At 42.7% G+C, this 576,716-nt stretch overlaps 3 protein-coding genes and 3 long non-coding RNA genes across 9 annotated transcripts in view; 2 read left to right on the plus strand and 4 right to left on the minus strand.

Annotated features, from left to right (window-relative positions):
- CACNA2D3 (calcium voltage-gated channel auxiliary subunit alpha2delta 3) overlaps nucleotides 1-43,369 on the plus strand; it is an 853,893-nt gene extending 810,524 nt beyond the window's left edge. For 3 of the 4 annotated variants that reach the window (XM_043442153.1, XM_043442156.1, XM_043442155.1), the window contains 3 exons: nucleotides 38,113-38,225; nucleotides 38,430-38,512; nucleotides 42,959-43,369. In XM_043442153.1, coding sequence (XP_043298088.1) covers nucleotides 38,113-38,225; nucleotides 38,430-38,512; nucleotides 42,959-43,051 — 289 coding nt within the window. In that variant the 3' untranslated portion in view covers nucleotides 43,052-43,369. Of the gene's footprint in view, nucleotides 1-38,112; nucleotides 38,226-38,429; nucleotides 38,513-42,958 lie in introns of those variants that run through there. The other variant, XR_006264409.1, reaches the window with a different exon arrangement.
- Nucleotides 43,370-108,630: 65,261 nt separating this feature from the next.
- On the plus strand, nucleotides 108,631-386,356 carry LOC122424424. Its single transcript, XR_006264410.1, has 26 exons — nucleotides 108,631-108,818; nucleotides 108,931-109,088; nucleotides 110,195-110,390; nucleotides 113,302-113,426; nucleotides 122,878-123,001; nucleotides 124,533-124,759; nucleotides 158,977-159,140; nucleotides 166,520-166,706; nucleotides 167,555-167,711; nucleotides 169,915-170,239; nucleotides 175,731-175,877; nucleotides 188,785-188,871; nucleotides 189,186-189,302; nucleotides 194,430-194,810; nucleotides 196,356-196,454; nucleotides 198,308-198,530; nucleotides 198,968-199,100; nucleotides 201,732-201,837; nucleotides 203,149-203,244; nucleotides 206,544-206,734; nucleotides 212,119-212,314; nucleotides 248,659-248,732; nucleotides 323,126-323,236; nucleotides 326,590-326,709; nucleotides 328,828-328,945; nucleotides 386,186-386,356. It is a non-coding gene; the product is annotated as an uncharacterized LOC122424424 (long non-coding RNA).
- LOC122424426 lies at nucleotides 233,407-239,345 on the minus strand. The gene is made up of 3 exons (XR_006264412.1): nucleotides 239,209-239,345; nucleotides 234,118-234,174; nucleotides 233,407-233,995 (listed from the first exon to the last, which is right to left on the minus strand). It is a non-coding gene; the product is annotated as an uncharacterized LOC122424426 (long non-coding RNA).
- WNT5A (Wnt family member 5A) lies at nucleotides 381,139-401,330 on the minus strand. The gene is made up of 5 exons (XM_043442160.1): nucleotides 401,192-401,330; nucleotides 395,155-395,288; nucleotides 393,650-393,900; nucleotides 389,215-389,507; nucleotides 381,139-385,940 (listed from the first exon to the last, which is right to left on the minus strand). The coding sequence occupies exons 1-5, from the start codon at nucleotides 401,195-401,197 to the stop codon at nucleotides 385,482-385,484; spliced, it is 1,143 nt and encodes a 380-aa protein (XP_043298095.1). The 5' UTR covers nucleotides 401,198-401,330; the 3' UTR covers nucleotides 381,139-385,481.
- A 5,614-nt stretch (nucleotides 401,331-406,944) lies between these two features.
- LOC122424425 lies at nucleotides 406,945-412,931 on the minus strand. Its single transcript, XR_006264411.1, has 6 exons — nucleotides 412,762-412,931; nucleotides 412,196-412,377; nucleotides 411,260-411,413; nucleotides 409,818-410,006; nucleotides 408,253-408,449; nucleotides 406,945-407,612 (listed from the first exon to the last, which is right to left on the minus strand). It is a non-coding gene; the product is annotated as an uncharacterized LOC122424425 (long non-coding RNA).
- Nucleotides 412,932-422,406: 9,475 nt separating this feature from the next.
- ERC2 (ELKS/RAB6-interacting/CAST family member 2) overlaps nucleotides 422,407-576,716 on the minus strand; it is a 999,532-nt gene continuing 845,222 nt past the window's right edge. Inside the window, exon 21 of the mRNA XM_043441970.1 lies at nucleotides 422,407-425,378. Within this exon, the coding sequence (XP_043297905.1) occupies nucleotides 425,238-425,378 (141 nt within the window). The 3' untranslated portion in view covers nucleotides 422,407-425,237. The remainder of the gene's footprint in view (nucleotides 425,379-576,716) is intronic.

The raw sequence follows: 576,716 nt of genomic DNA on the forward strand, positions 1-576,716 counted from the left end.
AACAGTAATGGTTCTGGGGTCTGAGTGAGGAGAAAAACAGGGACTTGTGCGTTTCCTTTTTTTAAAATTAATATTTTTTTGTGTTTTTGACTGCAGCAGGTCTTAATTGCAGCACTCGGGAGCTTCAATATTCATTGTGGCATTGGGAATCTTTTATTAATAGTTGGGGCATGTGGACTTAGTTGTGGCATGTAGGATCTAGTTTCCTGGCCAGGGATGGAACCTAGGCACCCTGTATTGGGTGTTTTAGCCACTGGCTCACCAAGGAAGTCCCTTTTCTTTCTTTTTAACTAAAATTTTTATTAACATAGAGCAAATACAGAGAAGTGTACAAACTGTAAGTTTGCTGGTTGGCTAGTTTTCTCACAAAGGGGACACATGTATGTAACCAGCACTCAGGCTAAGAAGTGAAAGAACATTACCAGCCTCACAAGAGGTCCTCCACCTCCCCGTTTCTGAGCACAACCTCCACTTACCATATGATAGCCACTCTCTAGATTTCTAATATCATAGATTGGTTTTGCCTGTTTCTAATATCTAGTTTGTTGTTATTATTCAGTCCCTCAGTCGTGTCCAACTCTTTGTAACCCCATGGAGCGCAGCACACAGGCTTCGCTTTCCTTCACCATCTCCTGGAGCTTGGTCAAACTCATGTCCATTGAGTTCGTAATGCCGTCCAACCATCTCATCCCCTGTCTTCTCCTTCTCCTCCTGCCTTCAATCTTTCCTAGCGTCAGGGTCTATTCCGTAAGTCGGCTCTTTTCATCAGGTGGTGAAAGGATTGAAGCTTCAGCTTAAGCTTCAGTCCTTCCAGTGAATACTCAGGGTTGATTTCCTTTAGGATTGACTGGTTTGATCTTGCTGTCAAGGGACACTCTAATTTGTGAGATGACAATTTAGCTTGTAAGATATGAGAGCTGATACATAAATTACCTTAAAGGAGGTTTCTAAGAAATTTGCCAGGGGGAAAAAAATAGGACTTTAGGAAAAAAAATTAAAACTAGCTTAGAACTTCAGTGAACATTTCTTGATTGTGTGTCATATCCTAGACACTGGGCTACAATGTGGGGAGTTAGCAATGAATGAGGCAGACATGATTCCTTCCTTGTGTAGTTTACAAAGAAGTAACTAGGCAGTGTCAGCCCTCCTTGCTTCACTCCAGGACTAGAGAGTAAATTTCACACAGCAGCATGGAAGGGAGGCTTGGAGTGGTCAATAGAGGCTTCCCTGGGACTTCCCTCATGGTCCAGTGGTTAAAAATCTGCCTTGCAGTGCATTGGATGCAGATTTGATCCCCGGTAAAAGAAGTAAGATCCCATATGCCACGGAGCAACTAAGCCCACGTGCCACAACTAGAGGGTCCATGTGCTGCAACAGAAAGATCCCATGTGCCACGACTAAGACCCCAGCGGAGCCAAATAAATACATATTTTTTAAAAAGAATGCTACTTGAAGAAAGCATAGAATTAAAGAGAGAGAGAGAGAGAAGCTTCCTAGATAAAAGTAGCATCTAATGTAAGAACACCAAGTACTGAGGAGTTAGCAAGTAGGAGTATCCAGAGAGAAGGAAGAGACTTGTGGAGGCAAGAAAAATTGTGGTTTGTTCAATAAGTTTTTACACGGGAAGCTGGGACACAGAGGTGGAGGTGAGAAGTAAGGAGACGAGGACTGTGGCCCCTTTGGCCCTCACAGAGCACTGGTCCTGTAAGGACTTAAGCTGCTGCCCTGACCCCAGTGTGGACCAACAGAAGTTTCAAGGAAGGGAAGAAAAATGATCAGATTTCAGATGATGGGAGAAACGACAATAACGGTGATGCTAGACCAACCTTTGAAGCAGAAACTTTTGATTCAGACAGGCCATTTGCTGCACCTCTGAATGTAGCCCCCCAGCACACACACACAGTCTGGTCCTCATCGAGCCGCCTCAGCTGTTTCTTCCTCTTCGTTCTCCTCCTCCTCTTTTTAGGGATTAGAAACTAACAAGTTGGCTGGGGTGACTAGTGGAATGAAAAGTCAATTCATGATTAGTTTTTTTTCCCTCATCCAAAAATTTTTGTGAGGCTTTGTTACCAATTTTTGATACGATGCTCTTATGACATCAAAATAGATTCATAAAGAATAGTCTCACTGACAGCTCTTGAAGGATTAAATTCTTTTATTCTTGTTTTCACGTGTCTCATTCTCTCTGTCTTTCCTTGTTCCATTTTATGAAGTAAAATTTATTAGAAGATGTATGTATTTATTAAAGAAAGAAGAAAGCATTTTGCATTTTGTATGAGCTTTGTATTCTTGGACTGCAGTATGTCAACGACGGAAATACTGTTATTTGGCTTTTGTTGACGGTCCCTTTGTGACAGCAGGTAGACTTTTCAGTACAATGGCCAATAGGTTTAGTGGCAAACAGGCAGCTGAATTTGCCCTTCTGCTTTATGTTCTATGCGTGTAGAAATTTGTCAACTTTTGCCTTGGAAAGAATGAGCTTTTGCAGGATGAGTTCTCTAAAATAGTTACTAATTTTTGACTAGCTTCGTAGGTAACTTCAGGTCAGCTGCAGTGACATTCAAAAATAACACAATTCTACAGCATTTGGCGACGAGTGAGTTGGAAACTGAGTTTGGTGAAAATTACAGTATTTCAAAAATTACGCACTAAGATCTTTTTCAAAGAAAAACATCTCGCCTCCCGCAATGGAACATAGAAAACTGTGTCCATTACAAACCATTTTCAAGGCAGCGATTACTTTCCTCCACAAGCAATAGCAAACCAGAGAGCAACCAGAGCACTGTGCACTTCCCACGGGAACGTGCTTCCTGCGGCAGTTTGCTGGTGGCTGTTGTTAAGTGTCTTCAGATGGTCAGACATCAGATAACCCTGGTGTCTACATATCTTGGTAAAACTCAGGAAACCGTGTCAGGTGGTCTAGCCATATTATAAAAGTCTTTTTGGTCTCCAACAGTCTTTGAAGACTGGCTGCCCTCAGCTCAATCTCTGTGTCCTGTTTCCAGAAGCCCTTGTTGGTTTTATATGGAAAAACCATCAAGAGGTGACTCAGTTGCTCTAAATAGAAACCATCATATTGGCAACTCCAAAAGTGGACATTTATCTGTCTATAGCATAGACAGATATATTTTAACAGAGGGACAGTATGCAGTGTTTAAAAAAGGATTTTCAAAAATATAGGGTTTATTAAGAATGCAGGAGCCTAAAAGAAAATAAGAATTTACATAAGAATGTCATTAGGGTTGGTGGTTTGGCTACTTTAACCAATAATTTTCGTCATTCAATATCCCACTGATTATTAAATTAATCTGTTATTCAAACAGCAATCTAAAACAACTCAACCCATATTTTCTGGGCATTTGTGACTGTCAACAAGCTTAACAAAATTGAATATCTAAAAAGAATGTGATGTTTTAACTATTTTCCAGTACATTGCTGTTTTTCTTGATACCCCCTCATCCTTTGATGAGAAAGGGATCCACAAAGGTTCCCTTGGAATGGGAATCAATTGAATCAATTGCTGAGTTAAATATTTTAACAATTTAAAAAATAATTAATCAGAATGAAATTGAACATGTGCCACATATTTAATGCCAGAACTTTAAAACTCTTGTCACATTTCGGTGCTGGCAAGATATTACTTTCTAAGGCAAATTAGATTTTTATATTGTTGTTTTGTGTGTCTTTGTGTGTGTGTGTCCTTTTTTTGGGTAGTATTACTCACTGCTTTTCATAAGAATTATGTTGCCATCAGTTTCACTTTCGTATCTGCACACAAGTTTTGCTCATCTTCCTGGAAGCCCCAAAAGCTGTGGCTACACTTCTCTTCTCTCATCACTTCTCCCCACGCGCCTTTCATTTATCCGCTAAACTGAAAGAAAGTAATTGGTCTGGAAGCTGTGTTGACATGTTTCGTGGGCTACAGTTCAGAGAACCATAGTTCAGGGATTCCATTTTCCTACAAACGAATCCAATTTCCTGTTGAGGTCTTAGGCTGGGTGGGCGATTTTACCGCAAATTCTTCAGACTGTTCTCAGCGAATGCCCTGCAGGTGTTGTTACCAAGTGGGTCTTCTGGAAACAACCTGTAAAACGCAACCACTGCACAAGGGGGACATGGTGTCTTCCTGGAATAAAGACTGAGAGAATAGATTCTGGGACTGGGCTATCATCTGGGCTGCAGCACTTAAGCATGCAAGGATTTTCACCAATGAGTATTGTAGGTTTCAGTCCGCTCAGCTCTGAAAGGGCTATAATACCTGCCTCACAGGATCTGTATGTGGGGTAAAAAAAGAAAAAAAATTGTAGCCCCCATATTTATCACAGTGCCCAGCCCAGAGTAAATGCTTCATAAATGGGAGATATTTTTATAGCACACCCATCTGTGTTGACAGCATTGTAGGAAAACCACAGAACTCCAGTCAGTCCCCTCTTCCAGATTTCTTAGCCTGGAAGGTAAAACTAATAGTTTCAATCAGGAAAAGTAGTTGGTGAGGTTTTTTTGCTCCAACGAGACAGTCCTAGATAAAGTAGATCTTGGAGTTTTGCCACTTCTTGGATCTACTTGAGCTCTCGGTTCATAAAAAACTTGGAATTCTGAATTAGGGACTACACATACTCACTAGTGATCAGATACTTCATTACACAAATTAGATACAGACTTTACCAGTGGGAGTACATTAGTGTCATGAATAATATAATTTGTAGGCGTTAAAATGTAACAGTTTTTAACCACTTAATTTGAAAGCATACATTAATTTGTTGAAATATTTTTGTATCTCCTGCTCTATAGATTCTTGCCAAACTACTGTACTCAATCTTGTTTTAAATGTGTAAATAAATGTGATTCAATTTCCCATGAAATAATCATCGATCCTTTTAAGCAGGCTTTAATTCAGTTCCAAACAAGACAACTTTCCTACTCTACAGTGAAATTAACACCAAGGGTCAAGTTCTTTCCTTTGAAGACTGAGGGTTATGCACTTTATTTTTCTCCAGGTTTTCTCTTGGTGTAATTTACTCACTTAGATCTCACCATGTTGGCTGGCAATGTGCAGAGCATATATCACTGAAATCAAAATAGTTCCTCTGTCTTTGAGTTTTACAGTGTCAAGTCCATGCATCTCTGAAGGTGGTATATTGGAATAACTCCTGGATTCTAAATAGATGTGATTCTTTCCATCACCAAATACTTAAAATAGGACTCTATCAAATCTGAGTTTTTCAGCAGTGTGTCATGTAATGTTGATGACCTGCCACTCATCCTGTAATAAAGAGCTACCTTCTTTTCATATTACAGTATGGAGCTAGGCTTGAATCATTTAATATTAGCTCTTAGAGTGAACAACCTAGTTAGTGCTGTATATTTTTGGTTGCTAAAAACATCTTGGCTTTAAAATTTATAAGGGAGGAGGGAGAAGTAAATGCTTGTCTTGATAGCTTTATTTTGAATTGTTGAAATATTGCCAAAAGATGAAAATGTGGTCCAAAAACATTAGAATAATTGGGATTAAAACCTCTGATTGATTTTTGTACCAATTCTTCTGAGTCTCAATTCAGTAAATCACTTTACTGGAGACAGGACTTCTGATTCTCTTTCTCAAATGCTTAAAGAGGGAAAAGTGCCCTATTTCCAAAAGCAACGATGATTACAACTTTTGAGGTTCCAGATAGAACGGCCATTGTTGTGTAGATGTTACTATCTTTACTTGCCCTTTGATAAGCCATGTTTGGAGAGGTTTTAGTACAGGAAATGTTGTAAATTACTGTTTTCCCTCAAGAGTCCATGATGCAAAATGAGAGGGGCACATGTCTGTAATGACTAGGCAGGTCTCTACCTGACATGAATTAGTCTCACAACAATTTCCCATTTGTACGTTTCTTAATGTGTGGGAAAGCTGGGTGGGAGCACATGTAAGTTTGTCTGGGCTCAGAGCACAGTGAGGCTTTCCTCTTCCATGCCGGAGGGTAGGAGACCAGCAGAGCCCAAGAGTATTTTTAGAATGTTTATTTGCATGCGGAATGGAGGAGTGCAGAGCTGTATCCACACTGTTGATGTTTGCGAGCGGCCTTTCTGCGGTGCATTGTCTCCATCCTGACGGCTGTTTGCGCTGTGACGCCCACCTCCCCTACCTCAAAGGGCTGTCTGTGTTCCTCCCTTGGGCTTCCCAGTGCTGCACCTGAAGTGGCTTAGCAAGTTGCCAAAACCCTATAGATGTGTGTTTATTAACTCTCCAGCTTGCCCTCCATTTGTTTAGCTTGGAAAGAGTTTATATATTCCTGTGGGTATTAAAAACCCATCTGATGTATTAAAGGAGCTCAAAGGATCGAAGAAGAAATGCTGCTTGAAATGCAGCATATTGAATGTAGACATAAAACTTCTAGACACAAATCACTTTTTCAAGAGACATATTGTACACTCAAGAAGGAAATTCATTTTTTAATTATCAGCTTTTCTTTGGGACTTGGATTTTCTCTTTTTCCTCAGTTGACCTCCACTTCCCTCGTTTTAGGATTGCTTATGATTTTGACAAGAAGACCCCTTGGTGACATAAGATGAAGAAAGGCATTCACCTCAATATAGTTTCCATGCCTAAGAAGAGGTTACTCAAGAACCTTAGCAAACACAGCATCCCCTGGCATCTTTGTGCATTTGGAAGAAAAATGGGTGGAGAGGGTACAAGATGAGGCTAAGAATCACTCATGATCCATTATTATTGGAGGTGTAAATGATCAAAGTCTGAAGGAAGTGGGATAAATTCTCAGGCTATAAGCATTATCTCAGATGTTTCTCAAACGAAACACTGATACACTGACTTTTGGGAAACAAATTATGCATTTCGCAATGATTCCATTTCTACTGAAGTACTTGCCTGTGGAATCTTGGATTATTTTGATAGATCCAAGTCTATATGAGAATATGATGACTGTTTATTGAATGCCTACTTTATGACAGGAGCTTCGTGTTCGTTTTTCCACGTTATTTTTCTTTCCATTTTTTCATTTCATATGCATTTCACCAAGTAGGAATGTGAGGAGTTAAGTCTCCAGACTGGTGTTACAAGGCTACTGAGTACCAAATGTGAATTGAGTCAAGGTCTCCCTGACTCTGAAGCTTCAGAGAAAATTCCTGTGGCATCCAGTTGAATGGCTGTCTGTCATGGTACCAAGTCACTTGTGTAGCCACGTTTCAGACTGAGCTCATCCCATGGTCAAGGTTTGCTTTGAAAACTGGCAGTTTAACCATTCACTTGACCTATGGGAAGAAGTCTACAAACATCCCACTGGAAAAGAGCAGTATGCTTCCTGAGTGCCAGCTTCATGCAAATATCCATCAGACGTGTTTAGAGATTCTCTCACAGTACTTACCCCATCAGTGATCAAGCATCTGTTTGTCTTCCTGTCCCATCAAATCAGATGCCATGGGCTGGAATTATGGTAAAAAATAGCTCAGGCCTGGTGTCATGCAGACTGGGTTTTAGTTCTCAATGGGATTGCTTCTTAATTGGGTGACCTTTGCCAGCAAGTAACTTACCCCTCTTAGTTGCCACCTGCTCATTTGTCAAAATGAAGGTACTAATGCCTACAGGGTACTGGGTTGATGTGAACATCACAAGATATAATTATAAAAAACACCTCATCAAGTACCTGGCATTTAGTTGGCATTCAATAACTGGGATGTCTTATACTCTTATATTTCTAGTACTTAACCTAGCCTTGTGTTTAAAACAGTGCTCAGAAAACTGCTGCTTGAGACAGTTTCCCAAGTGAATGGCCTTGTAAAGTGTGAGCGACAGGGGAGAGGATGTGTATAATTCTGGTAGCTAAGACACCTGTTATTTTGTGTGATATTTGAAAACAAGTATGTGTTTTGAAAACAACTAGAAACTCAGATTCCCACGAGTGAAAAGTGAACTCTGTGATTCTCCTTAGGGAAAGAGAAGGTGGTCCAGAGTAAGGAGAGTCCTTTCCCAAGGTCCCTCGGAGAAGGAGCTGCTGATGCCAGATTCAAAGCCCTATGATCCTTTTAGGAATCTTCTCTCCACAATGTTTCCTCTCCATATCTGATAATTTAAAAATAACTATTAACTAAGTACATACATAAATGAAATAAATAATGATAGAAAATATCATACACAAACTTGGTTGTTGTTTAGTCTCTAAGTAGTGTCTAACTCTTTTGCAACCCCATAGAACTATAGCCTGCCAGGCTCCTCTGTCCATGAGATTTTTCCAATAAGAATACTGGAGTGGGTTGCCGTATCTTTCTCCAGTGTATCTTCCCAACCCAGGGATTGAACCCATGTCTCCTGCATTGGCATGCGGATTCTTTACCACAGATCACTAGGGAAGCCCCCACAGACTTGGTAAATAAATCAAATAGTGCATAGGGACATGATGAAAACTAAGTCTTCTCCCACCAGTGACCCTTTGCACTCTTTCTAGGGGACAATCATTTCCAGAGATTAACGTATTCCTCCAGGGTTGTCATATGCAAATATTAGATTGGTGCAAAAGTAATTGTGGTTTTTGCATTGTTGAATTTGCTGTTTGATACTAGGATATATTCTTTTTTTTTTTAATTTATTTATTTATTTATTTTTTCAGTGGGTTTTGTCATACATTGACACAAACCAGCAATAGATTTACACGTATTCCCCATCCCGATCCCCCCTCCCACCTCCCTCTCCACCCGACTCCTCTGGGTCTTCCCAGTGCACCAGGCTCGAGCCCTTGTCTCATGCATCCCACCTGGGCTGGTGATCTGTTTCACCATAGATAATATACATGCTGTTCTTTCGCAACATCCCACCCTCATCTTTCTCCCACAAAGTTCAAAAAGTCTGTTCTGTACTTCTGTGTCTCTTTTTCTGTTTGCATATAGGGTTGTCGTTACCATCTTTCTAAATTCCAATATATGTGTTAGTATGCTGTAATGTTCTTTATCTTTCTGGCTTACTTCACTCTGTATAATGGGCTCCAGTTTCATCCATCTCATTAGGACTGGTTCAAATGAATTCTTTTTAACGGCTGAGTAATATTCCATGGTGTATATGTACCACAGCTTCCTTATCCATTCATCTGCTGATGGGCATCTAGGTTGCTTCCATGTCCTGGCTATTATAAACAGTGCTGCGATGAACATTGGGGTGCACGTGTCTCTTTCAGATCTGGTTTCCTCAGTGTGTATGCCCAGAAGTGGGATTGCTGGGTCATATGGCAGTTCTATTTCCAGTTTTTTAAGAAATCTCCACACTGTTCTCCATAGTGGCTGTACTAGTTTGCATTCCCACCAACAGTGTAAGAGGGTTCCCTTTTCTCCACACCCTCTCCAGCATTTATTGCTTGTAGACTTTTGGATAGCAGCCATCCTGACTGGCGTGTAATGGTACCTCATTGTGGTTTTGATTTGCATTTCTCTGATAATGAGTGATGTTGAGCATCTTTTCATGTGTTTGTTAGCCATCTGTATGTCTTCTTTGGAGAAATGTCTGTTTAGTTCTTTGGCCCATTTTTTGATTGGGTCATTTATTTTTCTGGAATTGAGCTGCAGGAGTTGCTTGTATATTTTTGAGATTAATCCTTTGTCTGTTGCTTCATTTGCTATTATTTTCTCCCAATCTGAGGGCTGTCTTTTCACCTTACTTTACTTATAGTGATACTAGGATATATTCTTAAGTAAATGTGGTTATGTTGAGCATCATTTTAATGCACATTTCTTTATTTTATTTTTTTTGCTAGTGACTTACTACTTGCTATTTATATTTATTTTAGACTAGGGTCTAAAACTAGACTATTTTAGACTTATGATTTAGTATTTTAGACTAATGATGTTAGACGAAAAGCAAATTCGAGTGATTTTCTTATTTAAGTTCAAAATGGGTCATAAAGCAGCAGAGATAACTCACAGCATCAACAACGATTTGTTGTTGGCCCAGGAACTGCTAATACAGTGCAGTGGTGGTTCAAGAAAGTTTTGCAAAGGAGACTAGAGCCCTGAAGATGAGGAATGTAGTGGCTGGCTGTTGGAAGTTGAAAATAACCCATTGAGAGCCATCATCGAAGCTGACCCTCTTAGAACTACAGGAGAAGTTGCTGATGAACTCAGCATCATTTGGCATTTGACGCTAATTGAAAAGGTGAAAAAGCTCGATAAGTGGGTGCCTTGTGAGCTGCATGTGCTAAATTGCTTCAGCTGTGTCTGACTCTTTGTGATCCTATGGACTGTAGCCACACCAGGCTCCTCTGTCCAAGAGAGCCTCCAGGCAAGAATACTGGAGTGGGTTGCCATGCCCTCCTCCAAGGGATCTTCCCCACCCAGAGATCGAACCTGCGTCTCCTGCGGCTACTGCATGGCAGGTGGATTCTTTACCACTGAGCCAGGAGGGGGAAGCCCCTGCCTCAAAAAACAAAAACAATGCAACAACAATGAAGCATAGAATTGTGACATGCGATGTCACATGCACGCCAGACTGTGACGCGCGATGAAAACTGGATTTTATAAGACAACCTGTGACAACCAGCTCAGTGGTTGGACTAAGAAGACGTTTCAAAGCTCTTACCATAGCCAAACTTGCACCCGAAAATGATCATAGTCACTGTTTGGTGGTCTGCTGCTGGTCTGGTTCAGTATAGCTTTCTGAATCCATCTGAGAAGTATGCTCAGCGAATCAGTCAGCCAACAGTGGTCAACAGGAAGGGCCCAGTTCTTCTCCATGACAACACCCGACCACGTGTCACATAACCAACACTTCAAAAGTTGAATGAATTAGTCTACAAAGTTTTGCCTCATCCTCCATATTCACCTGACCTCTCACCAACCAGCTACCACTTCTTCAAGCATCTTGACAACTTTTTGCAGGGAAAATGCTTCCACAATCACAGGAGGCAGGAAATGCTTTCCAAGAGTTCCTCAAATCCTGAGGGGTGAATTTTTACACTAAAGAAATAAACAAACTTATTTCTTGTTGGTAAATATGTGTGGATTGTAATGGTTCCTGTTTTGCATAATAAAGAAGTGTCTGTGCCTACTTGTAATGATTTAAAATTCACGGTCCGAAACCACAATTACGTTTGCACCAACCTAATAGAGAAACACAGGTATTTTAGATGTTTCACCATTCATTTCTTACAGGAATGACAGTGTTGACTATACATACAATACCCCACCTTTTTCACTTGCTAGTTTGGAAACTATCATCATGTCATTATATAGGTTTGCCTTTTTTTTTTTTTTTTTAATGGTTACCTGAGATTCCAATTTGGAGGATGTTTTTATTTAACTTTAATTGAACTTTCAGGTTGTTCCAAAATGTTGGCTACTTGAGACAGTATAGAAACGAATATTCTTGGGTAATAAGTAATTTATTTGTATATATGATAAATTATTAGAAGAATCAATGGGGCAAAATGTGTAATTTTGATAGATCCTGCAAAAATGCACTCTGGATATGTCAAACCAATTTGTATTTCTACTAGTTTAGGAGAATATACGTTCGTTATACTGTTAGCAACACAGTATCTTATCAAAATGTTTCACCCCTTGCCATTCTGATACCTGAAAAATGGAATAGCATTGTGGGTTTTCTTTTAATGAGGTATGTTGAATACATTTCATATGTCTTAAAGCCATTTATATTTCCCTTTCTGTATACACTCTAATTATATTCTCACCTCTGCTGAAAATTCCCTGGCAGTCCAGAGATTTGGACTTCATGCTCTCACTGTGGAGGACCCAGATTCAATCCCTAGTTGGGGAACTAAGATCCCACAAGCCATGCAGCACAGCCAATATATATATATATAAATTCCCCCCCCCCTGTATTTTTCTCTGAAGTTTTTAGTCCTATGTTGTTGGTCTCTTCTTTTATATTGAGCTTATATAGTAAGAAGAGTAACTATTTATCCTATGTATTGCATTAGAAAGTCATAATTATGTTTTAAACACTTTTTGAATCATAATTATGTTTTAAACACTGATGACATAGCCTTTTTTTTACTTGAAATGTCATAAATATATTTCCTTGCCCTTAAATATTTCTGCAACACAATTTTTAAAAATAGCCACACAATATATAGATTTACTATTTTTTAATCAACCTCACTTAGGCTATTTGTAATATTTGCTTTATAAGAAATGCCACCATACATGAATATCTTTACTCCTAAAACTCTATGTATTTATGTAACAATTTATTTTAATATCAATTCCTACAAGTACAATAAAATAGGAACCATTCTTTGTTAAAATAAAACTTGATAAGAATCAGTTTCATAGTATAAGTAAAAAATGTTTATTTTTCTTTTGATTCCTTTTTCTCTTGACTATTTTTGAACAAAAGCTATAACTTTTATGAAGAACAGATAATAGGTAGAAGTTATTTTCAAGAAAAACTTTCTTCAGGAAGATATGACACCAAATGAGAGTAGAAACCTCAGTGGTGTGAGTTTTTATTTCTCATATTCAGGTGATAGGATAAGCCCGTTTGTAATTTAGCGTAAGACATAAGAGAAACAGAAAATACATTAGTGATAGGTTTATACATTTAGTGCTTTTGTTAGTAGTTATAAATCTCCTTACATTATTTTTGAAAGTTCAGTTTTAACAAAAGTTATTGCCAGTTTCGCTCTCTTTTCATTTTGGTGGTGGGCTGGTTGAAGATGGAGTCCACTGAGGAAGGAAAGCCTGGGTCTTCAGCACCACATGTGCCAGCCCAGAAGCAGCAGTGTGAAAACCTCTGTAACATCTGCAGACCCCTAAAAATTAAGGAGACTTTGATTTGGACATTCTCAGTAGGAATGGTTAAAGGCTAATGGGAACATAGAGAGATGCCAGATGCTTGATAGATCCTGTAGTTCAACTTGATTCCTAGAGAGAAGCTGTTCATATGATCCCAGAAAAATGAAATTTCAGGAAACTAGACTGGAGTCTCACTTCTCTTCCAGCCCGGAACTCTTGGGAGCTGTAATCCTGGATGTATAGTAGATAATAACAGCATTTTTGTTTTATGCATGAAGGTGGATGATTCTTCAAATTAAAGATAGACACTGACTTTTCTCATCAGAAATGGTTTATAAGAATCAACTTAAGAGGCAGTAAAAGAAAGAGTAAAATATTTTCTTCTATTATTCTTCGATTCTTTGCTAGATTGTATACTCCATGAAAGCAGGATAACTTGCTTATCTGTAATGCCTGACACAGAATAGATACTCAAGAAATACTTGAAGTTAATTAAATATCTGTAGAATTTTGGTTTTTTTTGAATCTCTGGAAATGACAACCATTTTAATGGCATTTCAACAAGATTACATGGAATACTTGGGACTTAAATTTTTACTTGATAAACTACCTGGATAGCAATGAGTCTTAATAATAACTTGTTATAATATGAAACCTGTTCTCTAGATTAAGATTCTTCTGTTAAAGCAAATATAAATATCAAATTAGATTTAGAGTAGATGATGCTGACTATCTCAGATTGAAACATAACTAGGAAAATTATTATTTCTGAAGCTCTTAGAGAAATGTGGTACATAATATAGCCACTAAGTACTTATAATATCTAAACAAGATCAAAATCAAACTTCATCGTAAAATACCAGTTAAATGGTATATGATAATGAGTGCACAAATTGTGCTGTCAGAGTTTATCCAGGCTTTTTATGTTAAGAAGAATGGATAAAAGATCTGTAAATGGAAAGCAAAACTTCAAGCCTATATAAAAGCAAAGACTATGGCACTGTGATATTGGATTAGCCATAAGGCAAAAGAAAGACTGATACATTTGTATACACTAAAATTCAAACTTAAGTTTGCATGCAATGTAACTGACAAAGGCTCCATTTAAATCAAGAAAATGATCAAAGGATATGAATGGGCAATTCATAGATGAGGATCCCTGAGTAGTCATTCACATGAAAAGATGCTTAATCTAACGACTGATAAAATAACTTTACATTAAAACAACACTGAGATTCCATTTCACTGCCATCAGATGGGCAAATTCAAAACAGAACAAATGAACTCTGACACGTAAACATGTTGCCGAGGCTGGAGTTGCTGGTAGCAGTGAAATTAATTTATTACCTTGGAGAAGGTTTGGCAACATCTTTTTTTTAAGATGATTATACCCAATCGTTGGGTATTCTTAAGGAGTTCTTGACATGTATACTCAAGGAAATGGGCACAGAAAGTTTATTGCAGTAAAATATTTTTAGTTGTAAAAACCTTGAACCAATGTCCATTAGAAGAATGAATAAATAAACTGCGGTTTGTGGAATTTGACTGTTAAAATGAATTAATATAAGGTATGTGTATTAACTTTACATCTCAAAAAAAAAGACTTAAAAATGGCCAACTGATATGTATTGTGTGAGATTTAGTAGTTTGAGAACATGAAAACAAAGTCTGATGTATATACATATTAAAAACCTGTATGAGATTGATAAACCCCCAAATCTGGCTTGTTTACCTCTGGAGAGGTAAGAGGAAAATGGATTGTGTATCTGTAACTTGTTACCTCATTAAAAAACATCAAACTTGAGAAAAGTTTGGGTTTATTAGATTGAGTGATGGTCAGTCTCCACACATTTTTTATATGCTTAATATGTAATAATAAAAACCTATTTTTTAGCAAAAAAAAAAAAGTTATTGCCAGTTTCTAGCAGGGTCCCAAGTTCCGTTAATTATTTCAACTTAATAATAAGCAACATCTGAAATGACATCACATGGACTTGTTGAGAGTCACAGGAAAGTGAGCTTCGGAAACACTTTTTGAATGTGTGAGCTTGGCTATAACTATTCAGGAAAATTAAAACAATATGAAAAATTGTTGAGATTAATGACTGCTGATTAAAACAGGATAAAGTCTCAGGATGTATAAAGTCACACAGTTCTCTACAGGTCTGTGTGTTCCAGAATGCTGATCTCAGTCTATAGTAAATCTCTCAAATGAATTCTGTTAATACTATTGATTCCAAACATTTCCTGACTGTCCTATTCATCTATTCTTATGTCACTTGTCCATTATAAAGGACTTGGGCTTCAGATGCATGCCTCTGAAGCTCTGAAAATGGAATTGTTTTTTGAGAAAGAGGCAAAAAGAAACCAGAGACTTGTTTTCTATATTTTGAAATTGTACAGGCTAGAAAAGGAATTGTTGTACAGTTAGGTTACTTTGGATAATTCTAACAGTACTTTCAAGCTAGGTCTCTACATGTTATATAAAGTGGTGAATTCAGATAACTGTCTACTAAAGATGGGTTAGGTAGAGGTTAAAATATGTTAGTGCCAGTGATAGAGCTGACTCAAAAGAAAGGTCTTGAATACACATCAGCTTGAATTCCGCACCTAACCTTGCTCTGTGGATACAGCATCGGTCACATCAGGTGTTTCCTAAACTGTGGTCTCAAGTCGGTTTAAAAAGTAAATTAGGGTCAAGGTAATGGCTATTCTTTTGTCACCTGTGCTTGTGGGCAGCTTCATTAAACCATTTGTCTAAGACTATTAACCATACACTAAGTCAGCTGGCCATATGGTGATTACCTCTCATCTTAGATTATTAGAATATCCCTTGTGATTTATTTATTTATTTTTGGCTGTGCCAGCTCTTACATAGTTGTGGCATGTGGAATATAGTTGTGGCATGTGAACTCTTAGTTGCAGCATGTGGGGATCCAGTTCCCTGACCACGAATTGAACCCACGCCCCCTGCACTGGGAGCATGTAGTCTTAGCCACTGGACCAACAGGAAAGTCCTGTAATTTATTTTTAAGATAATCACTTAGAGCAAAGGAATTTGATTTTTTAAAATGATGTCATTTTTATACTTTGTTTTCTCTGACAGAATATTTAGCAGTTGTTTTTAAACACAGGACGAGGCTCATCAGAATCAGCTGGTGGTACTTGTGAAAATGTATGTTCTTGGGCCTCACACTGCACCTACTGATTCCCAGGCTCCATGAGCAGGGTCTGGGAATCTTTATTTTGGCCAGATTTTCCAGATGAGAGAGACTTTCTTGGACTTCATTGCCAGAAGCATAAACTCGGCATAAAGTTTACTGGCATAAACTCGGGGGAGAAATCAGAAATAATTAAGCAGAAAAGAAAAGGAGAAGAAAACTGAGAGTAAGGCAATGCCAGAAGTTACATGAGCATCTCTCCTCCCCAAAGATTCAGAGGTTATTCATGGCGGTGTATCACCACTGCATATTCAGGATTGTAACAGGGAGATGTGGCTATAATTCAACCAGGTTCAGAGAAAAATGGCTATCCCAGTATTGCAAGTTGAGTTTATGGAAAATGACTGACAGTTAAAAAGGGATGAGTAATCATAAATGAGCTGTGAATCAGGGCTTCGGGAAAACCTGAACAGAATCCACCCAGGCATCACTGGCACCTTGGGAGGAGAGATTTCAGAGCTGTGTTACAGAATTTTGGAGAAAGCAGGTAATAAATACCTCCCTGTAAGAAGGTGTGCCAGACTATGAACAGAAGCTAAGATGCATGCAATAAGTTACTTCCATCAGTTTAGAAAGGGGAGAAAATAAACAGGAATGGAGTTCTCCAGATTACTACCATAGTGATTTTTAAAGAATGAGGCAAATTAACTGTTGAGTGTATCATGACATACATTTTTCTTCTCATTTTATTATATATCCTATTTCTTTTTATAATTTGTCTTCTGTGATGTGACTTTTTTCTTTTGAAGCAGTCTTTTTTTTTTTCCCCCTTCTAGCATTAAGTACATTTTAAAGCAAAAACTATGGAGTATAACAGTGCTATTTTTAAATGAAAGTAAGTATAGTTTATTAAATGCATTTATTTATGAGATTATTTGTTCTCTCTGCACACATGTGGTGGCAGACACTGTGGTAAGCAGCGGAGAGTGGGGATTGAGATTGTCTTTGTTTTTTTATCACAGCTTCATAGTGTGCTACTGTATGGATGTATGAGAGTTTATCCCCATGACTTTCTACTACCGATAGGTATTTTGGTTGTTCAGAGATCTAACCTGCATCTCCTGCATTAGCAGGTGCATTCTTTATCACTGAATCACCAGGGAAACCCTGTATTTAGAAATATTGTCTTTTTAAATAAAACATGTTGCAAATAATTTTCTGGAGTTTGCCTTTTAACTTTTTCAAGGAACTATTCTTTGATTTTTTTTAGAAATTTCCTTTATTGTTCATCTTATATTTCTTTGATTTTTGTTTTAACTTTATATTTTCTTCTGTTTCTTTTGGGTTTTATTTTATATTTTTTCTAATTAAGGTAAAAGCCTCAATCATTATTTTTAAATAATTTTTCTTCTCTATAAACATTTAAATCTATAAATTTTCTTCTAAGAATGATAATAGTATATATTTCACAGACTTTGATATGTTGCCTTTTTACTGTCTTCTAGCTTAAAAATATTTTATAATACAATTTGTGATTTCTTTTTTGACTTATGTGTTATTTAAGGCGTGTGGCTTAGTTTTCCAAATATTTGGAAAGTTTATGGATTACTTAATATATTTTATTTCTACTTCAATTCTACTGCAGCTTGAGATCATATTCTGTATGAGTTAAGTCCTTTTAAATGTACTGAAACATTTTATATCCCAATATATTGCCATCTTGGTGAATATTCCACATGCACTTGAAAAGAGTTTGTATTTGGCGCTTGTTGGTTGAAGTACTTCATAAATGTCAGTCAGGTCAAGATGTTGATAGCATTGTTGAAATCTTCTATGTCCTACCTGATTTATGGTCTAATTGTTTTATCAAGTGCTGAGAAAGAGTTGCTAAAATCTCCCAACTGTGATTGTGGATTTATATGTTTATATTCCATAAATATTTTATATTCCATAAAAATCCTTTATTCCATAAATATTTGTTTCATTATTTTGACATCTGTTATTAGATGCACATAGTTAGGATTTTTATGTCCTGTTGACTAATTATCTAATTTTTACTATTAGGAAATGGCTATCTTAATCCCTGGTGATATTACCAGTCTTTAACTGATATTAATGTACCAAACCAGATTTCTTCTGCATGTTGTATCTTGTACCATTGTTTTACTTTCAACTCATCTGTGTGTTTATTTTTAAGTGCACCTTGTGGAAGCGGCATACATTTTTGGTCTTACTTTTTTAGTCCTTTTTGTTCTTGATGTTGTTTATGGTATCAGTCAGTTCAGTCACTCAGTCATGTCTGACTCTTCATGACCCATGGACTGCAGCATGCCAGGCTTCCCTGTCCATCACCACCTCCCAGAGCTTGCTCAAACTCATGTCCATCAAGTCGATGATGCCATCCAACCATTGCATCCTCTGTCATCCCTTTCTCCTTGTTCCTTCAATCTTTCCCAGCATCAGGGTCTTTTGCAGTGAGTCAGTTCTTCACATCAGGTAGCCAAAGTATTAGAGCTTCAGTTTCAGCATCAGCCCTTCCAATGAATAGTCAGTACTAATTTCCTTTGGGATTGACTGGTTTGATCTCCTTGCAGTCCCAGGGACTCTCAAGAGTCTCCTCCAACACCACAGTTCAAAAGCATCAATTCTTCGGTGCTCAGCTTTCTTTATGGTCCAACTCTCATATCCATACACGACTACTGGAAAAACCATAGCTTTGACTAGATGGACTTTTGTTGGCAGTGTATTATCTCTGCTTGTTAATATGCTGTCTAGGTTGGTCATAGCCTCCCTGTCCATCACAAACTCCCGGAGTTTACTCAAACTCATGTCCATCGAGTCGGTGATGCCATCCAGCCATCTCGTCCTCTGTCGTCCCCTTCTCCTCCTGCCCCCAATCCCTGCCAGCATCAGGGTCTTTTCCAATGAGTCAACTCTTCACATGAGGTGGCCAAAGTATTGGAGTTTCAGCTTCAGCATTAGTCCTTCCAGTGAATACCCAGGACTGATGTTTAGGATGGACTGGTTGGATCTCCTTGCAGTCCAAGGGACTCTCAAGAGTCTTCTCCAACACCACAGTTCAAAAGCATCAATTTTTCGGTGCTCAGCTTTCTTCACAGTCCAACTCTCACATCCATACATGACCACTGGAAAAACCATAGCCTTGACCAGATGGACCTTTGTTGGCAAAGTAATGTCTCTGCTTTTTAATATGCTATCTATGTTGGCCATAATTTTCCTTCCAAGGAGTAAGTGTCTTTTAATTTCATGGCTGCAGTCACCATCTGCAGTGATTTTGAAAAATAAGAAAATGAAATCCGTCACTGTTTCCATTGTTTCCCCATCTTTTTGCCCTGAAGTGATGGGACCGGATGTCATGATCTTAGTTTTTTGAATGTTGGGTTTCAAACCAGCTTTTTCACTCTGCTCTTTCACTTTCATCAACAGGCTCTTAGTTTCTCTTCACTTTCTGCCATAAGGGTGGTGTCATCTGCATATCTGAGGTTATTGATATTTCTCCCAGCAATCTTGATTCCAGCTTGGGCTTCATTCAGCTTGGCATTTCGCATGATGTGCTCTGCATATAAGTTTATGATATAATTCATTGTATTTTTTCATATTTTTAATTTATATATGATAAAATTGGACAGGGAAGCCTGGTGTGCTGCACTCCATCAGGTAGCAAATAGTTGAATATGACTGAGCGACTGAGCTGACTGAAACTGATGATGAAATTTGTTATTTTTGGCATAGAATCCTATCAGTTTTGACTAATACTTATAGTTGTATATGTAGCATCACAGTCAAGATATATTAATAGCAGTTCCATTACCCTAGAAAATTTTCCTGAGATACCCCACTGTGGTCAACACCATCCCCAAAGCACAGCTCCTAGCAAACAGTGATGTTTTCTGTCCCCATGATTTGGTCATTTCCAGAATATCATGTAAGTGAAATCGTGTAGAATGTAGCCTTTCACATCTGACTTCTTTTACTTGATGTAATGCAATTGAGATTTTGTCATGTTATATCTTATGTGTGTGCTCAGTCACTCAGTTGTGTCCAGCTATTTGCAACCCCATGAACTGTAGCCCCCAGGCTCCTCTTCCCAGCAAGAATACTGGAGTGGGTTGCCCTTTCCTCCTCCAGGGCATTTTCCTGAACCCAGGGATCAATCCCACATTTCTTGTGTCTTCTGCATTGGCAGGTGGGTTCTTTACCGCTGAGCCATCTGGGAAGCCTGTTATATCTTACAACGGCAGTTAATTCCTTTTTATTATTGAATAGTAGGCCAGCATATGTATCACAGTTTGTTTATCCATTCTCCAGTTGACAGACAGTTGGGTTGTTTGGATTTTTAATGATTATGAATAAAACCAGTGTAAACATTCACATCGTTTATATGAACTTAAGTTGTCATTTCACTTGAATGCATACCTAGGAGTTGAATTTCAGGACTGTATGTTTAAATGTATAAGAAATTGCCAAATTAAATTTAAAAATGGCTGTACGATTTTGCCTTTTTGCCAACAGTGTATGACAGTTTCAGTTGCCCTTCATCCTTGCCAGCTTTTGATATTGTCATTTATATTTATTTATTTTTATTTTAGCCATTCTGAGAACAGCACACTGGCATGTCATTGTAGTTTAGCATTTCTCTCCTGGATAATGATTTTAGAGTTCTTTTTTTGTGCCTGTTTGCCCTCCATATATTTTATTCAATGAAATGTCTATTTAGTTGTTGTGCCAATTTTTAAAACTGGAGATATAATTGATGTATGACATTACATTAGTTTTAGGTGTACAGCATAATGATTTTATTTTCTCTGGAACTTTCTCTTTGACCTCAGGTTATTTAGAAATGTGTTGTTCAATTTCAGAATATTTGGGGGTCTTCCAGAAATCTTTCTATAATTTATTTTGGGTATAATTTAATTTCATTATGGTTTGAACATTCTTTGTATAATTTCAGTTCTAAATTTGCAAAGATTTGCTTTATGACCTATATAACATGATTGAACTTGGTGAGGGTTTCCATTCTTTTAAAATGTATATTTTGCTCTTGTTAATTGCAGTGTTCTATACATGTCAGTTAGGTAAAATTGTTTCTATATCCTGAACAATTTTCTGCCCACTTATTCTTCTATCTGTATTGATTACCAAAAGAGGACTGTTACAGTCTCCAAGCATAATTGTGGATTTGTCTATTTTTCCTTTCAGGATGTATTAGTTTTTGCTTCATGCATAATAATCCTAAAGGTGTTAACAGCATTTAGTATATATGTTATTACATATTTTGATGAATTAACTTTTTAATTTCTCTGTGATATCCTTCTTTATATTAATATAGTCTTTGTACCTTTTTACAATTAGTATTTTCATGATACACCTGTTTTAATATTTTTACTTTGAGCTTATCTATGTGTTCATAATTACAAGGTTTCTTATAGACAGTGTATAGATGTATTTCACTTTTTACTCCAGTATGTCAATTTCTTTTAATTGGTAATGTTTAGGCCATTACTTTTTCATTTAGCTTTTGATATGTTTGGCTTAAAAGCTACCATCCTTCTAGTTGTATTCTGTTTGTTGTTCTTCTTTGTTTCTTTTCTCTTCTCTTTCTCCTGCCTTGTTTATATTTAATGTTTTATGATTCCATTTTTTCCTGCTACAGGTTTATTACATGATTTTCAAGTAGATTTTTTAATGAATATATTAAGGTTTACAACATATTAATACATCTTTAATTTCTCATGGTTTATCTTCAAATAATATTGTTTCGTGTGTGATGTACATACCTTATGAAAATGAACTCCCAATTCTTCTCTCTCGTTTTAAGCAACCTGGTATTTTTGTCTATATTTTTTTGGCCCAGTCTCTCTTTACTCAGCTAAGATTCCAAATTCTGGTTTGTTACACTGCTTGGTACTGTGTCACTGCTTATTGAGATGCTGTTCATTTTTGCCTGCATCTTTTTGTTTTCTAGTTTGGTGGTTCCTGTTAACTTGGCTTGATATTTATTTATCTTTTCTTCTATTGTGCCTAATCAGTTTTTAATGTCTTTCAATGAATTTCATTTTATTATTTTTGTATTCAAGTATAATTTGCTTCCCTCATAGCTCAGTCGGTAAAGAGTCTGCCTGCCATGCAGGGGACCCAGGTTTGATTCCTGTGTCAGGAAGATCCCCTAGGGAAGGAAATGGCAGCCCACTCCTGTATTCTTGCCTGGAGAATCCCATGGACAGAGAAGCCTGGTGGGCTACAGTCCATGGGGTCACAAGAGTCGGACATGACTTATTGACTAAACCACCACCATGGTAGTGAGGGGGAGGTGGTGACCTGTAATAAATTTACAGTATTAGTTTCAGGTATGCAACATAGTGATTCAGTAGTTGTTACAAAATATCATCTATATTCCCTGTGCTGCACAATATAACCTTGTTATTTATTTATTTTATGTATAGTAATTTGTACCTTTTTAGTCTCCTACCCCTATCTTGCCCCTCCCTCCTCCTGTCTCTCCACAGGTAACCACTAGTTTGTTTTTTATATCTGAATCTGTTTTTGTTTGGTTATATTTATTCAATTTGTTTTATTTTTAGAGCCATATGTAAGTGATGACTTATAGTATTTGCCTTTGTAATACTCTCCAGATCTGTCATCTGTCCATGTTGTTACAAATGGCAAAATTTCATTATTTTTATGGCTGATTAATGTTCTGTTATATATGTGTATATATCAACCACATCTTCTTTATCAGCTAAAATTCACTGTATTTTAGATTTCAGGTACTGTATTCTTTCTGCTTTAGGATTTATATTTGGTGATTTTATGCAGTTTTCATATTTCTGTTGGAATTCCTTCATTCCTTTGCCCAATATATCTATGGTTTTAGGTTCATTAACATAAATATATTTTTGCATCTACACATTTACAAATTCTAACATTTGAGTCATATCTTGGTCTTTTTATTAACTGATTTTTCTCCTGAATGTTTTGTCACGTTTTATTATTTATTCATGTGGCTACCTGCACCTACTGGTAGGTGCCTGAAAAATTCCATAGACAGAGGAGCCTTGGCAGGCTATAGTTGCAAAGAGTCAGACTGAGCAATTAAAACACACACACACACACACACACACACACATACTCACGGAGTTATTTTTTCATACAGTATTATGGATGGTACATTGTACACGCCCTGGAGTTTGCTTATCTTCCTTTGGAGAATAAGCTTGATTGTACATTACAGTGTAAATTACCATTGGATCACCTTGCTCTTTGGCAGGTTTGGTTTTAACGCTTTAGTAGGTTAGTCTATTTCATCTTTGCCCCTAGTCCTGGAATGTAGTATTTATTCATTAACATTTTTTTTTACCTTTATCATGTACAGAATTTCTCTGCACTAGTTAGAATCATAAGTGTCACCCTAGGTTAATATAGCATTTAGAATTTTTGGATTTTTAACTAAACATCTTTTTAATAAAAAAAAATGTAGATCTAATTCATTTTAGTTTTTGCAGTGGAGGGAGCTAAACAAAAGAAAAGATGATAGTAACAACTAATCAAAGTCTGTTGTATCAGCTTAGAGAAATGTTGAGAGTTTCTCTGCAAGGAGGAATCAATGATGTGAAAGCCTAGTACTTTAGCAGTTGTTAGACTGGGAATGTACCTTAGAAATCACTTTTGAGATAGGAAAACTAGGCTGAGAGAGGAAAGGGGATGATTCCCAAGGTGGTTTTCTTATTAATTTCACTCTGGGAGCTTGATTCAACTCCACTGATTTTTTGAACCAGTCAGCGTTTAGTACCCTCTGCTCTTCTCCCCTCCTTCATTTTATTCTTCATATCTACTCCACATTGATATTTTTTATGTGGATATGGAAGAATAGTTCTCATTTTTATTCTGGGATACCTTTTTTTCTTCTGTGTTGGAGTATCTCACCAGTAGTCACAAAAATCTCTGTGAACACTAATGTTTCAAACCTACAACATTGCCTCTGCTACAGCATTTCTGAATTACATATTTGTCTCTTGGAATTTCCCCATGGCTCTACCTTCAGTGCTTACATTCTTCAAAATGAATAAGTATGCTGTTTTGTGATAAGGAACTATTTAACAGTGATGGGACTGATGGGCAACGTTAGTTTCAGAAGTCAGGTCTCAAAGTATACCAAACTACATGATTTGTCTGACTCTCTGGGGAGGGGGGGCGGGAAACTGATTCAGTGCTACAAAATATATTATTCAGAAAGCATCAAAGTAGGAAAGCATGGGTTCAGCCTTTATTCCAGTCAGTGGAAATATATTGAGTTTCAGTTGTAGATCAGGCCGTGTTAAAGATGATATTATAGTGTCGCTCAGAGAGGGCTCTTTGATGGGAACTTACCTCGAGGATATGTAGTCAAATTGGTCACACAGAAGAGAGTGGCAAGGCCACTAAGGAGGTACTTCTGTGTTCTTTCAGTTAATGATTTTGGAGGAATTTCACCTGATTTTAGTTTTTCTGTTAACAACTGAGATTGTAAAGCAGATGCTGATTACTGAGATTTAGTTTTCTAAATACGTATGTCTGTAGTCTAAAAAATAGAAAGCTATTATTCCATGGTTCTGGTTCCAATTAAATGTAATTTCTACTCATTGCAGAAAACTTAACAGTAGAGAAATACAGAAAGAATAAAGTAAAAATCACTTGCAATTTCACCACTGAGAACTGAGGCAGAGATGTTGATGCTTACACTCTAAAGCCAAATAGTCTGGATCTGAATCTCAACTCCATGTCTATCAGTTCAGTAACTTCAGGCAAGTTACCTAGTTCCTTCATCTGTAAACTTGTGATAAGTGAAAGTATGTAGGTGGCTCAGTGGTAAAGAATCTACCTGCCAAGTAGGAGACGCAGGTTCGATCCCTGGGTTGGGAATATCCCCTGGAGAAGGAAATGGCAACTCACTCTAGTATTCTTGCCTGGGAAATCCCATGGACAGAGGAGCCGGGCTGGCTATAGTCCATAGAGTTACAAAAGAGTTGGACACAAGTTAGCAACTAAATAACAATGACAGTATTTCCTTCCAGGCTTTTTTTTTTTTTTTTTTTTTCCTATGCAAGACTTACACTTAGCCTCATTGTTTTATTTTCTCTTAACATAATGTGGTGGACAAAATGCTTTTTTTCCCATGTGATGCAAGATGTCAAACATTTTAGAAAGCAATTATTAATGGTAAAATATGACTTTTCCAGTTAAAATTAGATGTTTAACTCCCTCGTGAATTCTTTTTACTTCTGAGTCTATTTAGACCTCCTGATGGTTCATTCTGATGATGTTCTATTTTGCTGAATGAAACCATCCATTCACCTGAAAATTGTAGAAGATAGTGTAAAGCTAGAAAGTGGAAGATTGTAACTATGAATCCAAGGTAATGTCAATTTGAATCCTTCAATCAAGAGACAGGTTCTCTGTTCTCAGTTTATCAGTGAAATTTGCCCAATATACTTTTCTGTGTAATATTTGATTTTTATAGGTTAAGATGGTGGGAGTAAAGTCTGATAGCTTAAATCCAGAACTTGGCTCTGATATTTGTGCTATCTTAAAGCAAGATGGGGCCAGATTACTTATGTTCTCTAAGTCTCAGGCGTTTTTTCTATAACTTGGGAATAATATGACCTGCCTCCTAGAGCTGTTGTGAAATAAACCAGTTTTAGGTAAAATTTTAAAAAAAGCTTCACACAATGACTGCCACGGTAAGAGCTCAGTAAATGGTAAATGGTGTTGACTGTGACAGTAGGGATGATGATGATGGTGATTAAAGTGTAATCATCAAAATAAAGACTTAGAGTCAAATAGGTTTGATTGTATAGAGTTTTGATACTTGGATATTTGACGGGTTTTAGGATTTGGAGAAATTGTTTAACTTATCAAAGCATATATGTTTTCATCTTTAAGTTGATAATTCTTTGAGTTGGTGTGAAGATTAAAGGGGAACTGCTTAGAAAAGTGCTTGGCACTAGATAAATACTCCATAAATGTTAGCCCTTATTCTCATTATTTATAAGAAAAGACACTAATAGTTCCAGTGAAAATATTTAACAAATTCCTTACTCTTCTTAAGGGATTAGAAGAGAATGGTTCATGTCATAATTAAGAGGATTTACTGAAGACGCTAGTACCAAAATAAATAAATAAATAAATAAAAGACCAAAAAGCTAAAATAATAGCCAAGTTTTAAAAATATCTTTTGTTGTCAGCTCTTTTGAGATTTCCTTCTTCTGAGATGAGAAAAGAAAATTGAGTCCTTTTTACTTTTCTCTCTATGGGGCTCTTTCCCCCATATTTCAAACACAAAATAGCTTTCCTTGCCACCTGCCTTGGGCTGATAATGCCAAAGAATCACTTCCTGCCCAAGTGATTTTCAGGCTCTGAGTTGGCACCATAAATCTCAACAAATCCTTGGTGGGGCTGAGGATGAGTGAAAGTCATTATTATGGGTCTTTTGGACTCATTCTCTCTACAGTATAATAAATACCACCGTGGGACACTGCCCTGCAGACAAAGCATCATTTGAGTTCTTTGTGTGCACTTCCCATCAGCGAGTCACAAATGGAATGCCATAATATGTCCATTGTATATACATTTTTGAATAAATAAGTATAACAAAGACAATATGCTTGTCCCATTTAATCTCAGCTCTTAACTATGAAAATACAGCACGTTTCCCACTCTAGTGAAGTGATGCAGGAAAGGCCTGAACCAGTCTGGCTCCTGGCAGGCCGTCTGGGGAACACCTGGCAGAAGCGATCATGATGTGTGCTCAGGCTCAGTTCCCCGGCGCCTAAGTTTTCCAATTATAATTTGATCAGGCAACATAATGACCATCATAAGGAATTTAAGAGTGTACTATCTATTATCCTTTCATTTACAAATAACAGAAGATTCATCTCAAGCAAGCTTCAACAGAAAAGTAAGGTGTAGGCTTACTGAAGCTTCCCACAGGTTACGACCAAGACCCAGGTTGTCTCCTTGCCTTTTTTCCATCCATGAGCATAAGAAGACTGCCCATTTCTCCAAAGGCTGAAAGCTTCCTTGTTCTGATGTGTTGAGAGTAGAAATAAAAGAGTTTAGGGTTTCAGTCTGATTGGAGTCCCTTAGGTCCAGTGCCCACCTCTGAATCAGTTACTTTTTTCAGGGGAGGAAGTTGTCCCAATTATTTCAGTTGTCCCAAACATGTCTGGGCAAGGTTAGCTCCTCAGAAGCACCTGAACTGCCTGGAGGAAGGGTGGACTCCTGCACAAAGAGTAGGGTATTGGTACCAAAGACGGGAGATTGAATATCAAAGAGAACTGCTCTCGCGGGCAGGGCGGGGACCTCTCTTTTTCTGAAATCAGCTAGAAGTAAAGGGATTTTGGATCTTGAACAATTGTTCAAATAAACAGTTCTGGTCTGCTAAACCTTGTACTTTATTCTGCACAACTCACTTGCCTCAGAGCTTGTACTACTTTGGATTATATTTTTGTCTTTCATTCTTTTTCCGTCATTAGTCAGTAAGCTTTAGTACTGAGCTGATGCATAGAAAACAAAAATGAAGATCTATGCCTCACTCTCAGAAGTCTAGGAGACCAAATTATCTAAATTAAAAAGAAAAAAAGAAAGGTAACTTTGTCTGGTTATGAACAGAGATAGAGGGATGAGGAAGGGAGGGAGAAAGAGAGGAAGGAAGAAAGAAAGGAAGAGAGAAATGAAGCAGAGGGAGGGAGGAAAGGAGAGAAGACTGGCTGGCTTGCTCACCTACTGTATTGTTAAGTAAATCAGTCCCTCCTGCCACCAACCTTGTGTGTGTTTGTGTGTGTCCTCCGTCACTGAGATCATGTCTGAAGCTTTGAGACCCCATGGACTGTAGCCTGCGAGGCTCCTCTGTCCATGGGATTTCCCAAGCAAGCATACTGGAATGGGTTGCCATTTCCTACTCCAGGAATAAGCTATATCATGGGGCCAATAGGGGAGCCAAATAACTCCTGAAATTTGAAGCATCTGTTGTCATGACTTTTGATTTGAGCTTATAATAGGGATTCATTGTTTGTTTTGTTCGTGGCTTTTTTTTTTTTTTTTTAGACTTTTCATTGTTTTTCCTTTCTCTTGTGTTGGCCAAAATGTTCATTTAGATTTTTCCATAAGATGTTAAATTTTGGCCAACCCCAGATATTTTTATTCTGAAATGGTTTCAAAAGGCAGAAAATGTTAAGGGCAGTACAAAGAACTCCAGCATATCCTTTATGTGAAAACTCCCTTAAAGTTTCATTAATGGTCTCAGGAACGCCTTTCATACTAGATGGTCCAATTTAAGACCACATATTGCGTTGAGTTGTCAGATCTCTCCAAACTCCTTCCATCTAGAGTAGATGCCTCACTTTTCCTTAACATCTGCAGGCTGGGCATTTTGTAGAATGTTTCTGGGTTTGGGTTTGTATGATGTTATCCATGATTAGGTCCAGGTTACGAATTTTTAACCAGAATGCCTCCTATCTGACACCCAGAGGGACCTCTTGTTGAACCTCATCTTTACTTACTCTATAGGATAACTCTTCCATGTGTTTGCCAGTATTACCAAAAGAGAATTTTCCATAGCTTACAGTGTTCATATGGTTCTAAATGTAGCCTAGAGTGTTGATGTCTATGTTCCAGCCTTTTTGGGTGTGGTGGTACAAGAGGGGGAAAGGCGATTCCACTCCACATACATGTAGAAGTTTGTGTGTATGGGTGATCCAGGTACCTGCAACAGGTCATGGGAGAACAAAGGAGGACCTACTTCCTCGTGTGAAGGAGCACTTCATGGGAAAAGTAACAGTCAGTCATCTAGAAATGAATCAGGGTTCTCCAAGGGTTTGGAAAGAAGTGACTGCAACACTCAGCCTTTTGAATCCTGAGCGAGCAGCATCAGTATTATCTGCGAGCAGATGAGAAAGGCAGAATCATGGGTGCCATACTAGTTCTACTGAACAGAATCTGCATTTCAACCAGATCCTCAAGTCAGTTGTAGCATGGTGAGTTTGAGGAACGCTTATCCAGGCCAGTATGAATCAGTCAAGTAGCTTAAAAAATACAGAAGCTTTGTTACTACATTGAGGGATTCTAATGTAATTTAGTTTAGGTGCAGTCTAGGCATGCATTTAAAGTGAAGTGAAAAGCCCCCCCAGGAAATTCCAGCAAGCCACCCAAAATAATAGAGCTTTGCTTCGATCTCAGTACTGAAGGAAAGGAAGCATAGTGCATTCAAGGACCCATGGTAGGTCAGCAAGCCTGGTTGTTGGGAAGGAGCATGCTAACTTACATGCCAGGGCAGTTAACACATGGAGATGGAGAGAGAGTACGCTGGATCAAACAGGGCTTTGTTTCACTCCACTGTAGACCATTGACTCAATGCGAGGGGGCCATGGGTAGATGGGAAGAGGGGGAAGGATTCCACCACCTCAAGAATGGAGAAGAGGCTATGTCAGGGAAACTGCTTGGAAGGTACGCTAAAAATCAAGCAGGGTGGCAGGGCCAGCTGCATAATTTATGGGGCACAGTACAAAGTGAAAACATGGGCTGCTTGTTCAAAAACCAGGAAAATGGTGTTATGTAAGTTCTGAAAGGTAAAAGCATTTCCTTTTTTCTGTGGGCTTTCTTGACCCGTCATGACACTTTTAATCACCTCTCTAATATCCTGCTCCTTCAGGCACAGGTACATTCACTGGGTAGGTGAGGTCCTCACAGACATCCTGGATTCTGTCTCTGTCACTCAGTGGGATGTGCAGCTCGTGCTGGGGGTCCTTTCCACTAGCACAGGACTGAGGTGCATGTCCTGCTTAGAGAAGAGGACTCAGTCTCCCCTCCATGGGCCCACCACTTCATCTCATAGTGGATGGGCAATCCCCAGGGGGTTTGCATTTTAGCATCAAGACACATTTAGTACCTGGAGAAGGGGGTAAGTGAGAGGTCTACTCCTGTTAGGTCTCTGGTTGAAAATGCTGTGGTACTATGTATGTATGCTGTGGTACCGCCCCCTCCCCTCCGCACCCCCAGGCCTTGATGCTCCCCATTCCTGCACCCAGCACGTCGCCAGGGCTGGAGGGTGATAAGGTTGGTGGTCCAGGGCAGGAGCCAGACAACTAGGAACCTCTCACCTTTCATGCCCCTCATGCAGGCCCCGTTCTCCCTTGGATTTCACTTATAAAACACAGATTCAAAGATAAGATTAAAAAATTCAAGCTAGCCCTGCCTGCAGAGCAGTAAACCTGAAGTGCTGGCCAGGCCTTCTAAGTGTAACTGCTCTGTCACTGTCTCCCTGTGTGACTGTACTGATCACTTGCCCATAAAGCTGGCCCTGGGGATGGGAGGTGAAAGGATGGGTTTGAGAGGTATTGAGGAAATGGTCAAATCAGGGCATGGTGATGTTAAAGAGGAAAGCCCTGTGAATAACTTCAAGATCTCTAATCTGTGTGACTCATTAGATGGTGGCACCAGTAAGAGAAAAAGGGAACCAGGGGGAATAATTATTGAAAATGGGGATAAGGGCATGTATTAGGTACCTATGAATACGTCCTTTGTTACAACATTTAATCATCCCTCATTTCTCTGGTTTAATTGCAGAGGTTGATGGTTTTCAAACAGTGGCAAATAATAAAGGGGGAGAATGAGCTTCCATGCCTTCTTCTGCCTCTAGACAGCTCTGAGTGTTCTGTCCTGCAGTATGATGCTAAATTTGGTTCACAATCAAGTGCCTATTTCTGTTCTCTTGAGGACTGTTTTCAGGGATGGAATTTTTGTCAAATGTCTTGTAGGCACCTATTAGACAGATCCACAGTGCTGGCTCTTTTCCAACTCTGGATAGGATGTCTTACATGAGTACATTTCCTGGAAGGATGTGGAAAGGTTAAGTGGGACTTTCCTTGTTGCCCCAGACTGAAGACAAAGTGATGTGAGCACCACAATTTCTAAAGGGAAAAACCATTTAGCTGGCTCTAATTAATGGAAGCCCTCCCCCAACCCCCACCCTCAAGTTTATTTGAAGGTTAACAACTGGTCCATCTTTAGTCTACCACAAGAAGAGAGTGAGGGGCCTAGCAAGGAGATTGGGGTTCATAGAAAGAGGTGTTTTCCTCCAGGGAGTACTTTTTCCTGCTAGGGTCCAGATGGGTGGTGGGAAATTCTCTAAGAGTCTTCTGTGTTTTGGGAGTATCTGAAAGAGGGCAAGTTCAGCCCTGGCTAAGTGTCTGCAGGGTGGCAGGTGTGATGATGTGTCCTGTCTGAAAAAGAGATCTGGAAAGAGAGGCCTAGGCTTGGGGAAAGAGCAAGTGGCCTACAGCTGGGCCAGCAAAGATACCTGTTTCCCAGGGGACAGGTTGACAGTATGGAAGATTGTCGCCATTTTGCTTAACTCAACAAAGGGTTGCTCTCCAGGTGAGGTACGCACTAAGGGCAGGGGGCTGTGGGGAGAATGCTGACGGCAAGAACTGCATGGATGGTCATGTCGGATCTGTGTTGAGGAGCCCTGGGTTCTCAGGAGAATCCACGATGACCTCACACACACACACAAAAGCCAGCATTGGGGTGCTGGGCCACACAGAGGACACCAAAGGCCAAGCTGTTACAAAAGCTGTTGTGAGAGCTTGCACCAAGGCCTGGTGAGTAGGAGAAACTTGCTTCTCTGCTGCTCCATTTTCCCCTTCTCCTTTCCCGGAAGGACTGAAGTAGCTAGAAAATAGAACCTTGAAGGAATGACTAGTGTAGAGCTTCAAACTAGATACGAAATTAAAGTCGTAAACTAGATTGGACTAATTTTGTTAACCTCAAGTGGTCAGAAAGTTAGAGAATCTATACATAGTATCATTTGGAGTTGAGAAAGTAATAATTCAATACAGTGGGGTTGAAAATAGAGACAAAAAATTGTTTCAGAAATTCCCTGGTGGTTCAGTGGCTAGAACTCTGCATTTTCGCTGTCGAGGGCCAGCTTCAATCCACGATCAGGGAACTAGGATCGCACAAGCTGCTCCATGGGGCCAAAAAAAAAAAAAAAAATTGTTTCATGTTGCTATCTCTATTAAGCTGAGATAACTCAATAAGCTTGCTCATTTACATTCCTGGGTCAATCCTCATGCTGTGTGCTATATTTTAGTGTCCTACCGAAGTGTTTGCTGCATTTCATTTAAGATCTTTGCATCAATATTCATAAAAAGAGATTATCCCATAGCTTTTATTTCTTTTTTTTTGTTTTTTTTTTTTGTATAATCTTGGTCAGATTTTACATCAAGGACCTTGATAAAAGGAATTCAAAGTATTTTCTTCTTTCTCTGTGCTCTGAAGCAGCTTAAATATTTTAGAACTACTTGTGCCTTGACATGCTAATGTGATTGACCTGTGAAATTTCCCTGACACTTTTGAGTGTGAGCAGGGGAGGCCCTGCTCTTCATTCTTTCACCTTGTTTGAACTGAACCGTGAGTAAGTGCTGGTGTTCCCCTTATACTTCTTCCATGCCACAGGATACCACGGCTATGGCTTGGAAGACAGCCTCAATATTTAATTTCTAGTTTAAATTTAAGCCATCTGTCACCCATTGCTTGCTCTCCACAATGCATGGGCCTGGGTCAGTGTAGGACATTTAGGGGCACATTGGGAGAAAATGAGCATCTCCCCACCTCCAAAGAGTAGGGTCCTTTGGAGATCCACATACCTGATCCACTCAGAGAATAGTACAACCTAGAACATGATCATTGTCAGATTCGAATCAGTTCCCTGTGACTTACTCATTGTCCTTTATCTTTGGATAAAATATGGAAAATTTGTGAATGATAAAAATTGATAAAAAGTTAAAAAACATTTAAAAGGTTTTAAGATTCTGTCCTAACCAATTATTTTTTAAGCCATTATTTTGTACCCAATTAATCAAAAGCAAACCAACCAAGTTCCCCAAGCGTGCATCCTGGGGTCCTCTGGGAACTTAGCCATAGGTTCCCCCACCACTGTCACACACGCTTGTCCAGGCAGCATTTGGGGGGAGCAGTGCAACCGCTTTCCTCATCTGGGTAGCAAAGCCCCTTGGCAGATAGTCAGTCCCTCTTGTCAAGAAAGGCTGTCTTAAAATTGCATCATCATTTTTCCTGTAGTTCTTTCTCTGTCTGCTGTGAATGGAAGAGGGAGGACTGGGTTATTTCAGTTCCAGCAATGGACACATCAAAATTGCTTCCCTTTTCCCTACTCTGTTTCCCTTGAGGACCTAATTTATTTCACGCATTTTGACCTATCTCTGCTTGGAAACGACCGCTGTGGTTCTCTGTTGAGGCATTTCCCTTCCGCCTTTTCTGGCCCACAGGCCAACCCCCCAGGCCACAGTTCCTCTGCACAGTGATGTCAGTCTGACTGCTGGGCCCAGCTGGATGGAGGTGTGTTTTATGAAGTTCAACCCTGCACCCTGGGCCATAAATACACATTGTGTGCATAAATGTACAGCTAACATTGGCCAGACCCCTCCAAAGAACCATGTTAATAAGCAGACAGTAAGTCTTTAAAATATGGAAAAGCAGTTAATCTTTCCGCTGGCAAATCCTTCATAGGGGGTTGTTTTCCTCCACTGCAATAATAGCTGCCTGCAAAGATTTTCATCTCCTAGGACTCAAGGTATAAGTGGGGGGTTACTGTGGAGCTTCATGAGCACACTTGGGGAGTCTTCACCTTACGGGGTAATGTGTTAAAAGGAATAATGTCCTATACTGGTCATCATTAAGCATCCATATTGAGTCTGGGTCTGCCCTCAAGGGGCTTGAGCACTAATAATTCCAGTGTAAGACAGAAAGCCGGTTGCCTATGATTGCAGTCCCACAACAGGCCTGGCTCCAGAGGTGTGCAGCTCTGCCTGTGTTTCTCTAGGAAGTCACTTAATCTATTGTTTCCCCATCTTTGAAACAATCACATCTTTTTTTCATATAGCTTCTGTAGAAGATTACTTATGCTCTCTGAGTCCCAGTTTTCTCTTTTGTAAAATAAAAAAATCAATACTCTTTGCTCCCAGCACAATATTCCATTTTATAAATGTTTGAAAAATACCTGTACACATTCTCTTTATAGAGAACTCCAGTGTTATAGATTACATTTGTTTCCATGGACAGTTATTCCCAGTCTTCTCCTCTTTTCCACCACTGCCATCCTGTTCTCTCCCCGCCATCTCCTCCTCCCTTGCTCTCTCTCCCACTGATGATATGATAGGAGGATCAAACTTGAGGATAGGGATGGGGATTCATTAGGCAGAACGTGCGTGGAGCCAATACATGCTTGCTTTTTGGAGAGACGAAAGGTCAAGTTTTTAAACTGCCTCTAATCTGTTGAGCAGCCATGACTTCTATCTGTGTGTCTCAGGTAGAGAAAGGGAGTTGCCAGTGGGTTGACTTGAAGGAGAACATAGATGATGGCTGTCAGTCTGGAGATGACATGATTTGTGCCTTAAAAAATATTTAATTTCACTTGGTCCTTCCATTCCTTTTATCACTAGAAAGATACTTCATATGTTCTGATCTCTTTTGTGTTCTACCCACGTGTGTTCCACTTGTTTTGTACATTTATTCCTTCTATGTTATCTCATGTTATTCCTAATGGAAATGATAAGTCTTATCCATCCTATTTATTTTTCCTGTTCTCTGTAGCAGAATCAAATGCTGTTAGATGAGTATTTTGAAATATTCCTGAAAATATTTATGTATAGTTTTTCAACATTATTTTCCCACTTACTATGTTTTGGATAATCTTTCATAATACTAAATAGACATCTTTTACCCTTTCATCTGTTGCCAAGTAAACCATAGAACAGATACACTGTTGCTTATTTAATCATTCCTATACTGATAGACTTTCAGATGGATTTTGTTTTTTCCTTCTCTCCATGAACAAGGTTACCAAGAGCATCTTTATATGTTGTCTTGGGTTTTTGAACAATAATTTCTCTTACTGAGAAGTAAAACTACTGGAAAAGTAGGATCTAAATCATTTTCACTGAAACAGTAACAAATTATTTATATATTGCCTATAAAAGTTTACTTTCCCACCAACAGTGTAAAATAATAGTCACTTCTTCAAACTCTCAGTCATTTGATATTACCATAAAGTTTTGCCATTCTGATGGTAAAAAATGAGTTTGATTATTTCTATTTCATTTTAATTTACACATACTTAATTTTAGTGAGATTGGACCCCTTTTACATATCAGTTGTCCATCTGGGTTTCCTCTTCTGTAAATTATCTCATGGGTTTTAATACTAATTAGGGACAAACAATTTCCTTCTTCTCTCTTTTTTCTTATAAACTCAATTTTATACAGTTGTCCAGACTATATTTATATGGAATCTTAGGATCATCACCTCAAATTCCATCAAAATTCCTGTTGGGATTTTATTGAGATTACTTTGAATTAAATGATTACTTGAAGGAGAATGACACCTTTAATATATAACTGTTCCCTTTCACTACCACTGTGGAATTAGGGTTTTTTTATGTTTAGTAAAGTTTAATCATTTTCTTCATAAAGAAACATCTTTTACTAGATTTATTCTTGGGCATTTCATAGTAATTATTGATACTATCAATGGTTCTTTATTTCATAAATATTTTTTCATTGGTTATTGCCAGTGTCAAGGAAAGATTGTGGTTTTATATGCTGATTATGTAACTGGTTAACTTGCTTGGTTCTTTTTTGTGTTCTAATAGTTGGTCAGTGGGTTCATATGGATTTTCTACAAACACAGTGATATCTGTTCTTTGGGTGATTTGGTAGTTTTCATTTGTGGGTAGATTCTCAATGAGCATTTCAGATTTTTTTCATGCAACTGGTTTGCTTGTGTTTTTATAGCCTGGCCAAATGTTGATAATTTATACATTATCCTCCAACATGTGTTTGCTCTAAGTTTTCAAATTATTTGTAATGATATACATAATACTCACTTAAAAAGTTTACAATACCTCTGTCTCTTTTGGGTTTTAATGTAACTTTGTAACTTCTTTTTCTTGATTAGGAGTGTCAGAAGTGGACTTATGTCCTTGTTCTTTTAAGTCTGAGTTTGATTCTTGTAGGTATCTTCACATTTTTACTTGCCTTTTCTTCTTCTTTTATCTTTATAAATTCATTCTGTCATTGGCTCAGCAAATATTTACTGAGCATCTGCCCTGTCCCAGTCATAACTCTAGGTGCTGGGGATAAAAGATGACCATGGGCAGACACAGGCAACTTTTTTCCCATGGAAACCACAGTTTGCTGTCAGGGGGCAGACAGTGAGCAGGTAAGGAGGAAGTGGAGGCAAAGAGATTTGAGAAGAAAGGCAATGAGGTTGTTTATTTGGTGTCCTTGACAAGAACCAATTCAAGAGTGTGGTAAGGACAACAACCTTATTGGAGTGGATTTTTGAAAGGAAACAAGTGAAGAAGTAGAGAAACTGAAAGAGAGGGAATGAGAAAAAGGGAGAGAGAGCAAGAGAGAGCGATTGTTAATACCTCTTCTTAGGAGTTGTATTATAAATGAGGACAGGGAAACAGGGTAGTAGCTAAAGGTAAGTTAAACTGAAGAGAATGGCTAGAAAGACAGGAGGAACTACTTACACATGCAATGATCACCTCTCTCCTCTTCCATCGGTCACATCTTTGCAGGAGCCTGAGGGCTGGACTTTGGAGAGGGGCATTAGTCCTTAGTCCTAGTATACCACAAGGGGGACTGAGGGTAGGACACAGGCACAGGTTTATGTTCTTACTTTTCCAGCTTCTTGTTTCAAAAACACAGTTCATTTATTTGCAGATTTTTTTCCCAATAAAAAATATTTAAGGTCATACTGCACAGATTTGAGCCTGGGCTGTTCTCAAATTGATGTATTTTTAACTATTAATTTCCACTGTTTATATTTTTTTGCTATTAATTTCTAATTTTATCCAACTGTAAAAGAATATGTAATTGATGCCTTCTGCTCTTTGGAATGTGTTGCAGTTCCCTGAATTTGAAAATAGCATATTCTGTATTACTTAGGTCTGAAAAGTTTTTGCTGTCAATTTTATCAATAAATAAGTCATGTGTTCATCAAATACTTTTGGTATTTCTATCAGCTTGTACATCATGATCATAAAAATTCATGTCATATCTTATTATACTATATATACTTTAAAGAATAGAATGTATTTATTGAGAGAAAGATGAATAAAGATAACTTACAGAGAAATTGCCCATTTTTTTAAGATTATAGTCTAGTTCAACTGACTAAACTGAATTTGGTAAAAATATCATGAAAAATTTATGTGACAGGATTCTGGACTTGGGCTAAATATTCAGTTAATCTATTTGCTCTAGAAGAATATGGGATTTGTTCTCCAACTTGTTCCTCCAACGATCCGATATTTCTGGTTCAAGAAGTATTATTATGATGACATTACTTTGTCATTTCAGTGTAGTAGGTCAGATGAGAAAGAGGTATCATTAAACTTACTTATGTTGGACTAACTGTACAGATTGACCCAGAAGATTTTTTTTTTTTTTAACGTGAGGAAGGAAAGCCCAAAATGGCAGAGTCAAAGTATGTGTACTCATCTTCTCCTGCGAAAACACCAAAATCATGACTAGCCATATGGCCTTAGTGCCAGCATAACTTGGTCTCTGAGAATATTGGAGCTCCTTAACCAACTAGCATTGATTTCATTCTAAACAATATACCTCTGTTATGGGCAGACATTGTGCAGAGTGATTCAGGGAAAGGTCTAGGAAGTTCATGTTCTTTTATGATTACTATGACATGGCTTCAGTCTATCCTTGAGGTTAGGAGGAGAGAAAAATACACTCAGAAGAACATCAAATGCAATTTGCAGTGGTGTTTAAGCCCTAGGAGAAGAAATGAGTCTTGGAAAAGTCTAACCTCTTAGAGCTTAGAAACTGAGGTAATTTAGCCAACTCTGACTCTCCTGTTTCACGCACATAAAAGTCTAGTCTTTCCAAGATGAGTTGTATGAGCTATGTATGGACGTAGCTATTGTCTTCTTAGTGAAGCTTCAGCTTTGAAATGAAGAGCCTCATGGAAAGAGGCAACTTGAGTAGTAAACCAGTCTCTGAAACTTGTTTTCCAAAATACTATAGCAGTTCTCCCACTCTGGAGGAAGTTTTCCTCATGGCTATTAACTTGCAGGATGGTAAATGACCACTCACTATCTCTCTGCCTCTTGTTCCAACAGGTCCTTTGTCATTCAGCAGATTCCGAGCAGCAATTTGTTCATGGTGGTGGTGGACAGCAGCTGCCTCTGTGAGTCTGTGGCCCCCATCACCATGGCGCCCATTGAAATCAGGTATATCCTTTTGTGTGTCAGTCTAGCCACTACTAATGAAGCTGGTAAGGGGGAGACTTAGGGGAAAAAATCTTAGAGAGGGAGAGATGATGTTCTTTCCACTGTTAGAGAGAAGTTGTTAAGGGAGCCAAGTGCCAGGTTTTGACGTCTGAAAGGCAGAATAAGGAAAAGGAGCATCTTGGAAATATGCCTTAACTACAGTCAACATAATGAATCCCTTAAGTGTGAACGTTTAAAGGCCCAGAAGATCAGAAGGCGTCCGGAATCTTGTCATGGCTTCCATCCTGAGGTAATCTGACACCCCCTCCTATTCTTTTCCCATCAGATTCTCCATGAGGATCTCACAGCCATCAGAGAACTATAGCTCAAAAGTTTACTCTTGAGAAAGTCATCCCTTTCAGGCAAACCAAGAAATTATACAGGAAGGCTAATGGTACTCTACGTTCGGCCTCTCAATGCCTTCTTATTTAGTCTATACTTAATAGTCTTTTCTTATTATATTCACATATATTTTTTAAAAGCCTCTTTACTATCTTCCCTTTTACAAATGTGCTATAGTTTTACCATTTTCTACTATTACACATAAAGTGGCTCTGACCATCTTGTTTTACTTATTTTAACTTGTAGTTAAAATTATTTTCCCTTGCTTACTTTTATTTATTTTTCCTTGCTTACTTTTAGACAGCCTTTTACTTATAAAAAATTCATGTAAAGCAAAAGTCTCAATATTAATGCCAGATTAAGAGTCACAATATCTAAATGTGGGATAAGCCTTTAAATCCCCTATAACACATGAGGTCACAACTATAAAGGCACTACATTTACACCAAAAGTGATGATCAGAGAAAAAATTAAGCTTGTATTAAGAAAAGTGAACTTATCATAGATGTAGGTGAATTATGTCCTTCAAAGGACAAAAAAATTTAAATATAGCAAAAAAGTTACAATTTAAAAATACTCCACCTCCATCTTGAAAAATAGAAAACTGGCCTAGACCAATTACTATAGGGATACAGAGAAGATATTCATTTTTTGTAAAATGCCACCATAGCCCACTGAGTGTTAATGTCACCTATAAATAGAAAATAATTTTAATGTTATTTAAACTATCCAAACACTAGAAAATATTTTAAAGTCAGTGTAGTACTAAGAAGAATTTGGAATTTATTGAGAATGTTTGCTTCTGTGTTCAAGGGAGAGTTCAGTAACAACATATGCTGTAAAGGCTTTTAATAAAGTCCAATGATCACCTCTAATGAAAGGTCTATGTAAAATGGAAATATGAACAATTGTCCCAAAACAATTAAGCCGCTTCATTTGAAACCAGAACTGCATGCTGCTGCTGCTGCTAAGTCGCTTCAGTTATGTCCGACTCTGTGCGACCCCACAGACAGCAGCCCACCAGGCTCCTCTGTCCACAGGATTCCCCAGGCAAGAATACTGGAGTGGGTCACTGTTTCCTTCTCCCCAGAACTGCATACTTAGCACTAAATTCACAAGAGTAAAAATCTTTTAAAGTTAATAAGACAAATTGCTTTGGAAACTAGATACATGATAAACACTAAAAAACAAAAGAGCAACAACAATGACAAAAAAAAAACCAAAAAACCCAGTTTTCTTCTTTAAGGTTCTAGATCCAATAGGATAAAGTCAGTGGAACAGAATAGATACTCTTATGTATGACAGAAATTCAGTTCAAAGGAGAGAACATAGAATTGACTTAAATGGTAAATGATGGTCTCATAAGAAATTATAGGGATTGGACCCATACTTCTGGATTGGAAGAATTAGCATTATTAAAATGGATGTAGTACACAAATCAGTCTACAGATTTAATACAATCCCTATCAAAATACCCACAACATTGTTCACAGAGCTAGAACAAATAATCTTAAAGTTTATATGTTACCATAAAAGACTCAGGATCACCAAAGCTGTTCTAAGAAAAAAGAACAAAGCAGAAGGCATAACCATCCCAAGTTTAAGACAGTGCTACAAAGCTACAGTAGTCAAAACAGCATGGTGTTGCCACAAAAACAGACATATGGATAATGGAACAGGATAGAAAGCCGAGAAATAAACCCACATGCCTATGTCAATTAATCTTCAACAAAGGAGGCAAGAATACACAATGGGAAAAAGATAACCTCTTCAACAAGTGGTGTTAGGAAAGCTGGACAGTCACATGTAAATCAGTGAAGTTAGAACACATCCTCACACCATACACAAAAATAAATTCAAAATGCCTTAAAGATTTAAATATAAGACATGGCACCATAAAACTCCTAGAAGAAAACATAGGCAAGACATTCTCTGATATAAATTGTACCAATGTTTTCTTAGGTCATTCTCCTAAGGCAATAGAAATAAAGCAAAAATAAACAAATGAGACCTAATCAAACTTATAAGCTTTTATACAGCAAAGAAAACTATAAACAAAACAAAAGGAAAACCTAAGGGGTGGAAGAAAATATTTGCAAATGATGCAACTGAAAGGGCTTAATTTCCAAAATATACAAACAGCTCATACAACTAAAAAACAAAACAAAGCCAGACAGCCCAATTGAAAAATGAGCAGATGACCTAAATAGACATTTCTCCAAAAGACATACAGATGACCAACAGGCACATGAAAAGATACTCATCATCACTAATTATTAGAGAAATGCAGATCACAACTACAATGAGATACCATCTTATACCAGTCAGAATGACCATCATTAAAAGGTGTACAAATAACAAATGCTAAAGGGAATGTGGAGAAAAGGGAACCCTCCTACACTGTTGATAAGAATGTAAATTAGTGCAGCCGCTATGGGAAACAATATGGATGTTCCTCATAAAGGTAAAAGTAGAGTTGCCATATGATCCAGCAATCTCACTACTGGGCATGTATCCAGACAAAAATATCATTTGAAAAGATATGTGCACCCCTATCTTCACAACAGCACTGTTTACAGTAGGCAAGACATAGCAACAATCTAAATGTCCACCAACAGATGAATCTATAAAGATGTGTAGTGCATATATATATATACACTACACATATATATAATGGAATATTACTCAGCCATACAAAAGAATGAAATAATGCCATTTGAAGCAACATGGAGGAACCTAGAGATTACTATACTAGCTGAACTAAATCAGAAAGAGAAAGACAAATACCATATGATATCCCTTATATGTGGAATCTAAAATATGTCACAAATGAGCATATCTACAAAACAGAAACAAACTCACAGATAGAGAGGTGGGGGGTAAGGACTGGAAATTTGAGATTAACAAGTGAAAGCTATTATAAATGAGATGGATAAACAACAAGGTCCTACTGTATAGCACAAGGAACTTTATTCAGTATTCTGTGATAAACCATAATGGAAAATAAAATGGGAAATATATATATATATATATATGTATATATATATATATATATAGAGAGAGAGAGAGTACACTTTGCTGTAAAACAGAAATTAATACAACATTGTAGATCAATTATATGCCAATGAAAGTTTTAAAAGAAATAAAAAAAGAAATTCTAGGTATTGGAGAGAACTTCCTATCCAAGACCAAAAAAATATGGAAGAAAAACAGATTTATTTAACTATATAAAAATTATAACCTTTGATGAAAAAAGATAACTGAGAGTCAGTATCCAATTTATAGAACCTGAAAACATTTATAAATCAAAGTATAAAGAGCTTTTTAAATTGATGAAGCAAAAACTACATTTAAAAATAGATCAAGCTCTGAGACTTCCCTGGAGGTCCAGTGGTTGGGACTTTGCCTTCCAATGCAGGGGGTGCAAGTTCAATCCCTGGTTGGGGAACTGGGGTCCCACATGATTCACGGTCAAGAAACCAAAATTTAAGAAACAGAAGCAATGTTCTACCAAGTTCAATAAAGACTTTAAAAATGAACTACATATATATATATATAAAGATCTTTTAAAAAAAAAAGAAACAACCAAGGACATGAAAGATACAAGTCATTGGATGATCAGAAAATACAGGTACCAGTGAACTATCTGGCAATAGCCCTTGAAGGCAAAAATATCCTTTAGCTCTGCACTCTTATTCCTGGACATCTTTACCTTAGGCCAGAGCAGGAACAAATATCATTTTGGGGGAAGGACTTGCATTCAACACTCTTTGTAACAGTAGAGAACACATGAGAAGATGAGCAACAATCAATAAAAGAAAAAAAAAAGACTGAATAAAAGAAACTTAGAATAATGGACATGGAGAAATTTCTATCAATTAGTGGATGAAAATCATGGTACAGAAAGGAGTAAATAATATGATTTAATTTTTGTAAAACAGAACCTCCCTTCCCTGCAATTAAAAAGAAGTCACGTGTTAATAAAACCTTCCATAGCCAAGTCTCTGAAATGATCTGAGATGTGATCATTTACTTAGAAGGTCAATATTTTGCTTTTATAAAATAATCACAACAGACATCTCTACCAACAGTCCTTTACCTCTTGAATGTTCTGCATTGTAGCATGCAAAAAGTCATTTTGAGTATTTTATGCATTGACAAGTGAAGTCAGAGGTTGTCTTTACTAATGTGATGAAATGTACACAAGTCCATTTCCTGGACATTATCTAGATTCCAAATGACTTTGTTCGTATGCTGGACAGCAGGGAGAAATCTGGGGACACCACATACCTTGGGAAGTTTAAGGCATCTTGGAATCCGTCTCTGCTCTAACCAACCCTGCCTTTCCCTGTAGGAGAATGCGAGGGAGTGTGGGGGTGCACCGAATCTCCAGGCCAAGATGGTCCTTATCCTGTTTCCTCTGCTTTTGATGCTCTTCTCAAGGTGACACTGATGGAGATGTTCTCTTGGCATGCTAAATTATGGATAAACTGTGAACCAAACTATGGTGCGACATAGGAGACATGAAATATAGTCCAACCATCAGCATCTCATGATTTTAAACTGTGCGTGATACAAACTCTTAAAAATATGTTGACAGAAAAGTTATCTTTTTACTTTGCCAGTCATGCAAATGTGAGTTTGCTACATCATTATCATCCTTCATCAGAAATGGGACTGCAAGTGGGCAGCATCCCTTCTGCTTGAAACCCATTGAAACCAATTTAAAACTGTGTACTTTTTAAATAAAGTATGTTAAAATCATAATCTCCTGGTTTGGGTTTTGTTATCATTTTATTGCTGAGAATACAGACTGAAAAGTGCATGAAAAAGTCACCCATTCCAGACAGCAAGAAAGAATGGTTGTTGGCAGAGACTTTACTCTAAAGCAGATTCTAGACAAACATTTAACAATTGTTTAGATGCCGTACTCTGTTTTAAAAATATTTACAGAAGTAAATCAAAATATCATCTACATCAGAAGAATTTATTACACAGAATCCTGAATTTTGTTGAACAAAACTTCAATAGAAATCATAATTTGGATGAGAACACAAGCTTCCATAATATTTAAGTGTTGAACTATTTGGGAATAGAAATAAAGAAGTCATAAACCCTAGGAATTTGTTCTGAGAAGACTTGAAGGAGGAAAGAATGGTGACTACAAATGACTCAACCTTATTGCTTGAGAATTTGGCTTCTAGCTTTCCTCATAAACAAGAGATGAAATTCTGTCTTATATGTTACAGAATGTGAAACTACTCAGACCCATAAGCATTAAAACACTGGATCGTGAACCAAAGAAAATAGATTCCATTGGATTGTGATTCCAAAATAACCATTCCAAGTGGAATAATTTCTGTGCCTAGATAGAAATGAGAATGCCTTTCTTTAGAGTACAAACATCTAAAAGTCATGTGGAGAAATCAAACACTTTTAAAAAAGGCTACATTATCCTATTAATATTTTAGAAAAACTGATGTTATTATACTACTTTATACTATAATGATTCCAGTATTTATAAGAATAACAGTACTGCATTGTTACGCATCTTTCAATTACTATTTCTCCAACCCACAAAGTCTTCCTGCTCTTCAAGCATGCTAAGTGGACACCTGCCTCAGGGCCTTTGCACTTGCTATTCCCTCGTCATGGGATGCTCTTTCTCCCAGATATCTGCATGCTTTCCTCCCTTACCTTCTTCAGGTCCTTCTTTTGTGGCAGTCCACACTGACCTCCTTGTTTATAGTTGTAACTTCCACACCCGTTCACCCCTTCTCTCTTCCCTGCTCGATATTCTGCCATAGCAGTTATCACCATTGGAGTTGTTTATTGTTTGTCTCTCCCCAGGTGAATTTAAACACCAAGAAGGCAAGGATTTTATTTGTTGTTTTTTATTTTGTCACTGCTGTATGCTCATCTCCAAGGAGAGAAGAGTAGAGTGTCCAGCTCAGAGCAGACCCTCCATAAACATTTAAGCAAGTAAGCAAGTGATAGTAGTAGCCAGAGTTGCAGATCCAGCATAGAGGGTGGTGGTGTGCTCCTGTCCCCACGGCATAGCGCCGAGTGGGAGGGTCAGCGTTACTGGAGAGAGCATGGAGTCGTAGAGCGTCCTCTGTTACCCTGCCATTGCCAGTTTTTGAAAACTTCTGTTGACAGTATTAATGATAGATGCCAATTGTCTCCAAAGGGATCCCATCACAGAAAGTTTTATTAAAATGTTTGGTTTGCTACTTATAATTAAGAAGATAAACTTCAAAATGATACAGTTAAATCTAATTGTATGGCACAGTTACTAAAATTATAAGCTTTGGCATTCAATATAATAGGTTAATGGATTCAGAAGTCACCTGGAGCTAGCAGTATTCTCCCTAAACTGTAGCAGTATTCTTTCTAAACTGTAGAAAACTTTCGAATATGTGAACATTCACAAAAATATAGTAGAACACTTGCAATAGTTATTGAAGTTAGACTAATAAATCACAGTATAGACAAGAATATTTGTGTGATGCCTTTATCTGTCCTAAAATAACAACAGGGCAACTCCACATGCTATACGTTCATTAGATTAAGATGATGTAAGACACTAAAATAAGATCGTAATGACAGTGGTAAGAAGTACTATTCAAAGTATGAAGCAGTTGTAAAATAAGGAACTGTAGCATTATTATTCAAATTATGAGAAGTGCAACACTGCAGAGGATAATATTTCTCTTGTTATAAGAGTCTGCATAGTTTAATAAAATATTAAAATAATAGGCAGAAGAGTGCAGTTTTATTACTCTCAGTATTAGGGGTCATAATAATTTAGCAGACCCTTGAGGGCCATTTGCAGTGTGTGTGATTTGGGAGCTTTGTGAAGATGCCTCTAATTGGCACACATATGCTGGGGAGCCTGTCAGGGGCATTTCTACTTATGTGACTTTGTCTTACATATCTAGCTCTTAGCAGCTGCAGTTCCTACTAGGAACTTTGCAGGCATCATTTCCATTAGGAAGTGTTTCCTAATCCAGTAATTACGAGTCCTGGGCAGCTTTGCCCACTAGAGAACATTTGGAAATATCTGTAAACAGTTTTTGGTTGTTACAGTTTGAGGCAAGAGGAAGTTTAAAACAAATTAATAGATGCCACAGACATTCTGGATTCCCATGTGGCATCTACATTGTGTACCTTTGCTCCGCCAATGCTAGGAATCCCTTACATAGTGTAAGCTACTAAAGTACAGATTTAGTTCAGTAGCGATCCATGTATATCATATCTTAAAATACTCAGATGATGGGGTCCTTCTTGTCCTTCAGGCCTCAGCAGTCTTCCACTGAACACCAGGGAATCCTCGCTCACCGCCTGCCGTTTCCTTCAGAGCAAGGTACTCACAGGGCGCTGGCATTTCCCCGTTCACTCTCAAGTCTCCCCTCCCACACCTTGTAGGAGGGAGCTCAACTGTCTGAATTCCCCACCCTTTTAATTACTTCTCAAGATCAGTGACACCCAGCAAGTGTTTGCGGAATGAATAAACCATCGCCACGATTCTGTTTATGAGGCCTTCTATTTACAAGTTACTGTGCAGAGAATTTCCATCATCATTTCCTACACCTGTTATTATTCCCATTTCACTGATGAGGAAACTAGACTTGACAAGCAAGTTACCCAGATTGCTAGAGCCAATAAGAGGCAGGGCCTTCTGCCTTCCCCGTTACAATACTATGTACCATATGCGTCAGGACCGTGTATTACAGTCCCACATGGCGGCAGACCCAGTTCCCTCAGACAGGTATGAAGTCAGGATGGCAGTACTTTCTAGTTTAGGATGCTATAATTCAGCAGCGTTTGGACACACCAAAAGCAATATATGATAGTAGATGATAGTGATATTTTTTGTTAACTATGGTTGGAAACAGCAGAGTAATATGGCACTCTGGCTACATCTGTAGTGTATTGATAATACAGTACTTCCTACTCATACACACATTTTAGGTAATGCAGGATGATTTAAACCAGGAGTCCGCAAGTTTTTTCTGTAAAGGACCAGAGTGAATATTTTAGATTTTGTGGGCCATGTCGTCTGTGTCTGTTGCAACTATTGAACTCTGCCATCATAGCACAAAAGCCCCTTGTGTCCCATTAAAACCTTCTTTAAAGGACACTGAATCTGAATTTCATATATTGTCACATGTCGCAAAATGTTATTATTCTTTAGAAATTTCAAGCATCTAAAAATGTAAAGATCACTCTCAGCCTGAAAGCTGTACAAACCAGGAAGTGGGCCACATTTGACACGTGGACCATAGCTGGTCAACCCCTTGATTTAGAAGATTGCTGCTGCCAGTTTTTAAGGCTCTCATGGTGTGATAAATCAGCAATCTCCTTGCAACTTACAGTCATGCGTGCTAGCAGGTGTCAGCACTGTCAATATGGGAGCTTCTACAGTACAAATATGACCATGTGATTTTGACTTTAACGTCACACGACCTAGCACTGTTTAAAACATTGTAAGTACCTGAGTATAATCTAATGCCTTTATATGTGTATAACTAAAAACATAAAAGAACATAACTCATGATAGTGTGCAAGCATTAGTGCTTCTCAGATTGTCAGGGGAGAGTACTGGCTGACATAATGTCGTTCAGCACCATATATGATCAGTTCTGTTCCCATAATTATATGTAGTAAAGCAAAATATGCTGTGAGAGGGGCACAGTGCGTATGACAGATGTGAGGTTCAGAGACGACTTGGCTAAGGCACACAGGCGGTGATGGAGAAGGAAGGCACTGTGTACTTTCCACCTTGTTGACGTTCCCCTTGTCACTTTCTTTTCCTGCCACATGCTTATTCTTGAGACCCAGAAAAGAACAGTTCCACCAGCCATATTGCACTATGCTGTTGGTAATGCTGGCTGCGGCATTATTCCTGTATTATCCCATATATTGTCTTTACAGGAAATTTGACAGTATAATTATCCCAGAATATGGTACAGCGATGACACTCTACTATCATTTAAGTCACAATAACACAATTGTGCATCCTTTTTCCAACAGTAAGGCTATTCTCCTTGTCCATAGTCCTACGTCGCTTCTAGTTATGACAACAATGCAGCTTCTATGCTGGTGCAGCCTGCAGTTTTAGCTGAAACAACACAAGTGCTAATAGGGAGCCCAGTGGTCTATACAGGACTATAACCTACATCTGGAAAACCACCATTGTGACTGCCAAGTTTTCAGAGAAATAGTTAAGGAAGCATCCTGCTTCTCGGGAAATCATATTTCCTCATTTCACATCACTAAAAGCTTGTAATTTGCCCAACGCACTTGGCGACCGCTTGGGTTCTGTGCCAGCTCTGATATTGAGAATAGTCTTTGCTGCATCACTCTACATGGTAGAACTATAATTTTAGCATTGTTATGATATTATTGCTAAGCTATGTCACACTTGTTTCCAACTCAGGAGCAATTCTGCCACTACAATAACTAGTGTGTAATATCTATAATTTTAGCAAAAGTACACAATCAGTCTAGCACTTAAATAGTAAGTATTCACTGAAGAGATACACTGCACAAATATTTATAGAACTGAGGTACCATAATGTCTTTTGGTTTAGCACAGTAATAAAACAATATCCTCAAAGACCATACATTTTCAGTTCAGTTCAGTTCAGTTGCTCAGTCGTGTCTGACTCTTTGAGACCCCATGGACTGCAGCCCGCCAGGCTTCCCTGTCCATCACCAACTCCCAGAGTTTGCTCAAACTCGTGTCCATTGAGTCGGTGATGCCATCCAACCATCTCAACCTCTGTCCTCCCCTTCTCTTCCTGCCTTCAGTCTTTCCCAGCATCAGGGTCTTTTCCACTGAGTCATTTCTTCGCATCAGGTGGCCAAAATTTTGGGGCTTCAGCTTCAGCATCAGTCCTTCCAATGAATATTCAGGACTGATTTCCTTTAGGATGGACTGGTTGGATTGCCTTGCAGTCCAAGGGACTCTCAAGAGTCTTCTCTAACACCACAGTGTGAGTCCTAATATTTGTAATTTGTAGTTTTAAATAAGTATCACATACTTTGCTGCCAATATTTAACATCATCCATGTTATTCTTCTTTATTATTGTAAATGCAGTGCATGTAAGATATAGTGCGTGTAAACACCGCTCAGTAATGCATGCATGCTGTGCCGTGCTAAGAGCTCTACATTGTTTTACGTTATTATCAGGTATGTTTTAATGTTCTATAATGTACTTTTTCTCATACCAGGGTAAATAATAATCTCTACTGAGTTTTCTTTTATTCCCATAGATCTAGAACCAACATTGATACCATAATAAGTCTCTTATCTCCAAAATGTGTATCAACAAACAGTTAAATTAGATAGAGCTGTTTTGCAGTTATTTAGCATCAGTTTGCTACTGGTAAAATATAACGTGTACTGTTTCTTAACTTGTGGCAATAACACCAAAGTGCTAAAAATTCAGTGTTATTTTAGTTTTCAATGTATTAGTTTTAGTGTTGCTATAACTACAGTAGGTCACATTTAACGTATTTCTCTGACACTACCAAGAGGAATATGTGGCTGTTATATAAGGCACAATCTTTGAAGTCAGAATCACACATAAATTTGAGTTATAGCTTCACAACTTAATCCTTATGTGATTTTTCTCAAAATACCTGGTAGTTGTAAGCCTCAAGTTTTTCAGCTGTATGAAGGAACTAATCACAGAACCCTACTCACAGTATTGCCTTTAGGTTTAAATGAGACAGTATCTAAATGAGGAATACTTCTAATTAAACATGATGCGGTGATTTGGATAATTAATAGTTACTACTATTTTAATTATTTGTACTATTACGTTAATACTGCATACTCATTCTGATAATACTACTACTAGTAGGCTACTTAGAAATAATATTACTATATAATATGCGGTCAACTATTTGAACCAGTTTTGTAAAAGCAAGTTGTCATCTTATCCTATGCTGCTTTGATAGCTTCTAGTTTCTTTTGCTTTGATATTGTTTATAGTAATTTGGGGCTTCCCTGATGGCTCAGATGGTAAAGAATCTGCCTGCAATGCCAGAGACCAGGGTTCAAACCTTGGATTGGGAAGATCCCCTGGAGAAGGGAATAGCTTCCCACTCCAATATTCTTGCCTGAAGAATTCCATAGACAGAGGAGCCTGGTGGGCTACCCCATGGGGTCGCAGAATCGGACACGCCTGAGTGTAACACAGTAATGACATGGTAATTTTAACTCTTTTCTTTTGCTCACAACTTTATACCATTCTGTCCTAAGTTACCTTTAACAATGGTAGTTCTGAGACATTACTACTTACAACAGACAATCTGTGATTGAGTCATTTTGTGCTTGCTGTCAAGCACAAAAAAGGTACTTATATAGCTTAACCTACAGATTGTTCTACTTTAATTTTACATCCCAGTTGGATGTAGTAGATGCATCTCAGTCTTGATAAACTCCAAGTATATCTCTGTATTTTCTCCTCCAAGCTGCACTCCCTCTTTTCTCATCTTGGTAGAGAGCTTCAGCAGCCCCACCACCACGATCCAGTGGTATAATCCAAATGCTATGGACCACCTTTGACTCCTCTCTTCCTCACTCCGCATCTGGTCCCCCAGGAAGACTAGCCCTGCAAAACATATTTGAAATCTTCCTACAGTGTTTTATCTCTATCGCTAACCTTAGTACAAACCTTGAGACTCTCTTTGCAGAACAACTGGAGTAACCTGCTCAGAGGTCTTTGTGCTGCTCTCCACCACCACCTCCTACATGGATCCATTTCAAGTTTTGTCACTGCTATTTTTTTAGCTGAAAGTGCACTGATCGCTCTAATATCTTTCAAAAGGCATAAAAGTAGAGGATGGCTTGGTGGGTGAAGAGAAAGAGAGTAACTGAGTAACTAAGGGTCAGTTTCTTAACCTGTCTGAAATGTAATCTTCTCACCTGTAAACAGGGATAATAAAAGGGTGATTGTTGGCAGTAAATGTCTTTGTGTAGGTCAAGTGTAGAGATGGTTCCTGGCACACAGGAAGCATACACTGATATCATCAGTTACTTGAAGTCATGGTGTAGACTTGAAGTAATCAAAATGAATTTCACTAACAACTATCTTGGAGTATTCCATTTTTTTTTAGTTTGAAACATCAAGGGACTTCCTTGGATTCACCAAATAAAACTCAAAAATCTTAGCATGTAATTTTGTTCGAGTTCACCTTAACCTGCCAGGATCCATCCTAGAAGCAGCTCTTGTGCTACCCATCCATGCTTCCTGCAGACACAAGTACAAGCAGAGAGGGCATTGTCTGAACCTCACATTGCTCCCTTTTCAAATCTCAAATAAAAATTCCCAGCCATGTGGTGGGCATCTTAAGTGAATGCAGACGTTGCCCTGTGGAAGCGTATGAAACCCATTTGGATGAAAGCTAGTGCCACAAGGCTTTGACCAGCACCATGGACCCTCCCCTGAAGAATTGCAGTTCGGAACTAGAACTGCTTTTGGTTTTAGAAAGGACAAAATTATTGTAAGATCTGATGATAGAAAATCAGCTGGTGTGGGGAAGGTAAAAGGTGCTGCTATTCTTAAAAGGACAAGGCCTTTGGAAGAAAATGCCTAAACCTACCAGAATTAAAATACAACATTTTGTTTGTAAACTTATAAGATTATGGGTTTAGAATTAATTCAAACTGAGTCCTTTTCAGTTACTAGTAACCTAAAACTTGGGTCCATTATGCAATCATGACTCAGTAAGTCCTTCATAACATGACTTCCAAACACGATGGGAATTAGACCAACTTTGTAAATATTTGAAGTTGCTAGTTTAAAAATTAATTTGACTTATTTGCTTGCTAGTTGCCAACAACTTACAAGAGTTGGAGCTTTCTCTGTAATCATACATATCATTAATGAATCTTTTAAAGGATTTATTTGGAAAAACTATAGGGTAGAACTCAGCATACCCATTGCTAAAAACAAAAGTTGACTATAGTTGATAATAGAGAGAAGGGAAAAAAGATGAAATAAAATTAGCCCTTGGTGTGTTGGTTAAACTTAAGTCTAAGCACCATAATTCAGTTATACATGTAGATGCTGTTTTTAGTTCTATTGTTGGACCCAATGAATTTTTAAAAACACTTCGTTGAAATATTAATTAACATACTATACAGTTCACACATTTAAAGTGTACAATTCAACACATTTTTGTATAGTCACAGAATTGTATAATTATCACTACAATCTTATCACCCGAGAGGAAATCCCATATTCATTAGCAGTCACTTCTCTTTTCTCCTCTTTCTGCTCCCATCCCTAGGCACTCCCTAAGGTTTTGGCTCTACAGATTTGTCTCTTCCAATCATCTCATATAAATGGAATCATATATGATCTTTTGTGTCTGACTTCTTTCACTTAGCATATTATTTCTAAGGTTCATTAATGTCATAGCATGTAGCAGTACTTCTTTTCTTTTTTTTTTTGGTGAATAATATTCCAGTGTGACTTGGCCGTATTTATTCATTCATCCATTAATGGCCATTTGGTTTTTTCCTTCATTTCATCTATTATGAACAGTGCTGTTGTGAACATTTGTGTACAAGTTTTTATGTGGACATATATTTTCATTTTTCTTGGATAGATACTTAGGAGTGGAATTAGTAGATCATATAGTAACACCACATTTAACATTTTAAGGAACTGCCATAGTGTTTTCCAAATTGGTTGCACTATATTACTTTCTCACCAGTGTATGAGTAATCCAGTTTTTCCATGTCCTTGCCAATACTTATTATTATCTTTTTTAAATTAGTATTGTAGCCGTTCTAGCAGATGTGAAATAGTATCTCATAGTGGTTTTGATTTGCAGTTCCCTGATGGCTAATGATATTGAGCATCTTTTCATGTGCTTATGGGCCATTTGTATATTTTCTTTGAAACAATGTCTATTCAGATCCTTTGCTCATTTTTGAAATTGGACTATTTGTCTTTTCATTGTTGAATTGCAGTAATACTTTATATGTCCTGGGTACAAATCCTTTCTCAGATAAATAATTTGCAAATATTTTCTCACAATCTGTGGGTTGTCTTAATTTTTTTTAAATGGTAAATTATATTGCTTCTCTCTTAAATTTCTGGCATCTGTCCAGCTTACAAAATGATTCCTTGTTTCTCTGTGGATGTTTCCAAGAATTTCAGACCTCTTATGTCCTGTCCGTAACTGAACTTCATACCTTCTTTTCCCTTATCCCAGGTCTGCTTCTTTGAACATCTTTCCTATTCAGCCAACTGGTCAACCAAGGCATACACTAAGTTGTTAAATCTTCTTTCCTATTATCCACCTCAGGTCCTCTTGTGAACTAAGTAATGTTTCATTTCTGCTTGCAGCCAGGTGTTTGAAATTCTGCTCATCTACTGTCAAAGTCTGGATCATGTTTTCATCATGTCTCTTCTGGACTCTCTAGTAGCTAGATCCATATCCTTGCCTTCCAGGTTGGCCCTTCTAAGTCCAAAATCAATGATTAAACTCCATGGGATACTAATGATTACAACTGCTGTCTCTGAAATCATGCTTTCCTAATTCAAATCCTGGCTCCTTCATTTGACCTCTGTTCCTCAATTTCTCATATATAAACTAGGGAATGATAATAGTCCCTGCCTCACAGGGTTGTGTGAGAATTAAATGAATTATTATCTGTAAAATGGTATAAACAGTTGCTGGAATGTAATAAGCATTTGTGGCAGCTACTATTATTATTGCAATTGAAGTTCTTTTTTTAACCATTAATTAAAACTTTACCAAGGCTTTTCTCACCTACTGGATAAAATTGAAATGCATTTCTTTGGTACATAAGGCACTCCATGATGTGCAATATAAGCTGAGAAAAAGCTTGAGGACAAGATCCTAGCTGTGGTTTTATACCTTCACTTTTCAAAATGTGACACTGAGTTTAGAATTGTCAGGTGTAACTTCTTTCAAGGTATTATTGCTTTGCAACCCCTGGAGAACATGTGTTGTGGGCTTACTCCCCACCAGGCAGAGTACTAAGTACTTTCTATGCACTGTCCACCGTAATTCTTACATCTGCCTTATCAGGGGGTTAGTATTGCTATGCCCAGCTTCATAGCTGAGATAAATAAGATGGTAAATCTGTTTGTCCAGGATCACACAAATAGGAAGGAGAGAAACCTGAATATGGTTCCAAGTCTCTTGGACATCATGTTGCAAGCTCTTGGCTCTGCCTGAGGAAGTGTCTGAAGAGGTATCCACAGACAGACATTCTCAAAGGCAGTGTTGGAAAGAATTTTGAGTACTTGTATCATACTTGTCATTCCTGAATGGGGTACATCTTCCATCTGGAAGTCTTTACAATGTTATCCAGACATCTGAAAATTCCTAGGACAAGGACATTCTTAATGTAGCTTCTGAAAAAGCTCTTGCTTAGCGGAAATATCCCTCCACTGGGGGTAAGTGCTTTCATTTGCCGGTTGGGCTATGGTCAATTAACTCACTTGGCTGAAGCCAAAGGATCTTAGACCCAGCTTTCTTCCTTTCCTAGACAACTCCTCACACAAGGTGAAGGATCAGAGGAGAATATGAATACTTAGGAAAGTCATCTCCTTCTTCAAGAAGTAACTCGAGGTACTCAAGCACTGGTGAGTGACTCAGGCTGTCCTCTTTATATGCAGAGACAGCACATTCCTAACTGTGTGCACAGGAGGTCTTCATTATCCAAAGATAATTGTTGCTGTGCTGGAAAACTACTACTTAACATAAATCCATCAAAAATAGGGACTAGATTTTCAAAATAAACTGTAAAAAACATTGAGGCTTTAAAAACAAAGACAGCAATTATGAAAACAAGCTTATTTTATTTAATATTTAACAAAATAGATCAAAAGAGAGGGCTCGATTAAAACTCTACTCTCTCAGAAAATATAATATGAATTGAATATTTTTTCAGTTCTGACAAAATTGTTTAAAAGCAAAATTCAGCTTTCCTTGAACTTCTGTAATATTGTCATAAAGTATCTATCTCTCTCAAAATTACTGAAGGATTTTACAAATTTTCTGAAGGTTTCTCTCACTCTTTGATATTCAAGTCATTCTCACTTAAAACTCCAATTATATCCTCAGTGATTTTCTCTTTTGGTTTAACTCTGCCCAATCCTCCTTGGTCCATGGCTTTGAGTGTAGCTAACTTGATTCAACTTTCCATCCTTTGTCAAATTTGCAATTTCATTTTCTAATCAGTTTGCCTTGTATATGTTTTGTGTTGTCCAGTGTTTACATTGCACAATCAACATGAGACAGACCAACAAAGATGTTGACTAGTTGGGTTGGGGCAGGAGCTAATGTTAAACAGAGGACTGTGTAAGAGGGGACAATTTTAAATGGTGTTTTTATGCTATGCCTTTGCTTTTTTATGCAAACTCAAAATTTTGACACCTCTTTGTGATGCAAATTTGCATTATTGTCATCTGGTTTTCTAAATCCCAGACACAGAGATCCATACTGGATTCAGTTTACCTTGAAGCCTTTAATGTTAGCTAGAGTTTGGTGAAATGCAGATTTGTTTCTGTGGCCAACAAGTCCATCAGGGTCTCACCAGCAGCCCCATAGTTCTGCATCTTCGTCTCATCTTATGCTTTTCCTCCTTGCTCACTCTGCTCTAGCCAAACTGGCATTCTTTAATACCTGCCAAGCCCTTTATGAACTTCAGTCCTTTTGTTCCTTCTGTCTTGAATGTTCTTCCCGTGGCTAAGTCATGTTTCAGATGTGAGTTTAATATGAGCTTCTGAAAGAGACCTCCAATGACCATTCCACGTCATCCTGTAATCACCCTTTACACAACCTCCAGTTTTTCTCCTTAATAGCACTTAGTAAAGGAGATAGGGATCTGATTGGTCTACTTTCCAATTTCTGAGTCCAGGACATAAGTCTTAAGATAACAAGGACTTTGTCGATTCTTTTACACACACACACAAAACCTGTCTTAGTCTTTGTTATGTGGAAAGCTGCACTTTACAATGTGCAAAGAGGTATGTGCAGAGAGCTTGGAGGCACTCCGAGTGCCCAGTTTCCTCGATTTGAAGAACTTAAACCTCTTCCTTGGGGCCTTTGAAAGAATCTTTGCTCCTTTCTAAGATACAGAAGCCACCTGAGACATTTTAGATTGTGGGTAGGCATTCATGGGGAATTTTCTAGGATTAAGAATTAGATACAAAGGAAGTTACTAATTTATGTACATTCCCCCTACCTAAGGATTTTTGCCTTATTATCAAATGAATTCCTTCATCTTCCCACTAAAAGGAGAAGAGAGACACGGGAAGCCAGATAAACGGTTCATTTGCTCATGACTTTAATCAATCTTTCTCCCAGGACTCTGAGGTTCACTTAAAGGGCTATTTTCCCTACATTTTAAAGGCTAACTAAAATTGAGAATATCATGAGAAAAATGCTTCCTTGTAACTCAGGGGCCATTACTGGAAGATCCAGATCAGATTCTGCTTGGTGCCAAAGGGAGATAGTCCCCCAGCCGTTGAAACAAAAGAATGGTAAAACTAAACAAGATACAGAAAGATCAGGAATCCGTTTTCCATTGCTAAGACCTCAGAAACCTATAAAAGCAGTTGTTTTATGGGAACACTTAGCAAAGTACTGCCCAAGTACATTTTAAAGGTTTGAAATCCTTTGACATATGGCAATCATTATGTGTGCTCAGCTGTCTATCTTGCACAACACTTTTTTTTTCCCTCCCCAAAGAACGCATTTCTGAGGCCCTACATTTACCATATTTTACAAGAAGCATTTAGTGGTAAGCAAGGCTCAGAAGCAGACTCAGGAAGAAGAACCCTGGCTAAGAGCTCCAGGAGCACCAAAGCGTTTTGTCTCAAGATGGAAGCCTTGAGTTGAAGCTGTTTCAGATTAGAAGCGGGTATACATTGCTAGTTGGGTTTTACTTTAGAAAAATATTTAATGACGCAGATGTTCTAGGCAGCAAAATGGAACATATTGTCTTGCTCAACCTTTTCCAAAAGATATGTAGGTGTCATCAGGCCGTTCGGGTGTGCTGGGTTTAAGAGCAGGTGATGGAAGTGACAGAAAAACAAGTCAAGGCAAACTTTCAGGATGCTTCTGTGGTTGCCTTTGTTTCAGAGAATGCACTGTGCTCTTCAGCACCAGCACACTCATGATAAAATGTCCCTGAGCTCTTGGAAGAGCAGGTGGAGACTTTCCCTGTAGCCCTCCTCCTGCATTCTTACTATGAGAACAGCTGGTAGAATATATCCATATTGTATTCTTGGAAAAACCTCCCCAAAGCTGCTTTCATGTGGTTCTTCTTAGAGAAAGCATCCAGAATGTCCCCAGGAAATAAAAGTAGTTGAACCCAAGTGTGTAAGGCAGTGCGGTCCAGGTTCAGATCAGCTATGGGAGCCATAATATGTTCTCAACATTCCTTCTTGATCTTGGCCCAAACCAAGATGAGCGAGACCTACAAGAAACATGTGATTGCCCTACTTTAGAGTTTACCATCCATCAGTAAAATCTATCCTCTACACCAGAATGCCTGGAAAGAAATTCACATGGGTATTTGCTTTCCCAAAATGTTAAGTGCTTTTATCAAAAGAGCACACAACACACTTTTATTTTCTTCTAGTGAGATACCCTTTACACCCTTCCTACAGTACCAAACTGAAATCAGACTAGAAAAGGTGGGGCCAAAGAGGGTGATTTCTCATCTTTTACTCATTCCGAGCCAAATTTAGACTTCCAAAAGAAAAATAAGTTCATCTCTAAAAACACTGAGTTGTGACATGTTGCCATTTTCAAGCCTTTTGGACAGATGGAAAATGGGAGATTGTACTATGCAATACACAACAAAACTTATGAATCCCCTTTGGGCATCCATCTTCTAAAATCTTATGCATTACCTTAGCAACTCACACCCAAACCTTCTGTAAAAACCAATGTCTCCTTTCAGCCAACTCCTCCCAACTTTCCCTTTTGAATGGCCACTTTTCTTTTTTTAGTTACTTTTTACAGAAGTTAAATTTTTTTTAAAAAAATTGGTTTATCTGTTTTCTTCTAAATATTTTCTCTATTATCCTCACAAGAACAATAAATCAAGCCATGAACACCTTAGAATGCAAGGTGAAGGCAAGGCTATGAATACTTACAAAAAGTTCACCTAACACTCATCATTTCTTAAACGTGCACACACACACACATATTAGATTTAGTCAGTAAGTGTCCTTTGCAGCATTATTTATTGTAGTGAAACTTTAGGAGCAAACTAAATGCTTCTTAATCAAGGATTATTTAAATGAATTACATGAACTCCTTATGATTGAACATTAAACGGTTGTTAAAAATTGCATTTTCAAATGATATTGATGACTTGAGATATGCATATGATACAATATTCAGTGGAGAAGTGAAAGCAAGGTAAAAAGTATGAGTAAACATATTGGCGAGTGTAAATAACTGAAAGCATATTTACATAGGAAGGAAAAAGAGAAGGTAAGATCCCAACATTTTAAGAATAATAAGATTGTCTTTGGACCATGGGATTGTGAACACTTTTTGATATGAATTTTTTGTATTTTCCTAGTCTTTTAGTTTTTCCATCATGTATTTTGAACACCTTCTAGGTACTGGAGGTATAGCCATTAACAAGCCAGACACAGTCCATGCTCTTTGGCATCAATGCTTTTTTTTAAAATACAGTAAACTCCTTGAAAGTAGTATCTGTGTCTATCCTAACGTAACATACTGCTAGTTTATCTTTTTTGTCTAATGTTCATTCACCTTTTACTGTTAAAACAATGTCCTAGTTTCTCCTTGAGAAATCACTTCTCTCCCATTGTCCGCCTAGTAGCTTATGAGAAGTTGACTCAACTCTAAAATCCAGGAACAAGCCTAGGTTGGTTTAAACTATCAATCTCTCCTACTCACATAGTGATCTCTTTAGAACAAGAGATAGGTCCACTCTAAACCCCGAGATGGTGTCCCCTCCCACTCAGAAGAGGATGCAAACACCTGATTGTAGATTGCAGGAGCATGGTGGGGCCGCTGCTCACCTTTCCAAATATAACTCTTCCCACTGGGCCCTGCTTCCATGGCATGCCCACACACCTCCTTTCTGTTCCTGTCAGTCCTTGGAGCCTCTGTGTTTGCTGGGCTGTCTGTGGACAGTGGCATGGTTAACTTCTCACCCTTGGGCTAGGATCTCTGTCCCCTCTCAGAGGCAGCTTTGACAGCTTTGACCACCCTGGCTGAAGGAGTTTGCCACCTTGCCGTTCTTTCCCATAAAATTGCCTCACTGTAGGGGCTCTGAAGCCCCAACTAGCACCTGACATTGTGTGTGTGATTGCATGTTCATTTCTGCTGAAACCTGGTCTCTTTTGTTCAATGCTATGTATATCCCAGGCTGTGGAAGTGTGCCAGCATAGAATGCTCAGTGGGTGTAAGTTAAGTGAATAAATAAAAATCCCAGCAATGTCTGTGAGCCATGTAGGGTTGGGGCTGTGAGGCTCTCTACCCATTGGTTTTGAATAGCGCCATCAGAAGTTCCTTAGCTGACCATCCCATTCGTTCAGATCCTATGTTTTCATTTGAGAGTCACAGGCAGCCCCATCAATGAAAGAAAAGCTTTCTGTCAGCCATACCACATGTGAAACAAAGCTTCAAAATGAGCTGTAAATGAAAACGCATTTGGCGGCCCATATGGGGGAAGAACATCTCAGAGCCAAGAAAGGTGCCTCCGTTTGGGGGCTAAGGGTTGGGCTTAAGCAGATATCGTAGCCCAAGAGAACAGAACACAGACTTGGGAAGGAAGGAAGGCCCGAAGTTGACCTGTCACTTCTACATGAAAAGCTATTTTCTCTGCAACCATGCAGCCTGTGGTGAGAGACCTGCTCAGCCAGATATCCAAGCTGCAGACAGGGCAGATGACCTCCTTAGAAAAGAGAATGGCAACCCTCCCTCCCTCCCTTGGGTTCGTGAATATGTGCACTAGAGAGATGATCCCAAGGCAGCTAAGCTACCACGTGAATGATATGAGCCCAATCAGTTCTCCACTGTTCGTGCTGGTGGAGGCCAAGTCAGCCTGGGGAGGGGATGCAGAGGAGGGTGGCTGCTGGTAAAACCCCTTCAGAAGATCCCATTAGCCAGCAGAATCACTCGGAGGTTTCCCTGTCCCAGAGGAGCAGCTGGCTTTTGTGGACTTGACCAGTAGTTACTGCAGCAAAACTCTAGGTCATGCAACAGGGCACATTTTCCTAGGAATTTGCTGCTTTGGAAATCGACTGATGACTTCAAACAGCAGGTGGGACTTAGGTTTACTGTATACTCTGAGACACTTCTTGAGGGCTCCTAGCCTTAGAGCTGAGCATCCTTCTGGTGAATTCATGGCTACTTTCCAGCCTTTGAGACTTGAAGCTACCTGACTACATAAGAAGCTAGTAAAACAACAAAACTGGGCTTCCCTGGTGGCTCAGTTAGTAAGGAGTCTGCCTGCAATGTGGGAGAGCCGGGTTCCATCCTGGGGTCGGGAAGATACCCTGGAGAAGGAAATGGCAACCCACTCCAATATTCTTGCCAGGAGAATTCCATGGACAGAGGAGCCTGGTGGGCTACAGTCCATGGGATCACAAAAAGTCAGACATAACTGAGCAACTAACACTTTCAGGCACTCTCATCATGATTCATAGCTTTTTACAGTTCACAAGGTGTTTCCATATTCATAATTTCGTTTGTCTCCACTCTGTGAGACTGACTGAGTGAGTATTCCCATCTCCCCACAGAGATTAGGAAATTGAGACTCAGAGAGGCTTAACAACTTGTCCCAAACTAAGTAATGGTAGTGCTGGGGTTTACACAGGCCGGTGACCAGAGCACCAGCCCACTGTACCACACGTGATGTATCGGTTAGTGAGGTCTATGCCATCAAATTTGTATTTTAAGGAATTGAATCCTGACTATCATCTGTGACCCCAGATGTGGCTGAAAACCAAAATTATGAAAGGAAGCATCCTGGTTTAAGAGTCAAGTGTCAGGTCCCTGGAGCAAGCCAATTGAGGATTTGGGGCCCATTGGTTTCCCTATACTGTTGGCTCACCAAGAGCAGCCTCAGCATGACCACTGCCTAGAAACTAAACTTAAAAAGGAGGAAGATGAGCTCTTCTAGAAGAATGGAAATTCAGTGGGAGACATCAGTTGGGTGTGCTCTTCCCCTTACACTCCTTTGTTGCTGGAACTGCTCACCCTTCAGTATGTTGGCAAGACCCCCCAGGCAGTACATTCAGCACATTCATTATCATATGGGAAAGATGCATGTTTGTTTAAAATGGCAGGTTCTTTAACATCTATGACTCTTACAACTTCCTAAAGACCCCCAGGCTCTTTGTTGAGCTGAAGAACCAAATTAGGCTTAATACGATCTAATGTAAAGGTCTGAATTATGCGTTGAGTATACTCTCTTGGAGATGAAAGGACCAATATGCTTATAAAGTTCTATTACTCTTTAAAAAAGACTTTTAAAATGTTGGAAGTACCTCCTGGCTAGGGAAAGGATTAGATGCCCTGCTTTCAGTTCATTACTCCTAATATAAACACACGGTATCCCCAGTGCTCAGCATCACTTGACTGTCTTTATACAAACTAAACAGATGGAAGGCCCTGGGCCTTTGTCTCTGAAGTCAGTTTAATGACTGGGGCAAAGTGAGATGTTTTGTCTGATTAAAGGCTCCGCTCTTCAAAGCCATACCTTCTTCCATTTGGGAAATGACAATGTTTATGGCACCTGCGCTCTGTTGGTGAATGGATGGAGTAGGTAGTAAACAAATCTCTCTCTGTGCCGAAACGTACCAGCCCTGGTAAAAAAGAGGAGGTCCAAGCGGTCCATATACTGGCATACGATGCAAACTCAATGGCACATAAATCCTCTTGGGGATGCTGTCAATCAGATACAGGTATCAGATGCACTGGTGAAGATAAGTATAAAGACATGCTGCTTGCAATTTTAAAATATTTCTCATTTTTTGAGTTACATATTTATTACAGAAATTTGGAAAATACAGAAGCAAAAAAAAAAAATCACCACTTGATCTTGCAAGCCAGAGATCAACGCTATTATCATTTTGTTATCAATGTTTCCATTGTTCTCCAAATATTTAATACAAGGGTTTTTTGTTCTTGTGTTTAATCTGAGATCCTGCAGATTTGGGAGCTCTTTTTAAAAAATTGATTTTTATTGGAATATAGTTCCTTTACAACGTTGTGTTAGTTTCTTACTGTATAGCAAAGTGAATCAGTATGTAGGCAGACTCTTTTTTTCTATTTCTTTCCCATTAGGTCACCACAGACCATTGAGTAGGGTTCCCTGTGCTATACAGTAGATTCTCATTCATTATCTATTTTACTGGGGGATTTTTTTTTTAATTCACTAAAGTATTATGAACATCTTTCTAAATCAATTAATATAGGTCTATTTCATCACTTCTGGTAATTTTATCTATTATTTGAATGTACCATTTATCCTGATTTAATTAAGCAATGTGCAATTGGTGGACTTCTAAGTTACTTTCAGTTTTTGGTATTATGGAGGGCTGAGGTAAGGAAAGTAAAATTCCTGTGCAGTAATCTTTTCTGATTATATTATCAGGATAAATTGCTGTAGGATCATAGGGTCAAAGGGAATGTACATTTTTGATCATGACATTTACCCTTCACAATTTGTACCAGAAACTTATTTGTGGGTTCATTCCTTTGTATTCATATAAGATATCATTTTAGTATATTTTTCTCAATTTTAGAGGTTAAAAAAAAAGACTACACATTGCCTTTCTGATTGTCTCACCAGCATCCACATGAAAATGAACATGTTTTGACTGTGTGTTGGCTATCGATAATCTCCCTTTATTGTAAATTTTGTTTCCAATTTTTTTCCTCACCTATTGGTTAGAGAACTTATTGGTTAGAAAGTTATACTCTTCACCTTTCACATATGTTTGCAATTGTCATTTACTTCTGCTTATAGCATTTTTTAAAAATCTGAGGTCATATACACCTCTTTGTAATTCAACATTTCTCTGTATATGTCCCAGTTCTGAGGAAAACTTCCTTTGTCCTGAGGCCAGAGGGTCATCATTATCTCTTCCATCTTTGAAAATACTTTCTTTTTATAGTTCAATTAACCTGAGTCTTTTTTTGCCATTAATATTTTTTAAGTGCAAAAATGGCAAGGTACTTGAATTTCTGTGGAATTTCAAAGTCCAAAAGACAAGACAGAGTCCAACCATTTCTCTTTCTAGCAGAAAAAGAAAGAGAAACTAGGATGACTGTAATGGGAAAGAGGTCAGGCTGAATATGCCTCTCTTACTGTGCTAAGTAAGGTTTTATGCTCTTTATGAATTAACTGAATTAACTTTATGAATTAATTTATGAATGACTCTTCATGCTAAGAATCACTTTTAAAAACTATGTATTTATTTATTTGGCTGTGTAGGATCTTAGTTGCAGCATGTGGATCTATTTCCCTGCCCAGAGATCAAACCCAGGGCGCCTGTGTTAGGAGCGCAAAATCTTAGCCACTGGACCACCAGGGAAGTACGACGAATCACTTTAACATTAGTGACTGATTTATTTCAATCCATCAGCAAGAAACCGTGCCTGAAGTGAAAGTGAAAAGCCAAGAATTATAGTTTCCAGATCTTCATATATCTGAGCAAGTCTGGCCATCCCCTTGAGACGCCAAGACTTCAAAAGAGGAACAGGTCAGGGAGAAAGCTGTGCATTTGTGGAAAAGGCTGATCTGCACGAGACACATCATGAAGTCAAGTCAGTGAGGACATCCTGAGAGAATAGAACTTGAACTGAGCTTATACGATTGGATGGATTTAACTGGAGGAACAAAGGGAAACAGAAAGCAAGACAGGGGCCAGAGAGAACAGAGGTACTTAGCCATGCAGATGATTTTATTATGCAGTCGGCTATTATATAGGAAGTTTACATTTCACCACACACTTAGATACATGTCTCATCTCTGAACCTCATTTTATCATTTCCAAAATGGATATTTTACATCCAACCAAACAATACGTTTCCTTGAAAAATTTCAACTAGCACGGCTTAGTTGAGAAGGAGCTTTTTTTGGCTTAAATAAAAGTCCAGGTATAGCCTTCAGGTGTTAGTTAATTCAGGGATTTAAATAGTGTCAGCAGGACCTGATGCCATCCATTTTCAAGTTCGCTGTCATCTCCACTGGTTTCATGACCAGAGTCCATATGATCACAAGACAGCAGCTCCCCACTTCCATCCTTTTGAGTTTTAAGTCCAGTATTCACTCTGATTATACTTGGTCACAAGCCTGTCTAGGAAGCAATCACGTTAGCATGTGGTCAGGCTGATGGGGATCTTCTGATTGGCCAGGCCCAAAACACATATTCTACCTTGGAGCCATGGACCTGGCTGAAACCCATAGCCTGAGTGTCAGGGAATAATGTTTCTCCCCAAGGAAATAGTGGGCACTGTTCCCTGAAGAAGAGAGAATTGATGCTTGTTAGGCTAAAACAGCCGTCCTTTAGACCAAGAACTTTAATGTTTTATGATTCTGTAAATTAGCCCTCAGAAGTTGATGGATTAGTTATCATCCATCCCAGTGTTACAGTTGACAACATGGAGGTTCAGAGAGATTAAGTAACTTTCCTCAAGGTTTCCCAGCTGGTAAAAAGCATGGCCACAGGTCATGCTTGGTCTTTTGACTCCAAAGCCAAACCTCAGTGAAAGAATATTTCAGTCAGGGCGGCTTTAGGATCAGGCCTGGCCAGGCAGCTGCTCTGTCACCTTCTGACTGGCTAGCCGGGCCACACTGTGGCCACCCTCACCATGTCCCCCACTGACTTCATTCTGTGAACAGAGCCAGTGAGCCGTCAGTGTGTGCCTGCCGTGGGTTGGTAGGGATTAATGACCCTGAGAAACTGACCTGACAGGTGTGAAAGGGAAATTTCTGAATGTAAACTGCCCCTGCCACATGCAATCGTTCGTGAGTCAAAAAGAAGAAAGAGATGACAAATTGGCCATTTTCTGCCCCCTGTGACACAAAGGTAATAAATCTAGTTTATCTGTTAGCTAGTATTGCCTACGCAAAACAAAATGAAGCATTTAAAGGACTTGTGTAGTGGTTGTTAGGCCAGTAGTGGTTCAAATATTTTGTCTCTCATAAAGATCCAATTTCAATCCACAAATGAGCCTAATATGAAAGTGCCCACCCTAAACAGTGAGACCTTCTTACCAAATACATAACCCCTGAAGTGCCCTCATGGCAGCAGGGGTCTGTGTCCAAAAGCAATGGTTTTACAATACAACAGATTGCAGAGCTATCACTGACCAGCTCTATCAACTCCCTGGGCCTCAGTTTTGTCATCTGAAAAATGGGAATACATGATGGTACCTTCCTCACATGGTTGGCCATATGTCCATTTTTATCTTTCACTCCTTTGGCATTTAGTATACATTTTGCAAGTCATGTGCTGATTTAGAAGAGGATACAGTATGGGCTCCACAGTCCAGCTGCTGCCCTCTTAATCCTTGTGGCCTATTTTAAAATGCTATTAATGCATAAAGGTGGCACTGAAAATGCATATTAATCAATGAAACCCCCATATAAATCTAAAATTTATAATAGTGGTAAGTGCTACAAAGGAGGAATAAGTGGCAATATGAGAGTAGAGAACCATGAGCCAGTCCTGATATGAGTGGGAATTAGCCAGACAGGATTAATTCCCACTCATTTTAGTAATTGAGCCTGATTCCCTGGTGGCTCAGATGGTAAAGTGTCTGCCTACAATGTGGGAGACCCGGGTTCGATCCCTGGGTTGGGAAGATCCTCTGGAGAAGGAAATGGCAACCCACTCCAGTACTCTTGCCTGGAAAATCCCATGGACAGAAGAGCCTGGTAGTCTACAATTCATGGGGCCACAAAGAGTTGGACACGACTGAGCGACTAAAAAAAACTAAACTTAGTAATTGGGAATTAATGTATCAAAACGTAAATGGGCTGTACTTTATCTGTATCCTTGCTCTTTACAGTGTCCTGGTCAGTGGAAAATGGCAGTGTAAAAAACTAAAAAGTATAATGAGTGACAGGGAAAACAAATCTACTATTATTTCTGGATAAAATATGTATACTTGTATAAAATCCAGTAGAACATATTGTTCACACTGTTATATCGAATTTATCAAGATTACAGGATACAAGGAAGATAGGAAAGAAATGCATTGTTTTCTATATAAAATTATTGAAATACTGAAAAAAAAATTTAAAACTTTACAAAAGTAATTTTAAAAATTACCAAAATAACATTTAAAACTTATAGCGACTTCTCTTGCAGTCCAGTGGTTAAGACTACGCTTCCATTGCAGGGGGCACGGGTTCAGTTCCTGGTCAGGGAGGAACTTCCTGCTTCATGGAGAGGCCAAAAAGAACCCCCACAAAACAAACAAACAAAACAACCTTTACAGGAATTTTTAATATGTTAGATTTATAGTAGCATTAAGAAACATCGAATGCCAGAGGAAATAAACAACGGGCAAGATATCCACGTGGAAAATCATAAAATGTTATGTAAGTTAAAGGAGATCTAAATAACTTGAGGAATATACATGTTTTATAGATCAGAAGGCTCAATATTTACAGAGGTTAATATTAAAGATTTATATAGTAGATGCAACCCTGATCAAAAATCGTTGCTATTGCTCTAAGCCAAGTGTTTTTTTTTAATTGGAATGTAATTGCTTTACAATGCTGTTAATTTCTGCTATACAACATCGTGAATCAGCCATATGTATACATGTATCACCTCCCTCTTGAGCCTCCCTCCCACTCGCCCATTCCGCTCATGTAGATCCAGAACCCTGAGCTGAGCTCCCTGGCTACACAGCAGCTTCCTGCTGGCTGCCTGTCGTACACTTGGTGGGATATATATGGCAGTGCTACTCTCAATTCGCAGCCCCATTTTCCCCCACCCCCGTGTCCGTAAGTCTGTTCTCTACATCTGCACCTCTATTCCTGTCTTGCCTACAGGTTCATCAGTACCATTCTTCTAGATTCCATGTATATATATGTGTGTGTTAATATACATGTTTTTCTCTAACTTATTTCAGTCTGTATGACAGGTTCATCCACATTACTTTAACTGACTCAGTTTACTCATTACTTCAACTGACTTCAACTCTTCATGGCTGAGTAATACTTCATTCCGTATATGTAGCACATCTTCTTTATCCATTCATACGTCAACGGACATCTGGGCTGCTTCCATGACCTAGCTGTTGTAAATAGTACTGCAGTGAACATTGGGGTACAAGTATCTTTTTGAGTCATGGTCTTCTCGGAGTATATGCCCAGTAGTGAGATTGCTGGGTCATATGGTAGTTCTCTGTTTAGTTTTTTAAGGAACCTCCATACTGTTTTCCATAGTGACTGTACCAATTTTCGGTCCCATCAAAAGTGTAAGAGGATTCCCTTTTCTCCACAACCTCTCCAGCATTTATTGTTTATAGACTTTTTGATGATGGCCATTCTGATCACTGTGTAAGGTGATACCTCATTGTAGTTTTGATTTCAGTCAGTTCAGTCGCTCAGTCATGTCAGACTCTTTGCTACCCTATGGACTGCAGCATGTCAGGCCTCCCTGTCCATCACCAACTCCCAGAGCTTGCTCAAACTCATGTCCATTGAGTCGGTGATGCCATCCAACCATCTCATCCTCTGTCGTCCCCTTCTCGTGCCTTCAATCTTTCCCAGTATCAGGGTCTTTTCCAGTGAGACAGTTCTTCATGTCAGGTGGCCAGCGTATTGGAGTTTCAGCTTTAGCATCGGTCCTTCCAATGAATATTCAGGACTGATCTCCTTTAGGATGGACTGGTTGGGTCTCCTTGTAGTCCAAGGGACTCTCAAGAGTGTTCTCCAATATCACGGTTCAAAAGCATCAATTCTTTGGCACTCAGCTTTCTTTGTGGTCCAACTCTCACATCCATACATGACTACTGAAAGAAAACATAGCTTTAACTATATGGATCTTTGCCAGCAAAGTAATGTTTCTGCTTTTTAATATGCTGTCATAGCTTTTCTTCCAAGGAGCAAGCGTCTTTTAATTTCATGGCTGCAGTCACCATTTGCAGTGATTTGGGGGCCCAAGAAAATAAAGTCTGTCACTGTTACCATTGTTTCCCCATCTATTTTTCATGAAGTGACAGGACCAGGTGCCATGATCTTCATTTTTCGAATGTTGAGTTTTAAGCCAACTTTTTCCACGTTCCTCTTTCACTTTCATCAAGAGTCTCTTTAGTTCCTTTTCACTTTCTGCCATAAGGGTAGTGTCATCTTCATATCTGAGGTTATTGATATTTCTCCCAGCAATCTTGATTCCAGCTTGTGCTTCATCCAGCCCACCTTTTTGCATGATGTTCTCTGCACTTAAGTTAAATAAGCAGGGTGACAACATATAGCCTTTGATAAAATACACAATTTTGATTTAAAATATACAGTTTTGATTTACATTTCTCTAATAATTAGTTATGTTGAGCATCTTTTCATGTGCCTCTTGGCCATCTGTTTGTCTTCTTTGGAGAAATGTCTTATTTCAGTCTTCTGCCGATTTTTTTTATTTGTTTGTTTGTTTTTGGATATTGAGCTCCATAAACTGTTTGTATGTTTTGGAGATTAATCCTTTGTTGTTTCATTTGAAAATACTCTCTCCCATTCTGAGGGTTGTCTTTTTATCTTGTTTATGGTTTCTTTTGATGTGCAAAAGCTTTTAAGTTTAATTAAGTCCCAATTGTTTATTTTTGTTTTTGTTTTCATTATTTTAGGAGGTGCGTCAAAAAGATCTTGCTGTGATTTATATCAAAGAGTGTTTTTCCTATGTTTTCATCTGTTTTATAACTATACCACTATCTATTTATTCATATTAGTGCTATAGACAGCTGACTTGCCTCTTGTCTCTTTCATAAGCCTGCATGAACATATGTTCACATGCTTCAGTGCAGATAATAGGTATGCGCGATCATTCTGGCTCAGAAGGAACAGAGTTTTCCGCCTCCATACTTCTGACATTGGTTCAGCTTGAGATGGTTCCTTATCCCACCAACTGGATGGTACCACCATTTCGTTTGAAGAAACCATTGCCCTGTCCCAGATATAAATCAAAACATACACCTTGCAATTTTATGTGATATGTTTCTGGGAATGGGCAATTGCTAACGCCATTCTATGGGACAAAAACAGATACAGAGCATACCACATAACGATGACATACAACATGACAATTCCATGCAACAAAACCATTCTTTTTGTCTGCATATGAGTAAAGCTCCAGATTAACCCACTCTGGATGCAGCTGTCTCTTGATATACCCCAGAATTTTCTTCAATTCTAGCTAGTGTTTTTTTTAATTATTGAAGTATAGTTGATTTACAATGCTGTGCTAATTTTTGTTGTATAGCATAGTGACTCAGTTATACACATATATACATTTTTTAATATTCTTTTCCATTCTGGTTTATACTAGGAAATTGGATATAGTTCCTTGTGCTGTATGGTAGGACTGTGTTTATTCTCTCTAAATGTAATAATTTGCATCTACCAACCCCAGACTTGTGATTGCCAAGGGGAAGGGGTTGAGGGAGAGGGTTAAACACAAGTCTGTTCTCTATGTCTGTAAGTTTGTTTCTGTTTTGTAAATAGGTTCATTTGTACCATATTTTAGATTCCATATATTAGTGATATCATATGGTATTTTTCTGACTGACTTACTTCACATGACCAGTATGATAATCTCTAGTTGCATCCATGTTGCTACAAATGGCATTATTCCATTCTTTTTATGGCTGAGTAGTATTCCATTATATATATGTACCACATTTTCTTTGTCTATTTATCCATTGATTGACATTTAGGTTGCTTCCATGTCTTGGCTATTGTGAATAGTGATGCTGTGGACATAGGGGTGCATGTATCTTTTTGAATTATAGCTTTGTTTGGATATATGCCCAGGAGTGGGATTGGTGGATCATACAGTAGTTCTATTTTTAGTTTTCTGAGGAACCTCTATACTGTTTTCCATAGTGGCTGCACCAATTTGCATTCCCACCAACAGTATAGAAAGTGTCCCTTTTCTCTACCACACCTTCTCCAGCATTTCTAACTAATGGTTTTGATCTTCCTTAGACCAGGGATCTTGCTGAGAGTCTGATGAAAGCCATGAAATGTCTCCCCAGAATGACACATTTGTACAAGTGCATATTCTTATCATCATCTCTAAACATGGACCCAGGAAATCCTTGAAACTCAGGTGAAGAACTTCTGTTGGTCCTAGGATAACATAACTTCTGATTTGCACTATTTGGAGAGAAGTATTGAGATAGTGTCTAGGGCTGATGCATTTTTCAGAAGCAAGAGTGCCATGTGGTCTGGAAGGAGTGTGGCAGCCTGATATCAGGTGTTTGCCATCCTTTTCTAGATTTGCAGGCCCATTTTCCAAACACACTTTGTGTCCCCCCGCTCTGTATTTCCCCTCCAGGTGCTGACTTTACCTGGAATGCCATGGGCTTTCATGGGAAGCAGCAGAGATCTCAGAGGAGAAGATAAGAATGCAGGCTCCAGAGCCCAGGGCTGGCTTACCCTTTAATTTATGCCTGCTCATGCCTTGACCCACCACTGGGGCAGAACTTCTTTCAACAGAGTCAGGGTGGAAGCAGCATCTGTGAGAGTCACACAAAAGGGTTTAATTAAGTTCTCCCAGGACCGGGTCTCAGAGCTGATAGAGGGGAAGGGACCTCACCAGGCTGTTTTCTTTCCTGGGTGCTTACAGCCTTCATAATATCATTTAAAGTTAAAGTACAGAAGCTTAGTTAATTTATGTCCACTTCCTACACTCTGTTTAATACATTAACTGTTTACTTAACTTACTGGGTGATTTTGAAGACTGCTCAAAGAGTTTATTGTCCGGATGACATTTCAGCTTTTTATTACTGGTTTTACTTTGCAAAAAAGGAAGGAAAAATTGCAGTATTAAACTGATCACAGATGAAAAATTTTATTAGTGGAAAAGGGTTAAAGAAAGCCACATAAGCATCTTCTCAGCTTTTCGGCACTCATGGACTGGTGCCCGTTTCCAGCATTAATTGTATATGAACAGTTGGATCAAAGCTGCTGTAAATGAGCCTTGAAGTTCATTGCATTCTATGAAATTTAAAGTCTTGAGAAACAGTTGTGCATAAGTTTTCTGCCCAATGCAGCAGACAAAATTTCATGAGTATATGGCCCAGAATCAGCTAGGTTAGTATCTTTAGCTGAGAAGGGTGATATCCATCAAGACTAAGGAGAGAGTGAAGAGCTGTTTCTATGAGCTTCAGGAAGGAAAGAGGGAGGAGTGGTCAGGAATACATGAGAGCAGTACAACTGCCTTAATCATACAGGTTAATCCATGCAATGTCCAGCTTCAGTTGTAATGTTTTGTGAATCACTGTTGTTTCAATAACAACTAAATACAACACTACTAATTCTATGATCTGGAGAAAATCACTTTGCCATTTCGTAACTTTCACTTCCCCCTAGGCAGATTGGACACAATAGGGTACACATTTCACAGGACTGCCATGAAAAACAGAAACAAATGTAACATGTATATGTAGAGGAAGGGCAAGTCGCAAGCCCTCCCTTAATAGGAGCTCTTTTTATTCTTGTTGAAAATAATAGAATTGGTCTAAAAGTTAAGAAGACTTAAAGCCTAACATAGAGGACACATAACTCCAAATTAAATCAGCATGTGCCAGACACTACTAAAGGTGTCTCATTCATTCATTCCTAAAGCATGCTCTTTCTGTTGGATATATCAGGTAGCAAGTGAATATTTATATGAAAGAGATTGTTCAGATTAGAGTCAGACCTAGAACAGATGGCTACGTGTGAGTCACATTGTTGTGGAAGATCGAGTGTGCTCTCACTAAGCAGTAATGATTGATCTGTCCCATGGAAATAGGTAGGTTGGGTCCAACGATGCTACACAATGCAGAAGCTCAGATGATTAATGATCGACCAAAGACCATGAAGGGACTAATGATTAATCTTTGTTGTTTTCATTGACGATAAGAATATTGCCAATTCAGTTGGAAAAGATTACTGCAAAGGGGTGGGGAACCTTGAAACAGAGACAAATGCTACATGCCCAGAAGCTAGTTTTCTTCAGCAAAAGGAAGATATTCATCATAGGATTACCATCACGGAAAGATAAAGACCCCAAAATAAAGGGAAAGAGAAGACTAGCTTTCTCACAAGGGTGTAAAGCCATGCCTACGGGGACAATGGAAGCAACGCTGTTCCCTGAAAAGAAAGGCCCCAGAATTAATGAGAGACTCATCGAGGGCCAGTGGGTCATAAATGACATTGGGGACCATGACAGTTAATTGCTATTCAGTTCAGTTCAGTTGCTCAGTCGTGTACGACTCTCTGTGACCCCATGAATCGCAGCACGCCGGGCCTCCCTGTCCATCACAAACTCCCGGAGTTTACTCAAACTCATGTCCATCGAGTCAGTGATGCCATCCAGCCATCTCGTCCTCTGTCGTCCCCTTCTCCTCCTGCCCCCAATCCCTGCCAGCGTCAGGGTCTTTTCCAATGAGTCAACTCTTCACATGAGGTGGCCAAAGTATTGGAGTTTCAGCTTCAGCATTAGTCCTTCCAGTGAATACCCAGGACTGATGTTTAGGATGGACTGGTTGGATCTCCTTGCAGTCCAAGGGACTCTCAAGAGTCTTCTCCAACACCACAGTTCAAAAGCATCAATTTTTCGGTGCTCAGCTTTCTTCACAGTCCAAATCTGACATCCATAAATGGCCACTGGAAAAACCATAGCCTTGACCAGATGGACCTTTGTTGGCAAAGTAATGTCTCTGCTTTTTAATGTGCTGTCTAGGTTGGTCATAACTTTCCTTCCAAGGAGTAAGCGTCTTTTAATTTCATGGCTGCAATCACCATCTGTGGTGATTTTGGAGCCCCCCAAAATAAAATCTGACACTGTTTCCACTGTTTCCCCATCTATTTCCCATGAAGTGATGGGACCAAATGCCATGATCTTAGTTTTCTGAATGTTGAGCTTTAAGCCAACTTTTTCACTCTGCTCTTTCACTTTCATCAAGAGGCTTTTTAGTTCCTCCTCACTTTCTGCCATAAGGGTGGTGTCATCTGCATATCTGAGGTTATTGATATTTCTCCTGGCAATTTCGATTCCAGCTTGTGCTTCTTCCAGCCCAGCGTTTCTCATGATGTACTCTGCGTATAAGTTAAATAAGCAGGGTGACAATATACAGCCTTGACAAACTCCTTTTCCTATTTGGAACCAGTCTATTGTCCATGTCCAGTTCTAACTGTTGCTTCCTGACCTGCATACAGGTTTCTCAAGAGGCAGGTCAGGTGGTCTGGTATTCCCATCTCTTTCAGAATTTTCCACAGGTTATTGTGATCCACACAGTCAAAGGCTTTGGCAGAGTCAATAAAGCAGAAATAGATGTTTTTCTGGAACTCTCTTGCTTTTTCGATGATCCAGCAGATGTTGGCAATTTGATCTCTGGTTCCTCTGCCTTTTCTAAAACCAGCTTGAACATCTGGAAGTTCATGGTTCACGTATTGCTGAAGCCTGGCTTGGAGAATTTTGAGCACTACTTTACTCGCATGTGAGACGAGTGCAATTGTGCGGTAGTTTGAGCATTCTTTGGGATTGCCTTTCTTTGGGATTAGAATGAAAACTGACCTTTTCTAGTCCTCTGGCCACTGCTGAGTTTTCCAAATTTGCTGGCATATTGAGTGTAGCAGTTTCACAGCATCATCTTTCAGGATTTGAAATAGCTCAGCTGGAATTCCATCACCTCCACTAGCTTTGTTTGTAGTGATGCTTTCTAAGGCCCACCTGACTTCATATTCCAGAATGTCTGGCTCTAGGTGAGTGATCACACCATCATGATTATCTGGGTCATGAAGATATTTTTTGTACAGTTCTTCTGTGTATTCTTGCCACCTCTTCTTAATATTTTCTGCTTCTGTTAGGTCCATACCATTTCTGTCCTTTATCGAACCTGTCTTTGCATGAAATGTTCCCTTGGTGTCTCTAATTTTCTTGAAGAGATCTCTAGTCTTTCCCATTCTGTTGTTTTCCTCTCTTTCTTTGCATTGATCGCTGAGGAAGGCTTTCTTGTATCTCCTTGCTATTCTTTGGAACTCTGCATTCAAATGGGAATATCTTTCCTCTTCTCCTTTGCTTTTCACTTCTCTTCTTTTTACAGCTATTTATAAGGCCTCTTCAGGCAACCATTTGCCTTTCTTTTCCATGGAGATGGTCTTGATCCCTGTCTCTTGTACAATGTCACAAACCTCCGTCCATAGTTCATCAGGCATTCTTTCTATCAGATATAGTCCCTTAAATCTATTTCTCACTTCCACTGTATAGTCATAAGGGATTTGATTTAGGTCATACCTGAATGGTCTAGTGGTTTTCCTTAATTTCTTCAATTTAAGTATGAATTTGGCAATAAGGAGTTCATGATCTAAGCCACAGATCATGTTTTGCCAAAGCAAAAACAATACCCAGTTGTGGATATGACTGGTGATAGAATCAAGGTCTGATGCTGTAAAGAGCAATATTGCATAGGAACCTGGAATGTTAGGTCCGTGAATCAAGGCAAACTGGAAGTAGTCAAACAGGAGATGGCAAGAGTGAATGTCGACATTCTAGGAATCAGCGAACTAAAATGGACTAGAATGGGTGAATTTAACTCAGATGACCATTATATCTACTACTGTGGGCAGGCATCCCTTAGAAGAAATGGAGTAGCCATCATGGTCAAAAGGGTCCGAAATGCAGTACTTGGATGCAACCTCAAAAATGACAGAATGATCTCTGTTCGTTTCCAAGCAAACCATTGAATATCACGGTAATCCAAGCCTATGTCCCAACCAGTAACGCTGAAGAAGCTGAAGTTGAACGGTTCTATGAAGACCTACAAGACCTTTTAGAACTAGCACCCAAAATAGACGTCCTTTTCATTACAGGGGACTGGAATGCAAAAGTCGGAAGTCAAGAAACACCTGGAGTAACAGGCAAATTTGGCCTTGGAGTACAGAATGAAGCAGGGCAAAGGCTAATAGAGTTTTGCCAAGAGAACACACTAGTCATAGTAATTGCTATTAATAATGCCTAAAGAAGAAGCCCTACAATTATCAATACTCAAGCCAGGGGGAAACTTGAAACAGAGGAACACTATTCACGTCCAGGTGTGGGGACATCACAAAAACTCAAGGATGTGATAAAACAACCTTATTTACTGTGCTAAGGATGAGAGTCAGAGGCAGTCTTGATTTCAAATCTGAAAAAAATAAATACTACATGAGTGCTAATGGTTGTACCAGCTGAATAGGAGACTTGACCAGAGTTAGGGTCGCTCACTTCTTCCCAGCTGGAGAAGACCAAAGCCTACTCGCCACTTGAGGCTTAAACAAGTAAACATCTAGTTAACATCTAGGTGTTCAGAAACAGTGAACATCTAGTGTAAGGTCAGCCTTGTACTTGGCTCTAGGAAACTTGTACAGGCTCTGAAGAAGGGTAATGCAAGTCAGCAAACACATCTTAAAACCTTGACAAGCGTATGCATTACCTTTCTGATAGAGCCATGGATTCTTAGGAAGAATAATTCTTATTTTTACTGTAATGTTCAGGTAGACTCAGGACTGCTGATGTACCTGGAGATGGGGGCAAGAATTTCTTCAAAGCTCTAGGGTAATAAATTGTTTTCTTTCATGGAAGATATAGGCAAGTTAGAAGATATGTCAGGGACTGGGTCATTCAGAGTTTCAGGCGCACGTGAGAAGCCATCAAGGCTTAATCCAACTAATGTTTTAAAAAGATGGTTCAGGGGTCAAGATACAAAAGAAGCTGTTAAGCCTGGGGAGATTTTTTAAAATGTCAATGCCTGGGCCCTGTCCGAGACTAGTTAAAGCAGGATCTCCGTGATGAGGTGTATTTGGGGGCACTTTGCAGTGATTCTCATGTGTAGCCAGAGCTGGGATTCATTGAGAAAAATGGATCTCTTGGAGCATGACACCTGGGTGGGCTTTTTTCCTCCTGCTGGTCGGGGGACATTTTAATACAAAGGAAAACAATTAACTGAAACCTCCCATACTGGTGCAGGTATTAGATTAACTCTCAGAAACTCAAGCACAAAGCCATTCTAATCAAGAACCTGAAATGCTGTATCAACTAAGTTTGATAGAAGTCAAAGGCAGGGGGAAGCCTACCGAACAGAAGGAACCCGTGATATTAATTACGTATCAGCCAAAAATAACACCGTTCAGCACACCATGCCTCTGCTGTGTACTCCTGGTTGGAAATACGTCATTTGCCATGCACACATCAAGCCATTCCCACTAAGGCCCTATTAGGGAGCTATTTGGGGCCATGTGGAATCAGTTAAGTCCCACAATGCTGTGAACTACTGTGCTGTGACGCTGCCCGAGCTGTTCTCCAACTAATGAACCATATCATTAATTACAGTCACCTCAAATAAAAACGCCTGAAAGGCAAGCATGATATACACAATAAATAAAAAGGTCGTGATTTGCAAAGGGGCCAGCTCATTCTGAAGCAATTGTCTCTTGTTTTCCTGGGCTGTAATTGGAGACATTAATTTGATTTATCACACTGGGCTGGGAAAGATCTTGCAGTTCCAGGAGATTAGAGAGTTGTGAAATCTGTGGCCCCCCCAAAGTGCTTTCACCAAGTGCAGACAACGCGTTTCAGATTGGGTTTGTTATTGAAGTGACTCTTTCCAAAGAGAAAGATAAATTGCACAGAATAATGCTCTCAAAAACCTTGTCCATCCATTTTTCAAAATAACACTTCTGGTTTAAAAAGGTGAAGGTAAATTAAGCAGCCTCAGTTACTTCTAACAAAATCGGATGAAATCCTTGAATTATTGTATTTGACGGTAGTGACCGTCAAGTTCTTTTAAGTAACTGTAACATTCTTTAAGAGAAACAAGCCTCAGCTAATATTCCTTACAAAAATGTTTCGTGGGCGTCTGACTTTCCTTCTTTTCTCTTGTTTCGTATGTGTACGTGTGTGTTTGTAGTTGACTTTTTATATATATTAAAGGAAATTTCTTAAAGCCTAATTTGTCTGAATAGTCAAAGGATGGAAATTAGCCTGTTAAATATATCATTACAGCAATTGCAAAAACAATCCTTTGTAATTCTATGATAATTCTCATTTAAAAGGTACATCAGTAATTAAGTATCAGTTATTATTGATCATAAAAATAAAAGAAACAATACTAGCCTGTTTATTCAAAGTAATGAGTCAGTCTGTACTAACTTCATGAACACATATTGTCAATAATGACCATCTATTGAATGCCTACAGTGCCCTGGGACCTTGGCCTTGGGAGGCACCTCTAAAGCCCTATTTACACCCTACACAAGTACAAGCCATGAATTCTGGGAGGCTGAGGACTCAGAATCTGTTTTGCTCACAATAAAATCCCAGTGTCTGGCACATCATAGGTGCTTAATAATATTTGTTGAGTGACTAAGTGAATAAATACCTTGGGTCTTGGGCTTTCCAGAGGTTGAGCATGACCTAGGATGTTTTCATTTTTTTCAGATTCCTTTATATTTGAAATGTAAAAAGATTGTCATGGTACCTGAGAACTTTTCATAGTTTCTTTCTTTTTTTTTTTTTTTTAGTTTATTTTTATTGGAGTACAGGTGATTTATGTTGTGTTAGTTTCTATTATATAACAAAGTGAATCAATTATACATATACCTACTCTTTTTTAGATGCTTTTCCCATATAGGTCATTATAGAGTATTGAATAGATGTTGTGCCATACAGTAAGTCATTATTGGTTATCGATTTTATATATAATAGTGTGTTGATCCCAATCTCCTGATTTGTCCCTCCCCCTCCATCCCTCTTGGTAACCATAAGTTCATTTTCTACATCTCTAAGTTATTTCTGCTTTGTAAATAAGTTCATTTGTATCATTTTTTAAGATTCCACATGTAAGTGATGTGATATTTGTCTTTCTCTGTCTGACTTACTTCACTCAGTATAATAATCTCTAGGTCCCTTTATGTGTCTGCAGATGGCATTATTTCATTCTTTTTTATGACTGAGTAATATTCCATTGTATATATGCCACATTTTCTTTATCCATTCCTCTGCTGATGGATATTTTGGTTGCTTCCATGTCCTGGCTATTGTAGATAGTGCTATGATGAATCTTGGGGTGCGTGTATCTTTTTGAGTTATGGTTTTCTCCATATTTAACCCAGAAGTGGGATTGCTGGATCATATGGTAGCTCTATTTTTAGTTTTTAAAGGAACCTCCATACTGTTCTCCATAGTAGCTGTACCAGTTTACACGCCCGCCAACACTGTAGGAGGGTTTTCTTTTCTTCACATCCTCTTCAGCATTTGTTGCTTGTAGTTTTTTTTTCCCCTTTTCTTTACAAGTGTATTTGTTTATCTGGAGGAAAATTGCTGTGCAATGTTGTGTTTCTGCCATATACATCCCCTTGCTCTTGACCCTCCCTCCCATCCCACCCCACCCCCCCTCTAGGTCATGCCAGAGCGCTGGACTGGGCCCCTGTGTTATACAGTGGCTTCCCATTATGCTTGTAGAGTTTTGATGATGGCCATTCTGACCAGTGTGAGGTGATACTTCATTGTAGCTTTGATTTGCATTTTTATTGCAAAAGATGTTGAGCATCTTTTCATGTGCTTTTTACCCATCTGCACATATTCTCTGGAGAAATGTCTATTTAGATCTCCTGCTCATTTTTTTGATTGGGTTGTTTGTTGTTTTGATATTAAGCTGCATGAGCTGTTTGTATATTTTGGAGATTAATCTCTTGTCAGTGGCTTTGTTTGAAAATATTTTCTCCCATTCTGTGGGTTATCTTTTCATTTAAAGAATGAAAGTATAACAGTTTCAAACAGCATACACAGAAATAAACTCAAAATTCATTAAAGATCTAAATGTAAAACCGGATACTACAAAACTCTTAAAGGAAAACATAGGGAGAACATTACCCTCTGACATAGATTGTTATTATTATTATTATGATTTCTTTTGGCTACACTACACAGCTTGTCAAATTTTAGTGTTCTGAACAGGGATCAAACCCGGGCCCTCAGCATTGAGAGCAGAGAGTCCTAACCACTGGACCATCAGGGAATTCTCAGCAAGACTTTTTTGATCCACCTCCTAGAGTAATGAAAACAAAAATAAACAAATGAGACCTAATTAAACTTAAAAGCTTTTGCACAGCAAAGGAAATCATAAAGTCTCTTGCATTTCCCTGTTAGCCGCTAAGGTTGTTGCTGGAAATGGTGGTAAAGGTCTAAATATGCCACCTTCTGTGAATAGCAGACCTGCCCAGAGTCCTCATTTCCCTCTGACCTATCCCTGACTCTCACTTGCTCCAAGACAGGCCTGACCTGCACCCACACTAGAGGGTTTCTGGGCAGGACAGCATCATACACCAGTCTTCCCATAATCCTGCCTGTGCCTCAGGTCCTGAGCCCAACTCACCCTGCAGGTTTCATAATCTGATAATCTGTAGCATTATCACTATCTCACAGGCAATTTTAGCCAAAAAGACATGACCTGTGTTTAGTTAAAACTCCCATTAAGCAGATGTACTGGAAAAAGGAGGGGTGTCAGCGGTTTGCAGAGGGGAATGAGAATGTTAGGCCAACAGCGTGGGTACCAGGGTTCTAGACAGGGAGACCATCCCAAGGAGGATTCTGCGGAGAGTGAAAGGATGTGTTACTCACGATGCCTGGGCAACTGGCTAAATGTGGGCTGTGTCTGACGAGGTCATATGGTGGGGCTCACTTAGTTCTTTAATTCCTTCCCATTTTCTGTGTCTTTTTGAGCACTGAAAATCATATTAATTTGTTGAATACTGAATCCCTCCAAGGATCCAGTGAAAGTCATGACTGTTCTTCTCAGGAAACTATATAAATGCAAAGACCCACAAAACGGTGTATATGGTGTCTAGGGGTTTGTGAGACATCTGACCCCCATTCATGGTTCTGAAATAATCAAAGACCTCCTGAACCTTGATGTATCTTTAATGATTTTCAAAACAAGTCTTTACACCATAGTGTGGCATTCCACTTCCGCCCATATTTTTTTTCCTTCCCTTTGCTAAACCACAATGTTACCTTAGCAGACAGAATATTAGACCAACATGCTGAAGCAATGGATGCCAAGCCAGTGGTTTTCCAGAGAAAAGAGCCACATGAAAGCCCATGAGCTGCATCCCTGTATTTTTAACTGTTTAGTGGTTGGGGACTAGAGAAAATAATAGCCAATAGGTACAACATCTAAATTTACAGAGAGGATAAAAGCAGCCAATACTATAAAGTGTCTCCACTTTTGGAAATGAACAAATACTTGAAACCACCAAGGAACCCAGTTATTTTCATTTCAATTTTATTAGAGGATTGTATAATATCCAAATGTACAAGGAAGGTTAAAAAAAATAAAGCGAAAAAAGATTGGGGGAAAGGCTGGCACCTCAGGGAGGTCTCCCAGGAATGTGGGGACATTTCCACCGGGTTGAATGGGGGGTCAGTAGTTGCCTAGAAATTGTCTCCCAGAAGCACAGTAGTGTTTAACGGTTTCTATTCACAAGACAAGTGCTGAGCAGCTCTGCCAAGAGCCTGTGTCACGGAGAAGAAGCAAGGACATTGACTAGGTGAGGAGTCCAGTAAGAGAAGGAACTGCCAGTTCAGTTTTCGTTTTCATTTCAGTGGAAATATTTCTAGTTGTCATGAGAAATCTCTGCAGTCTCAAATTAGGACTTCCTTCCTTGCTGTAACCTTGAGGCTGAATGAATCTCTTACTGCTGTTCTTCCTCAGCGGGGTGATTCCCATAAAGCAAACAAGAGATGGGCAATTGGCTGCCCTCGTGACAGGGCCATGCATGCAAAAGGAGGCCCTCTGGGGGCCCTGTGCTTCCTGCCACCTCGGACACTTTCTGCTCTTGAAAATTAGCTGTCTGACAGCAATTCTGTCAATAATTGAAAGACAGCCTCACCTGTTGGCTTGGTATGTGTGTGATATGTGTGGGTTCATTGGCTGCAGGGAAGGATGAGGTCTGATAGCCTTGAACATAGCCCTTTCAGATGACACCCAGAGAGGTAAAACTGTAAGACAGGGAAATAGGGACACTAGAGGTTTTCCACGTGGGTTGATCCAAATGAAATAATTTGATCACCCTCATGGTTTAGCCATTCTATGCATCAAAAAGCAAATGACCAGTTTGCAATGCCTATGAAATAACCCTATTTGGGTAAAAATTAAGAATAAATACAAAAATCTTTAGGCAGACTACTGATGAAGTACTAGATATGCAAATGAGGCTAATATATGATCCTACAGATACTTATTGCTCATAAAAGAAAAACCTATCACTGTCACGACCTTATGTAGAGACTGATCTTGACATATGTAGTGGTGACATATGTGGCACCAGGCATGACATGTCCCTAATGGAAGGCAGTGGGAAGTACCTAGCCTCGACTACCAAGTATTCATGCCAAAAAAAATAAATAAATAAAACTAATGGGATTCTAACACAAAGTTTACAGGAAACAGGGGAGAGGAGACAGAGGAGCAAGTTCATCAACACCTTAAGGAGCCAATTAAATCCAGAAGTGGGGCATTCCAAAAGACAAGTGACCTGGTCTCTTTGCCTTAGGAAAATAAAGTAAGGATGGTGGTGAAGGCCTGATCTGTGAAAAGAGACTCAAAATAAATAATAATCTAATAAAATGTATGAGTTTTTCATTTTTGACTGAACCAGAATTTTTAAAAGATACTTGGGGACAATGAGAGAAGTGGGAACAAAGATTGGGTTTGGATGATATCAGGCAATTATTAGTCTTGTTAGTTGTGGTGCTGACGTCTGGTTGTGTAGAATAATGGTCTTCTTTGGGATTCATACTGAGCTATTTTAGGATAAAACATCTTGATGTCTATAATTTACTTTAACATCAGGGGAAAAAAATGACTCAAAATTACAAAATGTTAACATTACTAAATATAGAAAATGGGTTTGTGGATGTTCATTATTTCATGCTCTACTTTTCTGAGTCTTAAAAAGTCAAAACAGCGGGAAAAAATAAGAGCATTTTCCAGAAGAGGATTGAGATGCAGAGAGGAAAGCAACAGATAGTGGGAACACACATCTTACAACCGGGGAGTGATGCCAGAAGGGCCACAGTTAAGTCCGTCCATTACATAAGCTTCCCCTCCCCTCACTCCTTGAACCTGTCACAACTTCCCATAACATGCTCGTAACATGAAATTCAGACTCACAGCACAGCCTCCAAGGACTACACCAACAAGCTCTCCCTGCTTCCCCAGGCACCCTGAGGCCTCCTTGCCCCATTCCTTCCCCAGACGCTGTGGTCTCTGCTCAGACCCTCTGTGCCCATGACTTTTGTCTTTACCACTGACCTTGGCATGTGACGTTCCTTTCTTGTGGAAGATACTGTCAACACGCCTCCACACAGCTCTTTTCAAACCTGCATCCTTTCCCGTGCCTCAGAGCCACACCTTCTTGATGGATGCCAAGAGATTAGGAGAGAGGCTCAGACCATGCTGTCTGAGATCTACAATGAGTCAAAAAGGAAAAAAAAAAAGAATTGCTTCAAAAGGTTAACATAATCATTTATTGAAACTTAAATTGGTTTATTTAATACACACAATTATACTGGTAATGCAATGGCCATATATCATCATTTGGGCAACAAAGCCAAGTTTAGAGTTGAGGCTGAGCCAGGGTCAAAACATTTGTACCCCATAAGCTATACCCTGCTCTACCGTCACTGCTAATTTTCTGTCTTCTTCCCCCTTTAGACTGCATGAGGGCAGTACATTAGTTTTCTATTGCTGTTGTAACAAATTACCACAAACTTAGTGACTGAAAACAGCACAAATCTCATTATCTTGCATCTTGTAGGTGAGATGTCTGGTAGAGTCTCACTGGTCTAACATTGTTAAGCTAGGTCTGCCTTACTGTAGAGGCTCCAGGGAAGGACCTGTTCCTTGTTTATGTGGGTTGTTGGCAGAATTCTGTTCCTTGAGGTCATACAGCTAGTGGCTATCACTAGATTGGTGGTCTTCTCAGCTTCTGGAGACTTCCAAATTCTTGACTAGTAGTCTCCTTCCTCCATCTAAATGCCAGTCCTTCTCATGTTTCATTTCTGTCTGAAGCTGGAAAAGACTCTGCACTGTTATGGACTCATGTGGTTAGACTGAGCCCACCTGCAGAATCCAGGATAATTTCCAAAACTCAAGGTCCAAAGCTGTAATCACATCCTCAAACCCCTTTATGCTGTGAAGGTAACAAATTAACAGGTTCTGGGAATGAGGGTATGGACATCTTTAGGGGAGCATTATTCTGCCTACCACAGACAGGGACCAAGATTTTCTCATTCCTAATATTGAATGGTTTTGATATGATTGTTATTATTCTACATTACTCATTATGATCCAGCAAATTGCAGATCAACTGCTCATTAAACTGGGCAAAAAAAAAACATGACAGTGATGGTTCTGAATGGGGGCACCTCACATCTTTTATGTGAGTTGGGACATCTGGTGTATGCAGATAGTTATCTTTGATGGTTCTAGAATTAACTCTGTGTTAGCCACTGAATATATTTATTCCTGATGGTAACCAAGAGACTCTGAAAACAAGAACAGAAGGTATATAGAATTAGGTGTTAGGGATAATTAAGTAAAATAACTCAACCATTGGGTCTCATTTATCACAGCCCAGAAACAGTCCAGGGACAAATTATTTTTCTTGTTGCAGGTACAACTTAAGTTTGTCCAGTAATTCCAGATGAAAGCAGACTTTAACCTTAAATTAATGGGACCATAGTTGTTCATTGCATTAGATTTGGTTTCTGAGACCAGAACATTGATAGGAGCTTCTGTAATGAGTGTCTGGGCACAGGAATTGCAGGATTCTCATCCCTGGATCTCTGGAACCAGAGGTATAAGGAATGCTGGCTGTTCATGTTGCACACAAAGAGGCCACATCTATGCCTCTTCTCCCCAGACTGAAGTGGCAGTTACCAGCTTCCATAATTCCTGCTGGACAACCAAACACGTTTCTCCCCCTCCTCCTTCAAAAACTTAAAAATATGAGTCTAATGTTTAATGGACCTGTATTCACAACTGAATGATTAACACAGAGTAGGGCAAACATAGGAAAGGAAATACTTTTCATCTTCAGAGTGTGTCTGAACATTCTCTCTTCACACCTGTGCAGTCAGAGTTTCTCTCCTGGATGGTGTGACTGCTTATGGATGTGCCTGCTTAGAAAACTCGATTCAGAGGAAGCTTTGGAAATCAATCTTTTGTCCCCTCAGCTAGATTCTACCAAAAGTACAAGATTTTGGTTAAAATACTTCTCAAAATCTTCATGGTGTGTGCTTTGCCCGTGGATATCAAACTAAACAATAGAAGCAATTATCCTGCTAATCTAATGTGAAAGTAGTTTTACTCCTCCCTGCTTTGTAAATGTGAACCTTACATTACCTCTTACCCAATTACTTCAACCTGTAAATCACAAGTTTCCTGCTTCATCTGAAGGTGCTCTGAGGAAATTCAGGAGGGTGAGAATCAAAATATCACCTGGGTCAAGATCCACTCTCCATAACCACAATAGATCACCTAGATTTAGTATCTCAGCAGTTTCCATTGCTTTTGCAAGATGTGTACAGATCTGACTCGCCATGGTATTAGATCTTGCATGAAGCATTGTGGGTCAAATGACTCATCCAAGAGCCTTCTGAAGGCTAAGTGTTTAAACAATGAGAAACGGTAGAGGAAATTGGGATTGGTCTTCTTGGGCATGAGTCAACTTTGTGGTGATCAAACTGGTGTTTCTAGGGGTATGAGGCAGTCTGACCAAATTGATGTAGACAGCCTTTTCCCACAGGCAACAGCACAAAAACTAGATGACATAATTCACAGTGTAGGAAATTAGGAGCAGATAGGAAATGCACACAAGACTACTGTATTTCTTCCAAAGGGAATGCACATATTGAATAGATTACTAACGAGGATCCTCAAAGTTGGCAAAATCAATTCATTCACAAGATAGCAGAAGAGTACTAGAGAAGATGAAGGGCAGGATGTAAAGGCAAGGAACTTAAAGAGTTAAGGAGCTTGACAGGAGCTTATTTGGTCATCCCATCCTTAGAATTTCGGTCATTCTTCTGTGACCTTCCAAATAAAAAAAAATTTATTGCAGACCTAACAATACTGTAATTAAGCATTGACATTCAAGCTAATGGATCTTTGCTATTGAATATTCAACAGTGGGTTGATGCATTAGTTATTTTCCATTGCCGAGATCAGGCATTTTTTATGTAAATTTGAATGTAAGGAATTAAGTTGAAGCATAATACTTAAAAATTACCCAGAACTCTGGGCTTATGGAAACACTTTAGAGCAAAGGGCAAGAATGGATTTCCCCTTTGTCAAGTCAAGCACTTCTTTAGTAGAGTGGGAGAACTATTTCCTTCTCTCTTGAACCAGGAAAAAAAAAAATATTATTGGAGCTTCATGACTATGCTAAACTGGCCAAAATTTACTCAGCAGTGTCCGCAAGCAGCCATGTCTTTCAGCACGTCCCCTTTCCCTTCTTTGAGAAAACATTGGAAAACCATAGATAGTCTTGTAAGCGAGACGTATATTTTCTCTTGAAAGTAAGGATAACGAGTGTAGCATTTCCTCAGCTATCCTACACCAGTGGAAGACAAAGTGAGAATGACACCGTTGCACAGCTGGAATTGCAAGCACTTGAATTCCCCGCAAGGACTCGAGCATTGCTTGCCTCTAGGAGGACCAGGCAAGCATGAGCAAACCTCCTGGTCTCCCAGTTGTCCCCTTTGGAATTAGCTCAAGTGAGACTGTTACAGAAGCTAACTCTAATTTCTCAGGGTGAAAAAGGGTGCGAGGGGCCACTTTTCTGTAGTAGAGTTGTACCTACTCTCTGGTGGTATTGTTCCTAAGTAGCACAGAACTGTAGAAGAGGGGAAGCAGAAAACCAAATTTCCAAGTCCTTTAACTGTTCAGCAACCCATGCTGTGTTGATTGCAGTTGCTCTGTGAATCCTCTTTTACTTCCTGAAATGCCTTCAGAATATGGCACAGAAGAGTAAATTATGGCTCAGATCTGGAATGGAAATATATCAAGATAATGGACTCAACTAATAGAGTAATATGGGTTCTATTGGAAAGAGAGACTTTTTTTTTAAGTTGAGGTACTACTGATATGTTATTGTATTAGTTTGAAGTGTACAACATAATAATTTGGTATATGTATATCTTGCAAAATTATTATCAAAATAAATTCGATTAATGTCCATCACTACACATAGTTACATTTTTCCTTGTGGTGAAACCTGTTCACATCTACTCTCTTAGTACCTTTATTAAATATACAATATAGTATTGTTATACTATGCTGTATATATTATATCCCCAAGATTTATTTATCTTATGGCTTGACGTTTGTAACTTTTGTCCACTTTCACACATTTTCCCCTACTCCCAACCCCCTGCCTCTGGGAATCAATCTATTCTCTGTATCTATGATCTTCATTTTTTGTTTGTTTGTTTCTTTTAGGTTCCACATATAAGTAATATCATAGAGTATTTGCCTTTCTCTAACTTATTTCACTCAGTGTAATGCCTTCAGATTCCATCCATGTTGTTACAGATAACACAGTTTCCTCCTTTTTGTGGCTGAATGATGTGTCATTCCCTATATGTGTGTGCATATCTGTGTGTGTGTGTGTTTCATGTTTTCTTCATCCACCCGTCCATCCATTAGTGGACACTCAGGCTGTTTCCATGTCTTGGCTATTGCAAATAATGCTACAGTGAACATAGGGTTGCAGATATCTTTTCAAGTTAGTAATTTCCTTTCCTTTGGATAAATATCCAGAAGTGGGATTGCTGGATTATATGGTAGTTCTATTTTTAATTTTTTGATGGAACTTCATACTGTTCTCCTTAGTGGCTGCACCAATTTTCATTCCTACCAGCAGTGCACAAGTGTTCCCTTTTCTCCACATCCATGCCAACACTTGTTATTTCTTGCCTTCGTGATAGAGTCATTCTGACATGTCTGAAGTAATATCTCAGTGTGGTTTTGATTTGCATTTCTCTAATGATTGTCTTTGTGAGTCAAGAAGTAACAGTTAAAACCGGACATGGAACAATGGACTGGTTCAAAATTGGTGAAGGAGTACGACAAAGCTATATATTGTCACCCTGCTTATTTAACTTATAAGGCAGAGTACATCATGTGGAATGCTGTGCTGGATGAATCACAAACTGGAAGCAAGATTACTGAGAGAAATATCAACCTCAGATAGGCAGATGATGACATTCAAATGGCAGAAAGTGAAGAGGAAGTAAACAGCCTCTTGATAGGATGAAAAGGGAGAGTGAAATAGCTGGCTTAAAACTCAACATCCAAAAAACTAAGATCATGGCATCTGGTCCCATCACTTCATGGCAGATAGATGGAAAAAGTGGAAGCAGTGACACATTTTATTTTCTTGGGCTCCAAAATCACTGTGGATGGTGACTGCAGCCATGAAATTAAAAGACCCTTGTTCCCTGGAAGGAAAGCTATGACAAACCTAGACAGCATATTAAAAAAACAGAATCAGAATGTTGCCAACAAAGGTACATATAGTCAAAGCTATGTTTTTTCCTATTGTCATGTATGGATGTGAGAGTTGGATCAAATTCTTTTGCTGAGCTCCAAAGAATTGATGCTTTTGAACTGTGGTGCTGGAGAAGACTTTCGAGAATCCCTTGGACTGCAAGGAGATCAAACCAGTCAATCCTCAAGGAAATCAACCCTGAATATTCATTGGAAAGATTGATGCGGAAGCTGAAGTTCCAATACTTTGGCCACCTGATTTAAAGAGCCAACCCACTGGAAAAGACCCTGATGCTGGGAAAGACTGAAAGCAAAAGGATAAGGGGGTGGCAGAGGATGAGATTGTTAGATAACATCACTGACTCAATGGACATGGATTTGAACAAACTTTGGGAGATAGTGAAGGACAGGGTAGCCTGGCATGCTGCAGTTCATGTGGTTGCAAAGAGTTGGACACGTTTTAGCAACTGAACACCACCACCAACAAATGATTATGATATTGTGCCCCATTTCATGTGTCTGTTGGCCATTTTTATGTCATATTTGGAGAAATGGCTAGTCAACTCCTCTGACCTCTTTTTAGTCAGGTTCTTTTTCTATTCAGTTATATAAGTTCTCTATGTATTTTGACCATAATATTATAAGACACATGATTTGCAAATATTTATCCCATTAAGTAGATTGCCTTTTCATTTTGTTGATGGTTTCCTTTGGCATACAGAAGCTTTGTAGTTTGATGTAGTCATTTACTTTTGCTTTTGTTGCTTTTGCGTTTGTTGTCAACTCTGAAAGATCATTGCCAATGCCAATGACAAAGAGCTTAACCCTTATATTTTCTTCTTGTAGTCTTATGGTTTCAGGCTTTACATTCAAATGATTAATCCATTTTGAGTTGACTTTTGTTTATGAGTTTAAGATATAGAGATCTAGTTTTCCTAACATAATTCATTGAAGAGACTATCCTTTACACACTATATATTCTTATCTCCTTTGTTGTAAATTAATTAAGATATGTGGGGGTTGATTTTGGAGCTTTCTATTCCGTTCCTTTGATCTATTCCATTGTTTGTTTTTATGTCAGTGTCATGATGTTTTGATTATGATAGCCTTGTAATATAGCTTTAAATCAGGAAGTGAGATGCCTTTAATTTTGCTACCTTTTCCCTCAAGATTGCCTTGACTATTCAGGTTCTTTTGTAGTTCTATGCGTATTTAGGAGTGTTGATTCTATTTCTGTGGAAAATGCTATTGAAAAAGTGCTCTTTTTATTCACTGGAGTCCAAGTGTTCACTGGAGAGTGGGGCATGATCGAGGAGGGGCTCTGCCATTTATTTCTCTTTGGGGCTGATGCCTAACCTGGGAGGTAATAGTATTTAGCATTTAAAAATGTGCGAGAGTCAAGTCAACTAGGATTCTCATGTGCTTAAGAGAAATGGAATTCTAGACAAATGCTTAATCACCCTGATTGTTTTCTAGTTTATAAAATGAGGGTATTGACTACCTCATAGGATTGGTCTGAGCATTAAAATAGATAATTGAAATGCCGAATCCACTACCTGGCACCCCATCATCTCTCAAAAATTCTCTTGGTCACCACTCAAAAAAAAAAAAAAAAACACTGGAGAAGCATTTTGGCTTTTGGGCGAGCCCCTTTTTGCATTGCTCCCACCTCTGGGAATCAGATATTTTCAACTCAAGAGGGATGCCAATGTTCTGATAATGGGAAGATTTTTCAGAAATCAGGACAAACCATACATGATGGGTTCCACAAATGCGGCCCATATTTGGAGGCATGGTGTGCAGAAGTAGCTGGTGATAATTGTCAAAGGCAGCAGCAGTGCAGTTCAGGGCCCAGTTTGCAGCCTGTCAGTTGTAAGGAGCTACAGGGCCTCCTGAGTGGAGTCTCTGATAAGAAAGAGTATTTACAGGTCCATGAACATGATTAAGTACCTTCCACTTACTCTCAATAGAGATTTAATTAAATGCACTGTATATTTCCTTGACTGTCTTCACTAAAGCTGCAGAGATTCTAAATGGTTATTGCTGCAATTATTAACATGAATAAATGATTCGAGGGGTGATATTAGGAATTATAATGACACTTGGAATGGCTAAGAGAAAACAATCACAGTGCAGACAATATTAGTCTTTTCCCTTCTTCCTAAACTGGTGGTTGCATCTGCTCCTAACAGCCATATCCTTGAATATTTAAAAAATTTCTTCTATTGATTCATCCTCCAAAATCAGAGCAGCATCACGAGAATGAATAACATTATGTTAATGGATAGATGACAGAGGAAGGGTGATTGCTATTTCCTTCTTTGTTTATCTCTTTTCAAATTGTCTACAATAAATAGATCGAGAGATGATTTGTTTGGCCAAGAAGCTCTGAATCATAAATATATGGATTTAAGCCCGAGTTGTGCTGTTTTTGTTTTTGTTTTCTTTAAATTCCTTAATGTTTGGTTCTTTGTTTTTGCATCTATGCAGTGGAGGAAATGACACTCCCACTTGTGAGGATTATATGAGACCATAAAGGTATAGGAAGTGCTTGGTACAGTGCCTGGCATACAGGAGAGTAGTCAATCAATGGTACTCATTTATATGTTTTGGTTCATTGCTCTTATAACAATAATTATTATTTTTACTTGAAGAAAAAAACATAAATGAAGGCAAATATGAAAATGAATATACTTCAAAATGTCAAATAAGAATACATTAGCAGGTGAAAGGGGAAAATATTTCATTCCCTGAAAGATACATGGGACACTGCTTATGTAATAAGGAGAGTTTTATTCCTGTGTTGATGAGGGGCAGCTCAGCCAGTCTTTCCCCACAAGTAAGTTCATTTGATCCCTATGTGAAAGGTCTGAGTGGGCATTGCCTTCTCACTTTGCAGAAGAAACTGAGCTCAGAGAGGTAAAGTTTAGCCCAGAAACTAGAAGGAACTACAACCCAATGCCTTTTCCCCAGGCGATTTATGCAGAATGCTGCTGGGCAGGTAGGGTCAGCTGCCAGTGTGTGCACTACCTCGAGGGAGCTGGGAGCTGAAATTCAGTCCCTGAATGAGACTGCATTCTTCGGGAGGCCAGGCACCTTTCCATAGCACAAAGACCCTTCACATGCCAAGTCATGTGCTCAAAATGCTGCATCCACCCAGAGGGGGCGCCTTTTGCTTATTCAAACAAAGGAACACTACTGGTTAGCTGGGCACTCAGCCAGGCTCTAGCTTCATTTCTATAGTTCCTCTTTGGGGGGAGGGGGTGTTCCTTCTTTTTATTGTAGCAATGCAACTGTCTTTCTCATTTGCTTTTTTTCCTTCATTTTTTCCCCTCAGGATATAGAATGATGGTGCAGATTTTGTAATTCTTTGTGTGTGTGTGTAATTTCTACATCCTGTCCTTAAATTTTTTATTGGGTTTTATCTAATACGAAATGCTTTTCCTATCAATTAGACAGGGTATTTAGAAGATTTATTTTTCATCCTCATGGTTCTTCATTATTTACAATTCTCTATGACTTGAGTTTATTTGAAAACTTGGATATCTCACTTCTCAGACCAACATCCAAGTTGTTTCTGTAAATAAAAAGCCTGGAGTCACTTAACTTAATTTCAAAGACTCCCCTACACGAAGTTAAATGGAATAGTCTTGAGTTTTCTGGTATTAATCTATGATTTTATTTTAAATAGTAGTATTATGTTACCATCTTATTTTATCATAATTTTTTTTAATGTTCTGGGATCACTCTTGAAACAAACAAGGTTATAATAATAAGTGATAATTCTTAAGAATTCTAAAGCTTCTCTAATTTCTGCCTATTTTTATGAATGCTCAGAACAATATCATTTGGTCTTCTAACCTTATCATTTCAGACCAGCTGGAGCTGCATTTGCAATCCTGGTTGATGAGGCCATCCATCATGGAGCCTGGTGGGTCTTGCCTTGGCCAGGAATGGGATCATTCTGCACTAGGCTTTGCTCTTGATGAAGTATGTTGGTGTGAGTCAGACTTCTCTTCGAACAGGCATGAAGTCATGTCCCCCACTCTGAAAATGTGCTTCTTCCTTCAAAGAGCTGAGAGTCTGGCAGGGGAACTCATGTGTATCTGAGTTCATTTCACAAACAGTTTGTATTATTTGTGTGACTGTGAGCACCTAGGGGCTGGGGCTGGGCTGGTTCTTAACCACAGTTGTATTCCCCACCCTACTTGGCATGAGCTTTGTGATATGAAGAACTCAGTGTTTTCTGAATTGAAAAGAAATAGCTACCAGAGGGGCTGGGGCTGGGCTGGTTCTTAACCACAGTTGTATTCCCCACCCTACTTGGCATGAGCTTTGTGCTATGAAGAACTCAGTGTTTTCTGAATTGAAAAGAAATAGCTACCAACCTCTGGTAGACTATAACAACAGCAATACATGCAATGGAAAGAGAGAAAGAATGGAGCATTACTCCAGGGGAAGATATCATTTGTTCATCAGTTCATGCAAGTAGTCATTCTTTTCTTGCCTTGTATCTGAAAGATATTAAGTCAATGAGGTAGGAAGACTTGAAGGATCAAGCAGATGAGCTGGCACCTGCTGAATAGGTAAATTTTGAGTACAGAGGTCATGAAGAAAAGACAAGAGGAATAGCTTTTGCAAAGGCACAGAGGTTGGACATTGAAGGTTGGACTTGGGGAGGTGTGACACGTGTTCTCTGGCTGGAGCTCAGGGGTCTGTTCTGTCAGTTGAACAGAATCTGGAAAAGGGGCTGGAGTCCAGTCATGGGATGGCTGTTCACTGTCCCACCCCAAGGAAGCTCCTGATGAATGAGAGATCCAGCACAGTTAACTGGAGAGAACCACCCTCTGCAGTCAGGTGGTCCTGGGCACAAATGGCCCCTCTGGATACATGATTTCACATTTCTAACTATTTATGCATTTGTAAAATAGGGTGCTAATAATGGTTAAAAGAGTGCATGGTCCTCTTAAAGGTGACTGGCATAGACAAGGACTGGCATATAATAGATGCTCAACAGGGTAGGTTACCCCTTGTCTCCATTTCTAAGCAACTTTGATCAATATAATTATCTTCTAACAGAGTACAAGTTAAAAGCTATATCTTCTATATATTTTCAAGTAGCAAATATCTGATTCAGTTTTTAAGAACCACACCTTCAGTTGGTCATTCCTTGAGTAATCTGGTCATTTTTTGATTAGTGGTATCCTGTTTCTTAGCAAATTCCTATCCTTTCTGGTATCCTTCCCACACTTCATGTCCTTTGAAATCTATCAGTCTGGCCACCTGTGCCTACCCTTCCCCATGCCCTCCACATGGCCTCCCTTTAACATGAAGAAATTTTCATGCACACCTGAGTTACATTTTAAATTGGCTGTTTGTATCTTCAGATAGCAAAGTTAAAGGTTATTTGCAAGCACTACCTCCATGAAAATTTAATAGGCAGTTATTTCCCACGTATACTTGGTAGTAAAACAAAAGCGAAAGAGGAATGGTTTTTGTTACATGAATGTATTTAAAATTATACTTCAGCATTTTAATTATCCTTTCAGTAAGCTCTCTTTCTAAAAAGTGAAACTCAGGTCCAACACAAAGTTTTGTCCACAATGAACTGTGTAATATTTGTATTTGCATTTCCTATATTTGATTTATCATCAAGCAGGAGGCCCTTACTTCCTTGGTCACATGATGATGTGTGTGTACTTAGTCACTACAGCCGTGTCCGACTCTTTGCAACCCAATAGACCATAGCCCTCCAGGCTCCTCTGTCCATGGGATTCTCCAGGCAAGGATACTGGAGTGGGTTGCCATACCCTCCTCCAGGGTATCTTCCCCACCCAGGAATCAAATCCGCATCTCCTGCATTGCAGGCAGATTCTTTACCACTGAGCCACTGGGGAAGCTGAGGTAAATGCAAAATACTTTGTGAATATTTAACTATTTAGATATTCTTAAAGAACCACTGTGTTCACCAATATTTTGCCTATCCTTTTTCCACATAATTGGCAAAACTGAATTTCGCTACTTCCTGGAAGCTGGTAAAATCAAAGGTCTTGCTTTGGCCAACAAGACATGAGGAGGAATGATGTGTCACTTGCAGGTGGAAACCTTTAAGAGCCAGGGAGAAACTTGCTATGTTCCCTTCCCTTGACAAGGTGACTGGTGATGTTCCAGATGGTGGAAGCTCTAATAGCCTGTGCCACCCACATAGACTAGAACGCCCAGCCATACCAAGTAGGACATATGGCACAAGTGAGAAATAATCCTTTGTTGTTGTTGCGTAACTTTTTATTATGAGATAATTGTATATTCACATGCAGTTGTAAGAAATAGTACAAAGAGATCCCACATACCCCCCATCCGGTTTCCCCCAGTGGTAGCATCTTACTTAACTACAGACCAATACCACAACCAGGAAATAGACGTTGATGAAATCCACTGATTTGATTCAGATTTCACCAGTTGTATGTGCACTCATCTGTGCTTGCTTGTGCATGTGTTATTTTGTTCTATGACATTTTATACTTGTGAGATTTGTGTGGCCACCACCAGAATCAAGATGAAGAACAGCACCATCACAAGAATCCCGAGTGCTACCCTTTCATAGCCACAGTCACGCCCCTCCTTTCCTCCTTTTCCCTAACTCCTGGCAACTGCTAATTTTCTCTCCATAGCTATACATTTGCCATTTTAAGAATATGTAAGTAGAAGCATATAAGATGTAACATTTAATTATTTTTATTGTGGTAAAATATGGAAAACATAAAATGTTCCACCTTGACCATTCTTTAGGAAGTGTGCAATTCAGTGGCATTAAGTAAATTTCACAATGATGTGCAACTAAATGTGCAAACTTTTAAAACTGGCTTTTTAATAAAATTCAGCATAATTCCCCTGCAATCTATCCAGGGTGTTCAGGAAAGATACTGGGATGATAATACCCAATGCTTAGGTGTATGAAGAGGAAGAAGAAGAGAAAAAGGAGGATTGGGGGAGGGGCATGTAAGAGGAGAAGAGAAAGCAAGAAGTAGCAGCCACCACAGAAATTTCTACCTGAGGTTTGGCATTTTCTCATCTTGGAATTTGGCTGCTGAGTGTCTGTGAGGCTACTGGGAAGCTTGTGAGAAGATTCTCATCCCAAATGAATTTAAACTCTTTGAGTTCAGTTGATATTACTTAACCAAGATTGCTAGAGAATACTGTAGCCAATTAATGGAACTCTAGTTACTAGAATAGGGGATAGTCCCTTTTTTCAAAAGTGGAAACACTCCTTTATGCTCCCCAAAAGCCAGCATCCTTTTCCCATCATGACCCTGATAGATTTGGAAGCCCACCCCAGGTCCCAGCATGCTTTTCAGTGAGCACCGGAGAGGAGAACCACTCACCAGGAGCTGCGCCAGGCTGATTCCCTCTTCAAGGAACTGCTTGCCAAGGGAGCTGCCCATGGTGGTCATATTTTATTAGCTTCCTCTCACCAAGAAGTTATTTGTCACACAGAAGGCTCCCCATCCTTACTTGGATTTGGTTTCAAGCAAATGGGATGGTGCCTTGCCACTCTCTGGCAAATGGAAATGGTTGCTCAAGGCAGAGATTCAGGCTGTGGGGAGGGAATTTAGAGGACTGGAGGGTGTAGGACTTTGAGTCTGAGATGGAGCATGATAGATGTAAGCATGCACTCTGCTTCGGCTGTTAAGGCCACTTGGCGCTATGAGGCAGGGAGCTTGAGTATCTTGATTCCAAGCGCATCTATTTTTTTCTTACTCATTCATTCAACTAAAAGTGCCTATTCTGTGAACCAGATCTTTCCAAACTAAAGAGGCAAGAAGCGTACCCTCATGGGGCTTACATTATACAAGGAAAAGAAAGATAACCAAGTCATATGTAACCAACTTTATGTAATATCTTAGAAGATGAGAAATATTGTGGACAAAAACAGGTAGAGCAGAGTGAGGGGGATTGGGAGTGTTGAAGGTGAGCAAGTGGTAGCACTAAGAAGGTAGTTTGGGCAAACCTGGGCTTCCCTTGTCGCTCAGCTGGTAAAGAATCTGCCTGCAATGCTAGAGACCTGGGTTCAATCCCTGGATTGGGAAGGTCCCCTGGAGAAGGGAAAGGCTACCCACTCCAGTATTCTGGCCTGGAGAATTCCATGGACTGTATAGTCCATGGGGTCGCAAAGAGTTGGACACGACGACTAAGTGACTTTCACTTTCACTTGGGCAAACCTAAGTGAAACTTGAGAGGGTTGAGGGATTAGCCAAGAGCACCTGCAGGAAGAATGCTTCAGGCAGAGGGAATTGCTGGAGCAAAGACCCAGAGGTGGGTCTGGCACATTTGTGAAACAGCAAGGAGCACCTTGCAGCAGAAGCCAGGGGAGCAGTGGGGAAGTGCTAGGACATGGGGTCAGAGGATGGACTGCAGATGTTGGGAAGACTGGCTTTTTCTCTGAGAGGGAGGGTCATTGAAATCTGATAGAGCATGTTCTTTGGTTACTTTGTTGGGATCAAACCATAGGGCACAAGGTAGAAGGAAGCCATGGTTAGAGGCTAGAGCTCCAGCCTAAGAAAGAGGTAGTCATGGCTTGGACTGCAGTGGAGAGAAAGTGTTAGAAATTACAGAATTTTGGATCTGTCTTGAAGAGAGAGTCACCAGAATTTGCTTTCCCATGTAATGGATGTGGGATACAAGAGAAGAAGTAGAATTCCAATGACTGAAAGAATTTTGGCCTGAGCAAAGGGAAGGCTGATCTGGGGAAGGTGGAAAGTAGAGCAGCTTTTGCAGGCGGATCAGGAGAGAGTTTTCGATGTGCTGAGTTTGTGACATTCAAGTGGAGGCAGTGGGTGTGTGAGTTTGGGGTTTGGAAGAGAAGTTTGGTCTGGAGAAGATGGGAGTTAGTGGCATATGGTTGACATGTGGGACCACCAAGGGGACTGCAGACGGAGAAGAGGTGAGAATCAAATGAGCCCAGGATGCTCCAGTCTGAAGAGCCAAATGAGATAACATATAGCAGAGCGCACAGGGCACATGTGTGACACATAGTCAGTGTTCAGTGCATGTTACCTCTGATGGCTATATTTTTTATTTTGTTCATTATATCCATATTGCCTGTTTTTTGTATCCATCTAAGTTAAGAAGCGTTGACCTTGAATATATCTTTTTTCTGGCCCTTCAAGAGTGACAGTTCAGCTCCCCAAAAGTTCTTGCTGTGGTATAAACAGATACTTGTTAAAATTGGGAGGAAGTTTGAGACTACCTGTGATGATCACTGGCCATTTTCAAGTATTTTAAGTTTGGCAGGCCGTGCATTAGGCCTGAGGAACAGCACAGAGATGACTAGGAGGACCCCACTGCTGTCCTCAGGCTGTGCATAGGCTGGCAGGAAGCCGCAGAGCTATGGGGCTACAACTAAGTACAGAATGAAATAGAAAGAAAGTTTAATTGTGAATTCAGGGTTTCAGATGAGATGGCTAGTAAGTGTGGGTGAACATGGACATTTACTCACATATATGGATCAATACATATGTATGTTTATTGGCTTTTGGAACATGTAAGCGCCGAAGGGATGTAATCATCTGATGATTGAACTAATGGACAGTTAAAAGGACTTGGGGTGGGAACAGAGAGGCAAGTTCAGCAGTGTGTCAAACTGGAAAAGTCTGGGAAACAATGGAAAGAGTTTTCAAAGAAAGGACTCAGGCCCCGCCCAACTTTCTTTGATGTTCTGCCAGCTTCCTTCAGAATCCCACACTCATTCACCTTGACCTGGACCTCTGGCTTTCACCAGTGTGAGAAAAGTACTTTGATCTGCTTAAAAACAGGGTCTTGGAAAGGTGATGAGGTTCCAAGGGGGTTCTTGGCAGACAGTCCTTGCAGGCTGCCAGCCTCAAAGGCAGTTTGGGGTCCTGCTGCTATTGGCTCCAGCAGTGGCACCTCGGTGAGGTCTGGAGAAGACTGCATTATTCTGAAATCCTGAACCAAGAGGGAAATTGGAACTCAGGGTGGAAAGTCGGGTTCCCATTGGAAACTCTGATGTCACAGTCAAATACGCTACTGTTCACAGTTGGGTTCCCTATTTGACAGCTGAGGCTTGAAACAGAATCCTTTTTGAAATCAGAAAAAAAGAATGCATTGGGCTGAATTTCAGGAAATGCCCTAATGATGAAATCTGGGAAATGGCAAACGTGCATAACAAAGGAAGTGGTAGGAGGCCCAAAACTTGAGTCATTCAAAACCATGTTGGAGACATCACTGGAAAAAAGTTGAGGGAGAAGGGGCCTTTCTTAGTGGGAAGTCCATGAACCACCCCTGCCCCACCCAGTGTTATAGTGGCACATTTCTCAGAGCACTTGACAGAGGCTGACTTCCAGACGTGTCCTGGTTTCTTCTACATCATATACCGTGTACTTAGAGCACAAATAAATCACAGCACAAGCTTTCTATTTTCTCATGTCCTAGACATCATTATCTCTTCAAGTCCAAGTTCTGAAACTTTGGAACTCAAGACAAAGTTCCAAAAACAGATTTAGGAACAAATATGATAAAGAAAAATAATAAACTCTAGTTAATTACAAATCAGTGTTACAAAGCCAGGCCCATAGATTGTCTCCTTGGAGCCCAGTCGCTCCTCTGGATTGGGCATTCTCTTTTTGTATGTTAGATTATTAAGATTTCATGAGGTTATGATTAGCCTGGACTTCTGACTTCAAGAGATGATCATGGTCATCATTAAACTAGTGACTTCATCTCTGTCTCCAGAGCTGACCACCATAACCTTTTTGAAACCCCCATCAAATGATGTTTCTGGAACACAGTAACTGCTTAGTTCTTCTGTTTCCCTTCTTCTATCCTCTTTTGTAAATACACATTTCAAGTCTATTTCCTAGAAACTTTATTGCTTATAAATACTCTTAGAGGACCATCCTGTCATTCTAAAGGCTTAACTTTCACTTCGATATACATAATACCCTAATCTGAGTCTTGTCCTTAAAATTGTACTGAAATTTAAGTCTTTGCATGTGAAACTCCTCTGACAAAGAACAAACTGAAGAATTTACCAGCTACGTTTTTTTTTTCATTTTATGAATGTTGAATTTTATTTATTTTTTTTTTCATTGATTTTTATTAGTTGGAGGCTAATTACTTTACAGTATTGTAGTGGGTTTTGTCATACATTGACATGAATCAGCCATGGAGTTACATGTATTCCCCATCCCGATCCCCCCTCCCACCTCCCTCTCCACCCGATTCCTCTGGGTCTTCCCAGTGCACCAGGGCCGAGCACTTGTCTCATGCATCCCACCTGGGCTGGTGATCTGTTTCACCATAGATAGTATACATGCTGTTCTCTCGAAACATCCCACCCTCGCCTTCTCCCACAGAGTCCAAAAGTCTGTTCTGTACATCTGTGTCTCTTTTTCTGTTTTGCATATAGGGTTATCATTACCATCTTTCTAAATTCCACATATATGTGTTCGTATGCTATAATGTTCTTTATCTTTCTGGCTTACTTCACTCTGTATAAAGGGCTCCAGTTTCATCCATCTCATTAGAACTGATTCAAATGAATTCTTTTTAACAGCTGAGTAATATTCCATGGTGTATATGTACCACAGCTTCCTTACCAGCTACTTTTAATTCACTACACCCAAAACCGAGATCATTTTCCATGACTCCATCTTGGTAACACCATCCCAATTCATCTCCTGGGCATGAATCCTGGAGACATCACTGACTCCTCCTCTCTTGCTTCTTACATCCAATAGCCTCTTAACTTCCCCATTCTGCCTCTTAAAGGTACACATATCCCTTCCTTTTGTTTTACACTGTCTTAGTTCAGATGCTCATCATTTCTCACTATTGTCACAGCTTTTTGATTGCTGACGATGATAACAATAGCTAATTTTTTATGAGAGCCTAGTTGAGGCAGGCTTCCCAGGTGGCACTAGTGGTAAACAACCCACCTGCCAATGCAGGAGACATAAGAGACACAGGTTCGATCCCTGGGTTGGGAATATCACCTGAAGGAGGAAATGGCAAACCCACTCCAGTATTCTTGCCTGGAGAATCCCATGGACAGAAGAGCTGTGGTTCAAAAGGTCACAAAGAGTTGGGCGTGACTGCATTGACTTGGCACGTATGCATGCACTGTGTTGAGGCACAGTTCTGAGCAGTCTGTGAATAACCCAGCACTGTGAATCAGCCACTGCCATGATCCCCACTTTACAATGGGGAGACAGAAGTTCACAGGTAAAATATTTTCCAAGGTCACATCTTGGATCAGAGGAAGAGCCAAAGCTCAAGTTCATTTGAGTGCCAGTGCCTGAGCTTACATCTCCTTTCCATATTGCTTCCCAACATAAATATCAGTCTGATCATCAAAATGCTACAAAAAGTCGTCTTAGCCCACTTTTCCAACTTTAGTTTCCAGTTTATCTGTTCCTTTCATTCTAGGTGATCGCTTTTGCAAAATATGGTCCCTTTCTCTCTACAGCTTTCCTTCCCATAATATCAACCTTTGAGGTTTATGTAAAAGCATACACCTCCCAAAGATTTCACAGGTGACCCACTTGGCATCCATTTCTCCCCCACACGCCCTCTGTGTAGTTTGTCTCAGCACCAGGATGATGATCTGCCTGCCCTAGTATTAGCTGAGTGTACACACGTCTGTCTCTCTCTTGTGTCTCAAGAACAGACTATTGTTCAACTCTTCTCTGTTATACTCCCAACCCTCACCTCAGTGCCTAGCGCAATGTCTGGCATATGACAGTTCTTCAGTATGTTTTGGCAGAATCGAATAGCAGACTTGTGTTTGCTTAGGGTTTGGATGGTTAATGATGGTGCCAGAGGGAAGTGAGATGGTCACTCTAATCAGTCTACTTCTTCTGATGTTCATATAGATCCTGAAGGGTTTTTAAGCTTCAGAATGCACCCTATACAGCCAGCTTAGAACTGGAGCCCAGTGTTCAACCTCCATAAGCAAAACATTTTACTCAGTCATGGGCACTAATTCCCTCTGAAATAATATATTCTGTTCTTCAGCTCCACCACCTAGTTCCACAATGATAAAAGCTAACGGCTACCAAGCTAATATCTCCCAAACTTTGCAGTTATAATCTCCATTTGATCTTTAGAACCATTGGATGGGGTGGACTACTACTATTTTCCCTCTTTTCTGGATGAGAATGTTGAGGTTCAGAGGACTGAGCCACTTTCCAAGATCACTCATCTAATGCGTGGTGAAGCCAGATGCAATCCGACGCCTACACTCTTAACCACCCAACCACACCATCTCTCTAGAGGCCTGACATCAATAAATGTTAGTTTCTCTTCCTCCCTCTCATGTGTCCCCCCTCCCCGCCTTCCCCCCACCCCCCACCACACACAACTCTCTACCAGCAGAGTTGAGACATAGCAGCCTTAGCTCAGCATAGCTGATGGTTCCTGGCTCTCTGCTGTGTCCTCGCGTGCCTGGGCAGGGCACATTTACAGCTGGTTGCTCCTATGAAGTTGTCCACTCACATCCTGGTCATCATTCACCCCCCATTAAGCTGCTTGAGAGGACGAAACAGTGGGAACGACCATGGCGCTATGCGGGTTGAGCTCCCTTGGAGATGGGACGTGAAGTCTTGGCACGTCATTGGCCGTGAGTCACAGGGAGCCCGAGCTGTGTAGCAGGCAGGCGGCCGGAAACCACAGGCCCTGGTTGCGCTCTTGCAACCACAGGCTTTCGAGAGGCTGCGTGACTGTGGTGGCTTAGCTGCTTGCCCCTGGCCACCCTCCCACCCCCGGCAGCGCTGGGCCGTGTTTGTCTTGGCCGATCGGCACGTGGAACCCTTCCTGGCTCTGTCGGTGCTACTGAGGGAGACGCATCCGCTTCCTGAGGCTCTGCTCCCTGCTCTGGCAACCACAGCCATTTTGTGCAGCTCCTTCCTGCTGTTCGAAGACATGTTTATGGGCAGTTGGGACACAGGGACTCTTCACCTTGGCAACAGCTTCTCACCAAGCCAACAAATGGTCTTTGAAGTGGTCTTCTTTCCTGAGTGAACAGAACATTTATCTTCCAGCAACAGACACCCTTTGTTTGGCTCCCAGGTTCACCCTATCCCTATCTTGATATGAGATGGTCCCTCCAACCTCAGCTGCACCCCAGAGTCTTCCACTCTCCTGTTGACATCACTCCTCTCTTAATTAATTCCTGTTAGACTCGGTGCATGAAAAATTCCGTATCTGAAAAATTCTGTATGTCTTTTTCATTGAAAAAAAGCTTGTTCAACTCATTGAGCTGTTTTTGTGTCCACTGTACTTTGTGATGCACACAAGAGGCTGAAACACAGTTCCAGTCATCAGGAACCTAGGGGAGACTTGAATGACTATGAAAAGTTGGGTAGCATTGTACACTGATCAGCACAAGAGTGGAGCTGGGTGTGAAAGGAAGCCCCAGGTAATTCTGTCTGCGGTGAAATAACCAGAAAAAGGTTCATGATCCTAACCATAGAACAGCTGAATGTACACCTCTCTCTCATGACTGCTTGTGAGGATTAAGTGAGACAATGTCATATCAGAGTCTCTTACACTTATTATCACCTCAGAACTGGAAGCATTGATTGTTTCTCATGTTTAGGACATGGAAACATACAGGACATCCCCCTAATGTATAAAAGCCCCTTCTTCCAACATGAAGTTGTGCAAAATCAAGGTAGAAAACAGTTTCTTATGTCCACCCAAAGCAAGAGTATCTGCTTAGAACTAAAGCAGCCTTTGCTGAGATACCTACAGGGGTTGCAAAACTTGAAATCATTAAGTTCTTTGTAGGAACTCATCTGGACTTAGCCCTTTGGGATCAAAGACAGATGGCAGAAGCTTTCACTTAATCCAGCTTCCAAACCTACCTTCTGCCACCAATCATGCAAGCAGTCAGCCTCTCTGCACTGAGAGCACCTCAAGAGAGGGGCCTGGGATGCTCTCCCATCACAGCCTGACTGTGAGGTCCCAACCATGATGCTGCTTCAAAGCATTTAGACCTTGCAGACCATGAGACTGTATTTTAACATGTCACCCAGGATTCGGATTCTACTTCTGTTCCTACCTGGAAACTCATGTTTGCCTCTCAGGTTGCATCCTTCAGGCTTTGAAAATACCAAATGGTGACCACCCTGGATCATGCACTCTGAGGAAAGACTTGCACTCTGGGCAGGCCAGTTTGAATGCTGAGCCACAAGTACTGACTTCTGAACCTCTCCTAATGTGTCTCTTTGGTGCCTTATATATTTTTGCTCAAGGCTAAGATCTGTTCTCATTTTCTCTAGATTTTTTTTATGCATCCCTAATAAATGCAAGTTGATGTAGTCTAAACACTTGAATTTGTAGCAGCTGCAGGCTTACCTATTTGAAGTTTGTGGGTGAGACTTCTTCCTTGGAGGACATACCAAAAAGCAAGGCAATGAAGTCATGAGAAGTACGTAAGGGGTTTTTTTTTTTGTTGTTGTTTTTTAAGTAAAAAGACTGAACTCTGAGAGCATATATCTTCATTCTTCAAGGTTATGACCTGGTCCAGATGTTTTCTACTCTGTCCAACATTTCCAGGCTTCTTTTCTGTGGCCATAGGTGTACAGAGTAGAGATTTGACTTTCCTTTGAATTTTCTGCCATTAGTAAGGCCCAGGGTCAATGTAAAATATGTATTGACTAGATACATTTTTCAGAAAGCACTAACAGTCTTCTTCATGGAACACAGTGTTTGGTGTACTTGAAAGAGTTTAGCTTGTTTAGAATATTCACCTTTGAAGAAGTTGGAAATGTCTTCCTTGATTCCTTTCCTCCCTCCCTCCTTCCACCCATCCATCTATCCATTTCTCCATTCAACACATGTGTACACATTTATGTTAAGCATCTATTGTGAGCCAAGCAGTGAGCTAACTATTAGAGATTTAAAGCAGAATAACATACCACCTGACTTTTAATCTAGTAGAGAAGAAAAAAGATGTGAAGTTAAACGGGGAAAGTGATGTAGCCAATACATGAGTTCATTGAGGAAGTTGCACTGACAGATGGGGAAGAGCTTGCTTATGGAATCAGGAGGATCTGATCTTCAAACTAGCCTTGCCACTAACAAGCTCTGTGTCCTTGGGCAAGTTATTTAACTCTAGTAAGACTTTCCTTCCTTGTCTTGAAATGGAGGTCACAATAGTATTTGCTTCATAGAATAGTAGTGAGGATTCCTGAATGAAATAAGATCATCATGGAAAGTGTTGAGCACAGTGTTCAGCACTTAGTAGATACTCAACTTTTCTATCATTAGAATTAGTGATACTGTCTGAGAAAACCTTACAGGAGAGTGAACCTTGGCCTTGACCTTGAATAATAAGTAGAGATTTCCCAGGTGGAAAGGGGGAAAGGACACTGCGAGTGGAAGAAATAGCATGGATGACCTGGAGTCATTTCAGGGGATGGAATCCTGGATTGAGGAGGGGAGGGAGGAGTGGAGAATAATAAGCAATTTCTTAGCTGCCAATTAACCTCCTGAGCGCCTAATCTTTACATTTTATTGTTTTATTGTCCACCCTCAAAACCTCAGCAACTCTCAGGTATTTTCCAAAGGAGACCAAGATATTTGGCAAAAGAGTCAGTAGACCTCCTGTCTTTCCTCTTTCTCTGCCTGCAGACACCTTCCTGGTCTTCTCTGATACCAGTAATGAAGGGCTGAGAATTGGAAATTCTGGAGTGTCAGGGTAAGACTAGTGAGATGATGGTTGAACAAGATGATCTCCAGGGTTCTTCCAGTTCTGACTCACAATTTCAAGCCACAAGGATTCACCAGCCATGTAAAGGAAGTGATAAGTTCAAGGTCACATAATGAGCAAATAGCTGAGCCAGTATTTGAACCCAAGCCATCTAGTCCTAGGCTTTGCTCTTATTTTTTTTAAAGCTTTGTTCTTGTCTCTATGCTCTTGTGCCCAACAGTTCTGTCAAGGACAAGTATAACGTTCCCTGCTTGTTGTTAATTTGTATCTTAAGGACTGCAGTTGTTCTCAGATTCAGACTTAGAATTTAGTTTGGGAGCAAGTGGGTTTTGTGGTCTGTTTTGTTAAAATTCTAGAACACAGAATCTTCAGCTTTCCTTCTTTCAGGATAGGAGATTGCTCTGAAAAGCATCACATGGGGCTGAACCCCATTCAAAATATGGGAGTGTTTGCAGGAAAATTTCCCCTGTACTGTGGGTGGGTCTCTAGGCCAGAAGCCCCTGGAGAGGAAATTCATTCGTTAGTCTCATTGATCTTGTCACACTCAAGGTGGCCAGATAGATTTTGCAGCACAGGTAAGAATGAGAGAGAGGGAGTGTGTGTGTGTGTGTGTGTGTGTGTGTGCGTGTGTGCCTATAGTAAAGTGCATCAGCTTCAAGTAAGACTTCTTGTCCTCTTGGAAGTTCAAAGTGCAGAGGTGACATATCCTGTTTTAAGTTGAGGATGGTATTTTCAAATATGTTAAAACAGCGCTTATTATCAAAGGGTAGAAAGGGATATGCTTAAAGGTAATAACACCTTATTGGCTTAGAGGCACCTCACTGGCTTTAAAATGCTTTCTTGGCATAGAGTGTAAATGTTATTGGCTTTAAACTCACCCCTGAATTATGCAAAGCTTTTGTCCCCCTCTTGACTGCCAAATGTTTCCGAGCCCACTTCAGCAGTGTCTCGCTGAGAGGCCACACTGCCGGAGATCATCCGGCGGCTGTAAAATCTGACAGCCTGAGTGAGGGAACCCAAATCTGTTTCTTATTGAGTAGCCAAGATGGTTGGGTGACTCCACAGCCAGCTATAGATCACTTTAATGGACGGCAAGGGACACGTCATCTCAGTAGCATCTGCGTGGAGTATCTTCCTGGACCATCCGAGGCTGAAGAAGGGCCAGGTGTGGCTATGCACTTTCATAACACCCCTTGACTGCGAGCAAAGCCCACCGCCCCACACGTCCTAGGCTTTTCCAGGACCTCTTCTATCATGAGCTTGGTAGCTTGATCTTTGGAATTCAAGAACTGAGTTAAAAGATAACTTTCTGGTACCAAGCACTCTGCTCTCCTTCTCATGCTGAATTCCCTTCATTATCCAAGCTCTTTCGTCTCTGACTTACAGTAAATAATTGTCCACAGCTGTTGTGAGCTGGTTTATCCTCCAATAAAGGTCAGGATGGCTGACTAGACATCAGAGGAAAAACTTCTAAAATTTGGTGTTTAGACTAACTTCCATCTATGTTTATCTCTTTTGTGTTTGTTGTAACTAAATAGGCAAGTGTGGGTTGTGGTTAAAGCATGACCAGGCAACCTGGCTGTCATGGTTTTCTTTCTTGTTCTAGTTAATTCTGACCCATGTGAAATTCTCTCCATCCTCCCGTGCCTCAGTTTCCCCAGCTTGCCACACACAGACCAGTAGTCACTGGTTTCTTTTGCAGACTTCCTCAGGGGAGTCAGTGGGGATCCGCTTGTCCATAAGTCACGAAACCACATACTGGAGACCAGTTTTCTTTACCAGACTGGGGGAGGGTCAGTTCATCTCCATCGCCTGACAGACTTCATCTAAAGCTGAATCAGCCACAAACTCAGACTGCTGGAGATCACAATGTAGACAGAACTGCTCCAAGGAAAAGTTTACCTTTAACACCAGGAGGCCTAAGAAGCAAAAAGAAACCGTATCCCAGCAGGAAGTGGGATCCTTCGGTGCATTTCCATTTACCGGGGGAGAAGCGGGAAGGCTTCTGCCACTTACGTTTCCAGATGGGATTTCTGGGGTTGGCTTGCGGTGGGGCCCACACAGGCTTTCCAGCTGTGTCCTGAGATCTCTAGAGGGAGGCCTAGCAGCAGGATGAAGCGGGAGATGTCCTCCCAGGGATAAAAATTTATTAGGTTAAAATCTAATGCAAACACAATTTTCTCTGGAAAGACCAACACAAGGAGCAAAAAGATAAGCAAAGATGATTCCAAAGAAAACGCAGCCCATTGCAATGAATGGTTAGGAAGGAAGGGAGGCAAACTGCAGGCCGGGGACAAAGAACAAGGACCTTCTGAAGATTTCTGCAAAGGAAGCTCCTGACCCTCCAGTGGAAGACATTATCATCTCATGCCTAGAATATTTCTGAGGCTGCTGAGCGGGCCTCCCTGACCTCAGTCTGTGATTTGTTGAATAATTTACTCCCATCATCAGACTAATTTGGATACAGAGCAGAAAGAGCATGGTATAAAGTAGAACCTCTTGAATCAGGCAGACCTGAAACTGTAAGAGTTATTTAACCTCACTGGATCCCAATTTTCTTACCTATAAATTGAGGATAATAAGAATATTATCCCCCTGTAGGACCCTTGTGAAGATTAAATGAGATATTGCCTTAGTATACTACCAGGCACATCTGAATTCTTCAGTAAATGGTAACTGTTATTCCTCCTAGCACCATCGCTTCCCAGATTACAACCCTTTCTTGCTTTTTTTTTTTTTTTTCCAAACTGTGGCTTCAGCTTGCTTTCTAGACTAGTGCTGTGTAATAATGGAAATGTTCTCTATCTGTGCTCTCCAAGATGGTAGCCACTGGCAAGAGATAGCTACTGAGCACTTGAAAAAGGAGTATGATTGGGAAACAGAATTGTAAATTATATTTCATTTTAGCTAGTTTAGTTTTAAATCAGCACAGGCAGCTAATTATATTAGACAGGGCAAGTCTTAGACTTTTGCATTTCCCTCCAAAAGCATCTGCTCTAACCAAATGGATTGCTTCACCTCTTGCTTTTTTCCCTCTAAACCTTAAAGTCTACAGGGTACTGCATACAGCCATGTGGTTTGTGCACTGCGAAAAAAATTGCCCAGCTGAGGAGAAAATAAGATCAGAAGCGAGCCAGTGCTTGACTTACCAACATTCTCATTTCCTGATGCTGGGCTCTATCTACAGGGGGATGGGCCATTTTTTATAACTCTCTGCATAGAAGAGGGGCCTCTCTCAAAGGTGCCTTATGCCAGCAGTATCCTTGTGTGCCCGTCCACCTGCTTATTACCTCCCTGGCCAAAACCATCTTGTCTTATGAACCTAGCCCAGACTCCTGCTGACTCATTAAGTTTCTTCATTCTCTAAACTTCCAGGACATTCTTCATCTATGAGACATGGTAGAGGCCAGTGATAAAGAGTTCAGTTTCTAATGTCACATGCCTAGTTGGAACCCCTAAGTTGTCACCTGTATGTGACCTTGGCCATGTTATTTTATCTAAATATGTACTCCAGCTGTATAATGGGGCAACACAACAGCACTTTTCTCGAGGGTGGTTCTAAGAAGTAAATGACCATGTGGTTAGGTTCATAACATGGTGCTCAAAGTGAGTGTGGAGTCTATGTATACGGTCATTCTTCCAATAAGTATTTATTGAGCATCTACCACATTCCAGACACCTTGTCAAGCCCTGGAGATCCAATAGAGGGTAAGCACAGATAAAACCCTTGCCCACCTAGAGGTGTGTGAGGAGACAGGTGATATTTCAGTGATGATACAAACAACTGCAGAATTCCAGTGGGGTAAGTCCAACAGAAACAGTCCTGTGCCCTGAGAGCCTGTGGTGGGTTTTCTCCTACCACAGTGGGGAAGTCAGCAAAGAGTTTTCTGAGGACATAATCCTTGAGCTGAAATTGGAAGAAGGGTGAATAGGTCTTATAGGCACCAAACAAAGATCAGAGGAATGTCAGGGTCTGTTTTTCTTCTACATGAGCCCTCTTGGCTTCCATGCAGAGATTTGATCAGATGTTACACAGGGTAGAAGTTGATAGATCTGGAAACTACCACAACCTTCTAGGCAAAAGATAGTGCTGGGAAAAGGGACTGAAAATGTTTGGGTTTGAGAGCTATTATTATATTCCTCTCATCCAAGAATTAATGACATGCTATTTATAATGATTAACAATCTGGTATTTCTCTTTTTTTCAGGTCTCCTATCACTGTTTGAAATGCTCTTCTCTGCCATTCCAATTAGAAGATAAGATCTTTTGAGGCAAGAATTATTTTATATTTTATGTGTGTAACTTGCCTGGCACCCTGCTTACAGTAACTGTAAAAGGAATATCCGCTAAGGTGTTTTCCGAATTTCATGAACTAATGAGAAGGGCAACGGTATAAATGGCTGAAAATATGGAGAGTCATGGAATATGAGATAACAGAAAGCTCTTTTTATCTGTGTTACCAGAGGAACCAGGCAAAACCAATAAGGGAAAGATCATGTGCAGTTACCCCAACTGGACAAGGAAGAGGACTTCTTTTCCAGATGGGCAAATTTTACCTGACGGGAGCAAGTAAAACCAGCATAACAATACTTACCTCCCAGGATACATGCAATGAAAGACAAGACCTAGAAGTGATCTTCATGTGTGCACTATGTGCAAAGGTTGGTGTTAACTGCTTTTGGAAACAACACAAAATAGCCCATCCTTCTTTATTATTCTGTTCTCAACTTCAGACTTTTACTTTATTTTGTTTTGTTTTGTTTTTGTTTCAAGGGAAAGCAGAAGAAATCCTGACTGAGGCCAGAATGAAATGACTATCAAATAATAGGTGGTCTGGAATCTGGATGTTTTCCAGGAAGATCCAGGAGCTCAACTATATTGTCAGGGATGAGATGCTTGCCCATTCTGTTTCGTAGAGCATCAAACCAAAGGTGAGTCCCCTCAAAAGTCATAAGATAAGGAGGGCAGCCCTGGCAGGGTCTTGCTGGCAGGGAAGGGAAAACTCTAGGGCAGCAGATAGAGTAACATGCATCCTCACCCACCTCTGTCAGAAGAAATGGACAGTTTCTCCCCATGCCACGAACTTAAACTCATCCCTTTCAGTCTGATTGGGTTGAAAAAGGTCATGTGCCTATGACCAGAATAATCACAATTTCCATGAAATGTCCCTTTCTCTGATTGACTGGAGTAAGATGGACTTGCCCCTGAGGCTGAGGTTCCAGGGCTTTCATAAATAAAACATGTAGTCACAAGTGGAAAAGGGAAAAAGGTGTTGGAAAGGCAACGGCTTCCTAGGACGAGCTGCTCTCTAGAAAAATGAGATGACTTTATAACTCACTCCAGTTCCACTTCATTCATCCATCTGTTCGTCCACTCACTCATGAATATTTATTGGGTGCTTACTCTGCACTGGCTCTAGGCAAGCTTATTGAGGCATCTCAAGAATTTTTCAACTACCTCTGCATGTATTTTTTCATTCACTTGCCACATATGGAGGCAAGTAGCCATATAAGAGACAAACCTATTCACGTGGCACATTTTTAAAAATCCATGCTCCTAACACTCAGTTTTCACATTCAGATCTTCATAAATCTGGATTCCAACAGGACCAGGTCACAATATCATTTGGTGCCATTGTCAAGGATTTATGATGGCTGTGTGCATGACCCAACCATATGCTGTGTCTGTGGAAACACTCTGGTTAGCCTGCTTTGACGTATGCATTGATGACAAAGAAAGTTACACCATACCCCAGGAAAAACACAACATGAAGACATTCCCCAGTTTATCAGTGAGCTGCCTATGGAAATCATGACCTTCTTGGTAAAATCAAGACATGATTAAAAATAATTAATAAATCCCTCTTGAAAAAGACATAACAATCAGAGGATCTGGAAGCCAGCTGTCTTAACATTTCTTGAGAAGGTGCGTTTTATTGGCTCCATGAAACCTGTGCCTTTCGCCCCTTAGCAAAAGGCCAGGAAAGGCAGACCTGACCCACAGATAACGCTGTTTTTTTGTTCTTAAATCCTTTCAGCACAGAACCCAAGTCTTGAGAAGCAGGGTACGGTTTTCAGGACTGAATTGATTTTTCCTGTGCCTTATCTGAGAAACCTGAGTGTCTTAACATGGTGATCTGAGAGAATGGGCTGCTTTGTGTTCACACACACGAATTGCTCAACTTCCTGAATGAAGCAGAGAAAGAAGGAAGAATCAGTATATACATCATGTAGGTGGGTACAAATATTAAACAAAGTACTGTACGTAGAGAATACCTGGAAGGGAAGAGGGTAGAGAGAGGGGTTGATGACAAAATGGAAGCATGAGGATATTTTTTATAAAGATGGTTCTGTTCAGTAGTGGTGGACACATAGCTTTGTGCATTTGTCAAAAGTCGTAGCTCTATGCATAATAGAGTTACTTTTAATATATATACATTAATAAAAAATAAATAATGTGTCCACACACAATTTTTAATTAATAAATCCTCAAGTGCCAAGCTGAATTTTCAAAATAATAATTTGAAAATATAGCCCCTAGCTTCACGAAGGTAATGTTTCAGGGACAGACCAGTAAAATGTTAGCTTCCTCACCATCTCCATAAAGATCTCTACACATACACTTGGTGCTCTCCTCAGATTTGTCACTCTCCCAGCCCCTCCCACTATCTGGAATAATTTTCTCTTTTCCCCTGCAGCTGGTTAGTTCCTCTTTACCTCTTAGATCTCAGCTTGGGCACCTTCTCCAGGAAGCATTCCAGGAAGGCCTCTTCCCTGGCTCATGTGTATGCCCCTTTTTGGTGCTTCTCGGCACCTCCCGTCTATAACTCTGTTTATATGCCCAGTGGTTCCGTGGATTGTGGCTTGGTGAGAGTGGGGACTCTGAATCTTGTTTGCTTGTCTAGCCTAACACCCAGGACAGTGCCTAGATGATAAGTGCATGATGAAAGCAGAGAAATATTATTTAGTGGATGGCAGGTTGATGGAAGGATGACACAGAGGTTCTAAGTGAAGAATAAATAAAACCCACCCTGATGTCTCTACTTAGTTGTGGTTCTTGACCTTGACAAGTAACAGGAGGTAACTTGAGCAAACTTACACAAAATAAAGAATTTATGGACAGGATATCAGCAGAACTCTGAAATTTGAAAGTCATTGGGTGACATGAGAAAATAAAGAACCAGCAACTAAATAGCTTTTGGAGAAGCAGACAATGTTTTTCCTCCACCTCTTATCTCTATTCTTCCTGCTGTGGCTCAACTTCATTCTCCTCTGTCCCAGATGCACAAGTTGGAAAAAGGCCACCCAAGAACTATTAATAAAACCTCTCCTTTCCTTGAAGGGGCTTCTCTGGTGGCTCAGATGATAAAGAATCTGCCTGCAATGTGGATTTGATCCCTGGGTTTGAAGATCCCCTAGAAGGCTACCCACTCCAGTATTCTTACTTGGAGAATTCCATGGACAAGGGAGCCTGGCGGGCTACAGTCAAGGGGTTATAAAAGACCTAGACACGACAGAGTGACTAACACTTTCACTCTTCCTTGAAAGGAACTAGGCCAGACTAACTGGCTGTCTGAATCCCAGTGTCAAAATCCTGGAAAGAATAGGGTTGTTTTGCTTGGGGCCAGATCTCTACCTACAGGTCAGACAGTGTTGTCAGGGTGTCGTTTCCCAGGGCACACACACACGGCTGCCAAGGCGGACTGTTCTTAGAGAAAGACTGTTATTTTGGGGCTGAGCAGACCCACCGGTTGGCCACCATTGTTATGACAGACAGATTCATTTGGTGACCCCATGATCCTCATTCCTGGTGTTTGTGACCTTGAATGTGGGCAAGGCCTGTGGCGTGCTTTCATTCAATAGCATAGTTCAAAGGTGATAACGTGTGATTCTAGGTGTACGATTGTACCACATGAGAGTGTAGCATTCACCTTGCTGCAGTCTTCACCTCTCTAATTGGAGGTGGCAGGTGGTCGTGTCAGGAGCCAGTCAGACTGGTTCTATCTTGGCTTTTGTCCTCTTGTTCTTCCTCATCAATCCTCCACCCTCTCCACTAACCACCGTCCCTAATAAGCCCATCGGCTCATGTGGGTCAGCCTGCTCCAATTCCGAGTGACATCTCTGTTGGAAAGAGCCAGCAGGAGCCGCCTCACTCCCCCTTGGCGTTTACCAGGAGAACCATGAATGGGAGGGAGCCCCTTGTGATCTTGCGAGGCAGCAGAGGATGAAGCCTGACTTTCAAGGAAAACTCTTTGGGCTTCTGAGCTCTCTTCTGTCGGGCTTCGCCCCACCTTCCCTGGCCAGTCCTTCTGGCTGCTGGCTGTGGCTTCTCTGAGACCCGGCCAGCCAGGCCTGAAATATTTGCTATGAGGGCAGGTTCAAGGACAGGCAGGAATTGACTGCCTCTGTTGAACCAATGGACCCAGCACTGCTGCTGCCGCTGCTAAGTCACTTCAGTCGTGTCCAACTCTATGCGACCCCATAGACGGCAGCCCACCAGGCTCCCCGTCCCTGGGATTCTCCAGGCAAGAACACTGGAGTGGGTTGCCATTTCCTTCTCCAGTGCATGAAAGTGAAAAGTGAAAGTGAAGTTGCTCAGTCGTGTCCGACTCTTAGCGACCCCATGGACTGCAGCCTACCAGGCTTCTCCCTCCATGGGATTTTCCAGGCAAGAGTACTGGAGTGGGGTGCCATTGCCTTCTCCTGGCAAATAGAGGTGCTCCAGACCCCATAAAACTACATGGCTGTTTGGTCTCCAAGAGGCATGGCTTGCACAAACACAATTAATGAATCCAAAGTAATAAAAAGGAACAGAGTTCCTTTACTCCTGTATTTTGAAAATAAGAAGATGCAAGTCCTTATAGTACTTAACTACAATCCCATTTTTTGTCTTCTATTATATCTCCCCAGACCCTGCAGCTACACTAGAACCACCACCCCAGCACACACAGAAACACACACTCACAACACAGACACATGCATGCGGGCACAACATACACACAAACAGTGTGCACACGTGCACACACCCCTGCCATGCACTGAAGGGGCGCCTTTTTTCACTCCTCTTCCCCCCACACTGGGTGTGTTATAGTGGAGAGTGACTCGGCTTCTTCTGCCTTCTAACTGAGTTTCTGTTTTCTCACAGAGGATGCCTGGTGAGGAGAAATGGAAGACCCACCATAGGATTCTCTCCTCTGGGCTGGGATGGAAGATGGACCTATCAACACTTCTCAGCCCATTTATCCTGTTACGAACCATTATCACAGACAGGTGAGAAATTAGGTATAACCAGCTGCTTAAAGACAATGTTCTGACACGAGGTGAGAAAACTAAACTTGGCCTCCCCTAGACTGTGAGCTCTGTGACAGGGGGCCTTGTGCCCTACCCTTGGCATCTCTCTCTAGCACCTAAGTCACATCACACTTGGCACTAAATTTCCTGAAAGGAATAATGTTTTGGGTGGTTATTATGTACAGGCAGGTAATTTACACATATTATTTAATCTTTGCTCCAGTCCACATCATTGAAGAGTATGAATCCTGATATAATAGCACTGAACTACCTAGCTAGGAGCTTCCCAGGTGGCTCAGTGGGGAAAGAATCTGTCTGCACGGCAGGATACTTAGCCTCGATTCCTGGGTTCGATCCCTGGGTTGGGAAGATCCCCTGGAGGAGGGCATGGTAACCCACTCCAGTGTTCTTACCTGGAGAATCCCATGGACAGAGGAGCCTGGCGGGCCACAGTCCATAGGGTCACAAAGAGTCGGACGCGACTGAAGCGACTTAACAGGCACCCACACACCTAGCCAGCCCTTATCATGCACTGTGCAGAGTTTTTAACAAATATTAACGCATTTAATCTTCACAATAATGCCAAGAAGCAGATGTTGTGTAAACCTCATTCCCTGTTCACAAGGGGAGGGAAGGGTGCTGTGAGGCACAGCGAGGCTGCCCCTTGGCAAGGTGATGGTAAGTGACGGAGACCTGATGGACCAGGGTCCTGTCCTTACCTGAAACTCGCCTGCCTCTCACGGTGTTGGGGTTCAGAGCACAGTTTCTGGATCTAGGCAGCTTCATCTGGAGGTTGACCATGCACACTCCAGCTATATGAGCTGAAGTCACTTACATACATACATACATATAATTGCTAAGTCGTGTCTGACTTTTGGGACCTCATGGACTGTATTCCGTCAGGTTCCTCTGTCCATGGGATTCTGTGGGCAAGAATACTGGAGTGGATTGCCATTTCCTTCTCCAGGGAGCGACTGAACCTGGGTTTCCTGCTTTGCAAGCAGATTCTTTACGTCTTTACAGACTGAACTATGAGGGAAGCCCCTGAGGTCACTTTCTTAACCCATTGAAGCCTGTTTCCTCAACTGGACAAAAAAGATAGTAGAGATTTTAAACTCAAAAACTTCCTGTGAAGCCTGAGTTAATATATATCTTTCTAGAACATTGCTTGGCATGTATTAAACTCTTTATGAAAAAAGCCATTATTATTAATATCAACACCATGCTGTAGTTGAGGAAACAGAGGACCAGAGAAGTTAGATCTACTTCAAGGTCACACAGCTAGTCTGTGGTAGATACAAGGCAGAAACTGAGGTCGATTTGCTTTTAAACCTTGCATTCTTTTATCGGGCAAACTTGCTATGATGTTTTCATTGAGACCCATGGTAGGAAAATGCAGCGGAGTGTTTTGCTAGGTCGTCTTTTCTAAGCTAGTAGAACTCTCGCATAGAGCCAGCTCCCAGTGACACTGGTTGCTCCAGGATGCATGTTCCCAGTGCTGTAGATCAGCAGCAGAATTAAATCTGAATGTCAAATTACATCCTGTCTGGCCTTTCCTAAACACACATAAAACTCAAATCTTTGTAGACTGTTTTGCTCTTTTCCGAAGCGTTTTCCAGATGCTTTATTCTCCACACCCATCAAAGTCCTGTACTAGCCCTTCTCCCTCAAGGGCACCTTGGCCTGGACTGTGGTTCAGTGGTCTCCATCCTACCTTTGCTGGACAAGGTCGCTTGGGCGTTGTCTGCACCGTGTGAATCTCCAAAGGGCTGCAACTCGGGTTTGGAGAACTGAGGCTCTGAGGGTCATGTGCCGTTCCTGAGGGGGTGGCTGGTGTCAGCCCAGATGTGTGCTCCAAACTCCTAGGTCACTACCGGAGAGAAGTAAGCTGAACCCAAATTAAAGAAAGCCCCATTGGCATTTCGGGGAGTAAAATCACTTAATGCTTCACTCCCTATTCTTGAAAAGTGATGCAGATTAAATGCTCAGTTGCTTCAAATTAAACTCTTAATTGTTTCAAGAACATGTTTGGTATCTAACAAATTCTTAGTGAGTTACATACAAAGCAAGAGGTGCTAAAATTCAAACTGACATATTTGTAAATCTTTGATTTGGAGGGTTGGTTTGTCAAAAGGAGAGTCATATCTTCCAACGAATTTATCAGACATGATTTTGGTAAAAGTTTTCTGATTCACCAAGCTATCACCCCTTTTGAGTAAAATTTTAGTAATGCTTTATTTGCATATAACTAATTCATAAATACCATATGCTTATACATTAAAATAAGAAATATTATTGTTTGTAAATGAGAGTAATTGATTTTGATAAAACATATCATATGTATGAATAGACTGGAGGCTAGAGCAGGTCTGTGTAACGTTTGCACTCAGATATAAGGGCCATAATAAGCAAGAGAGCTGCAGTAAGCTTTAAAGCATGGTTTTCATTAGGATTTCTCATGTCTCTGGTGTAGGACGAAAATGTAACTATGCATACAAATCGTATGGCATTGACTAAAAATGTTGCTTGCTTATAGAAAAGTCCAAATTAAAACAAAACAAAACAAAAATGGATTAACAGATAATTTTCTCAGCCAGAGATGGATTCTACCCTCTTTTTATTAGTTGACAAGTGTTTTAACAAAGTATCTTAAATTACCAGGACTATTACGATGTCCTGTTACATCCCTGCCACAGAACCTAATATTTTATGATTCAGAGATCCTAAGGACAAATTATTTTCCTAAACACAACTGGGAAAAAAAGTGCAGACTTTTTAAAAGTTAAATAAAAACTATAAGGGCATCAGTGGGATATTATATTTTAAAGCAACCCTTGGGAGATCTTTCTGTGATGTCAATAATCAGTTCCTGATGTTTCTGGTTTTTTCCCCAAAAAACTCATCTTCTTGTATCGAAAATGAATTTAATAATAAAAAATAGAAGTCCTTCTTATGCTTGTGTAATTCAGACATTTGTGATCCACTGCACTAGGATATGCTGCATTTTAAACATATTTGATAGTACCATCTTATTAAAACTTTGCTTTCATTGTCTCTAGGAGAAAACTTTCTCCTTTATTCCAGTCATCATTCTGTTGAAGCTCAGTGCTTTTTGGAGAAATGATATGGATTTTTCAAAAATCTCTGCCCAGCTTGTTGCTGTGGTCTAGACACCGTCTGTCAGTCTGCTTGGATCTAGGAACTTTCAAGGCATAAGTATTTCTTTAATTAGTTACTTTATTTTAATTGGAGGATAATAACTTTACAATACTGTGATGGTTTTAGCCATACACTGACCTGAATCAGCCATGGGCATACATGTGTCGCCCATCCTGAGCCCCTCTCCCGCCCCTCTCCCCGCCCTGTCCCTCTGGGTTGTCCCAGAGCGCTGGCTTCAAGCACAGTGGAGCTGCCTGCTCCTTACAGGGCTTTAACAGTTGCCATGGAGAGTGTGGTTCTGCTCAGTTTTCTTCCTCACCTGGAGTCTAATATCCATCCTATTTCCTCTTGCTACCAAACCAGTTTAGAAGAACATTGAACGCCCACAAGGTTTGATCAGTTTTGAGGATTCCTAGGGCTTCCTTGGTGAGTCAGGCAGTAAAGAATCTTCCTGCAATGAAGGAGGCCTGGGTTCAATCCCTGGGTTGGAAGATCCCATGGAGAAGGGAATGGCTACGCACTCCAGTATTCTTGCCTGGAGAATCCCATGGATAGAGGAGCCTGGCGGGCTCCAGTCCATGGAGTGGCAAAGAGTTGGACATGACTGAGCACATACACGCAGAGAAAACTAAACCTGGTGTCCTGAGAAATGTGAACACCTGGGTGAGCAGAGACTCAGCTGAAGGGATAAGTGGGAACTCACCTAAGATCTCTAAAGCTGTGGCAGCATGTCGCTGAGGCCCTGTGAGGCAGGTCTCAGAGCCCTGCCTCAGCACAGAAGCTTCTAACTCTTAACAGATATTTCCACAAACTCCCTGTCCGTCTCCCTGCTACTGGTTGATATTGACCATGCCTTTTCTTGGAAAACATAGGACTCTTCCTTACTTAAGCTATGGAGAACACTGAAGATACCAAACACATGCAGAAGAAAGAAATGGTACCAACAGAATAACAAATTTTATGGCAACATATTACATTCCCGTGGGCTGTGTACACAGTTTCACCTGGGTGTTCATTTTTCCTGAGACTTAATTTTCTATCCCGGGTGTCTAAATATAGAGGATGGATTCTCTTCTGCAGTTCCTTCCAGCTTCTGAGTCTTTGGGCACAGTGTTTAAATTAAGTTTTGTTCTTCAGTGGAATTACTTATTTCTCAACTATGAAATGTATGATCTGGCAGAAGAATGGATGGTTCTAGGGTTTATTACCTCTTTCATGCTTGTAAGAAATACCCTGGATTCCTCTCAAGGGCAAAGATAGTACCTGATTCCCCTCAGGATCTGCATGAAGCAGGGAGTTCAATATATTCTAACGTAATTTGAAATGGCATGTTTTGATCACTGAATAGTTAAGTTCCTTACAAACCTGAGCTACCCCAAGAAGGCTAAGGATTTAGTCTTTAAAATGTAAGAATATTTTAAAATTATGTAGATCTATATGTCCTGAGACAAATCTCTAAGATACAATCTTGAGAAAAAGGAAGTGTGAAACCGTATTTACAATTTGATCCCACTTACGTTGTTTTAAAAAGAAAGCAACCTCCAAATTATTTGTTTCCTTAGGTATAGATCTCTGAATGTGAATAGACAGAAAAGCAACAGCAGCAACATTCTAGAGGCTATTCAACACGCTGACGACTGTGCAGTCTCTGGGGAGAGGATAAAATGGAGGGAATAAACCTCAGCTTATCTGATGTATTTTTAACAACCAAACAATTAATTCAGTACTCGTGTTCTTAAAGTAGAAGGTAAAAGAATTCTCAAGCCATCTGAAGAATTAAAACAAAAAATGAGATAGATCAAAGTTTCATGGCTTATGAAAGCGGGGTGGAAACGCACAAAATGCCTCTTAAAACGAGATCAGAGAGATGTGGAAAGGGTAATGTTGAGGGCATTTTTCAAATGTACTGTGGAAAGTGATAAAAATTAGCAGAAGTCACCCTAATGTGCACCAAATGCAATGTGGAAGCAGAGTCATTTGGAAGTGTTACCTATTCTAAATACAGATCTTAAAGTAATATGCTGTAAAATGGATGCCAACAAATAGATATATATTTAAATTGAAAATAACTTGTTATTTTTATAAATTTCCCTTTTGGAATGAATAGACAAGTGAAAGATATATTTATGTTATAAAAAGATAATTCTGTTAAAATCTTTTAAATAGTTTGATACTAATGTTTTTTGTGGGGATTTATAAATTATCTAAATATTTTTAATGAAAGTCTCTTCACATGAATGTTTAACAAAATATTTACTAGGAAAAATTTCACATTGGCTGAAAATGGAATTTCTCCACCAACCTAGCAATATCTCCTTTTCCCTACTATTTTGTTTATTACAATATTATTTTACTGTAAAGCATTTCAGGATCACTGCAGAAAACCAGAAGTCATAGAAATTGAAGAAGTAAGATAGTTAGGGGAAAATTTAAATCCTCATAATTTAAACAGCAGTAGCAACCTTGGATTGCATCTTTGCCAACCCTCTTATGCATATGTTGTTGTTGTTGAGGAACTAAGTCATACCCGACTTTTTGCGGCCACATGGACTGCAGCACGCCAGGCTCCCCTGTCCTTCACTATATCCCAGAGTTTGCTCAAATAATACAAAAAAAGATACTGTTTTGCAAAAGCTTTTTAAATTTAATTTACCAAAACATTTTTCAGACTAATAAATCATTATATATGTTAAAACCTGGCGACAAGAATGCCTCCTATCCATCAAAGTACTCTAGGCAAAAATTCACTCAAAATTCTTTGATTGTTCAGAGCAATCAATCACATGACTTTTGAATATCCCTTTATAAGGATTCTCAAATAAATCACTTCATTTGATCCTCCCAAAATCTGGTGAGGGAGAAGGAGCAGGCACTGTTAACATCCACACATTACAGGGGACACCGCAAGGTCTGAGTGTGATAAAACAACCATTATTTGAACTGAAAAACAAAATCCCAGCAGTTGATTAAAAAAAAAAAAAAGTCTGTTCCATGGAGGGGAAATCAGTCAATAGTTTCATACTATCTGAATAGCCATATTATGGGATTTTTTTTGTCTTCCCAGCCAGCCTTTTCTATGTGTATCATAGAAAATATTGGTGGCACACCCTGCAGTTTATTACTCCTTTCCCTGTATTAAAGAAGGACCACTAGGAAGGCCCCCTAGTGGCCAGTTACCAATTCTGTTTCTTTCTCCCTCATCAGTACATCCAAAACGCTTAACTGGAAACAGTCCTGCATTTCTATTTAAGCACTATTGTTATTCAGAAGCACTTTTAAAAAACCAGTTTTTCTCATAAATGGCTGAAATTTATGCAGTTGAAATATTTAGTCTCTTTTAATAATTCTCTGTCTTTTCTATGTTTACAAACATAAGAACTCCTACTTAGGTAGCTAAGAGAGAACAAAACCATATTTCTGTTTCTCTCTTGACTACTAGTCTGTTTGAAGGTTTTGCTTCTTCCTAACCATTTTCTTTTCTCCAGGGACTCTCACCCAAAGAACTTGTGATGTACTACTACATATTTCACAGTGGAATGTCTTCATTATCCATTTTTTCTCCAATCTGAGTTTGCCTCAGTTGAATGGTAGCATAGTTTAAGTTGTATTTGGAAATAATCTATTTTGAAGTGTAAGTTTACTTAAAAGAATAATTTGCTTCATTTTCAAAAATACTAAATCATTATTTGAGGAACATTGAGGTGAATGTGATATCACCAGGAATTAAATCACTGAAAAATGTTACATCTCAAATCTTCATAACAAAGCAACAATAACAATTTATATATGCATATATATGTATAAAATATGTATTTTTTTAAAATAGGACTTTTCATTAGGGAAAAATGATGTCAAAATGTACATATTTTAAATATCTTATATTAATATTTTCCTAAAATCCACTCCCTGAAAAATTAAATTCTTAAAGCATTTCCTGTTCTTGTGATGACAGAGTATTTCTGCGTTAAATGGAAACATCTTAATCTTCCTTTAAAAGGAAGCAGTAAAACAAAAAACACGTAACCCTCGGTCAGTTCTCCCTTTGGATAAAGTTAAGTCTTCTTTTAAGATTCACGTTTGCTGTATGTACTAATCAAGTCCAGGGCATTTCAGGGCATGTAAAGGCAAAGGAAAGGCAGTTTGAGGGACTAGTGATGGGTGAGTTTGATTTTGTGATTCTGGCACTCTCGCCTCGGCTTATGCAGTTTCTTCCTACTAATCTTTATTATCTCGTTTCATTGTACTCCTTTCAATAGATGAGTGACTTTGACCATTTTTCAAAGATGAAAACACCCATGAGACATGCTTAATAGTGTTTTTCGGACCCTCTCTGAACAGAATTATGCAAACAAAAGAAGACACATCTTTCCATTTCCAAAACATAGCTCATGTCTCATCACTAATTTTGTATACATCATCATTTCAAGAAGCTCTTTCTTGTGTTATCATTGGTGGAGTGGTGGGGTAGAAAGGTAATTCTGGCCATGGAAATTTTTGCTAGTATAATTATTCATGTCTACATAAAATAGAGACTTCCTATTCAGGTATTTTGGTTATTTTTCAAGTGATAGCTGATAGTACACATTCTAAAAGAGGGTAATTTAGAGATCATTTATAGCTCAGTTGAGGAAAGAGCCAAAAATATCTCCTTAAACATCCTTTAAACTCAGTTAGGGGTCACCCACCTCTCTTTGTGCGTTTGTAAGAGATAACATATTAATATGAAATATTGCTGCTTTATTTTGGACTTTAGCTGTGGAGGAAGTGGAAAATTTCAGACATGCTAACCCAGCAGACTAAAGAGCTAGCCTCTGTGCTTCCTTTGTGTGGGATGAACGATCAGCCCGTACACACTTCCAGGCTCCTACCTTCCCCAAGCAGACAGCAGGCGCTGCACCACGCTGCACACACAGACAGGCCTTGATGTCTTTGCTGTTAGAATGTATAGTCACCCAGAGTTAGAAGTGGAAAATGGGAGCCTCTGATCATAAGCTCATAAAAGGCAATTTCAGTGTCAGAGTGGCGGACTGAGTAAATATAGAAAGGATTTATTATGAAGCGCTGTAGTGATGTTGGCACCAGCAGCACACTGCTGGGCAACATTCTATCGCCAGAATCCAGGAACTCGCACAAACACTGAACCACTGTGTCCTCAGTGACAATAACAAGCATGGCTTGATGATTGGCTGGCATGGCCACAAAAGACACATGCTGGCATGTTTCGGAACATAAATGATAGATCTGCTGCTGGGAGGTTATAATTATTTAATCAAACCCAGACTGTAGGACCTGAAGGGACGTCGTGTGTCCTCCCAAGAGCGGAGAAAGGACAGAACTCAAATTTTGACAGGCTCCAGGGGGACCCTGAAAGGCAAGGGGCCGTGGGGGTATGCTTTCCCTACCAGCCAGGGTCCCTCCTAGGCCTGGTGAAGGGTCCCTTTCCCCTGGGTCACATCATCCCCCAGCTGGGACCAGGAGGAAGTGAGTTACCGGCTATCCTCTTGATGTACTAATTGGAAGTGGAACCAATTATATTTCCTTTCATGGAAATGTCCTGCTCTGAACGGGAAATCACTCATTTGATCCAACCCCTTCTCCTTAACACACACATGCATAGAGAAGACTTGTGCCAACTGCCTGCTTTATGTATACATAGTTTTCAATCCTGGCAGAATAAAGAGCTCCACCCCATTCAGCCTCCACAGATCATGTTTGAAAAATAAAATGGTAGGTACACCATGGTCATGAAGTGTCCCTTGACCCTGAATGTTTGGAAACCAGGGTCTGGGACACCACTAGGACTTTGCTCTTCAAATCAATTTTTAATCCCATCACAGACTGATGAAAAGAGAAAGGAAGGGGGTGAGGATTTCACAAGCAATGATTGTGTGTTCTGGTGGAAAGAGAACAAGTTAGTAAATTAAACTAGCATTACATTTCATTCCTAGCTCCTAAGAGATTTGGGAATTTAAATAAGGTGCTCTCTAGAACTTTGGTTGTGACATGTTAACTTTAAGTTTCTGTTTTAAAGCCGCAAGAAACGGACTGATGATGTCATAAAGGCATAGTTGTTGTTGTCGTCATTTAAGGATATTTAGTTAAAGCAAATGAGCATTAGGGAAAATGAATTCAATGTGATCTCAGTCTAACTAATCAAAGTGTTAATTCTTAAAGCTTTCCCATTAGAAACCTTCCATTCTGGGCATTGGATTTTTTCATTCTACTTCTGCTGACTTCCCCTTCCCCATTTTTATTTAATCTTTCTGTACAGAAGTGTTCTAGAGAGTGGATGCTACCAGCAAAGCAGATAGTGATTCCTCTCTACTCTTTCCATCCTGGAACCCTATATGCACTGTTCAATCCTAGGACACCATGTCACTTTTTAAACTACCCATGTAAGTATTTTTTTTTCCTCCAAATACAATGTTTTCTTCTTAGAGAAAGAAGTGAGAGCCCTCTTCTGTTGCCCCCAAACCCAATCCTATTCCCTGACCCCAAGAGTAACCATTAGTAATTGATAGAGTATGTAAGTTTTCCCTCCATATGCTCTTTGTAAGGAATAAATTTCAGAAACAAAGTATGGAAAATATTTAACCTTCTACCACGATTATTAAGTTTTGATGTTTAAGAGGGAAAAATGCCCAAACACATAAAAGTGGAAAATCCCCAAACAATTTGGTAGGATATGCACTGTAGATTTCTTCGTTCTGAAAAGTCTTCCAAAAATTTGACAGACATGCTTTCAAACACATGTAAAGACATCCCTATTTCTAGAAAATAAACTAAAAATGAGGTCAATTTCTTTAGAAAATACAAAATCTTTCATCAGTTTCCAAAGAGGGGGAAAGGGGCTAGAAGAAAAAAAAAATTAAACCATATTTCAACCACTCACATATAATGTTCAAATTCAGCCAATTTTGTCTTTTGCTTTCTACAGATACAGTGGCATCATTCTTAAAACGTTTTTTGAATTTGGGCAACTACCACCTAGTCTCTTTCCGTGATATAAATGTACATTTTAAAAAACTTTTTTTAATTAACATTTTAATAAGATAATAATCTTTTATCCTTTCTTTACGTACCTTCAGTAATTCTAGAATAGTTTATATAGAATCTGTAATTAAACAAAGATGTGGACTTAATTTAAAGGTTGCAGTCAACACTCCAATTTTGTTTTATAAATGAATTGAGGAATTCAAGCTAGCAAAAGAGATCAGGGTGATAGTGATGAACAGTCTGCTTGTGTATAAAATAATTAAGCAAAAATGGTAATAAAATTATCCAGAGAATCTTACGTTTTCCCTTTCCTGCCCTCTGAAGATGCATGGGAATTTCATGCTCATGTAGTAAGCATGTTCCCTGACTAATAACTTACTGTTTACAGTTGTTAGCCTCTGCTAAATTTCTTCAAGGGCATTAATTATCAAGGGTACCATTTTCTATTGCCTGTCTGAGTAAGCTCAGAAACAGGATGACATTTTAAGTACACCTTTAGGCTATGCTCTGTCTACACATGATGCTAAATTCAGAGAACAAAAGACAAAACCAATCTGAAAAACCACCAAGCCATTTGCCTGGCACCACATAGTCAGCAGGTCCAGCCAGAGGATTGAAGGCTCATGTTTTATTTGCTTTTTAACTGAGATCCTCGTGCAGACAGGGGGGGAGAGAGAGGGATGCAGGAACTGTGTAGCAAAAGACATGTGATCATTTCACTTCAGAGGGTGCTGTGAGTGAAATGAAGTATCCAGTCCCTGACTTTGAGGAACCCACAGCCTGGTACAGATGGCCAGACAAACTGTGTAAGGGTAGAGGACAGTTCTGACCAAGGGCAATAAGACAAGATTCACGTTGTAAAGTTCTGAAAGAACTTCACGTAAAGTATTTCTAGGTGGTTTTCTTTTCCGTGTTGTGTTTGTTTTACAGGGAGATGGAATTGAATGATATTTCAATGATCTGCATCCTAGTATTTTCCCCCAAAGTTCAAGTTATCTTTAAGTATCTTAACTCAAATCATTCACCCAGCAACGATTTATTTCTTGAGCAACTTCAGTGTTTCAGCAGCAACCTATTAGTGATGGAGTGACAAGAGTCAGCAGGACGGGTGCTGGACAGGTGCTATTTCAAGGAGAGTGAGGAGTCTGCAGATAAGGGTAAGTATAGGGCTGGAAAGAGCTCACTTACCAGTTTTGGGAAGCAAGAAGTAACAGGAGCTGACATGGGGGAGGTATGAAGGGAGTGACTCTTAGAGATGAGCCAGAGTGAGTGAAGGGAAGGGAAGGGAGAAGCCAACCAACGTGCTTGCAGAGAAGGTCCTGTATTCACTCTCAGTGGGAAGCAATATTGCAGTAGTTTTAGAATCCCTCCATCTTTGTACTTCTCTGGAAACCTTGAATGTGAATGTCACTTACTCATATATTCATTTCCATGAATGCATGGTTCTCCATGGACAGGGATTTCTCTAGAGCAAATCATCACCATATTTCCAGCACGTAAACCTTGTCTGGCTTTGAAAGGGCCAAGTAGCATGAATCGATGTAGTGTTTATCAACAGAGTGAAGTCAGAGTGTGATTCATGGTTGTCAAGTTTGCCAAAGCAAAGGGAAGCCATTTTTTTAGAATCATCTAAGCCCAGTTCACAGGTCATGGTTGAATATCTCTATTTGGGAGAATATTTCTTTTTTGGCCTCACTCATGTCATGTTACCTGAAAGAGCTTGGCTTCATGGAGACTTTCGGAGGCAACAGCACAACAGTGAGTGTGCCCAGACCTCCTGGTGGCTCTGACTTGTGGGGGCGAGTGCTTGGAGATATCAGTGGCTCTTTCAGAGCACTGGCCTTTTCCACACATGGAGATAAAATTTTCAGAAAAGATAAGGAACATTTGTATAAAATTCTTCTAAACAGGCTTCTTTCTCTATTAGAAACCTGATAATTTCATACCCAGGGAGAAAACTCTGCTTCCTAGTCTCCAGTGTTTTAAGGGTTAAGATGGCATTTATGGTCTCAAGTCCATCTCATAAACTTGAAAATGAGCCCAAACCATCTCCTTTTGGACTCATTAATGAAGAAAAGTGGCTGAACTAGACTCTGAGCTTTCTTTGAGTTAAAGGAGAAACAGATATATCATCTCAACAGAAGAAAGTCAGTCTTCTATTGAAAGTCTAATCTATTATGTTTAGCTTGAAGACTTCTTCTAAAGGAGAAGAGAAAACCTCAGTCTTCAGCATGGTCCTTTCCCAAGGGCCACCAGTAGAAGTTCTGTGCAATGCCAGCCATGAAAAAGAAGGGGATGGAAACTAGAACATGAGGGCTGAGAACTGGAATGTGCGTGGTTGCTTTAGTCATGTCTAACTGTTTGTGATGCTGTGGGCTATAGCCCACCAGGCTCTTCTGTCCATGGAATTCTCCAGGCAGGAATACTGGAGTGGGTTGCCATGCCCTCCTCCAGGGGATCTCCCCGAAGATCCACTAGTGCCATCTGGGAAGCCCGGAGAACTGGAAAGGGGATGGCGAACAGGTGTCAGTTCTGATTGATGAGCACTGGGTTGGAAGGATGGGAAAGCTGCATGTGGGGTCATTGGAAAGGGCACCACGATTGATTATCAGTATCTGCCTTGGGTACAGAGAGGAAGGTAGGGCCAGATGCCATCTCCTACACTCGCCACTAAGTGTTGGTAACATTCCTCTCACTTAAACTTGTGTGGGTCTGCGGAGGCAAAAGTATTATTTGGAAACAACTGATAACTTTTTCAAAGATACAAATATAGAAAAGACTAAGATTGTAAGTAATTAAGTGGTATGAGAGACTAGAAATAAATCAAGTGGTATGATATTTAGCAAATTGCCCATTGGGGATATTTCTAATTAAGTATTGTAACTACCCATGCTAAGATAGTCATATATGTGTGAGCATTAGTTTATAATGAGCTGAAAATATTATTAATGATGGTAGCCATAATAATTGACAGTAGCAACAACAACTAGTATTTAGCATCAATTAGGTGGCAAGCCCTCTTCTGTTTTATGTATACATGATATCATTATTCCTCAGAAAAACTCTTGAAGGAGATACTATTATAGCCCCATTTTTAAAATGAGGAGACAGGCTTATAGAGGTAGAATTAAGTTGGCCGAGGTCACATAGGTAGAATGATATGCCAAAGCTGTGGTTTAACATCAGGCAGTCTCATTGGGAATGACCTACCTAGCTTTCAGTATTTGCCACAATATTACACTGCCCTCATGTCTCGTATAGAGTCAAAGGTCAATGTTTTGATGATAAATAATAATACACAGTGACTACAAAGCCTTTTATATGTTGGAAGCTATCCTGAGGTATTTTCTATATAACAGAAAACTTCTCATTTCATAATCTCAGAGATTCTGCCTAACCATGATTGAATACCTCTGAACAGCCATCAGGGACTGCCTTAATCGATTTTGATATTTAACACAGGTGATGTCCAGGAGATCATGGGAAGTAACTGAAACCCATACAAGGCATGTAGGAATAATTTCTAGGAAGCAGATATAGGGCTTTGTACTTCCATGCATTTACTGTGAGCCTTTTATGTGCTAGATTTGCTGAGAAATGACCCAGACAAGGCCCTTTCCATAAGACTACAGAGTCTATGGGGCAGGCCAGACAAGTACATATGTAAGCAGAATAGAAGGCTGAAAGTGACTAAAAGGGTAGTGTAGGGAAAATATTCTGGAGAAGAGAGAATCTGAATTTAGGTTTGAAGTTTGAATAGTGGTCCATTGGCATACAACAGAATTCTTTGGCAGCTGGAACCAAGATAGTCAAAGGCCCAGACATGGGTCAGGTCATTTGTACATTGGGAGACCTCTGGATTTACTAAAGCAGAAGAATACGTGTGTATCTAGGAGGGAGGTAAGAGGTTGAGGAGGGAGCTGGAAACATAATCGGGGCCTTAGAAATCATAAAGATTTGGATTTCGTTCTATAGGCAGTGGGGAGCCATGGAAAGATTTGGAGTGGAGGAAGACGTTCAAAACTATATTTTCATTTTTTTACATTTATTTTTAATTAGGGGACATGTACCCCAGTGTTCATAGCAGCACTATTTACAATCACTAGGACATGGAAGCAACTTATATGTCCATCAACAGATGAATGGAGAAAGAAAATGTGGTACATATACACAATGGAATATTTCTCAGCCTTAAAAAGAATGAATTTCAGTTGGTTCAGTGAGGTGGGGGAGCTTCCCAGGTGGCTCAGTGGTTAAGAACCCACCTGCCAAAAAAAGAAAAAAAAAAAAAAAAACCAACCACCTGCCAAGATAGGAGACACAAGAAATGCAAGTTCAATCCCTGGGTCCGGAAGATCCCCTTGAGGAGGAAAAGGCAACCCATTCTAGTATTCTTGCCTGAAAAATTCCATGGAAAGAGGATCCTGGTGAGCTATAGTCCATGGAGTCACAAAGAGTCAGACACAAATGAGCATGCATGCACACACACACACACACACACACTAGTGAGGTAGATGAACCTAGAGAATTCAGAGGGAAGTAAGAAAGAGAAAAACAAATATCATATATTAACACACATATATGGAATCCAGAACTGTGTTAGTTAATGGTTATTATGCAGCAGGGCAGAAGCTGGGTTGTAAGGAAAAGCACTGGAGGCAGAGACACCCGATCAAAAGGCTACTTCAAAAGCCTGGGCAGGAGCTGATGAAGGCTTGACCAAGGTCAGGGGCAGGGGCCTGGAAGAAGGAGATGTGCGGGGGTCTGTGTGGGAGACGAAGCTGCCAGGAGGCAGGTGCTGCAGGAACTGCCTTGTCTCGTGGTCATGGCCAACATGGCCTCTCTCTGAGGCCTCTCTCTCAGTCTCACACTGTGTTTTGGTAGGGGCAGAAGGGCAGAGGCCTTCCAGGGAACATGTCAGCAAGCTTCTGTTTTAGGAAAACTGTATCGGCCTCCTGCGTTCTTCTAGGACCTTGACATTGACTTGACCCCGACCAACATTTTTCTTTCAGTCATGCTTGTCCTTTTCCATTTAATTGAAACCCAAGCCTAGTCCCACAGGTATCCCAGGGAGCCGAGAAGGGATTGTCTCCTGTCTTGGAATATAATGGGCATAGTACAGCTTTTTTCAATCCTAGATTCTGGGAGTTGGGAAGGACCTTAACCATTCCATCTGACTCCCCTTGGGCAAGAGAGAAAAGTATGCAAAACAGATCACCAACAATAGCCAGGAGCTTGACAGTGATGGAGACACAGAATATTTCATCTGTGGGGGGCCAAGACTTTATCCCCTGTCTGTCCAATGGCTGCCCTGCATCCGTAGCAGGAATCAAAGAAGCCCATGTTTATTAGGGTGCATTTTTGGAGGGTAGCACATTGGTGCCACATTCACTTATTTCAGAACAATAACCTATTAAATTGCTATGGATATGTACCTCGCCTTGAAAGAAATCCCCTGAGTTAATACTTCTGTATTAAATTAGTCTAGTGCTGTATTAGGCTAATCCGATACTGCACTAATCCGGATAGTGAATGAACTTCGATATGCATATTAGCACTTATTGGATTAAAACAACCGATAGCCACATGCTCCACCAAAGCTTGCTTGATGTTGCTAACACAATTATAATTTACTGCAATGTCCCCTAGATGCCATCCTCCACATCAAGTTTTATTGTCATAGTCTTTTGATGGCAAGTCGTGTTTCCAACTTAAATTAAGGACATTTACTTGTTTTCAGATTCAAAATAAAACTGATTTTGCATGATGCTCAGATTGCAATGATGTTCCAGAAGGAAATATCTTCAGTCCTGCTAGACAACTGGAGCAGGGCACCCGTACATGTGGTCAGTCCCTTTCCTGCCCATTCAGATGTTCTGCCTTTAAGAATGGTCTTGTGTCTGCAGCACAGCCGTCTGACTCAGGAGTCAGAATGTGGAAGGAGTCAAAAGGGCTCTTTTCACAGATCCGCTGTTCAGTTCACTGCCCTTTCACAATATGCAGGCGAAAGATTGTGAACTGGTAGAGTGACGCAGGCTTTCTCCCTTTCTTGCTCACAGCTGTGACTATCCATCCCAGCTTCCCTTTCTAAGCCCTCCACAATCCATACTGGGGTGGGAGTATTTGTAGTACAAGGGCATTATTCTGAAATCTGTCAGTCTTCCTGTTAAATGGGTTCTTGCATGTTCGCGCCTGTGCTTATTTTTAAGTAAATTTATGTGTGGTCATAAGAGCATACAGACAGGGAAATTACTCAAGGGGCTGTTGCACTCACTCGAGATAAATGGAAAGGGAGAAGTTTGAGCTTGGCTATTTCTGGGATAAGAGCACCTTGGGGGGCATTAGCCAGCTGTCCAGGTAGATAAATGGTCTGAGGCTGATTAGAATAACTCACCTGGAACTGTCTTATCCAAGGTACAGTCTGAGAACCGACGGCATCGTCATCCTGACTTTTCTCCAGCATCATCACTGACCCACTGCATTAGGCTTCAGACCAAGCCCAGCAATCTGTTTTATCACATTCTCCAGGTGGTTTTCATGCATGCTAAAGTGTTAAAAGGTTGGATGGCATCACTGACTCAATGAATATGAGTTTGAGCAAACTCCGGGAGACGGTAAAGGACAGGGAAGCCTGGCATGCTGCAGTCTATGGGGTTGCAAAGAGTTGGACATGACTTAGTGACTGAACAACAGCAATAAAGTGTGAGAAGCATTGATCTAAGATGTGGGGTGTGCCATCCTCTCAAACAGTAGTTAAAGCCAAGCTTGCTTGTTGATCTGGTACCATCATTCCCATGATAACTTCTTTCCCCTTCAACCCATGTGTTCTGGAAACTTAACCATAAATGGAGCCCAAGTTTACATCCTTTCTCATTTCCTGATAGTCTTTAACACGTTGCTGGGATATTTTGAAATTATTTGTCTTAAATATAGAGCTGGAAATGTGATATGGAGTTTAACATAGATGAACTCCATGTTCAAAGACTGACATCTACAAAGGTGCTAGAAAAGACTAGTATTCAGCCAATCATATTTTTTGTTTGTTTTGAAAAGCTGTCTGAAAAACATTTCAAAAGCCCATTTTAAGAGCTTATTTCATTTTATCTGCTCATATACTTTGAGGCATAAATGGTAGAGCTAACTTCATTATTCCCATTTGATAAGTAAGAAATCTGAGGCCCAGTGGAGTGTGTTCTGAGATTACCTTTAATCCGGAAGCCTAGCTGTGCTTTATCATGTTTAAAAACGTTTCTGGCAAAGCATGTTGCAAATGTCCACAATTCAAAGGAAGGTCTAGCTGTTGAATCATATAAGCTTGTCCTCTGGCATTCCTTCTATGGGAATCTTCAACCCCAGATGAAGGGGGAGGACCAAAGTGACCAAAAGGATGCATTCCTTGTCTGCTGGAGCTCTGCTGCCCGAGGCTCCAGGGCCATCAGCCGGTGGTCAGATTACTCAGTACCAGTGGAGGGCCAAAAGTGTTTTGATTTTAATAAGTCCTAAACTGAAGATGTCCTAGTTAAACTAAGGCTGGGCAACCACTTAGCAGTTGGTTAATACTTAGACAATTTAGTCATTCGAAACAATGCAATTAAGGATGAATCATGGCTCAGTAACCTAAACAAAATCAAATTAACAAATGGGCAGCCCTTCCTTTGGTCTGAGAGGCTAATTCATAACCTCCCACCTCGAAATTCCCTGAAACCTTGTTGTACAGATTTCAGGGCATTCAGACTCATGCTGGCACAGACCCAGTTGTGGTCCTTTGGCGCATAGCTGAATACTAAACGGAAAGGGTGTTTTGAAGAGGCTTGCTATGTAGGATCTCTTGCTGACATGACAGGGTATCTGGTACCAGTACAGCCTTTAGGATCAAACAGACTACAACCTAAGTCCCAGCCCCACCCTCTTACTATCTGAGTGACTATAGGCAAGTTAATCAGTTTTCCTATCTAAGATGCAGAAATAAGAACAGAGTCATATGTAACATGTATGTGTGTGTGTATGTGTGTGTGTGTGTGTGTGTGTGTGTGTATCCAATAAGGATAATTAATAATGGATTTAGCTTTTGAATCAAGTCTGTAATACTAGCATAACTCATTACCAGACAGTTTTCTATATTACATCTTAAATTCTGACTTTCTTTATGTAGACCTGTGATGATTAATACCTATGGAACTCTAAAGATTTTCATGGGATCATAGACACTTGTAGTGTGAAAGAATTCTATCAGTTTTTGAGAAGGGGGTCTGTGGAAGCGTGGTGCCTTTCCTAGGGTCGTGCTGTTTGAGACAAAGATGTGAGTAGAGTTTGTTCCTGTCCAGGGGTCAACTTCTCTTTGAAACAGAGACAAGTCAGCTTTCCTCACCTGAAAAGTGAGATGTGTTCTCTACAACAATACTACTCAGTAGAATTATAGTAGAAGTCATGTCAGTAATTTAAAATTTTCTAGTAGTCACATTTTAACAAGTAAAAAAAAATAGATTAAATTAATTTTAATACTATATTCCACTTAACCCAGTATATCCAAAACATTAACATCTCAACATGGTATCAATGTAAATTTATTAATGACACATTATGTTTTGCACTACATCTTTGAAATATAGGGTGTGTCTTATTCTTAGAGCACACCTCAATTCAGAGGCTAAATTTTCTTCAGTCATATTTATATATATTTAATTTCATAAATTTTATGGGTGAAAAAGTAGATTCCTATACCCGGGTTATTCCAAACTTAAAAGTTTTCCAGTATCTGAAATGAGTGTCAGTTTTTAAACTAAAATTTACTCAAATGAAATTCAAAATTCAGCTCATCAATTGGAATAGCCACACAGCCACATTCAAGTGCTCTGTAATCACATATACCTAGTTAGCCGTCCTATTAGAGAGGGCAGCTCTGGGCTCTTCTAGCCCTAAAGTTCTAAATCTTGAGAAACCTTGCTACCATTTCCTACACAAAGATAAAAAATGATGACAGAAGAGGTAGGTGGCTTGCCTGGAAAGATGACAGATTTGTGGTTGAGAGAATGGGCAGAGGTTCAAATGCTCTTACTTGGGTGAATTGGGCAATGGTTTAACCTGTCTGAACTCCAGATTGCTCTCACATGAAATGGGGATTATAACACCTACTTCAGAAGTTATCAGAATGGCGCAATGTGAAGGTAATTGTAGAGAACTGACTCCAGGACAGGAATAGCAAGTGCAGAATAAAATGCAGTCTAAAAGCTTCTGAATGGGTGGCCCCAAATATATGCTTATCTCCATTTGACAAACATAAGCCTTTCGTAAAGAGTTCATCTTTGATCGTAGAGACAGTGTAATTGCCTAATAACCCTCTAGTCATGCCTTTGGGACTGTTGGGAAAAGTCCACTGACACTCTGCAGTTAGAAATGGTTGCCACTTGGTGATGGAATGAAGCCGAATGCTCTTTTTTGATACCAGGCTTTTGCACATGATGTTCCCTTTTTTCTGGAATGCTCTCTCTGGTTCCCTCCTTTCTGCCTGGCAAGTTCTTACTCATTTTTCAGAACCCAGTTCAAGTGTTTGCTTGAGTCTCTTGTAAATAGAATTACTCAGTGCTTTCAGGCATTCTCTATTGTTTCATATTGAAAGTCATGACAGCTAAGAGGTTATGTGGTGACAGTACTGTCTCCTTAAATAGGTTCATAGGTGGGCTATGATAGAAGCAGACAATTTACTTCAAATAAAAATGTAATTTTTTGAGGTCAGTGGGATAGTAGTAATATGACTAATAATGATAATAATGTTTGGTACTTCACATGAATTGTTTTCTCTAGTCCTAAGAACAACCTTATAGGGAGATACTGTGATTCCCCTTCGGAAATGAGGAAATCTGGTCAAGAAAATCTGATTTTAAAGCCATGCTCTTGGCCACCAGGCTGCCCAGACTTGCCATTTTGGAGAACTTGACAAACATTTGCTGTTGTCTTCCCCAAATTCACCCTTCTTTTCTCCTCATTAGAAGAATCCTAGATTTGTTTGAGTTATCAGTGTATCCAGTTAGAATCTGTCACTGCTCCAGACTCCCTTGCCACATGCATAAGGCCCCTGGAACAGGCAGCTCTAACAGGCCTTTGCTCCTTGCTCTTTTTCCTTTCTCCAGCCTGGAATTTGCAGTTGATGCCTAGAGGCACAGCAGCCTTCTTGTGACTATGAAGTCAAGTCATTATTCTAAGGGTCACAGGACAGGAAGCTAGGAGGAGCTAAGATATTTGAAATTTTGTCCAGCTATACATCCCTGGGCTGCTACATCCAGACTTCCCATTAGGTTATCAGTATTAAATCTCTATTCAATTCAGCTGCTATAATCAGATTTTAGCTACAAACAGCCAAAGGTAACCCTCATTATTAATAGAATTTTGAGCCACCAAGAAACCTAACAAGCTACGTCAGACTTCTTCCTCTTCACAAACTGCTACTTGTTAGAATCTCTTCTAATTTGCATTTGCTGCAGGACCTTATCCTTATCATTTCAACTGAGTGGACAGATTTCCTATGCTCCTTGCACAAACTGGTTTTGTTGCCTCCGTGATATTTCCCAAGAAGGGTATTTTCTTGGCTGACTGGAATCATTCTTCCTGGACTATCTGCATGCTTTCCCACCAACAGCACAGAGGTTTCATCTGTTAAAACTGAAAGTTGCATGATCATGATGACAAGGATTCCTGCCTCCCCCCACGCCAAAGATTAAGTGGTGTGGAAGCTGGGAGTCCCAATCTCCAAAGCAATCAGATAGGCAACTAAAGTGATGTCCTAGGGCAAGGGATTGGCAACCTGCAGACCGAATTCCTCCTGCATCCTGCTTTTGTGAGGAAAGTTTTACTGAAACACAGACATGGTCATTTGTTTATGTGTTGTGTGTGGAAGTCTTTGTCTTGTACTGGCTGAGTTGAGTAGTTTCAACAGAGACAGTATAGCCCGTAAAACCTAAAATATTTACTAGCCCTCGACTTCCACAGAAAGTTTATTGACTCTTCTTGAAGAGCAGCTAGCAATGGAAGACAGACATATCAGAGATCAATCAGGAATAGTAAGAAGAAACAACAACAGTTCCAGCCCCCTTTTATCCTGCCAAGCATAGTGCCAATTTGATCCTTGCCCCAGTTCTGAAAGGTGCATTTGAGCTGACCATTTTGTATGTAAGGATGCTGAGGCTTGTAGGAGGTTAAATACTTTCCCTGGAGTCACATGTCATGATTGATGAAGCCAGAATTCTAACCCAGTTCTGTTTAGATCTAAAGATGACAATTTTAAGTATGAATCATTAGCTATCACACTACATTCCTCCTTTTCAGTTTAATCCAATTCCTATGGTAAATCCTAAAGGCAATACAGAGAGTATTTTAAATTTAAAAAAGATTATGAGGAAGAAGAAAATCCATTTAGTTCAGAAAGGTCCAGATCAGGATATATGTCCCAAGATAGGCAGCAGAAAAGGAGATGTGCAACCTAAAATGGGTGAAATGAAAGTGCCAGTGATGATGGAGGGATGTTGTTCTCAGTTCAAACTGGGCCCGTCAGTGTCTGTCTATGCAGATGGTCTGCCCGAATAGCTTGCCTTTCATCAGATCACACAATATCTGAAACACCGCCATTAGCCCTCAGCTGAAAGAAGAACTATCTCACCAAAGGATGGTGCTAAGCCAGCAGGATGCCTCCGAGGACCTAGGTCACAGGGCCCCAGGGCTGAGTCCTCGGCCTGCTTCTGTGCTCTGATAGGTGTGAGGCCTGACTTCACGCTTGAAGAAAAGAGAAGTGCGTGACAGATGTGGAGATGGCGGACAAGTGCTGAGGCCCCGGGGTTTAGAGCATGTGTTTAGCCTGGGAACATCATACCACAGGAGAACACATATGGAAAGAGTGGGGTGTGTCTGAAGACTTAATGTAAGTCTGATGTGAGCCCAAGTGTGGAGATGGCCACTGGAAATGCTAATTTGGTCTTTGGCTTCACATTAGTTGGAAGTATGATATCCAGATCATGGGAGGTGACAGTTCCATTTAACCGACCCCAGGAAGAACACACCAGGATCTGAGAAGGTGGAAATAAAGGATATGAAAGGTCTGGAGATCAACAGCTGATCCAAAAATTTTGAGAACCTACCATATACAGGGCATAATGGTCTTTGTTGGATATGCAAATGATTTTACTTTTGAGCAGGGTATACGGACACTAAATCAATGATTACACAAACATGGAATGAGGAAGCAAGGCTGTGCCATGAGGGGAAAGGACACAGTGATGATGTAGATTATAACAAGATTCTTAGGTTAGACTGGGTCTCTGAAGTGGCCTATGAGAAAGAAACTTGAAACTCAGACCTGACAGGTCATGGGAAGCAGCCTTTCAACTGAGATGAAGAGCAATCAAGGCAGAGGGAACAGGAAGGGTGGAAGCCTGGGGTAAAGAGGAGGAGAAGGCCGCAGGGCATTGAGGCCAGTTTAGGGAGTTGGATTTCAATCCAAGTTTAGTGAAGAGCCCTTGAAGGATTTTAAGCCAAGACAAGATAGGGTCATTCTGTATCTTTACTTTTTTTCTGGCTTTAAAGGCATTTTATCATACACACATATATACATATTTTATTATATATACACATATTTTGTTATATATGTTTTAAGTTTTCATTGGAGTATAGTTGCTTCTCAATGTTATGTTAGTTTCTACTGTATAGCAAAGTGAATCAGCTCTATGTCTATATATATTCCCTCTTTTTTTGGATTTCCTTCCCATTTAGGCCACCACAGAGACTGTTATACAGAGTGAAGTAAATCGGCAAGAGAAAAACAAATATTATATATTAGTACATATATGTGAAAACTGAAAGAATTTGTGTACACAGTCTTATTTACAAAGCAGGAATGGAGACACAGATGTAGCGAACAAGCATCTGTATCTTTGCTTTGGCTGCTGTGGGGTTAGAGGAAGAACCAGATCAGAAGGGGAAAGGCCAGCTCTAAGGCTACTGCACCAGTCCAGCCTAAAGGGGATGGCAGTAGAGCCATGGATGCATGTCTGGAAGCCCTGGGAATTGAATCCTGGAGAAACAAGTCTTTGTAGGGAATGTAGAACTGGTCTTCCTATCTCCAGACAGCAAAGATGTGGAAGAGGGACTGGTGTCCCTCAGTCCTGCCAAAGAAAGCATCAGTAACAATGGCAGAAAGCCAGCGAGGAGGAGGTTTTCACTCAGCCTTCAGAACCTGCAAGCAAGAGTCACCTGGATGCTGCTTTCTAAAGCATACTGTAAAGTGGGACTTCTGAAGTCTTGTTCTGTGACCTTTTAGACCCAAGAAATGCTCCAGCAGAAAAAAATTCCATACCTAATTGAACGAGACATGCCGTACACTCTGTGTCCTTGGAGAATCACCTTGTACCTAACCGCATTCTTCAGCAGTACTAAGCCCTGCTGCTAAGAAACTGATTTGGGAAAATTTAAACCACTATTTACTAAACTTAACTGCTATGGAACAAAAACTACCTATTAATACTCTGTGAAACCAGTGGTTTCTGGGACACACTTTGGCGAGCACTGCTGTGAAGAGTTTACACAGAAGTTTAAGGGCGAGTACTAAAGTTTTAAGTCTGCAGTCTGATGTTCTGTGTTAGGCTTTACTCTATTCTTCCAGTTCCCTTTTACAAAGGGGGTATTTCTAATGGGACAGGAGTTCCAGTGCTGAGTGGACTGTGATGCATGTGAAGAGTACTCTAGACAGATGTGGATTTAAACCTTGACCCTCCCACTTACTAGCTGGGTGATCTTGAGTCATCTCTAACCTCTGTGATGTCAGTTTCCTCATTTGTAAAACGGGAAAAATGTTAGTGCCAACCACAAAAGTTGCTGAAAGGACTAAATGAAGTACATAAAGGGTAGTAAGTATTCCATAAATGGAAGCATAGGGTCAGTCAGGAACAGCCCTGGGGTTTACCCAATGAAGCAGGCCAGTGGTTCTCAGACTTCAGTGGCATCAACATCATCACATAATCTGGAGCACTTCTCACCACACAGTTGTGGGACCCCAAGCAAGAGTATCTGATTCACTAAGTCGGAGGCCCCCTATTTTGTATTTCTAACAAACTCCCAAATGATGTCGGTACTGCTGGTCCAGGGACCACACTTTGAGAACCATTGAACTAGGTTGGTGTTCAGAGTCTCCCCTCTAGTTTTTCCTCTGTTCTGGCAGACGGGATCAGGCTTAATTTGCAGATTGTTAATGTGTTTGTGCTCAGTCATGTCCAACTCTTTGCAGCCTCATGGACTGTAGCCCACCAGGCTCCTCTGTCCATGGACTTTCCCAGGCAAGAATACTAGAGTGGGTTGTCATTTCTTCTTCCCGGGGATCTTCCCGACCCAGGGACTGAACCCACATCTTTTATGTCTGCTGCATTGGCAGGCTGATTCTTTACCACTAGTGCCACCTGGGAAGCCCATTATGTTGTTAATGAGACAAGTCCAGAATTATCTTCTTCTTACACAGTTTTATTCTTGGGGCCAAAACTTGGCTCTGAAAGGGAGTCCCCTGTCAACTCCACAGGTGCATTTAGAGTCGGGGTGAGGGGGATGGGAGACACAGGAAGTGCAGACACACTTCAGGAGGGGAGAGGATCACACTAGCTCACACATCTTGAGGGGCCTTTGGAGTAGATGCTCAGATTCAAAGACTGCCTCCAGGGCTTGGCTTGGCTCCTGGAGAAGCAATTAATCTTTGGTTCCATTTTCAACCATTTTTCTCCCAGTTCAGAGCCCCTCTGGGGGATTCTCCTTCTCGCTGGAAGCTCCTAAAAAGACAAGTCCATTTTTCTGGCTTGTCTCCATTGTTCTCAGGCATGTTTATATTGGTTAAAAAATATGCCCATATATTATCCTAGATTCAAAGTGTTTTTGCAAGTTCTGACACTTTTCCTTGTACCATGTTAAAGACATGGGCAGAGTAAGAGATGAGCTCAGTAGAAACAGTATTTATGGATTATTATATTTATAAACACCTGACATTTATATAAACAAGGGAACTGGGATTCTTAACAAGGTAACCTCTCCAGTTTGGCATTCAAATGGAAAACATGCTTTTTGTATTTTTCCTGTGCATACAGAATCTCATTGAAAGTACTTGGCACCCAGACAGTATTTTTATAAACAGCGGTTTTAGTCTCTGGTGAGTTCTACATTAGATACAACACATGTGATATTGCCATTGTTAATAATTCTCCCTGGTTTATTTTCATTTAAGGAGTGATGAATGTCATCTCTATGATGATAAGTCCCCTTGAAGGACTTTGTCATGCTAGTGGTGATGCTGAACCGAGAAGGGTGCATGAGGAGATGGAGCTTCATGAAGGTCACTGTCTTATCCAAGGTCACAGAACTCATAAGTGGCACAACCCTAACTGAACCAGAGTTTGCCTTAGTCTACAGTATCTTCCACCCAGATTACAATCAAAATATTTTGTAAAATTGTAAGTTCCCATTTGTCTTGTTTTTATTTCCTGACCGTAAACAGGAAAAAACCTTCAATAATTAAAAACTTTTTTTTCAGTATATATATATAGAGAGAGAGAGAGTGAGAGTTAAATGGTAGAAAGATACATATATTAAGCCTCAGACCCTGATCTCAAATGTGGCCATCACCATCTACCTAGATGGTGTGTATAACTTGGGCAAGTTGTTTAGACTTGCCATCTCAGTTTCCTTATCTGTGAAATGGCTGGTGGTTGTGGTAGATCATGATGAGAGAAAATACCTTCCTTCGGGACCTCTGGAAGTGATTAAATGAGATGCTCTTTGTGATGTGCCTGGCACACAGTGGAAACTCACTTTGCTTTGCTATCCATTTTGTTTCTCATTATTCCTCACCGTCTTCCCCTGTGCTCCTAAGTGAAGGCTGGGGTTTTCATCAATGGTTTGCTCCATTCTTTAGGAATGACTTCTTTTCCAAGCTCTGAGGCTCCCAGGAGATACACAATCCTGTAGCCAAGCACATTCACCAAGACTCATCCATGTGAGTCATGGATTTTCTCTCTAGGACCTGTGCATGGTGAGTTCATTTCAACATCTTCTTAATCCCGTGTCACTAACAACAGTAGAATCAATAAAACCCACGTGTGATGGGAGACCACAGATCTATTTACCTGTTTGAATCAGGCAAGCGTCTACCCTGTTGGCTCTGTCATTAAACTTCTGGGAAAATGCTTTCCACACCTGGAAATATGAACTGGAAATCTCATCATGAGAGATTTTTCCCGATAATTCCCAAGCTTCACTACATGGTGATTCTCAGGAAATTTTGAACTTGCTTTGTTTTGTTCTGGACTAGAGTCAAAAGCATCACTTAAATGAAAAATCATTTTCAGAAGGGCTAAAAATGTGGGGCCATTCATTTTGATTGCCACTGGATACTTTTCATTCTGATCAGCCTCTTCATCCCTAGCATTAAGAAAAAAAAAATCAATGTCAAATTGACTAGAGGCCAAGTTGATTGACTGGGGGGGGGGGCAGTGTATGAAATAAGAGATTAGAATCACTGAGAGCTTGAAAAGAGTATAAAAGCTGAAGGAAAAAAAAATGGCCTTGTCTATTTTTTTTTTTTTTTTTGTCCAAACCGAATACATTTTCCAGGCCCACAAGTTTAATTAAAGTCAAAGGAGCATCTCAAAGGCAACAGGAAAAAATAAAGCAGACAAGACATTGAGGTGGCAGGGATAAGAAGCTGTGTAGAATGTTACAGAAAACCAAAACCAAAACCTAGGAAAAGAAAGGGAAGATGATAGGAGAGGAGGGGTGGGGGTGGGGAGGGGAGGGGCAGAGGAGAGAAGGGCAGAGAAAGGAGGGAAATATGAATTTGCTAAGTCGACCACACGAAGTGAACTTGATTTACATCAGCAATCTTCAGACCTCTCTTTTAGGCACTGGTACTTTGCTTAGTTTCTAGATGGTCACAGAAGCGAAATTATCTGTCTCATCTAAGGACACCCACTAACAAATGGCAGAGTCAAGACCAAACAGTTCTGATTCCACAGCCCATGTTCTTTCTGATCTAACCCACTACCTTGGCTTGCCATTTATGCATTTCAATTTTTGGTGGTGGAGAAAGGGGTTAAAAATAGCTTTATTTCCATTTCTCCCTCTAAGGGCAAATTTAGGTTCACTCGAGCAAAGTCAGTACATCTGTTGGTGCAGTAATAATAACAGGGCTCCTACCTTGTGCCAGGTCTGGGCCACATGCCTTGGAGGAGTTACTTCATCTTCACAGCTCCACGGTGTAGGTACCTTCGTTTGGGATCTCCTTTTACATGTGAGGATGCTGAGGCCCCCCGTGTTACATATACATGCTCCAGGCTACAAAGTTATTAGAAAGGGAGCTAGGCTCGGAAGCCAGAGGTGTGACTTAGCCTGCCTGCCTCAATCGTGGTCCCATCCAGGCAGTTCTTACTGAGAAGTCATTAGGAGAATGCTCTGAGAGTTTCTGACAGCAATTTTGTTAAGAGATATTCATTTGTTAATTGTTTTAACTCGCTTTTTGTTTTCTCCTTTTATTTACTCTTGTCCTCAACTGTCATATCTGTGAGACCATGGTTTTAATGTGCTAGTTTCAGATTTTTTAATATATAAGAAACTAAACACACATTAAAATAAATGAAAAAAATGATACAATAAAAAAAATTCATCTGTGTGCCACCTACCATTAACTTTTATGCTCTGCCAGTGGTAAGAATATAGTCCTCCATCACTTCTCAGAAATATTGATTGTTAATGAGGCAGAAAGAGATTGGACCATATCCAGCACCTTTGAGTGGGGAAGAAAGAGGCAGGACTGTGACCCAGACTCTAGGATTCCACTCCAGACCTTTCCTTCCACACCACCAGCCTCCATCCTGCACCTCATCTATGTTGCCTGGAAGTCCAGGGGTGCAACAGGGTGCTTCGGAAAGCTTGAAGGTACAGCCGATCCTGTCATTATTTAAAATGTTGGTATTTTTGTTCATCATGGATACTTTAGGCATTAGTCTTGATTCTTTAACAAATATTACATTAAAATGGTGTGTGTTTTGATTAATAAATTTATTTAAATGTTTTAATACATAAATATGCAATGCAGGAGACCTGGGTTCAATTCCAGGGTTGGGACGTTCCTCTGGAGAAGGAAATGGCAACCCACTCCAGTATTCTTGCCTGGAGAATCCCGTGGATGGAGAAGCCTTGGCAGGGATCACAAGAGTTGGACATGGCTTAGCGCTGTCTTTTTTTTTTTTTTTTTTTTAATGTTGTCTTTATACCAACATAGTCAAAAACATATTTTTAAATATTTTTTTAACAGAGAAAGAGGCCCACAAATGTCACAACATGGCCCTTATGAAGCTGATTACTTCCTACCTCCAACACATCCCCGCTTCTCCCTCAGGACCTGGGACTCTGAGAGACCCAAACTGTACTTAACAGTGTGCCCGACAGCATTTTATAGCCACTTGGCCTTTCAACTACAAAACATAAATGAGTTTTAAAACCTTTATCTCAGTGCATTCTGTTTCTGAGAAACTCCATTATATATAATTTTATATTTCTGGTGACTTATTGATGCTTATAACCCCTCTTGAAATCTCCTCAGCTTTTCTTTCTGGGACACTTGAGTCTCCAACCTTCTATCCATGATAAATCATCCAGCATAATCAAACTATCTAGCCTAAGTATTTTTGGTTACTGCTTTATTTTTTTTTTAAGGGGAGCAGGGCTTCCACCAAACCAGATGTGACTGTCTCTAGTTTCATTCCTTAATGTACAAGTTGCAGGTTCCTTATAGATCCTCGGGGGTAAATCACAAACAAGAATTAACACATCACCAACCCAACTTCCTCTTCTCAGCATGTCTGTTTCAGGTTAAAGTGAACGACAGACTCAAATATCAAAGGCATATTGCCCCTAAATTAGCCAATCAGCTCCAAATACAGCTGGAAATAAGAGCAGGGGATAATGTTTTTCAATCAGTGGACAACCCTTTGAAAGTTTAATTATAAATGCTAACCGTTTATTTCAAGCTAAATGAAATTTGCCACTTCTATGTAGGCAATGAACAGTGTATGTCACCCCAGTCCAATCTCTGTCTCTTACTGCCTACAACAGGGGGAGTAAAAATTATATAGATCCCCATTCGCTAACTTCTGTTATTGCATTTTCTTTTAAGGGAATGAAAATGCTTGCTACACAATTGTTGGAAGAAATCAATTTTCTGAGCAGCTCTTGTACAAAGAAATTGGTCTGGGTTAAACTGACAAGGCAGATTAGAATCAGTGTCCTTGAAATTGGCAATCACATTATCCATCAATGAGGATGGTTTTCCAGGTCAGGGGAAGAAAGGAATGGTCAGTTTGAGATGGGTCTCGGGTGTCAGGTCTGGAGAGGAGTGAGGTTGTTATCTATTCCTATCAGGGAAACGGTGATCTCCATTTCATGTGTTCGCACTCTGGAAATAATTGCAATGAATCATTTTCAAGGCAAGCCTGCAGAAGCTTCTGCATGGGTGCAGTGAAGTCTTCCTCACCCACATGGCCGCCCCCCGCCCCACCAGCCCCAGCTCACATGTCACTTCTCCTTGGGAAGGAAGATACAGTGGACAGGTATAGATTTGTCTGCCCAAACCATCACCATCCTTAGGAAACTCTTCCTCCCCCACTTCATACAAGAGCTCCTCTCCTTAGCCTTAGCCTCTTAGCCATCACATGCGATGTGATGACTGGCCAGCTTGAGTCAAGAGCCATCCCTTGGGTGAACATCTAAGTGAGATTCAAAGTGTGATATGCCCATTGATTTGCAGGATTCCTATGTTCCTTGGAATCAAGCCCAGAAATGGAAATCTGGTGTAGAACTAGTGAGGCAGTGAAGTCCAGCCTTTGAAAATGGAGAGACCTGCCATGTAAGTAGCTGAGTGACTTCATGCAAACTGCTTAAACACTCTAAGCCTCCCTCCATAGTTCTATTTTTAGAATGGGGACAATATCTGTCCTGTAAGATTTTATTAGGATTACAGTTACTGCTTGCAAAGTTCTGAAAATACTGTGGCTACTAGAAAAATAGTAACCGTACGTAGTCTTACACCAGATTATCAAACCTCATCAGCCAGTGATGATAAAGTGGGGTCATAATTTTGTTTAATTCCCAAATGCCCATGATCCTGACTGCAAGTAGTGTAGCACCTGGGTGCCAGTTCTGCCCCTCCAGAATCCCTGAAGTGCATCCAAGTTTCCCCAGTTGCTGTCCCTTGTATTCACAAAATGGTCCGGCTGAGACCATCCCTAGGAGGGAGCCTCTGTCTGGTAGTGTCCACCGTGTTTTCCTGCCCTTTGTTGTCACTGCACAGTATGCTCCTTATTAAGTCACCAGAGCCCAAGCCAGAGGTGCTGTCCCTGATGTCCCCTTGTCATTGCTCCTGAGGTGACCCCGTGGGGCTGGGTTCTGGAGGTGGTGAGGAGAAACGACTCTCCTCAGCTACCTGGGCCTCCAGTTCATTCTTTATTTCCTGAAACAATTCAGCAAATTTCAAAGAATCAGCAGCACTCAGAAATGATTCCATCTCCATTAATCCACACCCTCCAGAAAATACAATCTGTCAAATATGAATTAATAGTTTCAGCAATAGAGATAGAAACCTTTTGGGAACTGATGGCTGCTTTTCTCCACACCTAGCAATACCCTTCACTCCATCCTAACAATTTCAGAGATTCTAGGGCTCAGTCTCATCCAGGTCACATGTGGAATCTGAGTTAACTCTTTATTCATCAAAACAAACCCATAGTATAGACCCCACCCACGGCCAATGACCACATGCTTAGAGGACAGAGGACAGATAACATGGGTTTGTAGAGATCAAGGAGCTCCAAGAAAGGATGTGAATAAGATTTTCTGAAGAGTACATAAATCAATTTTTCTCCCTCTCACTTTCTTACATATGCTCTATGATATTTAAGGTTTTCTAATAGTAAATACATTATGTTGATAACAAGGTCAAGGTACAGCATTATTATAAGTTGTATTTCAATTTGACTTTATAAGAATATATAGATATTGGATCAATAAATAATTTTTGTGTATTGAATTATTATCCATATACTATGTCATTGTTCAGTCACCCAGTCATGTCTGACTCTTTGCAACCCCATGGACTGCAGCACGCCAGGCCTCCCTGTCTATATACTATATATTAGTATAATATACACTAATGTATATAAAATTATACATACTAGTATGTTACATATATATTCCTTTTTGTAATTAAATATAAAACTTTAGACAAATTTAAGTAATTAAGTCTCTATTAATGGAGTGAAGACAAAGATAGGTGCTTTAGGGAATCAATTCAATTTTTGTAAACAAAACACTGATTATAAATAGTAACATATGAATTTATCAGGACTTTTATATTGATCTTCCTTCAAAGTTAACTTTTACTTGCATATACCCAAAATGTCATGCTGTGGTTGAGAAAATCTGCCCACCAGATCTCATAGCCAATTGTTTTCATGCCAGAGGTGCTATGTGATCATATGTGTAAAGGCAGGAAACTGAGGGATTCCAGTGACCCATAAATGGTCCGTTGCCTAGGAGCAAGATTTCAGTAAAAACCCTGCTTGAAATGAACCTCACACTTAAAACATAATGAGTTTGAAACCATCAAAAAGTGGTATGAGAAAAAAAAAAAAAGTGGTATGAGGTTCATGACTCTATCATAGGGCTAACTTCAGGAGACAGGCAGACCATAGGAATGCAAGGAAGATTCAACTCATTTTTTGCAGCCAGCTTTTTTTTTTTTTTTTGGTCACAAATGGTTATTCTGTATAAGTGTTCCTGAAAGTTCTCCTTTCTAATGGTGGGTCTTAGCAATATTTCACCATACCACAATTTTTAATGGATCATTACATTGCATTTTATCTTAAGGTTACTTGTCTGTCGTTTCTGTAGTTGAGTAAACTAGTATTTCTTCTCTGTTTCTTGTATTTCATCGTCATTGAAGATAGTATGACTCCTTTACCCTTTCAAATTTATGAAATTAGATTGTGTCTCTCTCCTTAATTATCTTAAATTAAATGGGTAAGACAGTCATTATGGATGGGTGGTCTCTTCCAGACTGCCCTCCAGTGTAAAATGACTAAGGAAATAAAGCTCTGAGAGCTGAATCATGACATCTAACTAGGCCTGCTGGGCAGGGGAGTGTGAAAGTGCCTGGGTAACTCTTTCCTAAAAAGCGTAGTGGGGGAAATATAGCATATCTGGGTAAAACCAGATGTCTTAACCAACCAGTTCAGTTCAGGTAAATTATTTAGTAAAACAAAGCCAAATATGGTAGCACTATTTTTAGTTTTTTAAGGAGCCTCCATATTGTTCTTCCTAGTGGCTGTACCAGTTTACATTCCCACCAGCAGTGGAGCAGGTTCCTTTTTCTCTAAATCTTCTCCAACATTTATTATTTGTACACTTTTTGACATTGGCCATTCTGACTGGTGTGAGGTGATACCTCATTGTAGCTTTAATTTGCATTTCTTTTAATAATTAGTGATGTTGAACATCTTTTCATGTGCTCTTTGGCCATCTTAAATCTCTGGAGAAATGTCTATCTAGATCATGTGCCCATTTTTTTTTTATTGTTTTCTTGATATTGAGCTGTATGAGCTGTTTATGTATTTTGGAGATTAATCCCTTGTCAGTCTCATGTGTTAGAAATATTTTCTTCCATTTTATATATTGTCTTTTTGTTCTGCTTATGAATTCCTTTACTGAGCAAAGGCTTTTAAGTTTAATTAGGACCCATTTTTTTAATGGTCCTAATGACAACAAACTCTGTAGAAAGTGGGCATAGAAGGAATCTACCTCAACATAATTAAGGCCATATACAACAAAGCCACAACTAAAAGCTGAAAGTGTTTTCTCTTTCCTGATCTTAGGAACAAGACAAGAATGTCCACTCTCACCCCTTTTTTTCAACATCATTTTGAAAGTCCTAGGCACAGCAGTTAGAGAAGAAAAAGAAAGAAAAGAAATCCAAATTGGAAAATAAGTAAAACCATCATGGTTTGTAGATGACCTGATACTATGTATAGAAAATCCTAAAGATTTCACCAAAAAACTACTAGAGCTCATCTATGAATTCAGTAACATTGTCAGATACACAATGAATAACCAGATACCTGTTGTTTTCTATCTGCTAACAATGAAAGTTCAAAAAGAGAAATGAAGAAAGCAACCCCATTTACTATTGCATCAAAAAGAGTAAAATATCTAGGAATAAACTTACCTAAGGAAGCAAAAGACCTGTATTCCAAAAACTTAGAAGACACTGATGAAAGAAATCAAAGATGACACAGACAAATGGAAAGACATACCATGTTCTTCAGTTGGAAGAATCAGTATTATGAAAATCACTATACTACCCAAGGCAATCTACAGAGTCAGTGCAATTCCTATCAAATTACCAATGACATTTTTCACAAAACTAGAACAAAGACCTTAACATTTGTATGGAAACACAAAAGACCCTTAGCCAAAGCAATCTTGAGAAAGAAAAGCAGAGCTGAGGAACTAGGCCCCCTGACTTCAGACTATACTACAAAACTACAGTAAGCCAAACCGTGCAGTATTGGCACAAAAAACAAACATATAGATCAATGGAATAGGATAGCAAGCCCAAAAATAAATCCACACACGTATGGTCAATTAATCTATAACAAAGGAGGCAAGAACATGCAATGAAGAAAAGACATTCTCTCCAAAAAGTGATTTTGGGAAAACTGAGCAGATGCCTCTAAAAGAGTGAAAATTAGAACATTCTCTAACACCATACACCAAAGCAAAATGAAAAAAAAAAAAAAAAGCAAAATGGATTAGAAACCCAAATGTAAGACCAGATACTATAAAACTCCTAGAGGAAAACAGGCAGAACACTCTTTGACACAAAATCACAGCAGTATCTTTTGGACTTATCTCCTGGTGTAATGGAAACAACATAAGGTTTTTTTAATCATAAAGAAGAGAGAGAGAGATTGCACTTATATAGATAGAGATATATTGCTGTCATCATTGTTCAGTCCCTAAGTCATGTCTGACTCTTTGCAACCTCATGGGCTGTAAGATGCCAGGCTTCTCTGTCCTCCATTATCCCTGGGGTTTGCTCAAATTCCTGTCCATTTAGTTGGTGATGCTATCTAACTATCTCATCTCTACTACTCCCTTCTCCTTTTGCTTTCAGTCTTTCCCGGGATCAGGGTCTTTTCCAGTGACCAGGCTCTTGACATCAGGTGGCCAAAGTGTTGGAGGAGCAGCTTCAGGATCTGATCTTCCAATGAATATTCAGGGTTCATTTCCTTTAGGCTTGGCTGGTTTGATCTCCTTGCAGTCCAAGGGACTCTCAAGAGTCTTCTCCAGCACCACAATTTATATGTCCAGCAGCAAAATGTAATCATGCAAAGTACATAAGGCAAAAGATGACAGAAATGAGACAGGTAAAAAGTTTTTGGAGATTTAAAAATCACTGCTCACAGAAACTGATGTGTTGAATTCAATAAGAATGGACTAGAATAAAAATAAATAAATTAATTAAAAATATTTAAAATATACTAGAATATAGAAGATAGTAATAAAATAATTGATATGCGTATAAATTTATATTAAAGTTTGAACCCCAATGTAGACTGCATACTTTTTAAAGAATAGATTGTTCATTAAAAGAAATCACATACTAGAGACAAAAAGAAAATGCCAATATATTTCTAATTCTTATTATCAGACAATGTTCTCTAACTTCAATGTAATAAAATTTAAAATAAGTAAAACTGAGTTAGCTAAAAATATAAATCAATATATTTATAAACTAAGAAAAATTAAGACAAAAAATTTACTGTCAGGTAGAACTTGGGGGAAACAAGAAAACAAAAGGGAGTAATTCTATAGTAAATAAAATGAAAGTAGTGCATTTGCTGGATGTTGCTAACACAGTTCCTAGAGTGCAAGTTCTAGCTCTGAATACCTTCTGAAAATAAAGAAGATTGAAAAATAAATAAGCTAAATGATCATCTAAAGATGGGAGGAAAAGGACAACAGAGCTGTCTCAAAGAAACAAGTAAGATGGCAATATAAAGATAAATGACAGCTGCAGAAGGTTTTACAGATGAGGTAAGGAATACACAATTCCTAACTTATACACATTATCTTAGAAATTTGAAAATGGGGGCAGTCTGGGCAGCTTATTTCATAAGGTGAGTATAATTTTAATAGCTAAACCAGATGAAAAGAGTTCAAGAGCAAAAAAAAAAAACCACTATAATTCAGTTTAACGTCTGAACTTAATTTTGAAAATCTTAAATAAAATATTACCTATTTATTTCCAAACTATATTAAAATGATTCAAGGATAGCCTAACATAAGAAAAACTAGCTATATAATTCACTTTAAAAAACAGAATAAAAGACTGCAGGGTCACAATAGAAATAGAGAAAGCAGATGATAAAGATCAACATCCACTTCTGAAAAAAAAAAACAACAGAAAACTAGAAATGATGTGATAAAGTTTATCATCCAAAAATCCATTAAAAGCATCATTTTAATAAAGAAATTTTATAAGCACTTTTTAAGGTCAGGAACAAGATAAAACTTACCTCTGTAACAGCTGCTATTCCAAGTATTTGGAAAAGCAATAAGATAAAAAAATAAGTAACAAAAATATTGAATTGGAAAGGACAAGACAAAATATACTTTACATAGAACTAGAAGGAAACCTTTAGAATTTGTGAGAGAGTTCAGCAAGCTTTCCAGAAACAAGATTCAGTTATAAAAACCCTTAGTAGGCACCTACTACAGCAAATTCCTATTAGAAAAATGCAATAAGAAAATTTACAATGGCAATTAAAACTGTGAGTTATCTATAACTAATATAATAAAGATTGCACAGGCTCTTTCTGGAAAGATTTTAAATTTTATTCTAGGATGGTAACAATGACCTGTATATTCTGCCTAAGGTTTGGGTCAAGTAAACATTGAAATGGTATCAGTCAATATACACTGAATTAGTTTGAAAATAAATGAAATTTCAATAAAAAATTCAAGCATTTAAAAAAAAATACTCTCTAAGATATATATGGATGAGTAAAGTTTCTTGAATGACAAAGAATATTTTCAAATAGAAGGGTAGGAAGATTCTTCTTGCCATATATTAAGACATATTAAAAAGCAATAGTAATTAAGACAGTATGGCAATAAAATAGGAGCAGAACAGTAGACCAAGGGAGGAGATTAGAGCATCCCGTGGACTCCTGATGCCCCTGGGACAGAGGGCACCATGTTACAGAGAAGCATTACAAAACACTAGGAGAAAAGACTGAGTATTCAGTAAAGACCATGGGAAAAGTAGCATCACTCTATGGAAATTTTAATTTAAATAATTTCCTCATACCAAGTAAAATAATCTGTATATGGAGTAACAACTAAACTGAATGTTAAAAGTATAGAATTAATGAAGGATATGTAGACATATCCTCCTAACCTTGAGTTAGGAGAAGCTTCTTAATCCAGATTCCAACATATAAACCCTAAAGAGATAAATCCATGGTCCTGAATGAAGGATTTCCCCTCAAAATTACATCACAGACAGTTATCAGGCAGGTGTCAGACTTACTTTTGACCCTGTGATGTCATCAATTAAACAGTGGCACTGTTAATTGAGCAGTTACTATGTATCAGGCACTGTTCTGAGTACTTTATATACCTTGAATCATTCACTCTTCTTGAGTACTATTGTTAACCCATTTTACAGATGAGGACACTGGGTTAGTAAACTTGTCTAAAGTCAAGTAACTAGTAAAGGGTAGAGCTGGTATTTTAACCCTAATAACCTGGCCAAATCCAGAATCTATTTCCTTAATTGTGGTTACACAGCTTTTCAGGATTTCCCTTGCTGACACCACGGGAAGCAAGTCAGGGAAAAAAAGAGCCGAGGATGTCAGGTACTGCACGCGTGAGGAGAGACCATTGAATGCAACACTCCAGTGACTTTTGCAAGTACTGTTGTGGTGGAGGTGTGCTGACTTGTGGAAAAGTGATCAACCAGCAAGACAGCGCAATCTTGTAAACTACAGCTCTAGAAAGTTTGAAAAGGACTTTCCACTAATCCCAGCCACTTTAGTGTTCTGTGGCTTGCAGTGTAAGAGTATATATGTTTTAAATTCTTTGGATAATGCTGCTGATTATGAAAAACATGACAGCTATAAAATTCATGATCCTTACTCTCCAGAACAGACTCTCCACAAATTTAGGGTGTCTGGCAAGTTACAGCCAAAGCCTCTAAACAAATTGGTTTTCAAACCAGCATCTCCAACTAATATTTTCCACAACGCGCAACCCCATTCTTGTTTGCAGTAAAACATTGGAATGAAACCATACTCTGTTTGTTCTCCGGCTCACATTATGAGCTGCTATAAAATGAATTAATATTCATAAATCTTTTTTACTGCACTAATCTCAATGTTTTAAAGTAGTGATTACCACCTGACATGGGGCAGGCCAATGACTAAAGGAATCTTCAGACAGCATAAGCTTAAGCATGTTTGAAGAGTGAAGTGAAGGAAAAGGTTCACATGTCAAATTTGGGCATAAACACGAACGTTTTGAGAAGATTTTCCATAAGGACTCCAGATACTTTGGGGTAAAAATGTCCTGGAACATTTTTTCTTTAGAGTATCTGGGAACATGAGCAAGGATGTTGGACATGGGTTATGTAACATGGAGTATACCCTGTGGACAACCTTTTTGAAATTTTCCAGATGAGATACATCATTTGGAAAGCTTAGAAACACCTTCGGTGATCTTCATGTTTTCTGTAATTAAAGTTTCTTCAGGCTCTGACACCTGAGCAGTGGATTAATTTTTGACTGTCCATATCTGAAGCTCCTGAGAAATCCCACAGTTCATAAAGCTGCCTGAGGAGAGGTAGACCTCAGAGCTACCCAACGGGAAACTTGGAACACATTGGAAACCAAGAATGGCACAGCACATACAGCTGAAGAGAAACTGCGAAGAGAAGGAAGCAGGATGGTTTATACTGTTGAGAATACTTACTCTTAGTTTGGGACCTAAGTTTTCAAGAGTAGAGAAGGACTGAGGAGAGACTCGTTCATTCAATAAATAGTTAACTGAATTTCTCCCACACCAGAAAACACCACGTAAGGCCTTGGGGATCTGATGTTGAACAAATGCAGAGTTTTGAATTTGGTAGTCAAGGTGGGCAAGTAATGAGATAAAGGAAAGTATTTAAGTATGAGCTGAGATCAGTGATTTTAAGAAAGTACTAGAGTTTCAAGAGAGCAACAAAAGAGGTTAACTGGGTCTTGAGAATCATGGAGATACTAAAGAATTTGAAAGCATTCACTCGGTGAAGGGAAACAGTACCTGAGCTCTCTGCCAGAGAGACCCGAGAAGGGCTGTTCTCCCCAGCAATGTCAGGGGGAAGGTGGTGGAGGGAGAATTTGGGGAGCAGGAAGAGCAGTAGCCCCCCCACCCTTCCCTGAGCACATTCTCCCAAAGAGATGTCTTGTCAATAAGAGTTTTCAAATACCCCATTGCCAGGAGCATTACGATTGTGGAAGGACTCTGAAGGGAGCAGTGAAGAGCAAGTCCAAGCTCCCAACTACAGAGATGGGGCATGTTGCAGGCGTGCACATCCCTGAGGTCCCACTGTCGGCCGGGCCACACCACACACTTGCTGCTCCGTGGTGGTAGAGCCCAGCTCAACTCTTTTCAGAACTCCAATCTGTAGTTTTACCACGTTGTCTTTCCTAAGCTGCCGACCTACAGAGCTATAAAACTGTCTAACGAAAGTTTTATTTGCCTGTTTCTCATACATTTCAGGTAAAAAGGGCCCCAAACTGGTCTTGTCTTTCAACCCCAAACCTGCTTATCCTCTGGTTTCCCACCCTGGTGAATGTCACTCAGTTACTCAAATGTAAAACATGGTGACCAGGGCATCCTTCTCAATACCTCCTGTCTGCTTCATCTCCTCCTACCAAACCAATCAGTGAATAACTTTCAGGTCTACCCACTTGACAGTCTTCCTCCCACCTCTGCCTGTGTTGAGACCACATCACCTCTTCCCTGAAAGACTGCAGTCACCCTTAACTCCAGCCTGGTCTCCCTCCTACACTTCTTGCCCATTCCCTCTCCCCCACCCAGTTTTCAGCAAGGACTTAGAATCTTGAGTGTGTGAAGCTTCAGAGAGAGAGAGAAAGCATGACTGCTTGCATCCTCAGGCATCTCAAGGCAGCCCTCCTCATGCTCTGGGGAACAGGGAAATCCTTGAGCTTCTATTGACATATGGCAGGAGACCCATACAAAAGGCTGCTGCTTCAGAGGACAGGCCGTTACTGTGTGAACTTTAGGGAAGATGAGTTCCAGGAAGAAAAGACCTGAGGGAAACTGGTGCATCACATGCTCTAAAGCCTGGCTTTTCTGTTGTTAGTCCAGAAGGTTTTTCTATAAAAAACAGAAGTATAATAACCCTGACACCACCACTGCTAGTATGCTGTGGCTGACATGGTCAGTGTCCACCATATTTCCTTGGATCCTGTTATCATCCCTTCCTTTGATTACTTTTGTGCACAGTGTCCCATGTACATCCCCAACCTGCACTCAAGCCTCTTTGTCAGCGCTACCTTCCACGTTAGTACTTGGCCACATGCACGTAGATGCCGCCTCCCTCAGAGGTATGTCCACATTGTCTCCAGAGCTCCCCGAGGGATCTGGTCAATATTACCCTTGATGCAACTTTGCTTGATGTCTTTGCTTAGCTTCCTTTCCCTCCCTCTCCCACATGCCTATGCTGTTTCCTCCTGATAATCACTTTCCCTTGTGACCTGGTCTCAAGTTCTGTTCCTGGAAACCCCGACAGGATGGGAACCCAGCTCTCTGCACCAGGCACAGGCTAAGCACTTTCGACGCATTCTTTCCTCCGGTCCTCAAAATAATGGCTTGAGGTCAGGCCTACCCATAGCTCCAATTTATCAATGGCAAAACACAGAGTCAGGGACATTTGGTTTCTGTCACACAGCCAGTGCCGGGGAGAGGCAAGTCTGGCCCCACCCATGTCCAACCCAACTCTTGACCATTTTGCTATACCATGAAGTCACACCCACTCCCCTCCACCTTCCCCCACACAAAGCAGTGTCTGAGGAAAGGGATTTATTGTGAAGAGTGGTCCTGGGAAACAGGCGGGAGAAGCAGGGAGTGTGACAGGACAGGGGAAAAGCAAACCAGAGGCTGTGTTCCAGCTGCCTGCATGGCGGGGCTTGATCCCATTCAGTCAGACCCCTAGAGCTGTCGTGTGGAACACACCTCAGGATTGTCTGCCTGAAACATGGAAGGGGGAGTGTTTCTTTACCAGCTCTGTCCCCCGCTGGTCAGGGGTTCCCAAACGTTCAAAGTCTGTCCCACGAACATCTGTGTCTCGTCAGGGGATCCCCCCGGGGAGAAGCGCCGCCAAGTACGCCTGGGTTGAGTGGCTGCCACAGCACTGCCTGGGAATGTGAGCAGGGCATGGAGGGCTTCCAGAACACACGTCCTTTTACTGTGTCATGCGGTCCCTGCCTCTCGGTGGGAATCTACGTGTGTTGAGCATACTGTGTGCCCAGCCCAGTGCCAGGCACTTCCTATGCATCAGTTTGTTCACACCCGGCCACACCTGACTGGGCAGGTACTGGTGGTGTTCTCATTTTACGTCTGTGGAAACTGAGGTCCTGAGTGGTGGGATGACTCGCTTCTGGTGTGTGGCACTGCAGGGACAGGGACTCCTTGGCCCTCTCTTCCCAGCTCCTGCTCTTACCATCACTGGGGGCTGCTCCGCAGGGCAACCCGCCTCACAGGCCATGGCAGCCTTCCACAGGCTGGGCAGGCCCCCGCTCTGGGCCTGGTTCTTATTCGGGGAACCCAGCCAGAAATCCAGCCAGGGACCGGATGGCGTCTTATAATTTCTCTGTATCCCCCAAGCTGCCTAGCACTAAATAAATACTTGCTGACTGATTGACTCATACTGGCCTTGCTTCCAAGTTTCCCTGGGCCCCTTCTCTAGGCAGCCGGCCCCCTCTCTGCCCTTTTGGAGTCCCCCATTTCCACCAGCTCCTGAAGCCTGAATTTGAAAGTGTAGGGAGTGTTGTGTTTCCAGAGATACGAGCTGGTGACAGAAGGGGCTTAGCAGTGAGGGTGGGCGGTAGTGGAGCCATGAGAGGAAAAGGTCGGGATGGGATAGGAGGGGTCTTCACACTCCCTGTGCCAGAGGGGCCCCAAAGCAACTTGCAGTCAAGAAAAATGTGCACTGACCGCTCTGAGAGATATTCCTGGGAGACCACAAAATTTAGATAAGGAGATAGGCTCCAGACCAGGCCTCCTGGCTTCAAATCCTGGCTGCAGCTGTCACCTTACTTCTCTGTGCTTCAACAATTTCCACTGAAAACTGCAATGACAGTAATAATAATAATATACCAACAACCACCTTAGGGTTGTTGTTTGGGTTAAAATGAGTTAACACAGTGTCTGGCTAGTGTTAACTGCTCCATGACTATTAACTGTCATGGCTGCTGTTCTTATGTAGCCAGAGGTTAGAACCCTGCAAGCCACCACTGTCCTATTGATGTAGAAAAAAGGCTTAGGGAAGGCAAATGTTGTGCAGAAGTACCGCAAGTTTAAATTCAGATGCAGGTCAGATTAACTCTTAAGTCCAAGTGCTTCTGTTATATCAGCATGTACACATTTCAGTCATTTATCTGTTGGTTATTATTCTAGTGTCTGCGAGAACTATTTATCATTATTGCTCATCATATTTTGAAAATGTCTACCAGGAGAAAGTTTCTTGACAGGGTAAAGAAGGAAGTGAGCAGTGCACAAAGGAGAAGCTTTCATAATTGAATGGAAGGACAGTCTGGCTCAAAGTAGCCTCAGTTAAACTCAGCTCAGATGTCACGTTTTTGTTTTTCTTTTAAAACCTGTTCGTATGTTCCAGTGTCATCCTTTCATAAACCTACAGGACTTAGTACGGTTTTTAAAACCTCATTCATAACAGTAAAATTGTTTAGGTTTGAAGTTCTGTCACCATATAATCTTTGAGGTCTAGTTTTAGCTAAGAGGTGTGTCTTGTCTATGTCAAAAGTAACCTGGTTAAACCAGCTGCCTGGTTCCGTGGAAGTCAGTTGACCCATGACATCTTGGCTACAACAGAGACATGTTATGATGGTGCCTCAAGATTTACTATCATGAGCATTCTGATAATGCTTCTGCCTGTAGTACTGTTACTACCCTATACCTGCTCCTATTCCTAACTTACTCATATTCAAAGAATACCCACTATTTGCTCCTTGTGTTACTCACTTTATCTTCAAAACAGTTCCCTGAAGGAGAGAATTTTATCTTCATTTTACAAATCAGGAAACCAAGGCACAGAAAAGCATAGTAACTTTTCGATGATCACCAGTCAGTGAGGTGAGCAGTCACCTCAAGAAATCTATCTGGACTGTCTGTGCTTTCAGCTACTACCCTCAACTACCACTCATTCAGAGCATGAAAATGGGCCTCCTTATGATCCCCACCAGCAACATGGGGATCATGCTCAGGGAGAGTGTCTTAACCAAGAAAGGACAGGTTATATAAGGGAATAATAACAGATTCAACTCTGTTCCTATCATATACTTGCATCCTTCATGTATTCATACCTGTGTGACATTTGTAAAACTCCAGAAAAATAGAAATTGTCCATGTTGATGATAGTGGAAACTAAACCTTAGCCAAGGTCACATGGTTTGGCCCAAGTTCAGTCACTCAGTCACGTCCGACTCGGCGACCTCATAAACTGCAGCACTCCAGGCTTCCCTGTCCATTGGCCCAAACCACTCAGCTATGCATATGATGTAGCCAGGACTAGGTTTCTTGACCTCCAATTATTTCAGGGCTAGTTTTATTCTACTAGAATTCTTTGAGGCTCCAAAGGAAGCTTATATATTTACATAAGTATACTTATTTATCCCACCTGTTTATAAATATAGGTTTCATTATTATTCAGGTATAATGAATCAAACAGGTCAGGAGACAGCTTCCATTGAAAAGATAGTTTGTTACTTATAGTTCCCAAGAGGAGGGACATCCCACGCCATGCAGGGCCACACGGGGAAGCACTGGAGTCAGTCAGAAGACAGAAGGAGTAAGGAGAAAAAGTGGGCAAGAAACCTGATTGGTGTCCATGGGAAGGAATGGGTGAAGCACAGTAGGGAAGCTCAATGGGTTTGAATAATTCTGGTTTAGCCCTAGGGCCCTGGGACTGTCCCTAGTTGTCTGTACTTGGCCCTGGGGTGATTAGGGCAGGAGGATAGTGTGACAGAAGTGGTTGACGTGTGGGCTTCACATTGGTTGGTTTGCATATAAAGGTGTCCTTTCTTATGAGTTGTTTAAAGTATCTAGGAATTATCTAACCCATGGAGGAGCAGTCTGTTCCAGTGTCAATGAGGCCCCCAGATGTCAGAGAATCAAAATTAACAGGCATGCCTAATACACCACCCTAGAAGAGAGTAGACTTGAGGGTGTCCTTGTAAGGTGAAACTGAGCAAACATAGCACAGTTTGGAGTGGATGGCTGGATGGGTGGATGGACGGATGATCAGATGGACCAATAGATATGTAAGCTTTAGTCTCCTGATGCCCATGACTCTAGTCTAACAGTACGGTTGTTTCAGTTGAAATGTCTCTATTGAAGACCAGGGATAAAGCATAGTCACAAAACAGCATTCATGCAACCCTTGGATAGATATTTCTTTCATTGTTTCAAAATGAAGACCCTGCTAGATAATATGGAGGGAGATTATAGGAGCACGGCTGGTCATCTGAGATCTCACATTAGTTGTTATTCCCCATAACTCTGCCACTGAGACATCAGAGCATGGCTGGTTACAAACAAGAAGTCAGCTTCCTTCCAAAATCAATAAGAGACTTTTGACTGGGCTATCTGCGTCTACTTGGAAAGAAGAATAAGGATGCAAACTTAGAAAACCAAAGCTAGAGAATAAAAATTTCTGAATGGGTGCTTTCATTGGTTTGTTGGCAAGAAACACATTCAAGGAAACCAGGTTGATTCTCAATTCCCTTTTTCATAAATGAAAAATAGCTTCTTCTGATACTTAGACCCGTGGGTCCCAAATGGCCAGGATAATTCATTAGCTCAGATGGAGAAAGCATATTTCTCCTTCAGTGAATTGGACTCATCTCACTATGACCCTGAAGCTCATAAAGACACTGGAAAGAGCTGTGTTTCAAAGCCAGTCTGGCTGAATTCAGAATTTGACTCTCCGCAACTGATGCTTTTCCTTGCAGGACCTTTCTCTGGAAACTCATCCCTGAGACTAGCTATTAATTGGGGAAGGTTTATTTATCTTATAGGTTTGATAATCAATCATCGGATTTCAGCACTTGTTTTGTGGGATTCCATTTCATCACTTGCTACAGTATATATTATTATTCGGTATAGGAGTTTGTTAACGGTGTATTTATTTGAATGACTCTCCCTCTAAATAAAGGGGCCTTATAAAGTTTTTTTTTTAAATAAAGGTTTATTTTTACATCAGCTATTTGCTTTCCTATGCTAAAACCTCAGTTGAAGGCTCTGAGCAGCATACAAACCAAATTCCTGCTTTTCGGGTCGGGATGGGGCTGTTGGAAGGGTGATAAAAGCAGCGGCGCAGGCCCTTCAGCAGATTTGGTTTTTCCAGCCCTGTCATTCACTTTCCCTTTGAGAAGGAAACAAGACGGCTGGTAGAGATTAGGAATGGTAATGTAAAAGTTTCTACCTACTGCATAAAATTCTTTCAAATTAATGCAAGCATTAAATTGTCAATGATTTTTCACATAAAGTAGATATTAAACTGTGCATGCCCGCTGGTGTTGGTATAAATTTTTGTCAACATTTTTGGCATACGAGGTCTGAGCCTGGGGGTCAAGAAATGTTTTTAACCAAATTTTGTTGTTTCAGTTGCTTTTTTTGCACTCGTGTGTTGTAACTCAAACATCGAATCTTTTCCCAAAAATGAAATTTGGCAGGCCATTAGTCCGTAATGTGGTCTAATGCCTGTGGGTATTTTTTAAACTTGTAAATGGCCAAGATATTTAGGTTTTTGAGGTTGAAAAACCGTGCATGCACTCTTAACAACTACTTTTTCAGCTGTACTTAGTATGCATATTTATTGCACATGTGTATTATGTAGCACGCCGATTAGACTGGAGATTAGTTGGGAAAATATACAAACGCCTCTTCACAGGAGGAGAATGTCTCACAGAGCGTGAGTTGATATGTCTCCTCTTTTTACTAGGGAGTAAAAGGTAGCCTGCGGCACACCCGGTCACCAGGGCTCTGTCCTGAAGTGAGGCGACTTCAGCCATTCCCACTCATCCATAGTGCTAGAAGACTGAAGATGGGAACTGTCCCCAGGCCTGCTGACTGACTCCATAGCCAAGTAATGTTCAAAGAAAGAGGGTGAGTGTCTGTCCCTCACGGTTCTAAATCCTGTCTCCGGTCTCATTGCTCTAACGTATACCAGTGCCCCGTGGACACGAGTGCTGGGCTCGTCCCAGCACTGCAGGATCTCCACACAGAATCCAAAGCAAATACTCAGAGCATAAAGCAAACACATTATAGCCTAATCCACTGTCCAGATCATTGAAAACTAACAGTTATTACCTCATTTGAAAGTAATTTTTAACAATTAGCTTAGGAAAGTATTTCATAATTTTTTGCTAGCCTTACACAAACTCCAAATTTTTCATGTAATCAATTAAATCTGGCAGCATAGCATCAGGCACTCATTAGGCTGGGCTGCTTGAAATTCATGTACAATTTCTTCCTTATGCTGATCCGCAGGAGCTTTTAAACTTGCACTGGGATGCTGGCAACATCCCCCAAACATCTCAGACACATTGTCTCTCTGAACCTGAACTTTTTTAATGGTGGTTAAACATGTTGTCTGCTTTAGTTTCCTGTCTATCTTCATCATGAGCTAGCACCTGTTTCCAATAAATTATACACAGAGTTGTATCAGCAACACCTTGGCAACAGCTGCCACCCTTAAAAGCGGAGTGCCCTTGAGGACAATACACCTGTGAACACATAGCGTGTTTATTTAGCTGAAAGCCAAAACTCCAAGTTACATAAAGCAATTATCTAAAGCCTAATGTATGCCCATTATTAACACAAAATAACCCTGTTCTTAAAAACCAATAAAAATCTATTTAAAGGATTTTTCCAAATCCCGCTGAAATTTGTACTCAACTAGAGACCTAGTCTTCGCCTGGGACTTAAAATTCTAATGGTGGGCAAGGGAGAGGTTTGTATGTGAGTTATAATATTCTTAGCTCATGCCTGGAATATGGGGCCTGAGCATGTATGGGTGGTACAGTCAAAGCTTTTGACTGTCGAGAAACGACATGCTTATTAAAAATAATCTTTGTTACAAGTCACTTTAAAAAAAAAGTTTGACTGTGGTCTAGAGGTTGGAAAAAGAAGTGGATTGTTTCAGTTTATATTTAAACATAAGAATAGTTCATCCCAGGATACCTTTCTTTATTTGTACAACCCACCTTTACCTTATAGTTTATTAGCTAATAGCATTACCCTTAGGTAATGGGGTTAGCGATATACTAATGATGTAAATGGAACCAGGATCAGGTAAAGAGCTTCAAACTTCCATCCTGTCACATGAAATACATTAATAAAGAAAATTCTGGCCAATTACAGTGCCTGCTGCACCGAGTTCAGCTTCCAGAGTGTTTGACCTGAGGCCCTTTCAAGAAATGGCACCACGTATTACATATTCTTGAGCTGGATGTAAAAACAGAGAATAGCTATTGTGTCTCCCACCTCGAGGTCTCTTGAAATCTGAGTGATTTTTTTGCTTAGAGTTTGTAATATGTTAATCCCTGTCTGATACTTCCTGTTGACATTTAACTGATGGACTTATAGTCACTTAGGTGCAAACGTGTTTTAGCACTTCTGTTTGGCTGAATGCAAATACTGTTGGAAGTAACTGCTGATGAGTATTACAGCTCCAAGCTTGGTCCCCGTAAGTGTCACTGATGGTTCACTTGCAGTACACATGAGTGAGTGCCTGAAGCCTGAGAGTTGGACTTTGGAAGGAAGTTTAAAAACTGCAGGCCTGTGACTTATGACAAAGCCCAAAACACACAGGGTGGTCATGCTTTCCTGATACTGGCCATGTGAGTGACGATGAGTTACACTGCAATAGGTGCGAGAGAGACTTAAGAACGTGGCACGCCATGGCCATAACTGCTTTATTCTCCTTTTTGCAAATTGTGGCTGCTTTCATTTATTGAGCAACTGGTTTTCTGGGGACTTATTCCAGACTGCAAGCTGGTGCACTGAGATGCATTAGACAGGTGATTGTTCCCGCTTGCTGAATTGCAAAGATCTCTTCTGTGTTTGAAACATCTGTGATGTGAGACCAAGGTTCTAACTGTCATTCTGCCACCGCTAGCATAGTTGGGCTGGAGCAAGCCAGTCGGCCCCTGTCAGCCAGTTTCCTCCCTTGTAAAACATGAAAAACAATTCCTGTCGCATCTACATCAGAGAAGTGACATAAAACTCAAGCACAACAACTAGTGCAAGTATATCCTGCAGATTTCAAGCTCTGAGTCCTTTGGTGGGCTCTTTGGTTCTTGAACTTTACTAGCCCTGAAGTTATTTCTTTAGGTGAGCTATTGTGAGTTTGAAAACCCAACGTGAAACTCGCAAAACGCAGCCACAGCAGTGGTTTCATTATCAAAACTCTAGCAAGCATTCCAGCTGGACTAATTCCCCACTTGATTCACTTTATGTGTAAGGAGATCTTTCAGTCAGACTTTACTGGGGTGGGGGGGAAGAAATATATATATACACATGTATATATACACACACATGCACATATAAATTTAGGGAAAATATGTTTTCCTTTTCTAGTAAGTATAGTATTTTGTTAATTCAGCGGTCTCTCTATAAAGATATAGGATTTTCTCCTTTGATTTATTTTTGTGATTAGGGGCCCTCACAAACAACTGCGTGTAAATGTGAGAGGCACCCAGGTCAGGAGAAACCCAGGAGTGGATTTTCAAAGGAGGGCTCAATTCTATCCCCCCTGGAGAATTTATCTTTATTAAAGGTCAGCAAATGTAGAGCATGCTTTGCTAATTCACCACGTGTATGGGCAATAAGTCATGAGTACAAGTTTGCACAGAAGATAAGATTTGCTATGTTTTAGATAAACGGGTTTTTGAATATTGAGAAGGTAATTCAAAAAACATTTTAGATCCTATTGGTCTGTGTGCCTGCTTGTCAGGTTTCCCATTGGTGATGAAGACCTGCCAAGTATAGATTCAGTACCGGTCATGAAACTAGACCTGGGTTTGTGGTTGCTTGATAATAACTGTGATAAAAAATTCATCCATTAATTTCTTTCCTGTTTCCCTCCATGGGTAACATTAAACTAACTAAGATGTTATGCTATTGGATGGAGAAAATCATTTTCATTCACTCACACATACACACACACTTTGGAATTCCATTAGGTTGCTAATTCCCAAAGACTACAGATATCCCTCCTATACCATAATGAAAGGATAATGCAAAAAATTGGAAATGAAATACCTTGTGACCTGGGACTATCAAAAGCTATTAGACAAAGTGAGAGGCTCTACAGAGATGGACAAGTGCTTTAAAACCAGATTCATAAAGAAAATAATATAGTAGCCTTTATATGATTAACCAGGCAAAACTTGTCTTTGCTTCAAGCTGTCCCATAAATAAATGAAGCCAGGTATAGCAAGTGAACTGCTGTGAGGTTTTCTTTTGTTTTTTGATGGGAGGGCAGGGATAGGCTAGGCTTGACAGGAAAAAAAAAAAAGAAAACTCTCTCTTTGGCCTCAGAGAATTTATGCACCTCCTGGGGCATCTCAATGGACTGTTTTCCTCACAAACAGATGAGTGTATAAGTGCCATTTTATCAGATTTAAGATTAGGCTTCAGATTTAAGTCTGTCCCATACTTAGCAATGGGAGGAGTCCGACCTTTCTGCTTACATGCATTGAAACAAATCAGTGGATCAATGATGATTTCCTCTCCTTTTCTCACCCTCTTTACCTGGAAAGCAAGGTAGAGGATGAAGAAGCAGCAGAGTGATATTCAGGTGTCATCCTTTTGTGTGAGGGTGAGTTTGAGCAAGCTCCTGGAGTTGGTGATGGACAGGAAAACCTGGTGTGCTGCAGTCCATGGGGCCGCAGAGAATCGGACATGACTGAGTGACTGAACTGACTGACTGACCCCAAGCTTGAGGTTCTGAAAGCCTTTACACAAAGCAGAGAGGACAGACCTCAAAAGAATGATTCTAGGGTATAAAACTATGCTTTCTTGTGTGGGATTTGATTTAAGTTCTTTTTGAACTGCCAATTCATTGTTTAAAAATGCATACCTGCACAGAACCAGTTGTGGTCAAGAAGTTGATTAGCAAAAGAATGTTCTTCAGTTCCTGGAAATCCTATATTAAGAACCATCCTGGAATTTGTTAAGGAAAAGATTACCCATGAGTTACCAAAACGCATCGTGCTTTAGCGAAGAAACGGTTTGGAGGAGAAAGAACTCAAGGATGGGAAAAGGATCTAGGAAGAAATCTAGAAAAGTCAGGATTCTGAAAGAAATGTGTCTCTCAGGCAGAACTTAGAAATAGATGAGAACTCCTAAGATGAAGAGGATCCTTATTATTTCAGTACTGAAGAGAGATGTAATCCCTGATATAGGAGAATGAGGTGGTAGTCACAGGGATAAGCTGCATGCACATTTCCTAGCATCTTCACTTGCTCCCTGTGTGTCTGTGGGCAAGTTACTCAACCTCTCTATACCCCATTTTCTGCATCTTTCAAAATGAAAATAAAGTACCTATCTCAAGGGGCTTAAATGAAGATTCAAAGAAATAATGTATGTTAAGTGGACAAAGTACTCGGTATAGTGTCTAGAATATTCTAAATCCTCAATGAATGATTAGTTTATAAACTAGAAGTTCAAGCTTTATCCCCTGCAGTAGAAATAGGCATGACTGTGGGATTTGAGAAAAACAGGGAGGGGAATGTATCGTGGACAAGAGTCTCCCAAGCCCATGGGCAATGCCTGACACATAAGAGGTGCTCAGTGAATTTCTCTCAAGGGATGAATCACGAAGATCAGGTCTTTCAGTTCATTGAGCTGAGACTGATCTTCACTTGCCACATGTGTTTTGACTGCTTTCTGAAATACCCAGTGGAAATAGTAAGGTTATCCCACTGTTCTTGTCAAACCAAAAAACACAAGTGAACAAAAAGACATTCTGGAACTTTGGGATACGATCAGATCAATTCTAGAATGTCACTGTGTACCCCTTCTCACCATGTAACCTGTGATCTTGCCCAAAGCTCCTGCAGGGATTGCTTTGATTTGGCCTGTTTATGTCAGACTTCCTGAGCATGAGGATAAGTCACTAATGAAGGTTGTAATGCAGGACTGGGCAGCGGGCTTCTTTGCCAGACTCCATATGGACATTCTGGGGTGGCAAGGTCAAGGGGGAGATACAGAGACGTGAGTAGTAAATCGGCAGAATGCCGCTCTCTTGGCTTTGTCCCCTGTCACTGGCATGGGACAGGGAGCTAGAGTCAAAGCAGAGGATGCATGCCATTCAATAGCATAAGGGGGGGAAGAAGGAAGAAGGGAAGGAACGGAAACCCACTTCTACAAAGTAAAGCTCAAAGCCCATGTACTCAAGAAATGATTGTTACCTGAGTTGTGATATAATCAAAGATGCAATAATCATTTAGTTCACTGTGACTTTATGTCATGAAGCTTCATAAAAATGGATTGGAAAATGAGACAGGAAAAGAAATTATGGAATATAAGTCATTCTTCCTAACTATGAGCCCTTGTTCTGGATCTAGAATATATGGAGGTCAATCAATGTAGAAAAGGAGCAATGTCAAACCTCTCCCAGGGGGAGGAGGGTGCTAGGATATACAAAGTGGGATGTCCACATTAAAGGGACTTGGCCAGGCTCTACTTCTTAGGATAGGGTTTGGGGCAGGCCCCATATAGCCTTCAAGGAATATCTGGATTTTGAAATGTAGACTTGGGTGTAGTCAGAATCATTGTAAATCCCAGTTATAGTTATACTGTGGATTTAAGTTGTATCTCTAAACACACATGCTAATTCCATTGTCTCTGTGCATAGAATTGATAATTAAAGGGATGGGTTAATATTGTTTTTAGTATCTTTTGTATGCTTGGCACTTTGCTTTTGCATTTCACTTAATCCTTCCATATTACTAGGAAGTAGATATTATTCCTTATTTTACACATGAGGAAACTGAGGCCAGAGAGGGTCTTGCTGAGAGTCCTGCAACTACAGAGTTGTAAAGCTGAGATGATGAACTGGTTCGACGTGTTTTTTCTTCCATACAAGAGAGACTCAGAAACTGGCTGGGGAGGGTATCAAAAATGAAGTTGTGAGCATTATTAAAAGCAAAATGTCATATTGTCATGTGGATATATTGTAATTGAGCACTGAAAAAATTATTCATTTATGAAAAAAATTATCTAATTATCCATATTGGAAGTGTACATTTCCTGCATGAACTTTGAAAATATATGTTCTACAATGTAGAAATTTTACTTTGCATTTGAGTATTTACTATACAAAAAAATTTACAAATGAGTACAAGGAAGTATGCCCAAGGTTGTTCATTGTAGCATTTCTATAAGAGTAAAAACAAAGTTAAATCAAACCAACTGATAACACAAAAACTCTTAAGGCTTGTTGATGAGAGAAGTAAGAGGGGAAATTTTCAAAACAATATGAAAAAATTCTTAGATCTGTATAATGAGTTTTTTGATTGAAAAGGACATCTAGTGTTCAACAAAATGAGTACAAAATAACTCATAACAAGGTATATTATCATGAAGTTTCAAACATCACAATAAAGAAAACATCCTACAAGCTTCTGGACAGAATAATGGGTCTTATATAAAGATTCAGGCATCAGAATGGCATTGGTCTTCTGAAAGCAGCATTGGAGGATTAGGTATCAATTTAGCTGATTTGCATGGCCATGTTGAGAGAAGGTAAAGTGTTCTTTTAGAGAGTTTGAGGATGAATTATTGCTAGGTAGATAGGAAACAACAGATAAAAGTGAGGTGATTTTTAATTCCAAGAAAAACAGAATTCTATAGAAAATAAAACACATAATCATAGTAATCATAGTACCACATGTGCTATCAATGAGGAGCACTTAATAATATTAATAATATAATAAATGTATTTGTGCATAAATATTTATACTGTATTAGAGACCTCCGGAGAAGAGAAATGTATGCATATAATGGGGTGACCGGGAAAGGAGAACTAAATCTTCATCTAAAAAGTCAATGGATAATATCCAACACTGAAAAAAAAAATTTATATTTATCTTATTTAGAACACCAGAAGAAATTATTTCTGTGGCAAGTGGGATTTGGGGATGAGATGGGGAGCTGCATAAGCCTACTGTTTTTACCTTAAAGCCTTGGGGTGCTGTTTTACTTTTTAAAATATGTGCATCTATTAGTTTGAATGTTAAAATCAAAGCTTTTGCATGCTTACTGGAAACATTTAGAATGTAAAAATGTAAACAAGATTATTCATACCTTATGACCGAGATATGTCCACTGTTAGTACTGAAAGTATGATCTTCTATTCGTATTTCCTTTCTGCTGAAACACACTTTGATGAAATCATAAGCATTTGAGTTGTATACGCTTCTGTTACCAGACAGCTCATTCATTCTCTCTGTCTGTCTTTCTCTCTGCCCCACTAGCTTTGAAGAGTTAGGAGACCATGCTGGGGAACTGCACATGTCAGGAACTGTGGGCAGTCTCTTGAAACTGATGACATTCTTGACTGACAGCCAGCAAGAAGCGTGCAGTCTTATCAGAGGAAGGAATTGAATTCTGCCAACAACTTAAGTGAGCTTAGAAGTGAATCCTTACCCAGACAATTCCCAGGTGAGATCACAGCCCCAGCCAAAACTCTGAAGCCTTTTGAGACTCTAATCAGAAGATCCATCTAAAGCCACGCCTGAAGTCTTGGCAAACAGAAACTTTGAGATACATTTGTTATTTTGAGCCATTAAGTTTGTGGTAGTATAATTACATAACAATAAAAAACTAACACTTGTCCCATTGGAGGAATTCAGAATTTGAGGAAACTCTTGGGAGCAGACTATGAATAAGAATGTATAAAATTGGAACATACAGCATCATACTGCTCTTGCTGGAGATGAAGGTCAAGGTATACCGTGCACTGACCGCATAGAACAGCCCTGACCTTTCTGAACCAGGATCCTTTGGTTTTCCCTCTGTGGAAGTGCTGACATGTCAGCTGGTTTTGCATGTGCGAAAGGATCTTACACAGAGGGTTCATGTCTTAGAACACGCGCGTGGTGTTTGTACAGCAAAAATAATGTTGGTTTGCAGAACCTACATATATAGGGTTTTACTAGAGCAGAGAGGCCTTGGAAAAACCTCCCAACCCAGCAAGCTTGTGTTTTCTTTTCAAAGAAATACCAACCAAGCTTAATTTAAATCAATAGAGAAGGTAACAGTGAAAGGGAGTGGGGGAAATTCATAAGCACAAGATAACAGAAAAGAAAGTGGCAGACAACATATATGAACCTGGAGGAGTGAAAATTCAATGAAAATGTAAGTGTAACTAATTGTTTCTCAGAAATGTGGCTGATTTACCTCCCTATTAGAAGGAGGCCCTAGCTGAGTGCCCATTAATTGAAAGGAAAGAATGTACCTTATACACGTCACAGTCACTTGCTTACTAAAGGTTCCTGTTCTCTTTCCAGCACCTGTGGCAAGAATTGGGATATGTCGAATTGGAAGAACAAAAAAAAAAAAAGCAAAAATATTAGCAAAATAATTTAAAGGAAAAGCTATGAGAAGAGATGGAAACAACTTACAATGATCCAAAAGGGAGACATTAAGGCAAGAGGAAATGTTAATGTAAGCTAAAAACACTTCTGTCTGGGAAGAAAATGAAAAATTCCCCTAAAGGGCAATTCAAAAGCAATAATAAGCATAGTGAGAGTCCAATGCACACCTATTGAATTAAACAACAAGAATATTGAAAATGATTAGTTAGCATATGGAGTCTTCCTTGTGCCAAACTTTTATTCATTCAGCAAATATAAGCATGCACTAACTCTTTTATGGGCTTCCCCAGTGGTCAGCGGTAAAGAATCTGCCTACAATGCAGGAGACACAGGAGATGTGAGTTCAGGCCCTGGATCAGGAAAATCCCCTGGATAAGGGAATGGCAACCCACTCCAGTATTCTTGCCTGGAGAATTCCATGGACAGAGGAGCCTAGCGGGCTATAGTCCATGGAGTCACAAAAAGTCAGACACAACTGAACACACACACACACACACACACACACATACATACACACAACTCTTCTTATAGGTCACTGCAACTCCATGATGTTGCCATCCATTTTACAAACAGGGAGGCAGGAAAAGCTTATGGAACTTGCCCAGATCACATGGCTAGAAAGTAATTTGTAAGCTGGGTTTTGATTTCAGGACTTTCTGATCCTAATTTTCTCGCATTTAATATAAGAAATCTCAAGGGCCATGGTGGTACTAGAAAGGAGACATAGGCACAACCTGTCTTAACAAATGCCACGTGCAGATGAGGGAAAAGACAGCTCCTTCCCAAGGGTTGAGGAGCACAGTGATTGCAGAAAGTGCCCTGGAGGCCTGAGGCACCAAAGATAGAGTATGAGAGATGCTCTCAGAATAAAACAGTAAGAACCGTGGACAGCAGATCTCCTGTTCTTTGACTTTAAAACCACTCTGCCAGTGCTGGAATGAATTAATGAGATCGTCAGGATCACCTGGGAATCCTGTCACAGTCCAGATCACTGTACCTGACTTCAAACATTGTTAACAGGCCTCCATTGACTGGGCTGCACACCAAAGCAGGAGGAAGATTCTGCACTGAGATGTGAGCAGAAGATGCTATCCACCTGTAGTAATGGCCATGGTGACGGAGTATGTTTGAGTAGCACTGTCACGAAGCTTAACTCACTAGAGAGCCCATCAACTACTTATCTGGCCCAAATCCATGGCTTGGGTAAAATTGTTCTTAAAGATCATGAATAAGGTGATTCCCTCACTCTACCCTAAGCAACCAAGCGAGTGAATGAATGAATGAATAAGACATAATATAATCTAACAACATGTGCCCGTGGGCTGGTCCCCCTGGGCTGGTCCGCCTGGGTGACGCTGCACTGGATGGAGGTGAACGCTCTGCTGAGCGTCCACAGCTGGATCACAGAGCTAGAGGGCAGTGCGTGTCCTGTCAGCAGCAGGCAAAGCCAAAGGGAAGGCCGGGGGGACTGTCAATTTCATAAACACCTGATAATGTCTGAAAGTCGAGAATTTCTGAAACAGAAAAGAGTCTATGCTTTTTTTTTTTTTTTCATCTCTACCTGTTGGGTGTGGCTTTTGTTCATATTATTCTACATACAGTGTGACTTCTGGTACAGGCTGTTCAAGTGGTAAGTTGCCCACGAGATTGTAGCCTGCCGTCTCTGCCTGTTCTAGCTAGATAAAAGCTGTAGAGCACTGGGTTTCACCTTCTTCACTTAAATTTTTTTTTTCCAGCTGTACTAAGATATAATTGACATACAACATTGTACATAATATTTAAGATGTACAGTGGGTTGATTTGATATAATTAATACATTGCAAAATGATTACCACTGTAGTGTTAGCAGACACTTCCATCATGTCACATAATTACCATTTCCTTTGTGTGTTAGAGACATTCCAGTTCTACTCAGTTAACAGCTTTCAAGAATATAACATGTTATTGCTAACTATAATCACCATGCTGTATGTTAGATTCCCAGAACTTCATCTTCCATCTAGAAGCCTGTATCCTCGCCTTCATTGATTTTTTACTTCCTGGTTAAGTGTATATGAACAGAGTGTAGATGAACCAGAGAGATGACTTTTTAAGGACTCTAATGGACCCTTTCCTCTCTGCCATTTCTGTAGAAAGGTTTTATTTCAGCATCTGTATTTTATCCCAGCTTCTTACAAATCTCTCTTAATACAGACCATCGCCTGAATCCCTGGAGTCCTTGTACTTCTAAGGTATCCCTGTGGTGTGTTTACTGTTATTACTGTCGCCAACAGATTTGAAGCCGAGATGATATTTCTAGAAATAAAATGGCTCCTTGTTTCACTACCTGTCTCAGAATTATACTGAATCCTGAAACAAAGCCGGGAACACCACTCATGGCAACTCCCTAGCTGCAAGGAGATTTGTTTTCAAAGCGCCTGACAAGCTACATCCGATTCATCCTCAAAACCGACTTGTCAGGGGAATAAATACCAAGTGTCGGAACTTCCCAAGAAATCTAGTGATGAAAAGCCCTTTAACGATGAACAAATTAAATTCAGTTTTAATGCCAGGAACAGAAAGAAAGCAAAATGAAGAGGCGCAGAAGAGTGAGCCCAGGTATGATTTTAGATAAGGCTGGAGATGAGTTTGTTAATGAGAAACAGATAGTGGAAGGCTTTTCCAGGCAGCAGATGCCCGGGAGAAGAAGGCTAACCCGGGAATGTCTTGCAGCCAGGAGAGTACTTCGGTGCTGGCAATTCGTTAATTTTTTTTATGAAAATATCCCCTCCGTGGACATCTGCTGGAGAAGCGTCTTTACACCTGCTTGTGCCACTCATGTCATTGCATCTTTTCCCAGACCTTCTATCCCATGGCTGGTACGTGCACTTCGTGATTTCTTTGTTTCATTTCCACCTCTGCATTCCTCTCTAGTGCTGTCAGATCAAATAAACAAGCTCTAAGTGACCACTCAATACTTCAGGCTTGAGGCTTCTCAAAGCCAACATGTTAGATGAGCTCTAACAGTCTAATGGTGTGATGGTTTCCATTAAGTACTGAATCTTGCCCTGTAGGGATGGAGCTAAAAAATGCATAAATTATTTAATGTAAGGGCTTTGCTGATGACTGATAAAATCAAATTAGCTGCTCTGGGCTAAGGATGAATTTGAAACAGAATTTCCTCCTTTGAAGAGACAGTGACAAATCTATTTGATAGGTCTGCATGTCAAGTTTCTTTGGTAGAAAATTTAGCAGAATCCTTTGCTAGGCAAAGTGAAGGAGACTGGCTTAGGTTATGAACTAGTTTTTTTCCCTTGAGTGTTTATTTTTGTCACATTATTAAACCCATGCCCACCCATAGAAGTTTTATTTTTTAAAGTGGCATTAAAAAAAAAAAAAAAAAAAAAACTTCATTCCTACTTCTAACAGTTCTACAAGGCTTGACATTTGGAGTATTTCCTTCCAGGCTTTTGTCTGTGTGAGTGTATAGTATACATATTTTTACACAATTGAAGTCATTTTCTAGATATGGATATATACTTTTTTACATATTTATTAAAACCTGATTTTAATGAGTATATAATATGCCATATCCTGACTCCATTTCTGATTGTTCCTTTACGGTAATTATTCCACCAAAGGGTACAAATAACTTTAAGGCTCTTGATATATGTTGCTATGTTATTTTCCAAAAACTCTGACTCAATTTATAATCCCACCAAGTAATTTATAGGTTTTTAAGTTTGGGGAGCAACCTAGAATTCACTTCCTATGTGTAGATAGATACTTTCTAAAATATTAGCTGCTTTGCTTGATGAAAATTCTCTCCCATCGCTTTTTGAATTACTTTTTAGAAACGTATTACTTTTTAGGCTTTAAGGTTACGGTTTCTCCCCTCTGCTGGGTCTCCGCTGGGGGCGTGGTCTCTGCTTCGCGCTCTGGAGCTTGGGGCTCCGCGGCCGTCTCTGAAGTTTCGGAGCACGCGCTCGGGAGTTGCGGCGTGTGGGCTTAGCTTGCCCTGTGGCATGTGCAGTCTTAGTTCCCCCACCAGAGATGGAACCCACATCTCCTGCATTGAAAGGCGGATTCTTAGTCACTGAACCAACAGGGACATCTCTAAAGTTACTTAAAAAAAAAAGTGTGAAGAGTTTTTCTTTGTTCTACTCCTTCCTGGCTACATGGTTTCCTAAATCACTGTGTGTGTGATTGTGGCTGGTGTAACCAAGAGTGTGTGTTTTGAAGTAAAAATGCATCACTGTCACCTGACTAGTTCCTTGGTCACATGTGATCTAGTCATAACCTGATTTCTTGTTTGAACAAACATGATACAAGAGCCAAAGTTAACAGCAGTTTTTAAAACATGTATCTCACTTTGTCTCTCTTAAAGAACATTTTTAAGATCTAATTTATACTCTGTGCTCTTACTTGTAACATTATCCTGCTTATTCGGTTCTTTTTTACCCCTGGTTGCTTGAAAACTCCCTCCCCCTCCCTTTTCTCTCTCCATCCATATTCTCCATCAAAAACTGTACCCAGCATCCTCTCAATCTTTGAATTTTATATCACATCCCCTTTTCTCCCGATACTCTGGTCTTTATTTCCACTACCCAAAGCCCAGATTTGGTATGACAGAAATCTCGATTCACGTTGCCAAGGAACTCTGATGGAATGCTAAGACAACGCACGTGCATGCTGACTTTTCCTCATGCCGGCTTTCCGAACCCTACTAGCCCTCAGCGAGTAGCTGTTAAGATGGCAGCATCAGACTTTGTGATGTGTTGTTGTTTAGTCACTAAGTCAAGTCCAACTCATTGCAAATCCATGGACTGTAGCCTGCCAGGCTCCTCTAACCCTGGGATTTCCCAGACAAGAATCCTGGAGTGGGTTGCCATTTCCTACCCCAGGGGATCTTCCCAGCTCAGGGACTGAACTCACATCTCTTGTGTCTCCTGCTTTGGCAGGCAGGTTCTTCACCACTGAGCCAGTAAATCCAAATTTTGGATTTTTCAAATGTGGTTTTGGTGTAGTTAATAGAGGTACTACAAAAAAAAAAAAAAAAAAACTTAAAAATGGAAGACATGTCCATTGTATCCTTTGTTTATTCAGAATCTACTATGTGCCAGGTACTGTGCCATTCATTGGAAATATCCTTGTGCACACAACAGAGATGGCTGTTGCTTTTCTGCAGTTTCCAGGGGGTATATTTTGTGAACTGGCCTCCACTGTGGCACTAGTTAGCCTTGTTTTCCATTTCCCTGATCTTTCATCCTCGTGTTTTCTTTTTTTTTCCCGTATTATATGTTTCTTTGTAAGATGCCACAAATTCCTAACACAGAGCTGGTTATAAACAATAAAAGAATGTTTCTAGTTAGTCGTGTGCCAGCATTTTTTGCCTTGAACTTGATTAGCTACTTGAGGACAAGGTTTCTGTCTCCCTAATTAGAACATAGTATTTGTTTTTGTATTTGTCTTAATACTCAGCATTGTATGCAGTATATTGCAGTACTTACCAATAACTGTTTGTGGATATAATTCATCCCACTGAAATAGTTTCTGTGAGCACTGCCCCTGATTAAAACAACAGTTCTGCATCAGTTCTGCAATCACTCAAGCAAGAGGCGTTGAAATATCCAAAACAAAGTATTTGCACAGGAAATAGTGGGTTTAAAAATCTGCTGGATTATGAATAGGTAAGAGTCACCGAAACCAGCTAGTTTTATTTTCAGGGAACAAACAGATGGCCAAGAGTTTGTTACTATTACTGAGAACCAAGAAGAAAACGGTCTCACTCAAAGGAGAAATTTTACAGACGCCAGCTGAAGTTCAGGATCAAGAGGGAAAGTAGGGCTGTTGAAGGAGTGAACTGGATGATATATCTTACCCAGTTTCCATCTGACACCCAAAGGGAAGGAAATTAGAAATGAAAAGGTTTGGCTTTTCTTTGGAAATGATCCTTCCCTGGTTGGACTTCGCAGGGAGTGTTAATGAAGTGATTCCAAGTGGAAAACACAGGCGGCTGACCTGAGACCTGATCAACACAGCATCTATTCAGTTTGATGCAGTGAGCATTTCCCCTGTCTGTTCTGTGTAAGACAGTGCCCCAGGCAAGATGAGAATGTGAGGGAGATAGAAGAATGTGGGGGAGGCAACAATGAAGAAATGCACCAAAGAGATGAATTCTGGCCCTAGGAATTGAGGAGGAGCTCGTGGTGAAGGCTTTGGAGGAGGGGTCAGTCAGAGAGCCAGGCAGAAATGGAAGGATGGGCATTATTCCAGGGGGGAGAAATGTTGAGTACAAAGGCATGGTGATGGAAAATGTGCTCTGTATTTGGTAAGGGGGATTGTATGGCTGGACAGTTGGGATGATGTCAAATTACCAAAGTATCAAAATATTTGGAGACATATGGGTGACCGAATTACATGCTCTGCTTCCACATAGATGTTTAGAGCCCCATACAGCCTGATCCAGGCCAGGGAATGTTATCTCATGCGTTACATGTGGGTACTATGGGGACCACATGGAAGTTCATCCTTTTCCACTTCCTCCCTCCACCCTTAGCTAAGTCAGGACTGTTTCTACAATCCTCCTGGGAAGGGGATAAAACTGTGATGTCATTCATATGGATGAGTTTTTCTTAAGAAAAGATACATTCAGTGCAATCCTAAGGTTCCTTTGGGAACATCTCAGGATTCCCCTGGAATGCAGAGGGACTAATATCAACATGGGGGGAGGGCATACGAGCAGGCCCTCACTCCATTCCAAATAGAGCAGATCTGTGTTGGTCTATTTTACATATTAGCTCTCTGAATAAGACTTTATTTGCAAAAAAAAAAAAAAAGAATTCTATGCAAACAAAACAACAGGAATAAAATATTTTTATATCTGAATAGTCAGAAAACCACAGTAAACCTGTGGAAGTGGTAGGAGGCAGGACAGGTGAGTTCAAGGAGAATGGACATAGAAAGGCAGGCAGTGATATTAATTATCACAATAATCTATTTTTTTAATGTTAAAATTGATTTGAATTTGCTGGAAGGGGGAAATTTCAAATCTGTAGCTGAGTATAACTTGGAATTGTATGACTTTTACCTTTCTGAAAGAAATTAAAGAATTTCCTGCATGGAGAGAGAAAATATATTTCTCTTGGTGTGGGCGAGTTACTAATGGACAAGCTTCAGTAATAATATCTATATACATGGAAAGTTTATGCCAGCCACCATGCTAAGCATTTTTATGTCCATGCTAAGCATTTTTATGTCCATCCTTATCTAGTCGTTATGTCAAATCTATAAAGTCTTTATAATTTTCATCTGTATTTCTTCATAATAGAGAAATAAGGCTCAGAAAGTTACGTATAATCCCCCGAATTACATATTTAATAATAATTAATACTAGGGATAATTAATAACAATAGGAATAGCTGAGGGACCATAGACCATGTAGACCATGTAAGAAGTTGCCAATTCATCCAAGTCCAACTTTAAAGACAAACACTAACTGTGAGACCCAAGGTCACTTGATTATATTGGAAAATTCCACAGGAAGAAATTCATCTGCCTGCTATAGCTACTGCAATCTTTGGATCTTCTGTCTTATGACTCTTTCTTATCTCTTGTCTCCTTTCCCCTCCTGGGCTATAATACAGTTTTTTAAGCAATGAGATGGATGAGATATATGAAGCTTTCACATGCAAGATATGTGATCTGTCTAGCTGTAATGGTATCACTTATTATCAAAGTTTTCTCTCTTTATGACAATCACCCTTAAAGCTGCAGATAAATGTATTAAAATGTTTTATCTTAATTCTATTACCAATCAAACATCCCATTCCAGATATTTCAGGGCCAGTGTCTCTCTAGTTCTTTCTTGTGCCTAATCTGTTAGTTTCAGTGTCTCATCATTAAATGGAAAGAATCAGCTGTGTCTTAAAGAGTGGCATGACAGTCAAAGATGACGTCTATAAATGTCTCCTTTAGAGCCTGGTCCATGATAGGCACTTGGTATTGCAACGTTGACAATAATATTAATGCATGTGTCTTTCCTTTACTTGGGGAAGCTGTCCTGTTTAGTTGATAATTATTTCACTGAATTGTGTCTGTTATTTTACAGGTGCTATATATTTGATGATCTAGGATTTACGTCCACACCACTTCCGTTACCAAGGATTAGAACAGAGGAGGCTTGGGTTTTGCTGGTGCGGACATCTCCTAATTCCAAACATCTCCTAAATCCATCGAGAAGAAAGAAGATGAGAAGGTAAAGCAAAAAGGAGGGAGAAAGGGGAAGGGCGAAGGTACCCAGGGAAAAGCAGAGCCAGTCGGGCTCTATGCAGGCAGCTCTCCTCCCGCCGCCTCCGCCTGCCTCAGGCTGAGCAGAGTACCCCTCCTTTGCTCTCTGCGTTCTGCCATGCTCTGTGCTGCTCACCAGGCTGGATCTGTGAATTCCTGCCACGTGGCAGAAGGCCCAGCAGTGTCTGCTGAACTAGAACTGCTAAAAGGTTCCACACTTCTCACACAATGAGGGTGTAAACTGAAGGGTATATACTTCTGGGGATGACCTCACATCATCCCAGTATATGCAACTGATACAAGCACACTGGTTGAAGTACGTCCTGGTGATACGTCTGTCGTTTCTCAGAATAACTGCAGTGATCGTGAAAATCTGTCTTTTGCTTGCCATGTTGTGAATCAGTTCAGTTAGAGCAAAACTGAAGCGCACATCCCAGAGATGGTTGTGGAAAGCCCCAAATCTGTTTATGCAAGTCATCTTCTAGCTCCCAGGGCCCTTTTCCAGCTGGCCTGCCAGGCCAGGAACTCTGCAAGTTGGCTAAAGTGAAACCTCCAAACTTCTATTGGAGCTGCTGAGCTGTAGAACCTCTGGGTACTAATCCCTTGTCGAAAGGCAGCAACGTGGGCGGGGGAGGAGAGCTAAGCACTGCTGGTGAAGAGAACAGGCTCCTCCTACAGTGCACCCACTGCCCTCTCACTGGCTGCTTTACTGCCACACCCCCCAGAGTAGGGACCAATCAGATCAGGGCTCTCATTACCACGCTAGGCTCAGCAACATCTGAACAGCAGCAGCATTAGGGCAGGAGACTTGAAGAACTTGAGCTTTATCTGCTTTGTTTATGGAGGAGGGGCTTAGAATCTGGGTCCTACAGCTCTGCAAGTACAGTAACAAAGATGTATTTGGAAGGTCCACGGGGCCTCTAACCCCATAGGTAATTGAGTCCAAAGGGTTTTTGATCTGATAACTGTCAATGGAAAGCCTCTTGGAATAACGTCCCTGGAGCTGCCCTTTAAATTAGAAAATCTGTCTAAGGAAGATTTTCTCAAACTCTTAGCAAATGCTTTGTGGCAGGGGCTCTCCCATGCATCCTGGGATGTTTGGCTGTCTCCCTGGCTTTTATCTCCTAGGTGCCAGTAGCATCACCCTCTTCTTCCCAGCTGTGACAATCAAAAATGTCTCCAGATGTTCTGTGGGGAGCACGATCGCCCCCAGTCACTGGTGGTAACTCACATGTCTAGCTATAAAATGAAACCTCCTTCAAATACAATTTAAGCTACCTTGATGATCCCCAGTCTAGCTGTGCTTTCAAAAGAGTTGAAATGGGTACCCTAAGCCTGATGCCAGTTCAGCAACTCATTCTCAACTACCCAAACTCGTGGAATCCAACCAGACCAAGGGTTCCCTGGGGGAAATATTGACATACATGAGAACAACTTCTTCAGGTATGTTAATTAAATCAACAAATATTTATTAAACAATATGCCAGATTATAGAATTTGGAGAGATTTTCCTGAAGTTTCTCATGAGGTAAAATCCCTTTCCTGTCTCAAAGAAAAGAAAAAATGTGACGATGCTTTTAAACTGCCAACTTCTGTACTGTTTCTGGACAGTTTACTCATTTTTTATCCTTGGTCCCAATTATCCTGCCTGTTTAGGGCTTCGCTTCCTCATCTTTGTATTAACAGGAACTCACCTTGATGCTTTGCAGTTATCATCTCTGACAGCCTTTCCCCAGATAGCGGCGTCTGAAAAACCAGAAACAAGGACAGACCACTGATGGAAGGCCTATGGTTTGCCAGATACTCTTCTGCACGAGCAACACACCAGCAGCGAGTCTGATCCAAAGATAACATTAGACACAGGCAAGGAAACTGTAAATGTAATCATGCGAAATACAAGAGAAATACAAGCAGAATGAGATGGCCACCTGGGAAGGCAAAGGACGGATGTTAAATAGTCAGAGGAGGTCAGCCGATGACATATTTAGAGGACACATCTACAATTGAGGGTGCCAGTAAATTTGAATAATCTGGGAAGTGACCCTTTGCCCTTAAGAATTACTCTTTCCTTCTTCTGCATCATGTTAGCACTTTAGACACGTCTGCTGTGGCCTTTACACATGCTGCCTTACCCAACCAAGAGCTTTCTTTGTGTTTTTCTTCCCCACTGGTCAAGAGTGGGCCCTTGCTTATCCATCTCTGCACATCCCCAGGGGCAGTGCTACTCTCTGCACACTTGCCGATGCTCAGAACTAGTGTCAGGCCTCATGTCACCAGTAGGTCAGACACCTTTTATTCATCCTATTCACTGTGGTTTTCCCACTGATGGTGTTTGCCTCTCAGCTTCCATCCTAACTAGGGTAGTTCCTCAGCCATTCTCTAAATTGGTAAATCAGTGCCCTGGAGGGGAATACATTAGAAGATATAAGCTCAACCATCATTTCTTAGTTCAGGGCCAGTATTAATCCTAATAAGCATTTCATCATAACACACTCCGCAAGCATAGAGTCTGTTGGTGTGACTGGGAATCAGAGGGTCCTCACACAGTCCTCGAGAGAAGGATGATAAATAAAGTGACGGACAGAAGACAGAATGCTCACACCTGGTCCAGGCCCCAGTCCGGTTAATATCCTGCCTCGTCTTTCACACCACGCTTTGTACTCCCTATAGAGACATGAAACAGCATATGAGGGAAAATGCCTTGGGTCAAATAAAACAGCATGGATAAAAAGTCCTCCTGTGTGTAGACCCATTCTTCTCTGAACCTTTGCTATAAATCCAAATAATAGCACCTGCATCTTTCCAGTGCGAGAGGAAGTTGTGATGGTCAGGAACCAACTTAAGAGTTTTGACCTCAAGAGGCACTTGCTACTTAGAGTATTATTGTCTTACTCATATAGTCAACAGTTATTTCTCAGTAGATGCTGTTTTGGGGGCATAGTGCTAGGTGGGCTTTAAGGAGGACACACAGTTTAACGAGACCCTGCCCTTGCCCCCGAGGGGCTTACTCTGAAGCTACTCAGAGGGGGCCACATGGACTGTGCCTGACCCAGGGGCTGTTTGTGACCCTCCAAATGGATAAGAAGGAAAAAGTAAACTTGTATAGCTAATAATGTCATGTCTGTTGAATCTGATATAAGTCAAATTGCATTTTATGTCTCATTTTAATTCATTTTCAGTACTAATTATGTTATATAAATGTAAGGATCTACAACAGACTGGAAACTAAAAAACAACTTGTCCTTAACTATTTGCAGTTTCAGCAGCAATGGTCAAATGTATACACATGACTAAACTATTAATATAAGACAGGCAAGGATAAATGTATGAAAAAGCTGAAATACTTTAATGTTAAAGAGGGAGACTTCCTTCGTGGCTCAGATGGTTAAAGAATCTGCCTGCAATGCAGAAGATCTGGGTTTGATCCCTTGGTCAGGAAGGTCTCCTAGAGAAGGGAATGGGTATCCACTCCAGTATTCTTACCTAGAGAATTCCATGAGCTGAGGAGCCTGGCAGGCTACAGTCCATGGGGCTGCAAAGAGTCAGACATGACTGAGCGACTAACACTTTCACTCTCACAAATAGGGGGAGAAAGATCCTGAAAAAGATGGGTGCAAAAGCTAAGAAACCCTGAGAAGTCACAAACTTCCCCTTTCCAAACTGAACAAAATTAATCAAAATAAAAAAAGAAGAAACAAATTGTTATTGACAGTACGAGGAAAAATAATATCCTTATGATGAATGATGAACTAAACCTTGTAATACTTTAAATATACAGAGATATCATTTAGGTATGAAACTATTGGGGCCAAATGTATAGAAGATCCTGGAAATCTAAACAGAGTTTCTGGAAGAAATGAACAGAATGGTTGAAAACAAGCAAGAGATTCTCAAAACTACAAAAATGCCTCAGACCAGAGAAGGATCGGCTCTGCGAACATGGGAGACCCCAGAGTAAGTTGCTCCGTGTGCCTGCTAGAGCCACCTTTCTTCACCAGATAAACAGCAATCTGATGCCATAGAGCTGGAGATGGGGTTAATAAATTTAATAATGGTTTTCTCTAGTCTAGCAGACAGCAGAAGGCAAGTAAGTAATAATAGCCTAGCAGCAAGTGTTTCAACCAAGGCCTGGCAGCAAATGAGGTAGATTCAAAGGAGGAGCATGCCTGTAGCCACACCAAACCCAGTGCTTGCTAGCTACCAGGTATCTCCAAAACTAGAAATCTGTACAGGAGTCCACTCATACCAGACAGGAAGACCTGAAATCTGAAGAATACCCACCCGTTGAGATGGAATCCTCTCCCGCTTCATTGAGATGTTTTTTGGAAGTTCCATTGAAGTTCCAACAATACTGGAGATGAATTAAACAGAAGCAAACTGACAAATGGCCTTGGCTGCCTTTCTTGGGAAGCTGAGAGATTATCAGCGTCTCATTGCAAATCTCACGTAAGAGCTCACACATTTGAGGTAGATATTATTTTTCTGGCAAACAGGAAGACAGACTACCTGTCTTTAAAAAATGAACAAGAGAAAAAAAAGGCAAGAGAATTGGCATATTTCAAGCATGAAAATTCTATCCCCAGTCCTTTCTTCCTTCCCCCACCACCAGAAGGAAGAGGTGAGAGCGGGTGGACGGGTAAGGGGAAGAGTAAGAGAAGGAGGCTTCATTTTAGAAGAATTTCAACTGAAAACAAACATGACAACTGTACTGAATTCTCAAATTCTAAAGCACATGGACAAAAAGATGGCCAAAATATGGTAAGAAAACATGATACAAGGAATGGAGATTTAGCAGAACTTAGGAAAGAAATTGCGGAGAAGGCAATGGCACCCCACTCCAGTACTCTTGCCTGGAAAATCCCATGGAGGGAGAAGCCTGGTAGGCTGCAGTCCATGGGGTCGCTAACAGTCGGACACAACTACGCGACTTCACTTTCACTTTTCACTTTCATGCATTGGAGAAGGAGATGGCAACCCACTCCAGTATTCTTGCCTGGAGAATCCCAGGGACAGGGGAGCCTGGTGGGCTGTCGTCTATGGGGTCGTACAAAGTCGGACACAACTGAAGTGACTTAGCAGCAGTAGCAGCAGGAAAGAAATTGAGGAGAAAAGCAATGCTTTTAGGCACATAAAGCTGCATTGACCAAAGCACAAAGCAGAACCATTGCCACAGGAAACAAGATTTGAAAAATACATGAAATGTATCATATCATGACAAATTAACAATGTAAAAAGCAAGAGCAGTAGGTGTGGAGGTAAAGATAATATATATAGATAGATATGTGCATTCTATATCTTATATATTATGTTGAATAATACTTTAATGTTATATGTACTTCTAATCTGACGAATGGATAATTGGTGATCATAAAGAAAATTAAGAGTTTTATTCAGTTCAGTTCAGTTCAGTCGCTCAGTTGTGTCTGACTCTTTGCCACCCCATGAATCGCAGCACGCCAGGCCTCCCTGTCCATCACCATCTCCCGGAGTTTACTCGTGTCCATCGAGTCGGTGATGCCATCCAGCCATCTCATCCTCTGTCATCCCCTTCTCCTCCTGCCCCCAATCCCTCCCAGCATCAGGGTCTTTTCCAGTGAGTCAACTCTTCGCATGAGTTGGCCAAAGTATTGGAGTTTCAGCTTCAGTGTCAGTCCTTCCAGTGAACACTCAGGACTGATCTCCTTTAGGATGGACTGGTTGGATCTCCTTGCAGTCCAAGGGACTCTCAAGAGTCTTCTCCAACATTTTTATTAGAATAAAGCAAATATTTGGATGAGGAAGTCCTGAGTCTACACACTAAAAGAGCTCATAGAGCCTGAAAAAAATCAATAAGCATCAAACAGTGCTGAGAGAAAATCAGTAAAAATATTGTACTACAGTGATGAAGATACATTCTGCAAGTATCTACATAAAATAGGCAAGTTACTTAAGAAAATAAGAGAGGCCAGGTTGGATTTCTCATAGCATTAGTTACCAGAACATAATGAAAGAAACAGGTTAAGGGGCTTTAAGGACAGGCACACCTGGCTTGTCCATTCTTTTGCTGTGTGATCTTGTAGTAGTACCAGTTATTTAAACTTTCTGGTTCTCAGTTTCCTCATTTATATGGAAAGATGACCCTATCATAAAATTAACCACTGCATGCTTTTCTAACGCCAGAGAGGTCATGAAGAGGAATAAGACAGACCACCTATCAAAATACGAAAGTCAAAGAAGTCACCTCCAAGGCACCATAATATACAATGTAAGAAACTGCGAGAAGGATTTCTGGACCTACAAGAGGAATTTCTGAGAAACATAATAGGGATGGTGACATTATTTACCTTTCTAGTTTTCGTTAGATCAAACAGAAAACGAAATCAACAAGGCAGAAGTGGCTTTAAATTATATAATCAGTTAAGTAAATATCTGTTTTATGTCTCACAACCAAGAATATATATTAGTAAATTCAAGAGGCATTTACAAAAATGTTCCAAACTACTTCAAAAATAATTCCAATAAGTAAAAATAGTACAGGCTGAATGCTTTAATCACATGCAGCAAAACACAAAATACATAAAAGAACAAATGCTACCAACAAACTCCCTGCCCAACAAATGAAAATTTAAAAAAAGAAAAAAGAATCTCGACATGTCTAATGCTAAAGAGAACATCAAAACCGCAAATGCAAAACATATGGAAAACTAAATGAGAATATTTCACCCCAAAATCTCTAGGATATGGCAAAAACTAACAAGGTACAGATTCACCTTCACACACATTTGTTACTAAAATAGGAGTGTAGCAATAGTAAGATGATCATTTTCTCAAAAAAAATCCAGTGGAAACACTCAAAAATAAGGAAGCTGAAGGGAGGAAGTCATAAAGGTAACGTGTATTTGCATGCTAAGTCGTTCAGTTGTGTCTGACTCTCTGTGACCCTATGGACTGCAGCCCGCCAGGCTCCTCTATCCATGGGATTCTCCAGGCAAGAATCCTGGAGTGGGGTGCCATGCTCTCCTCCAAGGAATCTTTCCAACCCAGGGATCGAACCCAGGTCTCCTGCATTGGCAGGCAGGTTCTTTACCACTGGTGCCACCTGGGAAGCCCATAAAGGTAACAGAGATGGATAAAATAGAAAACAGAAAGAAAAAAAGAAAAAAACTGAGGGACTTGCTAAACCCAAGAACTGGTTCTTTGAAAACATAATAAAACAGATAAATCAGTAGTTAATCTAATCCATGACCAAAAGCAAGACTGCTCAATACTCAAAATTAGTAATGAGACAGAAAAATCAACCACAAATTTAGACTATTGTGAACCAACAAGCATATGAAAAGATATTCACGCTAACAAATAACTACATTAATTCTGATTTCAAAGCAACACTGAGATAGTATTTATAGCCATGAGACTGACAAAGATATGTCACCATTCAACTTAGGGGAAGATGGGGGATAACAGGCCTTTTTCTGGACTTGATGAGTGTGAAAATTCATACATACTTCCCGGAGAGCATCTTGGTAATCTTTGTCAAATTTTTGAGTGTGTGTAGCCTTTGACCAAATAGCTTCATTCATGGAGATATGTTCTAAGAAGATAATCAGACACACATATTCATGTGTATGGCACAAACAGCAAAACATATTTTATGTCCAGTAAAATGCACACCTTTAAAAAAAATGATGTCATAAATTTATATTAACCGACTTGAAAAGATGTGTACAATATGTTAAGCAAAAAGAATCATGTAAATGGGAAATTATAAATTCAAAATAAGATATTTGAATACCTACTCAATGCCAGACAGCCATCTAGACTATGTGGTAGGAAGCAGTAAATAAAGTAGAAAAAGTTCCTGCCCTCATAGACATTGGAACAAGGGTTAAACCACCGCTATCAGTTCATAGGGTCGCAAAGAGTCAGACATGACTGAACTACTGAACAACAGCAATAATCAGTTAACATATGACAAAGGAAAATGGTCAGTGTGTGAATAGTAGTTATCTGTATTTAATATGACTTAGGGCAATTTCTACTTTCTTCTTTATTTTTCTGTACTGTTTGAAATTTTAAAATGGCTATATCAGATTATTTTAATCAGGAAAAGTTATTTTCTGAAAAGTGTTGAAATTATCTGTGGTTGAGGGCATGGTATACTTGACATTTAGGGGGTTGCTAGAAAATAAAGGTAGAATTTGCATTATTCAGATTGCAGTGATATGATTATGATCAATATATTATCAGTGTTTATCAAATTTAAAATAAGAACAATAAGCTTGTTCATATAAATGCACAAAAACTCACAAAGTGACATGTCTAGATTTAACAAATCCAGAAAGTTCTTCTGAGTTTTCATTATCCAAAGAGGAATAAAAAATTAATTAACTACAGTTCTTATGAGGTATTAAATGGTCAGAATTTCTCAGAGATGAAAGGGCCAACAGGAAACTCCTGTGTGGCTCCAGGTGGTGGTAACTCTACCACAATATTGGCAATTTCTTAGATTTTTTTAAACCTCTTCTCATTTGAAAAAGCAGTAAAATATTTGAACAAGAAAAGAATGCATGCTTTAGTGCAACTTATTTTTCATGTTTAACTTTAATTTGGGGACTACACACTCGGTATTTTGATATTGACATCTGTTTTATGTTTTGATTACTCTTAAATGTGCACTTCAGTTAATGTGAACTCCTCAACTTTTGGGTGACGTCTGTCATTTGAACCGCAAAACTGTCTGCGGCTTCCCCAGGAGCCCATCATGGGAATAATGGGGTTCATTGCCTTCCTCAGTGCTACACTCATTTGTCTTCTTTATAAGGTTGACATTAGTATTGGAATGCCCTGCCTGCTACTGTCTTCTGGAAACCATCTGAATCTATTTGGCTTGGGTCAGCAGTTTGGCTGAGGGCAGAAGAATCTCAACAGCACCCATGTTCCCGTGCCCCACTGGAGCACCTCTATTCTATGATCTGAAAGCAAAGGTCTCACATTCAACCCATCTGTCTGTTATGATAGAGCTCCCCCACTCATAAATAAAAAAGAGGGTGTTTAGGAGGGATATGTTCCATTGATGCTTTGGGGTAAAATTTGAGAGAGGCATGAGGAAACAACTATAAAAGCAATGAATTGTATTGTAATGTAACAGTTAAGCCTGAATAAAAGGAGCTTCCAAATAAGAAATTGGAAGCTAGAGAGTCTAGGCACCTTGACAAAGTTATCAGACACTATTCCATCAACCCTAGGATGGGCTCTTGTCCTCATGGTACAAGAAGACTGCTGGAGTTCTAGCCATCTCATTAACATTCCAAATAGCATTAAAAGAAGGAGGAGAGAAAAACTTTCCCTCCCTTTTTTGGAGACTTCCTTGCAAAGCCACACAATACTGCTGTCTAAATTCCAGTTTAGTCATTGACTGCCAAAAACTACAAGATAAGCTGCTTCCTTGGTGGCTCAGATGATAAGAATCTACCTGCAATGCAGGAGAACCGGGTTCAATCCCTGGGTTGGGAAGATCCCCTGGAGAAGGGAATGGTTACCCATTCCAGTATTCTTGCCTGAAGAATTCCATGGATTGAGGAGCCTGGCAGTCCATGAGGTTGCAGAGAGTTGGACACGACTGCGTGACAAACACTTTCACACTTTCAAGCTCAAGGAAGCAGGGTTTTTGTTTGTTTTTCTTTTTTTACCAGGTGGTAATGAGCCAGCTAAAAATCACAGTCCTTATTAATAGGGACAATGGATAGGATATTAGGAGGCAACACAGAAGCACACACTAGCACAGGCATACATAATTTTAATAACTGTTACCAAAATTATTCTTAGAGAAGGGACTGTTACTACTAAGTACCATGACACATTACTTGGGTATGAGAAGATAGGGCTTAAGTCAGGATCTAATGAAAGAAGTCAGGTGTGAAATAGGACTGAATTTCAAATGGGAAGATTCTGACTTTTGTTGCTGTGCCCAAGAAAGAAGTAAGACTATACGTGGGGAGAAGATAAGGCAAAAATAATATATGAAGGGGCCAGAGAACTCAGAGAGATGGTACGATGAGTTTTAAAAAAGAAAAAGAAGGAAGGAGGGAAAGGGAAGAGAATGGAAGGGTAGAAAAAAATACATAAATGATAAAGGAGCCAAATGGATTTGTATTATAGAACAAGAATGGCCAATATGTACACCCACCTCCACCTGCCCAAAGTTACTACATTCACAAAGGCCATGTGCTATGGGAAGAGGGTGTTCACCTAGAAAAAAAGGTGAGGAAGGATTCTTAGCCAGTCAGTGTGCCCCCCACGGGACAGTGGACATGAATATTAAGTGGAAGCAGCAGTTTTGAGACAAATGTGACTGAGAATAAAAGACTTGCCCTGAATCACAGACATTTTGGAGGCTCTGAGGAACAGACACACAAGTCATGAGAGGATATTGAGCCAGTTTGCTTTAGAGCTTAAAGGACACTTCCATGCGAGTTAAGTTGCTGTAAAACTTTGTTCCTCTGCATCAGTCTCCCAAAGTAAGGGATATGGGAAAATGTTTGAGCTTTAATAAGATGTTTGAGCTTTATAACATAGTGAAACAGTTAAATGCCATATAGCTGGTAAATGGTTCAAACAGAACCAGAGCCTGTGCTTCTCATGGCCTTCTTCCTTAGGAAGGAAACATGTGTCATTATCTAGTCAACTGAGAGTCTGCAGTGACGTGCTCAAATGCATGACTGAGTCTAGGCTTGGCAGTGTGAGTGCCCTGATCCATTCGTAATCCCCGCTCTGTGCTTCAGATGCGTGGCGTCAGCTACCGCGCACTAGATCTCTTGTCCTCCCTAGGCCATGATGACCCTCTAAATTGCAGAGATTTACAGGAATGCCTTTGGGTGTAATAGATGTAATAAGTCATGAGTGTTCAGACTTGGCAAGAAAAGGAATTTTTAAATCGCATAATTTTTAGTAAAATCGAGACTAAAGAGGGACAGGAAATCAAAGGGACATGGTCTATAGATTGAAGAAACCCTAGTTTATCTAGCTCAACCTATGATGCAATACTTCAGCTTCTTCTAAAACAGTCTGTGAAGAATCCAGCCATTGTTGGAATTCCTCATGGAGCTGGAATAATGATGAATATGGCAATGGTAAATAACATGGGCAAGTCTCCTACTGTGTGCTGCATGTTATGCTAAGCTGTTCACAAAGCACTATCTTATCTAATTCTCTCAGCAACCTACAAGGTTCAAGGCTTCCATTATCCTCACTTTCTCGATGAGAAAACCAACATCATAGGTTAAGAATTCTGCCCAAGGTCCTACAGCTAGTGTGTGTTGAAATCCCTCCAATCTGGAGGCCTCTTGCCATGAACTGAGTTGGTAACCCACATCCAAAAAGGAGCACGGGGAGGCCAAGCAGAGCATCACCACCTCCCAGGAGCAGGAAAAGATTTTCATTCCTCATCTGAGTGCTTCCCAGAAACCAGATCAGTGCCGGGATGAATTAACATCCCTAAAAGCAGCTGGGAGGGTAGTGAAGTGTTTGTTCTCAGGCATTTTATTGATTTGGTTCCTATTAAGAAGGAAATCTCACAAGTGAAATCTGGAAGAACAAGTACTTTTCTGAAAATATTTTCTTCCCCACAGCACTCCAAGAAAGAGATCCAATGTCCTGCGACTAGAATTGGATTATAGTAACAAAGGCCTCTGAAGAAATAACTAATGCACTTTCTCTCTGAGAGACAAATTAGGAATTTATTGATGCTTCTCCTCATCAGTGTTTTGGTCAATAGAACACCATTTTGTCCCTGATGGAAATTTTTCAGAATGATTAGTGAAGACAAATCCATGGACTCCAATCAGTGGGAGGTGACTGCACTTGGCCAAGGGAAGGCACAAAGTCTTAGGCCATATTTCTCTTCAATTCTAGATTCAGTGGTCTGGTAGATAAGTGCCTGTCATCCATCCCCTACCACTGGGAACTCGCTCATTCATTCCTTCTCCCTGTCCTCTAACATGGTAGCAGGCATGTGACGCGCCAAGACTTGTTTTAGGCAGTGGGAAGGCATCAGTGGATGAGCCAAGTTATCAGAGGTTCAGAGTTCACAGGTTCATCGGAGGAGATGCAGACAATACACATTGACCATCACCACTGATAATTTCAGATGGTGAAATAGCCACAAGGCAGTTAAGTGACTCTCCGAGGAGCTCAAAGTACCTCTACAACAACGCATCCTCCTGACTGGAACATTCCTCAGAATAAACTCCAATGAGGTCATGCAAAGCCCATGAATTGTGACACAACTTTCTTCCTCTTAAAAGTGGGTCGCATACTGTAGGATTCATCACCCACAGTTTCACACAGTCTCTTTTCCACCCCTGACCCAAAAGGAAGAAAGCTTCCATCTGGCCTGGCATTTTTAAAAAATGATGCAGTCATGAAGAATGAGAAGACAAAAAATAATAAACTCCAGAGCCTGCCTTGAGAATAACGTTTTACCAACAGGATGTGTCATAAATATGAAATGGCAAAGAAAGATGTTCCAGGATTTGTCCTTTGTCCTTTGTTAGCCAGACAGATAATGAGTTACCATCAGGGAATTTCTTTTTTCCTCATTTGAACATGAGCTACATATAACTTCCATACTTCTGTGAAAAGGGAGCCCATAAATCATAAGTTATTGTTTCCTAGAAACTGGGATTATACAAGGGAGAGCCAAACAAAACCCTTTGTTTCATGAGCTTGCAACTTTTTAATTAAATACCACTTTTAACTCACACATGCAGAAGCCAAATGTTCCCAATCCAGTCTGCTTTTAAACCTGGTGTCCAAGCTTCCCCTTTCATCCCTGTTCTGTGATGGCGATAAGATTCCTGTATTTTACTGGTTTCTAATTTTTTTCATTATCAATTTAGGTGGAATGAGAAACATAGATCACAGGATAATGACTGGTTCCTAACATTTCTTCTGTAGATATGATGACCAAAGACTGAGCTCTACATGTAAGACTATAAACAAATAATAAAGGGAGGGAAGGAGGAAAAAGAGGAAGGAAGGAGACTCTGTAGCCCAGAGGGCTTGTAGACATAAAATGCTTTATCTGATCCCCATAGATCATTAGGCAGAATCTGGTTAGTTCTCCACAGTGCCCCTCTTTGCTTCACCTTTGGCATGCTCCTAAAGTGCCCTTCCCATTTCACATAAAGACATGCAAGGAGTACCCCCATAGAATGTCGGCAGCATTCCAAAAATGGCCCCTAAAATCTGCTCTGTTACCCACGTTTGCTTCTTTCCTTCCCACTGGCTACCTGAGTAGGAGCCAAGTGGAGGTCTCTGAGGCACCAAAGATGGTGGAGACACATGATGAAGACGACTGGATTCCTGCATGACTCTGTGGAGCATAGTGTCCTCCATAATGGCACAAGAAAGAAAGGTAAGAACCGGTATGCGTATGGGTTGTTTCTATACAGTTAACCAGTCCTAAACGACACACTCCTGTCTTGGTCTCTTAGGGTTGCTATAACAGGATACCACCGGCTGTGTGGATTAAACAACAAATATTTATTTCTCAAAATTCTGGAGGCTGGGAAGCCCAAGATCAAGGCATGGCAGATGTAGTGGCTGAGGAGAGCTCCCTTATTGATTCATTGGTGACCTCCCTTATTGATTCATTGGTGACCTGGTGACCATCTTTTCATTGTGTCCTCATGTGGCAGAGGGCATGAGGGAGCCCTCTGAAGTCTCATGTATAAGGGCACTGATCCAATTCATGCAGGCTCTGCTCTTGTGACCTCATCCCCTCCCAAAGGCCCCACTTCCAGACACCATCACACTGGGGATTAGGATTTCAACCTGTGGAGTTTAGTGGAGACACACACACGCAGTCTATAGCAACTTCTTTGTTCCATTGTTCCATCCATGGCAGATAATCCTAGTGAAATAGCATGTGGGTAAATTCTCTTACACTGTCCTCAGACACATATGCCGTGTCCCGAGTATCCCTCACTTCATGTACAGAGGACATCCAGATATCTTCTCCAAGTACTTTACTAAATTTATATATTTTAGCCAGTTTGTCATCTACCCTTTCTGGAGAAGGCAATGGCACCCCACTCCAGTACTCTTGCCTGGAGAATCCCAGGGATGGGGGAGCCTGGTGGGCTGCCGTCTATGGGGTCGCACAGAGTCGGACACGACTAAAGCGACATAGCAGCAGCAATCTACCCTTTCACTGTAATTCCTATCTTAAAAGGCCTTTAAAGAATGAGTCCATGATTCAAATCAAGATGAGAAAAGTTTTCTAAATCAGAGGTCAGCATTTTTTTTCCCTCCATAAAGGGCCAGAACTTTTTAGGCTGCTTGGGTCTCTGATGCAACTACTCAGCCCCGACCTTGAAGCACAAAAGCAGCTGTGGACACTGCAAACAAATGGGCGTGGCTGTGTTCCAATAAGCTGTGATTTATAAAAACAGGCAGGAGGCCAGAAATGGCCTGTGGGCTGTAGTCTGCTGACCCCCTGCTCTAAATCATTCTCATATTTTCACTGAATATGAAGGAGCCACATGTAAATTCCAGGATCCATTTCAATCCCTGTGACATTGGTTTATATTTATTTGTTTGTTTTAAACATCGTGACTTAAATAGCATCAGCTATAACAAGTGAAGTTCTAAGAAGTATTTAATTCTCCCCTCAACCCCAGGACTGCACTCTGCCTGGCACAAGGTAAAATGTGATAAATTTTAGTTTCTTTATAAGCCTAGGTTTCCAAATCAGTAAAATGAGGCTAACAATATATAATTCACAGTATTTGTTGGAGGGGGAAGCAAATAAAATAATGCATATATTTTGTGAACTGTGGAGCTCAGTACAGAGATAAGAGACTATTATTATAAGCTGCCTCTCCCTTCCTTGATTCTGGATTTATTTCTTCCAACTCAAAACGTGATTTTTTTTCCCTGATGAATCCCAGGGGGGTTCGCTAAATCCCCATTTAGCCCAGGCCAGGAGGCTGTCGGGGTCCACAGGCCAGGAGGCTCTTGGGGTCCACAGGCCAGCTCCACCTGTGTTCTGATTGCCTGCCAGAAACCTGAGCCTCCTTCACAGCCACTAACTGGATCCAGAGAAGGCAGCTCCAGCTGCCAGAAAAGGGTTGTTGCTTTAAAGAGATAAAAAGCAATAAAGATCTTTCTGTAATGGGCATTCTCAGTTCAGTTTGACCGGCCAGTGACACAAGACACTTGGCCTTGGACCCAATGGTATGTGCAGTGAACTCTGGAATTGAGGTCCTGTTCTCATCAGAAACAGCAGTGACCTCAGTCCTCCACAGCTAAGACCTTAAACCTGCAAAAATCAGGACTTTTTTGTGTGTGTGTCATGTATTAAAATGGTGAAAAAAAAAAAAGATTTGTGAATAGAATATTTATCCTGTTGTTACAAATTTTCGTGGCTGTCCATTCAACTGGAAGTTGCCAGGTGTATAAAATTTCAGACTCTAGAGTAAACCCTAGTCTTCCCACCTGAGGACATCTGTGTATCATCTAAGAATAGTATACCTTCATTACTCTGAAAGAGACAAAATGCTTTTTTTCAGTAATGGATTTTTGTACAATCCATTGATTATACTTGCACTAAAACGTGAAGGAAAACATAATTGGTTCTTGTCAACTAGTCATTCAGCCTGCCATGACAAGGTCTAGAACAGTGCCTGGCAAGAGCTTCAGCAAAGATCTGCCAACAGGCCAAGCCCTGTGAACTGGGCATTGTCCTATATCTGGTAAGGCTGGAATGACAAACATCCAACAAATCTGACATAACTCCTCCACCGTGGTCATGGCAAGCATCAGTAATCACTCAGGGTGGAATTTTCCTAATGACCCAACACCCAGCAACAGTAACATCTTGGCAAGGGCAGCTTTTCTATATAGTCATGCCTCCATGATGGTGGTTCCTCAGTTATTATTTTGCCTCTTCCCCCTAAGTCAGATCCTCCTTTAATCTTAGCTAACCTTAGAAAACTGATCCACATATCCACTCAAGATCCTCAAACTAAAAACGTGGTAGAATCCTTGAAAAATCCACTAATAGCTAACCAGTCAACAAACTCTGTGAACTCTAATGCCCAGAATTGCTTCTCTTCAGCTCTGTCATTATGGACCTGGGCCATCTTTGGTCTCAACTGTTTCAGTAGTTTTTGAAGTGCTTGCTAAGCTCTGTCACCCATACAGACACCAGAGGACTGCTGTTAAAACGTCAAACAAATCATGTCAGTGGCTCTCTGATGGGCCACATAACCTGCATGATCTAGCCCTTCCCTTCCAGCATCAGCTCTACTCATCCTTCTCGGCTCCATGCAGTACACTGCAGCTTCATTGACCCTTCAGTTCTTGGACAACATCTGGGTCTTAGCTCCTCTGAAGGCCTTAACATTTGTTTTGTTATCTACCTGTCAGTCTGCTGCCCATGACCCTCATGACTAAGACCTGCGTCTTAGGGTCACAACCAAATGGTCACCTCCTCAGAGAGGTCTTCCTCTCTGTCTGCTTCAACTGTCCTCTTCTCTGTCAAACTGATGCCCCTATTTCTTTCTCTGAGTGTATTTTTTCTCTGAATATGTGGACTTACTGGAAATTTACATACATGGAAGTTGCAACTTTCAGTAAAAAAAAAAAAAAACAAAGAAACATTCATGAAAACAGTATCGTGGTCATTTCCAGGAAATTTTACCATGTGTTATTATTTTTTGTTTTTATGCCACTTCTCTTACCTAAATGTGGTAAAGCTCTATTGGGAGTAGGGACAATGTCTTGTCACTGCTTGAGAAAAAAGACACGCAAAAAAACCAATATCTCTGTTTTCTTTGTGTGAAAATTCTAAACCATATTCTTAGACAGCTTTTGTGGCATCTACTTTGTCCCAGTGGCTCCCTTTCTCAGGAAATCCATGTACATGCTGAATGAACCACCATGCGTGAGTGTAGACCAGATAGCCTTGTTTGAACCTTGGGACACTATCCATCCTCGCTATCTGAGTTTAATATTTGCCATCAGTTGTATTATCCAAGATATCTTGAGGGCAGGGATCCCATGGATCCCATTTTCGAGTCCAGCAACTGTGATTAGTGGCGGTTTTAAATCTGTGAAAGGACAGACCTAGGAAGTGACCCAGGCATCCAGGTTTTGTTCTTTGGGTGGCCTGCATTTGGTTTAGGCTCTAGGATTCTAATAAGGGGACACCCAGAAAGATGAAACTATAATGAATAAATGCTTATTCATTCAATAATCCTAAGATAATTTCTAATAAATTTAGAAACAAAGGGCAATTGTGAAGGGTCTTTGTCTGTCTGCCCCACCCCTGCCAAAGACAACCTCCAGGGGCAGTTTGCGGAGCTTTGGATGAGGTTTGGCCCATGTAAATCCCATTGTTTGTGGTTCCATTGGGAGAGTGGGTTTCTTCCTCCAGCCCCCCCATGCAACTCTTTGAAAATGGCACTCAGTGAAGGGCGTTCCTTGCTGAGGAACTTTGCCTTTAGGGGAAAGTTCCAGATGACAGGTCATAAATTTAGAAGACCCCGGTCTCAGAAGGTACTCTGAATGATTTCAATAAAGTACAGAAGGAGATGGTTATTTTTAAAATGTTGCACCAGAGATTTCAGAAAGAAGAGGTCTATGTAGGAATACAGGCCAATTTACTTCTTAAAACACCCACATATTTTCTGGTCACCCAAGTCATATACCTGTTTGCATCAGTAAAGAGAATGTTTATCTACCTACTTGACAGGTAGGCAAACTTGAGTCTGGTGAATACAGTGCCAGGAGAGTACCTTGTAAGTGAGATGCCCAATTGGCCAGGCTCCATGGACCCCAATATTTGCTCTTTCTATGCTCAGAATCTGAGACTGACCAGCATCAAAGGTGCTCCGCCTAACAAATGGAGACTTCTTGTCTTAGATAAAGTAGGTGCATTCAGGGTGGGAGCAGAGTAAGTTATGGCCACCATATAAAGGGAAATAGTGAGACAGCACCAGTACTTTGGGTAAGTTGCATGAATCCTGCTCTAGTTGACATTTGCATCCATCAGCTCAAAATTTAAGGCAGAGAAGTTATATGATTTCCTTTTAGATCCAGGGATGGATCAAATCATTTTAGTTGTTAAACATTTTGCTCTCTGCCTCACTGTCTTCATAGCATCCAGGATAGTTTCTGACACCCAGTAAACACTCATTTAATGCAGTCATCCCTTGTATCCATGGAGGATTGCTTCCAGGACCTACCGTGGACACCAAAGTCTATGGAAGTAGAAGTCCTATAGTCTGCCCTCTGTATTCATGGGTCCTGCATCTGTGAATACAGAGAGCTGTGTGTATTTGTGAAATTACTGTTAATGAATATACCACTCCACTTTGGCCTCAGACATTCCCTGACTTTCTGGGATTCAAATCACTGTTCTAAAATAGATTATTTTTCTTAAACAATAAGTCAACCATCATTTCTGCCATTGAAGGGAAGTTTATGTGAGACCACCCTTGGTCCCAACCTCGAGATGACTCTTGGTCTCTCTCAGGTGCATCGTGCAAAAACTGGACATCACAATCTTCCCCCGCACCAGGTCTAAAGGATGAAGGTACAAACAGCTGAGAATACAAGTCATGGACCAGCGCCCAGTGAAGTCACTACTTTGGGGGCCCAGAACTGTCATCACTGTCCTTGCAAGTCCACGCTTCTGGACACTTGTGTGGACTCCACACCTGCAGCATCTGGCTCACGGCTGACCACAACAGGCCAGATTCACATTCGGCTTGACCTTGGGACTGTGGGCAGCACACTGAACTTCTCTGAAGCTCAGTTTCTTCGACTGTGAAATGGGAGAAGCTATAACCGCCTTGGGACATGGCCAACAGCAAAGTCAGATGTGCACACACATCGCCTGGGATCCTGTTAAGATGTGAGTTCTGATGATAAGTCTGGGATGAGGCCTGAGATCGTGCATTTCTGGTGAGCTACCAGGTGACATGATGCTGCTGTTTGGGGACCACAGTCAGAGTAGTAAGGTCATGGGGCATTATATGAGCTAACAATAGAAATAAAAGATGATTATTAGTGCTAATAAGTATTACAAAGAAAAGTATTAATAATTATTATCGGGAAGAGCATTTTGATTAAAACTCATGAAATTACCATCAGCCAGGTTTGAATTAGACTCTTTATGGGCCCAAATCCTTTTAGGCAAGTTTCGTGATTCCATCTGAAAGCTTCAGACCCTCCTCATAAGCCATAATGTAACTACAGAAGTCAAAGGCACAGCGAGAAGATATTTTATTACCGATGTATTTATGTATGGGTTTTTGGGGTTTTAAAACTGGCAATTAAAACCTTGTAAATTTGTATTATCAACAAAATAAATGTAGAAGGGTTAGTTACTCATTGCTAATAAATTTGATCATTCATTTATAAAACGAATGTTCGCCCAAGAATCACAGAGCACTCTATAAATATCGCTTCACTAAGCCACAAGCCAGCTCGACAGGGAAGGCACACAGCACCCCTGAGGGGTTAAACAAACCCTCCTGGGCCTGGGGTGGGGGTGGGAGGACAGCCTGAATTCCAGCCCTCCCGTCCCCTTCCCACACTCAGGTTCAGCTCCTGCCCCACGGGGCCGACTCTTTGAAGCACGATATCCGTTTGGAAGCATTTCAAATCAGCCTGCCTGGAGGCTCCATCCCCAGATAGCCCCGGGAACCTGTCTGTGTGAGTCAGGAAAAACCATCTTTCTCTCATTTGTGAGCTTGGGAGGACTTTGCCTCCCTCGTTCCTCTTCCCCATTATGTACTCCGGGCAGTTCAGCTACTGTCAAAGAAGGAGCTCTCAAGCCCGCTGGCCCAGCTGTGGAACTCGAGCGCAGAACAAATAAAACTCCTTTCGTACAGATTTCCCATCCAGTGTGGCTCTTCAAGCCTTTCCGGGCTGAGGGTCCCCTTCACCTCTCTACTGTCAAAGAACTCAGTAAACCCTTCTGCCATCGTGTCCCAGTGCCCGGCGTGGAGTGGGGTTTTGGTGTCTGGCATCACTGGGTATGAATTCCAGCCCCACAACTATGGGGACCAGAAATCTCATGCTCCTTAGCTGTGAATTGGGTTTTTACATCCAGCGTGACCTGGTGGCTGGTTCTGATGTTCTGAGATGATGTGTGAGCGGGACTGGGCTTGGGGAGGCCCCCGGTAGTGCAGATTGTCACTACCGGTGGTGGTAGCGGCAGTCGTGATGTTGCTCACAGATGCAGCACCAGAAGCAGAATCTCCAGGCACATGGTGACTTTTAGAAACCCGAAGCAGTAACAAGGACGTGGTATTCTGTTGACCGCCCCTCCCCACACACACATAGACATACACAGACACGTGCACACCTCCCACACACACACGTGCTCACATACACCTCTGCTCCCACAAAGACTGATTGTGAAGAGCTGTGGGTTTTTTGTTGTTGTTCTCAGCCTCCATCTACATGCCCCACTGCTCTCATTTGCCTGCACTTCTGGAATATCTTCACGCTTTTCTGCCTGGAGCACCCCAGGAGACCTCAAGGATAACAGGTTGGAAGCTTATTATCATTCATTATCTCTTCAGTTACCTTCCGATGTCTTTTTCACTGGTGGCTGTATCTGTGTTTCGCTCTGGATTCAGTCTCTGAAAGAAGAGGACTCATCCTTGCTGAACTTGAATTCATTCCTTACTTTAATCTTGTCTTATGTAGAGGTAGGAATTTAATGAGAATGTGAGATATATTCCTCATCACTGCCTTTAGTGAGTCAACAAAGAGAACCATTCAGTTTTTGAACAGAGGATCAAAAGCAGAAAATGTATAGCACATTAGGCTTGCCGATACATGTTTGTTGAGAAGATCTGGAAAGCTATTTAATATATCTATCTGTAAAAGGGTCTGGTTTGCCCTGGGCTTGAAATGAATCATCTCCACCAAAGACTCTTAAGACAGTCATCGCTCCTGCTACCTGCCCATGTGGAGGTTCTCCACTGAGAGGGCAAATGTCTACTATTAGTAATAAAAACCCTACCTGCCATTTTATCAACCGAAGTCTGGCTGGTTTGTGACCACCCTGCACCAGCCATCCAACTGAAGAGAGAGATCAGATGATTACTGAAAATGGGTCTGTGCTAGGATTAAATTTTCAGTTAATGTTTTAAAAAGTGTTACTAGCAGCTACCAATTTTACCAGGTCCATGTTTAATTTCTTAATGGAAGCCATGATTGATGCATTTTGCTTGCAAGAATAAAGGTTACCTACCAACATATCTTGTAAAGTGAACTTCAATGAACTGTTTTGTTTTCTTTTCTTTTCACTTCTACTCTGTTATCCAAAAGCTATATATATATATATATATATATATATATATATATATCTGAGAGTATTTGTTAGCATGGCTAAAAAATACAGTATGATTTCTTTGTTTAAGTCAAACAATGTTGGTCAGTGTTTTCCCTGTCTGCCTTTTCAATTCTTGGAGCTTGGCTCACACTGTTCCTTTCATCTAGAATAATAACCTTCCTATATATGCCGAGTCTGTTTCATTCCTTAAGGCACAGTTGAAGGCTCTCAACCTTTAAGGTTTAAATGCCTCATTCTCCAGTCTTATTTCTCTACTGAAGGTCTTCTCCCCCAATTCTTCTCACCTTCATGTGAGAAATAACAAATATCAGGTTCATTTAGTTTTCAAAATAGAGCATCTTGGCAATTCAGACTGGCACTCTTTTTAAACAGTTTTATTAAGATGTAGTTCACATCTACTAAAAGTTACTCCTTTTAAATGAATAATTCAGTCCCTTTTAGTGTATTTACTATTGTCTAACCATCATCATAGCCTAATTTTAGAAGATTTCCATTACCCCACAAAGAAACCCCATACACAGTGCACGTGAGCAGCCATCCCTTCCCACCCATCCTCAAACCCTAGGCAACCATATAATCTACTTTCAGACTATGAATTTGCCTATTCTGGATATTTCACATAAATGTAACTGTACAGTATATGACTTTTTGTGACTGACTTCTTTTACTTAGCATAATATTTTCAAGCTCATCTATGTTACAGCATAGCAGTTCCTCATTCCTTTCTATCTTCTGTATGCATGTCCCTCCCTTTGTTTATCCATTTATGAGTTGCTGGACATTTGGGTTGTTTCTTTTTTGGCCATCATGAATAATGTTGCTGCGAACATTCACGTACATGTGTTTCCACAGTTGTGTGTTTTCATTTCTCTTGAGTACCTGGGAGTGGAATTTCTGGGTCATATGGTAACTTTAACATTTTGAGGAACTGCCAAACTGTTTTCCGAAATGGCTGCACCAATACCACCAACAATGTAAAAAGTTTCAATTTCTGCATATCCTTGTCAACACTTGTCATTGTCTGTCTTTTTGATTTTCAGGCTTTCATCCTTAATCTGAAGCTTTATTTCAGAAAACAAGTTGGAGGAAAAGAAGGGTATCTAGAAAACTTATCTCAAGAAACTTTTTCCATAAAGCTGTCACTGAACCTCGAGGTTCTGAAGAAGCATAGCATCTTAGAGGGAAGAAGCTGCCAAGCCTGAGAATGATGAAGCCCCTGTGGTTTCCTTTTTAGCTTCCCGCTTTACAAATGATGCACCTTCGGTAGGTTATTGTCTGACCCTCCGTTGCCTCATAGGTAAAAGGAAGATGGTATTTCTCTTATTCCTTAAAATGAAATGAGGCATGTGTATGTGACCCTGTCTAGAAGCTTATGTGGAATGAAGGCAACAGACTTTCTAGAAAGTTTCTTTTAAATGGTTCTCCAGAAGTTTTTTACTTTTGTGGCCGTGCCTCCAGGTCCACCAGCAGATGAAAGGGAATTCTTGATTAATTTTTATAAATATTCCACACGTGTGACAAGAATAGATGAACTCTGTTGAGTATAAGGATTTTTATATACACTCACATCAAGCATGTTAAATGTATGTCAGATCCAATTTATCTTCACATATTTATTTTTTGATCTCCTTGGTTGGTTGGTTTCTGAGGAAATCGTGGACACTTTCCCACACTGACTGTCTATTCACCCATTTCTGTAGTGTCTTTACAGCAGAAACTACAGTCTGGTCCTCTCCTGGGTGTTCTGGTCCATTGCCAAGTCCTCTAAAGCCTGATGATACTTTCCTCACAGCCTGAGAGCAAAATAACGTGGTGTGAAGGCCCAGGAAGCAAGTGAGTATTGTTAAGTGTAGTAACTTCAGAGACACACAAACCTGATTTCAAATCTCAGCACCATCATTTCCCAGTTTATGAACTTAGAGAGCAAACCTCACCTCTCTGAGCCTCAGAGTTCCCGTCCATGAAATGGGAAGATGAGGAGTAATTTCCACTCTGGAAAGTTGAGCAAATTCAATGAGATGATGAGTATAAAGCACTTATCACAAAGCCAGGATCAGGAAACTGTTAAGGGTTTAGTGAAGGCCAACTTTTGTGGATAACAATAAATAACATCAACAACAGCAGTAGCTGCTAACCTCCTGGAGGGCTTAATATGTCCCAGGCACTAAGCCAAGTGCCTCAGACACATCAACTCATTTAATCCCCACAGGAAGCCCGTGATAGCAGTGTGATCACCAGCGCCATGTCACCGACGAGGCTGCCGGCCCAAGGTCACTGGCCAGTGGGGGATCTTGAACTGCACCTCCAGCCATGGGGACCTGGGCTCATCTTTTGATTATAAAGTGGGCCATGCAACTGACAAAAAGACACACCACAAAAGGGCCTGTTTGTCCCACATCCCATCCTGTGGCCTCCCTGAAGCGCCCTGCAGCACCAGGCTCCGCTCTGGGTGGCTACTCCTGTGGTTCTTCTTTTGTGTCTGAGAAAGACCAGCATTCGATAGGATCCAGCTGCCAGCTCCCCGCAGCCCGCCTCGTGTGTGTGCAGAGCAGCTCCTGGGTCTGGGACAACAGAGCCCTTGTAGCTTCCTTGTTCCAAGCACAGTTACAAACATCTGAGAAAAAGCTGGGCTGGAAAACCAAGTGAACCTTTAAAATATGGACAATGAAAAGGCCCTGTTGGGACACATTTATGGATAACATGCTACACTTTCAAAAGCTAACACTCTTGGACACAGCCCCATTTCCCTGTTCAAGTCCTATTTTAAAAAACAAAAGTACAGTATATAAATCTATTCCCACTGTTAAAAAAAAAAACAGCAAAGAATAAGTATGATGAATAAAATGAGAAAGTTGCTCGTCATTCCCCACCTCCACCCTGAACCCACATCTCTTTCCAGTGGTAACTGCCGTCAGTGGATTGGATGTGTCTCTTCCCATGCCTTTTCTTTTGTATTTGAATGTGTGTGTATATGCTTAAATGTATTCCATTTTGGAAAAATATTCTGTTTCTACATAAATGGTGTCACAGTTGTTTGCAGAATAGCCTTGTTTGCTTTATTCACTCAACAATAGTGAAATAGTTTGAGAAGTGGTCCCAAGGCCATGCACACACATGTGTGCATCATTTTTCATTAACTGCTGAGGTCTTTACCATGGTGTGCTGATACTGTAAATTGTTCAGCCTTGTCCTTCTTAACAGACATGTGGGTTGCCCTGGCTGGTTGACTCTAAGACAGTCTGCAGTGATCTCTACCTCCTGGGATTCATGCCCCTGTATGTTTGCTTCTGCCTGGGTGTGGCTTAATGATTCATTTCTAACCAAAAGAATAAAGCAAAGGTGATTAGATGTCACTTCTGTGATTAGCTTCAGGAGAGTGTCACTTTGCCTCTTGCTAGAGGATTCTTTCTCTGGCTGCCTGAAGAAAGGCTCTTGTGGCAAGGAACTAAGGGCAGCCTATAACCAACAGCCCACCACACGAGTTTGGAAGTGGATCCTTCCTCGCTGAAGTCTCAGATGACCTTCCAGTTCTGGCCAGCACCTTAATTGCAGCTCATGAAAAGACCCAGAAGCAGAGGGCCCACCTGAGCTGTGCCTCGGTTCCAGATCTGCAGAAATCAGCTGCTGCTTTGCAGTGATTTGTTATGTAACAGGAGATAACCGCAGTATGAAAGTGTCTGGTTCTCTCAATGCCCTTGCCAAATCATTGATCATTTTAATAATATCAGTCTGATAAATCAAGATACTGCCTTTCTTTGGTTGCATTTTCCTGATTGTGAGGTGAGTTTTTTTTGCTTTTTCTTAATAAACCCATTGGCCATGTTTTTCCTCTTTCTCTTAACCTCTCGATATCCTTTGCTTTAATCCTATTTCAACAACTGGAAGTACAGACAAGAATATTACATTTGGAGACGCACCATGGCCATCCTGCCCATTGGTGATGCTGATCACACCAAGTATTGCCCAGTTTCTCCACTGTTTAGTTACTACTTTGTCCCTTGCAACTAATTTATGGGAAGATTCTCTGAGATCACTCAGATATCCTGGCCCTTATTAAACTATTCTCATGGATTTACCTGAGACTTAGAATATATTACAATATTTTATAATATCATATCATTTTGAAATATTTATATTTGTAATATTATAAGTAATAACAGTATTATCCACCATTTATTACAGTGGATGCATCCAACTGTAGCACTCCTTCCGCATTTAGCCTTTTACAAAAGAATGAAGATCTCATCTTCTCCCCCATTTATGTATTTATTTTTAGTATAGACTCATGATTTGTTTTTCCTCAATGATTTATACTTTATTACTATTTTTTTATACCCACATTTTCCCAGATTTGGCCAGTGGGAACCCCTTCGAGTTGGTTATTATTTCCTTGTGATATGCTTGTCTTTTTGTAATTATTATCATTGTCACTTCACTATTTTCTGGCACAACAAAATGTTCCAGGCTCATCTTGTGCAAACCTGCTCCAGCCCCAGAAGCAACCATTTCTTTGAGGAGCCCTCTTCCTTTTGGTGGGCAAAGGCAGTAGAGATCAAGATCCGGGAACCAGGTATGCTCATTAAAATGGACCCATTTTAAATGCACTTTGATGAGTGTATGAACTTTTGTAACTACCACCACAATCAAGATATACAGTTTCCTTGATCCATCAAAGTCTCCGTATCTTGCTCAGTTTTAGACAACTTCCTCTGTCCAAAATGTCACTATTTCTTGTCTCCCACCCATTCTGCAAAACCCAATTTTTCTTCCTTCTTAGAATTATGTTCAGTTTCTTCAACCAAGGTTCCTGATTCTTTGTTCTCCTGGAACAAAGGGTAAAAGTGCTTGCTCAACACTCGAAGAGGTGTAAGAAAGATGGATTCTCTTACCAACTGTGAGGCCCTGGAAGAGTTTACTCAACCTCTCTCTGACCATTGTCTTCCCATCTGTAAAATGGGGTACTCTCTAACCATTACCATATCTACCACACACAATCATGTTAGCTTAAGCCATGAAGTAGCTCTTGTTCTTTGCCTTTCTGCTCTACAACCAGCCCTCTGGTATCTCTTTCCTGGAAATCTGATCTCTCAGCTTCCACCTTTGGGCCACATAATGTATCTTCTGCCAAGCAATCAAAGTCATCTTAGGAAATGCCACTTAGCTCTGTGACCCATCAGATGCTACATGTTCTGGTAGCTTCTCAGGGCCATAGTGAGGATGGCCTTCCACCCCATATGGTCTGTAAGGACCTTCTGGGTCTGACCTCTCCTGGCTCATATCACACTACATTCTCCTGATTTGCTTTCAGTGAGCTCACCCAATTCTCCATACACCATCCTGCTCCCTCTGGCTGGAATGCTTACTGTCTTATCTGCTTAATTCCTCTTCATCCTCATGTGGCAGCATTCTCAAGAAGCCTCTCATGATTTCTTCAATGAGGTCACATCTCTCCACTGTTCACTCCTCTAGCTCTGTGTCACTTTTTAATACCACTTGCAATAGTTGTACCTTCTCACTGGTATTTTGTAATTTTTTTTTTTTTTGGCCATGCCACACCACATGTGGGATCTTAGTTCCCCCACCAGGAATCAAACCTGCACCCCCTGCATTGGAATCCCAGTGTCTTAGCCAGTGTCTTAACTGGAAATCTGGAGAAGTCCCTGTAATATTTTTAATGAGTGTCAGTCTCATTGAATCTAATCTCAGAGCAGTGGGCACTGTACCCCTCCTAGGATTGACATTCAGTGGGTATTAGTTGAAGAAATGAATACACTGTAGGACGGGTGTCAGGGTGAAATGAGGTAATGCTGTGTGAGGGAGAGCTTTTTATACATAATTCTGTCATTCTGCTTACCATTCTCTATTGTGGATTCTTATTCAGATGTCTGTCTTCTCTACCTTTCCAAAAATGCCTTGAAGGTGGGGACTACGCACAGCCTTCTTGTGTCTCCAACTTCTGGGACAGCGTCCATTCTGGGTAAGGGCCCAATAAGTGTGTGGTGAGTCAATGAAAAGTTAAATGGATGAGTGAAATTATCTCATCTCCAGATGCTTCCATTTCCCCATGTGAAAAGGAGAAAATCTGAGCGTCTAACTCATGGGCTAGTCGTGAAGGTTTAGCCGGATTAATGTTTGCAAAATGCTTAGAATAGTATCTGGCAAATCATTTAAATTCTCTGACTTTTAATTGAATATATATAAATATGCAACATGCTAGGCAAATGTAAGGAATTGAGTTATTAGCTTCATCACTGAATGTAGAGTAGAAGAGAGTTGTCGAGGGGTCATTTCTCTCTACATGAACATAAGATCTCATCTGTGTCTGCTTTAGAAAACAAAATGCTCATCAATCTCTGTTTTAAGTTCACATCACACTTCCTAATGACCTTTTATGCATTTTTAAAGTTAGTTATTAACTGTGAGATAAAATGGATTTTTCTTAAATTGCTCTCTGCCATTCTTTAAAGCCTTTACTTGGCACTCTTGTTCATCTAACCAAAGCAAACTTGGATTGTGCAATATTCAAAACAAACCAGATCATAAAAAGATCAATTTGGACCTTTTTTCCCAATTATTCATGATTATTATTTCTAACCATGTGTGTGGATTTTTAAAAATTCCTCCCTAAAGAACTCCACACCCCTAATACATTCTCTTCTTAAAACCTCAACTTACTTGAAAAGAAAACCCTGTTGATTTTTTGACTTCTAATAGAAATCTGGCAGATACCATGTTTTCCCAACAAATCCATGAACAATTTAGTTGCACTGGTCATTTTATGCCATAACAGCCAGACTGCCTGAGTCCCTTGCATCTAAGAGGCTTGCCTGTGAAGATACGGTGCTCTTGAATGAGTCATGGTTAGGACAACAAGACCCTTTCAGAAACTATCTTCTTGAGGTAACCTTCCCAGCTCTGAATGAGAAACCAAAAGATGGCAGCTGTCTCTTTAATACTCAGTTCTTACTTAAGAAATTCATGACATTTTTCATTTAAACATTGTTGGTGTGAATCTCCTTTAGGAAATTGAATCATGCTTTCTATTCCTTACATCCCAGAATATAATCCTTTTGTCTTCAGCAGTACATAGGGCAGTATTTTGGGCTTTTTCTGAACGTCTTGTCAAAGCACAAAACCTTTTCTTTAGGGCCAGCATTCATCAGCTGTGCCTGTCTTTTACTCTGACTGAAAAGGAAAATGGTCCAGTCTTCCAACTGGCTATTCTCTGGTTGCCTTAATTCATGGAAAGCCAAGAAGGGAAAAATTGGTAGGTTCAACAGTGTTGGACAAGAATAAACAGAATCATATCACATTAACTGTAATTTACAACATTTCAACACATCCCTGCTTCTGCCAAAGCCAGCAAGGTCAGCCCCCACTGGAAAAAAGGGAGAATGGGGTGGGGTTGAGAGGTGGAATAGGAAATTCAAATTTCTATTTTCTAAGTTGAAGTTTGAGAATTGGAGACCCATCAGCACTTTCTTGAATGTTTTGCTCATTCACGCTATAAAAATAAATATCACAAAATATTTTCTGGACTCGGCCTCGTGTGTTGCTAAAACCAAAGCCAGCGTGCTTCCAAACACACTCGGGAGGCTAGTTTCACAAGGACGGACATTGTCAGGCTGGCAGGCGGCCACTGGAGGAGTTATTGAAATTCATTTCAAAATGATGAACTCTGCATGAAAATACCCATTTATGAGCATTCAAAAGGATGAAGAATTTCATAGGAAGATGACAGCAATGACAACTTCTATGACCAACCAGGGTTGCCTGGAGCTGATTACCCTGAAACACACACGCACTCCCAAAGAGCTTTGCTGGAGAGGCTTCTAAAGGCTGGAACTGTTTGTATTCAGATGGAATCTCTGTATGTGAAGCTATTTATTACAGGCTGAGTAAACGAACACATGCAACAGGGGGTTGGTGGAATTTGTAGGTAAAATATCCATAGTGGGGTAGACATCATGGATTCCAACCACCAGGCTCAGACTGGAGGCTGGTGCTTAGGGGACCCCCATTCCTAACATGAATGCTCCCCAACGTGCACCTTGAAAGAACATCTGGAAGTTATGTTCTCTCTGGAGAACCCCAGGAAACACTGATATCGTTTTTTCCAGCTCATGACCTAGGAACAAGTTTTCTAGCTAAAACTATGGCTATGTAAGAATATATGATTTAACAGCTTAACCCTAAATATTATACTTTTCTTTTTGAAAACAGTCTTTTTCTCACACAAGACTAAAGGCATCTCTACGAGAGCAGGGACTTTTTCTTATTCATGGCTGCCTTTCCAGGACCTAAATAAGCATCGTCAGAACCAGCAGGTAGTCAAAATGCATGTGCCTGGTCACTTTGGAGTTTCTCCAGCAAATTCCCTTGCTACTTTTGACTCTGTTGTAAGACAGGCAGCACCATAGGTTTTAAAGGGAGATCCTGGGAGAGGGGAATGCATAACACAGCAGTTAGGTGTGTGCCTGCGTGCTCAGTCGTGTCTGACTCTGCAGCCCCGTGGACTGTGGCTCTTCTGTCCATGGGATTCTCCAAGCAAGAATACTGGAGGGTGTTGCATTTCTCACTCCAGGGGATCTTCCTGAAGCAGTGATCGGACCCACGTCTCCTCTGTCACCTACATTGCAGGTGGATTCTTTACCCCTGAGCCGTCAGGAAAGCCCTACCACAGCAGCTAAGAAAAGTCTATTTCGCAGTGTCATTTCATCCTCTGTGTTGGAAGGAAACCACCATCATAGCTCTTTAGGGATGGTCATTTCTTAGGCACTTCTTAGGTCTACCTCTGTCAAACACCAGCAACTGGTAGAAGCAAACTTTGAGAATCATGTAACCTATTCTGACATTCCTAAGAACCAATGTTTAAAAAGTAAGTCAGAGTAGGGACCTGATCCTCAGCTTGACTAGCAAATTTCAGTGAATGACCACAGAATCAAGGTGCTACATGGAGTGATTCTATATTGCTGTACATGCCCTGTGTCTGTGCGTGGAGTTTCTGCATTCTCAAACCAACTCCAGTAACTGGTGACAACTCCAGTCCAATTAGTGACATCATAATCTACAGATTATTTTGAGGAGTTTAACCTTTCATAATATGTAAACCAACCTTCTAATTAAAAGTAAAACAGCATAGTACTGCCTAGAAAGAATGAACTTACTTGGTTCATATAAATGGATGTAAAACAATTGTTTTTGTTCAGTTAAACATTCATCGACTCTGCATCCATTCAACTAAGAGATATGTATTGAGTGTTTTCTGTGTTCCAGGCAATGGTTTACCTGGTTGGAATTCAGCAATAAACCAGACCAAGTGGGTGTTCACTTCGTGACACCCATATTCCAGTGCAGAAGACAGGTTAAACATAATTAATGAATTTACAAGTAATATGATATATTGGCGAGTGCTGTGAAGACATTTTATTCAAGATAAGTGGACAACAAGGGATAGCACAGTGGAGGTAAGATGGGATACTAAATGGGATGGTCACAACCACCTCTCTGAGGAGATGACATGTCAAATGAGATGAAATGAGAGTGGGTTGTATAAGGATCTGGAAGAGGGGCTTTCTAGGCAGAGGGTTCAGCAAGTTCCAGGACCCAGAGACAAGAATGAACTAGACACTTTCCAGACACAGTGATGGCCACTGTGGCTGGAGCAGTGGGCAAGGGGACAAGTATGAACAAGGAGCTTCATGCGGGGGGAAGGGCCAGATCACCAAGGGCCTCTGAGATCATACTGAGAATTTTATAACATATTCCAAGTGTGAGAGAAAGCCTTTGAATTGTTGTTTCTTAATGAGGTAATGATTTGATCTGATTTTTTTTTTTAATGACTGTTATGAGAGGAGCAAAATCTGTGTGCCCTGTTGCAGTAGATGGCAGAGTCTAGAGATGGAGGAGGGAGAGAAGGAAAAAAAGGAAAAGCAGACAGATCCATTAAGAAGTGACTAAGTAGTACCTTTGAAAGAAGTGACAGGCTCTTAGGTCAGAGAAGTAGTAGAGGGGATGTGAGAAGCAATCAGATTAGGACATATTTTAAAACAGTGGGAATAGTACCTTCAGGTAGAAAAGATATAAATATGAGTAAAAGAGAAATTGGGGACAACTGCTAATATTTTCAACATGACCACTGAGGTGCACTTACTGAGATGAAAGGATGGGAAAAGGAGCAGATTTGAAGGGGAAACCAGGCGTTCCTCTTGGGGCATATGAATTTGAAATACTCCTTACACATCCAAATAGAGATGCTGAATAGTCAGATGGAAGCGAGACAGATACTCGTCATTTGCTGCTGAGGAGTTAAATTTCAAAATTCCAGAAAAAAACACTTAGTTAAACGTGGTACTCTTATCCTTTAAACTTTGGAAAGTACTTCATTTTTTTTTCTCTGAAAAAGTAATTTCTTACTAACAGTACTACTTGAACAAATCTAGATTTCTACATTCCATAATCACTGAATAAAAATTTTGTAAAAGCATATGTGGGGCTTCCCTAGTGGTCCAGTGATTGAGAATCTGCCTTGCCGTGCAGGGGACACCAGCTGAATCTCTGGTCTGGGAAGATCCCACGTGCTGCGGGGCGGCTAGGCCCCTGATCCCACAACTGCTGAAGCCCATGCACCCTAGAGCCTGTGCTCTGGGACAAGAGAAGCCACTATAATGAGAAGCCCATGCACTGTAACTGGAGAGGAGCCCCTGCTCTCCACAACTAGAAAAAGCCTGCACGCAGCAGTGAAGACCCAGCAGAGCCAAAAATTTTTTTTAAAAAAGTGTATGTGAAACATTTGCCAAAATAGACGATATGCCAGACCAATCAGCAAATCTCAATGAATTTTAAAGGAGTATATATGTTTTTCAACTCAGTAGAATCAAAATAGAAATCAATAATAGAAAAATAACTAGAAAATAATTTGAAATGCTTAGAAATTAAATAACCTACTTCTATATAATCTATGAGTTGAAGTAACTAAATGGAAAATATGAAATGTTTTGAACAGTACAAAAATGAGATATGACATATCAAAATGTGTGGGATGCAGCTCAAGCAGTATTTAGAGGCAAATTTGTAGCTTTAAATACATATATGAGAAGAAAAGAAAGAGTGGAAAAAATATTTAAATTTCCACTTAATTAACTATAAATTAGCAAATTAAAGTAAGAGAAAAGAAATTATACAAATTAGCAAGCAAAGAAATAGACAGCATATATACACTGGGGAAAGGTACAAAGCCAAAAGTTATTCTTTGAAAAGATGAATATATTGACAAACCCTTAGCAAAATTGATCAAGAAAAAAAGGAGAGAACACAACTTGCCAGTATAATGATTTTAACAGGCCATATGACTGCAGATTATTTAGACATTAAAAGAATCAAAATGGGGAAAACAAAATGAATTTTTAAAAATTTAAGAAAGAATCATAATGAGTTATGTTGAATCAGTTCAGTTCAGTTCAGTTGCTCAGTCGTGTCCGACTCTTTGCGACCCCATGAATCTCAGCACGCCAGGCTTCCCTGTCCATCACCAACTCCCTGAGTCTACTCAAACTCATGTCCATTGCATCAGTGATGCCATCCAACCATCTCATCCTCTGTCGTCCCCTTCTCCCGCCTTCAATCTTTCCCAGTATCAGGGTCTTTTCCAATGAGTCAGTCCTTTGCATCAGGTGGTCAAAGTATTGGAGTTTCAGCTTCAACATCAGTCCTTCCAATGCATATTCAGGACTGATTTCCTTGAGGATTGACTGGTTTGATCTCCTTGCAGTCCAAGGGACTCTCAAGAGTCTTCTCCAACACCACAGTTCAAAGGCATCAATTCTTCGGTGCTCAGCTTTCTTTATAGTCCAGCTCTCACATCCTTACATGACTACTGGAAGAACCATAGCTTTGACTAGACGGACTTTTGTTGATAAAGTAATGTCTCTGCTTTTCAATATGCTTCTACACTGGTCATAGCTTTTCTTCCAAAGAGAAAGTGTCTTTTAATTTCATGGCTGCAGTCACCACCTGCAGTAATTTTGGAGCCCCAAAAAATACTCTCACTGTTTCCATTGTTTCCTCATCTATTTGCCATAAAGTGATGGACCCAGATGCCATGATTTTAGTTTTCTGAATGGTGAGCTTTAAGCCAACTTTTTCACTCTCCTCTTTCACTTTCATCAAGAGGCTCTTTAGTTCTTCTGTGCTTTCTGCCATAAGGGTGGTGTCATCTGCGTATCTGAGGTTATTGATATTTCTCCCAGCCATCTTGATTCCAGCTTGTGCTTCATCCAGCCCAGCATTTCTCATGATGTACACTGCATATAAGTTAAATAAGCAGGGTGACAATATACAGCCTTGACGTCCTCCTTTCCCAATTTGGAACCAGTCTGTTGTTCCGTGTCCAGTTCTAACTGTTGCTTCTTGACCTGCATACAGATTTCTGAGGAAGCAGGTCAGGTAGTCTGGTATTTCCATCTCTTTAAGAATTTTCCAGTTTTTTGTGATCCATACATCTTTATGCAATTAATTAAACAACTTAGATGAAATGGTTACATCCTTGATAAAACATAACTTATTAAAACTAACACAAGAAAAAAGAACAGTCTGTAAAGATGCAAGGATGGGTTCAATTATGTGCAGAATAACTCTTTGAATTGACTAGTGAATAAAGCTATAATTAGAAGCAAAAAAAACCCCAAAACAACTAACAAGAAGAAATAAGTTGTTTAAAAAAATGAAATCTTCTTTTCATTTTCAAACTAAAAACCTTCCCCCCCACACACAGAAAGTAAACCCCAATCACAGATGGTTTCATTGGTGAAGTCTTCTAAACATTTAAGAAGAAATAATAGCAATTTTACATAAACTCTTTCAGAGTTTAAAGAAAGGGAAAATTTTTAAATGCATTCTGTGAGGTCAACATAACCATGACACCAAAACACTACAAAGCCACTATGAGAAAAGAAAACTTTCAGCCAATCTTTCTCATAAAGAAAAAATGATTATTATTTTTTTAAAAAAGCAAAATTTTTCTAAGAAATGTCATGGGTTCCTATTTTGTTCAGTTAGACTAATTTGTAAGTACATTTTATGACTCTGAGAAATATTTCCATTTTTTAAACTGAAATCTTGCATATAAAAAGAAAGTGTCTACAATTTACCCAGTACCACCGAAGAATATATTTGTCACCCTAGAACAAAATTAACCATAATTCCTCTTTGCAGAGCAAACCTATCTTTTGGTCTGTTTAAAGAAAAGAATTAAAATTAAGAGAGTAAAATGACATCAGCCCAGCTCAAAACTTACTTGCATGACATCTCTGCTAACATAAATGATGATAACAGTGAGATCATTCCCAGTTGTATTCTTTTCTCTGGCTGTGCTGGGACATTGCTGTTGCATGCGGGCTTTCTCTAGTTGTGGCAGGCGGGGGCCACTCCCCAGTTGCAGTGCATGGGTTTCTCATTGCAGTGTCCTCTCTTGTTGGGGAGCAGGGGCTCTGAGCACACAGGCTTTAGTAGTTGCAGCACGTGGGCTCAGCAGTTGTGGCACACGAGCTTAGTTGCCCTGAGACATGTGGAATCTTCTGGGACCAGTGTTCAAACCCATGTCCCCTGCATTAGAATGCAGACTCTTAACCACTGGACCACCAGGGAAGTACCCCCTCGTTGTATCCTTGCGATAAGTTTAAGGTAAAAGCAAGCATACACTTTCATCGAGGCATACTTGTACCATTAGGCAACAAATCATAGTGATGAAGAGCTGTGATGTTTTTAGACAACAGCTAGTAACACATCACCTCAAGTTATTTTTATAGAATATACTATTTTTTAAAAAAGACTGTAGTTTGCTATTTCCTTGCCTGTAAAAGTTATGATATTTCTGTGTGCCATTTTATTAATTTCAGAGCCCCTGAATTATGCTCACTTTGATTTGGCCACTTTGGAACACAGACCAGTCAAGCTAATCTATTAGCAGTGTGGCTAAGTCATCAATTTGGGCTGATTTAGTTTATTGAATTGACTGGATGCCTCATAGGTGCTTACAAACAAGTTGAGGGCAATGGTAAAGGCACTGAGAGCTAAACATGAGCATCACCTGTAAACTTGTTAGAAAGGCATGCTCTCTCATTGACACCCATCAGATCAGAAACCAAGTCAGAAACAGCAATCTGGGCTTTACCTAACAATTGTTACTCTGTCTTCGCAGGAGTATGAATACAATTGTTTATAGACTTGGGCATAAACCCTGAACACATTGGCTTGAACTCTATTTTCTCACTCAAGAACAGTTATCAGAACCTATACTGGAAGAATAAGGGTCATAAAAAGGCTGGGCTCTGGGTTTAGCTGTGAGATATTGGTAAAGTCTCTATACCTTTCTGTGCGTCAACTTCCTTATCTTTTTAAAAGGGAAACAAGAACTGCTCCTGCCTCATGGGGTTGTGAGGATTAAATGGAAGAAAATATATACAGAACATTCTTAGGATAGGGCATGGCACATAGTCCTAAATAAATGTTATCAATTATTATTAGCATTGATACCATTTGATCGAAGTAAACCATTTATAAATTTCATGTTATGATTGATATGTCAGACGGAACCCTTTTGATTCCGCAAGTGACAGAAACTCAGAGCTAGATTAGGCAAAAAGGAGAGAAATTACTTGTCTGTGGAACAAACTGTGGAAAAGATAGCATGAACTGGCATCAAGAATGATAGCAACCAGGGATTCAAATGCACTCGGGACCCTCGCTCTCTCTCCCTCTGCGCACTCTACATCACCTGTGTTCTCTTAGCCAACAAGATGAGCTTCTTTCATTGACCAGGGAACACAGTCACCAAGTGTTTCTACTTTTACAGCCTCACTACTTTGCAACCAGAGAGATGATTCTCTGCCCTGAAGCACTCCACGGATGGGCAAGGCCCAGCCTGCGTCGTTGCCTTTCTTGGGACCAGTTTCTCTGGCCAGAGGAGGACTGCTTCCCACTCTCCCGACCACACTTCACAGCAGCACCAGTCCCCCACGAGTCTTGCTGAGGATTTGTATCCCTTGAAGGTAAGCCCTGAGCAGTCTTCCTGGGCCATCTGGCCGGAGGGAAGTAACCAACCATTTTATTCCTTCTTCCTGTTGTTGCTGTCGCCCTGACTGTTTCACAGCCTGGTTCTTGATGAGTGTCCCATCTTTCAGAGCTTTTGTTGAGTTTGACCCCAGGCTGAACACAGGACGTGTGTTTATTTTACCTGACAAAGTACCCATGGCTGAAAGGTTTGGCACTCTGGCGTACTGTACTTGCTCCCCCTCCAGATGGGGCTGTAATTATAATTTAACTGTCTGGGTCCAACTTAAGGTGAGGAAAAGATATATTAAGTTTGCACACATGTTATTCTCCTACCCCCACCCACCTCCACATTTCATATGCAGCCACCTTTCAGGGGGGAGGTGTGCGTGTATGTGTGTGTGTACACACAGTCGCGTTACAATTCTCATTTTGCAAAGTTTATGCAAAAACCAAACACCTGGGTTCAGAGTTTCCTAAAGGAGTCATCTGAAGTAGGTGCTTTATGCCAAAACGTCACAAAGATTTATGTGCTTTCATTTATGCATTAAATTGAGGACAGGTGGGAGAATGCTCAAGCCTGAGAAAAGCTGTGAGCTCGTTTCTCCCTGAGAAGAGAGATGGCTGTGAGGACTACTGCTGGTTCAGATACAACAGATACAGACTTTGGGGTTTTTTTGTTGTTGTTCCTTTAAAAAAAAAAAAAAGAGGGGGCAGGTCTCGTATTTGAAAAGCAGTATTTCAGCAGTCAAATCATTACCACTGCGATCATGTTTCTCACAAATGGGAACCCTGGACTGGGATCCCAAGGTGAGTCCTGCCCCCAATTCAAACAGAGCGGGCAGTAACCTCCCCAAACAGTCGGGAAAATGGCCCAGCCTCCATTCAAGCTCACAGAGAAAGGGTCTCTGGCATTGAGGGAAATGGCGTCCTCGACACATTCCATTTTAATGGCTTGCAACAGAGTCGGTTACACATATGTAACCACTCATTTTTTAATTTGATTCTTGTTTCAAACACCTTTTCAGGACCCAATACATCTAAAAAATGTCATCACTTGATAGGTCGCTACTCTATGCCTGGCCTTGGAATCAGTGATTCGGTGTGCTGAGTATTCACCTGGATTTGAGGAACAGTGTGAATTTGCATTTCAGAAAGGGAATAATACTGTGTGGGAAACACAGGCAAGCCAGATTGTTCACAGAGAGAGATGAGAGCTGTACTTGGAAAGTCTGATGGTCAGCCTCCCTGCGAGGAACACTGCTTGTCCTTGGGGTGACCTGGAGGCATCAGAATTATTCAGTACACTCAGTCCCTTTGAGGTTCAAGCTGGGCTTCTGAATCAAATATTTATCAAACCATTGACTTGTTTCTGAAGCTAGACTTTTCTATTTGGAAACCAGAGCTGTGTTCACACTGAGGGGCAGAGGACATACAATTAGTCTCTGTTTTTGTATGACTTCACTCAATTACATGGATACAAATGAAATTTGAAACCGCCTAATGATTTCTGATTTTTTTCTGTGTAGGCAATTACTTCAATTCTAGTGATCTGTCATTTTAGATGACCACTAAATATAATAACCAGATAGTAAGAAATGCTCAACAGGCAATGGGGAAAGTGTTCTGATAAAATACCCTGTAACTCCCAGACATTTTTTTGTCTCACTGTATTTAGCAGCTCAGCTTGTGATATGTATGTGTTTGTGGGGTGAAAACTATGACTGTTGAAGGGAGTTAGATAAAGGAAAACATTTCATAAATTGGAGATAAATGGTGTTAATAGTCCAATAAGATAAATGCTTGTCTTTTAAAGCTGAATTCCAGAAGAAATTGCAACATAGGAACTGACACATTTTTCTTCTATGCCAGAAGAACACACTATCTGGTATATGATTGAAGACTGGTGTATGATAGCCTGAACAATATTGAGATGACACTATTTAATTCCTAAAATATGTACATTTTTTTCTTGTATTACTTTTTAGCAAAAAAAAGAATTGGGGCTTGGTGGAGTTTGGGGTTTGTTTTTAGTTTTTGTTGAAATATAGTTGATGTACAATGCTGTGTTTCAGATATATAGCAAAGTGATTCAGCTATGTGTATATATATATGACTATTTTTTATATATATATATTTACATTCTCTTCCATTAGAGTTTATTACAAGATATTGAGTATAGTTCCTATGTTATGCAGTACGTCCTTATTGGTTTTGTATTTTACATATAATAGTTTGTCTATTTTAATCCCAGACTCCTAATATATCCCTCTCCCCTCCACCCCTTTGGAAACCATAAGTTTTTTTTCTGTCTGTGAGTCTTATTTCTGTTTTCTATATAAGTTCATTTGTATCATTTTTTTAGATTCCACATATAAATAGCATCATATATATGTCTTCCTCTCTCTAACTTACTTCATTTAGTATGATTATCTCTAGGTCCATTCATGTTGCTGCAAATGGCATTATTTCATTCTTTTTTATGGCTGAGTAGTACTCCATTGTGTGTGTGTGTGTACACAAACTACATCTTGTTTATCCATTTATCTTTGGATAGCCACATTTAAGTTGCTTTCATGTCTTTGCTATTGTAAATAGTGCTTCTATGAACTTTGGGATGCATGTCTTGGCTATCATAAACAGTGCTACTGTGAAACTGAGGTGTGTGTATCTTTTCTTCTCTGGACATATTCCCAGAGGTGGAATTGCTGGATCATTTAGTAGCTCTGTTTTTAATTTTCAAAGGAACATCCATACAGTTCTCTGTAGTGGCTGTATCAAATTATATTCTCAACATCAGTGTGGGAGGGCTCCTTTTCCTCCACACCCTCTCAAGCATTTATTGTTTGTAGACTTTTTGATGTTGGCCATTCTGACTGGTGTGAGGTGGTACTTCATGGTAGTTTTGATTTGCATTTCTCTAATAATTAGCGATGTTGAGAATTTTTTTGGCTGCCTGTATGTCTTTGGAGAAAGTCTTTTTAGATCTTCTCCCCATGTTTTTGGTTGGGTTGTTTGTTTTATTATGTTGAGTTGTATGAGCTGATTGTATATTTTGGAGATTAACCCCTTGTCAGTTGCTTCATTTCCAATATTCTTTCCCATTCTACAGGTTGTGTTTTTATGTATGGTTTCCTTTGCTGTGCAAAAGCTTTTAAGTTTAATTAGGCCCTACTGGTTTATTTTTGTTTTTACTTCTATTACTTTGGGGATAGATCCAAAAAAGTACTGCTGCAATTTATGTCAGAAAGTATTCTGTCTGTGTTTTCCTCTTAAGAGTTTATAGTATCTAGCCTTACATTTAGGTCTTTAATCCATTTTGAGTTTGTGTGTGTGTGTATTAGAGAATGTTCTACTTTCACATTTACTTGTTCAGTTTTCCCAGTGTCACATACTCAATAGACTTTTGTCCATTGTATATTCTTGCCTCCTTTGTCAGATTAACTGACCACATGTGTGAGTTTATTTCTGAGCTTTCTATACTGTTCCATTGATCTAGGTTTCTATTTTTGTGCCAGTGCTATACTGTTTTGATAATTGTAACTTTTTGTGTAGCCTGAAGTCAGGGAGCCTGATTCCTCCAGTTCCATTTTTTCTTTATCAGGATTACTTTGACTATTAAGGGTCTTTTACATTTTCTTTGCAAAATTTAAAATTTTGCTGCTCAGTGACAATATTCCAAAGTCATTTTATAATTTAAAAATAAAACCAATACTATATTGTAAAGTAGTTAGCCTCCAATTAAAATAAATAAATTTTAAAAAATAAAAATAAATTCTAATCTCTGTGGTTTAAAAAATTAAGCCTTAAAAGAGAGCCCTACCTTAAATTTGCAGTTTTCCTCAACAATAGATTTTAACCATTTTTGAGAGGTGCAACCCAAACATTCAAATAAGTTGCTTACAATGTCAGTGAACTCACAAGACTGTCTACTGCCCGTTCCCAGATGCCGTGCAGGGTAATGGGGTCAGGTTACGTTCCCAGCTCTGTGCTTGGCACTTTCATCTACTGTCTCTCACTTTATCCAGATAACAGTTCTCAGAGGATACTGTCTCTCTGTCCAGGCCATGCTCACTTCAAGCCAGGGTCTCTGGCCAGGCCTAAGAACCCAGGTCTGACTACTGCCAACTCAAACAGAAGGTTTTATCAATACTTTCTTTACTTCCTCCACCCTGATTCTGGATCTCTAGAAACACCTTCCCAGGTGAGACCATAGTTAAGGTTACGTTATGTCCTGCTTGGTAGGCTGATTGGCAGAGTGTGAAATACATTTTTCCAGGAAAAATGGCCAGAGTTGTTTGGGTTCCCACGCTATATCTCCACAAAATCTGGTGGGTGGAGAGTGCTGGCACTTAACCTCCATTCATCACAAGGTCTCCATGAGAATATTCACTAGGACTTCTTTGGGATGAATTTTCCCTTATCACAACATTACCAGAAACATGCTGTCCCAAACCTCTGGCACCAGTGACTCCCCTGTTTCCTAATCATTGGCAGTGAACCCTACTGTGACTTAATAAAGTAAGACCTATTAGTCAGCATTGGTCTTGTACCAGGCACTTCACACATAGTGATTTATTTCATCTGCAAAACAGTCCTTTTATGTAGGTGCTATAATTCTACACTTGTCATCATTGAGGAACCCAACACTTGTTTGCCTTTTTGTTTTTGTTTTATGGGGTTTTTTTTTGGGGGGGGGGGTTTGTATTTTTTAGTTTGCTTGTGATGCCAGCCAGTAAAGTGTGGAACCAATACTTAAATATCAGCTTTCAGTCCAAGCTCTTACCACTTGACTCCGCTGAGCAATGAGAAAAGAAATGCACACACTTACAAACAAACATACATACATACACATCTTAGGAGTCTTGACCAACTTTTTAATTTCACTTACTGACGTAAATATGCAGTCAAGACAATAGGGAACACCCATTCAGTTGATGGGACCTGCAGTTTGAGAAGGCAGCTGGAAGGCGTAGAAGGGAGGAGAGCCAGAGACTGCCATGGACTCAGCTGTGAAGAAAAGCCACAGAAGGTCAGCTTCTCGTCTTTGTCCACCACCACCACCATGGCAAGGCGTCACGGGATCACAGAAGAGGAGGCTCTGGTAGAAGCCAAGGGGTGATTCCAGACTGTGAGGAATGAGAAGACAAAGCGAGGATGCCGTGTGATTCCACTCAGCTGCAGCCAGTGTCCAGAATGGCTCACAACCAACTGGGGGCATAAGTTGGAGACTGTCCCTTTTTATGACCTCAGGTCCTGTTGTTACTCTGCCCGCACGCCTGTATGTGACTTTATACAGTAAGGCTTGCACCAGGGGGCTTAGTTCTAAAGTCAGCAAGGCCAAACATGACAAAGACCTGATCTTTCCCTGTACGCCCCTGAAGCTAACTGTGAAGCATACACAGACTGTCCCTCTGTCAGTGAGGGAAATGCACCCAGTGTGTCCACCAGTAGGGAAAGAAATGTCCATTCCTTCAGTGGAGCATCCCAGAAAGCACTTGGCTTGGATTTAAGGGCCGTGTTGTTCAAACAATATCGACTTTTCAATAGCAGAATTGCTGTATTTTTAAATGGACAGATGCTTGTGCCAGGAGATATACTAGGGAACTAGAACAGAGAAAGGAAACACCAGATTCCTTTTTCCCAATGCATGACCATTCAAGGCATAACCCAGTTGAAGGAAATGGTACCTAGAATTGATCTGGGTGGGTTTGATTCCATTTGACTACATTGAGCATGTACAAGGGGGATCCCACTGATAACGCTCATAGGCAAGACTGTTGGTCACTCATTACAGATTGGTGTCGGCTGGCCAGTGAAGGTTCTAATTGGTTAATACTCAAAGTGCATTGCTGTACCAGTTTAAAATTTTAACTGTCACTCTCCAAATGCACAGGCACACAGGCCTGCCCATATTTACCTCTCTATTGTGGTAGCGTCAGTATTATGTCTGGACTGCTTAGCTTTAAGGGTATGTTTCCATATCCTCCAAAGCCTGGTTCCAATGCTACTGCTTCTGGGCAACCTCTCTTGCTTCTCTACAATAAGCATGATCTCTCCTTCCTCTTACTACTTCTGCTGTGTCTTCTACTTTGCTTTTTATTATTACAGTGACCGGAGATCTGACGTCCTACTTAGGACATGAGCTCATGGATCCTTAGTGACCCCATTTTCAAGAACATCAGAAAATTGCCTTTTACAAAGTCAGAGTTCAGTACGTATTCCATAGAAAACAAAAGTGAAGAATAAGTGATTTCACTTATGTGTATGAACCAGAGAGCTGTGAGAAAAAAATATATGTGTGAAAATACTAGTTATATTAGTATGAAATGCATTTATCTTTTGAGGATTTAATGTGACCAAACTATTCCTGTCTGTGTCCCCCAGCCTCTCCTTTTAATCCCCTAATTCCAACTGCCCCTATCACAAAGTAGAATAGAAAACCCTTGAATGGCAAAGGAATTAAGAAACTTGGAATTTGGAATCTAATCCTGGTAGAGATGGGAGGTTTTCAGTCAATAGCACCTACCTATTAGTTTTTCTCTTAACAGAAAAGAGTGTGCAAAAGCCACCCCCGCCCCCGGCACTCTCTCCCTCTCTTACTCTTCCTTTCCCTACTTGCCATCTGTTTTCTTTCTAATTTGCAAACTACTCTAATATCCTGTTGCTGTTGTTTAGTTGCTAAGTCCTGTCTGACTCTTTGCGACCCCATGGACTGCAACACGCCAGGCTCCTCTGTCCTCTGCTATCTCCCAGAGTTTGCTCAAATTCATGTCAGTTGAGTCAGGGATGCTATCTAACCATCTCATCCTTTGCCACCCTCTTCTTTTGCTTTCAATCTTTCCCAGCATCAGGGTCTTTTCCAATGAGTCAGCTCTTCACATCAGGTGGCCAAAGTAGTGGAGCTTCAGCATCAGTCCTTCCAGTGAACATTCAGGATTGATTTCCTTTAGGATTGACTGGTTCGATCTCCTTGCTGTCCAAGGGACTCTCAAGAGTCTTCTCCAGCACCACATTGTGAAAGTATCAATTCTTTGGTGCCTGGCCTTCTTTCTGGTCCAGCTTTCACATCTACTTCCATACCTTACTACTGGAAAAACCACAGCTTTGACTGGACGTCTTTGTTGGCAAAGTGATATCTTTGCTTTTTAATACACTGTCTAGGTTTGTCATAGCTTTCCTTCCAAGGAGCAAGCATCTTTTAATTTTATGGCTGCAGTCACTGTCTGCAGTGATTTTGGAGCCCAAGAAAATAAAACTAGTATTCTACCAAGAAGTTACTACTTCCTATGGCCACATTATGGTGCCTTCAGTTAAGTGAAGTTCCATCACCACCTTCCTTTGTGGAAGCCTAAGTTGCCAGAGCCAGACCCACCTTTCACAGATCTAGCATAGACAGGGCCAGGTTCTTTCCTTGGACCTTGAACCTTGGTCTCAAGGGTCAGGCCTCAGACTGGCAACCCTGTGTGACCAGGCTGACCAGGCTGCGGCTTCAGCTCCCTCCCTGCTCCATCTTCCTGACCCTCCCACCGGCCCTTGGTGCCTGTCCACCTGGACAGCGTCCCAGCCTCCTGTGAGTCCCAGCAGCCTCTGAATAAATGCCCCGAGGCTTCAGTTAGCCAAAACCAGTTTACATTGCTAGCAACCAATACTTCTAATTGGGAGGCTTCAGAAAGAAATGTTCTGTACAGGCTCTGATTCCGCATGCACTGAGATAGTTTCAACCACTGCAGACAACAGCGTGGAGCTGATAACCAGTCTTGTCAGTGGCAAAAACAGGTGATAGGTTGTGCCTTTTGTGAAAACTTGCCCTCCTGCCAGCCTGAATCTAGTTGCTTCTCAACATCGCCTGCCTATTGTGCGGGGTGTCTCCTTGCAAACAGTTTAAAAGATGACTCAAATGAAAATATCACCCCCTACACACACACACAGCAACTACTTCAGCCATTTCATCAAAAATGAAAGTTTTTTGCATCATGCTCTCATGGACCAATCCATCCACTAAAGATAATGAGTTTGTTTTGCTAATGAACTGACTCTCTCACTAGATCCCTTTGGGAAAGCCCCATTACTATTACTTAACTACCTTTAGGGGAATATTGAAAATGACTCCATTCAATTGGATATAACTGGTTAAAGTAGCCAAATCAAAGCTTCAGAGTTCCAACGCAAATATTGCTTTTTTGGTTCTTATACACATAATTACATATGATTTACAGTGACGCACAAGATTTCCGGAAATAAAAGCAGAAATCTTCGTTGAAAATTTTATCCAATCCAGAAAAAATATACACAGGCAACAGAAGACAGATGTCACGATCATGGGACACGTGAGGCTGGAAAAGATTCGCTGAAAGCATCTTCACCGTCCCCTGAAATTCCATAAAAGCAGGGAAGCAAGATCTTGGCGGTATCCAGGGCGTAAAGGAAGTTCTCAGAGGCTTTGAGACCTTCTGTGTTGCTCTGAACACTTCTCTCCCTGTGATCCCATGATTAGAAACCACTTCCCACAGCAGGAAGCTACCTGTAGAAGAGCAAGCTCAAGGGAGGGGTGTGTGTGAGGGTGGCAGGGGGAGGACCAAACCGTCTGGGGTCTTACAGAAGCTCTCCTGGTGAGCAGCTACAGTGGGAAATATACCACAGAAGTGCAGAGAACTCCAGTGGCCACATCAGCATCCAGAGGCCGGGGGATTGCAGGTCAGGCCCTGGGCTCTAGGGATGGTGGGAGGGGAGGGTATCGTGTTGACTCATAAGGGAAGGTTAAGCAACCAACTATTAAACAGCTTATCTGAGCTGAACTTGTGAACTGCTAAGGCTTCCCCATCCTGGGTAATAATAGCTGTGCACAATTATCAGCTCTAAATAACAGCCCTCATTGAAAGGAAAGTGGCCCAAAACACTGATTGGGGTTTTTGCAAGGATTTGTGGGTGAAGTCAGCTTCATGCGGTTGACCCTGGGCATCCTCTTCTGCATCATCACCCTTGTAAAAAGTAAAGAGATGCCCCACCAACCACAGACAAACAGATTGACTGCTCTAGGGCGGATCCCCCTTCTAGAAGAAGATGCTCGTACCCCATCTCCCAATCTACATAGACAGATAAGAGGTCTCTGCCTGTGATGGGGGACTTAAAAGCTCCCTGTTCTTGGGTCCTTGCACACGTCTTCAGTCACTTCACATCCTTATTCTTCTCACACCTGTGGTACACCTATCACTCAGCCTTCAGCCATTCCCTAGACCTTTTCCCCTTTCCCACCTCAGCATTTTTGGGTTTGCTGTTCCTTTGCCTCAGATGTTTTGTCTTATGACCAGCTTCTCTCTTGGTGCTCCATTTAAATAGCAGCCTTCACAGAGAACACATCCCTGAAGACTGTCTTGAATGGTGCCCACCTTGCTATCTTCTAGAGTAGGCTCATAAAATTATGGCCCAAGGGTGAAGTCTGGTGGGCCACCTGCTTTTGTAAATAAAGTTTTATTGCAACACAGCCATCCTGATTATTCATCATCTCCGGTTGCTTTCACCCTGCATTGGGAGAGAGATCGTAAGGCCTCCAAAGTCAAAAATATTTACTACCTGGCCCTTTATAGGAGACGTTTGCTACTACTTCATAGATTGATCACAGTCTATAATTCTTTTCTATACTACCCATGTATTATTATTTTCACTCAAAGCTGTGAATCCAGGGATGCAGGATCTTGTCTGTTTTATCCCCAGCACTGAGTGCATTGCCTGACACAAAGACTATATATGGTACTCAGACTAAGCAGGGATCACTACTCCTGTTCTCAAGATGGAAATGTATTTGTGCCTGAGTGGTTTCACAGGAGGTTGCTAGTATTCTTTTGCTGTAGTTTTGGTTGATTTAGAGTCTGTGTCCCCAACTGGAATATGAGCCCTCAGAGGCCAGTTGCCATTTTCTTCCTGCTTTGGACACCATAGTGTCAACAGCACGCAGAGCAGTGCCTAGTACTTCGTGATAGCTCAAGAAAATGTACTGAGTGACTGACAAATGGGTGAATTGATATCCTTAGCCTTAGAAGCAGGTGTTTCTGACTGTATTCTAGAGTTAGAGGAACAGTAAGGTACACAGTAAGCATGGCTGCAGTCATAAGGAACCAGCATCTATATTGTTTCTCAAAACCATAAGGTTATATTCCAGTTATTCTGTCAATAGAGGACTGCCCTTGCTCTAGAAATCCTGAATGCAAATAGTTCAGATACCCATTCTGTTTGGATGAAAAACAACAACTCCTATGTAGCTGTGACCAATGAACTTTACCAATGTGGGTGGGTTTCAGTTTTACTAAATCCATCCATTCTCCCTTTTGAAAGGAGAGGAGAGGAAGTAGGCATGGTTGGGGGAATATTACACACATTATGAATCTCAGACCCAAGCTTGAACCTACTGCTTACTGGTTATATGACCTGGGAATAAATCCAGTAATTTCCCCAAGCCTAAGTGTGCCCATTCATTAAAAAGCAACACAAATATCAACCTTCCTGAGTTGTTTTGAGACTACCACGAGATAAGATGAGCCAGAATTTGTAAAGTATGATACACTGTAAGTCCATAAGGAGCGGTTCATGCCATCATCAGCATCATCGATATTAATAACTTCAGAACAGAGTTGGTGTTCAAACAGCTAGCGTGATATAGGACTAGGATAGAATAGTGCAGAGTGTGAATTTGGGAGCTAAACTAGCAAAGCACAGTTCCCAGTTCTGTCATTTACTAGCTGTCTGACCTTAGGTAAGTTGTTATTGTTGCTTTTATTACTGTTGTTGTCAGTAGTTTTACTCCTCAGAAATCCCTCATGCCCCCTGAGAGCTTTCTCTGCAGATTCCAGGCATAATCTCATAGCTGAAATGGGGATGCCACTGGGGATAAAATATGGGTCAGACTGATTAAATATCTCAGGACCTTTCCTCTAAACCATCCTTAACCGGGAGCTGGTTCTGTGTCACTTCTGTGCCCAACTGTTTCTTTCAATGATTTTTAGGAATCTGACCAAAATATATGAAAAGAAGTGATATACAAAGTGAGCTTGAGGCTTCAGCAGTTGGTCTATGAAAAGCGTGGAGAAGTTAGTCAAAGGATAGAAACCTTTTTTCTAAGTGGCAACACCCCCACCAGTCAACAAGACAGACCTCACTCCCTCCCCAAGATGACACTAGAAGTTTGAACCTGAATGACCCTCACTTGAAAGGGGAGCATGAGCGGACATGCATATGTGATTCTTCTTTGAATGGTTCTCTTTCTTCCCATCTTTGGAGTCAAGGCCAGTGACTAGATTCTCCTAAGGAACAGACTCCAACCTTGAGACACTTTTTGACTCAGCCAGAGATGCATCTTCCAGTATCACACGCTTTTAATCAACCTCACCACTATAACCTTGGCCATAGTAAGCTGACCTTAGGAATTTTTTTCCACTCTTTTGGGGTCCACTTAAATCTCTTCAGCCTGAGTGACACTCTGGGCAAGTTTTCATGAATGAGACAAATGGTAAATATGCCTGAATCACATGCCTAATCAGAGTATACATATTTTTTCATTTATGCTGCCATAAGCCTTTTTTATTAATGTATTTCATCAGTATGAGGATTATTATTAGATATTACTGTTTCTAAACTTTATCCTAAGGATAAGGCAAGCAGGAATTTGCTTCCAAAGCAACTTACTGTTTCTACCTTTTAATAATTGAAGGTTTTAGTACGGTGATTTATTCTTAAGCCTCTCGATAATCCCGGCAACTCTAGGTGTCAGAAAATGGAAGGCAAGCCTCCTGCATTTTGCCATGTATCCAAGACATAGCATTAATGGAAGTTAGCTAAACTAAAGGCCATTTCAAAACGGGAGAATAAGACGTGGGCAAACCAAGGATCCCACATAAATCTTTCTCTGGAACCAGGAAATGAGCATCTAGTTGAAAAATGTGCCTGTTTTTCTCTCTCCACACCCCTTCCTACCATCTCAATGTTACTTTAAGACTTAGCCCTAAATAACTGAAGCATGGGATAGAGCCACAAAATATAGGCAGCGAAAAATCTTTGCTGGAGCACCCGAATCGAGCTAATCCCTTTAATGCTGACGATGGCACCATTATTGTCACCACCCTCTCAGAGCCTGACAGAGATGGGGAGATGGTGGGAATTTCAAGACCAAATAAAGACCCCTCTTGGGTGTAAAAAATCATCAGCCCCAGGCACTTGTGAAGCCTCGACCCCAGGCAAGCCGGGAGAGACAGTATACATTTTTCAGATGGGGTGCTGCTCTCGTAGGCAGTCAGAACATTGCTGTCCGTTGCCAGAAACCATTCATCAGACTCTGCAGAAAAGGCTGTCAGCTCAGCCTACAGGCCTCAAGCCAGCCTGTCAGGATCCAGGCTAACAGCCAGAGTGTCAGGGGCTGCGGCTGGTAGCCAACCAGAACTTTGATGTCGGAGGGTTGGCCAGCTCATGAGGGTGGCCGATGGGCTCTGAAACCATATACTCTGCTCAGAGGTCACGAGTTCTGAAAGCGAACTGGCCGTTAGAGTATCTCTAATAAAGATGCAGGTAGACATTGTATATTGTTAAAAAAAAATTGTTCAAATTATTTCAGTATTTGTTTTGATTTAAATTTCCATTACACATGCTTTTCATTATGCAACTCAATTAGTATATAAAAGATTTTTCTGTTTAAAATGTTTAAATGAACATAATTGTTCAATTTGGAAAGATTACAATGCTTTTATTTAATTAACACTGCAATAAATACATCATTCTGTAATGAACCCCATACTTTTAGGCCATTAACCATTCAATAAATTTGCAATATGGAAGGTTCTTTATGGAGAAGAAGATAAATAAAGCTATTTAAATGAATGTACGACAGCTATGATGCTAAGCAGCAAATTATAGCTTTTTGCTTCTCATCCACGGGAGTTGTACCTTGATTACAAACACATGCAAGTGTAAGAAACAGCATATATTTCAATTACTATTTTGAACATGAGGTACACTGGATGTTAAAGAAAAATTCTGCACCATTGGTGCCACCTCTACTCCACGGCATCTTCTCAATCAGAAGCTCTTCCGGTATTGGTCCAAAGGCTCATCTGTCGTTTGCCTTATCAATCCAGGCCTGGGACTGCCAGAACAAAAATAATCTACATCCAGCAGGCAGCCTCTCAGAACTGGCTGGTTTTACCGGTGATCACAAAATTCAAGTCACTCCCCTCAGGCAATGCTCCCTGATACACAGGATCATGACTTGCTCCCTTCCAGTGGCGACAGGTCCCAACAGGTCACCAAGCAGCCAAGGGCAAGTCCACCAAAGCAAAGAGCTTCCAGATCCTGTCCTCTCTTGCCTTCTCCCCATCCTACGTATCAACTATGCCTAAAAGAAGAAACTTTCCATGTATTTCACCCTTTTCCCTCATCGAGATACCTTCAGCACCTGTGAAATCCTGTAAGGTTGGCCTACACAGCAGGTGCTGATTAGCCCAGATTTCAGATAAAGCCTGTTAGGCTTCAAGAGGTTAAGTATTAACATAAAGGCCCAGGGCCAAGATTTTGTCTCCTATCCAATGCTCCTTATTAGTATTGTTGGCATAATAATGGACTTCCGTGGTAGCTCAGCTGGTAAACAGTCTGCCTGCAATGTGGAAGACTTGGGTTCAATTGCTGGGTTGGGAGATCCCCTGGAGGAGGGCATGGCAACCCACTCTAGTATTCTTGCCTAGAGAATTCCATGAGCAGAGGAGCCTGGTGGGCTACAATCCATGGGGTCACACAGAGTCGGACACAACTTAGCAACTAAGCATTGTTTATAGGCATAGTATTACTAGTATCAGTAGTTATATAGTAACATTGAAAATAAGGGCTGATACTGAGTGATGATCATGTATCAGGGATTATTAGGCTGCACTGTACAGATGAGGAACCTGAAGCTTAGACATGTGCGGAACCTGGCCCTGGCTCACAGGAATAAAATGGTGAGGTCAAGCCCAGGCTCTCCAGCTCCTGCAGGGGTTCTCTCTCCAAATGGCACCTGGGAAGGGCCCCCAGGGGCCATCCTTGGGCTTACTTGGTGTCCTTGCCTTTGCTCTATTCCCTACTGTGTTCCTGTTGATTTGGGCCCCTTGCCAGGATGTCCTAGAATGATCACAAGTGGTGACTCCTCTTGAACTGTCTTCTCCTCAAACATTAGGAAAGATGGTGGCCCAGAAACCATGCAGTGGGAACCTCTCTTGGCATTCAACTGGCCTTATTTGGCTTACCTGACCGAGAGCTTTGAGGAACGGGACCAGAGTCCATGTGGGTGGAGAGTGTACAAGCCCATCTTACGCTTCATCTCTGGTACTTCTAGCTGCGTGACCTTGAGCATATTACTTACCCTTTCTGTGTCTCATTTTCCTCAAGTACAAAATGTGAAGCATGATAATTCCTATCTTCATTGGTTGTCTTTAGCTACAAATCAGATAACTTATATTTGCTTAGTATGTAGCATGTAGTAAATGCACAGTATCTAGCATATAATAAGTGCTTAATAAAGGACTCTGGGTTCCACATTACAAGTTTAGAGAAAATCTAAACAGTCCAACTATATAAACAATCCAGATATTTATTGAGTACCTATTATTTATGGTTACTTCTGTAGGCATTTGGGATAGACAAATGAAGTTTCTGCTCTGGTACTTTATAGTATGTATGGGGGTGTAGGAAGATAAAAACAAGTAGACTAAATATATATACTTTGCAAAATGGTGGCAAAAATAAAAAAAGGTGAAAGAATTGAGTGATGAGGCTAAAGTGAAGGCCGTTCGAAGAAGTGACATGTAAATTAAAGCCTGGATGAAGATTCAGGTGATGGGGCACATATCATGGTGCCTGAGACACTGCAGGGAGTCATCAGACACAGTGGAGACTTAGTGGTGGTCCTGTCTGGGACCGGATTTGTTCCTTTCTGCATCCAAATGTTTAGGAGAGCCTGCTATGTGATAGGCACTAGGGGAGACAGAGAAACTGCCTTTGGGTTCAAATTAGCTTGAGGTCATAATGATGCTGTTGATAAAAGATTGGCATAGTAGCCTTTTTTAAAATTTTATTTTATTGAAGTATAGTTGATTTACAATGTTGTATAAATTTCTGCTGTACAGAAAAGTGATTCAGTTATGTATATAAATATTCTTTCCCACTATGGTTTATCACAGGATATTGAATATAGTTCCCTGTATCATGTGGTAGATCCTTGTTATTTATCCATTTAATATATAATAGTTTGCACCTGCTAATTCCAAACTCCTTGTCCTCCCCTCCCTTACCCACCCCTCCCCAACCCCCTGGCAACTACAAGTCTATTCTTTGTATCTATGAGGCTATTTCATAGATATGTTCATTTCTGTCATATTTTAGATTCTACATGTAAGTGATAGGACTCCCCTGGTAGCTCAGCTGGTAAAGAATCTGCCTGCAATGCAGGAGACCCTGGTTCAATTCCTGGGTTAGGAAGTTCCCCTGGAGAAGGGATAGGCTACCCAGTCCAGTAATCTTAGACTTCCCTGGTGGCTCAGTTGGTAAAGAATCTGCCTGCAATGCGGGAGACCTGGATTCGGTCCCTGGGTTGGGAAGATCCCCTGGAGAAGGGAATGGCTACCCACTCTGGCCTGGAGAATTCCATGGACTGTTTAGTCCATGGGGTCGCAAAGAGTCGGGCATGACTGAGCGACTTTCACTTTCTTTCACTGTAAGTGATACCACAGAGTATGGTATGGTATGGTTTTTCTGACTTACTTCACTTAGTATAATAATATCTAGGTCCATTCATGTTGCTGCAAATGGCATGATTTCATTCTTTTTTTTATGGCTGGGTCATATTCCGTTGGATATATATGCCACATCTTCTTTATCCATTCATCTGTTGATAGACATTTAGGTTGTTTACATGTCTTGACTATTGTGAGTAGTGCTGCTGTGAATGGAGGGGTGTGTGTATCTTTTTGAATTATAGTTTTGTCTGAGTGTATGCCCAAGAGTGGACTTGCTGGATCATGTGGAAACTCTATTTTTAGTTTTGTGAGGAGCTTCCATTCTGTTTTCTAGAGTGGCTGCATCAATTTATATTCCGTGGCCTTTTCTAAACTCCAGAATATTCCAGGACTCATATTTCTCTTCTGAGAAGATGAGTGTAGAGTATTAGAGGGAAAAGGAAGTCAAGCTTGGAGCCAGGTGGCACATGTGGCAAAAGGATCACTGGCCACGGGTGGAATCTATGTTTGCTCATTCAATGAAAGGCAATATTGCATATGGAGAATGTACATGTTAGGAGTTGAAGAAACCTCAATTCAAGTCCCTCTGATGCAACTTAGAGCAGTCTGACCTTTTTTTTTTTTTGGCTGAGTCTCTTATTTCCCCATATATAAAATGGGAGTAATAGTCTCTGCAACAAAACAAATTATTGCATTGGTTAAAAATGACCTGTATAACATAAAGTCAAACATGACCACTCATACCAGTTAGTTATCATAGGCAGTGAATATGTTGATCACTATACTATCTTTTCAACATTTCCAAACATTTGAAAATTTCCCTGAAGAGAATACTGGAAATATTATGAAAAATGATGTATACGAAATACCTAGGATAGAGGCGGCTTTTGACAGATTCTAGTTATTTTAAGTTTTTTACTTAGAGATAAATTCTCACAGGGCACCAGGCTCTGCCCAGGAATTAAGACGAAAAGATACCTTTCTTGTCCTTGACGAATTGAGTCTCCTATATACTTAACCATCATCATTTGTCTCTTCAGATTGTTCCTGGACCTGATTACCTATTTTTGCTTTTATTTGATAATTATTTCTTTGTATGTGCTTATGTATTAAGCTACAAATAATATAAGGAATCACTGAGGATCTAGCTGGATGGATGGGTGGACAAGATGGAGGGATGAACTGGTCATCCAAGGGAAATCTAAAACTCTGTTCAGGAATTTAAGTCACTGGCCCATTAAAAGAAGAATGGGATAGCTCAGCATTTCAGTGGCTAGACTAGGCTTCTCTTTATTGAAAGCTCCACCCATGGCATTGCTTCAGTCTGCCCAGTGCCTCTTCCTCTGGAAACAGAGCCTACCTCCTTGGCCACAGAGGTGAGGTCACGACCAGGCTGAGCAAGTCATGTTATGCCAGCGTTCCAACTGCAGTGATTGGTTTTTTCAGCGGTCTCATGACCCAAATCAGGCTAGAGATATTCCCAGAATTTTCTTCCTGTTCATTGAGCTGTGAGGATGTTAACACAGGGAAATAAGCACCCTATCTTTCCATCCCTCCTTCCTCTAAATTGCCAGAAGGAGAGAGTTAACATGCAGAGTGAAAGAAAAAAAGATCAGACAGTTCTAGGTCATCTAAATCCTTGACTCCAATAGTCTCTGAGGCCAGCTAGCTCCATTCCTGCCCCTAACACTGTATAGCCACCTAAACTAATACCCTGTTTCTTTAAAAAGTTGTATGCAAGTCCCATTACATACAGCTGACAGAGTCTGGGCTAATACACTCTATTTCATTCTGCCTATGGACATGCCTCTCTCTATCATCTTCTCTAAATGTAATTCTTTCTGATCATTGGCCATGGAGTCCTTCAAAGGGTCTGGACCTGTGATAGAATCTGTAGAGTGTGAAAAATGTGTAATTTGTTCTAGTTATGATCCCTCTGGAGGGTAGCAAGACAGAAAGTTATGAAAGATTACATTGTTAGAATAGGCAAAGATTTCTTAAATGGTCACAGAAAGCACTAACTGTAAAATAAAAACATTGATACACTGGATTTCACTGAAAATAGGAATGTTTGTTCATCAAAAGATATCACCAAGACAGTGAAAAAAATTGGGAAATATATACAAAATATAGAAATCTCATAGAGGACTTACATTCAGCATGTAGAATAACTCCTCAAATCAGTAAGAAAATGCCAGAAAGCAGAGTAAGAAAAAATAGGCAAGAATTGGACAGGGACTTCACAGGAAATGACATCCAGATGGCCAGTAATGCATATGAAAAGAATCCCAACATCATTTCTGTTCAGGAAAATGCAAAATAAACCTCCTGTGAGATACCATCAGCCTACTGAAATGGCTAAAAAATAAAAGCCTGACAGTAATAAGTGTTGATAATGATACAAAACAAGTAAAACCCACAGAGTATTGATGAAAGCATAAGTTCATGGACTATTTTAGAAAAAAAAGATTTCGAGATTTCTCCTAAGTCTAACTTATGACTCAACAATTCTATTCCTAGGTTATAATCCAAGAGAAATAAAAATATATGTCCACCAAAAACATGTATGAGAGTATTCACAGCTACTCTATTTATAAATGCCCCAAACTGTAAACAGTTTAAGTGGCACCCAGCAGGGGAATAGACAAATTTTGTCATCAGTCAGTCTGTCAGTTCAGTCGCTCAGTCGTGTCCGACTCTTTGCGACCCCATGAATCGCAGCACGCCAGGCCTTCCTGTCCATCACCAACTCCCAGAGTTTACATACGTTCATACAAATAATATTACACAGCAATAAAAGAGAACAAATTACAATTATACAACATAGTTTATGGTGAACAAGAACCAGATATGAGAGTACATATTTTATTACTCTATTTGTAAGAAATTCACATTCAAGCAAAATTGATCAATGGTGATAAAAACTAGAAGAGTGGTTACTAGGAAGAGTACTGATTGGGAAGTGGACGCAGTGGAACCATCCAGAGTACTGCAAACATTCTGTATCTATTACATAGCTTTTGAGTCTTGATGAGAGAGGTGGATGCTAAAAAATGCCCACCCCAAATAATAACAGGGTTCCTATCACTGGTCCTAGTACCATTATTAATGATATCAGTAGTTGGTTGCTTAATATATGCCCATTGCTTTAATAAATACTTTACAAGCACCTACCCACTTGTTCTTCAAAGCCAGTCCAACAGTGGTACTTCATTATGTTCAGTTTACAAATGAAAAAAATGATGCTTAGAAGTTTGTCAAAGAAGAAAATGTGAGAGTTGGGAGTCCAAGGCACGTCCTCTGGCTGGAGAGCTTGTAGGCCCCGTGCTCTTAATCACTGAGTCATAGAAGTAACAGTTGGTGGTTGTCTTAAAGTCCTGGAAAGCCAAATACCACAGCAGCACGAATCCCTGGGAAGTTTGTCAGTGTTTTCTTAATAATCCTAACTGCACCTGAAAACAAGTAAACATTGAAAACCAAGATTTTTCTACACACCAGGAAGTCTAGACACCTGCTTTTGTATATTTTCTGGAGGTGGAAAAATAGACTGATTGTATGAAATTTATTTCGGCCATTTGGAGAGGTTTTAGTAAAGATGGGTGACGTTTGTGATTCAGTGGTGAGACATAAATGTTTAACACAGGGTCTTCCTCCTCCCCCGCTCGTCCCCTGCGGATGCTTTGAATAATGCAAAGTCTGTTTTAAGCTCTGCTGATTTACTCAAGAAAAGGATCAGCATATTTTGAAATATTGGTCATATGGTCTGGCAGACGGGAGCATTAAAACATGGCAAAACTCAACAAGCTACTTCCTGTCAGCTGCTTCTCAAGACTTCATGGGCTCATAACACTTAATAAAAAAACATGAGCTGTAAATAATAACTGATGTCAACTGCATTTTTCATCGAATGAGCTAGACATTGGGAAGATGGTTTTGTTCTCACTGAGGAATACTTAACCCCCATGTGCATGAGATGTTCATTTCCTGCCCCTTCATTGAGGACCCACTATGTGCTAGATACTTCACTGTTGACTTCATTCATGGAAAATGGTTACTACCCAAACAGCTTTGACCAAAACGCAGTTTCACATGGCTCAGCCTAACGATACTTTATGCTTACTATCTGTGAGGTAGGTTCTCTTAGTATTCCTCGTTCATTAGGCTGTTAGTTCCATGAGGACAGAAACTCATCAGCTGATCCCCTGCAAGTCCTCAGTGTCTAAAACAAGGCCTGGCCCATCATAGGTGTTCATTAATTATCGGGTGGTTGGATGAGGGGATGGAAGGTGGGGGACGTGGATGGGAAGCTAAGGTTGAGGGAGGCCATCCAACAAGGATGTAGCCAAGCCAGGCTTTGAGCCCAGGTCCTGCTGCAAAGTCTCCTATCACCAAGTTAGAGCTGGTTAAAGGGAGAATGTGTCAGTTGCAGGAGTCATTACCAGTGACCTTTCTCTAAAAGTCACCATCTGTCTCCGTGGGCAGAGGGGGAGCCTGGGACACGCAGCCGGCTGCCTTCCCAAACCTTCCCAAGCCCTATATGTCTGGGACACAGGGGCAGAGTGAAGGGCAGTCATGCTAAAAAGCCTCTCACATGCCCTTGCTATTGAAGAACAGGGGCAGGGGAGGATCCAGAGCTCGTACAGAAGGATAGAAGTCACATGGGAGGAGGCGAGAGGACTGAGGTGGAGAGGAGGCCGGGGGGTTGATGTGAAGGCGTGTGGAGCTGTGTCCACATTAGCTGCCTGGCCTCACTGATTAATTGGGAAGGTAGAGCGGCTGCAAGGAGTTGGGGGGACGGGTGGGTGGGTATTAAACCTCGAGGAGGAGGAAGATGGGGAAGCACCTTGGGCAGGAATCGTTTTGTTTTGTGAATAGTTTATGGGGCGTATCAGGAGTCACACAAACGGGCACGGGCTGGAATGTTTTCTGACTTTAAAGTGGAAGCTGCCCACCCGGCCGCAGCGAGTGTGGGAGAGGCAAAGTAGGAAAACACGGAGGCCCCTCTCAGCCCAGCGCGATCTTGTAAAACATGGGTCTTGGGCTGTGCGCGCCAGCAAACACGGCTCCCTTTGCACACCCGACACCACCCTGGGGTTTCCACAACCTCTCTGCTTAGCTCCCTGTGTTCAGGCCGTTCATCTCTGCACCTGGGAAGGGGTCACAGGTGAGCATGGAGCCCGTGGGATGCCCAGCTCCACACCAAGCACTTTCTGTGCTCAGAGCCCCGCAATAGCCGCTGTGGGGCAAAGCAGAGCCTCACCCAGGGGTGGTGGTCTTGCTGGGGATGAAGAACACACAAGGAGCCTCAGAAAGAAATCTTTATTTGTCCACATCAGCTCAGTGCTCTTAACGGCTCCCTCTCCACCCACAAGCGAAGCCACAGGCGCCCCATAAACTGAGCCCCCCATCGCAGGCCTGGGGGAAGCCTCCTTCCTGTCCCCCCACCCCAGGGCACCATCCCTTAGAATGGAGCCCAGGCCTCCGCACTGACCCCGGTGTGGGGAAGTGGTTCGTAGCCCTCACCCACCCAGAGTGCATCCCAGTGCCACCCCTGGGGGTCCCCAGGCCAGGGTCTGAGATCCCCCTGCACCCAGTTTCCCAAACCGGCTGCTGGCTGGAGCCAAGCCAGGGTCTGACCCTGGGCCTCTTGCTTGCCTGGAATGTAAATTCAGAGTTCAGTCAGCAGGCTCATGAGAGGGACGGTTCTGTCACACAAGCGGCATGTGACGTGTGGGGAGACCTCTCACACCGGGCGCTTTTCCAGCCTCTGCCTGGTAGCACGCTGCCCTCGCCTTGTCCATGAGCTCTGAAAATCCGGCTGGTCAAGATGTTCCATCTCAAAGCCACCCTCCATCTCCTGTTAGCTGGTGGAAATTCAAGTCGTTTCTTCCTGATGAGGTTTTCTCTCCGTCTGAGTCAAAAGGATTTCCCCTTTTCAGAAAGGTTGAGAAGTTATTCTGAGGATCAGCTACATTTCCTGGTGTTCCTCCAATCACACCAGCTTCACCCCTAACAGACGGTTCTCTGTCTCAAGGGGACGGGGGTGTATCTACCTGGGAAGACTCGGGTGTCCTCACAGCTCATTCTGGGAGGTTGTTTGCATAAAATCCCTGTAGGAAAGGAATAGTAGGATATCAGTGTAGGTAAGGCATTTGGCCAGGGAATTCATAGATGTATAATCCTGCCTTCTTGCTTCATCAATTTATTTATTCAAAATTAATAAGTAAACGAATGAATAAGTGCATGTGTGTGTGTGTCCCGTCTAGTTCTGTGTGGTAAAACAGCAGCAAAAAAAAACAAAAAAAAGGGCAGAAGTTCTCATGGAGCACACAGCTTTGTGAGGGAAGAGAGGCAATAAACAAGCATACAAATAGAAGAGCATGATCATTTAATATAGGGGCTTCCCTGGCGGCTCAGATGGTAAAGAATCCGCCTGCAATGTGGGAGACCTGGGTTCCATCCCTGGGTTGGGAAGATTCCCTGGAGAAGGGAATGGCAACCCACTCCAGTATTCTGGCCTGGAGAATCGCATGGACTATACAGTCCATGGGATCTCAGAGAGTTGGACACCACTGAGCAACTTTCACTTCACCGTAAGACAATGAAATGGAGTGTGAAGGGCAGCAGTAGGTGGGTGGAAAGTGTGGGTTTGCTAATAACCAACAGGGAGCAAAGCAAGGCAAATCAACCCTACTCTTTGGAATCTCTGGTCTCCAAATTCAATACAGAGTCCTTGAGAGTTAGTCTGCGTTCTGAGAAAAACCCCTAAAGTGGGTCTGTCTAAATGGACAAACGGCAATCTACTGGAAAGGCTAAACCTTGGGACTTATGTTGGCATTTCAGTGAAAGAAACAACACAGGCGCCAGTAACAAAGGGCAGAGGAACTAAATAAGGGAGGGAATGTGGATGTGAAGGTCCTTTTCAACTGGACACCCACTTGTGGAAGCTGAGAAGGATGGGAGAGCTCCAGGTTGGAACTGCGGGACCCCCCCACAGCCACTATCAGGCCCCTTGCTTTGATGGAGAAACCAACCGCTTCCTCCAGAAGCCGACAGACAGATAGAGGCAGGAGGTGCTGTCATATACTCAGCTTTGGAATTGGGGGATGTCGTCAAGTCTCGAGCTATTCCCACCTGTATCCTAATTTAGATAACTGTGGACACAGTCATCCGCTGCAGGCAGTGGGGATTAGAGCAAGCAGTAGATACCTGGGAAGCGTCAGAATCAGTCTTTGGCTTGAGTCAAAGGCATAGTCCTGGGCCTCAGGTGAGGAAGACTGCGAGGCTGGGCCGCTCACAGTTTCTGTGTGTGTTACACAAGTCCATGCCCCCAGCCAGCCAATGTTCTAGAAAGGGCTCAATGGAGATAAGCTGTGACAAACCTTTTAGAGATGAAGCAGGGAGCCCACGCAAAAATAACTGGCAGCACGGCTGTTTTAGGAGGTGAGCAATACTAACGGAGCCTAAAGAAACAGAAGGAAATAAAGGAATGCTGTGACTGAGAGGGAGTGTGTTTTCAAGTTAGGGTGATCTAGGGCTGAGAGGAAATAATCGAAGTATCTCCTCATCGATAGAGTAATGTTACTGACGCAGCCTCTGACTTGACTTTAGCATTTACTAGGTACTAAGTGCTAGTTACCATGCGAAGGGTTTAATGCGCATTACATCATTTAGTGCTCATGGCAGTCCTTGAAGGGAGGTATTGTGACTTTCATGATGTCATGCTTTTCACGACCCAAGGGATCTGGTGACCATTTACACAGGAATCCCTGCAGGATCCGAGGGATTCGAGATTCCCAGACCCTGCCAGACCTACAGAATCGAAATCCCTGAGTGAAGCCTGGAGATCTGCATTTCAAGTGCTCCGTGGCTGGTGTGTAAATGCACACTGGGTTACTTTGTATTGGTTGGAACAGAGGGAGGTTAGCGAGCTCCTAAGCAGCCAAGAGTCCAGCAGTATCATTATTTTTCCTTCCTTTCAGTGGAGCATTTTACTTTAAAAAAATTTTATTGAAGTATAGTTAATGTATAATGTGTTAGCTTCAGGTGTATAGCAAAGTGACTCAGTTACACACACATATATAAATATACATATTTCTTCTTTGTTTACGTTCTCTTCCATTATAGGTTATTACAAGATAATGTAGTTCCCTGTGCTATACAGTAGGTCCTTGTTGGTTATCTATTTTATATATAGTAGTGTGTATGTGTTAATCCCCAAGCTCCTGATTTATCCCTCTCCTCTTTGGTAACCATTCATTTGTTTTCTATGTCTGTGACTCTATTTCTGTTTTTTAAATGTTTTATTTGTAACTTTTTTTTTAGATTCCAAGTATATGCAATATCATATTATGGTTGTCTTCCTCTGGCTTACTTCACTTACTATGATAATCTCTAGGTCCATGCATGTTGCTGCAAAAGGCGTTGTTTCATTCTTTTCATGGCTGAATAGTATTCCATTGTATATATGTAACACATCTTCTTTAGTCATCTGTCAGTGGACCTTTAGGTCGTTTCAATGTTTTGGCTATTGTAAATAGTGCTGCCATGAACACTGGGGTGCATATTCCTTTTAAAATTATGTTTTTCTCCAGATATATGCCCAGGATTGGGATTGTTGGTTTTAAAGTAATCATTTTTCGTTTTTAAAGTAATCTCCATACTGTTCTCCATAGTGGCTGTTACCAATTTACATTCCCACTAACAGGGTTGGGGGCTTCCCAGGAGGCTCAGTGGTAAAGAATCTGCCTGCCAATGCAGGAGACATAGATTCTGTCCCTAGGTTGGGATGATCCCCTGGAGAAGGAAATGACAACCCACTCCAGTATTCTTGCCTGGAAAATTCGATGGACAGAGGAGAGTTGAACATGACTGAGTGCCTAAGCATGCACACACGCAGTAATGTAGGAGGGTTACTTTTTCCCCACACCCTCTTCAGCATTTATTGTTTGTAGACTTGTTAATTATAGCCATTCAGACTGGTGTGTGTGATACCTCATTGTAGTTTTGATTTGCAATTCTCTAATAATTACCAGAGAGCTTCCCTTGTGGCTCAGACAGTGAAGAGTCTGCCTGCCATGCGGGAGACCCAGGTTCGATCCCTGGGTCAGCAAGACGCCCTGGAGAAAGAAATGGCAACCCACTCTGGTATTCTTGCCTGGAAAAAAATAATTACCAATGCTGAGCATCTTTTCCTGTGGCTGCTGGCCATTGGTATGTCTTCTTTGGAGAACTGTCTCCTTAGATCATCTAGTCATTTGTTGATTGGTTTGTTTGATTTGATATTGAGCTGTATGAGTTGTTTATATGTTTCAAAAAAGTCTTTCATAAAATTCAACACCCATTTGTGATTAAAAAAAAAAAATACCTTTCAGAAAGTTGGTATAGGAGGCACCTACCTCAGCAGCATTATTAAATTAAAAAAAAAAAAAAAGCACTTCCAGAAAAGATGAGACCTGAGACCTGACTTTGGAGATGCTGAAAGGATCCCGTGCACACAACAGTGCTAATGGTGTGTATCTGGAAGGGACTGAAGTATACAAAGGCTGTCTCTCCCACTTTCCCTGGAGGCTGGACACTGCACACTAGACTCAGGAGGGAGGAAGGAATGTAAGTGTGTCCAGATGAAAGCAGAAGACACAGATTTCTCAGAACTAAGGTCCTAAACTCAACAGGGTTTAGCCTTGGGGAGCAGGAGACAGGGGGATGGTGATGGAGCCGGGGCCGCAGGGGGCCAGCCCTGAAGGTTGCCCCGATCCTCTTGTAACCCTACAAGGGCTGAGGGCAAAATCCATCATATAAGGGTGAAGCAACACCTTTTTTCACAGAAAGAAAGGCCCAAATGTTTTCTGTGCTCCTGAGGAATTTTTCTGAGAAAGCAAGCTCCCAGAAGGGCCTTCCCAGTTTCCAACATCTTCCTCTTCCCAGGCTCCCGTGCTAGCGGGGTCTCAGCCCTCACTCCACCTCTGTGAGCCTTGTACAGGGTCCTTTGTGCCACTGACTTCATCAAAGAGCCCAGCCTCCATGGTGTGAAAGCAGGAGGTGGTCGGGGTGACGAGGGAGGGGCTTTCATCTTCCTACAGAGGGGCTGCCTGTGCCCAGCCCTCACTTGCCTTCCTGGGGGCTTTGGAGAGCATAGTGGCCCATTGTGGGGAGGGTCCCCCATCACCCAGCCCCCAGAAGCCAGAAGTGTTAGGTTCCTGCGCATGGACACTGTGGGACATGGGGACAGACTCTTCGAAGGCCTCGCGACCCCCACAAGAGGTTGGAGGGCTGAGAGTGGCAGGGCAGGTCCCTTTGTGGAGGCAGGAGGAAGCCGGACCCTCAGACCCACACCCTGCCCTGGGAACACTGGGGCTCTTTCCTGTCTCACCAAGTTTGGAGGGCATGTCCCAGTTTAGAAGAGAGACCGTTGGGCCAGGGACAGATATTTATACCTGGCTAGGGTGAGATCGGACACAATGTGGAGCTGTTCGGGCCAGAGCACTTCAGCTGCATGCTAATGCATGGACCCACGCACACCCAGGCACACTCACTCACGTTCCCAGCTCTCCTGGCACAGAGTGCATCGTGCCCCAGACAGCTCCACCGAGGCTGAGTGAACACGAGGAGCGCTGCCTTATAAACCAGACCGATGCTCAGCGTGCGGATGAGCGTGAGCACGGTCACCTGGCAGAGACCAAGGCTTGGCAGGGATGTCTGGTGGATCAGCCCAGGTCAGGAGCAAGCAGGTTTGCCCAGGGGTGGCCCTGGCCCCTGGGTGACCACACTGCAGCTGTCATGCGCCAGCCGAGGAGAATCTTGAGCGCTCCCCAAGTGACTCTGCCGGAATGCCTCAGCCCATAAACGAGCTCAAATACCTGTCCACTCGGACTCACTCAATTCTCTGGTGCAATGCAGAGTGCTGTATCTTTGTAGATACACATTCTTCATTGTATAGGGTGCTTTACATCTGCCCTAAGAGGCTGAAACTGTCCTTAAAAAAGTGTGAGAGACAGAGAGAGAAACACAGAGAAACGGGGTGGGAGGGAAGAGTAGAGAGCCAGAGCGGGAAACAGAGGCCAAAACAGACAGGAGGACGGACACCAGGCTTTCCGGAAGAGGCTCACACGCTGCCAGACCCAGCACAGCAAATCCAAGCCTACCTCAGCGTGTCCAAGGAGAGCAGCTCGTGTGGTCACCACAGAAACAAGGCTGTACACAGTGGCGCTAATCCTCTCCCCGCAGCACACCTGCAACTTGTCCACAGCGGGCGGTGTTTGGTTTTGCACTCCCGCCCCCAACAAGCATTTGAATTAATATAAACATTTCTCAGCCGGTCCTTAATGGCAACAGCAGCAGTGTGGTGGGAGGGCCCTCCTCAGACAAAGACTGGCACAGTGCCCCCTTTGCGTCATCCTTCTTGAGGGGACAGGGACGGCGGCAAGAGCTCGGAAGTGGGTTCTGGGGTGGTCCCTCACTTCATCAGTGGCCTGGACTTGTGACAGGTTGGGGCAGGGGACAGGGCTGTGTTTGGTGACTCTGTGAGTCTGTAACACACGCGAGGCGAGCTTCGGAGTGATGGAAATCTGAGGACTGCCAGAAAGAGCCTTGCTTTGGCCAAAAGCGATGCATTCAGATGACAGTGGGAAAGGCGGCCACGAGGGGGGCTGTGGGGGTTGTGGGCTCTGGGCAGAGTTGGTGGAGGAGCAGAGAGAAAACCCAGGAGGAAAGCACAAGTTTCCATCAGCAGGAATGGGGAGGAAAACTCAGCCTTGGAAAATACAAACCTAGTGATCCCCAGCTCAGGCGTTTTTGCTGTCGCTGGTATAGGGAGAGAAACACTCCATGCCCAGGAGAGAAGTGTCAGAGATAAGACTGGGCACCGAAATGTCTGTCTCTGATGCTGAAGCTGGCTGACCCCCGCCCCCCACAGCTGAACCCCTTCCTTCTACACATGTTCTAATTTTTTCTTACAGTCAACTCATCAGTGGTGTCATGGACTTCCTCTCAAGTAGAGATTCTTTTCACAAACAAATTTTTATAGATACACTTTTAAGAATAAAAAGGTCAGGGAACAGCATAAAAGGGTCAAATAGTCAAACTGTGGTCAGCCCCTATAATTTTAGTAAAAACGTACTGAGGAATTGGGAAGATAGGATGGAAATATGTTTACTCCATGCAAGGGTTTTTGAGAAGGTGGCAGCCAACCCAGGTTTCCTGTAGGAAGTATGCTGTGTGTCAGCCCTAAAGGATGACTTCCCTTTACATAGTCAAGGAGTAAGGGGGTGGATGTAGTCTTCATGTGGTCATGGGGAGATGATGCAGCCAGAGGCTCAGAGGTTGGGAAGGATATAGTATGTGGATGGAGCTGAGAGAAGTCCAGCAGAGAGATAGTTACTGGGAAGGGCCAGCGGTGACAGCTATGCACAGACCAGGTTATCAAGGGGCCTATCAGCCGTCAGAAGGTGTCTGGGCCTGGTTCTAAGAGAAGGAAGCCACTTTTTCACCTTCACTGGTGGGATGGAGGCAAGGATTCTCCAACTGGGCTGTGTGAGTGGCCTTGTTGTGAAGGTTGCAAAACTAAAAAAAAAAAAGGTGAGATTATTTAAAAATCATGGTCTTCTTTGCTCTTTGTCCACTGGCTTTTGAGAGAGAGATACTTCAGGCCAAAGAGAAACGGACCAGTTGTGGGCAGGGCTGCTAGGTTACTGGTATTTTTGCCCCATTTCATTTTTTAAAACACTGTTGGAGAGGGAAAGGACTTATGCAGGAGGGGAGGAATGGGTCCCTGTGTGTTCCGTTTGAAATCCACCTTGTGTAATAACGCAGAATACCCACTAGGCATAGGCGGAAGATGTGTTTGATCAATTGAATGATTGGAGGCATGGCTCATGGTCAGCCAGGCAGGCTCTGTGCCATCTTACTTTAGGAGGTTCCGAGAGAGAGCCATGCTGAGCTTGATGCCTTTGATGATTTATTTCTTAATTTCTTCTCTCTCATTGCCTCTACTGACTCAGATCCAGGGGGAGCTCGTGGTGGGGAGTGAGGACTGTGTCAAAGCACGTGTCTCACCATTAACAAGCCCAGGACCCAGAGTGGTGAATTATAGCTCAAAATCCAGAGGCCAAGATACCGGGATTGCAATCTCAGCATTATCCCTTCCAAACTAAGTGACCTTGGCTCATCAACTTCACCTCCTAGTATTCAGCAACTTCATCTGCAGAGTGCAGGTCATTGTCTTGCTCCTTCAAAGAGACACAGAGTGAAGGCTGAGTCTGATTGTCCAGGACGTGCTTTGCGGGCGCCCAGCTCAGTGATTACTATTAGTAGTGCAGTTAGTGTGCTAAGTTGTTTCAGTCATGTCCAACTCTGCAATCCCATGGCCTGCAGCCCACCAGGCTCTGCTGTCCATGGGATTCTCCAGGCAAGAACCCTGGAGTGGGTTCCTTCCTCTCTCTGGGGGGTCTTTCCAACCCAGGGATCGAGCCAGCGTCTCTTACATCTCCTGCATTGGTAGGTGGGTTCTTTACCAATAGTGCCGCCTGCTGTTAGTATTATTTTAAGTCTTCCTAAGGCCAAGGAGACCTGCATTTATTAATAAATAGGACTTCGCTGGTAGCTCAGTCAGCAAAGAATCTGCCCACAACATGGGAGACCTGGGTTCAATCCCTGGGTTGGGAAGAACCCATGGAGGAGGGTATGGCAACCTACTCCAGTACTCTCGCCTGGAGAATCACCATGGACAGAGGAACCTGGCAGGCTACAGTCCATCAGGTGGCAAAGAGTCGGACACAACTGAGCGACTAAGCACAGATGCTTGGCTATGGCATAAGCAAACCCCCTGATAGCACACGTTTTGCCTATACAATGCCACGAGAATTGGGGAAGTAAAACCACACCATACGCCAGTCACTTTAGCCATCAGTGCTATTGAAAGGGGTGAGGGTGCCAAAGACTGAGTTAAGGTTTACTTCCTAAGTGGCAGCCGTGGTATTTGGGGACAACATGTGATAAAAAGAGTTGTGTGAAGGAGTAGCCCACGTGAGCCATCTTTTCACAAATCCTGGGCTGCCAGGTGCCACAGTGAGGGACAGAAAAAAATGAGCCACACAGGGAGTTGGGGAAGCTATCTTCCCAAACCCATAAGGTCCTTTCCCCACCTCTCCACGCCCAGTGAGATGGTGATGGTGCTGGGAGCGCCATGCGTGATGTGTGTCGCAAGGTATAAAGATAAGATGTTCAGAGGCTGTGATTTTCTGGGTGTTTGTGGTGTGTGCAGATGAGAGCTGCGGAGAAACTGAAATCATGATGCAGTGCACGTAAGGGCCAGGGCCCTTGAACTGCGCTGAGACACAGTGCCGGGGGAGGGGAGGGAATTGTGCAGTCGTGTTTGGATGCCAGCAGCACCTGCAGGTCACGCGTCTAGATTAGCAAAGGAGAACCATGCCCTGTGTGCTCTTTGGTGTCATGGCTTTTCTGTTTGAAAATACACTTCAGAGAACCTTACACATGAATAAATGTGCAACTGTCTGGGACTTCCCTGGTGGTCCAGTGGTTAAGACTCTGTTTCCAATGCGAGGAGCACAGGTTCAATCCTCGGTCAGGAACTGAAGTCCCAGTGCTATGCTGTGTGACCAAAAAACGTTTCTTTTCTTTCTTCTTTTTTTAAACAAATGTGCAACTGTCTCCTAATTTTAGAGCCACATAAGATTCTTTTGTAGGGTGCAAATACCTTTTGCTTAAATGTCCATCATTATCTACTACTTCCGTCAGGATGGGGCTAAATAACCCTACAGTAACAAACGGCTCCCAAACCCTAGTTGGTTTTATGATAGTCAGCAGTGGGCATTCATTAGAGATGGTGACATTTTACCCATTTACCCTCCAGAGAGATTAGACCAGTTTAGAAGCCCAGGGGTGATGCAGGAAAACTGCCCACCTGCCCCACCCCGACTCCTGTGCTTGAGGAAAGACCAGGACCAGAGCAGATCAATAAAAAGCATGGCCTTGGCAGAGTCATTTGGTGGACGCCCCTTCCTCTTCACCCTTCGCCTGCTGTCCTGGCTTCTTCCCACCCACAGAATCCTAGACATTCTTTAAAGAAAGCTTGTGTGCAGACACTGATCTGCTTATTAATTATGTCATGTTGTGTTCATTCCAAACCCTCTTACTCGAGAAGGATGATTCCCAGGAAGCCTGTCTTCCTGGCAGAAGGCAGGCTCTCCAACTCATTTCTCCCCACCGCACAAATATGTGCTTCTTCCGGCCAACAAGACTTTTATTTTCATCCCTTTGTCATTAGCTCTGTGCACAACTATGAGTGGGAAAGATGAAGAAGGGGAAGGGGGAAAAATTATAGAACATTCTTCAGAAGGCACTTCCTTTTTATTTTGAAGTTTTAATCACCACTGATGACCTTCATCTCCAAGAAATGGCCTCCGTTCCAAGAAGAGATGCTCCAAGCTTCCTTTGACCTGTACCTGGCTGTGAGATAAGACAAAATTCAGGACCTAGACTCCTGAAGAGCTGTAAGAAAATATTTCACCAGCAGTTAGCATCTGTTCATACAAGAGTTGAGGATGCCCCAGCCTCAGTGACATCTTCCAAGAACCAGATAGACACAGGCTCATATTCCCGGTGCTCATGACACCTGCTATCCTCCACTCAGCTTCTTCCAGTCACTGCTGAAGGTCCTCCTTGGTAGACCTGTCAGGAAGCCCACTCCCAAGACTTGCCCCCACCCTCCCTCAGGCTGGCTTTGACCTTCCTCTTTAGTCTCAGTGAGTAGGTTTGAATCCCTGTTTATCAGAAGCCAGGGAGCACAGACTCAGGAAGTCTAGAGTTCTAATCCCAGCTGTTCTGCTTCCTAATGGTGAACGCAATGGGTTATTCTTTCTGAATCACACACTGTGAAGCATGGGTGACAGCATTTCTCCTGTTGAGTTGTTATACAGATTAAGTGAAGCAATGATGCAAAACTCACACAGTCCCTGATACATAGCGAAGCACTGAATCATTACCACAATGTCTTACATTCTGTTTTCAACATCTTTACTCTAAGCCTCATCACCTTGCCCCCAAATTAGTATAACTGACCCCTATTGGCTTCCCCTTCTTTGACGTTCACGTTTTGAATTCCACGGTGAACATTTGGTGTGGAGAGATCTGTCAGGCACTCACTCATTCATCCATCCAATTACTCGGCTTTGTCTTATGGGAACCCATCTAGTCTACTGGTTAATATTGACACCTGGCAGATCTAACTGGGTGTCTTGGACTGGTTATCTAATGTACAACCCTGGGAAAGTTACTAGCTTCCATTGCCTCATCTATATAATGGTAATAAGATCTCCCCCACCAGAAAGTGGTTCTAAAATTTCAGTTAGTATAAAATCCATGTGGAAAGCCTGCTTAAATGAAGATCTGGGGCACAGCCCAGGTAAACATACATGTGATCAATTCTCCATGTGATCCACCTATCGTGACTTGAGAAGCTGGCAATGAAGATGGATAGATACTTCCTGTCAAGGACTTAGTCCAGTGCGTTGCACATAGTGGGTACTCTTATTAATTATAGCATCCATCAGACCTTTAGACCAATCATAAAATGTTTTGAGCCCCTCTTACGTGCCAGGCATAGAATATATCAATAACCTGGAGAAAATGCAATCCAGCCATTGAGTCTAAAAGAGCATCAGAGGTTACACAAACATTCTAAGCATTATTTTAAAAAATAATAATAATATGGAGCGTGCCCCGCGCTGCACCAGCCCAGGTGGGATGCATGAGACAAGTGCTCAGGCCTGGTGCACTGGGAGGACCCAGAGGAATCGGGTGGAGAGGGAGGTGGGAGGGGGGATCGGGATGGGGAATACGTGTAACTCTATGGCTGATTCATGTCAATGTATGACAAAACCCACTGAAATGTTGTGAAGTAATTAGCCTCCAACTAATAAAAAAATTAAAAATAATAATAATAATAATAATAATAATAATAAAGAAAAGAAACATAGGGCATTCTAAATCATTGGGAAAATAGTTCAGACTTTAGTCTCCCCACTTTGCCTCTCACCCCAAGCTTTTGAGATCCACTTCCTGCCCCATGCACGCATTGCTCTGCCAGAGCCAGTTCATACCAGCCAGTTCAATCAGCTAGGGAGAGCTGATTGTTAAGTTTTCAAGAGTTTTGTGAGTCAAGTGACTTCCCACTGGTGACTTGAAATTGCCCTTGCTGGAAGTATTTACTCCATGGAAATCCAGAAACAAATCAGGACTCTTCCCCCATCTGCAAGATGTTGAAACATTCACTCGCACACCAGGGCACACGGGTCTTCTTACCACCCCCCTTCCCACCCCACCATTCTTTGCCTGCTTCCCACACTCCTTGTACTGGTTTGACCCCTACCCCCACCTCCTGATCCAGTTGACTGTCTCAGAACCACCCAGATGAAATCTCATGCCATGTTTAGATTTTTTTTCCCTGGGAGAGTGGTTGAATGCCAGGTTACCAATCCTGCTGGCAGGGACGCTAGTCTTCGTAATGAATTCCACCTGCTGGGCACACCCTCTGCTTCTTGGTGGATAAAAGAAGCAGATTTCCCTTCAAGTAACAATGACATCTGATGGAGTTTTTCTTGTTATCCCTACCCACCTCCAGCACAGCATTGCTTTCTGGGGTCACATTGACAGAACAAGATGTTTCGAAGAGTCCCTTCCATGGGGTGGGGGGACTCAGGTGCTACCGCCAGCCAGGTATCTCGCTGTGCCCTGGGATGGAGGAGAGCCCGACCCTGGCAGGTCCCTGCAGGAAGTCCCCTAATCAGGTCACATCTTGGCCCCACTCTGAGAAATTCTTTTCTCTTGTACAGAACATTCTCTCCACCCCAGACTCTCTCTGATAGAAACGCAAAAGAAGAAATGCCAGGCCATAGAATTTAAACAGAAGGGCTTTAGACAATTTATCTCACACTTCAGCAACTTTGCAGTTTATATTTGTAAACCTCACTTATTTACTTGTCCTGTTTTTGTTAAAGTAAACTCATTTGGAGCCACCACATAAAAGGGTTTTGTTTACATGGCCTCTGCTTTCAGTTTGGATTCCTGGTTTGTCTATTAACATGAGCACCCTCCCCTTTTTTTCCCAAAGAATAAAAAAAAATTTAAAATTCTGAGCCTCCCAGACAGGAGTAACAGGCCCAAGATTTTGTTCAGAAGGCTCAGAGCATGGCACGAGAAGGGAGGAGGCGGAGAAGGAATTTGAGTCTTCACAAATCAGTCTGGCCCGAGTACCCGAGTTTGGGGCTTGGGGCTTGCCAAAGCTTTCTGGCCTGGAAACCATGGTCAAGTTCTGTCAGGATGGAGCTGAGAGCTTGTAACTTGAGTTGTCTCACAGGAGAATTCCCAGGGTCTCACTGCCACCCTGTTCACCCGAGGCCCTCAGCATCAGCACTTCATCACGGGACTGTGGGACATCTCTCCACCCGCTCGTCACGCAGAGAGATGGTCTTAATACCTGCAGAGAAAGCAAAGGAAGGCTGATCGGCATCCTGTCATCTACTCCTATGTCTCTTGGGGGTTGTGTGTGTGTCTTTAGGGGATCTTTCTAGAGCACGGGGGGCAGAAGTTATTGCCATGGAATTTATTCACTTAACAATGGTGGGCAACTGGGAAAACACTGATTTTTCTCCTCCATCACCTCAGCTTCATTCATGTTTCTAGGTGGTGGGAAGAAACCTTACCTCCTAGCAAAGGGATTAAGCAAAAGAGATTCAAGAACCATAAGAACTTGATCACATGCCTTGTTTAAAAATTTGAGACTCCCCTGTAGACTCTGTTTTGGGGCACCCTTTCCCCAGTATCTGCTTTCCCACCTCTGGTTAAGCACAACTCACAGATGTGGACCTATATGTGAAAGAGCCTAGGAAAGCGGCTGCATTGTAAGCAGCCTCTTGAGGAGAGAGAGCTCATAGGCAACAGTCAGTAGGGGAATTATGAAAGCATCATGAAACTGCTCTATGGAATATCATGGGACAGTTACAATGGATTAGCTATGTTGGAATATCCTGAAGGTAAGGGTCTGGGATACATGGTCCAGTTAAAAAGCTTATGTGTAACACAATGTCATTTATGTTATATTGAAAAAAAAAAAAAAAAAGAAAGGTTCCATTTCAAAGGCACTATGTGGAGTGAACAAAAACAATCTCAGAGGGTCAAATACTGTATGATTGCATTTAATATAATTTATAATTCCATTTGTATAATTCTGTCTCCAAATGACAGAATTATAGATATAGAGAAAAGATTAGTGGTTGGCAGAAGTTTGGGAATGGTAGAGGGGGAGGTGGAGGTAGGACCATATAAAAGAGTAACTGATGGAATAATTGGAATAATTTATTGAAGAAATAATTCTGTATCTTGACTGTGGTTGCAGACACACAAATCTGCATGTGATAAAATGGCACAGAACTATATACCTGCTTTGTACCAATGTCATTTCCTGGTTTGTTGTATAGTTATATAAGATGTAACTGCTGGAGGACGCTGAGTGGAACTGGGTATAAGCCTCGAAACAATACCATACATTTCCACAAAACTGTGTGTAAGCAAGCCTCACTTACAAACAAAAAACTAAAATGATATTTGCCATTGTGGTTGCTGTTGTCACTTTGCCAGAAGGGGAGTATTTGAGATTAGGGATTGGTCAGAGAATGCTTAGTCTTTTCTGTAATGTTAGAATATTTTTCCAACCAATACACATTTGTGTACTATTTATATAATTTAAAAATGCATTGTTAACTTTTTAGAGTCAGCCAAAATCAACAAGTATTGATTGAACATTACATGGTTGTAACAGTGTAAAGCCAGATACAATCTCTGCTCTCATTTGGGTGGCGGGGGGAGCATGGTCCAGCCATTCAAACCGCCATTAAATAGATGGTCACACATATGGTGGTTGCCAGAACCATGAGTGGTGAGAATGTGGAGTGGAAAACCTCGGATTCGTCTTTGTAGCCTCCACAAGCACCCTGTACCCAGTATATTCACTCAGTCACACACCAAATGTTCACTGTGCCTTTCTTGACTTACCCCGAGGAGATGGGGAAGAGTAGTATTGAGCTCCCTGCCTCAGTTACAAAAAGTGCAGCCAAGAGGCTGACCAATAACAACTCAAGGCAATGGATCCTATCAGGACATATTTGCTCTAGTTGAAATGGGACTTGGGCGTTTCACACAGTGGGCTGTTCACCCAGACTCTGCATCATGAATAGTGCCCCCTACCCCACACGGGAAGTTGCGTGAGCCTGTGGTTCTTAACTGAGGGGTCTGAGTCCCGCTGACTCCTTTCCATCTTGCTGCAGCACCCCAGCTCACGGCCCCACCTCGCAGACCCCCTCACAGGGGTGTCGTTTTGCCTGTTCACCATTCCTTTCTCCATCTCCTGAACTCAGCAGTTTGATTGGGGAGAAACCATCTTGTTTTCTCTTTCAATTGTACATAATTTCATGTAGACAGACTTCCCACCAAGGCTCTGGGAGTGGGATCATCAGACTCAGTGAGAGATTCAACTCCAAAATCTTTGTGAGAATTACTGAAAAGAGGCCTTGTTTCCACAGGAGCTGGTGTAAGCCTGAGGCCACTGGCAGTCATCTTGTGGAATCCAGATGGAGTCAATGGGAACATATCAGAGGTGAGAGAAAATCTGAGTCCTAAAGCTATCTTTTGAGCTCTTGGAAAACCGTTGAGCTGGGTTTCTATAGTTTGAAAACTGCTAGGGAGAAGAAGGATCTTTGAACAGCAGAATGGTCGTGCTAAAAGACATATGTGTGCTTAACCTCTCCAAGGAGCCAGTTCACTTTTTACCACCAGTGGATCCTTTTAATCCTCTATTGCTACCTTATTTTCATAGATTATGGGTACCAGAAAAAAATATATATTATTAATCAGGACATTGTTTCTCAGTTTTATTGAACACAGTGGTAATAGTTAGCATGTCTGAGGCTCTGTCATAAATACCGTAGACTTGAGTGTGAATCTTAACCTGCCTTCCTCACTCTGTAGTGGGGCACTTAAGCTGAGCAACCTCACTTCTCTGAATCTCCTGTCCTCATCTGTAAGATGAGATGTGAATATTACCCACTTCATAGGGCTGTTGTGTGGAATAGTTAAGAGAATACATAGGAAGTGCTTGGAAAGGTGTGAGAACTGGTAGCTATTAATTAGTATTAAAATTATCAGTATCATGAAGTCTGATCTTCACTGTACTTCTGCATGTTGTGTTGTTATTCTCACCTTGTAGAGGAGAAAGGTGAGCCTCAGACTCACTTGCTTGGCTTGTGATAGGGTCAAGGGTGGAACCCAGGGGTCCTTGTACTGTAAGTCCATCCTTTCTCACCTTACCCATTGCCCCAGTCATGCACATACACACACATCACAGCAATTAGAGAGCAGCATCAACTTTATATAATACGTATTCTCCAAGTATTTACTGAGTACTTTTTCGGTTCCAGGCATTATTCTAGACACTCGGTGATGCTAATTAGCCTATTATTACCAGTTAGCCTGTTTGGTATTAGGTTGGGCAACCAATAGTTTCTCTTTTTTTCCCTTCCATTCTTTTTCAGATGTTTTTCCCATGTAGGTATTACAGAATATTGAGTAGTGTTCCCTGTGCTATACAGTAGCTCCTTGTTGGTTATCTATTTTATACATAGAAGTGTGTATGTGTTAATCCCAAGCTCCTACTTTATCCTTCCCCACCACATTTGCTTTTTGGTAACCATGAGTTTGTTTCTGATTGTATGGGTCTCTTTCTGTTTCGTGAAGAAGTTCATTTGTATGATATTTTAGATGCCACATATGAGTGATACCATGTGATATTTGTCTTTTTCTGTCTGGATTACTTCACTTAGTGTGATAATCTGCAGGTCCACCCATGTTGCTGCAAATGGAAGCATTTCACTTTTTATATGACTGAGTAGTATTCCATTGCGTGTCTGTGTCTTCGTGCATTCACCCGTTGATGGACATTTAGGTAGCTCCCATAGCTTGGCTATCGTAAATAGTGGTGAAATGAACATGGGGTGCATGTGCTTTGTCTTGTTTGTTTATCTGGCTGTGCTGGGTCTTAGTTGCAGCATGCAGAATCTGTAGTTGTGGCATGTGGGATCTAGTTTCCTGACCAGGTATCAAACCCTGGGCCCCCTGCTTTGGGAGTGCAGAGTCTTAGCCACTGTGACTTATGGTTTTCACTGGATACATGCCCAAGAGTGGGATTGCTAGATCATATGGTAACTGTTTTTAGCTTTTTAAGGAGCTTCCATAGCGTTCTTCTTAGAGGCTATACCAATTTACATTCCTATCAATAATGCAGGAGGTTCCCTTCTTTCCACATCCTCTCCAGTGTTTATTGTTTGTAGACTTTTTGTTTGTTTGTAGACTTTTTGATGATGACCATTCTGACTGGTGTGAGGTGATGCCTCATTGTAGTTTTGATCTGCATTTCTCTAATAATGAGTGGTGTGAGCCTCAGTTTCTGATGGAGTTTTCGAAAAATACTTAAAATAGCTCAAAATACTTAACTACTTAAAATAGCTCTTTTTAAACATAAGGACTTGAGCACATGCTCATTTATTTCCATGCCCTCTTTCCCCACCAAACCCTTTCACAATGGCAGTCAAAGATCCAAAGTCATAAACCTGCAGAAGCACTAGAGCAAGGTGTCTAACGAGGGCGACTAAGTGATGTGAACAGAGTTGAGCAGCATGACTTTCCAGTTGAGAGGCTCCATCAGGTGTCCACATCAGTAAGCGAGAAAAGGCTAGGGCTGAGGCTCTCAGAAGGACGCGACAGTTGTCAGAGAAGAAAAGAATGGCTCAGATTACAAAGAGAGACACATCAAGTGGCAAATACTAGTAGACCAGAATACCAACTGATTTATTTTAATCAAAATTTGAGAGCAAAACGAGAGGAAAGCAGTTTTAGGAAGTCCGATGAGCCCATTTCATCCTCACTAAATTGGTGATAACATGTTAGAATGTGGATTAAAGGAATTTATGTTTATTAAGCAGCACCCAAGGCAAGAAGTGGGCAGTAACGCAGTGAACGAGGAGCTTGTCTCATTACGGATGAGGACCCACCTTGGTCAGGACATGGCTCTCACAGCAGCCTGCTCCTCTTTGGACAGGACCCAGGACTCCATGTGTGCGTCAGAGTGACTCAGAAATCTCCTGGATGGAATTAGAAGCTAGTTCTCCAAAGCTTTCAGTGCCTCCCTCCCACGGAAGGTAGCAGACCTCGGGTTGGGCTCAGGTGAAAAATCCGATTGTGCAAGCTTGCCTCATCCCTCAGATGTCTCACCGCCCATGACCTTCATGGGGAGGTTACCGGGAAGACCTGCAGGGCTTCAAGGCCCTCAGGAACCATTTTTCACAAATCATGGCTTGAGATGGACAAACAGAGGCTCTCGACCTTGGCGTGATCATCAGCAACTTATTCTTCACCCCCAACCAAAACCTCTTGCCCCACAGTGACCCCACATCAGCTTGTGCCGTCCACCCCTGTCTCCAGTGCTGTCAAGAGAGCTTTGCCTAGAGTGATTCGGGCCCTCTGAACAGCTGGCCAGCTGCCTGCCTCTCTTTCTCTCAGTTCACCTTCCACACTCGACACCAGCTTTCATTCCCAAAACACAGATGTGATCTTAATATTCGCAGGCCCAGGAACCCTCTAAGGCTGCCCTTTGCAAAGTCAATAAAATGGCAGCTTTCCAGCCTGCCGTGTTTGCCTCGCTGCCTGCCTCCTGACATCCTTAGTGCAGCCAGACTCCCCCAAGCACCTCCTGCCCACGCCCACCCCAAACCCACCCCAGAGCCATCCCCTCTGCCTGCAGGGTCTTTTCCTCATATCCTGTGGTTGCCATCCTCCTACGTGTGCACCCCTCATGCTTCCTCAGAGTCCAGGCTTAGTGTCACTTGGCTGCGAATGTCTCTCTCCATGGAGACCAACAAGGAAGAAGGACCACAGTGCATTTAAGCCTGAATTCCTTGGAACTCTCAGCTCAGAGGTGAGCATCCAGTACCAGTACAGGGATGAGGGGTCAAGCGGTCAGGTCTGAGCTGTGATGATAAAATCCTGAGCGCTGAGGTGCCCTTCCCTCTGGCCTGCAGGACGTGGTGTGTTCTTCATTAGTCAAGGTTTCACTGTGGGCAAGATGCTCAATTAATCAAACATGCATTAATCTGCTTTTGGTCACATTGTCCCACTTGTAGTTAAAATTTTGTCCTATTTCTTTCTAGTAGAAAAATGAGTACCATCATGCCCCACTGAGTATCAGGAGCAGCAGTCAGCAAGAGAGGAGACTTAGGGAATCGGCAGGTCCTTGAACACAGATCTGGGGCCCTTATTCATTTTGAACTAGTGGTAACTCTGGTAATGGACCACATTTGGGGTGTGTTTCTCCACCACCCTTGCCAACATCACCACCTTGCTCACCCTGTAGCTGACACTGAGCACCCTCATGGAGGAAGTGTGGGGCTCACATTATTTAGACTCAGTTTTGTTTTGTTTTTAATGTACATGCCTCTCTCCCCTGAATCTGCCACATGGGATGGACAGTACTTGAGCTGAGATGTAAATGAACCCATACCTGCATTGTGAATTTCCTTTCAAGGATAACAGTCATCATTCGTTCTTCCCACAACAAATTTAGCAATAATAATACATGAGAAACAGTCACAGTGGAATCCCAGGACAGAGATTAGAGAGCCCTGTGTGGCCAAAGCTGGAGAAACAATACGAGGAGAAGCTAGCAGGGATCTGGGTTTCACCCTCAGAAGGCGCCGTGTGCCTGTGTGTCTCTACCTGCCGCCTCCCTCGGGTGTCGCACTTCTGAAGGGAAGTCTGCTGAGAGGTCAGTGTCCAACAGTCCCTGTTCTTTTCTCACTCTGCTTTTTGGATCCTCATGGGGCCGGGGAAGGTTTTCAGAGAGCATACATTTTCTTTCTCGGAATGTGATGTGCTTAGATGAAGCAGAGGATGACTCCAGGGAAAAGGCACGGCTTCTCGGGACTACTTTTTGATCTGGATGGAGCAGAGATCTGGTGTTGACCGCAGGCCAGGCAGGAGGCTGCTGCTCATCACAACCAGAGCCAGAAGGCTGGCATCCTGCCTTGTCAGCATCGCCTGACATGTCCCTCCCTCTGTGCTCTCACGTTTTACCTGGGAGACCGGGGGTTCCGCGGCCCCCTGGGAGGCCCCAGCTCCAGTGCCTTCCAGACAGGGCGCTGTTAACTTCAGCAGACATTTCCAGGCTTCCCTGCCCTCCTGGGCACATGCCTCTACAAAGGAGCTGAAAAGCCTGGGCTCAGCATGGCTGAGGGGGGCGGTTCATCCTGCTGCCGGAGAGAACCGTGGTCATGCAGAAACTATGTGCACAGGGCTGAGTGTCCTGCACGGCAGAGGAGCGAACGTGTGATACTTGGAGAGTCGGGCCAACTGGAGACTTTTCCCCTACCCTTCTCCTAAGGAGGAGATCCTGCCAATACCACCAGCAAACCAAGTTCAGAGAGACTGAGAACAAAGAAACAAGATAGTTCCCCCAGATGTCGGCAAGATGAGCAGCTTGTGAGGGGCCGGAAGCCTTCAGCCTCATTCAGACGACGTCAGGGTTATTTTAAGACCTGAGTGTGGACGTGAAGATTTGCCGCAGTGCCTGCCCGTGTCCCCCAAGGGCTCCACCTCACCAAGCATCTTCCGTGCTCATTGAGCATCCTTGCGCTGACTGCCTTTCCCTATTAGAGCTCCCTCAGGACCAGAGAGACTGTCTCCCAGCCACTTATACAGATACCAGCACAGCAGTGCCACAAAGATGTGGCTAAACCTCGCTTCCCTGTCGTGTGCTCACCCACTGAATCACACCGCTCATATCTCTGTGCACCGGGGCAGAGGTGTCAGGGCAGAGCGCTGACCAGCACAGCTTGTCCCCTCTTTAAATCACAAACTCTAACCCAATCAAGGCAAGACCTTCACTCTACTATACAGAGCAGGGGGAAGTCTCAAGCTTTGGCCCAGGTAGCCCACTGAGAAGGGTGGTTTCAACATGCTAGTCCCACCTCTGGAGTTTTTGATTCAGTTGAGTTCCAGGGGTAGGTTGCTGGAAGAGGGCATATTCCTAACAGATTGCTCATTGACGTCAAAGCTACTAGTCCAGGGCTCACACTGAAAACCACTGTACATGTAAAACATGGAGGCTCGGCAGCAGCCAGTAACTAATAATCTTGGCCAAGTTCTCACTTACAGAAAGTAGTTAATCCAAAATTCAGACTTAGGTCTAATTCCAAAGCTATGCTTGTAATGACAGCAGTATTCTGACAGTCCTTTGACACCCCAATCACAAATCATGGCTAGTTAGTAAAGGGGAAATTCCGATTTGGAATTTAAAAATATAAATTGGGCATATGGATGAGGAAAATGAATTCAACTAAAAGGTGGCCTGGATGGGACACTAGAGCTGGGGGAACCCCTGTTCTCATTTTCCTCCAGAAAATCCCAGATGATACATTGGTTTCCATGATGTTTTATGATGACCCAAACGATGGGTATGGCATTTCCTCAATTGATTAGAATTTTAAGTTGAATTTTAAAAGGCCAAAAAGGAAGGTAACCATCTGAAAAACTTTCCCCTGTATCCTTCCAGCATGCATGTTACAGCCTCCCTCTTATAAAGAACCATACAGAGTTGGCTGTTTAATGAAGAATCGCCCACTCTGAGCTACAGGGCGATGTTTCCAAACCCTGAGAGAAGCCCAGGGGTGGCTTCCAGCCTTAAGTGCCAAATGAAATGACACCAGGGGGCTCCCAAACTGCCCAAGAGATGTTCATTGTACCTCATAAAGGAATGCCATGGATCTGTCCCAGAGGCATCGGGTATCAATGCCAAAAGGCAATGAACTTGAACTAAGCAAAAGCCTCCTCATTGGCCGTCACCGTTGGTGTTGTAAAAGACTCTGCCCAGTGGCATCAGGCCTGAGTAAACGCTGGCTTGGCTGACCAGTCCATGAAGATGAATTGGGCATGACTAAGGTGTAGGGGTGCCAGGCCTTCCATTAACAGGAAAGGCACGCAGGGGCAGCAGAGCGGGTCAGCATACCAAGGATGCAAACCAAGATTCCTTTCCAAAGGGTGAGTTACCGGGAGGAAGGGAGGAAAGAGGAGAAGACAAACCTTGATGTCCTCAGGGAATGGGCTGCTTAACCAGTCCCTGCTTAGGATTGCCGTGCAGCCCGAGGCCAGAGCTCTGGCTGCCGCCAAGCAGGTGTGCACACATCTGTGACATCCGTGAGCCTCAGCCTCACCCCCGATAAAGCAGAGCTGGCGCTGCACTCTGTTCCTGCAAGGAGTTGCCACAGGGATCAAACGATAGGAGATAAGAGAAAAGAAAGAAGAAAGCTTTACATAGGTAAATGCTTTATAGGAATATAAGGGTTGCAGGTAGTGAAGACAGGTGGAAATCAAATGGGGCATTGGATTTAAGAATAATGTTTACATTTGTTTGGAGGTGGCAAGTTTGCATATCATTTCTGTAATTTTAAAAGGCAGGTAGATATGTTGTGTTGTTTCATCGCTAAGTCATGTCTGACTCTTTTGCAACCCCCTGGACTATAGCCCGCCAGTCTCCTCTGTCCATGGGGTTTCCCAGGCAAAAATACTGGAGTAGGTTGCCATTGCCTTCTCCAGGGGATCTTTCTGACCCAGGGATAGAACCTGAGTCTCCTACTTGGCCTCTAAGTCATAAAGACTTGCTACTCAATTAGATGGCAACATACAACACTCTTTTTTTCCTCCCATTTGCCCATTCAAACCCACTTTTGGGGGCAACTCTTTCCCACTCTTGGAAAAAAAGTCTAGAGATGGTCTCAGAAATTGTGTAATTTTGAGAAATAATGTACAGTTTCATGTAATAGTCAAAATTCCACTTCAAGGTAAAGCTTTGCCTCTTCCCAGCTCAGGTGGCCTCAAGTTGAGACCTCTGAATAGAGGAAGAGGCATGCAGATCTTTCTTCATTTCCCCATCTTTCTCATCTTTTTGGCCCAGGTCGCTGAGTTTCTGACTCCTCCAGGCCTGGAAGAGTTAAAAGGTAGGAAAGGCGCTTCTGGAGCAACCCTGCTGTAACTTGATGTTGGTTTTCTCTGGCCATGGCTGATGTTGGGTTGCGGGGGAGTCTGGCTCATCTGACACTTCATCACTGGAGATCTCTCCTCTCCAGGCCCTTTATGCAGATCAAAATCTCCCCATGGGGCTGCTCCCCACTTTCCCCTGGTGAGGTTCACCCCATCCATTGTCTCTCCTGACGCCCTCCAGACTGGGACTCTCCTATGTGGCTGGCTTGTGGCCCAGAGGAAACATTCTGGAAGTGTGGGCTGTGCCCAGAGCAGTCACCCTCCCCTGTGCCTTTCAGGCAGTGGCCCAGCACAGTCTCCATAGCCCCAGAGTTTCCAGGAAGTCTGTCTGCTTCCTTGAAGGAGGAGCTTGAAACCTCACTCTGTGCCTTGGGGTTAAGAGGAAGCAACCCCCACGCGCAGTGGATGGGGACTGGGTGTAAGGTAAGAAGTACAGCATGCTCACAACTCTCTTCAAAGGATATTTCTCCCTATTTCTACCTTTCAGCTTCTTCAGTGTTCAATGCAGCTTTTCAATTTTGGGGGGAAAAAGAAAAAATACTGAAGGGTTAAAAGGTTGCAAAACATCTCCGTTACCTAGTTTGCATGTCCCACAGAGATGACCTAGTACAATTTTCCAAGTATTCTTTTTTTAAAAAAATTTATTTATATGACTGCGTCCAGTCCTAGTTGCAGCACACGGGTTCTTCCTTGCACCTCTTCTTTCGTGGTGGTGCACAGACTCTCTAGTTATGGCCTGCAAGCTTAGTAGTTGCAGCACACAGGCTTAATTGCTCCATGGCATGTGGAATCTTAGTTCCCTGACCAGGGATCAAACACACGTCCCTTGCATTGCAAGGCATATTCCTAGAGGTAAGTCCCTCTAAGTATTACAAGATAGTTAGATGCAGCTCTTTCTGCCCATTGCCTTCAGTGGCCCCCAAACAACACACATTAGATACTACTGGGCTCTTTGCTAAATGAGACAGCAGGGGTTCTCTTTGTAGAAGACAGACTGGAGGCAGTATGCTGTTTGTTAATAGTAGTTAATTGCAAGGACTGGAACTATTGGTAATTTTTCATTATATTTCTCTATATTAAAAATTAAATTTAAAAAGAAGACACTATTCTTAGTAAAAGATGAAAAATTCTAGAAAAGGGGAGGATATGTTAAAGAATGAGAGAAAGCATGGAGGAGAAAGGCAAAAGAAAGGGCAGGAAAGGAGGGTAAAAGGAAGATAAAGAACAAAGCCATGACATAAAATAAATGACAGAAACAGATCACTATTTGCTTTAAAATGTGCATTTAAGTGATGTCTCCTTTGGCATAGGAAAAAGCTCTTATTAGTTTAGAGCTACTATTGCAAACATCTACCTTTTTGAAAAGGCTAACAAGTATGCTAGATCAAGCTATTGCCCATGTTGGTTTTGTGTGAACAGATTTGATTCATCTTTGCATGAATCCCAGGGACAAGGCAGCTCTGTTCATGGAAAGGAACTCAGAATCGGGATCATTCCGATGGGATTGGTGTGTCATTTGCATTTCGCACAGGCCATAATGAAAGAAATGTGGGAAGTTACGAGAAAGTAGCTACATAAACAAGACTGCAGAGACCACCTACAAGCTCTTTAAATAACATTAATTTAACAGCGTCCATTTGAACAATGTGCTAATCTCAGAAAATCTTCTCATAAAACAGGTCTTGGCATCAGCTTCTTACTATAGCTAGGAAAAAGTAAGAAAAGTACAATTCTTTTTTTCTTTAATTCTAACACTTTGACTTTCTGACTATTTGAGATGGGGTAGCAGGCATTGGGCCTGAGCACAGTGGGGTGCCATTGGAAGGATTTTAAGCCAAGGAACTGTGTGGGGGTTGATTTCTCTGTGCCTCTGAATTCACTCTCTGCCCTTCTCCATCCTACTATTCCTGCTCTGTACCCCAGGAAGGCTGACCTCTGCCAAGTTCATCCGCTGGGCCTTCCTGTGGTCTACATCTGAGTTGGGTTCAGTCAGTGGAAGGTGCCAGAATATGTGGAAACGGGAAAGGAGAGAGAGAGAGATTGGGGTATTTATTCATTATGCATCAGTCAGTCAGTCATTCTACTGACGACCACAGCTCCTGGCAGGCAGGAACTTTACTCCAGCTGTAGGTCTGGCTGTGGAAGAAAAGGTTCGAGCTGAAGAGGGCAAGAATGGATTTCAGAATGGAGGTTATTTAAGGGCAGTTTTATGGCCAGGAGGAAGGTGGTGATGCTTTGGTTTCTAGGATGTGTGGTGCAGATAGAGTCTAAAAAAGCATTAAGGAGATAAACTCTATGCAACCCATGGTCGTGGATTGGTCATGGATTGGACATGAGGGTGAAGGAGAAGACTTCTAGGTTGAAGGTCCAAGAAATCTGAGAGGTGATGGGCCATTTGCTGTGGTAAAACTTGGGTTAATAATCTCTCTCATGGGGAAACACTGGGTGAGTTGCTCCATCGGAGGTGGAGGTTGGGAAAGGTCCTTTCTTTCTGCCATTTACAGAGAGACTGCAGGGGAAGCCGCACCCAGCCCCTTGGTGGTGGAGAGTGTTTAGGGGATGTGGCTCCATGTGGTTGAGAAGCCATTTCATATCATGCATTTGAAGAGCAAAAATCTTTTCTCAAATTCTAATGCAGTTTCTCTTACAACACCTAATGAAGACAGATTAGGCAAAGTGACTTTAAAACTTTACTTCTAGCTCTTCAAGTACCAGAAAAATTGAATGTTAGATTTATAATTACTGTGCATTTTGTTTGAGAGAGAAAGAAAAAACTCATACGCATAGAACATTTTCATAAATCATGTCTATGATTAAAAAAATATGGTTCAAACAGACACGACTGTGCTTTGCCCTGCATCTGTTTCACATACACAAATGTGTCAGGTTTACATAAACCACACTGATACAGATGAAAAATAAGGGAAGAACAAGATAAAAATAGCTCTTACGGTATCAGGGTATCAGTAACACATCTTTTATTATTATTATGTATGATGCCATGGCAATCAATCACGCTCTTACACTGCATGGGCTAGTGACCTCAAGCCCCATGGAGGAAGAGCTAGCCAACATCCAGGAATCGATTCTTTCAGCTTTTTAAAAAAGAGATCTTCAATGTCCTACGTCTGGATTTCTGGTGACAATTTCAAAGATAGTGAAATGAAGCCATCTCATCCCCCACGTGGTGTCCAGGTCCTGACCTCAGATGTGTTCTCATGATACCCTAGAGGGGCAAGAGTGGCTAAGGGGCAATGCCCCGTTTCAGATGCTACTATATATGGATCATCCATGAATGGACCCACCCAACCAGCCAGTAGTAGCTCCCCAGGCCTGAGAGATAACGTTGCTGATTTGTGCTTTTATCAACCTTCTCTCCTACTGTCCCTGACCAGCTGGGCAGACATGCAGTTGGAAACCTCTGCTCTTTCCCTTTTCCTCCAACTAAAACACTTAACTTTTGTACTCCAATTATAAAAGTTGATGAAGTCTCAAGGGAGGATTTTTTAATGCATGTAAACTTGACCCTAGTAAGTAAAACTGCATTCTCATTCATTGACTAAAGCATGCTTTTTTCCCCTCACAAATTTGTATTAATTCAACATCTCTTAATGCCTTAGCTGTATTTTTGTTTGTGTGTGTGTGCCCTCCTCACCCATAATCTTGAAGTCTACAGATCCATAAGTAGGCACTTTATTGTTGTGCTGGGACAATTCTATTTAAGGGTAATGGATTGTTCTATAATGCAAACATTTACCACAGATATAATATTTTACCAATTTTAATCTTCCTGACTTGAGATTGCTTAAAATTCCACTTTCACCCTGTTATCTTAAAGCATTTGTCCGTATATATGAGAAGGTTTTTTTTCATTCCCTCTTTTTCTGGATACAATACCCAAATCTCCACTTGTGAAATTGCACTTCCTCTCCTCTCTCAGACCATGTGGATTAAATAAGGGCGACTCCAGCCCTCACTTCTGTGAGTGGAAAGAAGACCCAAGTTAAGTTAACAAGAGTGAGCCTTGAGATGTTTGCTGGGATTATTGGGAAAGGGAGTTTGTCTTTCTGTTGGGGTTGCTGAGTTGGTAGGATGAGGCCCAGAGTGGTTGATACCCATCTTGCTTCCATGTGGGAAAAGCCTACCAGTGACTGAAGACAACAAAAAGGAGGGCAGAGCCAAGAGTTGGAGAGATACAGACTCGTAACAACTCTGTATTGTTGTTGTTGTTTAGTTGCTAAGTCGTGTCTGACTCTTTGAGGACCCATGGACTGTAGCCACCTGGCTCCTCTGTCTATGGGATTTTCCTAGGCAAGATTACTGAAGTGGGTTGCCATTTCCTTCTCCAGGGATCTTCCCAACCCAGGAATCAAACCTGCGTCTTTTGTCTCTTGCATCTCCTGCAATGGCAGGTGATTTCTTTACCACTGAGCCACCATGGAAGCCCATAACAACTCCATATATGTGTGTTAATTGATTTAGGTTCTTCTAATTGTACCATCAATTGTGAACGTTTCAGTTACTTTCATAACTTTCAGTTATAAAACCCCAATTTGTTTAGTTTGGTTTGACTTGGATTTGATCACTTCGAATCGCCTCTCACATCTCTTTATTCCATTTTGTGCAATAGGTGAGGGTGGGGCAGAAGGTCAGGGACAGGACCCCAATCAAGGGCTCCTTCCTAGGCTCCCCTCCAGCTTTGCTCCTTCCTTATAAAGCCAAGTGGGAACTGACCACGCAGCATCTAGACCTATGACAGCCCACTCCCTAGGAAATTTGACCATCAGATGGCCTCTCCTTTCATGACACCAAGACCTCCAAGGTATGGAAAACATGGGCTCACCCAGAAGAAAAGGGTTATCCTCTCAGAACTCATGACCGGGTATCAGGATAATGATCTTCAACTCTGCTGTGAAGAAACATTTACAGGCGGCCCCATCAGAATCTACTTTGCCAGACATTCCTGGTCAGGGAGGGAACTGGCGAATCTCTTTCCTACAGAGCTTTTACATTCTTTCAGTTCTGAAATATAACGCTTGCAAAATTTTAATTACATCCCTGAATTCCTAAATCCCTGTGATGTGGACCCACTGAGCTGACTCCTCATGACCAGTGCTGGCCCATCCGTAAGAACTCAGGCACCTGCAGGTGAGGTTGCTGCCTCCATGAAAAGCGTGGATGTTGTACTTGGATGGGAAGCTCTGGGAAGAGATAATAAAACTCAGTAAGGCAATAACCACACCTCTAATTCCATAGACCCACAATGATCCATTTGGCAGAAAGATACCTACATGAGAGATTAGAAAAGGGAAAAATTTCCAGTAACCCGCTAAACCTATGAAAGCCTAGCTCAATTCAAAAGGGTCCCATAAATATAGTGACACACTTTTGTACACACAGGGAGCGTCTCTCAAGCAAAGAGCAGAAAACAGTAAAATGAACTTTGAACTTTTCTGGTCTGATTCTTTTCACAGAAGTTCTTACAAAGATGTACAAATTAAATCCCATTCAGTTAAACTCATCAAGAGTTATGTTTACTACAAAGAAGAAAATTATATGAAACTAGGACTCTGCCAGAAGACTTTGGAATACATGATGGTTATTTTCTCTGGCCCTTGCATCCAACATGAGAAGAGAGAAAAGCATGACCCTGACACTGGTCCCAGGGCTTGGGCCCTATCCACTGAACGTAATTAGATGTCCTTAGATTATTAACTCCCTATAACTAATCAATGGCTAATCTCTGCCACAAAATGCCTTGATCATTTGTAAGGTTATTAGCAAAGTTAATGTCCCACCACTGGAGACACCCAGTGTGCATAATGATCTGCTCTAAATAACCTCTAAGACCCCTTTGGAATATCATGGACTGAATATTTCTGTCCCCCACAAATTCATATGTTGAAGCCCCAACCCACCCCGCCCCACCCTGCCCCGCCCAGCCAAGTGGCCATATTTGGGGATGAGACCTCTAAGAAAGTAACCGAGGTTAAACGAGGTCATAAGGGTAGGCCCTCTACCTAATAGGATCAGTGTTCTTATAAGAGGAGACACTAGAGCTTCCTCTCTCTCCTTCTCTCACTCTCTCTCCCCCTCCCCTGCTCCCCTCTCTCTGTATCTCTCTGCATGCATGGACAGAGGACAGGCCATGTGTCAACAAAAAGGCAGAAGTCTACAAACCGGGAAGAGAGCTTGCTCCAAAAACTAACTTTGCCAGCACCTTGATCACGGACTTCTAGTCTCCAGAACTGTGCAAAACAGCTTTTGTTGTTTAAGCCACCCAATCTGGTATTTTGTTACAGCAACCCAAGTTGACTAATTCAAAGAGGAGACACACAAATGCAGTCACTAATTACTCTGTTCTTAGGTTCCTCCTCCCCTGGGGCCTCTGGGGTCCCATATATAGTCTAAACAATACTACCTCTGTTCCCAGGTGATCACGGCCTGGCAGTACCGCCTAGTGGTTAGAAGCCTAGTCCGTGGGATGAGCAACAGAAATTGGACTCCAGCTCCATCATTTGTTACTTGTGTGGTGTTTAGAAAGCCACTGAACTTCCCTGAGCCTCGGCTTTCTTAATGGCAAGACAGTGGTGTTGTTATTAAGAGCACCTTCCCATTGGGATTGACGGCAGTGTTGAGTGAGAGTCTGTCTAAGACATCATCATTCAGCTACCACGAGGTGGCTTTGCTGAGAAGCATCTTCTTGGAGCTGATGTTTCTGTGAATACTGGGCAGGGACGGGGGGGTGGGGTGGAGGTGGACAGTTGTGCCTTAGCCACCTGATGTTCTCTGCCAAGGGTAGGAATTGTGACATTTCTAAGCAGAGGATATGGTGATAGGTTCACTGGGCTGGAATGGAATATACCTGAACTTGATTTCTTTGAAGATGACAAATCTGGAATAAACAGAGACATTGTCCTCAGGGCTGCTCTCAAGCGAGAATAAACTCAGTAAGGGCCAACTTCGTCTCTGCTTTGATCACCACTCTATGTGGTACCTAGCATAGTACCTATCACAGATAGGGGCTTGATCAAGATTTGTTGAACAAGCGGGAATAAAAGAACAAGCAAGTCATGACTACCCTAATGCCAGTTGACAAGTGCTGATCAGGGTCACATCATAGACAGTCTTGGCAATGTCACCAATGAAAAAGGTGAGGGTAAATGTCACCTTGTTCCAGGATCACAGGTTGACTTCAGTGGTGATGAGTGGCCTTGCTAATTAGTGTCCTACTCTTTGTCCTGACTGAGTGTATGAAAAATAAACTACCAGGACTTTAATAAACTCTTTGCAAGTCTCAAAACTGACATGACCTAGCATAATTGTCACTCTCTGCATGTTTTAATTTGTAATCGGTTTCACTGGCTAATGCCTAAATAAATAAGAACAAATATCTGGCACTCAGCGGTTTTCTGAGCACATAGCAGATATTTCTAATCAGTCATGACACTCTGTTTTTCCCTGGCTCAGTCTCGGACTATTTCTCAACATGGCATTCCAGAGAACCACTGATAGTCAATTGGAGTTGGCTTTCGAGGTGGAACCATTCTGTCTGTCTGCTCTACATGGGTTTCATTTTACACATTGGAATAGTTGTTTGTTGTTTTTCCTCCAGGGCATCCACTCTTCCTTTCTATGATAACATTCTCATTTTCATTTGAGAATCCACTTCTCTTCTACTCCTAATTTATTGGCATCCAGGGACACTGACTCCATCCCTGGATTTTGGATAGAGCACGTGACTGATTGGCTCCCTCCATTCCCCTGGCCACAGAGATTGATTCAGGGGTGTTTTAAGTCCAGCCACTCAGATCCAATGATCTTAGACTTTTGTTGAGCTGGTCAGGAAGCCGGCTCTCATTTTGCACTTGTTACAGTCATGGGAGCTTAGAGTAGCCAGACAAACATTAAAGGGACTAAGAATTAAACCAAAATAGCAGTAGCAGGTCCAAGAGGTAGGAAGAAGCTAATTTCAAGTAATACCATTTAAACCCCTGAACTGATTCAGATACTCCTAGAGTATTTGTTACAGGCAACTTTTCGCTCTGTGCATTTGTTCTTTCCCCAAGGTCTTGGATCTTGGGATAACTGCTATGAACTTTACAATAACTGCTGTGAACTCTTTCTTTGGTAGATTGTCTATCTCCACGTCACTTAGTTGTTCTTCTGCGGTAAATCTTATTCCTTCATCCAAAGCATATTCCTCTGCCATCTCATTGTAAATATCTATTTGTATTTTTATGTCTGTAGAAAGTTAGTTCTGTTTCTCGCCCTTGGAGGAGTGGCCCTCTGTAGGCGATGTTCAGTGGGTCCCAACAGGGCACTACCCTCTGCTCACCGAAGGGCCAGGGCCAGCTGGTCCCAGGATGAGTTCTGATCTGTGTCTGTGGACTTGATTCCACAGGCTGCCAGATGGTGGTTTTCTTCTGGGTCTGCCCTTTGGGGGGTGGAGCTGGTCCTGGCCCCCTAGTGGGCAGGGCCATGTCATGGGGAGTGTCGAGAGGTGGCTGTGGGCTCAGAAAGTCTTCAGCCAGTCTGACTGCTGATGGGTGGGGCTGTTTTCCTGTTAGGTCGGTTGTCTGGCCTGAGGCATCCAGCACTGGAGCCTGCAGGCTATTGGGTGAGGCCACGTCTTGGTGCCAGAATGGCCACCTTCAGGAGAGGTCAAGCTGGTAATTACTCCCCGGTACCTCTGAAGAAAGCAGGGAAAACCACTAGACCATTCAGGTATGACCTAAATCAAATCCCTTATGACTATACAGTGGAAGTGAGAAATAGATTTAAGGGACTAGATCTGATAGACAGAGAGCCTGATGAACTATGGACGGAGGTTCGTGACATTGTACAGGAGACAGGGATCAAGACCATCTCCATGGAAAAGAAATGCAAAAAGGCAAAATGGTTGTCTGAGGAGGCCTTACAAATAGCTGAGAAAAGAAGAGAAGCGAAAAGCAAAGGAGAAAAGGAAAGATATTCCCATTTGAATGCAGAGTTCCAAAGATAGCCAGGAGAGATAAGAAAGCCTTCCTCAGCGATCAATGCAAAGAAATAGAGGAAAACAACAGAATGGGAAAGACTAGAGATCTCTTCAAGAAAATTAGAGATATCAAGGGAACATTTCAGGCAAAGATGGGTTCGATAAAGGACAGAAATGGCATGGACCTAACAGAAGCAGAAGATATTAAGAAGAGGTGGCAAGAATACACAGAAGAACTGTACAAAAAAGATCTTCACGAGCCAGATAATCACAAATGGTGTGATGACTCACCTAGAGCCAGACATGCTGGAAAGTGAAGTCAAGTGGGCCTTAGAAAGCATCACTACGAACAAAGCTAGTGGAGGTGATGGAATTCCAGTTGACCTATTTCAAATCCTGAAAGATGATGCTGTGAAAGTGCTGCATGCAATATGCCAACAAATTTGGAAAACTCAGCAGTGGCCACAGGACTAGAAAAGGTCAGTTTTCATTCCAATCCCTAAGAAAGGCAATCCCAAAGAATGCTCAAACTACCACACAATTGCAGTCATCTCACACGCTAGTAAAGTAATTCTCAAAATTCTCCAAGCCAGGCTTCAGCAATACGTGAACCGTGAACTTCCAGATGTTCAAGCTGGTTTTAGAAAAGGCAGAGGAACCAGAGATCAAATTGCCAACATCTGCTGGATCATCGAAAAAGCAAGAGAGTTCCAGAAAAACATCTATTTCTGCTTTATTGACTATGCCAAAGCCTTTGACTGTGTGGATCGCAATAAACTGTGGAAAATTCTGAAAGAGATGGGAATACCAGACCACCTGACCCACCTCTTGAGAAATCTGTATGCAGGTCAGGAAGCAACAGTTAGAACTGGACCTGGAACAACAGACTCTTTCCAAATAGTAAAAGGAGTACAAGGCTGTATATTGTCACCCTGCTTATTTAACTTCTATGCAGAGTACATCATGAGAAATGCTGGGCTGGAAGAAGCACAAGCTGGAATCAAGATTGCTGGGAGAAAGATCAATAACCTCAGATATGCAGATGACACCACCCTTATGGCAGAGAGTGAAGAGGAACTGAAAAGCCTCTTGATGAAAGTGACAGAGGAGAGTGAAAAAGTTGGCTTAAAGCTTAACATTCAGAAAACTAAGATCATGGCATCTGGTCCCATCACCTCATGGGAAATAGATGGGGAGACAGTGGAAACAGTGTCAGACTTTATTTTTTTGGGCTCCAAAATCACTGCGGATGGTGACTGCAGCCATGAAATTAAAAGGCGCTTACTCTTTGGAAGGAAAATTATGACCAACATAGATAGCATATTAAAAAGCAGAGACATTACTTTGCCAACAAAGGTCCGTCTGGTCAAGGCTATGGCTTTTCCAGTGGTCATGATATGGATGGAGAGTTGGACTATAAAGAAAGCTGAGCACTGAAGAATTGATGCTTTGAACTGTGGTGTTGGAGAAGACTCTTGAGAGTCCCTTGGACTGCAAGGAGATCCAACCAGTCCATCCTGAAGGAAATCAGTCCTGGGTGTTCATTGGACGGGCTGATGCTGAAGCTGAAACTCCAATACTTTGGCCACTTCATGCGAAGAGTTGACTCATTGGAAAAGACCCTGATGCTGGCAGGGATTGGGGGCAGGAGGAGAAGGGGACGACAGAGGATGAGATGGCTGGATGGCATCACCAAATCGATGGGCATGAGTTTGAGTAAACTCCGGGAGTTGGTGATGGACAGAGAGGCCTGGCGTGCTGCGATTCATGGGGTCGCAAAGAGTCGGACATGACTGAGCGACTGAACTGAACTGAACTGAACCTCCTGCACCAATGTCCTTGTCCCCATAGTGAACCACAGCTTTCCCTCACCGCCCCCGCGCCTTCCCCCCCCCCCCGCCCCCAGAAACCCTCCAAGACCAGCAGGTAGGTCTGGCCCAGGATCCTATGGAGTCACCAGTTTTCTCCTGGGTCCCGTAATGCATGAGACGTTGTATGCTTCCTCCAAAAGTGGAGCCTCTCTTTCCCCCAGCCATGTGGAGCTGTTGTCATCAAGCCACACCGGCCTTCAAAGCCAGATGCTCTGGGGGCGCCTCTTTCAGATGACAGACCCCCAGGCTTGTGAGCTGGTGTGGAACTCAAGAGCTCTCATTCCTGTGGGAGCATTTCTGTGATATGATTGTTCTCCAGTTTGTGAATCGCCCACCCTGAGAAGTATGAGATTTGATTATATCATGAGCACACCTCTCCTACCATCTTGTTTTGGCTACTTCTTTATGTCTTTGGATGTAGAATATCCAGTCTTTTTCATCAGTGGTTGTTCAGCAGTGAGTTGTGATTTTGGGGGCCTTGTGAGAGGAGGTGAGCTCCTGGTCCTCCTCTTGCCTAGCCCACTCTGTTACAAGTGAGAGCTCCTTATTTTGCTTGTCCTGGTCTCAACTGGGTTTTCTGCTACCTGCAACCAAGAGAATAATACTCAAAACAACCCCTCTTCTGGTGCATTCCTCCAACTCGTCAAGATCATGGATCTCAGGAGAAGACCTTCCAGGCCCACCACTTTGCCAATTTTGCTTGGTCTCAGTCTGGAAATGTACAGAGCTGGACATTTCTCTCTGGAACTGGGGAAAGCACCAGCTAATGCAGCAAAAATCTTGACACCATCAGGATGGATGGGACTTTAGAGGCTTAGAGACCAACTGGACATCTGGAGCTGGGACTTTTCCTCCTCCTTCCTTGCCATGTGACTGTCCCCAGTGCTGAGACACTTACCATCTTCCAGGAATATCATTTCCAAATTGGCCAACTCTGATTATTCAGAATTCTTCAGTCACTCAACCTTTTGCTAGAGAAGGGGAGAGCTAAACCTGAACCCTACATTCTAAACTACACCCTTCAGCAATCATTGTTTGCCTATTTACTTGTTCATTTATTCATTTCTTCACACACTCAGTAAATATTTGTTAGTGGTTTCCATGTGTCAGGCACTGGTCCAGGTATTTGGGAGACATGAGTGAACAAAAGAACAAAACAGATTAAAGCCCTGACTCATGGAGCTCACATTCTAGAGACAGAAGACAGGCCATCAACAATAAACCCTATGATAATGAGTTATGAGGAGCATTAGAAGGTGACAGGGACCGTAGGAATAAAACAGAGCGGTCTAAGAGCAATCAAAGGCCCAGTTTCACTGTTACTCACAGGTGGTCCAGGTGGGTCTACCTGTTGATGGGGCACTGGACTCTGACTTGAAAGAGAGGAGGAATGCTCCAGGCAGAAAGTTAGGGATCCTGGGACCTGTTGATTAAAACTGTTTCCCAAGTTCTTGAACTTCTGAACTTCTAATTCTGTTTCCAACCACCAGTATTTGTTGGTAGTTCAGGGTTGTATCTCTACACAGACCACTTCAAGTGAATTTCTTTGTTTTGTTTAAGTGTGGAGGGTGGTATAAAGGGTGGAGAGCTTTAGATTTTGGCAGCGAGAAGCTAAGGAGTAATGCTAGTGGGAGGTTCACGGTTTGCCTGAACACCACCCTGCCGTGCCGGGGCATCGATTCCAGAAATGTTTAGGAAACTGAGTCACCGCCAGTGGACTTAGACCGATGAGCGAGCCACAGCAACACCTGGGAGGGCTTTTTCTCTCTCATTTGAACAATAACCGGAGGTGCTGCCTCTCCCAGGGCTGGTGACCACTGACCACAGGGACCTGGGCCTTGGGAGTGGCCGCAGGGAGGCGGCCCCCAGGCCTTGGGCTGCCCCAGGCGGGGGTGATGTGAACGAGCCGCCCTTCCCGGGTGTGTTTGGGCTTTCTCCTTCCTGACCTGTCCTCCCCCTGACCCTCATCCTCGACTGAGATTTATGTGCCGGCGTCACGCTCACCCTGGATCCTTTGAGGAAAACATAAAACAAATCCCTAGGACTGGGGAAGGCGGGCAGTCATCGGTTACTTTGAGGAAAGTCAGAGGCAGCTGCACACGGCCTCCACCAGGTCAAGGTGCGTCTGGAGGCTGGAGCCCAGCTCCCTTCCCGGCCAGTGCTGGCCAGGTGCCTCCGCAGCCCCGTCCCAGGCCCGGCTGCTCTGTGCTTCCCGACGAGAGGCTGACTAGGGCCCCACACAGTAATACATCCCTCCCTCCCAGCTCTTTTATTTCTCCTCTTCAGATATCACCAAGGATTGCCTCTTGTTACTGTGATAGACAGTTTTCAATGTGCTAAGCTTACCTCCCTAATGAGAATATGAATGCTGATGAACAGGAAGCCTGTTTAGTGTACCTTTGTATTTCTGCCCCTTTCCCACCCACTCCAACACACCAAACTCCCACCCGCCCCTCACCACTCCCATGCCTACTCCCAAAAACCAGGCACAGTGACCAAAATGAACCGGCCTACCCTGTATTGACTGCTTACTATGTGCCACCTCTGATATTTAAACATCTTAAACACTTAACAACTAAGAAATCTAAATACTCAAGATCTGAACATGTAACAACTCTTAACCTTGATCCAAACCACCATTTTGAGCAGGAAATTATCCTTCCCATTTTACAAATCAGGAAGCTGAAGCTCAGTAAAATTAAACAGCGTACCCCAGCTGGGAATATCTAGGATTTGAGCTCACCTCTGCCTATCTCTCAAGCCCATGTTCTTTGAGATGCATAGCACAGTTGCTTTATAAATATTTGGCACGGGTGTACCTGGATGTTTGTCAGGATGTACCAGCTATTTCCAGTACAGGCCTGGTTTGTTGTCTCACTTCAGATGGAGGGCAAAGGCAGGAGAATGTGGAATGCATCAGTGATTCTCAGAGGGAAGGGTTTGTCCTCCAGGGGACACTTAATCTCTGGAGACATGTTTGCTTGTCATAACTAAGGTGGAGGATGTTGCTGGCATCTTGTGAGTTGAAGTCGGGGACAGTGTTGAAGATTCTAAGATGCTCAGGGCAGAGCATTCTTCCATCTCAGTGGCATTAATGCTGAGGTGGAGAATCAGAATTAGAGGGACCCCATCCTATCTCCATGTTAGGTCCAGAGCTCTCCTTGCAAATGCCTAGCAGGGATCAGCTTACAGTCATCCTCCTGTTGGCAATGAAATCTTTACTTTGTTCCCAGAACTCTGGCATTCTCCATCAATAATGAGACCCATATAGTTTCCATAATATCTGTAAAGAACAATCTTCCAAGTAATTCCTAACTTTTTCTCTTTCTCTTATTTAAGGTAAAATTAGAGTCTTTGCTGGGATGAGTGGGTCCACGGGACTGTCACAGTTTATATTCACCCCAAAGCCTTCTGACTTTCTGCCAGAAAGAGTATTTTAATACCGACCAAGAATAAGAGCACTTAAGGGGATGTAAACCACCTCTTGCTACTCAGAATGTACTGTTCATTTTTTATTTGTTTGAATCATTTTCTCCAATTAATTTACAAGCATGTGATACACTCGAAATAGGCCTGGGGATCATCCCCCAACCAGGACAATGTTTGAGTACCCCCACCAAGTTCTGCAGATCATCTAAGACTGATGCTGTTATTTGGTAAAAATGAAGCAATTGTGTTATCAGGAGTTATCCAGAGAAACAGAAACAATAGGATATATAGATATACAGGTATAGATGTATGTATAAATGTACAGATAGAGATAGACAGGAGGAGATTTATGTTAGAAATCGGCTCACATGATTAAGAGGTTAAGAAGGCCCAGGATCTGCTGTCTGCCAGTTGGGAACCAGGAAAGCTGGTGGCATAATTCAGTCTAAATCAAAAGTTCTGAGAATCAGGGGGTTGATAGGACAAGTCCCAGTCTGAGTTCAAAGACCTGAGAATCATGAACACAGATGTCCAAGGGCAGGAGAAAACAGATATTCCAGTGCAAACAAGGAGAACAAATTTGTTTTTCTTTTGCCTTACTGTTCTAGTGAGGACTTCAACAGATTGAATGATGCCCACCTGTATTGGTGAGGGTCATCCTGTTTATTCAGTCCACTGAATCACATGCTAGTCTCTTCCAGAAACACTCTAACAGACACACCTAGAAACAATTTTTACCAGCTATCTGAGCATCTCCAAGTCCAGTCAAGTTGACATATGAAATGGACTATTATAGCAATTAATCTCTGACAAAGTTCCTAAGAACTGGGGTCATGTGGTCCCTTGATTAGAATCACAGAGATGGATTGATCAGACCATATCAGGACTCTCTAAGGCATGATTTGATGGCGTTGTCAAACCGAAAAGACCAGAGGAGAGAAAACTACAGGCATGGCTGAATCCGGATGTGCAGAAAGCACCACCAGGGCCTGTTGTCTGTCTATGTATCTGCCTTCCTCTCTCTGTGTTGGCTCCGTTCCCACAAAGATGTTATCCTCATGGGAGCTAGCTTCTGCCTTTATCCTTGTGGGTTCTAGTCCACTGGAAAAGAGGAGTATCTCTTTTCTGATATTCCCCCCAAAAGTCACAATGTGTTTAGTATTGGATCACATGATATTCCTTAGCCAGTCATTGAGGCCGCTGGAACACAACACTGCACTTGGCCAGGGCTGCATCATTGCTGTTAGGGGAGTGATGGGGAAAGGAAAGTGGATCATGCCAGCCAAAGCCACAGTGACCATTTGAGAACAAAATCTGGCCCAGAGTCAGATCTACTCTGGAAGACTTGAGCCTGAAGAGTCTAGCACATCACAGGAGTCCTCACTGGGAGTGGGAAGGCTAGCCCTGACTTGCTGAGTGACTCTGACCAGGGCATCTCTCCTCTCTGAAGACCTCCAAAGTCCCAACCACTTCAGACTGTTTTTCTCTGTGGATGCCTTCACCAGTTGCTTCAGAGTGTCTACCCCAAGCCATCTGCTCCATTAGAAACCAAACGCTCCAACCAAATACAGCAAAGGGAGAAAAATGAGACGGGGTCAGCAGAGCTTTCCTGCTGCCCTGTGTCATTTCTGGCAGTTACAAAACAGACCAGCAAATCCCTTAGGATAATCTACCTGGTCTACAAATTTCGTGGTAGCATAAACTACTCAGCAGGCTCTGATTAATACCCTTTAGCACCAAAAGGGTGCTGTGCCAAGGACAGCAGAAGACCTCCAGCGACTGACAAAGGGGGACAGGAAGGTGGAACCGAGACTAACATGCCTACTGGGCCAGACAGCTCCCCTCTTCCCACAGGGGCGACACATTTTCTAGTGGTCGAATTGGGTGGATTGTGGAACAGTTATCAATATTATGATACAATTGTATTCTTTGCTGCAAGCATGAAGCCTGTAATTGTTGATTTCACCCTCTGATGTGGCCTAAAGACAGACACAGATACTGGGAGTAACTCGGTTGGGCTCCTGGCGTCACCTACTGAAGAGTTGGCTAGAAATACTCGGATGTCCATTAGGGAAGCAGAAGTGGTGTGGCAGCTGACCCATCGGGATTGTAATCGTATTACCAAGCAGAGTCTGTGTTTCTTTTAGTAAATCTCTCGTCTCTAGGCCTAAAATGGAAAGACCTGCTCTTCCTCTAGAGAATGGTTAAACGGCTTATGATTTCTCCTAACGGAGGCACATTACTCTACAATTAAGGGTAGCAGGATGTGTTCATGTTGGAGCCAGCGCCTCGGAGCTGTAGAGGGAATTAATAAAATGGAAGGCAGAGTGTATTCCAAGTGTAGTGAGAAGATAAAAAGATGGATGAGGAGCCCAGGAGGTTAAGACGTATAGAAGACGGAGGGAGAAGGTTTAACACAGATCTAATCCAAGTTCTGGAAGGTGATAAAAGACAAAATAAGGGAGAAGTACTATCAAAGAGATAATGTTACCAATTTTCAGATTTAGGATTTAACATAGAGGCATCATAGTGAAACTGACGAAAACCAAAGAAAACTAAACTCTCTTTAAAGCAGACAATGATAAAACACAGATTGCCTGCTAAGAAACAGCGTTTAGAACGGCTGCTGGCTTCTCAACTACAAGGGAGCTCAGAGAAGTGGAATCTGAAAGAAGTGGGCTGAGAAAAGCTACTGTCAACTTAGACATCAATACCCAGTGAGACTCTTTCAACAAAAAGAGTTAGATAAAGTATGATGATCAGATAAAGATACAAACAAAAATTCAGTATTTATCCACAATACTATAAAATATCCTTAAAACTTACATCCTAAAGGCTATATGTAGGTAAAAGAAAAATTAGTCCAGATTCAAATCTTCTATAAGTAGAAAGAGTAAGCATATATATTGGTAATATGTAGACTAATCAAATGATTGTATAAGGTGTTAATAAAAATAAAACCAAATGCGATGTGGCAAAGCAGAAATAATAGCTGATATAAAAATATTGGCTTACAATAGTAATAGAACTCCAGCCGAGGCAATACTAATGAACAATAGTAGTTGGAAGGAGGGTGATCTGGGAGTGAAATTATCCTAAGGTTGTAGTTTGTTCAGGAAGATGGGAAATATGTTAATTAAGTTTGGACTTTGCTAAACTAAATATACTTATTAAAATTGCATGGAACATATGTCCACCAGAGGAGTAGCAGAGAAAAAGGAAATGAGAAACTGAAATCCAAAAGAAAGGGAAAAGGAGAATTCAAAGAAGCGGGACAAACTCAAAGCACATAACAGGATAGAAGAAATACATTTAAATATGTCAGCATTCACCATGAATACAAATGGATTAATGTCTACAGATAAAAGACAAAAACTGCCAGGCAGAGTTGGAATTTTTAAAGTTCAGGTATATGGTGTATATAAAAAACAAAAAGTAACAGAACTGTAAGAACTAGGTAAATCTATCAATATAACAGAAATGGCCTTTTAATATGTATTTTTTAACTGGAGGAAAATTGTTTTACAATGTTGTGTTGGTTTCTGCCTTACAACAATGTGAATCAGCAAGTTATACACATGTCTCCTCCCTCCGGAGCCTCCCTCCTCTCCCCGCTTCCCACCCCTCCAGGTCATCGCAGAGCACCAAGCTGAGCTCCCTGTGTTATAGTAACTTCTCACCAGCTGTCTCTTTTACACATGATTGTATACATATGTCCATGCTACAGAAATGGCTCTCTCAATATTTGACAGATCAAGCAGACCAAGAAACCATTAAAAACTGAAAAGACAATGAACAATCCTGATTTAATGGGTTACATAGAATATTGAGCCCAGCAATTGGAGAATACACACTCCTTTCAAGCACAAAATCTGGCCTTGGATTATGCCATAAAGCTAGCCTCAGGAGGTTCAAAAACTTGTCCTCTCTCCTGCATTCTCTGACCTGTATGCTCTGAAATGAGAAAATGTGAGGAGGAAAAGAAAACTAGAAAAACTGCACATATTTAGAAATTTGAAAAACTAATGTGTCAATGAAAAATAATGAAAATCAGAAAATACTTATGTGGGAAGAATCTATATTGTTACAGGGGAATTATACTGTCAGTGTTCCATTAGAAAATAAGAAAGTCTCCAAATTAATGAGATAAGAATTTAACAAACAGATTTAGGGATGAAAATACCAGAATAAAAACAAATAGGAGAAAAGCAATAATAAGGTTAAAAGCAAAAATAATAAAATAGAAAATGAACACACAATAGTTAAGACCAACAAACCCAGACTAATAAATAGAAAACTATCATCACTATGAATGAGATAAAAAGTCAACAAAATCAGATATTATGCAAACAAGCAATACTAGGAATGAAAGAAAAGACGTAACTACAGATCTGCAGAGATGAATAGTTAATAACAAGTTATCTTGAACAACTTTATGTTACTAAACCTACCAATTTTCACAGAGTGGGTAAATTCCTAGAAAAACACAAACTACTAAAATTGACTCTCAAGAAAGAGAATGTAGGAATAATTCTGTAACTGTTTTAAAAATAATATCAAAAGCTTAAAATGTTACTAAAAGAAAACACTGGTCTCAAATGGCTTTATAGGCAAGTCCCACCAAACAGATAGGAACAGATAATTCTGAATTTATACAAACTCTTCCAGAGAATTACTTTATTAGGCCAATCTAACCTTGATCCAAACAAGACAGGGACAGCCTAACAGTCCAATTTCACTCATAACTATAAATGAAAAAAATGCAAATAAATATTGGCAAGCTGAAATCAGAAGTTCATAAAAACAATAAAACACCATTACCAATTTAGATTTGATCAAGAATTGTATCTTGATTTAAATAGAAAATAGATTCATGAAATTCTTCATGTTAAAAAATTGGAGAAAGCTCCCACATGATTATCCTAGTAAATGCAAAAGAGACTTTCCATAAAATTCAACTCAGTCAAGTGAACCTATCGCAAAACCACCACAAATAAATCCTCAGTGATGAAAGTTGAAAATACTCCATCTCTAAATATTTTTCGAAATCAACACAGCAGAATAACCTTATTAGTTCTATAAGGAAAGCATTGTTAAATAAGATATAATAATCACAAACAATAAAGGAAATGATTGGAAATTCTGAAAATTTTAAAATAGATTACTTTTTCATAAAAAAATAACAGCGACCTAGGAGAAGAGTTTTGCAACCGTGACCAACAGAGGATTAGTATCAAGGATAAGATTTTCCTATAAAAAGTTGTAGCTCAATAGAAAAAAATTTCACAGATAGGTATTTCATAGGGAGGAAATAAGCAGATGCTATGCTTCATAAAAGTAAATCTCAATTAGTAATTAGATAAACATGAATTAAAACTACCTGGAGATATAATTTTGAACTGGGATCAATGCAAAAAAATCTGACAGTACTAGATGTAGGCAAGGGTGTGGAGCTATAGAGATTCTCATTACACTGTTAATTCCTGAAAAATATTTTAGCATTACTCCAGTAAAATGACAGTGCACCAGCACCGGATCCAGCAAGTCCAATCTCAGGAAGGAAAACTCTTGCAAGAAACTCTGTCACAGAAAGCTTTACAAATGTGTGCCAGGGAACATACACAAAATGATATGGCAAGATTATTCATGAAAGTGAAAAACTGGGAACAATCTAAACATCTATCCACACTAGAATGGATAGCTAAGTTGTAGTACACTTCTACAATGAGTAGTGTGTAACAGTTCAAATGAATGGAGCAAGTTACAAAAGCATACAAATAATACAGCTTATTTACATGAAGTTCAAGTTCATGCAGGTTAAAGGATACATTGCTTAAGAATGTGTAATAAATAGTGACACAACCATAAAGAAAATAAGTGAGAAAAATTTTGAATATTGATCCCTAGGTAGAGGGAGGGAGATGGAATCACAAAAGTGTTAAGAGACAGCTTGGAAGGTGGTGGAAGAGAGAGAGTGTGTGTGTGTGTGTTTAATTAATGTGAGTAGTCGGTACTTGGGAGCTTATGTGATTATTTTTCTGTAAACTGCTAATATATTTTACAAGTGTTTGTATATATGACATATTTTACAATTGTTCAGTCGCTAAGTCATGTCTGGCTCTTTGCGACCCCATGGACTGCAGCATACCAGGCTCCCCTGTCTTCCACTATCTCCCAGAGCTTGGGCAAACTCATGTCCAAGAGCATTTAATAAGATTATTGAGTTTTTTCCTCAACTTTTGAAAGACTCCAAAAAGAAGTCTGATGATTTTTAAATATGTGTGTTTTAAATTTCTTAACTCAACCAGCAGTACAAAATAAAGCATCTTTGACAAAATGCTTTAATTCCCAATGAAATTAAGAACAGAGTAGTGATGTCATTACTATTACTGAATATTTTTATAATATAGCCATGAAATTGGATGATAACATTGCATACATAAAAAACAGAACTATGAAAAAGGAAGAGCATTGCAATTATTTCTTATGGGTTACTTTTTCAATCCAAGAGAATCAGATGAAAAATAATAAACTCAGAGAAACTTAAGTTACTCTGGATCAAAATACATATGTGAGAATAAATAAAATTTTATGCAATATTCTGTTTTAAGAATACCAAATTTGAAAAATGCCATAAAAACACAAGAAATTTATCTAGAAATAAACAAGACATATTCTGGACCTAACCAAATAAGATAATTAAATTATCCTGGGGTATAAAATAAAGATAAGTAAATCAAGAGATATTCCATAGATGCCCTTAGATAGGAAGACATAATTAGTATATCAATTTTCTTGAAAACTAGTTTGTAAAATAATACCATCTCACTACTTTGGAACTTGACAAAGTTGTTCTACGATTAGTTTGAAGAATAGTCAGTAAAAATTGCAAGGAAAATATTTTTAAAAGGAGAGTAATACTATAGCAGAGATTTATCAAACCCCTGGATATTAAAATGTATCATAAAGCTTTGGTGACTAAAACAATATGATGTTTACTCAACTACAAGGACACCATACCAGAATGTTTGCTGGAGTACTTTTGGTACAATAAAAGAAGAGGAACACCTAAATATCTATTGATGTGAACCCATGTAATAAATTATGTGACAGTAGACATTGAAATATTCTACAAACAGTAAAAACCTAAATGAAAAGTAATCCACATCGAGGTACTTCACATTCAATCTATGGGACACAAAAGACTATGTGAAAAGTCTTAGAAGCAGGTAGGCAGAAGGCTATATTTTGAACCAAAAGACGGCACTTTAAAGGGTAGGAAACTTCTCAAAAACAACAGTCTAAGTCAGAAGAAAATTGAAGAAGACACCAAAAATAGCAAGAATAAATAGTAAGCCTAGAATTTTCCCCTCAGCTAAATTGCCATTCCAGAGTGAGAGCATAGAATAAAGCAAATATAGTTTCACACAAAGTCTGCAGGAATTTGCCACTTGAAGTCCCTTCTGAAAGAACCATCAAAGAATGGATGACAGAGAAGAGAAATCTGAACCTCTCTAGGAGAGGGTAGGATGAGAGAAGCAACGTGAACAAATTGGGAAAATCTAAAGCAAGAACTTAGTATACAAATAATAATAAGTGATTTTGCAGGGCAAGACAACAGGGATCACAATAATCTATCAATAAAGAGGGGTAATGAGAGTTAAAACATTACTTATAGTATTATTTTAAGTTAAGCAATCATGCTAAAAACATTGTGTTGACTCCTAAATATATTATATAAAAGAAACACAGAACTTGCAAACCAGTGAAGGAATAAGTTGGAAAGAAAAAAATCACGCAGTCCAACAAAAGAGAAAAAGAGGGGGGAAAACCATAAGGAATAAAACAAGGTAAAGGAAATACCCAAACATAGGTAACTTTTGCTCCTTAGGATGTAGGTGGATCTGATGAGCCATTTCTCTTGTGTTAACAAGACCCCAGACAAAATAAAATTGGTAAGGAGCTACTAAGGAGCAGTTTGAGCCGTGAGTGACTGAGTTACAGAGAGAAAAGAGACCGTTACATCGTGAGTAGAACCTCAGTCAGCTTCAGCTTCCAAACGGGCAGGAGTGGGCTTCAGCCATAAACAGAGATAATTTGTGCAGATAAGAAGAAATCAGGCAAACCTGAGATGAAAGCCTGGACTAGCAGGACTAAATCCAAATGCAAAAACAAATGACTCATCCCCACAACACTCACCACCCCCTTCCACACCCTCAAGTTCTGCCAAAAAGCATCAATACAGGAGGGGAAGAATAAGGTTCAAGGGTCTTGCTGGAGTTGAATTCAAAGATGAAACAATAGCCCAACCTCCTCCCAGTTCAAAAACTAACAAACTCCAAAGGGGAGTGGTTGATGGAATGAGAAGGACACATTACCTCTGTATTTTTCTCCCCCATTTCAAATCCAGTCATGAGCATAGCATCAAACAATCCCAGATGAAGAGCTTTCTACAAAATACCTGACCAAACCCCTCCAAATAATCAGGGTCATAAAAACAAGGGAAGTCTGAGGAACTGCCATAGACCAGAAAAGTCTAAGGACACATGATGACTAAATGTAATGTAGTCTCTTGGATGGGATCCTGGAACTGAAAAAAAAAGGACATTAGTGGAAAGACTGGTGACATCTGAAAAAAGTTGGAGTTTAGTTAATAGTAATGTGCCGATGGTGGTTTCTGAGTTGTGACAAATGTGCACTGGTCATGAAAGATGTTAGCAAATGGGGAAACTGGGTGAGGGATGCACAGGGGATCTTTGTACTATCCTTCCAACTTTCCTGTAAATCTCAAGCTATTCTAAAATCAAAAGTTTACTTTTTAAAAGGAGAAAAAAAAAAACAACACCCATTTACAAAGTACAAAACATTTGTGAATAAACTGAATAAAAAATGAGCCCAAGTGGCATGCTGAAAACTAAAAACTACTGCTCAAAGCCATCAAATGGAGAAGTGCCTTATTTATGACTGGAAGTCTTATTACTGTTATGATGTCATTTCTCCGCCAAAGACCGCAGTTGATTCAGCAGCTTCCCAGGCGGCACAGTGGTAGAGAATCCACCTGCCAATGCAGGAGATGCAAGAGATGCAGGTTTGATCCCTGGGTCGAGAAGATCCCTTAGAGCAGAAAATGGCAACCTCCTCCAGTGTTCTTGCCTGGAAAGTTCCATGGACAGAGGAGCCTGGCAGACTATAGTTCGTGGAGTCACAAAGAGTCAAACCTGACCAAGCATACACACAATCTCAATCTAAATCCCAGTATGCCTTTTTTTTTTTTTTTTGGTAGAAATTGACAGGCTGATTCTAAAATACAAAAGAATAGTGAAAACAACTTTGATGAAGAGGAACAAAGTTGGAGACTTAATACTACTGGATTTCAAGACTTCTATTAAGTGGAAGGAATCAGGACAATCCCGTAAGGGCATAGGTATCAACATGGGATGAGGACAGAAATAGACACCCGTGCATATGGTCAAGTGATACATACAACAGAAGGGTCAGAGTAAATGACTGGGTAAAGGACGGTCTTTTCAACAAATACTGTTGACCAAACTGGATATTTTAAAACAATGAACACCTACACCATACCATAAACAAAGATTAATTCAAAATGGCTCATAGACCTAAAGGTAAGAGCTAAAACCATAAAACTTAATTTAGGAAACAATTTTCCTAAGTTTGAGCTAGGTAAAGATATTTTTATTGAATAAAAGGAGTACAAATTATGGGGGAAACTGATAAAACTGAGTTCATGAAAATTAAAAACATCTGCTCTTTAAAAGTTATCAGTAAGAAAAATAAAAAAATAGGCTACATACTGAGGGAAATATTATATGTCTTATATATATAAAACATGTAGTTACACAAAACATATACAGAACCCATGTAATTCAATAATAATATTAATAATCCAATAAAAATGAGTAAAACATTTAAATACAAAATTCACAAAAGCAGATATACATATGGCTGATTAGGACATAAATCTATATTTGTCGTCATGAAAGAAATTCAAATTAAAATCCTGGAGCGCTAACACAGCCTACCTCAGAATGGCTAAATGTTTTTAATTGACGTCACTCACTTTTGGCAACAGTGTAGAGCGGCTGGAACTGCTGATGGCAATGTAAAATGATGACACAACTTTGGAAAACAGTTGAGGAGTTGTTTATAAAGGTAAACAGCCATTCATCATCTGACCCAGAAACTTTCCTCCTGAATAGTTACCTGAGAGAAATGAAAAATATGTCCACAAAAAGTTGTGCACACAGATTCACAAAGAGGCTTATTTCAAAGAAGCCAAAATCTAGAAGCAACTCTACTGTGCATCCATCAAGAGAAAGAATGAACAAACTGGTGTGTATTCACACAATGAGACATGACTCATCAAAAAAAGAGTGTGACTCTGCTTCACATAACAGTTGTATACATTTCAAAAACAAGGTTTTTTTTTTTGCAAGAGACACAGAAGGGTGTGTATTGCAGGATTTCATTGGTGCAAAGCTTGCAAAGAGACAAAACTTATCTATGGAGTAGAAATCAGAACAGTGGTCACCTCTAGATGGAGGACTGAACACAGAGGAGGATGAGGAAATGTTCCGAGGTTATGAAACTGTTTTGTATCTTGACTGGAGTGTAGATTACATAGGTATATGTATATTTGTTAAAGTTCATCTGTCTCCAGATAGCATAAGCTGTGATCTGTGGTCCCAGACATTTGTTAAGCCCCTGTAGAGTGCAGACTTTCATCTCCAAGTGAAGCGCAACTTTCAAGTGCAAGGAATTCACATGCAAAAGCCTTCCAGGGGTGTTATTCCACCCTTTGCTCCATGAAGACACCGCCATGGCAGGAAGCTCAGTGAGGGCCTAGACTTAGGGCCTTAGCAGCTTGGGAGCCCAATATATATTCTTCTGAGGTGCTCTGCTGAGAGATTCTAGGTGACTTGGTCTCTTTTGGCAACAGGATACTGTAAAGGAGAGGCTGAGTGATCGCCAAATGCTTGAGATAAAAGTCATCTTTCATGGCCTCAATTCCCTAAATCTTATGCTGCCAACTGGTTTGTGTTAGATTTATCTCTTTCTGGCCCTGCTCCTGCACCTTCCTGGTGGAAAGATGGTGAGAACTTGACAGGGCAAAGCTTGGTCTTAGAATATCAAGCATGAGCAATGGGTTATAGTCATAAAAATTAAGTTTTGATCCAGAGGAGCAACCAGTCTGGTTCAGACATCCACAGAGGCCTCAAACAATGCTCATCAACTCCCAGGTGACCCTCTAGTTCACCTTCTGTGAAACTGGAAACTTAGATAGTGTCATAGTCCATTCTGGCTGCTATAACAAACAAAACATCACAGACCAACTGGCTTATAAACATTAGAAAGCTATTTCTCACAGTGCTGGAGGCTAGAAGTCTGAGGTCTGCATTCCCTTATCCCACAACTGCATGTGAAGGGCTGGACACTCCCTGAGATGCTGCGGATACAACGTGAACAAACTAGCTCAAAATCCCTGCTCTCATGGAGTACACACTCTAGTGAAGGAACGAACACACATAGCAACTTGAGTCTGTGAGGAAGGCAGAGGTAGAAGAGTGCCAAGGAAGGCATTTAATGGGACTTGGCAGAGAGACACTGAGGAAGCTGGGGGATTGGAAGGTTCTATTGGTTCAAGTATATTAAGGCTCTTCATTTCTCCTCCTCTTTTGTCATCTATTTTCTATTGCATGATGGTAGCACAGCCCTCAAGAGCTTTATATTCTTCTTATCTCAGTTCTTTACCCATAAAGAGTGGCCTTTTAGTATGTTTAGGAATGTAAAACTTCTGTCTCTTCTTATTTTCATATTTATTTACTTGGTTACAACAGGTCTTAGTTGTGTGCAGTATGCAATATCTTGGATTTTTATTGCAGCATGCGGGATCTTTAGTTGCAGCATGCAAACTCTTAATTGTGGCATGTGGGATCTAGTTCCCTGACCAGGGATCAAACCTGGGTCCCCTGTGTTGGGAGCGTGGAGTCTTAGCCACTGAACCACCACCAAGGAAGCCCCTCCATCTCTCTTAATTGCTTATTCACTTACTGAATTATAGAATTGTCATTTGGTGCCAGTCATGAGGGAGCATGAGAGCCTTCCTGCTGCTTCCCCTGAGGGAAAGATTAAATTAAATGCTAACAGAGCAACTCACTAGAACTTTACTAGTGAATATTAGAAGGCAACCCTTCCCTCAAAAGTCTTTACTTCCACTTAAAGTAAAGTGGAATCACATAATCAGTACATTTTTTTGGAAGAAAGCATTCTATTGTTATCTTCCAGAAAATGCATGTAATAAATATCCTAATATCCAATATTCATAATATAAATGGTATTTCTTAGAGATGCAACCCTTGGGCAGTGCACCACATGTACAACCATACATGGTGGCCCTACCAAAAAAAATCATACAGTTCTAGGGAAAGAGCAGTGATGTGGGTGGCTGTTCCAGATTTGACCTAATTTTGTGTGTAACTTTAGAGTTCTAAATGGTGGTGGTTTAGTAGCTAAGTCGTGTCCGCCTCTTTGTGACTCCGTGTACTGTAGCCCAGCAGGCTCCTCTGTCCATGGGATTCTCGAGGCAAGAATAGTGGAGTGGGTTGCCATTCCCTTCTCCAGGGGATCTTCCTGACCTAGGGATGGAACATGGGATTCCTGCATTGTGGGCAGATTCTTTACTGACTGAGACACCTAAGCTAATCTTGCTAGAATATTAGTTTTGTTTTGGTTTGTTTTTCACATATAACTGTTATTGATTAAATGTGAGTGAGGGTTAGTCTACCCACAAGTTTCCTATTGAAAATAAGTTTCAGCCTAAATCTGCCATACTGGAAGGCCCTTTATAAACAGGCGTTAACAGGCGAAGATGTACCAAACAGCTCACACAGCCTGCACTAGAAAATTGGTGAGACACCAGCCCTGTGACTTCTCAAGAACACCAATCACAGCTGGTCTGAAAGACTGACTTACAGAAGATGTTCCAATAGTCTGTTGAATGTGAGGAGGAGCAGTTGTCCCTAGTACATTTCAACCAATCCACATGTATTAACTATACTAGTTTCACCAGTGAGAACCCATTTCTAACGCTCACCATGTTAATGGACAAGCCACTCATTTCACCAATGAAAACCCATTTCTAGCACTCTTTCTCCAAATTCCCAGAGCCCATTGTATGGAGAGAAGGGCTAAAGAGAGCTAAATAGGCTTTCTGATCAGAATACTGGCTCATTCACCCTGGGTCCAACTTCCTGATTAGGGAAGTAGCTGCTTGAGGGTGTTACAGCTAAGTGCACATTCTCTTTTTACATTTTTTTAAAATTAAAATATAGTTGATGTACAATATTATCAAAGTTACAGGTGTACAGCAGAGTGATTCGCAGTTTTTAAAGTTTATATTCCATTTATAGTTACTACAAAATGCTGGCTATATCGTCTGTGTTGTACAGTGTATCCTTGTAGCTTATTTTAGACATAATAGTTTGTGCGTCTTAAACCCCTACCCCTCCCTTGCCCCTTGTCCCCTCCCTCTCCCCATTGGTAACCGCTAGTTTGTTCTCTATATGTCTGCTTCTTTTTCCATAGCACGTTCTTAATATCCTCCTGCCTAAGATGCAATGCAAAATCTAGGCATCCCCACCATGAGAACATCACCTAACCTGCCTTGCCTGTTTCCTCAGGCGCTCAGTTCACCCCATTAAACATTTGTTCATGCATACTGTGATGGAGACTCAAGATACATTCTGCCCTAAGGAGCTCAAAAGTCTAGACCTTAGAAGGCAAATATATATATATATATCTTTTCCTATTGCCAACCCATTGGTAGGAGCTCTGTGGAGTACTGGCTCAAGAAGAACTCAAGCTCAGCAAGAAAAGAAATTTAGGATTCCCTAATAATATCTGCCATGGCATGAAATGGAAAGTGGCCGTACATATTTATGTGCTATTTCCACACATTCCATAACAAAAGGAAGACAGTCTTACCAACCTCCCCAGTTATTTAAAATTGTAAAGAAGACTAATTAATTATAAAAGGGCATTGTAAAAAATATCAAAGCCCTGTGTTGATGTGAGGCATCGTTAATACCAAAAGTAGCTGCCAATTCAAGCAGAAAGATAGTATCACATGCCCATCTTCAGGGCTTCAAGCACACACAGGAGATGAAAAGAGAGAAATGAAAGTGCTGGCAAGCTCTTCTTACGGCAATTTCCTGTGAAGAAAGGTCAGTACATTCCAGGCTATGCTAACCATGGCTTCCTTTTAGCTTCTCTTGAGAAGCCAAGGAATAATCCTGCACAACACACCTGTTCTGAAGTTAAACCATTAGCATCTGGGGCTTGGACGCCAATGATCTGAATCAAACCTTTGTGGCACAAGACCCTCTGTGTAACTGCAACCCCTCTTTGAGAACGGGAGCAGTGTTTTACAGACAAATGGCCAGTACCATCAGCACTGCTGTAACACTGCACATATCTTCCAAAAAATCGCCATGCTTTGTAAAGTTGTGCAATAAAAACCTCAGGACTCAGGGAGGGAAAAAGGTATTGAAGCACGGCACTCAGAATCTTCATCAGGGACACATTTTTTTCTTAAAAGACACAAGTCTTATAAAATGGCACCACATTTGTTCATGTGTTAAGCGGTTGAGGAATACATAGTACTATAGTTAACATGACCGTTTACCTTGAAAAAGGCCTGATGTTCCCTCGTGGAAATGGGTGTGGGAAGGGCTGCTGCCTGTGAGGTCTTCTTGTGCAGTGACGGATTATCTGAAATCAGACGGAAAGCTGAAGTGCCAGCTCTGGGTGTGTGGCTCATGATGGTCTCGGTGACCTGAGGTGTAGATGAGGGGTGTTGCAGGGGTGTGCATTTTGTGTATTCCTACATGTCTTTGTTCAGCTGGGTGCAGTCTCCAGAGCTCACCAAATGTTTGTTCTGGACAAAATATTCAGCAGACCCAAATGTAATTTTCGTGTTACGCTCAAATTGTTCCCTAATATATCAATCTCATTGAAGTAAATGTGAAATTATAAGACCACCATCACAACAGAACTAACTGTATAGAAGTCTAGTCTGGAGCACAAAGGGATTAATTAGTAATAGTTATCTCTTACTGACTAATAAATAGTCATGCAAACATTTTTACTCAAGCATCACAACCAACTTATAAAAAAGTTAATATTTACAACTGAGGAAACTTGGGACTCAGAATTAAATTATTTGCCCCAATTTATTCAGACCATAAATGGTAAAGACAAGTTTTGAACCAAGTTTGCAGGAATGCAACACACATGCTCTTTACCACTGTACCTACCCCCTGCCCAAGAGACTATTAAATGTGAGGAATAATTTATCCACTCATTGATTCATTTTCTGAGATACCAGGATGAACCTAACAATGTGACTGTGATGATTAATTAGATAATAAATACCAAAACTCTTAACATAGCAAGTGCTAAATAGATAATATTTCTTGCTTCAACCATATTCATCACTGTTCTCATTATCATGTCCTCAGGCAAAAGAGGGCTGGATACAGTGAAAGAGGAATTGTAACCCATCTTGTATGGAGTCAGCTGTCAAAATGTCCCATGCAATAAGGCACTGGAGAAAGCCTTTCCAGGAAGCCAGAAGGAACTGGATAAGCTTTCCAAGGAGGAGACAATAAGGAGAATTTTCACTGATATAAAAATACTGATTTTTAAAATGCAGTTCAATCCTTCTCAGTAGTGTTTGCCTTTTGAAATCTCTGACTCTACCTCTTCAACTTTGAGGAAGCCAAGAGCCACTAAAACACAGAGAGCCAATTCCAGAATGACTCAAAGAACCAAGGAGATCAGAGAAAATGAGTTAGCTGCAGTCCTGAAAAAACTTGAAAGCAGCAATTATGGCCTGTTCAGTCATATCCTGTCCCTCATATTCTAAAACACAAAGTACTCTTAGGGGGCGAAGGGGACTATGGTTTGCATGTAGTAAATCCAGTATTACTCATTTTGACCCGGACAACTGTTGCCAGTTGTACTTTTTTTTTTTTTTTAGTGTAAAAGAGTACAGAGAAGCGAACTCAGTATCCCCAAGGAGGTATGTCATAGATTTCCTGACTTTCAGGTTGTGGTAAGTCAGGTATCAAATTCAAGAGAATAAGCCTAGAGAGGATAAACCAAACTCTGGTGAAAAACATTGCTCTCCACAAGAAGCTGGTATTTCTCTGCTACTGTCCCTTTTGTGCTGGGGGTCTATCCTCCCCCAGCTTAAGTCAACCACGTGTTACCTGAGACAGTCATCTCTCATTCCCCAGGCCGCAGTGGGTGACCCAGGGATAGGCCAGCCAAGATCTAACTGAAGCCAGCGAGACCCAATCAGACCTTGGTCTGCCTTGTTGGGATAAGGACCAGAAGTCTTTCCCCCACTCCACTGGAACCAGAAAGAATGAAGGCAATGCTTCTACAGCTATTTTGCCACTGGGCAAGGCAATTCCTTGTGAGAAGCTACCTCGGTCGGAAAGCCAGGGCTAAGATGAAGAGAGAAACATATTTAGAATCTGTGTGGCATCTTTAGAATCTGTGGCTGTCCCCATGCCTGCAGCCATCCATTCTTGAGGAACACATTCACATGTGCCACTGAATGCACTTCTTGCTTGTACACAAACATTGCCCTTCCCTACCTGCATGTGGTAGTTTCCTATTTGCAATACCACCTTTGTTCCTCTCCATCTGTCAAAAATCTTTCAAGACCACGATTATTAACAAAATCTCCCCTGACCACACCGCCCCTGGCCACTGCCCCTCCTCTGGGCCCCGAACACTGGCTACTGAAGCCATTGCCCTACAGCAGGCCCCGTCAGAAAGCCCGCTGCGGACTCACACTCATCTCCAATTCCTCTGGAGCCCACGAAGCTCCTCACAGTGTTCCTGATATATCGATGATCCCAGAAAGTGTTTAACTCAGAGGAAGTTGACAAAAATGAGTTTCTGAAATCTAGAAAATTTTATTTAGTGAGGAAGAAATATTTTCTTATCACACGGAGAGACCAGAGCAATTCATTTCTACGACAGGTCCCACATCCTTTGTAGTTTTTATGTTGTTATTTTTACTGTGTTTGCACTGGATCGTCACCGCTGCACGCAGGCTTTCTCGAGTTGTGGCAAGTGCAGGCTGCTCCTTGGTGTGCCGTGCGGGTTTCTCGTCACTCTGGTTTCTCTCGTCGCAGAGCACAGGCACCCGGGCTTCAGTAGTTGTGGAACGTGGCCTCGTTGCTCCAAGGCATGTGGAATTTTCCTGGACCAGGGATCAAATCTGTGTCCCTTGCATTGGCTGGTGGATTCTTATCACCAGGGAGGTCCTGTAGTTTTTTTTTTTTTTTTATAATATTTATTTATTTGGCTGCGTTGGGTCTTAGATGCAGCAGACAGGATCTTTTCTAGTTGTGGCATGTGCGGTCTAGTTCCATAACCAGGGATGGAACCCAGGCCCCCTGCATTGGGAGCTCAGAGTCTTAGTCACTGGACCACCAGGGAAGTGTCCCACACATCTTTTATAGTTTTAACAAGCACCCCCAGCACAGCAATGCCAACTGTAATAAACAGGTACTGTTTTTTGAGTGCTTATGATATTTAAGTCCTTTGCATAATACTTTATTTCATCTTTACCACAAACTCATGAGCTTACCCCATTATAAACCCCACCTTATAAATGAGAAAACCGAGGCTCAGAGACAGACAGTGACTGGTATGACGTCACAGGCTTAAGGAACACCAGAGCCGGGATCTGAATCCTGGCCGTCCAGCTCCAAGGTCACTGAGCCACACTAGCTCTCAGAGTCACAGCCTCTCAGCTAACTTGTGCTGTGATCGCACTCCTAGAGGGCACGGTTGATAAATCTTGCTAAATGCCTTTCCTGAAAATAGCTTATAATTGCTGAGAATGATACCACAATAATTTTTATCAGTTCGAGGAAATTCTTCTTTAAAACACTTCAGAATGATAGAAATGTAGGCTAATTTGAAACTAATTTCCATTAAAGGGCAATATTAGTAGTTCAGTGATGACTCTAAGGGAAATGGCCACTTGACTAATGTACTGTCCATCACGTTCATAAGCGTTGCACACAGAGTCTATTAAATTCATGGTCCAAGTGATAAAGATGATAAAGATGTCCTTTATGACACAATTTTCTTTTTAAATACCAGATAGATGTCTGATAAAACTGGGTTTGACGCTGTCTGGAAAGAAGTGCCCTGAGATTTGTACAGGAACTGAAGAACCCCCTAAATGGAGGGTTGGGAGGTACTGGTTGAAGCCAGTTCTGCAGGGCGATGCCCCCCTACTGGTGGGGACCACTTAACACACTTGTCGTCTTATGGTTACGGCCTCTGAGGCTGGCGGCTCTGAGTCTGCAGTTTAGATCTAAAATTCCACATCTCCAAGCATAGCCCAGGGGAGCTGCACACGAAAACACTCCGCTTCAGAGACTCCAACTATGATTGCTCAGCAGAACATGGGCATTTTTTCTTTATTTTTACCATTCCTTTTAAAACTTTAAAAAAAGGACTCATGGTTTCAGCTGGCATGCTAATGTGTATATGCCCCGCAGAAAGTACAAGATGAAAGGTGTGAGATTGCTGGGTGCATGTCTGGTCTTGGCTTTACACCTGAGGGTATAAAAGAAAGGGGAGGAAGAGGGAAGGCAGGGAATCATCAAAGTGTGGATAATTCTAGCATTGGACATTTAGTTCATAAAGACCTGTCTCTAGAGGCAAGCTGATACTTCAGTCAGGGTTCTACCAAAAAAGCAGTCACCTGTCCAGTGTGGATTGTAGTGATGACTACTTTGATCTGTACCTTACTCGCTTCTTTAGGATGTAACTCCTGTGTCCAATATGTCCCGATTGTGAAGAAAATATGTCCAGTATTCAGAAAAGGGGGTGGCTCCAGCGACAGCCCACTATCTTTTGCATCTCAGTGTGTTCAGCACCTCACCCTTTGACCATCCATCTCCTAAGCTATCACTTATCCATCTGGTGGACAGAGTTCCCCAAAACTGGAGTTGGCCAACTTTGGATAACCACTTTGGATTTGCGAAGTAGCACTCTTGGGCATGAACCGAGGTGACCATCAGAGCCTACTCCAGAGACTAAGACTCAGTTCCTATATAAATGTCGACACAGAATTCCACAGATTCCACTCCCTGGAGTTCCACAAATAACTCTTTACCTTGATTGTTTTTTCTTTTTTTTCATTTTTAATTTTCTAAGTTATGAAAGTATATTAACACACTTACAGGAGACTTGGAAAACTCAGAACAAAGATACATATAGTTCCACCATATATTGCAATTATTTTTTAAGTAGATAAATTAAAATCTTTAGTTGGAGTTTCAATATCAAACTCTCAAAAATTAATATAATGAATAGACAGAAAAACAGAAGGAAATAGTAGACCTGAAGAGCACTGTGAACCAATTCAACCCAATTAAAATTTATACAATTTTCACACAACAGCAGGATACAAATTCTATTCAAGTTTCCATAGACTATAAACCAGTCCTTACCTTGACTCTAAAGACTTTCCCACACATTATTCTCCCTGACATCATCTTCAAAGGTTTATGAGTGTTCATAAACCATAATTTCAAGGAAATACACAAAAAATACAAACTTGACATATGTGAAGACAGTACATTTATGAACATATTAAGAGAGGCTATCTCCAGGCTAAAGGCTTATGGGTAAAATTTGTTTTCTTTTATGGTGTTTTCTTTTTCCCTTACACTGTTTCAGATTTATATTTTATTTTTTGTATGTATGTTGCCTGCTATGAGTTTTTTTTAATTGAAGTATAGTTGGTTTACAATGTTGTGCTATTTTCACATGTACAACAAATATATATATATGTGTGTGTGTGTGTATTTCAGATTCTTTTCCCTTAATAGGTCATTACAAAAATCCATCTGCACTCATACAGTTTACTGTATCATACAGTAGGCCCTTGTTGGTTATCTATTTTATATATAGTAGTGCATATATATTAATCCTAGACCCTTAATTTATCTCTTGTGTGTGCTCAGATGCTCAGACATGTCCCACTTTTTGTGACCTCCTGGCCTGTAGCCTGCCAGGCTTCTCTGTCCATGGGATTGTCCCTGGAAAGAATACTGGAGTGAGTTGCCATTTCCTCCTCCAGGGGATCTTCCCAACCCTGGGATCAAACTTGAATCTCTTGCATTGGCAGGCAGATTCTTTACCACTGAGCCACCTGGAAAGCCCCAGTTTATCCCTTGTCCCCTGCTTTTCCCTTAATTTTTCCCCCTTAATTTCCCATAATTTTTTTTTTAATGTCTGTGAGTCTATTTCTGTTTTGTATATAAGTTCTTTTGTATCATTTTTTAAAATTTCATATATAAAGGGTATCACATATTTGTCTTTCTCTTGTCTGACTTACTTCACTTTAGTAATCTCTAGATCATCCATGTTGCTGCAAATGACATGATTTCATTGTTTTCGTGGCTGAGTAATATTCCATTGTGTATATGTACCACATTTTCTTTATCTATTCATCTGTCAGTGGACTATTAGGCTCTTCCCTGTCTTAGCTATTGTGAATAGCACCACTATAACCATAGGGGTGCGTGCATCTTTTTGATTTACACTTTTCTGCAGATATATACCCAGGAGTGGGATTGCTGTATCATATAGTAGCTCTATTTTTAGTTTTTTAAGAACCTCCATACTGTTCTCCATACTGCCTGCCCCAATTTACACTCCCACCAGCAGCGTAGGGGCATTCCTTTTTCTCTACTCTCTGTAGCATTTAGCATTTGTAGACTCTTTGATGTTGGCCATTCTGATCTCAGTGGGGTGGTACCTCACTGGAGCTTTGATTCAAATTTCTCTAATAATTAGTGGTATTGAGCATCTTTTCATGTACCATTCGGCCATCTAGTTTTTACCTAAGGCATGTGATAATAACGATGATGAAATTTATCAGTTAGAAATTAATTCAGCAATATAAATAATACATACATTGGGTAACAAAGGCACATCTTAACTAAAAATTACACACACATACATACATACGTATATATTCCCCAGGCAGCAAAAACCATTTAGAACTTTAGCCCTTGAGTCTCTTGGCTCCAGCATAAGATTCCAGGAGAGACAGTTAATTGGTTTATCTTAGGCCGCCTGCCCACTCCCTTCTCTCTTGAGGAAAGGTCCCCTGACAATCACAGCATGACTCCATGTGGCAGAGGAAGAGGGCTCCCCAAGGGAAAGTCGGGTGCTGTAAGAAAAGGACCACGGAGGCAACGTAAAAGCAACCAGCATCCACCACAGTGCAGACACTGAATGTCTCTCGTGTCCCCGCTGCGTGCTATACACCTGCTAAATACATACTTGACATAGATCACCCAGTTAGTAATGATAGGTAGACTGTGATTATTTCCATTATTCAGCTGAGGATACTATGGTTCACAAAGATCACATAGCTTACTTGTGTGAGTGGGCGGATTGGGATTAACCCCAGTCCATTTCACTCTAAATCCCCCAGTCTTCCCAATGTACTTACAACCCACCAAAACCTCCCAGCACTGCCCTGTTATTGATGTTACTTGTACGTCCTTCAGATTGGAATAGCAAAGATAATGGGCACAGCCAAGTCACACACCTTCACCCCCACCTCCTGTGCCTGATTAAAGGTTACCCATTGAAGGTGGGGATCACACAATTCAGTAGCATAAGGGTTACACATGGCCCCATTCAGAGATGCGTACTGGAAAGGCACAAAGAAATAGACTCAGAAATAATAGCAGATTTCATCTCCCTTCCGTTATCAGAAAGAAAAGGAAGGTCAAGCCCTGTGCATGCCAGTGTCCACAGAAACCCTAAATACCTTTCTCTGTGCTTCTCCTTCTGAGTCTGGCCTGGATGTATTTCATGAAAAGACAGTCTGTCTGTTTCTAATCCACTTACGTTTAATTTATTAAAACGTTTTGGGCCAGAGTTATTTGAGTCCCAAAAAGCATTGTGGGTCTATTTTACAAGACTTTTAAAAGTCTCTTTCCTTTGAACAAAGAAGTTCTATTTTGCCTCAAGTGGTTTGACCAAAACCTCAAAAAAAGTAAAATTGCTTCTAAATTCAGGACTAAAATGCTTAAGTCTATTCTAAACTCCATAAACACTCTATGCTCAGGCACCTTAAATACCCTCAGGCTATCTGATGACGATGGGGGTCATCTTGTCCCTCAAACGTTGACCAGCAAATCAAAAGAAGAGATATTAGGATCCAAAAGGTGGGGGAGTGGTGGCGTTTAAAGCTTGAAGACAGAGGAACTGGCCACTTTGGCTGTGTGGTCCCCACCGATCTGTTTCCCCTCTCTGGGTCTTGGTGTTCCCTTCTTTTAAGTAGAAAGAGTATTTATGTTCTTAGTCTTCAGGGCATCCTAGGATCAAGAAAGAATAGATATAAAGGCTTGAGCACATATAAAGGATAACCTTCTTATCATCATTGCTACTAACTCTACAGGAAGTACAAGTAGACAAAGTGGCATGGTCAGCAACTTAACCAAAACTAAGAAGATGAATTTTCACAGCTCATAGCAAAGATCGGCCACACCAACAAGATTTCCTCAAAGATCTTAGTAAAACCCAGCTCTCAGAAGCAGTTATTGTACCCATCACTCTGGCAGTTGGTTAACAGGAGAGCGTGTGTTTGTGTTCAAGAGTCTGAAATAGTCACAGCGTAAATTGTGAACAAATTATCCAAATCAATGTGACTCCTGAGCCTGTAGCCCAGTAATAAATATCCGTGTTAGGCCTGGCTTACACAAAACCTTTCCTTGAATCCGATCATGATGTAACTTTTACTGCAGGCTCAAAAAGAGGTTAATGATAGAGCAAATGTGAAGGGAAAGAAGCTCATTTGGGTGAAACAGTAACTTGCTCAACTTTCAGACCTCAGCAGAAAATATGATGGTTAATTTCATGTCTTTGCAGGGAGTAATGCACAGGACTGTAATGGTTTCAAAATTAACTAGCAAATGAAGAATTAAGCCTTCCAAATACTCAGAAACAATTTGCTCATTTTATTAAAAATATATAGCAACATATATTATTCTTTGACTCAAGTGACATATTTTCCTGTCGGGAGAACCAAATTGTAGGAATTACATTTGTTTCCCAATGTATTCTGTGGGACAATGCCAAAATACAAGCTTACAGGCAGGAAACTTCATATCCACAGTAGATTTTCCACATGTCACTGCTGGTCAGAAGCAGCTCCCCAGGGAGACAGCGTCTGCTCCCGGGGATGACTGAGGGCAGCGGTCGTGCTGAGGGGGACCTTTATTAGGAAGGTTCTCCCTCATTAGCTTTTCTGAACTTTCTTGCTTTTCAACCAACCTGGAACCGAGATCAGTTGGTGAGGGCAAAACAGTCAATGATATTTTATTTTAAAGAGTTGGAATGTAAATAAGCAAAGGCAAACCAGGAACCCCTTCCCCCATAATCTCAGAGAGCAGAGATAAAATGTTCCCCCTCCCACCCAGGGTTCTAACCCAAGGTCCACACGCTTGTCTCAGAAAGTTGGATGATTACAGATTTATGGACCGAGATGCAAATAAGGGATATTCTATAGTTACCGCACAATAATTTTCAGTGTGACTATATTTTTTTTTAAAATTTTATTTATTTAATTTTGGCTGCTCTGCTGTGCTCGAGCTTTTCTCTAGTTGCAAGGAGCAGGGACTGCTCTTTAGTTGCGGTGTGCAGGCTGCTTATTGTGGGGGCTTCTCTTGTTGAGAGACATGCACACGGGCTTCATGAATCGTGGTGTCTGGGCTCCAGGGCACAGGCTCAGTAGTTTTGGCACACAGACTTAGCTGCTCCACTGCATATGGCATCTGGATCGGGGATCAAACCTGTGTCTTCTGCATTGGCTGACATATTCTTTACCACTGAGCTACCAGGGAAGCCCCAGTGTGACTATTTAAAATATAAAAACCATTGTTAGTTTGCAGGCCATCCAGAAATAGGCAGCAGGTCAGATCTGGCCCACTGACTGTAGTCTGAAAGTCAGTAGGCAAGTTTTTGGTTTGTTTTTTTTTTTCCCCATGTTCTTTTATTTTTTTTCTTTTTTTTTTCTTTTTTACATTTTTTTATTTTTTATTTTTTTTAATTAGTTGGAGGCTAATTACTTCACAACATTTCAGGCAAGTTTTGAGATCTAGACTTGTGAGGCAACTTAATGTGAGAAGATAATGTTTTGGAATAGTGCAACATTCCTTTTCTTTCTGTTCAAGTAAGGCTACCGTGAGTTCATTGCCTCAGGACAAGATAAGGCAACAGAGAAAGCAATAAGAATTTCTTCCTAGCTTTTGAAATCTGGAAACCTTTTTTTTTTTTTTTTTTTTTTTAAGTTCATCCCAAGGGCTTCCCAGGTGGCACTAGTGGTAAAGAACCCGCCTGCCAATGCAGGAGACATAAGAGAAGTGAGAAACACTGGTAGATCTCTGAGTCGGGAAGATTCCCTGGAGGAGGGCATGGCAACCCACTCCAGTATTCTTGCCTGGAGGATCCCATGGACAGAGGAGACTGGTGGACTACAGTCCATGGGGTTGCAAAGAATCGGACACGACTGAAGCGACTTAGCACGCAGTGTGAGGAGATGCGTGTGGAGGGAACTTCTGGATAATAGTACATGTGGGAGAAGAGGGATGAGTCTGGTTGGTGAGAGGAAGGGTCTCAGGAGGTGAATGGCAAGCCCGAATATGGGCACGTGGTACCAGCCTATCCATGTACTGACAAAAAGGGGACCCAAGGCCAGTTTCTCCATCCTCCCCACCACCATACTATGCTGAGTACCAGTGGAGGGAGAAGAGACTTCAGGGTCCCCAGGCTGATGCAGAGGATCTGAGATGAGGGACAGGGCAAATCGAGCCTGAGACAACCTCACAGAATACCCTCAGACACACAGACAGAAATATTCCACATCCTTGGATGATAACAAGGAACCAGGGCCAGTAGCTGAAGGAGAGTTGGATGTGATGGGATCTTGTGGATGGCAATCCTGAATAACTTAGCAACAGCCCTGAGATCCAGGCCGATGATCAGACAAGATGAGGAATGTGGACTCAGGTTTCCACGTGCTAGCAGAAGGCTGATGACTGAAGACCGGACCATGGGGAAGCACCAGTAGATGCCACCACAGAGCCCTGGGACCAAGGTAGGACCAGACAGGCACTCAGGCCTTGCTTCTCTGCTGTCTCCCAGAATTTGGCATAGCTCCAAAGTGGGAATCGGATGTTACATTGCTGCCACTGTGCAAAAATGATTTGATCCAGAAGCTGAGCATGGCTGATGGTTGTTTATGACTGTGTATCTTACATACCAGAATTTGAAGGATGAGATTCCCAGGCCACTTAAAGTGGCTTGTATTAAAAAAAAAAAAAAAAAAAGAAAGCTATCATCTAATATGGGATCCAGCTCTGGTACAAACCAACTGTGTGTCTTTGATAAACCGTGATGCCACTGGGTCCTGGCTTTCTGATGTGTTAGGAAGCAATAGTCCAGATGGCAAAGAAGTTTCTTCTCTGTGGGCCATATTGGATACATCAACAGCTGTTAACTAGCACACTGAGTTAAGAGGACTCTGAGGTTGCATCTAGGTTCTTTTACTGTCGGTTTCCTTGGGTATGGAGGTAATGGGGAAAGGATCATGGCAGACATGACTCACCTTTCCTATTCCTGGGCAGCTACATGAGCTCTGAGGTCCCTTTTAATTCAGAAAGTGAGTTTTCCCAAAGGCCTAACACCCAGGAGCTGGTCCAGAAACTTTTCTTGGGAAAATGTTTTACCAAGAGTCTAGCTGACCTTGGCAAAAACTGGGCTTAGAGAGATGAAGGGCCGGAGACCTTCATGGGACGGAGACCGAGCAGACGCTCACACTCACTAGTCCACACCCCAGACTCGCGGTGAAGCGAGCTGAGCTCTGAACCCAGAGTCGACCCCTTTGTAGCAGCAAGAGTGTCAAGAAGGTCAGATAGACAGTGAATGGGGAATGAGCTCCTCACACTGCAAGCACTCAGTAATTGCGAACAAAATGGCAGCTTCCGGGAAAGACCTTTCTGAATGTGAAATTTCTGATTCTTAGAACAATGTTTTTGGCTTTCAAAGTACAGAAAGTTCAGAGTAAAATACACATATTTTAAAGTGGGTTTTCAACCTTCACATCAGAAGTGCCTTAAGGTTTTCTAGGAAGCAGATGGCCAGGCTCTGCCTTAGACCTAATGAGTCAGACTCTCAGGGGCTCGGGTCTAGAAAACATTAGTTACCACAGTTCTGACCCCAACTAGCTTTCAAGACCATCAGTTGAGCAGCCACTTATGACCTCTCCCTACAGCCCAAACCACAGGATTCATCCTTTTCGCCTCTTCTGGGAGGGCTTCCCTGACCACCCTATTTAACACAGGAGTGCTACCCCACCCAGCCCTCCTTATCTCCTTTTGATTTTTTTCCATAACACTTTCCATTCATAACATCATCCATGTGTTTGATTTGTCTTTTCTTACCCCACCTGACCCTGAATGTCAGTTCTACACGGGCAGTCCTTACTGCCACGCCCCCCAAGCCTAGACCAGTGCCTGGCACACCGTGGACACTTGGTAAATATTAGTCAAGTGATCTTTGATGCATCCCTTGCTCTCATTTGATTCCAGAGGACCCCAAGAGGGAAGGTTAAAAAGTTGAGAATGGTTGTCTCTGATGGGTTGTGTCATGACATGAAAGAAAAAAAAACACTAATCTAGCAATGTCCTATACTGAGTCCCAGGGATTCTTTTCAAAAGGGGGTTGAGGCTAGATGTTAATTTTTGATCATTGTGTTTATACTCTGACCGTGCTGTCTTCGTTGCTGTGAGGGTTTTCTCTAGCTGTGGCGAGTGGGGCTGCTCTTGGGCGCAGGCTTCTCGCTCTGGCGGCTTCTCCTGTTGCAGAGCGTGGGCTCTGAGGTGCGCAGGCTTCAGTGGTTGCAGCACGTGGCCCAGTAGTTGCAGCTCTTGGGCTTTAGGGTGCAGGCTCAGTAGTTGTGGCGCGCGGGCTTGCTTGCTCCAGGGCATGTGGAATCCTCCCAGATCAGGGATCAAACCTGTGTCTCCTGCCTTGGCAAGCGGATTCTTTACCACTGAGCCACCAGCCACCAGGGAAGCCCCTTCTCCCACCCCGCTGTGATCTTTTATGATATAAAGGAAGCAGGTGATCGCCTCGAACGTTGTCCGGCCTTGACCATTTTCTCAACTAAGTGGCTACCCAATAGCATTGGTTTTCAGCTTCTTGGTTGGGCAGGGACAAGACCTGGCTTAAAGCCAGGAGCAGAAGAAAGCCCAAGGATCCCACCTGTCCAAGTCACTCAGTGTCCTCAGCATCTGCTGGGTCTCCAACCCCAAGCTCTGCTTCCTGCGGCACTGGTCTGCCCACTCCCTGGCCAATGCCCTTGACAGCCAAGACCAAGCCAGGCACCACCCTCTCTTGCCTCCAGAAAATGAGGGTGTGGTTCCAAGCATCTGCAGATGAGGGGGGAGACTGTTATTTAGCAAAAGAGACACATCATTATTTTCTTACGCCAGGATCATGTTTCATTTAGCTGACTTGGCTCCACATTTAAACAGCATCCCCCAGGCAAATAATACAATTAAGCAAATGGAGAGGAGATTTAGTAACAATAAATTCCACAGAACTGGTCATTCTTTTGTATGCAGTTTTAAAAGGAGGAGAACATTTAGAAGGATCAATCACCCTGAATCTCATGGGCTCAAACATTATATAGAAACTGCTAGTAAAAACTGACGGGGATTTGAAACATACATACACACGCACACACATATACTTGCACACACACCACAGAAACACACTCATGGGTTAGGCCTAGGCCTACTTTCTTTTTTTTTACAATCCAATAACTAAAAGACAATTATAAAAATAGGCTTAGGATACACATGGAAGAATTCAGGCCAAAATGGAAAATAAACTACAGAAATAAAACCTCCGAGAGCCAGTCAAGGAGGGCGAATTGCCTCCAGGAACTGTGTTAGGACAGATAAAGGATTACATTGGGCAACAAGAGACCTGAATCATCATATCAGCTCTACCGTGCATATTCTGTATAATGTTAGGCAAGACAATGACTTTTGTGAATTTCCCTTTCTCTATATATAAAACAACTTTTTGAACCCCATCACCACCATTTTTACCATCCCCAAGCACCATCAGTACTGCTATTTATGTAGTACTTTCATTTAAGTCAATTCCTCTTTATTTGAGTATGGTCACACACTGGGGAGGAAAACAAGTATTTATTATACTGTTTGTTGTGTTTTGCTACAACTCGTACATTTCTCATAATAAATACATTTGCTTAGAAAGGAAATTATTTCACTAATATAAAAGGAAAGCCAGAATCACTGGTCTTAAAATAGAAGGTAATGACAAAAATAAGTACAATGGACTCCTGCTTTTAGTCATGACAGACTGGTTTGCTTCAGACCAATCTCTTTGCCAAGAACAACTTAAAAATCTGGATAAAATATATAAAATGTAAAAATAAAAACAAAGAACTTCTGTTTGAAGACATTGGGGAGATACTAAGGCAGCTAGGCCCTGAAGAACTAAGAGCCAAGAGACAAGGAAAGAACACTGAAATAAGTCAAGTGTTTGAATCACTGTTTTCCTCCAGGCATTGCTGATTTGTAAACTTCGTAGGACCCAGAGGCTGAGAAGTCTACAGCCAGTCTCATGATAAAAATTGATGTTCAAGGTCCACCAAAGAGAAAGGCCCTGGTGAACACTTCAGACTTTCAACTGGAACCATGAAAGGGCTACACATTAGAAGTGAGAGTGAAGCAGAAATAGTTCAATCCTCATAAAGACTAAAATCCCATGTTGAGCCCATTCAAACCCAGATGAAAAAAAAAAAAAAGATCTACCAGTATTTGAAAGGCATGCAGAAACAAAAGAAAACTTGGTTTTCTCTGGAAGAAGACAACATAATCCAGCATTTCTAGTTGGCTCTAAGTTTGTCATAGTTTGTTGTATGTCCAGCATTTACCAAAATTCACCAGGTATTCTAAGAGACATAAGCAAATTCCTAAAAACAAAGGAAAAAATCTTATATGTGAGTCAGATATTGGAGTTATCATATATAGATTTCAATATATCTGCAGTTAATAACTTCAAGAAAGTAGATGACAAGGTGGAGAACTTCAAGAGAAAGAGAATCTTTGAAAAATGCAAGTCTGGAATTGAAATATCCAATAACCCAAAATAAGAATTCAACAGATGAGGTTTATTGACAGATTAGATATTGCAGAAAAGAGAATCTGTAAGTTGGAATATATGACAGTAGAAAACATTCAGACTGAGAATGGAAAGCAAAAAAAAGAAAAGTATAGTTAATATACAAAAGATACGGGACTTAGTAAAAAATTCTAACATGTATGTATTTAGAGATCCTGAAGGAAAAACAAGAGAATACTGAACTGAAGTGATATTCAAATAGATAACAGTTGAAAATTTCCCCATATTTCCCAAAGACGTCAAGCTAAAGATGTTTAAAACTTTACAATTTCAAACAGAATAAAGAAAACCACAGCTAGGCATATCATGGTAAAAGTACTTAAAGACAAAAAAAAAAAATCTTGAAACCAGCCAAAGAAAAGAAACATATTACCTCCAAAAGAAAAACAGTAATGATGGAAGCTGAGTTTTAAACAAAAATAATGAAAGCCAAGGAACAATGAAATGACATCTTCAATGTGCTGAAAGCAAAGAATTGTCAACTTAGAACTCTATGCTTATTAAAAGCATCCTTCAAAATGTGCATGAAATAAAGACATTTTCAAACAAACAAAACCCGGGAGAATTCGTATACAACAGAAATGCATTAAGAGAAATACTGCAGAAGATTCTTAGGAGCAGAAGACAATGAGATCAAATGGAACTATGGAAATGGAGAAATGAATGAGACAATAGAAAGTACAAATGTGTGGGTAAAACCTAATACATATTAACTGCACAAAATAACAATATTAACTTACTGTGCCGTGTAAAATATATGTAGAACTAAATTAGGTACAACAGTGACAAGAATATGGAAAGTAATAGTCAAGATATGGAAACAACCTAGGTGTCTCACACTTAGATGTTGCACATATATACATTTATAGAGAGTTGATCCTTGAACAACAGGAAGGTTGAGGCACAGACCCCCCCACCTCCCCGCCAGCACAGCTGAAAATCTGCATATAGCTTTACATTAAACCTTGAATATCCCAGATTCCACATCTGCAGATTCAACTGACTGTGAATGGGGTAGTACTATAGTCCATATTTGCTGACAAAAGTCCATATACAAGTGGACCTACAAAGTTCCAGCTCATGTTGTTCAAGTTGCAACACTTACAGAAAACATTTTTTCAACTACACATGGAACCTTTACTTAGATTTACCTTTTTTTGGGCCATAAAGTACATAAAAGCAAATATAAAAGAATTGGAATAATAGGAGTATCTTAGTTTTCTCTTGTTGCTGTAACACATTGCCACAAACTTAATAGCTTAAAACAACACAAACTTATGATCTTACTGTTCTGTCAGTTAGAAGTCAGATGTGGTGAGAACAAAATTAAGAAAACAGTTCCATTTATAACATCGTCAACAAGAATTAAATACTTAGGAGTAAATTTAAAGAGTAGAAAAGTTGTACACTGAACACTACAAGATGTTTTGAAAAGAAGGATCTAAATAAAGGGAAAGACATCTGTGTCCATGGATTAAGATATTTAATGTTAAGATTGTAACATTTTCCAAGTTGATCTACAGATTCAGTGCAATCCTTATCAAAATTCTAACCATCTCGTTTTCAGAAATGGATATGTTGATCTTAGAATCAATATGGAAATGCAAGGGACCCCAAGTAGCCAAAACAAGCTTGAAAAGCTTGCAAAGAACTCTTACAAGTCAATTAAAAAAAAAAAAGACTGACACCCCAATAGAAAAATGGGCAGAAGTTTTGACCAGGTACTTCAAAAAAAGAATATCCAAATGACCATTAAACAGGGAAAAAAAGGATACTACGGTCAATTAAACCAGACTCAGAGCATACCACCGTTCTGCTCAAAACCCTCCCATCTCACACTGAGCAAAAGCCAGTAGATTCACCATGGTCTGCCAGGCCCTCCATGACGTGATAGCCCATTACGTCGCAAACATCACCTCCTATTGGGCTTGCCTGGCTCACTCTGAACCAGACTCAGAGGTCCCATTGCTGGCTCTCAGGCATGCTAAATATGCTCTCACCTCAGGACCTTGGAACCTGCTGTTGCCTGTGTCCAGGACACTCTGCCTCCAACATCCCTTGGCCCACTGCCTCACCTACTCCCTTTAATTAATCAATCCGACTCTTATGCCAAGTTGCACTCCCCTCAACACTGCCAAGCCCTGTTCCCTGCTTTTGTTTTTGCTTAATATTCACCACCGTCTAATATTCTTTCTGTTTGTCTACTTCCCTTATTTAGAGCTTGTTGCTCCCCTCTCTAACCAGGGGATTTTTCAATAAGGAAAGCAGACTCAAATTTAAGAGAAAGTTAGACATGAATTTGAAAAGAGACTAACCCTTCTTTTAGCTTTAGAGTGGGAACTGTGCCATTGGTAGTGGTCCACTTGAGTAACAAAGCTCCTTTCTCTCTTGTTGGGCTGATAAAGCTGAAAAGAGAGTCAAGCTGCTGACAGGAAGTTGCTGTTTACCCTTTGAGTCATGACATTCTGCCCAGTTCCTCCCTTCCAATTCCGGAGGGCTCGCTGATTTACTGGCGGTGGAGAAACCTTTGCTCTGTTGCTCCCTCAGGGTGGGAGAGCACAGCTGTTCACTCAGCAAATACTTATCAGTTACGACTTATGTGCCAGACAGTGAGCTACATGCCAAGAACACGTGCCAAGGATCCAGCGTTGGCTTTGCCTGAGTGATGCTCAGAATCCAAAGAGCAGAGGGAACAGACGTGTGAGCACTCTGGTTAAACCTGCAGATGCACGAGACACATTACTTCTCCTGGGTCCTGACAGATACCAGCTTGTCACCAGTAATTTGTAGGTAATAAGCTATTCAAATTTGCAATCATTCAGTCTTTATTTATAGCTGAGAGTGATTTAAAGGTTGTGCCTATGATGACACTTTCACTCTCTGATATGTTTCTTAATGGAGAGAAAAGAAAGTATAAGAAATTAAATATAAGCCAGGCAGGGCCCACGAAGTGAGTGTGTCATGCCCAACGTCGTGAGGTCATCAGGCTGCAGACTGGAAACAGGGTGAGAACCTCTGCTATAAAATATTATTTCCTTCAATTCACTTGTTCAATTTCCCTTGTTCAAATTCACAGGTGGCAATAAGAAGGCAGCTGTCACTTCTGGGCGCTGGTACATGCAGGGACCATGACACGCACTTGGATTAACTCATTTAACCTTCACACAATAGAGGGGTTCCCTCAAAGCTCAGTTGGTAAAGAATCTGCCTGCAATGCAGGAGACCCTAGTTTGATTCCTGGGTCGGGAAGATCCACTGGAGGAGGGACAGGCTACCCACTCCAGTGTTCCTGGGCTTCCCTTGTGGCTCAGTGGGTAAAGAATCTGCCTGCAACGCGGGAAACCTGGGTTTGATCCCTGGGTTGGGAAGATCCCCTGGAGGAGGGAAAGGCTACTCACTCTAGTATTCTGGCCTGGAGAATTCCACGGACTATATATATAGTCCATGGGGTTGCAAAGAGTCAGACACGACTGAGCGACTTCCACTTCAATAGAGGGGTAAGTATTAGTTATTTTTTCTTTCCATATTCAGTTCACTTCAGTCGCTCAGTCGTGTCCAACTCTGCGACCCCATGAATCACAGCACGCCAGGCCTCCCTGTCCATCACCAACTCCCGGAGTTTACTCAAACTCATGCCCATCAAGTCGGTGATGCCATCTAGCCATCTCATCCTCTGTCGTCCCCTTCTCCTCCTGCCCCCAATCCCTCCCAGCATCAGGGTCTTTTCCAATGAATCAACTCTTCGCATGAGGTGGCCAAAGTATTGGAGTTTCAGCTTCAGCATCAGTCCTTCCAATGAACACCCAGGACTGATCTCCTTTAGGATGGACTGGTTGGATCTCCTTACAGTCCAAGGGACTCTCAAGAGTCTTCTCCAACACCACAGTTCAAAAGCATCAAATTTTCAGCGCTCAGCTTTCTTCACAGTCCAACTCTCACATCCATACATGACCACTGGAAAAGCCATAGCCTTGACCAGACGGACCTTTGTTGGCAAAGTAATGTCTCTGCTTTTTAATATGTTATCCAGGTTGGTCATAACTTTCCTTCCCAGGAGTAAGCGCCTTTTAATTTCATGGCTGCAGTCACCATCTGCAGTGATTTTGGAGCCCCCCAAAAATAAAGTCTGACACTGTTTCCACTGTCTCCCCATCTATTTCCCATGAGGTGATGGGACCAGATGCCATGATCTTAGTTTTCTGAATGTTAAGCTTTAAGCCAACTTTTTCACTCTCCCCTTTGACTTTCAACAAGAAGCTTTTTAGTTCCTCTTCACTTTCTGCCATAAGGGTGGTGTCATCTGCATATCTGAGGTTATTGATATTTCTCCTGGCAATCTCGATTCCAGCTTGTTCTTCCAGCCCAGTGTTTCTCATGATGTACTCTGCATATAAGTTAAATAAGCAGGGTGACAATATACAGCCTTGACGTACTCCTTTTCCTATTTGGAACCAGTCTGTTGTTCCATGTCCAGTTCTAACTGTTGCTTCCTGACCTGCATACAGGTTTCTCAAGAGGCAGGTCAGGTGATCTGGTATTCCCCTCTCTTTCAGAATTTTCCACAGTTTATTGTGATCCACACAGTCGAAGGCTTTCATTTAGTCAATAAAGCAGAAATAGATGTTTTTCTGGAACTTTTTTGCTTTTCCGATGATCCAGCACATATTGGCAATCTCTGGTTCCTCTGCCTTTTCTAAACCCAGCTTGAACATCTGGAAGTTCTCAGTTCACGTACTGCTGAAGCCTGGCTTGGAGAATTTTGAGCATTACTTTACTAGCATGTGAAATGAGTGCAGTTGAGATATAATTAACATGCAGCACTGTATAAGTTTAAGGTGTACAGCATATATTGACTTGACTTATATTGTGAAAATCATTACCACAATGTTCAGTTAACATCCATCATCTCATACAAATACCAAAACAAAAAGTTTTTTCCCTTGTGATAAAAACTTTCAGGATCTACTCTCTTAGCATTTTAAAAATATATCACATGGCAGTGTTACCTGTAATCATCATGTGGTACTTTATATCCTTGGTTGTGTATATTTCAGTTATCCTAAAACTGGAATTTTGTACCTTATGATCACTTGTGTCCAATTCCTCCCCCATTTCCCACCCCATTCCCCGGCAATCACAAATCTGATCTCTTTTTCTGTGAGTTTGGGTGTTTGCGGGTTTTTTTTTCAGATTCCACATATAAGTGAGCCCTCACAGTATTTGTCCTCCTCTCTCTGACTTAGTTCACTTAACATAATGCCCTCAAGGTCCTTCCAGCTGTAACATGGGTTACATGGGTCAGGATTGTCTTCTTTTTTTAGTTTGAGTAGTATTCCGAGGTATAGTCATTGAATCCTACTTTTCAGATGCAGAAATTGACACTGGGGTTCATGGTAAATACATTACCTAAGGTTATACAGAAGGCAAGAGACAGATTTGGAATTCAAACCCAGATTCATCTGATTCCAAAAACCTTTGAATAAAATTCCTCAGCATGCGTGCGTGCTAAGTTGCTTCAGTCATGTCCGGTTCTTTGTGACCCTATGGACTATAGCCCACCAGGCTTCTCTGTCCATGGGATTCTCCAGGCAGGAATATTGGGGTGGGTTGCCATGCCCTCCTCTAGGAGATCTTCCTGACCCAGGGATTGAACCCGCATCTGCTGCATTGGCAGGTGGGTTCTTTACCACTAGCACCACCTCGGAAGCCCCTCCTTTTGGCATACATCTTTGCAAATCCAGTTGGAAGTCTTTGGAATCTGACTTTCATTTGAAGAGAGATTTGATGCATTTGTGAACAAATGTGATTCAACAAAGAACTAATTAAGTGAAATAAGGGATGTACAGTGAGTAAGCCAGGACGTAACTCACATTAAGAGCTAGATTTTAGTCAACACATCATCAGCCTTTTCCATCACATTTGCTCCTCCTCCCTTCCTCCCTTCATTCATTTATACCTTAAAACAACTGCCATCTGTTCTTGCTCATGAATCTTCTGGCTGCCAGGACAATTTTGTTGAATGAGGCTGGGCTCCCCTAAGCATGTGTCATCAACAGCAGGTGAGCTGGCTGGGGGCTGGCTGGTCTAAGATGGCCCTAGCCACGTGTCTAGAGCATGGCTGGGTTTCAGTTTTTGGGTAACAACCATCAAGATGACCTGGGTTTGTTGACGTGGTAGCAGCAGTGTGACAAGAGAATGAATGGAAGCAAGTAAGGCATCTTGAGGTCTGGCCCCCTCCTATTTCAGTACAAATTATAGTCAGTCCAGATGCAGGGAATGGAGAAATAGAATCCTGTCTCGTAATGGGCAGGGCTGAAAAATCTCATTTCCACTGATGCCTCTCAGTTCTCTCTGTGGACTGATGGACCTTCTCAGGCAGAAGAACTTCCTGCATCCAAACAGATCTATATTTAGGTTCAGTCCGTTGTTTAACATCAATAATTCTTTCTGCTCCTCTGATTCAGGTTGGTAGTATTTTGTTCCCTGAAAATGGGAGCCCACCCCACAATATCTTTTCCTAGAGGAGTTTCCACTCTTAACCCTTCTATTTGTTAAGTAGTCTGTTAAATTAATCTGGGTCCAACAGCTATGAGTAAGTAAGGCATCCAGAGCTACAGGTTCTGTCCACTGAAGGAGCTGTGCATAATCACACCTTACCCAAACCCCACGGCTGCGGGCCTGCCGTGAACCTGGCCGAACTTTACCTTTTGTAACCTTGTTTTCTGCGGCTGCTCCACAGGCACCTTCCCTCTCTGCCCACCGCGAAGTTTCTGTGCTCCTTATTTTTAACATGCTGTTTCTGCTGCCCAGAGTACATGCCCACCCCCTCCTCTTGGTCTGGTGAAGCTTCATGAATCCTTTACAACCCAGACTACATCTCATGCCATCACGCAACAAATATGTACTGATTTGCCAGGTCCGAGACACAAAGGGACTGAAAACAGACTCAACTCCTTCTCCTTATGGAATTACTGTCACACTTGTGTGAAACAGCCCGTTTCCCAGTCCCTGCCTCTGCTTTTTTCCCACAGGAATGAGTGTGTATGTGTCTGTGCACGCACATGTTTGCATGTGACTGCATGTGTTGATATATGTATGTGCATATGCACACATGCACACATACCTTTTACAGCACAGATGTACACTGGATTCTACTGATTGGTTGGTGAGTTTTTCTCTTTCATTAAACCAAGTTCTTTACATTTAGAGATCACACCTCATTATTCCATTTTATAATTAAATCACCCAGTCTTTCCTTATAGTAGAAATCCAAAAGAACATTAGCTGAATAGACAAATGACTGACTGTCAGAAGGAAAAGTTGCTCTTGGAAGAGTGTTTAGCTCAATGTCTTAATCTTGCCAATGAAAAGACGAAAACCCAGGCAATTAAACTACTTACTGCCGCTGCACTGCCTTTACGTAGGGAGCAATGCAGTCCCCCAACTTCAGGGTCAAAAGGGGGGCAGTTGTATATTTTAAACATAGTTTCTGGTTTTAAGAAAATTTACTAAAAAAAAAAAGAAAATTTACTTTGCATTTTATACAAATTTCCAGTGGGCAAAATACAGTACATCAAAAGTGATTAAGAAATTTGGCTTTTGAGCCAGACAGATTTGGAAGAAAATTCTGGCACCGTTTGACCTCAGGCAAGTTAGTTTTACCTCCTAGTACCACTTTCCTTATTTATAACATGGAGCTGCCCATCAGCTCCTGCCCCAGACATGTTGAGAAGATTTACAAAGCACGAGGCTTAATCCACAGAAAAGGTGTAATATATTTAAGCTCTCATTTTATCATTATTACTTTGCTATTAATTTAAATTGATGCCTGGAAAACAGCATTAGCTAAATGTTTAAAGGTTCAAGTCTAACCATAATTATATTCAAGAGATCTCCATAATGGTTGCTATCTTAAATTAGCTACAACCAATCTCTCTTTAGTTTAAAAAAAAAAAACAACTTTTTAGTCAGAAATTCAGATGCAGTATGACATTTTCCCACAGGATTTACCTACAGGAATTAAAGCATTAGCAGGGTCCTGTGCATGAGGAAATGAATGCATTCCATGGCGTGATGGCAAGCCCGGGATCGCAAGGAGAGTGATTCACATGCCGTTACTGAACTAGTAGAACCTGCTTTTAATGGCCAGAAGATGTTCATTTCCTGAGGCTCAGTTAGTACAAATACTGAACGGTCCTTTTTTCCATGCATAAAAATGGAAATGTAAAGGTTAGAATGCTATGGTTAAGAATGGTTTTAAACAATATTTTATGGCATCTGAAAGCAACCCTTTTATCTTTTACATCTTCACTTTTTATTGTCTGGGCTTTTACGAGCTGTGTGCTTGAACTAGACCCAAATCCTGGGTGCCACACTCAAAGTCATATGGTACATCTGTTTCTCTGGCCAAGGATGTGGTGGGATTCTGCATATCAAAATCGTCCTCCCGCCACACACTCACTTTCAGTGGGAAAAAAGGAAAATGTATCCATGCCCTCTCTCAACAGGGGCAGTTCTGTTCACATCCCATGGGGGCAGGGGGCAGGACAGAGCCACAGTCAACAGGAGGACATCAAATTGACTGGAACATTCTCTATGGACATCTATTTCCTTAGAGAATCTTCAAAACTGGTTAAGGTCCCCACCTCGTGTGGACCTGGAGCCTGGCTGACACTCTCTGAGCAAATAGAAATGCCCCATCATTATTTCAGAAATCAAGCAAATGCCTTTTAGCCTTTTTCCAAATATGGGGTGGATTTTTTTTTAAATAAAAACAAGATTTAACGATTTTCCATTAGTAGAAAGTCAAGGGAAACGTGTGTGTTGTAACAAGAACCACAGTGATAGGAGTTCTGCTGCTCTTTGTGGGAACTAAGTGAACTCTGTCTGGCCGAAGCAGTGTTCTCTTCTAAAAGGAGTGTGTATTTATAAAAATGTTGTGCCAAAAGTTAAGTGAGAGCCACCAACTGTGCATCGCGCCTGCCCATCTCAGTGATGTTATCCAGAATTCACCCGAGCCATACTGTGATAGCTGAGTGAAATGTAAGACACAAGGGGGTGAAGACAAGTGGAACCCCTGAGAACAGCGTGGTTGGCATGGAGGGTAAACCGAAAGATGTGGTTGGAAATTATACTGGAAAGGCATGTTAGGGTGAAACTCTGGAGGGGTTTGCATGTCAAACAAACAAAAATAAAAGTGTCTAGGATTAACACTCCAAACACTAAAGGGTCGTTGATGTTTCTGAGAGGATCAGTTGCTGGAGTTCCCTGGGCTAGGCTGCTCCTGCCCTTCTTAACCTCCTTGGGGGTTCTCGCCCTCCGCTGTGAACAGCGAGCATGAGCCCTGCCTCCAGGTTCGACTACGCCTCCTGAGTTGGCCAGCCATGTCGCCGGTGGTATATTTTCAGATTCTCTTGTTCTCAAGTTCACCGGACTCCCTGTTGTTACCCTCTGCTGCCTCTACATTGACGCTGATCCATGGGAGTCTTGTGGTTTGGAATGACTTATCCTCAGTCTTTCCATTTGGGCATTTGTAGGAATACCCTGGTTTGGGGGAGGCAGTTGAGATGTTTGGTGAATGTTGACCGCTGGTTTGTGGTTTTGCTGCCCAGCTATCCTTTCTGTATGTAGGAATTTGGAAAGATTAAAGAAGATGCATCCGTGTACCCAGAACCTAGAATTGTGTTTTGTTTTTACAGTATAATGGGTCAATTTCTGGCCTCCCCTCAAATAGAATGGGGGTAATGAGAAAATGCATGGTGAGACAGTACATTTTACAAAATATATTCAAAGAACAAGAAGCACAGATCTAGAGGTGACCTTGAGGGTAGCCCTGGAGAAAGAAACAGAGGTATCGTGAGGGCTTTGGACTTTCTTAAAAGGAGCACAGGCTGCTATCTGGCTTTGTGAGTCAGGTGTGCTTGGGCCATCGCGACTGTCTCTTTGGTGATGAGTGGCAGGGTGGTCTCTTCTTGCCATAGTATCTCCTTGGGACATCCCAGAATCTCCAGGTGAGAGTTTAAGTTCAGTTTTGATGACCACTTCATAGGGAGGAGGTCAAGACATGAAGACCAATGATATGTGAAAAAATACGCAAGAAATGGGAGTTGAGAAGCACCAGCCTTACTACTTGTGGAATGAATTCGACCAGGTGAATGTGATTCTGTGGGTCACACTGACTTAGGACAAAGACCTCACATGGAAGTGCGTTCCCTCCTAAGGGAACGTATGCATAACGTATGTGTACGTGCATGCTAAGTCACTTCAGTCGTGTCTTACTCTTTGTGACCTCATGGACTGTAGCCCACCAGTGATGTTCATGGGATTCTCCAGACCAGAATATTGGAGTGGGTTGCCATGCCCTCCTCCATGGAATCTTCTCATGGAGGGAACGAACCCATGTCTCTTAAGTCCCCTGTATCAGCAAGGGGGTTCTTTACCACTAGTGCCACGTGGGAAGCCCCCTAACGTATGAGATAAATGCTCAGCACCTGTTCCTCCCCTGGAATTCCAGGCCCTGGAATGAAGCGTAGGTGCCTCAAACCCTCCTTGGCTATCTGTAATGAAAACCTCTCCAGGACATAAAACAGGTTTCAGTCTTTCCCTCAGTCATGGAACAAATCCAGGGAAATTTCAAAACCTCACAACATGAGAGAAACCCTAAATTTTTCATGCAAACTGTATGAGACACCCTCCCAATGATACCCTTGACCTGAGACAGAAAGACAATGGCATGGAAGTAAAATAACACACAGGAAGCAGAGCTCTGGCCTCATGGCAGGCCACACACACAGCTCAGAGAGGGACAGATCCTGGACAGGTGGCCTGACACCTGGGGATGAGGCACATTTGAGGCAGAGCAGCAGAGGGACAGAGGACTTTTTCAGCCAGGATGCTTATCTCAGACTGCCTCCAGAGCTGGTCCTGGCAAAATCAGGAAGTGTACAAAGTACCACTGGGTTGTTCCTCATTTTGCCCTGTTTAAGCCCCACCCCCTCCCCACACTGATGTCCCTCTCCTGTTGACCTCAGGAATCCAGTGACCTTGAGCCTTAAGGGAGTAAAAGAACATTAACTGTAAAACCAGGGATGTTGGACATGTTCCTTGACTTTTCTGAGCCTTAGTTCCCTCATCTAAATGGACATAATAATTTATCTTTGCTATGAACCCAACAGGGTACATCCATACATGAGGAGACCATGCAAAGCTGTTGCTACAAGGCACTCCCAGTTTTTGCCTGTGGCATCCGTCCAGTTCGCATCTCCTTTCACGCTCAGCAGCATCCCAATCGGAGGATAAATTCTATGGTTACTCTATAAGGCTCCTGACACAAAGCCTGATAAGAAGAGGCAGTTGGCCATCTTCAATCCTTGCCCACCCAACATGCTTTCAGAACCCTCCGTCACACTAAAGTGTAAATGTTTTCTACTGTTTAAATATTATCCCTGCTGGAAATCTTTAACTAAAAAGAAAAGTATCTCCTGTGGCAAAATCTCAGTGGCCAGTTAGTGAGCTGGGAAGATCCTGGGGGCCCTCACACCTCCTGTGCATAAGACTGACCCCCAGTGGCCATCCGGAGCTTTGTGACTATTCTTAAGACTTAACTGTCACCCACAAACGCACCACCACAAAGTTACAGCAGAGACGGCTCAACACCATCAGAAGGTCGGGGTCCAAGCCTAACAGCGCGTCTCCCAGACAAACACTTCATCCTCCAGGTGGTTCAGAGGCTTCACTCCGAACAGAAAGCACTGATGCACCCGCCCCCCCCCCTCCTCCGCTGCACCCCCTATGTGCATGCACCTGAATCCTCCAGGATGTCAGTGGCAACCCTGGGGATGAGGCATTAGTAGAGGTGGGGAAACCGTGCCCTACGAAGCAAGCGGAACACATTTTAGAATATTAAACTAACAGTAACTCCACAGCTATTTTAGTACAGTCATTAAACATGGGAACATCTACTATGTGTCAGGGCCTTGGAGGCATGGCGATCCCCAATGCGTCAGCAAGATGGCCAGGATCGTGAGGTCAAGGCAGGCAGGACAGGCTCCCAGTTTATGTGGAGACCAGAAAACTCCCCAACCAGTGGGGGATGCTGCAGCCAAGTTTAAAACTCCCCTACCCAGGCTCTACTGTTCCCCTTAAAAAAGTGTTTTATTGTTTATATAATATATGTTCATTATCATATAATTGGAGGGCATATGTAAATTATAAGCAATGAAATGCTAACCTTAATGCCACCAGCTAAATGTAACCACTTTTTTGGCATTTTCTATCAACACTTACTTTTTCTATCCTTAGTTATCTTCCTTCCTTCCTTTTGACCCCATGGAAGGTAAAATTTTAAACATTTATTTCTTCTGATTACAAAAGTAATACATTTATTGTAGAAAAGGTGAAACACATTCCAAACCCAAAGGATAGAATACAGGCCATTCACAAGTTGGCCAGGCAGATAATACTAGTGATGTTCTGAAATGAATTGAACAGATTGTTTAAAACTACAAAATACACATTAAAACAATCAAATGTAATAGCTGAATAATTTTAAACATACCTCTAAGAATGAATAGAATGGGAAAGACTAGACCTCTGGCAGTGGATAGAATGGGAAAGACTAGCTGCTGCTGCTAAGTTGCTTCAGTAGTGTCCAATTCTGTGTGACCCCATAGATGGCAGCCCACCAGGCTCCTCTGTCCCTGGGATTCTCCAGGCAAGAATACTGGAGTGGGTTGCCATTTCCTTCTCCAATGCATGAAAGTGAAAAGTGACAGTGAAGTCACTCAGTCATGTCCGACTCTTAGCAACCCCATGGACTGCAGCCTACCAGGCTCCTCCATCCATGGGATTTTCCAGGCAAGAGTACTGGAGTGGGTTGCCATATCCTTCTCCCAGGAAAGACTAGAGATCTCTTCAAAAAAATTAGAGATACCAAGGAACATTTCATGCAAAGATAGGCACAATAAAGGACAGAAATGGAATGGACCTAACAGAAGCAGAAGATGTTAAGAAGTGGCGGCAAGCTTACACAGAAGAACTATACAGAAAAAGATCTTCATGATTCATGACCCAGATAACCACGATGGTGTGATCACTCACCTAGAGCCAGACATCCTGGAATGCCAAGTCAAGTGGGCCTTAGGATGCATCATTATAAACAAAACTAGTGGAGGCGATGGAATTCCAGTTGAGGTATTTCAAATCCTAAAAGATGATGCTGTGAAAGTGCTGCACTCAATGTGCTAGCAAATTTGGAAAACTCAGCAGTGGCAACAGGTCTAGAAAAGGTCAGTTTTCATTCCAATCACAAAGAAAGGCAATGAAAAGAATGTTCAAACTACCGCACAATTGCACTCATCTCACATGCTAGCAAAGTAATGCTGAAAATTCTCCAAGTCAGGCTTCAACAGTACATGAACCATGAACTTCCAGATGTTCAATCTGGATTTAGAAAAGGCAGAGGAATCAGAAATCAAATTGCCAACATCTGTTGGATTATTGAAAGAGCTACACAGTTCCAGAAAAACATCTGCTTTATTGACTATGCCAAAGCCTTGACTGTGTGGTTGACAACAAACTGTGGAAAATTCCTAAAGAGATGAGAATACCAGGCCACCTGACCTGCCTCCTGAGAAATCTGTATGCAGTTCAAGAGCAACAGTTAGAACTGGACATGGAACAACAGACTGGTTTCAAATCAGGAAAGGAGTACCTCAAGGCTATATATTGTCACCCTGCTTATTTAACTTCTATGCAGAGTACATCATGCAAAATGCCAGGCTGGATGAAGCACAAGCTGGAATCAAATTGCTGGGAGAAATGTCAATAACTTCAGATATGCAGATGACACCGCCCTTATGGCAGAAAGCGCAGAAGAACTAAAGAGCCTCTTGATGAAAGTGAAAAAGGAGAGTGAAAAAGTTGGCTTAAAACTCAACATTCAGAAACTAAGATCACGGCATCCAGTCCCATCACTTCATGGCAAATAGATGGGGAAATAATGCAAACAGTGAGAGACTTTATATTTTGGGGCTCCAAAATGACTGCAGATGGTGAGTGCAGTCTTGAAATCAAAAGGTGCTTGCTCCTTGGAAGAAAAGTTATGACCAACTTAGACAGCATATTAAAAATCCAGAGACATTACTTTGCCAACAAAGCTCCATCTAGTCAAAGCTATGGTTTTTCCAATAGTCATGTATGGATGTGAGAGTTGGACAATAAAAGGAACACGGAAGAATTGATGCTTTTGAACTGTGGTGTTGGAGAAGACTCTTGAGAGTCCTTTGGACTGCAAGGAGATCCAACCAGTCAATCCTAAAGGAAATCAGTCCTGAATATTCATTGGAAGGACTGATACTGAAGCTGAAACTCCAATACTTTGGCCACCTGATGCAAAAAACTGACTCATTTGGAAAGACCCTGATGCTGGGGAAGATTGAAGGCAGGAGCAGAAGGAGACGACATAGGAGGAGATGGTTGGATGGCATCACCGACTCGATGGACATTAGTTTGAGCAAGCTCCAGGAGTTGGTGATGGACAGGGAAGCCGAGTGTGCTGCAGTCCATGGGATCACAAAGAGTCAGACACCACTGAGTGACTGAACTGATCAGTGAATCAATGATTTAGTAATTGCAGAAAAATTATAAATACCATTTTGCTGCTAGGATAGTGGTAGGAACCCAAGAAAATAATATCCCTAATCTTTTGGTTTTCATTTATCCACTTAATAGATTATGTAAAAGCTTCTCTTAATGAAATTTCTTCTTAGACATGATTTCTAATGTCTATATGAAGTGAAAGTGAAATCGTTCAGTCGTGTCCGACTCTTTGCGACCCCGTGGACTGTAGGCCACCAGGCTTCTCCGTCCGTGGGATTTCCCAGGCAAGAGGAGTTGCCATTTCTTTCTCCAATGTCTATATAGCATATCATAAATAGATATAAAATTATTCCACCCTCTGGGCAGACATTGAAGTTTAGTTTGTATCTTTGTCTTTTGTTTGTTATTTGCAATTTGTTCACTTAATATTTCTTTGTCAAATGCCCGCTGTGTGCCAGAAGCTGCTAGGTTCTGGTGATACTAGAAACAAGATAGAGGTGTCTATTCACTTCAAGCAGATTTCTCTATATACATCTTAAATTATTTCCTTAAATCCATTTTTAGAAGTAGAAACATTGGACTAAAAGGCCAAACAGATTTAATATGTATTCCCACAAGTGCTGTATAAAAGTGCCTTTCCTCTCACAAATAATGACTTTTAATAACTTTTGAGCTCAGGAGAAAGACAGTAATTTGTAGGAAGCAAGCAGGTGAAGTTCTGAGAGGCATGCAACACTTAAAATCTATCAGGAATAAGGAAACTCCTTATTAATCATAACATAATAAAGAAGACATAGCTAAGCACCCAACTCCAGAGCCAGAGTGTTGTAATCCTGGTTCTGCCACCCGCTAGGGAGTGGCTTTGGGAAAGTTTTTTATCCTTTCTGTGCCCCAGTTTCCTCTTCTGTAAAATGGAGATAAAAATACTACCTACCTCAGGGGCTGTCGTGGTGACTAGGTGAGTCAAAAACACATAAAGCACAGAGAACAGTGCTTGGCGTTTCTTAAGTACTTGTGTGAGTTGGGCTTCATTGGTGTCTCAGTGGTTTAAAAAAAAAAAATCTGCCTGCAATGCAGGAGCCTCAGGAGACACGGGTTTGATCCTAGGGTTGGGAGGATCCCCTGGAGGAGGAAATGGCAACCCACCCCGGTATTCTTGCCTGGGAAATCCCATGGACAGAGGAGCTTGTAGGGCTACAGTCCATGTTGCAAAGTATCAGACACAACTGAAGCGACTGAGCATGCATGTGATTTTTTAAAAATAAAGTCTAATCTAAATCACCTTCCAGATAGCATGACTGTTAGGTAAAGCAAAGTAAATCTAGTTCTGCAATTTCTAAAGAACTTGTTGATCCAAAAGAATGATAAAATAATACCAAAAATTTGATTTGAACCCTAACAGAGCTTGAGTTCCCTCCCTTCCATCACTTTCTATGTAGCCCAGTTCTTCACTCAGGTCTCGAGGCAATACCACAGAACATTTTCTACTCCTCAGTCTGAATACAACAGTCTCTCCACTGGCGCCAAGAAACACAGAGGTCCGTGGGCGAAATACCCTGCCTGGGGCTCTTATTCTGAAGAAAAAACTCAAAGATCAATTGTCTAAAGCTCTCAGTGCCATTGGCTTGCAAGAAAGTGCCAAAATCTGGAGAGACATGGCATTTTGAGTTATGACACCAACTACCCAAAGAAGGCAGATTTCATCGGGAGCTATAACTGTGAATTCTGACATCTGTTCGCTAGTGATTAATGACATCAGGGAAAACAAGCCAGCAGGCACTGATGTTAAGAGAGAAAGCTATTTTAAACACCCCCCATTCTAATTAAATATTTCTTCTTATAACACTCAGAACCTAAAAATAGGTTTGATCTGTCCATTGGGGGCCACTTTGAGTTGACAGGAGAAGTTTAATTAGATTGCCTCAAACAGGAATGTTATTCTCCAAGGTTTTTGATACTGGCATTAACTCCAGGGCTGAGGTCTGGCTTGTGTGTGTGTGGGTGTGTGTGGGTGTGTGTGTGTGCGCGCGCGTGTGCGTGTGCGTGCAGTGGGTGCCTGCTAAAGTAGAAGGGAGTATTTTTTACAAAATCCTGACACCAGAGGAGGCTAGAAGAAAGGCATGTGTGTACTTGGTGTATTAGATTTTTAACAGTCTAGCAGTAAGTGATAATAAATATATTTAACCCTTTAATATGGAAAATGTTTCTTATGCTTAGGCTCCAATTCAACACAGAAGCAACAGTGGTGTCCATAGCAAGAATACCTGACGGAATAAAGACAAAGCATACACGTCTCCTCCAAGGCATCATCTTGACTGATTTCATGTCAATTTAGTCAACTGGCTAGTAGGTCATTGGTTACACCACTGGACATTTGGCAACCTAGGCTGTTGATAAGTTTGAACAGTTCCATTGATGAACACAGAGAAGGTCTCCAGTGTTTTGCTACCTAGAACACTCCATCATCTTTAGTCTGTATCTCTTCATGTTCACTCAGTTATCCAATATTCAGTCAGTTTTTACCAAGCACCTGATAGGTGCTCACAAAGGGTGACTAAGCCAAACAGGGTCCCTGTCCTAATGGTAATGAAAATGGAGGAAACTCTCCAAATACTATGTGACTCTTAATTGCTAGAAGTAGAACTGTTGAGTTTGGAACTTTGGATAAATGTAGCTGTGGTGCCTCACCAAGAGCCCACCATGCACTCACTCTTGTTCTTTTTCATAGTTGCCAGTTTGACAGGCAGAACATTGCATCTCAGGGTTGTTTTGTGGGTTTTTAAAATTACAAATAAGAGTGAATATTTTTTTCAAATATTTGTTGGCTAGTCGATCTTACTTTGTGAGTCATCTGCTTATGGCCTTTATTCATTTTTCTGCCAACAGCCTTATGTATACAACTCTACATAGTTACTCCACAGTTTTTGGTTGTGGTTTTTCTCCCCTCAATGATTATATACTTGTATAAATTAAAGAAATTAAACCTGCTTAATATCACCTAATCATCAAAGAAATACAAATCAAAACCACAATGAGCTATCACCTTACACCTGTTAGAATGACTTTTCAGAAGGACAAGATAACAAATGCTAGCAAGGATATGGTGGTTAAAGAAAAAAAAAAAAAACACTTATCAGTGCAGGGGACATAAGAGACATAGGTTCAATGCCGGGCAAGATCCACTGGAGGAGGAAATGGCAACTCCCTCCAGTATTCTTGCCTGGAGAATCCTATGGACAGAGGAGCCTGGCAGGCTATAGCCTATAGGTTGCAGAGTTGGACACAACTGGCCTAGCACGCACACACGCACACATTTGGAAAAAAGGGAACCCCTGTGCACTGCTGATGGGAATGCAAACTGCAGCCACTGTGGAAAACAGCATAGAAGTTCCTTGATAAATTAAAATAGAATTACTATATGATTCAGCAGTCCCACTGCTGGGTATGTATCCCAAAGAAGCAAAGTATTATCTTGAAGAGATAGCTGTATACTCCCATGTTCATTGCAGCATCGTTCAAAATCACTAAGATATGAAAACAACCAGAGTGTCCATTAACAGGTGATTGGACCAAAAAAAAGTCTTATATGTATATATTTATGTATAAATATATTTAAGATAAATAATCTTATATATATATATATAACATTTTTATATTTATGTATATAAAATGTATATGTAACATTTTTATATAAGATATGTTTTTATCTCATATATATTTATATACACCCACAGATATATATCTGTGTGTGTCTGTGTGTATGTATATGGAATATTCAGCCCTGAAAAATAAATCTTGTCATTTGCAACAATATGGATGAAAATGGAAGGCATTATACTAGGTGATATAAACCAGACAGAGAAAGACAAAATCTGCATATCATTTATATGAAATCTAAAAAAAAGAGAGAGAGAGTAGAAAAGTTGTCATCAGGGGCTAGGAGCTGGGGAAATAAGGAGAAATTGGTCAAAAGTTACAAAATTCAGGTATAAGAGGAGTAAGTTCCGAGGATCAATGTCTCATGGTGACTCTAGTTGATATCACTGCATTGTATAATTGAAATATGCTAATAAAGTAGAATTTAAATGGCCTCTCCCCAAGACAGATAAAAAACAATTAACCCTTTCTCAGCAAATAACTCTGTAAGGTTGTGGTTTCTCAAGATTTTAAGAGATTTGGCGGGGGGTAGTCTGGTGCTGAAGATTTTTACCTCTTATGTAATTGTCTTTTTTCTTTTTACTTTTACTTTATTTTGGGCTGTGCTGGGTCTTCACTGCATGGACTTTTCTCTAGTTGCAGCAAGCAGGAGCTACTCTCAGCTTGGGATGAGCAGGCTTCTCATTGTGGTGGCTTCTCTTGTTGCTGAGCACAGGCTCCAGGACGCACACATTTCAGTAGTTGCGGCTCCCGGGCTCTGGAGCACAGGCTCAGTAGTTATGGGCTTAGTTGGCCCATGGGCTTAGTTGCTTCACAGTATGTGGGATCTTCCCAGACCAGGGATCGAACCTGTCTCTCCTGCTTTGGCAGGCAGATTCTTTACCACTGAGCTACCAAGGAAGTTCTGTAATTGTCTTTATGTTTCTGCCTTCAGTAACATGTTTAGAGACATTTTTATCCCCCATGCTTTGTTCATTCATGTTTTCTCCTTGTTTAAATCTTTAGCTCATCCAGAATTTTGATATGAGGTGAGAAGTAGAATCTAGGTATATTTTGCCCAAAATTCAGCCAATTGTCTGAGTTTTCTTTAACATTTCCAAATGTTTCTACTGGTGTCCAGAGACACAGCCCAAATGGGGCCTCATTCAGCAGCCCAAAGCATCAAATGACCGCCAGTGGAATGACCACAAGGCAATAAACAGGTTCCATCAAAAATTATGGAGGAGAGAGCCAAATATTTTCCTTCTTAGCATATTATCCAGAAAAGTATTTTGTCTCAAAGCTATAGCAGGGGGACAAATGCTATTAAAAAAAATCACAGAAATATTTATTCTGAGCCAATGGCAAGGTGTAAACTATGAGAGATACAAATGCCAAGTGGTATTGAAAGGTTGATTTTCCATTTCAAAGATCAAGAGCAACTTTCCTCATAAAAGCATGTAAATATTAATTTATTCAGATGGTAACTCTTGGTGCCAGGACAAAATGTCCATGGCTTTTCCATGGGTTAGAATTCTGACAGCCTGGCTGACTTGCCAGTTCACCGGATTGTTCACACAGCGCAATGGCTTCTTGGCTGACTTGGAAGAATCTCTAGGCCTAGAAAATACAGACCATTAGTGGTCGATTGTTTTTCTCACTGGGAGGATGGACATGATGTCCAGAGAGTTGTGTTGACAGGTTTTCAGATGCCTGTCTCGTGATCATTCTTCCTTTTTATCCTTGTTCCTTTATTCCTTGTTTTCGGAAACATCATGGCTGCATGTTTGAGGTAAGTCCAGTGAGCTCCAGACACAGCCCCCTCTGTCTCCTTTTATTCCTCCAGATTTAGTGAGCATCTTTTATGTGCCAAGAACTGTGGTATACTTGGGGTACTGTGATGGACAAGACAGACAGAAGCCTGGCCTCATAGAGCTTATGTTTTAAAACAGGGTTGGCGAATGATAGTGCCCTGTCCCACTGAATATTTCCGTGAGGTCCAGGAGCTAAAAAAGTGTTTTTAGTTGTTTTTTTGTTTTGTTTTGTTTAATTTTTGAAGATTTTTTTAAAGTCAAAAAGAGAGTGTTTTGTGACACATGAAAATTACATGAATTTCAGTGTCTACAAGTAAAGTGCTGGAACACAGCCACATACATTCACTTACATATTATGCTCTTTCACACTAAAATAGGAGAGTGGAATCATTGCGACAGAAACTGTAGGGCCACAGAGCCTGAACTATTTTCTATCTGGCCCTTTACTGAAAAGGTTTGTTGTTCCAGAAGACAGACTAAACAGGAAAATAAGATGATTATAGACTAAGCAAGACACCCTGGAGCACATCGCTGGGGTGAGATGCAGGCAGGCACTGAGCGCCGGGGTCAGGGAGGGCGTCACTGGGGAAGTGTGATTTGAATTGAGAGCCCAAGGCAGACAAAAGTAGAGCTTGTGGGGGGCCACGAGGGGAACAAATTCCAGGCAAACAGAAACAGCAAATACAAAGACCCTGGGGCATGCAGGTTCAGAAAACCCACCTGTTCTGGGGCAGCTGGGAATGGGAGGAGGGGAGGCTGATGAGACAAGACCTGAGCAGCACCTGATCACGGGGACCCCACGGGAGCAGGGTGGAAGCAGAGCGTAGCCGACTCTTCCAGGAGTCCAGGAGAGGGACAAAGTGGCCGAGACCAAACTGGCAGGTGCAGATGCAGAGCCTGCCTAGAGTCAATATATATTTCGGAGATGGAGTCCACAAAACTCAGTGCTGGGTTGCAGGTGGGGAAAGGGAAGAGTTAAGGGTGGGACTGGATAGCCGGCTTACACTGCACCATTGATGGCTTCATTGCTGAGATGGAGAGGACTGGAAGTTACAGTTTGTGTAGGAGTTGGCAGGAGGGTAGAGATTAGAGAACTTGCCTTTAAGAAGCCCAAGGAAAAATGGCAAATAGAAAATAGGAGCTAAGAGTCCAGAACTTGGGGGAGAAGTTGGGGATGGAGATAGGAAACCTGAAAGCCCACTCACTGAGCCTGTGTTTAAAGAGACACCCTAAAGATCCTACGGGTGAATCTGCGGCCTCTCTGCCCACGGCCCATGGGGCTGCCTCTCCCCTCCCAACCAGAGGGATGCTCCATGCACTCCCATCTGGCCATCTGACAAACATGTTTCAGCACCTTTTCTCTCTCATTATCTCCTCAAATCACACACATCCATGCCTACTGTCCTCAGGCACAAAGCGGCCTTCCTAGAGGGAGGATGAGCTTTCACTACCAGAGGTCACCACACCTTATTATACAGGGCTCAGGAGAAATGTTTCCTGCTCAACATGGAGTAGCTATGGCCCTGTGAGAACCCACCTCCTGCTTCTAGCAAGAAAGCTCAGCTAGGAAACCCCAGGGCAGGTAGGTAGAAGGAGAGTTCTATGGACTTGTGCAAGCCTTTGGACACGTTCGGGTCACTGAAAGACTATTAGCAAGGTCACTGTCTGGAAACATTGGCACCAGGCCCCCCATCTCCTTGGCAAGCCCCATTGTAAGTATGCAAGCACACAGTTACCCTATCTGTGCCCCAGAGATTCCCTCTGGATTCTCTCAGGCTATGAGGACCTCCCCAAATCAGGGTTTGGGTTTTTGTCTTTGTTTTAGTTTATTGAAGTATAATTGATTTACCATGCTGTGTTCATTTCTGCTATACAGTAAAGTGATTCAGTTATGCATTCTTTTGCGTATTCTTTTCCATTATGGTTTATCACAGGATATTTAATAGAGTATACTGTGTATACTGTGCTATACAATAGGACCTTACTGTTTATCCATTCTGTATATAACAGTTTGCATGAGCTAACCCCCAATTCCCAATCCGTCCCTCCCTCACCCCACCTCTTGGCAACCAGAAATCTGTTCTCTATGTCTGCAACTCTGTTTCTGTTTCATAGATAACTTCATTTGTACCATATTTTAGATTCTACATATAAATGATGAAAATCAGTTTTATAGAGGTGTTTGCTAGCTCCCAAGGTCCAGTCCAAACCCAAAGACATCGAATCCCCACTCTCCCACTCCCTGGCACTAAGTGAAGACATTTCAAGTCACCTTCAGGTGACTGTCTTGACAAAATGACAAAGTTCAAGGTTTTGTGCACTGCCACGGACACACCGTCAGCCTCAGTTCTAGAAGCTGGGTTCCTATACTGCCTTTTCCACCACCTGGCTGTTTGGGCACAGACTGTTCCCTCTCTGGGTCTCAGACTCCTCATCTGTGACCGGGAGGAGCTAATTCCCTATTTCAGAGGCATTTGCTGAGCACGGACAGGTGCTATGCTGGGCCCCAGGGATATAGATCTTGGTAGACAGGTGTCAGCCCTCGAGGAGACTAGAGTGTACACTGGATCGGGTGCAAGGCTCTCGGACACAGTCAGCACTCTACCTGCTCGGCTCTGTGATCCGTGCTGAGCCCATCATGCGAATGACCTCATCTCCCTCAGCAACCTGACACAGGGGGCATTCCTACCCCATTTTACTCATGGGGAAACTGAAGTTTAGAGAGAGTAAGTGACTCATCCTACAGGGTCCCATACACAGCAGTAAGGAGTAAAGCCAGGACTCAGTGGCAGGCAGGCTGAACCCCGGGGCCCCCACTCTTCAGCACTCTCGGGGCCTCTCAGTTGGGTATGGCATCCCAGAGTGGGCTCATCCTGGGATTCCCACGCTGACTCTCAGCAAGCCGGTGAGGGGAGGGCCCTAGCTGCTTTGTCAGCTCTGACACTTCCATGCCCTGCCGTTTTCCTAGCCTCTCTGGGCCTCAGCTTCCCCAGAAGCAGCTCAGATTGCCCAGTTATAAGAAGAGCCTCAGAATCCATCAAGGCAGATTACTTCATTCTTACCAGAGGGGGAAACTGAGGCAGGAACCATGCAGACTTGGTCAAATTCTCCCCAAGAAGGAGCAGGAAGGCCATGCCAGGATCTCAGTGGGAGTCCAACCTCATGGGCACATTCTTCTCCACTCACATCTCAGACTTCATATCATCTTTTAATGCAGGAGGAAGCCGGGGCTCAGATGAAGGAATCAGCTTAACCGAAGTTTCCCAACCAGAAAGTAGCAAAATGAAGACTGGAAAGCATTTATTGTTGGCGGCAGCATGGAAAGCAGGTGAGAGCGTGACCTTGGGAATATGGTGGAGTGAGGTGTGGACCTTCCTAGTTCTGTGTCCTTGGGCCACTGACCGAACATCTGCCAGCGGGAACGATTACAAAGGCCCCCTCATCAGGCCAGGTGACGCAGTGGGCTGAGCACACTGCCTGACAAACAGCAGCCCTTGCAAGTGTCTATTGAGCCCCTACCGTTCCAAGTGCTCTTATTGTTCCTAACAGCTTCCTGGGGAGGTCTTACTATCTCACTCTGCAGATGCACATGTTGGAGTAAGTCACACGCTCCGGTTGTTCAGCTGTTACCTGGGGAAGGCAGGATTCAAACCCGTGCCGTCCGGCTGCAGACACCCAACACTCTTCTTTGCCAAACTCCCCTGTCTTCACCCGCTTTGAGTGTGGTAGTGAAACAAGACTCAGTCAGGAGAGCACAGGAGGCCTTTTTTCATCATATAACAAGGCTGTCCTTTGGAACAAGCCCATGGGGATGAGGAGGGAAAGGAGCCATGGTGGGTGGGGTCATTCTGTGCAGGGAGACTGGAAGGAGCCTCTCAGGACTGAATGAAACTAAGCAGGACCCTATGGGGCCTTCCCCAGACAGACCTCTCCCCCATATACTCTGCTTCAGCTCCTCTCTGAAAGACTCAGGTGAAAATAGTACCTGATGCACATTTCCCGAGTTTTTCAGATGCTGAAACCTAAAGTGGGGAAGTTGGGATGAACATCCCTCTTAGGGGTGAGGAATTTATCAAGAATAATATTTCAGTCCTATAACTGTACATATAACTCATTGATTCCATATAGTAATCATATGTGGTAGGTACTAGCATTATTCCTATTATATAGGGAGGAGGAGCTAAGTCACAGAGAGGTTCAGTGACTGATCCAAGGTCACACAGGTGAATTATCGCAGACCTGGGATCTGAGCCCAGGCAGACCAGACCGGGATCCAAAACTCCAATCAATGTAGCATCTATAAGGTGGTCCGAAGAGGTGAAGTGACTTATCCACGAGATACGGAGCCATGGCTTAGAATTCAGCCTGTGATCATAACAACAAACCACGCTGGTTTAGAGCTCTGAGTCAGCTGGTCTGGTCCGCACCCGGCACTGACTGGCCGTCGCCCTTGCCAGTCTCCCAACCCCTCCACAGTGCACCTTCCCCTTCCCACCACAGGACAGGCTAACTCTTCCTTCCCAGCCGCTAAGCCCTGCTGTCCTTCAGCTTGGTATGAACACACCATCCTCTGTGCCTGGATCACCCCTACTCTCCCTTCAAGACTGAACTTAAATCCCCCTGCCACCTTGACTTTCCAGACCTGCCTTTTGTGCCCTACCTGCTCGCACACAAATCAGACCCAGTTCCGCCAAATCTGCACACATCATAGTCATGCTGGTGGGAATGACCATACCCTGTCCCTCTCCCAGACCATCAGCTCCAAGAGGGAAGGGATGAGCTCTGTACTAGGCATGTCAACACATTTTTAGCGATATGAATCTAAGGGGTGGAGGGACTTGCAGTGGCCCCAGCATACACCAGGCTGAGGATTCATAATTATTTCTTTCAGTCCCTCTAGAGGACCCCACTCTTCCTCACCACTGGGCCTTTGCACATACTTTACCCTTGTCCTCCTTTTCACTTTAGTGTCTTGTCCCTGAGCCTGGGTCAGGTTGCCCTATTTTAAGCTCTCTCAACCCATGTAGTTTTCCTCTAAAGACATTGTTCCCAGTGATCCCTGGACCCCCTGGAGGTCCTTTAAGCCCCTTCAGGGAGTTTGTGAGATCAAAACTGTTTTCCTAAATTATTAAGAAAATACAGTATACCTGAAACTGATACAATGTCACGTCAATTTTATCTCCATTTTAAAAATCATACAAAGCAAATAATAGTAGGTGCTCAATAAACAGAAAATGAGTGACCCCAGCCCAATGATGGGTCCATGGGTCAATGCACATGCCCGAGACAAACCCTTCCGCAGCAAGGGCAGTTCTAGGTGCGGCCCCTGGGGAGTGGCTGATGGAGGACTCCTCCCGGGAGAGATGAGAGGAAGAGGCCTGGAGGCACCTCGACCCCTGGAATAGGGTACCCACTGTGCAAAATCTTCGGGCCCAACATGGTGCTATAAATGCGCAGCCTCCCACTTGGCTCTGCATTTTTCCAGTTTCTTGCAAGTGCATCTGGAACACATTAGAAAGGGGTCAGACTGGTTTGGAAAATGTTTGGGTAACTCTGGACGTGGGAGGTGGAGCTGGAAACCTGTGGCGAAGAACATGACCCCCAGACAGAGTTCACAGCTACGGCTGGAGAGCTGCTCGCCCACCTGCCTGCCCGCCCAGGACAAGCTCCCCGTCACTCCCTCTCACGCCCTGCCCATCGAGGGGCCTCTGGCTCCACCTTCATCCTTCAGGGACCCCCTTGCAGACTGGCTGTGGTAAGGAGACATCCCTCCATGGGCCCCTCCCTGTCCCCCCATGTCTTTCTCCTGTTGCTTCTTCCGACCCAAACCACAAACTCAGCCCAGGCCCTGCTCCATGAATAGCAATGGTAATGACAGTGATCGGAACCCGTCAATCACTTCCCATCTCGGGAGCTCTCATGTCTCAGGTGAGGGCCTTCACACACATCTTATCCTCTGAATCAACCCCCCAACCATATGCATTCCTGTTCTCACATCTCAGATAAGGAAACTGAGGTGTAGGAAGATGACCCGACTCTCTCGAGGCCATAAAGCTGAAACTCAGACCCGAGTTGCCCAGCACCAGTTTGCTTCATGCCCTCTACCGCACACTGGTATCCCAGGAACCTAAAAGAATTCTCTAGAAGCCAATTCCTTTTCTCCCAAATCAAGGAGATGCAGGGGCAGCTAAAAGAATGGGCTTAAAAGCAGAGGAAAGCGTCTTATCCGTGGCACCTGCTTACCTATAACGATCAGCTGTTTTAAATTAGTCTCCCCTGCCCTTGGCTGCAGCTCCCAATCAGGTCTCCAATGCCGCCATCTCCACGAGTTATCTTGGGGTGAGCAACTACCACGGACTCGAAACCCACTTCCCCAGCCCACCCTAGCCCTTGGAAGATGGGGGAGCTTCAGATTAGAGAGACATTAATTTTCTAAGAACAACTCCTTTCTCTCGGACTATCTCTCAGAAATCCAGGGCTAAGTAATGTTCAAGGCGTGCACTGGGAGACAGGTAACCAGCCTGGCCCCAGAGAAGAGAGGAAGCTGGCTGGGGGTGTTCCCTTGCTCACAGCTCGTGTGGAAGGATAGCAGAGCCCTTGAGCTAGTCTACAGGGGGCACAGATGGAAGCTGGGAAGGGCCACGTCTGCAGTCATTTCAGCCCAGCCTCTCTTCTGTCTAGACCTGCGCTGCCCCGTGCTGCAGCTGCCAGCCGCCGTGACTCAAAAAAGGATGCTAATCTGCATCCGGGTGTCCTGGCCAAGAGACACTCCCGACCTCAAAGACTTGGCACGGGAGAAATGTGAGTTATCGCAGTAGTGATTTTTGCATTGATTTAATGTTGAAATGACAAATATTTGATATATGGGGTTAAATATATTATCAGAAGTAATTTCACCGTTTTGCTGTTTCTAATGGGCTATCCGACGATTGTAAATTACCCAGGGGGCTGGCATATTTCTGTTTGACGGCACCACCTTTGATACAGGGCACAGCCCCACCTTCCTCCCCGTTCCCCCTGCAGTTCAGTCGCCCACAGCCCGTCTCCCCCTTGAAGCCTGCCCCTCCTCGTCCAGGGCTCCCTGGGGCTCCCCACAACAGCTAAGATCAAACCTCAGCCACTCTCCCCAGCCTTCCGGGCCACCTAGTTGACTGACCCTCTCCTGACCTCAGCCAGTGACCCCAGAAGCTGTCTCCATCTTCCTTTCATCCCCTCTGCGTCCTGGCACACTTCCGGGGCCCCAGGTGGAGAACCACCCTCCTCCTGCCCCCGCTCCTTCTGGTCTTTTGCTTCTGAAGTTGGCAGGTAATTGCTCCTTCCCTCCTCTTTAATGAGCTCCTGGCTCCTGAGGTGCAGGGAACACGGGCCCGGGCTTGCCCTCCGTCTAGAACCAGTTGCTACCCGACCTCAGCCACATCACCCCAGCACAGATGCCCAACGGGAGTGTTGGGCCCACCGAGCCCAGCCTCTCCCCCTGAGGTGCACCCCCGTGAGCACTGACACCAGGGCAGAGCCAGGCATCTGGGTGCTCCCTGTTCCCACCGCTCCTCCCCTCCTGGAGCTCTCCTGCTGGAGTGTATCTCCCTGACTTCCCTTCCTCAAGAATTCAGGCTCTGTGTTCTGCAGAAGCCCACTCCCACCACACAGGCTTCCCTCCCATCAGCTCAACCAAGTGTACACTTCTGATTTTAGAACTCCAAAAGCACTTACACAGGGGCAGAAAGAAGCCCCTGTGATCTATAGTCCTTTGATACTCACCAAGCACATTCACTTGTAGCCTCTAATCCCTACAATCAAGCCCATTTAATGATGAAGCCGAGGCTCAGACTGATAAAGGAGTGTGCCCAGGACCGTAGGGAGGCAGGCTCTGAAGCTGCCATTGGTATTATTTTATTTTAGGACTGAGTAGTAGTCCATTGTGTTCATATATGTGTGTGTGTATATGTTTATATATATACACGTACATACCACATGTTTATCCATTCATCTTTTGTTGGACATGTAGGTTGTCTCATGTCTTGGCTATTGTAAACAGTACTGCTATGAATGTTGAGCGGCATGTTATCTTTTTGAGTTAAGAGTTATCTCCAGATACATGCCCCAGAGTGAGAAAACTGTATCATATAGTAACTCTATTTGTAGTTTTTTTTAAGGAATCTCCATAGTGTTTTCCATAGTGGCTACACCAATTTATATTCCCACCAACAGTGTAGGAGGGTTCCCTTTCCTCCACACCCTCTCTGGCATTTATTATTTGTAGACATTTTGGCCGTGGCCATACTGACTGCTGTGAGGTGGTGGTGGCTGGGTTTTGAGCAAACTCTGGGAGATAGTGTGAGACAGGTAAGCCTGGTGTGCTGCAGTCCGTGGGGCTGCAAAGAGTTGGACACAGCTTAGCAACTGAACAGCAACAGCGATTCTGACTGGCGTGAGGTGGAACCTCATTGTAGTTTCCGTTTCTCTAATAATTAAAGATGTTGAGCATCTTTTCATGTGTCTGTTGCCATCTGTATGTCATCTTTGGAGAAATGTCTATTTAGGTCTTTTGCCTATTCTTTGATTGGCGCGTTTGTTTTTATTGTTATTGAGTTGTATGAGCTGTTGATATATGTTGGAAATTAATCCACTGTCAGTTGGATTGTTTGCAAATATTTTCTCTCAGGCTTACAGTTTCCTTTGCTGTGCAAAAAGCTAAGTGTGATTAGGTCTATGCAAACATCTTAACAACCCCTCTGCACCCCAGTTTCCTCATCTGTAAAATGGCAGTGACCATCTCAGAGTTCTCATGGGGGTTAAGTGAGCGGATGCACGGTTTGCATTTAAAGCAGTGCCTACGGGAGCCGCAGAGTAAGTCCTCAGTAAATGGTAGCTGTTCATATTAATACGTATTTAGTAAGTACTTAATTGTCTCTTCACTAGGCTATAAGCTCCTAGAGTATGAGAGATGTGACCTGGGCCATTCTTGGCCTCCCAGCCTCAATCTCCAGTGAAGGACTTGAAGGTGCTCTGATGAAGACAGTGAGGCACAGGGATCCAGGTAAGTGCAGTTTTTGTGAACTAATTGTTTGTGGCCCACAGAAACTGGCTGCTTTTGCTTCTTCTTGATTTGGAACAAAGGAATTGGCTTCTAGATGATCCTTTTCGGGTCCTGGAATATTGGTGTATTGTGGAGGGAATGGAATGAACTTTGGTGCTGGGGAAAATGTAGGAGATATGTTCTACTGATTTTAACACCAGCTGGAATAAGACATTTGTTTTTAAGAAATGCATTATAGTAGTATGTTTAACTGCAGTTTTGGTTTGAACAGCCCAGCTTAATGGAACATAAGCAAAAGGGGAAGCAAATGACAGTATTTATTGAATGGTTCCAAGTAACCTATTCTTCACATGCAGCACTGTGTTAAATATTAAATCCTACAAAATAGTGTGATCCCTAGTTCTATAGACAGGGACACTTAAGACTCAAAGGCTTTGTTGTGATGCTGTTCACTCAGGAATTGCTGTGTCAGGATTCAAACCCAAGTCTGCTGGCTCCAGCGTCCATTTCTTCCTCTGGGCCAGGTTCCCGTGTGACTAATGGGGCCCTTAATCTGAAGGTCATCTCTTATATGGAATAAAATAGCCCATACAATCTGCTCATGATGATAGATTTTTCAGCAAACCTTTTCCCCCATAAAATATGAGGAAAAAACCTTGCCTAGCGTCACCTCCATTACCACTTAATGAAAATAATAAATCACAATTAATCTTAAACATTTTGTTTTTTACTGTAACTCTAAAAATATACATAAAGGTTCAATGTTTTTTAAAAAATCCAAAAGGATGGATGTGTTAATGAGGAATTCCATTCACAGAAAGTTAAAAACACATATTTTAGGGTTGCAAGTGGTTTTTGGAAATTTCTGGTTGCTATGAATGTGATGATTTACAATACACCAAAACTCACACAGCACTGGCTTGCAGAAAGCTTACTTTTTCTGTAATGATCAGGTGTCACAAATCTGAGTTCACTCGTGTAGTTTGCAGTTGCATTCAGGTGATGGAGAATATTGCATCTAGTTTTGGGAAGAGGGACTTTTCAGTAGTCATTTGGGTTTTTTTGTGTTTTCTTTTTAAATGAAGTATAATTGATTGGGGGGGTAAAAAAAAAATAAAATAAATGAAGTATAATTGATTTATAATGTTGTGTTAATGTCCGGTGTAAAACAAAGTGATTCAGTTTTACATATATATCTATGTGTATATTTTTTCTTTTTCATATTCTTTTCCATTATGGGTTGCTACAATATATCAAATATAGTTCCCTGTGCTATATAGTAAGACCTTGTTGTTAATGTATTTTATACATAGTAGTTTACATCTGCTAATCCCAAATCCCTAATTTATCCCTCCCCATCCTTTGTCCCGTTTGGTAACCATAAATTTGTTTTCTGGGTCCATGAGTCTGTTTTGGTTTTGTAAATATGTTCATTTGTATCATATTTTAGATTGTATGTATACGCGATATTATTGGAATTCGTCTTTGACTGATTTAGTTCACTTAGAATGAAAATCTCTAGGTCCATCCAGGTTGCTGCAAATGGCATTGTTTCATTCTTTGTTATGGCTGAGTGGTAATCCACTGTGTGTGTGTGTGTGTGTGTGTGTATTCTCTATTTGTTCACCTGTTAATGGACACTTAGGTTGCTTCCATGTCTTGGCGATTGTAAATAATGCTGCTATGAACATTGGACTGCATGTAACTTTTGGAATTAGAGTTTTCTCCACATATATGCCCAGCAATGGAATTGCTGTTATCATATGGTCAGAGGAGTCTGGTGGGCTACAGTCCATGGGATCATAAAAGAGTCAAACATGACTTAGAGAATAAAAAAAAAAACCACACAGAAAAATGACAACTCTGTTTTTAGTTTTTTAATGAACTTCCACACTGTTGTCCACAGTGGCTTCATCAATTTACTTCCCCATCAACAGCGTAGGAGGGTTGCTTTTTTCTCCGCATCCTCTCCCACATTTATTATTTGTACATTTATTTGTTGAAGATGATGTCCATTCTGATTGGTCTGAGGTGATAACTCATTGTACTTTTGATTTGTATTTCCTTAATAATTAGCAATGTTGAGCGTCTTTTCATGTGGCTGTCGGAAATGTGTATGCCTTCTTTGAAAAAAATGCTTATTTAGGTCTTCAACTCATTTTTAAAATGTGCTTGTTACTGACCTGAGCTATTTGTATACCTTAGATATTAAGCCCTTACTGGCTGCATTGCTTGCAAATGCCAGGGGCAAAAGGGTGGGGTGGGGTGGAGAGGGGAAACGGGGAGTTAATGTTTAATGGGGACAGAGTTTCAGTTTAGGAAGTGAAAATTTTGGGAGGTGGATGATGGTGAGGGTTGTATAACAATATGAGTATACATAGGGCCACTGAACTGTACAGTTAAATATGGTTACAGTAGTATGTTTTATATTATGTGACTGCTACCACATAAAAAGCTTTAAGAAAGAAAGCTATCCCATTCTCTTAGATTGGAAGAATACTGTTAAAATAGCCATACTACCCAAGGCAATCTGCAGATTCAGTGAGATCCCTATCAAATTACCTGGGATATTGGTGTTCTGGGATATTGCTGTTCTGTGGGGGGTATGAAACAAACTTTGTTGCTGGGGAGGGTGTAGGAGAAACACCAGCTAGAATAAGACATTTGTTTTTAAGAAATGCAATATTAGTATGTTTAACTGCAGTTTGTGATTCTAACTCATGGCTAGCAGAATAAATAATGTGGAGGTTTGAACAGCCCAGCTTGATGGAACATAAGCAAAGGGGAAAGCAAATGCCAATATTTATTGAGTGGTTCCAAGTAACCTGTTCTTCACATGCAGCACCATGTTAAATATTAACTCCTACAAAATAGTGTGATCCCTGGATCCATAGACAAGAGACACTTAAGACGCAAAACTTTGTCATGATGCCATTCACCCAAGAGTTGTTGTATCAGGATTCATACCCAAGTCTGCTAGCTCCAACTTCCATGTTCTTCCACTGGGCCAGGTTACAGTGTGACTAATGGGGAACTTAATCTGAAGTCATCTCTTATATGGATTAAAATAGTGCATACAGTCTGCTCATGATAATAGATATTTCAGCAAATCTTTTCCCCCAGAGAATATGAAGAAAAAAACTTGCCTAGCATCACCTCACTTACCACCTAATGAAAATAATAAATCACAGTTAATCTTATACATTTGCTTTTACTATCATTCTAAAAATGTACATAAATGTTCAATGTTTAAAAAAAAATCCAAAAGGATGGACCTGTAAATGAGGAATTCCATTCACAGAAAGTTAGAAACAAAAGCACATATTTTAGGGTTGCAAGTGGTTTTTGGAAATTTCTGGCTGCTGTGAATGCGATGATTTACAATACACCAAAACTCATTCAGCACTGGCTTGCAGAAAGCTTACTTCCTCTGTAATGATCAGGTGTCACAGATCTGAGTTCACTCATGTAGTTTGTAGTTGCATTCAGGTGATGGAGAACATTGCATCTAGTGCTGGGAAAAGGGACTTTTTGGTAGTTATTTGACATTTTGTATTTTCTTTTTAATATACAATATTTGTTTTCTTTTTGATATACAATAGGACCTTATTGTTAATGTATTTTATCCATAGTTCTTTACATCTGTTAATCGCAAATCCCTAATTTATCCCTCCCATTCTTTGTCTCTTTTGGTAACCAGAAATTCGTTTTCTGAGTCTGTTTTAGCTTTGCAAATATGTTCATTTGTGTCATTTTGGTTGTGCATATAAGTGATATCGTTGGAATTTGTCTTTGACTGATTTACTAAGTATGATAATCTCTAGATCCATCTATGTTGCTGCAAATGACATTATTTAATTCTTTGTTATGACCGAGTAGTAATTCATTCTGTGTGTGTGTATCTTCTCTATTCATTTTTCTTTTAATGGACATCTGGGTTGCTTCTATCTCTTGGCTACTGCAAATAATGCTGCTATGAACATTGGACTGCATGTAACTTTTGGAATTAGAATTTTCTCCAGATATATGCCCAGGAGTGAAATGGCTATATCATATGGCCAGAGGAGCCTTGTGGGCAGCAGTCCATCACAAAAGAGTCAGATATAACTTAAGAGACTAAACAACAACAACAAAACGACAACTCTATTTTTAGTTTTTTAATGAGCTTCTACACTGTTGTCCATAGTGGCTTCACCAGTTTACTTCCCTACCAACAGGTGGGGTTCTTTTTTTCTCCAGATCCTATCCTGCATTTATTATTTGTAGACTTGTTGATTATGGCCATTCTGACTGGTCTGAGATGATACCTCAGACCAACTGTAGTTTTGATTTGGTTTTCCTTAATAATTAGCGAAGTTGAGCATCTTTTCATGTGGATACTGGAAATGTGTATGCCTTCTTTGAAAAAAAATGTTTATTTATGTCTTCTACCCATTTTAATTTTTTTGTGTGTTACTGAACTGAGCTATTTGTATACTTTAGATATTAAATCCTTATTGGTCGCATTGCTTGCAAATATTTTCTCCCAATTCAGTGGTTGTCTTTTCATTTGTTTATAGTTTCCTTTGTTGTATAAAAGCTTATAAGCTTGAGCACATTCCATTGGGAGCTGACCTAAGAAAACATTGCTATGATTTATCTCAGAGAAGTTTTGCCTGTAATCTCTAGTAGGAGTTTCATAGTGCTATGTCTTACATTTAAGTCTTTGAGCCATTTTGAGTTTATTTTTGTGTATGGTGTGAGGGTGCATTCTAACTTAATTGATTTACATACAGTTGTCCAGCTTTCCAAACACCACGTGCTGAAGAGATTGTTTTTTCCCCATTGTATATTCTTGCCTCCTTAGTGAAAATCTGTTGACTGTAGATGTGTGGCTTTATTTCTGGGCTTTCTCTCCTGCTCCATTGATCTGTATGTCTATTTCTGTGCCAGTATCATTCTGTTTCGATTGTGGTAGCTTTATAGTATTATCTGAAGTCTGGTAAAATTATGCCTCCTGTTTTCTTCTTTGTCCTCAGGATGTTTTTGGCAATGTGGATCTTTATGGTTCAATATAAATGTTAGGATCATGTGTTCTGGTTCTATGAAAAATATCATGGCTAATTTGACAGGGATCACATTGACTCTGTGGATTGCCTTGGGCAGCATGGCTGTTTTAACAGTATTCTTCAAATCCAAGAGCATGGGATATCTTTCCATTTCTTTTTTTTTTTTAATGTGTTTATGTGGTAAAAGTCACGTAATATAAAACATACTATTTGAACCGTATTTAACTGTACAGTTCAGTGCCACTAATTATATTCACATTGTTGCGCAACCCCCACCATCATTCACCTCCCAAATTTTTCACTTTCCTAAACTGAAATTCTGTCCCCACTAAACACTAACTCCCTATTTTCCCTCTCCACCCCAGCCAACCCTCTGGCCCCTGGCATCTACCAATGTACTTTCTGACTCTGTGAATTTGACTATTCTAGGTATCTCAAATAGGTAGAATCAAACAGTATTTGTCTGTTCAGTTCAGTCACTCAGTCATGTCCAACTCTTTGAGACCCCATGGACCATAGCACACCAGGCTTCTCTGTCCATCACCATCCCAAAGCTTGATGAAACTCATGTCCATCAAGTTGGTGATGCCATCCGACCATCTTATCCTATGTCGTCCCCTTCTCTTCCTGCCTTCAATCTTTCCCAGAATCAGGATCTTTTCCAATGAGTCAGTTCTTCACATCAGGTGGCCAAAAGTATTAGAGTTTCAGCTTCAACATCAGTCCTTCCGGTGAATATTCAGGACCGATTTCCTTTAGGATGGACTGGTTGGATCTCCTTGCAGTCCAAGGGACTCTCTAGGGTCTTCTCCAACACCACAGTTCAAAAGCATCAATTCTTTGGCAGTCAGCTTTCTTTACAGTCCAACTGTCACATCTATACATGACTATTGGAAAAACCATAGCTTTGACTAGACGGACTTTTGTCAGCACAGTAATGTCTCTCTTTTTTAATATGCTGTCTAGATTGGTCATAGCTTTTCTTCCAAGGAGTGTCTTTTAATTTCATGGTTGCAGTCACCATCTGCAGTGATTTTGGTGCCCCCAAAATAAAAAGTATCTCACTGGTTCCATTGTTTCCCCATCTATTTTCCATGAAGTGATGGGAACGGTGCCATGATCTTAGTTTTCTGAAAGTTGAGTTTTAAGTCAACTTTTTCACTCTCCTCTTTCACTTTCATCAAGAGGCTCTTTACTTCTTCTGCGCTTTCTGCCATAAGAGTGGTGTCATCTGCATATCTGGGGGTATTGATACTTCTCCCGGCAATCCTGATTCCAGCTTGTGCTTCATCCAGCCTGGCATTTTGCATGATGTGCTCTGCATAGAAGTTCAATAAGCAGGGTGACAATATACAGCCTTAACGTACTGTTTTCCTGATTTGGAACCAGTCTGCTTTTCCATGTCCAGTTCTAACTGTTGCTTCCTAACCTGCATACATATTTCTCAGGAGGCAGGTCACGTGGTCTGGTATTCCTATCTCTCTAAAAATTTTCCACAGTTTGTTGTGATCCACACAGTCAAAGGCTTTGGCATAGTCAATAAAGCAGAAATAGATGTAGCTCTTTCGATGATGCAGTGGATGTTGGCAATTTGATCTGTGGTTCCTCTGCGTTTTCTAAATCCAGCTTGAACATCTGGAAGTTCACAGTTCATGTACTGTTAAAGCCTGACTCGGAGAATTTTGAGCATTACTTTGCTAGCTTGTGAGATGAGTACAATTGTGTGGTAGTTTGAACATTCTCCGGCATTGTCTTTCTTTGGGATTGGAATGAAAACTGACCTTTTCCAGACCTGTTGCCACTGCTGAGTTTTCCAAATTTGCTGGCATATTGAGTGCACCACTTTCACAGCATTATCTTTTAGGATTTGAAATAGCTCAACTGGAATTCCATCACCTCCACTAACTTTGTAGTGATGCTTCCTAAAGCCCACTTGACTTCGCATTCCAGGATGTCTGGCTCTAGGTGAGTGATCACACCATCATGGTTATCTGGGTCATGAAGATCTTTTTTGTATAGTTCTGTGTATGCTTGCCACCTCTTCTTAATATCTTCTGCTTCTGTTAGGTCCATATCATTTCTGTCCTATATTGTGCCCATCTTTGCATGAAATGTTCCCTTGGTATCTCTAATTTTCTTGAAGAGATCTCTAGTCTTTCCCATTCTATTGTTTCCCCCTATTTCTTTGCACTGATCACTGAGGAAGGCTTTCTTATATCTCCTTGCTATTCTTTAGAACTCTGCATTCAAATGGGTATGTCTTTCCTTTTCTCCGTGGCCTTTTGCTTCTCTTCTTTTCAGCTGTTTGTAAGGCCTCCTCAGACAACAATTTTTCCTTTTGCATTTCTTTTTCTTGGGGATGGTCTTGATCACTGCCTCCTGTACAATGTCACAAACCTCCATCCATAGTTCTTCAGGCATTCTGTCCATCAGATCTAGTCCCTTGAATCTATTTGACACTTCCACTGTATAGTCATAAGATATTTGATTTAGGTCATACCTGAATGATCTAGTGGTTTTCCCTACTTTCTTCAATTTAAGTCTGAATTTGGCAATAAGGAGTTCATGATTTGAGCCACTGTCAGCTCCTGGTCTTGTTTTTGCTGACTGTATAGTGTTTCTCCATCTTTGCCTGTAAAGAATATAATCAGTCTGATTTCAGTGTTGACCATCTGGTGATGTCCATGTGTAGAATCTTCTCTTGTGTTGTTGGAAGAGGGTGTTTACTATGACCAGTGCGTTCTCTTGGCAGAACTCTGTTAGCCTTTGCCCTGCTTCATTCTGTACTCCAAGGCCAAATTTGCCTGTTATTCCAGGTATCCCTTGACTTCCTACTTTTGCATTCCAGTACCCTATAATGAAAAGGACATCTTTTTTGGGTGTTAGTTCTAGAAGGTCTTGTAGGTCTTCATAGAACCTGCAGTTCAACTTTGAACCATTCAATGTGTCTGTACCTAATGTATATCGGGATGCATTTTTAAGGTTAACTTAATGTATATCTTACAAACAGATTCTTCCCCCCCCCCCACCCCCGCCGTGCTATATAGTAGGTCCTCATTAGTTACCTATTTTATACATAGTAGTGTATATATGTAAATCCCAATCTCCCAATGTATCCTAACCCCCCACCCACACCTCGGTGTCCATACGTTTGTTGTGTCATGTTTATGTCTCTATTTCTGCTTTGCAGATAGGTTCATCTGTACTATTTTCCTAGATTACACACAAATACATAATGTACACTATATGTTTTTCTTTTTCTCACTGACTTCGCTCTGTATGACAGCTTCTAAGTCCATCATGCCTTTGCACATGACAGAGTTTCATTCATTTTATGGCTGAATAATATTCCATCGTATATATGCATCGTATCACTTTTATCCATTCCTCTGTTGATGGACAAGGAGGCTGTCTCTGTGTCCTGGATATTGTAACTAGTGCTGCAATGAGCATTGAGGTGCATGTATCTTTTTGAATTGCGGTTTTCCTGGGCATATGCCCAGGAGTGGGATTGCTGGGTCATATGATAGTTCTATTTTTAATATTTCAACCCACTCCAATATTCTTGCCTGGAGAATCCCCATGGACAGAGGAGCCTGGCAGGCTGCAGTCCTTGGGGTTGCAAAAAATTGGAGACAATTAAGCAACTAAGCACAGCGCAGCAAGGAACCTCTGTACTGTTCTCTGGGGCAGCTGTATCAGCGTACATTCCCATCAGCAGCATAAGGGCTCCCTTTTCTCCCTACCCTCTCCAGCATTTATTGTTTGGATATTTTTTGGTAACGGCCATTCTGACTGGTGTGAGGTGATACCTCTGACTCGCATTTATCTGAATCTCATGGGTGTTGAGCATCTTTTCATATGCCTCTTAGCCATCTGTATATCTTCCTTGGAGAAATGTCTATTTAGGTCTTATACCAGTGGTGCTAGTGATAAAGAACCTGCCTGCCAATACAGGAGCCATGAGAGGTGCAGGTTCAATCCCTGGGTAGGGAAGATCTCCTGGAGGAAGGCATGGCAACCCACTCTAGTATTCCTGCCTAGAAAATCTCAGGGACAGAGGAGCCTGGTGGGCTACAGTCCATGGGGTTGCAAAGAGTCAAACACAATTGAAATGGCTTAGCACGCACACACATGCCAATTTTTGATTAGGTTGTTTGTTTTTCTTTCTTTTTTTTAATACCAAAAAAAATGGTACATTTCTTTAAATCGTCTTCTCTTATCTTTATCAATGTTTTATAGTTCTGAGCGTATAAGTCTTTCGCCTCCTCAGGTTAATTCCTGTTTTGTTCTTTTTGATGCAATTTAAAAAAGGATTTGTTTTTTACTTTCTCTTCCCATTCATTGTTAGTGTAAAGAAATACAGTAGATTTCTGTATGTTAATCTTGTATCCTGCTGCATTGCTAAATTTGTTTTTCCATTCTAATAGTTTTTGTGTGGAGTCCTTAGGATTTCCTAATATGGTATCATGTCATCTACATATAATGACAGTTTTACCTCTTCCCTTCTAATTTGGATATGACTTATTATCTTTCTCATCTGATTGCTTAAGCCTAGGACTTCTAATACTTTGTTGAATAGAAGTGCTGAGAGTGGGCTTCCTTGTCTTGTTCCAGATTTTAGTGGGAAGACTTTAAATATATCACTGTTTGAATATTATGTTGGCTGTAAAGTTATCCTAAACAGCTTTTATTATGTTGAGATGTGTTTCCTCTATATCCACTTTGGTAAGAGTTTTTATCACAAATCGATGTTGAATGTTGTCAAATGCTTTTTTCTGAATCTATGGAGATGATTGTGAGGCTTTTGTTATTTCATTTATTCATGTGGTGTATCAGAGTGATTGGTTTGCCTATTTTGAATGATCCTTGTGACCCTGGGATGAATCCAACTTGATAGCAGTGTATGATCCTTCTTATATGTTGTTGGGTTTCATTTGCTCATGTTTTGTTGAATTTTTGGATTTACATTCACCAAATATATGATCTGTGATTTTTTTTTTGGTAGTGTCTTTGTCTTGGTTTTGGTATCAGAGTGGCTTCACAGGATAACTTTGAGAGTATTCTCCCCTCTTCAGTTTGTTAGAAAATTTTGACAGGCATTGGCACATATTCTTTTTTAAATGTTTGGTAGCATTCTCCAGTGAAGCCATCTAGTGCTGGCCTTTTTTTTTTTTTTTTTTTTAAAAACAGGGAGTTTTTAAAACTCCCTGCAGGTTCTATTTCACTTCTAGTGCTCGTTCTGTTCAGAATATCTTATTTCTTCTTGAATCAGTTTCAGTAGGCCATACGTTTCTAGACTCTTGTCCATTTCTTATAGTTTGTCCATCTTTTGTCATATAATTGGTTTTTTATTCCTTGTTTTCTTTTTATTTTTAGAAACTTTTATTTTGGAGTATTTGGTTAACAATGTTGTGTTTGTTTCAGGAGTACAGCGAAGTGATTCAGTTATACAGATGTCTATTCTTTTTCAAACTCTTTTCCTGTTTAGCTCATTACAGAGTATTGAGCAGAGTTCCCTGTGCACATATGATAATTTCTTGTTGGTTATCTGTTTTAAAGACCGCAGTGTGTACATGTCATTCCCAATCTTCCACTCTATCCCTCTCCCCCACCCTTACCCCATGGTAACCAGAAGTCTGTTTTCTGAGTCGGTTTCTGTTTTGTAAATGAGCTCATTTGTTTAGTGTATATTTATATATATATATATATATATTTCACACTTAAGTGATATATATATATATTTCACACTTAAGCGATATATATATATATATACATCTTTCTCTGTCTTACTTCACTTAGTATAAGTATTTCCAGGTCCCTACATGTTGCTACAAATGGCATTATTTCAATCTTTTTAATTTAATGAATTATATTCCATTGTACATACGTAACATATCTTCTTTATCCGTTCATCTGTTGATGGACATTTAGATGGCTTCCATATGTGGGCTATTATAAACAGTGCTGCAGTGACCACTGCAGTGCACGTATCCTTTTGAACCATGTTTTGCTCTGGATATGTACGTAGGAGTGAGAGTGCTGGTTTGTATGGCAGCTCTATTTTTAGTTTCTTAAGGAACCTCCATACTGTTCTCCATAGCAGCTGTACCGATTTACGTTCGCATCAATGTAGGAGGTCCCCTTTTCTCCACACCCTCTCTTGTATTTACTGTTTATAGACTTTTTGTTGGTGGCCATGCTGACTGGTGCGAGGTGATATCTCATTGTAGTTTCATTTGCATTTCTCTAATAATTAGCAACGTTGAGCATCTTTTTATGTGTCTATTGTCCATCTGTATGTCTTCTTTGAACAAATGTCTAGGTCTGCCCATTTTTTTGATGGGGTGGCTTATTTTTTGATATTGAGCTGCATGAGCTGTTTGTAAATTTCGGAGCTTAATCCCTTGTCTGTGGCATCATTTTCTCTCATTATGAAGTGGTGGTTGTTGTTTTGTTTATTATTTTCTTTGCTGTGCAAAAGCTTTTGTGTTTAATTAGGACCCCTTTGTTTATTTTTGCTTGTTTTTCCATTACTCAAGGAGATGGACTGAAAAAAATATTCTTAGAGTTCATGTCAAAGAGTATTCTGCCTATGTTTTCCTCTAAGAGTTTTACATTCTCTAGTCTTAAATTTAGATTTTTATTTCATTTTGAGTTTATTTTTCTGTATTGTGTTAAAGAATGGTCTAACTTCATTTTTTTTTAACATGTTACTGTCCAGTTTTCCCAACACCGTTTATTGAACACACTGTCCTTTTTCCATTGTATGTCTTGCCTCCTTTGTTGTAGATTAATTGACTATAGTTGCAAGGGTTTATTTTTCAGCTTCCTATCCTGTTCCATTAATCTCTATTTCTGTTTTTGTGCTAATACTGTGCTGTTTTGATGACTGCACTTCACAGAATTTTTTCATTTTCTTTTTTTAATATATGTACTGTCTTATTTTAGTGATTTACTTTCTGGTTATGATTTTCTCTTTCTATAGGTTTTTATGCTTTTCTATTTAGAAAAGACTTTTTGATATTTCTTTTATGATAGACACAGAAGTAGTGTATTTCTTTAGTTTTTGCTTGTCTGAGAAATTCTTTATTTCTCTTTATATTCTTTTGATAAATGATGACCTTGCTGGGTAGAGTATTCAGCTTACAGATTTTTCCTTTCATGACTTTGAATATATCTTGCCACTCCCTTCTGGCCTGCAACATTTATGTAGAGAAAACAGTTGATAGCCTTATGGGGGTTCCAGAGTAACTCTTTTTTCTTAATTGCGACTGTTAGAATACTTTTATTATCTTTAAGTTCTGCCATTTTTGTTATAGTATGCCTTAGTGTAAGTTTCTTTGGGTTCATCTTGTTTGTGACTCTTAGTGTTTCCTATACCTATTTATCTTTTTCCTTTTTTAGGTTTGGGAAGGTTTCAGCTATAATTTCTTCTTTTACTTTTTTTCTTTCCATAGGTTCAAAAGATTTTTAAATTTTTATTTTTTTATTGAATTACAGTTGCTTTACAATGTTCTGTGGGTGTGTGTGTGTAGATATATGTGCACATACATGTGTGTATATTTTATGTATGTATATATAAACACATTTATATATATAAACATATGTATAATGTATTTTTAGATTATTTTCCCTTTTGCTTTATTAAAAATATTGAATACAGTTCCCTGTGCTACACTGTAGGTCCTTGTTGGTTATTTGTTTTATATAAATATAAATAGCAATATGTATATGTTAATTTCACAATCTTAATTTATCCCTATTCTCTTTTCTCCTTTGGTAAGCGTAAGTTGTTTTTTTTTTCTCTCTGTGGGTCTATTTCTGTTTTAGAAATAAGTTTATTTGTATCATCTTTTAGATTCCACATGTAAGTGATATCGTATATTTGTCTTTGTTATTTCATTGAGTATGATCATCTCTGGGTCCATTCATGTTGCTGCAGGTGTCCGTAGTTCATTTTTCACGGTTGGGTAGTATTCCGATCCTGTTGCTGGGAAAGACTGAAGGCAAGAGGACGGGGGTGGCAGAGGATGAGATGGTTAGATAGCATCACCAACTCACGGACGAATTTAAGCAAACGCTGAGAGATACTGGAAGACAGGGGACCCTGGCATGTTTACAATCCACGGGGTCACAAAGAGTCAGATATAACTTAGCAACTGAATAGCAACAATATTCCACTGTATATATATCACATCTTCTTTATTCATTCATATGTTGATGGACATTTAGGTTACTTCCATGTCTTGGCTAATGTAAATAGTGCTGTTATGAACATAGATGTGCATGTATCTTTTTTAATTAGATTTTTTTCTGCATGTATGCCCAGGAGTGGGATTGCTGAGTCTTCTGCTAGTTCTGTTTTTAAGGAACATCCATACTGTGTTCCATAGTGGTTGCACTGATTTACTTTCCCACAGCAGTGAAGTAGGACTCCCTTTTCTCCACAGCCTCTTCAGCATTTATTATTTGTAACCTTTTTGGTGATAGCCATTCAGCTTGGTGTGAGATGATACATCATTTTAATTTTGATTTGCTTTTCTCTAGCAATTAGTGATGTTGAGCATATTTTTGTGTGACTGTTAGCCATCCTTATGTCTTCTTTGGAGAAATGCCTTATTTAGGTCTTTTACCCATTTTTTTTTTGATTGTGTTGTTTTTTGATATTGAGCTGTATGGGCTGTTTGTATATTTTGAAAATCTCTTATAGAACACATTATTTGCAAACATTTTTTCTCATTATGAGGTTGTCTTTTCATTTTGTTTGTGTTTTCCTTTGTGGTACAAAAGATATGAAGTTTTAATTAGGTCCCGTGTTTTTGTTTTTATTTTAATTAACTTGCAAATGGACCCAACGATATGTTGCTGTGCTTTTTGTTATGCTATTCTGCCTCTGTTTTCCTCAATGAGTTTTACAGTATTTTCTCTTACTTTTAGTTTTTTTGTATATGGTAGTACAATGTGTTCTTACTTCATTCTGTTGCATGTAGCTGTCCAGTTTTCCAGGCACCACATATTGAAGAGAGGGTCTTTTCTCCATTGTACATTCTTGCCTCCTTCATTGTGGGCTGACTATAGGAGCATGGAGTACTTCTGGACTTACTATCCTTTTCCTTGATTTATATTTTTCTTTCTGTGCCATTCGCATACTCTTGATGACTCTAGCTTTGTAGTGCAATCTGAAGTCAGAGAGCCTAATTCCTCCAGCTCTGTTTTTCCATCTCAAGATTGCATTGTTTATTGGAGGTCTTTTGTGTTTTCAGGGAAATTTAAAAATTTCTTGATCTGGCTCTGTAAAAAATACCTTTGATGATTTGACAGGAATTGCATTGAATCTGTAGAATGCCTTGGGTAGTACACTCATTTGAAAAATATTGATTCTTCCAATCAAACACAGTACATTTTTTTCATCTGTTAGTGTCGTCTTCTATTTATCAGCTTCTTAACATTTTTTGGTGTACAGGTTTTTGCCCACTTTGGTATATTTAATCCCAGGCATTTTATTCTTTTTGATGTAATGGTAAACAGGATTGTTTGATTCATTTCCTTTTCTGGTCTCTCATCATTAGTGTATAGAAATGCAACAGGTATCTGAATACTAACTTTGTATCCTGCAACTTTACTGAATTCATTGATGAGCTCTTATAGTTTCCTGATAGCATCTTTAGGATTTTTTCTGTATAGTATCATGTCATTTGGAAACATTGACAATTTAACTTCTTTCCCAACTTGGATTTCTTTTATTTCACTTTCTTCTATGATTGCTGTGACTAGGATTTCCAAAACTGTGTTGAATAAAAGTGATGACAATGGACATCCTTGCCTTCTTCCAGTTCTTAGAGGGAATGCTTTCAGCTTTTCATTGTTGAGTACGATGTTAACTGTGTGTTTGTCATTGTCATTCAGCAGCTAAGTCATGTCCAACTCCTTGCAACTCCATGAACTGCAGCATGCCAGGCTTCCCTGCCCTTCCCTATCTCCCTGAGTTTGTTCAAACATGTGTTCATTGAGTCAGTGATACCATCCAACCATCTCATTCTCTGTCACCCCCTTCTCCTCTTTCCTCAATCTTTCCCAGCATCAGGATCTTTTCCAATGAGTCGGCTCTTCCCATCAGGTGGCCAAAGTTTTGGAAGTTTAGCTTCATCACCAGTCCTTCCAATGAATATTCAGGGTTAATTTCCTTTAGGATTGACTGGTTTGATCTCCTTGCAGTCCAAGTTACTCTGAAGAGTCTTCTCCAACATCACAGTTCGAAAGCATCAATTCTTCAGCACTCAGCCATTTTTATGGTCCACCTCTCACATCCATGAGACTACTCACATCCATCCAGCATGACTACTGGAAAAATAATAGTTTTGACTATATGAACCTTTGTCAACAAAGTGATGTCTCTGCTTTTTAATATACTGTCTAGGTTTGTCATAGCTTTTCTTCCATGGACCTAGTGTCTTTTAATATTGTAGCTGCAGTCACCATCTGCATTGATTTTTGGAGCCCAAGAAAATGAAATCTGACATTGTTTCCACTTTTTCCCCATCTGTTTGCCATGAAGTGATAGGATCAGATGCCACAATCTTCGTTTATTGAATGTTGAGTTTTAAGCCAACTTTTTCACTCTCCTCTTTCAACTTCATCAAAAGGCTCTTTAGTTCCTCTTCACTTTCTGCCATTAAAGTGGTATCATGTGCATATCTGAGGTTATTGATATTTCTCCCAGCAATTTTGATTCCAGCTTGTGAGTCATCCAGCCCAACACTTCATATGATGTACTCTGCATATAAGTTAAATAAGCAGGAAGACAATATAAAGCCTTGACGTACTCCTTTCCCACTTTTGAACCAGTCCATTGTTCCATGTCTGGTTCTGTTGCTTCTTGTACTGCATACGGGTTTCTTAGGAGTCAGGTAAAGTGGTCTGATATTCCCATCTCTTTAAGACTATTTTAATTTGTTGCGATCCACACAATCAAAGGCTTTAGCATTGTCAATGAAGCACAAGTAGATGGTTTTCTGGAATTCCCTTGTTTTTTCTATGATCCAACGTATGTTGGCAATTTGATTTCTGGTTCCTCTGCCTTTCTAAATTCAGCTTGTACATCTGGAATTTCTCAGTTCAGATACTGCTAAAGTCTAGCTTGAAGGATTTTGGGCATAATCTTGATAGCAAGTGAAATGAGTGCAATTGTATGGCAATTTGAACATTCTTTGGTATTGCCTTTCTTTGGGATTAGAATGAAAACTGACCTTTTCCAGTCCTGTGGCCTCTGCTGAGTTTTCCAAATTTGCTGGCATAATGAGTGCAGCACTTTAACAGAATCATCTTTTAGGATCTGAAATAGCTCAGCTGGAGTTCTGTCACCTCCACTAGTTTTGTTCATAGTGATGCTTCCTAAGGCCCACTTGACTTCACAGTCTAGAATGTCTGGCTGTAGGTGAGTGACCACACCATCATGGTTATCTGGGTCATTAAGATCTTTTTTGTACAGTTCTTCCATGTATTCTTGCCACCTCTTCTTAATATCTTCTGCTTGGCCCCTACCATTTCTGCCCTTTATTGAGCCCATCTTTGCATGAAATGTTCCCTTGGTATCTCCAGTTTTCTTAAAGAGATCTCTAGTCTTTCCCATTCTGTTGTTTTTTTCTATTTTTTTGCATTGCTCAGTTAAGAAGGCTTTCTTATCTTTCCTTGGTATTCTTTGGAACTCTGAATTCAGTTAGGTATATCTTGCCTTTTTTCCTTTGCCTTTCTTGTCTCTTTTTTTCTCAGCTATTTGTAAGACCTCCTCAGACAACCACTTTGCCTTCTTGCATTTGTTTTTCCTGGAGATGATTTTGGTCACCACCCCCTGTACAATGTTAGGAACCTCTGTCCATAGTTCTTCAGGCACTCTGGCAACCACATCTAGTCCCTTGAATTTATTCATCACCTCCACTCTATAATCATAAGGGATTTAGGTCATACCTGAATGGCCTAGTGGTTTTCCCAACTTTCTTTAATTTGAGCCTGAATTTTGCAGTAAGAAGCTGATGATCTGAGCCACAGTCAGCTCCAGGTCTTGTTTGTGTTGACTGTATAGAGTCTCTCCATCTTTGCCTGCAAAGAATATAATCAATCTCATAAATGGTCTTTATTATTTTGAGGTAGGTTTCCTCTACCCATTTTCTGGAGGTTTTTTTTTTTTTTTTTTATCATTAATGGCTGTTGGATTTTGTTGAAAGATTTTTCTTCATCTATAGAGATCATCATGAGAGTTGGACTATAAAGAAAGCTGAGCACCAAAGAATTGATGCTTTTGAACTGTGGTGTTGGAGAAAACTCTTGAGAGTCCCTTGGACTGCAAGGAGTTCCAACCAGTCAATCCTAAAGAAAATCAGTCCTGAATATTCATTGGAAGGACTGATGCTGAAGCTGAAACTCTAATACTTTGGCCACCTAATGTGAAGAACTGATTCCTTGGAAAAGACCCTGTTGATGCGGGGAAAGATTGAAGGCAGGAGGAGAAGGGGATGACAGAGGATGAGATGGTTGGGTGGCATCACCGACTTGATGGATATGAGTTTGAGCAAGCTCTGGGAGTTGGTGATGGACAGGGAAGCCTGGCGTGCTGCAGTCCATGGGGCCACAAAGAGTCGGACATGACTGTCACTGAACTGAACTGAATAGAGATCATCAGAGGGTTTTCATTCTCTGGTTTGTTCATGTGTTGTATCACACTGATTGGTTTGTAGATATTGAAAAGTCCTTCCACCCCTGGGATAAATTCCACTTGATCATGGTGTATTTTCTTTTAATGTATTGCTGGATTCAATTTGCTAGTATTTTTTTGATGGTTTTTGCATCTATGTTCATCAGTGCTATTGGCCTATAGTTTTCTTTTTTGTGATATCTTTGTCTGGTTTTGATATCAGTGTGATCATGGCCTCATAGCATAAATTTGAAAGTATTCTTTCCTCTGCAGTTTTTCAGAATCATTTCAGAAGGATAGGAGTTAACTCTAAATGTTTGGTAGAATTTGCCTGTGAAGCCCTCTGGTTTTGGACTTTATTTGTTGGAATTCCGCCCCCCCCCCCCCCCCGCCCCGCCCAGGAGCTTTTGCAACAGTTTATTACTACAGAAAGAGGTCATTTAAATCCAATAAAGCACTATCCCCATTTAACCTTCTTTTTGAAGAGGTGAGCTTAGCTATTATAAAATATCTCTCCAAGTTTGGGCTTCAAAATAATTATGCAGACAAAGATTTGACATTGGATAAGAACATGAGTTTTGCATCCAGAAGGTTTGAATCTTTGCTCTTATTTACTTAACTGTCTAATCTTGGGAAAATTAACTGCTACCTTCCCTCACTGAGAAATAGAGGAATATTGAGCCAGTAACAGTGCTAGTGGGAAATAAATGTCATAATGTAAATAAAACACCCAGTCTAACATCACAGCAAGCATTCAACAGATGGTAACTGTTTATATCAATTGAGCTATTTTAGTTTGCAATTAGACTTCCCTGGTGGCTCAGATGGTAAAGCGTCTGTCTACAATGTGGGAGACCTGGGTTTGATCCCTGGGTGGAGAGGATCTCCTGGAGAAGGAAATGGCAACCCACCCAGTATTCTTGCCTGGAAAATCCCATGGATGGAAGAGCCTGGTAGGCTACAGTCCATGGGGTCGCAAAGAGTCGGATATGACTGAGCGACTTCACTTACTTACTTAATTTGCGATTATATTAGAAAATTGAGTTATTTTATATCAATTGAGTTATATTAGTTTGCAGTTGCAACCTTTCCTTTTTTCTTTAGTTTCATTCTTTTTTTTTCTTTCTCCAATTATTTTTATTAGTTGGAGGCTAATTACTTTACAATATTGTAGTGGCTTTTGCCATACATTGACATGAATCAGCCATGGATTTACATGGGTTCCCCATCCTGAACCCCCCTCCCACCTCCCTCCCCATCCCATCCCTCTGGGTCATCCCAGTGCACCAGCCCCGAGCACTTGTCTCATGCATCCAACCTGGACTGGCGATCTGTTTCACACTTGATAATATACATGTTTCGATGCTGTTCTCTCAGATCATCCCACCCTCGCCTTCTCCCATAGAGTCTGAAAGTCTGTTCTATACATCTGTGTCTCTTTTTCTGTCTTGCATATAGGGTTATCGTTACCATCTTTCTAAATTCCATATATATGCGTTAGTATACTGTATTGGTGTTTTTCTTTTAATCAGATTCAATTTTAGTAATTGCGATTGTGTTCATATTTTCTATTTCTTCCTGGTTCTGTTTTGAGAGATTGTCCCTTTCCAAGAATTTGTCCATTTCTTCCAGGTTGTCTGTTTTATTGGCATAGGCTTGCTTGTAGTAGTCTCTTATGGTCCTTTGTATTTCTGCAGTGTCTGTTATAATTACTCATTTTTCATTTCTGATTTTATTGATTTGAACTCTCTCCCTTTTTTTGATGAGTCTGTCTAAGATTATCAATTTGTTGTCTTTCCAAGGAATCAACTTTTAGTTTCATTGATCTTTTCTATTGATTTCTTAGTCTCAGTTTCACTTATTTTTGTTCTGATCTTTATGATTTCTTTGCTTCTAGAAACACTGAATTTTGTTTGTTCCCGTTGTCTAGTTGATTTCAGTTTAACATTAGGTTGTCTGAGACTTTTTTGGCTTCCTTAGATAAGCCTGTATCATTATATATTTCCCACTTAGAATCGCTTTGTCTGTTCCCCATAGATTTTGGATTGGCATGTTTTGTTTTCATTTGTCTCGAGGTGTTTTCCCCCCCCACCCCGGCCCCGGTTTATTCAGTGATCCTTTGGTTGTTTGGTAGCATATTGTTTAGCTTCCACATGTTTGTGTTTTTTGCAGTTTTTTTTTCCCTTGTACTTCATTTCTAATATCATAGTGTTGTGATTGGAAAGGGTGCTTCATATCTTCTGTGCCCAGTATGTGATCTATCCTGGAGAAGGTTTCACTTGAAAGTGCATTGTGCTGCTTTTGGAGAGATGGCTGTATAATTATTATTTAATCCTGTCTGGTCTAATGTGTCATCTGAGTCCTTTGTGTCCTTATTGATTTTCTGGGTGATCTATCTGTTGATGGAAATGGAGTGTTATAGTTCCCCACTATTAGGTTGCGGTCAGTTTCTTCTTTTGTATCTGTTAACAGTTGCCTTGTATATTGACATGCTTCTGTTTTATGTACATATGTTTACAATTGTTGTAGCTTCTTCTTGTATTGATCCCTTAATTATTATGTAGTGTCCTTCTTTGTCTCTTGTAACAGTCTTTAAAGTGTGTTTTCCCTAATATAAGTATTCCTCCTCTAGTTTTCTTTTGATTTCCCTTGCATAGAATACCTTTTTCCATTCTCACATCCGTGTGTAAGTGTGCAGATCTGAAGTGTGTCTCTTTCAGAAGTTGTATATACGGGTCTTTTTGTATCCATCCAACTAGTCTGTGTCTTTTTGTTGGAGTGTTTAACCTGTTTACATTTAAGGTAATCATCATATGTATGTTCACATTGCCATTTTTTAAATTGTTTTGGGTTTGTTTTAGTATGTCTTCCCCCCTCCCCCCCTTTCCTCTTTTGTTATCCTCTCTTGGTATTTGATGTGAAAGTGGAAGTGTTAGGCACTCAGTCATGTCCAACTCTTTGCAACCCTATGGACTGAAGCCCTCCAGGCTCCTCTGTCCACGGAATTCTCCAAGCAAGCATACTGGAGTGGGTTGCCATTTCCTACTCCATGGGATCTTCCTGACCCAGTAATCAAACCCAGGTCTCCCAAATTGCAGGCAGATTCTTTACCATCTGAGTCACCAGGGAAGCTTCCTCCAAACTGGAGTGAGTAGCCATTCCCTTTGCAAGGGGTCTTCCCAACCCAGGCAGGTCTCCCACATTGCAAGCAGGCGCTTTACTTTCTGAGCCACTAAGGGGGTGTGTGTGTATCTATTATAGATTCTTGGTTTGTGGTTACCATAAGATCTAGAAACAGCACTCTGTAAATACATGATTGTTCTAAGTTGCTATCTCTTAATTGTAAATATCCTCCATCTTTACTCTCCTCTCATGATTAGTGTTTTTGATCATTGTATTTTACATCTAATTATTTTGTGGGTCTGTTAACTTACTGATTTTTATATAGATAATCTTACTACTTTCGTCTTTTAACCCTCCTACTGGTTTGTGTGTGGATGATTTCTCTTATTGGACGCTTGCCTTTACCAGTGAGCTTTCCCATTTTATCATTTCCTTGTTTCTAGTACTGACCTTTTCTTTTCCACCACCTAGAGAACCTCTTTAGTATTTGTTGTAAAGCTGGTTTAGTGGACTGAATTTTAGCTTTGATTTGTCTATAAAGATTTTGACTTCTCTATCAAATCTGAACATGAGCCTTGCTGCATAGCCTTATTGACTGTAGATTTTTCCCTATCATCACTTTAAATGTATTGTGTCACACCTTTCTAGCCTGCAGAATTTCTGCTAAAAATCAGCTAAGCCTTATGGGAGTTTCCTTTTATGTTCTTTGTTATTTTTTCCTCATTTCTTCTCACATTTTCTCTTTATTTTTTTTTTTCAATTTGATTATTGTGTGTCTCAATTTGATTACTATGTGTCTCATTATGTTCCTTCTTGGTTAATCCTGAATAGGTCTCTGGACTTCCGGGACTTGGGTGACTGTTCCTTTCCCATGTTAAGCAATTTTTCAGCTACTCTCTCTTCAAACATTTTCACGGGCCTTTCTCTTTCTCTTCTCCTTTTGGGACCCCCCATAATTTCTTTCTCTTCTCCTTTTGGGACCCCCAATAATGTGAATGTTACTGTGTTTGATGTCTCAGAAGTCTCTTAAACTGTCCTCATTTCTTTTCATTTTTTTAATCAATATTTTTCATTGGCGTATATAGTTGATTTACAAATGTTATGTTTCTGCTGTACTGCAAAGTGATTAATTTATAAATATATATTCTTTTTATGTATCTTTTTGCAATATGGTTTATCATAGGATACTGAGTATATAGTTCTCTGTGCTATACAATGAAAGTGAAAGTCACTCAGTCATGTCTGACTCTTTGTGATTCCATGGACTATAACAGGCCATGGAATTCTCCAGGCCTGAATACTGGAGTGGGTAGCCTTACCCTTCTCCAGGGGATCTTCCCAACCCAGGGATCAAACCTAGGTCTCCCACATTGCAGGGGGATTCTTTACCAACTGAGCCACAAGGGAAGCTGAAGAATACTGGAGTAGGTAGCCTATCCCTTCTCCAGGGGATCTTCCCGACCCAGGAATCAAACCGGGGTCTCCTGCATTGCAGGCAAATTCTTCACCAGCTGCACTATCAGGGAATACTTGTGCTATACAGTAGGACCTTGTTATTTATTCTATCTGTAAAAGCTTGCATTTGCCAAACCCAACCCCCCACTCCATCCGTCCCCCAACCACCTCCACTTTGGCATCCAGAAGTCTGTTCTCTGTGTCATGATTCTGTTTCTGTTTCATTGATTGGTTCATTTGTGTCAGATTTTAGATTCTGTATGTGTGTTTATAATATGGTATTTGTCTTTCTCATTCTTCCTTGCTTCACTTCGTTATGATAATCTCTAGTTGCATCCATGTTGCTAAAACTGGCATTGTTTTGTTCTTTATGAATGAGTAGTATTCCATTGTATGTATACACCACATCTTCTTTATGCATTCATCTGTTGATAGACATTTACGTTGTTTCCATGTCTTGGCTATTGTGAATATTGCTGCTGAGAACATAGGGGTGTGTGTATCTTTTTGAATTATCATTTTATTTGGGTATATGCCCAGGAGAGGGATTGCTGGATCATATGACAAATTTTTAGTTTTCCAGGGAACCTCCATACGGCTTTCCATAGTGACTGCACCAACTTACATTCCCACCAACAGTGTGGGAGGGTTCCTTTTTCTACACTCTCTCCAGCATTTGTTTTTCCTAGACTTTTTAATAGTGGGCTTTCTGATTGGTGTGAGGCCATACATCATTGTAGCTTTTGTTTGTATTTCTCTAATTACCACATTGAGCATCTTTTCATATGCCTATTGGACATCCTTATGTCTTCTTTGGAGAAATGTCTATATTTTCTTCTGCCTTTTTTTTTCCTTTTTTTTAAAAAATTATTTTTACTTTAAAAAATTTATTTTTTAATTGAAGGATAGTTGCTTTACAGAATTATGTTGGTTGCTCCCAGACATCAAGATTAATCAGCCATAGATAGACATACGTCCCTCTCTCTTGAACCTCCCTCCCCATACCTGTTTTTTGATTGGGCTGTGTTTTTGCTGTTGTTGTTATTGAGCTGTATGAGCTGCTTACATATTTTAGAGATTAATTTTGTTGATTTACATGCACCTGCCCAGCTTTCAAACACCATTTGCTAAAGAGACTATCTTTTTCCCATTGTACTATATTGTTGCCTCCTTTGTCAAAGATGCATTGACCGTAAGTGTGTGGATTTCTTTGGGGGTTCTCTATTCTGTTCTGTTGATCCATATGTCTATTTTGTGCCAATACATGCTATTTCGATTACAGTAACTTTGTAATATTGTCTGAAGTCTGTTAGGATTATGCTTCCTGCTTTACTCTTTTTCATAAGGATTTCTTTGGCAAATCTGGGTCTTTTATAGTTCCATATGAATTTTTGCATTATATGTTCTAGTTCAGTGAAAAATTTTATAGGTAATTTGATAGACGTTTCATTAGATCTGTAGATTACTTTGGGTAGTATGGCTGTTTAAACAATATCAGTTTTTTTAAGCAAAGAGCATGGGGATTCCTGGCAGTTCAGTGGTTAGGACTTGGCCCTCCCACTCCTGGGGTCCTGGGTTCAATTCCTGGTCAGAGAACTGAGATCCTACCAGTTGTGCAGTATAGCCAAATAAACAGACAGAAGAGCATGGAGTATCTTTCCATTTCTGTGAGTCATCTTCAATGTCCTTTATTAATGTTTTATACTTTTCAACGTATAAACCTTTCATCTCTCTTGTCAGGTTTATTCCTAAGTATTTTAATTTTCTGAGTATGATTTAAAAGTTATTATTTTTTTACATTCCTTTTCTGATACTTCATTGTTGATGTAAAAAGGACATCCAGTTTCTGTATATTAATCTTGTATCCTGCTGCCTTGCTGAATTGACCAGTTCTAGGAGCTTTTGTTAGGTGTCTTTAGGGTTTTCTATGTATACTATCATACCATCTGCACATAATGCCAATTTTACCTCTTCCTTTTCAATTTTGATACCTTTTATTTCTTTTCCTCATGTGATTGCTGTGGCTGACATTCCAATGCTATGTTGAATAGAGTTGAGAGTGGGCATCCTTGCATTGTTCCAGATTTGAGCAGAGAGTCTTAGCTTTTCACCATTTAGTATTATGTTGATTGTCGGTTTGTCACAGATAGCATGTATTGTATTGAGACGTGTTCCTGCTATACTCACTTTGGTAAGACTTTTTTTTATCATGCATGAATGTTGAATTTTGTCAAATGCTTTATCTGCATCGATTGGGATAAATATGTGCTTTTTGTCTTTTATATATATGGTGAATCACATTGGTTGATTTGTGTATGCTGAATCATCATTGTGATCTTGGGATGAATTACACTTGGTTGTGGTAGATGATCACTTTTATGCATTGTTGGGTTTGATTTGCTAATATTTTGTTGAGAATTTTTGCATCTATATTCATCAAAGAATGTAATTTTCTTTTTTCATGGTATCTTTATCTGGTTTTGATATCAGGGTGATGATGGCTTCATATTAATAGAATGTTGTTGGGCATGTTCTCTCTTCTTCAGTTTTTTGGAAGAGTTTGAGATGGGTCAGTAAAAGTTTTTCGTTTTATGTTTGGTAGACCTGTGAAGCCATTTGGCCTAGGATTTCGTTTGCAGTGTGTTTTTAAGTTACAGATTCTATTTCACTTTTAGTGATCAGTCTGTTCAAAGTATCTTCTGCTTCTTGGTTTAGTTTTGGTGGATTGTATGTTTCTAGAAACTTGTCCATTTCTTCTAAGTTGTCAAATTTGTTGACATATAATTGTTCACGGTATTCTCTTGTGGAATTTTGTATTTCTGTGGTATCAGTTGTTATGTCTCCTTTTTCATTTCTTAGTTTGTTTATGTGGATTCTCTTTTCTTCTTGACTAGCCTGGCCAGAAGCTTGTCTATCTTGTTTATCCTTTCAAATAGCCAACTGTTCGTTTTATTGATTTTTTTCTATTGTGTTTTATTTCCTCTCTAATCTTTATTTCCTTCCCTCTACTGACTATGGTTTTGTTTTGTTTGTTTTTCTTTTTCTAATTCTTTTAACTGGTAGGTTTGGTTATTTGAAACTTTTCTTGTTTTTTGAGGAAGGCCTGTACTGCTATGAATTTTCCTCTAAGAACTGCTCTTGGTTCATCCCATAGATTTTCTATGGTTGTGTTTTCATTGTCATTTGTCTCAACATATTTTTATTTTCCTCCTTAATTTCCATGTTCACACATTGTTTTTTCTAGTCAGTCTGTTTTTTTTTTTTTGTTTGTTTGTTTAGTATCCATGTAATCATTTTTTTCATAGTTTCATGCTATTTAGTCAAAAAAGATATTGAGATAATTTCTATACTCTTAAAGTTGTTGATGTTTGTTTTGTTTCTTAGTGCATGGTCAGTCCTAGATAGAGTTCCATGTGCACTTCAAAAGAATGTGTATTCTGAGTTCTGGGGATGTAATGTTTTGAAAATATCAATTAAATCTAACTGTTCTGTTGTACCAGTGGAATCTTTGTTGCCTTATTGATTTTCTGTCTTGAATATCTGTCCACTGATGTGAGTGGGGTGTTAAAGTCTCCTGCTATTGTTGTGGTCTTGTCAATGTTTCCTTTTATGTCTGTTAGAATTTGTTTATGTATTTGGGTGTGTCTATATTGGGTGCATATTTGCTGATGCATGTAAAATCCTCCTTTTATCATTATATACTGTCCTTCTTTATCTTTCTTTATGGTCTTTGTTTTTAAGTCTGTTTTTTCTGAAATGAGTATTATGACCCCCACTTTCTTGTATTCTCTGTTTACCTGGAATATGGTTTTTCATCCCCTCACTTTGAATCTATGTGAGTCCTTTGCCCTAAGGTGGATCTTTTGTAGACAGCATAATATAGGCTCTTGCTGTTTTTTCCAGTCTGCAACTCTGTGTCTTTTGATTGGACCATTTAGTCCATTGAAACTTAAGGTAATTGTTGATAAATTTGTATTTATTGCCATTTTATACCTTGTTCTCCCATTCATTTTATGTTTCTTTTTTATCACTTCCTTTTTCTGTTTGTGTTTCTTTTGTGGCTGATGATCTTCTTTGTATTACACTTACATTCTTTTCCTTTTGGTTTTTGTAACTGTATTGTCTCTTTTTGATTTATGGTTACCCTATTTTCAAGTATGCTACCCCCTTCCTGTATGTGTGTACCTTAAACTGGTAGTCATATAGGCTCAAACAGATTCGGGGTGGAGGGATCTATATTTTATTCCTTTCCTCCCCCACATTTCATGATTTTGATGTCCTCTTTTACATTTTCATGTCCATCCTTTTACTGTTCATGGTGGTCATTAACAGTTTCAGAGAATACTTTTGCTTCTTTAAAGATCTGTGTACTGGCTAATTAAGTCATTTGCTTTTTAACTGAGATTTATATTTTCCCTATAGATTCTTACTCCTTTTCTATTTAGAGAAGACCTTTCAATATTTCCTTTAAGATAGATTTCGTGTTACTGTATTCCTTTAGTTTTTTCTTGTCTGAGAATTTTTCTCTCCTACTCTGAATGATAATCTTGCTAGGTGGAATATCCTATATTGTAGATTTTTCCCTTTCATAACTTTGACTATATCTTGCCACTCCTTTCTGACCTGCAGTGTTTCTGTAGAGAAATAAGCTGATAGCTTTATGGGGGTTCCCTTGTAATTAGCTCTTTATTTTTATCTTGCTGCCTTTAGAATCCTCTTTATCCTTAACTTTTGCCATTTATTAACATATGTCTTGGTGTAGGCCTGTCTGGGTTCATCTTGTTTGGAACCCTCTGTACCGGTAAACTATTTCCTTTAGATTTGGGAGGCTTTCCACCAAAATTTCTTCAAATATATTTTCCATTTCCTTTTATCTTTCTGCCCATTCTGGAATCACTGCTATGAGTAGATTGGTTCACTTTTTACTATCCCACAGGTCTCTTATATTGCTTTTTTTTTTTTTTTGGCTTTTCTGCTGTCCTGATTTGGTGATTTCCATTATTCTTTCTTCTAGGTCTTATTTGTTCTTCTGAATTACTTATTCTGCTATTCATTCATCTGAAGTTCCTGTCTCTGCAAATCAGTTTTCTATTTTTTCTTGGTTCCTCTTTATAGTTTCTAGTTCCTTTTTATGGTACTCTGCATTTCTATCAATGGTGGAGTTGCTCAGTCGTGTCTGACTCTTTGCGACCCCATGGAGGACCCCAGGCTCCTCCGTCCATGGGATTCTCCAGGCAAGAGCACTGGAGTGGGCTGCCATTTCCTTCTCCAGGGGATCTTCCTGACCCAGGGATCAAACCCGGGTCTCCCACATTGTAGACAGACGCTTTACCATCTGAGCCACCAGGGAAGTCCACATTTCTATCAATAGTCTTTCTTAATTCCTTAAATATTCTCATTGTACTCAGTTGTGTTCAATTCTTTGCAGTCCCATGGACTATAGCTGGCCAGACTTCTCTGACCATGGAAATTTTCAGGCGAGGATACTGGAGTGGGTTGCCACTTCCTACTTCAGGGTATCTTCCCAACCCTGGAATCGAACTTGTATCTCTTGTGTCTCCTGCATTGGCAGACAGATTCTTTATCATTACACCATTTTCATTATATCCTTTTTTAAATCAGTGTCTATTAGAAGAGGTCTCTTGCCTTGTTTGGCCTTTCAGGGTAGTTCTCATGGTCTTTTAACTGGGAGTGGTTTCTCATCTTCTTTATTTTATTTATATATCTCTTACCTTCCGAGTTTAGAAGAGACAGTTATCTACTGTGGCCTTTGTATGTGGGGGCATCACCATGTAACTTGTCTGAGTTTAATATATCTGGTGCCAGGGTTGTTTTTAGTATAGATGCCTATTGCCTCTTTTCTCAGCACATGCTGATCTTCATGCACTTGATAGGGGTATGCAGATGTGGTAGTTGATGCCTGGTCTTGACGTGCTTGGTGGTGGTGGAGGCTCAGGGGACCCCTGGAGCCCGTGATGGGAGTGGAGGCAGCTCTCACCACTTGTGGAGTCCAGGTAGGCAGACTCTGTGCCTGTTCCTGGTGTTTGGGCAAATGGAGGCAGCAGTTCACAGCTTCTCCAGGAGGGAGGTGGCAGCAGATCATGATCCCTTGATTCTTTTTTTCTGTATTGTGTTCCACTGCAGTGATTTCCACTGCTGTGTCTTCCAGCTCACTGATCCATTCTTATACTTCATTTATTCTTCCATTGAGTCCTTCTGTGTATTTTTTCATTTCATTTATTTTATTCTTCAACTCTGTTTGGTTGTTAATATTTTCCTTTTGTTAAAAACTACATGTAACTTCTCACTTTGTTACTTCTGGCATCCTTTGTTTTCCTAAGTTCTTTGATTGTTACTCTGAACTCTTTCTTGTATGGATTTCCTTTTCCAGGTAGATTGTCTGTCTCCATGCTGTTCAGTTGATCTTCTGGGGTTTTATCTTGTCCCTTCATCCGGAACATATTCCTCTCCCATCTAATTTTTGTCTAAATAACTATTTGTATTTTCATGATATGGTATGTTTTGTTTCTCAACCTTGGAGAAGTGGCCCTCTTTGGGGGAAGTCCTATGTGTCCCAGCAATGCACTCCCCTCTTGTCACTCAAGGGCTAGGGACCGGCTGGCCCCAGAGTAGGTTTTGGTCTTTGTTTGCAGACTCAGTTTCAACAGGCTACAGGCTTGTAGATTTTTGCCTCTGGTGTACCCTGGTGGATGAGGTTGATCTAGAGGCTTGTGCAAGCTTCCTGAGTTGAGGGGCTCTTGCCTGCCCACTGGTGGGTGGAGCTGAGTCTGGGCCCTCTGGGCAGGGCCATGTCAAGGGGCATGTCTAGAGGTGGTTATGGGCTTAGGAAGTGTTTAGGCAGCTTGTTTGCTAATGGGTGTGGATGTGTTTCCACCCTGATTTTTGTTTGGCCTGAGGCATCCCAGGTCTTGGTTCTAATGACCCAAGTAAGATGTCAGCCTCCAGCGAGAATTTATGCAGATGAATACTCCCATAATCTCTGACAGCAGTTTCTATGTCCCCAGGGTGAGCCACAACAGGTCCCCACCAACTACCCAGGGCACCCCCCCAAGAATAGCAGGTACATCTGGCCCAGACGCCTGTGAAGCTTTTGCCCTGGTTTCTGGTGCATGTGAGACCTTCTATGTACCCTTCAAGAGTGGAGTCTCTGTTTCCCCCAGTCCTATGGAGCTTCTGCAGTCAAGCCTCATTGGCCTTCAAAGCCAAATGCTCTGGGGGTGCCTCCTCCCAATGCTGGTCCCCCAGGCTGGGGAGCCTGACATCAAACTCAGAACTCTCACTTCTGTGGGAGAACTTCTATGATGTAATTATTCCCGTTTATAGGTCACCCATCCAGGGGATGTGGAATTTGATTATATTGTGTATGTGCCTCTCCTACCATATCATTGTGGTTTCTTCTTTATGTCTTTGGATGTAGAATATCGTTATTGATAGATTCTAGTGTTTTTTATTGAGCCCATCTTTGCATGAAATGTTCCCTTGGGTCTCTAATTTTCTTGAAGAGATCTCTAGTTTATCCCATTCTATTGTTTTCCTCTATTTCTTTGCACTGATCACTGAGGAAGGCTTTCTTATCTCTCCTTGCTATTCTTTGGAACTCTGCATTCAAATGGGTATATCTTTCCTTTTCTCCTTTGCCTTTCACTTCTCTTCTTTTCACAGCTATTTGTAAGGCCTCCTCAGCCAGCCGTTTTGCTTTTTTACATTTCTTTTTCTTGGGGGATGGTCTTGATCCCTGTCTCCTATACAATGTCACAAACCTCCATCCATAGTTCATCAGGCACTCTATCAGATCTAGTCCCTTAAATCTATTTATTACTTCCACTGTATAATCATAAAGGATTTTATTTAGGTCATACCTGAATAATCTAGTGGTTTTCCCTACTTTCTTCAATTTAGGTCTGAATTTGGCAATAAGGAGTTCATGATCTGAGCCACAGTCAACTCCTGGTCTTGTTTTTTGCTGACTGTATAGAGCTTCTCCACCTTTGGCTGCAAAGAATATAATAAGTCTGATTTTGGTGTTGACCATCTGGTGATGTCCATGTGTAGAGTCTTCTCTTGTCTTGTTGGAAGAGGGTGTTTGCTATGACAAGTGCGTTCTCTTGGCAAAACCCTGTTAACCCAGGCCTTTGCCCTGCTTCATTCTGTACTCCAAGGCCAAATTTACCTGTTACTCCAGGTGTTTCTTGACTTCCTACTTTTGCATTCCAGCCCCCTGTAATGAAAAGGACCTCTTTTTTGGGTGTTAGTTCTAGAAGGTCATGTAGGTCTTCATAGAACTGTTCAACTTCAGCTTCTTCAGCATTACTGGTTGGGGCTTAGACTTGGATTACAATGATATTGAACGGTTTGCCTTGGAAATGAACACAGATCATTCTGTCATTTTTGAGATTGCATCCAAGTTCTGCGTTTTGGACTCTTTTGTTGACTATGATGGCTACTCCATTTCTTCTAAGGGATTCTTGTCCACAGTAGTAGATATAATCGTCATCTGAGCTAAATTCATCCATTCCAGTCCATTTTAATTCTCTGATTCCTAAAATGTAGACATTCACTCTTGACATCTCCTGTTGACCACTTCCAGTATGCCTTGATTCATGGACTTAACATTCCAGGTCCCTATGCAATATTGCTGTTTATAGCTTCAGACCTTGCTTTCATCACCAGCCACATCCACAACTGGGTGTTGTTTTTGCTTTGGCTCCATCTCTTCATTCTTTCTGGAGTTATTTCTCCACTGATCTCCAGTAGCATATTGGGCACCTACCCCCCGGGGAGTTCATCTTTCAGTGTCCTATCTTTTTGCCTTTTCATACTGTTCATGGAATTCTCAAGACAAAAATACTGAAGTGGTTTGCCATTCCCTTCTCCAGTGGACCACATTTTGTCAGAACTCTCCACCATGACCTGTTAATCTTGGGTGAAAGAGGAGAGTGAAAAAGTTGGCTTAAATCTCAACGTTCAGAAAACTAAGATCATGGCATCTAGTCCCATCACTTCATGGCAAATAGATGTGGAAACAGTGGCAGACTTTATTTTGGGGGGCTCCAAAATCACTGCAAATGATGACTGAAGCCATGAAATTAAAAGACGCTTGCTCCTTGGAAGAAAAGTTATGACCAACCCAGACAGCATATTAAAAAGCAGAGACATTACTTTGCCAACAAACATCCGTCTAGTCAAGGCTATGGTTTTTCCAGTGGTCATGTATGGATGTGAGAGTTGGACTATAAAGAAAGCTGAGTGCCAAAGAATTGTTGCTTTTGAACTGTGGTGTTGGAGAAGAGTCTTGAGAGTCTCTTGGACTGCAAGGAGATCCAACCAGTCCATCCTAAAGGAAATCAGTCCTGAATGTTAATTGGAAGGACTGATGTTGAAGCCGAAACTCCAGTACTTTGGCCACCTGATGCAAAGGACTGACTCATCTGAAAAGACCGTGATGCTGGGAAAGATTGAAGGCAGTAGGAGAAGGGGATGACAGAGGATGAGATGGCTGGATGGCATCACCGACTCAATGGACATGAGTTTGAGTAAGCTCCAAGAGTTAGTGAGGGATAGGGAGGACTGGTGTGCAGCAGTCCATGGGGTCGCAAAGAGTCAGACATGACTGAGCAACTGAACTGAACGTTTTTTAATTGATGGCTGTTTAGCAGTTAATTGTGATTTTGGTATGTTCATGAGAGGAGTGAGCTCAAAGCTCTTCTGTTTGTTGGGAGGGTGTGTAATTTCCTTGGTTCTGTCTTACTGCAGTAAAGATTTGAAATGGTGGACCAGTGTTACAGCTCAGTTACAGCTCTGAGTTTTATTCAGCAAACAAAGGATAGTACACCCTTGAGGTGTGAGGGTGGGCTGACCCCCAAGGAGAGACCTCAATCTGTCTTGGCTTCCTCTTTTTATGTTTTGTCTCCTCCCTCCCTGAGCCTGCTCTGTGCAAATTGGGCTAGCCACAGGAAGGAGATGTATTTGTTTCACCTGAGGTTCTCACTTTGGTGCATGGATTTTCTTTTGTTCCATTTTCGCAGGCTTTTCTCTTTCTTTGCCTTTTAGCCACTGCCATTTGGGACTCTTTTTTCCTATTCTAACAACCTAACATGTTGATACTTCACCATCTTGTCTCCCATCCCACAAAGGAAGTTATAGTTTCTTGAAATACATTTTTTATCCCTTTTTGTCCTTCTTCTTCTCCTTGGATCCCTATTATACATAGATCGATTCATTTTTCTTGTCCCATAGGTCTTGTATATTCCTTTCATTTTTTTTTAATTTGTCTTTATATCTGGTATTCTCATTGAGTGATTTCCATTATTCTGTTTGCCAGACTACTTACTTTTTCTTCTGCATTATTTCATTTGCTATTTATTGACTGCAACTTGGCTTCATCTCATCAAATGCATTTTCTAATTGGCTCCTCTTTATAGTTTCTAGTTCCTTGTGACAGTGATCTGTATTTCTGTCAATAGCCTTTCTTAATTCCTTCAGTATTTTTATTATGTCCTTTTTTGAACTAGGGATCTACCGTGCTGGAGAGGTCTGCTTCATTCTTCACTCTTATGGGAAATTTCTCTTATTCTTTTAATTGGGAGTGTTGCCTCTGCTTCTGCACTTCTGTAACACTATGAATTGAGAAACAGTTATCTACTGTGGTCTCGAAATGCTGTTTTTATGTAAAAATGTCCCTTTGTAGCCTGTTGTTGTCGTTCACCACTCAGTCATGTCTGACTCTTTGCGACCCCATGAACTGCAGCACACCAGGCTTCTCTGTCCTTCATCATCTCCCAGAGTTTGCCCAAACTCATGTCCACTGAGATGGCGATGCCATCCAACCTTACCTTGTCCTCTGTCATCCCTTCTCCTGCCTTCAATCTTTCCCAGCATCACGGTCTTTTCTTATGAGTTGGCTCTGGGCATCAGGTGGCCAAAGTATTGGAGCTTCAGCATCAGTCCTTCCAATGAATATTCAGGATTGATTATCTTTAGGATTGACTGGATTTTCCTTTAGGGTTGTGGTCCACACAGTCAAAGACTTGTGTAATCAGTGAAGCAGAAGCAGATGTTTTTTTCTGGAATTCTGTAGCTCTTTGGATGATCCAACAGATGTTGGCAATTTGATCTCTGCCTTTTCTAAATCCAGTTTGAACATCTGGAAGTTCTGTGTTCACATACTGTTGAAGCCTAGCTTGGAGAATTTTGAGCATTACTTTGTTAGTGTGTGTAACTGTGCAGTAGTTTGAGCATTCTTTGGCATTGCCTTTCTTTGGGATTGGAATGAAAACTGACCTTTTCCAGACCTGTGGCCACTGCTGAGTTTTCCAAATTTGCTGGCATAATGAATGCAGCACTTTGACAGCATCATCATTTAGAATTTGAAATAGCTCAACTGGAATTCCATCACCTCCACTAGCTTTGTTTGTAATGAGGCTTCCTATGGCCACTTGACTTCATACTCCAGGATGTCTGGCTCTAGGTGAGTGATCACACCATTGTGATTATCTGAGTTGTGAAGATCTTTTTTGTATAGCTCTTCTGTGTATTCTTGCCACCTCTTCTTAATCTCTTCTGCTTCTGTTAGGTCCATGCCATTTCTGTCCTTTATTGAGCCCATCTCTGCATGAAATGTTCCCTTGGTATCTCTAATTTTCTTGAAGAGATCTCCAGTCTTTCCCATTCTGTTGTTCTCCTCTGTTTGTTTTCATTGATCACTGAGGAAGGCTTTCTTATCTCTCTCTTTGCTATTCTTTGGAACTTTGCATTCAGATGTGTATATCTGTGTAGCCTGCATGAGTCTAGTATTTTTAATGCAAGAGCCTTTTTGAGTATGGGTTCCTACCACATCTTTCCTTGGTGAGCTCTGGCCATCATTGCCTGATGGGAGTCATGACTGGTAGTGTGACCAGAGCTGGTCAGGATGTTGACCAGGGTCTCTTCTTTGCTCCGTGATTTTCAAAGCCCTATCCAGGGTAGAATCTGCTCCCCAGCTCTCTCTCTGACCTGCAGTGTGAGTAGCTGGGACTGGAGTGCTTCAGCTGGGAGAGAAGCCAGTGAGTATTCCTTTACAGGAGCCTTCCACCAGGAAGTGCACCTGTAACGTCACCCATCACCCACAGGGCTGGGCCCTGCCCTCGGCCGTGGAGATGCAGGCAGTCAGCCCAGATGTCCCTCAGGCACTGAGCTCACAGCCTCCAGTGCAGATCCATGGAGGTCAGGTACTGGAAGAAGCTGCGGTCGCATGCCTGGACCCACCGTGGAAGCTATGGGGTGAGCCCCGACCCTGGCCTCACCTCCACATGCTTGCACCCACAAAGCCTGCAGCAGCTGATGCGGACGCACCCCACCGTGGGAATACCTGCAGTCGGCTCAGATGTCACTCAGGCATTGAGCTCACAAAGGTGCCAGCAGCATCAGTCCTCCAAAGCTGCCAAGATACAGCTTAAGTTTCAGCCCCACTTCTGAAATCACATGGACCAGGGTGACTGGCTCAGAGTTTCAGCCCCGCCTACACGTGTGGTCAGCCCATGGCTGCACACCCGCAGACCTCATAGAGGTGGAGCCACCCCTACTGTGAGCCCTCGGGAAAGAAAGTGCAGTGGTGGGCCTCACCCTTCTCTCTAAACGTGCATTAACGAGGGGGCTTCGATGGTCGACCTGGGCTGGGCTTCCATCCTGCCTATACCTGCAGTGCAGCCAGGGGTGGATACAAATTCTACCCCCTTGGGGTTGTCTCCCCACAGCCAGCCCCAGTCCTCTCTGCTGATCTTTTTGTTGAAACCTGAGTTTCAGCACCCAGCCACTGCGCACGCCAGCAGGTGCAAGACTCAGGCTGTGGACTGCAGCCAACAGAAATGGCCAAGGTCCACGTGGTTCCTCTCTGTCGGCCCGCCACAGGCTCATTGCCACACTCTGCTCTGAGCCTGTGAAGTTCCTTCCTGTCCTGGCTGATCTCCCAGCTGTTGAAGGGGGTTCCCAGAGTGAGGGAACCTCTCTGTTTCCTAGCACCCTCCCAGGGGTGCAGGCCCATGTTGAATCCATTTTGTTTTCCCCTTCCTTTGTACATGGTCACTTGGTGATCTTTCTTGCAGGTTTATTATTATTATAAATTATAAATTGATATTATAATAATATTATATAAGTATGATATAGTTATAATATTATTATAAATTAATTTTAATAATTTAATTTTGACTGTGCTGAATCTTCAATGAGACCTGGGCTTTTCTCTAGTTGCGGTGAGTAGGGGTTACTCTCTAGCTGCAGTATGCCAGCTTCTCATTGCAGTGGTTTCTCTGGTTGCGGAGCACAGGCTCTGGGCTGCGTGGGCTTCAGTAGTTGCAGCTCATGGGTTCAGTCGTTGTGGTCCCGAGCTCTAGAGCACAGGCCCAGTAGTTGAGGCGCATGGGCTTAGTTGCTCCGCAGCACGTGGGATCTTCCTGGACCAGTGCTGGAACCAGTGTCACCTGCATTGGCAGGCGGGTTGTTTACCACTGAGCCACCCGGGAAGCCCTTTCGTGCAGTTTTGATCCTAGGAGATCTTCTGCCTGCATTGAGTAGGTGTTCTGTGAGCATTTTTCCACATGTAGATTTTTTGATGTATTTGTGGGAGGAGGAGAACTCCATGTCCTTCTGTTCTACCATCTTGATCTCTCCCAAAAGATATTGAATATAGTTCCCTGTGCTATATAGTAAGACCTTCTTCTGTATCTATTTTATATATAATGGTTTGTATCTGCTAATCCCAAACTCCCAATTTATCCCTCTCCACTCCCTTTCCCCTTGGGTAACTGTAAGTTTGCTTTCTATGTCTGAGATTCTATTTATGTAAATAAGTTCACTTATATTGTATTTTATATTCTACATATAAGTGATATATGATACTTGTCTTTCTCTGATTTCATGTAGTGTGGTAATCACTGTCTAGGTCCATTCATGTTGCTGAAAGTGGCATTATTTCATTCTCTTTAATGACTGAGTAATATTCCATTGTGTATATGTACCACATCTTCTTTATTCATTCATCTGTCATTGGACATTTAGATTGTTTCTTGTCTTGGCTGTAGTGAACAGTGATGTGATGAACATAGTGGTGCAAGTATCTTTTCAAATGAGAATTTTGTCTGGATACATGCCCAGGAGTGGGTATTTCTAAATCATATGATAACTCTACTTTTAGTTTTAACACATTACTAACTGGGTGATTTTTGCAGGAACTAATGCCTATGACCAGCAATTCGTTATGTGTGAATATTGAAACACCTGCCTTTGAGTAAATATCAACAATTTCTTGCGTTTAATGTATTTGTTTGAAACTTTGTAGATGTCTCGCTAAAGCATGGCTCAGATGGTAAAGAATCTGCCTGCAAGTTGGAGACCTGGGTTCAGTTCTTGGGTTGGGAAGATCCCCTGGAGAAGGAACTGGCAACCCACTCCAGCATTCTTGCCTGGAGAATTTCATGGACAGAGGAGCCTTACGGACCATGGGTCACAAAGAATTGGACACGACTGATTGACTAGATGACGTGACATAGTGTGATAGGCGGTGTAGCAGACACCTCTGTGCGGGGAAAGAGAACACCGATTACAAATACACAGTGTTTCCCTGTGCTGGAAGAGCAGCCTCTGTACTTTCTGGTAACCTTTTATTTTTAGTTCTGTGGGTATTACTACGTCTAGAATATGTTCTTTTGTATTACCTGATACTCAGTAGGGTGGCTGTCTGCCGGGGGCTCTTTTAGAAATGCCACAAGAAGGACCAGGTGTGGGCCTACCACTTTATTCACCAGAATGGTCAGTGACCCATTATCTAGGTACTGCCAAGAGAAATTGCTTGTCAGGCATTTTATTTGGAGCATTAAGGCTATAATAAATTTTATTTTATTTATTTTTTTTTTATTTTTTTTATTTTATTTATTTATTTATTTTTTTATATAATAAATTTTAAATGCATTGAACAAACTACAGTTATTCAAATAGAAACCCACTGTCTTATACCATTTTCAAGTTTTCCAGAGGATATTAAAGTTTGCCAGATACTGATGGATTGATCAACTCCTTTCATATATTTATTATACTCTAAATGTGCCAATGGGGTTAGTTACGTGATAGCCAGTCCTCTTGTCTTTCCGTGTAAGAATTGCTTCCCCCTTCCATAAGAATGTCATTTCGCCCCTCTGTAGATTTTTCGATTTCTCCTTAAATTGGTTTGGTAGACCATGATTCTCTCTTATAGTCCAACAAACTCTGGTTTTATTTTTCAACAATATTTCAGATGTGGACACACACCATTATAATAATTGTCTTGGTAAACATGGCATGGTTCCCTGACCCAAAATATGGTTACTACCAATAATATTGTTTCTTAGTTTCTTCCCTTCCCCTCAAGGTATAAATCTCAAGGTTGCGTATATGTCCACTTTCACTTTCACTAACCATTCTGACCAAAATTCCATATTTTGTGAGTTTTCCTGGACTTTAGGTTTTGAATCAGAATCATCCGCTTCACTTTTATCATTGTCTCATCAAGTGATAGCTCTTGTGTGAGTATATACAGCAATTGAAATTTTGATAGAAAATAATCCAGAAGAGGCTTAACTTTTGAAATTCCCTCTGTAGGAAGTGGAGTTGCCAAGTTGTCATTAAACTGAAGAAATGTCATTATTTGTTTGAATCTTCTTCTTGTCATAAACTTTGGAAAGATAGATGTTTCAAGTAAGGTATCAGTCAACCAATATTCTTTCCACTGTGATTCTTACTTGTCCCATCAAAATTATTATCCAGGAAACTTCCTCATGTCACTAGTGGCTATATCAGTCCATTTTAAGGCCTTACCATAGTTTTTATATGATTTTGCATTCTGTTGGTGATACAAGTTTGAGAAGCAACCAGCTCGAAAAAAGTCACTACCTGAAATTAAATCTGTTATTCACAAACACTGTGGGTTATTACATTCAGTAGTTACACCTGACACACCTAGAAAGTCTTCATGAAATGCTGTCTTCAGTCCACTCTTATGCAGAAGCAAAGGCGCATTCTCCATCACCATGCACTCCATTTTCACTGTCTGTATCAGAATCAGTAAGGTTTTTTGTCTTTCTGTTGGTCTAATATTCACATCGTCTGAATCAGAACTATATTCTGAAGAACTATCATCTTCTGAGATACTAGTATATATGTTGCTTGAACAATCAGAGAAAATATTTGCATAAAATTCACTGAAAGAAATCTCCACTCATTTTTGCAATTTTTTTGTGATGAGTCATTTTTGAAAATTTTACGGTAATAAACTTGTGTCTATAATGTTCATGATTGGTACAAAAACCTAATGGAGCAAAATGTGAATGATGATGACAATCACAAGTTATATAATAAACCTGTGATCGATTTTAAGCTCTAACAACCTCGCACAATAATGTTAATTGTATCACTCCCTAAAAACGTATTGATATGTCTCTAGTCAACAATATTCAAGTAGCAAAAGGCATATTAATATGTCTCTGATCAATAATGTGTTAGGGAACCTCCATGCTATTCTCCATAGTGGCTGCACCAACCACGTTCCTGCCAACAGTGTAGAAAGGCTCCGTTTTCTCCACGTCCTCTCCAGCATTTGTTATTGATAGGCTTCTCAATGATGGCCATTCTGACCAGCATGCAGCGATACCTCACTGTAGTTTTGATTTGCATATCCCTGATAATTAGTGATGTTGAGCATCTTCTCATGTTCTGATTGGCCACCCATATATCATCTTTGGAGAAATGTCTACTTAGGTCCTCTGCCCATTTTTAAGTGGATTGTTTTTTTGTTATTGAGCTGCAAGAGCTATTGGTGTATTTTGGAAATTAAGCCCTTGTCAGTTGCATCATTTGCAGATAGCTTCTCCCCGTCCATCCATACATTGTCTTGTCTTTTATTTATGATTTTCCTTTGTTGTGCAAAAGCTGCTAAGTTTTATTAGTCCCATTTATGTATTTTTGTTTTTATTTCTGTTGCGTTGGGACACTGACCTAAGAGAACATTGCTGCAATTTATATCTGAGTGTTTTGCCTATTTTCTCTTGTAGGCGTTTTGGGGTGTCATGTCTTAGGTTTAAGTCTTTGAGCCATTTTGAATTTATTTCTGTGGATAGTGAGAGAATGTGTTTAACTTTATTGATGTGCACATGGCTGTCCAATTGTCCCAACCACACTTGCTGAAAACAGACTGTCTTTTTTCCATGGTGTATTTGGGGAGGGACAGAGCAGGGACAGGAGCAGAGGATGGGACGGGAGATTGCTGACACTAACTTTAATGCTTTTTGTCAACCATTTTGAAAAGTGAGTCAAGGAAAAGTTGTTGATTATCTACCTTTCTCATTTAGATGAAATGAGCTTTAGCAAGTTGTGAACATCCTAGATGGGAAGTTTAGGTTTATGTCTGGCTACAGACTGTTAGCAGAAGGACTTCAATAGCGAGTGCCTTGTACTTTAGACAGGGTCTTATCCTTGGGAATCAAACCTGTCTGGCTAGCTGCCTTTCCTCTTTCCTTATCTACTTCCTTCAACTTCTCCACTATGAATTCTAAATGGAAAGATATCATTTTAGTAGAAAGCCCCAAATCTTCACCACAATCTGCAAGCTCTTCTTGACCTCCAGCTGAACTTCCTAGCCTCGCTGGCCACCGTCCCCTCCATTCTTGGTCATCTAGTCCCACTGGCCATCTTCCAGCTTCTCAGACATGCCATACCACAGAGGACCTTTGCATTTGCTATTTCTCATGGCTGGAATACTCTCCTGACTCCACTCTTTCCAACTCTGCCTGTGCCCAGGGTAACTCCTACTTATTCACTGAGCTTTGGTTTAATCCCCAACTCAATTTTCATTTCTTTGAGGGAAACCTTCCCCGGTCCCCCGACTGGGACGAGCTTCCTCGTAGAAACTCTCAGAGCACCGAGAGCCCTTCATGTCAGGCTCCGCTGGCACGTTCATGTTTCTGGGTGTACTGGTTTGAGTGTCTGTTTTCCCATCTGGTTAATCCCATGGGAATACAGACAGTGTGCGCTAGATCACACCTGATCCTCAGTGTCTAGCACACAGCTTGGTTATCATAATATTTTATGAGTAAAGAAACGGATGAAATGATCCTCTATATAGAAAACCCTAAAGACTCTACCAGAAAATTACTAGAACTAATCAATGAATATAGTAAAGTTGCAGGATATAAAATTAACACACAGAAATCCCTTGCATTCCTATATACTAACAATGAAAAAACAGAAAGAGAAATTAAGGAAACAATACCATTCACCATTGCAACAAAAAGAATAAAATACTTAGGAGTATATCTACCTAAAGAAACAAAAGACCTATACATAGAAAACTATAAAACACTGATGAAAGAAATCAAAGAGGACACAAACAGATGGAGAAACATACCGTGTTCATGGATTGGAAGAATCAATATTGTCAAAATGGCTATTCTACCCAAAGCAATCTATAGATTCAATGCAATCCCTATCAAGCTACCAACGGTATTTTTCACAGAACTAGACCAAAGAATTTCACAATTTGTATGGAAATACAAAAAACCTCGAATAGCCAAAGTAATCTTGGAAAAGAAGAATGGAACTGGAGGAATCAACCTGCCTGACTTCAGACTCTACTACAAAGCCACAGTCATCAAGACAGTGTGGTACTGGCACAAAGACAGAAATATAGACCAATGGAACAGAATAGAAAGCCCAGAGATAAATCCACGAACCTATGGACACCTTATCTTTGACAAAGGAGGCAAGGATATACAATGGAAAAAAGACAACCTCTTTAACAAGTGGTGCTGGGAAAACTGGTCAACCACTTGTAAAAGAATGAAACTAGAACACTTTCTAACACCATACACAAAAATAAACTCAAAATGGATTAAAGATCTAAATGTAAGACCAGAAACTATAAAACTCCTAGAGGAGAACATAGGCAAAACACTCTCTGACATAAATCACAGCAAGATCCTCTATGACCCACCTCCCAGAATATTGGAAATAAAAGCAAAACTAAACAAATGGGACCTAATGAAACTTAAAAGCTTTTGCACTACAAAGGAAACTATAAGTAAGGTGAAAAGACAGCCCTCAGATTGGGAGAAAATAATAGCAAATGAAAAAACAGACAAAGGATTAATCTCAAAAATATACAAGCAACTCCTGAAGCTCAATTCCAGAAAAATAAATGACCCAATCAAAAAATGGGCCAAAGAACTAAACAGACATTTCTCCAAAGAAGACATACAGATGGCTAACAAACACATGAAAAGATGCTCAACATCACTCATTATCAGAGAAATGCAAATCAAAACCACAATGAGGTACATTACACGCCAGTCAGGATGGCTGCTATCCAAAAGTCTACAAGCAATAAATGCTGGAGAGGGTGTGGAGAAAAGGGAACCCTCTTACACTGTTGGTGGGAATGCAAACTAGTACAGCCACTATGGAAAACAGTGAGATTTCTTAAAAAACTGGAAAATAGAACTGCCATATGACCCAGCAATCCACTTCTGGGCATACACACTGAGGAAACCAGATCTGAAAGAGACACGTGCACCCCAATGTTCATCGCAGCATGTTTATAATAGCCAGGACATGGAAGCAACCTAGATGCCCATCAGCAGATGAATGGATAAGGAAGCTGTGGTACATATACACCATGGAATATTACTCAGCCATTAAAAAGAATTCATTTGAATCAGTTCTAATGAGATGGATGAAACTGGAGCCCATTATACAGAGTGAAGTAAGCCAGAAAGATAAAGAACATTACAGCATACTAACACATATATATGGAATTTAGAAAGATGGTAACGATAACCCTATATGCAAAACAGAAAAAGAGACACAGAAATACAGAACAGACTTTTGAACTCTGTGGGAGAAGGTGAGGGTGGGATGTTTCAAAAGAACAGCATGTATACTATCTATGGTGAAACAGATCACCAGCCCAGGTGGGATGCATGAGACAAGTGCTCCGGCCTGGTGCACTGGGAAGACCCAGAGGAATCGGGTGGAGAGGGAGGTGGGAGGGGGGATCGGGATGGGGAATACAGTGTAAATCTATGGCTGATTCATATCAATGTATGACAAAACCACTGAAATGTTGTGAAGTAATTAGCCTCCAACTAATAAAAAAATTAAAAAAAAAAAAAAAAAAAAACTATGCAACTAATGTTATAAACCAATGTTACCTCAATAAAATAAATTAAAAAAAAAAAAGAAAAAGAAACGGATGAAGAACTGTCATTTATACCCAGAAAAACATCCACTTAAGACTGATGGTTAAATAAAAACACTTTCCATAAAATAAAAGCTAAGATAATTCCCACTAAGATAACTCACTAAAAGAACATCTAAAGGCTGTACTTTCAGCACTAGGCAAGGTCAATACAAATCACAGATGGTCTGAGAAACAAGATCTTGGCAAATATGTTGGAAAATCTAAATGAACACTAACTTTATAAAATAATACTTGCAGTGTCTATTTTAGGGCACTAAACAACTAACACACTGGTCAAATAAAAGCATATACATTAGGAGAAAAACTAAAATTGAAATCATCTAAGAACCTCACGTTGTTTGAGATGAGGATCAAGGTACTGATTAACATTTGACTGTCTTCAATATAAATGTTTAAGCATATTAGGTATCCACATTATCAAAAAGTAGGAAATGTGGTTTTCAAAAAAAAAAAAAAAAGTCAGAAAGTGGAATGAGGAAAAAGAAACACTACTCACCCCAAAGAAAAAGGAAGATAGATGAAAGAAAGAAAGTGAGTGAAATTCTCTCAGTTGTGTCTGACTCTTTGTGACCCCATGGAATAGTCCATGGACTTCTCCAGATCAGAATACTTAAGTGGGTAGCCGTTTGCTTCTCCAGGGGATCTTCCCAACCCAGGGATCAAACCAGGTGGATTCTTTACCAGCTAAGCCACCAGGGAAGCCCAAAGAAAGAAAAAGTAGGACAAATAGAAAGCTCAAAATATATCAATGATCACAGTCACTGTAATGAACTGACTTTTAAGTTAAAAGACAAAGAGTAAAAGGTTGTCAGAGTAAAGAAAATCCAACTCTGGACGTTTAAAAGAAATACTCAAAATCTAAAGATTCAGAGCAGTTGAATAAAAGGATTGAAAGAGACAAGTACCAACCGAAAGAAGACAACCATAGCCATATTGATACCAAACCCAATAGATTTTGAGGTGCAAACATTATTTGATATTAATAATTGTACATATAAATTATAAGTTTATAATTATGAATAATAATAGTAATGAAAGTTCCTGTTTGCAAGCAAGACAGCAAGTGAACAAATGAGTAAGATGCCCTTAATTCATTTGTATCTTCAAGTCGTTGAGAAAACACGTCCATGGCAAGGGGGCAGGCAGCTCTGGTGAAGCCCAGGGGGAGCTCCCTCCCAGCTTCCTCCGTTGCTGGGACACACTGCCTGCCAGGACCCTGCCATCCCGCTTTACCGCAGCCTCAAATGGAAGGACCTCCCTGTGCTCACCACAGCTTCGCTTCCCTGGACTGCTGGCCGAGGGGGCCGATCTCCACTGCTGTTTGGCCCAGCTCCTCAGTCACCCCCGCTGAAGGCCACAACCGCTCAGCCACACGTCCTCGGTCCCCTGTTCTTCCAGCCCCAGGTCAGAGACGTAAGGGAACCCAGATGCTCTGTGTCAAGTAAACATCCTCCAGTTATCCCTCCTCTCCAGGCTTCACCATGTATGCGTGTATATATGCTTAGTCCCTTCAGTACTGTCCGGTGCTATGTGACCCTCTGGACTGCAGCCCGCCCGGCTCCTCTGTCCATGGGATTCTCCAGGCAAGAACACTGGAGTGGCCTGCCATGCCCAGGGGATCTTCCCGACCCAGGGATCGAACCCACATCTCTTACATCTCCTGCATTGGCAGCCGAGTTCTTTACCACTAGCACTCCGATTCTCCCCCCTCTCCAAGCTTCACCCTGTGAGTCTGACTTAAATTCTTTATCTGTTCCCTCAGCACTTTAGAATAATTGTCAGCACTGAGCACTGTCCCAAGTACAAAGAAAAAACTCCTTAAGGGTCCTTAGTCTGACATTCAGGAACTATCCTAGCACATCCTGCTTCTCTGACTCCTGGGCAGGGAGGAGTGTGATAACAACTGCCAAACTCCTGAGCGACTCTCCACCCTGGGACCCAAAACTTCTCTAATTTCAAACCTGAAGGTAGCCGACAGAGATCGTTTTCCACAGTTTTCCCAGGCATAATCACACATGTCAACCATTATTTCATATATCCTTTTATATGTTAAAATGACTTATTTGAAAAAAATTCATTATCAATATTATAACATAAACATTAATCAAATTAAAAACTGACTCTGCTGCTGTGAACACTTTTGTGCCCTGCTATTCAGACATTCCCCACCCACACACACACGAATAGTTTTCCCCATTCATTTCCATTATGAAATAGAGCATTTAGTCTAAGGGCAAAAATGAGATGAAGCCCCCTGGATATCAGCAAGTCAGGCGTGTGACTCACCTGTTAAAATCACGTATTCTCAGGACTAAGTTTTTCACTGAAAAGTTGCGAAATCAACAACACATTAAATAGTAAGAGAAATGGTTTCCCCCCAAAAGAAAATAAAATATAGCTCTTTGAATCAGTTATCTGTGACTGCATGACAGACTGCCTCAGCACCCCTAGACGTCACAAAATACAGTCCTGAAACGGCATTGCCCTGCAGGAGCCATGTGTGCGCTCTCTGGACACCTCATCAGAGCTCTCTCTCTCTCTCTCTTTTTTTTACCCCCCTTTAAATTGTGGCAAGAACACTTAACAGGAGATCTACCTCTTAACAAAGTTTAACTGTACAATACAGTATTGTTAACGGCAGGCGCAGGGGTGTACAGCAGGTCGCTAGAATTTATTCTTCTTGCATGCCTGAAACCCTATACCCTTGAACAGCGGCCCCCACCTCCCCCTCCCCTCCGTCCCCTGGCAACCGCCCTTCTGGTCTCTCTCTCTGTAGGCGCTGGACTATTTTGGATGTTTCATGTAAGTGGAATCACGCGGTACCTGTCCTGGGACTGGCTTCCTTCACTTAGCGTCACGTCTGTCCTCCAGTTTCATCTGTGTTGTCACGTATGGCAGCATTTCTGGGCTTTTTGTTTTCTTTGAAGCTGAATAATATTTCCTTGTGTATGTACGTTATCCATTCATCTGTTGATGGACGTTTAGGCTCTTTTCAGATCTTGGCTGTTGTGAATAAAGCTGCAGTGAATATGGGAGTGCAGATAGCTTTTTGAGATCCTGATTCAGGTTCTTTTGAATAAAGACCCAGAATGGGGGTTGCAGGGTCCTATGTTAATTCTAGGGATTTAGACCCCAGGAGTCAGGCTCAGCTCCCCACCCCCACCCCCAAGCGTGCCGACTGAACAGTGGCAGATCCCCGCTCAGGGGCCTGGTATTCAACCTGGCAGGGAGATTTCTAAAAACACAGGAGACTTGGGAGTGCACATCTGGAGCAGAGGTTTCAGCCTCACCCAAGGCGCCCAGAAGGAACAGACTCCCAGGACTCCCTCTGAGCACAATGAGTCTGACGTCCAAAAGCGAGCTCCAGCATCTATATCTTAGAATATTCCAGCTGATTCTAGAGCACTGACAAATGTGGAGCACGCAGCAGAAGGCAGGTCTGTGAATCTCTGATCTGAGGTCCCCGGAGCCACCCCATGGCTCGAGGCCTCGTTGGCTTCCAGGAGACCTGACACCATCTTCCACGGAGCGGTGGTTTCCTCCAGCTGGGGCGGGATTCTGGGACTGCCACCCAAAGAACCGTGACCAACCTGGGCCAGAACCGACAGCACTCTGCACGGCTGCGCAGTGACAGCTTCCATTCTGCACTTCGCAGTCGTGGCAGTTCTTGTGGCATCTGCCTCTCTGGGGGGTATTTTCCCACGTCTGGGCATTCTATGTACGAGAAACGGGTCCTTGCAGCAAGACAGCTGATATGTGAGTTTCACGTTCTCCATCCTGGGGAAGCTGCACCTTGGATGATGTCTTTCTGGTTTAAACCAGCCCCTGTCCACCGCAGGTTCTGGTTCCGATGGCGGCGGCCCCCGGTTCCTCCTGCTGGTCCATCTCGAGCGTCTAGTGGGTCAAGGTGTGGTTCCGGGCCAGTGCTCCCAGCAGAACTGTTCTCAGAGTGGGAAAGTCCTGTAGGATCACCGTCACTTTGGCTGTGTGACTGTTAGGCATGTGAAGCGCAGCTAGTGCAACTGAGGAACTGGATATTTTATTGTTGCTATTTTTTAAATGAATGACATCGTCTTTCTTTCTTTGGCTGTGTCAGCTCTTAGCTGCAGCATGTGGGATCTTACTTTTTTATTTTACTTAAATTGAAATAGCTGTATGTGGCTAGTGGCTCCTGCACTGGACAATGCAGTTCTAGACACTTCACCTAATCAGTTATTGCAAGGCAGGAACACCCAGCTTCCTGTTCCACATGAGGAAATGGATACTCAGAGAGGCACAAGGTCCTGCCTATCATCCCCAAAGGAGACAGGGCGAGGATTCAAACCCAAGTTCAATCCATGATAACTGCTTACCTCCCCCGCAAACACACACACAAACACACACAATGTGTGTGAAACACTGATGCAAATAAAATAAAGCTGAACAGCCCATCTCCGAGGCATCAGCTCTGTTTTAGTTACAAAGCCAAAACAAAAAGGAAAGCCGCAGAGCAGGACACACACTATCAATTCCGCCTAACCATGTAGCCGGCCGGCCAAGGGGCTTGGCTTCTCCCCCAGCCGTCCTGGCTCGACGCGGGGCCTGCGGTCGGGTGTGTTTTATTGCATGCCGAAAACTCCAAGACAGCTCGGCCTCCAAGAACAAAAGTGACTGTGGGGTGAAGAGGGAAGGGGGCCAAGAGGCAGGCCCTCCCATCTCCAAGGACGGACACCGCGTCTGATGAGCCACATCCAGGCTTATAAAACGACCGCCCGGGTGCGGAAGGGCCTGGCCGCGCTGGAAGAAGGTCCCTGCTGCCTCTCGGCTCCCCGCGCCCCGGGAAAACTCCATCGCTAACAGTTACGGTCAGCCATTTAAATCACATTACACTGTAAGTGGATATACAAATTGTGAGCCCTAATGAAATTTAGAAGGAAGCAGTGGGAGAGGTGAAAACACTTAGAACTGGTTTCTTGGTTTGTGAGACCCGAATTCAAGTGGTTTACACTGCTCGTTGAGAACGTGCTCCGAGTGTGGTTTTCCTGCCGGCGTGTGGAGGCTCCAAGCAATCGCCGTGCAGCCTCCGGAAGGTTCGGCCTGGACGACCTGGGGGTCACGTGGAGCAGCTGGAGGCACAAGAGGGTGTCCTCTTTCCCGCACCTTGCGGAAGGCCTGGGGCCCAGCTGCGTGCAGAGGAGCGAGTGTGTTGGAATAACTCAGGAGCCATCTGCCACTAAGAAATTGCCCCAGGCTTCTCTCTCCTGGGCGGGAGGGATCCCTGCAGACAGGAGGGCTTGCAGGTTAGGATAGTAAGATAGGAGCTTCTGTTTAATGAGTGGTCACCGCTGGCCTACCGCCAGGCGAACCCTTTCCTGGGTTCCCCGGCCCGGCGCCCTGCACGGGGTTTGCCCCTTTCACAGGCCAGGTAATGGGAGCTCAGAAAGGTCGAGGCTCTTGCCCAAGATCGTGCAGGCGTTTCTGATTTCGACGCTCAGAGTTGTCCTGCGCCGCCACCTTATGCCCGCCAGAGCTCGCGCCAGAGACCTGTGGGTGTGAGGGCGTGTGCCCCGGAGGAGGGCACGTGCCACTGTCATGCCTTCCCTGCGTCGCCCCAGTTTCCAGTTGCATTCTCTTTCCACATAGTGGGGTTTGAGGCCTGTTCTCCATCTCCACGTGCCTTCAAATTCCTGGGAGGCGAAACTAGGAAACGGGAAATCAAACTCATTCACGTGACCCTGACCAAACTCTTGTGCGCATGTCAGGAAGTAAGGCCCAGAGAAGGTGGGGGATTCGCCCAAAGCCACAGCAAGGTCGTGGCCAGAGTGGGGCCGCCGTCCGGACGGTAGAGGTCTCGTCGCCGGTGGTAAAGCCAGCATTGGGGTCTCCCTGGTCCGGTTCATGTGTGGAGGGGAACCTTGTCTGACCCACACCGGGGAATCCTTGCACAAGCGTGTGAACTCGGATGAAGGCCTCTGAGGTGGTCTCAGCTTGAAAACTAGGACGAGTGCCTGAGTCAGGAATGAAATGTTGGGTTCCTAGTGTTTCTAGCCTGCCATTTGTCTCTTCCCAGTAACCCTGAGGCGCTATTATCTTGTGGATGAAAGCAAGGGCTCTGTAATCAGCGAGACCCAGCTTTGCTTCTGACCAGCTCTGTAGTTTTGGGAAAGACACTTAATTTCCTGGGGCTTCTCTTTCTTCTGTAAAATGGAAAGAGCGACCTTTCTTTTTTTGTCAGATGCCATGAAATCAAACAGTCATGTAAAGAAAATAAGCTTAAAGAAAATAGCTTAAAAAAATAAGCCACCCAGGGCGTGTGTTCAGGAAAAGGGAGGAATTGCTAACAAATCAGTGGTGTGAGTTGCACAGGTCTTACTGTTCACACTTTATAAACAGAACCTGCGGCCCAGAGGAAGCGCAGTTGGCCCAAAGGCTTCCCACGAGGGCCCATTGGCTACCTGCCGCCAGCCAGGTGGGGCACGATGCAGGGTGTACCTGGGGTTCAGGAGCCCAGGCTGCTCTCCTGCGCCCCAGGATCTTGCTCGGTAAAGAGGAGGTAGGTCCCCACCCTTCTCGTGGTACAGGTCTCTCCTAAGACATGGGAAAACATTCCTTGGAGTTTCCCAGGGATGGGGGAGGACTTGGCACGCCTGAGCTGAGGCCGAGCCCATCCTGACTCCCCACCCTCTGCTTCCCCAGCCTGAGCCTGATCAAGAACCTTCAGGAGCCCCCTCCCAGTGCCTCCAAGGAAGCACCCTGCAATTTGCTGAATCAAGGAGGCTCATGAGTCATCAAAAGCAGGGTGATAGGAATGTGGCTGGTTTCTTGCCACGCCGGGGGGTGATTGCTGCCACCATGACTGCCGTTCATGCCGCTGCCTGAGGTCCTGTTTGGTGCCACGCCCTTTACTCCCATGAGTAGCCATCCTCACCTGCACCCTATAGCATCATAGCCTCATGATCCACATGAGAATACTGAATGAAGCTCAGAGAAGTTAAGTAACTGGCCAAAGGACACACAGCTCTAAAGAGCAGAGCTTGGAACCAGGTTTTCTTGACTCCAAAGTCTTCGTCCTACCCACTGCACCATGCTTAAGGTTGGTTTCTGGGGGTGAAAGAAAGGAATCCTATTGCTGGTGCTGTCACAGGAGAGAGGACCTCTTGGACTCTTGGCCTGCGAGGGAGACTGTCTGAAGGTCTTCAGCAGCTTCTGACAATTGGTACAGATCTTTGCACTGTGACTTCACCACTCTTCTCATTGAGAGGTGCTGTGTGTTTCTCTCTTTGAATCTGGGCTGTGTGTGGGCTTGCTTTGGCCAGTAAATGCAGTGGACATGATATGCATTCACGCCTCCACGTCCATGGGAATTGGTTCTAGGAACTGCCTCAGATACAAAAATCCAAGGATGTTTGAGTTCCACAGTTAGTACCCTGTACCTGTGGATGCAGAGGGATGACTCTAGTGGAACTTTGGAGCTTCCAATCTCACCTGCAGGGGATATGGTCCAGCAGTGTGAAAGAGCCCAGGGCGCCCCTTATCCCTAAAGATAGGAGACTGAGTGGAGAGAAAGGCCCAACCAACAGCCAGAACCAGCTCTTGGTGTGTATGAGAGGCCGTGGAGGATCAGCCAGCCCCTTGCCCATCTGCTGGCCCCAGATAAGAGCAGCGGGACACTGGTCCCCTGCAGCTAACCTGGCCCATGTCGGTGACTCGCAGGACCATAAGCGGATACAATGGCTGTGGTTCTAAGCCACTCATTTTTGTATGAGTGTGCTGTGTTATTCAACCATGGACAAGTGGTAGAGTGAGTGACTTGACTCTTCTGGTCTCAGTGTCCTCATCTGTAAACTGGGCCTACGCTTGTCAGAGAGGGTGAAGAAGCTCAAGCCTGTGAGCCTCGAGGCCGAGTCTGTAGCATGGGGTTGGCAGCATCAGCATCAGAGGGTCACCACTGGGGTGAGCAGCTCTGGTCAGGGTCTCTGCAGCAAGAGGCGTGTGGTGAGCCCCTCCGAGGGTACGATGCACATGGTAACTGCTCACAATTGCTTGGGCCACAATGTCATTAAGGATGACATTGAGAAACTTAGAAGGAAAACTGGCAAAGACCACGGCAAGTGCGTGAGCCTGCGGGCTCAGTCAGGTGGCAGAAAGACTGGCCAACCGGACACACAGCCTGGACGGGTGGGGTCGGGGGGCGGGCACTGGCTGCTTGGGTGCCGCTGAGTGTCCCCTGCGCTGGGGACTTGTGGCGCCGTGGACCCAGGTGGCCAGTTCCTTCCGTGTCGTAGCCAGAAATGCAACCTTGAATGTGAACATACTGATCTTTCAAGTGCTGGCAACTAAAATTTTTTATTTTTTATGTTTTACCAGTCAAAGAAAACACATCTGGCAACATACAGCCAGGGGCCCACGATGTGTGAGCTCCCCCAAACACTTGGAGGGCCTTCCTGGCACTGAGCTGGCTGCTGGGGGTGTTGTACCCACAGGGACCCCGCTCTCCAGGGTGTAGTCTTTCCAGACTTCTTCCGTCCTTGCTAGCTAACCGAGAGCAGACCCTCACTGTGGACTCGAACCTGCTCTGAACACCCCGAACATGGCAACTCTTGTTCACAGACCCCGCAGTATAATATTCTCTCACGTCAAACAAGGGCGCTCAGAGAGGTTATACAGCTTCCCACGGGGACAGCGCTAATGGCAGTACCAAGATCTGAACCCAGGGCATCCGGCTTCAGAACCTATGTGTGTTTTGAAAGTATCTGTCTGGCTGGCTGCGCCAGGTCTCATTTGCAGCACGTGGGCCCTCCCGTCGTTAGTTGTGGCATCCAGCGGAGATGCAGAGCCTGCACTTTCAGCCGGGCTGCCCTCTGGAAGCTGCTGCAGCCCCGTCCTCCACACGGGGAAACTTGCAGGCGACTTCTTGGGCTCAGGAGTCACCCCGGGCAAGCACCCGTCCACCATCAGCCCTCCTTCCCCGCGTGCTCGGAACCTCAGTCCCTCCATCTCAGGCCGTGCTTCTCAGCTGGGGGTCGATTCTACTCCCGGGGGTATACTGGCCCCGGTGTCAGGAGACATTACTGCTTGTCACAAATGGGGGCCCTCCTGGCATCTGGTGGGTAGAGGCTAATGATGCTGCTAAACATTGCACCCCCACAATCAAGAATGATCCAGCCTCAGATGCCAAGAATGCCAAGGTGAGAAACCTGATCTCAGCTGGCTGGCAACCATGGCAACATCCAAAAGGGAGCCAGCAGAATATTCCAGGTGATTCAGTCTGTTTCCCTAAGACTTTATTCTCTCTTCTCTTCCCCAGGAATGTCTTCATAATCCGATGTCACTGTGCTAAATGCCTGCACTGTCTAACGATCTCCCAAATACAACTCTTATATGTTAGTAGCAGCAGAACAAATAAGAAATGGTGGGGAGTGGGAAATAGCTGTAGGCAAAAAGAAAGATAAGTATTTAGATACACGATAGATCCTTGAAATCTGACCATAGGATGTACATGCCTGAAATGTGGATATTTTTTCTGGATTCTCTGAGCCATCATCAGGCTCTAGGCCCACATTAAACTTCAGTCGTCATGAACACCATCTCTGCCAAACATAACACATGACTGCACTGATTTCATAAAATGATTTTAATAGAAAAGTAGTACAAGATATGAACAAAAATAAATAATCTTTATCTCATTTCTAGCCCAGCAAATAGTACACTGCACGTAAAACTGGTCTACAACGCAATTTTCCTCATTTCTTGTTTGCCTCTGAAATACAGAGACAGCATGTTAAGTAAATCTTCTAGATTAAAATTGATACATTTTTAAGAAAAAATCATACCGGCCTTTAATCATTCCACATCCATTTTTTAAAAGTTGGCTAACAAGATGCTGTTTCTCTAACATTAAAATATTATCCAGTCATCAGAGTTAAATATAAGGTCTGTGTGAATAGGTAAATTGGAAGATTCTTTTACTCAGTTTTAATTCCTGCATTGCTGTTTCCAATATTAAGAACGCATTTCATTGTCTTACTTTCAAAGTATAGTGTCTGCATGTGGCTCTCACCAACCCACAGAGAGGGGAGAGTAACAAATACTTTTAAAAAAATAAATATTTTAGAAGTATATTTTACAGTGATAATGCAGTACTGCAGACCTATGCCTTGGTGTGTATTTGCATCATATATATATATCCTTCAAGTTATTAGTACTTTTTCTAGCTGTCTCTATTTACATTATGGATCACTCACTCTTTGGGGGCTGCTTTTGCTAATGATCTCTAGGAGTCAGCCTGTGACAGTCTCTTATTTGGAATACTTGTGCTAGCACGTCATCTTTGATGAGTCTGGTGGCTTGAATAAGGTCTTACAAAAACAAATTGAAAACTGTATTGGACAATAGAACAAGCAGAGGGTTTGCATGGCCTACTGAACAGTGCCAGTCTCGGGAGGTCAACAGCTCAAAGAACTGAACAGATATACTGGACTAAAGCTTAAAACAGCCTTCCTTTTACTTAAGCCCATAATTACTATTTTGAACATATACCTCCGTTCGCTGCTGCCTGTATATAAATTTTTTGTTAATTTTCCTATATTGGGAAGATCTTGAATGCAGTCCAGGATGAGAAGAAGAAAAAAAATATGCTGACGCTCCTAAATCGAATATATGTTTTTGCAATAAAGAACACTGGTCAATATACAACTGAGGAAAAACTGAAACAGATGTGGGTCCTAGAACCACAAGCGTTTGAATTTGCCCAGAAATGCTATTTTAAACACTCTATATGTTGGTCTACTGTTTTTTTGTGGAATAATGCATTCTTGGCATCCTTAAAAGGTTTCAATATGTTACAAGGTTATCCAAGAAAAAAGCAAGGGGCTAACGTATCAGTCTGTGCGTCGCGGCCCAGACTCACTGCGCCTTCAAGAAGCACGAGGGCTCGTATTAATTGCACTTAACACAACGAACCTTCAGTTTCCTTCATTCTCTGCAGATTGAGGCTTGCTTTTAATAAAACTACTTTCCAAGGGGCGAAGAGACACTCCATACACAGGAAGTTCAAATAGAGTGGCACACTAGCTGCAGTGGTGAACACAAATACACTTTTTTTGCACTAAAATTCTGTTCATGGATAAAAGCATGTGCCTTTTCAGTTCTCCTCTGAGATGCTACAATACCAACACGCTCTAAAACAATTAAGTTACATGCATAATGCTCAAAGAATGTGAGCAATCCTATAACCAGCTTTAAGCCATCTGCTTGATTTTTTTGAGGAACATATATAGGAAAAGAGAATTCCCCTTTTGTTCCGTTACATATAGAAATCTTTTGAAGCTCCCAAATAGTTTGGTTTTGGTAAAATTCTCTACTCTTCTATTATTCTGACATGTAGTTACCCCTAAACTATCCCTCATGTTTTCTCAAAAACTCTCCACATGAAGTATCTGAAGGACAATTGAAACCACTTACCAATATACAAGTAATATTTTATTTTATATTCTATCTTCCATTTGGCATAAGCCTTTCGATGTTTGTTTTTGAACCAGTGAAATATACAAATCACACAAGACAGACATATGTACATTAAAAGTACAGAATAAAGGCCATAGAAGATATACATAATATCTGAATGACAAGTAGAATATTTTACATTAAATAGTTTCTTTTAAAAACTAGGATTGTTAAACTCAACTCTCTTCATAAACATGAATCACTAGAAAGGAACAAAAAATCTGGTTTAGCAAATAAAAAAAATTACTTCATGGTTTTTGTATAATAAAAACCAAAAAAGTGACATTTTAAACTAATTAGTGCTTTTTACTTTCAAGATCTTTTGCTTGCAATTCACTGCAGCTGGGGGCAGGGGGAGTGAATATCCTTGTGCAATATGAGCCGCAGGTGGCCGGGGTGACCTGAGGGCCACTGAGCCTGTGAGGGCTGCAGGAGAACGTGTCTCTCCCAAACTTCTCAAACAGTACAAGATGAGAACACAGGTGATGGCACTCTTTGCAAAGAGATGTCCTGGTTTTTTGTTTTTGTTTTTTTAAACTAGCTAAAGATGTTGTGAGCTGGATTTTCCCTAGGGACTCGGTATAGGTGCCCTCAGGTCTAACGGGCACCAAGTTCCACCCTGCAGAGTGAGCAAAGGAGACAGAAATGCTGACAGCGTGTCCTCTTCATTCCCACCTCTGTAATGAACAAGTAATGCCCTCTCCAGAAAGGGTGCAGAAAACGAGGCTGGAGAACCAGGGGACGGAGCAGGGAGACCAAAGAAATCTTCCAACCACCATGCCCACGACTAAGACCTTCCAGATTCCTCAGAAACACAGCTCCTTCGTGATGCTCAGCATGTAATGGCATCAGGGCCACAGCCCGAGCTCAACTTAGAAACCGTCGGGGGAAATCCCACTTGGATTGCAGTGGAGGACCACAAGGCTCTAGACCGAAGAAATAACCCCAGAGTAAACTGTAAATCTAAATCACTGGCTGCACTGAGATATAATTATATTTATATTTATATATATATATATATGTGTGTATATATATATATGTTATGTACAAGAGACTGAGCTATCAGGTACCATTGAACCAATCCCCCCCTTATAAAGCCAACTGTTCAAGTCCACCGGGAACAGTTCCAGGTACACCTGCAGAGGAACAGGAAGCGTCAGTGGAGAGTCTGAGCACAGGATCAGAAGACAGAAATGCTGCCACACCTCTGTGAAGTCCATTCGCCAAGTGATGTCATGAAAACATAGAAGACTACTGTTCCTCGAAATAAAAGTTGTAAGGGGAATAAAATCCCCAAGTAGCAAGCTGTTTTCCAAGCGGAGCTCCTAAGGTTTCATTTCCTGTCCTACAATCAGAGGGGACCCGGTGGAGCTCCGCTTGGAAACGAGGCCGCAGCGCAGCAAGGCACGGAATCGGAGGGGGCTCGGGGTCAAGGAGGGAGGGCGGAGGTCACTTTTTCCCCTCAAATAGGTTTTCTGCTTTGGTGCAGGGCTGAACTGCACACAATTACCTTGTAGTTCGGGCTGAGGATCTGTGAATGGAATTCATGTGTTATTTTCATTATTATCATTTATTAACCAAGTATCCCTAAGAAAATTACAGTATATTTTCCTTTATCGCCAAGCCAACCTCCCTGCCCTTCTCCAAACAAAAAGTCTGGTACCAGAATCATTCAGGGATCCTTTTCCAAGTGGATAACCTGATTCTCACAACAGCTTTGAATGTTAAGTCAACTGACTCAATATAAGGAGTTGTTGTTTTTTTAATGTCTGGGGCTTCTCTCCCTGCTCCCCAGGTTTCAGTAGCTAATAGAATGCACCAGCTGTAGATGGAATGCTGGAGGGCAGTGAGACATGTGATAAACCTTCTTTCTTAAAGGGAAATGAGATTCTCATTCTCCAATTTTAAATACATTTTGGAAATACTTCAGGCTGGCAGCCCCGGGGAAAGACAGGGGGTGGGGTTCTCATTGTTTTATCTGTTTCTCAAGCCCTTCCGGCTTCCCCAGAGCACAGAACTCCTTCTGGTCACAGGTACTAAGTCATGCCTAGCTCTGCCACCCTCTTGCAGTGGGATGCTACCTGTCCCATAAGAACACTGAGACAAAGAAAACAATGTTTCCTTGACCTCCAGATGTGCACACATCTCAGCAAGGGCATGTTTTATCCCCCCCCATCCATTATACCATCAAAACAAAGTCTTGTCTTACCTTTCCAAAGATCCACAAAATAAATATTTTCTTGGTTCCCAACCCCCTTATTGCCAAATAATAATTATAATATTATTAACCACAGAGTTCTCAGATGGGAACAGGGGGTGGAAATGGTTCCGGTTGCAATTCTTGGGGATGGAAAACACATTAAAAAAAAAAAACCCAACAACAGAATCACTGTACTTTCTATAAATAAGTGGGTCCTGGGAGTGGGGCCGGGGGGCGGGCGGGCGGCGGGGCGCCCACTACTTGCAGACGAACTGGTCCACGATCTCCGTGCACTTCTTGCACTTGACGTAGCAGCACCAGTGGAACTTGCAGTGGCAGCGCTCGGTCTGCACCGTCTTGAACTGGTCGTAGCCGCGGCCGCAGCACATGAGCTCGCAGCCGTCCATGCCCTCCGACGTCTTGTTGCACAGGCGGCCCTGCGTGCCCAGCGAGCCCGTGCTCTCGTTGCGCACGCAGTAGTCGGGGCTGGGGTCGATGTAGACCAGGTCCTGGGTGGTGGGCGAGTTGAAGCGGCTGTTGACCTGCACCAGCTTGCCCCGGCTGTTGAGCCGCATGGCCGCCGCGCTGTCGTACTTCTCCTTCAGGGCGTCGCCCACCTTGCGGAAGTCGGCCAGCTGCAGCCAGCACGTCTTGAGGCTGCAGGAGCCCGACACCCCATGGCACTTGCAGGCCACGTCGGCCAGGCTGTACACCGTCTGCGGGGACAGGGGGCAGTCAGCGGGGGCACCCTCACCTGGGAGCCCAGACCCTGGTCACCAGCTCAGCCTGGGCCACCTCCCCCTCGTCCTCCAGACCTGGAGCCTTCTGTGGCCTTCTTTAAAAATTAGTCTGCAAAATGAATCGGTTCTTAGCCCCTCACTGTTACACATCATCATAGTAAACTACCTGGTTTTGAATGGGAACAAGAAACAAAATTGTTGTCTTGGCTTCTTTTGTGCAGGGAAGTAGGAGACTGCCGTCAGATGATCACCTGGACTCCTGCCACCAGCAGCCTGTGAGGGAAGAGCTCTACCACCTGCATCTCAGAGGAGCAAAGTGAGACCCAGTGAGGTGTGTTGCCAGCCCAAGCACTGGGAAGGAGGGGCCACGACTGGAACCCAGGCAGGTGGGCTCCAGGCTCACGCCATGGGCGCCCAGCTGGTAAGTGGCCAGGATTCAAACCTCTCCTCACTCACTGTTCGCACTGCCGTGGGGCGAGCCCTATCCTAGGAGCCTCCACACTGTCATCTCACCACATCCTCCCAGCAAGGTTGTAACCTGGGCGGGACTGGACGGGGGCCCAGTGACGCAGAGAAGGTGAGTGGCCCAGATGGTCACACAGGCTGGATAGAGGGGGACCAGGCCTGGATCTCAGGTACTCCTGCTTCCTGCACGGCCCCTACCCTCTGCGCAGGCTGAGAGCCTCCACCCTGGACCCAGGCAGACACAGATTCTGTCCTGCCCCTGCCCCTGAATTTAGGCAAGGGCATCACCATTCTGGGCCTCCACTCCCCATCTGCAAAGGGCACTGTGATGGTCCCAACCTCACGGCAGTGTTACAAGGGTAAAACCAAGAGATGCTGGCTTCAGCTACTTACGGGCAGGATGCACTCAGTGAACCTGGTCTGCAGGGTGATGAGGGCATGGTGCTGGGCCCTCGCCAGTCCCTGGTGCTGCAGTAGCAGCACCCACGGCTCTGGGAGGCGGGCACTGCCTATTTATAGGGCCGCCTGCCCCGTGCCGTGCCAGTGAGCCTCCGGAGCCGTGAGAGGCAGCTCCTGCCCCAGCAGCGACCCTCTCCCTCCAGGGCTTCAGAGTGGCTTTCCTCAAAGGGCAACTCAAGCGTACCCCCTCCACATGAAGGGTTTCAGGTCCTCAGCTAGTGTGGGAAAGGGTTTTGCAAACGTAATTAACCTTTACTCCCCTTTGAGGAGAATCGGAAGCTAGATTTCCTTTCTAGGAGTCTAATACAGTTTCCTGACCCAGTATCCAGCTTTCCTCCTCTCACCCCTACGATCCTGGAGGAAAACCATCTTCTCTGTAACCTCATCCACCAGGATCAAGCAGAGTTCACTGCTCCAACTATAACATTTCCAAAAAACCTATGTAGAAATGCTCATGTTAAATGAAATTATATCGAATGTGCTTTTCCCACTCTCCAACCCCACCTGTCTCCCCTTGGAAGTGCCTTGACCTGCTCTTCTTGGTTGCTAAGCTCCTGTGATTTCTCTCCATGAAAGAAGTCTAGGAAATCCCCAAAGATGGCTGAAAGCACCAGAGAGGGACACAGTAGGGCCCGAGTCAGCCATACCTCTGTCCTGGAGGCATTTGTGGTCTGAGACGCTGGGCACCCTGCATGCAGATTAAGGGGATGTGTCCTGGATAGAGAACAGGACCAAGGTGCTAGGCTCCCGAGACAGTGGGGTGGCCGTGCCCACTCCGAGGCCTGGGCCGGCTGCAGAGGGCAGAAAGTCCACCCCAGGTACGGGCACCCCAGCAGAGGGGAGCCTCAGAAAGGAGAGGCCACACTCCCCTGGAGCAACCGTCTGACCCCTCAGGCATCACAGGTAAGATAGGTTGAAGTTGAGAAGAAACAGGTTACCTGGAGGGATCTGGGTTATCTTCCACTTTCCTAAGTGCTTTGCTTCATTAGGTCTAGTGACTCAGTTATCATTTATCAAGCACTTACCACTGGTTGACACTGAACTCAGCCCTTCGGTTGAGCGTTATTAATTAGAACTCAGAAGTGGCCAAGTGTTGATAACAAGGTTCATCTACTGTATGACCCCAGCGAGTCCTCACGGCAACCCCAAGCGACAGTGTTAATGTCCATCTAACCGGTGAGCAGATGAGGCAACAGAGGCTCAGAAACAGAACAGGGTGTTAACCTAGATTTCTTTAATACCCAAACCTGCAGCCCTTTACCCTCGAGCTGCAACGCCTTAGTTTAAGGAAAAAAGTGCCTGGGCTGACAGCTCCATCCCCTAATTCTCTGCCCTGGCCTGGAAGTGGTTCTCCAGCCTCAATTTCCCATTTTTCACACAAGGGTGTGTGGCGGGAGGGCTTTCAGGTTCCTTCCTGTCCCCTGGATGTTACTCTGTTCCTCACCCCAAAATACAGAAGAGTGAGATCTCTGACCAGAAAGTTCCTGGCACCCACCTTGGGTTCTCTGAAAAAAATAATGGTCCTGGTTTTCAGTGCTGCCAAAGTTAGGAAAAGTTTTCACCCCTTCATTTTAAAGCAGCCATAAAGTGCCATGTGTTTAACCGCAGGAAAAAAGGGTCTTTTTAACTATTGTGAGGGAGCTTTCCACAGCCCCACTAGGGGAAGGAAAGAGTGAAACAGGCGATGCGGTGGCAGGCAGGCTGCCTTGGGAGGACTTTCTGTCTGGACACTTCCGAGGCCCTCTCTCTTCCCTCCATGGGCCTGATCATCAGACCTACGAAACTCCACACGGTTGGAAAGTTTTCCTAGAAAAGCTCTTTTTACAAACCCTCAATCCATCAGGCCTGCTGTCCCAGGACACAAGGAGGGGCACAGAGAAGGGAGGAGGTAACCCGGGTGCTGGGTGAGGGCTTTCTCAACTGGGCACCTACTGAAATAAATAACTCCCTCTCCCCGATTTAATCGCAGCCACAAACTTGTTCCAGGGAGGAGGGCTGCGAACCTAAGCAGCATGTTTAGCTCTGGCCTGGCCAATTGCACTGGGGACTAATTAAAGAGGCGGAGAAAGATCTTTCTCAGGCCACTGCAAGCGCCCCTTAGCTGGAGCGGGCCACAGCGGCCTGCTTCCGCTCCAGGAGGCCTTTCTGGGGTGTGCACCCCTCTCCAGGGAGGCCTGTGGGGAGCTGGCTGAGGGGAGTGGAGGGACAGAGAGGAGCAGGCAGGGGGGAAATAGACCGGAAAAGCTCGGAAGAGAGGCGGAGACAGGAAGAGTGTCTCGGAGAGCCAGAGCCCCGGCCCCTCCCAGGCGGCGGACCGGACACTCACCCGGCGGCCGGCCTCGTTGTTGTGCAGGTTCATCAGGATGCGCGCGCTCTCGTAGGAGCCCTTGGCGTGGATGCGCTCCCGCTCGCGGGCGTCCACGAACTCCTTGGCGAAGCGGTAGCCGTAGTCGATGTTGTCGCCGCAGCCGCCCCACAGCCAGTCCCGCGGCAGGTCCTTGGGGCGCGCGGCGCGGCTGCAGCCGCAGGTGGACAGCTCGCCCTCGCGGCAGGCGCGGCTCATGGCGTTGACCACCCCCGCGGCGCTCACCGCGTACGTGAAGGCCGTCTCGCGGCTGCCTGCGGGCGAGGGCCGGTCAGCGGGCGCCCCCCTCCTCCGCAGCCCCGGCCGGCGAGCACCCCTACCCCGCTCCTAGAGGGGGAACTAGAAAGCCCCAGGACCCAGGCCCTCCTCCCCAACACGCAGAAACAACCCGGGAGAGTATTAACACCCACCCACCCCACCTCTGCTCTGGTCATTTCAGAGCCCAAGGCGGGATGCTCAGAGATCCACTGCTCTATACACCTCTTCGGAAAATAACCCAAATGCCTAGAAAAGAAGTCGCCAAGGGAAGAAAACACACAATTGGGGAAGACTTCTTGCACTTATTTAAACATTTGTTTCTGTTTTCATTCTGAGTGACCTACAGGAGGGGGGCACAGAGGCTCAGAGCCTCTGAAAGCCCTAGGCCCCCAGGGAAGCCAGACCCTGCATTGCTCCTGTGGCCCCGCCGGTAGTAACCTGACTTCCCCTTCCTCCATCTGCAACATCAAGTCTGACTCAGAACAAGGCTCCTGACTTCCCCAGAGGCTATTTCTCAACCGGTTCCTAGAGAGTTAAAATGAAATTCTTGCCTCTTAGTTCCCAAGCTGACCAGCCTGATGCTTCTCACTCAAGAAGGTGAGTATCTTACTTCCACAACAACCTGCCGTTCTTTAATGTCACTTCTGCGACTCCCCAGCAGCCTCTGACTCCAAGTGTCAGGAAAACAACAAAAGGGGCGGGCAGGGAATACAGTCTTAAGGGGAAAAGAAGAAAAAGGTTCTCCTTCCCTAAAACTTGTAAAGAATATCTCCCTGTCAAACAGTTCTCTAGGAGCCCTATTTGTATGGAGAAAAATGGAGATGAGCATAGACTACCTTAATTTCCAGTTTCCACTTGTACCTAGAGACATTTCTACCTGGAACAAGAACTCACTTAATGAAAGTGTTATACTATGAGGGAGAAAGGGTTAATAGCCAGCCAGCTGAAGCTGGGCCTGGGGGCAGGGGGTGATGAGGGGGGCCTCATTTTCCTCAACTATAAAATAAGGGTATTGAACTAGATGCCCCGGGGGAAAAGGCCCTTCTGACACTGGGATCCCTGTACCAGGATCAGTTTCTCTTAAAGAGCTTGCTAACAATTTTTTTTTGGGGGGGGCAGGGGCGGGTAGGGAATCACAACAGCAGCTGACCACAGTACTCAAGGGCCATCTTGCAGGAAGGTGGTTCTGCCAACTCAGGGAATCTGCAGACCGCCCTTCCTTTGGGCTTCTGCCCCTCAATCTGCGACCACTTGTGATTCCCCTCAGAAATGGCGATGGCTCTGATTTACCAAACCTTCCCTCCCACACTGTAAAAAATGAATAACTTGAGGAGTGTGCTGGTGGTTGGCAGGAGGATCCAGAAAGTTCCTGTGGGGGTGTTCCATCTATCTAGTTGAATTAGCAAGGCCGAGAACATCAAGGGAGTGGTGAGAAATGAGGAGAGCAGACAGATCCTAGGGAGTGATCTGAGGATTAACACTGATAGTACAGAAAATCCTGTGGACGGGAGACTCGTAGAATACAGAGGTAGCTTGAGGGAGAGAGAAACCCTCCTCTGGAGACAGAGGAGGAGAAAAAAACACTGTCCTGCATACAGAGAGCATCAAAGGGGTAGTATACAAAGCACGACAGTGCTATCTTGCCCATTTTCTTTGTCTGCCCCAGAATTCAAACCTGGTAGCGATCTCTAAGCTAGCTGGTCACTGCAGGGAAGGCGTCAGCATGAGATGTGCTCTTTGGCTGCAGCGTGGGGACTCAGTCATCCTGGAAGCAGCCCTGCCTCCGGTGACAGCTCCTCCCTGAGAGAGCACCCTCTCCTGTCCTCACCCTCTGGGAAAACGGCGCCTTTCTTACACATCTTTTCACAGCAGGCAAACAAAGACAAGCGGGAGACAAAAGCTGGAAGGAAAGACTTAGCACGATGAAAAATGAGCAAGTTTTCATACTGAAGAGGCAACTGTGTACAGCGCCTGGACTGGCCTCTCGAGAAAGCAGGCGAGCGCCTGGGGTGGCAGCCTGGCCCCACTGACACTGGCCCCATCACAGCGTCTGCGTCCCTGGTGAACGCCATGCTCTGGAGTGGGCACCCACATACTTAGCATCAAAGGTGTTTCAAAATTTCCCTTAGCTCATTCTCATCTAACAAACCCTAAGTAGAAAAGTGAAAATGAAGTAACTTTTCCACCGTTGGGGTGGGGTTCAGGTTCCTCTTCCATAAAAATCTATTCTGATTTTTCTTCTCTCCATCTCTCTCTCTCTAAGGCCCTGTGTTCAACCGTGAGCCACCCAGCAGCAGCTGTCTGCTCTGAGAACTCGGACACCTGAGGATCCTCTGGTGAGGAGGGCTCCCTCCTCTGGGGCCATCATGAGCTTCCACTCCTGCCTACTTCCCATCAACCAAGACGGTGCCACACAGCTAAGGACCAGAGAGTCTACTTACAGGGGACAATTAAACACAGGCCTTTGTACCAAGGGTTCTGCTTGTTCCCTGAGGAAGCAGGCTCTTTGAATCTTGGACCACATTTTAAATAAATCTTCAGCAGAACTCAAATCCACTTAGCAAATGATAGCTTATTCTGAACATTTTGGCCCCAAACAGGCTACATACAAAGAGGATCTTAAATCAAAGCTGTATTCCAGTGACTACACAGAAAAACAGTTCCAATTGCTGTTTTCCTTCCTTGTTACCATCAGAGGTGTATGATTTTCACTAACTCATACACATGGGAAAAACTCCCAAAGTCTGAGAGGAAGGCAGATAGAGGGAACACATAAGGCAAAGGTTTAGAGAAAGCTGAGAGGTTACTGTGATATAGCTGACAAAGATGTTTTTGGATCACTCACAATATCATCAAAATGCAGGAGAATCAAATCTTCACTACAACCCAAGTTAACCACATAAGGCAGCCCATATTTGGGGAAAACTCCTGTGTTCCTGAAGCTTAACTCCTAGATTCAGGTCCCAGAATATGCATTAGCACATTTTAATCATTAACAGGAAAGCCCTAGGAGGCTCTGTAGGCTGAGGCTGCAGACCGTTCTCCCATTCAATTAGGGGAACAGCTTCCAGTCCTGTATTATTTTAGTTTATGAAGCCGCTTGGCTCAAACATCTACTGACAACTCTTTTTCGTTCTCAATGAATGCACTTTTCAGGGTTTTTTTAAAAAGCATTTTATCCATCCGTGACGGACATTAAGCCAACTTTTTATCTTGAGTTAGTATAAATAGTTAATTGCTTTGATAAATTGCTTCTTATTTTAGGAGTCACTGCAGTCATATTAATTATATGGGCTTGTTTGCATAAAAGTAAAGAGACCAAAAATATTCACTAGCAAACACACACAGGACCACATCTGTCAGACTGTAGCCTACACTATTCAACCAAACCAGAGGCAGACTGATTTTCCAAATTCTTTGCCTTTAGCCCAGTTTTGGTGCCACCTTCTCCCTGAATAGAATAACAAGTTCAACAACACATTTAAAAATAAAGAATTGGACCGTGAATGACACATCGAACACTCCTAAGGTTGCCCATTGAAGCAGGTGTTCTTATATCAATGGCCAACTCAGAAATGTAAATTGGATCACTTCTAATTAAAATTCTTCCTAGGACTAAAAGTAAAGTGTCTAACACATATATCTCGATAGATAGCTTTAAGAAATATCTATATTAGGAAAATTAAAACCTTACTCATGTCCAGTTCATCCAGCATTCTGTAAGATGGCAATTTTCAGTTTGATGCCTGGGCCATCTAAATTGTGACTTAGGAAACTTCTAATAGCTAAAGAGTTTTGAAGTTTAAGGACAGAAACGACTCCGCTTTCCCCATCTACTTTTTTAAAACCAAGATAAGTGTTCTGGTACTATGTTACACAAAATGCTTTTTAGGAAAATTAAGTGATCAGAAAAATGAAGGTGTCGTTGATGCCCACCCCCTCCTGATCTAATTCACGAAGCCCAAAACTTATCATTAGACATCTAGAGCACAGGCGCGAACACAGCCATAATGACACAAGTCCCAAGCCACTACCCTGCTGGAAGAGTCCCATCAGATGAAGGTTGTAAGTAACACTAGAGACGTTTCCTAGGAGAACAGTTTCTATATATTTAACAATATCTGAAACGATTTCCTACCGATCTGCATGACCCTGCCGAAGACAGAGGTGTTATCCACGGTGCTGCAGTTCCACCTCCGGTGTCGGAACTGATACTGGCACTCCTTGATGCCCGTCTTGGCGCCCTCTCCGATGTACTGCATGTGGTCCTGGTACAAGTGGCAGAGCTTCTTCTGTCCTTGGGAAAGTCCTGCCAGTTGGCTGCAGAGAGGCTGCGCTCCTATGATATATACTTCTGACATCTGAACAGGGTTATTCATACCTAGCGACCTAAAAGGGGGGGGAGATGTGCATTCAAGATTTACGTGAACTCTCAAGGTGGGCCCCCTGAAAACATGTCAGCAATACAGAAGTTTAAGCACACAGATGCTTTTTCTCTCCTGCTTGTCCTCATGACAAAGTATGAGACGGGCTTCATAGAACTCCTCTGTTTAAACTCCACTCAGAAAACGGAGGCATTGTGTAGCCCCCATCCCGCCATCTGGCTTCTCAGCTACAGTTTTCACTCTCCTCCTTGCCCCTCTCTGCCATATACCTGAACCAAAATTTCTGATATTCCACACCAGAAAAGGGGGTAAAAGGCAGTCTGGGGGGATGGGCCTCTGACATGAGAGAAAATGACTCACTTTGCCCCACAAATTGGACCGATCTGCCTTGAAAATGTATGAATATGGAAAGCAGACACAATTCGACACGGGTAGGAGATAGCAGTTCCTTTTGACTGATGGAAGAACAGGAGGACAAGTATACAGACGGAAGAAAATTCACCCTGTTCTGGACGTTTTAAAAGGGCTCCTTATGTGACTGTGAGGGACCCAAGACAGAGTATCCGGGGAACAGAAGTCATGTTTGACAGAAAAACGCTGTTCATTTACAGTTTAAAAAAAAAAAAAAAACCAGAATGCCGTCAAAAATAATCCTCTAGATATAATGCAGTCTACCTCGAGGCCCCTACCAGCAAGAAACCCGCATTTAGGGACACTGAACTAGTCAAGGTAACCTCTTTTGATTAAATTTCAAGCCCTCAGTACTTCCCCACTTGGAGTTTAGCTATCTTCCTAGTAACTCTGCCTAACTCAGACCCTGAAAGTTAGTAACCTCAAGTGACAGAAAATAAATGTTGGAACTCACTTTTACTACCTAAAGGTAGCAAAAAGCACATTTTATAGATAGGCTTACAATTATTAGAGAAGTGAATTCTGGTTTCCCTTAATTACATGATGTGTACTACAAGCATAATCTGAACCTCAAAAAAAACAAAAGTTAAATTTATAGCTTCTATTCCCTATGGAACTAAAGCTTCACTGTTAAAAATTAGCAAAAATTCACAAAATTTAAAGAAAAATTTGATTTAAAGATACATATATGTTTATATATATACACATATATAAATATATATATATAATATATATATGTGTGTATTACATAAATGCACCCAAATTCACGACTGAGAATATTGCAGCATTCATTATACAATGCAAATGAATCTTAAAGTAAAAGAATATGCATATAGGATAAACTTACCACCAAGAATTAGCTTCTATTACAACCTGGGCGAAGGAGAGAAATATGGCCAAAGCCATTAGGAAGAACTTGGAAGACATTGCCCTTCCAGCCGTCCCCCAAGCAACTCCTGGGCTTAATATTCCAATCGACTTCTGGAGAGGGAAGAAAGGAGCAGATGTTTATTGCCTCTCAGATAATTTTCAAGCATACAAGTTTAAACAACGGAAGTATCCGGGATCTCTCAAGTTTACTGTTGATTGACTGCGCTTCTCCTCCGTGAGTTTTTTGATGGCAAGATATAGGCAGTTTCTTTTTCCAAATTAATCCACCCACGCAACCTCACCAGGAAATCTGATTTCGCTGGGATCCTGCGCGCGGGGCACGCCAGCGATTACAAACATGTCTCAATGCTGTTGAGCCAAAGCCCCGGTGCCAGGCGCTGCCTCCTTCCTGCTTGCTCGCGTCCTGCACCCCCTCGCTCCCCTCTAGTTCCGCGCTGCGCTGAGTCCCTCCTCGGGAATTCACTCGGGGACCCGCTGCCACCCTCGTCCTCTCCCCGACCTGGGCCGAGCAACAAGTGGAGCCGGAATTAATTCCATGGGCGAGAGGAGCGCGAGGGCGAGTGGAGCGAGGGCGAGTGGAGCGCGCCGCCGGCGGCTGCGGAGGAGGCGGGGTGGCCGGCGCGGGGGTGGGGGGTGGGGGCAGCACGCGGGAGGGAAGGGCAAGGGGTGGGGGGCGAGGCCCCCGGGAGCGGCGCGCGCGGGAGTGCCCAGCTGGGAAATGCAGCTCTGAATTAACAGCATCAGTTTCAAAATCAGTTTACGGCCCGCTCCGGGGCTAGCCGCTTCCATAGCCGGAAAGGCAGCCTGGGATTCCTTAGACCGCTCTTCGGCCAGACTGGAGTGGGGAGAAGGAGATGGGGGCGCATGGGGCATAAGGGGATGGGCGAGCTGCTCTCCCAGCGCAGGAAACCGGAAAACAGTGCCCTCTCCTGCCTCCGGCCTCCGCCTTGGAGTGTATCCCAGAGGAGGGATACACCCCCCCCCCCACCCCGGTCGCGCTCCGAGGAGAGGGGCTCCCTTCCCTCCCCACAGCGCTCCCCCAAAATCTGATTTTCTCACTCCCACTACCGCTCCCTCCAGTCCCCACTTCTAGCAGCTGCCACGGAGAAAGGGGAAAGGAAGCCGAGGGGACTCGTTTCCTTTGGTCCTGGTCTGGAGTCGATCATCTCGCCATCGGGGCACCTTGAGTGTGGTCTTGAAACTCCGCTACCCCACCCTCCAGCCCAATTCGGACGCGGTTGGGTCAGCCCCGCAAGATGAGGGTGCGGGGTGAGGCCCCGGCCCCTGCAAAGGAGCCCCCGGCTGGGCCAGAGATGCGCTGGCTCCCGCGCCTCGGCCGAGCCCCTGGATTCCAGGGCACAGAGGGCCTCGGCAGCGAAGGTTCCCGTCGTCAAGAATTTCGGGGGCAGGGGTCGGCCTCGGAGGCATCCGCCGCCGTCCTCCCCACTGGTGACTTCTCCACCTGTAGGCGGCAGCGGAGCGAGACGGCGGCGGGTGGGAGGAACGGCTTTCCAAAATCCCCTTTTACATCTCTGATAAGAGTAACCCTGCCGCTCTGCGCCACCCTTGGCTGCCAAGGGAGCCCCTTCCTCGGAAAAGGAAAGGTGAACCTCCTCCAGGCTGCAGAAGGGACTGGGCTGGAACCGGCGCCAGAAAAGACTGGGGGGACCGAGGCAGCGGTGGAGACGCAAAGGGGCTCAGGAGCGCGCCCCAGCTTTCCCTTGCCAGCCTCCCTTTTGGCCTGGATTCCTCGGGGCTTCTCTAGAGGAAATGCTTATGCGGTCCCCAGTGCCCGCCACCCAGGGCTCCGCGCCCGAGGCCCACTCATCCCTAAAACGTCGCATAGCTGGGGGGCGCATCCCGCAGAAGAGAAGCCTGGGGTTTCCCCAGCCCAGGAGAGAGAGAAGGCTCGGTCTTCCTCCCCACCCCCGCCCGAAGTGTCAAGTTTCCTCCAGGGGAGGGGGTAGCTCGCGAGGGCTGCCTTCTCGCGCGGCCCAAACTGCGAAGTCAACTCTCCCCATCGGGGGCCAAGGCCGCGCGCGTGCACACACTCATACACACTCACACTCTGGCGCATTCACACACTCACTCGTGCACAGACACACACGCTCTCCGACGTGCTTCCCAGGCGGAGGCAGAGACCGCACTGCGGGCCGCGCGCACTTTTCCAGCTTTCAGACGGGCGGGGCGCTCGAGGCGGGGCTCGGGCAGCCGAGAAATTGATAACAGATTCCGCGGATTACTGCGGATCTCTTTGTTAGAGGAGAAGCCACACAAACCGATCCCACTCTTGGCCCGACGACCTCGGGGAGAAGCCACTCGTTCACAGAACTGGGGCCAAAGTGGGAGCGGGGCAGTTGGCTTCCGCGACGCGGGTCTCTAAGCCCCGGGCTGGGAGTAGGCCGGAGGTGTCCCGAAGGGAAGCTGCTGGGAGAGCCCCGCGAGTCGCGTCTCCACTTAACCCGCGCGCTTGCCCGGAAACATCTTGGCCCTCTTCCCGCTCCAATCCCCCATGCAACCCAGAAAAGGCCCCACAAGTTTAAAGACTGAAGGAACCCGCAGCCAACTCACTGATACACCGAACTGTAGGGTAAACGTCCCTGCCTGTTTACCAAGAGAACTGATCCGAAAAGAGGACAAAATAAGACCTCTCCGGAGACCGTAACACCCGGGGTAAAAGTTCTGGGTAGAGGCTGAATTCACCAAAGACCGGGCTAAAAATTTTGAACAATTTCAGGGTCCGAGGAAATGGACTTTGTAAGGATACTTGGAATCTGTTTCTAGCGCGCGTCAGAGAGGAGGGCTGCGGGCATTTGAGAGGTTCAAGCGCAAGGGAGGGGTGAGGTGGGGGTAGGGCGTTTGCGCGCCCTTGTTTCCAGCCCCAGAGCAGATCCACGTAGAGTCGGCTTATACTGTCTCTCCTCCAAAGCCTTCCCACCGGATTAAAAGTGTCCCTAACCCTTCTTTATCAACTGGTGTGCGGGCCGAGAATCCTCTAAACTCCGTCACACGAGTTTAGAGGACTTTGGGGGGCAGCAGAAAGCCTGGGAAAGCACGCCCAAATCGGAGGCCAGAGGCGCCTAAAAAGAAATTCCCTCGAGGCAGGGAGAAAATTCTCTCCCCTCAGCCACTGGCCCTACCTCACTCGGTCTGGGCACCCCAGCCCCAGCCCCCAGGCCCTAATCTCTGGGAGCGGAAATGATGCAGAAACTGGGAGAAGAAATTAGATTGACCTGGGCTCCCGGTGGCGAAAAACACAGGAAACTCTTAAGAATCTCAGCCCTTAGTGGGAGATATATTTTGTTTCCCCCACTTCAATCTCTCCCGAAAGCAAGGAAAGAGAGGTGGAGAAAACTGCAGGAGAAAAATTCAGTGGCAGCCACAAAGTTGGGGACCGAGGGGAGAAGCAGGAGGGGATGGTGGGCTGAAGGGAGGTCCGCTTTGGGGGAGCCCGGGAGGAGCCCGCGCTCCCCCAGGCCTCTAGCCTGGAGCAAGAGAGCCCGAGCTGCCCCAAGCCGCCCGGATGCGTCCACAGCCCGAGGGTGGGAAGGGGTGGGGGAGCCGAGAGAGGAGGTGGCGGAGGGAGTTCCTTGAGCCCAAATCAGTGGAAGGAAGGTGTGCAGCTTCTGACTGCCGCGACTCAGAGGGACACCAAGTGGGGTACCAGGGAGGCTCCGAGGGAAGGACAGTGGTCAAGTCTAGTTCTCTTGCTGGCCTCACCTCATCCATCCTCAGACAAAATCTCCAGACTGCAAGACAACTCTCTTTCTCTCTCACACACACACACACTTGGGGGGACAGCGGGAGGAGATAGAAACCTCACTTCTACCTTCCCACACAAGAGGTCTAGCCTAGCTCTCTAGGCACAGGCTCTCAACTCTGTCCCAAATAACTGTTTGTCCGCGGAAAGAAAGAGAAGGAAAATTACAGAACGCCTCAACACCCATTTTTCAGAGGTGATTTCAACTCCACTTTTTAATAGACAAGAAACTGAGGCCGAGAGAGAAAAAGAAGCGCTGGTCCTCGGCTACAGGGTGAACCAGGGAGGGCATCAAGACCAGACCCGAGACTTCCTAGGGGGATGCTCCTGCTCCTTGCTGTGCCCGGGAGAAGGGGTACTAACCCTTCTTCCACTCGCCCGAGCCCCATTCGCTGGGTCGGACACTTGGCCCCTTACTAATGCAGCCGCGCAGTGCAGGATGTCTTCTGGGGGCCTCCGAGGGGCCCTCCTTGGAGAGTGGGACCTGGCGATCCGAAGGGATGTTCTTGTAAAGCCAGAGGTGGGAGGAAGAGGAGAGCAAGCTGCCTGACCGGCCAAGACGCAGGCTCCAAGATGTCCTACCCCAAGGCAGCCAACAGGGGGCAGCCGGCACCGCAGAGCGACAAAGAAAAAGGCAGAGGACTAGCTGAGCTCTGGCTGACGGTGCTAACCCCTTGTGCACCAGAGCGCTCGGCTGAGCGGAGGGAAACGCAAGGGACTCTGACCAAGCCTCCTGGGGAGGGAGGGTCTTCCTTTGTGGCACCGGGCCTGGCTGAGGCTATAGTATGTACAAGACCCGAGAACAACTGGCCCTTTACTCTCTACAACATGCAGGGCACAGATCCACACACTTGGACACACAATCGCCACTGCCTGCACACCCTTGGCTCCCCGCAGAGTTTGTCTAGAAGCAAAATCTCTGCATCTGGCCTGAGTAGCCTTGAACGTTGGCAGGAGGGCAGCGGGTGAGGAGGTGTGATCCCACCACTGATTCCAAGTGACTTCCAGACAGCAAGCTGTTCATTTAAAGAAAGACTGGAGAGGAGAAGGGGCCCCCATGCCAGACTGCGATTGGAGAGTAAAACAGGCCACGGGATCTCCAAGTTGTGGGGTTTTTATAAACTTTTTTTTTGGGGGGGGGTGCTTTAGGAAACATCTGAATTCCAATCCCAAACTTATTTTCTAGAAAACTTGAGGAGAATCAAGAAAAATGAAAATAAGGATCGAAGCTTGGAGAACAGAGGAAAAATTGTTTGGAAAATAGCTAGTTATACTGCAGGAAATGTTAACTTTTCGTAAAAGTGAACTCTCGGTGACCCTCGGAGTGTGTGACTCGGCTTTAACATACAACTGACAATTAAAACAAACAAGAGTTCACAAACTGCCCCCCGCCCGCTCTCCCAACCCGGAGGCCCAAATGTCTCTAAAGGACAAGGAGGATTCCGCGCGGAGGGGCCGGGTGCGCTCTCCCAGCGGACCCACCCGGGGAGAGCCACCACCGCCAGCCCTCCCCACCCCCATCACCGCTGCAAAGTGCGGAGCTCACCCAGTGGCGGCTAATAATGCTAATAACGCGACCCTGATCCCTGCGCCCGGGTGCGAGCTGGCCCCCTGCCAGGCACTCTTAAAGGCACAGGGCCTGCTGCGCTTGGGTTCCCCGGCCGCGATGAGCCGGCAACCTGGCCTCTGGCAGCAGAGGGCGGGGGTACGAGGCTCAGGAATAGTCGGCTCCTGGTCTGGCTTCACGGTCTCTCAACCAAGGAGTCCCCTTCCTCTTTCTGAGCCCCGGCCACACACCCTCTCGGGGTCCGCGCCAGTGGGCGCTTGGTAAATATTTGTTGAATTGAATCATTATCCTGTTACTGAAATATACATAGTAAGCTACACTTGAGTTTCTCAGGGCAAAAGGAAAGTCGTCCGCGGACCTCTCTCAGTTTTTCTGCGCTGTCTCTACCCCACTTTTTCTCCAAAGTCTAAAAAAGTTTGCAGAACTTTTGGTGGGACAAGAAGAGGTCTGTCTCCCGGGAGACCGAGGTAGTGCACGGGGATGGGGGAGGGGGGGGCGAAAGGGTAGGGGTCTCTGCCAGCTACGTGGGGGGTTCTAGTGTCTCCAGAGGTAGGAGAAATGAAGTGGGGATAGGGAGAGGTTGGGGGGGAGGTCAGTTAACTTCCAAAAGAAAACAATGTAAAGAAAAAAAAAGTGATGAGCGTCGGCGGCACACAGAACACCTACCTTCATTGCGAGGGGGAGGGGGGCGCAGGGAGGAAGTCGCCACCAGAGCCGAAGAATCCAAGCGGAGCGGCCTCGTTAAGCCTGCGGAGACGATCCTGCGCAGAGCTGCGGCTTTCTCCACGGCTCGTCCGGCAGGCTCTGGGGACTGGAGCCTAAGCCGTCACTAGCGTTCGAGTTTGGGTGTCCAAGCCAGAGTAGCGCTGGGATGCGCGCGGGAACCGAGGGGGCGCCGAAGTCCGCCTGCCGGCAGCAGGAGCAGGACCCGGCCGGCGCGCAACAAGGGAGCCACGGGTCCGGCGAGGGCGCGCAGGCGACTGTTCCTCGGCGAGGCGCTCCCTCTCCAACGTCCATCAGCGACGGCGGTAATTAGGGCTTTCCAACCCCAAATGTGGGCGTGATTGTGCAAAAGACTTTACAACAAATAATAAAAAAAAAATTCTTCACAAGAGGGTGAAAAAAAAAATGCCCCACAACTCAACTCTGGCCCGGGGCGGGGGGTGGGGGAGGTGATCCCCGCGCCCAGGTGCCTCCGGTTCATTCACACCAGGATCCTGCAGACTTTTGGCGGCTCACGCCTCCCGATAGCCAGCTCCTCCTCTAAGAGTCTGAGTCTGTGGCCGAAACGTCTGCTTCCAGGCGCTGATCCCGCGGCCGCGAGCGAGTGTGTGGACGTCTGTGTACACACACAGACACACACCCAAACACACCCCCCCACACACACGCGCACTGCAGCTTGGGGGCCACAGAACAATCAGACGCACACGGGTTTTTCTCCTGGAGATGCCGCTGAAAACGCTCCAGTCGTCATCCGAGCTACCAGAGTCAGCGCCAACTTTTGTCCTTTCATTTTAGGGTTTGGCAAAAAGGTGGGAGCAAACTGATAAAAGTCGTCCCTTAAAGTTCTGCCTCTGGTGGGTTCGGGGATGATGCGCGACTGCCCCCGGGGGAGACACCGGTTTCCCCTCCCCACCCTCTTCTCTCTCTCTTCTGGTTAGTCCCCCTCTTTCCTCCCCGCCTTTCCAGGGAAAAGGGCGAAGAGACGCGAGGGCCAGGGGCTTCGCTGAGGCTCTTCAGCTCCGGCGGTCCATGGCCGGCGTGGCTGCCCACCTCCTCGTTTGGCGCCGGGGCCGGAGGGGCGGGAGAGCGGGCAGCGGGAGGCGGGCGGTCCGGGTCCGGCAGCGGCGAAGGAGCTCGGTCGGCAGAGGCTGCACGGAATCGGACTGCGTGCGGCGGAGGCGGCGCCTGGGAGCTTGCAGCAACCTTCCACGCGATCCTGCGCCCCGCAGACAGACTGACCGACCGCAGGGACCGCGTCCCCCCCCCCCCACCCCCCGGCCCTCCTGGCCAACTGCCTCCTCCTCTCCCTCCCTCTCTCCGGACTCCTCTTTCCCCTGGTGTTCTCAGGAAAAAAAAAATTAAGTTGCAGAACCAAAGGCGGCTGGAAAAAGAAGGGGCGGGTGGGGGGTGGGGGGGCGGTGGACAGGAGGAAAAAAAAAAAAAAAAAACCCAACTTTGCCTTTGCGCATGCGTGGTGAGGCTGACCTATGACAAACTCCGCAGGATTTTAAAGCCGTACCACAAGCTGGGGTGCAGGGGGGGCGTCGGGATACACTCCCAGCAGGAGACCCCTCCTCTTGGCTTCCCATCCCCCAGGCATCTGATGAAAGAGAGAGGTCCACTCCTTAGCCGCAGCCTGACCGCCGCCTGGCGCTCTGCTCTCCCTCCAAAGCCGCCTACCCGCTGGAAGGTGAACCCCAACTTCGGCTTGGACCCCTTGACTCGCCTGTCCAAGGCTGCTTACACTAGGCTGCACCGGGGCTGCCGCCATGCCACGGAAGCTCTAGGAGGACCACCTCCCCATTCTTATCCCTGGGGGAGGGTCCCCAAGCCCCCGGGCTGGAACGAGGGTAGTGTGCAAGTCCTGCACCGCCCCTAGTGTAGCATATTTGGGTACTCGATGCGCGACTGAGCATCTGGCTGTGACCCAGTGCATCTAGAAGCGACCCGTGGTCCTGCCGGTTGGATCTTGACTGGTTCCCAACCTCAGGTGAGAAGTCTGCAAAGTTTGGCAAAATCGGGTTCCACTGAAACTTCCAGGCACTTCCAGACACCTGTGGTTTGGGGGTCCTGCTTGGGCGGGGTTGCCAGATGTGTCCCCTACACCCAGCACGCCAAGGGCGCCACCCAGGTTAAACCATGCCTCACCCTGGACCACGGCTACTCTTCTCAGCCCTCGCCATCCCCAACCGAAGGTGGAAGGAACACCCACACCCCACAGACACACATACACATACCACACACACATACACATTCCGTTTCCGCAGTAACTCCAGCATGTACTTGACCTTAAGGCAGGTAGGATGGTAGCTGTTTGTTCTTTCCATCCCCCACTCCCATCTCTTGGCAGACTACCCCAGGGCATCGCCGCCTGCGCTTCCCAAGTCCCTTCCTGACCCTGACTTGTCCTAGCTGACTGCACCCCTCCAAGGCCCTGACCTGCTGGGCGCACCAAAATGGCAGTGTGAGGCTCGCTTTGTTTCACCAGGGGTGCGCGCATACCTAGGGGCCGATGCACATTTTCCTTAGATCCCCTTGGGACGCAGCCCATTCACCTGAATCCCCTTTCCACTAGACCTTCTCTAGGCCTTGACCACTTGGGGGGCTATTTTCCAATTTATAATCTAGCCTTAGATCTGCCCTTGGGAGGGAGGGTGTAAACAAAGGGGTCTCCGCTGGCATGCCGTCCCCCTCCTCCGCAGTTCCCTGCCAGTTCCTTCACCCAGCAGCTGCACCCTGGCTTCTCCCGGCCTGGGGAGCACACTCTCATACCAGGCAGGCGCCCCAGCGATGCCCCACAGACCCAGTTCACCCACGGAGGCTCTGACAAGTGGCCAGAAGTAAGCTGACTAAGAACACAGTTCCCCTGGTGGGGATTGTCACCCAAGTGCTGGACGCCGATGTTTACAAGATCCTACTCCCAGAATTTGCCCCCCACATACCATCAGTCCAGAAACACCAGCTTCCTCACCGCAAACCTCTTTTTAAACTTGTTATATTCTGAATTATCTGAACAATCGCCTTCTCTCTCCCGCTGCCTCTGTTAGTGTGTGGACACAGCCCCAGCACTTTTACTTCCTGCTCTGCTGGGTTACGGCTGAGCATAAACTCTGAAGTCTGGAGTTCCAGTCCTAAAATTGCCACTTTCTAACTGTGAAACCTTAGACAAGTCATTTAGCCTCTCAGAATCCTCTTAAACACACACCTATGACATCAGTAACAAAAATATTGATTTTGTTACAATATAAACAAACAAAAACCATAGAAATATAATGACCTTGCCACACAACAAAGAAAAACAGAAATATGATGACCTACCTGGTAGGAAAGCAGTGAAAATGAAACAGATGACCTTGAAATCTGGGGTGCAGTGAGAATGAACAGCGGAGTACATGGAGAACTGAGCAGGGCTCAGGCAGCGCACAGGGTACTCATTACCTGCTCCTCTACAAAAAGGAGCTCTGAAAACGGGTTTTCACGCTCCTTTGGTGGTGAAACTGGACCTCCTGTGACAAGATCATTTAGAGTCTTACTTTATCCCAGTTGAAGTGAATGTTCATACTTTTCACAGAAGAAATACGAATGGTGTTGGGTTACTGGGTACTTCCCTAGACCTCACGGGGGCTATTTGCAAACTAAATTATCATATGCCCCCATTTTATCTTTCAAAAAAATTCTAAAATTTCCAACAAATCAATCTATCCCCAAGGAGTTCAGATAAAAGACTGTGAACTTTATCTGATGATATTAGTAATGTCTGTGCTGAGATTATACCCCAGGAGGATGCAATAAACTCAGTAACAGTGTTTTCCACGACTCTCACTCACTCTACTGCTCAGAACAGTACCTGGTACTTAGTAAGTGCTTGGTAGTGTTTGATGAATGATCTGATGAATGCATGAATGGATGAAGGAATTCTTTCCAGGGGAAAATGTCAAGGGAAACCAACTGTGAAATCCACTGTGAGCCTTCAATCAGGTTCTCCTCTGGAAAGCGGACTCTGTTGTAAGCAGCGGCCCCACCATGGGTGTTGGTTGGTTTGGCTGGCAGACAGGCAGACAGCCAGGAGGGAAATGGATGCCCCTTCACCTCTCTCTTCAGATATTCTTGTCTCACCTACCTCCAGTTTATGCAACTCCATGGTTTCCCTTTTCCAAGCGTGTGTGCATTTGGGTGTGTGCATACAGATTGAGTCATCTGCAGACACACTGGCAAGGCATCGCCATACTCCACTCATTAAAAATGCTTTTGAGCCTGTGGAACAAATAAATCAATATTTTTGGCTGCTCTCCCACCAGGGTTATTTCACAAAACAGAGTGTGAGATAAGGAATTTATGAACGATCGCATCCCCGTGCTGCCTTTCTCAGTGGGAGAAAGCAGGGCTGGGCTGTCATTCTGGGAAAATCCACCCTCCTTTTATGCCCAGCAAATAATATTTTATGGCCCTGGGTTTATGGTGGTGTTTTAATGATCCGCTGTAGAAAGCGGTTTTCTCTCCAGTCACTAGAATTTGTCAAGAAGGGCTGGAGGCCATAAAAAAGGGACGGGCCCCAGGGACAAACAGGCTCCATCTTCTGAAATAAACTAATAAAGATTCCCGAGATGTTTACTCCTCCACCTCAGAGTCAAGACCAGCCGGGCAGCCGGCGAGGGGCCCACAGATGGAGCACTAAACAGGACAAAGAGGCCGGAAGGGACTCAGGGCTCCTCACCACCACATGGCCACAGTCAAAGTAATACCAGCACATTGTGTTGCCACTGGCCTGGGTGGGGGGGCGTGGGGGGAGCAGGGAGACACTTTGTGACACCCGGCAGACTGAGAGTCTCTCTGAGAACCTTGGGCTCTCCATTTGCTGGGCCTGATCACAGTTTTCTAATTTTAAGCCCTCTTTATAGTCATTGGTGCTTTCTGTGTGGGTGTCAGGGGTATTTGGGGGGGGTTAATAGTTTTTTGTTTTTTGTTTTTTTAGTTTTACAAGACATTGAGGTCAAACAGACCTGACTCTGAATCTCAGTTCTGCTTCTTGCTGACCTGGCGACTCTACAGGGGTCACTTCCCCTTCTGAGTCCCGATTTCCTTACCTGTAAACATGGAACTTGTTAGGAATGTTCTCACAATTGAGATCATGTCCAAAAGGCCCCTTTCCAGATCCGGCCATGGAGAAGATGGCTGCAGTGATTTCAACACAAGGAATATGCGTCCGTGGGTCTCTGAGTAAAATCCTGAACCAAATGAGTTGCCTGAGAAGGGTATGGATGGAAGTGTGGGAAGAGAAAAATATGGGATACAATTATATGTGATCCGCTGGGTCTGTGCGGTAGAATTCAATAAGGATGAGGCTGATAAATGCTGAGATAATAGTGAGTAATGAACAATAGTAATAATTGCAGGTAGCATTTATTGACCTCTTCCGGATCCATTGGTTGCTTTCAGAGATGACTGGTGGCTCAGACAGTAAAGGGTCTGCCCGCAGTGCGGGAGACCCGAGTTCGATCCCTGCGTCAGGAAGATCCCCTGGAGAAGGAAATGGCAACCTACTCCAGTACTCTTGCCTAGAAAATTCCATGGCTGGAGGAGCCTGAAGGACTACAGTCCATGGGGTTGCAAAGAGTCGGACATGACTGAGCAACGTCACTTCACTTTATTATGTACCAGATACCAGCCCCTGTCTGAACTCTTTAAATTCACTGCTTTGTTTCACCTTCACTATTTCATGAGAAAAGATCTTGTTATTATCTGCACAATATGGAGAAAAAGAAAGGTTCAAAGAGATCACAATTTCTATAAACCCAAGCAGTTCTAGTGTTCAAACCCAAGAGTTTGAGCCTTGGTAATCTGACTCTAAATAACAGAGGCTTAACCACCATACTTTACCTATAAATAATGAGAAACCTATTTGTTTTTTCAGTTATCTCCCTGGTTCCCCAGATGTGGCCACACTTCTTGCCTTGGCCAGCTCCATAAAAGGTGTACCTTAGTGGGAAGAGTCTTTCCCTGAAATGTTTTGATTCATTTCACTATGCCCCAAACATGGAAACCTCTGGAATAAGCCACACTGAGGTCTCCTGCACTGCAGGCAGATTCTTTACCAACTGAGCTCAGGTAAGTTCCATAAGCCACACCAGGAAAGCCTGATTCAAGTCCGGTTCACTTTGATGGATCTGTCAAAGACGGGTCCTTATTTCACTCTCTGGCTTGCTAGGAAGCCATGACTTTCCTGCCTTCATTCCAGCAGCACCATCAGCAACCAGAGCATCCACACTCAGCAACTCACCATGAATTCTGACCTTGTCTGGACGGCATCCTTTGGATTCGCTGCTCTTTGCAAAGGCCTCGGTCTGGTGTTCTTCCCGTGTTAACCCTGAAGCGAGGGATGAGGATGTGAGGGCTCACTCCCCAGTGAGGCTCAGATCACATCACTCCCCTGCTTGAGGTCCTGCACGGACTTCCCGGTTTACCAGATAAAGTCTAAACATGGTGGCCTGCCTGCCAGCTTCACTGCAGTATGTCCTCTGCACTTACTGTTCCCTCTGCCTGGAAAGCTGTTCCTCCCAGCCAGGTCCCCTCACTGCATTCCGGTCACCACCTCAACATACGCATTAAGCTAAGAGAAGCCCTGTTCGCCCCACCAGTGGTTCTCTGTATGATTTTCTTGTTCTACCCTGGTCTAAAATGATCTTGTTTCATTGGCATGCATGTTTCTTTTCTGCTTCCCCTTGCTAGATGTAAGCACCAGAAGGGCAGGGGTGTCCCCTCTCTTTTCAGACTGTAACCTCCATTGAGTGGCTGAGAGAAAGCGCTCGGAATGAATGAATGGCCATGCTCATAGCTGCGTAACTGCTAAGCAGCGGTCTGAACATTGATAATCTGACTCTAAATATTAGGGGTTTAATATTGTATATATACTTTACCTATAAAGGCAAAACTCTTCTTTAATCTCTCCCTGTTTCCCCAAATGTGCCCCCTGCTTTCCCTTCTGACATCTCCCATATAAGCCTTACCTTAACTGGAAAGAGTCTGATAAGAGAAATAGTTTCTTGTGAAGAAAGACAGTATTCCATGACTTCCGCTTTTGCTATATCATTTCTTTGGAAAGGCGATTTTTTCCCTTAACTGGCATTTTCTTTTAAAAGGCAGCTGGCATGATGAGTCTTGCTGCCCATTCCGCATTCTCTGTGGTCCAGTGCACCTCTTGATTCTGGGTTTAGGAGAATACAGATTAACTATTTGTAGTGGAACCCAAGTCCCTTTACTAGCACAGAAGAAGCTGACTTTCTCTTCAGAGAGACAGGAGAAAATGCTGGAATTTTATTGTTGCCTTATTTATTTATTGGTCACAAATTTCAGTATCATGTGCCTAAGTCTGTGCATTAGGGTTTAGAAATCTGATTTGGTTACACTCGTTAAAAATTACTTTTGTTCCCAAATAACCTGTTACCCAGCCCAACTTCTTATGTCAGAGCACGTTTTCAAATTCTTCAGCTAAGTTCCTTTCTCTGAAAGGGAAATCTAGAAAAGTGCAATTATTTTTCAAAATTTTTGGACTTCAGCATGCGGTAAAACCAGTTAGTGGAAGAATACAATCTCATTAGAACGGTTCATGTACAGATTCAGTTCTAAGCAGATTCCAGGACAGCTCAAATCTGTTCTTTCCAAGTATGAAGCAGTGAACAGTCTTCCTTTCATGACCACCTAGAAAGCCTACCTGGAAGGTGAGTGTTAAGATGGACTTTGCCTGAAGAAGAAAAGTGCACCTGGGCATCTCAAGACTGCTTAAGAATAGGAACATCTCTTGTTATTTTCAGCTATGTGACACTTCATTTTTTTAATTTCAAACCAATGATGGAGAAAAATTTTTAGTAAGAAACATAATAGCAACATATCTAAATTAAAAGGACAGAATTTTACCATTTAGTCAATTATTTGGTATACAACCTATGCAAAAAATATCTAGGAGGCTGAGGCATATTTTTTTATTAATAACTTTTCCAGAATGTTCTGACTCATCATAGCAACTGCACATCTTGCTGAATTTTAACCAGAGTGACTCTGACAAGATATTCTTTCTTCTGTGCAAATATCCTTGACCTCCTTAAAAGGGACCACAAATAATTCCAAGTAGCAGAATGAAATCCCAAGTCCTTTTAATTTTGTATACATTGCCACTATAATCATCAGTGCTCAATAAAGTGACACTGTTATGACTGCTCAAATCTGTCTCAGTAAATCACTGAATTTTGGAGAAAAGCTTCTTTTCTCCACTTAGTTTAATCTGTAATTCAGTGATCTATAAGTGTCCGTTAAGGTCAAGTGACAATTCATTGACTTTGAAATCATGAGAAATACTCCTAGGGCCAAAGATCCTGGTGTCTCCGAATGTATTTAAAGTAAGTGGTTTTGACTTAAGCAAAGATTTCTACTTAACCCAGAAGAAAAGCAGTCACTCCTTGGAAATACCACAGAATTCAGGAAAGTGAAATGAATAATGGCAAAGGATTAGATTTACCTATTCCAGCCTGTCCATATATCTACGGAGTATATACAGGAACACGATGGCTCCACTCACGTGTCATCCGTGGACAGCCCTCCTTTCCTCAACCCAGGAGTATGATCCTCTCCGTCATGCAGACATGTCATAACAGAGATTAGTGGGTATGTAAGCACCATGCCGCCCTCATTCTGCAAGCTCAATTCAAAGATGTTTGAAAATATCTTTCTATTTGAAGACGGAACTCGATCCAAATGGTGGCATCATCTATTTTAAAATTCAATAACAGAAAATAAAAACAAGTCATAGATTTAGATCATCCATTTGTTGGGACTGAATTGCAGCTACAGAAAACAAGTCAAATATCAGCTTAGTACACACGGGAAGTAGTAGCCAAAACCGTGACTGGTGAACTCTTCATTCATTCATTCATTTTTTACTCATTCAGCTAATACTTATGGCTCATCTACTGTGGATCATCAACTATTTAACAAGCACTATGGTGCATCATTCATCACAGCAGTAGTGTATGTTCTGGGTCATGTTATCATGTTGGTTTGTTCATTTTAGTGAGTAGGTAGTTATTGATCACTTACATTAACCACTAGAACTGAACAGGCTCTAGAATAAGAGGGAGGCCCCCTAAACGTGTCTGTAAACATATCTGTTGTTACTGTTGCTGAGTGAGGGCATTGGGCCTCTGGCCTGTTAAGAGCCAAAGTTCAACACTGGGGATCTTTCCTCTTGCTGGCTGGCTACCCTACAAGTTCCAGGGGGATCCAGCAAGAGGGAGGGGTTTACTTGGCCTAATGGGTCGCCATCAGAAGACAGGCCTTCCTATGGCCATGTAATTGCCAGGGCTCCCAAGCACTGTGGACTTACCAGAGCTGTGAGCACAGATGCACGCTGGCCTCTGTCACCTGAGGCTGGCTTGAGGCTGGGAGAACTTGTGAACTGTCTCTCTTCTACAGTCTTGACTACCTATCCCCTGGGAAACAGAATTCCCCACAGTACTGTCTTAAAAAACTCACTCTTGTCTGTGCTAAGCAGTTGACAGACATGACATCGAGCCTGACCTGAAGGCTGTTATTATCCTGATGTCACGGAAGGGAAACTTGAGCTTGGAGCAGTGAAGCAACTGGCCCCAGGACACAGCCGGGTAAAGATGAGTCCTGCAGATCAAGAACCCTGATTGGCTCTAAGTGTGGTTTCTGGGCAAGGGGGTTAGGAAGCATCCCATGACATAAGCAGTGTTGAAAATGAAGGTGATACAAGAGTAAGCAGTGTCCTAAAATGGAAACAAAATGAGACACTGGCCTTCTGACCTTGTTGAAGCCTTTGGATCCAGCCATGCCTGAGGCCCATCTTAACCTCCTCACCTTGCTTTTGTGAAATCGGTTTGAGTTGGGTTTTGGCACTTGCCGTTCAAAGAACTCTGACAATACATCAGTGTTTGGTCATTTTAGGGAAATTAATTTTTAAATTAGAAAGGCAAAGCCAGGTTTAGGGTTAAAGGATACCTGTTAGCCACTGGGGGTTGGACCAGCCCCCTCAAAACTAAAGGAGATTTGATGTGAGACCGTCCTCAGGTTCTCTTGAGGCAGAACATCTTGATATCTTGTCAGACCAGGAAGAAACCATGGGGGTGGGTGGGTGAGCACCAATGCAGGAATCCTGTGGGGTGGGAGGAGAATGTGCATGTGAGTCAGGCGAGGGCCCTGGGAATGCTCTGAGGATACACACGGGGGCCTGGGTCAGGGAGCCCATGTAAGGGGGTTCTCTTGGAGGCCAAACACTCAGGGCTGAGGGACAGGTGGGGCGGCCTGCGGCCTCTGCCAGCATCTCCCAGGACACTTGCCTCTGACAGCGGGACTCTCCGTGAGGAAGTCAACAACTGTCTTAAAAGTAGACCCTCGATTTCTGGGGTCTCACTGATGCCATTTCATCTGGAAACATACATGGTTTAAATAAATTCATCATTTGAGCATTAAAATCCACTCAGGGGAGAGAAGGAAGGAATTCCTATTCCTTCTGCCCATTAGGAATAAAATGTGAAATAACTCATTTCTCCAGGTGGATTTGTCAATTTGCTCTACAGAGAATACTTCTGGTAAGCCTCCTGCATGCCTGGCACTTTCCTACAGGCAGGGTTACAGAGCTGGGCAAAAACGAGATCAAGTTCTTGCCTTTATGGTGCTTATATATCTTCCCTGCCTAAGAGATCTTCCTATTACATGGTAGTGAATACATTCATTCTTTCATTCATATAATGGTTTTCTATTTATACTAACTTGTATAAATACACATATTATATATGACAAAGTGAAAGCTCAGCGAGCAGGATGTTCCAGGAAAAAGCTATTCTTTGATGATAAATTAATTGTTTAGCAAACCGAGAATGTATGAATTAACATGTTAAACTCCTGCTATAACTCTCAGCCTCCTCTTTTTGTTACCTTTGTTGAAAAAAGGAAAATCTTCTTCCTCAATAAATACAGTCTGGTAAACCCGGATGACACCGTCTTCAAAGACTCAGGCATGATGGTGCACGGGTGAGGGTACAGTGCTCAGTGCAGTGGTCATGGACCATATGTGGCTGCCGAGCACTTGAAATACGGCTGCTCCAAATTAAGATGGGCTGTAAGTGCAAAATATAAACTGAATGTCAAAGCCTCAGTATGAAAAAAGAAAAAGATTACAAAATATCTCATTAAGAACTTCTATACTGACTATGTTGAAATGATAATATTTTGGATATATTGGATTAAAGAAATATATTATTGAAATTAATTTCTCCTGCTTCTTTTTAACTTTTAAAATATATATATATAGCTCCTAGCAAATTAAAAACTATATACATGGCTCACATTATTTTATGTTGGATAGTAATAGGTTAGAACAGGACTCTGGAGTCAGAGTCAAGCATTGACATCTGCCTTCTTTATTTAATAACTGTATGGATGGGTAACAGCCTCACTAAAGCTTGGTTTCCCTCTATGAAAAGGTTACTAACAGCACCTACCTCACTGGCATTTTCTCATTAAAGGAGAACATATATTTGCAGAGTCTAGCACGATGCTTGGCATGTAGTTCCTTCTTAGTGGATGTCAGCTGCTCAGAGCAGTTGTTCAGTCACTCACTCACGTCCGACTCTTTGCCACCCTGTGAACTACAGCACTCCAGGCCTCCCTGTCCTTCACCACCTCCTGGAGCCTGCTCTAACTCATGTCCATTGAGTCGGTGATGGCATCCAACCGTCTTGTCCTCTGTTGTCCCTTTCTGCTCCTGCCTTCAATCTTTCCCAGCATCAGGGTCTTTTCTAATGAGTCAGTTCTTCACATCAGGTGGCCAAAGTATTGGAGTTTCAGCTTCAACATCAGTCCTTCCAATGACTATTGAAGATTGATTTCCTCTAGGATGCACTGGTTTGATCTCCTTGCAGTCCAAGAGACTCTCAAGAGTCTTCTCCAACATCACAGTTCAAAAGCATCAATTCTTCAGCTCTTAGCCTCTTTATGGTCCACCTCTCACATCCATACATGACTACTGGAAAAACCATAGCTTTGACTATACAGACATTTGTTGGTAAAGTAACATCTCTGCCTTTCAATATGCTCTCTAGGTTTGTCATAGCTTTTCTTCCAAGGAGCAAGCATCTTTTAATTTCATGGCTGCAGTCACCATCTGCTCAGAGGAGCACTCTGCGGTTATTGCCTCTAGAAAGTCAGGAGACTGAACTAGATTAGTACTGACAAAAAATTACACTCTAGGAATTTGCATAAACCCCTGATACTGAGTTGTTTGCTTTTAATTTCCCATTTTTCTAAATCTAGAGTACTTACAAAATGCGGGTATTGTGAATGGACAGTCAGGACAAGCCAGGTTCTGGTAAAGCACAAGCTCCAATGAGTTAGGATTTGCTCAGTCGGAGACTTGTACTCATTATAAGTCTTCATGGCCCTGGAGAATACATACGTGCAGTTACGGTCATACACACTATTAATGCAGGTCATGGTGTCTGCGAGCTTACCACGTGCTGCACGCTGTGGCAAGCATTCTACCTCACGGCTGTGCTTCCAACATGAAGCACAGGGAGGCTGAGAGATCTGCTTCAGGTCACCCAGCCGGGAAGTGGAGAGAGAGAACTCAACCCACCTGTTTGACCCCAGAAGTCAATCTAAGTATTACCGATGCAGAAATAGTCCTAGTAATTCCTTGTGGCCATAAAATCATGGTGCTTTCCTCAGAGCTCCACAGACTATTTAGCTAGAGGAGAAAGCTTGGATTACCACAAGAGTTCCAGATTGTTGTGCCGACAAAAGAGTCAGAGATTTCACAGTAATGAAAAGTTCTGCTTTTAAAAGGTGTCCGTCCTCTAGTTATAAGGAAGCAGAGAACATCCATCTGTAATAAAGGCCCCAATAAGTGCAGCCCTTCCCACCTGTGACTCAAAAGTATTACCAGGCGGAAGTGGAAAAGTGGTAGAACTCTCTCTCTGGAGAGTTTTCCAGGACCTTACAAACATGACCCCGTTAATCCACTCAATACCCGGATGAGATAGGTGGTTGGATGTTGTTATTCCTCTCACTTTCAAGATAGAAAACCTGAAGCCAAGAGAGATTAAGCAATTAGGCCAAGGTCAAATGAGCCAGAGACAGACCTGGACATGAAATGATTATCTTCTGAAAGTCCAAACACATGCCCAGAATGACTGGCTAGTTACCACCATGTGTTAATATTCAGTTTGATGCCCTCAGCACAAAAATGACTGGCTTTTAAAGATTTCTGCAGTTGTGTTTGCCCGAATTTGTAGGGACTGTTTTAATACCAATGTCCAAACCAACATCAGATTTTTCGGAAATCTGGCTGAAGGAAAACACAGCTCCCTGCTCCAAAGGTGGTATCTGTCTTGCCTAGCTCAGTTATGTCTCATCGTACCTACAAGTGCTGTTTTGCGAGGCTAAGGCGAGAATTGTCCTACAAAGCTCTTCTGCTTGTGTTTTCTTTCCTTCAGAGATAAACTGTAGCATGTAAAGGGGTTTGAATGGGGGAGCATCTTGCAATTTACTCTTCTGTTGAGACTGAGAAAAGAAGAGCATGAACTATTTCAGAGTTATACAAAATCTGGAGTCCAACCTGCCCTTATCATCATTCTTCAGTCAGATACCCTCTACTCTTTTCAGCCGAATACCTCTAACAGTGGGTAGCAGTGTATGAACCAAAGTCAGGGGTCAGGGAAAGAGAACACTTCCAGGTGAGCCAGGAGGATCCTGTGCTCTTGTGAACAACTGCAAGGATGCACATGCACAGAAAACTGGCCTCTGGAGAAAGTGCTGCCAATGGTCTTTCTTGTCCAGTTGTGCAAACAGCCTTGCCCCTCCAAATACCTGCAGCAAATTTTTATTTCTTACTGCCTCCTTAAAACTTAGGTGATTTAAAATCAACTCCCCTGTTATCAGTTTTGACCATTGTTGTCAGAAGGAAAATAGGGCCATTTCATTAGCTGGGTAGAAGGGCATCTATACTCCTAAAAATGGCCACATGCCATGCTCTGAGCTTGTTATTTAAGAATTCACTGTGATCACTTCGGATTTGTTGAAATTCAGTTTCTTTGGCTATAACCAAACGAAACTCTTAGAGAAATTTTTCTCCCATGACTTTTATAATTTCTGGAAATCCAGGAGATTTGGGACTGGTCATCCTAAGAAATTTCAATTCTCTCCTATCACTGCTCAATCTGCTCAACTCCACCCCCTCCTCCACCCAGGCCCCTGGTCCTGTGCTGATATGGACAGCTCCTTCTGGACACACAAACTTGACCTAAACAAACCCACTGTAGGAATGATAGCCTGCTGATACACAAAGACTGCATGGGGTGTGGGGTGGGGGGGCGCTTAAAGTTTACCCATTTTCTTCTTTCTTAAGAAATTTAACACTTTGGGGGAATCCAAAGGCAAGACATTTCCCCTGAAACCCACCGTAACCTCTTTTCTCATATACTGAAAACATGATGCTCAAAAATCAAAGAATCCTCAACTAGAGTTTTGGAACTAACTCCAACATCTTGCAAAGGATTGTCTTGAGCATTTTCCATTGGAGTTCCATTGGAGTTGGTGTCTGCATATTTCTAAAAGCCCTTGAATTGTTGCTGTCTTGGGATATTTCCATGGAACCTATTAAGCTGCCTTGTTTGAAAGATACTGAACAGCCTCGCATCATTTCCAAACCACCATGCTAAACAAAAAAAGGCACCTGCATCACTAATGGAACACGGAAGACCAAGGCCATGGGCCGTGGCTGGGGCGAAGGTGCTGATTCCCAACCACCCCATGACTAATCTGAAAGCCGAATTCTTCTGCCAGATGTGTGCAGCATCCGGGAAGGAAAAAAAGAAAAGGTCCTGCCAGTGCAGCGGCTTCCAGCGGTGTTCTGCGACACTCGTCTTAGCCCCTTTTCTCTTTTCCAACCAGGCACCCATTTCTTATCATACAGGTTGGGCAGCTCTTTCTTGCACTTTAAGACCCTGATGTTTTATTGTCCAAACCCCTTGATTTTGACTTGAGTTCATGTGTTTTGTGGAAACACAAGTGGTAATTACCCAGGTCTTTCCTCCCCTGCCACTGGCAACAGTCACCAGGGAAACTTACAGCCCCCAGTATCCAGATCTGGTAACTGGTTAGTAAACATGGTTGATGAAAACACTGACACGGCAACTGTGATCTGAACAAGGACTAGCTTAGCAGCAGTTCTTGTGAGACAATGGTTGGGAGTCCACAGGTGATCAGCAATTTTATTTCATTAAACATTTCTATTATTTAAAAATTACTACTACTAATAGTTATCCTTTCCATTTTTTTTCTTTAATCTATTGAATGGCTGGCATTGTGTTACGTGCCCATTTGATCCTTGGTCTAAAAAAAAAACTGGGAATGTACTATAATTTTAGGATTAGAAGACAGACACAGAGAGGCTGAGTAACCAGCCCAGGGTCACTTTCTGGACTCTGATGGAGTCAGGATTATAGCCTGTCCAGAGTCTGAAAAGTCAAATACCTTCAGGGGGTCAGGCAGGGGTGAAGTTGGCCAGGTGTAGCTTTAGAGACAGAAAGAGGGCTGTGGAGAAATGGCAAGTACATCTAACATTTCTCCAAGTTCCCAGACTCCCAGCCTATCACTATTGCCCTGGGGCGGTGGGAGGAACCCTGAGACACAGTGCTGGTCAGACAAGAAATATCCAAAGTCTAAATTCATTCCACAGGCCCTAGTTTTCCAGCCTCTGCAATGAAACTGGATTCATGCATAATGACATTAAACCTGTATACAATAAACTTTTTCAATGAGATGTACAGACAGAGGACTTCCCTGGTGACTTAGTGGTAAAGAATTCACCGGCCAATGCTGGAGACAAGAGTCTGATCCCTGGGTGGGGAAGATCCCCTGGAGAAGGAAATGGCAACCCGCTCCAGTATTCTGGCCTGGGAAATCCCATGGACCTAGCCTAGCAGGTTACCGTCCGTGGGGTTGCAAAGAGTTGGACACGACTGAGTGACAATGACATACAGACAGAAGAGTACAGAAATTATGTCACTTGATGAATCTCCATAAACGGAAGATAGCCATGTAACCAACTTACAGGTCAAGAATCAGTATGGCCAGCACCCCATCAAACTTCTTTTGTGCCCTTACTGCTTACAAACCCTCCAAAGGTTAAACATCACCCTGATTTCTAACCCCACAGATGAAATGAGTGTGCTTCTGAGCCTTATGTAAATGGAATCTCACAGTGTATTCTCTTGTGTTCATCTGCTTTCACCTAATGCTGTGGGAGATTCATCTGTGTTGTGCAAATAGCAGTAATTCTTTCTCAACAACTTTTATCCTAAAATCTATTGCTTGATATATTTGCCTGAATACTGTATAGATGAGCCACCCAGGAAGAAGACTACCTTCGGTGCAAACTGGTTCTCAGAATTGAAACAAGTCATTTGAGGACTTGTGGACAGAGGTCTGTTGCTAAAATATTTTTTCTAAGCATTTTCTCATTTACTGTCTTATTTTATTTCTTGTATACTATATCAGGTAGTTAAGAGATACGTTATTTCTACTGGTTAGATTCAGAAATGAAGAGTACATGCGACGGCATGCTACCATTGAGCAGCTTTAACAAAATGGCTATAAAATAAGAGATTTTACTCATGTCTTGATTTCCAGTCTAATGTTGTTTCTACCAGAACACATATCCTGTTGCTCCCTTCCGGGTCAAGGCTCTAGCTAAAGGTAAAATAAACCAGCCTCGATGTTTTACTGTGACTACATTATATTGCTGTGCCTTTGAGTTTGCCTCCTAAGCATCCATTTTCCTTTCTTATTTGGGAGTCCATCCCTTCCCTCTCTCAGTCCACAAGGTCGAGGTGGGCTCCACACCTAGCAGAGAAGAGCACCTGACTCCTCCCTTAGGGAAAGGAGTGGGGTCTAGGGTCTCACCTGAAACCTTGAGGCTGCTCAAGAATGGATTACCAGGAAGGGAGCAAAACCAAGAAAAGGACATTAAGAAGTCACTTGAGTCCCTGGAACAAGCCACTCCTGAAACTCACTACATGTGAACTGTTCACTGCATGAAGCCATGCATGTGTATGTGCATGCATATATTTCTTTTTGCTCAAGTTGTCTTCCGTTATGTTTTTGTTCTTCAAAGACTTTTGAAGGAATTCTTTGGTGGGGGGATAGGTACTTGCAAAAGAATAAAACAATCCAACAATTAAACTTATTCAAATAAGCACTCATGTTTCACTTCTCAAACAGCCACATCACCCTTATCCAGTGAGTTATGCAGACACAGAGGTTCTGTCTTGAATTTATGTGAAGTTTCTTTTCTGAGTCCTTTCTAAGTGAAGCCATAGTGCTGGCACAGTCAGCATCTGTTTTTAACCTACAGAAATGCTGGCTTTGCTCTGCACCAGGGCAATGGTCTGTTTCACCCACAAGACTTACTCCTGCCATAGATGAAGTAACTCAACAGGGGAAGGTAAGGTTAGAGGTGACAAAGGCATCTCTAATAGAAGAGAAAACTGACTGGTCCAAAAAACAGACCAAATCAATGGACTGGCGATTTAGACAATTTTGATCCAAAAGACTTGAAGAGTATTTTTCTTCTCTAGCCAATGTGTCCTCTAGGCTTCCAGCAGAAAGTTCTGTCTGAGAGATTTGATCCTTTATCTCTGCACTGCAACAATCTATCATAAAGTGGGAGGAAGGAGTAGCTACAGTGGAGCAGCCCAAAAAACACTACCTCAGTCAGGTGATCAATGAAGGTCAACAGCAAACAGCCAAAAACCATGGTTGATACTATGTACCCTTGATATGTAATGAAAGTGTCATTTTACCTCTGTGGTCTTCTGCCCATAACCCATACGCCCTGTCTAACCATGAGAGGAAGATCACACACATCCCAGGAGAGGGGCAACCTACAATATACTGACCCGTACTCTTCAAAACTGTCAAGATCACCAAAAACAAAGAGTGTAACTCATGGGAATGTGACAACTTAATGCAATATAGACTCTGGAGGAGTGCCTGGAACAGAAAAAGGACCTTAGGAAGTCTTAGGAACTAAAGAAGTCTACATGAAGAATAGCCTTCTGTTAATAACAGTGTATTTGTGCCTGTTCCATTGGTGACAGTATACCACATGAATGTAAGATCTTAATAACAGAGGAAACTGTATCTTTGTGGGAAGGAAGTTTATATGGGAACTCGCTGGACTATCTGCTCGATTTGTCTGTAAATCTAAGAAGGTTCTAAAAATAAAGCCTTTATAAAAATAAAGTTTATCTAAAAACTCATCTCTGCATTTTTGTTGCTGCAATTTTCCTAAAATTTGGAGATCAAAGTGGGCCCTTGAAATGATGACAGGGCGGTCCACAGGCACAGTCTGAAACACCCTTCAGCCATAGAGTTACATATTCCTTTCCTAACCACCTTCAGCCCTTCCCATTCAGTAACAGACAAACACACTCTGTTCAGCCCCACAAACCCATCTCTAACCTTTGCCAGTTTCCCTTTTCACCAAAGAAAGGGAAAGCTTCAGCCTCAGAGCTTTGTCTTCATTCTTTTTTTTGGCCCTTACAGTTGGTGATGGCTATATATGGGAAATCACCCTACTTTCTCATTTATGATGGAGGCGTTTTTTCCTTAAAGTAAATTTATGTAAATAAAACAGTAAGCCTTTTAATTGTATAAGGTACTTAACTTAGGCTACATATTGTCTTCTGACATCGTAAGAACCAGGCAAGCAGGAGGTCAATTACTGGAATTGAGAACCAGTGGCCACCACGATTAGACCTACACCCTGCATCCTGGTGCTGCGGTCCTTGCCTGCCTGGGGACACCTGTCCAGTGGCCTGTCACACGATGCTCCCCCTCGCACACCCAAGGAGAGCAGGTGCCGATGCCTCACACTGAGGGTTTAGGACACACAGGAGAGGCCCAGGACGAGCAGGTTAAAATCCAGTGTGCTAAGCTCATCCCCACTCTCCTCTCACATGTGGCCTGACTTCCCTTGGGCCCCACTGCCATTCTCTTCTCACGAGGACCAGCGGTGGCATTGATGAAGCAACCAACTCCCTCAGGCCTCTGTGAGCTGGAGACCAAGCTTGCGACACGGAAGCCCTGCTGGGTGGGTACCAGTAGGATCTGAACCCCAGTCCCATACACCCCTCACTTACCTGACCTGGGGCCCGAACCAGAGAGCTTCCTGAGCACTGGGTGAAAAGCCTGTCTCCACGATCCATGTACCATCCAGGAGACGCTGGGTGGGGTGTGGAAGGTCTCTGGGCCGCTTTCTCCTTGTCTGTATGGTGAGGAGAGTAATAATACCAGAATATATGAGGATAATACCTACCTCAAGGGATTACTGTCAGGATAAATGAATTCATGTAAGCAGAGCATTTAGCAGAGTACTGGTACCAAGTAAGTGCTCTATAAACATGCACTGTCTCTGGTCATCTCTGTTGGCCTCCATTCCCCTCACTGTGAAACATGGGTTGTGACAGCACCAATCTCATGAAACTGTTGTCAGGAATAAAGGAGTGGGTGCATGTGAGTCCTTGGTGACATGGCCTGGCTCCTAGCAAATACACAATCATGTTCAATTATTTTTATCTGTTTACTTATTAGTGTGATTATTATTATGGACTAGCAACCCCAAGACTTAGAAAGTCTCTCCAATCTTTCTCAAGGTGGATTTCTAAGATTAAAAAAAAAAAAACCTTTTGCTTATCTACATGCTTCGATAGAACTGAAGGACAGGTGGACCCGCAAAGTCTAAGCTGGTACTTTTCCTCCAAACAGACCAGTTTGTGCATGAAGGAGTAGAGATTATGTCTGATGGCCAGCTGGCCTCATATAACCAGGCCTGAAAGCAAGCCGGCTGCTTCAGGGAGTTCTATGAGGTAAGAAATTCTTGCCTAACAAAAGTTCTTTTTCCATAAAAAGGCACCATAAAGAAAAGGACACGTGACTTTGCAGGTTGCCCCTAAATGTCCCTGACTGTGAGAAAATTTCATACCTGGTAAGCTTTGAGTCCATGAAGTACAGAAAAAAAAAGGCTATTTTCTCTGTGTCTTCTAAGGCCAACGGGGAGGAGGCTCTGTCTCATCCTCTCCTTTGCAGAGGGTCTTCAGGAACACATACTCCTGTCCCAGAAGCTCCAGGGACAGTCTGGGAGTGCAGTGAACTTACCACGTATGCCTGGATCAGCTACTTCCGACTGGGCCTCAGTTTCTCCATCTGTAAAATGAAGGTATTTGGTCACATGACATAGACTGTCTAGCGCTAATAATCAATTACCATTTAATTGCAATAATGGCAAGAGTTGATCATTTGTTTCCTGGAACTCAAATTTAAAAAGAAACCAGGAGCTGGTCCTCCACTGAGATCCACAGGTGAGCTACAAAGGCCGGGGAGCCCTTGTATGGACAGCTCTGTTTTTCCGGATGATTCTGTGTGTGTACCCACGTGATGGCAGGGCTACCATTTTCACCTGCTCAGCTTCCTTGTCTCTCTTCTAGACTAGAGCTCTATTTTTTTCCTTTGAAAACTACATCTCCCACATCCAGTGAGGCTGGATGTATGATCCCAAGAGGACTAGTAAGAGTCCCTCTAGAGGCCTGATGTGGCTGCTGGGAGAGAGGGCTGTCTCTTCTAAAAAACCCAAGAACACTCAAAGCTGTCGGGAGTCACCTTTACCACCATGTGGAGAGAACCTGGCAGGACTGATGTCAACCTCATGGAAAGTACAGAAGAAACACGGCAGAAAAGAGGAAAGAGGGGAAAAAGGGAAGCAAGAAAAGGTAGGAAGGAAGCAAGGGAGGGATAAAAAGATGGAGAAAAAGGGAGGAACTGAGAGACAGAGAAAGACCAAAAGGGAAGGGAAGGAGGAAGGGAGACGCCACCAATAACTTGAGTTCTTAACACACTATAAGCCCGGAGCTCCAGCTATGCACAGAGGGAAATTTACATCTTGGCTCTTCTGGTAAAATGAGTCCAGAGCCTCCCTTTTTCTTTCTCTTGTCTTCGCAGCCATAGCTTCTTCAGATGGGGATCCATGACCCAAACAAGACTAGAAACCATCACAGTTGGAGCATTTATTCGAGATGGAATGAACCCGCTTCAGAAAGAAACAAAGTTTATTTGATGAATATAAATAAGGCGATCAGCACAAAGTACTTCTCATACACATGATAACAAATGTATGAACTGTACATACCTTGTACGTTGTACTTCTACTAGACACAAGGTTACAATGACTGGCTACTACATGCCCACTGGTAGTTTCTGAGGGTTCCTTAGTTTTATTTATTTATTTTTTTCATATCGAAGTCCATAATCACATGGTCAATATCACAACCCACATGCCACTCACTTGGAGAAATATTACAAGAAGCACTATCAAACGAGGGTCTCTGGGAATTAGATACACTGACCCCTGGCAGCATTCAAACGCCACTCAACACAAAAACATCTCAGATAGAGCTTATGTCAACACATTTGAGGTCTTGTCATGAACACTGTTTAAAAAGTAAATGGAAACCCACTTTTAAATGAAAGTTGACACGCTGTTAACGTGCATACTGGATACACAAAAATCATTAAATACAAAATCGAGACTGTACATTGAAATCAAACAGGGTATAAAGTACAAGCTTGCTTTTGCACAAAGCAAGAAGACCAACTTCTCCTAAATGTCAGCCTCAACTTTCTCAACTTGATTATGATCAAGGGGGAAACCTGCTAAAGTCTGTGCAAAGGAAATGTCTTCCCAACAGCACAGTTGTTTGCTGTAAACACAAACTATTTTTAATATGTGAAAAGGGAATTTTTTGGTAGCCCCTCAACATCAGAGAATATTACATGATACATAATGGAAAGATGCTACGTTAGACATAATTTAATTTTTAAGGAACTAAATGATAATTGTCCCATAAAAGGAACATCAGTAATACTTTAGGCAAACAAAAGTGGGGCAAAAATGAGCCCTCAAAACAACAGCTGGGACAGAATTGGCACATACTGGGAAATCGCTAACTATTCATGGTCGGTTGCTTTCTCTGCTTCTAGGACACCCACTGCCTAGTGGCTTTCCTACTTCAAGTATTCAGTGGCAGAGTTCAGATCAGGATCAGGCTGTAGCAGGCAGTGAGGCCGCCTGTTTAAGGATGCTCAAACTGTTCACAGCCATGAGTTGGAGGAGGCCTGGGTTTTCAGGGCGGCATTATGTCAAAATGTGTGAAATAACTTTTGCAAAGAACTCTGCTCGTTTCTCCAGTCAAGACCTAGATTGCCTTGATAGTTAAAGGACAAACTTATTAAACATGAATGTATTTGGATTGCTTGTGCAACATGAAAGTTTTACACAATGCGCAATACTTAGGACAAGAACAAAGCCAGAAGCGAGAAACCTGCTTGAATATACTACTCTTAATGCACCAAGGATGAACAGCGCAACCCAGACACAGCTTCGTCTTCTCAGATAGATAAATAAGGTGTCTGACTTTTAAATATCTCTATGGCTCACAAGAGAGGTCCAGAGTTAATTGCACCAACATTTTAAGAAGTAATAGTAACAACTAAATTCAATGCAAGACTTTAGGAACATCTCCTTAGAATCCTTTCCACAGCAGCAAAAAAAGACAACTATATTTATTAAGGCCACTCATGCTTAAATTCACTGTTTGTCCTTTAGAAATGCAGATTTTCATCCCCCACTTGCATACACGTGGAAGGGTTTCTTTCATTGACAAGGAAATGGATCAATACAAGAGTTGCACATGTTTTCCAGACTCGGTCATGAGTTTTATGAAGTTACAACAACTTTATTTCTTTTTTTTTTAATCTCAGAGGAAGCAGGAGGAGTTTAATTCTCCTCAGGACCATGTCACTGTATGTAAAAGACCTGAAAATGTGGTCTCTCTCCCTGGCATGTGCTTTAAATAATGACTCTGTACCACAAACATGTTGTGTAGAGCTATATACAGATACATAGCTTTTGTGATTATTCCTCATTCATCAATGTTTTCATGTTTGATGCTGAAAATGTTTTGGAATCCATGTTGGAGACTTTTTTTCAAAAAAAAAAAATGACAAATGACCTTTCATTTACAGAAGATCTAAGCGTACACTCGCTGTTTGGACAGCGTTTGGATTTTGAGTATGAATGAGTCCCAGCTTCTTCGTGGAGACCTGCATGTACGGGAATGGCGAGTCTGAGGCTCGGCGGTGACCCCACTGTGGGTGATGTGTAACACCCATGGGACAGAAATATGCAGGTGCCTCAGGCTCCAGCCACTCCCTAGTACAAACACAGGGTCAATAGAACTATGAATGATCAATTTAGATGTGCCATGCATTGTCAGAGACACACACCATGTTCTCATAAGGCGATTTCTTGGCAAGTATTAGTGGTTTAAAAAATTGATTTCATTTCCAACCTGGCCCAGAGGTAACGACTGGTTCCACCATCAAAATGTGGTTCTTCAAACCGCAGATTAAAGAAATAGAGGAGGGTAAAGGCTCACCATTTTTGGTGCTTTGGTTTCTCTGTCAAACACTCCATGCATCTCAGTATACAAACACTGCCAGCACCACTCACTCAATCACAGAATTCACACTTTTTGATAATCTAATGCATTAGAGATGACCACTCAGACTGAACCAGCAGAGAGACGGGAGATGAAGCTAGTTGTCCAACAGAAGCTGAATCCACAGTTATGATCCCATGGAGTTCAGATTCATCCAGTGATGTTTAAGTAACAGAAGTAAAATGTTATCAAATAATGACATTCAGAAGAGATGAACACATTTTAAATGCCCGAATCCCGACCAAAAAATGGAGGACCTGCCATTGTCTCCTCCTCCTCCACATTCTCCTCTCCAACGTGTCTGAATCCATGGGAAAGGACATGAGATGATGAAGGAAACACTGAGCCGAACAGAGCCATGCTCAGTGATGGAAGTGAAAGCTCCTCTTCAGTCTCCATGAGCGCTCCAGGTGGTGGTGAACAGTGATGTGAGCTGCACTGCAATAGATTATCAGAATATTGCTGCAGAGCTGCGCGTGCCCTTTAGTCAGCCCTTCTGATAGCTGCAACAAGAAAGCACAGAGTTTAGCAGGGAGAGGAACTGGCAGTGAGGTTGGAGGTACTGTGGGCAAACACTCCCCTCCCGTGTGCCCACCCACTACCCCTCTCTTTAATCAGGGCTAATGGGGATCAGGGAGGGTGGCGATGCAGAGGAAGAATAGAGTAAGGAGGTGAACAGGAAGTTAAATGATGTCCTGCAAACACATCTGAAGAAGATGCCTTTTTAAAAATAGTTCACCTAGAGATAGAGATGCCTCTTATGCCTCTTGATAAGCAAGAAGAAAGGGAATGGAAATAAGCCCAAATGTTACAGAGGTTATTTCTATTTGACCACATCATGTGTCAACACTTTTTCCTCTCCATGGTTTTCTACCATGAGTATAGTTTTTAAATTATTTTTAAACTTGACTTTTTAGATATTAGAGAATTAAAGATGGCCGACATACCAGAAAACTTAGCATTCACTTACAGACCTTCTAAGAGAAACAATTTAAAAGAATACAGAAAATTTCACTCCAAGGTATATACCTGGAAGAATGACTTACACAGACTGCTTGCACACAAATGCTCACAGAAGCCTTACTGACAATAACCAAAAGGTAGTATACATGCACCACAGAATGTTACTCAACCCTCAAAACAAATGAAGTTCTGATTCATGCTCCAATATGGATGAACCCTGAAGACATCATGGTAAGTGAAATAAACCATTCACTAAGGGACAAATACTGTACAATTCCACTCACATGGAATATCTAGAATAGACAAATTCAAAAATGCACAAAATAAATAAGAGGTTACAGGGGCTGAGGGGAGAGGGGAATGGAGAGTTATCTTTGAATGGGCACAGAATTTCAGTTTGTGGTAATAAATTCTGGAAATGGATAGTGGTGTTGGTTGAATTATGCCATGGATGTATTAAATGCCACTGAACTGTACACTTAAACTGGTTACAGTGGTAATTTTTAGCGTGTATCTTACCACAATAAATGCATAACTTAAAAAAGAATATTGGTATCTCCTTAAACACAGCAGAGTGAAATGAAGTTGGCTATCATCGCCACCATCCTGTGGCTCATGTGTATATGTTTAGCCCTAAACATAAGTGCAACACTCAACTGTGTGCATATTTCAGGCCCTGGGTAAGAGGTGTCCGGAAGCACCTCAAGTTTTCTCATGGTCTCAATTAAGGGTCCCGGGGTGTGGCATACAACTGCCACCTGCGAAGAAACAGTAGAACGGGTAAGAGGAGAGAACCATCCCACACTGAACCCTCAGATGATGACTTTCTTCCCTACTGATGCTGGACGTTGTGTGCCTGCATGGTTATCATTCACATATTGCCTTGGAATATTCTAGGAGTTTCCGGGCACATGGCAATAGTGCAGCTATCTGGGGAATAAGGCGGGGAGGGGAAAGATCAAACACAGACACACACACACACACACAAACTCACACACATATGAGCCAGTTTTTATATACAGCCTGAGCTGTCTGATTTGGTGGCTGACACACAGCATTTCTCAAGTCACACTGACTAATGAGCCAACCAAAGATCCCAGCGTCTGCACAGGTAGGCAGTTATTTCGAACCCTCGTTAAGCAGTGCAAATGAAATATGTGGCTTGGATGAACTCAGCTAATTCATACTCTGAGGAGTTTGGTGTAACCCTTCTGGTTAAGAAACTTGAATCGGGGCAAAAAAATGACTTTTGCAGAGCCAGAGAGCTAGGGAGTTCCTAGAGCGGATCATATTACTCATTCTGGCACATAAAATCTCGGTGAACTTCGTATGAAAATTCTAAGTCAGAGCACGCTTTCTGCTTCATGAGCTGTGCATAGCTCTAATTCTTTTGTGCATTAAGCATTTCTTAATCATCCTTTTAAGGGGCTGACCAATATATTAAAAGGCCACATGATTAAAAGGTAAAGAGAAACCCAAAGTAGTACTAAAATGCTCCGGTCATATTTTACAGATCGGGGAAATGAGTGAAAAACAATTATGGCGAATGTCCCATGTCCTTGATGTTTTTCCAAGATAAAGTAGCAAAGAACAATCATTTATTCAGTCGAGACAAAGATTTCCAGCTGGGTAACAGGTCACAAGGCAGAATACAGTGTCTCGCGACTGCAACGCACTGTTTCAGGGTAAGGTTTATGCTGTGGGAAAGGGAACTCTCAAAAAGTGTCGCCGCTCCTTCCATCAGACAATCCATTTGCCAGGAGGCCTAAATGGATTTGAGGGAAAAAAGAAATCTCAGATGACACTGCCAGGAGCTGCAAAGGCAAATGAACCTTCACTGAGGAGCAAAGAAGCATATACATTTAAACATTTTTTAAAAAGGAATCCTGGCTTCTACCAAGGAGGCAATCTGGGCAGCCACCCACAGTGAGATAATCTTTGGCCTGACCTCCCTGTCCTGGATGGTCGCAGCGGCCCCAACACCCCCCCTCCACACACACACCCAGTGTCCTCTCCTTCAGGACCCACTCTGCACTCTCACCAGCTCAGGCAACAGTGCTATTTCAACAACAACATCTACTTCATCCTGCACTCCCTGTTACAGCCTTCATTTACAATCCCATTGCTGTCAGGGTGGAGGATGGACTCTTGGCTTGCTGGCCTCTCTCTCCAGCTCCACGCTTCAAGTTCCCCCTAAGCTGAACTGGCTTCTGCAGTCCTAAAGCTTTCTTTCCTCCTCATTGTACAGACTTGTCTTTCTGACATGCATTCACATGAACCCTTGACCTGACTGATTCCTACTTATTCTTCAGTCTCAGTTTAGATTTCACTTCTTCCCTGGAGGTCTTTCCTGACCCTCCTGAGTGTGGGATGGTGTGCAGGAAGTCTCACACACACTGCACTGCCCCCCTTCTGTGACGTCCCTAGACTTTCACTGTCCAATACGGCAGCCACTGAACACGTGTGTCTGCTCAGCACTTGAAGTGGGGCTAGTCCAACTTGAGATGTGCCGTAAGTGTAAACGGTGCACTGGTGACACTTTGGATATATTGGATAAAATTAAATATATTTTTAGAGTTAATTTCATCTATATCTTATTACTCTTTTCAATGTGGCTACTAGAAAACTCAAAACTACAGATGTGGCTTGCAATATATTTCTACTGAATAACATTGGTCGAGGCTGCAAGCTCTATGACAGCAGGGTCAGGCCAGTCTTGTTCACTTAGCATCCTCTATGCCATGTGCATTCAATCAACAAGTTGATTCACTCACTCTTTCCATAGGTATTAGAGGGCACTTGGAACAGGCAGAATCCTAAAGTTCCCTCAACCCCCAAAGATTTCCTGCTGCAATCCCTGGCACTGGGACTATGAATATCTCACACCATGATTACAACTTTATATAGTTAAGGTTACTAATCATTTGACTTGAGAAAATGAGTGGGCCTAATTTAATCATGGGAGCCCTTTAATAGCAGACTTTCCTCTTGCTGGTAGGAGAAGAAACTCAGGGAAATTTGGAACATAAGAGGGAACTGCTGTGCTGAGACGGAGGGGGCCACAGGGCAAGGACCTGGTAGTGTCCTGCCAGATCCAAGAGAAGCCAGCAGCTAATAGCAAATAAGGAAATAGGAACCTCAGTCCTACAACCACAAGGAACTAATTTCTGCCACAACCTAAATGAGCTCAGATGTGGGTACTTCCCCAGACCCTCCAGGTTAAATCTAGCCAGGTTAAATCTAGCCAGGTTAAATCTAGCCAAAATCTTGACTTTGGCGTTATAAGTCTAAGAATAGAATTCAGTGGAGCATGAATGGTCGTCTGACTTATAGAACTTTGAGATAATAAATGGGTATTGTTTTAAGCCACTAAGTTTGTGGTGATTTGTTATGCAGCATAGAAAACTAATATACCTCCTTTCTGTGCCAGAAGGTATGCTTGCTGCCAAGGGTACAATAGTAAAAATAACAGACAACATCTGTGCCCTCACAGGGCCAGTATTTTCAAGAGTAAGAGAAAAAACAAACAGATATATATATAAGAGAATGATCAAATAATAAACTAGAAATTATCCATTTCTTATTTATTATAAATAAATAAGAAAATTTTGTGCTTGAAAGGAATTTAACAGGGGGCTGTGACAGTCATGCTTAAGATTTATTGACTACATGACAGTTTTATTCTAATTTTTTAATATGGAAAGACGTACATATTTTTTCAGTGAAAAAAGCAGATTACAGGGGACATCCCTGGTGGCCCAGTGATTAAGAATCTGCCTTCCAGTGCAGGGGACAAGTATTCAATCCCTGTTGGGGGAACTAAGATCCCACATGCTGTGAGGCAACTAAGTCCATGCGCCCCAACCACTGAGTCCACGCACCACAACTAGAGAAGTTCACGTGCTGCAACAAAGACCCATCACAACCAAAATAAATTAAAAAAATATATAATTCCATACATATAGTTCAATCTCATTTTTGCATCACCATACCCATACTCACAAATGCATATGCCAGAATATTGCTAATAGTTATCTTCTCTGGGTGGTGCTTTAAATTTTTCTTCTTTTGATTTTTTTTGGGGGGAGGTTACACTTTAAGCAACAGTTAGAACTGGACATAGAACAGACTGGTTCCAAATAGGAAAAGGAGTACGTTAAGGCTGTATATTGTCACCCTGCTTATTTAACTTATATGCAGAGTACATCATGAGAAACGCTGGACTGGAAGAAGCACAAGCTGGAATCAAGATTGCCAGGAGAAATATCAATAACCTCAGATATGCAGATGACACCACCCTTATGGCAGAAAGTGAAGAGGAACTCAAAAGCCTCTTGATGAAAGTGAAAGAGGAGAGTGAAAAAGTTGGCTTAAAGCTCAACATTCAGAAAACTAAGATCATGGCATCTGGTCCCATCACTTCATGGGAAATAGATGGGGAAACAGTGTCAGACTTTATTTTTTTGGGCTCCAAAATCACTGCAGATGGTGATTTCAGGCATGAAATTAAAAGATGCTTACTCCTTGGAAAGAAAGTTATGACCAACCTAGATAACGTATTAAAAAGCAGAGATATTACTTTGCCAACAAAGGTCCGTCTAGTCAAGGCTATGGCTTTTCCAGTGGTCATGTATGGATGTGAGAGTTGGACTATGAGGAAAGCTGAGCACCGAAGAATTGATGCTTTTGAACTATGGTGTTGGAGAAGACTCTTGAGAGTCCCTTGGACTGCAAGGAGATCCAACCAGTCCATCCTAAAGGAGATCAGTCCTGGGTGTTCATTGGAAGGACCAATGCTGAAGTTGAAACTCCAATACTTCGGCCACCTCATGTGAAGAGTTGACTCATTGGAAAAGACCCTGATGCTGGGAGGGATTGGGGGCAGGAGGAGAAGGGGACGACAAAGGATGAGATGGCTGGATGGCATCACCGACTCGATGGGCATGAGTTTGAGTAAACTCCAGGAGTTGGTGATGGACAGGGAGGCCTGGCGTGCTGTGATTAATGGGGTCACGAAGAGTTGGACATGACTGAGTGACTGAACTGAATTGAACACTTTTTGGATTTTTTAAACCAGAGAATGTGTAATGAGTATCAGAGCAGAAAAGAAAGCTATTTCTATTGTGAAAAAATCAGTACTGCATGGGATCAATGCTCTTGACTTGGTTTTTTCTAAGGGAATCCTGCAGTTGGTGTGCAGGGGTGGGGTGTCGGGGGCGGGGGGATGCCGGTGAGCTGAGCACAGCAGTCGATTTCGCCCCAGGACAAGCGCCCCCAGGAGAGCAGGCTATAAACGTGTGGTGTCTCACAAATATTCCTTCAGACTGTTTTTCTTTGGCATAAAGACACCTGCCGGATTATGGCTTTCTTCTCTTGCCCTTTCAGTAGTGATTTGCAGAAACAGGCTGGGAGAAAGGGGTCTTTGGTAAACATGGAGGGGTTAAAGGGGAAACTGTTTAATAACAGTAGTAAAAGGCAGGCTATTTTTGACATCTGGGTTAATGTCCATTACGCTCCATGTGCTTTCCAAATGTGTGCAGAGTGCCCCCAGGTACAAAAACAGACACCCATTCACAGCAGCTTTGGATGCCCCCGACATCGCACATGGTGCCCACATAAAAGCCAGTGCCTGATAGGCTAACGAACAACAGTCTGAAGAGAAGAACTGTTCATTCTTGGGGTAGCGGGCATCCCGAAGGACAACTCCACCCAGCAACTCTGTTCCCAGGAAAACCCAATAGAGTTGTTTCTGCTTGGAAAAAAAAAAGAAAAAAAATCTATAACTACATCTGTGTTATTACTTAACATCTTTTAAAACAGGGTGGAATGGGTTTCTCGTTTTCCTCATGAAGATTTATTTATTATTGTTGTGATCAAAGTGGCAACAAATTACGTTAAATCATTTAATTTTCTTGATAGGAGCAACCACCTTGAAGCCATAATTCAAAAATATGAGTGGAGAGTAACATGTAACCTTGCGAGTGGCCTTCTAATGCTCCACAGGGCAATAAAATGTAACACTTGAGAGCCCAAAGGGCTGGGGCTGGGGGTGGGCCCAGCAAGACCTTAGCTCAGAATTGATAACTGCTGTTGGGATGGTAGAGCCTGCTGGGTGGGATGGAGGCCCTGAGAGTCCCCAGATTTCATCTTTGCCTTCCATTTCTGTGCTGTGGGGTGCAACTCATCCACAAGGCTTTAAGTGAAGGGATTTGGATGAATTCAGATGTGTACGACAAAATGGTAGCGTAGACTGCTGTGCCTAAGATTTTATTTTTGCCATTATTATTGTGGTCAGAATTATTCACAGCTAATATTGTGTGCACACTGTCTGCCAGCAAGGGTGCTCTGTGCTTTTGAGAGAACTATCTCCAACAAACTGGACAGATCTATGACACTGACCTGGCTGACACTCCCTTAGCAGTGGGGAAACAGAAGCTTAAGGGAAGTGTGTGTGTGTGTGTGTGTGTGTGTGTGTGCCACCAAGGCCCTCAGGGATCGAGAGAGCAAGACAGAACTCTGTGTGTGTGTGTGTGTGTGTGTGTGTGTGTGTGTATGTGTTAGTTGCTCAGTCGTTTCAGACTCGTTGTGACCCCATGGATTGTAACCCACCAGGCTCCTCTGTCCAGGGAGTTCTCCAGGCAAGAATACTAGAGTGGGTAGCCACTCCCTTCTCCAGGGGATATTCTCGACCCAGGGATCAAACCTGAGTCTCCCACACTGCAGGCAGATTCTTTCACCATGTGAGCTACCGGAGAAGCAATACGTGCTTTTGGTTAGATTCCCATCCTCCTGGGGCTTGATTTGAAATCACATCATCTTGACTCCAGAGCACAGTCTCTTCACCCTAAGGCCAGGACTTCCTCAAGCTCAATCTTTCATGCTCTACTGTCCCGGTTTTTGTGACCTTTCTATAATGCCTGCCACTGTAAACTAATGTTTTTCTTCAAAAACCTTTTCTAAAAACAAAGTTCCTTCTAAGGAAAGATCTGCTGTAATACCCCAGTGGAGTCACAATTTGTCTAATATATCTTACAATAATTTCATAGCTATTAAAATGAAAGTACTTGCCCGTGAAACACCTAAAACTATCTTCTCGTGGGTACGGAACCCCCTGCCTGCCCCCAGGTGTGTCCTGGAGACCAATCCCACTGCCCTGGGTGGCCTTTGGCACAGCAGCTCCCAGCCTGTGTTGGCCAGTTTGAGCAGGTGCCACATTCGGGCCACCAGCCACCCCCAGCACCGACACTTCAGGCCCAGCTACCATGGGCCCGCTTTGCTCCTCAGTGGTCAGATGGCAGCAGAAGTACAAGTCAGAAATCTGCCACACATCAGCGTTTTACTCTACGTAATCTTTAAAAAAAAAAAAAATTGGTTGAGTTTGCTTTAGTTGTAATTTTTTTTCTTAAAATAATACCTTCCTAAACCCAAGAGACTGCCTACCAGCTAAATGCCTTTGTCATTCTACTCCACAATTTCTCAGTCTTAGCACTGTGGACACTCACCAGAGGACATTTACGGTGGGCCGGGTACCTGTTGTGAGGACTGTCCGGGGCATTACGGGGTGCTTATTAGCAGCATCCTGGGCCGTGGCCCATTAGAGGCCAGTAGCATCACTCCTTCTCTCAATCTTGACAACAAAAAATGTCTCCAAATGTTGCCAAACTCCTCTCGGGTGGGGGTAGGCAAAATGATCCCCACTTGAGAACCACAGGTATTATCGATTGCTTTTACATTTAATTGCTTAACAGTATAAGATAAACATTGTAAAATTTGTAAGATAATTGCACACTATAAGATATTTTGGTAAGAAATGTATATACATACATGCATCCACCAACCCTTAAAAGATACAGATTTTGCAGAAGTAAAGATCTGTTTCGAAGCTGCCATCATATTATTTCAGACACGGCTGCATAGATTTAAAAGTCCTGTGGAAATAGGTACAAGCTAAGTCGTAAAAGTAATGAAAATGTACTACTTATCTGACATAAAATAGAAATGCCACAATCCTGAGATAGTAAGACACCTAAGACACTTGCTGAGCTAAGTGAAAAGGTAAAATCTAGTTTAAATTTATAGCATTCCTTCGGTGTCCCTCTAGGAGTTTGGCATTTTGCCAGGGTTCCTTGTTAAAAATTTGTTAAACGTGTTTGGCATTAATGCAAACACAAAGTGGTCATTTGTTACAAATTCTATTGGAATGCATTCGTTTAAGGCAATGAAGTAGTTACTAGAAAAGAAAAAAAAAAGTTCATTAAGTACATTTTAAAAATACAATGATGTATGCAGTGTGTAGCTGTGGCGCCCTGGTGGCTGTATAAATCGCTGACAGAATAACCACACATTGTGTTTAGTTTGAAATTGGAATCTTTTAAACATTACTGATAGAACAAAAACTGGTTTTGTTTGTTGTCAAAACCCCTGTTAGTCCTTCTTCTCTGAACTAGTTAAAATAACCAAACATTTGGCATACAATTTCTAACATTTCAAATCAGTGAAATGTATAGGTTCAAATCATGTTTTGGGCATCTTTTTGGAGTGCTGGCCTTTTTGGAGATGATTCGACAAATACAATGCCCCACCTCCCCGCCCCTGGGGAGGGAGAAAAATGGCCCTGTCATCTTGGGAACCCCACATCTTGGAAGTATAGCACCTCTGTGTCCTCACGGTTGTCTGAGGTTATGGGGTTACCTGCAGAAGGAAAACCATCAGCTCCATCATGGAGACAATGGAATCCTATGAGCAAATACCCTAAGCCTTGTGTATAGAACGTGCACCTTCCTGCCGCACCCTGCGCTGTTCACACAAAGGAGGTATTGCTGAGTAAGGGTGACTCCTCATCTCCCTCATGAAACAGTTCTGAAGCTCGGTTTTTGAGGAAACAGGCTGACATCACATGACATTTGGTCCTGCCACATAGATTGCTATGAACGTATGTGTGGCACATGTCATCTCAGGGCCCCGAGACGCTTGATAAAAGCCAAACCTAAAGGTGAATAGAAAACTCACGTACTAGGACTTCCCTGGTGGCCGAGTGGTTAAGACTCTGCCTTGCAATGCGGGAGATACAGGTGTAAATCTGGTTGGGAAACTAAGATTCCCATGCCATGGAGAAACAGCCCGCGTGCCACAACTACTGAGGCCCCAGGCCAGAACTAAGACCGGAGGCAGCCAAATAAACAAATAAAATTTAAAAAAGAAAACTCAAGTTTCACAAGGACATTCAGAAAGTATTCACTGCCATCCTCCTCCGTCTCTCTCTCTCTCTGACATATGTGAACCACAGCCCCAAATTCCTGTGGCCCCCAAACCTCTCTCTAGGTTGGCCTCTTTTGCCCTCTGAGTTTGGTGTTATCTGAGCTGCCCCTGAAGGCGATGGAGCCAGGGTCTTGAAACAGTCCCCAAGTTCAAGTGTAAACTCAGACAAAACCTAGCATCCTGCATGGGGCCTGAAGAAGTTGCCCTTCACAGATACCAAACAGGACCAAGAAGCAAAAAGTCTAAGAACAGGGAAAACATACTTATCTCCAGGAGCAACCAGAGTGCATGAGATAAAAGAGACACGCTGAGTATTACAGAGCACACTTTGGTTTTATACGTTTGGTGGGCTCTCTTTGAGAAAAAGATTGACTGATAGTTGACTGGTTCAAACTTGACAAAATGACATGGTCACAAGAACACACCGTGAAGGCCTCTCCCTGGACCTGGGGAAAGATCTGTGTACTTGAGGGGCCAGAAGCTTAAGCCCTGTTAGATTCGTGATAAATCTCTTCTGCTTGCAATTAAAGTTTATTTTTGAGAATATGTTTTCACATTCAGATGAGAATAAAGGAAAACATGTTTTCAAATCCCTTCTTGACAAGGATTCAGCTTTAGGAAAATCTTGGAAAATCTCATCAGAGCAAGAGGGAGGGGCAGGAATGAGATAGCCCACCTAGAGAAAGGAACTGAAGAGGCATTTGAGGGAGTCTGAGGCACGAAGGAACAGTTTGCTATCTCAGGTCTGCAGACCAGAAGTGGCTCGGATGACAAGTGTTTACAGCAGGATCTTTGCAGAGCCAATAATGGCAATTAGTCCCCTGGATTGGAAGGCGCCCTTCCCGCATCGCCAGGCTGAGGTGGAATGCCATTTACTCTTGGGGCTGGCGACTAATTAGGGGTCTCTTTTGAAGATCAAGGTTTTGTGATCCCTGTTTCTTAATAACATGGTTGGCCTGCCGGCCACCTGGGTCCAGGCGAGACCTCCCTCGCCCCCTCCCCACACAGCAGGCACTGCCTGGGGCCAGGAGCAAGTGCGGGCAGGAAAACACAGATCCTGCCACCGGGTGAGCGACTTAACCTCTTCACCGCCAGGTTTCTGCAACCCAGCGCTCCATTCAGCTGCCCCGAGACAGAGACAATTGGTCTCGTTTCTCAGGAAGGGCTGAAGACCTCGGTGTGTTGCAAAGTAACCACGGTTGTGGTGCAAACACTACTTAGCAAGCTTTCATATATGAAGAGAGGCAGGGAGACTCCACTTGTCCCAAGAAGTGGTGAATCAAACGGTTCTTTGCATCTGCTGCATCTTGGGCCACTTCCAGATGGAATTTTAGAAGTAACCAGCGAGCTCTGGCAGAGGCAGAGTAGGGAGGACACTGAAGCACACCTTCTGGAGTCCTAATCTGATGGGTCATCAGACAGAGCTGGGTGCCTGCGTCTGCTGACCTATACCAGGGCCCCCATGGTCATGCTGGATGAGGCGGTGTAGCCTGCTATGCTCTTTAAGACACGGTAGAGAAGACAGAGGCCAGAACAGCAGGAAGAGCAAGCTGCAAAGAATTAAACTTGTAACAAGTTGGGCAAAGCACAAACATTGGGAGAGGCTGATCCTTTGGCTGTTGACAGGCTCTGGCCTGGGTTGGTCATGGTCACTAAGCCCATCAGCGTTCCGATGTGGCAATGGCTAATGCGGCAAGTTCAATGTGATTTTAATTTTGGGAATGCTGCTTACATACCGCCCACAGTGGCCGCCTAAGATCGGCAACCCCACTGCCATAAACACAGTCAGCACTGTCAAGGATTCTGAAAATCATTTTAAAAATGGTTTCTTTTTGGCAGATAGGGGCTGAGTGGAGTTTGCATTTGATTAACTGTACTTTAACTTCAATGTGCTTCAAACATTTTTGTGCGTTCTAAGCAACACCAAAGCAGAGTTTCCAGCAACAAAAGGAACCAGCCTTCTTGGGGCAGTGGCAGACTCTTTGGTAAGTGGAGAGGGGAACGTGTCAACACAAGCCAGCAACCAGCTGAGTGGAGTCAGTCAGGCCTTTTGGAGATAGTCAGGGTCTCTGAGCTCAGTGAGCCCTGATCCACACTCCTTGCAAATCAAGGAATAGATAAAAAAAAAAAAAGTACCAAATTTTTGGTCGGTAGAGTCGATAGTGAAGTGGATTGTTAAGTGAGATACAAAGGCAAATTCAGTTTGGATTTTATATTGGGTTTTTTTTTTTTGATTTTATATTGTTTTTAAGCATGTTTATGAAAAGCACGAGAACCCTTCCTTTCTTCTTTCCCTCTCTCCCTCACAATTGTGAAGGCATCTACTAAGAACCATGCAAAGTCCTGGGACATAGGACTGAACAAGACACATGCTAGCTCTGACTTCATGGAATGCACATTGAGTGAGCCTGTCAGATATTACGTTCAATACATAATTAAACTGAACACGTGATTATCAATTAAAATTGTAGTAAGTACCAAGGAGGAAGAACAACATTTGCCAAGCCTGGCAACATTCACTGAGGACAGCGCTTTTAATTTAGTGTCCATTCCTTACTCTGAAGAAGTTGCTACGATTAACTCATTACACTGCTTCAGAAAGAGGCACCGAGAGGTAAAGACACACACTCCAAGTCACACCACTGGCAGATGGTGAGGCCGTGCGGTGAATCCACACACTAGGACATGAAGTCCCAAGTTAAAGGAACAAATCAGAGCCTGGACCTGATCTGCCAAAAGAGTTGGAAAGACTTTCCAAGAAAGTAAGGTCTATATCGCTGTATATACGCCTACTGGAAGAGAAGGACTTCCTCTAAGACAACAACTTCTTCCTGTTCTTCCTCTTCTCTACTCCCCCACTTCTCCTCCTCCTTCCCCTTCTTCTGCTCTGTGCTAGTTGAAAAGTAAATCTATGGATTTCTATGTTTTCTGAGGGTTTTGCCCAGACTCTGTCCTTTCAAATGAATTTTTAGTCAGTGCTTTTTGTCTGTCAACATGAGCTCACCTACAGCCTCCTTCAAAAGCCTCCGCTTCGGAGTATCAAGCCACATGCATCTTCCTTCTGCTCTAAGAGTTTGCATTACGGCCTTCCAGCTTCATGGTATTTGAGATGATTAATCACTTTTAAATATGAAAAAAATTAACATGTCTGAAGCAGGCTTCTCCACTGTCAAATGTTTCGCTTTAACATAGATTCAAACTGTCTCCCTTCCCCTGCAATTCCACAGCAATACATTTTCTGTTGGAAATTCAACTGTAGGAATCCCATGCAGAAGCCCCAAACAATATATCTTAACATCTTAATTTCATTTAGGAGGAATGCAATGATTGATCATTTATCATTCTGAGATTGAGTGAACTATCTGGAGGATTCAATCTATTGCCTCTATGCAACTGATGGGATATTCACATGTCTTCTGGCTGCATGAGGGCTTTGGGGTCCAACTGTCTTTGAAGAAGTGGGATGCTAAAGAGATTACTGAGGGAGGGTGTGCCTTTACCAGCAAAGTATGACTCCAAGACTTGACGTGTTCCAAATTAGATCCTCCCCCAGTGACAGCCAGGATGTCTGCTGTTGAGTCATTCCCACTCCTCTGTCCCCACATATAGGATCTTGCCTTTCTGCCCTTGTCCTTTCACAGGTAACCTTAAGAGGCCTGGGGAGACCTTGACATGAAATCTACTGACATTGGTGGACTTGACTTCTCATCCATGAGATTTCTATTTAACCTAAAGCTGCTGTGTCAAAAAGGAATTTTTAGTGCACTATAAACAAAATGGCACCTTCCTAGGACAGCAAGGCCAGGCCACTGGCCTCACAGCTGCCGTCTTGGTTTTTATGCAAGACATCATTATAATCTCTTCATGTTGGTATTATTGGTTGGTCAGCAGGAGAACCGGTCAGAATGCTACAGAACAAGATTTTGGAGTGTCTAGAACTAACACAACAAAAACACAGTCCTCAAGTCCAAGGACATGTTCTTTAATGATGGATTCAAATGGAATACCTACTATGTCCTTTACACAGTGTAGGCTTTAAGACATTCTCACAGAACAAGATGCCTCCAAAATCACAATCCATCTCTGTAAACACACGTGTGTAGTTTTCTCAGGAAACTCACTGCCCAGTGGACCATCTTACAAAGAAACAATGACCGCCCCTGCCCAACCCGCCCCCACAAACGACGGAAAGTGTGAGACAAGCAGAGGTTACTCTGGAGGGAATCTGAGGCCAGTGTTTAGTGCTAAAAAGCAGACATGCTCTGTAGTTTGAATTTACATTTCAATTCCATATCAGAGTCAAGTCGGCCCTTGGAGGTCGGCACAGAGCATAGGCCAGTGGCTGCAGGCCTAGGTCTTGCTTGCACCCCCAGCTCCCGCTCAGGAATGTAAGAGAACTCTGCAGTCAGCACCTGGACTGACGGGGGGTGATGAGGGGGGCTCCCAGCCTAATTGAAAGGCGGTTAACAATGGGCCCCTCAGAGCAGACCCATTCTCCCATCTGCTATGAGGCTTCCGGCTATCACAAATATTTCCAACTTAGATGCAGAGGTGCCCTGAGAGCGAATTTCTGTGCTGCTTTTGTCGCTGGTCACTTTGAAGATTAAAGAGGGGAAAACGCACTTTCATAACACATGAACTCACTGGAAGTTTTCCTACTAAATCCCAAGGTCCTGGCAGGCAGGGGCTGGATTTAACTCTTCCAAGACAGACCAGGCATGCAGGATGCGGGGCCAGGAAGTGCCTTGGGGAAGAAGTGAGCCAGAGATCAAGGAGCTGGGACAGGACAGAGTGGATACCTGAGGCATGACACCAGTTGGTTCTGGGTCTCTGGGAGTCACTTCCAAAGCCCAGTATGGCAGAACTCCAAAGTCCTCCAGCAGTCCGCAGGGGACCTGACAGTACACCAGAGACCCTGGCTTTGCTACAGAGAACTTCCTTTAGATGGAGACTCGTGCAATGTTGCAACCCCTCCTCGCCCCCGCCCCCCGCCCCCCGGCAAGAGCACGGGGAATTCCTGATTGGCGGGGCCCATCTATGAATGCAGCTCGTACACAGAAGGAGGCACACAGCTAGGTCCCTCCCTGTTCAGGGCTTTTTCAGGGCAGTTTCTCCTGCCGGAAGCTCTTTCCCCATCGTCCTTTTCCTGGTGGCCTTCTGCTTATCCTGAGCTGTCAGCTTCAAGGCCGCGTCTTCAGGGAGCCTTCCCTGCCTTGTTCCTGGTCAAATCTCCCTGCTCAGCCCTCCCCTTTTCTCCCTCAACACGCTCTGGCTTCACAACAATTTAGAGTCATGAGTTTGTGTATTTGATTAATGTCTGACTGTAGCCTCAGCTGCCTTCAGGAGGATAGACCGTGAGTGCCTCTCTCATCGCAGTATTTCACAAATACCTACCACAGAGTGGGTCCCCAGTAAATATTTCAGGGGATTAAAAGGAGAAGTGAATCCACTGATGATAACAAATGTTTATTGAATGCTTACTATATGCCAGGAAGAGTTCTAAATACATTATAGCAGTGATCTTCAACTTGGCACTACTGACATCTTGGATCGGCTAATTCTTTGTCAAGGGGGCTGACCTGGGCTTTGTACGATGTTTAGCAGCATCTCTGTCCTGTATACACTAAATGCCAATAGCACTCCCCCCCTTTCCAAGTCATGATGATCAAAAACGTTTCCGGGACTTCCCTGGTGGTCCACTGGCTAAGACTCCATGCTCCCCATGCAGGGGGCCTGGGTTCAATCCCTGGTCAGGGAACTAGATCTCACATACCACAACTAAAAAATGTGCACACAGCAATTAAAGGTTCTGCATGCCGCAACTAAGACTCAGCACAGTCAAATAAATAAGTATTAAAAAAAAAATGTTTCTAGACATTGCCAAAGCCTTCTGGGAGGGTAAACCCACCCTCTATTCACTGTTGAGATCCACACATCAACCCAGTTAGTCTCTACAATCACCCCATGAACTGGGGACTATTAGTCTCCTCCTGTTAACATTAAGAAAACAGAGGCTCAGAGAGGTTAAGTAACTTTCCAAAGTCACAACACCAACAGGAAGCGGAACTGAGACATGGGAAATTAAGTTGCTCAATTTGAAGAGGTGTTAGAATGAGAAAGGACTGGCCCCAGGTCACACAGGTGGGAGATGGCCACCGGGGGCCTGGAACCTTGCCTCTCCTACCTTCGCTCAGTGAGTTTCCTGGGCTGCCTTTACAGACTGTGCCATAAAAGGACCCTGCGCTGAGGCTTGGCTTCTTTTTTTAAAATAATTTATTTTCTTAATTGAAGGATAACTGCTTTGCAGAATTTTGTTGTTTTCTGTCAAACACCAACATGAATCTGGGGCTGGGCTTCTAGAAGGGAGTCCTCATAGATTGGAAGTAGCTACATATCTTCTGTTCACCGTCTGCTTCTCCTTCCTGAGTCTATAGCCAGTGATGTCCAGACCCTCTGGAAGCAAGGCTGTCAGGAACCAGCAAGGTGAGGTTAAGGGCCCCTCACCCCTGGGCGTGTGGAATGTGATAGGGAAACAGGGACACAGCTACCCAGGTCTGCCGGCATCTCAGCATGGTGGGGAGCAAGCCCTAGCCGGTGGTTCAGCCAGGCTGGGTAGCCGTCCACACTCGGGCACTGTTGAGCTTTCTGCACCTTGCTCAGGTGACCCCATTCCTGAACCCTCGGCCTCTCCTCCAAGGGTGGGTGGGAGGGGTGAGACTCCACCATCGAGGCTTACCTTGAGACAGGGCCTCACAGAAGCGGTGCACACATGAACTGTCTGTCATCTTTTCCTCTCTCTAATCTGAGTGATCTCTGATAAATCACTTAACCTCTCTGAGCCTCAGGGTTTTGTTTTGTTTTTTCTCTTCCCTACAAAGCAAAGATCATAATTCTAACCTCTCCAGGTAGCTGAGACAATCAAATAAAACGAGCTTACTGCTAAAGGCCCTACATTGGCGCCTGCCAGGTAATAGGTGATAATTTCCAGTAGCTGCTGTCACCTTCTCCTCTGCACTAGCTCATGACAATAGAGAGACATGGGCGTCAGGACCAGCTTGATCCGAGGGTGGCCAAGTACCAGCCCGGGGTGTCCCCACCTAGGTTATTCATGGGCTGGGCCAGCGCCTGGTCCTCTCATGAAAGGACATGTGCAGAGCAAAAAGGGAACACATCAGAGCGACCCAGAAGGAAGAGTGGCAGAAGGAACCCAAAGCTTCCCCCAACTGCAAATTCCATGTCTCCGACCTGGCACCTCCAGCAGCCAGCCACCTTGGCAGCCTCTCCCCCTTTCTCCTTTGGCTTTTCCTGTTGGCATAGCCCACCCGCTTTATAAGGCTTCAGTAGAGTTTTCCTTTTTCATGGCTCCAGCTTTTAGATAAACTTTCAAGGATATTTCTGTGGCAGGTACAAACCTGGACAGCAAGCCTCAGAAAGAAATCCTAAATTAATTATATGTCAACATTTAAGCCACAAGAAGGAGCAGTTGTCATAAATTTTGGGGAGGTTAGAATCCAATTTTAGTGGTAAATGTGAGCAAGCTCACTGACTCACTTGTGAGATGGTGCCAACAAAATGATATATTTTACATTCTTTCACAGCTTGTTTTGGCTAAACACAATGAAAAAAAAAGGAGGGAGGATTACAGTTTTTTTTAATTCTTCAGCGGGCTGATGTGTTCAATCATGCAAAAGATCTACACCATCATGTGTCAGAGCAGAAGAAATCAATTCGATTTAGCCACTTTTTCTGTTGTCTTCCACCTTTGTTGAGAAACGAAATGGGGCTGAAAACTCAAAGGAAGGCCATGAGCACTACAGTCACTTTTAGTGTGGCCCAACACCAGACATTCCCAACAACACATCAAGACGCCCCTAGGAACGGCCCTCTTGGTTTATCTTAAGTTCTGACCCAATGCTGGTATAATAAATGTTCTCTGAAACATCAGTTCTCTGAGCACTTGTCACTGGCTAAATTTGGTGTCAGGTTGTTGCTGGCAGAAAGATGAAAAAGTCTCCTTTCATTTTCACATTAGCAATGTGGTCGGAGTACTATAATTATTATTGCTTTCTGCTTTCTTCTTTATTCACTCCTTCAATTGGTTATTCAATTCATTTTTGCTAGCCATGAGCTAGGACTGGGGATTCAATGGAAAGGAAGACACAGATCCTGAGCTTCAAGTCTGGCAGTTAATTTGGAGGCACAGCCGGGTAAAGAGACAACTGCAATGCAGTGTGATGTGTGAGCCAATGGGGACGGGTGGGGAGGGAGCCTGGGAGTCACCGTATCAGGGAGGGTCAGAGAAGACTCCAGAGAGGAGATGACTTCCAGGTTGAGGCATGAGGAACAAGCAGTGGGAGTTAACAGAGGAAGAGAGCAGGCCTTTCTGACAAGTGGGACAGTGTGTGTGAGGGCCTTAAACAGAGCTGGACCAAGGCCTGCTTCCCTGGTGGTTCAGTCGGTAAAGAACCCACCTGACAGTGGATTTGTGGATTCGATCCCTGGGTCGGGAAGATCCCCCTGGAGGAGGAAAGAGCAACCCACTCCAGTATTCTTGCCTTGGAAATTCCATGGACAGAGCAGCCTGGTGGACTACAGTCCACGGGGTCACAAAAGAGTCAGACATGACTTAGCAACAAAACAACCACCACAACCACAAGACCTGTTCAGAGGGCTGTAGGCACAGAGGACAGTAAACACAAAATGTAGAGGGGGAAACAGTGGTAACAGGTTGAGGAAAGCCAGACCAGGAGATTAGATGCTTCCCTGGGGGTAGTGGACCACCACGGAAGGGGAGTGATCTAACCAGATGTGTGATTCAGGTAGGTCCCTTCTTCAGGTAACGTAGAGGCAGCTGGTAAGGCTGTGAGGAGGTACATCTCATTCCTTAAGAGAAAAACACCCCCATGAGTGGTGGTGTGGGCTGAACCGTGTCCCCTAAAAGGAGATGTTTAAGTCCTGATTCCTGGTACCCATGCATGTGACTTTATTTGGAAACAGGGTCTTTGTTGTTGTTGTTGTTTAGTCACTAAGTCATGTCAGACTCTTTGCAGCCCCATGGACTGTAGCCCTCCTCTGTCCTTGGGATTTCCCAGGCAAGAACACTGGAGTGGGTTGCCATTTCCTTCTCCAAGGGATCTTCCCGACCCAGGGATCGAATCTGTGTCTCCTTCAGCAGCAGGTGGGTTCCTTAGAGCCACTGGGGAAGCCCTAGGGGTTTTGCAGATGTAATCACCTTAAGCTGAGGTTACTCTAGATAAGCGTGGGCCTTAATCCAATGACTGGTGTCCTTAGAAGAAGAAGGACATTTGGACACAGAGAGCACACACAAGGAGAACAGCATGTGACGATGGAGGCAGACTGTGATGTATCTGTAAGTCAAAGAGCACCAACGACTATCAGCAACCACCAGAAACCAGGAAAAGCCTTCAGAGAGTGCGAGACCCACCCGACGCCTTGATTTTGGACTTCTGGACTCCAGAACCTTGAGAGACTGAATCTCCTGTTTTAAACCGCCAAGCTGATGGCACTCCGTACAGCAGCACCAGCAAACTATCACAAGAGTCACAGTGGAGTCTTGCTGTTCTGCTCCCAGCAGCAGCAAAACTCCAAGCTGCTTGTGTGCTGAGACCGCTGGGGTCCATCTGGGAGAGGGTCCTCTGAGATCCAAGATGCATCTGCCCTTGACTCTGGCTCCCTCTGACCTGCGCAGGGGCCTGTGATGGGCCTCTCCCAAGGGTGGCCATCCATGAGAGAGTTAGCATCAAAAGTCAATATTTGTTCACAGGCCACAGTTGTGTTTGCACTACAAAAGCCCCAACAGGTTTTTACAGAGATTTCAATCCGTGTGGTCTTCAGGCCATGAAGTAACCTCGTCCTGAAGAAACCCCTGGAGATGAGCCAGGAAGGGTGAAAGTCCCAAACAGTACGCTCTGGCAGGCAGTGGCTCAGGAGGCCTGAGGGGACCGGCCGGAGCGCCAGGGTCTTCAGGGGGGCTCGGCAGACAATCACTGTGCTTGTGCTGCCGGCAGCCCGCACTTCCTCTGGTGGCTCCTCTGAGCCTCCTGGGCCCTCCCTTTGTGCAGATCAGCTGTTCCCAGCTGGAAGCGCTAATGTCATCCGCTTCCCGGGGACGCCAGCTGACACAGCTGATGGGACTGCCGGCCATCAGGAGGACACATGTCCCCATACCTCGTGGGGGAGAGATGAGCTGCCAGCCTAGTTTTGGCCGAGGGGGTGGGGGGGAGGTTCAGGAAGCATCTGCAGGGCCACTCAGTGCCAGTGGCGGGGCTTGGCGCTGGTGGGGGTAGGGTTTTTAAAAAATGCATAAGTAAGTGAATGAAGACCATGGACTTTTTAATCCAATAGAATTTAAATTCAATCCTGGCCTGGCCTGTGGTTAGCTGTGCAACCCTGGGCTTCAACTGCCTCATCTGCGAGATGGAGATACTCAAAATTTAAAAGTATTTAGAGGATTAAGTGAGATCATAAGTGTTTAGTGGAGTAGCTGACAGTAAAAAGGGCTCAATAAATAATAACCATCACAATTATCATTATTTTTCTTCATGAAGTCACATGCCAGTGTAACGGAAGTGTTAATATTGGCCAGTTCTAGACATGGAGTGGGGAGTGGAGGGAGGGAAGAGAGAGTAGAGAAACCCTCATAAAAATGCAGTTTGCAAACACCTTCTACTGCCTTGATCAGTACTGGCTGTCATGACAACTCTGTGACACAGGTCAAGGGTTGTCATCTCTACTTCTGATAAGAGAGTCTGAAGTTCACAGCAGCTAAGGAACTTAGGCAAATGCTTTCTACTGATAAGAAGCAGAACAAAATCCAAACCCAGCTTTATTTTCACATCAGGACAGAGCACAAAGGCACTGTCTCTGGGCACTGAGGAGTACTGAACAAATGAATGAATAAATGAATGCAGGAGAGATCCAGCTGCAAAACAATCTTCAGGAGTGGGTGGGGGAAATAAGAGCTGACAAAGATAAGATGCGAGCATTAGTAGAACTGCCTGGATATTACTTCCTGTGTGTGTTTGGGCAAGTCAGCACCCCTTCTATGACCTCTGTCCCTAAATCTCTTGCAGTTCTCACATCTAAGGAGAGAAGTAATAAGGAGGAACCAGAAGCTACTGATTAGCTACCATTTAGTTTCCCCAGTCCCAGTTTCTCCATCTGTTCAATGGAGATGATGACACCCCTACAGTCTTGCTCTGAGGCTTAGGGGTGTGTGTGTGTGTGTGTGTGTGTGTGTGTGTGTGTGTGTGTGTGTGTGTGTGTGAAAGGGCTCTGCAAGCAGCACTGATATTAAAAAGGATGAAGCAAAATAGGATGGCAGGTTGGAAAAAAGAACAGGAAGGAAATGGCCCAAGATAAAAATGCATTAATATTAACCAACAGGTTCCTTTAGAACAACAAAGCAATGAAACAATAATTTTAGAGAAACAAAACCCAGCCTAGGAAAAGTCTGCCAGAGGGAGCGGAAATGAAGGCACAACCAAGTGGCCCTTGGCTTACCTATCTGCAAAACACAAGATGAAAAAGATTCTTTGTAAACCAATATTTGTAAAAGCCCCACTGGGCTTTTTGCCTGCACAGACTGCCTATTATCTTGGCAAAGGATGAAAACAAGTGAATGTGGCTCAGCTGGTATTTAAAATGAGTATGAAGCAAATTCAGGTAAATGTTATCAGCATCATCGTGAGCTACCATTAGCTGAAAGCCTACTATGTGTTGGGCATAATGCCAAGATACTATATTTTTAGCACTTTTAGTGCTAAAAATGTTTAGTAAACATTTTATCACTTTTATAAGGCAAGTATAATATTCAATCATTCATATATCCATCTATTTTCATATGTTTATTTGTTCAACAAATATTTCTTAAGTGTCCACTACAAGCAATAAGCGCTGGAGAGGGTGGGAGTAAACGGAACCTTCCCCCACTGCTGTGCCGTGCGCTCTACTCAGTTGCTAGGTCATGTCCCACTCTTGGCGACCCCATGGCCTGTAGCCCGCCAGGCTCATCTGCCCACAGGATTCTCCAGACAAGAATACTGGAGTGGGTTGCCATGCCCTTCTCCAGGGGATCTTCCCTACCCAGGGACTGAAGCTGCATCTCTTTTGTCGCAGGCAGGTTCTTTATCCACTGAGTTACTTTGGAAGTAGGGGGGAATATAAATTGGTACAACAACTATGGAGAACAGTAACGAGGTTCCTTAAAAGACTAAAAAATAAGGACTTCCCTGGTGGTCTAGTGGCTTAAGACTCTGCATTCCCAATACATTGGGTCTGAGTCTGATCCCTGGTCAGGGAACTAGATCCCACATGCCACAACTAAAAAAAATCCTGCATGCCTCAAAGATCTCATGTGTCACAACCAAGAATTGGTACAGCCATATAAATAGATAAATTAAAAAAAAAACTAAAAATAGAACTACCATATGACCCACCAATCCCACTCCTGGGCATATATCCAGAAAAAAATGCGTAATTCAAAAAGACATATGCACCCCAGTGTTCACTGCAGCACTGTTTACAAAGTGAAGGTACAGAAGAAACCTAAATGTCCACTGGCCGAGGAATAGGTAAAGAAGATGTGGTACCTATATACAGTGGAATATTACTCAGCCACAAAAAAAAATGAAATAAGGCTATTTGCAGCAACACAAATGGATCTAGAGATTACATTAAGTGAAGTCAGTCAAAGACAAATATCATATGATATCACTCATATATGGAATCCAATTTTTAAAAAAGATACAAATGAACTTATTTATAAGACAGAAACAGACTCACAGAAATAAAAACCAAACCTGTGATTGCCAAAGGGGAAACATGGAGGGGAGGGATAAATCAAGAGATTGGAATTAGCATACATACAATACTATATATAAAATAGGTACTCAACAAGGACCTATTGTATAGCACAGAGAACATTACTCAACATTCTGTCAGAATCTATGTGTTAAAAAAAATCTGAAAAAGACTGAATATATATATATATACACACACACATATAACTAGAGCACTTTGTTGTGCACCCGAAACTAACCCAATATTGTAAATCAAATATACTCCAATAAAATTTTTAACAAAGAAGCAGATAACAATAAAGTGACCATTACGTGCAAGACATGGTACTTATTCTGGTACAGATACATGTTGAGCAAGGTCAAGACCCTTCCTGTAAGTCAAGGTTTCTCAGTGTCAGCACTTCTGACTTTTTAGGCCAATGTTTTTTTTTTTGTATGATAATTTTTTTTGTTGGGAAAGTGGTTTGAGGGAGCACTACCCTATGAATTACAAGATGTTTAGCAACATCCCTGGCATCTACTTACATAGATGCCTTAAAACCCTAGTTTGACAATCAAAAATGTCCCTGGACCCTGCCTAGTGCCCCCCAGTGGAGAATCACTACCTTAAGCAAAAAGATGAGGAAAGGAAATCTGAGAGAGGCAAAGTCCAAGGCTGCTCGGCTAGTCAGAGAGCGGATGAAGCAGAAGCCAGAGCCGATCTTTGATGTTGACGTGATTCTGTTTCTATGTGTTGAGATCCCAGGGGTGGGAAATCCCAGGCCAGAGCCACTGTGATCTTGTCTTGTTTGCCATCAATACCAGTCACCCTTCAACTCTACCTTCTGATTCTTTGGGTTTTTCTCTTCCCATCAGCCAAATCACATCAGTCACAAACATTTAATTCTTGAAATGTGGAGAAAACTCTAGGTGACCCACGTTCTGACCCCGAGACATCCTCACACACTGATATGAATATAAGTCAATTCTCCAATGAGCCCCTGAATGGCTCTTTGGAGTCCAGTTCATGTTTTCACTCCTTCAGCAGTATCTCGGTGAGGGGTTGTACAGCAAGTCAGAGAGGACAGACAATTGGGATTATTATATTCACCAAATATTTTGGAATTTTTAAACTTCAAAGTTGTACTTCAGTTCCAACAGTGGCCTAACCTTTTCAAAGGTTATTCTATAAATGTATGCAAGATAAAGAATTCCCTGGGACAGTGTCTGCCAGGATCCTAAGCCTACATTCATATCTAATTTATAATCACCCTGAAAAAAAAAGGGTTCCTTTTACAAGGAGCTCATGTTACCCCTGGTCTAGCATTGTGCAGAGGAGTGACAAGTGCAATTTATGTGAATAATCACTGCAATCAGTCGCCCTTAAGAAGGAACGAGGGGCATGCTCTTCAGAGGTAGAAACTGCTGAGTCACACAGTCGACTTTTGTTCCCCAAAATGGTGCCAAGGGCACTGGTTGCTATTGACCAGATTCAGAGGACAGGGCAGAATTAATTCAGCCATCTACTAGGATCTAAATTCCCTGGCTTGGAAGACCTAGATTCTGGTTCCATCTGTGCTATTAATTCGTCATGAGATCTGTAACCTGATGCGAAGACCTGACTCATTGGAAAAGACCCTGATGCTGGGAAAGATTGAGGGCAGGAGGAGAAGGGGACGACAGAGGATGAGATGGTTGGATGGCATCACTGACTCAATGGACATGAGTTTGAACAAGCTCCAGGAGCTGGTGATGGACGGGGAGGCCTGGCGTGCTGCAGTCCATGGGGTCGCAAAGAGTCGGACACGACTGAGCAACTGAACTGAACTGAGATCTGTAACAGGACCTTTCCTTTCACTGAATCTCAGTTTCCTCAATTCTAAAATTAGATCAATGGAGTAGATGAGAGCAAAGGACTTGTCTTGTTTAAACAGATAATGATTTTCCAGAAGCATCCTTTTCTCCACAGTAGTTGGGGCCGATAAGCCTGGGAGTTCCCCAGGGGAAGGGCCTATGAAGATGATGACATTGATGATAACATCTCAGGGCAAGCAAGCCTTGAATGGATGACACAAGGGACAAGCGTGGGTGTGGCTTGCACTTGGAGCCCAGAACTGCCTCTGCCATATCTGCCACTGTTTAGTCGCACTGGACTCTTGAGACCAGACCCCACCAGGTTCCTCTGTCCATGGGATTTCCCAGACAGGAATACTGGAGTGGGTTGCCATTTCCTTCTCTGGGGATCTTCCCAACCCAGGGATCGAACCTGGGTTTACTGCTTGGTAGGAGGATTCTTTACTGCTGAGCCACCAGGGAAGCCCATCTCACCTGATCCCAAACCAAGGAGAATTTGCTCTGGGATATAAGGGATTTATAGGTTTGTGAGAACCAATGTGTGAATCTGAGATTGGAGAGATAGTAAAGGGTCAGAGAGTAAAAACTTCAGACTTTGCAGATCTTAGGGTCTCTGTCACAACTGCCCAATTCTGCAATTGTGGCATGAAGGCAGCCATAGATAATAAGTAGATGAATGGATGTGGCCACGATCCAATAAAACAAGAGTAGGTGGAGGACTGGATTTGGCCCTGGGCTGTAGTCGACAGTCCTGGGTGTGGCTGAAGTATCTCTGTGTCCTCTCTATCTTAATCAGTCCCTGGTGTCTGGGCCTGGAGAACAGCATGGCCACTTCCTAAAATGTCTACAATAATACCAGCCCCATCTTCCCCTTGGCTCATCTTCCTGCAGTCATTGGAGCCTAAGAACCTCACTTTCCAAGAGCCCAGTTTTCAGCTGAGGAGCAAAGGTCTCCAAGATTACTGGCATCAAAAGCCACACTGTCTCCCTGCATTAGGCTTGGGCTGCAAGAGCAGGGAAATCAGACGGAAGGGACGGATGAAAACGCAGCACCCATGCACAGGAACTTGGCTTTTCTTCCCTGGAAAATCAAATCCAAGTGTTAAGAGTTACGATGCCCAATTACTGCAGGCGGCAGCTGGAGGTGGGGGCGGGGGTGGGCTTTGCTCCCACCAGAACACCTTTCCGGCTCACACATGAGCACAATTTGGATCCTAACAGGGCTACGAAGGAATAGTTTGATCGTGAGGTCATCGCATGGGGCTCCAGAGCCCAACTGACCTTTTGAAGTCTGCTCAGGGAACCTCATTATGTTGCATTTCTGCGTCGATCCCTCCTCTGATTTTTTTCAAGTCCCTTTGCTCCTGCATTCCTTTGATTAGATTTTTGCCTTGATAGAGAGGCACAGGCTGAGGGGAAGGGAGTCATGGAGGGAATCAGGAAGAAAGACCTGATTATTAAGTGAATAATCCCCCGATGGGGGCCTTGGCTTGCTACTCCTCGGGCTGGGCTTGCTCTAGGGGATGTCTTTAAGGAGGAGTAATTCTCCAGAAGGCAAGACTCCCATTGCTGACCAACACTACTTGGAATGAATCGATGCAACCCTCGGGTTGCAAGCAGGAGCCCCTGCCAAAGCAAGCACAAAGTCTCCCATCTTGTAAAGCAGTCACTGGGAGCAGCTCCTTGAGAAAGGAAGCTGATCCTTCCTCATGACAAGCCACTCCTCCCTTGTCCCTTGAACATAAATGTGTTTGCTCAGCCCACTGTCTGCCCCGGTCTGCATCTGCATCCTTGCGGCCATTTTTCATAGTAATGGCTCTCGACTTCCTGCTCGCAGAAGGTCAGAGCACAGAGCGGTCCCCAGAGATTCCCGGTTCCCTTTAAGAAGATGATAAAGGGTGGCCTGGCGCAAAACAGCTGCACAAATCACCGATATGCGCGATCTAGTCAGGAGAGGGGGTAACTCTCCCCCTGATTTCAACCTGCTGACGGGAACTCTCAGTCAGGCTCAGGCTTCCAGCTCAGAGATAGACACTGCCCCCACCCCCCGCCCCCCTCCCTGTGCCTTTCTTAGAAAGCCTGGCTTTCCCCGGACCACCGCTGCTAATGATGGGGACGCCTCCTCTCTCTTTCCAGCTTCAACATATTGGAAGAGTTTAAAGGCACAAAGCAATCCTGGGGAGCTCCTCTCACTTGTTTGAATGAGAGGCTTGTAAATTTCAGAGTCATTAATCATGGTTGTAAAAAGCCTGGCAAATAAAACCCAGGGAGACTGTCCTCCAGGTTGCAGCCTCTCCATGCTGATATTCCGTACCCAAGGCAGCTTGACCCCAAGACTCCAGGACCATACGGGATCTCTGCTGGAGCCACATCATCCCCTCCATAGGTGTTCCAGATCTCTCTTATGGTGTAAACATTGCAAGGGTCACGGAAAGTGTGACTGTGACATGGAGAAGCCCCCACAATGAATGGAAAGACCGCAGGGCTAACTTCTGTCCTGCCTGGACCTGCGTCCTAGTCCCAGCTTCAACTTTAACATGGAGGGTGACCTGGGTTAAATTGCTCAAGGTTTCAAGGCTTTGATCACAGCTCCTCCAGCTGCAGAGGTCTCTCCCTCTGACTCAAGGGCCTACACCGTATGATAACTTTTTCTTTATCCTTGCAAACAGCACCAGCAACAGGGACTCCTATTATGTGCTAGGCATGAGCTAGCATGTGCTCAGTTGATCAGTAGGGTCCACCTCTTTTATGACTCCATAGACTGTAGCCCACCAGGCTACTCTGTCCATGGAATTCTCCAGGCAAGAGTACTGGAGTGGGTTGCCATTTCCTTCTCCAGGGGATCTTCTCGACTCAGGGATCAAACTCGCATCTCTTATGTCTCTTGCACTGGCAGGCGGATTCTTTACCACTGTGCCCGCCACCTGGAAGTCCTCATAAGCTGGTACTGGGGCACAAAACTCAGGAAGACACACACCTGCCCTCAAACAATAAACAAACCTCTCTAATATCTCAAGTGTGTAATAATGATGACAATACTTAGCACAAACCAGGCTGTTTCTATTTACTAAGTCATCAAGTCCCCCTGAGCCCCTTTTAAGTACATACTCTTTTCATTGTAGTTTGAGGGATGCAAACAACAAGGCTCGAACAGGTCAAAACCATTGCTCGGGGTGACTCGGGGATTAAACGATGAAGCTGGAATCAAACCCGGCCCGAGCACAGGGCCATCTCTAGCTGCACTCTCACCTCGAGAGGAGTAACAGTGGGGTGAGGCTCCTTCCTCACTGTGTGCTGCTCTTACCTAACCAACTCACCTTTCCCTTTATTCTAAATCATTTTAATGAACTCCTCGTAGGAACCTGACCCAATACTGGCTTCCAGGGCAGCAGCCAGGAAAGATGGGGTCCCTGTTCTCATGGGGCTCACAGTGGAGCGGGAAAGACCCCTTCCCCACTAAAATCACCTTAAATCTTCCTTCACTGGTGAATATCCTCTCTCCCTAGAGACCTGGGGCATGAGTTGGAAAACGTCTTCCCAGAGGACAGCAGGACAGGCTAAACGGCAAAGACTGAGTCACAGCTGGGGAAGCTCACGGTTAGACCCGAAGTATTACACTTTCTCCCTTAACAGGGTCATTTTCTGGGTCAGCAAAAGAGGCATCCATCAGGGGACACAGGGAGGTGTGGAGGGGGTGTCCCAGGCAGGAGGGGCCGGGGGAGGCCTCCTGGGCACAAGGGCTGTGACCAAGAAGGGTTCTTGGTGCTTCGGTGCCTCTGGAGGTGGGTGATGGGGCAGAGGGAGCTACTTGGGACTAGAGATTCTAACCAGGGCTCCTGACTCTTCAAGTGTTCCTGCGCCTCCAAGTCCCCTCTGTGTCCTTAGGATGACATTCAAATGCATCACGGCGGGATCCACCAGCTGCTGAGTGCCCTGTGCTGGGCACTGGACTGAGCGCGTGGCATGTTTGTAGGCATCTAACCCTCACCACCATCCTGCATGGTGAGTGTTAATACTTCCATCCCCACCCCATTCTCTGAATGGTTGCTACCTCAGACAAGAGGAAGCAAAGGAGCCAGAGAGCAGAAGACTGCCAAGAAGGGAGGAGACAATGGGAGGTGGGAGGACAGGGAGCAGGGCGGCGAGGGGAGCAGATAGGAGACTCGGAGGTAGTTGCCTCCTTTGGGGCTGGGGTGTGAGGTCAGGGTCACAGCTCCAGTGTGTGCCCCTCGCGGAGGGAGGTAACTCGCTGAGTGTTTCAGGGCCTCTCCTGCTTACCCCGAGCCTCACATACTCACCCTCCATCCAGGAAAACTGCATTTTCTCACTTCTACATTTGGAGGTTCCTTAAGCAATTTCCTGTGAACTAAAGGTTCTGTCTCATTCTGATGTGGTAGAGACAGTGGAGCCCAGAGAGGGAAGGCTCACCCAGTGGGTGAGTGATGGCAAAACCAGGCAGTTAAGAATGTGGCCTTTACTATCAGAGGTGTCGGATCTGAACCCCAGTTCTGCAGCTTACAGGTCAGGAGTCATGGGCAAGCCACATTATCTCCTCAAGCCTGGTTACTTCTGCTGTAAAAGGACAAACAGAACTCCCCATTGGCTGGATGGAAGGATTTGCTGAGTACATGGGCTGAAGAACCGACCACAGAGACGGGCACAAAGTAATAGCTCAATAAACAATAGGAGGCATTATGTTCAGTCTCATTCAAATTCTGACTCTTATTCTTGAAGTCAGGGAAGAATCTGAATTTACCACCAAGAGTGACACGGGGTTCTCCAGTCATTTCAGAACGAGGACTCACCAGAACAGTGGGGTCCCCGTGGCTTTGAAGAGAGAGCAGTTAAGCGTCACAGTCAGGCGAAGACACCAAGGTGGAGAGGTGAGGGGTCCCCACAGCATCCAGTGATCAGAGTCTTGCATCTGAAACAGCCTGGGGCATGTGGGGCCGTAACTCACCCCCTGGGCATCCAGAATGCGCTATTTCACCCTGTGTGACTTCCCTGGGTTATTTCAGTGGCTCAGAGCTTCATTTCCTACCGGAGTTTCCGAGTGGGGGTGATGCACGTTCCCCTCATGCCTGACTTGTTATTTCACCAGGCCCCTCTTCTAAATGACAGGGGAAATATCTCCTGGAATATTGGAAAGCAGGAAACTACTTTTCAAAAATAAATGGGTACCTTAAGCCAGGCTTCCGGAATTCTACTACACGACTACCTTCCAAATTCAACGACGGCCAAAAGCGTGTGTGAGCGTGTGCAGGCCCGGGGATATTATTTTTAGAAAGAAAGACTGGGAGCAGGGGGAGGAGAAAGAGAAAGTCTACATAAGCCAAGGTTGAGGGTGGTGCTAGAGCAAATGACTTACACACGGGACACAAGCATTTGGGGAAACTGAGGGTCTAGGGACAGGGTGAGCTGCCTGCAGCAAAAGACAGCGGGAGAAAGTGAAAGTGTCAGTCGCTCTGTCGTGTACAAGTCTTCAAGACCTCATGGCCTGAAGCCTTCCAGGCTTCTCTGTCCTTGGAAGTCTCCAGGCAAGTATACGGGAGTGGGTAGCCATTCCCTTCTCTGAGGGATGTTCCTGACCCAGGTCCAGGTGGCGCTAGTGGTAAAGAACCCAGTTGCCAATGCAGGAGACATAAGAAACACAGGTTCAATCCCTGGGTCGGGAAGATCCCCTGGAGGAGGGCATGGCTACCCATTCCAGTATTCTTGCCTGGAGAGTCCCATGATAGAGGAGTCTGGTAGGCTACCATCTGTAAGGTTGCAAAGAGTCAGACATTACTGAAGTGACGGCATTGCAGATAGATTCTTTACTGCCTGAGCCACCAGGGAAGCACCGACAGTGGAAGAGGGGGGCTCAGATAGACATGAGGCTCAGGTACATGAAAGCGGCCCTCTAGCCCTCTCTCGACCCTGTGATCTGTGGGACCACCTCCCCCAGCCCACAGGGACCCAATTTCTTACTATTAAACAAAACAAAACAATAGCATTAAGTCCCAAATTCCAAACCATTGTCCCAGTGCAGCCAGAGTGAATTTACTAAAACAGGAAGAGATTAAGCCCCTCCCTTGTTGTAAGACCCTCCCAAGCTTCTCTTACTCTCAGGAGAAAGACCAATCCACCTCCTCTAGCTTCTTTCATCTCCCAGCACCCTCTCTCTGATCTAGCGCTCTCCCTTCCTTGTCACATGGCAAACTCAGATCCGCTCTTCCATCTCAGGCTAGACAGCAGCTCCTTAAGAAATCTTCCCTGAGCCCCAGGTCTAAGTCAGATGATCCTTGCCCTGGCTCCCAAGGTCCCCCCGACCCAGCCACCTTCTGCTGGCACTTTCCACGTGTATCAGCCTGGTCTTCCCAGTTACACCACACGTCCATGGGGAGAGGGACCCTGTCTGGAGTCCACTGCTGTGCGCTAGCACTGTGCCCAAAGCATGGCATGTGCCCAAATAAGTATTTGTTGATCCACTAAACTAACCCAATACTGCGCCTGAAGTAAGGTCTTACAGAATGCAAATTAATCAGTCTCTAAGGAGCTGGAGTCATAAAATGACAAGACTGCAAAATATAAAAATTAAAACTGAAGGATTCTGGTAGCAGTGAATCCAAACTTCCCACCTCCCATGGAAATAAACACAAGAGTGTGGGCAATGGCCAAAGAGGGGGAGAGCCCCCTACCACCTGACTCTGATACCAAGAGACTTCTAGCAGACTCAGAGGCAGGTCTTGAGTTGCTCTCAGGGAGCATGCTGATGGGCTCCCAGCTCCCTCTGTCCAATGTCTCAACCCTGCCCGACAGGAAGGGACTGTGAAACCTCAAGCTTTTTGCCTTGAGATTAGAGGCATCTAAACCTGTAGCTTAAGAACTTTTGCCACATGTAATTACTGGCCTGAGACATCAGTCACCTTCAGAACTTCTGCGCTGACAGAGGGCAAAAGAAAAGCGTCTAGAATATCAAAAGGTGAAGGGTCCAGATTACAAAGGGAGACGCAAGGAGGGCTTTTCCCAAGTTGCAGCCTTTAATTGACTCCAGTCTCTGCTGAACACCTTGGCCTCCTTTGTCAGCATGCTGCGAGGCAGGCTGGGCTCCACAGACACGGGTAACTCGCTGCAGACCCAGGCGGCCAGCGACACATCTCCCCGAGAAATCTCCCCTCGCCGCCATGCTAGGTTCCATGAACCAGCCTCTAGGAAGGCCAAGTCTGCTGAAGGAATAGTCTGAGAAGCTGGGGTGGGTCTGGAGGGCAGAGGCAAAGGATGGTCCTGTCCTCCCTCCCAGCCCTTCAAGTGACAGACTCCAGAAAAACCATGAGAATATCAAAGGGTGAGAAGCCAGGCCCCACACTTGACAAACTTTGCACCGAAGGGAAGCTGACTGGCTGGTATTTTTAATTCAAAGGTCAGTAGAACAAATTTCACAGTCAGCTCATTCCTTTGGGTCCTCATTTACCAATCTGTGAAGTGGTTCTAGAAAATTTTCTGTGCCTCTGCCCCCTTGTTCCCACGTTAGAGTGCAGGCATCTTTTTAAATAAAACAAGGACCCCTCTTAGAAAGACAGCATGTGTAGTTTGGGTCAGCCTCCAGTTCAGTGCAAATGCAGCTTTTCTCTGCACTCGTTCAGATGTAAAGAAATCACAGTCTGCTTTGGAAGGAAATTAAAAAGACAAACCAGAGTGATTCCTGCAGAAAGCCTTAGAAACCGAAGTCCTATTTATTCTTCATGGAGAACACAGGCAACGAGGAAACATATTTCAAAATCTTTTTTTTTAAATGTTACATTAATATTGTACTTGCCTACAAAGAAGTCCAAAAGTGAACTGAAGGGCTTTAGAATCACAAATGAAGGTGTGGCCAATTAGTCTATCAGAACACTGCAAACTGCCCCCCATGCTCAAATTGTGGATAAGCCCATCATCTCTGATTTATCTCTCTGCTTGGCATTTGGGAGGTAGCACAGAGGAGATGCTCTGTATGATCTGACTGTCAAATCCTTTGAGTTTATTTAGGATTAAAAACTGGTATCAAAAGGAATGTCAAGCAGAGGAATCTAAATAATTAAAATATGTTTAGTGGCTATAGACCTCATCCCTTTCTCTTTGCATTTCTGTCCCCAGCTTTTTCTTTTTCTCTGAATTCCCCACAGACCCGTGGGACTTTGCTGGGCAAAACCCAGCTCTCCTCTGGTTGCTGGGCTGTGCTTATTAAATGTGGATGAATGTCAATGTCACCCAGCTCATTAATAATTGATTTCCAGCCCTGTCTCTATTTGCAGAGCAGAAGCCACTTACAGAGTCTATTATTCCAACTCTGTGTGTGGGTCACCGGGCCAAAGAGGTTCCACTAGGGGTAACCTTTGTTGACAGCCATCACCATGGCAACTCCACACATCTCCAGCCTCCACTCAGATGCCCACCAAGAGTCCAGTCCTGCCCTGCACTAGGGACGGGCCTGGAGTTTGCCGAGCTACATGGCTATACAAGCAACACTGCTGGCAAAATGGGATTTTTCCGTTTTAATTTTGGTCTTTGTCAAATAGCGTTGCATTCTTTAACGAACGCATTTGGAAACCGTCATGGAAAAGAGCATTTCAGATTTTAAAAAACAAAACCCTGTTTTTCTTTCTGTCTCCTCAGGCAAAATATAAAGACAAAGTAAATCTCCCTCTGGCTGCTTTTAGGTCATTTTAAGTCAGTGAAACCTATATAATCCCGGAATAACCGATTGTTTCTTTTCTACACAACCAAAGGCGGCAAGCTTAGACGGGAAGAATTACTGTTTTGCTTTTAACCAACCTATTAATATTTGGTCCTACCAGCCACGCTTCCTCTATCCCTCTACCCCTTCTTTGAAGATTCCCCCCCAACTAAATTAATGTTTAACAATTAAATGAAGCCAACGGAGAGTTTTGAAAGATCCACACAATTACGGATTGGGTGGGCATGCAGAGCCTTTAATTTAAGTGGGAAATGTTTCCCAAATTATGGCCTGAGACCTCACAGCTAATTACATAATTTTCAGCATCTGAAAAAACATTAGCTGAGAAAACGCAAACAGAATCACACTGATAATGAGAGAGGGAAACCTGGAAGTGGGTCCACCTATTATTTTAGAAAATAAAGCTACTAGATGTATCAAGGAAGAGCGCATAGCAGAAGCACCGTGCTAGAACTCCACATGGTTTGAAAGATCATCTGTCCCATATTTGTCAAGTTGAGGCAGGGCTCCTGATTATACAAGACCACACGTTTGTGAAATAGTGTGTATTTCACCCCTGCCTGCCAATTTTCTAAGGCATGTTTTTCATACTGAAGCCTCTGCTAGGTCTTGCAATGAAACAACATATTTAATTTTATTTAGTCCAAAATTGGCCAAATTTCTGTGATTGTATAAAAAGAATACTTATTTAAGTAACGTTTATTAAAACAAATCAAAGATATTTTGAAGTACTTATTATAAAAAATACTGATTTAATACGTCCTGGGGAGAAGATCAAGGCATCTGGTCCCATCACTTCATGGCAAATAGATGGGGAAACAATGAGAACAGTGAGAGACTTTGTTTTTTGGGCTCCAGAGTCACTGCAGATGGTGTCTGCAGCCATGAAATTAAAAGATGCTTGATCCTTCGAAGAAAAGCTATAACCACCCTAGACAGCATACTAAAAAGCAGAGACATTACTTTGCCAGCAAAGATCAATCTAGTCAAAGCTATGGTTTTTACGGTAGTCATGTATGGATGTGAGAGTTGGACTATAAAGAAAGCTGAGCAACAAAGAACTGATACTTTTGAACTGTGGTGTTGGAGAAGATTCTTGAGAGTCCCTTGGACTGCAAGGAGATCCAACCAGTCCATCCTAAAGGAGATCAGTCCTGGGTGTTCATTGGAAGGACTGATGCTGAAGCTGAAACTCCAATACTTGTGGCCACCTGATGCAAAGAACTGACTCACTGGAAAAGACCCTGATTCTGGAAAAGATTGAAGGCAGGAGGAGAAGGGGACAACAGAGGATGAGATGGTTGGATGGCATCCCCAACTTGATGGACATGAGTTTGAACAAGCTCTGGGAGTTGGTGATGGACAGGGAAGTCTGGCATGCTGCAGTCCATGGGGTTTCAAAGAGTCAGACATGACTGAGCAACTAAACTGACTGGGAGGATTTTCTCTTTTAAGTAAACTTTTTATGCCCCTTGCAACCTGAATTTCACTGAATACCCTTTAGGAAAAGCCAGGTGAATTCTGTGCCTTATGAACAAAGACTCTGAGTCCCAGAAAGAACATCTTCAAGGGGTTCTTGAAGGAAGAGAATGGTGGATCACAACATTTCCAGGCCAATGCCCTTTGGGTCCAACCTCATTGATGCCCTACCTGAGAAATGAGACTAAACCACTGAGACCTAGACTGGCTGGTCTTCAAGGCCATGATTGTTATGGGATAAGTCAATGTGCCTTTCTCCACCATCTTCAAAAGAACGTGCTTTTTAAGTGAAAAGACAGAAGGTACTTGGGGAATTGGGGTGACATGTACTTGGGAGACCAGGGGTCTCAGTTCATCAGAAGAGGTTCCTCCTCCCTGCATGGGAGTCATTTTATACTGTGCTCTTCCACTCTGGCTAAGGACAACTGAGAGCTAGGAGACGAGGCCGGTGCTGCTGTAGCCTGATCTCTGCTACAAAGTATGGATGTTGAGGTGGCTGGTGGCAGGGCTAGGGGCACGAGGTAGCCTATCCTCACTTGGGTGAAGAAGGAAATGGCAACCCGCTTCAGGATTCTTGCCTGGAGAATTCCAAGGACAGAGGAGCCTTGGAGGCTACAGCCATGGGGTCACAGAGTCAGACATGACTGATTGTGCATACACACACACATCCTCACTTGGGAGAAGAAAATACAAGATTTAATGAAAGCTCCACCACTGACTTGTTTTTGCCTAGGATGTGCCTTTTAATTTAAGGTCTTAGATTCTCCATCTGTAAAATGAGGGGGGTGGACCCCAGTATCTTGAAGGCCCCTCCCAGCTTTACCATTCTTTATCCTACTATCCTGGGAGTGACACTCAAAGCCACATTCACACAATAACTATACCATGAATAGCTGCTTTTAAAGTCAAATCCTCTTCTCTGAGAAAGAATTCTCTTTGTTCCTTTAAAGAGCAAGGTCAGTTCAGACCAGCACCCCACAGACCAAATGCTTATGCAAAGCTTGTGCCTTTTCTTGGAGGCACCTGGGGCAGTCTTGTAAGGGCTGGCTGTTCCCTACTCTGCAGACACACTCAGATAACAGCTTCTCTTGTTATAGTCTGGCTCCCACTCCCTATGAAGAAAGCAAGAGGTGCAGATGTGCAGAAGCCAACAAATACATATATGTATAAAGTTTTCTTTGGAAGAAAATTTCAGAAACTCTGAAAAGTTAGGCTCCAAGTCTGGGTTCAGCTCAGGTCTGCCTCCTGATCAAAAGTCTCCATTCCTGAAATGCTATCTGAGAGAAAACAACTTCGTTCAGGACATCAAGCCGTGAAGTCACCAAGTTTTGAAGAAGATCAGCCCCCCAGACCGCCATCTGTTATGCAAGCTGCATGCAATGTATAAGGTCGCTAATTTTTTTTGGCAAGAACTGCAAATTCCATGCTTTTACAAATTAAGATGACAAACAACTTACTTTTACAAACACTTTGGGCCAGCCGAAAACAGTCCGGCTCCAGCCTAGGTCCCAGGAAAACCACAGCTTTGATGAGGAGGTCTGAGACTGTCAAGTCACGCCATTGGAGCCTGCTGGGGTTTGAACCCTGCATCCAGGCCAAACGAGAGTGCTGGTGGTGGGGGATCCTACAGAAGGTGTCACTGACTTTCCATTTTAAATGAAAGCTAGGAGTGACCATTCCCATTTTTGGTTCTTATCTAGTTGCGCATCTGATCATCTCTGGTAAGGACAGTTCATGGGACAGTCTGACGATTCATCAGGAGCAACTTTCATGCAGTCTTTCACAGCCTTCTCCAACATAAAAACTGGTCATTTCCCAGCACCTACCATCCACAGAATTCAAAAACTATACAGCTAAGAGGCTAGACAAAATGGGTTGTTTAGAAAGTCAACAAGGACTGTCATTCGATTCCAGATAATAATACAAACAGGAATGGTTTTGTCCTGATTAACTTCATAGGCTTCGAAATAGACAGGTCAATGTGCTAGACACCAAGTTTGAATCAATTCACCCCCAAACATACTTGAATGGGTAGACTTAGTTGCTAAGTTGTGTCTGACTATGAGACCCCATGGACTGTAGCCCACCAGACCCCTTTGTCCATGGGATTCTCCAGGCAAGAATACTGGAGTGGGTTGCCATTTCCTTCTCCAGGGGATCTCAATGACCAGGTATTGAACCTGTGTCTCTTGTATTGCAGGTGTTCTCCTGCATTGCAGGCAGATTCTTTACCATTGAGCCACCAGGGAAGCCCAATCTTCCCATACCAAGCTACCCTTTATATTGAGCATCTATTATTTTCTAGGCACTTTTAAAAAGCAGTAACATGCATCATATTTTAATTTCTCACATCAATCATGTATAATCCATATTTTAAAACTCACTTTATAGTTGGGGAAACTGAGACCCAAAAAGCCTAAAATATTATCCAAGAACACAGGACTTGTTATTTGATGCCAGGATTTGAATCCAAATCTGCAGAGCTGGGTTCTCTCCCCAATATTTTGCAGGACATGCCAGTTCTAGTTTCTTTTAGTACTGCTACAGTGTGCTCGCCAGTCCCTTTGCCACTTTAATGCCAAAAATCTAAGACCATGGAACACTGCACCGAAAAGAGAACATGGGCCAAGATGGTCAATATGGCTCAGTAGGGTGCTAGCAGCTGCCTGCAGAGCTGTGATCACGATGGCTCAGTGAACAGAGCCGGCTAGTTCCGCTGATACCAGCCATGGGAGAGGAGAGTATTGGCATCTGTATCATTTATTTTCTGACTCTGAACTGCAGGACACTACCAGGACCTAAATTCATCTCATTTTCTTAACTGTGCTCTTGCTCTTCCTCTCATGCCTTGAGAAAGCAACAATCAGTGATGCCATGACATATTTCACCAAACTTTACTTCCCCCAGGGAATTATTTTAGCAGTAAAATAGGCAAGAACAGAAAAAAAGAAAAGAGGAAGATGGTACAGATCTCCTTTCATAGAAAAATGAGGAGCCCTGTTCAGTTTAGTTCAGTTCAGTCGCTCAGTCACGTCCGACTCTGCGACCACATGAATTGCAGCACGCCAGGCCTTCCTGTCCATCACCAACTCCTGGAGTTTATTCAAACTCATGTCCATTGAGTCGGTGATGCCATCCAGCCATCTCATCCTCTGTCGTCCCCTTCTCCTCCTGCCCCCAATCCCTCCCAGCATCAGGGTCTTCTCCAATGAGTCAACTCTTCGCATGAAGTGGCCAAGGTATTGGAATTTCAGCTTCAGCATCAGTCCTTCCAATGAACACCCAGGACTGATCTCCTTTAGGATGGAATGGTTGGATCGCCTTGTAGTCCAAGGGACTCTCAACAGTCTTCTCCAACAGCACAGTTCAAAAGCATTAATTCTTGGGCGCTCAGCTTTCTTCACAGTGCAACTCTCACATCCATACATAACCACTGGAAAAACCATAGTCTGAGGAGCCCTGAGTGTCCCCCAAATCATTTCTCCATTCGCCCCTTCTTATTGACAGCTGCTCTGGGTCACCCTTTTTATCCAGATTTTTGTCTACATCAAGGTGATTCACAGCCTGCTTACCAGCAGACCAGATCTTGCTTGCCTGAGAACAGAAAGAATGTTGAAAGACTTCTCTGAGTCTTCTAATGGATTTCACTGTGGCCCATACTTGCCTTCCTTTTGCATCCACGCTCATGCAGAAAGGCATGTGGTCTTTCTATATAATCATACATAGTCACTCTGGGCTTCTGTCCCTTGGTGGGGGGCACCCTCTTTAGAGATCCCTCCAGGGTGCTGGCTACTGGGGTGCTCTCCTGGTCCCCATATCTGCTCAGAGCTCTGAATCAATAGTATTCCTCTGCAAGCCCAAGACGATCCCTTCTCCTGGCCTGCCTTCCTGACCTCCTGTGCCCTTTGTGTTTGATCTGTCCTTCCATCTGTCCCTGAACTCCATCAGACCTCATCTCTGGTAGAAACGGAGGAGCAAGGCTAAGAAAACAACAGGGGCTGCTGGGGAGTCGTTGAGGAGGACAGCAGCAGCGGAGGGCTGTCCACGCGTAAGCAGTCAAACATCTGAACTTGGAGGGGGAGCTTTGGGGAGACAGGGTTTATATCAGCCAGGAATATCGAGGGCCAGAGCTTAGACTAATAGGAAGAAATAAAAAAATGGGAATGTTTCGGCTGGACATCAAGAAAAACATCCTGATGAAAAGGGAAGGCTCCCACGTGGGGGATGTTCTCATAAAGATGAGTGAGTGGCCAGGTCACTGCTGCGCTCCCCCCAGCTCAGCTCCGGCGGGTTATAAACAAGGCCACGCTGCCTCGGGCGGGATGGAGCCTGGCCTCCTTCCAGCTTCCCTTCCCTGGGAGAAGACCACGGAGGTGGGTCATGTGGATCGTGCAGTGTGTGGCCTACCTCGGTTGTAAGGATCAGAAGGCAATTAAGCTAAATCAAAAAAATGGGAGTCCAGGGAAGCTTTCTGCTGGTCTTGGTGAGAATGTCCCATGTCATATTTGGGACTAAAGGAGGATCTGACAAATATCAGGCACCGGGGCAGCACAAAACCCCTCTCGTAGGTGTGCTGTGCTGTCTCTGTGTGCCATTCGATCCTCACCATGGACCCTCTCGTCCTGGTTCCCCATGCTTTCTGCATTCATACCACCTCAGCTTGCATGTGGTGGCTGCTCCAGCCTCTCCTGCCTGGTCGGCCTTGCAGTTGGGCCCTCACAGCTTATCATCTCGGCCTCTTCTTTATTCAGAGTCCCAAGAACAAGACCTGAAAAGTCCATTTCATTGATTCCTGGAAGGGCAGCTTACAGGTCATCAACCAGGTGCCCAACCCTCCCTCCAGGTGGTGGTGGCTGGGATGGGGCTGGGAAGGGGGCTCTACACATGACTGCCTAGGTGGTAGAAGCTACAGATAGGGAACAGGGGGTGGGGGAAGATTTAGAAAGTGATGTGGGCCTCCAGAAACCACCAGACCTGTCTGGGACTCCCTCCCCCCCATTCCAAGTACATAACTCAGTCCTCAAGGCCCCATGTTCCCATCGCCCTGTTAGAGCTTGACCCCCTCCAGGATTCCAAGGCCCTCCTGCTTGGGCTGGCCGACTGCTTAGCAGATGGAAGAAAGGCGACCTTCCCACAAACACATATGGTGCTGTGACTGGCTACTGGGTTTATTGGGTCTCAACAACAGCCTTTTATCAGTGACGGATGTGCCATTTGTTCTCCCTCTTCCCACAATTCTACCACATCTACACTTTGCTTCTGGCTGTGAAGAGGCCAGCCTTCCCCACCTATGATGCCCCCTACCCCTCCCCTCCCCGTATCAATGGAGGGGGTCATGAGGGGCATCCTTCTGTGAATGGTCTCCTAGGGGCTGGTTTCCTCTCACTTATCAGAGTCATTTAGGATGAGTCTGAATTCCAAAATGTTTGCCAAATAGTGGCTCCTGGCTTAATACTCCTTGAATTTATTACAGAATTCAGCTTAAAGTCAAGGAACCACTTCTGAGACCCTTACCAGGGTGGAGAAGCAGGAGGACAACAATCACCACTCTTCCCCCCAACAACACACCAATCATCACTGTCTCCCAGACACTGTGCTATGGTTGTCACCCCATCCAATCCTCCAACAGCCCCACGAGAAAGATTCATTACTATCTCCACTAAACTGATGAAGAAATCCATCTCAGAAAGTGTAACTAGTTTGTTCAAAGTCTTGTGATTAGTGCCAGACGTGAGATTTGACGTCCGTTTCAGTGTTTACTAAAGGCATTCCACTTTTGTACGTCAAGATTTTTTTTTTCAAGCATAGCATGGTTTATTATGTTATTGTAGACTTAATAAAAGGTCAAAAAACACACACATAGCCCCCACTACCATTAGGGAGGGAGGTTCACGTCTTTCTTAATGTAGATCTGGCCAACTTTTGTGCTTGTCGTTGCTGCAAGACTGCTGCATAGTATAGAAGAGCTCTTGCTTAACTCCACTACAGCACTGCATTTTCATTCATACTGTTATCACTTTTAAGGCAGTAAGAGCACTCTCTCCAAAGGACTTCTCCTCTCCCATCTAATCAGTCGCCAAGTCCCGCTGCTTTCGCCTTCACGCTGTCTCTAGGACGTGGTCCCTATCTCCCATCCTCACCACCACAGCTGCCGCGTCTCTCTCCTAGACTCCCGCATGGCTTCTAGCAGGGCTCCCTGCCTCTCCTCTCGCCACCCTCCCCAGCCACCCTGCAAACTCCAAAGGGCAACCAGAGGGCTCCCTGTAAGAGGCAGACCCGATGATATGACTCCAGAGGGATGGATGGAAGGATGGAGTGGTGAGGCGCAGAGAGCCCCAGAAGGACAGGGGCTGGGTGGAGGGGAACAGGCCTGAGCACCCGAGGAGCTGTCCGCCTCTCAGTGGGACTGCCGGAGACAATCTGCTCCTGTGGGCCACGTTTTGCCCATAGGAGTGTTCAAGTACCAGCAAATCTCTGACCTCCAGGAAAGAGTTTCTGTATGTTCACACAGAGCAAAAGCAATACAAACAACAGGGCGGAAAGAAAGTAGCTAAAGGTAGAAACAAGCAGAAGATGGCAAGCTATGCTCGAACATGCTGTGTCAGAGGTATGGCCCGCTGGGCCAGCAGCCTCCCTCCAGGGTTAGAAGCATAAACCCAGAGTTCTGGGGGTGAGGTTCAGAGGATAGGGGCACGGCTAGGAGTTTCCCCGTTCCTAGAAGAATCCAAGGGCAGGAGAGTTAGAGAAGCCCATTAGGGGACCCTGAGTCCTCTCATCCTGTTCTCACTGCCCTCTGTAGGGTCTCTGAGTGTTCCCTGACTCAGTACACACAGGGGCCTCAGGAATCATTTCAGAAGTGAATACGTGGTGGGAGGGCCCAGAAGGAAGTGAGGACTGGTGGCCCGGAGCCAGGCTGCATCAGCAACTCTGCAGGTAAGGGGCAGCCTAGGGAAAGCTTCAGGTGGGTGTGCAGGGGATCCAGACACCCGACTATTGTTAAAGAAAACACGAATAACAAAGGCAGTGGCTACCTAGGGGCCAGATGCTGCGCAAGGTGCTTTATTGCCGCCTCATTCCAGACACCCTGGCCTCGTGGCCAGGGTCTGCCAGCAGCCTTTGCCCTCCCTGTGCCCTCGGCCAGGAGCACTCTCCTGCACCTCTGCAAGTCTCTAAATCACATTCCAGTGAGACCCTCCTTGATCACCCCATTAATTCTGTTCCTCACCCCCACCCTTCCACCCCTTCTTCGAGGCTGCATTTTTCTCCAAGGCAGTTACATCATCCTCTGACACACGGCCTCATTTCCTTATTTATCACATTTATTGTTTGCTTCATCCCTTCCATCGGAATCTAGGCCCCATGAGGACTGGGGTTTTAGCTTACTTCCTTCACTTCTATATCTCTAGGGCCAAGTGCAGCACCCGCCACATAGAATTTGCCCAAACATGAGCTGAATGAACCTTACTTAACCATCACAATGCCACTAAAAAAACTAGGTGTTGAAGCTCTTCCCATTTCACAGATGAGAAAATCGAGGCTCAGTGAGGGCAGGGAACTGCCTAAGCAAAAAGAGCCAGTAAGTGGAAGATGTGTATGTGCCTAGGTCTCTCTGATACTCAAGAGCAGTCTTCTCCCCACCCCCAACTCTGTCACTTCCAGTTGACACAGAAAGAGAGGAGTTTGGCCTTGGTGATTTCTGAGACTCTCTCTCTCCTGGGGTCTGAAAGTCAGTTTAAGTCTATAATCATTTCCCCATAGGATGTGGGGTCACAAGTGGTTTGGGGAATGAGAGTCTGAGTCCTGATTTTCCTACTCAGCCCTGGGATCTTGGGACCATTCTCAGCATCCAGGAGCCTCTGTTTCTCTGCTGCAAACTGGGGATGACAACAGCGCATCTCTACAGGGGAGTCACTGAAAAGCCAGGATGTACATAAAGGCTCTCACAGAGCCCTGTACAAAGTCAATGTCATGGTTGGCCCGCGATGCCCAGGACCACCCCCCTCAGTCACCCCCGCCCTCTTCTTTCTGTCCAGGTCCCCCACCTCTGAACCCCCTGGGGTGGAGAAGTGCCCCTGGCTCCAGCTATCCTGTGAAGCAGCCAGGCCCTAACGGTTCAGCCTCCGAGAGGCGGGGTAGGGCCCAGTGGGCCGGGTCTGCAGCCCGGCAAATGCTCCTGGAGCCTTGTTTTTTGTTCTGTTGCTGGGCCATTTGTTTTTATAGCTTATCGTTTCTGCAGGGGGGCTTTGAAAGGCTGCCATTGCTCCAGTGGATGTTTCCGGTTCGCCTCCATCAAGCCACATTTAATGAAAACCAGTTTAAGGTCTTCTTTCTCATAAAATGTCTCATAGTTGCTCCGGCAGCTCCTCTTTGGAAATAATGAAGATGAGCGCTCCCCTCCTTGGGGCAGCAAACCCTTACGCACAGGACAATGCTCTGTCCTCAGGAAGTTTCAAAGACTGGAGGAGAAAAAAACAAACCACCGCGGCCTCTAATAGGGGGGAGGAGAGGTGAAGCCTGGGGACCGTGAATGCTGCAGATGCAAGCTGTGGAGCTGGGTTCCTCGTCCCCTCTCAAGGAATTGTCAAATCAAAGAATTTCTGCTCAGGGAAGGGGTTGTCTCTGAGCCCCTCAATAAACACTTGCAGTCCAAGGGACTGAAGACCTAAGATCACACAGCAGAGCTGGGTTACGTGGAACAGAGCTGAGAACAGCAGCCAGTGCTCCTCGGTCCGAATCTAGAACTTTCTGGAGTGGAGGACACCGTGAGCCAGGGCACCTCCTTCAGACTGTGAGGCCTGGCTGCGGTCAAGGATGCCTGATGGGATCTGAGAGGCCTGCAACAGGGGCCATAAGTAGCTCCAGTCCAGTTTCACAGGCAGCAGGAGGCTGACTCTGAATATAAAGCAGAAGGATTTAGGATGTATATGCCTGAATGCATGGCAGCCCAGGCACTGGTGGTCATCAGCTGATGTGAACGCCCTGGGGTGAGACGTGGCCCTCCCTAAATGTGCCATGCGGGGAAGGACCTACAGAGCACACCAACACTCTTCTCCTGGCGCTTCAGCTATTTTGCTCCTTTCAGATTACCTTGGTGGTAATAAATCATTTCGGAAATACTCTACCAATTGATTGCTTCATCAATTGTTGCAGGAGATAACAGGGTTAAACACAGTTGATTGATTTGGGTTCTTTGCAAAAATGGCAGTGGCCTTTTCTCCCTAAATGTGTCTCGACACTGGCTCCTAATTTGCCCCTTACTGTTCTGCCACACTTGCTCTCACGTGAGTCCGCTCTTCTGGGCAGGAAAAATAAGAGCAGAAAAGAAATGGCCGTGCTGTGGCCTCTCCCGCGGGTGCGACAGATGTGTGTCAGCAAGGCTGCTGGTGTGCTGTGGGGGCTGAGCTGGGAGTGGAGGCAGCCACATCCTCTCTCTGCTCCCATCTCAGCATCCCAAAGCTGTGTGTCCTTTGACAGATCACTCGGCCTCTCTGGAACACAGTCTTCCCATCTCTAAAAGAGGAGGGTGGTTCAGAATAGGCGTCACAAATGTTTGGTGTTTGCCTGGGCACCAGGTGGGTAACAGTCCCCTGGTAAGCGTGGAAGGACCACAGCAGACTGGGAGCCCTTCCTGCGCCAGCTCCCAGAGTGGGAGAGGGGAGAGGGGTGGCCAGCTCTCCATTCCAGCCTGTGTGGTTTTTCAGACACGGAGATTCTTAGCGGTCAGAATGCACATTTTTCTAGAGAAACTAAGAACCTAGATTTTTATGGGAAACACCAAATTCTTAAACCTTGGCAATAAAATCAGATGTTTCAGATACCATGAATGCAGGTTAAAAAAAAAAAAGGAGAAATCCACCCGTTGATCTCTGAAGTAACCCTGGGTTTAAAACTCTATAATCCATACTTATTTATTACAGAAAAGCAGAGGAGATGTACAACCGGGAGCTGATTTGGCTGCATGAGACAGGAGCTGGAGTCACCGCTTACTCAGAGCCCCCCCCACCTCCAGTATTTGAACTCTTCGTCTACGAAACGGAATAAGACTGCCTGGCCTTTGTTCCTGCAGCATTGCCTGAGGATTACACAGGGTCTCCTGTGCAGGAGGACTTTGTGAAGTGTAGGGTGCTGTGCCCTGGCTATTCTCATTAAACATTCTTCTCACCACTGGGGACCCTGAGGCCTAAACCTGGAACTAAGCAGTCGTCTCCGAGGCGAGGCTGCTCTCCCAAAGCAAAATGCCTGAGACAATATGGAAACCAGATGCGGAGCAAACACTGCCTTACCTTTTTTTTTTTTCTTCTCCTCCCAGTGCTTTTGTAACTTTTCAAAGTCGTTCCACATTCATGAGCTCTGATATCACAAAACTCACAGCTGCTCTGCAAGGCTATTAGACCAGGTATCACTACTTTCCAGATGGGAAACTGAGGCTCAGAGAGGAGACTGGTCAGGCCAAGGACTGAGAGGAAATAAGCAGCACAAAATGGAGACCCTGTGGCCTAGACTGCTTCTGGCTGGCAATCCTTTCTGGGCAGCTGGCTGCTTGCAAAAGACATACCTTTCCAAACACAGGCTTAATCAATATGGTCCTGCCCTCGGAGGGTGCTAAGGTAACTGAAGCATCTTGGTGAATTTCATTTTCAGTGGCAGGAATGACAATGGTCCACCACTATCACTCTTGCAGCTTGTAGCCAGGAGAACTGCAGACACCCACAGGACACCCTCTGCAGCTTTACCGACCCAATAAATCTTAGTCCATCTTTCCTAAAGGCAAGATGTCCCTTCCTCCCTCCTTCCCTATCTTTCTCTCTCTCTCTCTTTCATGCATACGCACACACTATGTTGCTAGAAAACCTCTTCATGACTCCTTACTAGCCATCATGGTCTGAACCCTACTCTTCATATTCTCTTCAACACCGCTTCTAGCCTGGCCCAGCCTGGTGCCCACGCACCTCTGGCCTCTGAGATCTTCTCTCATCTCACGTTCCTTCTCACTCCCTCAGGCCTTCCTGCAGTAATACTTGCCTCCTTCCCTCTCTCTTCAGGGCCTCTGCACCAACTGTTCCCCGTCAGCTCGAGCATCCCTGCCTCTAGCATCCCCTCCCTGAAACCTCTATTATTGGTCATATGCCTTTGTGCAGATCTCTCATAGAATCATGGTCCTTTACTTCAAAACCTCTGCCCCAGTTTGTGATTGTATGTTCAGCAATGTGATGATCTCATTTAGTTCCATCTCCTCCATTGAAATCTAAGCTGCTGGAGGGCAGTGGTCTCATATCTGTGTACTCATCATTATAACTCCAACACCAGAAATGGTATACAGTAAATATTTGTTGAATCAGTTTATAACTAAATATGTGAATTAGGCTACATCCACTATCTCATGTAATGCTCTCCAAATTCTATGAAGTACCAATAGATTCTACGAATTGTTCTCTTTGTCGTAGGTGGGGAAACAGAGTCTAGGAAGATCAATGGTTTGCCCAAGTCACACAGCTAGTAAGAGATGTACAGGTGGGATTCAGTCATAGGTCTGCCTGATATCCAAATTTTCAAACATACAGTGTTTAAGAAAATAATACAGTAAACCTCCATATTAGTCAGAGTTCATTAGAGGAACAGAACAGGACATGGTGTGTGTGTGAGAGAGGAAGAATGAGAGAGAGAGAGATTGACTTTAAGAAATCGGCTCATGCAATTGTGGAGGCTTGGTGAGTTTAAAGTAACTTAGGAGAGGTCAGCAGGCTAGAGATTCACGGGAAAGTTGAAGATGGGTCCAAAGGCCATCTGTTGGCAGAATTCCTTCTTGCTTAGTGGAGGTCAGTCTGTGTTCTGTTAAGGCCTTCAACTGATTGGGTGAAACCTACCCACATTATGGAGGGTATTCTGCTTTACTCAAACTCTCCTAATTTAAATGTTAATCCTACTCTGCTCCCCCCAAAATATCCTCACAAAAACATCTAGAATAATGTTGAAAATACCTGTACACTGTGGCTCAGACAAGTTGACATGTAAAATCACAGCTTCCATTCACCTATCATTCAGATTCAACAATGATCAAGAAGTTGTATGTTTGTTTCAGGCAGCCTTCTTTGTCCTCCTTTCCTTTTCTTTCTCTCTTTTCTTTTTTTATCTGTTGGTAAGGTCTTTATACCCCACCCTACTTGGTAACTCAAGCCTACCCAACGACAGGGCATGCCCACGGTCCCTTGTAGCTCCAAGAGCAAGGTTCCTATCCTCGACTCCGAGCAACCTGGCCTCTCAGAACAGAGACAGGAGGCTTCCGAGGGCTCAGGGCCCAATCTCCACCGCCTGGAAGGTGAGGTCTGATTTGTGGGACAATTTCCACGGTCTTAGTGAGAAGTTTCCTCTCTGCTGCAGCAAGTCTGCACGTAAATTGACCTTGGCAGGCGTGGGGGTGGGGGTGGGGGCAGGGAGCAAGGCTTGCACCTTCTACTCCGGAAAATCACTCTCCATTTTTCCACAGCCGTACATTATTTTCATTTTCATGTTTCGCCCGCCTGCTCCCCATCCGTTTATTGCTCTCTCCTTCCTCCTCCTCCCTCTCCTCCTCCCCCTTCCTCTCCTCCTCTGGCTTTGAGAGGTCTGGGCTTTTGCACACTAGAGAAAGGGACCCATTTAATCTGCTATATTTACAAGCTTCATAAACAAGGTACAGTGAGTAAATCATGGAAAAAATGTACTTTATGTGAAAAAGTTCATTATATGCCTTTGTTCTATTAAAACATTAAAACTGCCTGGTATAACTAACCCTACCCTGAAAATTTGAAAAAAAAAACAAACAAACAGAAAACAAAGGAACCCCTGGAAATGTCCCTTTGGTATCTGTGTCCTACAATTCCATACCGACATTCATATCATTTCTGTGGGTTTAAAAACACATGAATGGAGTGTTTCTCCAGGTAGGGGATACAGGGACTCATTTTATGTTGCTTTCTAATAATTGCTTCCTTAAAAACATTTTTAAAAAAAATGTTCAAATAGATTTAGGAACTAGGGTTAAAAAACCAACAACTGAACAAATTCTTTTCTTGAGTAGTTGAATAATTTGTAATCATTCTTCTACTTTAGCATCATTTTGTTTGGCTTTTGTAACTTAATAATTTTCTGCTGTTATGATTGTGGGCCTTCCAGATTTTTCTATTTTTCTTATGATGGTAACAACCAGTTATTAAAATGCACTGAGCACTGTGCTGAATGCCCTACATTAATAATCTTGTTTCATCCTCATAACAGCCCCATGAGGACACGGAGGCTGTGTGCGGTTAAGTAACCGGCCCCAGGTCACAGCTAGAAAATGACAGTGCTGAGACTCAAACCTTAGAGTCAAACCTCTGCATCATTTAAAGTCTAATCTTCTACGTTACAGAAAGAGGGTTGGAGATCAAGACATACTAATGGGGATGGAATTGCCTGAAGGAGGTTGGGATATGGGGTGACTTTCAATTTCTTCTTTAAACTTTACTAAAATTTTTAGAGTTTCTCTACAATGAATCATGGAAGAGTACTTTTATATAAATGTTCTGTGGGGGAAATAATGTAATCCTGCCTAGGCTTGTAAAGGGAAGACTAAATGTCTTCCATAAAGTGTCTCGATACATCTGAGAGGAAATAGGACAAAAGACGCCCGATTCTTGGTCCACTGAGACCCAGTGCAGTCCTGGGACACACAGGACCCACACCGCGCCGGCAGCCTAGCTCCTCACTGTGATTACATGCGTGAGCTCCCTCCCTTCCCTGAGCCTCAGTTGTTTCATGTGTAAAATGGGAGTGAGAGGTTGAAATGCTTTCAAGGGCCCTTCTGGCTGTAAATTTCTACGACCTCTTTAATTGCTCATATAAATGACAACCTAGACAGCCTCTCTGTCATCAAATATTCAAAGACAATGCTTGGGATTTCCCTGGTGGTCCAGCGGTTAAGAATCCACCTTCCAGCATGGGGGACTCGGGTTTGATCCCTGGTTGGGCAACTAAGAACCCACATGCTGGGCCCACAGGCGGCAACTACTGACCCTGCACCACAACTAGAGAAGCCCGCACGCTGCAAGGAAGACCCAATGCAGCAAAAAATTATAAATATGAAGAAATAAATATTAACAAAAACAAAGACAATGCTTCATGGAAGCTCATGATATTCTTAGGTAGAAGGGACTTTCAGGTATTTTCTATCCTTCTATTAAGATTTTCAAGAAAGAGATGTGGAGAGGGCCCCAAAGGATTAACAGCCAGGCTGTAGCTGGCTGCCTGGGGACTGTGACAGGAGAGAAACGCCTGTTTTCAGGAGATGCTAAATGGACGACATCCTCACCCAGGATATGAAGGGCTTCAGGCTGCTGTGTTGGGCTCTTTCTCTTCCTGCGGGGATAGCCTTGGACTCAAAACAAAGCCACTTGCATATTGCATGGCTGTGCGTTTTCCCGCTGCTTCCCAGGAAGCTGGGTTTCCGCCCCTGCACCCCATGCTGCCGGTTGCCCTTGTTTTAAATGGACAGGGAGGGCTCAGCCAGGGGCATGGCTAGCCTCACGTAGAGTACCTGAGTTCTCAAGACTGGCACACCTCTTTCTGCCCAAGAAAGGCGGCAGCGGCTCTGTTCACTAAGCCTCCAGCTCACCAGCCCTGGAGCGGAAGGCAGGGCACCTTGGGTTGCTTGTGTGGTGGGGCCTGAAACCTGCCCAGAGCCCTAACTCCCAGACAGAAACTTCAGCAGTGATCGTGCAGACCCCATTTCCTACCCCCACACCTAGCCGCCTTTGAGAAATCGGCCCTGGGTGCCTTGGGAAAAAAAAAAATGCAGGCACAAATAATAGTAATAATCCTAATAATCAGAGAACTGCCGTCTTTGCTAACAGGACCATAAAGGGCATTTGTTTCTAATTAAACACCAAAACCCTAAACCTTTCAACTCTGCATCCACAACTACTGTAAATGTTTATGAAAAACGGGAAATTCTCATTTAATTCAAACCATGCCAGAAATGCGTTTTCATTGTCTTGACTGGTGGAGAAACCCTAACAGCCCCAGCTTGAACACATCTGAGTTTTAAATGAAGAAGGGCAACAGGCCTGCGAGCCAAGCTGAGTCCCAGGCAGGACCTGGGTGGGGAATCAGCCCTGTGCAAAAGCCAGAGTGTCTTCCAAAGAGAGAAATGGGTACCAGAGGGGCTACTATTTGAGAGGAGGATCACAGACACCACAGAAACGGACTAGGCTGCCCGGCAAAGCGGTTACAAACACAGGTTCTAAAATCAGGTAATTGGGGTCAACTTGCTATCGTCTGGGTGATCCGAGGCAAAATTGTTAAACTCTGTGAGTCTCGGGTTCTTCAAAGATCATTATGATCATGAAGTGAGATCAAGATCCAGCCAATGACAGTGCACAAAGCTGGCAAAGTCCCAGCCCTCAGGAAGCTGGTGGGCCAGGCAGAGAAGTGGCTTTCGTCTGCAGCTCTGGGGAGTCTCCAGGCAACTCTTCTGAGCCCTCATCAGTAGAGACCTCTAGAGTTGCTAAAGTCATCCCCATCCCCTGGAGAAACAGGTCAGAAAGCTTTCAGCAGTGGGTAGCAGCCTTTTCAACAATTCCGTGACTGTGCCCTGGGACCTGCAGAACCTCGACTGCCTTCCCCCCAAAATCCCACTCCAAAATTCACCAGCACACTAATGACCACACCCGACTGTGGAAATTCCTAGGACAGGAGGAAACTTTGCCTTCTAAATCAGAGGATGGGAGTCCTCCCTTAGAGACAGACATTTCATTTTGGCTGAGAAAGAGCAAGGGGGAAGCCTTAGGGACACGCTTAACTGCATTTCCTCACTCTTCATCCAGGCTTCAAAACTGGGGGATTTCCTTTGCAAGTCTCTGGGGAGAAGTGTTAGGACCTCAAGTCAGGGGCTGAATCCTCCTTCCCCTCCCTCTCGCCATATCTCTACTCTCTCAGTGCCAGCACTGGCCTTGCAAAAGCAGGGAAGTCCAGCCCCCCACCTGCCCAAATGGGGTCCCATCACTGCCCTCAAGGAGGAGTAGAAGGCTGTGGGCTTTTGCCTTCTGACATCCAGTTGCCTGACCTCCAGGAAAGTGGCCCCAATTCCCACCTCCTCCAACTCTGCTCATGTGCTCCACCCCAGCTCCAGCCCAGAGTCTAGGACTCAGCTTAACCAGTCACTTGCACACTTGCTGGCCTACAATGACTCCGTCAGACCCAATGAGGTGAACGGAGAGTTTTCCTGGACTACCGCCTTCTCTTTGCCAACACACCCGAACCCGGTGGCCACCTTGCTCCCAGGTGGGGCTCGAGGAGGTAACCAACCACCAACAGGAAAGCAGAGGCACAGGGCAAAGAGACAGTGTCCTGACCGCATCGTCTGAGCCCCTGGTTCCCTCCATGCCTGAGGGGAGGATCTCAATCTTCCAGTTTCATAGGCCAATACATTCTCTTATTTGCTTATGGGATTACGAGCTGGTTTTTCTTTCATTCACAACGGACAGAGTTGAAGAAGACTTCAATATGTGATGGACAAGAAGCAAAGCCTATTAACGACACCCAACAAATACTTACTGAAAGTCTACTCTGTGCCTGGCACTGTGTGAGGTACATCACGTGAGGTACAGTATGTGACACCAAGACTGCCCCTTAAACAAGAATCTAGAGTTTACAGTCTTTTAGGAGAGACGAGATATGAGCTTGAGTGACAGAAATATAAGAAAAAAAATGTGACATATGCTGCAAGGGGGTGGGTAAAAATTTCTTCTGACACGCAAGGAATGAGAGCCCTCCTTTGGCTAAGGGCCAGGAGGAGTCACGGAGCTGCCACTTCAGCGTCACTTTAAGAGAGGTAGAACTCCACAAGCAGAATTTGGAGTGGGAAGTGGCAGATGGTACCCCTGGTGGAGGGAACAGTGTGAGCAAAGCTGAGGGACACATGTTCTGGAATGGCACATGCCACTGTCCCCACAGAGAGGCCAGCACCAGAGAGAACGAGGGGAAGATGATGAGAATCCCGTGGGGGCATGGCCAGGGCCGTCCCACCCTCTCAGCCAACCCCAGTGTATTTGTGTCCCTCACTCAGCCATCATTCTGGCTGAAGTTCTGCCATCTTGGGCAGTTGGAGGCAAAGGTTTCTTAAAACACTTCTCAGCCTGCAAAGGATTCTAGGTTTTGCTATCCTGGCCACCTCTGGAGGGACTTCTTTCTGTGTAGAGTAGTTGCCACGTGAGCTTTGCTCTCTCTAAAAGTTTAAACAGTTGACTTGGTGTGCTCCAAAGGCTGCTTCTAACATAAAGCCATGCAGCATGGGCAGGAAACCCACTTGGAAGAAGACTGAGAGGAGCACAGCAACCAATGCTTTGCATGCTTGGCACCTACTAACCTCTTCTCGCTCCATCCACCTCTTGGCTTTCTGCATTCTGATACAGCCTCCAGCCACAGGCCTTTACACAAACCATTCCCTCTGCCTAGAACCCCATCTCTTTACCTAATCGACTGCAAATTACCCTGCAGATCATGACTCAGTTGCCACTTCATCACAAAAGCCCTCCTGGGCCTCCAGAGCCTCCTGGCAAACGAATTACCGGCCAGGATTCCAGGGTCAGAATGCCTGGGTCTGAATTCCAGCTCTAGGCATACTGTGTACATGACCTTTCTGTGCCTCTGTTTTCTCATCTCTAATATAGGCAAAATAATGGAGAGGCTCAGTAACAGCAAGAGTGTTAGCACATAAAGACATGAAAAAATGGGAGCCAACCTCATGTGACTCCAGGGCACCACACCCTTCTGCCTTTTTGCCTCTTCACAGATGTAATTTAACGTATTCCTGGCATCCTTTGATTGACATCTGTCTTTGCCAACTGACTGACGGCCCATGACACAGGGGTAACATCTGCTTTTGCTCCCTGCTATGTCACTACCACTTAGGACACTGCTTGGCATATAGCATGCACTTGCTAAATATCTCAGGAGTACATCTCTGAATAAAGGAGTCCAGGTGGGAAAAAAGAGAGATTCCAAATATTCTTATCGTTTGTGGAAACCCTGTTCTCAACATGTCCCTCCAAGTACCTCAAGACCAAGATCTTGAAGTTGCAAACATCTGTTGTTTAAAAAGACGAAGGAAACGGTTTCCAGAAGATGCTCCAGCCACTGATTTCCCCTTTAGCAATTCATTTCCTCCTGAAAAACGGATCCAAGTCTCAGAGTAAACGGAGCCAGCCCACGAGATGCAACAGGCTGAATTCAGCAGAAGTCTGTATGATGTGCATCAAACAATTATATTTCTTCCTCAAGAAGAATCCTGATCAGTTGCTGAGAAACTTCTACGTTTGTGACCACTGGCCCAGATTTTAAATAATAATACACTCTGCTCTGTAATGCTACTGTCTGAGAGTTTACACGTTTAGGGAAAACTTTTAATACTATAAAATATTAAAATATCATAAATATCATATGCCTCATATCATATAATCAGCCAAATTCTCCTCCGAGAGCCACACTGGATCTCCAAAGTATGTTTCAGTTCAGTTCAGTCGCTCAGTTGTGTCTGACTCTTTGTGACCCCACAGACTGCAGCACGCCAGGCTTCCCTGTCCATCGCCAACTCCTGGAGCTTACTCAAACTCATGTCCATCGAGTCGGTGATGCTATCCAACCATCTCATCCTTTGTTGTCCCCTTTTCCTCCTGCCTTCAATCCTTGGAAGCTGCTATAAATTTATGGGTAAATAGCTGCTTCCACACCCGACTTTGATCCATCTTGTTCTGTTTTTCTCCAGAAAGGGTGGACCAGATGGGAATGGCCAAAAGTGAGCAAGGTTTTCAGTGGGACCATTACCATTTCCTCCTACAAAACTCATCAATTTAGTTCTACAGCAAGGTCTGGAGAGATGGATGTCAAGTGTGCCCAGAAACAGAGCTCCAGAAATGGGGCCAAGAGCGTCTGATGTTAGTGCTTCTCCTCTGGATGGACTGTGACGTGCAGCCTGCCTGGGCCCCAGTTCCCAGGGGCAGCGCTCCTTACTCTGCTTGCCCTTGTCCCGAGTGCTGAGGCAGACCAGCAACGCTCACTTCATCCCTCTCTCCATAGGCCTGAACCACAAAGATGATGTTTTCCCTCCTGGGTTGTTCAGCCTTCTGAAAAATTTTTCCACAGCTTCCTTCCTTCCAAAGAAATGACTCTATCTCTGAGGTTCTGACGCATGCAGCATCCACGGTGTGCAGTTCTGAGCTCCAACCCTCCCCTTGCAATGGCTTCTTCCAAAGAAGAAAGTGCTAGAGAGAAAGAAGTGCAGGCCTGCACCCAATGCCCACACATAGCTGAGCCAGTGTCCTATCCTCTGACCTCTTACAGACTCACATGTCAGGAAAGTGGGAGTGATACTAATACTGCCCTGGGACCAAAGTCACAGCCCCTCAGACTTCACCAATCTGAACTCCCACCTCCCCGGGGGTCCTACTCATTACTTTGGTTTTGGTCTCAATATCTACTTGTTTAGCAACTAAATTATTATAAATCAATGCCAGAAATCAGATTAGTGATACCAGACAACACGTGTGTCTCTGGGAGACCTGGCTGAAAGGGGGCCCAATGGATGGGGCCTGAGCACTGAGGTGGGCTAGGTTTTCAGGGGGCAAACCTAGATCCAGACAAAGCTCCTCCCAGAGGGGCCTCGGAGGACAACGCCTTTTGTTGATCCATCAATGTCCTCCTTGCCTTTGACCTCTCTCCATTGGAGATGGCGAACAAAGAGAGAACAAGAGAGATTAATTTCTTTTTAATCCTTCCCTTCGAGCAAGGGCCTGACCCCTTGGTTTGGCCTGTTTCGGCTCTGTCCAGGGAAGGCCATATTTCACGCTGAATCATCAGTTTCTAGGGGAACAAGGTACCGCCCCGTGGGGGGATACAGATGGCTGTCCTATCTCACAGGAGCCCATGGGAGCCACCCAGACATGACATCATCCATGCCCACCCTCCAGAGCAAGGTGGGGGTGATGAGCTTTATCTTGGCTGTGCTGGGAAGAAGTTTTGGCTCAGAGTGAAGTGCCTCTCTCAAATCATGCAGTACTAAGAGAGATGCCCAGACCAGCCCTCCTTAGCCCCTCAGTAGCCCAGCTCCTTTTCCTGGTCCAGGCAGCGTGGTGGTAGCAAACTCATATGTAAATGAGAGGGCATGGCTGTGTTCCAATAAAACTTTACTTACAAAAACAGGCAGTGTTTGGCTCACAGGATGTAGTTAGTTAACCCTGTCTTAGTATAAGGCCTGCCAGAGACAGAGTTCCTGCTCAAAAAGTTGTCAGACTGAAGCAGGGTTTCTCAGCCTCAGGCTATTGACATCTGGGGCCCAGTCATTGTGGTGGGGGCTGCGCTGTGCGCTGTTTAACAGCATCCCTGGCCTCGGCCAGAGATGCCGACAGTACTTCCCCCTGAGTTGTGACCATCAACAATGCCTGCAGATTTTGCCAAATATTCGCTGGGGAGCAAAACTGCCAAAAGTTGAGAACCACTGGGTTGCTGAGAGCTTAAAGAGACCCTGTGATGCTGGAGTCCTTTCAGCTGTTGTCCCAGCCCAGGAGAGCCCAGCCTCAGCTGGCGGGTCTGCAGGCGGAGGGATGCTGGCCACTCTCACTTAGAACGAGGTCTACCTGGAATCAGGGGACTTGAAGGGTGTCACAGCTCCTACTTACTGAGCACCTCCGACAAGCTGGGCTCTGTGCTGCGTGCTTTGTATGTATCATCACAGCAACCCGACGAAGTGGGTACTGCTTGATCCTACGTTACAGCAGAGCTGGGTAGACCCCAGATGACACAGCCAGTGAGTGCAGAGGCTGGGATGCAAACCCCCAGCCCATCTGTCCTTAGTCCCCCAGTCTTTCCAATGCTAACATCAGCTTCCCCATCTGCCTTCCTCTCCCAGACTTTTCCTAACACTGGCTGGGACTGGGGCCAGTCAGTTGCATCTGAAGTCCTGCCCATCTGCTCAGCCCGCTCTCTGCCTGTGTAGGACTGGAGAGAGATGAGAATTAGACTCCTCCAGGTCCACACTTAGCTGTCTGACCCTGAGCCAGTGCCCCATCCTCCTACCTCCGACAGCCTCACATGTCAGTGAAGTGGGAATGATAATAATAACACTGCCCTTGAAAGGCTGCTAGAAGACCAAGAAGATAATGTAGGTTAAAGGCTGGCTTGGCAAACCTTGCCGTTCTACAGACATATCAGATTCATTACTGTTACTGAGGCCAATAGTGTCTTTCTAAAAAGTGGCTGCTATTTCTGGACTGGCTCCATCTCTAGCTTCCTTCTAGGTCTGCATTTTTCATTTTGGGTTCTGGAATCCCTAAGTCCTTCTCAGAGGGTTTTTTGGGACTCTCTGAAGGGTGGCAATTAGCCAGATTCCGGGTCCCCTTGTGCTGCGTCTTTTACCCAGAGCACCTCTGCTTTTTTTGTACTCATTGAACCTCAACTTGAGATACCTTTCGTAAAACAGGCCCAGTTGATAAACAGAGCCGATCACCATACCTCCAAGGCTGTGCTCTCTAAGTGTGGCCCTCGAACTAGCACATCAGCACCAAGCCTCCCCTGGGAGATGGTCAGATTTGAAGAATGTCCGTCCTTCTGCATTTTCACGGGATTCCAAGAGAAGCATATGCCATGAAGCCTGAGTATCTCTGTTCTAGGGGTCCTCTGATGCAGGAATGCACATTATTGTACCCTCCTGGGAGCTCTTGCATGGGCAAGAGGACACTGCCTTGACTTCATCAATCCAAACCTGTAGTTGGGAGATCCTTCCTTTGACTACACAGAAATTTCTGTAGACTGCAACAGTGTTTGTTCTAAGGGGACTGGATCTACATTACTTTGTAGATTAAAGATGGCCATAAAAAGCAGAGTCTATTTTTCCATACATTGAATCTGCTCTGGCCTGTTACTGTTTTGACCCATGAAGTATGGTGGAAGTAATGCTATGTCCCAGCTTCCACAAGAACCACAAGCTTCTGCAACATCACTAATTATTAAAGAAATGCAAATTAAAACTACAATGAGGTACCACCTCACACCCATCAGAATGGCCATCACTAAAAAGTCTACAAATAACAAATGCTAGTGAGATTATAGAGAAAAGGGAATCCTCCTATACTGTTGTTGGAAATGTAAATTGGTGCAGTCACTTATGGAAAAAGGTATGGAGTTTCCTCAAAAATCTAAAACAGCATTGCCATATGATTTATCAATCTGATTACTGGACATATACCCAGGCAAAACTGTAATTTGAAATGATACATGTACTTCTGTGTTCACAGCAACACTATTTACAACAGCCAAGACATAGAAACAACCCTACTGTCCACTGACAGATGAATGGAAAAAGATATGGTACATATGTGTGTGTGTGTACACACACACACACACACACACACAAAGGAATATTACTCAGCCATAAAAAAGAATGAAATAATGCATTTGCAGCAGCATGAATGGACCTAGCGATTATCATACTAAGCGAAGCAAGATAGAAAGAGAAAGATGGATACCATATGATATTGCCTATATATGGATCTAAAATATTACACAAATCAACATAGCTAAGAAACAAAAATAGACTCACAGATACAGAGACTTGTGGTTGCCAAGAGGGAGGGGGTAGTAGGGAAGGGAAGGAATGGGAGTTTGGGATTAGTAGAGGCAAGCTATTATATATAGGATGGATAAACAACAAGGTCACACTGTATAACACAGAGAACTAATATATTCAACATTCTGTGACAAACCACAATGGAAAAACAATATGAAGAAGAATGTATATGTGTATAATTGTGTCACTTTGCTGTACAGAAGAATTCAACACAACACTGTAAATCAAGTATATTCAATAAAAGATTTTCTTTAAACAAAAAAGGAAAAGAACTAGTAGCTTCTGCACTGGTCTCACAAAGACTAAACTGCCATGTCAGGAATGACTACCCAGATGCAGAGTCCACAGCAAAGGCTCCGAAAGTACTCAGAGAAGAGGACGCAGCTGAGCCTGGTCTGCGGCCACACCCACCAAGGCACCAGGCACGTGACTGAGGCCTTCCGAGACTCTGCAGCTCAGCCTGGCCACCAAGTGAGTATCACTGAGTGTGACCTCAGCCCACAGGGCTGAACTGCCCAGTGAAGCCCTGATAGAACTCCTGACCCACAAAATTGTGAGATATAAGAAATCTATCACTTGATCAAAAGTCTCATGAACCCAGGTTAGAAATCTGGTCAAGGAGGAACCAAATGATCAGACCCCCACTGTCGTGGCAGGCTATTGGCCTGTTAAGACCCTCATATCCCTTTTCTGAGTACAGTGAACCTTGTCTCCCAGCAAGACCTGGGGCTCCAAGTGAGGAAGGGCACTCCAGACTTTACCCCTGTCATGGCTGGGGGTGCAAAGTCTTATCACTGGATCAACGGCTAGAGGCAAACAGGATTTCATTGGTTCAGTCAGGTTTAGATGATGTTGGCATGCTTCCACCAAGCTATTGCTTCTTCACTTAAAAAAAAAGAAAAACTTGGGCTAGAAAGCAGACATTCTGGGGATTTAGAATCAGTTCTGTCACCTTGGAAAAATTTTGTGACATTCTCAGTTTTTCATTTTTCAATATGTTCACTATGGGTGTGTATAAGCTCACAGGTTTTCATATATAGTTCTTGGGAGTGCACTGAAGATCCTCAGAGACTGGGTGTATTTATGTGGGTTAGAAGCAGGTACAAGGGAGAACTCAGCAAATAGAATTCTGGGTTCTCCAGCTTCATCTCAACCAAAGGAATTTACCAGCATTAGGTGGAATATTTAATTCAAAAATGAAAGTTAAAAATATTCCTGAACATCACCGGTCTTCATGATTTGCAAGAATCCTTCTAGAATCCTCATCCCTAAATTCTCAGCTCTTAATTTTGAGGGGGAGTAGGTGTGGCAGTCTGTGTATCTATTTCACCTCCTGGACCTTTCAGAAAAGCAAGCATTGTGGGACACTCTTTTTTTTTTTTTTTTTCCCTGCACAGTATCCACCCTCTTCTGCCTAAATTGCCTTTGGAAAACCACCTCTCCTCCACTTTCACTCTAAGTAGGGTGTGACCATACATGGTCTATCACAATGCAGCATCCTCTTGGCCATGGCATATTTTTCAGCAATAAAAGGGCACAGTCCACTAAGAGTCTGCCCTGAACTTTTTCTGAAACTGTTAGAAAAGTGATTGTTCTCTCCATGGGGATTTAGGATGTCAACCTGGGGCTGACAACAGCCATCTTATCTCCTGAATGTGAAAGCCAGTCTAAGATAGAATCCAAACCAGAGGAGACAAGACCCAAGAGATGGAGACAGACAGTATCTTGATGGCATCATATGAGCTTCTGGATCCAGCTATAAGTGAAGTTGATAGATCTTTGGACCTTCTAGTTACTTAAACTGAAAAAATCCTCCCTCTCCCCCTTCTTTTCAATTAAGCCATTTTACACTGGTTATGTGTCACTTGAAACCAAAAGTCTCAATAACAAAGTAACTATGTATAGCTTAACTGAATCTAGGGATATCATATGAGAAAATTCCAAGTGTTTTGCACACCCTAACTGCAGAGAAAGCTGTCTCCCAGGTTAGTGACCTGAGAACTTGTGCAACACCAGAGAACACCAAGCTCGCCCAGTCCAGTTGCCCTCACATCCTTTTTTCCCCATTTCTTTCCAGCTGCAGCTTCTTTTATGGAGTTCATCTTTCCCCAGCCAAGACATTCAAAATGACATGCTATTGGATGACATTTCTGTCCATGCTAATACCTGCGTTTAAATTTTTTTGTTGTGTTTTAAAAAATGTTCGTGATGTGATAGCAAATGAATGTTGGCAAATTACCAACTGACAGGCGTAAAATTTTATGAACATGCACATTCCAAAGGAATGTGGAAATAAGCCATCCACTGCAGTCCAGTTTGGCAGAAATATTACAAAAATATAAGTTTGGCATATATTGTAATTCATTTAAAGATGCTTAAAAACCCATCCATCAACCTTGCATGGAAGGTCAAAGAAACATATGAATCCCAAATAAACAGTAACTGATGTACAAGGAAAAGGCCTGAATGTCAGTCCCAGATACCAGCGAGAAGGCACACATGTGAAGAAGATGGTGATGAGGTTTGTTTGGAAGACTGAGCTTCTAAAACCTTCACCAGCATCCAAAAAGAAATAATAACCACTTTCACCAGTGTCCAAAAAGAAATAATAACCACTTCTTAGCACTAAGTGGGGTGGACCCTTGCTTGCTGAATGGCCATCTGAATTCTGCTTCTCAGAGAGAATTTTGCTAATGGACTGATGAGCTTACATCCTTAGAGTCAACATTTTTTTACTTCAAGGGCCATGTCTATAAAAGGGGCAAAAAAGAGTCCAACAGATTGCTTGTGCATATCTGGCTTCCAGACCCTCTCCTCCTCAGTGTGAATGGCAGGGGCTGCCTCGCTCCTTCAGTGGCAAAAGGGCTCCTGACTGGGACTTGACCAATCAGACTATTCAAACGCCAGTCACAGTGATTGGTTCAAGGGTGGCATGTGCTCCACCTGAGTCTTTGTTATAATCTTGTGAGTACCGAAGATGAGCAGAGAGGGAGACCCACCCTTTTCTTCTGGGATCCTCAGCAAAAAAACAAAACAAAACAAAACAAAACAAAAAAACAAACCATGGGCCATGGAGACATTGCCACCTTTCCCTAAGCCTTTTGTAGAGAAAGGAAATGCGGTCAACATGATGAGAGAAGAGAGGTAAATGCAACAGCAGTGGGAGAGAGAGATAGAGATAAAGACACACACAGGAAAAGAGAGAGAGAGAGAAAGAGACAGAGACAGAGGCAGGGAGATCTGAGATCCAGCTGTGCCTGCAAACAGAACCACCCCTGCCTGGACTTCTTACGAATGTTAGCCAATAAATATTCTTTTCAGCTTCAGCCAGTTTGAGCTGGGTTTCTGCCATTTGGAACTGAACTAATTTTGACTGATACAGTTACCCACAATATTTGCAGCATGATCAAGACCATAAAAGAAGTTGGACAAAGGAGGAGGATGACACGGTTCTTACTTCAAAGAAACTCACAATCTAATTGTGCTCCGTTTGGAAATGGTTTGCTAGGCATCCATTCTGTTCCAAGGCCTGTGTGAGGTGCTGGTTGAGCCTAAGATGAAGATGACACAGGTCTCATCCTACAGGACCTCCCTCTCCAGCTAAAAGGTGGCTTTCCTCTTGGTGTTCTGAAGGAGGGAAGATCTGTGACTATTTGGAACCAGGAAAGCACCACTCTGCACTGAAGGAGGGTTTCCCTCATGGCTCAGTTAGTAAAGAATCTGTCTGCAATGCAGGAGCCCTGGGTTTGATCCCTGAATTGGGGAAGATCCCCTGGAGAAAAGGTGAGCAAAGTCTAGGGGAAGAAGGAGAGCAAGGGGGATGTGGACTCGGATGTTCAGTGACAGTGCTCTAGTACAGCGGCAAATTATTAAAGGAAAGATCAAAAAATTATTAGATGCTTAACATCTCCTAGTCACCTAATTCTAAGTAGCACTGTTCCTTTTTTCACATTTAATCATTTGTGAAATGGGTGTGCCTTCTAAAGCTGCTGAAGTGTTTGAGATTCTGCTTCCCCAACTGTAATAAAGAATAATAATATGCATGTTGCAGAATTCTTGGGACAGCAACACTGCTAGTTGCCTCCCCTACTTTTTGCGTACCATTCGTCTCAGTTACACGATCTCTAACTTTCAGATAGACACATGTCTACTAGAATAATGACTACATTCTCCAGCCTCTTCTGCAGCTATGTGTGCTCATGTGTTTAAATTCTGACTGATCCAATGCAGGTAGAAGATTATATGCAATTTCTAGGACATGTACATAGAGGGATAAGGAGACTATATTCCTGTTGCTTAGGATACAGCCATGATGATTGAAGCTTGAGCAGCCATTCTGCATCAGAAGGCAGAAACCATGTCCTGTCCTAGGACAGAAACCAGCAAATGCATTCCTTTCAGAGTCAGGTAATAAGTACTTTTGGCTTTGTGGGCGATATATTCTCTGTGGCAGCTACTCAGCTCTGTTGTAGTGCAAAAGCAGGTCAAAACAATATGTAAATCAATATGTAAATGAATGAGCATGGCTGTGTTCCAATAAAACTTTATGTATAAGAACAGGCAGCGGGCTGCAGGCCACGGTTTGCTAAGATGGAAGAGAAGCGAGTTAAAGGGATCAGGGTCCCTAATGACATCATGACACCCTTTACCTGGTCAGTCATGAACTGCCTTCTCCTAGACTTACGCAAGAAAAAAGACAATCGTGAAATGATTGTTTTAGAATTTGTCATTATAAGCCAAACCTAATTCTAACTAAAATAGTTGTTTAAGAAATGAGTAAATGATACATGTAAAATAGCCCACATAACATTAAAGACAAACGAATATTGAATAAAGTGAGTATTTCATAATAATAAGCAGGTAGCTGTATTTTAAAAAAACTGTAACCTCTCTCCAAACTGAGGACCTAGTGGCCAGCAGATATCAAGTCTGCCCGGAAGAGAAGAAAGAGTCTGGGCCACAGACAGAGTGTACGGATTAACCCTTTGCCCTCTGCATGCACCTCTTATTCTGCACGGGGTCAGGGAATCCGCTCTCTTCTGTTTTATCAGGCTGGTATTCCTTCCCAGCCTGCTGAGATGCTGCCACCAGGATGACAATAAACCACTCAGAGAAGAAAAAGTGCAAGACTTTATTAAACGTCATAAAAAAGATGTGACTGCTGAGGTCCATGTAAGCTCACTCGGGTTTGAGCGCCCAGGCTTGGCCGTAAGTCACCCTCTGGCAACCGAAACCACATGAAACACGGTGTTGAAAACTTGCTAAATCATTTGTCACTCAAAGGCTTTTAAAATAAAATACTTTCAAAAATAATCATTTGATTTCAGACTCTAAACTGCGGCTGCACTAAGCAGGATGTAAATACTCTGTTCACAGGCACATTCAACAGCAGCTGAAATCAGGGCCAGTCAAAAGACTTTGGCTATCAAGCTTCAAATCCCAAGCTACACTTCCCTCAAATTCCAAACTTCTTCCTTTTATGTGCCTCAAATGAAATTGTTACATCTGGGCAGAGGCAGAGATCTCTAAACCTGGGGGAAAATTTCCTGGCCACTGAGTTTTCTGACTCTGGATTGAAGTAGACTTAACATTCCATTCTATGTTATCCCTTTTCTGAACTTCCTAATGTTTGTCAAGAGCATCTGCTCTATTCTGACTGTGTGGATTCAAATCCTGGCTTCACCACTTACCAAATGTGGGGCTTCGGGCAAACATGTAATCTCTCATCTGCAAAATGGGTTACATGAAGAATTCATTCACTGATACATCATGAAGAAAATATTTCTGAGCACCTCTTGGGCGCCAGCTATTGTTCAGTGTGCAGGGAATAAAGTGGACAAATACGATGCAGGTATCATACCCAGTGCAAAATAATTACTCAAAGAGTGTTGATATTATGCTTTTCATACACACACACACACACACACACACACACACACACACACATAAGACCACATTATAGGTGCTAGAAATCCAGAGGAAAACGAAATAAGGCATTCTTCCCATAGCACTTGCATATGAGTGGAGAAGGCAGGCAAAATATATATAAATAAATAAGATCCTTTCATATAGCTATAAATGCCACAAAAACAACTAGCTGGAGTTATATGATAAAGTGTAATCAGTGATAATAAGGGTCAGGGTGGTCAGGGGAACATTGCCTGAACTCCATGGGCACATCTGGGAAACAGCACTCCAGACAGCGGGATGGACCAGTGCAAAGGCCCTGAGGCCGGGAAGTCCTTGATGTGTTTGAGGAACAGTTAGAAGATCCGTGAAGCAAAGGGAAGAGTGGCATAAAGTATGGTTGGAGAGGTGGGCAAGTAAGTCCCTCATTATATAGAACTTAGGAGCTCTGGTAAGTCTTTTGGATGTTATCCAAACAAAATGAGATCTCATTGGAAGGTTTCAAGGCTCTTCAGTTTAAAGCCTGATCCTGATGAATGTATAGACACTAGGGTGGAAGCAGGATGGATGAGCCGCTAGGAGGCTGCTGTGGTCCAGCTGGGAGATGATGGACTGAGTGTTCAGAAATGGACAGTGGGAGGGCAAACATATTAGGTGGAGGAGGTGAGAAAGAAGGAAGAGATGATGATAATTTCAAGGTTCTTCAGGAGAAGGACCAGATCTGGAAAGACAGTGAGAAGACACTGGGAAGATGATTTCCCAGTGGGGATAGAAACAGGGGTCTGACATCCTGCTTCAGGCTTTAGAGTCATCAACCATGGATGGAAGATGAAGCCAGGGGATGGATGAGGTCACTCTGGTGATTAGGGGAGCAAGAGACAGCAGCCTGGAAACTTCCCTTCCTGTCTTTTCCCTCGCAACTGTTTTATCGCTACCTGGTGAGTCTTACTCCTGGTGATGGTTTCCCTCTTTGGAGCCTTCTAATCTGTTTCCTTTTAGAAGGTGGCTGTTTTCAGTGGTTTTTCATTTCTTTCTCTGGACTAATTTTATTGCTCATAGCCTTCTCTTCAGCTGCCTTGGCAGGGAGATGCTATATATTAAAATGGTTATTATTTTATTTTATAGCTCAGTCGAATCTATATTCAGCTCATTACAAGTGTACGGGCCCCACTAGCCAAGTACATTTCATAACAGAGAGCTCTTATTGACAGAGAAAGCTCATGTTCTCTTGGTATCTCCCAGAAGCTTGCCCCCTGAATTGTGATGGATCACCCGGGGGCACAAGAGGCCCATAGTTTGGGTCAGCCCTAGGTAAACCATTGTCCTGGTTTGACTTGGCAATTCTAACAAAGCTGGGAACCATGAGGTCTAAGCTCAGAGTGGCAAAGAAATGAGAAGAGAATCACCCAGCAACCCATGGTTAGTATGTGTCTCAAAATGAACATCTCCCAAACCGAGCTCCTGATCATTATTAATTCTTTCCCTTCTCTAACTGTCCCTATTCCACATGGGGCTAACTCTGCTCCTCCAGCTGTGCAGGCCAAAACCTTGGGGCCTTCTTTGACTTGCTCTTTCACACCCCACATGCAATGCTTCGGCAAATACCGCCATTTCTGCCTTCAAAACCAATCCCAAAGCCAACCACTTCCTGTCATCCCCACTGTTACCACCTTGGCTCAAAACCTCAGCATCTTTTTGATTTTTTAAACAGCCTCCCTGCCCTTGTCCACATTCTGTTCTCAAGTTGGCCAGAGAAGTCCCATGAAAATGAAGATAGATTATGACAAACACCTGCCCAAAACCTTCCAGTGACTTTCCTTCTCACTCACAGAAGTCAACATCCTTACTGTGGCTTATGAGGCCCTACAATAGTCTGGCCTTGTTTCCTCCCTGACATTCCCCAAAGCTTACCATACTCAGGTCCAATGTCATGAGCACACGAGACACATTCCTACCTCAGGGCCTTTGCAGGTACCTTTCCCACTATCAGAAATGTTCTTCCCCCAGTATAGGCAAGGCTCATTCTGCCACCTCCTCCAGGTCTCAAATATGACATATGATATTCTCACCCAGCCCTTCCAAGCATCCCCATTTAAAAGTGCAACTGTCCCATGTCTTCCATCACCTCTTCTTTTCTGACTCTGTTCTTCTTAACAATAGGAAGTAGATGCACTTATCATCAGCAAGTATTTCACATATTTGTCTTTCACATCATCTGTCTCCCTGACCTGAGGGCAAAGAATTTCTGCTTTGTTCATTGCTGGACCCATAGTGCTTCATTCAGTACCTGGCACAGAGCAGGTGCTCAATAAACATTTGTTGAATGACTGAGTGAATAAAAAGACACTCCTTTAAAATTCAACTTTTTTTTTTTTAACTGTTTTAACCTTACCACTGTGAAGGGCTTGGTCACAAGTAAGTCGGGATATGCCAAGTTGTGCTGCAGTAACAAACTGGAATTTCAGTGGTGGTTACATAGCACAATGTATACTGGGTTCATGCTCCGTGTCTACAAGGCTCAGCAGGGGGTTCTACTTGTCTGTCTGCTACTTGGGATCCATCACAGCAAAAGCTCCATGATCAGAGTGGCAAGGAGAAAGCAAAGTGAACTACACATGGTGCTAAATGCTTGTGCACAGAAGTGGCACACACAACCTCTATTCAGAATTCATCAGCCAGAGCAAGACAGCAGCTCAAGTCTGACTTCAGGAGGAAGGGAGGTGAAATCCCACCTTGTGGCCAGAATGATCACAATCAAGGGCCCAAATCACTACCCCAGTCCAGCAGAACACGGTAAGATTCTCCTCATCTGTGTCCTGCAGCTTCCCCAGCTGCTCCCACCCCTTGTCCCCAAAAGCTCCTCCCACATAATTCTTCTTCTTTCCTCAAGGTGGGCCCCTCTTCAGCTCTAACTGTCCCCTGGACACACACACACGTGTCATTCCCCAGATTCTGCATCAGAGAGGACAAAGACCTGCTTTTGTAGGAATAGCCTTGGCAGGGGGTAGGTTGGGGGAGGTAACTCAGCTGTAATAGCCAGAACCTTTGCAGCAGGCTGGCTGAAGGGCAAGACTGGTAAAGCTCACAAGTTACCAAGCTTTGTCCAGTAGCCTGGGCACATGGCGTCCAGCTCACTTGCCAGAGCACAGTGCTGGCTGACTTCCACATCCCTGACACCGAGATCTCAAAATGATCAGGGCAAGATCAAGCCCTTCAGCATCCCTTGTGCCCTCAAAAGTATCTATGTAGATTATCTTCTAAATGCATGCGATCTATATGTCTAACCAGACTATTAGGATGGCAGAATTATGCCCATTCCCTCGCTATTCTTTTCAACAGAGATGTTACTATGTCAACAATCTTGTGAAATACCTAAATCTCCATCATTTCAACAACTTTTTTTTACTGAGTATCTACTATGTGTCAGGTACATAATGAACAAGATGAAGCGCCTTGCCCTTCAGGAGATTAAATTCTACCGAAGTGATAGTGAACAAGATAAAAAGGTATCATGTTGGAAGACGTGATATAGTAAAAGTAGACATGGAGCAGAGGAAGGGGGCTTCAGAATGTGTCTGGAGGTTGGTCCAGGCCATGGCGAATACAATCACTATGGAGGCAGGTGATACAGAAGATTACAGGAAGCTGTCATGTCACCTGTGGCCCAGGTAAGCCAAACAGAAAGCTAGTGTCCCAGGGACGCTGTGGGTGGGCTCTCATCACCCCCTCAGCCAAGGACCACAGCTTCTTTTTATCTTCTTCCTTTTAGATGATGAAAATGGAATGGGTTCTCCATTCTCCTCACCTTTCATTCATCTCTCTCTGGGACCATTCCAGGAAGTTCGGGGTAATATGATTGAAGGAGAGGAGCTAAAAGTTGCCTCTGGACCCACTTCAAGGAAATGCCACTGAAACTCCAGAATTCATCACACTTCAGTGAGCAGGTACCCTTGTCTCCAAGGAGCCGAGCAGGCAGCAACTTTTCAACCTATCTGATTAAACAAATACATGAGAGGACCACAGTTGGCAGCAACAAAGGATTAAAAATCCCTCCATGATTATCTTGGGCCAAATCTGAAGAAAGAATCTGCACTCATTCCGATAACATGTTAAAGTTCAGTGGCTGAAAAATTTGCAGAAAGAGTTGGTGTGGAAGGGGCAAGGAAGGAGCATGCACTCATTTTGCCAACGGGGAGGGAAAAAAATTTTAACGAGGGCAAGATAAGAGCCAGACGTGTGGAAATATTTCTCTTTGAGGATATTCTTTGTACCAATTACTCTTCAAAGATATCATGTTAGCATTTTTGGCACAACTTGACAATTAAATTAGACGAATGGTTTTCAATGTTTTTGCATCTGATGTGCTTGAAACTCTTTTTGTGCTAACATTTTCAGCCTGTCACATACATTTTTAAAACTTTGGCAAGTCATATAAACACTGATTTCAATTAAGTCAAAAATTTCACTATTCATTCACTGTTCACTATTCATTTCACTATTCATCTTTTTTAATGACATGACAACTAATTAATTGGGCTTGATTATCACTTTGTGGTGCCCAAAGTCTGAGGATAGAAGGAAACACAGTTGATACATTTCTGCTTCTAGATGATGCCTTCCAAGATGGCTTCATTCCTTTGCATTCATTGACTCTCCTCTCCTCCCAAGAATTAATGCTGCCCTGAATCACCCCTCTTTCAATGCCATGCTCTGAAATGGTTCTCGTCCAGTGCTATTTGTCCCAACTCCATCACAGAAACAAGGAGAATTCAGTGCTGGCCATTGGAAAGGAGCATAATAACCTCTTGTTTAGCATTTAGGGACCTCAGCCGGAGGAGAAGCCAATCTCAGCTCTTATCTCTAGGGTCATAGCTGACCACTTGCTGATGTGACAATGTAACTTGACAAGATAATGATTTCCAGGTTGGTTCCAAATGGTCTGGGATTGGAAGGTGAGTGCAGTTGGAAGGCCAGGGAAAGCTGCAGCAGCCAGATGACGCATGGATTGGAAGAGGTGACTATTCCGCAGGACATCTCTCCCAGGAGTTCAAAGAGTTCTGACAATATTCAATAACATGCTGCTGACAGTGATGGAACAGATGGTCTATCTTCAGATAAGCCATAAAGACTAGGATGTGATAAGGAAGTTCAAGGAAAACTCTAAACCTTGGAGCCTCACTTTTCTTCTCTGCCCTTCCCTCACTTCCTGCCTTTGCCCTGCACAAGTCTTTCTGTTTTCTTCTCACTTCCAACATGTGCTAATCATCAGGTTGGACAGTTCTGACCAATATCAATAATGAGAAGTGATGCATCTTTCCCCATACCCAGTCTCTGTGCAGAGGGTTCTTTCAGGTCATCGGTGATATTTACTTATGAAAAATCCCACAGAAGCCTGCTCTTTCCCTATTTCATCTCTCAAAGGGTTTTAGGATGATTGGTAATCTGACATCTTCTTCTTTGCTGGACAGATGGAAAACTCCATGGGGACAAGGATCAGGTCTGCTTTGTGTACCATGCACTCCTCAGAGCCTCACTGCATTAAACATTCTTCTCTGTATTCTGATGTTTTGACATCTGGAGCCTTACTGACCCTAGGAAGACTGCTCATCCCAGGATTAGCTGATTTCGAGAGACAAGAAATGACTTGCCTTTGAGTGTACCTTTCATAAGTAAACTACCCAACTGGAGCCAATACCCCCAACCACCTCCTTTATTGGGCACTCACAGAGCTCATGTACTTACTCTGGGATAATACTGCTCTGTCCTCATTGAGCCAGGGACCAGACAGCTCAGGATACTCTGGACCAGCCAGAAACCAATGAAGTTACTCAAAGTAACAAATCCTAAGCCCGTTTACTCTGCCTTTCCTTTCCTTTACTATGGAAATCACAATGAAGGTTCTTGACCACTTTTTCCCCCTTGCTCTCTCTGCTTCCTGACTGACTTTGGTGCCTTCCCCCAAGGTCCTGCATGACACACTTCCTACCTTTGGCAAGTGTGGGTACGGAACTAACTTCTCAGTGGCAACTGTCTCCTTATCTGTTGGCCTCACCATCCCTGAACAATAATAAAATCTACATGGTGCCCGGCATAGAGTTGTTCAGTCACTCAGTCATGTTTGACTCTTTGCAACCCCATGGACTGCAGCATACCAGGCTTTCTGTCCTTCACTCTCTCCCAGCAGTTTGCTTAAAACTCATGTCCACTGAGTCAGTAATGCCATCCAACCATCTCATCCTCTATTGCTCCCTTCTCCTTCTGCCCTCAATCTTTCCCAGCATCAGGGTCTCTTCCAATGAGGTAGTCCAGTGGTTAGGCCTCTGTGCTTCCTCTTCAGGGGATGTGGGTTCAATCCCCAGTCAGGAAACTAATATTCCACGTGCCACTCAGCACAGCCAAAACAAGAAAGCTTACTTAAGAACACTGGGCACAGGGCAGCTGCTCAATAACCAGCTACGTGTGTGACTCTTCCAGTTTCCCTACCTATTGCTTCTTTAGGTTTCTTTGTTCCTCATAAGATAATGTCAACTCCAGGACACCCACCTCGGCCCAAATCCAGGTGGTACCTCTCAGCCTGGAAAGTGCTGTTCCTCCACCCTTGGCAGGGCTTTTGTGGCCCAAGAAGGCAAGCCTGACGGTGTTGCTGAAAGGAGATGGCGCTGGGACACTACAGGGGCTTTTCCAGGCCGCCTGTCACTGTGAGACATTCCAGTCAGCAGTAAGAACAAAGACGGCAGCCGGGGAACCTCGCCTTGTATGGGTCTGTCCTGGCAGCACTTCAGGATTAGCCCAGAATGGAGATGGGGGGCCGGGCAGGCTTTGTCACCCACTCATGTGCTCCTAGGCCGCCGGGTCTGCAGCCACAAGGGGTATGGGGATCTGAAAGTGAGACTGCTACTGCTGAAGGGGACACCACCCCTGGAAATCTGCTTCCCTAACACCTGTCCCCAATCATTTCCCATAAACACCTGTGTGGGCATCAGAAACAAAGGACTGAAGCAAGTCCATACTTAAATAACAACAATGACTTTTTTTTTTCTGGACCCCTGGGAGGTATTTGCAATCTTCTACAAAATGATACCGTGCAGTTCCTACAGGCTGGCACCATTCTGAGAAATTCGTGTGTGTGACAGCCGAGACTCAGCAATAACCCTGCCAAGAGGCATCACCATCCCCATTTTCAGACAGGAACGTGCAGTTTGGATAAAAGACTTGCCCAAGGTCACCAAGTTGGCAAGGGTAGCTTAAACTCTCAATATCTAGCTTCAGAGTCTTTCTACTCCCCCCATGACTTCCTTCAAACAGCCAAATTCTAAGCCTTACCTGGGGTGGGGGGCCTCTACAGACCTCAGTTTCCCCCTCTTTACTTTGAAGCAGCTACCCCAGGTGATGCCACTAGAGGGCTTTTTACACTCTATTATTCTGACTCAACAAGCAACATTTCCAAGCATCACAGATCTTTCTCTGGTTGCAGAGGAAACTGACAGGTGTTTGATGCCCCTTCATAGCCTGTGACCTGGAACAAATAGCTTAACTTCTCTGAGATACAAAAAAAGGAAAGAGACAGTCCCCGGGAAGGCTTGATCCCCAAACGTCAAGCTCTTTCTGAGCATTCTCTACCTCTACCACATTCTTCCTTGCCAGTATTCCTTTATCAAGGCAAATATTTCTGGGATGTTATGGAATTACAGAATATGCCGCATAGAAGAGTGGGACAGGGATAGGCTTTAATGTTGGACAGCCTGATTCTGATCTTTGCTATTCACTAGGACATATTTCGCTTTCTCTGTGCCTCAGTTCTCTCATCTGTAAAATGGACAGTGACAGTAGTCACTGTTCCAGAGAGTTATGTGAGAATTGCCTGAGATGATGCATTCTGCATGAGGCTGGGTGATAGCGAGTACTTGATGAACGCCAGTCATTAATATGATCGTTGAACCTTATGATTTACTCTATTCTCTGCATGCCTCCTACATCTGGAATGATGATGTGAAGAGCAACAGATGTGAGGGCAGTCAGGATGGTGGGGACCACAGCGGTCATCTGGTGGTGAGCAGAAATTCAGCACTAAGAGGCCAGGTCACGGCTGGTTGGAGCCAGGCTGCTGATGGGGACTCCGGGCTAGCTGGATGACCCACCAGACTACCCTTGGGTGGTCCTCATCACTGTCATTACTCATCTGCACAGCCAAGGTCTGTGTGTCCCTCATCCTCTGCTTGCTGCAGCCAACCACCTGGACCCTCCTGAGCCCACGTGGCCCTGCATTGTCTGCACCCCACACACACACACAGTCCAGGCACCCATGAAGCCTGCCTTAGGCCAGCAGCCTAGAAAGGAACGATTCTGTCTATAGACTTTTTTGGAAGGAGGCAGAACCATGAATTTCCATAATCTTAAAAGCCTTATTTTCCACCTTTAAGCTTTTCTGAAATGAGAACAGAGTTTACATTTGATGAGTGCACTTGAAGCAGTGATTCTCCTCCTCACCAAAGAGCTGTAAACAAATGGGAGGGGCGTGTTAGAAGTGAGAGCATACACTCACTTGTCCCTGTATTTTGTACAGAAATCAAGTACTGTCCGGCTAGACTGATAGTAGTAATCACCACCATCATCATCATATCATTATTACTGTTATTATTAGCAGCCACTTTGAGTAGAGTTCTAAAAAAGTGCCCAAGACTTTGCATGTGATATCTTTAATCCCTATATGCAGAGCTAAATTCTGTTAATCCTGTTTGACCAATGAGGAAACTGTGGTTCACAGAGGTGAAGTGACTCACCCCAAGTTGCATAGCTGTACAGCCAAAGGGCTTGGATCTGAACCTAGACCCACTTGGCTCTCAAATTCCACCGTTTCATCTACCAATTGGTAGTTACTGTTTCTCTCTCAAATCCCTGATGGAATCTTTGATAGGACCTTTCTTTGCCAAAGCCCCTTGAGGAAATGCTGCAGTAAAACAAACTTTTATCTCCGAAGTCATCTGGCCGATGCATGAACCTAAATAAAACGATGCAGAGAATAGACCGCCCCATGAGTGATGATGAGCTCTCTGACACTAGATATGTCTGAGAAGAGGAAGACCCCCCATGACAGGGGTGCCAAGGAAGAGTCCTGTGGCCTTGGGTTTGTCATCTTCCAGATGTGCGACCTGGAATGAATCACTGAGCCTCCCAGAGCCTACATGGGCTCAGCACTCTGAATGTGTGCAGTGAGGATAAGAAATCTCACAAAGTCATTTAGGGATTCAAGGTCTTCACAGCTAGCTATCCCTCGTAGGAGAAATGATGGTGGCTCTATTGCTATGATTGTGAGGGACTGAGTTGATCACTAAGGCTGTCCCTTCAAGCTCCAAAATCTTTCCAGAGAGGGACAGCCTAGATTAGCTCTCACCTAGACACACCCAGAATGGGCCCTCTCTGTCCCTAAGGCCAGTACTGAGGTCTTAGCTGCTCCCCACTGCCACATGCCACTTGTTCATGACAGAGAACCACACACCAAAGAAGTGGTGGCTTTGGGTCCCTCTTTTGAACTACTGGCTCACAGGTCTATTTCCCTAACCTTCTCCTGGTCTGGCCAACCCAGGGTTCTTCCGCTGACAGAGTACAGTGGACACATTATGCTTCTGTTGTCAGGCTGCTAGGGTTCAAATCTCTGCTGTCTCAATCTGACTAGCCTACATAACCTCTTGAAAATCATGTAACCTCTCAGTTATCTGCAGAAAGGGGGATGATGGAAAGAAAACCACTCAGCAGAGCTGATATAAAGATTCTTTGGACTCTTTAGTCAATTATCATTCTTCTGAATTTGCCGAACAGGCTGCTTGGCTGATTCCTGGCCCCTGCGATCTCGCCCACCAGCTGGCTAGCATTCCCCCAGGCTGCTTCAGCTCTACAGCTTCTCTAGCCCCACTATGGGCTCCATGCAAGGCAAGGAGGAGGAGCATGGGCACCATTAGGACGTTAGCAGGCTAAATTCTACCTTTCAAGGCCTTCTGGTTGAAAAAAGTCTGCTTCAGAGGAAAATCAGAATAGTGAGAATAGTCAAAAGCTACTGGAACTGTATACTAAGCCTTGGGCTGCACCCAAGACATATCTGATTGCACTGATTTCTACCCATAAATGATCACATAGGTACTTTCACAGTGCCCTTTTGACAGAACAAGTGGAGATGCAGAAAATCTGCAATAGGACCTGCTAAATGTCACACAGCTAGTTACCAGTTAAGCTGAAATTCCCACCCAGGTCTATGGGAATCTACAGGCCCATATTCTTCACCTCTATAGTTCTTACTCCAAAAGAAAAATATCCATGAAGTTCCTATTGTGCACCAGGAACTCCCATGGTATATTAGGCTATTTAATGTCCCAAATGAGTGCACTTGATATAGTGTTTCTCCTCCTCACCAAAGAGTTGTTAATAAGTGAAAGGGGGCATTTTAGATTTGAGGGAATTCACTCTTATTCCTCAAAAATTAGTATACTCAAAACCCTTTAAGGAATACACACATACCACACAAACGTGAAGTTCTATAGATGAGTAAACTGAGACTCAGAGAGGTAAAGGGTTGTGCCCAAGGACGAAGATGCAGCAGGGCCTGAACCTGGTCGGCCGGTCTCAGGCGCTAGCCCCTGGGCATCTTCTGTGTCGTCACCCTGCAGCTTCTCTCCACCTCCGGAGCAGAAGCAGGTGCTGGGCATGTCCTCTCCTACTCTGTGCCACAACAAGAGGCAGAGAGCCAGCCTCCAGGTAAGCCTACAACCCCGAGGGCCTCTCCACTGGCGAAGAGCCCTTTTGGTCTCCAGGGCCTTGGCAGATGGTCCCCTCCTGGTTCTCAGCCCTCAGCTCTGACCCACAGCGCCATGTTGGAAAACTGCCCCTCCAACGTGGTGACAAACACTAGTCACACAGCATGATGAGAGCCTCAGAGGACAATCTGGCGGGGGTGGGGGGGTGTCCCCCTCATGGCCTTTCCTGAACTTTGTTCTAAGTCCTTGGGCCACAGCTCTGGTGTCTCTGTTCAGAGGAGGGACCTGCCACACTTGGTCCTGGACAGCTTAGGCGATAACAGATCAAAAGGCGGGCCGAGGCTCCTGGCTTCCCTACGGCTATTGTCCGCCCTGTCCCTGGAGCTGATTTCCAGGCCTCAGAGGCCTGCGAGCAGCCTGTCTCTACCCGGCCACCTTCCCTTTCACAAATGATTAAAAAAAAAAAAAAATCTCCTCCTGCTCTTAATTGCATGCTGTGTGTTCAGATTTCCTGAAGTTCATGAACTGCTGTGAAATTTAAGACAAGTCTGCATTCCCGCTGCATTGCTACTTTTTAATTCTAAATTCCACCCACCCTTTCTAAGGGGGAAAAAAAAAAAAAGCCGAGCTGAGTCAAAGAAAATTTATGCCAGTTGAAAGGAGAAGGCCAGTCCCAAATAATTCTACTAATAAAAGGGCAGTGAGAGACAGGGTGAAAATAATAAGGTTATATCCTCATAAAGTTCCTTTATTTGTGATTCCCAAGGCGCTTAGGGAAACTTAGCTCATCAGGGCAAGATCCCAAAGGCAGCATCAGCTCCCAATGGTTGCCTCCATCACTCCGGGTGCTCCATAAACACTGGATTCTAGCAGTCTAGGGCCTTCAACATGAATTGGGGGGAAGCATGAAACAGAGAGATTTTATAGCAGAAGAAAGAGGCGCCAAAAAGCCTAAAGACTTCCACGTGGTCACCTGATGAGTCACGCTGAACCCCAAACAGGGCCCAGGCACGCACTCCAGGCTTTGGAGAGGAACCCACTGGGCGGTGGCCACAGCCCATTAAGAGATGCTTTGTAATAACAAAAGACCACAGCCTGGAGCGGTTCTCAGGGCCTCCACAGTCCTGTGAAAGAGGAGAGCACCCCTCCCAAGCCACTCGGGTGAAAGGAAAGGGAATAGACTGGATATGACTTCACGGCACCAGTTAGGGATCAAAAATTCAGAGAGGAGCTTTCCTAAGGCAAGTCTTTACTAAGGCCCTACTGTGTGCATGGCACCGGAGCTGGGGAGACAAAGGAAATGTGCGTGTCCTGCCCCTCGGGGAGCCCGCCAGCAGCCGGAGGCAGCATTGCTGGGTCAACAGGACGCTCCGAACAAGGAAGAATGTGGTGTGCTATGGCAGGCTCAGAGGAGGCCTGCTCACCGAGGGCCATCCTCGTCTGGGTCGCCATCACCCCTCACCTGACCTCTGCGGTGGTCTACTAGCTGCTCTCCTGCAGCCACCACGTGGCAGTCAGAGAGCGAAAAAACACAACGCCACTCCCTGCGTCAGTGTCTCCCATGGCCTCTCCCAGCACAGGTACCAAAACCCAGACCCCTCGCTGCAGCCTCCACCGTTCTCCCAGACCTCTTCTCCCACTACTCCCCTTCTATTTTGCTATGCCCCCAACCCTGTCTTGGGACCTTCACACATGCTTCTCTTTGATCCGGGAAAACTCCTGCCTCAACCCTTCCCACAGTCAGACCCTCCAATCACTCAGATCTTGGCTTACCTGTCTCCTCCTCAGAAAGGCCTTCACTCCGCTTCTGATATAAGGTAGCCTGTGCAAGTCTCTCTCCATCACGTGCCCCTGTCTTATTTCCTTCACGGCACTTGTCCTTGTCTGAACGGCTCACTCTCCCTGATACATCTACTCTCATACATATTGCCAGCATTCCTGTATTAGTTACCCACTGCTGTGTAACAAACCGCCCTGAAACTCAGTGGCTTAAAATAGTAATGACTGACTGCTATTCATGAGTCTACAGGTCAAGTGGATGATTTTCCAGGTCTTGGCTGGGCTCACCTGTGTGTCTACAGGGATCAGTCAAGAGGCTCTACTGATCTGGGCAGGGTACTCTTACATGTTTGGAGGTTGACTGGCTGTGATCTGGTCTAGGATGGTGTTGGTTAGAACTGGGGTCTCCTGTACATGGCCTCTTATGTATCAGTGGGTTTGTTTCAAGGTGATGAGAAGAACTTTACGTGTGTTCACGGGCACGTGAAAGAGAAAGAGACAGGAGTTCACAGGGACTCAAGGTTTAGACTCCAAATTGGTAGACTGTCATTTCCACCACATTTTGGTGACCAAAGAAAGTCTCAAGACCAGACCAGATTCAAGAGGAGGTGAGAAAGGATTCCACTTTTTATGCGAGAAGCACTTGCCACACACCATACATGTAGCATACATAATTCATGATCTGTGTTTGGTGTGTTTGCCAATTTTTAAAAAATGGCCCAAACCCCTCTGTAACACTGAGTTCTCGGACAAGGTTGTGATCTGGGCTAGACAAGTTCCAACAGGCATGTGCTGTATGGAGTTGTTCTATGCTGGGAGACATATTTGCCCCCTGGGATATCAAAATCCACGTAATAACAGGTCATGTTATAATGAGGTTTTGCTGCACATGCTTGCTCTCAATTTAGACAGCAGGCCCTGCCAGGTCTTCCTCCAGCTGCTGGCTTCAGACCTCTCTTTCCAGAAGGATAAGAACTACCTGTCAAAATGCAAAGCTCTAACAATGAAATATACAGCGCATGCTGTGGGAAAGCCCTCGGTTTACTTCCACGGGCCGCAGCTGGTGTGCACGGCTGAAATGATTCATTCCTCCACCCAGCAAAACAAGTCCGTTTACAGGGTCTCCTAAACAGAACACATCCTCAACCTTTCACATGCTCTGTGTTCGGCTCGTGATTTAACCTCCTCTGCGTTGAGGAGCGGCAGGCTTGGAGCTGGAAGAGGCGGCTCCTTCCTGCCTCGCTCTCTGCTCCAAGGCAATATTCTGTTACATTTCTAGGAAATCAGAATGTCTTTTAAATCCTGCTTCAAGTGTCTCCACATTCCACACTAAGCTGCAGTGCTTAATATAATATCTCCACAGCAGTGGTCAGAGTTTCAAACAATAGAGCCCGCACCCTCGGGCACACAGGAGGAGAACTCCAAAGATGAAAGAATAGTTTGGGGATGACTGCACATTTGGGATGAGGCAAAAACGACCAAAGAGCAAGCAGAGTTTCGGCCACCATTGTCAAAAAGTGAATGTAAATGCCACATGATAGCAACACCAAGGACATCTTTTCTCTTGGAAACGTGAACTTTACATGGTTCCACTTGGAGAGGGAGCTAGAGGTTAAAGACTAAAGGTGATCTCTTGGCTGAAAAACCCGAGGGCAAGAAACTTATTTCAGTTACCAAAACAGCCATGACTTTTCAATGTCAGGGAAATCAGAAAGAAAAAGACTGAGAATAGAAACCAAGAGAAGCCGAATTCATTTCCTCTAGAAATCACTGTCTGGAATCAGGGATCCTCAGATTGTTTCTACTCCCATGAAGTTAAGTGAAGTGAAGTCGCTCAGTCTTGTCCAACTCTTTGTGACCCCATGGACTGTAGCCTACCAGGTTCCTCTGTCCATGGGATTTTCCAGGCAAGAGTACTGGAGTGGGCTTCCCTGGTAGCTCAGTGGTAAAGAAACCACTTGATGAGGAGATGCGGGTTCTAACCCAAGGTCAGGAAGAGCCCCTAGAGAAGGAAATGGCAACCCACTCCAATATTCTTGCCTAGGAAATCCCATGGACAGAGGAGAGCCTGGCAGGCTACAGTCCATGGGGTTGCATAGAGTCGGCCACAACTTAGCGACTAAACAACAACAAAAACAATAACAAACCATCTGAGGGACCTTGGCAAGCCATCTAATGTCTCCGAGCCTCAGTTTCTTGCACCTGATCAACTCATGATAATTAAGAGTGTGGAACTTCAAAGGCAAAACCCTGAGTTTGAATAATGACTCAACATTTGCCAAATTACTTTGTGGGGCTTCAGTTTTCTCATTTGGCAAAATGAGACTAAAAAAGGTTTACTGCAAAAATATCGACTGCTTAACACAAAGACTGCACTTAGTAAGTACTAATTATTGTGCTGTGCTGGGCTTAGTTCCTCAGTTGTGTCCAACCCTTTTGTGACCGCATGGACGATAGCCTGCCAGGCTCCTCTGTCCATGGGGATTTTCCAGGCAACAATACTGGAGTGGGTTGCCATGCCCTCCTCCAGGGGATCTTCCCAACCCAGGGATCAAACCCAGGTCTCCTGCCTTGCAGGCAGAGTCTTTACTGTCTAGTGTTATTATACTATTCTCATAGTTGTTGACATGCTCTGTAGACCAGATGTAATGAGACAGCCATTCCTACAGCTAAGTCAAAGAGAGAGGACTTGGGTGGTTTACTCAACATTAGCCAGAAGTCTCCAGAGTCAGAGCAAACCGTCACGTTCTTACTCCTCAAAAGATGTCCTTAGTCCCTTTGCATTAGCAAATAAGAATCTAGAAAAAATACATGTGAAGTCAGGAATCTGTTAGCTATTGGCTAGTTTCCAATGCAAAAGCGCTCATTCCATTCATCCAGGAAAGAAGGCAAGGATGTGCTGGGCAATATCAGCTTCCCTAGTAACACACAAAGTACAATTCTGTGTCAGGAGCTATGCTCAGATCGACAGCGGTGTCAGACACTAGGGGCTAGTGGAAGCTGGGGGACCTACTCAGCACAGGTGATGGACCAGCCAAGTGTGTGATGGGAAAGTCCTAGCTCTCCTAGGTATCCAGGGGTTCTCTAAGTTGCTCCTGTCATTGTCACCTTTAAGGGGGCAGCAGAGGGTCTAGAAGAGTCTTTCCAGCAAGTCCAACTACACCCCAACACAGGCCCAGGGGTTAACAGTTCAAACTCTTAAGACATCCTGGGCTAAAATTTTGATTCCTACCCCTATCGCCTATATGACTCTGAATAACTCACTCAACCTCCCAAGTCTTAGTTTCCTTACATATAAAAGAACAATAAGCAATATCTCAGAGTGATTGCAAGGATCAAAGGAGATAATGAAGGCCAAGTGCTTCTTTAATAGTGCTTGCCACAGAGAAAGTGCTCAGAAGACAGCTATTGTTATTACTATTAGCAGCAGCAGCAGTAGTAGTGTACTACCCTACTGCATTCTCAGAGACCCTACGAGTAGCCTGCTGGTTACGAGCTCACTCTGGAGCCAGAAGACCTGGATTTAAAGATTGGGCCTGCTACTTCCTAGTTATACATCACCTGGGATAAGGCACTTAATCTCTGACACACTCAGCTTCCCCATCTGCAAAATGGGATCAAGAATAGCATCCACTTCCTGGAGTTTTGATGAGGACTTAATGAATCAATGGGCATAAAGTCCTCTGAGTTATGCCTGCTTTCTATTAATGTGCACTAAACATACCTACTGTTACTGTTCGTTCATGCCAGGTATTCTGGGCTCAGTACCTGGCTCAGCCCCTGTCTTGCTGAGACTCACAGCCAAGACTCAGTTCCCCTCAGTTACATAAGGTGTTAAAACCACACTTTCTCTTACCCTCTCACTCACTCCATATAATGCTGAGACCCCAAGGCATAGGGTAGACTTTGTATAGGCCCCAGATTCTCTCACTTGGCTTGTCCTTTGAACGGGCTATTTACAGTTCCTCTTCACAGCAGTACCATCCTGCTCTGGTGAGTGGAAGCAGCCATGGTTCACATCTTCCTGCGAAGGCTGCCTTTCTCACGAGACCCCTGAAGTGGGGTGGGGACAGAAGGATGTGTGTGGGAAGAATAACGTAAGACAGAGAGCAGTGGTTCCTCACTGAGTTGGGAAGATTGACAGGGGAGCCCCACCAGCAAATTGGAATCACACATGTAGCACTCGGGCATTTCTGTCCAAAGAGGGAGGTGTCCAAACGAATGGCTTGTCTCAAGCTGAGCAGAGGCTCTGATTTTATCGCAGAGTCAATGGACAACGAGAACCAGACTTGCCTGCAAATGTCCGGGGAGTTACAAATCCAAATACGGTCTTGTCTTTGCTGTTTCAGGAGCCTGATGTGTGTCAGTCCATTTGGTGGGGAGGAGCTCAGGCAGGAACTGGGCTCTTCCAAGCTGGCTTCTGCTGCCTCTGTGGTCCCTGAGATTTGGTTCTTTGAGTTCCTCTGTTTACCGTAAAACTCAAGTGGCACCATCTATTCAGTCCGGATTTTCTAGGTTGTTCTAAGATAAACAGCCCCAAGAAAGGTCTCCATAGCTGACTGTGCTGTCAATTGGGCAGCATTAGCAGGATAGCGTAACAGCCTCAAGACTAAATTTCTAAAAGGGACCTTCTTCCTGTTTCTCTTTTCTCCTGTGTCAGGGCTCAGGGTTTTTGCACCAATAACTGTCCTTGAGTATCAAGTAGCCATCTAAACAGCTAAGCTAGGGCTCCACTCAGCTAAGATGTTCCTTCAAGAAGCAGCTTGATAATTGTGACTTCAGGTGGCTGCCAAACCCATAATAATCCAACAAAGAGCCCAGTAATTAAGATATGAAGAAAATTCCATACATCCCCACTTCCTCTCTGCAACTGCTGTGGTTCTAGGCTTTTAAAAATATGATCTTAGAAAATAAAGATATGATCTTTGTCACAGGGTACTGATGAAAAATAATAAGCAAGATTTCTACTTGAATTCTCTTGTTAGAGAGAGCTCTCTGGGGGACTTCAGTCTGGAAGATAATACAACTCCAGACTGTATCAGTATGTTTAATCGTTACTTCCAGTCATCCAGGTCAAGGGTAGGGCTACTGAGGGACGTCTGTGGGTTTGAGGTTTTTTTGACCCCGGTCCTTCCTGCGTGGCCGTGTGAATCACCTTCTTGGTGATTGAGAACACAGAGTAGCCCAGCACAGGCCGCAGGTCTCATGGAAATGAAAGGCTCACAGACACACATAGCTGGCTTCGGCTTTGACTCTGATAAGCTAAGCGAGGCAGAGCAGAACCACAGCACGAAAACCAAAAACCAGGCTGAAAACAAGAAAAAGAAAACCTTTTTCCTCTCAGCCTGAAGATGTGGGAGGGAGGCTAGCGGGAGCTTTAGAAAGGGCAGTGTTTGTGAGCAGGGCTTCCAGGAAGCGAGTCTGGGAGCCCTGGGCTGTGTCCTTGGTCACACAGAAGCCCTGGCTGCAGGCTGGGGTCCAGAGCACTGGCATGACCAAGGGGACCCCAGACCAGAGGAGGAAGAGTAAGTATGGGAGGTAGGGGAAGGACCAGGATGAAGTCAAGCAGGAGGCTGATACTTCCCAAAATAGAGTGGGTTGGGTGGATGGGTTCATACTCCAAAAGAGAACAACCTGCTCGTGGAGGGGTAAACAGACCCCACAAGCCCTCTTCAGATGGAAGAGGAGGACGCTGGCACTTGAATGCAAGAGATCCTGGGAAGACATGTGGAGTAGCCCTTGATTGTGGGTCTTTTTTTTTTTTTCCATTTTCAATGTTAATTCCAAACCTTCCTTGGCCAGCACAAATGTGGATTCTGGTCATGATGCTTAGAGATATGCTATTCACAGATCCTGTGTTACCCTGGGGAAAGAGTTTATGATGGAAGTGTAACTTTACAGCACCACATTTGGCCACCACAGCAAAAAAAAATGCAGTTATTACTAAAAGCATCTTACTGGGAGATTTCTCCATTCCGCATTTACAGACACAGAAACACAGTCGGAGTTGGTGCCCTAGCTTGGGACCCATTTAGCCATAATCAACTTAAGGAAAAGTGCATTTAAAAAAAACTGTAGTTTCTAATTGTACTTAAAAAAACAAGACTGTATATTTTTTAGCCAAATTTTTAACTCTTTTAAATCTCTTACTGCTCTAACCTTTTCCACATTTGTGATATAACTTAAAATTCCTTAACCTTCCAGCCTTGTACCATAGAAAAAAATGATACTAACTCTTTGAAAGGAGTATTTTTATCCTTTTATGCCTTCCTTCTGCAGGCAATTTAATTTTATTTATTAAAAATTATATAATGAAATATTTCAAATATGCCAAATACAATTGAAAATAATATTTTAAGCACTTATATACCCACCATCTGGTGGAATTAATAAATCTTAACATTTTGCCATATTCTTTTCAAATCTTTTTTTTTTTGAGGAACAAAAAGTACAGATATAATTTAAGTCCCCCATCCTAGATTTTCTTCCCTTCCCTATTTCCAAAGTAAACACTAAACTGAAGTTGGTATTATTTCCATGCATGTTTGCTATATATTTAATACTGTTGTGTTCTATGTATTCATTCATTAACAAATGTACATGTCTTCAAGTATAAAAATTTTAAGCAAATATTTTCATATGCATTTATTACCATTAAACTGGCTTCTTTCATTTAAAATGATGTTTTTGCGATTTACCTATTTTAATATAGTTGGCTCAGGAGCATTTCAATGCTGTGATGTAGCCTACCTCATAAATACTCTCAAACTTCTATTTCTAAATATTTGTATTGCATCCAATTTTTTGCTATTAGAAAGTTTCAGTGATGCTAGTTACACATGTCTTCATGTACACTGATTCAAGTATTTCCCTAGGGGTCTAATTCCTATGTCAAATCTTTACTGACTGTCTAACTTAAACTTGACTGGATGTTGCTGAGTTGCAGTCCACAGCAGTTACAAAAATCCATACCAGCAGAGTCAGGGCAATCCACTTTTGCTGTAAAGTACTATTTACCTTGTCTGCTGGGCTGGCGATAATATCATTCAGTGGTTTCTATGTGCCAGGCCTTGGACTAAGCTATTCAAACATATTATCCCACTAATCATCCTGTGTAATCCTAACAATGACCTTGTAAAATAGATTTTATCAATCACCTTTCACAGACAGCAATCAGAGGCCTGGACAAGTCACTGACACATGGCCAAGCTAACAGTGAGTAGTGGGCTGGTCAGAGCAACCAGCTGTGTCTGGCTCCAGAGCTCTTAAAAACTTAAGTATCACTGCCTTCAAAATTGCAAAAAGACCCTTTTTCATTGACCAGGCCCATGATTTGAAGCCACAGCGACAAGAAAGTTACCCTAGTGACTGAAACACTGCTGTGCATCCCTAATCTGAACCCAGTGCTCCGAACTCCTCACTCCCCATTTGAGGCTGGTGCAAATGTCAAGGTTGTTTCCTTAATGGTTTTCCCCAAAGGACCATGGAAGGCTCCGAGCTGGGTGGCATCAAGAGCAAGCATCTCAGCTCTCCAAGCCCAGCTGTAACAGTGCTCACAGACCCCAGCCCCTCCTTCCAGGAACAGCCCTCCAGTCAGAGCCTCCCCACCATCAATCAGGGCGCTGTGGAGTGCATCAGTCACGCAAACCATTTGGAGCATTTTTCCAAGAAAAGGAACAACATCATAAAGTCTCAGCAATTGAATCAGGACAAATGGATCTTAAAGACAACTTTCAACTTAGGCCCCAGTAAGCTGACGGAATGTTAAAAAGACACATGAACCTCAGAAGTGAAAGCAGAGAGTTAGAGGGAAATCCCCTTGGCCTGATGAATCAATTCCAGAAAAACCCTTTCACCCGGTCCCCATCCATCAGCACCAGAGTCAGAAGATGGGAAACGCTGGCTCTCACTCTTAGCACCTCTGCATTCATGTTACCCACACTCTGAGTGTGGTCAGCGAAAACTGACTCTGGGACAGAGACCAGGGACTTCTGACTTGGGAGAAGTGTACGTCAGAAAAGTGGCTCCTCCTTTGCAAGTGGGAAGCGGGGACGCTGATCTCTTAGTGAGATCACTGTGGGGCGGGCACTGTGCTCTGAGGCTTTCGTTGTTCACAGAAAGGCGCTGCAGATCATGAAGGCCCCTTGGGTAGTTCCAAGTCCACCCTGGCTGCAGATGTGCTGCTCACTGGCCACACAGCCCTCCCACAGTGGCGGAAGGCCACCTGAACCCGGGGCTTGTACCACAGCCATGGTTTGGGGTATTGTGGAGGACTCAAGACAACCAGAGCCCCATATAGAGGAAAAACAGGGCAAGAGTTAAGCACAGGTTTTGGGGTCAGCTAGACCTGAGTCTGAATTCACTTATTATTAATAGCTATGTGACTTGAGCATGCAATTTAACCTCTCTGTGACTCAGTTTCCTCAGCTTTACAGAGGGAAGTAATACCACCAACCTCAACAACCTACTGAAAATGATGCATTCAGAGCACACAGCACAGTGTCTGGGACATGGTCATCTCTGCTACTCTCAATTACAGTGTTTCTTTCTGAATCAAAAAAGAAAAAAAAAAAAAAAGGCCTCCTTCTTTAAGATACTTGATGGCCATCTGGCAGAAATAATTCCACGCATCTACAATGACTATGCAATGAATGGTGCCCCCTGGAGTTGTGCCATGGACAACTTGTCCAGCCATAAGCGCTGGCCTTGCAGATGGTATGTGCTCAGTAAACAGCAACTGCTATTTTATTAGTAAGGGAAAAATTGCCATCACTCAAGAGATCTATGAGGAGTCTTTCAAATGGCACTGAATTCTTAACAGAAGTTGTAAATGAGTTCCCAGGACTCCAAGAAGCGTACAAAACTCCTGGTTGAGGGATTTGGGAGGAGAGGCGTGGGGAGGGCAACAGAAGGTTGTCAGGTAGCAGTCCCAGCAGGAGATGGGCAAGCAGAGGATTCGGAATCCTCAGGTCAAGCCCAAGAGGCAAGCCTCATCAGTCACGGGCAAGTTGAAGGTCTGACAACCAGGAGGTCATCCGGAGCTCAGCCCACCTCCCAGGACTGCACTGAGCAGCATATGGGAACAATGATACATGTGAGAGAGAATGCCGTGAGCTGCATGACTTGCTGAAGGATTGCTTGCCCATCTCCGGTCCGTGAAATCCTTGTCCTCCCAACAGCTTTGGGAAGTCATGCATTTTCCTAGGACCTTTTTTTTTTTTAATCACTTTATCTGGTTTTGAGTGTAACTAATTATAAAAATAGGATACTATTTTTTTAAAAAGCACAATTTCACTCAAAAAATGGGCCACAGATACAAATGGGTAATTCTTAGGATAAAACTGGCCAAAGGACAAATGAAAATAAGTTAAATGTAAGGGAGATAAAAATTAAGACAGTGAGGTGATTTTCCACTCATCAGCTACAAAATTCTACCCCTTAAAGTTACACAGAGATAAAGCAGGAAGTCAGTGTCTTGCACCCTCTTCTTCTGGCAGTTGGATCACACCCCTAGATGCTATCTGACAGTTTGGTGTTTGTCCTTCCCATTTTTTTCCTCCTGAGTTTATACCACAGACCCCTATTTGCATGTGTGCATACAAAAAACTGGGGTAAAAAACCCGACAGGTACTGTCCAAAGCTATTAAGATTATGGGGAAATGGGCACCCTCCCATCCTTATGCACCCTATGGTGCTTTCAAACATTGTGGAGACCAATTTGGAAGTCTTTATTAAAATGTAAAGAGAGATCACAATATTGTAAAGTAATAATCCCACAAGTAAAAAAATAAAAATGAAAAAACGTAAAGGGAGCACATCCTCTGACTGAGAAGTCATACTTTTAGGAGCTGACTCCACAGAAATAAAAGCATCAGAATATAAAGCCAAACAGAAAGGTGTGTTTGGTGCAGGCTTCCTGGTGCTGTCGAAAAAACAAAACAAAACAAAAAATGGGAAGCAATCTATTACCCATCAAAAGGGTATAATGAATACGTATGTTTTTCCTGTGGTCTGGAACAATATGCTGCATTAAACTTAGGAGGTAAATCTATACACACAGATCTGAAGGAATGAACTTGACATGGTACCAAGTGAACCACAATAATCCAGAAATGCAAACTGCAGGCCACAATTCTGTAGAAATTACATATGTATGTATGCACACATGCAAATAGGGAAATGTGGTGAAAACTCAGGGAGGGAAAGGGAAAGGACAAACACCAAACTGCCAACCGAGGGAGACCAAAGAAGGGGGTGCGAGACACTGACTTCCTGCTGTAGCTCTGTGTAATTTCAAGGTTAGGGTTAGGGTTAGGGTTAAGGGGTAGAATTGTAGCTGATTCTCACTTGTGATTTTAGCTTTTTCTTTTTTTTTTCCCAAACAAGATTTTAAAAGCTCTGTTTAACTGGGCAGGTAGGAAATACTGAGAAGTGTCTTTTCATCTTTGTTTCCCTCTCTTCTCTTACTTCGGGTTACAAGGTGCAGTGTACGACCTCACAGTTCCGCCTCCAGGAGACCCAGTACTGTAACAGCGAGGGGAGGTCTCTGTGCAGAAAGCCCAGTGGAGAGTTCTCAGGTCTGAACCTCCGAGCAGGTTCACAGGAATCAAAACCCAGCTGGCACCCTTTGTTTTCCAGATGCAGACAGGGGCCTGGAACATGCTGTTACTCGTGCAGGCCAGGAGCTATTTACAAACAGAATGAGAACTCAAAACATAAGCATGTGTGGTTCTGATGGAAGGAGCAGCTGACTGAGGCCCAAACCAAACATCCACAACCAGGATAAACAAGTGCAAGTTTTGAGTGGGTCATGAAGGGCTCCCCCACCAGGTTCACTGCCTTCCTTCTCTTGCCAGACCCTCTGTCAAGCACCTCATCTCTGTTATCCTCATCATGCCTTCTGATGTAGGTTGGATGATGTACCCCACTTATTAAGGAGGAAACTGAGGCTCAGACAAGTAACCTGGTTGCATACGGTCACACAGCATATAAAGGGCTGAGGCAGATTTTCAATCCAGTTATGTTTGTTTAATGGCCTGACACATAGCTTCTAAAGAAAATTTGACTCCCCTGTCTTAAGACTTTCTTAGAAGAAACCTTTGTGAAAAAGAGCAGTGCCCCAAAAAATGCCAGCCAAAAGCGGGTTTTGTGAGGGACAGCTCTCCAATCACGCCAGGCTGTCTGCCAAGGAATGGCTGGTGAGGCTTCCTTGGGCTGTTTCAACATGTGGGCAAGGCAGGAAGTCAGGATTCTAAGTGACCCAGCAAAATGGGAAGGGTGGCCAGGCCAGACACAGGCTTCCTGGAGCTTATGGGTAGCCCGCTGATGAGCCATGCTTACTCAAAGGCTGCCGTCAGAGCCAGGAGAACAAAAGCTGTTCCTGCTGACTCAGTGGCTCAGGCCACTGTGGGCATGTCTCTAAGCCCAGGCACAAGCTTTTGCTCAATCCATTTTCCTCATCTGTTAAAAAACACCTGATCTGTAAGCTTTTGTTTTGAAAATAAACACCCTCTTGGATTCCACACTCTGAAGGCCAACCCTTTCAGCCTTTATTGATGCTCCTATCTCTCCCCTCTGCCCTCTCCTTCTGAAGGGATATTTTTCTTTTATTCTTTTGGGATTTGGCTGACAATCCATTTCTCCATGCTGGTGGAGTCATGGGAAAAGGTAGAGACAGATCTATTTTAGGAGGGATGGGGGAGGGACAGAAAGAGTGAGAAGGGGGATCTGCTTCTTTATTTGGAACCCATTTCCATCTTTCTTTGCCTTGCTGGGACCTCCGCTTCTTGTCTATAATGACAAAGTGCATATGGAAACGGCACCCCACTCCGTATTCTTGACTGGAGAACCCCATGGGCAGAAGAGCTTGCTGGGCAGTCCATGGGGTCGCAATGAGTCAGACACAATTGAACGAACACACACACACACACACATATATATACACACACACATACATTATATGGAGAAGGAAATGGCAACCCACTCCAGTATTCTTGCCTGGAGAATCCCAAGGACGGAGGAGCCTAGTAGGCTGCTGTCTAGGGGACTGCACAGAGTCGGATACGACTGAAGTGACTTAGCAGCAGCAGCATACATTATGTATGCTTAATAGCAAGAATGAAAAATGACTAAACCACCTTCGGTCAGATCACTGAAAAGATAGGAGCTAATTTATCAGTAAGCCAAACCAATAGATGTAGACATCTATATAGTTAAATGTGAGCAAATCTGGAAAGCTCCCACCCAGTTCTGAAGAAAGTATTTCCTTTCACCTGCTCACCAGTGGTAACTGAGATTCTGCTATTAGAGAGTCACTCTTTGCATTGATATTGTGCTTGTTAAAATGCATATCAGAATAAAAGTGCCTCAAATTTGCACAGGAAGAGGTGTTTGAAGATCTCTCATCTTCTCGCATTAACCTAGTCCAATATATTCTATGAGCACCTGCTGTACGCTAGGTACTTGGTAACATGCTGGTATTGGAACGGCAAGTAAGACGGGCATGACACCCTCTGCTACAGGAGGACATAATAACAGGCCAATCAACTAGACCTGGGACCACACTCCATGCCCTTGACTCCTAATCCTGTGTGCCTTCCATTTGACCACCTGCCACACTAATGCCTGGATATAACGAGACATCATACCTTGTTCCTCACCTTGGCGTAAAGCAGTCCACTGGTTCATTTCCATGTAACAGCCATCTAAGAGCAAGGCCGGGCGTGGGGAGATGGAAAGGACGCCCACTGTGGCAGGGGTGGGAGGGCCATCCATAGGACTGCAGGGTGATCACGGTGCACAGAATATCCCACGGATAGAAACAGGATGAGTGTAGTATGGAAGATTCAGAAACACACACCACCTACCCCTCAAGGAGCCTAATGCTCCTTGCTAAGTCTTTTGATCACTGGCTAACTTCCTCTCCCACTTCAGACAGTGGTTCTTGTCAGACTTTCCCATGACTACAGACTTCTCTCACTCTCATCAGCAATTTCATTTTCTATTAGGAGAAAGTCAAGGTGATTCAACATGAGCTTCACAGATAGACTTTCCTTTGCCTCGTGATATTCTCTGACTGCTCAGTGGCTATGTGTCAGGTGAATTCATCCTCTACCTCTCCTATTTCCTCCAGGACCAAATATCTGAATCCTCCTGCTTTTGTATCTTCCTACTCAGCTTCCTCTGGCTCCCTCCTCTTGGTCTACAAATTGGTCTGATTCTCTCCTATCTAAAAAAAGTCTTTCCACCCTCCAACCTCCTCTCCCTCTCCAACGTCTGTGGCCTCCATTTCCTCATCTCAGCATTCCTCAGTTCTTTTTCTTTCACCATCCCAGTGATTTTGTGTCAGATGCTGACACTGAACTTCAAGTGCCAACAATAATGGTCTTGCTCAGGCTTCCTTACCCACATCATTTACCTTATAATAAGAAACACTATCTTTCCTCATCTACCTGGAAGAATTGTCCCTCTTTTCTGCTTCTGTGCTACTACACTCAGATTCTTTCCCAGCCTTGTTGATGGTCCTTTTTTTTCTCCTGCATTGTCTTCCCTGAGTTCCACACTCATGGGCCCAAATGACCACAGAAAGGAAAGGTGGCAGAGATGATGAAAAGTGCTCAAGGAGACAGAAGAACTCCAAAATGCTCAGAGTCAAGGAAGCTGAGAAACGAGCGTTTTAGGAAGGAAATGGATACTGACAAAATCAAATGACTCAGAGTACCACTTCTAGCTTTTTTTTTTAAGACAAATCCAGGACTGAAAAAAACAATGACACCAATGAACTAGGCTTTTATGACTTGATATCTACAATAGAATTTTATTAAGAAATGCCCTCCTAGTGACTTGCAGTGCCCAATTTGAAACTGGAGGACTCTAGGTCAGGTCAGTTCAGTTCAGTTCATTCACTCAGTCGTGTCCGACTCTTTGCGACCCCATGAATCGCAGCACGCCAGGCCTCCCTGTCCATCACCAACTCCCGGAGTTTACTCAAACTCATGCCCATCGAGTCGGTGATGCCATCCAGCAATCTCATCCTCTGTCATCCCCTTCGTCTCCTGCCCCCAATCCCTCCCAGTATTAGGGTCTTTTCCAATGAGTCAACTCGTCACATGAGGTGGCCAAAGTATTAGAGTTTCAGTTTCAGCATCAGTCCTTCCAAAGAACACCCAGGACTTATCTCCTTCAGGATGGACTGGTTGGATATCCTTGCAGTCCAAGGGACTCTCAAGAGTCTTCTCCAACACCACAGTTCAAAAGCATCAATTTTTCGGCACTCAGCTTTCTTCACAGTCCAGGTAGTGAAAGTTTTATCTTTTCTCATGATTTTTGATTATATGATATCCTTTCTCAGACTTTAAAGAACTCCTAACATCTGGTTATCACCACCAGCAATACCATCTTCATCACCATTATTACCATGAACAGCAGTATCCTCACCACCACCATCACATTTATTACCATCGTCTCTACCACAACCACTGTCATTAGCATCACCATCATCAAGTTTCATTAGATAATTCCCTAGTACGTACCAGGCTCTGTGCTGAGCATTTCCTCTGTATTATCACACTTAATGTTCATATCTGTTCTAAAAAGTCAGTTTATTATTTCAAAGTTATAGATAAGAAAATCAAACTCAGAAAGGTTCATGAACTCACCTATGATTACACAGTGAGTATGTCCTAGGAGCAGAAATCAAGTGCCGGTCTGCCTGAGAGACTTTTTTCCCCATGGCAGGGTGCCTCTCTTGAAATGTGAAAGTACAAACTTGCCAATGACACACACTCAACAAGCTAATACAGAAGAGGAAGTTCTATATAAAATAAGCAAGATATCTCTCCATAAATTGCAAACATGTTGATTCCAGAAAAGTTAACATTCCTAGTCCTGGTCATATTAAGACAAGACTGTCTTTCAGCACACACATTTCCCAGCTTGTTAAACTGGGATGACTCTACATTTGTTCCTGAGGAGTTTGGCATCTTCTGCTAAAAATCTAATGCAATGATCAGAAGATAAAAGTCCTCTCTCTTCTTATTTGCTTAGATGGACCCAGCAGTTTAAAATGTTTTCTCTAAGAATATACACAGAAGAGTTTATTAATCCAAAATCAAGATATCTGTTTAAATGTAGACCAAAAGATTGAGGTCAAAAAGACATAGATATGACTTGCTTATCTATAACAGGATACACTGAAACTAAATAGTGGTTTAATAGTATCATTCCAACATTTTGTCTCCTAATGGACTTCACAGGATTATTTTACATTGAAAATTTTCCTGTCTGATACTAAAATTTTTCAAAGACTTTATTCCCATGCCTTACCCTGTTGGGAAATGGAAGCAAGAAAGACAGGAGAAGGTGAAAAAGCCCCTTACAAATCCTTTTCCAAAAATCTTTGGCTGAACAAAGTCTTTCCCATTTAAGAGCAGGTGACAGTAAGATCTCTCCCATAGGCAGCACATTAAGACTCTCTGCAGAAGTAAACAAATCCGTTATGATGAAAGCCGGACATTCCTCAGGGCCAGGATCTAATGAAAATGTCAGTGTTTTATGCATTTTAAAAACTGACAATTCAACAGCTTTACAGGAGCTATTTAATGTTTATCATCACTTGCAAGAGCTCAAATGCAGACAAGGAGAAGGGCAACAGAAGAAACCAAGGGACTCCCTGCTTAGAAGCTGCTATGTTACCCATAACCCATGATCATTTTACAGTTTGTCAATTACCAGACCCCTCAGGCAACAGGGCACAGGTCTTGGCAAAGGCAAGTTGGAAGTCTGTACTCCAAGGTATAACTATCACAGCGACAATGCTCTGTACTTATATTTACACCTCACCCCTTTAAAGATCCAACCACTTGGGAGTCAGGATACTAGAGAAAGCTGTTAAACTTACTGAAGGCAATGCATTAAAGGCCTCTGAGTGTTTGCCAAATTCTGCCTTAGATACTATCCAAACCACTATGAGAAGAGAAATAGAGTATGTAACTTCCAAATCAGGAGAGGGGAAAATTAAAAAGAAATAAAGGAAGCACAGTCAATTCAAATAAAGTACTAAAGGAAAGGAAGAAGAAAGTACCCATGACCATGCAAAATAAGAAGACAAAGTTAAGTGCAAATAGATTACTTATAGTAAATAGCTTAAAGCCATCAAAAGACAGAGACACTCAATTTTAAAAAAATTCCAGTTTTATGTTGCTTATAAAAAATAAACCAGTAACACCCAAAGGCTGAAAATGAAATAATACAAGAAACAAACATGTACATTATCCAGAAGGATGTTGTTACAGCAATATTATCAGAGAAAATATTATTTATAGGTAAAAGTACTAGTAGGGATAATGCTCATGTTCACTTGCTTAGTCGCATCTGCTTCTTTGCGACCCCATGGACTGCAGCCCGCCAGGCTCCTCGGTCCATGAGATTTCCCAGGCAAGAATACTGGAGTGGATTGCCATTTCCTTCTCCAGGGAATCTTCCCAACCCAGGGATCAAACCCATGTCTCCTGCTTGGCAAGGGAGAAAATAATTAATAACAAGAATAACCCACCAGGAGCTGGACATAAATAAAGCAAAAATGGATAGAATTACTAAGAGAAATGAGCAAATCACAATCACCACAAGTATATGAATGTTCACCTCTCAGCAGCTGTGAAGTTAAACAGCTAAAACATTAATAGAGCTATAGAAGGCTTTAGTTATATAATTTATAAGCTGCATCTAAAAAAACAAAGAATAGTCCCTTAAAGAGAGAATACACATGCTCTTCAAGTACACATGGAATGTTTACAAAAAATTAAACATGTGCTTGACCTTTAAAAAAAAAAAATCAACAAATCCCAAGCAGTGAAATCACATAGCTGACGTCTCAACTTCTCTGTTTAATGGATAATGAAATTGGGCTTCCCTGGTGGTCTAGTGGTTGAGAATCTGCCTGCCAAGGCAGGGGTCATGGGTTCGACCCCTGGTCTGGGAAGTTTCCACATGGTGAGAAGCAACTAAGCCTGCATGCGGCAACTACTGAGCCAGTGCCCTAGAGCCCGTGAGCCACAATTACTGTGCCACCCCTCTGCAACTACTGATGCCAACACGCCTACAGCCTGTGTCCTGCAACAAGAGAAACCACTGCAATGAGAAGCCTGAGCACCCCAACGAAGACCCAGCACAACCAAAAATAAAGAAATAAATCTTAGGAAAAAAAGATTAATGAAATCGTAGAACTTTATATATCAAGGCTATTCCACCCAATTCTTTGCCTAGAAAGCAGTTCTCATTTTCCAAGCCTTTTCTTTGTGTCTTCTCCTCAGAGATGCTTTCTGATCACTTTAGGTCGAGTAGGTACTTCCAAGCTCAGTCACTATTATTATACACTGCTCTACTGTATTTTCTTCACGCATTTAACTGGTTTCTAAAATCACCTTATCTGTTTGTTTATTGGTCTACTATCTCTCTCCACAGCCTGCAACCCCAAGTACAACGGAATGCATTGCTCCTAGAATGGAACGTTTCCATGGTAGGCACTCAATGAACATTTGCTGATGTCAGCCTGACTTGGCAGCCTGAAGTGCTCTAGCCCCTCAGAGAGGTCCAGAGCTGTCCCCTAGAATAGATCCCATTACCTCAGGCTATCTGTGTGACAGTTGTAGGAAGGGAGAGTGAGCCTGTCATCATATCTGCATGTGTGACAGATGCCAAACAAATGTTGTTGAATTAACTGCAATTACCTCATGTACCAGAAAAGTCTGAAACCTAGAGGAGCCACATGACCTGCTCAAAGCCACATTTTGGTAAGGAAAGCACCTGATTCCTCACTGTGAGCATCATTCTGACCCCCTCCATGCAACCTCTGAATCATATCCTATCATGTGTGGACGCTGCAAATGAGGACAGAGAAGACAACTTGGAAATATCTTTTTCACCAAACTCAGTGTTTCTGTTACTATTATATAGATACCACCCTTTGTCAAATCTATTAAAACTGACTCAAATGATCATTTCTTATAATAACTGTATGTATATCTATGTAAGAATTGCATTTTCCAAATAAAGAAATAAGGGAGGGGATAAAACTTAAAATAATAGTTTGTGACTTAAAATCAGCAATGTGGCCATATTATCAGTTCAGTGGTAAAAGTAGGAGGGATCACTACTAGATGACTTTGGGCAAATTACCTAGTAGGTCTAAGCCTCATTTTCCCTGTCTATGAAATGTTCATAATATTAGTGGTTACTTCATGGGTTGCTATGAAGACTCATTAGATTAATCCATCCAAGTACTGAATACAATACATGTCCCAGTGAGCCTGGTAAATGTCCCTAAGAATCAGATCCTGGCACAGTCAATTTGATTACTTTGGCATCAGTTGTTTTCAAGTTTTGCTCAAGGAACTGGTGTTTGATAATCTACCTTCCAGAGCTCTTCCAGAGAGGTAATACTGTTATAGAATGAGTATTAAGGTTTCCTTGAATCTGATTAAATCCATTCCCTGTTGTTAGAGCTGGGCTAGAAAAATCCTTGCCAATGCTAGATGTATTTGTTGAATGGCCTTCTTACTGAAGATTTCAGGAAGATAAGGCTGCTCAAGGGGCAGCCAAGATGACAACACCGATTCACAAAGGTGGACACTGTCTGGCACATTCTTCTCTGACCTACCCCACCTCCTGCTTCAGAAGGAACTATTCTAGAACGGAAAGTTTCCACCATGAACATCTGCTTGCCAGATCCATCCCTACACTGCAGCCGCTGGGGAGAGCCATCAGGCATTCAGAATTTTCCCTTGGGTCAGGGGCTGCTTGAAGAAGGGCACGACCAAACTTCAGAGTTATCATGCAAGTCAGGAGCAGCACACTTTTCATAGGGACTCCTTCTAAAGATAAAAATAGTTTTTTTTTTTTTGATTTTTTATTTTGATTTTATCTTTTGATTCAGAAAAACACCTGACGATGAAAAGCTGCTGGGAATTCAGTAATGGTTTTAAGTGAAACCTCACTACTCCAAATGACCATCCTTATTAATTCACTGATTTTTTAAAAAGCCACGCAGACTTCCCTGACGTGTAACCACGCCCTGTCATTTTGTATTCACCCAGGCTTTGTGCAGACAAACCAGCGAGCAGTCCTTCTGCACCCTGAAACGTCAGAGCTCATGCCATGAGCTCCCTTCTATGGCTGAGCTCTCCTCTCTGAAGTGAAGCTGACGCCCTGAGAGCCGGGGACCCTGGACTGTCACTCCTAAATGACAGGAGAAGGGCGAGCAGCTCAGGCTTCCCTAGAACTCAGTGAGGTAAGAGTGCAAAGGGTTCAGGAGCCAGAGTTAGTTCTGCATTTCCTCTATAATAACCAGCATCGATTATAAACATACCACGTGCCAGGCACTGTTTATCAGCAACACAGTTAAACAGGAACTCAACAACTGCTTTCGGATGAGTGGATGGATAAATAAATGAATCCATCCAGAGAGTAATTTTACTCCACACTCCTGAAGTCGAGCCTCAGCACTGCAAGGGCATTTGGATTTGCACAATCTCTTCTTTCATTTGTCAAATATTTCTGAGTGCAAGATCTGTGCAAAGTTAGCCTGTCAGGCACGAGACAAAACTAGACAGAGAACCTGCCCCCCAGGTGTGTCCTGGCTCCAACAGATGGGACGTGTAGTAAAGACTCCGGTCAAGAAAGCAATGGGTGAACACAGTTCCTTACTCCTAGGAGTTGTTGGCCACATCCAGTAAGATCCTCTGAAGATGCTTAAAATGCCTTCCTAAAAGTAAGACTCTTCGAGGGTATGGTCAGGGTCCCCCACAAGCAGCTTTGCTCTCAAAGAGGAAGGAACTCAGAGAGAGGCAGTCAAAGAGCTGGAGGAAGCAACTACAGGAAGAGAACAAATACCAAGGTGCTGGCCTCACGCTGAGGCACAGTGACCCTGGGGCTGTTAGCAGACACTAGGAAATCTGGGTCTCTCCTGGGGGAGAGGCCCTCCCCTGGGGTACACTCTGCAGTCAGTCAGTTATCACCCATGCGGCTGCTCAGAACATTCTCCGCTGTGGTTGACTCTACAGGCAGAGCTCCAGCCAATGTGGGAGCGGGTGCCAGCACTCCAGAGACACTCCTCCTCATCCCCCACCAAACCGCCATCCTCAACACACAACCCCCCCCCCCAAAACAAACAAACAAACAAAACTAGCCATCCTTCAATTCCCAACTTCAACTCTGTGTCCAAAGAGAACTGGGAGCCTGCTTTTCTGCTCCTATAGCTCTCTCACCCTCCAGACTGCCTTCCGAAGTGTGAAAGTGCACCTTCTCTCACGTCAGTATTTGCTGAAGTCTCCCGGCCTCTGGACTGTGGGCTCCCTGAGGGCAGGGGCAGGACGTTCACTGTGTGTTCCCAACCTCATGCAGCAGAGTAGCTTTGCCTTCTGACAGGAAGGATTTCTTGGCCAGTCAGGGAGCTTGCTCACATGGTGAGGAGAGACTTGCCTCGGTTCCCTGGAGACCTTTAAACTTTACAAGGCAAAGTGAAGCTGAAAGGCTGCCAGGACCGAGCACACCTCCACCGACCATTCTCTTTGACAGCTTCTCCAGCGCACCTTTCACTTTTTTAGCCCACCTTTTGCTCCTCCACTGAGGATCTCAAACAAGACACTTCCCTAAGAGTAAATAACGTCTGAAACCAGAGATGCTACACTCACAAAATGAGAAAGTCTGTTACCATGAAAGAGCTGTGGAGAGTGAAAACAAAACTGAGACAAAAAACAAAACCAAAAAACCACTGCTGGTCCTAAAATCTTTAAGAATCCCTTTGCCTCATATTTAAGCTTGAGTTGTTTTTTTTTCCTCCCCTGACAAATCATATTTATGTGTTTACCCTTTCTCGTTAGGGAGAGGATCCTGAGACACTATTTTTCCTCTAAAAGTAAAAATCCTCCAAACAGTTTGTTCCCTAATCGCATGATGCATTTAATATCCCAAACACCATAATTGGCATTCCCAGATAATTTTTTACTGAGACAAAACCTAACAAACATAGTCATTATCTTTCCTGAAACCAAGTGAAGACAGTAAGGTGCGTGCCTCGGCTCTGCCGTGTTCCGGGGCCGCACCGATGGTTTCACACTCAGCATCTGCGATCTCCAGCCATGTTCACCAGGTTCCCACGTGTGAAGTGTAGCTGAGCACTGTCTGCCCCGCCAACTCTCAGAAGAAAAGGCTGTCACAAACTCGTGACATGGAAACTCAAACTAAATCACACTGAGTATTTCTATGATGATTCAGAGAGTCTTTTCAGACTTTGCTCCACTGTAAGATGGGGTCACTAATATGATCACATTCACATATTATTGAATCAATAGATTTAAGAATCAACATACTAATATATTAACCAACGGGGATAAAGGTTTAGAAATATTATACCAAAGTTTAGAAAGATTGTACCAAATTGAAAAATACTTGTGACCAAGCCTATTCTTTAACCTTGGCAGTTCCCTCTTTCTTCCCCTTCCTCCATTTCCCTGCTGACATCCCCCTCGGTGGGCATCTTCGAGGACCAGTAGGAAGGCCAGTGTGGTGTGGCGGAGCACTGAGGGAGGCAGGAAGAGCACCAGATGAGATGGGCAGGTAGGCAGGGAAGGGAGCATGCCAGGCCCTGGAGGCCTGAGCCAAGCATTTATATTTATCTGGAGGACAAAGGGAACTGCCTGGAGGGACTTAGGAAGTGAGCATATGATGTACTTTACATTTTACACAGATCATACTGCCTAACTGTCTGATGAAGTTAATGCTTTGTGTCCATGACTAGATTTCAAGCTCCTGGCTGACAAGTGCTAGAGGGAAAACCCTGTGAATGCTCTCACCTCGTGCACTCACAGGAGTTTTAAGCCATACTTTTTAAACTTTTCTGTGCAGCAGAATCGCCAAGAAGCTCATTCAGACCCAGTGTGCTGGACCCCACCTGCAGAGTTGCTACAGTTCAGTAGGTCTGGGTGGGGTCCGAAACTCTGGATTTCTAACAAGTTTCCCAGGCCATGCTGGGAAGGAGGTTACTGGTCCCCGCAGGGCACTTAGCCGGCATTTAAATCTTTTTGCTGAGTGCATCAGTCCACAAAGGGACGCAAAGATGTTTTTTAAAGAATACGAATAGAAACAATCCGTGGTTTGAATTTGACTGAAAATGGCAATTATTTATTCTAATTTTTCTCTTTCCTGTCTTAAATTGTTCCCTTCCCCATAGTATGTGATGACAACAAGAGAACTAACTCCTACATGCAGAAGTACTCCCAAAGGAAACAGATCATTGTGATTAGACAAGATGAGACATTTCAGAGACTGCATCGCCAAGTTTAATTATAAATCAAATGTCATTCAAAGAGGTTTTTTTTTCTTTCCAAAAGTATGTGATTTATTTGTGTAGGCAGTAATTACCTGCCTCAATCCAGAAAGGATATGAGGTGGTGAGGCATCCGTTGGTGCTATTCCAAAACTGAAAATTAAACTAAACTTTCCTTGGATTCGGGAATAAAGCTTACCAGGGCCCACTCCTGTTTAGTTCAAAGCACATAGCACTGGTGAACACACATACTGCAAGAAGAGGTTGTTTAAACTCTCTTTCTTGAAGGAACTCCCAAAGTTTCCAGTTTAAGTGCTTATTATGCCAAAGCAGATATGCGACTGAAGAACGTAAATACAGACTCAGAAGGGACAGAGAGAGCAAATATTTGCAAATGATGCAACCTACAAGGGATTACTTTGCAAAATACACAAACGACTTATGCAGCTCAATATCAAATAAGCAAACAACCCAATTAAAAAATGGGGGGACAATCTAAATATGTATTTCTTCAAAGAAGACATACAGATGGCCAAAACAGCATGTGAAAAGATGCTCAACATCACTAATTATTGTTGTTGTTGTTGTTTAGTCACTAAGTCATGGCAGACTCTTTTGCAACCCCATGGACTGTAACCCATCAGGCTCCTCTGTCCATGGGATTTCCCAGGCAAGAAAACTGGAGTGAGTTGTCATTTCCTTCTCCAGGGGATCTTCCTAACCCAGGGATCAAACTTGCATCTCCTGAATTGACAGGCAGATTCTTTACCACTGAACAACCTGGGAAGCCCTCACTAATTATTAGAGAAATGCAAATCAAAACTACAATGAGGAATCACCTCACACCAGTCAGAATGACCATCATCAAAAAATCTACAAATGATAAATGCTGGAGAGGGTATGGAGAAAAGGGAACCCTCCTGCACTGTTGGTGGGAATGTAAATTGGTCCAACTAGTATAGAGAACAGTACATAGATTCCTTAAAAAACTAAATATAGAACTACCATATCATCAAGCAATCCATGTATCAAGAGATTTATGGTTTTATAAATCGAAGATATCTACACCCAGTGTTCACTGCAGCACTATTTACCAAGACATGGAAGCAACCTAAATGTCCATCAACAGAGGAATGAATAAAGAAGATGTGGTATATATATATACAATGGAATATCACTCAGACATAGAAAAGAACAAAATAGTGCCATTTGCAGCAACATGGATAAACCCAGAGATTGTCATACTGAGTGAAGTAAGTCAAATATAAATATCATATGATATCACCTATATGTGGAAACTAAAAATATGGTACAAATGAACTTATCTATAAAACAAAAATAGAATTACAGATGTAGGAAACAAATTTATGGTCAGCAGGGTGGTAAGGTGGGGGGAGGGATAAATTGGGAGTTTGGGATTGACATATACACACGACCATATATAAAACAGACAACTAATAAGGACCTGCTGTATAGCACAGGGAATTCTACTCAGTGCTCTGTGATGACCTACGTGGTACAAATGATTCACTTTGCTATGTACCTGAAACTAACACAGCATTGTAAGCAACTGTATTCCAGTACAATTCTAAAAAAGAAGCAACAGAGAGAGAATATACTTCAGACAAAGGAGAGCTGGCACAGACTACCATGTAAGAAGCACCCAGGGTCTCTGAGAGCTTACCCTGCCCCTCCACACGTGAGGTTGCAGTTTCTACACGCACCTGTCCATTCATCCAGAAATTGTTATCACAGCCCAACCAACAATAGGCGGTCCAAACTCAAGGATGGCTGGGGGGTTGGGGGTTCAAGAGGAATCTCTTTTGCCCAAGGTCACAGATTCACGTTTTGCTTAGGGAAAAAGCTGGTTAGAGATAGCCCAGGATTGTACAGGGCTAGACTTAAACACAGAGGGATGGTCCTAAATGAAATTTCATCTATTCAGTAGTTATCCAGGATCTCATGGTCTAAGAGACCAACCAAGAAGGGACAGATTCCAAACATCAAAAGCTTGAGCTTCAAATTAAGAAAGCCTGTTGAAAATCATAGGCAAATGATAAAAACAAATGATAGTGATGAAATGAGAACCAATGAATGAAGCATAATCTATCTACATAGCAAAATACAAACAACTGGAGGCCAGTGGACAATTAAAATTTACATCATGTGGATGATGAACTCGGATTCTTGTCCTATGCTTCTAGGAATTCACAGAACAGCCTGGCTATAATTTAAACAGAAAAATAACAACCCCTACACTCCAGTAAAACATGAAGCACATGTGACCACCGCTCCACCAGTCAATATGCAGGGCCCTGAAACCCAGCTCCCCGTGGCGTTTGCAGTTACCCACCTCCAAAAGGGTAAAAGTAAACTTTGGACCTGCTCTGGTGTTAAACTGCCACCGGCTCCTCCCTGCTGTCTCCCTCCTCTTCTTCTTTACAGACAGGTAAAGTTGGATCTCTTGAAGGAACTGGGGGCTCCCACTCTAGGCAAAGGTTGGACAGGTGATCAATGTACAGCATGAGATTTGACTGTGCCTCCGTGCCTCCGACAGAGCTGGATCATCTGGGACAATGAAAATTATAAGCAACAAGAAAGTGGTATTAACAGCAAGGGTACGGAAGCCTAGGCAGCACACACCACAATTCCCTCGGACACCCAACAACCATTCCTTTCTTCATTCAGTCATTCCAGACACACCCATCGAGCACTGAGCCGGGCTCTGGGGAGATAGTCCTGACAAATATAAACACAAGACCTGCCCTCATGGAGTGTATGGGCTATTTTGTACAGTGAGACAAGCATTTAAAGGACAATGGGTAAAAGGACCTAGAGGGTAGCATGGAGCACAGAGCAAAGGCAGCCAGTCAGACTGGAGGTGGGCAATCAGGGAAGGATTCCCAGAAGAAGTGACATTTCACGCTGAACCTAGAGGACCCATGGTGTTACCCAGACAAGACTGGGATATGTGAGCACGTGTCAGTTTCTGAGATAAGAAAGCTCAGATGGTCTGAGAGGCCTAATGCCCTCTGTTCACAGCCATCCTCCAGCCTATAATCTTACACCCAACAAGGGCACCACATCTGGAGTCTGCAGTTCTCATCATGAGGGGCTCTTCCAATCCCCACAATCCAGCTGTGTTTCAAACTCTCCCAGTAGAATCTCAGGAAAGGAAAGAATACAGACAATAGTGTGCTTTACAAGAACACTGGGAAAAAGTGAAGCAATAATGTGGCATTGAACTGCTAAAGGATAAACCCAATTGTAGTAATCTGTTTTCTGCACATCAGCATTACAGGTCAAGTGAGACGCCAAGCTCACTCAGGACAGGCAAAACCATGAGACACTGGACTGCATCTCGTCATCCTCAAAGTGGGAGCCCTAAGACTTCTTCCCTTTGGCTCTCTCACCCCGCCCTTCCTGTTCCTCCAAGTCCCCAGAAAATCACAGAGGGAGCTCTTTGCTTTGCTGTTCTTATCCTCAGTGTTTCTGATGCCTAAAAGGCAACCACAGATACAATATCTTCCACTTGCCTTATACAGAGAAGGAAAACCAGATAGTTTAGGAAGCCAATCTTGCAAAGGTCTCCATGCAGGAAAACAAAACAAACAAATTAAAAATAAAAATGAAACTGTGAAAGTCTGAGTAGCTTGAGTATTGTATAAAGTCCTAGCTGCCTTTGCATTATGAAAGAAACCATTGTATAGGATGGTTTAAGACATGGCTATAAGCACGTGGTCATTTTACCAAAATGCACAGCCCAGAGCAACTTTCCTTTACATGTTCATACTATCATATAATTCAAGGCCTACAGACAATATCCTTGATTGAAGACAGAATGAAACAAAACCCCTCACTTCTGAAAAGCAGGGCAGGCAGCTATTTTAGAGACAAAGAAAGGATGTCTTTTTAACCTATGACAAGACAAATTTATTTAGGTTTTCCCTGCACTAAGTAAGTAAGCAATTAGGTTTTGTCCAATAAAAATATCCCTGTGCATGTGCAAACACCAGAGGCAATCATATAATTACCCTGCCCAATCAGATTCAATTGCTGACAGTTGAGCTCCCACTGCTCATTAACTTCAGATCACAATGAGGTCTTTACGGAAGCCCTTTCCCGTCCCTTTACAAAGGTTTCTATGATGCATGAGCAGCCCAAGCACTACCTCATTCAAGATAATCATCCAAAATGGCCAGGGCCAAGGCCAGCCTACTCTGACTTTCCTGTGAAAAAATAAAAAGAAAAATCTGAAGAAACACTGGCTTACACGCCCCTGCTTCATTTGGGGATCTCACTTCTAAATATAATAGTAACCTTTCACCCCCACACTTTAAGTACCATAATTATATAATTAAAACCAATTATGTCATTTAACAGAAAGAATTTTTCAAGATTCACAGCAAGTTAATTACCTCAACCATTGACCTCAGAAGATTTCAAACTGACCTGCAACAATGAGGATTGGGGTAAATTTAGACACTGGCTTCCAAAGGCCTGCATGGACAGCTGGGTGGATTGGAGCTGCTCTAGATTCTTCTAGATTCTAGAGGCTGAACTAGATTCACTAACTAAATGCATCTAACAATGCCACCACCACTTGGTTTGCACAACCCTTCCAATATCCCAAAATACTTGCTTAATTTTTCATAACCACCCTAATAGTATTATTACTTCCATGTTTCAGAGGAGAAAAAGGAGGCTGGAAGATTTATGATATTATCTCCAAATTATGAAGCTAGTTAATGGCCAAGTCAGAGCAAGAACCCAAGTCTTCCACCACAGACTCCAAAGCCTTTCAATGGCAAGTAGCGCACACGCACGTGTGTGTGTGTGTGTGTGTGTGTGTGTGTGTGCGCGCGCGCACGCACACAAACATGTTTAACTTCCTGGGCATCCATTTGTCCTAGTTTGGTCATCTTACCCCTATTTCCCTTTGAGGTAACACATCTGCCCCACTTTTAACTCATGAGCATGACATGAGGCTCCATTCTAGTTCAGGGGTGTTCAGTATCCCAGGCTTCAGCCAATCAGCTCCTAGCATTCCCCAAGCCACAGCACACGATTCAAGATTGAGCACACAACCCAACCAAAGCCAATGAGACACGCAGAGAACCTTGGGAAAGAGACTCACTCTTCCTAACTGGGCTTTCATGTGAGAGGAAGTACAATCTGGCACTTAGGCAGCCATCTTGCTACCACCAAAGGAGTGAGAGATAATAATGGAGCCAAGAGATGCAGAGAGAGAAACTGGTTCCAGGAAACTCCCTGAATCCCTTTGTGTTGACAGTAAGGGTGTTTAGAACATGGCGTAATTCAGGAGCACACTGGAGAACAGAGGAAGAGCGCTGTCACCTGCAGCTTGGACAGGCTTGATCATAAGGCTGGAAGTAACTGACCATGGGTCTGAAGAGCAGCCAGCCCTGCCTCCTGCTCACAATACAGTTAAATGCCTTCTAGTTTTGACTTATTTAAAAAGCATACCATTTTATGGGCAGAAGGAAGCACTTTAATCTACAAAACGATTTTATCACAAACTAAACATCCTTATAAGTTTTTGGTCCTCTGCTTTGGTCAAAGTTGTCTCCCCTTGGAGCTGAGACAGCTGCTGGAGCCGAGAAGACCCGCCTTGACCTTGCACTCTGCCCTGCTCGTGGTACCCTTGTGTTCTCCAATTTCTGGATCCATGTGGGATGTAAGAACTAACGACACGCACACTCCCCAGAATGGATCATTTTCTTTCTTTTTTTTATTCTTTTACCCTAGGCCTTGAGGGAAAAAGGAAAAAGTGCAAGAATTCTTCTAACACAGGATTTTCAGCTTTGGCACTCTTCAAGATTGGGGCCAAATGATGCTTTGTTGTTGAACTACTGTGCCCTCCAGGTGCTATGCAGAGTCCTCTGGCCTTCACCTACTATTTGTCAGCTTCATTCCCTCTCCATACTGGACACCCAGAAATGTCTCTAGGGCTTGGGACTAACATTGGTTCTGATTGAGAATCACTGCTTTAATAGATGAGCTGAAGTATTTATTGGATTTTTCTTTCAGCATCTTGGAATATTATGATGCCTTCTTAAAGTGTGAGGAGTGAAGGAACCATCAGACTCCTCAGAACCTGGTTAAACAAAAAGACCTAGGATCTCAATATTGCCTTCTATCAGGGTCAGGAAGCCACATAAAGCTAAATGACCCACTAAGGACCAAAGTGGGGAAGAAATATATCTAATAGAAATAATTTTACCTGAAGACCAGAGAGAGGAAACAGATGCGAAGGAGAAAACTAAAAGTGAAGAACAAGTACCTATACAGTGAGTTCCAAAGTGGGTCTCTGGCTTCTCATTTCCACAGGAAAGAAAATGAAACTTAAGATTGTTGCTGGGTTTCCTGAATCCAGGTTCAGCCAAAAAGGTGGAATAGAGGTGGAACAGAAATGAGCCCTCCAGCAAAAGTTGAAAACTCACCCTACAGAGAAAAGGCCAAAAATTATACTCTCACTTATTTCGACACATGTAGGCAAAGAAACTTAAAATAGGCAAGACTGATGGATTTATAGAATCTTTTTTAAAGGAAAGGCATTTACTTTCTTCCACATGACAGCAGTAACTAACAGTGGGCTGGCAGATGTCCTTCCTTCAGGATGGCTTGAATGAGAAGATAGAACCCACTGTACTAGCATATGCATTGTGAAGCCTTGAAGGAAAGGTTTGGTTCGCCTTCTCAATGAGTTAATTAGTCACAGTTCCTCAGTATTCTGGGGAACTGATTTCAGGACCCCTAGCAGTTATGAGAATCCATGGAAGCCCAAGTCCCTTAACAAAAATAGCACAGAATTTGCATGTAACCTATGCACATCCTCCAGTATACTTTAAATCATCTCTATACCTAATACCATGCAAATGCTCTCTAAATAGTTGCTGGAGCATGGTAGATTCAAGGTTTACTTTTTGAAACTCTCCGGACTTTTTTTCCCAAATATATTTGATTTGCAGTTGGTTCATCTGCAGATGTGGATATAGAGGGCAGACTATATATCTTCACACTGGCAGTGGCTGAGACCAGCCCAGGAATTCCACAGTAGTGGGGATTTCAATGAGGCTTTAAGGCACAAAATTCTGGACACCTCAAAGTACTGCATGCGTGTGTCTGTGCTCAGCCATTAAGTTGTGTCTGACTCTTTGCGATCCCATGGATCGTAGCCCTCCAGGCTCCTCTGTCCATGGGATTCTCCAGGCAAGAATACTGGAGTGGGTTGCCATTTCTTCCTCCAGGGGATCTTCCCAACCCAAGGATTGAACCTGTGTCTCCTGCATTGGCAGGCAGATTCTTTACCACTGAGCTACCTGGGAAGCCCCTTCTCAAAGTACTGACTTTTGATCAAGTCTACTAGAAGAACCAGGTTGATGTGTTAAAAATCTAGCCTTTGCTGGGGCTTCCTTGGGTGAAAATGTTTGGAGTCTAGTATTTTCTTTCATTAGATACTGTAATGCCTCAGCCCACGGAGGGGTGCATTAGGAGATGTCAGATGCCCAGAGCTGGGACCCTCTGCTTCCCCATTTCCCAGGAAACCTTCCTCTCCACCCATCACAATGATCCAGCTGCTCCTTCTTCTTGCCCCTCACTCTCCACTGTCTTCACTTCTCTTCTGCAACCAGTGAGATCTGACTGCTAGGGTGTGCTCGCATCTCAGTTGGAAAAAGAGTAAGCATATAGGCATCTCTGAGGGGCCGTGGCCCTCCTCTCATTGTTCTATTAGGTTTATTGTTGTTTGTTTTGGTAGAGGTAACAGAACAGACAGTAATGGAAAACTAGAAGTACTTGTCTGGAGGGTCTAGCAGAGGTCCACAGGGACTTTAATGAACCTTATAAAGAATTGTCCTTTGTAGAATTTAGTAGTTAAATCTAGAGGAGCAGGTCTTTAACTTTTGATACATATACACACAGAAACCAACACAACATTGTAAAGCACCTCTAGCCCAATTAAAAAAAAAAAAAAGAATGAATGTCTCAAGGCACACTCTTCCTGTGGACAAGCATCCCTATCCCACCCCTCTCCACAGCAATCATTCATCCTGGCCTACCCATGTATCTCTATATCAACAGAGATAGACGAGTAGCCCACTGCCCAGTTCCAACTGGCATTATAATCACACAGTGGGTTCTCTGTGTTTTGACAGAGGTGCCTCCTGACTGAGTCCACACCCTGGCACGTGAACATTTTGTTTGCACCAAAGATGTTACTCGAGGTGAGAACATGAGTCTGCTTGAGCAGACATGTGCCACTGTTTCCTAAAAGAACAAAACCCAAGGCTCTACATACACCCGGAGCCAAATACTGCCCTCCCCAGGTTTTTCTCAGCATGAAGTAGGGGACAGGCAGCCTTACTAGGGTGTCAGGTGTCACAGGTCACCCTCACAATCAATGACTGAACAAAACTTCTAAGAGCAGCAACTCTTTGCTTTTGCCTGGGAGAAGAAGCCTTCCTTCCACAGTGTGTGGAATCCGGGTTAAGGCAGGAATTGGCATCAGGAGATGTGCTTTGGTAGATGTAGAAATTTTACACAAAATTTGGTGTAAGCATTTTCATGCTTCATTCTGAAGAGTGGATTTGTCTTCCCAAATAGGTAATAAATTCAGAATAAAAAAATTAAGCGACAGTTTTTTATAAAGCTATCCCATAATTCTTTTTCAACCAATAAATACATGCCATCAAATTCATTCATCTTCAGTGTAAAGTTCAATGATTTTGAGTACATTTATTTATGGCGCAGACATCAACACAAACCACTTTTAGAACATTTCCTCCACCTCAAAAAGATTCTCTGCTTGTTTATAACAAATGTGCTTTAATTTCTGCAACAAAATTCTACAGTTGAAATAAGGCTTTTTGCATAATGAACAGCTGATCCATTTTTCTCCCCCTTCTCCCGATCTCTGCTTAAAATATCATTTATTGTTTATCTTAAATTCAGAGATAAATACAAATAAATACTGTATTTTTATTTGTAAAATATGACAACCCTAATCCAAGGTCAAAGCAGAATTGAGCAAATAAATCCAAATCCATGTCTAGAAATACACATACTTTTCTAGAGCAATGAAGGAAAAAAAAAAACCAAACATGCATTAACTTTGAACCATCCAGGTTCAAAGATGGTTAGACTCTAGTTCCATCTAGGATTCAGGCTGAACACTAAAGCTACAGGAACAACCTAAAAAACTTAGGACTCAACTGCTCTTTTATAAGCAAGCCTTTTCACTCCATGAGTTGCATGCCACATTTGCACTGAAAGGTTAAAAAGTCTGATGTAATTGTTAATCTTGCCACTCACAATCAGAATTAGAATTCTTATTTTTACAGGCACAAACTGTAAGAAAATCATTCTTAACCTTTTTGAGATCATAAACCCCTTTGAGAGACAATGATAAAAGTTATGGACCTTCTTCATAGAAAAAGGCATGGATACATATTCACAATACTTTGCATAGAATTTCTGAATGGAAGGGAGGTTCACTGTTTCTGTAACAATGATCATGGATCTTTTGAGGGCCCAAGGAGGCTGGAAGAGCCGGGTAAGGTGACAAAAGCCGTCCTGAAGTCTTATGCTTTGTTTTTCCTGCTGTTGATGTGGGAGGAGAAGTCAGGTAACAGCACAGAAACTGGGAAACGCAAGAAGACGAGGCCAGGCTGTTCTCAGCCAGTGGTGGTGAGAACTGGAACAAGTCATCTGAATCCCATGGACTCAAGGGTCCTTGTCTGCAAAATGTACAGATTGACCCAACACTGTTTTCACAGCTTACGTCCCAGCTTATGCCCCAAGTAACTGAGAACAGTCATTTTAGATCCTAGAACACTGCACAAGATTTAGTATTTAAAAGAAAAATAAAAGTTTAAAACCACTGGACCGAAGTCAAGGTTCGAAGTCATCTGGTTCTCTGATCCTGACTCTGTAGAGTCCAGGGGACTGTGGGGAAGATCTGGGCCTTCTGGGGGGGGCGCTGGCAGTGAGAGGAGAGGACACCCCAGCCCCACCACCCCGCCGCTCTGCAGCATGTCTCTCCTCCTCTGCGCTGCTCTCCCGTCCTTCACACAGAAAATGTAAACACTGCCCACTCTTTCTTTGGTAAACACTTTTCCAAGTACGTGAACTTAATCAAATTTCCTTTGGGTAAAAAGGATACCCAATGATCCTTTACATTATTGTGTGTGCTCAGTCACAACATTATTGTGTCGTTCAGTCATGTCCTACTCTTTGTGACCCCATGGATATAAGCCCACGAGGATCCTCTGCCCATGGAATTTTCCAGGCAAGAATACTGGGGTGGGTTGCCATTTCCTTCTCCAGGGTATCTTCCCAACCTAGGGATTGAACCTGTCTCTTGCATTTCCTGCATTAGCAGGCAGATTTTTTTTTTTTAACCACTGTGTAACCTGGGAAGCCCAGGTTACATTATTAAACAATTTTATACTAATTATAACAGTAGCCCAAGTGGATAAAGGATGTGTGTGCTCAGCTCTGTGCCTCAGAGATAGTATCTCTTTTATGCCTTCAAGCCTCCTCCAAGTGAAAGTGCAAGTCTCTCAGTCGTGTCCAACTCTTCGTGACCCCATGGGCTGTAAAGTCCATGGAATTCTCCAGGTCAGAATACTGGAGTGGGTAGCCTTTCCCCTCTCCAGGCAATCTTCCCAACCCAGGGATCGAACCCAGGTCTCCCGCATTGCAGGCGGATTCTTTACCAGCTGAGCCACAAGGGAAGCCCAAGCCTCCTCCAAAGGAGTTCTCAATATTATCAGTTTTACTTTTTGGAAAGGAAAAAACATTAAGTGACTTATATAAAATTCACCCAGTTTGCCAATGACAAAAAGGGGTCTCAGGTTCCAGCACTTAAATCCAGAACCTCTCTACACTGAAGAGATTAACTGTACAATTTATGAATCAAAACAAAATACAGGTTTTACTCATTTATCTTCTTTCAAAAACAAAGAATCTATCACTTTTAGGAAGTTTCTTATCATGTTCAATGATAAGAACCATAAAACTATTTTTGAACGTTATTTAACACCTATCAACATCTACTAAGCAGATCTACCATATGTGTATACATCATTTCAAAGGAAAATAAATGATTTAGTTTGGGGCTTTAGTTTATCCATTCTCAGTCCCTGAAACAGCACAAGAAATGTGTACACTCTGTTCTTACTTGTTGTCACAAGATACTAGTGGCATGCTGGGGAAAACACGCTGGGAAGTAATCTTCCACACTTTGTGCTAAGACTTCTTTTTTTTTAAAAACAGAGCTTGTGTAAATCACAGACAAAGTCGACAAATTTCACGGCTTAGTCATGGCTAACGTATCAGGTTTCATGGTTTGACAGAGATTAACAAGAAAATCACATTAGAGTTACAACTATTAGTAGATTCTTAGATATTTGGTAAAGAAAACCCAAGCTCTTCAAACTCCATTGCTCACTGCGCACCACCTTCATCCTTCCCCCACGAAAGCAGACCTTCCGTAAATCTGGGGAGAGCAAATGGGATCCTCCTGAGTTCCCTAAGAGTCACCCCTTGGCGATCACAGGGGTGAGCTTGTGCTCACGCTCTAGGGAAAGGTCTAGCACCATCGTGGGACAAAGCAAGCTTGAGCATTTATGACCCAATTCAAAGTGTGGAGAAGAAAAAAAGACTAGGTTTGTACACAACACAGGCATTTCACTCTATCATCACATGCGCTAAAGGGAAGACTGCATTATTATAGGTGTTGAAACTCAGATATTTTAGGTGAAAACTAAGATTTCATATCTCAGATATTTTAGGTAAAATTTAAGAGTTCACATGTTTATGAGGAGGCAATTCAGCAGAGGTCCTGTTAAAAGTAGTGGCACGCAAGTGGAAACTTCAAAAAGCCTGCTGACTGCCTGCCGAGCCATTTGGCCTGAGGGCTCTGCATATCCTTTCTCTAAGAGCCCAGGGTTGCTTGTCAGTTTTGCATAAAAGACAGCCAATTTGTCAGCCATTTGCTTTCATTCTGTTTCTGAGTCTTCCTAACGACAGACTCCATCTACCTTCTGGTCTTCAATATCATATATCTGACTAGAGGATGGAAATTCGCTGGCATCCCAGACCAGTTTCCTTACCAGGCGATCCTCCCGGGTCTTATAGGATGTCCTTAATCAGAACCACATTATTCAGCAAGAGGAAGTCCTTGCACAGATGCTGGCAAGACACTATGGCAAATTAGTTTCAGAACATGGAAGTTCAGATTGGGAATAAAAGCTACAGTTATCTATTGTGTTTTCTTTAGCTGAGAAAATTAAGGCAAGGTGCCTAGCTCTTAAGAAACCACGATGTGGATAAGGAGCAGCTACTTAGGAAAGAAGTTCCCTTGACTGCTGAGGACAACAGCCAGTTGTGGAAACTGATGTCTTCACATTCCAGGTATTCTAGACATGAAGAAGGATTTTCATTTCATCCAGATAGGTGTTTATATTTCAGTAGCACCCTAGTTGGTAAAATAAAAGTAGCTAAAGTTCTACAGGTTTGGGCCAAAAATATATTTATCATTTAATTCAGTGTGTGTGTATAACACATACATCTCTTGATATATATTACATATATTTGCGTTAAACAAAGCATATTTTAATAATAATAACAGCTACTATTTATTGTGCTCTTATGTGACAGGCACTACACTAAGCACTTTTCATGTGTTACTTACTCTTTCCGTGAACTAGCATGGTAGAGATTCTCTTTGTTCTTCTTTTAGAGATGAAAAAAACTAAGATTGAAGGGAATTTGAGCCAAAAAATTAGTCATAGAGCAGTAAGGTAAAACTCAGCGGTGCCTGACTCCTGAATCTGTGTGTTTAAGCACTGTGTTAAGCACCCTGGACATTTGCATCAGTTCCATTGAGATGAGTGCCCACTCTGACTCAAAAAAATACAAATTTCCTGAGGGTGGGGTTGAGGAACCATATTACTTTGCTAACACAGGAGTGTCAAAGACTTTGGGCAGATGTAGGGGAGGGTGTGAGAAAAGGGAGAAATTGTTGCAGAAACCCACGACCTACCTCCTTCACAATATCGCCCAGGATTAGCCAGCCTGGGGAGGCTCAGAGAACCTAAAGGACCAGGGGTCTTAGTGGGAACCTGTCCCCCATCCAACTTCAAACTGATAGCCTTCCCTTCTCATGAAAGGGCTGGCCCTAGAGGTTTGGAGTAAGAAACATTTCCAGTGTGCCTCTACCTTAACTAACACCATGGGGTCAGCTAACAATTACAAAAGGAATGAACTTTTTCATCAAATGCCCGTCCATAAAACCATTTCCCAGGAAATGTAACACAGCATGGAGCTAGCCGACTGCAATTTTCCACCAACAATGAGCATCGTGGGGCACAGGTACTATATTTAAACGATTTTCCTCCAGCTTTTTGGCAAGGCTCTCTCTCACTCTCAAGGAGACTTAGAGTTGGGCTGAGGTCTCATTCCCCTCCGGCCAGCAGGATCGGAATGTTTAATACGGCCCTGTCTCTTCAACACCCATGTGTAAAATGCCAATAAACAAGCCAGCAAAGACCTGCAGGCCTAATTGCCTTTTAACTCCGCCAAGATGATAAACTCCCTGAGTAAGGAAGGAAAGACTCCCAGGGATTTAACAAGTTTATCTGCCTGCCACTTGAACATTTTCTGTCTGCCTACACTTCAGTGAATTCACCAATAAAAGGATAAAAGGCCCCGAACTTCAGACCCCTCAATGGCCAAGAAGCCACAGATTCAAAACGTATGCCCAGCAAAAATCAACCCGTTAACTGAACTTTGTTTCACGTGTTTGTAAGCTTTAGCAAGGAAAGTGGGGCCACTTGCCTGTCTCCAGCACCAGGCATTTCCCTTTTATTGACTAAAGCCAACAAATCTTAACCTACGATAAAGAAAACTGTTCTCACAAGGAAATGGGGAAGGCCACTCATCCAGAAACCTCTACAATTTAAAGTTTGGGGCTGTACTGACAGGAGAGAAGTCCCACGGACCTTGGTGGCAGGGGAATGGAGTGTGCTCATTGCCACTGGGGTCAGCTCTGCAAGGACATTTTTCATCGCTCCCTGCCTGAACTGACTTTGGAGCTTAGCATCCTGTAAGAAAATTGGAGAACTCACTATGAATTGGAGTTAAATTGGAAAAGGAAAGTAAAATGAAACCAAAAGATTTGAAGAGCGGTGGTACCATTCAAGACATAAAAGAAAGGTGTTGTTCTGGTGCTCACTCATGTCTGACTCTTTGCAACCCCATAGACAGAGGCACGTCAGGCTTCCCTGTCCTTCACTATCTCCTTGAGTTTGTTCAAACTCATGTCCATTGAGTCAGTGATGCCATCCAATCATCTCATCCTCTGTTGCCCCCTTCTCCTCCTGCCTTCAATCTTTCCCAGCATCAGGGTCTTTTCCAATGAGTTAGGTCTTTGCATCAGGTGGCCAAAGTATTGGAGCTTGAGCTTTAGCATCAGTCCTTCCAACGAATATTCAGGATTGATTTCCTTTAGGATTTCCTGGTTTGATCTCCTGGCTGTTCAAGGGACTCTCAAGAGTCTTCTCCAGCACCACACTTTGAAGGAACAATTCTTTGGCACTCAGCCCTCTTTATGATCCAACTGTTAACATCTGTACGTGACTACTGGAAAAACCATGGCATAACCCCTCTAGGAGGCCACTTACCAATATTTATCAATATAAACATGTAACTTTCCTTTCAGGAATTTAGTTTAGAATAAATTTTAAAAGAACTACATTCTCATCATTAAGAACTGGTTAAATAATGCAAAAATTCTATACTCTGCAGTTATAAAAAGGACACTATATATATGCATATGTACACACACACACATATATATCTGTTACTGTGAAAAGGTGTCTATTCTACAGTATTAAGTTCAAAATGGAAGTTATAAAAACATTTATAATATTATTGCATTCTTTTCTGCCCCAGAGGCTAGACACAGAAAAAGAAGTAGAAAGACACATAGTTCACCAAAATGCTAGTATTTCTGGATGGTGGAATTATTTCGCGAAGACTTTTGAATTATTAGAAATTTTTAATAATGAAAATGCATTGTCTTTAAAGTTGGTTAAAGCACTAAAACTAAAAAGTAAAACATTGTGATAGCAACACCACTCTTCTCCTGATCAACAGGAAGAGAATCCTGTTGAAAGAAACTTACGGAAGGATCTGGCTTTCATTTCTCAAGGAGACACAAGTAAAGAATATTCAATGATTTGGTCTTGATTTATCAGCACATATAGTTGTTTTGCCAGTGTATTTTGAGATGAGAATGAACAGTGAAAACACTCAGAATCCCAGGGAGGGTGTATTTCCTAGGTGGCCCATGCATCTCTCTTTCCTTAATTCAAGGTACCAATGCTGAGAGCTCCTCTATTAAGCTGACCTGCTCCATTTAATAAAACAAGAGCAGACCTACAGTAGGGTGCTTGCCAAATGAAAAATCTGAAACACTATTTTTCTATTAAAATCTCATTTGTGTTTTTCCTATTGGAATCTGGAAACCAGACAAATTCTGAAGGAATCTAAAGGAATTTCTTCAGAAAAGAATTCTGTTAACACCAAAAGCTTCTCAAGCACTACACAAAGCAAATGCTAGAATGCATTATGCTGAAATGTAAAAGCAGGAGTTCAAACCCACAACGATGTGTCCTTCGCACCAGGCTTTGTGTTTATTGGGGCTTATTCATTTGTACACTTATCCCCATACATTTCGTCTCCCTGCTTCACAATTTCATAATCAGTTCCAGATTTCCCATTTCTTTCACATTGTAAGGCATGGGATCCTGGATTGGGGATATGCAAGACTTAGGGATATGGAAGAACGGCAAGTATGATAAAAATAAAATAAAAACTAAAGTTCTTTTTTATACCTACTGAGAAGTAACATGTTGATTGCATGCCTTAGTACCCATCTGCCTCTCAGGAACTGTTAGAACATGGACACGTGTATAAGAATTCTGTGTAAAAGATCTTTTGGTTGGGAAATCTCCTTACTGGTGGATGGAAATATGGGAAGCTAAAAGGGCTCCTACATCAATGATGGATACATTTTCCAAAACACTATCATGCTGCTCTCAGAATTCAGAACCCTGTCCCTAAATTATAAAACAGTGAACAGAAATATCAGGTTAATTGAGGATAAACCATCTCTAGAGTTCAAAGACAACTACCCTCTCAATGGGTTTTAGTTGGAGGTTGCTTGGAAGGAATGTTCTCAAGTGCATTAATGAAATTTCACTGACTTCACTGAATTTGGCATTCAAATACATAACCTGAGCTCTTCATTACCCTGCAAAATGACTGTTCACCTTTGAAGCTCTGCAAAACAGGATTAAGTTGGCTGTTTGCCTTTTACCAGGAAGATGACTCCCCTGCACTGATCACTGAACCCTGGGGCAATCACCTGGGCGATTAGTGATATCAAATTTATCTCTATAATATGAATCTTTTATTTATTTTTTAAATTAATTTATTTACTTTAATTGGAGGCTAATTACAATATTGTAGTGGTTTTTGCCATATATTGGCGTGAATCAGCCATGGGTGTACATCACATCGTTTCAAGGGTGGCTTTGGTTAGGGTTTTTCCTTTAGATGTTGTAGTACTGCTTGGTATTAACGCCTTCCCTCAATTTAAAAAAAAAAAAAGAGAAAAACCCTTTAGGATGTACATCATGTTTTAAAACCCCAAGTTTAACTTTTCAACTGTCTTGAAAGATAGGTGGTGTTTTCAGATGCATAAACTCTTCTTAAAATTCTGTCTTGAATTTTACCTACTAAAATGCTGAAAGGCTGAGGCATCTAATCAGAGGCTGCTGTGCCCTGTGGAGCAACATTTACTTGCTTTTCACAATGACGCTGCACATTCCAAACAGAGTGCGGCATAAACACATAGACTAGCTTCAGCTTTCACCCCTGTCCCCACCGTCTGCTTCCTGTGCACCCCGTAATCTAAAACATCTTCTCTTCACAGGTATATGGTCTTGGATTTGTCATGGTGAACGCGAGACTTTACAAGGCCAATAAAATGACAGCTGCAAAGAGGGGATGGGGTGGCTTTTACCGACTCTGAAACACCACTGCCTTTAACTCCCAGGGATCAGGAACTTGAAAGCACTCTGATTCACTTAGCTCTGTGTTTGTCATAAAGTTAAGGCTAATCAGATTTCCCCCAACTTGCAGCCCTATCTTAAATCCCCAAGCTTCTCCTATGCAAACTTAACTGATGGAAGATGTGATTATGCCTTCTCAGGTCATAAATTCTAGATATTTATAACATAACTGTTGTCATTTAGGTCAATTAAGATGCTTTTACTGGCTCAGAACAACTACCTATGGGGCTTGTCCAATACTCTGGCAGTGGTTTATGACCCTGAGGGTGATTTTATCTTATTGAGGATATGAAAGATGACTGCATGCGAAAATGGTCGGGAGGCTCCTGAAGCATTTTCCCTGCATTATGATTATCCACACCCATTTCCACTCCGTCTCTGGAAGATCAGACTGCTTCTTGACCCATAAAAACCATGTTTGACACTATAATTTCCCCTAGAGTTGGTTTCTTTAATCACCTTTTCTCCTCCAAAGACCTGAGACAGGAGATAACACCTAAGACACTCTGATAAAACTCCGAAGCGGTGGGCAGGCCTAACTTCCAGCTGGGACATGCCAGACTTTTCACAAGTATAACGCATACCTGAAGACAAGTGGGTTTTTTTTCACATGGGGCAAACTGCTCCCTCATGAAAGGCAGAACAGGGTGACAACAAAGAGAGAATGGTATATATTGGGGGATTTCAAGTAGACAGGTTACAGCTTCTCTTTTTCCTTTGTGAGGTATCATTTATCTACCACCATCTCCCTCCTGCTGTTTTCCCTTTCAACAAGAGCCCTAAGCACCCACTATATTCCAGGCACTCTGCTGGAGGCCGGGGGTAGGGGTAGGATACAGAGATCCAGGAACTCCTAAGTTTGGCTGGAGACACAGGCACATTAATAATTATAATACAAAGTGTTAATAGGCAACAAGAGACTCCTGTGCTGCAAATTCTGGAAGCGCTGAGAAGTGGCATTTCTACTTTTGAAGGGGACGGAATTAAGTAAGGAGGACTCCTTGGGTGACTCAGATGGTAAAGAATCTACCTGCAATGCAGGAGATCCAGGTTCTACCCCTGGGTCGGGAAGATCACTTGGAGAAGGGAATGGCAACCCGCCCCAATATTATTTTTTTTTTTTAGTTGTTTTATGGTATCCTTTTATCTTTTTTTCCCAATTATTTTTATTAGTTGGAGGCTAGTTACTTTACAATATTGTAGTGGTTTTTGCCATACATTGACATGAACCAGCCATGGATTTACATGTGTTCCCCATCCTGAACCCCCCTCCCACCTCCCTCCCCATCCCATCCCTCTGGGTCTTCTTCACCAGTGCCCAGAGCACTACTTGTCTCATCATGCATCCAACCTGGACTGGCGATCTGTTTCACACTTGATAATATACATGTTTTGATGCTATTCTCTCTGATCATCCTACCCTCGCCTTCTCCCATAGAGTCCAAAAGTCTGTTCTATACATCTGTGTCTCTTTTTCTGTCTTGCATATATTCTTGACTGAAGAATCCCATGGATAGAGGAGCCTGGTGGGCTATACAGTCAATGGGGTCACAAAGAGTCGGCCACGACTGAGCATCTAACACACACACACAGTCTGAGGCTTTTAGGAGATGCAAGGAGACAGTTAGGCTGTCTCGGGGAGAAGACCACCACCAGCAGGGAAAGGATGATCGATTAGGGAATGCAAAGCTCCAGGTTGGTGTCCTGGAGCATCACGCACATGATAGGCAGGGGTGAGAGCTGACTGGAAAGAAAAGCCAGGACAAGATCCTGAAGGGCTTTGTGTTCATGTGACAGACACTATTACCTTCTTGTTCAAAGGAGACATGGTGTAATGGCACCCTTTACAGAAAACCAACTGGATGGAGTTGAGTAAGAACTTTTTTTTTTCCTATCCCAAATCTATTTTGCTTCATGCTTCATTCAATCAACAACTGGCATTGTAAAATCCCCCAGACTAACATGACAAACAGAACTGTTTGGAACTCTGGTCACACCTCCCTTCTAGACAACACTTTGCTTTTGATTAGCAAACCAACAGTATTTGTAGAAGCCAGGCAAAACCTCCAAAATTCTACCTGGTAAACATGTACCAAGCACTGACCCCATATGAGGCACTGTCCTGGGCATTAGTCAGAAATGCGGTGCAGAAGGTGTGACCTCAACATGAAGCTAGGCATGCACTGACACAGCGACACACCCTGGGTATGAGAATTTAAAGGTCTTTTATCATTTGGTTCTTCCTTACAGTTCAGACGACATTTTGGTTGGTCAGAAATCAAAATAAAAAATCCAGCAAACATCTACTATGCGAAAGGAGGGCACTACTGTGGAAAATATGCTACAGCAGCAGCATCTGAAAGTGTGCAGACTGGGAAAATGCAAGCTACTAGCAACTTCCCTCAAATTAGCTGCTTAAATGTACTACAGAGATCCAAGCTCTGAAAGTGACACTGTTGATCCCGGCAGTCATAAGTTTCTCAAAATGATCAAATTGTAGTTCAAGAGTCTTATGGAAGTTTTGCTGCTATTAAAACTTTAAAATACTTGACTCTGTTTGTTTATAGCCTACCTTGTTCCAAAAAGGATTAAAGTACCTAAGACCAACTAGAAGAGGCTCATGTTACTGGAGAAGGGAGGAGTAGGGGCTTGAGTTACATCTCTCATGCAAAGGTCAAGTTGGTTCCAAGTGGGACTTGGGCAGTGCTGATGAAACTCAAAACTTTTCTAACACAGACTATTCCGATTGAATACACAATTCTCCAGGTGCTAGGTGACAGGCAGGAGCTACGAACCCATTTCTGGAGGAAAGTCTGGGAACCATGAGCTTCATCAGCTGCGTGGAAATCCCAGAATTCATATTCTCTCACTGGTCTCTACGACCCAATGTGTTTTTACACACATGTGACCCCTAGGACAGTGCAGTGTGCAGACACTGGCTCCACTGCATGGTTTGCATTTCAACTTTCACCACTTGAGCAAGTAAGTCACCTAACCTTTCAATCCTACAGTTTCTTCATCTGAACATGTAGCTAATAGCAGTCTTCATCTTAGAGGGCTATTGTGAAGATTACAAGAATTAATACAGGTAAACAGTGCCTGGCATTTATTAAGTGCTTAATAAATGTTAGCTTTGATTATTATGTTCTAATCCTCTGTTAAGTACAGAGAAAACAACAGAAATAGACCACTACTTTGTCATAAAGGACTTGTCAAACTGGAGATGCGATTGCCGTAGGGGATGCCACGGTGATGAGAAAAAGGGAATTCTGGGGAAAACAGAGTTAAACTCAAGAGTCTCAGGAGTTCTGGAGAGAGGGAGACAATGACATTTTCAAAGTTTTAGAGGAGGCTTCCTAAAGGAGCATACTAGGCCAAATCCATTAGGTAGGATTTAGACAGAAAATGGGGGCATTTCATATAAAGGCAAATAATATGAAGACATGGAAAGAAGAATGAACGCTATATATTTTTAGAAGAGGAAAAAAATATCTCATTATCTTGGAGTGGTGGAAAATTTATAGAAGCTGCCCGGGGGACCCATTTGGGAGGAACATGAGGATTAGGCGGAGGTAATTGAACCCAATGTGGTTGGAAACAGGAGGAACTGGCGATCTGTCATCAGGGGAGGGGCGCAGAGAAAGTGTGTTTCGGGAAGGTGAGCCCAGCTGAGGCATGCAGGCTGGATGGGCTGAGGAAGCTCTGAGTAAGGAAACCACCAAGATGCTGCTGGAGAGGGGCGGGGATGAGGTCCACACTCTGCCGGGAAGACAGTTTGGGAAGTGGTGGATGGGAGAGGCGTTCTGTGGGAAGAGCTGGCTGGCCCTGGTCAGTGACATCTAGACATGAATGCACAGAATCTAGAACCCCACATGGCTGCTCTGCCACTCAGCAGCCCTGGGACCAAGGGCACTGACTCCATGTAAGCTCAGGTTCTTCCTTTGCAAAATGGAAGCAACGGTGCCTACCTTATACTGACAGAAAGGATTTAGCACACCACCACCTGGCTCACCCCAAAGAGGTCAAAAAAGGTTAATCATTTGTTTGGTGTTGGTATGAGAAGGAAGAAAAACAGTGAGGGGCAAGAAAACAGAGCTTCTGTACCTGGTCCCTAAGTCACTGAGAGAGACACAGTCCTGGCTGCTCCCAGGTTCCCTCCTCAGGTGACCTCATTAACATTTAATACCAGTCATTTTTAACATGTCATAGACATATAGAGGTGTCGATATGAATGGAGACTCACCTATTGTATCCTCTTTATTACATATCTAATTCACTTCTATCTCACCACAGAAACCAAGTCTTTCCAAAAATATCAGACCAGAGGAAAATGGTGGTAACTCTGCTTCATTTAAAAGAAATAGCTAAAGATAAAAAGAGGTAAGTACTTTGCACTTTATTTCATAAGAAGAGGGAGGAAAAAAGATGACACACCGTACCAGTGATTACCTGCCCATTTTAAGCCCTGTCAGCAACACAAAGACTTAAACTGAAGCTAAATCCAGGACGTATTATCCTTTTAAGCCCCTCTGTTAACTTAAGGGGACTAAAAGGCATGTCTGCATGTCTACTGGAGGTTCGTGGTAGGTTCAGAGAACTTTGAAAGAAGTGCCTTATTATCTCAGGTAGGTGTGTTCCAAAGAATCTAAACTGAATGTACTTTTGTTTTAATTCCTGAAAGTGTTTCTCATCTACCTGTTTCCCAAAGTCCATCTTGTACAATGCAAATTACAGGGGCAGGTCCTGCTGACCTAGTAAGTCTGGAATGAAAAGCTAAGGAAGTGGGAACACTGGGAAACTCTTCATCAGCACTCCTTTTTGACCCTCCTGAGCGTGTGAACCTTTGCCTCACTGTTAAGCTGCAAGGTATTGGAAATAGAGATTTGAGAAAAACCACAGAATCAAAGGAAATCAGCCAAGGGACCTGCTGCTGATCAGTGCCGATAATCAGCTCTACTGATCACCAAAGTTAGGGCTTGCAACTCTTCAAGAAACTACTAGGAGAAAAATGAGGGAGTGACTTCCCCATGTCTCCTAATACATATTTGTTGAGGACTGGATCCTCCAGTCCACAGACCATCCTTGACCAAGGATAAGCAAGATCATTTCCGCCCCCCCCCCCCAACCTTTACACTAATTGGTTAATATTATGCCATTAATGATTTTACTACCAGCCCTGCTTCCTTACTAAATATAACCCAAGCCAATGATTGCTCTCATTACAGAAGGAAATAAATGCCTTCTCAAGGTCCTTCAGAAAAGGTGGCTTTGGGAAAGTAACCTCTTACAGACGCATGGCACAGACAAATTACTCCTGCTTGCCAAGATGAAAAACCTATAGAGAAATGCCTTTAGTTACCACAGAAGCTCCACAAGTACTTTGAACTTGTTATCGGTGCCTAAGAACACAGATTGGAGGTTCTCTCAGGCATACAGTACTATTTAGTATGTAAGAGTCATATAATCTTGGTCAAGCAGTATCTCTGAGTACCAGTTCCAATACCAGTACCAGTTCCTAGCTTTTAAAATGGAGCCAATATCTACCTATCACACAGGACATCACAGAAGTCAAATGGACTAATATATATGAATAATCATCTAATATAAATTAGATTATGTCTGACATCTGAGAATTATTTTATAAATATTAGCTATTTCTACTAATGTAAAATCAAGAAAACTACCATTTCTATCCCACTGCACAGTATTGTTATTCAGGGCTATGAGTAAATACCATTTGGTGGAGAAATCCTTCCTGAACCAGAAAGAAACACCCTGAAATTTGGCTTCAGCATCATAATACTGTTGGGTCAACTGTTTCTCTAGAGAATTCCCTCTTCTCTGGGTCCATTTTAACAATCATCCTTAGCATAACAAATCAGATTAGCCATGTGGGTGATCCAGTATTGTCACTGTAATACTTGGAAGCTATCAATGTGTAGACAAGATTAGCGGGAAGACAAGAGACTTAAAGTCATGGAACTGGGGCCATGGAGCTGTCTAGGGCCTTGAGAACTTTTTAGTTTAACTGCTTCATGGTACAGACACCGTTTTGCCTCAGGCCACAAGTTGGGGAAGAGGCAGAACAACAACTAAAATCCCCAGTCTAGGACTTTTTGGCCACTGCCACTTTTAATTCAGGAGATTAGCTGTTCTTTGGCATTTCAGTAGAGCTTCACTGTAAAATCATCTTGACTTGGCACCACTTTTTGATGGGAAGGAAGGGAGCGGGGTCATATTTTAGCTATTGATTCAGTTCTTTCAATGGTTACTGATATAGTTAGGTTTACTTTCTATTTTATTTTGAGTTAGTTTGCAAAATGTTTTTTTCAGGGAATTGTTCATTGTATCTCGTTTTTAAAAAATATTTCGGCACAAAGTCAGTCATAACAGCTTGTATAATAAAAACAAGTCCCTACTGTATCTGTGCTTACGTCCCTATCTTTCTTCCTAATGAAGCATTTTGTAGTTTCTTTACTTTCTCTCTCTAGTCTGGCCTGGATAAAGGTTAGACTATAGAAGAGATGTCCAACAGAACTTTCTGCTACCAGAGAAGCCTTCCTTTATTTGCTTGTATGATACAGACAGACCTGGACTGTCCAACACTGCAGCAGGAGCCACTAGCTCAAGGTGGTTATTGAGCACTTGAAATATGACTGAGGGACTGAATTAAAGGTTTTATTTACTTAATTAATTTAAATAGTTACATGTGACTAGTGAATAGCAAGCACAGGCATATTGAATAGCAAGCACAGGCAAATATAAAATATTTTTCAAGATTTAGCTTTTCCTAAGTCATTCCTTGTTATTGCTGATGCTTTCTATCTTATTTATTTATGCCTTTGACTTACAAAAAATTTTCTTTCATTTTACTTTTTTAGGTTTACTCTGACTGTACAAAGACTAGTCATCAGGCAGGAAACAGAGCCACATAGCATTCTGCTAAGGCCTGAATTCCTTCTTCCTTGGATTTAAGTCTCAAAGGCTCAGTAGGAAAAGTCTGTGAAAAAGGTGACTGAAGAGAGAAGATGAAAAGCTAAAGGCCTCTCAGATGAAAGCTAAGCCAGAAACCTGGCTGTTAAGAATATTTTCTCTCCTCCAAAAAATGAATTAGTTGAATCCAATGTGACACTGAAAGGAAAATCAAAATGCTTGAAGTGCAGGTTGTGGACGTGAACGCCCGTGTAACTGGATTCCTCCTTGGGACTGAGGATTCTGACACACAATACTTTGTAGAGAGGGTCCTGCTAGCCTTGCTGAAATCTGGACCCCATGGGCCTGTTTTATATGGGGAATTTTTAATATAAACAGAGTTGAGAACCAGGAGCTTAGCTATTCAGGGATTTCTGCCATTTGGGGCTAAGTAAGGATGGATGGAAGCAACAGGAAAAAGAGGCAGATGGATCACCATAAAGGGATGAAAAGAAATCTCCATCAGACCAGAGGGAAACAGCCTCCAGGTTCGAAGATGAGGGTCATTCTCCATAAAATAAGAATCCATAACGCTCCCACTCCAACATCCTGCAGGCCTTGCTGCACATTGAGCCAGCAGGCAATATATATCGTGAAGCTTGATATCAGAAGGGAAGCCAGGGTAGGGTGATGGGGAGGCCACAACTCCCAGAGATAACCAGAAGCCACTGAGCAATGGACTTTGGAGGCTTAGGTTTTTCTGCTCTGATGGCTGGGGTTGAGGGGAAGAGCCAAGGCTTACCCTCAAAGGGACTTTAAAGCACTAGAAATAAAGAGAAAAAACCTAACAAACTGATGGTGATTTGGAAAGATCTTCAGGTAAAGTTAGCCTACTAGAGTAATTCAAGGTGTCTTATAATAATCCTTATCTTTCGCTACTTTTAGATTGTAGTCTAATGGCCAGAGAATCTAAACACTTATATTATGTAATTATACCCAGGAAGGTACAGACTCGATTATTAGCTGTTCCATGATCACTTAACTCACTCAACAAGGAATTACAGTGCCAAGCTCACAATGGTAAACCATATAGATAAAGGTACTTCTCATGGATGGTATTATACTGAACACAGGCAGACATGTTCTCAAATAAACAACGTAACATGATGATAGGTGCTATCAAGTGCTATCAACAAAACAGGCGAATGTGATAAGGAGGGCCTAGAGGACAGGGGATGTACTTTGGATGTTATGGTTAGGGAGGGCAAGGGAAGCCAGTGAAGATTCCACCTGCAATGCAGAAGACTTGGGTTTGATTCCTGGGTCAAGAAGATCCCCTGGAGAAGGAAATGGCAACACACTCCAGTATTCTCGCCTGGGAAATCCCATGGACAGAGGAGCCTGGGGGGCTACAGTCCACGGTGTCGCAAGAGTTGGACATGACTGAAGAGACTTCCACTTGCCCTGGACTTGCACGGGACTGAGCAACTAAACCACCACCACCACCTAGGTGGTAACAGGCTAAGCTGAGAACCACACAGTGAGAAGTCTTGCAAAGATGGATGGGGATGTGTTCCAGGCTCAGGAGACAGGAGGCTCAAAAGTTCTGAGGAAGGAGGAAGCTGGGCATGGTTGGGGCAGAAGACAGCCAGGGCTCCGGGACTGCGGTGAACTGAAGAACAGTGGCAGGAGAGGAGGTGGGTGATGAACACAGGGGCCTTTGGATGGGATTTTGTGAGTGAGAGTAAGGGCTTAGGATTATAGGTTCATGAAGTATTTGAGGCTGCACTCCTAAAGCCTAGTGTCAGCTAAGACAGCTATTATACTTCCGTGTGTGTGTGTGTGTGTGTGTGTGAGTCGCTCAGTCATGTCCAACTCTTTGCAACCCCATGAACCCACCAGGCTCTTCTATCCATGGAATTCTCCAGGCAAGAATACTGGAGTGGGGAGCCATTCCCTTCTCCAGGGTATCTTCTCGACCCAGGGCTTGAACCCAGGTCTCCTGTATTGCAGGCAGATTCTTGACCATCTGAGCCACCACGGAGGCCCTTATACTTCCTTGCATGCTGTCGCTTCAGTCGTGTCTGACTCTTTGCAACCCTATGGGCTGTAGTCTGCCAGGCTCCACTGCCCATGGGATTTTCCAGGCAAGAGTACTGGAGTGGGTGGCCATGCCCTTCTCCAGGGGATCTTCCCAACACAGGGATTGAACCTGCATCTCCTGTGTATCCTGTACTGGCAGGCAGGTTCTTTACCACTAGCGCCACCTAGGAAGCTGACTCTCAAAGCATAGCAGATGCTGATCTGAGTGAATTCTCCTCAAAGAAAAGACAGATTACATTGGTGCTTTCTGCTCAATGAGCTGGACAGGAACCCAAGTTCTTCCAAGAACTCCCCATGTGTCTCTGACCATCAAAGACACTACTGTAGGGGCTTCCCAGGGCTCAGGGGCCTCCCTTGTGGGTGCACAGTCAACTTGGGTAGGCCCAAACCCCTTGGCAATCATCCCTGCTTCCACCTCTGGGTTTTACACAAAGATTTTTTTTTTCCCTCTGCCACTGGAAATGTACACAAAAATAGGTGTGTCACTTGAAAATCAAACATGGTAAAGATCCAGGGCAGCTGGGCTGTGATCTAGATAACACCAGAGAATCTAAGTGTGGGAAGTCACGTAATATAAAAATAAGAAAGAAAGAATCATGGCGGTAATGATTGGTTTGGGGAAAAAAAAAAATAGATGGAAAGAATTTGGAAGGTAACAACTTCCAGATGGTCATGGTGGTGAAGATAGCTATATATAGAGAAAGAGGGGCTAATTAGTTCCTGGGCCGAGGCCCCAGTTTCTGTTAAGTGAGTGATTGTCTCATGGTGGTTTAGCTCAGTACTAAGGGACATACACCACATCGCGAGTAAATGAAGTATTTGGCTTTTTTTTTTCCACGCAATGGGAATTGCCCAACCTTAATACAATTAATTAAGGCTCAATGAATGTTTAATTTAGTTCTGGAGCTTGTACCAGGGACACAATGGGTTCTTTGTTTTGGCCAAGGCTCCTAAATATTGGGGAAATGGAGACAGACTGAAAGAGAGCAAGGGTTAGTCAATAGCTTTCCCCCAAATGCTCAGATGCACAAGGTGGTTTCCAAACGTAACAGCCAACTTAGTGAAACTCAAGAGATTGCCCTAGGAGGAGGCTGTGGACCTTCCACGAGGAAAGGAAAATTATTGCCTCACGCCTCTGGGTTGGCACGGAAAGTTACAAGCTAGTCTTTCAAACACCCTCTCCAAACTCTAGCTTGGCCAACTAAATGGACCATCTTTACAATGCATGCTCGACTAAATTCTCACTTGATTTCTTCCTAATTTTGAGTCAGAAACTCTCAGCAGTGACAAGAAGGCTTGAGAAGATTTAGGAGGTAGGAAGAGTGGCTGGAATGCACCTTCCAGAATACTGTGACCAAATGGACTGCTTTTGGCTGGCCACCAACCATCACCTGACAGGCACTGGACAAACGTGGGGGTTTTTATCACTACAGAATCCACACTATTGGCTCCTGAAGGAATCCCACAAAGAAGAATAAAAAATGCTTCTGTTTACTGTGTATCTACTATGTGTGGTTTCTTAAAGATTCTCTCATTCAACTTTCACAACAACATTGAATGGTCAGAGCTCTTATCACCCCCTGTCAAACACATGTGGAAGCTGAGGCTTTGAGCCTTTAAGTCCTTTGCTCAAGATCTCAGAGCTAGTAAATGCAGGAGTTGGGATTGCAACTGAGGATACTTGACCCTGGAGCCTGCACTAACTCTTGCTCACCCCTGATACTGTGCTGAGTTACTCTCTAGGTGAACTCCCACTGGGGAGATGAGCTAGAGGGGTTGCCAAACAGCTGGCTCTTTCTAAGCACGCCAGCAGAGAAAGGCTCACCATTTTAGCCTGAAAGCAAATGTGTCCTGTGTGCCTATCTACATACCAACTTGCAGAGCTGGCAAGTGGTGAGAACTTCAGGTAGATCCATAAACAATGGCTTCCCATCTGGGTCACGTTGGACCAGAGAACTAATTGGTTGGAGAAGAGAAACATGGATGCCCAGGGCATGAATGACTGTGAGATTCAAGCCATTTCTTTTTCTGGAATCTGGTCCTGCTCACTCTTAATCCACTGCTGGAAGGCTGTCAAGCTCTGGGAGACAGGGTGAGATGGAGGTTAAAGAGGCAAGGATTATGGACTCAGATTCCCATCTCTCCATTCTCATTTGGTTTCAGTGGAAGCCCAAGGGGTGGCCCAAAGACAACTGGCTTGACCATGGGTTAATTATCCCCTCAGCTCAGTCATGTCCAACTCTTTGCAACCCCATGGACTGCAGCACACCAGCCTTCCCTGTCCATCACCAATTTCTGGAGCTTGCTCAAACTCATGTCCATCGAGTTGGTGATGCCATCCAACCATCTCATCCTCTGTCGTCCCCTTCTCCTGCCTTCAGTCTTTCCCAGAATCAATGAATGAATGAATCAATCCAATGAATCAGTTCTTTGCATCAGGTGGCCAAAGTATTGGAGTTTCAGCTTCAGCATCAGTCCTTCCAGTGAATATTCAGGACTGATTTCCTTTAGGATTGACTGGTTGGATCTCCTTGTGGTCCAAGGGACTCTCAAGAGTCTTCTCCAGCACCACAGTTCAAAAGCATCAGTTCTTCGTCGCTCAGCTTTCTTTATAGTCCAACTCTCACATCCATACATGACTACTGGAAAAACCATAGCTTTGACTAGAGGGAGCTTTGTTGGCAGAGTAATGTCTCTGCTTTTTAATATGCTATCTAGGTTGGTCATAGCTTTTCTTCCAAGGAGCAAGTGTCTCTTAATTTCATGGCTGCAGTCACCATCTGTAGTGATTTTGGAGCCCAAAAATATAAAGTCTCTCACTGCTTCTACTGTTTCCCCATCTACTTGCCATGAAATGATGGGACCGGATGCCATGATCTTTGTTTTCTGAATGTTGAGTTTTAAGCCAACTTTTTCACTATCCTCTTTCACTTTCATCAAGAGGCTCTTTAGTTCTTCTGTGCTTTCTGCCATAATGGTGGTGTCATCTGTGTATCTGAGGTTATTGATATTTCTCCCGGCAATCTTGATTCCAGCCTGTGCTTCCTCCAGCCCGGCATTTTGCATGATGTACTCTGCATAGAAGTTAAATAAGCAGAGTGACAATACACAGCCTTGACATACTCCTTTCCCAAATGGAACCAGTCTGCTGTTCCACGTCCAGTTCTAAATGTTGCTTCCTGACCTGCATACAGATTTCTCAGGAGGCAGGTCAGGTGGTCTGGTATTCTCATCTCTTGAAGAAATTTCCACAATTTGTTGTGAACCACACAGTCAAAGGCTTTGGCGTACTCAATAAAGCAGAAATAGATGCTTTTCTGGAACCCTCTTGTTTTTTCAGTGATCCAATGGATGTTGGCAATTTGATCTCTTGTTCATCTGCCTTTTCTAAATCCAGCTTGAACATCTGGAAGTTCACAGTTCATGTACTGTTGACGCCTGGCTTGGAGAATTTTCAGCATTACTTTGCTAGTGTGTAAGATGAGTGCAATTGTGCGGTAGTTTGAGCATTCTTTGGCAAGGCCTTTCTTTGGGATTAAAACGAAAACTGACCTTTTCCAGTCCTGTGACCACTGCTGAGTTTTCCAAATTTGCTGGCATATTGAGTGCAGCACTTTCACAGCATCATCTTTTAGGATTTGAAATAGCTCAACTGGAATTCCTGAATCACCTCCACTAGCTTTGCTCGTGTTGATGCTTTCTAAGGCCCACTTGACTTGGCATTCCAGGATGTCTGGCTCTAGGTAAGTGATCATACCTTTGTGGTTATCTGGGTCATGAAAATCTTTTTTGTATAGTTTTTCTGTGTATTCTTGCCACCTCTTCTTAATATCTTCTGCTTCTGTTAGGTACATACCATTTCTGTCTTTATTGTGCCATCTTTGCATGAAATGTTCCCTTGGTATCGCCAGTTTTCTTAAAGAGATATCTAGTCTTTCCCATTCTATTGTTTTCCTCTATTTCTTTGCATTGATTATTGAGGAAGGCTTTCTTATCTCTCCTTGCTATTCTTTGGAACTCTGCATTCAAATGAGTATATCTTTCCTTTTCTTCTTTGCCTTTCACTTCTCTTCTTTTCTCAGCTATTTGTAAGGCCTCCTCAGACAACCATTTTGCCTTTCAGCCTTAACCAACAGGACCTTTAGCAGCCTGAGGCTATTTCATTCCTAATCTACAACTTTAAGACTACTCAGAAGATTTAACTCATCTAAACTATTTTATATTATAAAATTTAGAGCAGGGAAAAAAGGAAGTTGGTTAGCTAGCTAAGTTTCTAAGAGATTAAATGACTTAAAAGAGGTCCCCAGGTTAGTTATCATCCGTCACTATTTTTTCCTGAGTATCCACTAGTTGTCCAGTTGTCCATCTGTGCATTCAATCAAGAGACTCCTTATTGCCTACTATGTGCCAGATATTGAAAAGTGCAAATATGAGCAACTCTATTCTTGTGTGGGCTCTTGTGGGTTTTAAGATACATAACTGATGACTAGTACTGTGCCTGGTCAACAGAAGCACTCAATAAAAGTTTGCTAGATACACATGAAACACCCAGAGAACGTAACTCAGGGCATACTAACAAGTGCTGACAGGAAGACTAATAGAAGTATCCCTGGGTTTCAACCCAACTCGAAGAGTACCTGGTATAGAGAAGGCACTTGAAATTACTGAATGAATGAAGGAATAAGGGGATGAACAAACAGAGGTAAGCCTAGCATAATCTGCATTGCTGGGCTTTAAGAACACGAGGCAATGGAGTCTGTGGAAGAATTACTTCTTCATAGACCTTTCTGAGGGGATCTTGTATTGGTTCAGGAGCTAAGATCTCAGGACTGTGGAATCAAAAAGACTTACACTGGAATCCTGCTCTGTCACCTACCCACTGTATGTCCTTGGTAAGTCACTACTTTGTCTAGATTCTTGCCCAGTAAGAGGGCAAAATAATAGAACCTCCCTTATTAGGGTGCTGGGAAAATCAGAACTTGGCAAAAGAAAATGCTCAAAAAATATGAGCAATTCCTATGGGAATTCCTTCAGACTTAAGCAAAAGTTTTTCTATTTTATCCATCCATCCATCCATCCATCTATCCATTTACTTACCTATTTGTACTTCCTATCTTAGCATTCTAGAAGTAGCAACATACTCAATCCTCATAACAATTCAACGCCTCAGGTACTATAATCTTCCATTTTATAAACAATGGTAACAAGAGCAAAGAGGTTAAGTGACTTTCCAAAGGCACATACAGTAGCTGGAAAATGACCAAGGCAGGATTCCTAAGTGGGCAGCTTTGCCCCAGAGTTTGTGCACTTGCTCACTGTGCTATGCTGCTTGCCAACAGTGAAAACAGGGTCACTGCCTGTCTTCTGAAAACATACATAGTCTTTTCATCATTATTTCCATATAGTTCAAAACTTGGGGAGACTAATTTTCACAAGACTAATACCTAATTTTTTTTTTAATGTGATAGTTGAACTCGTCATGTCAGCTATAGGCCTGAACCCACTTGTTAGAGGAGTGGCATTGTTTACTGATGCAAACAGCACCAGGACGCTGGTGACTGGACGCTCACCACCCACAGCACCATGAGACTGACAGAATGGTTTCTCTACCCATGCACAGCTGGGTCTGAAACCTCAGTTTGATGCCAGGGAAAGCACAAGCTAACCAGACATCTCTGGTGGTGTTTCCTGCCTTGGAAGATTCAGCCACTGTTTCAGGTGTCATTCTCTGAACTCTGCTGTATATCTCTAATTCTCCATCATCATAATCGTATTTATAACAATAATAGAAATAATATTTATAAATATTTAGCACTGTAGGCCAGAAATTTTATATATTTTATCTCAAATAATCTGGCAATAACCACATGAGTTAGCTGTTACCATCCACATTTTAAAACTGAAGTGGCAGAGTTTCCTGCATTTCTTTATCTATTTCTCTGCCAGCCCTACGCCCATGGTTAACCAGTTAGTCTTGCTAGGAGTGGGTGCACACCCAGGTCACTCTTTCCACTACTTCATTCTGCCCACTCTTCGTATGGCAAAAGCTCCAAGACCTAATCATGATGATTATTTTACTATCTGTGAATAAAAATTACACAATGACAAAAACACATCAGGGATATATTAACCCTTTAAAATTATTTTGTATTTTATCAACCACCCCAAATATGTGTGTATTTGAAAAATACTCAACTATACTATACTATCTATCAACCCAGTGGCCAGACTGGAACATTTGGGCATTCTGTAAAATGACTCTACGTCCGTTGTCCATGAAGTTTCTGAAGATGGAGAAACCATTGGCAAGCATATGTGTCTCCCTCTACTGGGCTATGAGTTCCTTAGGGACTGCTCTTTACTTCAGTGCTTAGCATATAACAGGTGTTTAATTCAACATATGTTTACAGAGAAGATACATGCATGAACACTCAATGGCTTCTCATTCATTCAAGAAACATTTATTGAGTATCTACTATGTACCTGGCACTCATCAAAACCTGGGGCTGTAGCAGTGAAAAAAAGGAAAGAGATGAACTCACACACAGTAAATTGTAAGTATCTGGATTAACATATGCAACCTAACTGGAAGGAAGATATGCATTATTCTCATTTAAAAGGAAATGAGTGACTTGCCTCTTGTGCCCAGCAAGTCAGGGGCAACAAGTCAGGAGATGAGCTCTTATCAATTTGTCACTGAAACACATTATTTTTATTATGATGCATAGGCTTCCAGGTGATTAATATCCTCAGACTGTACAATTAGATTATCAACCTCTTATTGCCAATGTGAATAAACACAATAATCTCTAACATTCAGATACCACATTTTCTATCTAATCTTTCATGCTACCATTATTTCATTTTAAAGATAAGAAGCAGAGGCCTAAAGAATATCTAAATTTACAAAGATAGTAATTTTGGACACTTCTTAACTATATTTTCTTTTAAATATGGAATATGGATTTTGTTTTGTAAAATATATATTTGACCATTTAATCTTTTACTTCTAGGTTATCTATATAACTTACTTATTTAACAAACATAACTGAAGACCTAATAAACCCAAGGTACTATGCGAGATTCTTCAAGGAATAATTCATAGTCCATTTGCTGTAGAATCTGTATATTGAACAAGTATATGCAACAGTATATTGAATAAGTTTTGATTTTTATAAAACATTTTCAAGGAGTTTTCTTCACACTTGTATCCTGGTTAGTCACAGATATCACATGCATCTTTCCACTTGCCTTTTGTGTTCTACAACATACTGGTAGATCCTGATACACTGGGCATTAGTTGGGTGGTGAAATCTCTGAGCCAAGATTTATTAACCACACATGAAGAGGTCTAGTAGTCTCCAGGGTACAGGGATTGAAACGAAGATTTCCAGAGGTTCAGCGAAATGAGGAAGCTCTAAAGTTGAATCCTAAAGCTGAAGCCTAGAGAGGTGAATATAGTAAGCAAGAATACAAAGGTGGGATTTCCCAAGACAGGAAAGGGAGGAGAAACATGTTGGGACCAAACTCAGCAGGGACAGAGTCCATAAATAATGTATTCGGTAGAAGAAGGTGAGGCATGGCTAAGACAGGGTCAGAAGCAAGGCCACAGAGAAGCTCAGAAGGACAGCTGTGGTAGAGATGATGGGCTGACTGGGAGAAATGGGTAACTAAAGGCTCCCTTGAGAGTCTTCTCTGGGACTGTCTATTCTAGTCTGAGAGAGGAGAGTACTCCTTTACATCTTCAATTAAAATCTGTACTGCTCCTTAATGCTTCTCTGAAGTACACTTGACTTTGGAGCACATGACCAAGCACTGAGTCCTTATTAAAGTTGGTAGAGGAAAAACTAGAGGTTATTCATATGGGGAATCATATACAGATTATGATAATAATAATATTATCATTATTATTAGCACTACTATGCCTTAATGCTTTCCTCACATCATCTCACCGAATTTAATTTCTACCCCAATGATATGCTTTAGTGTATAGTTATGGCGTTAATTACCTTGGCCTTGAACTGACACATATTACCACTTCTCACTTTCCACTGGCAAAACTTAGTTCCATACTGGCAATAGTTAGAAAGGAAGCTGGAAAATGCATTCTCTTCCCAGAAATAATTCTGTATTTTGAAAGAGAGAGCACACACTTGATAGACAGCCAGTCATTGGCAATATCAGCCAGATGAACAGTATCCCCATTACATAGAAGAGAATACTGAGCCTTAGAGCAATGAACTTCCTTAACATCACACAAATAGAAGTGGAAAAGCCTCCTCCTTGCTAGATACTTCTCTAGATGCTTAATGCATATGATTTAAGTTTAAGGCAAAGATTCTTTAAGTGAAATTAGTTAGATGAACTAAAGTTAAGCAGATAGCCCCAATGAACAGAATTAAAAGACAGCATAAGCCAATAAATGGAATAAACAACTTCTTCTATGTACTGAAAAGGAATGAACATTTAACATATGTTAAATGAAAAAGAGCAAACCAGATTGATACAATTTGTTTATCTTAAAATCATCTTTATACACACCCATGTGTCCTCATGCATACACAGACTATCTCTGGAAGGAAGATACATAAACTGCTGGCACAGTAACTTCTTCTGGGGAAAGGAACTGAAGACTTGGAGAGGTACTGACCTGTTAGTATAAACCCGTTTATACCTTGTGAGTATTCTATTTTCATGTGTAAAATGTACCTCTGAAATTTTTAAGATTTAAATAAAAGTACAAAAAGTGATCAGAAGATACTGTGAGTCTTTTACGTCCAGGCTGGAGAGAACCCTCTTGAGCTGACTGTCCGCCCACACTCCTGTCCGCCGCACAGTCTGCAGGAACACCATCCCTGACTCCCTTTGACTTGACACCGCAGTGACTCTTGGCAAACTCAGGGGACGTTGCCCATGGTGCCACTGCCAACAAACAATTATTAGATGTGGTTCTGCACCCCCATTTCCTGTTTCCTGGCAACTGAACGATCCAGGTCAACTAATCACCAATCCAGCCTCCCTCAAGTGATTTTGAGAAGAAAGGATAATGAAGTTTCCATTGTTAATGTTTATGATTAAGGATTAAAAACAGGTATTGCTTTTTTACACTCATGTTTATCAGAGCAAATCATTAGTGATTTTTCTTCCAGCTATCTCACTAGGTCAAGTTTTACTTCGGCCAGAACTGATTTTTAGAGCCATGAAAGTAGGTACAAACAACTTAAAAAAAAAGAGAGAGAGAGAGAGAAGAGAGAGTGAAGTATGTTAGTATGGCTGCCCTTATGGAGTTTACATTCTACAGAGTCTGGGAAGGACAAACAACATTTCTTCTTTGACCCTTCATACAAAACCAAATTTAAATCTTAAAGGATTTTTTTTGAATTAATACAAAGATGATTCAGACACACAACTTTCCAGGCCCCTTTCCTTTCTGGCTATGGGCCTTGTCACAAAACATACCATGCCAGGGGATCAAGGATCTCCAATGGAAAGGCCCTTGCTCTGCCTACCTCCTACATGGCCTGCTAGTGGCTCCATTTGTGTTCCAAGAGCAGGGAACCTGCCACTTCAAAGGGGCCCCTTCAGATGTGGTGAGTTTGTCACACTTATCAAATACTGCAGAGCCCTCTGCATTAGGCCAGCTTAGTACAAACGGGTCTGGTTCCTTTCTCTTCTCAAGTCTGTGGTTTTTATAGGGGATCTGAAGGGATGCTTTGGAATTCAGGTCACGGAATGCCCCAGACATGAAGGCCATTTATAAGAATCTGCTCATGCCATGAGTAACAGACAAAGTTGAAGTAATTTATTTCCTTTGAATATTACATTTTATGCATTCATGCATCCTTTCAGGATAGCCAATCCACAGACTGCCTTGAAGTCACCTGGGCTGTATGTACACCACACATCCACGCTCCTACTATTTATTGGGACCAGCTTGCTTCATTTCTACCATCATGCCTGATTCTACCTATTAAATATTATCTTGGCTGTAACATAATCCTGGCTGAGATTCACAAGCAAGATGTAATCTTGACAAGCCATTTGGAATCTCTTCTAAAAAAAAAAAAATGTAAAAGCCAGCTTTCTTCCAGAGGAATGAATCAGTCTGATAAAAATGTCTACAGGGGAAGCCTAATCAGTTCATATGAGAACTTGTCAGTAGAACCTCTATGTGGACCATAAGATTAACCCATCTTCATAAATTCTCATTAGAAAGAGGCATGGTCCACTCAGCTCTTCTCCTATTTCTAATCAGAAACTCTGGTTTGCATTTCTCAGATGTAGACATTGGCAAAAGTCATGTCAAGAATGAGCATCAATAGGATAATGAAATCTCACTTTTGTTCACTAACAGTGGTTCATTTTTAACCTGTTAAAGCAGGATGGTAGCTCTTCCCTTTCCCACAGCAGTTTGGAGGGTTCTGAAAGGAAAAATCTGCCTCACATCATGATTTCTTTTTTCCTAAACATCCTTTTTTTTTTGACCTCTTATCCAGATAATCATCCACTGATCATTTTAAAGGTATGCTAATATTTAGACAAATCCTCTAAGATCTCTCTCAGGCTAGAACAGGAAATGCTTTATGCCATTTTAATGTTTATCAACATTAGTGGTGAAATCATATCATTATGAGGGAAAACATTTCAGATGATTTTCTGATATTGCCTAAAGCAATCTGTTTGTGAGTTCAGGACAATGTCCAATGAAGAACCATCTCAAACAGACACTTTGCCAAATAAGTAGCAACTTCACCCACCCACCACTCTTTAAATAGCAAGAGTTTCCAACAAAGAGTTTTTAAAAAAAAAAAAAAACTTTTTTATCTTTTTTCCCTTCTCACAGTAATCCACACTAACAGGGGGAGATTAAGGACAAACGTGAGGCACATTGTCAGACAGTAAAGTTGACAGCACAGGATTTGGAGACGAACAGCCCTGGTTCTATGACTTTATGGCTGAATGACTTTGGAAAAGTTACTCAACTTCCTTCAGCCTCCACTGAACCATCTGCAAAATGGCGTGATTGCATCATCGACTCACACAGTTATTACAAAGATTGAACACAGTGCCTGGGACATTCTGCGGGCCTAGCAGAGTGTACAAAGCATCTTGATGATGGGTGATATGTTCCACGATGAATGAAACGATCAATGAATGAAATCTATTCCCTCCAATGCTGTAATGTTCTAAATCAGGGGTTAGCTGGCAAACTTTTCCTACAAGGGGCCAGAGAATAAATATGTTAGGCTTTGTAGGCCATATGGTCCTTGTTACAACTTCAACTCTGCTTTGTAGCAGAAACCAGCAACGGACAACAAAGGAATGGGAGTGACTGTGCACGAATAAAACTTTATTTGCAAAGACAGGCAAGGGACTGGATTTGGCCTGCAGGCCACAGTTGCCAGATCCATGTTCTAATGATAAACCAGACTGACTTTCAAAATAAGTGCTCGGTCATGACTTAGAAGCCCAGTGTCAGATCAAAGCATTCAGAGGGAAACTTGGAGGTGATGAGAGGTCAATCCCTCCCAGCTACACCCCAACCACCACCTGCACCCAGTCACACTCTCCCTCACTATTTTCAGGGCCTGTCATGGTCTCACAGTTAGGCTGGGGTCATCCTGTCTCCTACAAACCAGCCCGTATTCAACTGCTCCTTGGGACCAGTTCTGTGGTGAGGCTCTGGCAGGCCAAAGCCCTCCTGGAATATATCCTTTTTTCTTTCTCCTCACACCACTGACTCACTACTCACACTCTCTTGCCCCAAATACTCAGAGATGGAGATGGGAACCTTCTTGTCCAGATCCAGGTAAAGATATGAAAATGTTATTCCTTCTTACACTCAGGGAGATGGAAGTGTTGCTGAAGACAGCAAGGCATGAGCCAGAGCTGTTAAAAGAATGGGCTGGGGCTTTGTTGAGATTAAATCTCTATGCACGGAGACAGAGGCACCGCCAAGAGCCCACCCCCTGTACCCCACCCCTAAGCCTCTCATACAGAGGGAGAAGTAGAGTTCGGAGGACTTGTCCAGTGACACAGTCTGAGAATAAGGACTGGCACCAAAGCTGCTCTGATCCAGGTCTCACCAATTTGAAAGCCAAGTTATGAAAACCTATTCTCTGACCCTGGGCTCACATGGCAGCTCTAACCCATGGGGCAATCACTGGAGTTAGGCTTTCAAATTCAGTACAACCTGCAAGCATTTTTCTTACCGACATGTTTATTTGTTTTGGTTTTCTCCATCTTCCCCACTATAGCACAAACTCCAATAGATTAGTCTGTATATCCAACATAGTCCTTGGCACACTGTAGGTATTTATGACATATTTGTAGAATTAGTTAAGAAAGAATAATAATGAGGATAACAGACAGTAGTACTATTTATGGGCCATGCACCAGGCTGAGATTTTGACATATATTAGCTCATGGCTCAGACGGTAAAGCGTCTGCCTAAGATGCGGGAGACCCAGGTTCAATCCCTGGGTCAGGAAGAGCCTCTGGAGAAGGAAACTGCAACCCAGTCCAGTACTCTTGCCTGGAAAATCCCATGGATGGAGGAGCCTGGTAGGCTATAGTCCATGGGGTCGCAAAGAGTCAGACACGACTGAGCGTCTTAACTTCACTTCAGTTCAATGATGCCTCCAACTCCACAAGTTAGTTACTGGTATTTTCCCCATTTTATTGATGATAAAACTAAGGTTCTGAAAGGCTGACCCTCTAGCTGAAGGTCAAGAGAGCTAATAAATGGCAGAAGCGATAACTGAACCCAATTCCGTTGGTCTCTTAACCCAGATTCTTCTATTCCATTCAGTTCCTAGCACACAATGATTGCCCTTGTCCCAACCCAGACAGCAAGCCTCTTGGCCTAGGGCCCTATTCCTTTAACAACAAAAAGTCATCTTTTCTTTTTCTCCTTGACCATGTTTGTTCCTAGTGTCTGGAAATTGCCTTCACCTATAAAATCAGGATAATTTTCCATTGTCAACACACATCCCAACCTTCTCCAAGGGATTTTTGTGCGCATTGACTCCATTTGCAGTCATTAATTAAGTTGTTAAAAGTACCAGTAGTTTTTTCTCCATTTTTACTGACTTCCCAAATGGTTAATTCTGATTTCTTTCTTGGTGCAAACACAAGGAGCTCATAACTTTTCAATGGATTATGAAAGTTATTCCCCCAGGGGCTCAGCAGTCATCACTGGGCATAACTTTGACATGATGTCAGAGAATTTAGTCCTTCTCGCCCTAATAGTGGTTCTTAATAATATTATTGGAATTATTATTACCTTCAATTAAAACACTGGCCATGAATGACTTACTACTTCAGAGAGATTCCCCAACGAATCTTGTTAGAGTTTGCCGTCTTTTCGCCAAAGGGCACCGTAAGAACAGGAACCAGAGTCCTTGCCCATCCACCAAGTAAATATATTAATTAATAAACACACAGCATTCAAATACTTTATGTTTTTGGCTGGTTACCAGGTTTTAAATTGACTTCCTTAAAGGTGGATAGGGCTGGCTAATCACTACCAACTTTGTTTTAAAAATGAAAAGGAAATCAGGAAAACTGAAAAATTTTTTCTCCATTTTTACTCACCCAACTACAGTAGAATAGTATTAACTGTGCAGCTGCAGCCTTTACAAAATGGTCCACCACTTATCTCACTGAAGACTAGGCAACACAGGGGTGAATTTCCAAGACAATATGATGAATGGTCCTTGGCAAAAGCACTATCTGTTACATCTCCCTTGACCACACTTGAGGGTTAAGAACACCCTGGAGAAACACCTTCAAAGCCAGGCAAACGGCTCATTGGATCCAGGGTCAGTGAGCTATCTGAGTCTGCAAATGAGGTTAGAGCTGGAGGTAGTTCTCCACAGAAAAATAAGAACATGTAGAGTTGAGCTAAAAGAGGGTTTGGGCTGTGCCCAGAATTTGATGCTCAGACATCAGGGAAATATGTCACCCACCCCTGGGGAGACTGATGCCAGATGCTAGGACAGGAATACTGCCTGCATCTTCAGAAGCTGTCTCAGAATGGTCCCAGACCTAATGGACAGAGAACGGTCCTTAAGGGCACAGGAATGAATTGTGGGAGCCCAGCTGCAGAGCCTCGGGGGAGGGTTTTTTAGGCTGGGACAGAGGGTGAATTCATACCCAGGAGATCGGGGAGTTGGGGTGCCCACAGAAGGCAAAGAGAAGCACAAGCTGGGGCCAAAGAGGAAGAAGATCCTAGAACACAGCATCTGGTCCATAATGGACACACTCATACTTGTTAGACGAATGAACAAATGGATGGATGATTGCGAGTGACCTAATATCCTACTTGGCCCAAAAGCTCCATCAACTGAAGTTTGCCTCAGCCAAGAAAGATGATCTGTGTCCTACACCTAGGCTCATTTGGACACATATTCCAGAAAACTCTCCCCTGCTTTTAAGCCAACCAAACTCAAGCCTCTCTACTTGCATGGATTTATGCTACTTTTGTTCCTGTGGAGTCTGTGTGTGTTTAATCTTTGTTTCTTAAAAAAAAAACAACAAAAATTACTTACATAACCCCCTGGTCTGCTTATGAGTTTATCAGGGGCAGGAAGCAGATGTTTTCACGCTTGGACCCAGGCTGAGAGACACGAGGTATGGCGCTGCTGTGATGGGGAGGTAGGCCTGTGCAGGGCCGGAGCGCCAAGGAGCGCCACGTCAAACCAGGAGGAAATAACTTTAGGCACATGGCCTGGGAAATCCTACACTGCCTGATATTAAAGAACGCCACAATTCACAGGTCCTGCGGCTGCCTTTCACCTCCCCAGGAGAAGAAGTCTGTGACTGTGCTGGAGCCGTGGCTTTGATATTTTGGTCTGCCTCTTTGGTGGCCTTCCTGCCTCCTTGACACCCCATTCTCTGTTCATCCATCTTTGTCAAGGAATGACATTCCAGGTCTTTCAGCAAAGCTCCCATTCCAGGAATAGCCTCGCAGACTGCTTCTACCGAAGTTTCCATCTGTTCTTCACACATACTACTGCTTTTTCTGTCTTATCTTTCTAGAGCTCCTACCTGATCCATAGGCCGGCAAGGAGAAACCCACAAACAGCTTGATCTGCCCTAACTTGCTAGAGATGACTGTACCAAGAGAGGTTTCACGCTTCAGACAAACACATCTGTTAAGTCTGGCCAGTGACCTGTAGCTTGTGGCCTGGTTCTGAGATTAACAAATGAGTTTCCTCCCCTAGAGATTGAGAAAGAGGGATTTCAAGAGACTGAGTCAGCCCATGGAAAGATTGTGGGGACATGCAGCCTGTGGCGAGAGTATAATCAGGGTAGAGGAAGCTGGATGAAAGGGGACAGAACAGATGAGAAAACGAAGACCAAGGTCTTGATTTTCCACTCTCCGGATCCAGTCCTATACAGTTCGGCTATGATCCCCACCCCTCGTCTCTGAGACAGTCCCCAGCAGACTTTCAACAAATCCCTAGCAGCAGATGCTCTTTCTGCCTGCACATCATTAAGAATAGTTTCTTTTTGTTGCAGAGCTTTGGTTTTTCCTTTGGGGAATCACAGTTCCCCCATTGTCAGACTCTGGGGAGGGAATATGACACAGGCCTAACTAATCAAAATATCCTATTTCTTAGCTACACAGAGATTGGTTCATGGATGGGAATGTGATAAAAGTTGGTGTGATGAGATTCTGAGTGGGGATTTTTGCTCGAACAATTGGAAGAGCAAAGAGGTCCATGTTTCTCAGGTATTTATACTGTTGCATAACCATCTGGGGATGTCAACAGCTGCTTTTCTATCTTATGGTGAATCTTCTGGTGGAATTCTGCTAAGGACTGAGATCTCCTTGGGGGAAAGCAAAACCAAGAAATGGTGAGAGACAGGGTCCTAAAATTATTTTTACCCCTGTTTCCAGCCATACTGGAAGGTATGACATCGTGATTTTTAAGACATAAGAGCCACTCTATTCCTTTTCCTTTTATAAGAAATAGTTTGAACTAATGCAAAAGTCCTGCCTACTTACCTCTTTGAACTCAGATAGCCTGGATAGGTCCCTATACCGTGCAGCACAGACACCTTCCCTCCCCATCCTGTACCCCCCTTTTCTTCCACCATTCACTCTGTGATGAACAAGATGTTAAAGAGCAGAAATTCTGATTTTGGCTTCCTAAGTTCCTCTGTAAACTTCATATTCACCATCTGGTCATCTTTTCCACCAATCCTGCTACCCCATTAGGTTTCTCAGTTTGACTCAAGTAGACTTAAATGTATTCTGAGAGCAGAAGAGGGTCGTGAGGGATATTTTAAGGTGAAGAACAGAAGTGTTGCCCATAACTTCCACTCAAACCCCATTAGCCATTCATTCAAGCCCTAGTACCTCCATTTTACTCTTTATGAAATGAGAATAGTAATAACACTACTTCTTTCTTCAATTGAAAATGAAAAAGAATGGAGAGTGCTTCAAAAGTAAAGAGTCGCAGTGTATAACTCTTCTACAACAAACATGTACTTCTTCCATGACAAGGAAGACTTTAAAAAGTTACTTATTAAGGAAAAAAGCCAGTGTAGTATGTGAACACATAGAGTTGACCTAACACTATAGAAAAAGTGAAGGTTTAGGCCTTAGAAAAACCTCAGTGTTAGAAAGAGAATACCAGACACTTACTATGACCTTAAATGAATTACCTAACTTTTCTCAAGGTTTTTCCATATGTTGAAATTAGGACAATATCCCATATCCCATAGGATCACTGTGAGCAATAACAAAGATAAACATACACAAAGTGCTTTGGCATGTGTGATATAAATAAATATGATGGGAAGCCAGGGGTATATTAATAGGTCAAAGTTACTTAGATCTATGATTAAGTACCTATGATCCATACACAGTAGACAAACTCCTTGAAATTTACTTTGGGCATGTGTATTTTATAGAAGGAGCCTCCCCAGTTATCATGTTCTTCATTCAAAGGATTCAGGACCTTGAACAGATTAAGCATCATCAATGTAAACAAAGAGATACAGACGGATGGATACTTTGTCCCCATATTACCCACTGCCCCTAATTCAGAGTGCAGAAACAGTAGTCTCAAGAGCAAGAACCTCCCCAGTGCAAACACACCAGGTTCTCCTTCTGGGAAGAATACTGGGACCTGAATGAGAACACCCCTTTGACAGGGACCAAACTTTCACAGTAAATATTGGAGAAGAGAGTTGGGACTACAAAAACAAGACTAAAATTTTTGGAAATGAATACATTATATATCTTATTGTTAATAAAATTTATATTACAATTTCAACAACTCAGTAGTTCCTATAAAGAAGAAAGAATAGGGACTTCCCTATGGTCCAGTGGCTCAGACTCTCCCAGTGCAGGGGGCCCAGGTTCAATCCCTGGTCAGGGACCTAGATCCCACATGACGCAACTACAAGTTCACACGACTCAACTAAAGATCCTGTGTGCTACAACTAAAGAGTCCACATGCCACAACAAGGATCGAAGACTTGATGTGGCCAAATAATACATAAATACTTTTTTAAAAAGACCAAAGAATAAAATGTGTTGATTTTTTTGACTAATTTTTTTTTCCTTAACCTGGCTGCATAAGTGCATGATTTGTTATCCTTTACTTCCATTAGTACAGGTATTAAGAGGGTGACATTTGCAAAAATATACTTCTACCACTCCCCCCTAGGACATGTCACAGCACTTATTATCTAGTCACTCACTTTGAAGTCCCTGTTGTGTCATCAAACTTATTGACTTTTCATTTTTCATTGATATCAAGTTATCTTCATTTGTTACTGAATTTGCATGTAATACAAACTTGTTTTCCAACATCACTTTCATTAACTTGATAAAAGCTTGCATCTTTTGAAAAATTTGCTACTTCATCTTACAAGTGATGTGTGATCTATTTTCACTGTTATTTCTAGATGCTGGATAATCCAATAAAGACAGATGCACAAAGAGCTGACTCTTAACCTAGTGGGAGGCCCAACATGAAATGGGGAAGATGTCTAAGTGAAGCTAATTTGACAAGTGGTCAATTAATTCATGAATGTTTTAATGTTATGACAATGCTGGCTTTCCTGCAACCTTTGAACCACCAGCCTCAGACAGTGAATTTTCGGATAAGGGGACCCCGTTTAGTCAGTGCAAACCAGTACCAGGTTGGTACAGGAACCAGAGAGCTGTCGGGGCATCTTCTCTTGAAAGCCATGTTATGCACAGTGGCTGGTGAGGGGGAAACAATACACTTCAGACAAGTGCATATTAAGTAAGCCCTTGAGAATCAGTCCACGAACTCCAGACTAGTGGAGAATGAGGCTCGGATTCTAAAACAAAGTCACAACCCCCCCTTACATAACAACTCATCTTTACATAGAGGTTTGCCTATTCTGCAATCCTGTAATAGTGAATTTTTGCTTATTGTGCTTCTGGATAACAAGCTGTGCCTGTGTTTCTGTCTTGCTTGCAGGTCAGTTTGCAGAAAGTAATCACCCTGCAATTCTTAATCCAACCCCTTCACGCATTCCTTTCTGCATTGTTCCCGTTTGTCATGTCTGAGCTGTCACCTGAGAGCTGATCTTCCTTTGCTCAAGTCCATTCAAGAAGCATCTTTATCCTTCAAGATGTCTGGTGCACAGATGGACTGTTTTGACTGAACTAGCAAAACATATACAGAGCATCTTTTCCCAAAGTACGCACGGGTCACTTCCCAAAGAAGAATAAGTTTATAAAATAGTGGAATTTAGATTCATGACTGCTTGTCTTGTGGGAGGTGTTACTTTGTAAATGCAATCTAAAGAAAAATAGTATTAATATTTGGTCCTTTTTACCAAAATCTTATTATATGCCAGATACTGTGCTAGCCATTTGATGTGCACAAGCTATTTTGATCCTTATAATAACCTTCCTTGAAAGCTTCTTTTTTTCTCCAGTAGAATGGAAGTCCCAGAAGGGCATGGATTTTTGTCCTTTTGTTTACTGCTGCATCCTTGGTGTCTAGGACAGGGCCTGGAATAGAGTATTCAACAAATACCCATTGAATAATGAATACATCCCTATTTGCATAGAGAGGAACTGATGTACAGAGACGTCAATTATAAGTAACCTGCCTGAGGTCACAGAGGTAATAAGTGATAAATGATAACTCAAACAAAAATCTAATACCCAAACCTACCATCTTAGAAGATATGCCCTCTCTCCAATCCAATACACACACACCCTACACACATACTTTCACATAGACCAGCACACACTGGCATTCCACCCCCCGCCCTCCACATACACACACACATACGAAGAGGCCACCCAGTTTATCTTCTTCCTCAGCTCACCGAACTGGCGAACTGCTGAAGGACAAAAACCCAATTCTCATTTGCCTAACCTGCCCTACTCCAACAAAAGTCTTCCCTGGCCTCTTCCTCTGCAGTCTGCACTAGTGTGTGGTGACCTCCCGGCCTAGTTCTCATTCCCCGTACTACAACCTCCGCCCCCTGAAGACTTGTTAATTATAACCACCATACAGTCTACACCCATCCAGCAGACAGGCTGTTTGGCAGCAGCTGCGAAAGCTGAACTAAGTTATTTGGGGATTAATCCACTGCTGAATGTAGTCTTACAAGTATGGCTTTAGGGGAAAAAAAAGATAAAAGGAGCTAATACCGTTCGTATAAATGTGAACTTATATACAACACAGACACAGGCACACCCACAAGTACGTTGACTAAAAGTTAAAATATGATTATAAAAGGATAAGAGGGACTTACAACTGTAATGTAAAACATTAAGAAATACGTCCTGGCTTTTCTGTGTTCTACAGGGATACAACTGTACTCTGAGCCAAGGAGACCGGATAGGGGTGGAAAGAGAGACAGCAAATTGAAATATCTTTAGGCAGACTTAACTATGGCTTCAGAGATTATAATTCAGATGAAGGCTAGAGCTCCATGTCAACATTCCGTACCTGCTGCTAATATAACAAAGGCCTGCAAATTGGGAGGTGAGTCTGCTTGGGAAAGGATGCTTATCTGATCTCAGCCCATCTTTCTTCATGTTTCAATCCCAGAACAGCTGCCCTCCTCCTGGTGAAAAACTAGGCAGCGGCAGCATAAACCCCCATGGGCTGAAATCCAGCTGAGGCCGCCTCCCCCTGCGTGTGCGCCCACTAATGGGTGGGGCAGATGCGGCTGCTGGCGGGACAGTAAGGTGGTGCCCACTGGGACCCTGGTGGGAAGGGCTGGCCAGACAGAGGTGACACGGCCTTCAGAGAGTGCTGGCTCAGAAGGGGCATGGCCGCTTCCCCTCTGCGGTCAGGCAGCTTTCCTAAAGCTGGGGATGAGATCATGGAGAGGATCTTTCCCTCACATGCTCATTCACTCACTCACCTTCCACTCATCCCAACACTAACAGAGCAATGCAGTACGACGATCCAGTACAAAGCTTTGGAGGCAGACTTGGGTGCGGCTCCAGCCCCCATAGCATTGGCTATGAGACTTTTGAGGAATGATCCGACCGAGCTTCAGTGTCCTCACTGTTCAATAGAACAAAACAGTGCCCGTATCGCACAAGGCTGTGACTGCAGACTGTGGGTTCAGTACAGATGAAGCTCTTTAAACGGTGCCTGGGGCATAGTAAGTGCTCAAGAAACAGCAGATGTGAGGATGAGGGTTAAGTGTCAGGTGGGAGCTGCGAGAGACGCACGCAGGCGTCTGGCTCCTGAGGCACCTTGTGCGGTTGCTGGTGAGCAGAAAAGGCTGATACACAAGCAAGAAGAAAAAATGTAAAAACTGAAAGAGCCTCTAGGGAACACTTGAGAGAAAACTCCAAGGAGAGAGAGAGAGAGACCCCTGGACGTAAGTGTTTGTCTCCCAAAGGAGGCTACCACTCTGCTGCTGTCCAGGGGTGGAGATGTGGCCCCTGTGGGCATCAGGCAGAGGAAGTACCTTTTTAGAGGCTGAAGCTCTCAAACGCTCCCAGTGGGCCCCCAAGGAGAGCCGCTGCTTCTGCAGCTATGCTCCTGCACAAGACTGCCTTTGTGGGCCACCGGAGGGGAGCAGTGGAGAAACGGGGTGAAAGTGCAGTGGGGGAGGGCACACTCCACCTAGACACAGGACCGCCTGTCACTCTGCGCCATTGCTGAACAAGGCCAGGTAAGATCATGACTGGGGGCTTCCTTTCATCTCCCTTTTCTCATCTCCCAGACCAGTTCCCTGAGAGTATCCTCAGGAGCACAGGTTCTGTGAGGTGTCCTTTTCCAAAGCAGCCCAGGCTCAAGAGCACAGATGCACCTGTGACATGCACCAGACTGTACTTCCCTCTTGGAAGTTTGACAGTGCTTATTAGTATGGTAAAGGCTCTGCTAAGTCCTGCAACCAACAATCTGTTTAATCCAAAATTACTCAAAAGTTTTTTTTTTTCTTTAAATATATATAATGCCTATGTTCCAATCCTCATACATTAAAAAGTGCAGGTCCATAGTGAAGAAGGGACTTTCTCAAGGCCACATGGTCAGTCAGGGCAGAGCCAAACCTAAATTCTAGCTCTGGTGAACAGGCTCTTTGGCGGCCTCCTCATTGGCCCCCAGAGCCAGAACACCCCGGACATGTGCCACTGCTCCGGGGGAGCAGGCGGTGACAGTGCTCACACTCCTGTCAAGCAGGAGTCATTCAAGGAGACTGCCTTTTAACACAATACTGACAATAAACCGTAAAAGACCCCTCTGCAGTGTCTGATGGGGAACAGACCTTAAATTTCAGTCCCTGGAAGGCAAATAGGTGGGTGAGGAGGCAGAGAAAGCAGGCAGCGGAGAAGCACAGAATTTGACATCCCAAGTTGTAGGTCTGGGCCCAGGCCCTCCTCTGCCCAGATTGGTCGCATGTGTTGACTCTCCTCACCTCAGGGTCCTCACTGTGAAGCATCAGGATTGTGTTGCTTATAGTTCTACCTGTTTATGATCCTAAAGGAAGAGCAACTTGGTAGAATGTAGCTTGACTACCCATCCTGAGCCGACCACTGCCACTCGCATGGCTCACTGGATGATTTTTATGCTCCTCTGCCTCCTCACCTATACAGCACCACAGCCCCCTGCTCAGAACCCTCCCAAAGCTCCCTAGGTCTCCTAGAGGAACCTATGGTCTGCTTATTCCAGCTGGGTATTGTGGAAACTGGCTACCACCCACCAGTCCAACTTCACCTCCTACTGCCTTCCCTATCTCACTTGGTCACCACCAGCCTCGCCTTCTCTGTGCCACCTTCTCCTCAGTCCAGGTGTCACAGGACCTCATCAGCCTTTCAGACAATTTTATCTGAGGCATATCTTCACCCTTGGGCTTTCCCACCATGTTACCTCGTTTCCTTCTTTGTACTTGTAACCATCTAAAATCATCCTTATTCTTTCATTTACATGCTTAATTTCTGACTCTCCCCAAGAGAAGGCAAAAATCCCCAAGAACAGAGGACTACTTACTACTCTGTATTTACTGCTTGTTTACCTGGCAAAAATGTAGGTGCTCACTAAATTTCAATTAAATGAACGAATGAATGTTCTGCCAAGAAGAGTCTGCTTACCACTTCAAGACCCAGGTCAAGTATAGCTGTCCTTGAATCATCTAAGCAGAACGAGAAGACCACCCTCTGTGTGTTCCCACAGCCCTTTCTGCTTGCCTCTCAGAGGACACTGAATGATGTATCGAGGACACAGCTACATAGAGGGCAGGGACCTGTGTGAGCCACACTGAAGTCCTAGGCCTTTGCTGAAGGCTGGCCCTCTGCAGGTCCTCCATGGTACTTAAGAGAAGTAATAAATGGCTCGCCCAGAACCCAACCATTTCTATATTCACACAATCAGAGATTTGCTTCCTCTTCAGAAAAGATCAGCCACTGGTGTTTTAAAGCTTATATGTAAGCTGTTTACATCTTCATGTCTCTGCGCATTCCCCAAGAGGAAGACCATCTAGAAGCCACATGGTCTAGTGCAAAGAGCATTCAGTGCGAGCCTTATATCTGGGATTCTATTCTCAGGCCTCACTGGGGATCTTGAGCCGGTCCATTCCATTCCCTGGGCCTCCATCATCTTTTTATTATATGGAAGAAGTTGAAAATCTGGAATTCGAAATACCTGCCTAGGCCTGACTTATTTTGACTTTGTGGTTCAGTGTTCTGTGCTCTCCCTCTCGCAGCCCATACACACAGTTTGATAAAGGGGTATGTCTGATAAGGGTAGCCAAACAAGTTTTTTGCCAAGAAAATCTTATCCTCAGAATAACAGGAGATCATCCATTGCACTCTAATCGGTGTTTTAACTCACACTCAATCTGCCATGCACAAGCCTGTACCAAATGAGAGGATTTTCATATCTGTAGAAGGGTCAGAACTTTTCACCGACTGCCAAAAAGTCAAAATCAGAGCAGCTCCCAAAGCTATTGCATTTCACTTCATCCTGCCTCGCAGATGAACCTCAGAAGCCTGCTTGGTCAGCAAACATTTCTACTGGCCTGGAAAAGCTCTTCAGTTCTCCCCAGCCATTCCCACCAGGACTGGGGCACCACAGCAAGCAGGAGCAAGGTAAGCCATTTTCCATTCCTGTGAACATTTCGGGGCCTGAAGCCTGCCTTCTTTCAGACTCTGTAGGCCTTTGCTAATTTGTATGACAGCTTCAATATAAATAGGACACATCTGCATAGGTTAAAAAAATAGCCACTCATCGCAAAGGGCAACGTACAATGTTTATTTATCATCAACAACTGGAAATCAGGTTCTGTTTCTGGTCTAGAACAGCTGATGGTTTGCGACAACTTCCAAGGCATTTTGAAGTAGTTTTAGTTGACTATTGACTTTAAAAACCATTTTACACTCATTTTATTTTCCATAATTATTTCTTAACTACTCAGGGGGGAGATGACGATGAGTACCTAACAAGTTGGATATTCATAGCGTGTGTATGGCCATCAACATCTCATCAGGCATTCAGACCTGACAGACATCTGCTGGAGACTACACTCTGTTACTAATCACCCCTATTTGTGGGGCAGGCACTTAGAGCCAGGGAAGAGCTTCACAGGGCTTCTCCCCTTTTGTCCTCTCAACCACCCTAGGAAGAGCATCTCCTTACTGTGCTTTGAGAAATGAAGAAACCGAGGCACAGAGAGAGTTAAGTGCACTAAGACTGTATGCTGGAGAGTATCAAAGTTGGTATCTGAACCCACGGCCTAAGTGTTTGATAGTCTATAGTATCCAGCAGCAGACTCACACTTTGCTCCTAAGCTGGGCTGCCAGTCAAACAATATATATAAGCCTAAAATGAATTCTTGGCAGGTTGGTAAGGGAATTCATTCAAGAAAAGTAACTCAGGTACAGAAATAACATCTTTAGTTTTATTCAGTCAATTATCTCTCTTGAATTTTCTTATACTTTATACACACACACACACACACACACACTTTACATGTGTTTATATGTGTCCCAAGTTGCTATTTCTAGAGTAACTTTTTTTGTGGATTTCTCCATTCTTCACTACAATTCTATCAAATTCCAGAAAAGACAAAAATTTACTCCTAGTGGCAATAATATGATAACATCAGCTGCTAACATTTCTGGTTGTTTACCACAGGCTGGCAATTTGGGAAGTAATCTGAGAACTCATTTTGAAAAATTGAAAGAAATTATTATAATCTGTCAAAAGAGCACCATGAAGTAATGGCAAAGATTATATGATATGGAAAGACGATTAAAGTAAACAAGGTGTACAAGAAGGAGTTATAGAATAGTTTACATAATACAGTCTCATTTCTTATAAAAATCAGTGTGTGTGTGTGTGTGTGTCTGCACAAGTCTAGAAGAATCTCTGCAGGAATGCAGAGGGGGTGGAACTGGATGCTAAAGAGGCAACGTTCACTCTTCTCTTGATCATCTCTAGTCTAACTTTCTATGAGTGTGTAACTTTAAGTAGCGATGAGGATGACATCTAAGGGCATGCCCTGCTAGTGGACACAGGCAGCCCGAGTCAGCCCTGGTGAGCTCCATGCAGTGACCCCTGCCACCAGGGCCACACCTGCTCTCATGTTCCCAACCAGCCGTGCCTGTGTCTTGGAATGTTCACTCTGCTGCAGGCTCTCAGGACTGGCTCAACCAGCTAAAGTGCACTGAACATCTTTCTGTGTGATTTCCCACCATCCAGATCTCCCTCCCCTTCCCTGCTTCCTGGCAACAAATCCCCATGGCCTCAACCTCTGCATGCAGCAAAGACAGAGTAGTTGAGAACTGTCTGCAGCTCAGACAAGGGTCCTGAACATCACCCTCTTGATGAAGAAGGCTTGCTTCAACCCAGCTGGTCAAGAGGAGATCAAAAGGAAGACACAGGTCTTGGCTGCTCCAGCTAAGCAACCCTCCAAGCTCCGGTCTCCCTTCACCCCTGGTCTGTCCAGCTGGGCCACCCATGCTAAGCTGGAAAAGTGGTATGAAACGCTCACACACTCACATTTTCAGAAGGCGCACTGCCTGCCTATCTGCAGGACACACCTCGGGTGCTGGGTGGCAGCACCTGCCAATCAAACAGCTTTTCCATGTGAGTCTACCTCCCCGGAGCTTTGAGAATGTGGTTTCCCAATCTGACTTTCATGTTTCAGGGCTGAAGTTTCAAGGACGCATCTGGACAAAATATGCTTTCCATATAGGCCAACAATTTATTTATTTATTGCTTATGACATTGTACTTGGCAGCTAAGGAGATATAAAACAATTTGAACCACTCTGCAGAAAACGGTTGCAGAGTTGCCACTGGAGACCCCTATGGAAGATAATAGAGGCAAACGGAATCTCGCAGATATTTCTGTAATTGACAGGCAGAGCCTCAAGAGGCAGGCGCGGCGAGTGGGCATTCCTGTTAGGAGCTCACTTCTTTTTCCAGCCTTGACTTCTGCTTTGGCACAAGCAGGAGACCAGAGGTACGTACTGGAAGCTTCATCTGACAGGACAAATGCAGCCAATGTGAGGGACTTCACCACCCACCCCTAGTTGCTGGACTCAACGGAATGTTTGGAAGGCTCTCTTGAACACTTGCTAGTGCAGTGGCTGATGCTGACTGCTTCCTTCTGCCCCTTCCCCCACGGACACTGTGGGTGTTCCACCTGCATCCAACTGCTGATCATGGCCTGCCTCTACCTGGGGGCTCTTTTGGTCCCTAAGACTCCACCCTGTGCAAGCTTATGGCCAGGGAGATATGTGAAGATATTGATGCCCCCAGGGAGCAGCCCTCTGCCTATGACTGATAGGAGGGAGGGTATATATACCCCAGCTCTCTTGCCCCTCAGGTGGGTCACACCGAGGCATGAGTCCAACCCTGGCCCCAGAGGCCCCCAAATGACTAAGCAGCAGTCACCCGCCACCCATAGTGATGACTTGATAACAGCTCCTCTGCTGGATGCTTTCCCAGCTCTGTCCTACTCCCCCACCGCCCTGCTGATGTTTCCTGGGATCCCATCCCAAGTAAGCTACTTGTAGTGGATCTTTGTTGTAGCATCTGCTCCTGGGGGAACCCAAATTCAGACTCCCTTAACCCAAACCCTTTAAGGGTAAAGATCAAAAACTGAAATTCCAAGAAAGTTTCTGTCATGTGGGATGATTGTGTGACCTGCAGAGTCTTCAGAAGAATTCAAATTAGTTGCTGTAAATATAGGATCCCCTGGAGGAGAGCATGGCAACCCACTCCAGTATTCTTGCCTGGAGAATCCCCATGGACAGAGGAACCTGGCAGGCTACAGTCCTTGGGGTCGCAAAGAGTCGGACATGACTGAGCGACTAAGCACAGCACAAATATAGGATATTTCACAAACAAATCTAAGTTCTTGTCTTTTCTTTAAAATATGCACAGATGTGATTATACTGGGGCTTCCCTGTTGGCTCAGACAGTAAAAAATCTGCCTACAATATGGGAGACCCAGGTTTGATCCCTGGGTCGGGAAGATCCCCTGGAGAAGGGAATGCAACCCACTCCATTATTCTTGCCTGGAGAATCCCATAAATAGAGAAGCCTCTGGGCTACAATCCATGGGGTTGCAAAGAGTCAGACCCAACTGAGGTCTGATCAGTTTCACCTTCCTGATCACATTGGGTCTGTGTTCCCTGGCATGTAGGGCTGAAGCTGCCATGTGATATATCCTTATGCAGGCCTAAGTATCCATCCAACCCATTATTCAACCAGTCTAGTT

Source organism: Cervus canadensis, chromosome 22 (genome assembly GCF_019320065.1).
Source record: "Cervus canadensis isolate Bull #8, Minnesota chromosome 22, ASM1932006v1, whole genome shotgun sequence".
In the NCBI taxonomy this organism is placed as follows: Eukaryota; Metazoa; Chordata; class Mammalia; order Artiodactyla; family Cervidae; genus Cervus; species Cervus canadensis.

Coding starts and splice junctions, on each gene's coding strand:
- WNT5A (XM_043442160.1), bottom strand. Junction 393,901..395,154: donor ATAGAAGCTAATTCTTGGTG/GTAAGTTTATCC, acceptor CCCCCCTTTTAG/GTCGCTAGGTATGAATAACC. Junction 385,941..389,214: donor ACAACGAGGCCGGCCGCCGG/GTGAGTGTCCGG, acceptor CTGTCCCCGCAG/ACGGTGTACAGCCTGGCCGA.